The 479,767-nt window shown below is 40.5% G+C and overlaps 12 protein-coding genes and 1 long non-coding RNA gene across 24 annotated transcripts; 4 read left to right on the top strand and 9 right to left on the bottom strand.

The window, feature by feature from the left end:
• Positions 1-30,017: 30,017 nt before the first annotated feature.
• Positions 30,018-44,173, bottom strand: LOC134399042 (lanosterol 14-alpha demethylase-like). Of its 2 annotated transcripts, XM_063126809.1 has the most exons (10): positions 44,014-44,173; positions 42,548-42,646; positions 40,393-40,569; positions 39,587-39,713; positions 38,091-38,265; positions 34,654-34,773; positions 32,637-32,832; positions 31,731-31,826; positions 31,025-31,193; positions 30,221-30,475 (listed from the first exon to the last, which is right to left on the bottom strand). In XM_063126809.1, the coding sequence occupies exons 1-10, from the start codon at positions 44,170-44,172 to the stop codon at positions 30,303-30,305; spliced, it is 1,491 nt and encodes a 496-aa protein (XP_062982879.1). In that variant the 5' UTR covers position 44,173; the 3' UTR covers positions 30,221-30,302. The 2 variants fall into 2 exon arrangements, with proteins under 2 accessions (XP_062982889.1, XP_062982879.1); XM_063126819.1 differs by lacking the exon at positions 34,654-34,773 and having other exon boundaries at positions 30,018-30,475.
• Positions 44,174-44,944: 771 nt separating this feature from the next.
• On the top strand, positions 44,945-47,813 carry LOC134399181 (uncharacterized). Its single transcript, XR_010025485.1, has 3 exons — positions 44,945-45,011; positions 46,935-47,074; positions 47,245-47,813. It is a non-coding gene; the product is annotated as an uncharacterized LOC134399181 (long non-coding RNA).
• A 13,286-nt stretch (positions 47,814-61,099) lies between these two features.
• Positions 61,100-82,330, bottom strand: LOC134399160 (lanosterol 14-alpha demethylase-like). 2 transcript variants are annotated; one of them, XM_063127034.1, is made up of 10 exons: positions 82,150-82,329; positions 80,886-80,984; positions 78,730-78,906; positions 77,931-78,057; positions 76,261-76,435; positions 66,086-66,205; positions 64,093-64,288; positions 63,178-63,273; positions 62,472-62,640; positions 61,100-61,932 (listed from the first exon to the last, which is right to left on the bottom strand). In XM_063127034.1, the coding sequence occupies exons 1-10, from the start codon at positions 82,306-82,308 to the stop codon at positions 61,760-61,762; spliced, it is 1,491 nt and encodes a 496-aa protein (XP_062983104.1). In that variant the 5' UTR covers positions 82,309-82,329; the 3' UTR covers positions 61,100-61,759. The 2 variants fall into 2 exon arrangements, with proteins under 2 accessions (XP_062983104.1, XP_062983112.1); XM_063127042.1 differs by lacking the exon at positions 66,086-66,205 and having other exon boundaries at positions 82,150-82,330.
• Positions 82,331-83,069: 739 nt separating this feature from the next.
• On the bottom strand, positions 83,070-91,984 carry LRRD1 (leucine rich repeats and death domain containing 1). Its single transcript, XM_063126993.1, has 5 exons — positions 89,888-91,984; positions 86,233-86,431; positions 85,494-85,655; positions 83,468-83,588; positions 83,070-83,317 (listed from the first exon to the last, which is right to left on the bottom strand). Exons 1-5 carry the CDS (start codon positions 91,982-91,984, stop codon positions 83,137-83,139), a joined length of 2,760 nt encoding a protein of 919 aa, XP_062983063.1. The 3' UTR covers positions 83,070-83,136.
• Positions 91,985-98,985: 7,001 nt separating this feature from the next.
• Positions 98,986-143,554, bottom strand: KRIT1 (KRIT1 ankyrin repeat containing). 3 transcript variants are annotated; one of them, XM_063127005.1, is made up of 17 exons: positions 143,476-143,554; positions 139,772-139,893; positions 135,743-135,902; positions 134,750-134,842; positions 130,771-130,900; positions 129,468-129,711; positions 129,256-129,371; positions 128,028-128,171; positions 127,201-127,357; positions 126,509-126,616; positions 125,855-126,011; positions 123,745-123,896; positions 120,493-120,659; positions 113,797-113,884; positions 110,334-110,540; positions 101,367-101,483; positions 98,986-99,272 (listed from the first exon to the last, which is right to left on the bottom strand). In XM_063127005.1, exons 2-17 carry the CDS (start codon positions 139,871-139,873, stop codon positions 99,204-99,206), a joined length of 2,211 nt encoding a protein of 736 aa, XP_062983075.1. In that variant the 5' UTR covers positions 139,874-139,893; positions 143,476-143,554; the 3' UTR covers positions 98,986-99,203. The 3 variants fall into 3 exon arrangements, with proteins under 3 accessions (XP_062983075.1, XP_062983082.1, XP_062983091.1); XM_063127012.1 differs by lacking the exon at positions 143,476-143,554 and adding an exon at positions 141,080-141,098; XM_063127021.1 differs by lacking the exons at positions 139,772-139,893; positions 143,476-143,554 and adding an exon at positions 138,065-138,140.
• A 64-nt stretch (positions 143,555-143,618) lies between these two features.
• Positions 143,619-223,125, top strand: ANKIB1 (ankyrin repeat and IBR domain containing 1). 5 transcript variants are annotated; one of them, XM_063126963.1, is made up of 20 exons: positions 143,619-144,209; positions 164,280-164,544; positions 174,191-174,491; positions 178,132-178,314; positions 181,101-181,218; positions 187,522-187,730; positions 192,507-192,595; positions 194,408-194,552; positions 195,840-196,006; positions 203,479-203,567; positions 204,466-204,596; positions 205,891-206,025; positions 207,274-207,360; positions 207,453-207,519; positions 209,324-209,469; positions 211,135-211,313; positions 212,288-212,339; positions 217,239-217,332; positions 218,978-219,111; positions 219,458-223,125. In XM_063126963.1, exons 2-20 carry the CDS (start codon positions 164,357-164,359, stop codon positions 220,208-220,210), a joined length of 3,267 nt encoding a protein of 1,088 aa, XP_062983033.1. In that variant the 5' UTR covers positions 143,619-144,209; positions 164,280-164,356; the 3' UTR covers positions 220,211-223,125. The 5 variants fall into 5 exon arrangements, with proteins under 5 accessions (XP_062983033.1, XP_062983042.1, XP_062983013.1 ...); XM_063126972.1 differs by having other exon boundaries at positions 217,221-217,332; positions 218,978-219,021; XM_063126943.1 differs by having other exon boundaries at positions 217,221-217,332.
• Positions 223,126-235,188: 12,063 nt separating this feature from the next.
• GATAD1 (GATA zinc finger domain containing 1) lies at positions 235,189-241,223 on the top strand. Its single transcript, XM_063126795.1, has 5 exons — positions 235,189-235,496; positions 236,470-236,595; positions 238,213-238,272; positions 239,175-239,358; positions 240,754-241,223. The coding sequence occupies exons 1-5, from the start codon at positions 235,302-235,304 to the stop codon at positions 240,942-240,944; spliced, it is 756 nt and encodes a 251-aa protein (XP_062982865.1). The 5' UTR covers positions 235,189-235,301; the 3' UTR covers positions 240,945-241,223.
• A 1,638-nt stretch (positions 241,224-242,861) lies between these two features.
• Positions 242,862-260,357, bottom strand: LOC134399021 (1-aminocyclopropane-1-carboxylate synthase-like protein 1). 2 transcript variants are annotated; one of them, XM_063126775.1, is made up of 14 exons: positions 260,119-260,351; positions 258,370-258,429; positions 257,798-257,868; positions 256,497-256,566; positions 255,727-255,793; positions 255,267-255,364; positions 254,511-254,588; positions 253,307-253,407; positions 251,311-251,397; positions 250,163-250,208; positions 247,840-247,981; positions 246,331-246,473; positions 245,078-245,231; positions 242,862-244,511 (listed from the first exon to the last, which is right to left on the bottom strand). In XM_063126775.1, the coding sequence occupies exons 1-14, from the start codon at positions 260,281-260,283 to the stop codon at positions 244,333-244,335; spliced, it is 1,461 nt and encodes a 486-aa protein (XP_062982845.1). In that variant the 5' UTR covers positions 260,284-260,351; the 3' UTR covers positions 242,862-244,332. The 2 variants fall into 2 exon arrangements, with proteins under 2 accessions (XP_062982845.1, XP_062982853.1); XM_063126783.1 differs by lacking the exon at positions 242,862-244,511 and having other exon boundaries at positions 245,123-245,231; positions 246,300-246,473; positions 260,119-260,357.
• Positions 260,358-265,189: 4,832 nt separating this feature from the next.
• On the bottom strand, positions 265,190-301,734 carry PEX1 (peroxisomal biogenesis factor 1). The gene is made up of 24 exons (XM_063126931.1): positions 301,501-301,734; positions 298,851-298,994; positions 297,058-297,141; positions 296,724-296,838; positions 295,868-296,637; positions 294,674-294,793; positions 292,956-293,073; positions 291,766-291,872; positions 290,818-290,912; positions 290,341-290,473; positions 289,902-289,998; positions 288,823-288,993; positions 288,504-288,658; positions 288,054-288,243; positions 286,616-286,782; positions 285,350-285,484; positions 284,015-284,079; positions 283,663-283,805; positions 283,473-283,576; positions 281,012-281,188; positions 275,965-276,195; positions 274,168-274,365; positions 266,918-267,048; positions 265,190-265,486 (listed from the first exon to the last, which is right to left on the bottom strand). The coding sequence occupies exons 1-24, from the start codon at positions 301,612-301,614 to the stop codon at positions 265,405-265,407; spliced, it is 3,846 nt and encodes a 1,281-aa protein (XP_062983001.1). The 5' UTR covers positions 301,615-301,734; the 3' UTR covers positions 265,190-265,404.
• A 250-nt stretch (positions 301,735-301,984) lies between these two features.
• Positions 301,985-312,730, top strand: RBM48 (RNA binding motif protein 48). Its single transcript, XM_063126752.1, has 5 exons — positions 301,985-302,162; positions 303,944-304,134; positions 304,335-304,480; positions 305,304-305,848; positions 312,522-312,730. Exons 1-5 carry the CDS (start codon positions 302,037-302,039, stop codon positions 312,612-312,614), a joined length of 1,101 nt encoding a protein of 366 aa, XP_062982822.1. The 5' UTR covers positions 301,985-302,036; the 3' UTR covers positions 312,615-312,730.
• Positions 312,731-312,907: 177 nt separating this feature from the next.
• CLXN (calaxin) lies at positions 312,908-318,220 on the bottom strand. Its single transcript, XM_063126763.1, has 6 exons — positions 318,094-318,220; positions 317,177-317,332; positions 315,814-315,918; positions 314,582-314,733; positions 313,896-314,000; positions 312,908-313,023 (listed from the first exon to the last, which is right to left on the bottom strand). Exons 1-6 carry the CDS (start codon positions 318,149-318,151, stop codon positions 312,973-312,975), a joined length of 627 nt encoding a protein of 208 aa, XP_062982833.1. The 5' UTR covers positions 318,152-318,220; the 3' UTR covers positions 312,908-312,972.
• A 1,857-nt stretch (positions 318,221-320,077) lies between these two features.
• FAM133B (family with sequence similarity 133 member B) lies at positions 320,078-338,239 on the bottom strand. 2 transcript variants are annotated; one of them, XM_063126729.1, is made up of 11 exons: positions 338,138-338,239; positions 334,651-334,748; positions 332,475-332,553; positions 330,338-330,412; positions 330,120-330,152; positions 329,226-329,294; positions 328,098-328,193; positions 327,057-327,104; positions 324,137-324,232; positions 322,723-322,767; positions 320,078-322,012 (listed from the first exon to the last, which is right to left on the bottom strand). In XM_063126729.1, exons 1-11 carry the CDS (start codon positions 338,159-338,161, stop codon positions 321,926-321,928), a joined length of 750 nt encoding a protein of 249 aa, XP_062982799.1. In that variant the 5' UTR covers positions 338,162-338,239; the 3' UTR covers positions 320,078-321,925. The 2 variants fall into 2 exon arrangements, with proteins under 2 accessions (XP_062982799.1, XP_062982808.1); XM_063126738.1 differs by lacking the exon at positions 327,057-327,104.
• A 15,638-nt stretch (positions 338,240-353,877) lies between these two features.
• Positions 353,878-466,430, bottom strand: CDK6 (cyclin dependent kinase 6). Of its 2 annotated transcripts, none has more exons than XM_063126707.1 (8): positions 466,025-466,430; positions 454,836-455,334; positions 430,143-430,278; positions 411,707-411,874; positions 387,181-387,290; positions 362,997-363,047; positions 355,406-355,541; positions 353,878-354,938 (listed from the first exon to the last, which is right to left on the bottom strand). In XM_063126707.1, exons 2-8 carry the CDS (start codon positions 455,066-455,068, stop codon positions 354,792-354,794), a joined length of 981 nt encoding a protein of 326 aa, XP_062982777.1. In that variant the 5' UTR covers positions 455,069-455,334; positions 466,025-466,430; the 3' UTR covers positions 353,878-354,791. The 2 variants fall into 2 exon arrangements, with proteins under 2 accessions (XP_062982777.1, XP_062982787.1); XM_063126717.1 differs by lacking the exon at positions 466,025-466,430 and adding an exon at positions 465,768-465,846.
• Positions 466,431-479,767: the final 13,337 nt, after the last annotated feature.

Below are 479,767 nucleotides of genomic sequence, written 5' to 3'. Positions count from 1 at the left end.
AACCATACCAATATTATATCACTATTAACCCCCAAACTCCCAAAACGACGTCCGGAACAGAATGGGATGGCCTGAACGGCCACTAGGGAACGAGCGATACCAACCAAACTCACCAGTCATGCATAACTAAATGGTAGGGATGCAATAAGCCACAAAAGTTGCCCCGAAACCATGTTCAGATACCCGTTCCGGGCAAAAACACATATTGCGCAAAATGGGCCGTAACGGCAGCTTCCCAATGAGGAAAGTCAACCAAACTCACCAGATGCACATAACTAGGTGGGACAAATATAGAAAGCTCCAAAAGTTGCCCCCAAACCACGTTCAGATACCCGTTCCGGGCAAAAACGTGTATTGCGCAAAATGGGCCATAACGGCAGCTTCCCAATGAGGTAAGTGAACCAAACACACCAGATGCACTTGACAAGGTGGGACAAATATAGAAAGCTCCAAAAGTTGCCCCGAAACCACGTTCAGATACCCGTTCCGGGCAAAAACGCATATTGCGCAAAAACGGACGTAACGGCAGCTTTCCAATGAGGAAAGTCAACCAAACTCACCAGATGCACATGACAAGGTGGGACAAATATAGAAAGCTCCAAAAGTTGCCTCAAAACCACATTCAGATACCCGTTCCGGGCAAAAACGCGTATTGCGCAAAAACGGCCATAACGGCAGCTTCCCAATGAGATAAGTGAACCAAACTCACCAGATGCACATGACAAGGTGGGGCAAATATAGAAAGCTCCAAAAGTTGCCCCGAAACCACGTTCAGATACCCGTTCCGGGCAAAAATGCGTATTGCGCAAAAACGGCCGTAACGGCAGATTCCCAATGAGGTAAGTGAACCAAACTCACCAGATGCACATGACAAGTTGGGGCAAATATAGAAAGCTCCAAAAGTTGCCCCGAAACCACGTTCAGATACCCGTTCCGGGCAAAAACGCGTATTGCGCAAAACGGGCCGTAACGGCAGCTTCCCAATGAGATAAGTGAACCAAACTCACCAGATTCACATAACTAGGTGGGACAAATATAGAAAGCTCCAAAAGTTGCCCCGAACTCACGTTCAGATACCCGTTCCGGGCAAAAACGTGTATTGTGCAAAAACGGCCGTAATGGCAGCTTCCCAATGAGGTAAGTGAACCAAACTCACCAGATGCACATGACAAGGTGGGACAAATATAGAAAGCTCCAAAAGTTGCCCCGAAACCACGTTCAGATACCCGTTCCGGGCAAAAACGCGTATTGCGCAAAATGGGCCGTAACAAAAGCTTCCCAATGAGATAAGTGAACCAAACTCACCAGATACACATAACTAGGTGGGGCAAATATAGAAAGCTCCAAAAGTTGCCCCGAAACCACGTTCAGATACCCGTTCCGGGCAAAAAAGTGTATTGCGCATAATGGGCAGTAACGGCAGCTTCCCAGTGAGATAAGTGAGCCAAACTCAGAAGATGCACATAACTAGGTGGGGCAAATATAGAAAGCTCCAAAAGTTGCCCCGAACCCACGTTCAGATACCCGTTCCGGGCAAAAACGCGTATTGCGCAAAACGGGCCGTAACGGCAGCTTCCCAATGAGGTAAGTGAACCAAACTCACCAGATGCACATGACTAGGTGGGACAAATATAGAAAGCTCCAAAAGTTGCCCCAAAACCACGTTCAGATACCCGTTCCGGGCAAAAACGCGTATTGCGCAAAAACGGCCGTAACGGCAGCTTCCCAATGAGGTAAGTGAACCAAACTCACCAGATGCACATGACTAGGTGGGACAAATATAGAAAGCTCCAAAAGTTGCCCCGAAACCACGTTCAGATACCCATTCCGGGCAAAAACACGTATTGCACAAAAACGGCCGTAACGGCAGCTTCCCAATGAGGTAAGTGAACCAAACTCACCAGATGCACATGACAAGGTGGGGCAAATATAGAAAGCTCCAAAACTTGCCCCGAAACCACGTTCAGATACCAGTTCCGGGCAAAAACGTGTATTGCGCAAAAACGGCCGTAACGGCAGCTTCCCAATGAGATAAGTGAGCCAAACTCACCAGATGCACATGACAAGGTGGGGCAAATATAGAAAGCTCCAAAAGTTGCCCCGAAACCACGTTCAGATACCCGTTCCGGGCAAAAACGCGTATTGCGCAAAAACGGGCCGTAACGGCAGCTTCCCAATGAGGTAAGTGAACCAAACTCACCAGATGCACATGACTAGGTGGGACAAATATAGAAAGCTCCAAAAGTTGCCCCGAAACCACGTTCAGATACCCGTTCCGGGCAAAAACGCGTATTGCGCAAAAACGGCCATAACGGCAGATTCCCAATGAGGTAAGTCAACCAAATTCACCAGATGCACATGACTAGGTGGGACAAATATAGAAAGCTCCAAAAGTTGCCCCGAAACGACGTTCAGATACCCGTTCCGGGCAAAAACGCGTATTGCGCAAAACGGGCCGTAACGGCAGCTTCCCAATGAGATAAGTGAACCAAACTCACCAGATACACATAACTAGGTGGGGCAAATATAGAAAGCTCCAAAAGTTGCCCCGAAACCACGTTCAGATACCCATTCCGGGCAAAAAAGTGTATTGCGCATAATGGGCCGTAACGGCAGCTTCCCAGTGAGATAAGTGAGCCAAACTCAGAAGATGCACATAACTAGGTGGGGCAAATATAGAAAGCTCCAAAAGTTGCCCCGAAGCCACGTTCAGATACCCGTTCCGGGCAAAAACGCGTATTGCGCAAAAACGGCCGTAACAGCAGCTTCCCAATGAGGTAAGTGAACCAAACTCACCAGATGCACATGACAAGGTGGGACAAATATAGAAAGCTCCAAAAGTTGCCCCGAAACCACGTTCAGATACCCGTTCTGGGCAAAAACGCGTATTGCACAAAAACGGCCGTAACGGCAGCTTCCCAATGAGGTAAGTGAACCAAACTCACCAGATGCACATGACAAGGTGGGGCAAATATAGAAAGCTCCAAAAGTTGCCCCGAAACCACGTTCAGATACCCGTTCCGGGCAAAAACGCGTATTGCGCAAAAACGGCCGTAACGGCAGATTCCCAATGAGGTAAGTCAACCAAACTCACCATACGCACATTAATAGGTGGGACAGCAATTCAATAGTCCTGTTTCTAGAAAATCACCGAAAGGAGCATTTTCTACAATCCAGTTCTTGTCTTCAGCAATACAACAGTATTACACTTCATCTTGGTCTTTGTGCTTAATGGGTGATCAGTGCAAGAAACCCAAGAAGGACACCATGGTTCTGTGCGAGGGAGCATGTCAGGACTGGTACCATCTCTCTTGCCTTGAGATAAATCAAGCTTCTCGTGGTATATTCAAATGTCCAAAGTGTTGTGAGAAATGAATAATCTACACTGTAGGCAAAAATTTATGTTAACAGGTGCTATATGTTAGCATTTACATTTACACACACATACACACACACACAAACAGAGAGAGAGAGAGAGAAAGAGTATATATAGATAGATATTATGTGCATTGTTTTTGTTCTTACTGTTTGTGGTTATTTTTCTTGTATTCATGTTTTCATAAAGAATATGACTAAAGAAGCGTATATGTTAATAAAGCTTCAGAACATCACAGCCAATGACAATGGGTTATACTGAATCAAACAAATGGTCAACCTATCTCCCTCTTATTCACATGGGGCTAACCTATTCAAAACGCCTAACATACAATTAAAAATTGTGTGATTGGCTTTTAAAAATAAATTCCATGTTTGGGGAGGGGAGGGGTACCTGTCAAGATTGTGGAATGTGGGCATTAACGCTTTGTCTCCTGGTGTGATAAGGTTGACCAGATGACCCAGAAAACCCGGGGGACCTCTGGAAAAATGGAGATCTCCAGGGCAACCGGGACTGGCACCCAATTTCCTGGGGGAAAGGGCTGAGGGGGAAGGCCTCCATCAGCCCTGGAAGGGGTTGGGGGCCACGTTTTTGGACTTCCTGGAATGCAGCCTCCAGTACTCCCATGGCAATCCTCAAAAGACCTGGGCTTTTTTGACAGAACATTTATATCCCACCCGCCACCCAGAAACGCATGGTGAACTACAATGGCCTTTCCCAATTTTGTAATAACCCTGTGGGATAAGTTAGGTTGAAAGATGTGAATAGCCACAGGTCATTGTAAGCTTCATGATGGAATGAGACAGGCCAACTCCAACAATGCCATCATAGACTGATATTTTAAGCACACTATCAAACCACATGACAACTATGGGCTTCTGTAGGAAACCATCTTTGCAGAACTTCACTCTGGATTCTGAGAAAGTTTATTAAATGTTCCAGTTAGTACAATGAAAGTAGTTTATTTGATTGCATTCACACACACATAGAAGTTGCCTTTCGAGGCAATTTCCCGACAATAGATAGTGCCTCATTTTCCTCACCCATAATTTTCTTTTCCAGCTAATTTTGGGAATATGAACTATGGCCCGGAATGGGTAACAGAACCTGACTTTCATGGAAATTTCAGAGGTTATTATATCTGTCCCACCTAGTAATGCGCATCTGGTGAGTTTGGTTGACTTACCTCATTGGAAAGCTGCCGTTATGGCCCGTTTTGAGCAATATGGGTTTTTGCCTGGAACGGGTATCTGAACGTGGTTTCGGGGCAACTTTTGGAGCTTTCTATATTTGCCCCACCTAGTTATGTGAATCTGGTGAGTTTGGTTCACTTACCTCATTGGGAAGCTGCCGTTACGGCCGTTTTTGCGCAATACGCGTTTTTGCCCGGAACGGGTATCTGAACATGGGTTCGGGGCAACTTTTGGAGCTTTCTATATTTGTCCCACCTAGTTATGTGTATCTGGTGAGTTTGGTTCACTTATCTCATTGGGAAGCTGCCGTTACGGCCGTTTTTGCGCAATACGCGTTTTTGCCCGGAACGGGTATCTGAACGTGGTTTCGGGGCAACTTTTGGAGCTTTCTATATTTGCCCCTCCTTGTCATGTGCATCTGGTGAGTTTGGCTCACTTATCTCATTGGGAAGCTGCCGTTACGGCCCGTTTTGCGCAATACGCGTTTTTGCCCGGAACGGGTATCTGAACGTGGTTTCGGGGCAACTTTTGGAGCTTTCTATATTTGTCCCACCTAGTTATGTGCATCTGGTGAGTTTGGTTGACTTATCTCATTGGGAAGCTGCCGTTACGGCCGTTTTTGTGCAATACGTGTTTTTGCCCGGAACGGGTATCTGAACGTGGTTTCGGGGCAACTTTTGGAGCTTTCTATATTTGTCCCACCTTGTCATGTGCATCTGGTGAGTTTGGCTCACTTACCTCATTGGGAAGCTGCCGTTACGGCCGTTTTTGCGCAATACGCGTTTTTGCCCGGAACGGGTATCTGAACGTGGTTCGGGGCAACTTTTGGAGCTTTCTATATTTGTCCCACCTTGTCATGTGCATCTGGTGAGTTTGGTTGACTTACCTCATTGGGAAGCTGCCGTTACGGCCGTTTTTGCGCAATACACTTTTTTGCCCGGAACGGGTATCTGAACGTGGTTTTGAGGCAACTTTTGGAGCTTTCTATATTTGCCCCACCTTGTCATGTGCATCTGGTGAGTTTGGTTCACTTACCTCATTGGGAAGCTGCTGTTACGGCCGTTTTTGCGCAATACGCGTTTTTGCCCGGAACGGATATCTGAACGTGGTTTCGGGGCAACTTTTGGAGCTTTCTATATTTGCCCCACCTTGTCAAGTGCATCTGGTGAGTTTGGTTCACTTACCTCATTGGGAAGCTGCCGTTATGGCCCATTTTGCGCAATACACGTTTTTGCCCGGAACGGGTTTCTGAACGTGGTTTCGGGGCAACTTTTGGAGCTTTCTATATTTGTCCCACCTAGTTATGTGCATCTGGTGAGTTTGGTTGACTTTCCTCATTGGGAAGCTGCCGTTACGGCCCATTTTGCGCAATATGTGTTTTTGCCCGGAACGGGTATCTGAACGTGGTTTCGCGGCAACTTTTGTGGCTTATTGCATCCCTGCCATTTAGTTATGCATGACTTGTGAGTTTGGTTGGTATCGCTCTTTCCCTAGTGGCTGTTCCGGCCATCCCATTCTGTTCCGGGCGTCGTTTTGGGAGTTTTGGGGTTAATAGTGATATAATATAGGTATGGTTTTAGTCCTAAAATAGTGTTCTCAAGTGTTGCTAACACATGCCACTGTTTTTGGTATGGTTTTTTAATATAATGGGGCTGTTCCGGCCTGTTCCGTTCCGTTCCGGCTTTTACACCGTCCCCTTAAACCATGGCTTTAACCATGGCGAATAAGGCTGTGGTTAAAGCCGTGGTTTAAGGTGTCTTCTGAACAGGGCCTAAGTGTACCAGTCTTAGTAGGGATCAAATCCCATCGATAAATAAAAGTTAATATGCTGAATTTTCCCAATCAACGTAGGGGTACCCAACCTTTTTGGACCTGGGGGCAAATCTGGGAATTTGATAAAACTGCTGTGACATTCTTCTCATAGATCCAAATCAGAGCTGGAGTCTCTCAGATCTCCTTTTCGTTATCAACATAGGTTATCAACATAGACAAAGACCTGGACTGCCTGACAAAGACCTGGACTGCTAAAGAAAATTAGTATGTAACTTTTTTTTCTTTTTTTTTTTACCTCAACTCATATTTTCTGAGGAGGTGTAGTTCTGAGCACCAAGTGCTGGAGATAAAATTAATTGGGATAAGTCGTCTTTATGCCATACTTTGAGAGCTTTCCAGAGGCTGTTGCTAGAAACCGACAGCTGGACACTGGCAGGATCGAGCAACGCCCTTCTTAGGCATCTTCGAACTCACACACTTGAGTCTTTGCAGCTCCACTACCGTTCTACATTTGTTTTCTGAGAAGGTTTGCAAAGTGGCAGGGGTCCCTTTTTTATTTCGGTTACACTTCTGTAGGATGCCATTCCCCACCCCCACCCCATTTATTTATTTGAGATTATTAAGCCTTTGTGTTCCTTTTTTTCTTCTTCCAAACACCTGAAAAACCTTTAGTGTTCTATACACATCCCCAAGAATCGTACAAACCCTGCAGGATCCAGCCAGATCTCCTCCTGACCCAGGGTTCTAGCTTGGAGCCAAAAGGCTGCATACAGAGCCCAGACTTTTCAAGGCTCATCTCCCAGCACCATTCCCTTGTGGTCTACTCAAAGTCTCTTCTGAAGATTAGGGAACTTTCCAGAGCGTCATTTGTTATACAGCTCAAGGAGGTGCAGCCAGAAAGGAGCATCAGCAGAGCCCTGTGGAAGCACTTCCATCAGGAAACGAAGGCCTCCTGGAATACTGGCCTCTGTTTTTAACTGCAGAGTTTTTAACTCTGGGAAACTTAGAAGCAGAGCGTAAAGGCAACAGCTTTCTTCTGTTTGTCCCCAGCACCTAGTTTTCAGAGGTATATTGCCCAGCAAATGGGTTAATTATGAATTCTTCTTTCCTCTTCAGGGGATAATCTCAATAACTGACAATGTACAATGGGAATCTGATAGACTTTATTCCTTGCGTTTATCCCTGGAAAATGTCGATGCCAGTTTGGCAACAGTTGACCCAATTAGCTTCTCCACAAATTGATTCCCTTGTTTGAGAAGCTTTAACTTGTTCTACCTATTTGGAAACCCTTTATACTTTAATTTTGCTGCAGAGGCATGAACAAATATCTCATTAGACAGAAAGATGTATACCAGCTAGCCAAGGATGCAGTGAGAGAACTGCTGAAAGTACATTAGAAATAGTATGAAAAGAGTGAACTTTTCCCACCTTTTTTCCATTGCACTAGAATACAGGTCACCCAATTGGAAGTATAATCAGGACAAAGTGTTTAATGTTTAATTGATTTAGAGAATTTAGTACCACAACCTGTGTTATAAGCAAATACCTTAGGTGACTTTTAAAGGGGATTAGAAGCATTATTGGAGGATCAATGCATCAACAGCACCCAACTATAGTTCTTAAATGTCCCATATTCAGAGGTTGTGTACACTTTGAATAGAATCTGGGGACAGGCAAGTTTTGTGCCATTTATTGCGTGCCCAGTGGCATGGCATTGGCCACTTTTGGAAACAGGATACCAGAATAGTTGGACCTTTGGCCTGATCCCCCTAGTTCCCATGTCATACTGTAAACAAAGCTAAGCATGTGCAATTGAAGCAACCTGTTTACCTGCCTCCCCCTCCCATCGTGCCCCATATTGTATTTTAGATTCTGAGCTTCCTTGGGAGAAGGACCTGTCCTCTTATACTCTATAAAAGGCCATGCACACGGGATAGCAGGGCAACTCTCTTGCTTTTACAGCAGCTAAGGAATAAATAGCTGAGAATTTTAAATGGACAGACCTGCTGTTCTTATTCAGGGTAGCTGCTATACGTTTATATCCATGTGTTTGCTACATTCTGAAAGCATTTTAGAACAACTCCCTTTCACCAATAATTTTCACTGCTTCTCTCTCAACCCCAAGGTACCAAAGTAGCCATGCTGATTTAAGCCCAGTTTCCCTCGCATGTTCTCAGCTGCAGAATTACGATCCTGACAGAGCTTTAACAGATTATATTAAACGTCTGGAAGCTCTACAGAGGCGACTCGGCAGTGTACAGTCAGGTAAATATTTTAACGATTGTCCTCTGGTTTGTTTCCATATGACTCCTGCATTACGTTACCTTGAAGTGCTGCTTGCGTTGGCCGTTAAGTTCATTGTAGGTTCCTGATCGTTGAAGCTATTTCCCCCACCCCACCCTTATTGATAATTTGTGTATATTTCTGCTCCGCAGCATCTTCTTCACATACTCAACTGCATTCTGGTATCAGAAGATAATCTTTGCAACATTTCACCACTGGTAGTGACATCGAATGAAATGCCTTTTGCAAATCTGTGCTGCTGCTGCTGTTGCTGTGCTTTTGTATAATGTGTATATTGTGGGACCAACATGAACACAGCTCAACGATTGTATGCAGTTCACCTTGCTGGCACCTCTACAAAGACTGGAACTGATGTATATAGGCACTTTTTGTGATCATTCAAAACTGATCATTAAATTTCATGTATATTTGTGGAATTCTAATTTAAACAATTAAATTATTAAAGTGTGTATTTATCACATGGGTGCGAGGATGAAACCTTTTATGTATTGAGATTGCAGAATGCGTATTTCCAAGTGCACAACATTTTCTGAGAGATAAGTGGATGACTTTTCATGATTTTATTCTATTTGCTACTGGCACTGCAGAGAGAAATACCACTTGTAGAGACCTATTTTTGTAAAGGTAGAAGTTTTGAATTTTATGGGTATTTTGTCAAAAGTACTGAAATAAAGATGCTTTCATCCTTTTAAAAACTAGAGTATGAAAATATTTTAAAATAGCATCCTTATATTCTGACTTACAATGTCCAAAAATCATTTTAAAACCTTGAATGCATTTGCCTGTGGTAGTTATTTGTCACAGTAAAAAGTAGTCTTTTTAAAGGCTTAATTTTTAACATAAAGTTTTGTGGATTAGAAGTAGAATAGCATCCTCGAGAGCTTATGCTACAATATATGTTAATCTTGAAGGTGCCACAAGACTTTTTGTTGTCTTTTCATGTCTAGAATTGGGGGTGGTAGATCATACTCTTTCTTAATTTCTACCTGGTTAAGTCGAGATGCCAAAATCACACTACATGTGCTACATGCATGTAATATTCAGCAGACAATTCACAGGTAGGCAGATAGGACGTCCTAATGATTCAGATCTTCATAAAATGCTACTAACAACATTTTTATTCATATAGTGTGTTACCTATAAAACATTGAGTTTTATTATGTTCTCAGGAGAAAGCAGAAGGGTTAGATGAGATGGTAGTATCATACTCAAATGTGAGTTAGGACCAATACCACAGACAGAGGAGAATGGAAGAACAAATGTTGCTTACTACTACTGAGAATTAGGATCAAACTACACATTACATTAAAGGTGTAGCATGCAGCAGTTTTAATTTTACTCCAATGTAAGGGTGGGGAGAATCCAGCTCCTTCCCTCTCCTGCTGCAATCCTGGGGGTGGGGGGGAACCAATTCTTATGCAGAAATAATGAAGTCCTAATAGGCACCAAGGGGGCTCTTTTACTAATGCTGCTGTGCTGGGAGTGTGGAGATGGTCCTGTATGCTGTAGCCTTAATCTAGGCCACCTGCATTTACTTTGGAGAACACAACAGTCATACACTATATGTACCTTAACCTTTTTAATATATTTGTTTTTACTAAAATGAGGACACTTTCCTCACAACAATTCTGAGACCATTTTTGTAGAGACACTTCAAACATTGTGCTCAGGCTGGAAACTATATTGTCTTTCCTATAGCATGTTGAACAACCCTTAGCTAAAATATACTACCTTATAAGCAAAGACTTGAGGGCCCTTTTAAAAGTTTGATATGAACTAATGTGACTGAAATGCAGCCTTTGGAGCCTGGTATGAAAGAGACATTTTCTAAGTATATAATACTTCACGATGGGAATTGCATTTGTATACAGCCTCACATGGGAACTTCTATGGCTTATTAAACCCACTTGTACTATCCAAATGTAGTTAGGCACCCATGATACACAGGAATGCTATCCAAACCTTGAATTGTAGGAGAGCATGCTGTCAATGCATTGCATCCAGATAATGGGTCGGGTCCAGATTTATGCTGGATCAATTGTTAATGGAAATGGACTTCCACACCCCTCCTTCCCATGGCAGTCCGATCCAGCCCCCTGAAAATGCTGTGGGGTGAGCTGTGGCATGGAAGGGGGTCCTAAAAAAATCAGCCAGCGAGCCCTTCCCCTTACAGAATACAGATCTTGGATCCAGCACAATGTTTGTGTATTCTGCGTGAGATATACTAATTGAGCAAGGTGGTATGGATTACACAGGAACATCTTAAACTTAGCCTTCTTGAAGTCAAGCCAAAATACTGTCTTCAGTTTCTCACCCCTCTGCCGATCTCGCCTACCCAAATTATCTAACATAAACAGCTCCACATGAAAAAAGCTACATCATATTTAAAGATTTTACTGAAGTTCCACAACTTTTTAACAAATACAAGTAACTTTCTATATAGCTGTAATTACTAATAACCACACAAATTTGGGTAAACATACTAAAATTTTAAAGAGAAGCTATACTAGCTCGTTAGTTCCTTTTGCAGATGGCAAGAGGATTTTTTTTAAAAAAAAGTCTTGCATGTTTCATTGTGATGTCCTTTATTCCTCCTGGCTTAGAGCTGACATGTGCTGTAGAAAATATTCTATGTAGAACTTCAAAATGCCTCTGTATCGTAGGAGCTAAACACATTATCTCAAATTCCATTAGAGAATGTGAGGTTAACTAAAGATTTGGTTTCATCAGTGATTCCAAACATAGGCACTTTAAAATGTCCCATTTTAAGAAGCAGCACATACTCATTAATCTTTTTCTTAATCATTGTGCCAGTTTTTACAAGATTAGACTAAGCTGAAGCTAGCACTGTATTAAATAAGCGGTGATACTGGGCTTTTCTTTTCAGCCTAATATTTTAAAGGAAAGTCAGGTTGCTTACCTGTAACTGTAGTTCTTCGAGTGGTCATCTGTGCATCACACTGATGGGCTCTGCGCCTGCGCGGAGCTTCATTTGGGAAACTTCCATAGCCTAGAGTTTTGGCGGGAACCCTCTTCCTTCTGCGCATATCCCCAGGGGTTCCCGCCCACCTCTTCAGTTCCTAAGTGACCGACATTGTGGCCAACTCAGTACTGAGAGGAAAAACATTTATAACATATACTATTTGAAGAGATACCTTAATAAACACCAGTGGGGAAAGGAGGGTGGGTCGTGTGAATGCACAGATGACCACTCGAAGAACTACAGTTACAGGTAAGCAACCTGACTTTCTTCTTCGTGGTCTCTGTGCATCACACTGATGGGCGACTAGCAAGCTGACATACCTTGGAGGTGGGTTGGTGTTCTCAGCGAAGAATCTCTGAAAGGACGGCTCGACCAAAAGTGCAGTCTTGCCTGGCACGAACATCGAGTCGATAATGTCTTACAAATGTAGAAGGATTTGCCCATGTAGCTGCTTTACAGAGAGTTGGAAGTGAAACTCCTCTCCCAAATGCTACCGATGTGGCAACTGCTCTCGTTGAATGTGACCTGACCTGTGTCGGGACAGGCAGCTTTTCAATGTCATATGCCAACTTTATAGTGTTAACAACCCAGGAAGAGAGTCTCTGGGACGAAATTGCTGAGCCCTTGGATTTTCCACTGTAGGACACGAACAGTCTCGGTGTAGTTCTAATGGGTGCTGTTCTTTCTTTATAAAAGGCCAAAGCCCTACGGACATCTAATGAATGCAGAGTGGATTCCAGCGGCGTCGATGGTGATGGAAAAAAGGATGGAAGGATGATGTCCTGTCCTAGATGAAAGTCTGATATCACCTTAGGTAGGAATGCCACATCAGGGTGAAGTACTGCCTTGTCTTTGTGAAATACTAGATAAGGTGAATCTATTCTTAGAGCAGCTAGTTCACCTGCCCTTCTAGCTGACGTAATTGCTACTAAAAAGGCTAATTTGAAAGACAAAAGTCTGAGGTCGGTAGTTGCAAGTGGTTCAAAGGGAGATTTTGTGAGAGCATGAAGGACCACAGACAGGCTCCATGCAGGGACTATAGATCTAGACATCCCAGATGTGTTACGTAGGCCCTTCAGGAAACTTTTCACGAGTGGGTGAGATGAAAGAGGGTAGACGTTTGTATGTCTTTGATATGCCGCAATGGCTGATAAATAGACCCTTATGGAGGTAAGTTTAAGTCCAGATTGATGAAGAGAATATAGGAACTCCAGGACCTGAGGTACTGAGGCTGTCAGTGGTTGGAAATTTTTATTTTGGGCGAAGAGTGAGAAACTCTTCCACTTAGCTAAATAGGAACGGCGTGTAGCTGGTTTTCTGGATTCGGTTATTATTTGACGTATCGGTTCAGGCAAGGAGGAGGAATCTAACGTATGATCCTCCAGGCTGTTAATCGTGTTGTTTGGACATTCGGGTGCCTGATGTGCCCTTGGTGTGTTGTCAGGAGATCTGGCAGTTGAGGCAGTTTGCGATACCGGTCGGATAGGAGAAGTAGCTTGGTGAACCATGGTTGGCGCGGCCACCAGGGGGCTATAAGGATGCAATTTGTATTGTCCTCCTCTATCTTTGTTAGGACTCTGGTAATGAGTGGGATGGGGGGGGAAATGTAAAATAGAGTTCCCTCCCACTTGATGGTGAATGCATCTCCTATTGAGTTTGGGCTGTTGCCGGCGCGGCTGCAGAACTGTGCACACACTGTGTTGTCGTCTGTAGCGAAGAGGTCTATCGTAGCACGTCCCCATTGAGTGAACAGGCTGTTGACGATGTCTCGATGAAGCATCCACTCGTGGGTGTTTGGTGCCGTGCGGCTTAGCAGATCTGCCACAGTGTTGTCTAGTCCGGCTACGTGTAAGGCAGTGATGTGAATGTGGTGTCTGATGCACCAGGTCCATATCCTTTTGGTGAGGTGGAGGAGACGGCTGGACCGTGTTCCTCCCTGTTTAAGTAAAAGACAGCTGTGGTGTTGTCTGATTCTACTGTAATGTGCTGATGTCGTAGAGTCATTACGAAGGATTTCAGAGCCTTTTCTATTGCTAGGAGCTCTAGGTAGTTGATGTGGTTCATTGCTTCTGACTTTGACCACAGAGCTTGTACCTTGAGTGGACCACAGTGTGCTCCCCAGCCGGAGAGTGAGGCATCTGTGGTTACTGTTTTGGTTGTGCGCGGTTTTCGGAAGGGGACCCCTTCTGTGAGGTTGTGTATATTTTCCCACCAAATTAGGGAGGCTTTTATTTTGTGGGGAATTTGAAATGTGGTGCGTTGATCGTCTAATTGGTTGTTGAAATTGCGAATAAACCAATGTTGGAGGTCCCTCATGTGGAGTCTTGCGAATGAGAGGACGGCTGTTGTTGCTGACATATAGCCTAACAGTTTTTGGATTTGGTGAGCGGATGCTGTGGTGCATGTTCGCAACCTTTTGGCAAGGGAGGATAGCGTTATGGCTCTTTGTATGGGAAGAGACGCTCTGCTGTGCACGGAATCCAATTTTATGCCGATGAATCTGATGGTGCGCGTGGGTTCAAGGACAGACTTTTCTGTGTTGACACACAGACCAAGGTTGAACAATATTCGCAACGTCATGGAGAGTTGTTGCTGGAGTTGATGCTGCGTTCTGGCGACCAAGAGCCAGTCGTCTATGTATGGATAGACCTGTATGGCTAGAGTTCTGAGGTGTGCGCATACGGCCGCCATACATTTCGTAAATACTCTTGGTGCTGTGGCCAAGCCAAAGGGAAGTACTAGGAATTGGTAAAAGTTTTTTCCTATCGCGAAGCGGAGGTAGGGCTGACTGTCCTCTCGTATCGAGATGTGAAAATAGGCATCCCTGAGGTCTATGGTGACGAACCAGTCTCCTTGTGAGAGAAGCGGAATGATGGATGAGAAAGTGACCATCCTGAACTTCTGGGTTGTTATGAAGAAATTTACATCTCTGAGGTCTAATATGGGTCTGAGGCCACCATCTTTTTTGGGAACTGTGAAATACCGGGAGTAAAATCCCCCGAGTATTTCGTGTTGGGATAGGTGTCTGATGGCTCCTTTTTGTAATAGAGCATTGACCTCGTTTTTGAGTACTGTTGATGGAGTTGTCAACTTTATTCCGGAGAAAGGAGGGGTTGTATCGAATTCGATTGAATAACCTGTTTGTATAATTTTGAGTACCCATTTGTCTGTTGTGATCTCTTCCCACGCGTGAAAGAAGTTGGAAAGGTGACCGTCGAAGTGGACCATTCTTGAATCGTGAGTTTGATGCTGGCAGTCAAAGACGCTTAGTTTTTTGAAAGTCCTGACGTTTGCGATATGAGGGAAACCTCCCAGTTGAATATTGGGGTCGTTTAGGCTGTTGTGACTGTTGCTGTTGCTGTTGTTGTCGAAAAGGGCGGTCCTGCAAGAAACGTGTCTGGGGTTGGTACTGTTGACGGTACCAGCGACGTTGCCTGGGAAACTGTTGTAAAGGGGTTAAGCCCATCTTTTTTGCAGTTGTTTTGGCTTTTTGGACGGAATCCATAGTTTCGTCCGTCTTAGCGTGGAAGAGACCAACCCCGTCAAAAGGGAGGTCTTCTATCCTTGAACGTGCCTCTTGCGACAGGGCTGTGGACCTAAGCCAGGCATGTCTGCGAAGGGCTATAGCCGCCATCATAGTTCTGGTGCCACAGTCAGTCTGGTGTCTTGCAGAATGTATTTGGTGTTTTGCCATATTAGATGCCTCAGCCTGAAAGATTCTGGCCAGGTCTCTGCGATCATCTGGAAGTTCATCGCATAAAGACCCTACCTTCTCCCATAAAAATAACTGATAGCGAGCCATAGCTGCTTGGTAATTTGCTACTCTCATGGTGAGTGATGCGGAAGTGTATACTCTTCGTCCCATGAGGTCGAGTCTTCGACCTTCTTTATCTACAGGGGAGGCATGTGTCCTTTGTGACCGTCCCTGTGAGGACTCAACGATGATAGAGTTGGGTGCAGGATGTTTCATAAGGAAGGGAACGTCACCTTCCTGTACTTTATACATGTTTTCCAGACGTTTAGAGGCTGGGATCATGGATGATGGATTGGTCCATGCTAGTTGTGCTGTGTCTAGCAAAGTTGGTAAGTATGGTATAGAAACCAGTGTAGGATTTTCATTGGTTACAGCATCGAAGACTGGGTCTTTGGGTCTTTCGATCTGCTGTTGGGATTCTAGCCCTAACGTTCTGGCCATGCGGAGAATATGCTCTGCAAAACTTACAACGTCCTCAGGTGGTGAGGGCGGCTCTTTTGATGCTACCTCTGCGTCCGGTGACGGAGTTGAAGGCGTGATCGAAGGGGCCGATAAAGAGTCAGATTGGTAATCATCGTCGGTAGGGGAGTCGCGTTCAGCATGCCGTAGTGCGAGGTGTGTGTCCTCACGTGGCGATAACGGGCGGCTCGATATCGAGTGAGTCGATGTGCGTTGTCTCGGTCCCGATGGTGGTGGTGTTCTTCGGTATCGAGTTGTCTCGGTACGGTGTCTATGTCGAGGTGGCGACGGTGAGGCATGTCGATACGGAGCCATGTCCGCTCGGTGTCCGTGTCTCGATGGCGAAGGAGAGATGCGTCGGTAAGCTGTAGGTGGGTAATCACGGTATCGACGTGAGTCCTGTTCATAGCAGTGTGGGCGGTACTGTTCCCAATCTAAGTATTCCCGTCCTCTGGTACGGGAGTACTGGGAAGATCTATCCCACTCTGAACGGGGAGATCTAGATCTATGGTCGCGACGGCGATTCTCATAGATCTGTGTTTCTCCTAGGGCGGAGTTTGGAGGCTCCAATTGGCTTGGCGGGGCTGTTAGTATAGCCGGCTCTGCCATGGGTGGTGGTGACTGTTCCACCAGCTCTCCTTCGGAGACCGAAGCGTTTGGTACCGAGGTAGGTGGTGGTACTAAAGCGTTCGGTATCGAGGTCGGTGGTGGTACCGACGGTGATGATCGGGGTGGTACTGGCGATTCTCTCGGTCCCGAAACGGTTGCCGATGGAGATAGTAGTGTTAATGGAACGTCTGGAGTTTGAGGTTCCAATTGTTTTCTTTTCTTTTTCTTTTGTAAGTCGATGTGTTTGGTCTTTTTGGTCCTTTTAGGATGTTTACTAGTCATTGTCGGTGGTTTAGGCACGGTAAATATAACCGGCCTAGTAGGTGAGACTTGAATTATGTTCAAATCCATCGCGTCTCCTCGGTCAGCGGTTGCTGTAGGTCCCTGTTTGGTAGCGCTAGAAGGCGTGTCTACTGCTCTTAAGGCTCTGTCCCAAAGTAGGGATCTGAGGCGGTCTGCTCTGTGCTTTCTAGTTTGTTTTGTAAATGCCATACAGTGGTGGCAAGATTCCACTTTATGTCCCTCGCCTAAGCATAAAACGCAAAGAGAGTGCCCGTCAGTGGGAGGAAGTTTACTCCCACATCGGACACATTTTCTAAAAGGGGCCTTAACGGCCATGCGGCAAGGCCCGGCGATCAAGGATCGCCGGAAGTAAGAACGTGAGTAAATAAAATGCAAAACAGATAGACGAAGGATTAGAATATAGAAAGAGGAGATGAATAAAATAGAACGAACAGAATAACAAGGTTTTTTTTTTTTTTTTTTAACTCTAGGAGGTCTGACGAACAGAGAGATCCCGAGGTGAAGTTGCCACAATGGCGGTCAAAGAAGAACTGAAGAGGTGGGCGGGAACCCCTGGGGATATGCGCAGAAGGAAGAGGGTTCCCGCCAAAACTCTAGGCTATGGAAGTTTCCCGAATGAAGCTCCGCGCAGGCGCAGAGCCCATCAGTGTGATGCACAGAGACCACGAAGAAGAAACTAGGAGATCATGAAACTACTTGTTCCAAAATTGCAGTAGGTTATACCTCTGAACCGGATCAAGATTAGTTTTGTAAATGTTTGGACTTTAAAAAAGGCACAAATAATTAGAGTGCATATTGAAGTTACTCAATTAAAGGTCTGGGTAAGAAAGGCTATAAAAGCAAAGAACAACCCTCTTAAGTATTTTAAGGAATGGCACAGCATTTCCACATTTCTTTGTAATACTACAGATAGTGAATAGCCTCTTCTTCTTTTTTTTTAATAATTTTTTTATTGACTTTTTACCTACAACAATACAATTAACAAAAAAAGAACATAATACATAAACACAAAATAGCATTTATATCATATATTCACGCTTAATCTATCAGAATAATCATACTCAACATAAAAGTGCACCCCCACCTCGGGATCTCATTCCTGTTTCCAAAAACTCATAGTTTCTTCTGCTGGTGGTTTCCCACTTCCCTTAGAAAACACAAATACTAGGAACTTTTTCCAGATTCCCTCAAAATCATTCGTTTTTACTATACCTCTTTTCACTTTAATATTACATGTCAATTTATCATTAATAGCAATATCCCACACTTCTTTATACCATTCTTCAATACAATAATCACCTTGAGTCTTCCAGTTCCTAGCTACGATTAACTTTGCAGCTGTCAGCAAATTCGTTATCAATTCCTTAATTTCTTTACTACATTTAAGATCTTCTTGCAGTGAGAGTAATGCAACTCTTGGTGTATCTTCTATTTTCATTCCAACAATCTCCTCAATCTCTAAGAACACCATCTCCCACAGCTTTTGCACATATTTACAATCCCACCACATATGTAAATACGTTCCTTTTTCACCACAGCCCCTTCAACAATCTGCTGAATGCTGATTATTGATCTTGTTTAATCTAACCGGAGTTAGGTACCACCTCCATAAAATTCTATAATAATTCTCCTTTATTCTTACTGACATATTTCTCAACACTCTCTGTTGTTCCCAACTCTGCTCTCCTATCTGTATCTTCAAATCTGTCTCCCAAACCGATTTTCCTACACTATCCAACAAACCTTTCTCAATTAATATATTGTATAATTGACTCATTAAACCTTTTATCACTGTATTTTGTTCCTTATCGATTTCTTTTTTATCAATTAATTTCTCAAACTTCGTCATCTCTCTACACTCTCCATTTTCTCTTACCCAATTTTTAGTCCATTGTTCCAATTGCCAATAATTTAGCCAAGTTAATTTTCTATCTTTTAAAACCTCTTCCATCTTCTCTCTTGTATTCATCCCTCTTAACCATTCTCTTAATTTCATTTTATTTTTCTCTATTAGAACTTTACTTAGTCTATTCTTTAAATCTTCAGGAAAATTCTTTAACAGTATCACCGGTGTTAAAGGGGAGCTGCTTGGAAGCAACTCCTTTTTATATTTGTTCCAAAGTTCCCAATGGAACTTCAAAAGCTGAGTACCTAAATCATCAACCCATTTTTCCCCCTTTCCTTAAAAAATACATTATGCAAATTTAATTCTATATTACTTGTACTTTTATCCTCCATCCAGTCTAAATCACCTACCCCTAAAATTGCTTCAACAATATGTCTTAACCGATTTGCTACATAATAAGAACTAATGTTTTGGAGTCCCAATCCTCCCTTTCTTTGGCTTAAATACCATTTGCTTTTATTAATCCTAGATTTCTTCTCTGCATTACAATAATTATTTATAATATTCTGCCAACTTTTTAACTCTGTATCTGAAAATCTTATTGGTAGCATCCGAAAAACAAAATTAATCTTAGGTAAAATCTTCATCTTTATTAATGCTATTCTTCCAAACCATGAAAGGTTCAGTCTTTTATATATTTTCAATTTTTCTAATATCTCTTTTTTCAAACCATTTAAATTCTCATTTTCTAAATCTTCCAGATTTTTAGTAATCCTAATTCCCAAATATCTAATTTTTTCTTTAATTCTCAATTCTGTAACTTTCCCTTCCCACTCCTTTTCCTCCTTTTTAGTATAATTAAATAACATCAGTTCTGATTTTGCCCAATTTATTCTTAACCCAGTAACTTCTTCAAATTCTTTCAACTGCTGTTTAATGCTTTCCATCTTCCCTACAGGATCTTTAATGGTTACCAAGGTATCATCTGCAAACATATTCAATTTTATTTTATTACTACTACCTATCCCTTCTATCTCCCCATCATCTCTTATTACATTTGCCAATAATTCCATAACCAATACAAACAGGACAAATAGCATCTTCTTTGACAATCTTTTCATACACAAATGTATGCTGGGTGCTCCTGGGTGCTGGGCTGCTGTGGACCTAAGGGACCTGGTGGAGCTGAGTGTTTGTCTGCCCCGCCCCCTGCAGGTATTAAAGACTTCTGGCTGCTGGGGAGAAGTTGCTCCTGGGTGCTGGGCTGCTGTGGACCTAAGGGACCTGGTGGAGCTGAGTGTTTGTCTGCCCCGCCCCCTGCAGGTATTAAAGTCTTCTGGCTGCTGGGGAGAAGTTGCTCCTGGGTGCTGGGCTGCTGTGGACCTAAGGGACCTGGTGGAGCTGAGTGTTTGTCTGCCCCGCCCCCTGCAGGTATTAAAGACTTCTGGCTGCTGGGGAGAAGTTGCTCCTGGGTGCTGGGCTGCTGTGGACCTAAGGGACCTGGTGGAGCTGAGTGTTTGTCTGCCCCGCCCCCTGCAGGTATTAAAGTCTTCTGGCTGCTGGGGAGAAGTTGCTCCTGGGTGCTGGGCTGCTGTGGACCTAAGGGACCTGGTGGAGCTGAGTGTTTGTCTGCCCCGCCCCCTGCAGGTATTAAAGACTTCTGGCTGCTGGGGAGAAGTTGCTCCTGGGTGCTGGGCTGCTGTGGACCTAAGGGACCTGGTGGAGCTGAGTGTTTGTCTGCCCCGCCCCCTGCAGGTATTAAAGTCTTCTGGCTGCTGGGGAGAAGTTGCTCCTGGGTGCTGGGCTGCTGTGGACCTAAGGGACCTGGTGGAGCTGAGTGTTTGTCTGCCCCGCCCCCTGCAGGTATTAAAGTCTTCTGGCTGCTGGGGAGAAGTTGCTCCTGGGTGCTGGGCTGCTGTGGACCTAAGGGACCTGGTGGAGCTGAGTGTTTGTCTGCCCCGCCCCCTGCAGGTATTAAAGTCTTCTGGCTGCTGGGGAGAAGTTGCTCCTGGGTGCTGGGCTGCTGTGGACCTAAGGGACCTGGTGGAGCTGAGTGTTTGTCTGCCCCGCCCCCTGCAGGTATTAAAGACTTCTGGCTGCTGGGGAGAAGTTGCTCCTGGGTGCTGGGCTGCTGTGGACCTAAGGGACCTGGTGGAGCTGAGTGTTTGTCTGCCCCGCCCCCTGCAGGTATTAAAGTCTTCTGGCTGCTGGGGAGAAGTTGCTCCTGGGTGCTGGGCTGCTGTGGACCTAAGGGACCTGGTGGAGCTGAGTGTTTGTCTGCCCCGCCCCCTGCAGGTATTAAAGTCTTCTGGCTGCTGGGGAGAAGTTGCTCCTGGGTGCTGGGCTGCTGTGGACCTAAGGGACCTGGTGGAGCTGAGTGTTTGTCTGCCCCGCCCCCTGCAGGTATTAAAGTCTTCTGGCTGCTGGGGAGAAGTTGCTCCTGGGTGCTGGGCTGCTGTGGACCTAAGGGACCTGGTGGAGCTGAGTGTTTGTCTGCCCCGCCCCCTGCAGGTATTAAAGTCTTCTGGCTGCTGGGGAGAAGTTGCTCCTGGGTGCTGGGCTGCTGTGGACCTAAGGGACCTGGTGGAGCTGAGTGTTTGTCTGCCCCGCCCCCTGCAGGTATTAAAGTCTTCTGGCTGCTGGGGAGAAGTTGCTCCTGGGTGCTGGGCTGCTGTGGACCTAAGGGACCTGGTGGAGCTGAGTGTTTGTCTGCCCCGCCCCCTGCAGGTATTAAAGTCTTCTGGCTGCTGGGGAGAAGTTGCTCCTGGGTGCTGGGCTGCTGTGGACCTAAGGGACCTGGTGGAGCTGAGTGTTTGTCTGCCCCGCCCCCTGCAGGTATTAAAGTCTTCTGGCTGCTGGGGAGAAGTTGCTCCTGGGTGCTGGGCTGCTGTGGACCTAAGGGACCTGGTGGAGCTGAGTGTTTGTCTGCCCCGCCCCCTGCAGGTATTAAAGTCTTCTGGCTGCTGGGGAGAAGTTGCTCCTGGGTGCTGGGCTGCTGTGGACCTAAGGGACCTGGTGGAGCTGAGTGTTTGTCTGCCCCGCCCCCTGCAGGTATTAAAGTCTTCTGGCTGCTGGGGAGAAGTTGCTCCTGGGTGCTGGGCTGCTGTGGACCTAAGGGACCTGGTGGAGCTGAGTGTTTGTCTGCCCCGCCCCCTGCAGGTATTAAAGTCTTCTGGCTGCTGGGGAGAAGTTGCTCCTGGGTGCTGGGCTGCTGTGGACCTAAGGGACCTGGTGGAGCTGAGTGTTTGTCTGCCCCGCCCCCTGCAGGTATTAAAGACTTCTGGCTGCTGGGGAGAAGTTGCTCCTGGGTGCTGGGCTGCTGTGGACCTAAGGGACCTGGTGGAGCTGAGTGTTTGTCTGCCCCGCCCCCTGCAGGTATTAAAGTCTTCTGGCTGCTGGGGAGAAGTTGCTCCTGGGTGCTGGGCTGCTGTGGACCTAAGGGACCTGGTGGAGCTGAGTGTTTGTCTGCCCCGCCCCCTGCAGGTATTAAAGTCTTCTGGCTGCTGGGGAGAAGTTGCTCCTGGGTGCTGGGCTGCTGTGGACCTAAGGGACCTGGTGGAGCTGAGTGTTTGTCTGCCCCGCCCCCTGCAGGTATTAAAGTCTTCTGGCTGCTGGGGAGAAGTTGCTCCTGGGTGCTGGGCTGCTGTGGACCTAAGGGACCTGGTGGAGCTGAGTGTTTGTCTGCCCCGCCCCCTGCAGGTATTAAAGACTTCTGGCTGCTGGGGAGAAGTTGCTCCTGGGTGCTGGGCTGCTGTGGACCTAAGGGACCTGGTGGAGCTGAGTGTTTGTCTGCCCCGCCCCCTGCAGGTATTAAAGTCTTCTGGCTGCTGGGGAGAAGTTGCTCCTGGGTGCTGGGCTGCTGTGGACCTAAGGGACCTGGTGGAGCTGAGTGTTTGTCTGCCCCGCCCCCTGCAGGTATTAAAGTCTTCTGGCTGCTGGGGAGAAGTTGCTCCTGGGTGCTGGGCTGCTGTGGACCTAAGGGACCTGGTGGAGCTGAGTGTTTGTCTGCCCCGCCCCCTGCAGGTATTAAAGTCTTCTGGCTGCTGGGGAGAAGTTGCTCCTGGGTGCTGGGCTGCTGTGGACCTAAGGGACCTGGTGGAGCTGAGTGTTTGTCTGCCCCGCCCCCTGCAGGTATTAAAGTCTTCTGGCTGCTGGGGAGAAGTTGCTCCTGGGTGCTGGGCTGCTGTGGACCTAAGGGACCTGGTGGAGCTGAGTGTTTGTCTGCCCCGCCCCCTGCAGGTATTAAAGTCTTCTGGCTGCTGGGGAGAAGTTGCTCCTGGGTGCTGGGCTGCTGTGGACCTAAGGGACCTGGTGGAGCTGAGTGTTTGTCTGCCCCGCCCCCTGCAGGTATTAAAGTCTTCTGGCTGCTGGGGAGAAGTTGCTCCTGGGTGCTGGGCTGCTGTGGACCTAAGGGACCTGGTGGAGCTGAGTGTTTGTCTGCCCCGCCCCCTGCAGGTATTAAAGTCTTCTGGCTGCTGGGGAGAAGTTGCTCCTGGGTGCTGGGCTGCTGTGGACCTAAGGGACCTGGTGGAGCTGAGTGTTTGTCTGCCCCGCCCCCTGCAGGTATTAAAGTCTTCTGGCTGCTGGGGAGAAGTTGCTCCTGGGTGCTGGGCTGCTGTGGACCTAAGGGACCTGGTGGAGCTGAGTGTTTGTCTGCCCCGCCCCCTGCAGGTATTAAAGTCTTCTGGCTGCTGGGGAGAAGTTGCTCCTGGGTGCTGGGCTGCTGTGGACCTAAGGGACCTGGTGGAGCTGAGTGTTTGTCTGCCCCGCCCCCTGCAGGTATTAAAGTCTTCTGGCTGCTGGGGAGAAGTTGCTCCTGGGTGCTGGGCTGCTGTGGACCTAAGGGACCTGGTGGAGCTGAGTGTTTGTCTGCCCCGCCCCCTGCAGGTATTAAAGTCTTCTGGCTGCTGGGGAGAAGTTGCTCCTGGGTGCTGGGCTGCTGTGGACCTAAGGGACCTGGTGGAGCTGAGTGTTTGTCTGCCCCGCCCCCTGCAGGTATTAAAGACTTCTGGCTGCTGGGGAGAAGTTGCTCCTGGGTGCTGGGCTGCTGTGGACCTAAGGGACCTGGTGGAGCTGAGTGTTTGTCTGCCCCGCCCCCTGCAGGTATTAAAGACTTCTGGCTGCTGGAGGCGCGAGCCTACGGCGCGAGCCGAAGGCGCGAAGCCAATCGAGTGGAACATTTACTCTGGAGGAAGAAACCCAGCCTTGGACCGATTCCTGAAGCCTAGCAAGTAGGGTGCTCAGGCATACTCCCTCTGATACAAATGCTCAAATAACCTATAGGACTGAACAAGAAGGAAAGAGGATTTTGTTGGCAGAGACGAAGCTCCAAACATAACCTCCCAAAGATAAGAGTTTTTAACTTCAATTTTATATGGACATTTTAACTTACTTTTTTCTCATTTATTCAATTTTAATGGTTCATCAAACAGGGAATCTGCTTGGCACTTAAGTGTGTTTTTACTATAATTTTTAAACAATTTTTAACAAATTTTTACAACAAATTGGAGGAGGTGAAGGGGAGGGTGAGGGAGCGAACAAACAAAGGGGAGTAAATAAGTTCTCCACCTTAGACTGGGTGAAAATTGGAATCATGGTGTTTACAAGAAGGATTTATAAAGATTTGGGTCTTACCCCTTGCCAACAATATCGTTCTCCAGAGCCACGGAAGAGACAAATTAAAATCACTCAGTTTTTTAAGCATGAGGAGGAAGGGGGAAAATCAGGAGAACTGTTTAAGTCCATGCAGGATGATTCCTCGCCAGAACTTAAAATGCTGGATTGGTCAGTAGATCTTAAAGGGGCCTTACAAGAACCTAAATCTACAATGTCTATATTAGATCTAGCATCACAGCTGGCCCTGGCTGAGATCCATGACTCCCTACTTGAAGCACAGCGGGTCGTCGAGGGAGAGGGAGAAGAAGTAATTAATGTAGAAGCTGAGGAAGAACCTGTGCAGAATCAATCATTTAATTGCGTAGCTAATATCTCAAGAAAGAATTACAACACAATCTCCTTGCAAACAGAGGATACAGGAAAGGAATTTCTTCAGATGGAAGGGCAGTTACTTATGATATCTAAAGAACTAGCCCTCATTAAAAACTTTTTGGCAGAAAGTAACAGGTTGTTAACAACTCTGACTGAATGCTTTAATTCGCAGGAGAGGAACCAGCTGGTAAAAGGTAATGATGATAGCAAAACTCAAATAGAGTCGTCAAACAAGAAGTTATGCAACTCCAGAAAGAACCAGTCTAAAGGAAATAAAAAAGTGGCTCAAAATGGGGAGCATAAGAAACAAAAGAAAAGCAAAAACATGAAATCATCTAAAAAGCAGGAGAAAAAAGTACGGTGTTGCCGGAGAAAGGATTTTCAGAGGTTGTTTGATTTGCTGGATGTATCTAAAAATGCCAACCCTATCAAGCCTCGACAGAAAGAGCAGGAGGAAAGGGGAAAAAGGACAAAGAGCAAAGGATCACTTAAAGCCCTTACTAAACAATGTAGTGGTGAAGTAGATTTTGCTTTGAGTAATGTGTCCAGTGATCAGGATTTGGAACTGTTGCGAGATCCCTGGGAAGACGTTCTTTGTAAGGCTCAGGTAAAGTTGGAGGATGATATTCAAGGTATTAAGCAGGGTGCTGCTATTTTTCAGCCCGAACCAGTGCTGGTCTCTACTGTAAGAGCCAATTGGAATTTGGTGATGATCCCTTATAAGCTGGTGTTTGTGAACTATCCCAAACCGTGGGGCAATCTTGCCCAGTCAGCTCGTGTCTCACATTTTTTGCATATGGTAAACAGTATTATGCCAGGTGCATTGCACTTTAACAACATTGTGAATATAGAATACTTATATTATGATGGAATAAGAGCACGTGCTGTTGTTACATTTAGTGACCAGGGCATAGCAAGTTGTATTTATAGAGCAAAAAGGGAATTTTTAGTAAGTAATATAGTTTTAGCAAGATTTTTTGAAAATCAGGCCCCTTTGGCCCCTTTATTTGATGCTCTAGACAGGAAACCCAGTGAGAACATAATGGGAGTTAGGAATCACACTGAAAATCTAATTGATCTAAATTGGTCCTGTGACATCAATCAAGCTCCTACTCAGTTAGAGAAACGGGATAAATTGAGGATTAAAGTAAACCCAACAATGGGATCACAGCATTTTGATAATGGAAAGTTAGGTTTAGACATTGCAGAGGAGACTGCTCTCCTGAATTCTTTTCAGGTCTTGCCAGATTTTGCACAGGAAGAGATTTTGGAAAGGTTAGAATCATTGAAAAACCATCTAAGGGAAATAAATCTAGGGAAACCTAAGCCTTATGATGGAGGAGGACTTCAAAAAGAAGAAGAGCTAAAAATAGTGGTGGATGCAGGAGATAGTAGGATGGCTCAGATTTCAACAAGTAATTCAATAAAAATGAGCCCAGTTAATCTTTCAGGTTTGATCCAAAATAGAAATGAATGCATTGCTTCTAAACCCAAGAAAGGTGTCGACTCAAACAGCATAAACTGGCAAGCTATGAGGTTCCTGGAGGAAGGGGAGTTGGGATGTATTAATCAGCCCATTGTGACCACACATTCTAAGACAGACATCATTCATCCTTTGAGTTCTAATGTGAGTGTTTTAAGTCCCTTTATGGAGGAATTGACGTGTCTGGATACGGAGTATATTCAACCCACTAATCAATTAGAAAAGGCAGTCAAAATTAGTTGATTAGGAGAGCTAATTGATTTAGGGAGGGAGGATTCATTGACAGCTAGATTTTCATCTCATGCATATCTTAGTCCCCACAATCACACTAGCAGGCCAGTTAAATTTCTCTCATGGAATGTATCGGGCTGGAGGTCTTGTCAGCAGGGAGTTGACCTGAAGGAATTCCTTTTTGACTTTGATGTGATTGCCCTCCAAGAAACTTGGCTCATAAATAATGAGAATATCCTCCCAGGTTATATTGTTTGGAATGATCCTGCTCGGAAAATGAAGAATAAGGGCAGAGCAGTTGGAGGATTAGCAATTCTTGTTAAGGAAGATTTAGGTTGGGTTGGTGAGCTGGTGTGTAATAGTTTTGCTCCACAAAATAGTTTAGTAATTAGGTTAAAAACCCCAGGTTTATCATTATTATTAGTAAATATTTATATACCACCACTCAACTCACAGTATTATTTTCAGGATGTCTGGCTTCTTTTGGAACATTTGGTGGAGGATTTAGGTACGAGATTCCCGAATGATTTAATTATCATGTTGGGTGATTTTAATGCCAGAATTGGCTCCAATCCTTCACAATCTGCTGAGCGTTGGGGTCTTCATGAAGACCTCCAGGAGATCTATTACTGGTCCTCCAGAGATAGGAAAGTAAATAAGGCGGGTCGGAATTTGTTGGAGTTAACCTATAAATTAGGGCTTCAAATTTTAGGTCCCAGTGATACCGGGCTTCTTTATCCATATACATATTTTACACATTCAGCTGGCAGTGTTATAGATTACATTTGTGTCCCTAGACAGAATGTTCATCTGTTCCCAGGAATTAGGGTAACAACAAGAGAAGAGAGTGACCATCAACCCATTTCAACTCACTTAATTTTAGAATCAGATTGTAGATTAGTGACCCAGTTAGACAAGTATGTGTCAAGTAGGCTAGACATTGTTAGTGAGAAAAGAATAAGATGGGAGCATGTGAATACCCAGAATCTCAAATCCTGTCTGAAATCAAATGAGGGAATAGCCCTGGGAAATCTGATATGTGCTCTGGATACAAACATTGAGTCTGTGCTGTCTGCATACCAAACAATTTGTTCACAAATTAAACCCTGGTTACTAAAAAGGGACAGTAGAAATGGTCTGAGGAATATAAAAAGTACTTGGTTTGATGCAGATTGTAGAGTTTCAAGGAATAGACTGAGAAAACAAATGAGGATTGCTCGTGATACCTTGGACAATGAAGCACATGTACTTATGCTTAAACTTAGGCGAAATTATAAGAAATTACTCATAGATAAGAAAATTAATTATTATGCAAAAAGTTGGTCAGAGTTGGAACAGGCGGCCAGAAACAAAAATTCAGCAAGTTTTTGGCGTATGGTATCTGCCAGATTTAGAACAGACAATTATAGTGTAGAGATTCCTGTATCTGCTAAAGTATGGGAAGACTTTTATTTCGAACTATTTAGGGATAAGGCAAACGGGGAAGGAATAAATGTTGCAGAAGACATTGATGCCATTCCCAAATGGCCTCCAATTTTAAAACAAGAAATAAAGCCTCTCATTCTCATGTTAAAGAATAACAAGGCTCCTGGAGAAGATTTTTTGCCGCCAGAACTTTTTAAAGACAATGTTGACTGGTGGGCTTCTGTTCTTGCAGGCCTCTACACTCATATAAGTAATACTGGTCGTATACCTAATGGATGGAAACTTAGCATAGTAATTCCCTTATTTAAAAAAGGTGATCGCAGAGACCCCAGTAACTATAGACCTATCAGTTTAATAGATATCCCTGCAAAAATCTATGCCAGATTCTTATACCAAAAATTAGAGGAGTGGGCGGAACAAAATGCTATTTTGGTAGAAGAGCAGGCAGGTTTTAGGCAGGGAAGGTCTGTTATTGATAATTGTTTCACACTATCTCATTTGATATCTAAATACACCTCAAAGGGTGGACAGCTCTTCACAGCATTCATCGATTTAACTGCAGCCTTTGATTCAATTAATAGAAGTCTTCTCTGGGATAAGTTGGCTAAAACAAACATTGATCAGAGACTCCTTTTTCTTATAAAGATCCTCTATACAGATACCCGTTTAAAGGTTAGAACAGGGGTAAACCAAGCTTTAACAAACGACATTCTCACAAGTAAAGGAGTTCGTCAGGGTTGTATTCTTGCGCCATTCCTCTTCAATTTCTATGTTAATGATGTAGTTTCCGCACTACATAGTCAAGAGCTTCATATGCCAAGGATACTGGATAAATCGTTGAATATCCTCCTTTATGCGGATGATATGATTTTGTTTTCTACCACACAGGTTGGTTTGCGGAGGCTTCTGAGAAAATTTAGTTTATATTGCAGGGAAAATGATTTAACGATTAATGGTAAGAAATCAAAAGTGTTAGTCTTTGGAAAGAAAAAGAAGCGATATAAGTGGGTTTTGGATTCTAATGAAATTGACCAGGTGGATTCATTTATCTATCTTGGCTTAGAGTTTACTTCCTCAGGTTCTTGGGCACTGCAGTTAAAAAGAAACGAACTAAAGGCAACGGTGTGTGCAAAATCCTTGAACAAGCTCTTGAATTATAGACATCCTGGTTCTCTTTTGCCAGTAATTAATGTGTACAAGGCTAAAGTGTTGCCGATAATAATTTATGGGGCTGAAATCTGGGGCTTTTCTAAAAGTAGGGAAATAGAAAGGGTCCAAAACCGTTTCTTTCGTATGATTCTAGGGGTTGCATTTGCCTGTCCAGCATACGTGCTTAGATCGGAATTAGGTATCTTGGCTGTTTTAGACCAAATACATTGTAGGCTATTTAATTATTGGTTCAAGCTAGTTTCGATGAATGAAGCCAGGCTTCCAAAGATGTGTCTTCTCGAGCAGATGGCCAAACCTTTAAAAACTTCCTGGCTTTATAAATTTAGTAAGATGCTACCAAACTATGGCTTTAGTCTGCAGGCACTTAGCATTTCAAACACCAATATAAGAAATGCCATTAAACTCAGGATTTCAGATATTAGAAGGCAGTCTGATATAGCGGCAGTGTCAAAATCAAGGGCCATGAAATGGCTAGCCAAAACAAAATTCCATTTCAAAGAAGAAAAATATTTGTTTTTTGTTATGAAACGGGCCCATCGAGTAGCCTTTACCCGGCTTCGATTCGAGCTGATGGACACAATGATGTTACAGGGTAGATTCCAAGGTATTCCATCGAAAGATAGGCTCTGTATATGTGGCAACCCTGAAATTGAAGATTTAACTCACTATTTACTTGAATGTTGTTTATATTCAAAATGTAGAGAACATTATCTATCTATGTTTTTAATACGCATGAGAGACTGGTCAGCCAAGGATAAATTGGCCTTTCTCCTACGCGGTTCTAACTATTTTGTGACCCAGAGGGTTGCTCTCTTCGCTCTTAAAGCAGCCAGTATAAGGAAAAAAGAATTAGAAAAAATGGATTAATTAATAAGTTTTTATCAAATGTTGCAATATATGTGGGGTTTTATTAACTGTTAGTCATATATAATGTATTAAATATGAACTGTATATTGTTTTAGAATTTTAAATCATAAATTTTAAGTATTTGTTTGTTTTTAATAATATGTGATTTTCTTGAAATGGTCAGTAGACTTATTCAATAAAGGTATTCATTCATTCATTCACTCCTTTTCCTCCTTTTTAGTATAATTAAATAACATCAGTTCTGATTTTGCCCAATTTATTCTTAACCCAGTAACTTCTTCAAATTCTTTCAACTGCTGTTTAATGCTTTCCATCTTCCCTACAGGATCTTTAATGGTTACCAAGGTATCATCTGCAAACATATTCAATTTTATTTTATTACTACTACCTATCCCTTCTATCTCCCCATCATCTCTTATTACATTTGCCAATAATTCCATAACCAATACAAACAGGACAAATAGCATCTTCTTTGACAATCTTTTCATACACAAATGTTGCTCTTCAGTATATTTGGAAGACATTACGTCTCACTTTATTATCTCCTTTTGTATCGAATGACTGGGTTATTAGGGGTGTGGACCATCGTTGTATAATTTATGGTAGGAAAATATCCATTCACCAAATCAAATTCATACAAACGCAGAAGAGTTGACCAAATTGCCTTAATTTGAACATAAGCAAAGTTTTCTCCAATGCAACGATGACGACCTAGAAGAAAATTAAAATAGCACCCTCAGTTTACATTTTTAAACATTCTTAGGGAGCAGCCCTTTTGCTGGTATGGGAGTGCATCATTTTTTTTACAAATGACAGACATTTTGGCAAACAAACAAACAAAAGCCTTTCTCCCCACCTGCCCACTCTCCAGCCACCCACTGTGTCTGTCTCCCTTTCTCCCGCATTATTGTTGCCACCGCAGCCAAGTCAGCTGGAAAAGCAGCCTCTACAGCTCTTCTAAGAGATGGTCTCACCCAAATGCCTGGCTCTGAGCCAGTCCTTGTGGGAGGAGGGGGGTGTACCACCTGTACTGTAGGTGATTCCCAGGGACAGCCTCCCACAAAGGGAAGGAGCATGGTGGCAGCGAGGCCTCCCAGTGGGGGGACGGGGACGGGCGAGCACACAATTCACTGTTCGTCTCGCTCCACTGCCTGAGCTTTTGCAAGCCACCAGTAGTCTATGGCCTTTGCAGTGAAGACCACGGCCACAGACAACTGTGAAGTTTTATCCTTTATTTAAGGTGCATTTACTGTAACTTACCAGCACCAAATGGCACATATGCAAACTTCTTTCCAGCTGCAAAGTTATTTTGGAGGTAACGGTCTGGTTTGAAGCTTAGGTTCTCTATCCAACAATCCTTAAGTCTATGATTGACAGTAGGAGATACACACACTTGATGGCCAGATGGAATTGTATAGCCAGCAACAGTCTAAAAGCAATGAGAGACTTTTATAGAGGTAGCATATATTCTGTTCTGTTTCTAATTAGCAGCCCTCCAAAATGTGCTTCAAATTCAGTTTCATAAAGATTTTGGAGAGTTGATCTACTAAGATAAAATATTTAACTCAGGTGCTACATCAGGATTGCTAGTCTATAAACCAGATATGTTGGACTTCAACTCTAATTAAACCTGACCAGCAAGGCCAGTGGTCAGAAATGGGGGAGCTGTAGCCCAAAACATCTGGAAGGCCCCAGGTTAGGAAAGGCTGCTATACACACTTAATTGTGAGTAAGCCCCATAGAATTCAAGATTGCACTGTCAATATCTTAAGGTTCAGTGTGCCACACATATAATTGCCTCTGCCCAATGGGATTAACTAATTGCTTACAAGATGAAAAATCAAGGAATACTCCACTTCTCACGCCCCATTTGTGACTAAGTTATGACTGAGAAACTGAATGTAAAACATGCTTCTCTCCTGGTATTGCCTCATGTGTTAATCCAGTTATAATAATGGTTTCTTACTTGGGGAGTTCTAGCCATCCTCATCATAGTCATTATAGGAGGTCTAAGTCTTAATGTCTCTTTCAAGCAATTGTCCAGCAAAGTCATATCTTTGAGCTACAAATAAGTAAAAGAGATCTTGTTAAAGTTATAGAAATAGAAAGAAAAAGAAAGAAAACTAACAACATTTGTGAAGTATGGTGACAAACGCTTGCTGCAAATTCCTGTAATGAGCCAGCCATAATTTCTGATACAAGCATTAAGCAAACATCTATCCAAGGGCCATTTAAAACATATTCTATCTACAAGAGTGTAGAGGGAAAACATGTATACCCTTATACCCTGAAATCATCCATGTTTCTAGTTTACTGCATGTGCTCGCATTGTAAAGTGGGAGGTTGCTAACACAGTTGTGAACAAAACGGATGGCTATGATCATCCACGCTTGCATACCTGTTTTTCCCCTCAGCTATTTACAACACTTGAATGCACAATGCACAATGCACATTTAACTCAGAAGAATACTTGGAAGATATGAGCAAGAAATGATTGAAGCCCAATTTTCATATATTTTTGCTGAGAGAAGTAGCCGGACAAGCATTTGGAATAGGTGCAAGCAGAACATATTTTGTAGTTTCTCCGAGTACCCAAAAACTAGGAAGAAGGACATTCTACAAGCAGAGCTCTTCTTCCTCTTGCAGAAGGCAGGTCCTAGATCTAACCCCGTAAAATACAATTCTAAAGCTTGCAACATTTCATAATGTCTATTTGATCCAAACAACCTCTCATTCCAGCGAGATCCTTTGGATGATTAGGTTCAGAAATAACTTCAGTAGGAAAACTCAACCAATTCTCCCTAGACATTTAAAGTTTTACAATGCATTAGCCTTACAGACAAGTTTAAAAGAAAATACAAAATCTACAAACCTGGTCATAGTTTACTGGAGGCAAATCTTCTCCACGCACTGCTTTTTGTTCCGCATAACACTTTTCTTGGAGTGATTTGTCTCTAGCTATGAAGAAGCCAAGCCAAGTGCAAGTAGTTGAAGATGTATGCTGACCTGCTAACAGCAGCCCTATAAGCATCCCTGCAATTTCATCATCAGTAAGTTGACGGCCATCTCTATATTACAAAAGAAAATCTATACGTCATGCATGCACTTTGGTATATTTAAACAATCTAGAATGCCAAAACATGAAAGCCAGGCTACAGATTTCCTGAGCACGAGTCTCCCTTTCTGAATGCAACAAATCCAAATTAATGGGAAACGAGTAAAATCCAGGAAACAATTTCAGGACTGATAAATTTTATATTTCTATATATATTTATATCCCGCCTTTCCATTACATTTGCATAATGAGGGCTGGGGAGAGTTTACAGCAGTTTCAAAAAAGTAATGAAATAAAAACAAACAGTAAAAAAGACAGGTTTAGCAGATTAAGGTAATTTAAAAAACACACAAGGGGATTAGCCACAGAAGAATCCTCCATCCAGCAGGTCAAATACCTGCTGCAATAGAAAAGTGTTGGCCAAGTGGTGAAAAGCAAAGGTAAGTTGTAGTAGATACATTGATTCTTGATGAGAAAAGCTCCAGTTTTCTTATTAGATGGAACCTCAGGCAATTCAAATTGAAAGCCACATGACAACCACACGACCTTTTAAGACCTTCATCTGAAAAGCAGGAAATTGCTTCCAAAATCTAGAGCTAAATCTAGAGCAAATTTTAACGCTTACCCATGCCTTTTCTGATATTTTTCAAGTTTACATATCACAAAAGTTAGTCTGTGCATTAAAGCAACCTTCCCCAAGCTGGCGCCCCCTGGAACTCCCGTAATTCCCAAGCAGCATGGCCATTGGCTGGGAATTATGAGCCTTGCAGGCCAAGCACATCTGGAGGGGAGCAGCTTGGGCAAGGCTGCATTAAAGGTTTTAGGACATCTTTTCATTATATAAAGTAGTAACCTAAGAAGTTTGTTCTTTCTAGTCCCTCTCAGCAGATTTTTCAGACATGGACAGACCTTTTAGGACCTTCAAGCATTCAGTGTTCTATATGCAGACAAACAGCTCTGCAAAAAATTCTAGCCCGGAGCAGCCTTGGAAGTTTGGAGGATCAGGACCAAACATCATACACAGCCTCCCCTAGTCAGGGGGCACCCGATGCACCATCAAAACCCTGCGTGATTACACACAAAGGAGCAAAAAACCTGGGTGCACCAAAAAGGGAGTGGTGCAAATAAACCCTCGGAAGTTTGCAGGATTGGGACCAAACTTCATACACAGCCTCCCCTAGCAGGGATGCACTCGAGGTCCACAGAAAACCCTGCACACTGATAAGGCCAGGTCAATGAAAGGACCTTTTTGCCAAAAAGGTGGGGGTGACAATAATTCCACGGAAATTTGCAGAAGCAAGACAAAACTTCATACACAGCATCTCCTGGCAAGGATGCATACAAGGCCAAATGACAACTCTGAGCAGGTGCTGCCTCCCAGCCAAGATGGTGTTTGACACTTGGGGAGGTTACAGAATGCACCACCAGGGGAAGGGTTAGGCTTGGTTGGGCTGCGAGAGCAATCAGTTGCTAGGCAGATCACGGAAACAGAGAGCGGTCAGCTGGAGGAGAGCGGTGGTAGAGGTTCTGACTGCTCTTGCCAAGTGGGTCCGTAGGCAACCAAAATAGCCCATGACACGATAACCCATGATGCTTTAAGTAAGCCGAACCCAGTCATTGTTTTACCGCCACCATCCCGGCTCTATTCCACTTGCCTTGCACTTGAAAACCTTCTCTTGCTCTTGTACCAATGCGGCATTCAAGTTTTGAATCCTCTCCCAATTTCTCCGATCCTAACAGATCAGATCATTGTTTCTGTATAGCCCTGTTTTTAGCCCTGTTTCCCAGGGTTTGGCCTGTAGCCTACCAAGGACATCTTAACTACTTCACATACTTGTAGGTAACATCCAGTAGCGTTTGAAGCATGTCATCCTCTTTCTCCAAAGACTGTCGGCGTTTCTGAATTACTTCATAGAAAATAGCCTTCACTTTATTGTGGGCTCTATCTCTGCGCCTAAAATTAAAAGCATCTATGTAACGAACAACATGGGCGAAGAGTAAATATTTATCAAAACCTGAAGGATTCACAGTGCTAGTTATAGGTTGTATCAATTTACAACAAGTTAAAAGAGAGCCACTGCAGTGCAGCAGTAGCGTAAGAAGACGGCCCAGAGAGCTTCGGCCATGGGGCGGTATACAAGTGTAAATAATGATAACAACAATAATAACAACTCCTTTTTTATTTAAAAGCAGTCCATAATCCAATCTGTAATTCACATTCTGGTACTAATTATTAATATATCGAAAGTTTCTTTGTTTTAAGAGAGATTATCCCATTCCACTTTACATATGCAAATGCAATTTATTCTCAGCTAATATACACAGTCTGAGGCTACATAGATATACAAAATTGGACTAGTAAAGGATGACTTCCATATTCTTTTTGGATGTATCTAAGGCTGCAAGTTCAAAATTGTTCACTTAGGGATTCTCCCCACATTACCTTTGCAACACCCGAGCCACTGCAGATAATAGCTCCTTCTTGAGTGGTAGTGACAGAAGCCTTGGGTCCCGTGGATGAGTGCAGCAATGTTCCTTCCCATGCTAGAGTTACTACTTCTAAAACCCAAGGCAATACTGGCATAGTAAGCAACAGAGGACTAAGAGCTTCTGACACTGCCTGTGTCACAGGGCAGACGCCCTGCAGCAGCTCCTAAATCATATCGATATCAGAAAAGGCCTTAGGTAGGACTGAGCCATATTAAAAATGCTGCTGTGTTTGGTAAAGTGGAATTAAATCAATGCTAGGAAACCAAATTCATAATTATTTAAGCTAAATACCAAGTATTTTATAACACTCAGGCTATGGCTAGACAAGGGGGTTGGAGGGCGACGATCTCGCGATTTTATGATCATGAGATCGTTACCCTTGTCTAACATGTGGCGTGTGGCACCCCAGGGAGAAGAGGACATCGCGCCCGCCGGTTTTTTTGTTTGTTTGTTTAAAAGGAGGCATGCACGAGCACTCGAGCGCAAAATGGAAGTGTTTTTTTTTTAAAAAAAAATACCCGCTCCCCCCACCCCACTCCCAATGGGCACAGAGCTCCTCAGGAGCTCTGTGCCCTGTGCCCGACTCCAGGCTTCTCGCGGTTACTCGTGAGGAGCCAGGAAAAACCACAACGCCCACCCACACGCAGTCTAGGGATCATCCCGAGACCAGGGAAAAAGAGGGGGAAAGGCTTTGCCAATATCCCAGGGAAATGAAGGGATCTTCCCTCCCTGCTCCCAGAATCCCGTGTGTCATGTGAACGCACAGGGATGATCCTGGGGCGATCCCCAGGATATCGCCTGGTCTAGCCATGGCCTAAGTCTACCTACTACCTATTTCATATTGGTATGGAAATAAAACATCAAGAAGTACAGTAATACAAAATGGAATTGAGTTGAATACTAGTAAATATCTGAGATGCTGACACAGAGGAATACCGTACCAATTTATTCGGAAGAACAATTACATGATCTGCAACATCCCAAATCTCTTACGAATGATTAGGAGATTGTGGGAATAGGTTGCAGAATCACAAACTCTCTTCTGCCTCAGTCTTCTCCTCATCTGTATTCTATCAACTGCCATTCACCATGACAACATTTAAGGGATATAAGAAGCACTAAAATTAACCATAGTTAATGCTAACCAGGTTGCCTGGGAAGCATGGAATCCACTAAAGTTACCCTATGGCAAATTCTCACCCACTTATTCCTGAAAAGGGTTCCTATATTTTCTTGGGCAGCTCCCTCCACTGCTCTCCTGCATCTAGTTCAGCGTGATGTAACCATATTCCTATTGTTGTGCCTCTCAGTTGCTCATGCTTTCAATGGGAGGAGAAATGAGCAACAAACGTCTCTTTAACCTGTATAGAGACCACCGCTGTGAAACAAACCCCTAGTCAAAACTATGCAACTAAGCAAGACAACTGTCTGTTCAAAAAGAAAAGAAATAGCGTCTCAATTGTCTATAACTTCAAAGCGGCTGGAGTGGTGGTAGTTTCTGGCATAATCTCTCCGAATTTCTCACAGCCTCTGTCCGCGCTGAGCGTTTCAGCTTCCGGCGGACCCTAGCATCAGTTAGCGCATCAGAATGCTCGCCCCAGAAGCTCCCTCCCTTTCCACTGAGCTTGTAGGATTTGGCCTTGAAGAAATAAGCTCTGGAGGGGGGCAACTGCCAGCTGAGGCCTCTCCCATGAGAGCTTCCTCCCCCACTGGCACTGGCTGGCTGGTGTCTGACATGGCATCTTCCAGTTCTGAATCTGACTGATTACCTGAAACACCTTCTGCCAACACAGGGGCATTAGGGTTAGACATGACACCTATCCAGTTTCAAGCCTTAGTTAAAAAGTGACCGTAATTAGTGTTAGCCACAATTAAAACTGATGAGGCGAGTTCATGCACAAGAGCCAACTCATAACCCTGTGGCCCACTCTCAACAGTGATTAAGTATTGGGACTTCTTGTAGACTTCTTTATGTTTGTGCTTAGTTATTATTATTATATTTATTATTATATTTATTTGTATCCCGCTTTCCCCCCAATACTGGGCCTTAGCTGAGGGACAGGTTTCTAAGAACCAGTACGGTGCAGCTGTTTGTGTCCCAGACTGTGATCGAATCCCTACTCTGCCATACAGACCGTATTCTTCCTTATGAGCCTGCCTGTGCTTTGAGAACTTCTGGGGAAGACCTTCTTTCAGTCCCACCATCTTCACAGGCACTCCTGGTGGGAACATGGGAGAGGGCCTTCTCGGTGGCTGCTCCAGTGCTCTGGAACTCTCTTCTTAAGGAAGCTAGACTGGCTCTCTCCTTGATGTGCTTTCGGAAGCAGGCAAAAACTTCTTTGTTCTGGCAGGCCTTTGGCAAATAATCTGGGCCTCTGTCTATGTTAAGGACTTGTAAAATTGCTGTGTGTTTTAAATGTTTAATGTTTTCAAATTGTAATATATTTAATATATTTTAAACTTTTGTATATTTGTTTTCATAGGTTTTAAAATGTATATGTTTTAAATTTTGTAAGGCTGCCTTGAGGCCAAGTATTGGGCAAAAGGTGGGATACAAGTAATAATAATAACAACAACAACAACAACAACAACAACAACAACTATAATAATAATGCAAATCACTGAATGACCTGGGACCAGGCACAATCTCTCAACCTAACTTAACTCATAGGGTTATTGTGAGGATAAAATAGAGAACCATGCATACAGCCCTGAAATCATCTTTGGAGGAAAGGATGTGTTTCATTAACAATATTCTCTGCTGATTAAGTTGTTTAGTACCTGAAGCTGGGCAAAGGCAGCCAACGTGGCAAAAGCCAGGCAGCGTGAGTAAATCCCCCATCCAGATCAGCATAGAGTTGTGCTACCTTCTCATTGAGAATGCTTCTTATCTCCTTCCCATGTAAACAGTGACTTGCTGTCAAAATGAATAGTTCTGAAAATGCTTTAAACAAGTCTGTGGAAGGGAAGAGGGAAGAGTTTACACAAAAACATAAAGGGAAGAATAAACATTTTACAGTCTTACTTCATGAATTACAAAATTGGATGAATACGCAAAGATAGATCTAGGATGTTCTGACTGCTAGTGCACTACTTTTAGGGCAGAAGGGAGGCAAATTTCCTGGGCGGGGGCAGCTTGCCATCTTCTCCCCACCCCCACCCCAATTCCAAAGAGAAGAACAGACACAAAAAGGTATGTTACCGTTGAATGTTATACTCCAATTTTGTTAAGACTAGTGAACTGACAGCCTAAAAGCCAGAAATCTAAAATCCACGTGTCCTGAAATGTAAAACCCATTCCTGAACACAGGCCCACTTTGTGGACGTGACATCAGAAGTGGAAACACTCACCAAATGTTGAGTGGATCATGTTGCATGGGCATTTTCAGTTGCAATGCAACCTTAAACAGTGAGCACACCACACCACACCAACCTCTTTAGGGCAAATAAACATACCAGTTGCTACACCTCTGCAGGAAAAATCGTAAAGGCACTCAATTGGAGGAAAACACTGTATCAGGCATGGGCTGTCTAACCCTATAATAGTTTCTGAAAGTACTCCCCTCACATGAAAGATGATCTGAGGCCATGACACAAGAAAGGAGAATACAACGTTAGGGTAGGCTTTCTAAGTGACGAATCCTGTAAGCTTGCCTGCACAGCTCTTATTAACCTTATCATAACAGAATTAGACTAAAGGAAGGGAAATACCTCAGGATCAAGGAGGCCACTAGAACCAAGTAGTACCCCATGACAAATTCTAATCCAGCTACTACTTTTAAGTTCTTCCCCAAAGGAATTTCCCACATTGTACTTGGGCAGCTTGATCCACTGTCATAAGACGATGCAATAATCAGACCAGAACCTTGGTCTGATTATTGCATCATCTTATGCAATAATCATACCCAGTTACCTCTCCTCTGCCCCAACATGTACAAAAGAGTATTTTCTCTATTCACAGATTCTCTCCCTTACCTCAACAGGGCTCTTTTGTCAGCTGGGTTTTTTTAAATGTTTTTGCCACTGTTGGCAAGAGGATGGCAGGGGGTAAATATTGTATGTGGCTTGCAGAACACATGTCGCCTACTTCTGGTCTAGAGTTTGGTGCATGCACTGTGGTTTTTATTGTCACTGTTATTTTATTTTTTTGCCCTTAAGCTAGCAACTGAGACATTTATTTACCCTAAAGAAGTTGGTGTGGTGTTTTCTGATTGCATTGACTGGTTCAGAATGCTCGAGTTCAGATGTAAGGATATCATTTGAAAAGCTATGCTTACTTCTTTCTCCACTGTCTCCCCAAGTTTTAAAGTATTCCATAGTTTCTTTTTCAATTATTGGTACATGGTTTTTTAACTGGCTGATATTCAGCCCAGATTTTAGCATCTTCTTCTGCTCCAAAAATACCTTCAAACACAAACAAAGTAGAAATTACAAGGCAAAGAATTCGGCTTATACATTTTAGGCAGGGCCAAACCAAAGTTAAACAGTTATGCCCCACTGATTTTAGAAGAACTTTATTCCCACACTGGAATCAAACTAGTCACAAGGACACGGAATAACGGGCTCAAGTTAAAGGAAGCCAGATTCCAGCTGGACATCAGGAAAAACTTCCTGACTGTTAGAGCAGTGCGACAATGGAATCAGTTACCTAGGGAGGTTGTGGGCTCTCCCACACTAGAGGCCTCCAAGAGGCAGCTGGACAAGCATCTGTCGGGGATGCTTTAGGGTGGATTCCTGCATTGAGCAGGGGGTTGGACTCGATGGCCTTGTAGGCCCCTTCCAACTCTGCTATTCTATGATTCTATGATTCTAAGGCAGCTTTTAGATTATCAGATAAAAACAGAAAATAAATACATAAATAAATATAATAAACCCTGAGTGAGAGTATCAGCAATTCTGGAGTGAGCATTCAACATAGGGTTACATTGTCAGCAACTCTGGCATTGAGAATTAGATTGGCTAATTCGTTAAGCTTTTACGGTGATAATCAGAATGCACTTGTGTAAGAGCAGTTGTTGACATGGCAAGATTGTTTTAGATGTTTTAGATAAGCAATTAATGAACGCATTCACATGACACATACTGGGTTTGGTATATCGTAAGCTACTCCTTTGCCAAAGACAGGTGTGGTTAGCCGTGAATACACATCTTCTGCATTCAGATCTTCATTTTTACTATTGAACAGAAGAGCAGCAGCATCACTACCCAGGAGATACGTAAATGTCTTCCCCACCATAGTAAAGCTAAATACAGGTCCATACTGTAGAGACAAATCATGTGGTTAGGGAATGAAGGAAAGAGGTAAAAACAAAAACAGCAATTCAGTATCTGATAGCAAAAATTACCATGAAAACCTTCACTAACACCCATATAGTTTAATTGTTTAAAAATATACATATCATGGCTATACAACAACAACAGCAAAAACAACAAAATCATGCAAAAAATAACGAGACTTAATTAACCACCACCTGATTGATCTACGATGTTTAGAGAGCAATCCTACCTGTGGCAGGAGGTGGGGGACTTGGAGGGGCAAAAATATTGAAACCCTGGCAGACTCATGTACCCCCCTCCCCACCGCCTTTCCTCTATATTTTTAATGGGAGAGAATTAATCTATGCCAGCTCCAGGGCTGGCATAGATCTGAAGCTGGTTTGAGGACAACGTCTGTGGACTGGGATCCAGAGCTGCCCTCTGGCAAATCTCCAGCATGCCTCCCACACCCCACTTTTCTGAAGTCAGAGTTCCAATAGAGGGCAGCCAGCCACAGATGTTTCTGCAACAGCTGGAAGGGGGATTCCAAGGTTGGATATCCCTTTCTAAGGATGGAACTCTCTCTCCATCCTCCGAGGGAGGGCTCTAACATATCCTACGGCCTCTGAGATGCCCTCCCAGGGATCACAGGGCTGCAGCTTCAAGGGTCCAATCCTTTGCACATTTGTCAGGGAGTACATTTTACTCATCTCACAAGATTTCTGTAAGAATAAAATGGGGAGGAACACTATATATGCTGCCTTGAGCTCCTTAGAAGGCAGACTATGAATTTAATAAATAAATTGTTCCAAGTAAACATGCACAGGATTGAGCAGTGCATCATATTAACATTTAAGTGCTGGTATTAACATTTAAAGCCCTAAACGGCTTGGGGCAAGGCTATCTGAAGGAACCCCTCCTCCCATATGTACCTGCCCGAACCCGAAGGTCATCCTCTGGGGTCCTTCTCCGTGAGCCCCTGCCAAAGGAAGTGAGGCAGGTGGCTACCAGGAGGAGGGCCTTCTCTGCTGTGGCACCCCGGCTGTGGAATGAGCTCCCTAAGGAGGTTCGCCTGGCACCTACACTATATTCTTTTAGACGCCAGGTGAAGACCTTTTTATTCTCCCAGTATTTTATCAGTCTATAAATTAATTTTAACTTTGCTGTTTGAATTTTTTTTTTAAAAAAAATGTATTTCTGCAATGCTGCTGATTTTATCCTGGTTGTGGTTTTATATTGTATTTTATACTGTTGTTTTATTCATTGAATGGTCTTAATTTTTGTGAACCACCCAGAGAGCTTCGGCTATTCGGTGGTATAGAAATGCAATAAATAAATAAATAATCATATTAACACTCCAGGGATGGCTTATTCAAGTAGCCGAAGGGAGCTTGTGAAGAATAAGGGAGGACTGGCTGTACGTGTTGGGCCCTGAAGCTGTGTTTGCTTCTGTCACTGCCAACCAGGTACTTAAAGTAGGGCTGCCAGAGGCTGCTGATGGGGAAAGACGACTTATGCCAAGACAGCTGTAATGTTTGGGGATCGCCCTTATAAGCGGAAGGATTTGGTTCACTGAAAGGGGTAATTGGTCCCATCATATGATGGCCTCCGCTTTGAAGGTGTCAAAATTTATTTATTTATTAAATAAATCAGTAAGATCCTCCCAAGCAGTTTTGTCCTTCATTAGAACTAAAAGTGGTAATGTGATTAGAGATGTAAAGGCCCGAAAAAAATCAGGGGCAAGGGGACAGTTTTTTTCCCAAGGACTGTTTTTGTTTCTTTCTGAAAAAATGAAGAGCTTTGGATTATGAAATATTTTCTTTTAGAACGTAAGACAAAGTATTTATATACTGTTACCCAGCCTTTACTCCACCAAAATGATTGTAATAGTAACACTTTTATAGAAAGACTAGAAATGTACAATGTCTGGACATAATGAAGCCATGAGGAATTTTTTTAAAAATCCTCTCTGAAAGACTCACCTTTTTGTAGGCATTTTCCAAAAAATCGATAGGATTTTTCCAAAATGCAATTGCATGCCCTAAAAGGGGGATATTCGATGAAATATATGGTGGATACTTCTATAGAAAAAAGGAAGCAAAGCCAATTGATAACAGTTTCGTAGAGATGTAAAAATCATGGTTGAAGATGTTCAAAATGATCTGTGCATCAGATCGAGAGATATTTAGGGTGGATACTTTTGAAATGAAAGCCCTGTACGATAAACTGTAAAATCATACAATCCTAAGAACGTGGACGTATAATGAGATATCACTCATCATTCCGTAAGTGTTGGGGTAAACCCCATGTTATTATACATTTTATTAATCCCCATTAAAAATGCAACTTTTTTGTTATTGAGTATTCTTTCAAAAGTCATATAGTTTTTGAGTAAATCATGGTTAAACGTCACACATAACCAATGTGAACACTGATTTTATACTTTCAAATGAAATTATCTCCAAAACTAATGGAGTTAACAAAAATGTGTAATTACAAAAAGTATTTGTCATTAAATTTGAAACATTTCAGAAAAAAATCATCTCTGTAACATAAACGGGTGAGAAGTTATGCATATTTAAATGTGGCAACTACATAATAGTGTGGTAGCCATGTTGATGATGTCATCATGCAGCCCCCCCCCCCCTGGAATTTTGTAAGACTCACTTTTCTGAGACACTTATGTCATATATAAACAAAAAATATTCACTAAGCTTTTGCACTCTTCGGGTAAATAAATCCTGCTCTGGCTCCTGGACTATTACACTAAGAATCTGCCTTCCTGGTTCTACCTAGGAATATACTTTGCCCCTGCTGTGCCCCCTCTGAATTTTTTTTTCTAGTGCTGCCACTGTACAGTGTATTTCTGTCACCCCACACACTTGCCTTCCTAGGGGAATACTGAACAGCAGCTGCCTTTGAATCCCCACTCATTCGCTTCTAAAATAAAAGATGCTGAGGCTCAAAACTTCCTGGAACTCTGGAAAACTGCTTTGGGAACAGAAAAGGGCGCAGCGCGGGCGGGGCGCATGTGGCTTTCTGTACATGCTCAGAAGATCTCTCATTCTTCCTTGGGGAATACTGAGGAGCTCCCTTTGAATCCGCACTCACAGACATCTAAAATGAAAGACTTAAAACACCCCTTACTCTGCAAAATAGAATCCTGCTCTGTAAACAAAAAATGGGGAGTAGGGAGGATAGGAGAGAGACCGCAGCATTCTGTACATGTTCAGAGGACCTTTCGTTCTTTATTACGTTAAACGTTATCGACTCACATTTCCCCTCCACACTCCTGGCTTTCCATTGGTACGGGGGATCCAAAATTAACCGTGTTACTCCTTTCCCCTCTTAACCCGAACGACCCCTGACCCTTGGGGACACCTCCCCGAGAAGAAGGCGGCGGCAGCAACGCCGATGCTGCGGCTGCCAGTCCAATCCCCGCACCTACCTGGCCGGTGCTGGAGGGCTGCCCGTGGCGGGAGCCGAGCTGCAGGAGGTAACCCAGCCCCAGGGCCAAGGCCGAGGCGGCCAGCAGCAGGGACAACGGGCCGCCGGTGGCGACCTTCAGTAGAGAGTCGCCCACCTCCAACAAGCCCAGCAACGCCATCGCCTCAGGATGCTCAGCCCAGACTGCCGGCGCTCCGATATCCCTGCTCCTGCTCCTGCTCCTCCTCCTCCGTCCCTCCTTTGTGGGCGCTGGGCTGATCTCTGCTCATCTGATGAAGCCAATGGGGGACGCGCCGGAACGGAAGACCACCTCGATTGGAGGAGAAGGAACCGGAGCGGCGCTGACGTAGTTGCGGTAAGCACCTACACCTATGGGATTGGAGCTGGATTTGGTCGTATTGCGGGTAGACCCATTGAAATCAATGGCACGTAAATTAGGCATGGCCAAGTTACGTCCTGTTGATTTCATTGGGTCTATGATTTAGTATGACTACATTTAGATCTCACCTAAAGATGCTTGTTTTAAAATATATTTATACATCCATTTCCAGGGCAGCTAACAAAGTAAAAATGAAACTATAAACAAAGCAAAAAATGCACTCAGAAGTAAGACCCAATGAGTTCAACGGTACTTATTTCCAAGATTGGCCCGTTCAGAAGACATCTTAAACCACAGCTTTAGGTGGTTAAGCCAGAAAGCCAGGCTGTTTTCAAAAGACACTTAAACCATGGCTTTAACCATGGTGAATAAGGCTGTGGTTAAAGCCGTGGTTTAAGGTGTCTTCTGAACAGGGCCTAAGTGTCCCAATCTTAGTAGGGATCAAGTCCCATCGATAAATAAAAGTTAATATGCTGAATTTTCCCAATCAACGTAGGGGTACCCAACCTTTTTGGACCTGGGGGCAAATCTGGGAATTTGATAAAACTGCTGTGACATTCTTCTCATAGATCCAAATCAGAGCTGGAGTCTCTCAGATCTCCTTTTGGTTATCAACATAGGTTATCAACATAGACAAAGACCTGGACTGCCTGACAAAGACCTGGACTGCTAAAGAAAATTAGTATGTAACTTTTTTTTCTTTTCTTTTTTACCTCAACTCATATTTTCTGAGGAGGTGTAGTTCTGAGCACCAAGTGCTGGAGATAAAATTAATTGGAATAAGTCGTCTTTATGCCATACTTTGAGAGCTTTCCAGAGGCTGTTGCTAGAAACTGACAGCTGGACACTGGCAGGATCGAGCAACGCCCTTCTTAGGCATCTTCGAACTCACACACTTGAGTCTTTGCAGCTCCACTACCGTTCTACATTTGTTTTCTGAGAAGGTTTGCAAAGTGGCAGGGGTCCCTTTTTTATTTCGGTTACACTTCTGTAGGATGCCATTCCCCACCCCCACCCCATTTATTTATTTGAGATTATTAAGCCTTTGTGTTCCTTTTTTTCTTCTTCCAAACACCTGAAAAACCTTTAGTGTTCTATACACATCCCCAAGAATCGTACAAACCCTGCAGGATCCAGCCAGATCTCCTCCTGACCCAGGGTTCTAGCTTGGAGCCAAAAGGCTGCATACAGAGCCCAGACTTTTCAAGGCTCATCTCCCAGCACCATTCCCTTGTGGTCTACTCAAAGTCTCTTCTGAAGATTAGGGAACTTTCCAGAGCGTCATTTGTTATACAGCTCAAGGAGGTGCAGCCAGAAAGGAGCATCAGCAGAGCCCTGTGGAAGCACTTCCATCAGGAAACGAAGACCTCCTGGAATACTGGCCTCTGTTTTTAACTGCAGAGTTTTTAACTCTGGGAAACTTAGAAGCAGAGCGTAAAGGCAACAGCCTTCTTCTGTTTGTCCCCAGCACCTAGTTTTCAGAGGTATATTGCCCAGCAAATGGGTTAATTATGAATTCTTCTTTCCTCTTCAGGGGATAATCTCAATAACTGACAATGTACAATGGGAATCTGATAGACTTTATTCCTTGCGTTTATCCCTGGAAAATGTCAATGCCAGCTTGGCAACAGTTGACCCAATTAGCTTCTCCACAAATTGATTCCCCTGTTTAAGAAGCTTTAACTTGTTCTACCTATTTGGAAACCCTTTATACTTTAATTTTGCTGCAGAGGCATGAACAAATTTCTCATTAGACGGAAAGATGTATACCAGCTAGCCAAGGATGCAGTGAGAGAACTGCTGAAAGTACATTAGAAATAGTATGAAAAGAGTGAACTTTTTCCACCTTTTTTCCATTGCACTAGAATACAGGTCACCCAATTGGAAGTATAATCAGGACAAAGTGTTTAATGTTTAATTGATTTAGAGAATTTAGTACCACAACCTGTGTTATAAGCAAATACCTTAGGTGACTTTTAAAGGGGATTAGAAGCATTATTGGAGGATCAATGCATCAACAGCACCCAACTATAGTTCTTAAATGTCCCATATTCAGAGGTTGTGTACATTTTGAATAGAATCTGGGGACAGGCAAGTTTTGTGCCATTTATTGCGTGCCCAGTGGCATGGCATTGGCCACTTTTGGAAACAGGATACCAGAATAGTTGGACCTTTGGCCTGATCCCCCTAGTTCCCATGTCATACTGTAAACAAAGCTAAGCATGTGCAATTGAAGCAACCTGTTTACCTGCCTCCCCCTCCCATCGTGCCCCATATTGTATTTTAGATTCTGAGCTTCCTTGGGAGAAGGACCTGTCCTCTTATACTCTATAAAAGGCCATGCACACGGGATAGCAGGGCAACTCTCTTGCTTTTACAGCAGCTAAGGAATAAATAGCTGAGAATTTTAAATGGACAGACCTGCTGTTCTTATTCAGGGTAGTGGCTATATGTTTATATCCATGTGTTTGCTACATTCTGAAAGCATTTTAGAACAACTCCCTTTCACCAATAATTTTCACTGCTTCTCTCTCAACCCCAAGGTACCAAAGTAGCCATGCTGATTTAAGCCCAGTTTCCCTCGCATGTTCTCAGCTGCAGAATTACGATCCTGACAGAGCTTTAACAGATTATATTAAACGTCTGGAAGCTCTACAGAGGCGACTCGGCAGTGTACAGTCAGGTAAATATTTTAACGATTGTCCTCTGGTTTGTTTCCATATGACTCCTGCATTACGTTACCTTGAAGTGCTGCTTGCGTTGGCCGTTAAGTTCATTGTAGGTTCCTGATCGTTGAAGCTATTTCCCCCACCCCACCCTTATTGATAATTTGTGTATATTTCTGCTCCACAGCATCTTCTTCACATACTCAACTGCATTCTGGTATCAGAAGATAATCTTTGCAACATTTCACCACTGGTAGTGACATCGAATGAAATGCCTTTTGCAAATCTGTGCTGCTGCTGCTGTTGCTGTGCTTTTGTATAATGTGTATATTGTGGGACCAACATGAACACAGCTCAACGATTGTATGCAGTTCACCTTGCTGGCACCTCTACAAAGACTGGAACTGATGTATATAGGCACTTTTTGTGATCATTCAAAACTGATCATTAAATTTCATGTATATTTGTGGAATTCTAATTTAAACAATTAAATTATTAAAGTGTGTATTTATCACATGAGTGCGAGGATGAAACCTTTTATGTATTGAGATTGCAGAATGCGTATTTCCAAGTGCACAACATTTTCTGAGAGATAAGTGAATGACTTTTCATGATTTTATTCTATTTGCTACTGGCACTGCAGAGAGAAATATCACTTGTAGAGACCTATTTTTGTAAAGGTAGAAGTTTTGAATTTTATGGGTATTTTGTCAAAAGTACTGAAATAAAGATGCTTTCATCCTTTTAAAAACTAGAGTATGAAAATATTTTAAAATAGCGTCCTTATATTCTGACTTACAATGTCCAAAAATCATTTTAAAACCTTGAATGCATTTGCCTGTGGTAGTTATTTGTCACAGTAAAAAGTAGTCTTTTTAAAGGCTTAATTTTTGGACTAGAGTCCACTTTAACATAAAGTTTTGTGGATTAGAAGTAGAATAGCATCCTCGAGAGCTTATGCTACAATATATGTTAATCTTGAAGGTGCCACAAGACTTTTTGTTGTCTTTTCATGTCAAGAATTGGAGGTGGTAAATCATACTCTTTCTTAATTTCTACCTGGTTAAGTCGAGATGCCAAAATCACACTACATGTGCTACATGCATGTAATATTCAGCAGACAATTCACAGGTAGGCAGATAGGACGTCCTAATGATTCAGATCTTCATAAAATGCTACTAACAACATTTTTATTCATATAGTGTGTTACCTATAAAACGTTGAGTTTTATTATGTTCTCAGGAGAAAGCAGAAGGGTTAGATGAGATGGTAGTATCATACTCAAATGTGAGTTAGGACCAATACCACAGACAGAGGAGAATGGAAGAACAAATGTTGCTTACTACTACTGAGAATTAGGATCAAACTACACATATTAAAGGTGTAGCATGCAGCAGTGAAGTATGACACACAGGCCTGGAATTCCATGTTGATAGAAAACTGTCCGTGGGCAGAACAGGGTTTTGTCGTTATCTTCATCCCAGTAAATTGGCCATTGTCTAACTGCAAGTATGTCCTGTTGAACTTCCAGATTAGCACGGAACAAACACGAGGGCAGACTAATACAGACAGAAGGGATTAAGGGTGTTGATTCAGGATACAAGCAAAGTGATTAAAGGGGTTTCGGCCGAAAAGGAGGGGGAAGAAGGAGCAGGGATTTGGCTACTTAAGCTCTGTGTATGTTCAATAAACTTCACTTCAGCCCTCAAACCTCAGTGTGTGCGTGAGTTTACTACAGAGTGGCGCCCGTTCACAGGGACCACCGCTAGCAGCTGCCTAACATACTTATCCGTCGCCTGGCACAGGCCCCGTAGGTACTTCGTCTCCTCGAGACCCCCGTCTTCTAAGAAGACCCCTTCAAGCTGTAAGTATGGGCTGCAGGCTATCCAACCTCCAGCAGAAACACGCGGCAGAATTAACCCGCGTTGTCAATAAGACAGGAGGGCAGGGCACAGAGTCCTCGTTTCAGAAGCTGGTTGGTGAGCTAGGTAAAGTCTGTCCCTGGTATTCGGAACGCGGGTCGTTTCGCTTATCAGATTGGGAAAAAATAGGGACTGTTTTGCATCAAGAACCTCGCGCCTCGGTTGAAATTTTGCTTTCCTGGTTCCAATGCCTAGTAGCTCTTGAAAAATTCCATCAAATAAACTCAGCCACTTTGCCTACTGGAGGTCTAAGCGTTAATCTACCACCCCAGTACAAGGCAGTCAAAATTTGTAAGCCAGCACCCCCTGTGGGTTCTGCTTTTGCATTAGCACCCGCTCCTAAGGAGTGGTTAGCACCCGCTCCTAGTAGCTAAGACCTCAGTATGTTTTAGCTACTAGCGGTTTGAGCGTTAATCTGCCACCGCACCATAATGCAATAGAAATATGTAAGCCAAAATCTTCCCTAGACCTCACTTTTACGTCAGTACCAACTCCTGATCCATGAAGAGACACGGCAGAAGTGTCAGAAATGTTTTTCTCATGTCCAGCGCACGATACTGGCCAATTAAAACCACAGAGTGCCTGTATTGTAGATTATAAACCCTTGCCATGCCCTGTCCTTAGCACGCCTCAAGCGCAGAGCGTTTTGCCAGCAACAGCAGCCCGTCAGCCACTCGCATCCACCTCCCCCGGGCAGGCAGGCAGGCAGGCAGGCAAAGAGGGCTCCCTTCGCTGCGCCCGGCAGCTGCTCCGTGCAGCAGCTGCGCCTCCTTCCTCCTTGGGCAGCAAGCGCACAAGCCCCCTCGCCATCCTGCCAACTCTGCCTCCACCGCCTCCTCCGCGCCGCCGCCCGCTGCCCACAGAGCCCAGATCTCTCAGCGAGGCGGCCGGGCAGCGCAGCGCCGCCGCAGAGCTGCCACCAGCCATAAGCGACAAAAGCACCAAGTCAGTGCTAGAGAGCGAGTGAGGTGGGGCGGGAACACAGCGGGTTGCCCAGACCACTGGCCTGGGCTCAGAAGTGCTTTAGGGGTGCCTCTGCCACGCCGTATCCCCAGGCGAGGCTGGGTCAAGAGAGTGCGCGGCAGCGGCAGCCAGAAATGCAGACCAAAGCCCCGCGCCATCGCACGGGGAAGGCGGCCGCTTGGGAAAATGGGCCAGGGAAGCGCGCTTCGTCCAGCACACGCCCTGAAGCCGCAAAGGCCAGCCTTTTCACAGGCTGCCTCCCCTCCTCTCTCCTCGCGTGTGCTTTGTCTGCCCTCCACCATAGCTTCCACCCCTGCCACCACAAGTGGTAGTGCAGGGATAGTTCTTATCTTGCAAGAAGTAGAATTTAAATTTCCCAGAGAAGTGCAGGTAGTTTCCTTCCAACTTTCTGATCCCTTGCCTTCTAGATATTTAGGCTTAGTACTTCCCTGCTCAAGCAGTGAGAAGAAGAGAATTATTATTATTATTATTATTATTATTATTATTATTATTATTTATTTATTTATATAGCACCAGCTGAGCTTTAAAAGCTGCGATTGAACTTGTGGATCTCAGATGTTCTGGAAGAGCGTTCCAGGCGTAAGGGGCAGCCGAAGAAAATGGACGAAGCCGAGCAAGGGAAGTAGAGACCCTTGGGCAGGCGAGAAACATGGCATCAGAGGAGCGAAGAGCACGAGTGGGGCAATAGTATGAGATGAGAGAGGAGAGATAGGAAGGAGCTAGACCGTGAAAAGCTTTGAAGGTCAACAGGAGAAGTTTATATTGGATTCTGAAGTGAATTGGAAGCCAATGAAGAGATTTCAGAAGTGGAGTAACATGGTCAGAGCGGCGAGCCAAGAAGATGATCTTAGCGGCAGAGTGGTGGACAGAAACCAACGGACTGATGTGAGAAGAAGGAAGGCCAGAGAGAAGAAGGTTGCAGTAGTCCAACCGAGAAATAACCTGTGAGGAACTGTGAGTTCTCTGAGGATGAGGACTCTGGGGATGAGCAGCCACAGGCGGGATCCAGTATCAGCCTGGCTGATCAACAGCCAGCAGAGGCTTCATCCAGTGCAAACTTAGAAGAGGAGCAAACAGACTTGTTACACGTGCCCTCGTTCAAACAGCAAAGGGCTGAGAAGGAGGCTTTACGCCGATCCAAGCGGATTGCTAATAAACACCAGCTGAACAGGGAACAGCTGTGAGGCTGAGCTGGTGTATTTAGGTAGCAGTGCGCAGACCAGAAATTTGTCAGAGCTTATCTGGTTTGCCTGGGAGAAGCTCTGGACCGTGTACCCTTGACCGTGCCGTGTTCCTGTTGGATCGTTTTGGACTCTGGACTTCTTGGACCCCGTGACTCTCTCCTACCCTTTGAAACTTGGACTGGCTTATCGACTCTGGTGACTTGCTCTCTTGTGCCTTTTGAACCCTGGACTGTTATATGGAATTGGCTTGGAACTTTACGTGAGCACTAAAAGACTGTTCTATTTTGTGTTTAACTTGTGTGCTGAATAGACATTATTATTTATCGTTTAGTGCTGTGTTGTCTGATTCTTGGCAGGCTTCCCAGTCTGGGCACACTGCCCAAAGAGATAAGCGAAAGTGGCTGGTTACAGACTAGCTTCTTCAGGACATAACCAGAGCATGAACAAGCATCTTGGCAGAAGAGAGAGACAAAAATGATCGAATCCTGGCAATATTATACAGGAAAAAACGACAGGATTTAGCTACAGCCTCAATATGAGGAATAAAGGAGAGCGAGGAATCAAATATAAAGCCAAGACTACGAGCTTCCTTGACCGGAGTAAGCGTAACATCATTGACAGTAAGAGAGAATGAGAGATGAGGAGAAGGTTTAGGAGGAAAAACAAGCAGTTCAGTCTTTGCCATATTAAGTTTCAAACGACGATGAAGCAGCCAAGCTGAGATATCTGAAAGACATGCCGAGATACGATCGTGAACATCAGGAGAAAGTTCCGGAGATGAGAGATATAATTGTGTATCATCGGCATACAGATGATATTGGAGGCCATGAGATTGAATAAGCTTACCCAAGGGCAACATGTATAAAGAAAACAACAACGGGCCAAGCACCAAGCCTTGCGGAACCCCTACTGAGAGGGGAAAGGAGGAAGACGAGCTGCCATTAGCCAACACGCTGAAAGAGCGACCCGCTAGATAGGAGGCAAACCAGTTATAGACAGAGCCACAAAGTCCAAGGTCATGAAGGGAATCTAAGAGAAGATCATGATCAACCGTGTCAAAGGCTGCAGTTAGATCAAGGAGAAAAAGAACGAAATAAAGGCCTTTAGACTTGGCAGTAAGGAGATCATTGGTGATCTTAGTAAGGGCTGTTTCAGTGGAATGCAAAGGACGGAATCCGGATTGAAAAGGATCCAGAGCAGAGTTACTAGAAAGAAAATCAAGACAACGAGAGTAGACCACACGCTCCAGGATCTTTGAAACAAAAGGCAACAAAGAGACAGGTCGGTAGTTAGACAGAGATAGCCTATCAAGAGTAGGTTTCTTGAGAATGGGAGAGACTGTAGCCATTGGCGTGCAGACAGAGGGTTCAGGGGGTTCAGCTGAACCTCCTAATCCGCCGTCGTCGCCATGTTTGCCCTGCCTACGCCATAGCAGAGGCTGCAAAGGCCATTTCAGGAAGCCCAGAAATGAGGGCCTCTCTAGGCATTTCCAGGGCTTGTCTGCACTTCTTCTTGGTCATCGCTATGGCGATGACCCAGGAGGAGCCTGAATCACTGAGCAGCAGTGCCTAGACAGGCCTCTCCAGGCTCTCCCTGGGCTCCTAGAGGCTTCTCCTTGGGCAGCAAAATGGCACCAGCCGTGCAAAGGCCTGGATCAGCACATGAGATGGGCTGGTTGGAAGGGCTTGTTTCTGGAGCCCCCGCCCCAACTTGAATGTTCCTGAATCAGAGGAGAATCAGAGGAAAAAATCCCCTCCTTCTCCCTTTGCCTTGGAACAGGTAGTATTTGTGTTTCCGCCCTTCTTTCCTTCTCTCCACAAATGCCAATAACTTGACCAGGAGAAGCAAGGATAAACCATCTGCCTTTATTTTACATTTTTTTTACTATCCTGTAGTAAACATGTAATATTAATGATTTTTTAAAATTAATAATCCTCTGAAACCTGTTCATGATTTAGCTTCTCTCAATTTGTTAATGAATTCCAATATACTTTCCATTTTTATAACTTGATATTTTGTGTTGCATCATTTAGAAGAAATAAAGAATGATCAATGAAGGGCAGGGATGTGAACATTTTATTTTAATGTTTCAGTTCAATAGGAGTCCTTTTTAAATTTAACTAAGAGGAACGAAGAGTTAACAAACGTTGTAAGGAATCCTTTTGCTTTGTTTCATCTATCCATTGATGTTGGTTCGTTAAAAAATCTGTTGCATTTGCAGTTTCATTTCATTTCATTTTTGTTTAAAATGCATGTAAGTTAATAGTCAGTGTGGTGTAGTGGCTGAAGTGTTGGACTGGGAGCCAGGAGATCCAGGTTCTAGTCCCCACTCAGCCATGGAAACTCACTGGGTGACTTTGGGCCAGTCACAGACTCTCAGCCCAACCTACCTCACAGGGTTGTTGTTGTGAGGATAAAGTGGAGAGGAGTATTATGCATGCCACCTTGGGTTCCTCAGAAGAAAGAAGGTGGTATATAAATGTAATAAATAATAATAAAAATAGTCTTTCTAGGCTGTCAGAAGGTAGAACTCATGAATGAAACATTTTATATTATGACATAATCCATGATACAGTCTTTCCCCAACCTGGTTGGATTTGTTGGATTCCAAGTCCCATGATGGGAGTTGTAGTCCAACAGATTTTGAAGGCCACAGTTAGTGGAAGGTTGCAATAGTACATTTGTTGCTGTCATGTGCTTGATTGATTTTCAGTTTCAGTGTTTTTATGTTTCATTGTAAACTGCCCTAGGAACTTTCCTGTAGGGTGCGTGAACCTTTCCAGAGGAGTAACTGTCTTAATCTGTTGTAGCTTCCAAACTTCTACTGTGAAACATTCCCTACCCTCCACGCACCAGGAGTTAATTCTGGCAGTTCACAATAAATGGTAATACTTGCTGTTGAATTCTAAGGAGGTTATAGGTTATCTCTTAGGAACAGAGAATGCTGTGGTCAGGTGTAAATTAATTTTCTAGGATGCTACAGTATTTTTTTATTGTAACAGAAACTTTCTAATTGGAGCTCTTTAGGAAAAAAAATACTGAAAACTGGACAGATATTTTCTTTTCATGATCCCATCTCTCTTCTTGCTTTAATTCCTTTCTGGGTTTTTTGGAGGGACACTGGCAAGTTTGCAATGTTTAGGAGAAAATCACATTTTATTCCTGTAGTCATGCCGGTGTGATAAGTTAAAGGCACAATCTTCTGCATATTTAGACGAGAAAAAGTCCCACAACTCCCAGAATCCCCTAGCATAGCTGGCTAGAGAATACTGGGAGTTTTAGGGCTTTTTTCTGTCTAAACATGCATAGGATTTACCTTGAGTGAGTTTAGAATGGGAAACTCTGCACATATATGGAAACATGAAAAAAATGAACAGGGTTGCCATTATTATTATATTATTATTGCTGTAGCATCAGAAATGTAGCAGCTGTGCAATGTGGAAGTGAAATGATGCATTTTAAGATATAAAAGGGACTGTAAGACCATTACATCCAGCATCCAAAATTGCTTAACAATACCATTGTAAGCTGGTGCCTGTCAGGGCAGAGAGGTGCCCACCAGTCAAACACTGCATTTTGCCATTGTAGGCAGTGAGGCTGCTTGCAAGGGGTGAGCAGGTACCCTGGCTGCTGACATGTTCAATAGAGTGCCAGAGGCCTTCCTCACCTGTTCCTTCTTCCAAGCTAGCTCAGGTTTTGCTGCCCAAAAGGGATTTGAGCACTGATGTTTGGACTAGAGGGCAAGGTAATATGTGAGTGCATAGTGTAGCTTGGCTTGGCTTGTTTGAGTGTGTCTGGGTCTCCTCGGTTCTAACAGCATCTTTCTGGAGTGTACCTGCTAGTTGCATGATCCATGAGGCCAGGCTCTGGTGAGTGCATAGTCCTCCTTGACAGAAGGGGTTTGCACTTGCTAAAGTAATGCGAACAGATGTGAAGAAGCAGAGGCACACCTTGTTGTTTTGTGTTCAAAAGCCATCAAGTGTCCTGTGGCACCTTGAAGACTTGCAAACTATGTTCATCTTGTGTGTGACTGACAACGTGCTCCACAATTGTAGAAACCTCCCCCTCTTAACAACTTCCCCCCCCCCTTCTCTGTCAATGATCTGGTTTTGTGTTTCTAATTATGTTTATGTTAACACTTTGGGATTGCAAGCCCTGTTGCTGTCTTTATATGTGTCTGTTTATCACTTCAGCCAAAAAGTAGTATTCAGAGTCTCCGTTTTAAAATGTGTATTTTTAAAGTACAGATTACTTGTTAATTAAAAAAAAAACAGTTTACTTCAGTTTTGGTTTATTTTGTTTGTTTGATGAATGAAAAAAAGTCCTTTATTACTGTATATTCAATCAATGTTTACCTTAAATGTTCACCTTAAAAAATGTTTACCTTAAAAAAAATATCCCTGGTCGAACCACCTAATGAAATGTGCTGCGCACGCCTATGACTGTAGCATGTTTAAAAGCAGAAGGAAATGAACCAGAGGACAGAGAAAAATTAATAATATGAAGCAAGGAAGGGAGGATAGCGGGAATAAGATTTATAAAGACGCGAGAAGGAATCGGATCACGAGAACAAGTGGAAGGCTTCGAAGAGCGCAGTACTGCAGTACAGAATGTTTATTGTTCCAAGAGTAATTGATTCTGATTGTGCCAGCACCATTTTAGTGCAGCTTTGGGCAAATTTGCCACAGACCCTTCCGCTTCACAGCAGGCCCCCTCAGCTCTTTTCGGCTCCTTATAACATTCCCGCAGGGGGGCTGCCAGTTGAATGTGAGGCAGACAAGTCTGGCACAGCTGATTATAATCACAAGCCAGTGGTTGAAGTGCTAAGTGCTACCATCACCTCTTGCCGGCCACAGTTACAACTGCTCTTAGAGAGTAAGCCGTTCTTGGAGTTACTTGATCCAAGATCTGATGTTTCTGTAATAAGAAAGAGATTTTTACTTTCTGAGTGGCTCATAACTGACTGCCCCTGAACATCTAAGCCGCCTACAACAATCCCTCTTACCTGGCTTACAGATAGAGCAATGGTCACTCTCTAAAGAGAAACTCATTGCTCTGCATGAATTAATTCAAAACAATTAGCCGCACAACCTGAATGTAATCCCCCCAAAGATTTCCAAGTTATGGTGATTGAGTTAAAGGACTGTTTTTCCACCATTCTCTGGCGAAAGCTGATTAAAGTTTGCTTTTACAGTTTCTGTCTTAAATCATGAAAAACCTGCCCTGCCCCAAGGCATGTTAAATAGTCACTATCTGTTGGTCTTTTGTTTCCCAAACACAAGCTTATGCAGATTTCTGAGCAGAGAGAAGGAAGCTTGCGCTTCAAAGCCTTAGCGTAGATCTAGCCGAGATATCATAGAATAGCAGAGTTAGAAGGGGCCCATAAGGCCATGAAGTCCAACCCCCTGCTCAATGCAAGAATCCACCCTAAAGCATCCTTGACAGATGCTTGTCCAGCTGCCCCTTGAATGCCTCTAGTGTAAGAGAGCTCACCACCTCTGTAATTTGTTTTTCTCTCACTAAAATGCAGATTGAACGCCTTCTGCAGATGTCTGTAGCACTGCAAATATAATTAGATGAGTTTGTGGAGACTTTTTTTCTTTTCACCTTCCCCGACCTGTTTTTCTGTGTAATGACTCATCATTTCCCCCTACGAGACCTCCGTTCCCATGTTCCACTCCCTCATGCGCCCACCTTGTATGCAGATGGGGGAAGAGTAACTCACCTTAATCCTATCACCCAGCAGTGAGAAGCTATTTTAGTGCTGTAAAAGTATCTGCTTTCAAAATTGAATCTTATTTTAGACTCCCAAATATGTGTGCTTTCTAATTGATAATTTACCTGGAGCTTATATTACTCCAAAAGTTGAAGCAAATCTAATGGCTCTCTTTAACATGACAACAGGTCGTACAAGACCCTTTCTTTGTCGCTCACATTCAGAGCCATTCAAGCCCCCTGATTGAAAGTTCCACTCAGCTTTAACTAGCCCTTGGCAGCCTAGCCAAGAGCATGTGCAGAGTGAAAACTTAGCCTCTAAATCTTAAGAAAAAGAAAAAATGCACAGATTCATGTACATAGTTATTGTTTGTTATTGCTCTTCATCCAGCGATGGAGAGTCCACACCTCTTTGTAGTTTATTTCCAAGATGCAGGTTTTTGACAACACCATCCTAACCCTAGAGATGCAAGAAGTCCTCTCAGAAAAATAATAATGAAAGATGAAACCCAGATGAGCTGCAGTACAGAAGACCAGAGTCCAGATGACATCAGCTGCAGCAATCTTCCAGCACCCAAGACTACAAGAGCCAAAAACAAGCAGCTGCCCCAATAATTCCATATGGACTATTTGCTTCAGCCAGTGAGAAGACCCACAATGAACTGTAAGCAGCGTTTCAGATAACTTGGTTACCGTTGAACCCAGCAAAAAGACTTGCTTTGCTCAAGAAATTTCAGTCTCATCAAGAACTGATATCTCAGCCAAATAATAAAGAACTTTGAGTGAAATTGTTTTACTCCTGTATAAAAATAGAACTTTGTGTGAAATTGTTTTACTCCTGTATAAAGAAGGACTTGCCTTGCAAAATCGTGCAGCCATTGACTACCTACTTCTTCAGCAGCACCTGGGCTGCAAAAAATATAGAATGCATGTGTTGCTTTAACCTGCCGGACAATTCGCAAAGTACAAACTTAACTTGTAGCCCACTCCAAACAAGATGTGCCTCAACACTGGTGAGAGAGATTGTAGTTGTGCTTCCCTCTCAGCTGACTAAATTCTCTCTTGAAGTAGAGTATTGTATGTATTGTATTGTATTAATCTTTCTTGAAGTATTGTATGTATTGTATTAATCTTTCTTGAAGTATTGTAGGTATTGTATTGTATTAATCACTGTATTAATAGTCGCCTGTTGTTTATTCAATGTATCCCAAATGTCATTCCATGTATTCCTAATCTTGTGCAAATGTGTAACCATTGCTGGCAGAAAAGCACCCCTCTAAAACCCTATCGCCCAGAGCAAGTATAAGCAACTGTCTAATCATGCCCAGGGAGTTCATCAGGACAGCACTCTTTCTGCACAATAAAATTAATAAAAAAGGGGAAGATGAAGTATGACACACAGGCCCGGAATTCCATGTTGATAGAAAACTGTCCATGGGCAGAACGGGCTTTTGTCGTTATCTTCATCCCAGTAAATTGGCCATTGTCTAACTGCAAGTATGTCCTGTTGAACTTCCAGATTAGCACGGAACAAACACGAGGGCAGACTAATACAGACAGAAGGGATTAAGGGTGTTGATTCAGGATACAAGCAAGGTGATTAAAGGGGTTTCGGCCGAGAAGGAGGGGGAAGGAGCAGGGATTTGGCTACTTAAACCCTGTGTATGTTCAATAAACTTCACTTCAGCCCTCAAACCTCGGTGTGTGCGTGAGTTTACTACACAGCAGTTTTAATTTTACTCCAATGTAAGGATGGGGAGGGTGGGGAGAATCCAGCTCCTTCCCTCTCCTGCTGCAATCCTGGGGGGGGGGGGGGGAACCAATTCTTATGCAGAAATAATGAAGTCCTAATAGGCACCAAGGGGGCTCTTTTACTAATGCTGCTGTGCTGGGAGTGTGGAGATGGTCCTGTATGCTGTAGCCTTAATCTAGGCCACCTGCATTTACTTTGGAGAACATAACAGTCATACACTATATGTACCTTAACCTTTTAAATATTTTTTTTCTTACTAAAATGAGGACACTTTCCTCACAACAATTCTGAGACCATTTTTGTAGAGACACTTCAAACATTATTGTGCTCAGGCTGGAAACTATATTGTCTTTCCTATAGCATGTTGAACAACCCTTAGCTAAAATATACTACCTTATAAGCAAAGACTTGAGGGCCCTTTTAAAAGTTTGATATGAACTAATGTGACTGAAATGCAGCCTTTGGAGCCTGGTATGAAAGAGACATTTTCTAAGTAATGTGGCTCTGTCTATAACTGGTTTGCCTCCTATCTAGCGGGTCGCTCTTTCAGCGTGTTGACTAATGGCAGCTCGTCTTCCTCCTTTCCCCTTTCAGTAGGGGTTCCACAAGGCTCGGTGCTTGGCCCGTTGTTGTTTTCCTTATACATGTTGCCCTTGGGCAAGCTTATTCAATCTCATGGCCTCCAATATCATCTGTACGCCGATGATACACAACTATATCTGTCATCTCCGGAACTTTCTCCTGATGTTCACGATCGTATCTCGGCATGTCTTTCAGATATCTCAGCTTGGCTGCTTCATCGTCGCTTGAAGCTTAACATGGCAAAGACTGAATTGCTTGTTTTTCCTCCTAAACCTTCTCCTCATCTCTCATTCTCTCTTACTGTCAATGATGTTACGCTTACTCCGGTCAAGGAAGCTCGTAGCCTTGGCTTTATCTTCAACTCCTCGCTCTCCTTTATTCCTCATATTGAGGCAGTAGCTAAATCTTGTCGATTTTTCCTGTATAATATTGCCAGGATTCGATCATTTTTGTCTCTCTCTTCTGCCAAGACGCTTGTTCATGCACTGGTTATTTCTCGGTTGGACTACTGCAACCTTCTTCTCTCTGGCCTTCCTTCTTCTCACATCAGTCCGTTGGTTTCTGTTCACCACTCTGCCGCAAAGATCATCTTCTTAGCTCGCCGCTCCGACCATGTTACTCCGCTTCTGAAATCTCTTCATTGGCTTCCAATTCACTTCAGAATCCAATATAAACTTCTCCTGTTAACCTTCAAGGCTTTTCACGGTCTAGCTCCTTCCTATCTCTCCTCTCTCATCTCACACTATTGCCCCGCTCGTGCTCTTCGCTCCTCTGATGCCATGTTTCTTGCCTGCCCAAGGGCCTCTACTTCCCTTGCTCGGCTTCGTCCATTTTCGTCTGCTGCCCCTTACGCCTGGAATGCTCTTCCAGAACATTTGAGAACTACAAGTTCAACCACAGCTTTTAAAGCTCAACTAAAAACTTTTCTTTTTCCTAAAGCTTTTAAAACTTGATGTTGTGCAGACTTCTACTGTTACTTTTTCCCTACCCTGTGCCTGCTTACCCTACCCTGTACCTGTTTGCATTCTCTTCACCTCCTTATTGTTTTACTATGATTTTATTAGATTGTAAGCCTATGCGGCAGGGTCTTGCTATTTACTGTTTTACTCTGTACAGCACCATGTACATTGATGGTGCTATATAAATAAATAATAATAATAATAATAATAATAATAATAATATATAATACTTCACGATGGGAATTGCATTTGTATACAGCCTCACATAGGAACTTTTATGGCTTATTAAACCCACTTGTACTATCCAAATATAGTTAGGCACCCATGATACACAGGAATGCTATCCAACCATGAATTGTAGGAGAGCATGCTGTCAATGCATTGCATCCAGATAATGGGTCGGGTCCAGATTTATGCTGGATCAATTGTTAATGGAAATGGACTTCCACACCCCTCCTTCCCATGGCAGTCCGATCCAGCCCCCTGAAAATGCTGTGGGGTGAGCTGTGGCATGGAAGGGGGTCCTAAAAAAATCAGCCAGCGAGCCCTTCCCCTTACAGAATACAGATCTTGGATCCAGCACAATGTTTGTGTATTCTGCGTGAGATATACTAATTGAGCAAGGTGGTATGGATTACACAGGAACATCTTAAACTTAGCCTTCTTGAAGTCAAGCCCAAATACTGTCTTCAGTTTCTCACCCCTCTGCCGATCTCGCCTACCCAAATTATCTAACATAAACAGCTCCACATGAAAAAAGTTACATCATATTTAAAGATTTTACTGAAGTTCCACAACTTTTTAACAAATACAAGTAACTTTCTATATATCTGTAATTACTAATAACCACACAAATTTGGGTAAACATACTAAAATTTTAAAGAAAAGCTATACTAGCTCATTAGTTCCTTTTGCAGATGGCAAGAGGATTTTTTTTTTAAAAAAAGTCTTGCATGTTTCATTGTTATGTCCTTTATTCCTCCTGGCTTAGAGCTGACATGTGCTGTAGAAAATATTCTATGTAGAACTTCAAAATGCCTCTGTATCGTAGGAGCTAATCACATTATCTCAAATTCCATTAGAGAATGTGAGGTTAACTAAAGATTTGGTTTCATCAGTGATTCCAAACATAGGCACTTTAAAATGTCCCATTTTAAGAAGTAGCACATACTCATTAATCTTTTTCTTAATCATTGTGCCAGTTTTTACAAGATTAGACTAAGCTGAAGCTAGCACTGTATTAAATAAGCAGTGATACTGGGCTTTTCTTTTCAGCCTAATATTTTAAAGGAAACTAGGAGATCATGAAACCACTTGTACCAAAATTGCAGTAGGTTATACCTCTGAACCGGATCAAGATTAGTTTTGTAAATGTTTGGACTTTAAAAAAGGCACAAATAATTAGAGTGCATATTGAAGTTACACAATTAAAGGTCTGGGTAAGAAAGGCTATAAAAGCAAAGAACAACCCTCTTAAGTATTTTAAGGAATGGCACAGCATTTCCACATTTCTTTGTAATAGTGAATAGCCTCTTCTTTAACAATCTTTTCATACACAAATGTTGCTCTTCAATACAGTTGGAAGACATTACGTCTCACTTTATTATCTCCTTTTGTATCGAATGACTGGATTATTAGGGGTGTGGATCATCGTTGTATAGTTTATGGGAGGAAAATATCCATTCACCAAATCAAATTCATACAAACGCAGAAGAGTTGACCAAATTGCCTTAATTTGAACATAAGCAAAGTTTTCTCCAATGCAACGATGACGACCTAGAAGAAAATTAAAATAGTACCCTCAGTTTACATTTTTAAACATTCTTAGGAAGCAGCCCTTTTGCTGGTATCATTTTTTTTACAAATGATAGACATTTTGGCAAACAAACAAACAAAAGCCTTTCTCCCCACCTGCCCACTCTCCAGCCACCCACTGTGTCTGTCTCCCTTTCTCCCGCATTATTGTTGCCACCGCAGCCAAGTCAGCTGGAAAAGCAGCCTCTACAGCTCTTCTAAGAGATGGTCTCACCCAAATGCCTGGCTCTGGGCCAGGCCTTGTGGGAGGAGGGGGGTGTACCACCTGTACTGTAGGTGATTCCCAGGGACACCCTCCCACAAAGGGAAGGAGCATGGTGGCAGCGAGGCCTCCCAGTGGGGGGACGGGGACGGGCGAGCACACAATTCACTGTTCGTCTCGCTCCACTGCCTGAGCTTTTGCAAGCCACCAGTATTCTATGGCCTTTGCAGTGAAGACCACGGCCACAGACAACTGTGAAGTTTTATCCTTTATTTAAGGTGCATTTACTGTAACTTACCAGCACCAAATGGCACATATGCAAACTTCTTTCCAGCTGCAAAGTTATTTTGGAGGTAACGGTCTGGTTTGAAGCTTAGGTTCTCTATCCAACAATCCTTAAGTCTATGATTGACAGTAGGAGATACACACACTTGATGGCCAGATGGAATTGTATAGCCAGCAACAGTCTAAAAGCAATGAGAGACTTTTATAGAGGTAGCATATATTCTGTTCTGTTTCTAATTAGCAGCCCTCCAAAATGTGCTTCAAATTCAGTTTCATAAAGATTTTGGAGAGTTGATCTACTAAGATAAAATATTTAACTCTGGTGCTACATCAGGATTGCTAGTCTATAAACCAGATATGTTGGACTTCAACTCTAATTAAACCTGACCAGCAAGGCCAGTGGTCAGAAATGGGGGAGCTGTAGCCCAAAACATCTGGAAGGCCCCAGGTTAGGAAAGGCTGCTATACACACTTAATTGTGAGTAAGCCCCATAGAATTCAAGATTGCACTGTCAATATCTTAAGGTTCAGTGTGCCACACATATAATTGCCTCTGCCCAATGGGATTAACTAATTGCTTACAAGATGAAAAATCAAGGAATACTCCACTTCTCACGCCCCATTTGTGACTAAGTTATGACTGAGAAACTGAATGTAAAACATGCTTCTCTCCTGGTATTGCCTCATGTGTTAATCCAGTTATAATAATGGTTTCTTACTTGGGGAGTTCTAGCCATCCTTATCATAGTCATTATAGGAGGTCTAAGTCTTAATGTCTCTTTCAAGCAATTGTCCAGCAAAGTCATATCTTTGAGCTACAAATAAGTAAAAGAGATCTTGTTAAAGTTATAGAAATAGAAAGAAAAAGAAAGAAAGAAAACTAACAACATTTGTGAAGTATGGTGACAAATGCTTGCTGCAAATTCCTGTAATGAGCCAGCCATAATTTCTGATACAAGCATTAAGCAAACATATACCCAAGGGCCATTTAAAACATATTTTATCTACAAGAGTGTAGAGGGAAAACATGTATACCCTTATACCCTGAAATCATCCATGTTTCTAGTTTACTGCATGTGCTCGCATTGTAGAGTGGGAGGTTGCTAACACAGTTGTGAACAAAACGGATGGCTATGATCATCCATGCTTGCATACCTGTTTTTCCCCTCAGCTATTTACAACACTTGAATGCACAATGCCTGGGAGTTACATCATTTAACTCAGAAGAATACTTGGAAGATATGAGCAAGAAATGATTGAAGCCCAATTTTCATATATTTTTGCTGAGAGAAGTAGCTGGACAAGCATTTGGAATAGGTGCAAGCGGAACATATTTTGTAGTTTCTCCGAGTACCCAAAAACTAGGAAGAAGGACATTCTACAAGCAGAGCTCTTCTTCCTCTTGCAGAAGGCAGGTCCTAGATCTAACCCCGTAAAATACATTTCTAAAGCTTGCAACATTTCATAATGTCTATTTGATCCAAACAACCTCTCATTCCAGCGAGATCCTTTTGTTGATTAGGTTCAGAAATAACTTCAGTAGGAAAACTCAACAAATTCTCCCTAGACATTTAAAGTTTTACAATGCATTAGCCTTACAGACAAGTTTAAAAGAAAATACAAAATCTACAAACCTGGTCATAGTTTACTGGAGGCAAATCTTCTCCACGCACTGCTTTTTGTTCCGCATAACACCGTTCCTGAAGTGATTTGTCTCTAGCTAAGAAGAAGCCAAGCCAAGTGCTAGTAGTTGAAGATGTATGCTGACCTGCTAACAGCAGCCCTATAAGCATCCCCGCAATTTCATCATCAGTAAGTTGACGGCCATCTCTACAAAATAAAATCTATACTTTGGTATATTTAAACAATCTAGAATGCCAAAACATGAAAGCCAGGCTACAGATTTCCTGAGCACTAGTCTCCCGTTTGAATGCAACAAATCCAAATTAATGGGAAACGAGTAAAATCCAGAAAACAATTTCAGGACTGATAAATTTTATATTTCTATATATATTTATATCCCGCTTTTCCATCACATTTGCATAATGAGGGCTGGGGAGAGTTTACAACAGTTTCAAAAAAGTAATGAAATAAAACAAACAGTAAAAAAGACAGGTTTAGCAGATTAAGGTAATTTAAAAAAACACACAAGGGGATTAGCCACAGAAGAATCCTCCATCCAGCAGGTCAAATACCTGCTGCAATAGAAAAGTGTTGGCCAAGTGGTGAAAAGCAAAGGTAAGTTGTAGTAGATACATTGATTCTTAATGAGAAAAGCTCCAGATTTCTTATTAGATGGAACCTCAGGCAATTCAAATTGAAAGCCACATGACAACCACACGACCTCTTAAGACCTTCATGTGAAAAGCAGGAAATTGCTTCCGTTTTACAAAATCTAGAGCAAATTTTAATGCTTACCCATGCCTTTTCTGATATTTTTCAAGTTTACATATCACAAAAGTTAGTCTGTGCATTAAAGCAACCTTCCCCAAGCTGGCGCCCCCTGGAACTCCCGTAATTCCCAAGCAGCATGGCCATTGGCTGGGAATTATGAGCCTTGCAGGCCAAGCACATCTGGAGGGGAGCAGCTTGGGCAAGGCTGCATTAAAGGTTTTAGGACATCTTTTCATTATATAAAGTAGTAACCTAAGAAGTTTGTTCTTTCTAGTCCCTCTCAGCAGATTTTTCAGACATGGACAGACCTTTTAGGACCTTCAAGCATTCAGTGTTCTATATGCAGACAAACAGCTCTGCAAAAAATTCTAGCCCGGAGCAGCCTTGGAAGTTTGGAGGATCAGGACCAAACATCATACACAGCCTCCCCTAGTCAGGGGGCACCCGATGCACCATCAAAACCCTGCGTGATTACACACAAAGGAGCAAAAAACCTGGGTGCACCAAAAAGGGAGTGGTGCAAATAAACCCTCGGAAGTTTGCAGGATTGGGACCAAACTTCATACACAGCCTCCCCTAGCAGGGATGCACTCGAGGTCCACAGAAAACCCTGCACACTGATAAGGCCAGGTCAATGAAAGGACCTTTTTGCCAAAAAGGTGGGGGTGACAATAATTCCACGGAAATTTGCAGAAGCAAGACAAAACTTCATACACAGCATCTCCTGGCAAGGATGCATACAAGGCCAAATGACAACTCTGAGCAGGTGCTGCCTCCCAGCCAAGATGGTGTTTGACACTTGGGGAGGTTACAGAATGCACCACCAGGGGAAGGGTTAGGCTTGGTTGGGCTGCGAGAGCAATCAGTTGCTAGGCAGATCACGGAAACAGAGAGTGGTCAGCTGGAGGAGAGCGGTGGTAGAGGTTCTGACTGCTCTTGCCAAGTGGGTCCGTAGGCAACCAAAATAGCCCATGACACGATAACCCATGATGCTTTAAGTAAGCCGAACCCAATCATTGTTTTACCGCCACCATCCCGGCTCTATTCCACTTGCATTGCACTTGAAAACCTTCTCTTGCTCTTGTACCAATGCGGCATTCAAGTTTTGAATCCTCTCCCAATTTCTCCGATCCTAACAGATCAGATCATTGTTTCTGTATAGCCCTGTTTTTAGCCCTGTTTCCCAGGGTTTGGCCTGTAGCCTACCAAGGACATCTTAACTACTTCACATACTTGTAGGTAACATCCAGTAGCATTTGAAGCATGTCATCCTCTTTCTCCAAAGACTGTCGGCGTTTCTGAATTACTTCATAGAAAATAGCCTTCACTTTATTGTGGGCTCTATCTCTGCGCCTAAAATTAAAAGCATCTATGTAACGAACAACATGGGCGAAGAGTAAATATTTATCAAAACCTGAAGGATTCACAGTGCTAGTTATAGGTTGTATCAATTTACAACAAGTTAAAAGAGAGCCACTGCAGTGCAGCAGTAGCGTAAGAAGACAGCCCAGAGAGCTTCGGCCATGGGGCAGTATACAAGTGTAAATAATAATAACAACAATAATAACAACAACTGCTTTTTTATTTAAAAGCAGTCCATAATCCAATCTGTAATTCACATTCTGGTACTAATTATTAATATATCGAAAGTTTCTTTGTTTTAAGAGAGATTATCCCATTCCACTTTACATATGCAAATGCAATTTATTTTCAGCTAATATACACAGTCTGAGGCTACATAGATATACAAAATTGGACTAGTAAAGGATGACTTCCATATTCTTTTTGGATGTATCTAAGGCTGCAAGTTCAAAATTGTTCACTTAGGGATTATCCCCACATTACCTTTGCAACACCCAAGCCACTGCAGATAATAGCTCCTTCTTGAGTGGTAGTGACAGAAGCCTTGGGTCCCATGGATGAGTGCAGCAATGTTCCTTCCCATGCTAGAGTTACTACTTCTAAAACCCAAGGCAATACTGGCATAGTAAGCAACAGAGGACTAAGGGCTTCTGATACTGCCTGTGTCACAGGGCAGACAGTTGCCCTGCAGCAGCTCCTAAACCATCTCGATATCAGAAAAGGCCTTATGTAGGACTGAGCCATATAAAAAATGCTGCTGTGTTTGGTAAAGTGGAATTAAATCAATGCTAGGAAACCAAATTCATAATTATTTAAGCTAAATATCAAGTATTTTATAACACTCAGGCCATGGCTAGACAAGGGGGTTGGAGGGCGACGATCTCGCGATTTTATGATCACGAGATCGTTACCCTTGTCTAACATGTGGCGCCCCAGGGAGAAGAGGACATCGTGCCCGCCGGTTTTTTTTTTGGTTTTTTTAAAGGAAGCGTGCACGAGCACTTGAGCGCAAAATGGAAGTGTTGTTGTTGTTTTTTAAAAAATACCCGCTCCCCCCACCCCACTCTGAATGGGCACAGAGCTCCTCAGGAGCTCTGTGCCCCGTGCCCGACTCCAGGCTTCTCGCGGTTACTTGTGAGGAGCCAGGAAAAACCACAACGCCTACCCACACACAGTCTAGGGATCATCCCGAGACCACCAAAAAAGAGGGGGAAAGGCTTTGCCAATATCCCAGGGAAATGGAGGGATCTTCCCTCCCTGCTCCCAGAATCCCGTGTGTCATGTGAACGCATAGGGATGATCCTGGGGCGATCCCCGGGATATTGCCTGGTCTAGCCATGGCCTAAGTCTACCTACTACCTATTTCATATTGGTATGGAAATAAAACATCAAGAAGTACAGTAATACAAAATGGAATTGAGTTGAATACTAGTAAACATCTGAGATGCTGACACAGAAGAATACTGTACCAATTTATTCGGAAGAACAATTACATGATCTGCAACATCCCCGGGGGGGCGGAGCTTGGCAGCCATGAAGTCAGTGAGGTTTTTCTAATTCTTTAACCGGCCTTGCCGGGAAAATCAATTATCTCTTTTTTAAAGGGCATAAATCTCTAAGCAACATGATGGAAAAGGACTATGAGCGCTAAGTGTTTAAGTTGCTGATGTCGGGGAAAGCTGAAAACAGACAAGGTGAGATTTTTGGAACGTTTTGTGTGCGTCTGTGAAAACGAAACCGACTGCAGCATCCGGCCGTCGCCGGCGATAGTTACAGCAGTTAAGGGTTTGTTTTTGTTAGAGACGCGGTCTTGATTTATAGTGAATCTCACCTTCTATTGCAAAGCGGAGAAGAGTTTATAACTGGCTCCATAAAGAGGAAAGCAACTCAGGCGCAGTTTGTTGCAGTTTATCATTGGCTAGTGTGCGAAGGGGGGAGGCGATTGGTAGTGGAGTGATAGCAGCGTTCAGTGAGGAGACGAAGTGTTTACGGGACTTGTGGACTGTGTTTATGGATTGGTTCGGTCTCCTCTAGTGAATGCTGTTTTGATATATGATGTAATTCCCCCCCCCCCCCCGAGAAGAAAGAGTGATTAACACACAGAAGATAAACAAATAAATAAACTGCCAAGAAAGGGAGCCGGAGTTAAAGATTTATGCCCTATGTCGAACATCAAAAGGAGGATTAAAAAAGAATTTCAAAAGTTAAGTGTTCAGAAAAAATGACCAAGTAATCATAACCTCTCCCATCTGGAGGAATCAGTTTTAGAAGGAGAACAGGAAGACACAGACCCAGCTCTTTTAGACACAGACCCAGTTAGAGAAGAAAACATGGCTGAAGGGGGAAAAGCAACTGGCAGTCAGCCAGCTTCCATAGCTGAAATCCAAGCTGTTATTGCAGGAAATAACGCAATCATTTTTTAAAAAATGGATCAGCAAACGAAGAGTCTTAAACAACAGATGCGTGTGCTGGCTGATAAGATTTCGCAGAATACTAAGGCCATTAAGGATTTGGAGGCAGGAGCAGACCTGACCCAGAAGAAGCAAGAGGCTTTTGAAAAATCAACAAATGTGCAGTTCAAAGACCACGAATTAAGGCTGATAGCTTTAGAGGATCAATCTCGCCGTTCATCGATTCGCCGTTCATCGATTCGAATAAAACATTTAGAGCAAACACAAGGAGAGGATTTGAGAGAAATAATCCTGAATTGGTTCAAAGAGTTGATGCCTGATTTGCAAATAGATGGATCTGAAATTGACAGAGTTCACAGAGTGGGGGGGCAAAATTACAAAGGGGCTATTAGAGACATTTTGGTGAAATTTGGTAATTATTATAAAAAAGAGCAAGTCATGAAGAAACTGAGGTCTATGGCCCAGCTACAGTATAAAGGCAAATCAGTGCAAATTTACAATGATCTTTCTCAGCATACATTGAATTGGAGGCGCAGCATCAAGCCAATAACTGAAATATTAGTGAAGAAAAAAATCACATATTGGTGGGGTTATCCTGTTTTTCTAAGATTCACATATGGAGGGGGGGAGCACAAAGTAACCTCTCTGGATCAGGGTAAAGAGTTGTTGAAGAGCTTGGGTCTGTTTGGGGAAGCAAGTGTGATTGGAACAGGTGGGGGGGATGAGGCTGGGGCATCTGGGATGTAACAGAATTGTTAATTGTATTATGAGATAATTGTAGTCAGAAATGTTAAGCATAGAAACCTTGCCGGCCAGGCGCAGCACTGCCTCCCCCCCTCCCCCTAAAGTAGATGGCTGGAGTATTAGACTCACGGGGATATGGGGGGGGGAAGAGTTGGGGGGAGGGGAGGGGGGAAGGGAGGATGGTAGGGGGTAGAGTAAGGGGACTGGGGGTAATATTATGGTGTTTGTGTTTTTTGTTTGTATGTAAAGTTGAGTTTCAGAGCACAAGGGATCGAAAGAGACTCCAAAAGGGTGAATATGGATAAAAAGATAAAAGTATCAACACTCAATGTTAAAGGTTTGGGGGCAGTCGTGAAAAGGAGGAGAATAGAACAAATGTTTAATAAAGAAGGATCTGATATCATAATGATGCAAGAAACACATCAAGGCTTTGATAATGTGAATATGATAAAATTAAAGTGGCTAGTTTATTATGAAAAGTCATTGGGGACTTCAAAAAAAATGGAGTGGCCACTTTGATTTCAAAAAAAGAGTGGATTCATATTAGAAGACATAAAAAAGGACGATAGTGGTAGATATCTTATGATAAAAGGTAAAATTGAAGGAAAGATATATACATTAATTAATGTTTATGCCCCAAATGAGAGACATAGAGAGTTTCTTATAAAATTATTTAAAGAAATAGAAGAATTTAAGGAGGGGTATGTTATTTTAGCTGGGGATTTTAATATGGTTATGGATAACAGATGGGACAGGTCGAACCCCACTAATGTTAAAAAGAGGAATAATATAACTATATTGAATAAATTAGTAAAAGAAAATGATTATCTGGATTCTTGGCGTTTACTCAATGGGGTTAAGCCTGGGTTTTCATATTTTTCCCCAGTTCATCATACATACTCCAGGATAGATCATATCTTTGTCTCAAAAGATTTGGCAACGAAGATTTGTAAAATGGAAATGGGGATAATAAAGGTAACTGATCACGCTTTGTTAAGTTTAGAATTTGCAGTCAAGAAGAATTACAAAGAGGCATACAGACAGAAATTGAACACAAAAATATTGAAATATAATAAAGTGGTAGAAAAAATTCAGAAAGAATTGTCAGAGTCATGGGAAATTAATGAAAAGGGAGGAACAGCTGGGTCAGTCGTTTGGGACACCATGAAGGCTGTAGTAAGAGGAATTTGTATTAGAGAAATGTGCAGTTTAAAAAAACAACAACATGCAGAGCAGGAGAAGCTAGAGACAGAAATTAGAAGTTTGGAGGAAGAATATTGGCAAGGTAAAAATAAATATAAATTAGTAGAAATACAAGCTAAGAAGAAGCAATTAGAAAATTTAAATTTAGAGGAGGTTCAAAAAAATTTAATATATATGAAAAGGGAATATTTTGAAAATAGCAATAGGAATTCTAGATTGCTTGCCAGGCTCACACAAAAAGAAAAAGGGAGAAATGGGATAGAAGCATTGAAGGATAATAGAGGGAATTATTGTTATACAATGAAAGATAAAATAAAAAATTTTCAGAAATTTTATCAGGAATTATATAAGGGTAAAGAAATTCAACAAGAGAAGGTGGAGGAATATATTGGAAGGTATATAAAGAAGGGAATAAAAACAGTACATAAAGAGCAAATGGAGAAGTTGAAGATGTAATTGATAATTTGAAAGTGGGTAAATCACCGGGAGCAGATGGTTTAGGATCAGAATATTATAAAGTTTTAAAAGAGTTTTTAGTTCTGAAATTAGTGAAACTTTATAATGCTATATTATTAGGAGAGAAGATACCAGAAATGGGAACATTCATTGATAATATTTATTATTATTATTATTATTATTATTAATTTATTTATTTATTTATATAGCACCATCGATGTACATGGTGCTGCACAGACCACACAGTAAATAGCAAGACCCTGCCGCATAGGCTTACAATCTAATAAAGTTGTAGTAAACAATAAGGAGGGAAAGAGAATGCAAACAGGCACAGGGAAGTGTAAACAGGCACCGGGTAGGGTGAAGCTAACAGTATAGAGTCAGAACAAACTCAATGTTTAAAAGCTATAGGGAAAAGAAAATTTTTTAGCTGAGTTTTAAAAGCTGTGATTGAGTTGGTAGTTCTCAAGTGTTCTGGAAGAGCGTTCCAGGCATGAGGGGCAGCAGAAGAGAAAGGACGAAGCCGAGTAAGGGAAGTGGAGGTCCTTGGGCAGGCGAGAAACATGGCATCAGAGGAGTGAAGAGCACGAGCGGGGCAATAGTGTGAGATGAGAGAGGAGAGATAGGCAGAAGCTAGACCGTGAAAAGCTTTGAAGGTCAACAGGAGAAGTTTATATTGGATTCTGGAGTGAATTGGAAGCCAATGAAGAGATTTCAGAAGCGGAGTGACATGGTCAGAGCGGCGGGCCAGGAAGATGATCTTAGCTGCAGAGTGGTGGACAGAGACCAGCGGACTGATGTGAGACGAGGGAAGGCCAGAGAGAAGGAGGTTGCAATAGTCCAACCGAGAGATAACCAGTGCGTGAACGAGAGTCTTGGCAGAAGAGACAGACAAAAATGGTCGAATCCTGGCAATATTATACAGGAAGAAACGACAAGATTCCAAAACTAGATAAAGATTTGACTATCCCTGATTCATATAGACCTATCTCATTAATAAATCAGGATGCCAAAATTTTTTCATTTATTATGGCTAAACGGTTAAATAAATTTATATCAGAATATATAGGAGAGGATCAATGTGGATTTGTGGCAGGAAGGCAGATGCATAGTTTAGTGGGAAAAGTTTTAAATGCAATAAATGCAATAAAAAAGTCAAATACCAAGGCAGGAATTTTGGCATTGGATATTTTTAAGGCTTTTGATTGTGTGAGCTGGCAGGCAATAAAGATTATTGTAGATAAAATGGGATTTGGAAATAAATTTAAAAATATAATAGAACAGTTATATTCCCAAAATACAGCTGTAGTGGTGGTAAACGATGGACTCAATGAAAAGATACGACTAGCCGGAGGTACAAGACAAGGATGTCCGCTCTCGCCGGTCCTGTTTGTAATGGTTATGGAAGTATTGGCGAATGCATTAAGGGATGATGGAGAGATAGAAGGAATTGGAGAGGTAAGGGAAATAAAGTTGAATATGTTTGCGGATGATACCTTATTGATTATTAAGAACCCAATAAGAAAAATAGATAGAATCAAATCTCAATTGAGAGAATTTGAAGAAGCTACAGGGTTAAGAATAAATTGGTCTAAATCAGAGATGATGTTGTTTAATTATACTAAGAAGGAAGAAAAGGAATGGGAACATAAGGGAATAGAAATGAGAGTTAAGGAGGAGATTAAATATTTGGGAATTAAACTTACAAAAAACCTAGAGAATTTAGAAAAGGAGAATTTAATGAGGTTAAAGAAAGAGGTATTAGAAAAATTGGAAAAATATAAAAGATTAAATTTATCTTGGTTTGGAAGAATAGCACTAATAAAAATGAAGATTTTAGCTAAAATTAATTTTGTGTTTAGGATGTTACCAATAAAAATCTCAGAAACTGAGATAAAAAGTTGGCAAAATATTATTAATAAATATTGTAACAGAGAAAAGAAAGCGAGGGTAAATAAGAATAATTGGTATTTAAGCCAAAAAAAGGGTGGATTGGGTCTCCCAAATATAAAATTATACTATGTAGCAAATAGATTAAGACATATTGTAGAAGCAATTATAGGAGTAGGAGATTTACATTGGATGGAGGATAAAATTACAAGTAATGTAGAGATGAATTTGGAAAATGTCTTTTTTAAGGAAGGAGGGAGAAAGTGGGTTGGAAGTATAGATAATCCACTCCTGAGGACTCAATGGGAAATTTGGAGTAAATTTAAAGGGAAGCTGCTTTCGAGCAACTCTCCCTTATCACCGGTAATAATGTTAAAGAATTTCCCAGAGGATCTGAGGGGTAGATTATGTAAAATATTAATAGAGAAAAATAAAATGAAATTAAAGGATTGGTTAAGAGATATAAAAACAAGAGAAGATATGGAAAATTTGTTAAAGGAAAAAAAATTATCTTGGTTGGAGTATGGGCAATTAGAACAAGTGGATTAAAGACAATAGAGTTTGTAGAGAGATGACGAAGTTTGAAGAGTTAATAGTAAATAAGGAAAAAGGTAAAGGAGGAAGTATAGTTTTAAAAGGGTTAATGAGCGAAATATATAAAATATTGTTAGAAAAGGAGCTAAGGGATAGCTCAGGGAAAATGGTATGGGAGACAGATTTGAAGGTACAAATAGGGCGACAGAGCTGGGAGGGACTGTGGAAACAAAGAGTGTTGAGAAGTATGTCAGTGAGAATAAAGGAGAATTATTTTAAAATTTTGTGGAGGTGGTACCTAACCCCGATTAGATTGAATAAGATAAATGAGCAATATTCAGCAAATTGTTGGAGAGGTTGTGGGGAAATAGGAACGTATTTACATATATGGTGGGAATGCAAATATGTACAAAGATTATGGAAGATGGTGTTTTTAGAAATTGAAGAAATCGTGGGAATGAAAATAGATCAAACACCAAAGATTGCATTACTATCACTATTTGAAGATTTAAAATGTGGAAAAGAAATTAAAGAGCTGATATCGAGTTTGCTGACTGCAGCACGATTGATGGTAGCTAGGAACTGGAAGATTCAAGGGGAATATTTTATTGAAGAATGGTATAAAGAAGTATGGGATATAGCTATTAATGATAAACTGACTTGTAATATTAAGTGGAGAAAAGGCATAACTAAAATAAATGAGTTTGAAGGAATCTGGAAACAGTTCCTAATATTTGTGTTTACTAAGGGAAGTGGGAAACCGCCAGCAGAAGAAACGATAAGATTTTGGAATCAGGAATAGATCCCGAGGTGGGGGGTGCACTTTTATGTTAAGAATGATTATGTTGTGGTATGATAGTTTAGTTAATATCTATTCAACATATATGTATTCAACATCTATTTAGTATGTATGTAGTAGTTGTTTGTTGTTGTTGTTTTATTATTGTAATGTTGTATGTATAATTAATGTAGAAAAATAAAAAATATTAAAAAATAAAAAAAGATCTGCAACATCCCCAATCTCTTACGAACGATTAGGAGATTGTGGGAACAGGTTGCAGAATCACAAACTCTCTTCTGCCTTAGTCTTCTCCTCATCTGTATTCTATCAACTGCCATTCACCATGACAACATTTAAGGGATATAAGAAGCACTAATATTAACCATAGTTAACGCTAACCAGGTTGCCTGGGAAGCATGGAATCCACTAAAGTTACCCTATGGCAAATTCTCACCCACTTATTCCTGAAAAGGGTTCCTATATTTTCTTGGGCAGCTCCCTCCACTGCTCTCCTGCATCTAGTTCAGCGTGATGTAACCATATTCCTATTGTTGTGCCTCTCAGTTGCTCATGCTTTCAATGGGAGGAGAAATGAGCAACAAACGTCTCTTTAACCTGTATAGAGGCCACCGCTGTGAAACAACCCCCTAGTCAAAACTATGCAACTAAGCAAGACAACTGTCTGTTCAAAAAGAAAAGAAATAGTGTCTCAATTGTCTATAACTTCAAAGCGGCTGGAGTGGTGGTAGTTTCTGGCATAATCTCAACGAATTTCTCACAGCCTCTGTCCGTGCTGTGCGTTTCAGCTTCCGGCGGATCCTAGCATCAGTTAGCGCGTCAGAATGCTCGCCCCCAGAAGCTCCCTCCCTTTCCACTGAGCTTGTAGGATTTGGCCTTGAAGAAATAAGCTCTGGAGGGGGGCAACTGCCAGCTGAGGCCTCTCCCATGAGAGCTTCCTCCCCCACTGGCACTGGCTGGCTGATGTCTGACACTGCATCTTCTAGTTCTGAATCTGATTCTAATTGATTACCTGAAACACCTTCTGCCAACACAGGGGCATTAGGGTTAGACATGACACCTATCCAGTTTCAAGCCTTAGTTAAAAAGTGACCGTAATTAGTGTTAGCCACAATTAAAACTGATGAGGCGAGTTCATGCACAAGAGCCAACTCATAACCCTGTGGCCCACTCTCAACAGTGATTAAGTATTGGGACTTCTTGTAGACTTCTTTATGTTTGTGCTTAGTTATTATTATTATATTTATTATTATATTTATTTATATCCTGCTTTTCCCCCAATACTGGACCTTAGCTGAGGGACAGGTTTCTAAGAACCAGTACGGTGCAGCTGTTTGTGTCCCAGACTGTGATCAAATCCCTACTCTGCCATACAGACCGTATTCTTCCTTATGAGCCTGCCTGTGCTTTGAGATCTTCTGGGGAAGACCTTCTTTCAGTCCCATCATCTTCACAGGCACTCCTGGTGGGAACATGGGAGAGGGCCTTCTCGGTGGCTGCTCCAGTGCTCTGGAACTCTCTTCTTAAGGAAGCTAGACTGGCTCTCTCCTTGATGTGCTTTCGGAAGCAGGCAAAAACTTCCTTGTTCTGGCAGGCCTTTGGCAAATAATCTGGGCCTCTGTCTATGTTAAGGACTTGTAAAATTGCTGTGTGTTTTAAATGTTTAATGTTTTCATATTGTAATATATTTAATATATTTTAAACTTTTGTATATTTCTTTTCATAGGTTTCAAAATGTATATGTTTTAAATTTTGCAAGGCCGCCTTGAGGCCAAGTATTGGGCAAAAGGTGGGATACAAAATAATAATAATAATAATAATAATAATAATAATAATAATAATAATAATGCTGCAACTCACTGGACCAGGCACAATCTCTCAACCTAACTTAACTCATAGGGTTATTGTGAGGATAAAATAGAGAACCATGCATACAGCCCTGAAATCATCTTTGGAGGAAAGGATGTGTTTCATTAACAATATTCTCTGCTGATTAAGTTGTTTAGTACCTGAAGCTGGGCAAAGGCAGCCAACCTGGCAAAAGCCAGGCAGCGTGAGTAAATCCCCCATCCAGATCAGCATAGAGTTGTGCTACCTTCTCATTGAGAATGCTTCTTATCTCCTTCCCATGTAAACAGTGACTTGCTGTCAAAATGATTAGTTCTGAAAATGCTTCAAACAAGTCTGTGGAAGGGAAGAGGGCAGAGTTTACAAAAAACCAAAAAGGGAAGAATAAACATTTTACAGTCTTACTTTATGAATTACAAAATTGGATGAATACGCAAAGATAGATCTAGGATGTTCTGACTGCTAGTGCACTACTTTTAGGGCAGAAGGGAGGCAAATTTCCTGGGTGGGGGCAGCTTGCCGTCTTCTCCCCACTCCCACCCCAATTCCAAAGAGAAGAACAGACACAAAAAGGTATGTTACCGTTGAATGTTATACTCCAATTTTGTTAAGACTAGTGAACTGACAGCCTAAAAGCCAGAAATCTAAAATCCACGTGTCCTGAAATGTAAAACCCATTCCTGAACACAGGCCCACTTTGTGGACGTGACATCAGAAGTGGAAACACTCACCAAATGTTGAGTGGATCATGTTGCATGGGCATTTTCAGTTGCAATGCAACCTTAGTGAGCACAGCACAGCACAGCACAGCACAGCACAGCACAGCACAGCACAGCACAGCACAGCACAGCACAGCACAGCACAGCACAGCACAGCACAGCACAGCACAGCACAGCACAGCACAGCACAGCAACCTCTTTAGGGCAAATAAACATACCAGTTGCTACACCTCTGCAGGAAAAATCGTAAAGGCACTCAATTGGAGAAAAGCACTGTATCAGGCATGGGCTGTCTAACCCTATAATAGTTTCTGAAAGTACTCCCCTCACATGAAAGATGATCTGAGGCCATGACACAAGAAAGGAGAATACAACGTTAGGGTAGGCTTTCTAAGTGACGAATCCTGTAAGCTTGCCTGCACAGCTCTTATTAACCTTATCATAACAGAATTAGACTAAAGGAAGGGAAATACCTCAGCATCAAGGAGGCCACTAGAACCAAGTAGTACCCCATGACAAATTCTTATCCAGCTACTACTTTTAAGTTCTTCCCCAAAGGAATTTCCCACATTGTACTTGGGCAGCTTGATCCACTGTCTAACTGCATCTAACGAATGGTACGTAACTTTGGCTGCATTACATCCTTAGTTACAAGTTTTACTTTCACAGAAAGGGGATGTAGCAATAGCTGAACCTTGGTCTGATTATTGCATCGTCTTATGCAATAATCATACCCAGTTACCTCTCCTCTGCTCCCACATGTACAAAAGAGTATTTTCTCTATTCACAGATTCTCTCCCTTACCTCAACAGGGCTCTTTTGTCAGCTGTTTTTTTTTAAAGTTTTTGCCACTGTTGGCAAGAGGATGGCAGGGGGTGGGGGGTAAATATTGTATGTGGCTTGCAGAACACATGTCGCCTACTTCTGGTCTAGAGTTTGGTGCATGCACTGTGGTTTTTATTGTCACTGTTATTTTATTTTTTTGCCCTTAAGCTAGCAACTGAGACATTTATTTACCCTAAAGAAGTTGGTGTGGTGTTTTCTGATTGCATTGACTGGTTCAGAATGCTCGAGTTCAGATGTAAGGATATCATTTGAAAAGCTATGCTTACTTCTTTCTCCACTGTCTCCCCAAGTTTTAAAGTATTCCATAGTTTCTTTTTCAATTATTGGTACATGGTTTTTTAACTGGCTGATATTCAGCCCAGATTTTAGCATCTTCTTCTGCTCCAAAAATACCTTCAAACACAAACAAAGTAGAAATTACAAGGCAAAGAATTCGGCTTTTAGGCAGGGCCAAACCAAAGTTAAACAGTTATGCCCCACTGATTTTAGAAGAACTTTATTCCCACACTGGAATCAAACTAGTCACAAGGACACGGAATAACGGGCTCAAGTTAAAGGAAGCCAGATTCCAGCTGGACATCAGGAAAAACTTCCTGACTGTTAGAGCAGTGCGACAATGGAATCAGTTACCTAGGGAGGTTGTGGGCTCTCCCACACTAGAGGCCTCCAAGAGGCAGCTGGACAAGCATCTGTCGGGGATGCTTTAGGGTGGATTCCTGCATTGAGCAGGGGGTTGGACTCGATGGCCTTGTAGGCCCCTTCCAACTCTGCTATTCTATGATTCTATGATTCTAAGGCAGCTTTTAGATTATCAGATAAAAACAGAAAATAAATACATAAATAAATATAATAAACCCTGAGTGAGAGTATCAGCAATTCTGGAGTGAGCATTCAACATAGGGTTACATTGTCAGCAACTCTGGCACTGAGAATTAGATTGGCTAATTCGTAAAGCTTTTACGGTGATAATCAGAATGCACTTGTGTAAGAGCAGTTGTTGACATGGCAAGATTGTTTTAGATGTTTTAGATAAGCAATTAATGAACGCATTCACATGACACATACTGGGTTGGGTATATCGTAAGCTACTCCTTTGCCAAAGACAGGTGTGGTTAGCCGTGAATACACATCTTCTGCATTCAGATCTTCATTTTTACTATTGAACAGAAGAGCAGCAGCATCACTACCCAGGAGATACGTAAATGTCTTCCCCACCATAGTAAAGCTAAATACAGGTCCATACTGTAGAGACAAATCATGTGGTTAGGGAATGAAGGAAAGAGGTAAAAACAAAAACAGCAATTCAGTATCTGATAGCAAAAATTACCATGAAAACCTTCACTAACACCCATATAGTTTAATTGTTTAAAAATATACATATCATGGCTATACAACAACAACAGCAAAAACAACAAAATCATGCAAAAAATAACGAGACTTAATTAACCACCACCTGATTGATCTACGATGTTTAGAGAGCAATCCTACCTGTGGCAGGAGGTGGGGGACTTGGAGGGGCAAAAATATTGAAACCCTGGCAGACTCATGTACCCCCCTCCCCACCGCCTTTCCTCTATATTTTTAATGGGAGAGAATTAATCTATGCCAGCTCAAGGGCTGGCATAGATCTGAAGCTGGTTTGAGGACAACGTCTGTGGACTGGGATCCAGAGCTGCCCTCTGGCAAATCTCCAGCATGCCTCTCACACCCCACTTTTCTGAAGTCAGAGTTCCAATAGAGGGCAGCCAGCCACAGATGTTTCTGCAACAGCTGGAAGGGGGATTCCAAGGTTGGATATCCCTTTCTAAGGATGGAACTCTCTCTCCATCCTCCGAGGGAGAGCTCTAACATATCCTACGGCCTCTGAGATGCCCTCCCAGGGATCACAGGGCTGCAGCTTCAAGGGTCCAATCCTTTGCACATTTGTCAGGGAGTACGTTTTACTCATCTCACAAGATTTCTGTAAGAATAAAATGGGGAGGAACACTATATATGCTGCCTTGAGCTCCTTAGAAGGCAGACTATGAATTTAATAAATAAATTGTTCCAAGTAAACATGCACAGGATTGAGCAGTGCATCATATTAACATTTAAGTGCTGGTATTAACATTTAAAGCCCTAAACGGCTTGGGGCAAGGCTATCTGAAGGAACCCCTCCTCCCATATGTACCTGCCCGAACCCGAAGGTCATCCTCTGGGGTCCTTCTCCGTGAGCCCCTGCCAAAGGAAGTGAGGCAGGTGGCTACCAGGAGGAGGGCCTTCTCTGCTGTGGCACCCCGGCTGTGGAATGAGCTCCCTAAGGAGGTTCGCCTGGCACCTACACTATATTCTTTTAGACGCCAGGTGAAGACCTTTTTATTCTCCCAGTATTTTATCAGTCTATAAATTAATTTTAACTTTGCTGTTTTAAATTTTTTTTAAAAAAAAATTGTATTTCTGCAATGCTGCTGATTTTATCCTGGTTGTGGTTTTATATTGTATTTTATACTATTGTTTTATTCATTGAATGGTCTTAATTTTTGTGAACCACCCAGAGAGCTTCGGCTATTCGGTGGTATAGAAATGCAATAAATAAATAAATAATCATATTAACACTCCAGGGATGGCTTATTCAAGTAGCCGAAGGGAGCTTGTGAAGAATAAGGGAGGACTGGCTGTACGTGTTGGGCCCTGAAGCTGTGTTTGCTTCTGTCACTGCCAACCAGGTACTTAAAGTTGGGCTGCCCGAGGCTGCTGATGGGGAAAGACGACTTATGCCAAGACAGCTGTAATGTTTGGGGATCGCCCTTATAAGCGGAAGGATTTGGTTCACTGAAAGGGGTAATTGGTCCCATCATATGATGGCCTCAGCTTTGAAGGTGTCATAATTTATTTATTTATTAAATAAATCAGTAAGATCCACCCAAGCAGTTTTGTCCTTCATTAGAACTAAAAGTGGTAATGTGATTAGAGATGTAAAGGCCCGGAAAAAATCAGGGGCAAGGGGACAGTTTTTTCCCCAAGGACTGTTTTTGTTTCTTTCTGAAAAAATGAAGAGCTTTGGATTATGAAATATTTTCTTTTAGAACGTAAGACAAAGTATTTATATACTGTTACCCAGCCTTTACTCCACCAAAATGATTGTAATAGTAACACTTTTATAGAAAGACTAGAAATGTACAATGTCTGGACATAATGAAGCCATGAGGAATTTTTTTTAAAATCCTCTCTGAAAGACTCACCTTTTCGTAGGCATTTTCCAAAAATTCGATAGGATTTTTCCCAAATGCAATTGCATGCCCTAAAAAGGGGATATTCGATGAAATATATGGTGGATACTTCTATAGAAAAAAGGAAGCAAAGCCAATTGATAACAGTTTCGTAGAGATGTAAAAATCATGGTTGAAGATGTTCAAAATGATCTGTGCATCAGATCGAGAGATATTTAGGGTGGATACTTTTGAAATGAAAGCCCTGTACGATAAACTGTAAAATCATACAATCCTAAGAACGTGGACGTATAATGAGATATCACTCATCATTCCGTAAGTGTTGGGGTAAACCCCATGTTATTATACATTTTATTAATCCCCATTAAAAATGCAACTTTTTTGTTATTGAGTACTCTTTCAAAAGTCATATAGTTTTTGAGTAAATCATGGTTAAACGTCACACATAACCAATGTGAACACTGATTTTATACTTTCAAATGAAATTATCTCCAAAACTAATGGAGTTAACAAAAATGTGTAATTACAAAAAGTATTTGTCATTAAATTTGAAACATTTCAGAAAAAAATCATCTCTGTAACATAAACGGGTGAGAAGTTATGCATATTTAAATGTGGCAACTACATAATAGTGTGGTAGCCATGTTGATGATGTCATCATGCAGGCGCCCCCACTGGAATTTTGTAAGACTCACTTTTCTGAGACACTTATGTCATATATAAACAAAAAATATTCACTAAGCTTTTGCACTCTTCGGGTAAATAAATCCTGCTCTGGCTCCTGGACTATTACACTAAGAATCTGCCTTCCTGGTTCTACCTAGGAATATACTTTGCCCCTGCTGTGCCCCCTCTGAATTTTTTTTTCTAGTGCTGCCACTGCACAGTGTATTTCTGTCACCCCACACACTTGCCTTCCTAGGGGAATACTGAACAGCAGCTGCCTTTGAATCCCCACTCATTCGCTTCTAAAATAAAAGATGCTGAGGCTCAAAACTTCCTGGAACTCTGGAAAACTGCTTTGGGAACAGAAAAGGGCGCAGCGCGGGCGGGGCGCATGTGGCTTTCTGTACATGCTCAGAAGATCTCTCATTCTTCCTTGGGGAATACTGAGGAGCTCCCTTTGAGTCCGCACTCATAGACGTCTAAAATTAACCGTGTTACTCCTTTCCCCTCTTAACCCGAACGACCCCTGACCCTTGGGGACACCTCCCCGAGAAGAAGGCGGCGGCAGCAACGCCGATGCTGCGGCTGCCAGTCCAATCCCCGCACCTACCTGGCCGGTGCTGGAGGGCTGCCCGTGGCGGGAGCCGAGCTGCAGGAAGTAACCCAGCCCCAGGGCCAAGGCCGAGGCGGCCAGCAGCAAGGACAACGGGCCGCCGGTGGCGACCTTCAGTAGAGAGTCGCCCACCTCCCACAAGCCCAGCAACGCCATCGCCTCAGGATGCTCAGCCCAAACTGCCGGCGCTCCGATATCCCTGCACCTCCTCCTGCTGCTCCTCCGTCCCTCCTTTGTGGGCGCTGGGCTGATCTCTGCTCATCTGACGAACGCGGCGCGGCAGCCAATGAGGGACGCGCCGGAACGAAAGACCACGCCAGAAGTCCTCGATTGGAGGAGAAGGAACCGGAGCGGCGCTGACGTAGTTGCGGTAAGCACCTACACCTATGGGATTGGAGCTGGATTTGGTCGTATTGCGGGTAGACCCATTGAAATCAATGGCACGTAAATTAGGCATGGCCAAATTACGTCCTGTTGATTTCATTGGGTCTACGATTTAGTATGACTACATTTAGATCTCACCTAAAGATGCTTGTTTTAAAATATATGTTTGGAATATGTGTAAGTAAATGCCTATGTCAAGTACACCCTTCTGCTATGTCTGCTTATAAATATAAATGCTGAGGTGGCATGTATGAGATGGAAGTGTGGTATGTGTTTGGGAATTTGAGAGGAGCCCTATGTTGCAAGTTTGTAGTGCCCCCCCACCAAAAAAAATCATGCTACGGCCCTGGCAATGACACAATCTAATCAGGTAAACAATCTTTATGTAGCTCCCTTCAACTTGTGTATTTTTTTCAGTACTACAGCCAAATTCACTTCAAAAGCCTCGCTGAAATCACAGGAGTCTATCTTTTGTTTTGTTTTTAACTGAAAGGTGTTGCAATTCATTAACCACAGTAAAGTATTGAGTCCTGATAAGTTAACTTTATTCTGCTTACGTACCCAAACATCTGAATTGAAAATACAAATGTTTTGTACTCTTCAGAACTTTACCAGTCTTGAACAGAGTTTTACAGCTTTCACTTTGTTAGTCAGGTAATACAGGCCAGTCATGGTCAGTACTCTGATCAATTGGTCCATCTTGGCAGCTGGGGACAGATCTTGGTTTTCAGTTTTCCAGTAGTTCAATGCCTGAGTAACCTTTTCTTCTAATAAAAGAGTCCTAAGTTAAAACAGAGAAAATGCTTGACCTACTGCAGATGAATTAAGCTACTAGGAGATGTACCAATGAAACAACAACAAAAATTTAAAAAGCTGAATGAAAGTAGCAAAATATTCTGAGAGCGAAAAATACATTGTACTTATCACTAACCTGTTATTTTCAATAGATTTTATTACATCACTGTTAAGCTTAAGCTTTTCACAAAAAAATTCAAAATGTTCAAAGGGGACATTGCAGGCAATTGTCTTCAATACTTTCTCCAGTATTTTTTCTAGAATAAGAACATTGCAAAGGTTACAAGAAAATTTATTTCATATGTCAAACTATTCAGGCTTTGACCACAATTTTAAGAAGGTTAGCTCTTTTAGACGTTGATGGAAACCATAATTTTATCCTTTGAAGGGCAGAGAAAATAGAGTAGTTAATATAATCAGAAATGTGGAGAGGTAATTAGCAAGCAGTTACTAATATGACATCATTTGTAGCAGTCTGTTCTGTTCTCCAACCACAAATTGCTGGGAGAGGTAAAATGTTGGGACCACACCCCTTCTCTGGGTTCTCACTTCTTGCTCCCCCTCTATAGATTTTCACTTTCCTTACCTCTCTCTTCAGCCAATGTTTGGCAGGAGACCCATTTCCTACAGGCATACTATTAGAAGACCATAGCTAGGGTGACCATATGAAAAGGAGGACAGGGCTCCTGTATCTTTAACAGTTGAACAGAAAATGGAATTTCAGCAGGTGTCATTTGTATCTATGCAGAACCTGGTGAAATTCCCTCTTCTGCACAACAGTTGAAGCTCTAGGAGCCCTGCCCTATTGACCAGATGCAAAAGAGGGCAGGACATGCAGCTTTAACTGTTGTGATGAAGAGGGAATTTCACCAGGTATTGCATATATACAAATGACACCTGCTGAAATTCCCTTTTCTATGTAACTGTTAAAGATACAGAAGCCCTGTCCTCCTTTTCGTATAGTCACCCTAAAGCAGCGGTTCTCAACCTGTGGGTCGGGACCCCTTTGGGGGTCGAATGACCCTTTCACAGGGGTCGCCTAAGACCATCGGAAAACACATATTTCTGATGGTTTAGGAAACTGTATTGACTGAACTATGTCATGTATCATCTTTTGTATTATTAAAGCTATTGTTATGTATTATTTTCATTAGCAAACCATCCCATGACAATGGACCGTGTAGAGAAGAACGAAAATAATTTTATGGTTGGGGGTCACCACAATATGAGGAACTGTATTAAAGGGTCGCGGCATTAGGAAGGTTGAGAACCACTGCCCTAAAGCTTTAGGTGGTTCCCTAGCAGAACATTTTACATGAGGTCACAGTTTTTGGTATAGATCAGAGGGGGTAAGCACCCTTTTGGGGCTCACAGGCACATTTGACATTTTGAAAAAAATGCCCCAGGCACCACCACAAATTGCCGGGAGAGGTAAAATGTTGGGACCACACCCCTTCTCTGGGTTCTCACGTTTCTTGCCCCCCCCCTATAGATTTTCACTTTCCTTACCTCTCTCTTCAGCCAATTTTTGGCAGGGGACCCATTTCCTACCACTATTAAGATCTATACTATAGATGCTGTTGGACTGGACTTAACTTTCCCTGTAACTTTCTCCCCATCACATATTCTTCTGGCTGTATATGAGGGGTGGAGAAATAATAGAGACTTTATGATATGGAGGAGCAAAAAAAGCACGAAGAACCAAACATGGTGTCCCACAGAAAGCCCAAAAAGGCATGGGACAGGCTTGTTGCAGCATGACAGGTTGATGGCTGCTTGTTGCATTTGTGAGAATGGGATGAAATGTGATCCAGATGTAGCTGGCAACTTGTGAAGTCAAAAATGAGGAAATGCATCATCAAAAAGGAATACAGAAAATTTGTATATGCTAGTTTATATGTGCAGATGCACATTTTGAAATTATTATTGAAATAAAAATACAGTACATCTCAACATAGTGCAGAAGACCACAACCAGGTGACCTATGTGCCTGCATGTTCAGTCTGCTGTTTCCAGGAGTGAATCCACATGTCAGGCAAAGGTATGGTAGTGGGGGTGATGGGCAACATGGGGGGGGTGTGAATTGGTGGGAAGAGAGTTTTTGTGGGTGAAAGATAATGTGGCAGTGATACTGTGAGATTTCCCACCTCCCCTAAACTTACCATCTCTTTCATCAGCACTTTCTAAGTAGTGTGTTATGGGAAGCAGTTGTTTTCCTTTACAGACTTCCGGTGGAGGTCTGATCAGAGCATTTCCATCAAAATTTATATCCTTCAGTTCCAGAAGAAGGTGCATATCACTTGGTAAATATAGCATCTTATTTTCTGGCAAAGTAAGTACAAAGAATTATTTTTGCATACTGTTGATCTGGAACATTTCTGGTCACAAATAGCAATTGAATACAGGTTAGCACCATTAGCAACTTCTGTGAAAGAAGTGACTCTTGAGGAGGCAGTCAAAGGAAAACATATAAGTAACCTGCTTCAAATTCAGTTACAACAAAATAAACCATGTTTTCAAGGTAGATGCTTTCTCTTTGAGAGTGCCCTGCCTAACTTTCCTCCTTTTCTTAGGGTGCAATCCTATGCGTTTTTAGGCAGAAATGACTCCTACAACTCCTAGCATATCCTAGCCAGTCATCTGCTGTGATGCAGGGAATCATAAGAGCATCAGAAGGTTCTGTTCTTGCTGCTGCACTCAGATAGCTCCTCCTTTAAATAGGCTGCTAATGTAGAGATCTAAATAGGGAAAATACACAGGATACACAGGATCTAGTCCCTAATGTAGAAGCCTAATCTGCATGTGCCAATTTATTTTTGCACAGGTTCTGCTGTCATTGAGTTGGGGCTATATTGTTTTTGTGCCAGAATTTTCCTGGACATTAAACAATTAAATGCTCACCTCTCAGATTCAAGTGCTGTAAATTATGGAGTGATGAAAAACTCAAGGGAAGCTTCGTTAAGCAATTGTCGTTTGCTATTAAAGTAACCAAACATTTTATTTCTCCTATACTTTCTGGCATTTCTTGTAATTCGTTATAAGACACATCAAGCTCCTTAAGGGCTATCAGCTTTGATATCTCTTCTGGAAGTAATTTTAACTGAAGATAAAAAGGACAAAATAGTTATAGAACCACACATTTATACATATGGTCTATTTATGTCAAGACTCAAGTCCACTGTGAATCCAGCACCTGTAGCATATCAAGTAGATATTTAGTCCAAGTTCTGGCCTAACAATGGGGGACCACAGGGTAACCATCAAGTCCAGCAAATGCACTGAACAAACAACAATGGGCCATGGGATATCTTGTGATACAGCCATACCTGCATAAAAGCTTGCAGTTCTATGGTCTGGATTTGATTCCACATGGCCTCCTTGGCAGGAGCTACATCACACATTGAAATGTTTTCCTGGATTCTTCCAGCCAAGGCTTGCAACAGACCAATAGTCTTTAAGAGAGTTAAAAATGGCTCAAGAGAGGCTTTGCTTACCTTGGTCTACACACATTTATTTCATGCCACTGTTTCTTCTGGCCAAGCAGGATTTACAACAACAACAACAACAACAATAATAATAATAAATACAAAGCATGCAAAATATGTTTACTCAAACCACCTTCAGCTGAGTGGAAAAACGCTGACATGGTTAACAAAATTTACTGTTGTAACTTAAATTTTTTGATGGACTATACTGAAAATTATACTATGAAGGACTGTTAGTCTTATAATATCAAAATAAAGAACACATGCGTAGGGCTCAGCTCTAGGCTAGAGAATTTTATTTTTAACTATTCAGTTCCAATTGTACTCCCACGATGAATGTCTGGGGCTGGGGTAAAGTTGCACTATCAATGGGGGCATGGCCGTGGACTGAAGAGAAATAAGAATAAGAACAGAGCCCAAAGAGCACCCAACTGCATACACTGAATACAGTTAAACACTTAACAATGAACATGCGATGTCTGTGTACTCCTGTTCAACATTATTTTCGCTGTTCGAGGCTCATGGAATTGTAAGCTGGTGATTAAGACAACATTCTCTGTGGAGGTTATCTCTAGTTTTGGGAACTACTAGCTTGAGGCTACTCCCAACACACGGCATGATAGCACGCAGCGATGATAAGATTGCTTATCTGAAGAATAAGATTCTTTATCTGAAGAAATCATACAAAATTAAACAGGATTAATTTACCGGATTCCTGCCATAACAAGAATGATGCTTCTTTTGTATAACAAAACCACATGAACCCAACAAGGAGTTTATTCCATTTAAGGTATAGGAATTCTGTTATGTGTAAATGTGAATTATGTGTATGATATATAACTGAGTTAATATAACTAGCTACTTTGCTTTAAGGACTTTCTACTTTAAATACTTTTGCAACTTGAATTCGTATTGGGTATAATAATTTATACATGTAGGAGCATACACAGACATCGCATGTACCTTTAAGTGTTTAACTGTATTCAGTGTATGCAGTTGGGTGCTCTTTGGGCTCTGTTCTTATTTGTATTTTTCCAACTGCAGCCCATTTTTCTGTTTTTGAAGAGAAATAGTACATGGTGTGTGTCCCTCTCCTGTGCCACTCCTGTCTCTCCCACAATTCCACTGTTTTAGCCATTCTATCTGTTCTGCTGGTGTGAGTGTCATAGTGGCAAATATCTGGCATTGTGCCAGCATAGTGAAGCTATCACACAGTCGTAGTAGTTGGTTTGACACCTGGAAGATCTGGCGCGGAGTCAGATTTAAACTGCTATATGCTGTTTGAAGGCACAGAAATTTGTGAAGCTTAGCAAACTGAGTAGATTTCAACAGGCTTTAGCTAACATAATGAGCAGTTTCAAGTAGGTCTCTCACACACTTTAATTGTAATAAACAAGTACAGCTCCATAAATCGACAAACTTTACAGCTGCAAGGCCTGTGCCAAGCTACCACATCCTTCTAAACAGATGGGTGTTGTGCCTTGATTCTCACAGAGGAGGTGAGAAACTCCTATGTGGAATGTTGGAGCCCTGTTGGCAGGGAAAGGATGGTTGATTTCCCAGCCTGGGATGCTTTGAGCATCTTCGGGAAGGAAGAAAGGAACTATATAAGCTTGTGCTAAGAGCAGACAAATTTAGTCTCGCTCCATGGGGGAGAACGTGCACAACCACCCTGGAGAACTTAGGGAACTCCTATGGTGGAATGTTGGGGCCCTGTTTACTTTGTCTCACTTTGGCAACTCACAAGTCATGTTTGGCTGGGTCCTGACAGAATCAGGATCCCCAGGCTGACCTCTTAATGGATGAGAGGGTACCTGATGTTTGAATGCAGTTACCAGGGTGTGTGTGGGAAAGGCTGTGGAATTGGCAATAGGGAAAGCAGGTGTGTGTACATGCAAAGCTAACTGTGGAAGGTGAACTACAAGATGCATGTAATTAGCTGAGTTTGGAGGAAAACACAGAGATTCCAAGATACGCCCAAAATCTGAGTCAAGGGTTGTATATTCAGGAATGTTGCCAGCAGGTGAAGTGGTGGTCGCATCTTCTGAGGAAAGGTGATGTCCTTTAGCATCAAAAAGAGAAGTTTCCAAGCGATGAGCCCAATTAATATTCAACCAGGAAAAGATCTGTTCGTCCACATCCTACAAAGACTTGGGAGAAAAAGTATTTAAGATACACCACAATCAGAACTCTGAGGAAGACTTGAACACCAAAGAAGCAGGTGCACACAGCATATGTCCTGGTTCTGAGTATGCAACCTGGTTGGTTACCAGGCTCCATAATCATTTGAACGAATGTGACGAGTATAGATTTTGAGTCTCAGTCTGTAAATCACTTCTAATCCCAGCTATTCATAACAGGGCTTCTGAAGAAGTGGGACATTTTTGAGCAGATGTTCAGCACAGATATTTGTTCTCAGTACCAAAACTGAGCACACAGTCCTTTCACACAAAAACCCATCCCGGGTTTCCCCCAAGCATTCTGAATTTCAGCAGTCTGATTTTTGTTATAGCTATTGATAAACAATTGAATATCAGAAACGCTTGCTGATCTCCCATAGATCTACCAGTGGTTTAAGACCCGCTTTCTGCCCACCCATGCAGTTTTAGCCATTGTTAAATTTAATTTTGGGCTGTATTCCTATACCCATTTACCTGGGAGTAAGCCCTATTGAACTCAATGAGACTTACTTCGGAGTAGATCTGTATAGAATTGTACTGCAAGCCACTTCAATTTATTTTAAATTTTATTGATTTGTTACATTTATAGATCTTTTCCTCCAAGGAGCACAAGGTGGCATACGTGATCCTCATCCTCTGCATTTATCCTCATAACAACCCTTTGAGGTAGGCTAAACTGAGTCAGTGACTGGCCTAAAGTCACCCAGTGAGCTTCATGGCAACGAGGGGACCAGAACGTGGGTCTCCATGTCCAGCACTCCAACCATCACACTGCAGTGGCTCTCCTTTTCTGCTTTTACAAAGGACTGATCTTGAACTCTTAAAAAAAATAAAATTCTGAATGTGAAACCATATATGTGATACACTTTTATATTTTAAGTAACATTTTACCTTTAATCCATTTTTCTGGCATAACGTTAACTTCTGCAGTGATGAAAGCTGGCATATTTCAGTTGGAAATGATGCAAACTGATTATTTGACAAATTAAAGTCTATTAGTTCTTGCAGGTCTTTAATATCTGAAGGAATGAGCTGTATCTTGTTTTCAGAAAGATCAAGTTCCTTAAGTTTATTTAGAGAACATAACTCTCTGGGAAACAAAATAAATTTGTTATGGTATAACAGCAGAACCCGAAGAGACTTCATTTTTTGCACATTCGTTGGAATACTACTTATTTCATTGTTGCTTAGGTCTAAGTAGCTTAGTCTAGAAAGAGTGCACAAGTATATGGAAAATGAAGGCAATTTGTTCTTACTGAGATTTAGATACTTCAGGTTTTTAATGAATGAAATTTCAGTAGTTATTTCTGAAATATAATTTCCACTGAGATTTAGGTGTTGAAGTGCAGCCAGTGCACACAGTCCAACTGGAAACAAGGACAACTTATTGTAACTTAAGTCAACTTTAGTGAGTTCTGTACAACTTTTGATTTCAACAGGGATGTACATTATCATATTTCCTGATACCTCTAAAATTGAGAGTTCTTTCATGTATGATATTTGTTCATCTAACAAGATCAGTTGATTTCTGCTTAAGTAGAGTTCCCTTAGATATTTTAGTTTGTACAGGTTGGTGGGAAGAGTTTTTAATTGGTTGTCATTAAGATTGAGACATTCTAGCATGGCACAGTTGCAAAGATTATCTGTAATGTTCTTGAATAAATTTTTGGCAAGATTGAGATCTCGAAGCATTTGTAAGTTCTCTACTTTATCCGACAGACTTTCTAACTGGTTATCATCCAATCTCAATTTTTCTATCTGTATCAATTGAAAGAGTTGTACAGGTAAAAATAAGAGTTTGTTGTTATTTAGTGAAAGTTCTTTTAATGTCTTGAGTTCTTTAATTTCCTTTGGTAAACTTTGGATCTGATTTTCTGACATGCTTAGCTTACTTAGATTCGGAAGGTAACAGAGAATCTTTGGGAATATTGACATTTTATTGGCATTTAAGTAGAGCACATTCAAATTTTTCATGGTAGGTATAGTCTCTGACAGAGTTGGTTTATTTCCACTGAGATCTAATATTTCCAGTTTTTCAAGATTTTGCAAAGCAGAAGGAAATACTTCAATGTTATTATAACTGATCAAAAGACACTTCAGGCTTGAAAGATGTGAAAATCCATTGGGAAGCCATGATATTTGGTTATGACTGAAGTTTAAAGTTCTAAGGTTTTTAAGTAGAGAAATTTCAGAAGGTAATGATGTTAATTGATTTCCATCCATTGATAATATTGCCAAGCTTTTCAACGATCTTATCTCTCTTGGAATGGTTTTGATTTCATTATTGTCTAAATACAAATAACGTAACATTTTGATGTCAAAAACCCCTGTAGGAATTTCAACCAGTCCTTTCGCATTTAATTGAACTGTACATTCATCAAGCATCGTTTCAGACATCATATCCATGGATACCTTTTGAGGTACAGTAGCATTCTCTATAGAATGTAGTAAGCTTTTTCTAGCTCGTCCTTCCCAAAAATCTGAAGGGATTTCACTTAATCCTTCAGCGTAGAGATAAGCAAGAAGTTCAGTATCTGTTGTTTCAGACATCAAATTTGCTGATATCCTTTTAAGCATTTCCAATTTTTCTGAGGCTTGTAAGGCATCCTTCTCTGATTGTCTTTGAACAATTTCAGAAGAGTTTTTTATCAGTTGTTCTGTGAAATGCTCAAGGAATTCACCTTTTTCCTCAGATAAATTGCTTATTGATGAAACCTCTGTAATTTCATAAGCTGGTTGTGATTGTAACATATCTGACTTTGAATCTGTCTCAAAAACATCCGAAGATATGTTTTTAATTCCATTAGCATTCCAATTAGCTTCAGTTTCGTTCTGATTTCCTTCAGGTAGTGAACTTGATGGTTTTCTAGCTGCATCAAATTTTTCAGGGGATTGCATTTTGCCATTTTCAAAAATGTTTGGAGAGACTTCATTAACTTCCACTGGATTTATATTGGGGTGTTGTTCGTTCTCTTTTTCACCAGACATACTTTTCAAAATAAAATTTCAATCATGTGCTTGTTCTAGCCTTTTATCAAAAAACAAAAAAGTAAAACTAAAAGAATGCAAACTACAAAAGGAACAGCATAAACAATGTGTGTAGTGGATTTGAATAAATATTAAGACACTGAAGTCAAACAGAATTAATGAAATTGTAACATTAAGCTAAAACATGTACAAAACAAATTAGTTGCAATTATTTTTCAAAACTAACCAGCACAATGCATATTTAGGAGTCTAATGTGTAAGCATTTTAAAATGGGAAGTGTTCTTTCCTTGTATTAATCAGTAAATTGAGAGCCAGAAATTATCTATGAGTCTACATTCAATGGCAAAATATTTGCCTGGAAAGCTGTAATTACTCATACATGTTTACTTAAAAGTAAATACCATTATGTTCAGTGAAGCAGACAGTGCAATCCTAAGCATGTCTACTGGAATGTCTATTTAATGGGACCTGCTTTCAGATAAGTAAAATCATATACCTTTCTTCTTAGAAGTAAATCAATTGAGTTCAATCCCAGGTCAATGGGTTAGGATAATAGCCTTAGAATCCTTTGTTTGGGGACTTCCTCTTGTTTTTATGCCAAAATTAATATATAAAAGCTTTTCCATTAATCTCATCTCACAGAATTCCCAACTGCCACTGCATTTCAAGTTGGAGTTCCATTCTAGCACAGTTCTGATTGGCTCACTTCTCCCTTGTCACTGACAAGTAGCTTAGCAAGTTTAGTTTTGCATAGGTGTAGTAGCTTTCATCTATTGCGTGGTATAGAAATGTGGTTAACTACGCCACATAACTTGTGAGTTTATCTGAGAGGATTACTGTTTTTGCCAGGTAGGTATTATGCAAATATTTATTCTGCTTTGCAAGCCCTTGTTAGGCAATAATGTTGACTTCTTTACTTCAGAAGGCACATCATTGTAGTAGTTATCTCTGTATAAAGGAGCAATCCTAAACATGCTTAGATAGAAAAATGTCATGCCCCAGCCATGCAGACTGTGGCCTTAGCTAGACCTAAGGTTTATCTCGGGGTCGTCCCTGCCTGCTCCTGGGATATCCTATGTGTCATTTACATGAACAGGGATGACCCCGGGACAATCCCGGGATAAACCTTACGTCTAGCTAAGGCCTCAGTGTCTAATAAAAAGCTGCTGCGAGTTCATAGCTCAGTAGAAATCTGAAGCAAGTCTCCCAAGTTCAAGCCCAATAATATAAAGACCATCTTAGTTAATGGTTAGACTGCTTCCTTTTGGGTATGTGGAATGAACAAAGCATGCAGAAAGTATGAAAATAAAGTATGAAAGTATGAAAATAAAGCAAAGTGTTTTAATGTTATAATAGCTGTTTAACTGAACTTAAAACACAAATAGCCTCAACCTGGCTATTATTGCAAAATATTTATTTGTCAATAGTAATAAATAATGAAATTGTAATTACAGGAAACACGGCAGTAAAAAGAGCATTCCACCATGTTAAAAGGAGTTACTGGCGGGTGGGTCTACCTAGCATTCTAAAATGAAAAATATTTCACCAATCGTTCTGAAACGGAGACCTGCCAGAAAGAAATGCTGGTTTTACATACCCTGCGCGTTTCAAGAAGATTGGTGAAGTATTCAGGGCAGGGTGGTTTAGTTCAAATGACAAAAGGAGAGAAAGCCTCTCTGTTTCAAACGGACTCATCTACTTCCGGGTTGGCGACCCTTTTTTCGCGCACAAAAAGCGCAAAATTGGGACCCTTACCATGCAATCCAATAGTAGGATTGTGTTCCTCTGTCCTTCTAGTTGGTGGAATGGCCTTTCTTTTTTAAAAATTCATTTCCGTTTATTTTTAATTATTATTTTTTGCATCCAACGTTAGTCTATGGGAAGCTGTTAAGCTAACGCATGTGTATAAGCTTCCCAGGAGGGTATCCTGGGCCAGCTGCTGCCGGAGAAGGTAAGTGAAGTGGGGAGAGGGTTGCCCGGGCCCGCCGCTGCCGGGAGAAGGTAAGTGAAGTGGGGAGGAGGTTGCCTGGGCCCGCCGCGACGGGGAGCCTACCTTCTCTGGCAGCGGCAGACCCGGTAGCTCGGGCCCGCTGCTGCCAGAGAAGGTACATGAAGTGGGGAGAAGGTTGCCTGGGCCCGCTGCGACGGGGGCCTACCTTCTCTGGCAGTGGCGGACCCGGTAGCCCGGGCCCACTGCTGTCGCAGAAGGTAAGTGAAGTGGGGGGGGTTGCCCAGGCCCACCGGGGGAGGCACGGCGGCGGCAGCCCCAGCCGGGACAAGGGGGCACTTACTTGCTCCTGTGGCAGCAGGCTCAGGTTAAAATGGAGTAGGGTGACCATATGGCCGGATTTGGCCAGATTTTTGTTGTAAACCGGCAAATCCGGGAGGGGAAATCCGGATTTTTTGCAAAGAGCAGCTCTAATGGGAATTAACAAAAATGCTTATAACTCCGTCATTTTTTAAGATAAAGACATGAAACTTGGCACAATGGTAGCTCTTAGGAAGGGCTTTAGTCATACCAAATTTGAAACAGATCTGTTCATCCACTGATTTTCTAGGAATTTTTTAAAAATTAAGGTTTTAAAATTATTATTTTTTAAATCGTCATTTTTAAAGATAAAGAGATGAAACTTTGCACCATGAAAGGACTTAGGTAGAGCTTTAGCCACACCAAATTTGAAACAGATCCATTCATCCATTGATTTTTTAGGAATTTTTTTAAAAATTGAGGTTTTAAAATTATTATTTTTAAAATCGTCATTTTTAAAGATAAAGCGATGAAACTTTGTACCATGATAGGATTTAGGTAGAGCTTTAGCCACACCAAATTTGAAACAGATCTGGGGCCAGTAGCAAACCCTGTTAACAACAACAGCAGCTTGCAAGGAGTGAAGATACAGTCAGAAAAAATATTTGAGGGAAGGGGAGAATGTAACACTTTTTATACTGTTGTTTTTATACTGTTTTTATGTTTTTTAAATTTTTGTATACTTTTAATGTTTACTATTTTTAATTGTTGTAAACCGCCCAGAGAGCTTCGGCTGTGGGGCGGTATATAAATGTAATAAAATAAATAAATAAATAAATAAATAAACACAAAGAGTATAGCAAAAGCTTCAAAGTACAGCAAAACCTACAAAAGTAGGAGTGAGTGAAGTTAATTTCAGATACCTTGAATCTCTCACTTGTTCTTTATTTCAGTGATTTTAACATTAAGATGTTATGAAGAAGAGATTTGTCTTAAATGTGTGCTGTAAAATCAGACATGTGACCAAGGCGATGTTCGGGTGGGCACGCCCCCTTGGTGCTGGACACGCCCCCTTGGGGGCGACCATGTTGTCCTCCTTTTTGTTTTCCAAAATATGGTCACCCTAAAATGGAGACCCTGGCTCCACCAGGAAGCAAGTCCAAAAATTGGGCCCTTGTGGAGCCAGGGGCTCAATTTAAACCTGGGCCTGCAACCGCCGGAGAAGGTAAGTGAAGTGGGGAGAGTGTTGCCTGGGCCTGCCGCCATGGGGGTGTAACTTCTCTGGCAGCGATAGACCTGGTAGCCCGGGCCCACCGCTGCCAGAGAAGGAGACTCAAGTGGCTTTTGCGGAACGGGGGGTTGGTCTACCTTCTCCGGCGTCAACGGGCTTCATAGCCTGGTCCCGCCAGAGAAGGCAACTGAAGTGGGGCAGGGGTTACCTGTGCCTGGGCAACCCCCGCCCCACTTCAGTTACATCCTCGGCGGGCTCAGGCTACCAAGCCCGCTGGCGCCAGAAAAGGTAGACCAACCCCCCGTCCCGCAAGAACCACTTCAGTCACCTTCTCCGGTGGGCCCGGGCTACCAAGCCCGCTGCCTCTGGAGAAGGTAGACCAATCCCCCGTCCCTCCTGAGACTTCAGTTACGTTCGAGGTAACTGGAGTGTGGTTCGGAGGGGGGTCTACCTGCTCCAGCGGCAGCGGGCCTGGTAGCCCAGGCCCACCAGAGAAGGTGACTGAAGTGGCTCAGGCGGACGGGGTTGGTCTACCTTCTCCAGCGTCAGCAGGCTTAGTAGCCCGGTCCCACTAGAGAAGGTAACTGAAGTGGGGCAGGGGTTGCCTGTGCCTGGGCAACCCCCGCTCCACTTCAGTTGCGTTCTCCGGCGGGAACGGGCTACCAAGCCCGCTGGCACGGAGAAGGTAGACCAACGCCCCGTCCCACAAGAACCACTTCAGTCACCTTCTCCGGCGGGCCCAGGCTACCAAACCCGCTGCCTCTGGAGAAGGTAGACCAACCCCCTGTCCCACCTGAGACTTCAGTTACGTTCGAGGTAACTGGACTGTGGCTCAGGGGGGTGGTCTACCTGCTCCAGCGGCAGCGGGCCTGGTAGCCCGGGCCCACCAGAGAAGGCACCAGGTTGGGGAAGGGCTGCTCTAAACAAAAAAAGAAGTAGGTGGCTCTAAGTTGTTCGTCATCAGTTTTCCACAACCTCACAGTCACCTCTGCATATCCTATTCTCCATCCTGTCCTCATGGTTTATCTGCTTTGGGAGAATGAGAATTTCACTGGTACTTTCTGCCTCCTTAGGGAGGATGTGGTGTTAAGGCTGGTGAGCCTTAACTTCCAATTTCCCCACTTTTTGGTGCTTGGTGGAAAAGTGTACATCCTTAACGTTGTTTTATAAACCGTAGGTTTTTTGTTTATTGAATTAAGTATTTTAAGTTGAACTTCATCCATAACACCATATACGCATTCTGTAGTTTCCTGTTTTTCTATTGAATACTAGGCATGATAATAAATAATAACAGCTTAGAACAGCTGGTCTTTTTGGCAACAGGTAAAAAAGCAGTAACATTTTAGACCATTTGCAGTAGAACAAGAACAAAACACAGCAATAAAGGATGTGTACATCAGATATGCTTACACTCAGTAGTGAGCCTTTGTGCATAATATTCTCAAATAACAAACAATTGATTTTTTGCACCGGTAGGGTTTGTATTTATACATTTAAGTTCATTATAAAATATTTCACAGCATGCATGGAATAGCCAGATCATATGTATGATACCCTTTAAAAAAGAAGAAATTTTAATCCTGCCAATTAGTTGTTTGATGAGGATGGAGGAGTGTTTTTCTCTTCCAACCTGAATATCCAATCAGTAGAATTTTAGCTTTCTTAAAAGATAGCATAGTCGTGGCTGTTGTGTTGGATCAGGCAGGAGAACTTGCATTGGCAGGGTTTGTTTGGCACACAGTTCCTCATCCAGTTGGATATACACGGCCCTACCATTGGGCAGGTGTTCCATGTAGTACTGCGATTGTTTTATAGTTCCATGTAGTTCTGTGATAATGAAACACAGCCCATGGGTTTTTTCAAGGTATGACTGCAGGATGAGTGAATGCTGCTTAACTTTCTTTATCACCTATTTGTCCACTCAAAACTGTCCTCACCCAGATAAAATGTGGGGAAATGTCTTCACAGGCACTTCTAAAAGTGACAGCCAGCCGTTGCTTTCCAATTTTCTGGTAAGTTATTGACTCTTTCTAGTTGTTTTATAGTTGCAGTAGTAGTAGTAAGGAATATCAACACCATTGATATCCCAGTGCTAAATTAGGCATGCTTGAACGGTGAGCCTGAATGGAAGAACTGCTATCTTGTGAATAAAGGACTGGGGTCCTTACATTCATTGGATGGTGCTTGTCAGCAACACTTCTGTACCTCACAAGGACTGTAGCCAATGCAATACACCCTACTGTTGTTAGAGTGAGTTGCTGGAGCTTCTGTTAATACCTTTAGTTTGGTGATGGAGCTGGGTAAGCCCGTTTGTTACTCAGTTTCAGTAGTGCTTTGGCATCAGACGTTAGTTTAGGCTTTGAAGGAGCAAACAGTTGGGGAAACACCATAGATCATGGTAGAGGTACCCTATAAAGCCCATGGGGGCTTTGGGCAAGAAACAGTCATTCAACTGGGATGTGGTATAGTCACACCACCAGAACAATGGCTACTTGGCAGGAGATATTTACCTCATCCTCCGTCTTCTGCCATTCACCCTCCCACAGTTTTATCCAGAAGATGGGAAGGGCACTGGGTGATCCAGCAAATTGGCTGGGAACTGTCTACTCTGACTAACAGTGACTCTCCAGGTCACAGGCAGAGGTCCTTCACATCTCCTTTTAACTGGAGATGCTGGGAGTTGAACTTGGACCTCCTCTCTGTTTTGATCAGAGCCAGAGATTTTACTCATAGGAGTAACTGGCAAGAACACTTGCATGAATGGGGAAAAAACGGAAATGAAAGAATTACTATACCCCTCTTTATACAAGATTTATTTTGTAAGCAATTTATTATTTTGTAATTAACAAAAGCATAGAAATAAATATGCTTACTAAATTCCAAAACAACGGCTTAGTCAATAGAAACTTTTTATTTAAAAACAACGATCTTAATTTCATGAACCTTTATACAAATAATATTTTATAAAACACTGTATTTCATAAACAAAAGAATAAATTAGAAAGAATTATTTCATACGTATAAAAGACAATATGTGCAAAGGCAATGTACCAAGTATACTATACTTCAGAACTTGTTCAAGGTACCTCTTACTGACTTGCTCCATGCAGTATTCTAAGCATATAAGGAGATACCTTCCCCACCCACAAATTTTAAAATCTTCAAGAGTTACTTTTGGGGGTTACATAAGTCTACAATGGAAAAAGCCCAGGTGCATGCACGCTCTTGAATCGCAGCTACAGAGTTTAGCATGTGATTACCAAGTAGAACTATGTATATGATACTTAATCTTGCTTTGTGGGTTGCAATACATACTTCTGTTTAAGCTGTATTGCAACAGATCTCATGCACTGTAACAGAATAATGTAGTGAAATCCACAAAGCAACAACCTTTTATTGAGCAGGCTAGGAAAAACATGTTTTTTATAATCTATATGAAACAAGAATAGACTTGTAACACAGTCTTATGCATGTTTACTTTGATGTATATCCCACTAGGGTGCTTAGGATTGCAGCCTTGCTTTTTCTTTGTGTAATACTTGTCCAATTGAGGATTCTCATGACTTTGCAAATAAAACTTCAAAAGGTTTATATCAACATAACTGCCAGGTTACATGTTTTACAAATAAACAACAGAACTTTTTAACAAAGACAACATATTTCATCCTGTCCAATTCATACATATGCAAACCTTATATTTGCTTAATGCAATTAACTGTATAACCATTCTCCATTTATTTCAGTCATTTCTTTCACTAGGCACCAACTGGCTGCTTAATTTCATCAGCAGTTTGACGACGAGACCTGCCTACAAACAGAAAAACAATTCAGAATCTTCCACATGGCACTGGATTTAACACATCCATTGTTCTTGCTATGTGAGCCGATCAGTTGTGCAACAGAGCATTCCCGCCCCTCCAACCCATTTCACTTCCTTGAACCCCTGACTCCTGGGGGTCAGAAGATTTTTAGGAAAGCCCTGGGATGTAGCATGAGGAACCACAGAGATAAAATGGATTTGGTCCAGATTGGTTGGAGGTGAGCAATGTCTTGCTTGCACAAACTGCCTCTGCCTGATTATTGGCAATTTTCCCCTTCTACTACACCCCAGCATGTAACATCTTAGGCCAGAGGTGGGGAACATTTTCTTCTATAAAGGGCTGATGACCCATGGGAAATAAATAAATCAGACTGGATCCACCAATTGGCAAAGCCAGAAGCCAAACCCCAAAATGGGCAGCATCAATAATAAGATACAAGAATCTTAAAGTCTACTTTGCCAAACTTGCCTGCTATTATGAATTATTTTTACTGAAAACTGTGAAGGACCGGGGAGTTATAAAATGCAGTTGAGTCCGGAATTACATTTGTTTCTGAATTAGATCTGTTTCTCTGTAAGTAGTAAACCATGTCTTCCTGTTAGGTAGTAAACCATAGTGGTGATGGATAGGTAGGGAATAGTTTGATCTGTTTATGGGAGGAATCTGGCCAGCTTGTTTATGGTTCAAACCGGCGCCAGGATCCAGCTCTGGTATGTGGGAAAAAGTGGGAGTTAAACTTCTCGAGGTCAGGCAGAGGCTTCGCACCTGGGGGCTATCTCCTGCCGAGCTAATTGGGCTTTGTGTGAGAAGAAAGAACAATCACCCTCATTATGGGAAAGAGAGATAAAAGGCTGAGTGGATTAAGTTGGAGCAGGTCTTCAGCCTGGAGGCTATGGACGTCTGCGGTTGCCCAGTTTGGGAGCTGAAAGAAGGTTAGGGTATTGTTGTTTGCTGAAGGCTGGTTTTTCCAAAGGCCAGTTGGGCCGCTTTGGCCGGAGGGGGGAGAAGGGAAACTTAGTGGAGAGATTGCCTGTCCTTTCCTCAATGGATTCGTGGGTGGTTCTGCCTGATTTCTATCTACCTCAAATATTCTTTTCCCCTGCTTCTTTGTATTCTCCGTTTTATTTGCATGTCTGTAGCTGCTACCAACCAAGTTCTTATTTAGTTATTGTGTTTCTACAATAAACTTTTATCTTGGTTACTCTGGGTGTTTGTGTGCTTTTATTCCAAAGAGGTACTGGTTCTGGAGTGGGGTGGGGTGAGCACCCCAGAGGGACCCTTGGGAAGGACTGATTAACTCAGACTTCCTCTACAAAAACCACTTGCCTAAATTTCATATTTCTTTGACCTTTAGTCTATTTAGAAGAGATATCACAAGCTCATCTCACTTTCAGTTCATATACTATAGTCAGAGTTGGGGCAAAAAATCTGCCTCGGCCTAGGAGGGTAGTAGCCGCCCCTATGTCCGGCCCTTATGGGCCCAGGCGGATGAGTCCAGTGCCAGGACAGGCCCGGGCCAGACTGCTCTTGAGCTTTCGAGAGCAGTCAGGCGCGATTCTGTCCTGACCTGCGCCCTTTGCCTTTCCCCCTGCTGCATTCATGGTGGCCTCTAGTGGAGGGGGAAACTATGCAATTTACCCAGCTTTTCTCCACCCCCACACCAATGGGGGCCCTTTAAGGCGCCCATTGGCAGCAGGGAGAAATGCGATTTCCCCAGCCTTGGGGACATTGTGTTTCCCTCCCCCCTGCTCCAATCGTGGCCCTAAAGGCCCTCTTAACCTTGCATTAACAGGACCTTTAAGGCCCCGATTGGCAAATGGGGGTGGTGGAGGAAAACTGTGACCTTAAAGACCTTCTTAATGGCACAACAACTGCTATCTGCCCTAAAACAGCTTTTTGGGTATACATATATAACACCCATACTGAGATATAGGCCCAGTTCAGAATACAGCTTAAACCACAGTGAGTAAGGCTTTTTGCTTTGTTCGCCATAGATAAAGCTGTGATTTAAGATGTCTTCTGAACAGGGCCATAATAAATTGTGTGTGTGTGTGTGGGGAACTACTCGATAGGTGGCTTACCTGCTTGGTATGGACTATAAAGCTCATTTTGTTTTCCAGACTATGTATCTGAAAGCAGGTATCTCCATCTCCCAACTGCCACATAAAGCAGCCATATTTTAAACTTATGAGTAAAGCCTGTAATATAAAATAAACAAACTGAAAAGCTAATATAATTGCTAAATTGTCACAAACAGTGCAATCTGGCCAGCAAGACCACATCACGCCAGTCCTTTTACAACTTCACTGGCTACCAGTCCAGGTCCAGGCCCAATTCAAAGTGCTGGTACTAACATTCAAAGCCCTAAACGGCTTGGGGCCAGGTTATTTGAAGGAATGCCTCCTCCCATACGTACCTGCCCAGACCTTAAGATCATCCACAGGGGTCCTTCTCCGTAAGCCCCTGCCAAAGGAAGTGAGGCAGATGGCTACTAGGAGGAGGGCTTTCTCTGCTGTGGCACCCTGGCTGTGGAACGAGCTCCCCAGAGAGGTTTGCCTGGCACCTACATTGTACTCCATCGCCAGCTGAAGACCTTTTTATTTATTTTATTTATTACATTTATATACCACCCCATAGCCAAAGCTCTCTGGGCGGTTTTCTCAGTATTTTAACACCTAATTTAACTTAAATTGAAACTTTGCTGTTTTAACTCCGTATTTTAACCTATATCAATTTCTGCTGTGTGGTTTTACCCTGGTTGTGCTTTTTATATTGTATTTTGTATCTGTGTTTTTAGATTGTTGGCTGTTTTACTATGCTCTTCATGGTTTTAATTTTTGTGAACCGCCCAGAGAGCTTCGGCTATTGGGCAGTATAAAAATTTAATAAATAAATAAATAAATAAATAAATCTCAACTTGAATTCCTGACAGCTGGAGGGGGTAAACATGAGGTGGTGTGCCTACCCTCCTGGCATAAAGTGTTTTTCTCTCCATCTGACAGACCGCCTCCACCTGCTGGCTTGGCACTTAGCCAGTGGATCTGCTCTGCTGGGTAAGAGGCCAAAACATGTTATGCTGCATCCAAACCTCCTCCACTCCCTGGAAACACTAATTATAAACACCTGCTAAATCAGGTTTGGGGAACCTTCCCTCCTCCCAGGGCAACATTCCTTTCCAGTGAACTTCGTGGGAGCCATACACCAGAGACATTTCCCCCTGGAAGGGCTAAAAAGCTAAAGTGAGTAGAGCCACCCTCTCCCCAATGTAACCAATGTAAGCAATGGGGTTCTATAAATTTGGGGAGTATCAGCAGGAGTTACTTGGCAGTTAATGTGAGTGTGCTTTGATGCTTTGCTGGGGCTGTGTTGTGTAATAACGTATTTCTTTGATTCTAAGACACACTTTCCCCCCCATATAAACATCTCTAAAAACGGGGTGCGTCGTGGAATCGCAGGTGCGATCATTCTTAGAATCAAAGCTTTTTTTCTGTTGGTGGTACTGAAATTAGTGTGCATCTTACAATTGATGGCATCTTACAATCGAAGAAATATGGTATTACACATCACAGCCCCAGCAAAGCATCAAAGCACACCCCAATAAGCCCTTAGCAGGATGGCAAAATGCAGCTGAGAGGCATAACTCAATTCTTCATATCTTCTTCATGGGCAGGTTAATTCCAACCGTCCCAAAAACAGAGCCTCGCAGAGCCCATAATGTGTGACGGGATTGACAGAGTTAGGGAAGCCTCTTGCGAGGAATCTGACTGGTAGTCCTCAGATTGGAGGGATGGTGCTTCCAGTCTGCCCCTTTCTTTGTCCCTCCCCACAGCAGAACATACTGTCTGCAGAGGGGTCCTAACAGTCGGTACCGAGACAGTACCGCAGCGGTTAAGGGTGGCTGCGTGCGGCAGGCCATCTGCGTCGGTTGCGAGCAGTGCACCGGTTGCGTCGGGGGCGGTGGTGGCATAGATGGGACCTCTTCTGGGAGAGGTGGACGAGAGATCGATTCCGACGGTGGTTGTTGAAAGTGAGGGTAGTGTTGTCTCTCATAATAGTAGTCTTGGTCCCTACGATATCTCCAGTCGTCCCAATAATGTGGACGATACGGAAGGGGTGACCAGTCGGCATAGTAGTCGTGCCCTCTAATCGGCGAATGGGAGCGATTGCTGTATCTTGGTGAAAAGGGACGTCGGTGTCTAGCAATCTCCGATGCGATCGAAATCGGAGAGCGATCATGAGGGCGCCGGTACGGAGACATCGTTCGGTATCGATGGTCCCTGTCGTCGACTGGAGGATGCGATCCCTCACAGTATCGAGGGGAGGAAAGCCCTTGTCGAGAAAGGGGTTGTACAGGGAACTCTGCAACATTTTCCAGAGAAGAATCTCTAAGTTCCCCTTCCGAAATAGATGCCCTAATGGGCAATTACTTCACCGGTACCGTAACAATTTGAAAGGGGGATGGTCCTGGAGAGTCCACTGCTGTCTCATGCCTTGGAGACATCAGTGTCGGCAGCGACAACATCGGTGGTGAGGTTGGTGTTGTTCGCGTTGGTATCGAGAGGGACTTCGGTAGCAAAAGCCTTGGTATCGGGCTTTTCGGTATCGAGGGAGACTTCGGTAGCGAAGGCCTCGGTATCGGACTCTTCGGTACCGATGAAGACGGATGCGATGGCTTCTTTTTGATATGCTTCGTCTTAATTTTGCTCTTTTTCTTGAGTTGCTTGTCTCCTCTGTTATGCTCCCTAGCTCTCTTTGAAAGTTTCTTTGTCACCTTAATGGAGGAACTGAGAACTGGAGCAGGTGGATCCCACAGGGCTTCACTCCGTGTAGGAGGAGGCTGAGGCAACGACTCCATCTTCTTTGGAGAAATAGAAACTTGAGCTGGTCTCGGAGTATCTACTGCCGCCAGCGTCCTTTCCCAGAGAATTGCCCTAAGGCGATCTGAGCAGTTTTTCCTGGCTTGCCTTGAGAATTTCAGGCAAAAGGCACAGGATTCCACCACGTGTGTTTCTCCCAAGCACAATAGGCACAACGAATGTCCGTTGGTGGCGGAGATTTTCTGTCCACTAGTGCACTTCTTGAATAGTGCTCTTAGTGCCATAGGCACCTACTAAAAACTAACTAACAATACTAACAATATATATAGAGAAGCTAGAAAACTGGAGAAGAAGAAAAGACAGAAAAGAGAGAAAAAATGGAAGTTTTCAGCAAAGGTAAGTAGCTAACTATCCGGGAGTCCATGTGACCCACAGGTGGTTGAAGAGAACTGAGGAGTTAGGGCGGGAAATCCCGAGCATGCTCAGTAGACGGTGGGGGAGGGTTTCCCGCCCAAAAATGTTTTCAGCTAGGGAAGTTCCGGAGCTGGCCCCGCGCAGGCGCAGAGCCCATAATGTGTGACTGCACAGATGACCACTCAAAGAACTACAGTTACAGGTAAGCAACCTGTCTTTATTAAAAGGCAGCACATTATTAAAAGGCATCTTGGGGGGGCGGAGCTGGACGCCACGATGGGTAAGATTTCTCCTTGAGAGACTCCCGTTCGGGGTGGAACTGAAACTTAATTATCTCATTTAAAAGGCATGGGTCGTTAATGAAAATGAAGGAAAATGACTATGATTGCTAAGAGAGGGTGAAAATCCTGTTTTTGGAAGCGGAATCAGTATAAGGATTGTGAAAAGCAGCCCGGTCTCTGGCTGTAAATTAATCAGACGGAACGGAGGGGGGAGCGATGAAAATGAAACTGAAACTGTGAGTTGCCAGACTCACACAAAAGGAAAAAGCCAGGAATGGGATAGGAATATTGAAGGATAAACAAGGGAATTATTGTCATACAATGAAGGGTAAAATAAAAAAATTTCAAGAATTTTATCAAGAATTGTATAAGGGAAAGGATACTCAGAAACAGAAGTTGGAAGCTTATATAGAAAAGTATATAAAGAAGGGAATAAAAATAGAACATAAAGAGTTAATGGAAAAGGTAATAACTCAAAGAGAAGTAGAAGAAGTAATTGAGAATCTGAAAGTGGGTAAATCACCGGGGGTAGATGGTCTAGGCTCAGAATATTATAAGGTTTTTTTAAAAAAAATTAGTACCAAAATTATTGAAGTTGTATAACTCCATATTGGAAGGAGAAAGAACACCAGAATCATGGGAACATTCATTAATAATTTTAATACCAAAACCAGATAAAGATTTGACTGTCCCTGATTCATACAGACCTATTTCATTAATAAACCAAAATGCTAAGATTTTTTCAACTATTTTAGCAAGGCGGTTGAATAAATTTATAGAGGAATATATAGGGGAGGATCAATGTGGATCTGTAGCAGGTAGACAGATGCCTAATTTAGTGGGAAGAGTTCTAAATGTAATACAGGTGATAAATAAGTCTAGGGTTAAAGTGGGAATTCTGGCATTGGATATTTTCAAGGCTTTTAACTGTTTGAGCTGGCAAGCTCTAAAGATGGTTTTAAATAAAATGGGATTCGGAAATAAATTTAAAGCTATAATAGAACAGTTGTACTCTCAAAATACAGCCGTAGTGGTAGTGAATGATGGTGTGACGGATAAGATACGACTAGCCAGAGGGACAAGGCAAGGATGTCCACTCTCGCCGGTCCTATTTGTAATGGTAATGGAATTATTGGCGAATGCAATACGAGAAGATGAGGAGATTGAAGGAATAGGTAGTATGAAAAAAATTAAACTGAATATGTTTGCAGATGACACGTTGCTGACTATTAAAAATCCAATAGAAAAGATGGGGAGAATTAAACAGCAACTGAGAGAATTTGAGGATGTTACTGGGTTAAGAATAAATTGGTCCAAATCAGAAATGATGTTGTTTAACTATACTAAAAAGGAAGAGAAGGATTGGGAAGGAAAGGGAAGAGAAATGAGAGTTAAGAATCAGATTAGATATTTGGGAATAAAAATTACGCAGAAGTTAGAGAGTTTAGAGAAAGAGAATTTAAATGTGTTAAAAAAAGAGATTTTAGCAAAATTGGAAAAATATAAAAGATTAAACTTATCCTGGTTTGGAAGAATAGCATTAATAAAAATGAAGATTTTAGCAAAGATTAATTTTGTGTTTAGGATGCTACCAATAAAAAGTTGGCAAAGTATTATAAATAATTATTGTAATGGTGATTAGAAAGCGAGGGTAAATAAAAGTAAATGGTATTTAAGTCAAAAAAAGGGAGGATTGGGTCTCCCAAATATTAAACTATATTATGTAGCTAACAGATTAAGACATATTGTGGAGGCAATTACAGGAATAGGAGAATTAGATTGGATGGAGGATAAAACTACAAGTAATATAGAGATTAATCTGGAGAATGTATCTTTTAGGGAAGGGAAAAAAATGGGTAGAAAGTATAGATAACCCGCTTTTGAGGTCTCACTGGGAAATTTGGAGTAAATATAAAGGGGAGCTGCTTCCGAGCAGCTCCCCTTTGTCACCGGTAATAATGTTAAAGAATTTCCCGGAGGAATTAAACAGTAGATTAAGTAAAGTTTTAATAGAAAAAAATAAAATGAAATTAAGGGAATGGTTAAGAGGAATGAATACAAGAGAGGATATGGAAGAGGTCCTTAAAGATAAAAAATTAACTTGGTTAAATTATTGGCAATTAGAACAGTGGACTAAAAAGTGGGTAAGAGATAACGGAGATTGTAGAGAATTGACGAAGTTTGAGGAATTAATAGTTAAGAAAGAAAATGATAGGGAGAAAAGAACAGTGTTAAAAGGGTTGATGAGTGAAATATATAGAATACTGGTGGAGAAAGGGTTGATGGATAATTCAGGCAAAATGGTTTGGGAGACAGATTTGAATGTACAAATAGGACAACAGGGCTGGGAGGGACTATGGAAACAAAGAGCATTGAGAAATATGTCAGTAAGAATAAAGGAGAATTATTTTAAAATTATATGGAGGTGGTACCTAACTCCGGTTAGATTGAATAAGATAAATAATCAGCAGTCAGCAAACTGTTGGAGAGGATGTGGGGGTAAAGGAACGTATTTACATATGTGGTGGGAATGTAACTATGTTCAAAAATTTTGGAAGATGGTGTTTTTGGAGATTGAAGAAATTGTGGAAATGAAGATAGAATGAACACCAAAAGTTGCATTACTGTCACTATTTGAAGATTCTAAATGTAAAAAGGAAATCAAGGAATTGATAACGAATTTGCTGACTGCAGCAAGATTGATTGTAGCTAGGAACTGGAAGATTCAAGGGGAATATTCTATTGAAGAATGGTATAAAGAAGTATGGGATATAGCTATTAATGATAAATTGACAAATAATATTAAATGGAGAAGAGGTATAGCTAAATCAAATGATTTTGAAGGAATTTGGAAACAGTTCCTAATATTTGTGTTTTCTAAAGGAAGTGGGAAACCACCAGCAGAAGAAAGTATGAGATTCTGGAATCAGGAATGAGATCCCAAGGTGGGGGGTGCACTTCTATGTTAATTTTGATTATGTTATTTAGATAAGATATGATGTATTCAACGTTTCAATATTATGTAGTATGTTGTTGTTTTTTCTTTATGAGAGGATGTAATGTGTATTTTTAAGTATTGTAGAAAAATAAAATTATTAAAAAAAAAAATTAAAAGGCATCTTGAAATTCAACTGGGTAGGCCTGCTGGAAGAGATCAGTCTTTATGGCTTTCTTAAATTCCGGAAGACTTAAGTTGATGAACCTCTCCCGGCAGGCCATTCCACAATCTGGGCGCGGCAGAAGAAAAGGTCCTCTGGGTAATTGTTGTCAGCCTTGTTTTTGTTGGCTGGAGTAAATTCTTGCCAGAGGACCTGAGTGTGTGGGGAGGATTGTACGGGAGAAGGCGATCCCACAGGTAACCTGGACCCAAACCATGTAGGGCTTTAAAGGCAATAACCAACACTTTATACTTCTTAAGCCCAGGCTGTCCTTCTTACTCACACACACCCAAACAAGGGTAAATCAGTGTACAAAGAATGTATTACCGTATTTATTCGATTGTAAGATTATTATTATTATTATTATTATTATTATTATTATTATTATTATTATTTATTTATATAGCACCATCAATGTACATGGTGCTGTACAGATAACACAGTAAATAGCAAGACCCTGCCGCATAGGCTTACAATCTAATAAGTTGTAGTAAACAATAAAGAGGGAAGGAGAATGCAAACAGGCACAGGGAAGTGTAAACAGGCACCGGGTAGGGTGAAGCTAACAGCATAGAGTCAGAACAAATTCAATATTTGAAGGCTATAGGGAAAAGAAAAGTTTTTAGCTGAGTTTTAAAAGCAGTGATTGAGTTTGTAGTTCTCAAGTGTTCTGGAAGAGCGTTCCAGGCGTAAGGGGCAGCAGAAGAAAAAGGACGAAGCCGAGTAAGGGAAGTGGAGGCCCTTGGGCAGGCGAGAAGCATGGCATCAGAGGAGCGGAGAGCCCGAGCGGGGCGATAGTGTGAGATGAGAGAGGAGAGATAGGCAGGAGCTAGACCGTGAAGAGCTTTGAAGGTCAGCAGGAGAAGTTTATATTGGATTCTGGAGTGAATTGGAAGCCAATGAAGAGATTTCAGAAGTGGAGTGACATGGTCAGAGCGGCGGGCCAGGAAGATGATCTTAGCGGCAGAGTGGTGGACAGAGACCATCGGACTGATGTGAGACGAAGGAAGGCCAGAGAGAAGAAGGTTGCAGTAGTCCAGCCGAGAGATAACCAGTGCGTGAACGAGAGTCTTGGCAGAAGAGACAGACAAAAATGGTCGAATCCTGGCAATATTATACAGGAAGAAACGACAGGATTTAGCTACTGCCTCGATGTGAGGAGTAAAGGAGAGCGAGGAGTCAAATATAAAGCCAAGACTACGAGCTTCCTTGACCGGAGTAAGCGTGACATCGTTGACAGTAAGAGAGAATGAGAGGTGAGGAGAAGGTTTAGGAGGAAAAACAAGCAATTCACACTAATTTCAGTACCAACAGAAAAAAAGCTTTGATTCTAAGAATAATCACACCCGCGATTCTAAGACGCACCCCGTTTTTAGAGATGTTTATATGGGGAAAAAGTGTGTCTTAGAATCGAAGAAATACGGTATTACACATCACAGCCCCAGCAAAGCATCAAAGCACACCCCAATAAGCCCTTAGCAGGATGGCAAAATGCAGCTGAGAGGCATAACTCAATTCTTCATATCTTCTTCATGAGCAGGTTAATTCCAACTGTCCCCAAAACAGAGTCTCGTAACAGCTACAAAAGGGTAGCAATATATGTATCGTCACTCTCCATCTTAGTTCTAAGTGGGTGAACAAGCCACCAGACTCCAATTCTGTAGTAGCCACCCAGTTGCGGTTTGCAATAATGGCGTCTTCGCTCCTTGAAGAAATGCTCTCCTGGCTTTGGGTTGCGAGCAGTCTCTCACCTTGGCAGAATTGGCACAGCAGATTCCTTATCGAAGCCTCCCGTGCTTTCAACATCGAAGCCTCCTTCTTTCAACACTCTTGTTGGACAAGAACTAGCCGCAACTGCAGGAATACCTCGTCCTACCTCCTTTCTGCCTCAAGCTTCTAGTTTAAATGTACACTAGAACAGGATGAGCACACTCACATTAACTGCCAAGTAACTCCTGCTGATACTCCCCAAATTTATAGAACCCCATTGCTTACATTGGTTACATAGGGGAGAGGGTGGCTCTACTCACTTTAGCTTTTTAGCCCTTCCAGGGGGAAATGTCTCTGGTGTATGGCTCCCAGGAAGTTCACTGGAAAGGAATGTTGCCCTGGGAGGAGGGAAGGTTCCCCACCCCTGATTTAGTGGGTGTTTATAATTAGTGTTTCCAGAGAGTGGAGGAGGTTTGGATGCAGCATAACACGCACAGAGACCACGAAGAAGAATATTAGTTTTATACGTTTTAATCAGTTGTATTTTATGGTGTTTGCATTTGTGTTGTGCCCCGCCTCAATCCAGAGGGAGAGGCGGCTTGTTGTTGTTGTTATTATTATTATTATTATTAGGTAAAACTTGGGTTACACACAGGCAGAAGACATACCTTTGTTTCCATATTGAGAAGATGTAATCCTTTGATGTTTATGCCTACATACACTCGGATGACTTTATGATTACTTGAGCTTGCCTTTGTGAATACCTGTCCTGTGAAAAAAGCCGCTCCGTAGGTAGGAATTTCCCAGCAGTTCTGCAAAAACATGCGCTGCAGGTGATGCATCTCTTTACTCACACCCTCACTAGTACTGAGACTCTGGAAATACAAGTCAACATTTCCTCAGAACAAAATGGTTTTAACTTCCATTTGGATGCAGTTTCTTTTGACAGGATAAAATGACAGGCATACATTGCTTAAAGACATTGCGATGTTCTGCATTTTATAGAAATACATACAAAACGGTAAGAAATTAAGAACACGAGTTGTGCCACTGACATTAATAAGATTAAAGCAAGAAAAAATGAATCACGAAGTTAAATTTTCAGCAGCATAATTGTGCCTGGCCCCAAAGATAAAATGACACATATTGACTTCTCTCAATACACCTACAGTAGGAACGTAAGAAAAGTATGCTGGATCAGAACCAAGGCTTATCTAATCTATCATGGAAAGTCCACAAGGAGGACATAAGGGCAATAGCCCTTTCCCACAGTTGTTTTTTCCCAGCAACTGGTATTCCGAGGCATGGTGCCTCTGATCCTAGAGGTGGCACATAGCCATCATGACTACTATGCATTAATAACCTTATCCTCCTAGAATTTATCTAATACCATTTGAAGCCATTTAAACTGGTAGCCATCACCACATCTTGTGATAGGAAATCCATAGGTTAAGTATGTACTGTGGAAAGAAGTATTTCCTTTGCTGAATCTCCCACCATTCAGTTTCACTGGATGAGTCCCATATGGGGCTGGAATTGGACTAAATCAAGCCAGAATGTGCCTTCTTCTATATGCTCATGGGTGCTTGCTTTAAGATTTTCTCTCTCCTCTTTTCTCCTAGCCCTGCTTCGTCCAGGCTAGTATGTTTCCCTCTTTTTTCTCTCGTCCTGTCAATAAAGATTGCTTTCTCTTTCTCCTGATATCCTGCCTGTCACCCACTCCTCCTCCTCCCTATCAATAAAGTTGCTAGCTTTATAGCTCTGACCTCTACTTATGCTGTGTCTCCTCTCAGATGTAAATACTAGCACCATTGTGTATTCTAGATTTCATATGAAACGTAACAACTGTGGTGCAATGCAAGGAGATCTATGCCAACATGACCTCAAACATAACCGAACTGTAAATAACCTGATTGCCTCTGTGTTACGAAAACATGCAAATGTTGATGGGCAGAAGGGAGAATGAGAGAGGCAAAGTTGCCAATCCTATGTGCCCTAGTGGGGAGGAAGGTACTAAAAGAATGTACATGGCCTCTAGATTCTGGGAAAAGACAGATGGAGGTAGGAAATGGGATATGTGCCAGGCACTCAAAGTCTCAGTAACAGTACAGAGATGGCCCCATACCGGGGACAAGGGTGCCAGATGTTCCCAACAACAAAAGGCGCCTAACCCTAATTCCAACCTTGGGAACTGCTTTATTTATTTATTTATTACATTTCTATACCGCCCAATAGCCGGAGCTCTCTGGGCGGTTCACATAGCCAGCAGATGCTATCAGAAGGGCTGCCAACCATGCAGTAAACAAGCAACTTGTGCTGGTACTAAACATAATGAACTATCAACAAAGAGCATCCTTTGTTCGGGATGGTTCTGGCATTTATTTATTTTTGGGAAGATCCCTAGCGCTCCCTTGGCATGACTCGACCGCCACCACCGCTTGGCAGGCAAGGATCCAATAGCACTGTGTCCCAAGACTCAGACTGGCAGCAATTGTACATTCCAACAGAGACAACTGGAAAAACAGTGCCACAGTTGCAACCAGGAGGCTAACAAAACTCCTAAGGAGTTGCAGTACCAACTGAGGGGCGTGGAGGGGGATTTTCTGATGTGCCTTGCCTTTTGCCCATTAAAAGCAAGGGGCAATCCAGTAAGTTCTGCTATTATTATTATTATTATTATTATTATTATTATTATTATTATTATTATTATTATTATTTATATAGCACCATCAATGTACATTCTGCTACCAAGACTCAGGCCATAGCTAGATGAGGCAATCCCCGGGATCATCCCTGTGCGTTCACATGACGCACAGGGGATCCCGGGATCAGGGAGGGATGATCCATCCCTTTCCCCCAGATCTTGCCCTGCCCTTTGAGCCCACTTTTTCCGTGGTCTCGGGCTGATCCTGAGACTGCGGAATGTGTGCAGGCATCATGGTTTGTTCTGGCTCCTCACGGTTACTCACAAGGAGCCGGGATCTGCGCCCATTCGGGGTGGGGTGGGGGGAGTGGGGATTTTTTTAAAAAACAACAACAACAACCCCTACCTTTGAGCATACGAGCGCTTGTGCGCATCTTCTGGGTTTTTTTAAAAAAAAGAAAATGGCAGGTGCTACGTCCTCTCCCTCCAAGGTCATTATGTGCCACGTGTAAACAGAAGGGGGGATATCGCGAAAAAAATATCACGAGATCTTCACCCTTCCGTCGCACAATACCAGGTAGGTCTAGCTGAGGCCTTAGTTGGCTGGATTGGTGCAACTTGGAGTTGCTCTACCAGTCAAAAGGAAGGGCTAGAGGAGATGTACTGGCATGACTGGCTCCTTGCCCATTGAAAGCAAGGTTGCAATCCAGGGAACTCTGTTTCCCACTTTCTGATTGGCTGGGCTTGCACAACTCCAAAGCGTTTCTGCCCTCACAGAGTTTGTGTAACTTTGTGAGTGTTTTGTAACTAAGTTTTCTGCCCAGAGTTGGTGTGAGACTCTCTGTGAAATAGTTGCGCTTGCTTTTCTTGTATTGTTTTATTCATTGCTATTCCTTCCTCAATTCCCCTAAATAAATCCTTTGCTTGCTTCCTGTCTCCTCCTCATAAGATCCAAGCTGTTTCAGCCTGATCAACTGAACAGCTTAGGGGGCTGTTTAAATCCCTTTTTCACACTACGCCATACATAATTTTACTATCCTCTATCCTATATACCTAACCATATCTCTCCCTGCCCCCCATTATTCATATATATTTTTCTAAACTAAAAAGCACCAGACTTTGTCACCTTCCATCCTAGGGGAGTTGATCTAGCCCCCAGATAATTTTGTTTGCCCTTTTCCAGCTCCGCAATATCCTTTTTGAAATATGCAGCCAGAACACTAAGCAGTCTTCGAAGTGTGGTATTCAACTTTGTTTTAAAGTGACTTCAGTTCAGTGCAACTGCTGATATGCTGTTTAAAGGCAAAATATACTTTCAATCTCTTACCTTTAAAAACCAAAATAATACATTAATATCAATGATTCAACAATCTGCATTTAATCTATTTTGTCTGCATTATATTTTTGTTGAGCTAACATTTCCGGCAAATTCATGAAATTTTAAGGACTTTGTTTCCTGAAATTATGTTGCTGCTAAAACTTCTTACCTTATACTCATGTAGTATTCGGTTGGTCCAATGGGGTGCCTTACTTTTTAATTTGGTCACTGGTACGATAGATTTTAAATTTTCTTCACTGGAAATAAAAGTCAAACATTTAACTATTTTTAGGAAACGTAAATGCAGGTTGCTTACCTGTAACTGTAGTTCTTCGAGTGGTCATCTATGCATTCACTCTGCGCCTGTGCTGAGACCTAGATCGGAACCTCCAATAGCTAAGCGACACGCTTTTGGGTGGGAACCCCTCCCCCACGCCACTGCGCATGTACCGTGGGTTCCCGCCCTTAGCTCAGTTCATAGGAGTCCGACATTGTGCTCCCATAAACTCGAATGTAAATAACCAGTCTTAAATATATATGATAACACATATACCTGATGGAACGCCTCTCCCGACATGAACCTACCCGTACACTGCGCTCAACATCTAAGGTCCTCCTCCGAGTGCCTACTCCAAGGGAAGCTCGGAGGATGGCAACAAGGGAGAGGGCCTTTTCAGTGGTGGCCCCCCGACTGTGGAATGATCTCCCCGATGAGGCTCGCCTGGCGCCAACATTGTTATCTTTTCGGCGCCAGGTCAAGACTTTTCTCTTCTCCCAGGCATTTTTAACAGCATTTTAACAGCATTTAACAACGTTAAGTTTGTTTTTAATGGACCCCACAATTGTTGTTTTTAAATGGATACTGTTGTTTTTATACTGTTTTTATGTGTGTGTGTGTGTGTGTGTGTGTGTTTAAATTGTATACTTTTAATGTTTACTATTTTTAAATGTTGTAAACCGCCCAGAGAGCTTCGGCTGTGGGGCGGTATATAAATGTAATTAAATAAATAAATAAATAAATAAATACACAATGCTCTAATAAAGAATAACATATGCCACCAAGTGGGGTTGGTGGGTGGGTTGTGTGAATGCATAGATGACCGCTCGAAGAACTACAGTTACAGGTAAGCAACCTGCATTTCTTCATCGTGGTCTCTATGCATCACACATATGGGCGAGTAGCAAGCTGACATACCTTTGGAGGTGGGTTGGTGCATCATGTCCCAGCCTCAGAGCTCTTTAAGTTAGCTGTCATCTCAGGACTTCCGAGAGCACAGCTCTCCCGAAGGTGCAGTCCTGACGGGCTCGAGTGTCCACGTTGTAGTGCCTGACAAACGTGGACGGAGTAGACCACGTCGCGGCCTTGCAGACATCTGTCAGGGAGACTCCCCTGCTGAATGCAACAGATGTTGCTACAGCTCTAGTGGAATGAGCCTTAACTGACTGTTGCAATTCGAATTTTGACAGAGAGTAGGCAAGATTAATTGTCTCTACAATCCACTTTGATAGTCTCTGGCATGAGACGGCCAAGCCCTTAGATGGCTCTCCATAACAAATAACTGTTTAGTTTTTCTAAAGCTTTCAGTCCTAGCTTTGTAGAAGGCGAAGGCTCTCCTTACATCGAGCGTATGGAGGGAAGCCTCGATTGCCGTCGTTGGGTTCGGGAAGAACGCTGGGAGAATAATGTCCTGGGAGACATGAAAGTTCGACACCACCTTAGGTAGAAATGAAGGGTCAGTGCGTAAAACGACTTTGTCCCTATGAAACACTGTAAACGGTGGGTCAATTCTGAGAGCTCTAAGCTCGCTTGCACGTCTCGCAGAAGTAATGGCTATTAGGAAAACTGTCTTGAAGGATAAGTCTTAGATCCACTGTAGCCATAGGCTCGAAGGGTTTAGCGGTCAGTGACTGTAAGACCACAGATAAACTCCATGACGGCACGACGTTCTTGATGGTCGGTATCGTGTTCTTCAACCCCTTTAAGAATGTTTTCGAGAGGGGGTGTGAGAAGGGCGAGTATCCTTCGACACCGTCATGGAACGCCACTATCGAAGCTAGGTGAACCCTGATCGAGGACAGTCTTAGACCTTGTCGGTAAAGTGACAGTAAATATTCTAGTATTGTAGAAATAGGGCATGAGTTTGCTGACTGATTGTTCTGTGAAGCAAAAGTTAGGAATCTTTGCCACTTCTTGGCATAAGATTTCCTCGTTGATGGCTTCCTCGATGCCATCAGTATTTGATCAACTGTTATATTTACGGTACCGAGGGAGGCGTTGGAATTATCCTCCACGCCGTCATCTTCAGTGTGGATAAGTCTGGATGCCGAACCTTGCCCTGGTGTCGAGACAAGAGCTTCGGTATCGACGGGAGACTGATGTAATTTTGTCTCGATAGTCGAAGAGCATGTGGAAACCAGGCCTGTCTTGGCCACCACGGTGTTACTAGGATGCAGTCCGAATTGTCCATCCTGATCTTTGCTAGGACTCTTGTTAGGAGAGGGAACGGAGGAAAGATGTATAGGAGATTTCCTTTCCACGTTCTTGTGAACGCGTCTCCTAGTGAATTTTCTCCTTTTCCAGCTCTGCTGCAGAACCTGGAGCAGACTGCGTTTCCCTCGGTGGCGAAGACATCGACGGCCGGAAACCCCCAACATCGAAAGAGGTGCTCCCTGGTATCGACGTCGAGCTCCCACTCGTGGTCGGTGTGGAAGGACCTGCTGAGTGAGTCTGCGATGACATTGTCCTTCCCTGCGACGTGGACCGCCACCAGGTAAGTATCCCTCTTTATACACCAATTCCATATTCTGGTTGCAGATCGAGTCAGCGGGTATGACCTGGTTCCACCCTGCCTGTTGATATAACAGACTACCGTGGTGTTGTCGGTGGCAATTAAGACATTTCGGCCCTCGATGATCTGGGCAAAAGCCTTTAACGCATACTCCACTGCCAAGAGTTCTAGGTGGTTGATATGCTCTTCCTTCAACGAAGGGGGCCATCGCCCTTGTGCAGTAAGGTTGTTGCAATGGGCTCCCCAGCCTTCCATGGAGGCATCGGTAGTGATCGTTACCGAAGGCGACGGTCGTTGAAACGGGACGCCTTCTAACAAATTTCTCATCGAGCGCCACCATTTTAGCGATGCTCGTACTTGTCTCGGGATGGAGAGAAAGGTTCTGTGAGCGTTGCGGCGAAGGTCGAACGTTCTCAGGAACCATCCTTGTAAAATTCTCATGCGAAGCCTCGCAAATGTGATGACAGCCGTAGTGGCTGCCATCAAACCAAGTAGCCTTTGAATTGTCCAGGCTGAGTGTCTTACTCGCTTCTCGATATCGACGATGGAGTCGTGAAGCGTCTTTGCTCTGGCCACGGGAAGGAAAGCTTTGCCATCCAGGGATGATAAGGTCACCCCTATAAAGTCTATCTTCCTTCGAGGGGTTAGGATGGACTTCTCTTCGTTGACCCAGAGGCCTAACGAATTCAATAAGTTGAGGGTCGTAGATATATTGCCTCGTAGCGCGGATTTGTTCTCTGCTACCAGCAGCCAATCGTCCAGATATGGATAGATGAAGATTTGTTTTTGTCTTAGGTGGGCACAGACGACTGCCATCGTCTTCGTGAAGACCCTGGGCGCCGTCGAGAGTCCGAAAGGGAGGACGGTGAATTGGAATTGTTGAGCTCCAATAGCGAATCGCAGGTAAGCTTGATGTGATTTCCTGATCGCTATATGAAAATAAGCATCCCTCAAATCTACCACCACAAACCAAAGGCCTGCGTGAAGGAGTTGGAGTACCGAAGAAACCATTGTCATTCGGAATTTCTTGGGGCTGATATAGTTGTTTAGATTTCTTAGGTCCATGATAGGTCAAAGACCGCCATCCTTCTTCGGGACCGTGAAGTAGCGGGAGAAGAATCCCTGGTTGATTTGATGTGGTGGCACCGGAGATATAGCTCCCTTTGATAGGAGGGTCTGAACTTCGAGAAGAAGAGGTGCGGACGGTGCTGTTACTTTCGGTCCCGAAGGAGGAGGAAGGACATCGAATTCGATGGCGTAGCCCTGCTTGATGATAGTGAGCACCCAGGAGTCGGTTGTTATTAACTCCCATTGATGGAAATGGGGTGCTAAGCGGTTCAAGAATGGTGGTAGATTTGGGGCACAGGAGTCAAACTCGCTGTTTTTTGCTAAAGTCAGGTTGACGTTTATCTCCCTGGAATCGACTCTGGAAAGGTCTCTTCTTCTGCAACTGCTGTTGTTGTTGCCTAGGTTGAGGTTGGTAATATGGTCTGTGCTGGTATTGTTGGGCAGGTGGTTTTGTCCAACGACGCGGTTTGTACTGTTGGGACGGTGCATTGAAACCCATCCTTTTGGCTGTTGTACGGGCCTTATAGATGGTATCTAATGCCTCGTCAGTCTTGGAATTGAAGAGACCTTCCCCGTCAAAGGGTAGGCTTTCAATTCTGGTTTTGGTCTCAGTTGTCAAATTAGCAGACCTGAGCCAAGCGTGCCTTCTTAAGGCTACGGCGCCCATCATAGCCTTGGAATGGCAATCTGTCTGGTGCCTCGCTGTGGAAAGTTGTTGCCTGGCTATGGCAGACGCTTCCGACTGAAAAACCCTGGCTAACTCCCTCTTGTCTTCCGGAAGGCGATCGCACAGTGACCCTATTTTTTGCCAAAGAAATAATTGGTATCGGGCCATCGTTGCCTCATAAGTGGCTGCCCTGATGCCAAGTGATGAGGAAGAATAAATTTTTCTCCCTGTTACATCGAGCTTCCTACCCTCTTTGTCAGAAGGTGCTGAGTGGGTTCTTTGTGATCGTCCTTGTGCGGATTCCACAACTATGGAGTTGGGTTTTGGATGTTGTAATAGAAAACCCGCGTCCTTGTCTTGAATTCTATACATAGACTCTAATTTTCTAGAATTAGGCTGATTCGATGTCGGGGTTTTCCATGCTAGCTGGGCAGTTTGTATTAATGTTTGAGGCAACGGAATGGCTATCGGTGTATTATCGTCGGTATGGAAGACATCATAGATTTTGTCTTGTACTTGTTCATCTGGTTTTTGAATGTCCAATCCTAAGGACTGAGCCATTCTTAAAACGTGCTCGGCAAATCTCCCCGAGTCATCCGACGGCGAGGCTGGGTCAGTTGTGTAGACCGCGTCTTCTGGTGATGGGATTGACGGAACGATAGAGAGTGCAGATTCTGAATCCGAAGGATAGTCATTGTCTGGTGAAGCGGGCGCCTCGATTTGCTGCTGAATAGGCTGCAACGCTTGTTCTTGATGTGGTGCTGGTCGATGCGGAGACGTGTCGACTCGACGTCGAAGGGTTGATGCTGGCGATGAATGGTGAGACAACGGTGGAGCCACTGGCATTCGACAGACCCTTGTTGGAGGCGGCGGATAAGCAAAATATGCCTCCGGAGGATATTGGAGCCTCCTTCCATCGGGAAGGTAGTCATGTGGCCGATAGCCTTCCCAGTCATAGTACCTGTGTTCGGGTCTATAGTAGGCAACCTGGGAAGATCGATCCCAATCTGGCCTAGGAGACTGCTGCACTTCTATTGGAGCAGGTCTAGGAGTTCCAGGTCTAGGCACTTCGGCCGCCTCATCTGTTGTTGTGAGGCGTGCCGGGTTTTGTGTTGAGGCCGCTGAGGCCGAATCTCTAATCTCCCCCTCCGAGAGACTTGGAAGCTCGTGCTGTCTCTGTACGGTAGGTGTCGGTACCGTAGACGGTACCGAAGAATGAGTCGGTACCGAAGGAGTTGCCGTCGCTGTCGGTAGCGAGGTCGGCATAGTAGAACCCGTTTTGGATGTCCCAAAACGCCTCGGGGAGGACTTGTCCAGCTTTTTCTTCTTTTTCTTTCTTTTCTCCGTTTCGGAGAATCTAGGAGTCCGGGCTTTTAAGGTAAGTTTCTTAGCCGCGGCACTCGCTAGCGACCGTCCTGGCGTGAGGGGTATCTCAGCCCTATAGTGCGCCACGGTCTCATCTCCCACGACGAACGAGGATATTTCAAGTTCGGTATCGGAGGTCTTTGTGGGTGGTTTGTCCATTTTGGCCTTCTTTGGCTCGGTAGCTCGAAGTGCCCTTTCCCACAGGATAGAGCGAAGTCTGTCTGCTCTATTTTTGCACGTCTGCTTTGTGAACGCCATACAATGGTGGCACGACTGAACTTTGTGGCTCTCTCCTAAGCAGAGTACACACAATGAATGCCCGTCTGTCGGCGGGAGTTTAGCCCCACAGGACACGCATTTACGAAATGGGGCCTTCAGTGCCATTCGCCTCAGCTGAAGCGCGGATTGAAAAATTGTACTATATCTACTAATTTTTTTTTTTAGGAGAAAAAAGGGGGTGAATAAGTTGGAAAAGAGATAGAAGAAAGGTAAGTATACTTTAAATTTAAGTAGAAGAAGTTGTAATAGAGAGTAGTTTTTTTTCTGGAGGTATAGAAACTAGCGTCTAGCACGATGGCAGACGGAAAAAAACTGAGGTAAGGGCGGGAACCCATGGTACATGCGCAGTGGCGTGGGGGAGGGGTTCCCGCCCAAAAGCGTGTCGCTTAGCTATTGGAGGTTCCGATCTAGGTCAGCGCAGGCGCAGAGCCCATATGTGTGATGCATAGAGACTACGATGAAGAACAGGTATAAAGTAAAATATGTTTTCTTTGATCAAGAGATCACATGTACAGGCAGAACATAGTACAGTATGTAATATTCCATCTTGTTTATCAAGTGGTTACTGAAGTCAGCTTTGACTGCACTTCTCAGAATTAGCAACAGCCCCCCAAACAAAATAGGCTTTTGTACAGTCTTTGCTGAATACTTTCACTTTAAAAACAAACTGAAAGTCAATAATTTAAAATCCACTCACTTTAGGAAGCCCTGTTTGTGTTTTTTACTCTCATAATTTCCATAGACTATTTGCAGCAGCAGACTTGCAAGTGTTATCAGCTTGGCATCTGGTGAGGTATAGAAACCCTTCAACAAATTGTACCTGGCCTCATCAAATAGGATAAGAATAGCCAGTGGATCCTCAATCTATAAACATGGCAGATAAAATAGGTTTATGTTTATTTTAAAAATATACCATCATTAATTCTACAGGTAGATGACAAAACTGAGATGCTAAATTTTCCTTTGAAATACACAAATCATGTTTTGTTGTAAATCAACACTGTGTTGTAAATACACAGCTTTCTCCGCTGTGGCACCCCGGTTGTGGAATGAGCTCCCCAGAGAGGTCTGCCTGGTGCCTACACTGTACTCCTTTTGTCGCCAGCTGAAGACCTTTTTATTCACTCAGTATTTTAACACTTAATTTTAACTTAAATTTAAATTTTACTGTTTTAACTCTGTATTTTAATCTTATATCAATTTTGCTGCGTGGTTTTATCCTGGTTGTGCTTTTTATACTGTATTTTGTATTTGTGCTTTTAACCTGTTGGTTGTTTTATCATGGTTTTAATTTTTGTGAACCGCCCAGAGAGCTTCGGCTATTGGGCGGTATAAAAATGTAATAAATAAATAAATAAATAAAATCAATGCAATATTTATCTGAATTTCAAGTTCACTCCATCTGTAAGGCTCAGAATAATTAGCAACTATTTAAAACAAAAACGTATTTTAAAATCATATTAAAATGTTTGAACATGAGAAATACTAAAGTTACCATACACTATCACCAATACTAACCATTTGAATTCGTCCAAGGTAAACCATGAACATTTTTACTGATAAATAATAAAGGGCTTATATTTCTATTCAGTAATTAGTAAAAGAAAACAATAGCCTGTCTATTATTATTAGAGCTGATTAATTAAACGGGATAGATAACAACCAATGATGTCTGGAACCAGGATTCTTAAAAGCCTCACAATTGCACAGACATATCAGCTTGGTTCTTCATGCACCAAATTTTGATGGGGAAAAATCCCTTAGACTGCAATCCTATACACACTACCTTGGAAGTCAGTCCTATTGAACTCAATATGGCATGCACAGGATTGTACTGTGAAAGGTAAAATTCTCCTTCCAGTATTTGAAATCTAGCTCACATTTCAGAGTGAAACTATTATGGCTTTCCTTTTAATAGTAACAGTTACAGGTAACTGAAATGTGACATTAGTGTTAAAGTAGATACATCTTTTATTATTATTATTATTATTATTATTATTATTATTATTATTATTTATTTATATAGCACCATCAATGTACATGGTGCTGTACAGAGTAAAACAGTAAATAGCAAGACTCTGCCGCATAGGCTTACAATCTAATAAAATCATAGTAAAACAATAAGGAGGGGAAGAGAATGCCAACAGGTACAGGGAAGGGTAAGCAGGCACAGGGTAGGGAAAAACTAACAGTAGAAAGTAACAGTAGAAGTCTGCACAACATCAAGTTTTAAAAGCTTTAGGAAAAAGAAAAGTTTTTAGTTGAGCTTTAAAAGCTGTGGTTGAACTTGTAGTTCTCAAATGTTCTGGAAGAGCGTTCCAGGCGTAAGGGGCAGCAGACGAAAATGGACGAAGCCGAGCAAGGGAAGTAGAGGCCCTTGGGCAGGCGAGAAACATGGCATCAGAGGAGCGAAGAGCACGAGCGGGGCAATAGTGTGAGATGAGAGAGGAGAGATAGGAAGGAGCTAGACCGTGAAAAGCTTTGAAGGTTAACAGGAGAAGTTTATATTGGATTCTGAAGTGAATTGGAAGCCAATGAAGAGATTTCAGAAGCGGAGTAACATGGTCGGAGCGGCGTGCTAAGAAGATGATCTTTGCGGCAGAGTGGTGAACAGAAACCAACGGGCTGATGTGAGAAGAAGGAAGGCCAGAGAGAAGAAGGTTGCAGTAGTCCAACCGTGAAATAACCAGTGCATGAACAAGCGTCTTGGCAGAAGAGACAGACAAAAATGATCGAATCCTGGCAATATTATACAGGAAAAATCGACAAGATTTAGCTACTGCCTCAATATGAGGAATAAAGGAGAGCGAGGAGTCGAAGATAAAGCCAAGGCTACGAGCTTCCTTGACCGGAGTAAGCGTAACATCATTGACAGTAAGAGAGAATGAGAGATGAGGAGAAGGTTTAGGAGGAAAAACAAGCAATTCAGTCTTTGCCATGTTAAGCTTCAAGCGACGATGAAGCAGCCAAGCTGAGATATCTGAAAGACATGCCGAGATACGATCGTGAACATCAGGAGAAAGTTCCGGAGATGACAGATATAGTTGTGTATCATCGGCGTACAGATGATATTGGAGACCATGAGATTGAATAAGCTTGCCCAAGGGCAACATGTATAAGGAAAACAACAACGGGCCAAGCACCGAGCCTTGCGGAACCCCTACTGAAAGGGGAAAGGAGGAAGACGAGCTGCCATTAGTCAACACGCTGAAAGAGCGACCCGCTAGATAGGAGGCAAACCAGTTATAGACAGAGCCACAAAATCCAAGGTCATGAAGGGAATCTAAGAGAAGATCATGATCAACCGTGTCAAAGGCTGCAGTTAGATCAAGGAGAATAAGAACGGAATAATGGCCTTTTAAATCTAGTTCTTCCATGATACTAATAAACTATCTTGAGCCATATTTGCTCTTATGTGTTTCACACACTTTAAGGCCCAAATATGTAAAGTGATTTAAAAATGAATTATTTCCTCATAAATGTAAACATATAAAAACCATGTTATAAAAGTCACATCTTTCAAAGGGGCAAGAGACTTAACACAACCCACCCACCCACTGGATCTGAACAGGGAATTGAAGAGGGGAAAGTACAAAAGCCCTGGTATTTGTTAAAAGTTTGGTAACTGATGGGTCCAAGCCTGATTGCTTAAAAATATTGAATTGGCAAACAGCCTTAATAGCTACAGATTTTAATGGTGTCTTTTCCTATGGTCTTTTTTTACTTGTCTTGGGTACATGAAAAAAACACCAAGCTTCTACCAAGCTTCATCGGGTATATTCATTCTAAAAAAGTTGTTACAACGTTTTTAGAGATCACCTGGAAAATGAATTCTTAAAGCAATATCTGGAGAACACAGCACAGTATTATAATAGAATTATTATTCTTGTCTAGAATTACAGATTCTTGTTTTGAACTTGTTTGATACAGTAGAACATATAATGCCAACCTTTTTTTCAACGCCTAGAGGAAGTCTCACATCCCTCCTCAGGAAAAGCTGTGGAGTTTCCCTTTGAGGATCCAGGTTAGTTAGCTCGGTGAGTATTTCAGGCCAGTCACGAACATGCTGCAGAGGCTTATGATATGGCTTCAGCTGGAGACCTATCCAACAACAGCTCTTTATTTTAAATGAATGCAAAAAAGACAACATAGTGCACATCAAGTATATGTGAATGCTGTACCATACAGAGTTTAATTTCGAAAAGGGAAATTTTAAAAAGCTAAACCACATAAATATAAACATAATGATAATTCTGTGAATCTGTATGGTATTAACAACATCCACCCTACTCATGAAGAAGCAATGCTGTCTAGGACACTTTATAACTATCCTAAAAATGGAGAACTAAAAGCACAAAGTCAGCTTTTTAGCAGCTTTTTGGCTTGAAAGAAACAGACAATAACAGCATAACCATAACTTTATCTATCTATACACTCAAACGTAAGTCCCATTGAGTTCAATGTGGCTTACTCCCACGTAAGTGAGTCTGTGGACTTAAAATGCCATTAAGGAGCTCCCAATCACTTCAGAATCTAAGGAAATGCATTAGCTATATCAAACAATGCACTGTTTGATGTCTCCTCTCACCCATCTTGAAAGAGGGCTGGGCTATCTGTTGTGAAGAGATAGGAAGATAGTTCATCCAAATACTACTTCACCCAAACAGTGATAATGCTGTCCAGAGACAGCAATATCACGCCAGCAGTAGCTTGTCTGCAATTTTGTGGCGTTCCACTTACTTTATTGGAAGTTAAAAACAATATTTCAATAAATCCATCCATGTGTTTTGAATATGTTCAAAAAATATTTTCAGATTTAAACATAAATCCTAAATACTTTGTGGAATAGTATTACAGTGATTTTTTTAGACGCTCCAACATTTCTTCTCCCCTTGAAATTAATGCCAATAAAGCTGATTCCAGTTCAGTTTTCAGTGCAGCCACAATTTAAGAAGGATGCACATCTCCCTCCCCGTTTTGAATAATTAATATAGCACTTCTAATGTGAAATTCTTTAAGTGTTTTGCATTGACAACAGGCCTGATTAGGTTAATGTTCCCATTTGACAGAGATGTTTCCATTTAACAGCTTCTCCCACAAAGTCTCACAGTATGTCTATGATAGGCCTTAGCTAGACCAGGCTTTATCATGGGGCGAACCCCCGGGATCGTCCCTGTGCATTCATATGACACACAGGGGATCCTGGGATCATGGAGGGATCATCCCTCCCTTGCCCCGGGATAGAGCCCTCCTCTTTGGGCCCAGTTTTTCCACGGTCTCAGGCTGAGCCCAAGACCGTGGAATGTGTGGCCCACTGCTGCGATTACTTGCACGGAGCCAGGAGCCGCGCACCCGGCACAGCTCGGGGGTAGGGTGGAGGGAGCGGGGAAATGAATTTTTTTTAAAGCACCTACCTTTAGCACACTCCTCTTCCTTTAAAAATAAAAAAATGGCAGGTGCGACGCCTTTTTTCCTGAGATCACCGTGCCTTGTGTGTAAACGGAGGAGGGATCTCGCGTTAATCGCAATGCGAGATCTTCCCTCCTCTGTCGCAGACTATCAGGTAGGTCTAGCTAAGACCGTAGAGGAGGTATTTGAATCAAAATCTCACAAAGTCAAGTTGAAAGCCCCAAAAGCACATTATGGGGGAGTTGTGTGGGAATGTCTGACCTTCATCTCCTCATATATATTTGAAAAAATGTAATGTGATCATGTGAAGATTTCTTTTTTCCCACAATGAAACTGAGTGAAGTGGGGAAACATGATCATAGTTTCATCATACGTGGTTTTTCAACTACATGTTACTGGGGAGATAGCATAAGTTGGGCCTCAATGCATTCACAGGACCAAGTGCCTTTTGTAGTTACTGTACTTCTTAAAATAGGAAGGTTTTCTAAGTGACGGTTCCTCCTGTTGAAGAAGCAGTAATAAAAGTACCAAAAGAAAACTGTAGAAATATACTGTAGCCATCTTTCCACACCCCTTCTTACTTGGGTAAGGCAGTTATAATGTTCCAAAAAACAAAACACTCTTAGGGTTTAAGGTTTTTAATTACTTACTAAGGTTTTCAGAACAGATCCATATCGTGAAGTACTGCTGTGCTTCTTGAGAAAGGCGCATTCCTTCCATTATCTGTTGCACACTAGTGTTGTTTCCATGCTTCAACTCCACAGAGCGGTATGACCCATCCATTCGGTAAATTCGCACTTTTTCATACTAAAGAAAATATTGAAAGCAGGGGTCCACAAAGATTGCCTGGTCCTGGTAACAACTCAGAATTTGTGGCCTGCCCCTCTCCAACTGGGGAATGGATAAGGACTGATCTAAGCACTCCTGTGGTGCAGTTCAAGAACACAGATCTCATGAACTAACAACGAAAAGGGAAGCATATTCGGATAGAATACTGAACTGGAATCTAGACGTTTACACCGTTTCCAGTTCTACTGTGCAAAATCAATTTTATTGTAGATTGTTCATTAAAATAACTCTGACAAGAAAACAAAATATTTCAGAAGGTCATTATGGATCAGAAATTACTTGAAAATGCTTTATTCTAATTGATGGCAACATACATCTGTGGTCTTGCCATAGAATCAACTACTTAAATTATAATCACTACACATGAGATTAATGCTTCCTTGCTTGCTTTTTAATACCTTTTCTAAACGGTAAAAAAATATGGTCATTGAAATATCTGAAAGGTTAACGCATACTTGTTTATTTATGGCCTCTTTCAGCAAATTAGCTGTTTTTCCCCACTCATTTTGTTTGTTCTCTTCGCAGACGTTCAGAGGAGTTCTTCCTTGTTGATCAGTAATATGCTACAAACAGAAACAAGACAAAACATGCAGTTTTCTAAATATAACATAGGCACCTACCAAGTCAAATCTTTGGTGCATCTAGTTCAATATTGTCTATATTAACGGGGAACGATTCTCCAGGATTTCAGACAGACGTCTTTTTCAGCAGTATCTGCATTGCCAGGGATTGTACCTGGGACCATTTGCAAGCAAAGCATGTGCTCTACCACTCTGCTACAGCCCATCTGGTAAGGGCTGCAACATCCACCTTCCCCCATCTTGGAAAACATTATTCACTTCTCAGCTGGCAGATCAGTGCTCTGAATTGGAGTGCATCACCTGCAAGCTTCAGTACTGTTCAAGATGCTGATCGTGGTGCCAATCATCACCAGTCTAAAACAGTAATAGTAGGTCTCAACCACTGCAAAACGAATTACTTCTTCTTTGAAGTACTTTCTATTGTGCTTCTGTTTTGCAATTTTGTCATAGTTCACAGTGACATCAAGAAGCACCTTTTTATGTTTTGCAACTGGAAGTATAAGGCATCTTCCAAAGCAGAATTTAACTTATGAGAAACCATGATTGCAATTATAATGGCATCTTACTCTGTCAATTTCTGGATGGTTTAGAAGAATCTGAACAATATCAGCATGCCCTCCCCCAGAAGCAAAATGAAGAGGAGAGCTAAGCTGTCCATTCAGCAAATTTGGGTTGCATTTTCCTTTTTCTAACAGCATTCGAGTAGCTTCAACTTTTCCATACCTACGCAGAGAGCAAACACAAATAAAGATAAGATTTCATATGGTTTAGGAAATGGTTTCCAGAGATACATGAAAGAAATTAAGCTCACTTGTTAATAATTTTAGTTCAGGCCAAGTGATCACAAAACTAACAGCTTTCTGGAATAAATTCATCCCCTTCAAAAAAAGAAACACTCCACTCTAGGACACTCCCTACCATCCACCAGCACACCTTTTTCTTTTTTCTGGGTCAGAATAAAGCACAGCTACCCATAATTTTTATTTTCTAAGAGTGTATCTGGCCCATGTGGGGCCCAGAAGCATTCTTGGACATAAAGATGGTGCTGGATGCTGGTGCTTTGCTTTGTAGCATCCCAGCCTCCCACTTTAAGAAATGAAAGGTAGGCTTTGCCCACATTGCAAAGTTTTGTTCAAGTTCAATACTGTTAATCCACATAGAGGTAAATGGCAACCATTTATTTAGATGGAAAAAAGTAAAGAACTCCATTTCATCCCTGCTGGTGATCCCAGCATCTAAAGTAAGCCTGAGATTTTGTCTGTCCTAAATTGCATCCTGGGTTCTGTTTCTTGGCCATACTAGAGTATAACAAACTGGAAAGCCGGACTTTATATACACACATACAAATTATGAACAATTTTGTAAAGGTCATTTGCAAAAGTACTGTGCTCACCAACATGCATAATGGATAGGTGCCCAGTGGTCACTGTCCAACTGGTTAACTGAAAAGTTTTCATCTAGAAGTTGACTCAACAACTCAGAATCTCCTTCACAAGCACTACGATGGAGAGGAAAATCATCAACCCACTGACGTTCCCTAGAAAAATGCAAGAAGACACAATTTTTTTTGTCATTTTATACAATTGCCCCACTAAAAGCTTCCTGAAGATATGATTCTAGCGTCATGTACAAGATAGTAAATGTCAGGATCGGGCTCAGGCTCCCTGTTTTTGGTTTCTGTCTGTGATTCAGATTCGGACGCAGAGCTAGAAGAAGCTCCCAAGACAGGGAGTGGGAGAAGAAATTCCCCAAGTTTCTCCAGGAGTGATTGAAGAACCTTCCCTGGAGCTTATCGAGCATGAGGGCCAGGCTCAGAGACCTCTTCCCCACTCCCTGTGGAAACCCAGCCTCTGTCAGAAGGGAAGGAAGCACAGAATTGATCGATGACCTTATAGGCCCCTTCCAACTCTACTATTCTATGATTCTATGATGCCAGAGCCCGCTGCCAAGTTAAGTGGGCAGAGCAAAGAGTAGGTGAGAAGTGTTCCATCAGAATGGCTGCTCGTCAGAAGTAGGGTTGGGAGGATTGTCCCTGAAGGGAGGAGCCCAGAAAAGCCCATCCATTAGTTGAAAGGCAACTGCCCTGCTTTAAGTAACTCCCTTAACAAAAGCCCTGTTTAGCTGATTAGGGCTGGAGGACAGCTTCTAGCCTTTGTAGAGGTGCTATTAACTGAATGAAAAAGTTTGTGGATCGTACAGCAAGTCTCTGCTGCGTCACTACTCAGCAAGAGGCCTTGGTATCCCTAACAGTAAATAAGTTCCTTTCCCTTCCAATAATGCACTTGAACAAACTTAACTTAAACTTATTGTACTTCACACAATTATTGCACTAATGGCATATTTCATTTTAGGAACCAACATGCTTTGAGGACGAAGTTAAAAGGCTGGTCACAGGTTTGATGGTCGTCACAGCTATTTTCCCTCCCCCAAGGTACATAAGAGCTTTAGCCATTCTGGGAACAGCAATAAAATAAAGAAAGAAAGCTGAAGGGTGGCCTGATTTTTTAAAAAATAAACAAGTAAATATTTTTTAAAAAATGTATCTGGGCCTCCGAGAGCAAATGGAACAAGGAAGTTTAAAAAATACAAATACAAATGAATAACGAAAAATAACACAGTACTTGTCTTCCATGACACTGCTCATGCTGCGTTGCCATTTTTCACGTTTTGGAATCTGTATTTTTGAATAGTCTGGGGCTCCAAGTCCGAAATATGGATTTATAACCACTTTGTCAACCTGGAAATATCATGTAATAAAATATTTGGCTCAAAGTGCACACTGAGGGATATTAAAATCCAACACTGACATCCATTTATAACTCCCTGTTCTTACCCTATTGGTATACTGAAGATCGGAGCCAAATAAAGGGTTGTAGATGCATATATCTGCCTTCTCAAGTGCCAGCATTTTACTTTTGATTTCTAATGCAGTATATCCCATGTGAAGAGAGCTCTCTGTCTGCCCAGGTTCAATAGCATATGCAGGGTTTGTGACATTTGTTTTAATCCGTTCTAAGGGAGATGGTCTGAATAAAGCTGGGATCGAATGCGACTGTGAATGCCGTTCTTCTAACCATCTGCAGAATGGAATGAACAAGACTCATTAGCTTTGGTCATATTACTGAAGATTAGCAAATAATTAGCATAGCATAATGTAACATTATATATACTACGACAAATGCTTAGTATCAGAATCTAAAACATTTTGGCCTTGATCCAGCTAAAGTTAATAAAAAGGATAAAATTCTATACAGTCATTTATTTAAGGTCCAATTAAACGCCTTGGAGTTTGCACCCATCTAAACATTGGGTTATAAGTCCCACTGACCTAATGAAATAAATTAATTCATGAGTAACAAGCCTCATTGCTTTTGCAAGGACTTTGTCACCTTTCATCTTTGATGGATTAGCAGGTCCAATAGTGTGCAAGGAGTTTTGTGTACTGGGAATCTGAGATTTTCTCATTCCCTTCAACGAGAAGTAAAACAACTGGAAAACGCTATGGAGTGTTCAGAAGTAATTATTACACAGAAAAAGAATGGGTAACCAATGGACTCCTGATGTTCTGATTTGTGAGCCCTTATGCATAATTCTGGTTTTAAAAAATGGAAGTTAAATGCACAAGACTAAAAATTCAGCTTTACTGACTATAATAAATTCATAATGCACTGTTCTGGATAGACCTTACTACTTCAAAAATCTGAATAGTTAGTGCTGCAGATTGTGTAATGAATAACCCCTCTTTGCAGACAGAAAATGGTTAAAGTCCTGCACATTTCCATGTAACATTATTCAGTTAAGATAATATCACTGTATTACAGAAATTACTTATTTATGATAGTACATCTAAGTATTTTGGATGCTTGTAAATTCAGGAAACCATGTCTGCTCAGAAGCAGGTCCCACTGAGTTTAGTGGTGCTTACTGTGGATATAGGTAAGTGGATACAGGATTGCAGCCAAGTATGCGAATGAAAAACAAAATCATAAGTCACCTGGGCTTAGAACAAATGGGAGAGCATGATCTTTATTTTAAATATTACGATAATGACTTGAGAACACTTAAAATATCTAATTCTTTAGTGTGCGTTCAATTTATTTTTTTAATTCAAGTATTTCTACTAAAACATTTCTTACTTATCCAGGTAAATTAACATTCTAGCTGTAACTGTAGCAAAATGAGAACTGGATTCACTGCAGACCCTCATGATGTCTTGAAAGCAGTAGAAAACTGGGCATCCTGGACTGTATGTATATTTTGTATTATCTACAAAGGAAAGGAGATTTTTTTAAAAGCCTAAAAAACCAATCTCTTCCATCCCATTATACAATTTTAGCTGTGCAGCATTACATTTTGTTTTTATATTCCTATGTGGTGCAAGTACTTTTTCTTCTCCGTGGTCTCTGTGAATCACGCATAGGAGTTCTGCAGCGTCATTCAGATCTTTCTAGAATCGAGTGATTTTTGGTTGGGGGCCCTCATCTCTCTCCATACTCAAGGGCACAGCCCCACTATTCCGAGTCAGGCAAGGCATGAGTCTGCAACAAACCAAATGTGAACCGCCCAGATTGCTTCGGCTATTGGGTGGTATAAAAATGTAATAAATAAAATAAAATAAATGGCCCGCAATGTTCTTTTATTAACATTGGGAACATTGTTCTATGACTTACGAATGTGATCTACAATGAACAAAGTTCCTATGTGTGCAATTCTGCAAATGTTATATTTAAGGGGTTGGATCCAGATTTTGGTGCTTGCATCTGGGCTGGAGGAAGAGGACTGCCTCACCCCTTCCTCCCTGCAGCAGCTCATCCACCCTCCAGAAAATGCTACACAAAGTGTTGAGAGGCACTGCTGAATGGGCTGAGCTGTGGTGTGGAGGAAGGAAGACTAGATCCCCATAAATTGGGCAGAGGCACCTTCCATGAGCAGAGACCTGAAATGCAGATCCTGAATTCAATCCATGGTATCTGCTAAAAGTGCCTACTTTACGTACACCAGCTGGGGCCATGATTTTGAAAGAAAAAAGAACTCTGATCTCAGCAGGGGCTGTGGTAAATCACCAAAAATGTATAAGTGGTCACTTGTTTCATCTATTACAGAACAAGTCAATAGTTATTGTTAGCTGAGGATTTTACTATTTTCTTGGGTAATTGGACAATCCATCTTTCAGCTACTAAACTAGAAGTGGAACAAACATCACCATGTTTTAACATTTTTAAGGACAGATAGAGCCACGTGGATTTCTCCTGTGTTAAAAATTATGGCTTTGATCCTGGTTTAGTCATATTTGGAGTAGGCCCGTTAAAATCAAAGAGACATGTTATTCAAAACTAAGTTGTATTTATTGCAATGGTCTAAGTATAACTAAATCTAGATCCAACCCATTGGAATCCGAATTGCACTCACAAATTCTTTATGGAGAGGTTTGAAAATCGGCAGATTTATTATTTATTTATTTATTTATTAAACTTATAAACCGCTCCCATAGCCAGGGCTCTCTGGGCGGTTTACAGAAATTCTAAAATTGAGGTAAAAACAAGTATACAAAATTTAAAACTCTAAAACACAGAACATACATACATAAAGCATTAAAAACCGATTAAAAACTAAACATGTGGGTAATTAGGATGTGCCGCCATACGCCTGGGCAAAGAGGAAAGTCTTAACCTGGCGCCGGAAAGATAGCAGTGTTGGCGCCAGGCGAGCCTCATCAGGGAGATCATTCCACAGTCTGGGGGCCACCACCGAAAAGGCCCTATCCCTTGTTGCCACACTCCGAGCCTCTCTCGGAGTAGGCACCCGGAGGAGGACCTTAGATGTTGAACATAGTGACCGGGTATATTCATGTCGGGAGAGGCGTTCCGTCAGGTATTGTGGTCCCAAGCTGTGTAAGGCTTTATAGGTCAAAACCAGCACCTTGAATTGGGCTCGGAAACATACAGGCAGCCAGTGCAAGCGGACCAGAGCAGGTGTTATATGGTCAAACCTTCTGGTTCCCGAAATCAATCTGGCCGCTGCATTTTGCACGCGCTGCAGCTTCCGAACCGTCTTCAAAGGCAGCCCTACGTAGAGCGCATTGCAGTAATCTAACTTGGAGGTTACCAGAGCATGGACAACTGAAGCCAGGTTATCCCTGTCTAGATAGGGGCGTAGCTGGGCCACCAACTGGAGTTTGTAGAAGGCACTCCGTGCCACTGAGGTCACCTGAGTCTCAAGTGACAATGATGGGTCTAAAAGAACCCCCAAGCTACGAACCTGCTCCTTCAGGGTGAGTGCAATCCCATCCAGAACCGATAGAACACCCCCCATCCTGTCAGCGGAATCACCTGCTAACAGCATCTCAGTCTTGTCTGGATTGAGTCTCAGTTTATTAGCCCTCATCCAGTCCATTGTCGCAGCAAGGCACCAATTCAACACATCCACAGCCTCTCCTGCTGAAGATGAAAAGGAGAAATAGAGCTGCATGTCATCAGCATACTGATGACAGCACACTCCAAAGCTCCAGATGACCGCACCCAGCGGCTTCATGTAAATGTTAAACAACAAGGGGGACAAAACCGACCCCTGCGGGACCCCATACTTGAGAGTCCACGGGGCCGAGTAATGTTCCCCAAGCACCACCTTCTGTAACCGACCCGCCAAATAAGAGCGGAACCACTGCAGAGCAGTATCTCCCACTCCCAGCTCAGCGAGTCATCCCAGAAGGATACCATGGTCAATGGTATCGAAAGCCGCTGAGAGGTCGAGGAGAATCAATAGAGTCACACTCCCTCTCCTGTCTTTCTCCCGACATAGGTCATCATACAGGGCGACCAAGGCTATTTCCGTGCCAAAACCAGGCCTGAAGCCCGACTGAAATGGATCCAGATAATCAGTCTCATCCAAGAGTGTCTGGAGCTGGCCCGCAACTACCCGCTCAAGGACCTTGCCCAGGAATGGAACATTTGCTACCGGCCTGTAGTTACTAAGATTTTCCGGGTCCAAGGAAGATTTCTTCAGGAGTGGCCTCACTACCGCCTCTTTCAGACGGTCTGGGACCACTCCCTCTCGTAGAGAGGCATTAATCACCTCCTTGGCCCAGCCGGCTGTTCCATCCCTACTAGCTTTTATTAGCCAAGAGGGGCAAGGATCCAGTACAGAGGTGGTCGCGCGGACCTGTCCAAGCACCTTGTCCACATCCTCGAGCTGTACCAACTGAAACTCATCCAAGATAACACAACAAGCCTGCGCTCTGACACCTCACTAGATTCAACTGCTATAACACTGGAGTCTAAGACCCGACGGATGTCAGAGATTTTGTCCTGGAAGTGCCTGGCAAATTCATTACAGGGGTCCTCAGAGAGTTCTACAATGTCCTTGGGGCCAGCATCTAATAGCCCCCGAACAGATCTCAGAGTAATTTTAGAATTATTTTGTTTCTACGGTGGTCGCCTTTTGAGTCCAACTGTATCATCTAATTATTTTTCCGGTTCCAGGGCAGTCATAACCAAATGTGAACCCAAAAGATGGGTATGAGATATTTATGGGCAGAAAAGACTTGGCACATCCGCCAAATTTGAAAACTGAATCATAGGGAGAAAGGATGACTACTCCACTGGTAAAGCATATTGTTGTTCACAAGGGGAAGAGGCAAAGCTTGTGAAAATACTGTTGTGGAAGCTTTAAAAACACACACTCTCTATTCCACATGTAAATGAAGGGTAAATTGAACTTGAAACCCTCATTCCAAAAAGGAATAAGGAAATTTCACTAGAGCATTTACATAAATTCATACTCTTAAAATAAAAGTTACTATGACAGCCAAATCTTTCCTTTTTAAAATAATAATAATGAACAATGGACTATAAGTTTATGAATTTTAATTTGATGCTGTATCAGTTGTCTTATAAATAAATAATATGTTTTTTCTTTCATCTGAAAAAGGACATAGAGGTTCTAATCATAAGCGACTACTTATGAGAGTAGCCCTCAATGGAACTGAATGATGTGGAATTAGGATTATAGGATTCATGTACATTTTAAGGGAAATTATATATTATATTATATTATATTATACTATAATGAGTTCCTCTAAATATGTGCAACTGTAACTTTTTTATACTTTAATTTTACCTTTGACAACTGATGGTACAACAAAAAGAGATGCATCCTTGCCTGTCTTCTCACCATCAAGAGGAAATGTCTTCATTAACAGAACTCGTTTTCCTGTATATAATGAACAATAACACTTTTAATAATTAAATAGCTGGAATTAATCGTTCACTTATCATCTGCCTTTCTTGCTAATACGCAATATATTAAAAACTAGTGGATCGGCCTGGGAATTGGTGGTTCTACTGTTCTGCATGGGGCCACAGTCTCATTGTGGAGACTATACATTTTGGAGTACTGATGAACCTGCCATTACGTCTGGATTTTCAGGTGGGTGTTATGACCAAGCAACTGAGACTTTTACCAGCTTTGATTGGTATGCCTGCAATGGGAGCTCTTAGTTGATAATGGCCTGGCCCCTGTGACACATACTTTGATAACTTCTAGACTGGATTGCTGTAACAGAATCCATATGGGGCTGTCTTTGGAGCTTCCATTGAAGACATCTATTTGATTATAGCAGTGGAATATATATTACAATTCTATTGACTACCTAATAGTTTTCAGGCACAATACAAAGTTCTGATTTTAAACTTTAAATGGTCTAGGTTATCTAAAGAGGCATCTTTTCCTGTACCAGTCACCCTATACAATAATATGTTCGAAGGTTTGCTCTACATTTCTCTTCTTTCTTAAATTAGATTAGCAGGGGGGAGGGGGGAGACAGCACCTTCTTAGCAGCAGAACTCTTTCTTCAGAACTCCCTCCATCTTAACCCAGCTAGGAACCTCTTCACCTTCCAAAAAACCAGACAAGATGTTTTCCTCCCAGTAAACATTCAGACAACAAGAAAGATTGTTGCTTTAGGTGTGTTGAATGCCATGGCATGAGTCAGGATATAAAAACTGAGGAGGAGGAGGAGGAGGAGTGGTCTATTTTTATTTTAGAGATGAGGTTCCTGTTTATGATTGTTTAGAAGAAAAAACACAGCGCAGGCAGAAAAGAACTTATTACCTTTAATACCTTGATTTCCTGGTGAAATTGGTTTGGTGGTTTCTACTATATAATCCAAAATGCTTTGGGTTACATCACTGCCCCCTTGAAGTTTAGTTTCCAATAACATTTTCCTTCTCTTCTTCTTATGTCCTTCAATGGGAACTTCAAGCAACAAAATCTTGTAATAATCAAATTAAACATTAATTAAACACAAAGTTACACATCTATTTTAAAAGAGTAACATTTTAAACTGAATACATGCTGGACCTGCAGTCATGTACCGATGCTATAACACACACTTTACTTTTCATGAATGCCATGGTGATGTCAGAGGCAGATACTGCCAGCAAAAATGTTTAGGCTCATGTTTAATTCAACATTTAAGTCCAACTATGTATTGAATATCTTGTATAACAAGAAGTATCTGGAAGTACAGAAAGAACACAGTACTTTATTTAAAATGTGTTTACATGCAAGTGCTTTTCTGAATGCATTACAGAATCACCTGCTGCTATGAAGCTTTTTTAAAAAATAAATAAAGCATTGTTTCATTATACTTTGACTACTTACATTTCAGTAACAGAATATTCTTTTTGTGTTAGTAGGGCACAAATGCTTATTCTGATGCAAATTCATGCATTTGCTTTAGTTTGGTATTTTAAAAGCCTTGGGTATAAATCAGGAATGTCAACTATTGCAATTAATAGTTGCATTTATTAAATAGCAATACAGTAAAGCATAGAGTGAGATTGATGAACATTCCAAAAATGAGAAAATTAATGAAATCATTCTGCAAGTACTGTAACATAAAACTATCTTTGCCTAATGTTGAAAGAGAACTGGGACAAATTTATTTATTTATTATATTTTAATCCATCCAATAACAAACAATTTTCTAGGTGGATTACATGACAATAAATAAATAAAAACAGTACAAAACAACAACAACAATAATAATCAGCATAGGAAATACAATATAAAATATTGTAAACATACAATTAAATATATTGTATATGAAGCAGTAATTCCAGCACTCTATAGGCAAATCTAGAATCTAAAATGCCTGACAGAAAAGGAATGTATTTGCTTGATACCAGGTGAGCTTCCTTGAGGAGGGCATTCCACATGTGGGCACTATAACTGAGAAGGGCATCTCTTTTAGCTGACTTCCTAACATCATTCGGAGGGGGCATCCAGAAGAGAGCCTGTTAAGATGACTGAAGGGTCTGGGCAGGTACACATGGGAGATGTTCCTTAAGTACTCTTTCTCCAAGCTGTTTAAGGGCTTTAAATGTCAATACCAACACTTTGAACTGGGCTTGGAAATGGACTGGAAGCCAGTGCACCTGACCACACACTGGTGGCACATGATTGTATCAACCAGTCCCAGTTAGTAGCCTCGCAGCTCTATTTTGGATTAACTGAACCTTTCAAATAATTTTCAAAGGAAGCCCCACGTACAATGCATTGCAGTAACCCAACAGTTACCCAAGCATGGGTAGTTGTTGCCTGGCTATCTCTGTCCAGAAAGAGTCACAGCTAATTTATCAGCCAAAGCTGATAAAAGGTGCTCCTAGCCACCAAGAGCACCTCCAAACTGTGTAACCCCCTCCAGAACAGGCTGAAGAGCATTCGACTGTCCTGCCCCCACTAGAGGAATACTCACTGGAGGATCTAGAGCTCGCAGAGCCAGATGGCTACTTCAAGGGACCTCAAGCTGACCAAGAAGATCCTGGGCCCTGGGAGGAAATGGCATTGGGTTCACCCCTTTGAGAGGTGGTGGGCTCCAGTTCTGATTCAGAGGTGGATGTTGCACTCTTGCCTAACCCCCAGGAATGCCAGTATTTAAATTACAGAAGTCAGGCAAAGAAGTCCCTGCTTACAAAAGAGAGTTCTTTGTGAGTAAAAGGCAACTCATAAGCAAGGCTCTCCTCATGAATAAGACTGCTTCCAGAGCACCTCTCATGATCTTTGGCTGAGCCCGGGGTGGGGTTCAGGAATCTCAGGCTTTAAAGCCTCAGTCAGAGAATTGTTGGATCAATGTCTCTGCACTGGTTCTAGGCCCTCTGACTGCCGAGTAATTTTCGCTGGCTTCTCCTGTGCTTGGACTGTTTCCAGTTCTGCTTTTAGAATTGACCTTGCCTATATGGTCAGAGTTTGGACAGCCTTCTGACCCTGCATTGGTGGCAGCTCACTCCCCTGCCTTAGCCCCACCTGAAACAGGACATCAGCTGAGCAGATAAACCACCCACTAAATGTGCCTGGATTGAGCTTGTTTACTGGCCCTCATCCAATCCATTACTCTACTCAGATACCGATTCAGCATATCCATTGCCCTACCCGGGTTAGAGGAAAAGGAAAGGAAAAGCTGGGCGTCACCTGCCTATTGCTGACACTTCAGCCCATATCCCCAGATAATCTTCCCATGGGTGTCACGTAGAAGTTAAATGGCATGGGGGATAAAAAGCAAGTCCTGCAGTCCCCTGTGGTCTAATTTCAATGGAACAGAACAGTAATCCTCTAGCACCACCTCTTGGAAACTCCCATTTAGCTGATCCAGAAGGATACTGTTGTCAATGTTATAAAAGTTGCTGAGAAGTCCAATAGAATGAACAGGGTTACACTCCCACTGTGTCTCTGTAGGCAAAGATCATTCCACAGGGAGACCAAGGCAGTTTCTATCCCAAAAATGGTTCAAAAGTTGTATTGAAAGATGGACAAACAAACTTCCACTACTAATTTCAAGGCATTCACTCTAGACTAGTTTCATTATCTTCATATGGAAGCAATTATTCTAGAATTTACTTTCATGTAGGAACAAAATCTCATCTATGCAAAGCACTGAAATTTTAAATAGATTTTCAAAAACCTTTTTATGTCATGGCATGGTATCATTTATTACTCATCCTTGTGACAGAAGGAACAGGCTGCACCACCGCGTTTGTGTCACATTCCTGGTATTTACTCTATGATAATCCTTTATAGCGAACATCCTGTTTATAAAGACTTGACTAAATTTTCAAAGTCTACATAGCAATAAAGTAAATAAAATAGAATTCTAGCAATATTACAGCCCAGATACCCTGATATTGGATAATTGTGAAGGGTGAGCTATATATTATAAATTTATAAATCTATTCTCTCAATATTTTGATTAGCATTACTGGGATAGTGAGTGGCATTGGGACCGTAGCAAATTTAGCAACAAGCCAAGTAAGTAATGGTTTAGGGCCTCATATTATGAGGGGCCTCTAAATATGATAGAGATAACTAAGATGTAATATAACTAAGATGAAATTGCTTGGGCTTAAATATGTTGAAATGTCTGGTCTGACTTACAGCAGAGTTGCCTTATATACAGAAAGCATGGCAATGCAGCATTTAGTATTGAAGGCAATAAGCGCAAACTTGAGCCAGTTTAAAAGAAGTTCAAATCAACTTACTTTGTTAGTACTTTTATACACATCTTCAGAAAAGGTTAGTTAATATTGTTTAACTAGCACTTCGTGGTACCATTTCATAACCCTTCCTATTATAATGTAATACAATTCCCCCTTTAATTTTAATAATTTGGGGCCTCTGAATCTTGATATGACTTAGAACCTCAGCATGTCTAAATCAGGCCCTGCAGTGGGATCATCTAGTTCTATACTGTGGCTGCTGAAACAACTGGGAAATATTTGGGAGCAATACACATGATGAAACTGACCTTGTACCTATCATAAGATGGCATTAGAAGGCAGAAGTGCAATGTTGCGATGGGGCTTTTGAGGAACAATTTCTTATGAAGATGTGATATTGCTGTGAGAATATCACCATGCATAAAGCTGTCCTTGATCTCAGAGCATTATCTGAGTTTCCATCTGCAGCTGAGTGTACCCTGGGTATATCAATGACTAGATACATTGCTGATTTACACTATTGCTTTAAAACGCTTTATAACAGTTTTATAGCGCTTTAAAGCAGTAGTGTAGATACGGCCACAGTATAATTGCCTCCATTTAATGAATATTCAATTCATCCCCTAAAAAATAAATATGATTTTACCTCATATGATTTCGCACGATATTCACGAGAATTCAGGCTTGCAGAATTCTTTGGACGAATGACAGCCACATAAGCTTCAGTTATAATTTCTGGGTTTCCCATGTTGTGTTATTTGTTTGTTACTGGAAAACAATAAAAAGAAAACAAACATTAAATGAACAGAACAAGCTTTCAAAAACCAGATATAGTTTCGTGTTCTGAAAAAAAAATAGCCATGGATATTTTCCCTAATTTAAATTATGCTAGTCAATTCTCTTCTGAATATACAAATCAAACCTGCATGTGTGTTTTGAGCACTATGAAGATTGGCCTAAAAATTCAAAAATACTTTTTAACAACACCATTGCATAGATTTATTTGTATAAAGGACAAGGAAAGATTAAAATAGTCTACAAGGAAATGACTAATAATGTGATACTCAAAACATGCCCACCAACACAGTGAGGATGGTGCGTTCATAAGTCTGCTGATTCAGGAAGCACGTGTACAAAAGGGAGCTGCCTGTGTGGTTTCTGAGGCTGGATCAGTGCTCAGCTTCTGGGGCTGTGCTTGCAGATTGCAACTGTTAATTGGGAACTGGGTGCACAGAGCTGGAGTGATTATATGACTTTCTTGTTTGCTAATGCTAGCAAACTGTATGTGGGAGAAAGGACTAAGCTCAGACGCCCTAACCTGTAAGGAGATAACAAGCAGGGATTCAAGACATTGTTGTGCTTCAAATAAGTGTTGTGCTATCAAAGCTCGCAACAGACTATTTGTTGGAAGGATGTGAAGCTCTGAATGTGCAGCATTGTATGTAATCCAGTGTTCTGTTTGCAGATGCTAAGTTGGGCCGTTGCATGGAATTTAACTTCCACTGTAATCAGCAAGGCTAACTTCATGTGATGTATTCAGTTATCAGGTTTTAAGTTTCCAAAGTGAAAAATAATGACAAGAAGTAACAACAGTGCAATTCTATACATGTCTACTTAGAAGTAACCCGTTAAGTTCAATTGGACTTACTCAAAGCTATGTGTATAGGATTGCACTGAAAATTTATTTATTTAAAACATTTATATCCCGCCCTATATCAATAAGATCTCAGGGTGGCGTACAGATAAAAGCATATAGTATAAAACAGTAAATATACACAGCTGAAAACAAATTAAACCATAATATTTTGAATATTTTCATAAAAGATGTAACACTTCCTACAGCAAAACACTTCTACATGGTAACCATCAATCCAACCACATAACAACCTCTTCCCCTTAATTTCTTGTCCTGTCTTCACCACTGTAACAAAGAGTCCTGTTCAATTTTTATTACCATGGATTTTATGAAAATGTAAAATTCTTCCTAAGTGTAATAAAACATATATTTTTAAATGGATTTCAGAGCTGCGTTAGTCTGTGCAGAGAAAAAAGCCAGCAGTCGTGCAACACCATAAAGATGAACACAATAATTAGAGCATAAGTCTCATGAACTTGAGCCTACTTCATCAAATATTTTTCCAAATTACAGGTACATATACCGAAATGCAGAAAGTTTAGACAGTGATTATTACCTTATTAACAGTGGCTACTCATGCAACAGTTGTTAGGTGATGACACAGACATTCTTGCATTGGTGAGCTAATTAATTTATATGATATACACGCACACAAATCCTTTGTCCTTATTCATGCTACAGGAAAAAGTGTTGAACCGCTTGATGAACTGCAGTTCAGCAGTTTCACAGTGCAATGTCCCTTTGAAGTTTCTTTGCTCTCAGGTGGTCACTTTAAGGTCAGTTACAGATTGTCTTGGGTGGTTAAAATGTTCTCCCACTAGTTTTGAATATTGTAATTTCTGATGTCAGATTTGTGTCCATTTATTCTAGAGGGTGGACTGTTTGTCCTATGTAAAATAAATTTTTGTCTTATGTAGAATGCACAAGGACATTGCTGACAGATGACAGCATAGGTTACATTGGAAAAGGAGCAGATGTAGTAACCCTGATGTTGTGGAATACATTATTTGGTCCTATGTCTATATCTCTGTTATATGGCCTGTGAGTACCCATGGCAAAACCATTTATCAGAAGATATATGTTGTCCCCAAACTGAAGTGATTGTGACTAAGTTCAAGTCAGCAGAATTTGGTAGCTAGGTATGATGTAGCACCATCAGGGAAAATATTTCTGATGGCTTGGAATCTATCTTTGGGGGGTATGTTGGTGTAAAGGGCCTCAACAACCATGGTAGTAGTATGGTGTTTTTTTGAAAGATTCCCAATGTTTCCCCAGGAAATCAGTGGTATCCTGATTGTAACTTGAGAGAATTGTTGGCTGGCATTCAGTATGAGAATGGAGTCCATTTAGCCAGACAGCCCAAATGTGACAGCATTGGTACCAGAGACAATGGGTTGCTCAGGTTTGCCTGGTTTGTGTATTTTGGGTAGCAGGGGAAAGACTGTCCAACACCAGCTTCCTGGCAAGGTCAGGCTGCTGCTTGGGACCCATGGATGAGCTAAACATATCTCTAGTCCACCTTCTTAGCTGGGTGGAAATGGGGAAGATGGTCTGTAGAAATGAGCAAGATCAGGACTCTTGTAGGCATATGGGCAGCCCTTAAAATCTCTTGTTTAGGAGCTGTAGACTACAGAAACCCTAATGTGTAGGTCCAATCCATGTACACAAGATCACACGCTTGTTCTCTGTTTTAATTAATCTGGGATGGTAACCATCCCTTGATTCCATACCACTCCATTAGTAAGGATGCACTGAAAGCATAATCAAATCTCATCCTTTTGGCATCTTAATAGCAGGTATGACATATGTCACAATACCCAGAATCAGAATCACAGAAAGTACTTACTATGTTTATTAATCTGGAATAACTACTAACCTTGATTCCATATACAGAAATGTTACTGAAATAGAATTATGACTCCATTGGGAGCTGTGCATTGCAAAGTGAGGGTGGGGGAAAAGCACCCTTTAACTTCCTTAATTATGAGATGGACAGACAGACTGGTAGTGGTTCAGTGCCACCCATCCTGTCATTTAACTTAGAAACTTAGAAGTGAAGGCCAATTTATAAATACATCAGACTCCAACGGTAAGAATTTTCAGAGTGGCTAGTCCTGTCAGTCCGTTACAGCAAGAACAGAGTCTTGTGGTACCTTTAAGACGTATCATGGTATACGTGTTTGTGGATCAAAGCTCTAGTCCAAAAAAGCTTATGACATAATACATTTCCCTGTCTTTAAGGTGCCACAAGACTTTTCGTTGTTTAGACTCCAGGGATAAAACTTTCCCTAGACTGTACCACTTCAGTTGCAGGTGTGGGATCACATAAGTAAATAAATAACCTTATCCTGCAGATACAAAAGTAGCAGGCCAGGAAGAAGGGGGCAGTCCAACTTTCTCCTTCTGGACATGTTCTTTTTCTACGTGCAAGGAGAATTTTGTTTTCTCCCATATAAGAGCATTCAAACAGGCATCGCCTCACCCGCAATCTAATGTGGTGCTACATCGCTGCACTGTATGCTTCAGGTTAGTAGCCCCCAGAGTCCCACTGAATTCAAGGGGAATTTCTCTCGAAGTTAAGTGCGCGCAGGACTACTACCTCCATGGGCAAGCAACTAACCTGAGGCAGAGACAATTAAAAGTGGGGGGAAAGGAGATCGAAATGCCTTGGCGTTAAAAAAAGAAAGAAAGAAGAAGAAGCCTCCTTTTCTTACCGCGTCGCCTTGAAGATCTCTTCCTCCAGGGAGAAGCGAGCATCGTCCAACCCCACCCCGGAGTTTAGCTTCTCTCCGTCAGCGCTCCGCCCAGCTACCCGCCCCCGTGAGCCCGCAGCAGATCCGCTTCCCGTGCGGCTTCGGCTGCCGATGAGTTTCCGGGTCGGAGGCCTGATTGCTTGTTGCCGTCGTTGTGTTGTTGGCCGCCGGAGGAGCGGGCGGCGGGCTCCGGTTTCTTCTTGCGGTGGCGGTACTGCTGCTGCCGTTGGTTGTTGTTGTTATTACTGATGCGAGATGCCTCGGCTCGAACTGGGACCGTGAGGGGAGCGAGGCAAGAGCGGGGCGAGGGAGACAAAGACTCTTGAGGAGAGCGGCTGAGGGGGCCCGCGGGGTACGCGAGCCGGAATAGAAGCACCAGGGAGAGCTCCGCCGTCGAAGCCGAGCAAAGGGGCAAGAAAGCGTCGAGCGAGCGAGGACTCGCTTCAGTGCCGCCCGCCCTGAGACCTCGCCCCGACTCAGTCCGAGCGGCCACCTCTCCCTTTTCCTGCGGGGAACGTCTGCTGCGTCTAACCCCCTTGCCCTCAGTGGGGGGCGGGTGGAAAGAGGAGCGGTGTTATTACAGCTAAAGGGGCAGCAATTACCTCAGAACGGCCGCAGGTTGGATGGATGGAGGCGCCGGCTGTGTGAAGACGAGGCACCAGGAGGAGGCGGGGAGCAACCCTGTTGAGGAACCGGTGAGTGTTCCCGGGACGCTGAATCTGGGGGGTGGGTGGGTCTCTTTTTAGAGTGGAGGGAATAAACAGTTCTGTGGCCACAAGTCGGGCTACTTGAGCCTGAGGCTCCCAGGAATGCCTTTCTCGTATTTCTGAGCGCTGCTAGGAAAGAGGCGCTGCAAGGGCGGGAGCACCGCAGGGCTTGGCAGCTGGCAAGCAAAGAAAAGTCCTCTGGATTTTAGCAGGCATTTGCTTTCTGGAATGGAGCGGATGGAAAACCGAGCTGCTCCTGCCTGCAACTTCATCGCCCTTCGAGAATGGTCACATGCAGTCACTCAACATGTTGTGTCGAGGTGAATCTCCTATATGTGAGGATATGTGTATGTGATGGGGCTAAACCCAGTTCAGAAGATGCGCGGCTTGGCTTTGGCTACAGAAGTGCCTATTAAGCTTGCTCAGTAGATAAGTTACCACCTAAATAGCTCTCTTAACGACTTTTCTCCGTACTTGTAATCCTGACGAGTTAATGAATGCTATGAGGATTATTGTCCCCTTCACTCTTCTTTCCCTCCCCCTTTCCAGTGTAGGTTTATTAGGATTTCTAAAATGCATTTGTGATTTTGAATGTAGAAGGGAGTAGAGAGAGTCTGGATCAACTAGCAGGGAGTACAAGGGTGTGGTCTTTTATAGGCGGTCAAAATTAGACTGGTATATTCAGTAGTTTATAATCAAAGGAGCTGCTTCATATAATCAGCAGAACCAACTGTTTTTCTTGGACTGTACTACTGTAGGCTGCGAGTGTGGGTTGTGTCTTCGATGTTGGCCTACACTTTTCCTGATGTGTGGTATATAGAGAATCATTGACTCAGTGTGCATGTCACAACACAGGTTGTTTTAAAGCCCTAGGTTGTGAACAAGCTGGTGCACTCTGCCTGATTGTTCCCACTCTGTCCCTGAGTTGTTTGTCATGATGTGCAAACCAGGAACTATGGCTTGTCTTTACCCCATCAAGCCAGAGAAATAACCCATAGTTGTGATATATGAACTTGGCTGATTTGCACAATCAAAACAAACTACTGTGGCTTGTTGTGAGCCATGGCCTGTGCTGGGCACAACTTGCATAATTGCTACCCGGCCATGACATAGCGTGTCATCTGAACCTGGTTGGCATGACTTGGAAGGTTAAACAACCCTACAACAGCCATGTTTTTTTTAGGAGTCGTTTAACCATGCTACTTCAGTTTGGATGACATGATGAGCCCCACCCCTGTGGTGGTTATGCAAATTGTGCCTGGCACACGCCACAGACTGCAACAAGTCCTGTGGGTGATTTTGATTATGCAAACCTGGTCATTGTGTGTGAGTGTTCAAAACAAGCAAATATTGTTTTCTCCCCGCCCTCCAAAAAAGCTACAACAAAAAAATGCATATAGCCACAGTATGAATTGGTTCAGGAAAACATTTACCATTTAATTCTGCTGATAGCATAAATTGGATAGAATACTGACTGTCACTTGACAATGGAAGGCTTGCCACTTAACCTGTTAGCCTAACTACATGTTACATGCACACATGTACGCGCGCTCACGCATGACTGCTTTTCCTAAAGAGAATAGCTCTGGAAGGGTTTTTTGGAGTAGACCCATGGTAGATGAAGAAAAGTGAAGTGTCTCTCCCCTCACTGTTTCTGTATTCCTTGATCTTTCTCAAGTGTAGTTATTATTTTCACAACAAACTAAAAAACATATACAAAAGAAGACTAAAAAACCCACAAAGAAAACATACGAAGTTAATATGGACTTCCATTTTTCTCCACTGCAAAAATAAGTAACCATATTTCTCCTTGCTCTATAATTAAAGTATTCCAAGTTCCCCTCTTTCTCTAGTCTTAAAATTTTCTTCTTATTCATTGAATCCACAGGTAAACAAATAATTGTTTTCTAGATCCTGCAAAAAGTCTATAAGAGGTTTCCATGCAGTTCTAAACATAGATGTAGACTTTTCTCTGATTATTGCTGTACATTTTGCCATCTCTGCCAATTCCAACATCTTCACTAGCCATTTGTCCGTCGTAGGTATTGTTGCTCCTTTCAATTTCTGTGCATATAGTAGTCTCTCTGCCAAAGTCATGTGTAAGAATAAAGTCCCATAGTTCCTTTTCATCTGGTCGTCTAGTAAACCCAAAAGGAAATAATCTGGTTTCAGTTATATATTAATTTTTAATATCTTCTGTATTAAAGAATGGATTTCTATCCAAAAAGTTCTCGCTTTTTTACAAGTTCACCATATGTGATATCTTTCTCAAGTGTAGCTAGACACTTTCTTTTTAGACAATTTAAAGGACTTTGTAGTATAATGGGTTATTGTCTCAGGAAGCTAGATGGTAAAACTCAGGTAGTACTATCGAACGGACCCTACATCTATGGGCTCGGATAGTCCATTTGAAATGGTGAAGCCTCTAAGCAAACTTGCATTGCCCCTTGAGGGAGGGGTCTATCCACTCCATTCCCCTGAGTGCTGATGGATGGACAGACTCACAACCACTTTTAGATGGTTCAATGTAAATTTATGGGGTTGCTGAGATCTTGGAACAGTGTATTTTTAAAGGTGGTCCAGTTCTATTTATTTTAAAACAGGAACAACAGAAGGAAACTAGTTAAAGTAAAAGTTGAGAATTTAGGAAGCATGCATATTGCTATGAGGAAGTCTATGTTGTAGCCCTCTTGATTTCTAGAATGAGTAGCCTGATCTGTAAGGCAAGAGCTTTCCACTGAAGTGAAGAAGTCTGGTGCTTTTCAACTAGAAAAACCTTGGTCTCTTAAATGTGCATAAAGGCTTGTAGGTTAAACTCTGGAACGTAGTAGTGTGAGGCAGCATGCTCCTGTTACAGAATCATTCAGGACTGATGGAAAATGTGGAGTAGCAACACATGTACACTCCTATCTTACAGTTTGAACTATTAAAGTGCTAGTTGGTATAAACAATATGAGCTGAATGTGAGTGAATTCTGATCATGTATCTCTGTTTGTTTGGAGACACGTAATACGTTGGAATTTAATTAGGATTGGTACACTTGGTTGTTCTCTTAAAAAGCTTTTGCTGATATTTCTGCTGGACACTTTCCATTTGATATAACTCAAATGTATATGATATAACTGCCAATGAAGAATGAAAAGAAGAGTATGTAAGTAGATCTATATTTAATTTGAATTCCCTAGAAAGAAATACATTCCCTCTCTTCATGGAAACACACACACTCATTCTGTTTATGATTACATCTATAGTAGTGTATTCACATAAGTTTGTAATACTAGGTCTAACCATAGGTAGAAACTGTGACTTGTGCCAATTATAGTTAATGAATGTTCTAGTGCAGAACTGTGTGTGTATGGGGAGACTACAAGTAAAGGCAGAGTGAGCATGTGGGCCTTCATGAAACTCCTAATTATTGTTAGAAGATGGGCAGGGTTACAACTGCATAAACTATTAATTTATTGCAATTAATTGGAATATTTGTATTCCACCTATCCATGATGGAACTCATGGTTAGATAGGGTTCTCAGGTGGTCCCCCACCTAAGCATTAACCAGACTTACACTGGCTTAGCTCCAGCAAGGTGCCTGCATCATGTGCCCTGAGACTACACCCTGAAATACATGGCAAACTTTCCCAACTTCTATACAGTTTAGTATTTTGAATCAAGACATAATAATTGGGGATATTTTTTCTCCTTAGATATTATAACAAGTTTACAGTTCACAGTTAGGCATTAAATATTTGCTACATTTCTGATAGCACCAAAAATATTACATATTCATCAAGCTGGCAGTATTTAACTTTTTCATAAATGATATCAAGTTGTTATGACCAGTGAAGTAGCCAAGTTTACAGATGATAGAATTACTTGGGACTGTGCAAATCCATGCAGATTTCCAAGAACTCTGAAAGGTTGTCTCCAAAATAGGAAAAAAGGTCAACAAGATGGGAAATTAGGTTTAGTGTAAATAAGCATAAAATAACGTGTGTTCTGGCAAAGAATCCAGTTAACATTGATGAATTCTGAACTGTTAATGTCTTCCCAGGAAAGATCTTGAGGTAATTGAAAACATCAACTCTGTACGTGGCGACTGTGAAAGACTAATTCCATGCTAAGAATTATTAGGAAAGGAATTGAAAATATAACTGCCAGTATTGTAATAAGTGTGTACACTTCATCTAAAAAGCATGAGTGCTGGAAAAGACGCAGAAAACTAAAATGATCTGTATGAGGAAAGGCTAAAGAACTTGGAGCTTTTACTGTTAGGGGGAGAAAGGATAGGAAAGGTTTATCAAACCATGCATAGCGTGGTGAAAATTGGATAGAGAAGCTTTCTTCATAATAATTGGACGGATTTAGAACAGACAAAAGGAAGCACTACTTCATACAATACAATTTATGGAATTCATTGTGAATGGTTATAGTGATGGTCATTAGGTTAGATGTCTTTGAAGAGGGATTAGGCAAATTCATGGATGATGGGGTCTGTCAGTAGTTGCTAGCCATAGGGGTTATATAGCACTTTCATGTCCAGAAACAGCATGCCACAGAATACCATTGCTGAGGAGTTATAGTAGGAGAGTGCCTTTGTGTTTTGCATGTGGGCTTTATGGAGGCATTTGTGGCCTCTGAAAAGCAAGATGATGGATTAAATGGATATCTTGTCTGAGCCAGAAAGGTTTTTATGTGTCAATCTTATAATGTTTTCTTGTGTGTCAAATGGAATATTGAAAATACATCCGTGTGGCTACTTCCCCCCCCCCCCCCATAATGCAGCTTTAGTTTGGTAGCCCATAGTCTTCTTCACACAGAACTATTTTCAGAACTATTAGCACCTGAATATTTAATATGATGAAATCTATATAAATAAAAATGTAAATGTTCGTTCGAAACAGACGTTATACCTCCGAAAGTTCTTCACCGATTGCTTTGAAATTTTGACACAACGTTGCATTCGAATATGCGAGCGTTGTTATGTAACTATGTTCTATATGGGGTCAAAAGTTTGTCTTAAAATCGAAGAAATAGGCCTAAAAAAAAAACAGTCCTGCTGATCATTGTGACATCGCCAACCAGTAGACCAATCCACTGCCTCCTCTCCTATTTGCATGTTCTCTCCTATTATAGGTCATTGTGACATCGCCAACCAGTAGGCCAATCCACTGCCTCTGCCTCCTCTCCTATTTGCATGTTCTCTCCTATTTGCTCTTATAGGTCATTGTGACATCGCCAACCAGTAGGCCAATCCACTGCCTCTGCCTCCTCTCCTATTTGTATGTTCTCTCACAATTGGCTGAGTGAATATAGATGTCACACCTGTGACTGTTACACGTTCTGAAGAAAGGTAACTGCCAGGAGTTTCCACTAACCTCACCGTAAAAACATCCTTTTTAAAAAACCAAACAGTGGGCCAATCCACTGCCTCTGCCTCCTCTTCTATTTGCATGTTCTCTCCTATTTGCTCTTATAGGTCATTGTGACATCGCCAACTAGTAGGCCAATCCACTGCCTCTGCCTTCTCTCTTATTTGCATGTTCTCTCCTATTTGCTCTTATAGGTCATTGTGACATCGCCAACCAGTAGGCCAATCCACTGCCTCTGCCTCCTCTCCTATTTGCATGTTCTCTCACAATTGGCTGAGTGAATATAGATGGCACACCTGTGACAGTTACACGTTCTGAAGAAAGGTAACTGCCAGGAGTTTGCACTAACCTCACCGTAAAAACATCCTTTTTAAAAAACCAAACAATCTGCTTTACTTCATCCAAATAATGCCTCGCAGAAGATCACACTTAGGTCGTCATACTCGCAGAGCGGAAGCACTGTGACGAGAAATTGCAAATCAGACTGAGGAAGAACGGGCATCAGCAAACGAGAAAAAAAGAAAAAAAATGCCTCAAATACGTGCCAAGGAAGCAGCCGAGCGACGTGCAGCCAGACTTGAGGATGCACGGTTGCGAGCACAGCGATCGCGTTCTACAGCTTCAGATCTACTTTGTTCTCAACAGAATGAACGCGACAGGCTGAGAGTGGCTGAAAGACGTCAACGAGAAACAGCACATCAACATCAAACACGACTCCGTGGTAAACAATCACACAATTACAATCGCCTTGCATTCCGGTACAACCCAGCTGATGATTATAGTTTGAGGCGGCATGTTCTCATCGGCACTATGACTGAAGTGTGTCCTTATTGCAAGGCTCTTAAATTTAATGGAGAAACAAAAGGAATGTGTTGCGCTGCTGGAAAAATTAAACTGCCTCAACTTGGAGAACCACTAGAGCCATTACAAACTTTGCTTGCCGGATATACCGCAGAGTCAAAGCATTTCCTATCTAACATCGGGAAATACAACTCATGCTTCCAAATTATTATTATTATTATTATTATTATTATTTATTTATATAGCACCATCAATGTACATGGTGCTGTACAGAGTAAAACAGTAAATAGCAAGACTCTGCCACATAGGCTTACAATCTAATAAAATCATAGTAAAACAATAAGGAGGGGAAGAGAAGGCAAACAAGCACAGGATAGGGTAAGCAGGCACAGGTTAGGGTAAAACTAACAGTATGACGTCGTTCGGCGCAGAAATCATCACAGCTCCATTTATGCCAACTTTCAAAGTCAAAGGACAAATTTATCATAAAGCCGGATCCCTCCTTCCGTTTCCAGATAGTCAACATAAATTCCTACAAATGTATTTCATTGGTGATGGCAATGATGAATTGAATGCACGCTGCGGAATTTATACCGGCATAAAAAGGTCCATCGTTTCAAAATTGCAACAGCTACTTTTATTTAAATTTTTTTTTTTTAATTCATTTTCAACACTATATAAACATAGATAAACATTTCCAAAATATAACTGAAACTAACACAATAAGAAAAAAAAATACATCAAATATCTGCTGCAAACATATTGAATAATTGTTGAGTACAAATATCAAAAACTATTACATATGCCTTATCACACTACAACATCTTCATTCTTAACATAAATGTGCACCCCCCACCTCGGGATCATTCTTGAGTCCAAAATCTAATCATTTCTTCTGCTGGTGGTTTCCCACTTCCCTTAGTAAACACGAACACTAGGAACTGTTTCCAGATTCCTTCGAACTCATTTATTTTAGTTACGCCTTTTCTCCACTTAATATTGCATGTCAGTTTATCATTAATGGCTATGTCCCATACTACTTTATACCATTCCTCAATAGAATATTCCCCTTGGATCTTCCAGTTCCTAGCTATCATCAATCGTGCTGCAACCAACAAACTCGATATCAGCTCTATAGTTCCTTTTCCACACTTTATATCTTCAAATAGTGACAGCAATGCTATTTTTGGTGTTTGTTCTATTTTCATTCCCACTATTTTTCAATTTCTGAAAACACCATCTTCCATAATCTTTGTACATATTTCAATTTAAGAGATTGCAATTCCCAATTCGATTGGCGTTTGCAATCACCATCAGCAAAGCTCAGGGCCAATCTTTAGAATTGTGCGGTTTAGATCTAGACACAGATTGCTTTTCACATGGACAATTATATGTTGTGTGTTCTAGAGTTGGCAAACCAGACAATCTCTATATCTACACAGACAATGGAACAACTAAAAATATTGTATATCCACAAGCATTGTGAAATTAAACATATTAGAAACATCCGCTTTGTCTTTTCTTTCTTTTCAATTTAACCAGACTGAGCCACAGCAACGCGTGGCAGGGTACAGCTAGTATTGCAATAAATGTGAATAGCTTAAATGTGAAAGTGTAAGCTATAACAGGTGGAGTTAAAGGTGCTAGGCTTAGTTACCATGAATGCTCGTGCATGTAAGAAGAGGGAATGCATTATTTATTACTTAACATTGCTTTATAGCCTCTTTACCAAGATCAAGTGTAACATTAAAACGGAGTCTAGGTGCAACAACACCAAGTTATTGAAGTATAAGCTTCCATGAGCCAGAGCCTGCTTTATCAGACACATGAAATGTAACCCTGCCCATCTTCTAAAAAATCCATGATCTGCAGGATACAAACAAAAACATGATCTAGTCAGAAGAGTAAAAGATTCAGTTGGAGTAAGTGTGACCTACTCCTAGCTTTAAAGGGGACAGCTGCTCTTGAGTTCCAGTGTATTGGCCTGGCTATTTGGGAGGTAGTTAAACAAACTGTCTTGTACAGAAAAGTGTGTCTTGCTTTGGCTACCCAGTTTCAGTATGTAGTGTGTTATATTTTTAACCCATTCTTTCCTGAGTGCTCATTGTGGGTGGTAACTACATATAAAATCTACAAATCCCACTTTTTAAAATATGTTTTTTTCAGCCGTATCCACTAAATGCTTGCATAAATTAAATATTTTCTGTTAATATCTGGGTCTATTTAAGAGACACTGAGAGAAATTTGTACTTAATGGGTGCTGTTTTCCCTTTCATCCGTCTTTTGGGATATATAGTTAGGAAAGTGATTGGAATGCAAATGTTCTGAATTACCCATTTCATACTTTCATATCTTCTCTGTTACTGAAGTCAGTTATATGACATAGCATGCTCTCAGGCAGGGAATATTGTTTAGCATGGGGAGTGCATGAATATAGTGCAATAGTTCTAAATGAGAAACATAGCTCACTTGTAGTATTTAGCGCAATTGGGTGAATATTCTAGTTTAGGGGAAGTGGATAACTTTTTCTATAATTGTAAATATAACTCTTGGATTATGAACCTTTATCCATTCTAACCATACTATTGGATTGCTTTTTGTATAATAACTTGTTAAGTCAACTTTTGAAGATTTGAAATCTATTGCATTTCTAAACCTGCTGGAATGTTGGCAGATAATTTAAGTTGGAAAACGTGGGTACTAGGAGCACTTGTTGAAAAAGCAGCTCTATAACTGATGTCTCCAACCGTTTTGTCAGCTGAATAGTATTGTATCATTAAAGTTAAAGGGTTTTGCAAATTTAAACCCCCCCGCCAAAGTCCAAGTATCTGTTGCAATATGATAAAACAAATTATAAAAACAAATGTAGATAACAGAGCATATAACAAATATGAAGTCATAGTCTAAAAAATACTATTAAGCAGATTGCAGCACAATTACTGTTGTAAGTGAATGTAAAGCTGCAATCTTACTCATGTTTAGACAGAAAAAAGTCCTACAACTCCCAGCATTCCCCAGTCAGCTATGTTGTCTAAACATGCATAGGATTGTGCCCCAAGTCTATATTTCTAAAAGAGTAAATGAGTTGATGGATGTATCCCTAATCACCCTTTGTTGATGTAAGATGTTTCAAAGAGATGAAGGGAAATCATGTTTCAAAGTAGTCTTATTTAGCCATGTCCATTGCCAGTCTATTTTATGTTAACTTTTCAAACAATGCCAGAATCCAAATCTTCTTGAACTAATTCCAGATTGAATATCTAGAAAAGCTTTTTGAGTGTCTAGCTGTATCCATTCTCACAGGGTTCAGCAAACTTTTTGAACATGATACTACAGTGAGAACAGTTTACTTTCCATGGTATTACTTGATTTTGAAAATGGTGGCGCTAATGACTCACTAATATCCATCCTTTGTCATGACTTGAATGGACACATTTGTCTTACATAACTTTAATGATATTTAAAAGGTTAGTATTTTCATAAGCTAGTGTTTTGTTTTGTTTTAAAAATAACACTTTCTGTAATTTTAGACTGCTGTAAGTAAATTCTTTAAAGAGTTGCTCTTTTGTGTAGTTTTAAACTGTATGGAAGTTTGGTTCTGTTTTTGAAGCAATCTAATACTACTCAGTTGAAAAAATGTCTGAGCAAAGTTGGCAGTGGATATAAAGCATACATTCCTAAATGAAAAGGTGTGGTTATTAAACCAGCTTAAGTCTGTAGTGTAGACTTGCCCTTTGTTTCAGGATTGTAAGGTTGCCAGTTGTAGATTTGGAATGTGACCAGTAAAATGCATATGATACTGGAACAATAACAAAGAATTGTGCTAACTGTAGAAACATGGTTTTTCAGAAGATTCCAATCCCTCCCAGATGTTGTGTGTTTTTCTTACACAAAATTCCAGTCCAAATAAAAAAAAGGGATCTTTTTTGTCCTAAGTTGTTCGTCATCAGTTTTCCACAACCCCACAGTCACCTCTGCATATGCTATTCTCCATCCTGACCTCATGGTTTATATCTGCTTTGGGAGAATGAGAATTTCACTGGCACTTTCTGCCTCCTTAGGGAGGATGTGGCATTATAGGCCTGTGAGCCTTAATTCCCAATTTCCCTGCTTTTTGGAGTTTGGTTGAAAACTGTAGAGCCTTTAACGTTGTTTTGTAAACCGTAGGTTTTTTGTTTATTGAATTTCATGGTTTTGTGTAACGGATGAACACACAGGAAAGAAGCCATATAAATGTATGGGATGTGGGGAAAGCTTCAACTGTAGTGGGACCTTGAGTAGACATCAAGGAACCCACACAGGGGAGAAAAAATATTTTTTAAATAATTTCCCAATTTACACTATTTAAAAAATTTAAATTATGACACTATAGTGTAATTATTTTTAAAAAAATACACTAAAATTTATAATTTTTACTATATTGACATTAAAGAATCCACTTAAACCAAGGATCAGAGTATCTAGCATTTTTCATATAACTGCTTGATAACCCACATATCACATAACTTCCAGATGAAAGGCATCACCAAATGTTGCTTCCTTGCTTGTATTTTCTTGCTATGTCAATAACTGGAGATCATGGTTAACAACACATTTAGGTATTTATTGCAGAGCTTTGGCTATGGGGCAGTATATCAATGTAATAAATAAATACACCCAGGCTATGGGGCGGTATATAAATGTAATTCCTTATGCCCCCCCTTCCTGGCTTTCCCTCAGCCTACACTACCTCACAGGGTCATTGTGAGGATAAAATGAAGAGGAGGATGAAGAGGACTACATGCTCTGGACTACTGCAACTACTGAGGGGCATTGAATTCTATGATTCCATGAATCTAAGTCTACAGCAACTGGAGGGTGCCAGGTTGTAGCAAAAACTAGGTCCCTTAAACATTTCTCTGGTGTGAAGTAACGTTTTGGGTATAAGATTCATGGATGTACATTTTAGAAAACGTTTTCCTTTCATACAAACATAAAGCAGCAGATTTAGCTTATAAGAAGCAGGTACACAGAGAAAGGAAAATATTTTCTTCCTTCACACCAGAGATTTTTTTTAAGAGACCTATATCTGTGTTCAAATTCAAAATACACACACACACACACACACAAATCTATAAAAGAAAGCTTAAAATGTAGTTCAGCATCTTTTAAAGAAACACACACTACCTGAAGAAGTTTAAACTCATGGCAGATAGGCCAGGGTTAACCTCCTCCCATTCCTAGTTTCAAAATATTTCTTTCCACAAAGTTTAAACTTTAAGTGGCTTGGTTGATGAACTGCCACCCCAAAGGAAAGTTTGCCATATATTCTTTACTTTGAATTAAGAAGCATGCACCAGCACTTCAAACACACACACACACACACACACACACCCCTCCCTCTTCACAATCACAGACACACAACAAAGTCAATCAAACCCCTACCTGAGCCAGCCAGGTTTTCTTTTTCCTTGGAGGCCAGGGAAGGGCCTCCCTCCAAGCAAGGCAGATAGTTTCTCTCTCCCTCCCTGGCCTCCACAGCACTGTGGGGAAGGAGAGGGACCAGACAGGGCCTTGGCTTATCTGCAGAAGGAAATGGCTCCTAAATGAGCCAGGCGGCCATCTTATTTCAGCCAGGCAGCCATCTTATTTCCAACATTCTAATCTATTTGAGACAGGAGGGAGGGGGGAGAGCGACGCTGCTGAGCATGCTCCATTTAGGAGTTATGAGTCTGTATTCACTTTAATAGGGCAAAGAAATGTTCATTAAAAAACAATGGAAGCGAATTTTGAAAAAAAAGCCATTCCACCAACTAGAACAGCGGTTCTCAACCTGTGGGTCGCGACCCCTTTGGGGGTCGAACGACCCTTTCACAGGGGTCGCCTAAGACCATCGGAAAACATGTATTTCCGATGGTCATTTATTTGTAATTAGAAATAAATATTTCACAATATATAATTACATATTGTTTTTGTGATTAATCACTATGCTTTATGTTCAATTTGTAACAATGAAAATACATCCTGCATATCAGATATTTACATTACGATTCATAACAGTAGCAAAATTACAGTTATGAAGTAGCAACGAAAATAATTTTATGGTTGGGGGTCACCACAACATGAGGAACTGTATTAAAGGGTCGCGGCATTAGGAAGGTTGAGAACCACTGAACTAGAAGGACAGGGGGGACAAGATCCCACCACTGGTTTGAAGGGTAAGGGTCCCAATTTGGAGCTTTTAGTGAGCAAAAAAATCGTCGCCACCCGGAAATAGAAAAGAGCCATTTTGAGCCAGAGAGGTTTTCCCCATTTTGGTACTTTGAACTGCCATCCTGCCCTCAATATTTCACAAATCTTCTTGAAACGCGCAGGGTATGTAAAACCAGCATTTCTTTCTGGCAGGTCTCCATTTCAGAAAGATTGGTGAAACATTTTCCATTTTATGAACGTCAGAATGACCCACCCCCAATTTCGGCCTTAACATGGTGGAATGCTCTTTTCACTGATCGCCTATAACACAGGGAAACACTCCCGTGTTTCCCTGTAATATAAATTCCAGGGTGGTGTACTCATGTTAGTCTGTTGCAACAGAAAACAATTAAGAGTCATGTGGTATATTATCAGGGTTATAGCTTTTTTTTAAAAAGCTTGTGTCGAGGGCTGACTTTCAATAGATCGCAGCGAGGGAGCTGCTCTGCTACATACGAAACCCTGACCCAGAATCAGGTCGTCTACAAAATATTTAGTGCCGGGTGCCCCACGAACATGCGGTGCGCTACGGGCGAGAGGCGGCCCCCTTCCGGCCGTGCTCCGCTCCCGAGATGGACGGCTCTCCTCACCGGACCGGGAGGGGACCCGGGCCAGCTAGCCGAGGCCAACCGAAGCTCCTCAGCGCTGTCAGGGTTATAGCTAAGCTTTCATGGACAAAACCTACTTCACTAGATGCATTAAGTGTTATCTTCATTTAGCATGCACACACATGGGAAATTGTAAACTGGGACTTATGAGGTACAATCTGTCACAGATATCTGTTATCAAATCCAAGTTGAGATTCCCACTCAATTAACTATGGGCAATTAATGTTCTCTATTTCTAATAGGACTGCCATACTATTAAGCAGAGTGAAGCAGCCACTTCAGGCAGCAGATGCTGGGGGAACAGTGGTGAGGTGTTGGGAGGGCAGACCTGTGTGGGCCATATGGCCTGCCCTGTAGCCCCTAAACTAGTCTACTGCCCTCAATTGTGGTGGAGGAGGATGACCTGTTGCCACTGCTGAAATAAGGTGCAGGTACCAGTCTGGTAGGTTTTTGTACTTGGAATGGGAGAAGATGCTATCATGTCCACCTCAGGCAGCAAAATGTCTTGTGCCAGCACTGATTACATTTTAGAGCTGTATCCAGTGGTTGTGTGAGTGGAAGCAGTTCTCTCAAAGCCTTATTCAAAGAGTCCTGAACAGCATGAGCTGTGTCACACAGAACTGCAGTGTGGGGGCAGGGGAAGCACCCAAAATCGGGTGTGGGAGAGAATGCACTCTCCTGTGGCTTTGAATTGCTTAACTATAGTTGAATAATTGGGAATCCTACATTTGTACAGAGGCAAATATTATTTCAAAGTGTTACTTTGAGCTGCTGGATTGTCCATTGGATAGCCTAGGATATTTTGTTCAGAGCATTACTCCTGAAGAGGAAATACTGTTGTTGTTGTTGTTGTTGTTGTTGTCGTCGTCGTCATTATTATTCCCAGTACTGGGGCTCAAGGCAGCTTTACAAACTTAAATCATATACAGTTAAAACCTTAGCCAATTGCTCTGAGCCATCACAGCTCTTAACTTCCTGAGTGACACTGCTTGGTAACTGCAACAGAGGCACAACTTGATTTTAATGCTTGGTGGGAGAATATATCTTTAGTTGCTTAGTAGCTAGCTGTAAAATGCTTTCCTCCAACACCTAGCCCAGCAAAATTGCTGTTATCTTTGTTATTTGAACATAAGTGTTTTTTAATTACCAGTTGACTTTAATTATCCGATTTGTATGCTAATAGTTGTGATTTGCAATATAACCATGCAATTGAATATTCATATATTTCAGCTGAAATAATGGAGTATATATTACATTCACAGATATATGAAGTATACAGTATTTCACACCTTGATATCTCTGTGGGAAATTTTCATATATAATCATGTTGGGATTATTTCTTCTACTCCAGTACTGACAAAGCATGTTGACCTTGATTGCATTAAGATCACTGATTATTTTGGCTAGATTTCCTTTAGGGAAATCTAGGGACAGCTTTATGTAAGGGATAACATGAATATAAAATGCATTCAGAGCAACTTTTTAGATATATCCTTCATTATTTCTTTCAGTCATTTACTCTTTATAAGATATAATTGGCACTACTATTTTTGTTTATTGGAGGCATTAATAAACCAGGAAGTCTCTAGTTAGCTAGAGTTGTTTTGTTTGGATGAAATGGTTAATTCAAGACATCATAGTTTAATTTCAGATCAGGCTGAGATGCTGTATGCATGGGCAAAAGGCTCAATAAGGTCCAAACTGGGCTATTGGCATGATGTTGTAGAATAAAGTGTGAGGACCACTTTTTGATATGGAGCTATTTGTCCTAACAAATGCACACACATCCATAAATATATGAAAAGTTATGATGTCAGAAAAAACTGTAAACCATGGTAGCTTTTTAGATTTTCATATGGGGCTATTTCAGAGAAACTGATTTCCTTATGATTATGACTTTACAGACATCAACTCCTTGGAAGCATAAGAATCAGCTCTACGTGTCTGTTTTCTCTCCCCTACACACAAGTTCTTAAATAACCTTAGTAATAATCTGAAATAATTGTTAAATAATCTTAGACTATATATATATATATCTTCTGCCTTTTGAAATGGTGTCTTTCATTTTGTTACTATTTTGTTTTGAAATGAAATGTTTTTAAGTGACATGTATTGGTTAACTTGCTTTGTTGTCGGGAAAATTGACCTGTATAATCATTAGAAGGAAAAATGATGCCTTTAGGAGAGCAATAAGGTCAATCTGTCTCTTAGCATTGTGTGGGAAAGGGTAATCATAATGACAATTCCAGGAAAATGCACATTCAGATTTTCTCTAATTAGATATATCTCTTGAAGATTGTTTCATTGAAAGTATAAATTGTTTGCTGTCCCTCTCCACAACTTTTTATTGCTGGATGTGGGGATATTATTACTGGTAAAAAAAGATGTGCACAAATTCTACTCACAGTTCTTCCTTTCATGTTTTTCTCCCTCTCATAATACTAGAACTTAGAGTTTGAAGTTATTCAAGGATGTTGAATGGTTCAGGACAGACTGAAGTAGTTACTTTTTCACACAGTGCTTAGTAAAATTCTCTACCCCAATAGATGGTGACAGCCTTTAAACTTAGATGGCTTTACAAGGAGATTAGAGAAATTCATGAAGGATTTCAATGGCTACTAGTCATGATGGCAATATGTTACCTCTAGAGTTGGAGCCAGCATGTCTCTGAATATGAATTGCTACTGCCCTCATGTCCCATGTACACTTCCCATGGTATCTGGTTGGCCAGCGTGGGAACAGATTGCCAAACTAGATAGACCTTCAGTCTTGTCCAACAGAGTTCTTCTGTTCTTATTTCTCTTAGCTGCTGTTTGTTAAGGTACATGGAATATTGTGAACTGAATGTGGCTTCCCCATGATTTACAATTTTTCATGTAAATAGGCCTTTACATCCACAGATACTGCATCCTTAGGGCACATTCGGATGACACAACAGTCAACTCTGTGCTTATAGTCAACCCCGGATAACTATTATCATGTTGTCCTGGAGACCCCCCTAAATAGTAATCCGTGGAGTTGACTATTGGCACAGGGTTGACTGTTGCCCAATCCCAACCCCTCTCTGTCTTCCTCACCGAATAGCAGCGCTGGTTCCCATGAGGATCCCTCTTCATGCCAGGTCCCACCACTGTCGGTACTTGGTGCCACGCTGTCCTCCTATGGGATGATCTGGCACGAAGGGGGATTCTCATGGGAACCAGCATCACATGGAATGGTTGTGGTGCCCCCATGTTCCCCGGGACATGTGCGTCCTGTCCCTGGGTGGAGTGCCACATGCATGTCCTGTCCCTGCCACGGGAGAGATCTGTTTTATGGATATCGGTATTGGCAGGGTGACCCTGCCCTGCTGATCTCCACAAATGGATAGCGGGGTGGGGTGGGAGGAGACGCTCACCTGATGCTGTCAAGGACTGCATCAGGTGAGCGTATCCCTCCGCCATGCCACACTATCCATTTGGATATGGGGCTGGGTAGATGGAAGCATCCCCCCAACCTCATATCCAAATGGATAGTGGGGGGGGGGAAGGGAGATGTTCACCTTATGCTGTCCTTGACAGTGTCAGGTGAGCATCTCCCTCTGCCCCATCCCACTATCCATTTGTCTACCTCCGCACCCTGCCAATATCCACAAATGGGCTTCACATATTGGGTCGAAGGGGTGTATGGATCTATCCTGTAGCTGTAACGTCAAACTATGGGAGAAATCCATCCACAGTTTGATGTTACAGCCGCAGGACAGATCTATACTCCCCCCTCCCCGATACCCAAAGGGATATCGGGGTGGGGGGATTTCTTCCATGGTGTGACGCTGCAGCTGCAGGACAGATCCTTACACCCCTCCACCCCAATCTCCATTTGTGCATGTCCTGGGAAGCACGTGGGGAGCCACACAATCAGCGGCCACTGCATGCTTCCCAGGATGAATGACACATGCCTACAGAGCCGAGCTGGGCAAGAGCGGCACAGGTTTCTGCCACTCTTGCCTCGTGACTCTGTAGGCACATGAAATAGTCAACGGAGCCCTTCATACAACACACTAATCAACAGTTGTGCAAATAGTCAACTCTGCACTCCATTGATTATTTGCATTGGTTATTTCTAGGAAATAATCAACCTTGTGTGGAAAATGCTTGACAGATGACACAATAGTCAATGGTGGACTGTTTAATCAACCGTGGAATATTTAATCAACCATTGACTATTGTGTCGTCCAAACCCAGTCTTAGTATTGCTTTTATTCAGAGCATCTTTCATTCCCTTCTTTTGTATTCTTCTTTCCTTCCTTGCCTTCCTTCCACCTTGTCTGTCTTTTTGCTTCCCTGTGCAGAGCTTATTGTCACTGATAGGTTAATTAGCCATATGTTCCATAATCTAATCAGTGTGTTCATGCTCCAGGCATTACTGTTTTCTGTCTTTCATTGCTTAGATGTTCTTTTCTCCTTCTTGAGCCTTCAATTACTTCTGCCAGATACTTAAGATCTTGTCTACAACATCTATACTAAAAATCTCACATAAAGGGTTTGAGGTTCTGCTCTCTTTGCTTTTAATTTTTGCATCTTATCTTTGCTTAAATATTGTTTGTAATATTTTAAATTGTAGAATTTTATTGTTTTAGTGTACTGTAAACTGTTTTGAGGGCTCTTGTTTTGGGTTAAAAAGGAGCATAGAAATTCTTTAATAAATTAATAAATAAATATGTTGGGTTGGATCCTGACTTAGACATACTTAGATCATACCCATTGAGATCAATGGGATTTAAGTCATGACTAATTTACATTGATTTCAATGGGTATAATCTAAGTATGACTAAGTCTAGATCCATAGTCAACTTGAGTATTGTGATTGCATTAATGGCTGGGGCTTCTAAAACTATCTAAAGAAACACTACTGACACAATATTAGATAAATAACAGTTTAATCTAAATAATTTATATTTTATCTTAGGACTAGTAAATGTTTGGGGAAAACATTCAAGTGCCAGTTCTAGTATGTGGTCTGTTAGCACATGGTCTGAGCATGTCAGCACTGTAGGGTGTGGAACTGGAACCATCATCTCTCAACTTAGGTAGCAGTTATTGTAGGTCTTCAACAGTAGTAGCTTGTTTTCTTTTAATAGGCTGCCAGATAAGCAATATCCATGTCTGTTTTGATTCTTGATTATGTTGAGAACATTAGCTTCCATTTGTGGCACAGACCTTTATATGCATATATTCTCAAGCTTCCGTTCCATGCTTCCTGGACTGACCTCCCTGTATCTTGCATTATACGATTGCCTTCCTCCTTCTCTCTTGAATTGCCTTCTTACCTGTCATCTCCACTTTGCTTGACTTGTTCCCCACCCTCTTGCTTCAGTTGCTATATTTGGAGTATGTTTGGGTTTCTGACATTGTCTGTCTGGTACGGGCAGCCCCCTCAATAAGAGCTGGGCAGGAAATAGTGTTAAGAAAGAATTAATGCATGGATGTGCAGGAGACATAATTTGAAAGGCTTTGGCTTATATTACAGATTGTTTTATGCTGAAATTAGTGGGGGATAGATATATAAGTGCTAGAGGAAGTGAAAATGTTGATGAGGGACTTTTGGCTTGTGGATATTAGACATTCAATGTATTGTAAGATCAATAATGGACTAGATGTCAGCCAATAAACTGAAGTTCAGTTCCAACATAATGGAGACGTTGGTACTGAGGTGAAGATCAAAATGTTCTAAATGTGATTCCATGCCTTCTTAAGATCAGATTTGCAATTTAGCATTGCTTTTAGATCCAGCTTTATATCTGAAATAACTAATGGCTTCTAAGTTGGTGATCCATTTGCAAATGGTTTGGGGTAGAGATAGTTCGGGTTTGGACAATCTCACCACTGTGTGTACCATGCACGCGCCCATCATTTTCATAATTAGCCACACTGCAGCATGGCTTGCCATGTTGTCCCAATCCGCAGTGGTGCGCAGTGGGGGGCTTCATACCCACCCTGCAACCCATGACTTGCAATAGAAGTTGTACGGTGGGTACAAAGCCGTTCTTGCTGCATCACAGAGCTGGCCACAACGTGGGTAATTATGCAAACGACAGGGCATGCAGCACACACAGAGGCAGGAGAAGAAGTTACAGTGGGTTCTTTTACCCCCCGTGATCGTCTGAACTCCCCCATAGTTTGGTCACACTTATCCATGGTATGGTTTTTTAACATCCTCTTTGGATTGCTGTAATGGGTTTTATCTAATTTGGTTTCATGCTATAATCACATAGTGAAATATGATTGCCTGTCTTGGCTCTATGATATCATCACACTGGTCTTGTGATCCCCAATTGGCTGATTCACACAGCTTGTAAGAAGAATCATATTCTGAAAAAAATGTTCTGAAGCAGATGTTTCAGTAAATTGGATCAAAATAGCACAAAACATTAAGTGTTTGAGACCTGTGGAAGCTTCTTTTTCATGCTAAAAACATTTGGCCATGAAAATTCCTAGTTAACACTCAGATTGTGTGTTTCAGCAGGGTATACTGAAGTCTTTCTTTGCAATGTCATACTTAAAAATCTGAATAGAAGCTACTGGGAAATGTTGCTTCCCCAGTGATTGAGTTAAGAAGACCTCACTCTGTTTTAAACGGCACAATATTTACCTTAATATATAAAGGTGTCTGAAGCATTTTACCTCTCTCAAGGCTATCTTCTAACTCCAATTTACAATCACAGTGTCTCTTAATTTACCATTAAAAATGCTATAGTTTGAAACTTGTCTTTTATCACTGCAGGGCAAGGTTAAGGAAGTGCTATTCTTAAGTCATCATCCCCCATTGGTTAGGGTCCAAAGTATGTGTTTGGAAATAATGTTTTACTATGTTTATGTAATAAAGTTGTTATAGTTTAACAGAGCAGAAGTTAAACTATGTAGAACTAGGTGGAAGAATTTATTCCTATTTAAATAAGAGCAATAAAATGCATTTTAAATTGTGATTCGTTTTAAGGATTCAGTTTGATCAGATTTGGATAAACTGCTAGAGAATTTTCAACACAATTTGAAATACTGTTTGTTTCTTTCAGAATATAAAACATGTTGCTGACCTACGCACTAACTGATTGAAGGGGGAAAGAGGAAGCGTCACCCCATTAATTACAACATGGGAAATACAACTACTAAATTTCGCAAAGCACTTATAAATGGAGATGAAAATTTGGCCTGTCAAATATACGAGAGCAATCCTCAACTAAAAGAATCTTTGGATCCTAATATTTCTTATGGAGAGCCTTACCAGCATAATACTCCATTACATTATGCTGCTAGGCATGGGATGAATCGAATATTAGGGTGAGTATTGTTGTTTTATGTACTTGATAAATGAAAAAAGATGAGAAAGGAGAAAAGGATGAGAACTCAGTTTGTCAAAACACCATGGGTTTACTAAGCCAAACCTAGCAAGGAAATGTAGAGCGGGTGGATTAGAAGGAAGAGAAAGGGCAGTACTGAAAGAAGGGGTTGCAAAGAAAACAGTGTTATGTGGTGTCAGGACTATGCAACGACTATGGCTGTCCAAGCAGGTTTTGGTCTTACATTTTTCAAATAGCATACCCCATGCAACAAGACAAACTACTTTAAAATAAAGGGGACTTTCAAAAGCAGTTTCTTTGCCATGGGGTAGGTGGATATGCTGTTTAAAGCGTGCGCGCACACACACACATAAAAGAGGCTTTTAAAAATCTATGGGCCATCCCCCAAACCCCTGGACATTCCAGAAACAGTTGTGTGGATCCTGATTATTGTTATAATAGCAATTTCCTCTTTGTCATCTCTGTGCTGTCATATGTATGGGTTCTGTACCCATAGGCAGCATTTTGGAAATGCTAGAGCTTTAGAGACAATTCTAGCACCTCCACTCAGACAGGGAAATTCCATGCTTTCAGACTGGCTTAAAGGCAGGAAGAACACCTCTTTCCCTCCTAGTTTTTAATCCCCCTAAAATGATTTCTAAAAACAATGTAATAAGAACAGAATGTAAGCCTATGCGGCAGGGTCTTGCTATTTACTGTTTTACGCTGTACAGCACCATGTACATTGATGGTGCTATATAAATAAATAATAATAATAATAATAATAATAATAACAATTTTATAAAAACACAAGAGATGAAAAGTGTCTGGAAATAATGAAGTCATGGGGTGAATTTTGTTTTAATCCTCCAGCATAGTTATTTCTTTCACTCTTTATTAAAAAATATTTATCTAAAGCTTCTGAACTTGTGAGTAGAGTCACATTCTTGACAATAAATGTTCATTCTTGGCATTTGGATTTTGTTGTATGGAGTCCTGTGTTTCTGATGATGTAGCAGTCAACTAATGTAGTTCTAATACATTCAGACAATAATTACAGATTTACTAACTGAATTTACTTTTAAAATGTTTAAAATATAATTTTCCTAAAGCAGCCCTCCCCAACCTGGTGTCCTCTGGATGTTTTGTACTACAGTGCCCAGCATTCCTGACTACTGACCATACTGCCTGAGGCAGATGGGAGCTAAAGTCTAAAATATCTGGAGAGCACCAGGTTGGGGAAGCCTGTCTTAAAGTAACAAAGTGACTATATATATTTAAAGAGCTCTAAAAAAAATTATTGTTTATTTTTCAGTTTTTTGTAATGTTCTCTTTTTCCTTCCACCACCACCACCACCACCACCACCCATACCCAGGAAAAAAACCCTTCTCTTCCCCACATGGCCTCAAAATTTCTGGAAATTTTAATCTCTAGTTTTAACTATATTCTGTATTCTCATCGATGTGTTCAGAACAAATTGGTCTGAAATCCCTCCTTCCCTTCATTACAGTATATAACTTACAGCATTCAGTTTGCTGTTGCATTATTCTATAGTACTATGTTTGTCTATTCCATGTAGCAGTTTCATGAAGACTATACTTTGAGTTAAAGAGGACTTAAGGGCTTGTTAAGATAACAATTTAAAGTTAGCTAAATTTTGGAATTCCCTTTCCACATAACTCACATAAAGGTAAGGAAAGCATAGCATAGGGAGGGGCTGCGGCTCAGTAGTGGAGCTTTTCCTGGTGAAGGTCCTAGGTTCAATCCCTGACATCTCCAGATAAAGCTGGAAAAACTCCTGCTTGAAACCCTGGAGAGCTGTTGTCAGTCAGTGTCAACAATATTGTGCTAAATGGACCAATGGTCTGACAATATAAGGTAGCTCCTATGCACCATAGCTCACTTTTTTCCTCTCTTTTGATGCTCTAGATACCTCCCCCTTTCCTTATTCTCAAATCACTTGATAAATGAAAAAAGATGGGAAATGAGAAAGAGATGAGAACTCAGTTTGTCAAAGTACCGTGGGTTTGCAGATCTCTCTATACCCTTTGATATCTATTACTTTGCACTGACCTAGGAGGGGGTTCTCATCATCTCCCTCATGCCTGTCTACTCCCTGGAAGCTGAAAAGCCACTTGTATTTATTTATTTTTAAATGGAGCTGCAGTAACACACATTCTGTTAAACAAGGTTGATATGTGAAATCCCATGCACAGTAAATAAAGAAGGCAAGAAAAAAAATCACATCTTCTCTAAATTTGTCTCATTTGCTTTGACTCATGACTCACTTGTGGTATACCCAGTGTTGCCACTCTGACATCATTGAACTAATGGGAACTTCTTATAAGCATCTTTCGATTTCTAAAAATTCTTCGATGTTCCGTTGGCTTTAATTAGTGCAGCTATTAATAATCTTGCTTAAAGCCTCAAACATAGGAGAATATAATTGGTAGGATATAGAAATGTGTGTACATCAGGCCTGTACAACATTATTTATTTATTTATTTATACAGCACCATCAATGTTCATGGTGTTGTACATAGTAAAACAATAAAATAGCAACACTCTGCCACATAAAGTCCCTTTCCTGTCCATTTATCACGGGCCCCTAGGAAGATTTTAAATACCTGTTTGTAGCTGTTTCACACATACCCTATTTCTTCGATTCTAAGATGCACTTTTTTCCCCGTATAAACATCTCTAAAAATGGGGTGCATCTTAGAATCGCGGGTGTGTCTTAGGTTTTTTTTTTTCTGTTGGTGGTACTGAAATTAGTGTGCGTCTTACAACTGATGGCGTCCTACAATCGAAGAAATACAGTATCAGTAGAGAAATCTTAAGGCTTGGCCAAGCCCATCAGAAGTGCAGAGTTTGTCTGTTCACCTTTTCCTTGGATTCAAAGGCATTTGGTGGAATTTACTCAGTTTTTCCAGCCTCTTGCAGCCAGTCACTAATACTGCATGGTCCACCTATGTCTCAGATTCCTTCACAGATGTAAATTAGTAGAAAACTGAAAGCCTTGTTTGGTGGTATTACCAAACTTAGCAAGGAAATGTAGAGCGGGTAGATTAGAAGGAAAAGAAAGGGCAGTACTGAAAGAAGGGGTTCCAAAGAAAACAATGCTATGAGGTGTCAGGACGAAAAAGGATTAGCTGAAACATTTGTTGTCAAAGAAAGTGGAAGATAGATAAAAAATAGAGGCAACAAAATTGGGAATACATTAAAAAATCTGTGAAGCGTGCTATATGATACAGAGAGAAAAAGAGGGGGGCTACTGAAATAGTGTAGCGAGACAGGGAGAGAGAAGAGAGCACACCCCATGGACTGGAGAGACAGACAGACAGTGAGTTAACACATGATTCTGAGATTTCTGGTGGTGCTGAGAAGACAAAAAGTGGATGAAATGGGGTTAACAGAATGGCTTAAATTTGTCACAAAAAGTTTTTGTTTGTGGTTAGTGAAGCGGTGTTGTTCTCTTGCATTAGTAAAAATATAAAAGTAGCCCTTGTGATTTCTCTGTGTCCCCACCCTATGTGCTTTTGTAGTCATGAAGTTATGTCTCTGTCAAAAACAAATGGGTGTTAATATTTCAGATATGTGCTTTTCCTGTCTCCCCCCCCCAATGAAATTCTGTGCAATGCGATATTGTAGTAAGTTCATTCTTTATATTAGGCCAGTAGGCCTTTGAGATAGGACAATGTGCCTATCCCAACTGCTTTCAGCAAGTAGCTGGGGTCCTTGGAGGCACCTTCTGTGCCTCTGTTCTTTTTCTGACTTCGTCTTTTCCTCATAATAACCTTGTGTGGTAGGTCGTAAATAGTTCATGTGTAGAAAATGACTTGCCCAAAGCCAGACCATAATGTTACTGTTCACCTTATAAGGCTTGAACCCATGGCACTCAGTTCAAAGCCCAACTCTTTTATCTACCCACTACAATATATGCACCACAAAATGTCATGGTTTTTTGCCCCCTCCCTTATAAAGACCATACTGCAGGGCTTTAGGGGTAATTTTGAAATTTCTTAATTTGTTTTGGAACAGACTTTAATCCCAGTTTGTTACTTATATGTTTGGAAAATTGTAGCAATATTGGCCTCTTAGAATGAGAGGTACACAATTTGGGAAAGGGAAAAGCTTATTTAATTTTCATTGAGGGAGTTTTTTCAGCTTTAGAATTTCCATCAGCTTTTTTTTTAAAAAAAATCAACAACAACATTCAGTATTGGTGTTGGGGCGGGATGAAAGGAGCACTGAACAAAACAAATTACCTCCTTAGTTGCTGAAGAGACGTAGGCCTTAGCTAGACCTAAGGTTTATCCTGGAATCGTCCCTGCCTGCTCCCGGGATCCCCTGTGTGTTATGTACAGAGATGATCCCAGGATAAACCTTAGGTCTAGCTAAGGCCTTAGGAACATAGGCAACCTGCCTTATACTGAGTCAGACCATTGGCCCATCTAGCCCAGTATCGTCAACACTGACTGGCAGCAGCTCTCCAGGGTTTCAGGAGGGATTCTTTCCCTCACCCTACCTGGAGAAACTGGGGATCAAACCAGGGACCTTCTGCATGCCAAGCATGTGCTCTATCATTCTGAGCTATGCCCCCTCCCTTCAGATAGGAGGTTGAATCCTCTCTTACCACTTATGAGCTAGCCATTCCAACTGAGGTCCTGCATCTTGCTTAAATGTAACGCTTTGTCAGAACATTCTTCTGTTGCTGAGTGTTGTTGAAAGTGAATTGTAGTCATTTTATTATATATTATATTTATGTATAATAATGAAAAAGAAATACAGGACAGTAATCATTATACAGAATCTTTATAGTGTCCATAGAAACCATAATTCCAGTTACGCCCCAGATCTGTTTTTAAGTAAATCACTTGAACTTAAAAGTGGTATATCTTAAATTATCATCAACCTAAAAGCGGATCTGTATACAGCTATGTTTGCCTCCCTATAAAATAAATTGTTGAAAAATGCCAAAACTATTATTTCTGCTTAAATTGATTTTAGAAAGAGATTAACTGTATGTATACAAGCACACTACACCTGAAATAATATTTAATTCATAATTTCTGCTACATATTGGTTATTTTACAAAATATCAGTAACATGTAAATTACTATGAATTCATAATATTTAACGACTAGGATAATATGTAGTGATATAAAACATTATTTACAGCACAGTCCTAAGCGTGTTTACTCAGAAGTCACATTGATTTCAGTCAGACTTGCTCCCTACTAAGTGTGTGTAGGACTGCAGCCTAAATATCCATAAAGGTCATGAAAGGAAACTAGACACACATAAGCAAATTTTCTGGATGTATTCTCATGTAACAATAAGCCAGAATTCTGGAGAATTGCTCCAGCTTGGCTCCTCCTGACTACCGAAGTGGCTAATAAAAAATTAACCAGGATGCAAAGACTTAGTATTATGTCAGAGCTGGTACTCCTGATTTTTTGCTGCCATACATGCCAGGAATTTGAAACCAACTATAAACCCAGGCTTCCAATTCTGACTTGTTAATAACAAATAAGGAATCCCATTCAGACAAAACACTAGGCTTTTATTTTGTGGTTAGTTTCTAGTTACATTAGCCACTCACACTGGTAGGAAGAGCGAGAGCATTTGGGCAACATGCACCAGCATTTTGCTTATGAATAAGCCAGGAATCTGTGGAATCTGCATGCCATAAATTCAAATGATAATAACACTTGAGACTTGATGTAGGGAAGATGTAATAGTTGGTTGCTTTCTAAACATTTCAAGCAGTACTCATACATGTATACTCAGAAGTAAGTCTGTTATGTCCACTGTAGCTTACTCCTATGTAAGTGTGTTTAAGATTGCAACCATGTAGTACAATTCTGTACATAGCTACTAAGATGCAAGCACCACTGAGTTCAATGGGACTTACTCCCAGATCATTGTATATAGGATTGCAGCCTTACTTACCTAAATCTCAAAATAATCTAAAGCAATATATTAAAGAGGAGAGGAAATTAAATCTATAAGATGACATCAGTCTCAAAAAGCAAGGTGATACTGTATTGTCAGAACTTATGGGGAAGAAATATTCATAAAAATACTTATCATTTTGATTTTCAGATACCTGTCCATAATGATATTTAGTTGGGGTGTGAAACAAATTCAGTTAAAAATGTCATATCCCACTTTTTTTTTAATAGTGTATTTGTAAATTGATTAAATTCTAATTTTAGACTGCCTATAGATCTGATTTATAGCTCTGAATTCTGTCATTTTTATTCATGCCTTATCTACTTTAGTTTCTCATAGATTCCAGAGGTTTGTAATATCCTGTGGATATGTTTTCTTTACTAATCTGTATTTCATATTATTATTTGACTATTCATGTAAGTGTGATATTGTATCTACTGATAATATATCCACTGAATAATGGAAGATAATTTTTGATAATCTCAAAGACATTTCATTGACCTGAATCAGAGACCCTTTCACCAGCTATCTAAAGTAGAGAGTCAGGCAAAGTCCAGACACATAAGTTTAAACGCTTATGGACAGAGCATACACATTTTGAAAAGTTAAGGGGCAAATCTCCGTGTTTTGAAAAAGATTAAAGCAAGTTGAATCTCTTTCAGCCTGGGGCTGAATTTTATTCTGGAGAAGCGCTCAAGGGGTGGGGCCAAAAATACCAGTATTCTTTACCTTAATGGTCTTATTGCCTATAATTAAGCCATTTCAATCTTTTAGAATGGAGGAAAAAATGTACAGAGCCCAGGAAACCGCCAAATGATAAGTGGTTGGGGGAAAGAGAAGTGGACATATGGGGAACCCTGGAAGGGTGTATTTGTCCCTTGGGCCTGAGATTCTGCACCCTGATGTATAAAGATGCTTAAATGAACATTAGTTTTGGAGTAAGATGAGTATAAATGCATTGTTAGCAGTCTTCAACCTTTTCAGAGATGGGACCTACTTTTTAACTCCAACTTGCAACGTGGGGCCCACTTTCAGTTTTTTTAGTGTAGGTATCTTTTATTTTGTTCGCTATCTTTGTTCTTCTCTAAACCAAGGAGTTAAGAGAAGTACTTGCTAAGTGTTTTTTTGGGATAGTGGTGATGGTCTTCATATTACCGCAAAGTGATGGGAGGGAGAGGAAACATGAATGTGATATCGATCCTTTCTTGCATCTCCTGGTGAAAACTTCAAAACTATTCCAGGATAAATTGAGCAACTCCGCATCTAATGATACATTTTATATTGTTGTAATATGCATGAGCCATTTCCTTATGTGGAATATAGCCATTTAATTGTGGAGAAGTTGCATGGCTTTCTCCTTTGCATGTCACTGCAGAATCACAATTCTGCTGACATAGTTAAGATGTAGGTGAAAAAAAATATATCTTAAACTATGTATCTGTGTTTCATTGGGGGACGGGGACTTCCTACCATCTTGAGAGCCATAGTTATAACTATGTTATGCTCCAGGCTGGAAATGGGATGGAGGTTATAGTCTCCCACACTGCAGAGTGATGCAACAAGCACAGTCTCTTCTACACAAACCAACTCAGGCTAGGGGGGAAGATGAGGTAGTAGCAACTTCTGTGGCTGGCAGGAGTTCCAGAAGGCCATAATACACAACTCTTCTAGGTGAGCTTTAGGAGATCTTGTCCCAGAAAGAGACAAAGCTGTTTGGTTGGGAAGGAGCTGGGAAGGAGCTGCAATATTTGGAGGAGGAAAGAAATATTTGGATCATATCCTTCAGAATTAATAGCAGGGTTAGCACATTGTTCAAGCATGAAAATATACTTGTAGTAGCTTTATGACGCAGTACTAAGCATGTCTATTCAAAAATAAATCCTTTGAATTCAGTGGGACTTACTCCCAAGTAAGTGTATATAGGATTGCAGCCTTCAGGACTGAATACACAACTATTTTGTGTATCTTAAAGGAAGATGCTATGGGAGAAGATGGTCCTTCAAATATCCCAGTTCTAAACCACTAATGGCTTTAAAGTCCAGCACTTTGAATAGTACCCAGAAACAGATTGGAAGCCAGTGTAGCTGTTTCAACAAGGGAATCACATGCTCCCTGTACATGGCCCCTATTAACAACCAGGCTGTTGTATTCTGTTCCAATTGGAGGTTTCTGAACACTCTTCAAAGGCAGCAGTACTACATAGAGTGTGTTGCAGCAATTCAGATGTGATATAACATACTTTGGGACAATGGCCCTTTAAAAAAAAACTTTTTGTGTTGCACATGAATTCTGTTTAGTCACTACTAGGAAACAGCATACTATTAATATTATCACAAGTGTCTTAAGAATAAATCTTCCTTGTATTTATAAACATTGGTATACATCATAGTCCAAAACACAATATACACTTCATCTTGATTTGGTGAGTCATAAAGTAAGATTAGATTAGTATATTATCAAATAGTTATTACAAGACTAAATTTTTGAAATGTAAATGTAATGCAGTATAATATCATAAAGCTTAGTCAGCATTCATTAATTTTCCTGCGAGGCTTCATGGAGACAAGAAAGTCTTCAGGCAACAGAATATCCTGTTCATTTAAAACTTTTCAAATGAGAAGTTGTTGTTCTCTTTTGCATTTGGCTTGTTAGAACCATGATTATATACCTTCTGGGATATAAAGTAGCATACTACTTAGGCCTATGCTGGCTGGGGATGATAGAGGATGTAGTCCAATACATCTGTAGGGCACTACATTGGGGAAGGCTAAACTAGAGCATTAATGTATTTCATACCTCTGGATGCAAAAATGAACTTCACAGTGGGGCTTGAACATTTTGCTCTGAAAGAGCCTAAGATTTTTAACTGATAAATAATGATCCTCAATTTTTGTTGATCTTATTGTTGTTTCTTTATGCTTGTATAGTACTTTGTAGAGTCACAGCCAACAGAACATTTTATCTCAGTAAATTTTCCTTCTTGAATCAAAAAACATTTATGTATGTTTTCGTTTCATTCAGGGTTTTTTTAATTGTGAATGCTATTTATATACAAAAGTTTATGTGCTTTTGTATACAAGATAGGATACTTTTGCTTGGGATTATGTGATGGCACAATCACAATTGCCCTTCATTAGTGATACACATTAGTGATAATAAATCCTTGTTAAAAAGAACAAAAAACAAAGCATGTATGGCTATTTAACTTATTTCGTTTTGCCTTCTACTGTTTGGAAAGGTAACCATGTTACATAAATGGTATGGTATGGTTTTCTTTTTAAAGGTTTCACAGCTTAATATTAAAGAAAGGATACAGGGAAAGGCAGAATATGAACGTTTCCTTGACACATCTTCCACTTTTGTAGCACCTTAGCAAGGAAGTCTATGCTCCTTGCCTGATCCAGTCATCCAGGCATGTTTGTTGATGAACACAGAGTTCCAGGTTTGCACATAATGGGGCACAATCCAGGAATGGGGCATTCCTGCTTTGTTTTGTATGCAAGAAAGGAAGTGCACATGATAAGTGGGTGGGTGGCAGCATAATAGGTTGTCGTTACATGTGAAACAGGTCATAATTAAAAATTGTTGTGATATTTAAAGACACAACAAAATTATCCTTGCTTTATTTCCCATAGTATAAAAACTTGCATCTTATTTACTATTTTTCTTCTTTATTTTATCTGTATAGGACTTTTCTTTTTGTGAGAGATGGCAACCCAAATAAACGAAATGTGCACAATGAGACATCTATGCACTTGCTTTGTATGGGACCTCAGATTATGATATCTGATGGAGCTCTTCAGCCTCGCTTGACACGGCCATTTGAAGATGACTTCAGAAGAGCAGATTGTCTACAGATGATCTTGAAATGGAAAGGAGCAAAGCTTGACCAAGGAGAATATGAAAGAGCAGCTATTGATGCTGTTGATAATAAAAGAAATACTCCTTTGCACTATGCTGCTGCCTCAGGAATGAAGACCTGTGTAGAGGTAAAGTTTTATGTAAACATTTGTCAAAGTAACTGCAGAGCATACACTTGCCTCAAAAGAGAAGTAGACAAAGTGGAAAGAAGTCTCACACTAGCTAATAATGCTACTACATTAAGATCAGTTAATATTATATCTAAAAAGAGAAAAATGGAAAAATATCAGCCACTGTATTCTGTTTATTACATGAAAATACCTACACAATTATTACATCTATCTCCTACCTTTCTTCTATGATTGAACTCAAAGCAGTGTATATTGCATACCCAGATAGTCCCCCATCTAGGCTCTGATCTGGCCATGACCTGCTTAGTTTCAGCAAAGTTGCTGTATAACTTCAGAGACTATGTTTTAAAAAACACTCCATGTGTTCTGCTGTCTTACCACTTGCTTTGAGGGGCCTTTGTATTTTGTGCTTAAGTACAAAGTGTTAAATCTGATCATTGCTGATGAGGCAATGTTTGAAATGTATTGTATTGTACCTTCCAGTTAATCTGCTGTTCTTAATCTGGCATTCCACAAAAAGGTTTGGTCTTTTGCAGCAGTGGTTCCCAGATGTTCTATTAAACAGAAGAACCAGAGGAATGTTTTTTTTTCTATTTGACCTTACTGCCCTGTCCCTGATTTAAAAGTTATCTCTTTATGAGCCCCATGAGCTTTAGCTGTACCTAGTGTTCACTGCTTGACAACATAATAGCCCACTTGTATGTTGAAAAAGGGCAGACAAAACGGTACATTGAACAAAGCTATCTGCAGTACAGTCTGTTTAAACTTTTGATCGAAAATCTTTAGGTACATTCTTTCCAGGTGGCACAGCTAATTGGTCTGCTTTATTAGGCTTGCCTTATTTTGTAAGAAGAAGCTTTCAGACTGACAGGTCTAGTACTGTAGATCCACCCAGCTGCTGTGACACACAGAGCTGACTCTGCCAATGCAAACTCCTTCTTAACCTCTTGTCAACATTTACTTGCAGGACAACCAGACACAGTGTTGTACCAATATAGCATTCTCTGATAGAGCTCAAAGACCTTTGTGTTGCCACAGAAGGAGCTGCGGGGACTGCTGATAGTAGCTGTTGTATGGTGCTGCTTGATCTAGTGCTGGCACAACACCATAATTTGAGGGGCCCTATGCCTGATCCTATGTGTTCTTTTGCCAGAACATCATAATGGAAATAGACTGATCATTCAATTTATTTAAAACAGTTTTTACAGTACTAGTTTAATGCTTCATATCAATTTAATATTTATTTATTTACAGTTTTCACTCAATCGCTTCTAATATGTATATATGTAAATTCCCAATATGCCAGTACATGCTAATCAATTAAAAGATATGCTCTTTTGTCTTTAGATGCAGTTCATAGAGTTGGTGCTAAAAATCATGGGGTTGAGGAGTAGCAAGAATTCCCTCCACCACACAAATAGTATCTAGTATGGACCAGGTGCTTCACACAAGTGCCTGATCAAATGATAGAAGAACTCATGAATCAAGCCTTCATGCAAACTGGCATTCCTTCACATGAAGAGACTGTCTCAGTTCAGACAACACATTTCTCAATGGTGGTTTTAGAACTCTACGGTGGAGTTGTTACACCACCGTTGAGAAATATGTTCTCTGGCGGGAAAACTCCACCCCATGGTAGAGTTGTTTTTTTAAAAAAAACCCACTCCATCCTGAATATCCATGCTGTGCAGTGGAGAGTTCCTGCACAACCATTGTGTTCCATATTGTCTGGAGCGTTCTGTGGAGTTTCTTGTTGCATTGAATGGAGTTTCCCCACTGGCTATAGAGTTCCCTGGCTAGAGCGGCCAAAGGAGGAAGTGCCGCTCTAGGAGAGATGCCGGGATTGTTTTTTTGCAGCAATGGCTGATGGGATAGCATCGGGAGGACTGGGGGAGGAGAGAGGACGGAGGAACTGTCAATCGAACGTCACATTGAGTTTTACTCTACTCCATGGTAGTCCACATTCACACAACTGTGGAGTTGGAAGATGTTGTGTGGTGAGTACCTCCTAAAAACTCCACCGTTGAGTGGAGTTTTCACACTGCCTAGAGAGAAATGTTTGAACTGAGCCACTGTTGCACACTAGATGTTACCTGTATTGCGGAACGGAAGAGTTCATGATGCTTCTCTATCACATAAATTGTGCACTGGTGCTGTGGAACTGGGACGTAGTGAACATGACTGCCACTATAAACAGCATGTTTCTAACTTTTAATCCTTTAATAGCTCTCTGAAGGGCAATGTTTTTGAGGTTGTTTTAGAAAAGTATAACTTCAGCAGCCTTGCAGGCTGCATAAGCTTACATTTCTCTGAGGAATAGCAGGACTGTAGTCTGTATATTTTGCCACGTAGCCTAGGAGTGCAGGCCAGCTGCTGAATAAGCATTTCCTTGAGAAGGTCCCAAGAATCAAAAGGAACAGACCCTTTAAGGGGATAGAGGAGAGGTTTTTGTCATTAGGCCTACTATCTGCAGTGATCATGGTTGAGAGGGTGGAGTGGTGGTTCTACATGGCCCACACAGCCCTCTTCCAGACTTGGCGTGACTGCAACTGGCACATCCTTTGTGGCAAGGTCTGCACTTCTGGGCCAGAAGGATATTGGTTGCCCATCCACATGGCATTTTCTTTGTGGGTGGGGTGGGGTGCTGTAAAAACTAAGGCTGCATTGGCTGCTCCAAAGCAGGCCTTTTTATACAGGGCCAGGACCTAGCTGCACCACTAATCTTGAGGGTCATGGCCACTTACATCTTAGCCAGAGGTAACATATGACTGAGAATTGGGATGTGGACTTCCCAATCTGGGCTCTTTGAGCAACTCCTTCATGGCTCCGATACTCTTCAGAGAAGCACTGTGAAAAACATCTTGGTAGAGACCAAAGGTCAGGGAACCCTGTTTTGGTTGCCTTTTAAAAACCACAGGTCCTATAGTAGCAAAGAGTCTAGCAAGTACTCATAGTTTTCGAGGTCATCAGGCGTTCAGCACAATCAAACTCTGGAACTTCTCTGCTACCTCTTTCTTCTTTTCCAGGAGTATTAAGAACCCAAATGTCACTTGACACCATGAAGCCCAGCACATGATAATAGGAGGCTATTTCCTTCACTTTGCAAATCAATGATCCTGACAATGTTAATCTCTTGGGTGAAGGAAATGATCTCCCATGGGTACAGCCTGGACCTGGCAAGGCAGCCATGCTAGCCGAGACAAGTTTATTGGCTCACCTAGGTCCAGGAAAAAGGAGAAACATCAGGCATCTATTGTTGCTTCAGTATACTTTTCTCTGTGAATTTGTAAAAACACATCTAATGAGGAAACATTATTCTGGCATATTGTTTGTAGAATTGTTATAAATTGTTTCAAATTTTCCTAATATTTTAAGTGATCTCTAAAATATAACAATTTGAGTAACCTCCCCCCCTTCTCTCTGTGAGGTTTATATTTATATTATAATCCTTAGGTACATTTGTCTGGCTTACTTGCTTCTCATTGTTTAGCATTCTCCTATGTTACACAAAGGTTTGTGACAAATGTGGACTAAGAAAGGATTTCCAAGGATGCGTATTAAAAATAGCTCTTGAAATTCTCCAACAGTTTTAAGTATCAGGGGAGTGTTTCCACTGATGTTTCTCTTTAACTTTCAGCTTCTGGTAAAACATGGTGGAGACTTGTTTGCTGAAAATGAAAATAAAGATACTCCCTGTGACTGTGCAGAGAAGCAGCACCACAAAGAACTGGCACTCAATCTAGAATCCCAGATGGTGTTCTCGCGAGATCCTGAAGCTGAAAGCATTGAAGCAGAATATGCTGCTTTAGACAAAAAAGAGGTAAAATAAAATTAATAATTGATTATTTTGACTGGAGATGTACATATTTAATGTGCACTTTAGAAAGTTTACATTGAAGCTATTGGTTTGTAACTATTACCAGGGATGAGCACTGTCAGTTAGGAGCATAGGGAGCTGCCTTATACCAGGTCCCTCTAGATTTGTCCAATTTGCCAGTATGGTCTACTTTGATTAACAGCAGTTATCCAGCAGTTGTCTATGGCAGAACAGAGTTATTTCACATCACTTGCTACCTGATCCCATTTTAACTGGAGACTTCAGGGATTGAATCTGGGATCTTTTACATGCTAAGCACATGTTTACTACTGATCCATGGCCCCTCCATATAAAATTGTTTTTAAGATTTAAGGAAACCGCTCTAGATTGCTTATGTTGAAACAGATAATATTGAAAATGTCTCTGCTTCATTGAAGTTTTGTTCCAAATCTGACTATCTTTGATTGAGTAAGTTAGAACAGAATAGTCTTGTAGAAGGTAATAGCTTGTAAAAGTTGCCAAATATTTCAGTCCTAAATGTTAGTAATCTTTCAGTGTGGCTTTGGTGAATCTAAAGTGCTGTTGTGTTGTTGTTTTTAAATTGCCCATTAATTATAGACAATACAATGCTGTAATAAATAATATAGAGGATTCAGTTAATTTCAGAGAACAGAAATACAATTAAACGTGGGATATGCAAGAAAATTTTGCAATGCAAATAAAGTGCTCCTGCTCATGACTGGCTAGCTGGAACATTGCCCTCTTCCAGGATACTCCATTCCATTTCCCCTCCCACTTGGTTTTCCATCCCTGATCCTCCCAGTAGTCAACATTCTATTGCCTTTGCCATTGGAACAAGTTCATTCCTCATAGAGCTGTTCTCTGAAGGTTTTCCCCTAAGATGTTTTTGTACTGCAAACCTTGAGATTCCCTTATAGCTGCTTATACCTCCCCCTTGTACGAGGATGGTACTCTTTGGCACTTGGAGAATTGAGATTGCTGTTAGTATGCATGATATATCTATAGTAAAATAGGCAGACTTTATGACCAAAATTGTTCTTTTTCGCTTCCGCAAGGGTATTAAACTATGTTAATCTGTTATTGCTGTTGTTATACTATATTTGATTATTTCATTTCTGATTCACTACTTAGTACTTTAATAGAAAATGGCTGATCTTTGTTTTTTAGATCTAGGAAGTTTAAATTTCCAGTCATCTGGAAGAATTTTGTCCTATGCTAACAAGATGGGATTTAGATACAGTATAGAGAAAACACGTTACATATGTGTTGTAGTTAGTGTAGGTATCAACATGTAGGTAAGCTCATTCACCTGTAAACACCGAGAAATGTGTACAAATGGCCAACATAAACAGGTTTTATTATACATTGCTCAGCCAATATGCACGGTCTTCACTTGGAAGAGTAGCGAATGTTATCCATCCCTTCCATCCTGTAGGATTGTTAGAAGAGCGAGAGTAGGCCTGTTTTAAATTTAATTTGTCCAGCAAAAGGGCTATAATCTAGTGCTCTCTGTTTCATATGATGAACCCTCTTTCACGTGTTGGCCATGGTTGGCATTTTGAACAGTCATCTTCAACTTTTTCAAATCCTTAACATAGCTTTAGTCGGGATGGTCCTGGCACTGCAGAGAAAATTGGGATAACTGGGCAACCAGTTATCCTGTGAAAATGGAGGGGTCATCCCTGGTTGCCCCTGGGATCCCCTGTGCATCATTTGGATGCACAAGGATGATTTAGGGATGACCCTGGGAGAAAAAGGCTGGTGTAGACATGCCCGTACAAAACTTTTACTCATGGTCTGAGATATGTGTTACTTATTACATACCCTTTAGCTTGGAAAAAAGAAGGGTAAAGGAAGACAAGATAGAGGTGTATAAATTTATACAAGACATGGAGAATGTGGATAGAGAGACATTTTTCTCTATCCACATTTTTCTCTCATAATACTTGAACCTAGTCTCATCCTATGAATTTGATTGGAGGGAGATTCAGGACAGATAAAACGAAGTACTTCTTTACACAGTGCATAGTTAAACTATGGAATTCACTACCGTAAGATGTAGTGATGGCCAGAAATTTGGATGGCTTTAAAAGGGAGTTGAATAAATTCCTGGAGGCTACTAGTCCTGATGGCTATGTGCTACATCCAATATCAGAAGCAGTAAGCCTATACACACCATTTGCTTGGGGGCATGGGCAAGAGTGTGCTGTCATACCTATGTCGTGCTTGTGGGTTGCTAGTCGACAGCTGGTTGGCCACTGTGTGAACAGAGTGTTGGACTAGATCAGTGGTTCTCAACCTTCCTAATGCCACGACCCTTTAATACAGTTCCTCATGTTGTGGTGACCCCCAACCATAAAATTATTTTCGTTCTTCTCTACACGATCCATTGTCATGGGATGGTTTGCTAATGAAAATAATACATAACAATAGCTTTAATAATACAAAAGATGATACCTGACATAGTTCAGTTAATACAGTTTCCTAAGACCATCAGAAATATGTGTTTTCCGATGGTCTTAGGCGACCCCTGTGAAAGGGTCATTCGACCCCCAAAGGGGTCCCGACCCACAGGTTGAGAACCGCTGGACTAGATGGACCCTTGGTCTGATCCAGCAGGGCTCTTCTTATGAGTGTGAGGGGTGTGAATATGCCATAAAATTCATTTTCTAAGCACTTTGTCCTAGTTCACCTCGCCACCTATTTCTAAATGAAATCCTTATTTTTACTGCTATTTTGCTAACCTCTCTTTCTGTTGCATTTCACAGCCATATGAAGGACTACGACCTCAGGACCTGCGAAGACTCAAAGATATGCTGATTGTAGAATCTGCTGACATGCTTCAAGCCCCACTGTTTACTGCAGAAGCTTTGCTTCGGGCGCATGGTAATCAAGGAAATATATAACATTCAGCCAATTTTAATAATAAATCTTGACAAAATATATTAATATTTTTCTCCCTGTGCTTTTCTAATAAAAAGAAATGACTAGTGTAAATGCATATGGCTGAAATATAATATTCCATCTTGCATTCACAGTTACTTAAGCCAGTTCCAGTGTTGCAAAAGTATGAAATCCTTTTGTGTAACGCTGGTCTCTGGTGAGGCTGTATTTATCATTTACCATTTTAATGATCAGCATGAAAAGATAAGAACATTCTGCTTAGCCTGAGCACTGAAAATTAGCCAGGAAATAAATTTCCCTGTGAGATTCAGATCTGGCCTCTTATTTATGCTATCTGGATGGCAAACTAACCTATTCTGGGGATTGCACAACACTTCTGATATGGGACATCTAGCACATTACAATCTGGGCGCTAATGCAGGCCGTAAATGTGAGGCAGTGCATGGATCCCCTTGGGTCATGAAATTGAACTGGATCAGAGAAGACAAACGTAAGGCCAATTGGCCTTATTGTGCTTTTCAAAGTCCCCTGTGGGGTCCTTGGGACTCCATACAGCATTTGAACTATCTTCAAGTCTAGGAAATAACACATTTAGAGAAGAGTAAAGAAGTTGAACCTATGAATAGCTGCTATTGCATACCATTGGGGAGCAGGGTCAGAGGGACAGTAGGGTTTGCCAACATTTGTAGCCAAAGAGGAAATTTTGGAATCACATGGAATCAGATGGCTGCCCATTTGTTCAAGGGCAAAGGAGATTTTAAGGAGGTTATATCATCAGAATAATCATTACATTAGATGCATTGACATATGAGAGGATTCTGGAGGGCAAGTAGCGGCATGTAGAAATGTTGTGGAAGGGATTTTGGCAGGCAAGCTGTAGAAGTGGAGCATGTTGGTATTATAGGGCGAGGGGTATTTTTGGAATCTGACTACTGACCCTTTTCCCATCAAAACCAGTGAACGTTATTCATTTTGTTTTGGTGAAAAATTATATGTGTGATCCCCGAATAGCTACTTGCTAAGGAATTTAGGCCCTCAAATCTGATCTTTGGACCAAGTAATGTATCACTTTATTTTTAAAATCAGTAATTTATAAAAAAAAGGATTCAACCAATTGATCCCAATTATATGCCACCTATTTTGCAGATTCTAGGTGGTGGTCTAAAGTGGCAGACTGATCAGGTATTAGGATGAAAACAAACCAGTGATGACTAAATATATACCTGAATTTTGCTCCCCACACCTAGTGAACAGTAACTGAGACTTGAGAAAGAACTGGTCTGAATTGCAGAGGCCTATTTCTTAGTAATAAGCTGTAACTTAAGGCATTTGGCAACTGTCAAAAGGATGGCATACACACATTTTGCAAGTCAAGAGAAAGTATGTGCGTTCTGCCTTTATTTCAGTTTGCTAAAGACAAGAATTATTTAATCAAGCAAAACTGAAACTGTGTGTGGTCTAATTTGATTTACAGCTGTAATGTTTAGTTTGGATGAATGAGGTACAGTTTAGTTGAAATTGTACCACTTTTATGTGCGCTACAAAAGAACAGTATAATCCAATAAGCAAAAAGTATTGCATTTGACTATATTAAAATATTATAAACATCATATGTGTATCCATGTCAACAAGTATCTGCTAAGGAATTATTAGCTTCCTCAGATATGCGTTTTATCGCACGATCGCGACAGCCACTCACAATTCTTTAGGGGGCATTCTGATGATGCAGCATTTCTCCCGTGTATCTCCTGCTCCTTCTGCTCTTTTTTCCATCATAAAATGAGCCTCAACAAATCCACCTCTTTTTTGGCCTATAACGAAACTTGCCACCATTTCCTGCTGTGTGCAGGAGAAGCTGCCTGATAAAACTGCCCACTGAATGTGCCACATTGTCATTGCTGTTAGTCCCTATTGTGGGACAGAAGCAGGAGGCAAAGAGACAGTAGGGAAACACAATTCCCACCGCCCCAGTCTGATGAACCTCCAAAACTAGAAAATGATGAGTCTATCATGTAGAAACTTGGCCAGGTAATAAAGTTACAATGTAATTTTACAATAAAATTACACTGAAATTATTCTGATTTAGCTTGAGTTCATGTATTTTGCTATTTATCAAAGGAAAACAGACTAAATAATTTCCAACTAAGTGAACAAGAGGTGTATAATTAGGAATATATTAGAATATGAACTCTACTTTGGAACTTTTAAGCTACTTACAAATTAAGCCCAGCGTTCAGGCTCAGCTCATAATTAGTTCATCACATTTTTCATCTGATATCTTGCAGCGGTTATGTGAAGGCATTAGGTCCTTCAGTGGCATCAGGATCACTGGATATTGTAGTTTTCCAGAGGCTTTCAGTCTTTAGGACGCAAGAGGCATGGGAAATTATATTTCCAAGGAATTCTGGCACCCAGGAGCATGCTGAACAGATTTCTGGGACTTACAGTTGTCAGGGCTTCTGAATCCTTACTATGGGTCACTACATTTCCAAGGAATTCTGGTGCCCAGGATGCTGGTATTTATTTATTTATTACATTTCTATACCGCCCAATAGCCGGAGCTCTATGGGCGGTTCACAAAAATTAAAAACTTTCAAAGTATAAAACAACAGTATAAAACCATAATATAAAATACAATATAAAAACTCAACCAGATAAAAACAGCAGCAATGCAAAATTACAGATTTAAAACACCAAGTTAAAATTTATTTATAGACTGTTAAAATGCTGGGAGAATAAAAAGGTCTTCACCTGGCGTCTAAAAGCATATAATGTAGGTGCCAAGCGAACCTCCTTAGGGTGCTCATTCCACAGCTGGGGTGCCACAGCAGAAAAGGCCCTCCTCCTGGTAGCAATGTATGCCATGCAATGCTGCAGGAACAGCCTTCTTATTGCTGACGCAACATTATTTATCTATTTATTAATAATACTTATGTACTGCTTAATATAATAAAATTCCTAAGCAGCTCAATATGTTCTGGGAAAGGTGCTGGGAGCGGGTTAGAGCACAAGGGAACACAAGCAAGTGGAAACTCCTAGGCCTCTTTGTGTTCCCAGTGACATCATCATGAGCAAAATGAGACCTGGTGTTCAAAACTGGTCTGAGCTGAAATGAACTAATTTGGGTTTGGATCTAAATCAATCCCAAAGTATTTTGTTATAGGTGCACCCATCTAAATCAAGCCCAGAGAAGCTGTTTACTAGTTGTGGTGAGAAAACAGAGTAAATAACCTTATCTGAAGTGTCATAGCATGACCCATCAGACAATACTGGAAATACTTACTTTAGAAATATGTTTCCTTACATCCCAGAAATCACATTTCAAGATTTAAATGTTCTAAAGCCTTACAGCAGATATTGGGAGTTGTGGTCCTGAAGGAGTAGCTCCCTCTTTGCTGCTACTCAGCTGTTTCCTGGTCCATTGTGCAGGGGGTCGGGAATTTTAACTCCCCCCTCCCTGCAATCTCCCCCTCCATGTGCATGAATGGGGGGTGTATTTGCTTTGGTCCCGTCCCCCCAGCACCCAACTGCTTTTCTCTGAGGGAATGTGGCCGACTGGGGAGAAAGGCTCCCCACCCTTGCCTTACGGTTTCCCTTCCTCAGTACTAAAATGTTCAGAATTTCAAAATTCACAACATACTAGCAAGGTTATGAGAGCTGGTTCCCAGTGAGATGAAACAATGTATGTCCAGATTGTAGGACATCTCCATTATTAGCTGTAATCTTCAGAAACCAGTATGGATATTGCAAAAATCTGTACAATAGGAAAATGTTTTTGTTGGGAAGCTACTCAGTATTTCAGGCCTCATGATAAGCTTTACATTTCTAGACATCTCCTGGGTACTGTCAGCTGCTTGGCAGCTCCCTGCTCATCAAAGACATTCATCTAGGCAGTGTGTACAGAGCCAAACAATTTGTAGGCTGCCATTAATCCAGTTTTGCTTACACAACCTTCTGTACACAAATCCAGTTCGCTATATGCATCCCAAACAACTCAACATAAGAAAAAATAATATAGCTCCTGCTCACTTGACATTCATTTGTATTGGAGAAGGGCCACTGAGAGAGCACATCAGGGCTTTTTTTTAAAAAAAAAATGGTGCAGCCGGAGACAAAATGTGCAATAGGAAAAAATACAGTTGTAAAAGGCTATTGTACAGTTGAAAAATTCAAGTCATGCAAAAATTGTGTTATATTACCTGATGTTAAAAATTAACTAGATAACAATCAGAAACATAAAGTGAAGTATTCAGGATCCTTATAACCCTGGATCCTTATCAAGCATACTGATTTTTCCACCCTGTACCAAAGACACTCCCAACAGACTCCATTGCTACTCAAAGTGTTCTCCAATGTTTCAGAATTGAAGGAAATCATTCTAGAACCCGCGGACACTCATCCTGACAAGTCATTTGTGAAGTTGTCAGTGTTATGATAAGGGAGATGTGATACTGAAACACAGGGTTAAAAGGTTTGCCTATCCCTACTCTAAATGGAAACATGCTCTCATACAACAAGTCATACAACAAGTCAAAAGTCAGCAATGCCCTAACCCCCCACCCTGACATAATGATATCTTAAAAAAAGAAGCAGCTCCAAACCCATTTTTCTTTTACAAAAAAGAAAAGAAAAACCCTTCCACTCAACAAGAAACTAATAATTTTATTTTAACATTTCATACATACAGAATTGGTCTAACCCTTTTCTTTTTAGTCTGGCCCTCTTTTTGTTCACTTTCTTATGTGAAACTTGAATTTAATACTCATATGCATTTGATTGCACTAAATTCCCAGTTCTGAGTGCTCTAAATATCATAGTATGATTCTATTAGAATGTAAGCCTATGCGGCAGGGTTTTGCTATTTTATTGTTTTACTCTGTACAGCACCATGTTCACTGATGGTGCTATATAAATAAAGAAGAAGGAGGAGGAGGAAGAGGAAAATGCACAGTGTTATAGCCAGTGTAAAATTAAACGTTTCCTTTTTTAAAAAAAACACTACAGCACATGATTTGCATGCAAAAGGACCCAGGTTCAATCCCTGGCATGTCCTGGCAGGGCTGAGAAAAAACCCTGCCTGAAACCTTGTAGAGCTGATGTCAGTCATTGTACTAAGCTAGAAAGCCCAATAGGCTTACTTTCTGTATCACTGTTTCCTATGTTCATCTATCAGACTCTTTAAGGATTATGTCTCATATCTTATTTTTTTAGAACCCCATAGAATTGTACTGAAAATTGTACAATTGTAGAATTTCAGCATATGCATTATTTGGGGATGGAGGGGATTGTTGGGTCTTATTTTGCCTTACCTTATATGTATTTTAGGCACTATTCTGAAAAATTTTCTGCCTTAACCCAACAGACCAAACAGGAAGAATAATGTCTGTCCCTTATTGACCATATCAGCAAATAAATTATAGTTCCAAATTACTAAGTTCTTTTGATTTAGAAATAACGAACTAGCATCATTTACTCTTTTGAGAAGGCTTTTTGAGTCAAATGTACATGTGCAATTTCGCCCTTGTATTGAACTCTTTGTTGTAACAACAGACATACAATGCAGCATCAGATATGAAATGAAATGTTTCGTTTTCAATGTTTGCCTCCTTTTATGAAAAAAGATTAAAAGCATAATTATCCAAATGAGAAAGTTTAGCCCATTCATAACATAGTTATATAAAAGAATTCTGTATTAGCAGCTCTGTTGGAAGAAATCATGCATATGTGCTATATATTGTAAAAATCTTTGTTTCTGCTGGTGCATATGTAGGAACCTTTGCAAGTAGTATGCTTCACTTGTGGCTTAAAATTAATATTTACACCCTCTGCAGCAGGGATGCAGAAACTCACCACTACCACCGTCATCACCGCCCCATTTCCATGACACCTTTTAACATTTTCTCTGGCTCTTCTGGGGTCCCAGTCTGGCAATTTCAGGGTTCTCCAGATGACCTTAGCACCACTAATTGTTCAGTTTCCCCAGGTTTTGTGCAGTCCATTATAAAATGTGGAAATGCCTATTCTAAGACTTAAATACTGTTAGTAAGAACTTTAAGCTAAAATATGCTGTTATTTTTGAGCCTTCCCCCTTTGCCTTTTCTTTTCTTTTCTTTTTTTGCCCTGAGAGCTTCTCTAAAATAGAATTCGGCCGTCAGGTTGAAAGGGGTTCAACATTTCTCTTCTACGGTGATACTAGCCACAAATAACACACACACCACCACCACCATTATCACCACCCCATTTCCATGACACTTTTTAACATTTTCTCTTTTTATTTGATTTAAGATTGGGACAGGGAGAAGTTACTTGAAGCTTGGATGAATAATCCAGAAAATTGCTGCCAACGTTCAGGTGTTCAAATGCCAACTCCACCTCCAAGTGGATATAATGCCTGGGACACACTTCCTTCACCAAGAACTCCTCGGACTACTCGCTCTTCTGTCACTTCCCCAGATGAAATCAGCCTTTCACCAGGTGACATTGAGACAACCATGGTATGTTTGTATCTAGGGCTATTTTTAAAAAACCTTTTATGAAAAACTAATATTATGATGGAATTAGTTGAAGGTATTTTTTAAAAAAGTTGCACTTTTTATGTTTCTTGATTACAAAAAACATGGTTTTACTGATTTTGCAGTATGGTTTTCTAACATATACTTAGCATTTAGGTATTTCTTAAAAGAATAAAATAATCAGGAGATTGTGTGTTTGATGAATAACTCCACACATTTAGTTAAATTTAGTATTTTACTACTTTTGTCTACAAGGGACGTTTTTACATGCTGATTCTACAATATGAAGAATTGACACCTCACTGGGTGGTGGGAAATTCCATTCTGCATTATCTAGAATAAGTTACTGTCAGGCAGTAGCTTCTTCATGCATTGTTTCCCCTTTGGGACATTATGTTCCATCGTCTCTTTTGGTGGCAGCAGCACAGCACACCACTTTGCTAATTAAGGTTAGATTCCTGATAAACTTTACACTAGCCTTGGGAAGCCAAAGAGGCAGTTTCTTCTGAAGTGATTTTATAGGCCTGCTGTCCTAATGCCAGAGGCAGAGCCTTCCCTAAACCTTCTCTTTTCTTTAAGTACAGATATTCATCAGATCCATTTTTTTCCTATCTTATTATGACTATAATGGGGCAAAGAGCATCTGGCCAATACTTGGCCAGTAAACATATGCACAAAACAGATGAACCTAGGAAGAAGAAAGATGCACAAAGCTATCCTGTGAAAACTTATTTTTTATCTTACACAGTTTATCTTACACATTCAAGGTACTCAGTTACAGCATTAAAAAAGGAACTTAGCTATTGCCTTCACTAAAACACTATTATTGGGATCCAAAGAATTATTTTGAGCTCTCCCAAGAATGTGAGCATGCACATTGGGTTTTTTTTGATAACAGCACCCCCCCCCCCCAATGCCATATCAAACTATTTTTTTAAAGTTTCACTAGATCCAAATGTGGCTGGACATATGGCATGTTGGGTTGCTTTTTGAGAAATGTAAGTTCAGACCTCCATTAGGCATGTATGTACTTTGAATACCAACCTAATGTCTCAAGAGAGGAAAAGATTAGGGTAGCTTTCTGTGTGGCAAAGAGAGCATAGTTTCAAATATACTAGAAATCTCAAAAGTGGCAGACTCCTCCGCAGAATTGCTGTGGGTGATAATACCTCAAAAGTAATTTAGTACTAGGGTCATGCTATTGCCTTCCTTGCTCAAAATGCTCAGGGTGGTATTGAGATGAAGTGTGAAAACAGGGAGGCATCCAGAGCAGAAAAATTGGCAATAATGGTTGACCTCAATTACCCTCACATAGACTGGACAAATGCATGTTAACGAAGAGATTAATTTTCTAGATTACTTGAACAATTGTGCATCAATTAGAGCAGTTGATCACAGAACTGACTAGAGTGGAGGTGAGCTTGGACTTAATCCTAACTGGTGGCCAGGACCTAATGTGAGATGTAAGTGTTGTTGAACCAATTGGAAACAGTGACCACAGTACTATTAAATTTAACTTATATGTAAGTGGACAATTTTTAAGGATGTCCATGTCCAACACAGTCATATTTTACTTCAAAAGAGAAACTTGTCAAAAATGAGAGAATGATAAAAAGGAACAAATATCTCCAGAAATCGAAAGGGTTACTCAGAACTCCAATAATTGAAGCTCAGCTAGAATATATACCATAGTTCAGGAAAGATACCACCAAGTCCAAGAGAGCACCAGCATGGTTAACAAACATTGTCAGTGAAGCTATTAGAGAAAAGAAGACCTTCCACAGAAAATGTAAGTTGTGGCCAAACAAGGCAAACAAAAAGGAATACAAACTTGCACAGAAGAAATGTAAGAAAACAATAAAGGATGTAAAAAAAAGCATGTTGAGCATATTACTAATAACATTAGGATCAGCAATCAAAATAAATGCATCAGAAGCAGGAAACTGTCCAGGAAGGAACTGAACTGTCGGATGTCTAGGGAGTTGAAACAGTTTACACAGGAATGCAAAGACATTAAGAAGAAGCTCAATGAATTTTCTTGGTCTGTCTTCACTGCAGAGGATGTAGAGTAGATGCACATACCTGGACTGACATTTTGAAAAGGGAGGAACTGAAATAAATAGTGGTGATGAGAGATAAGGTTCTAGAATGTATTGACAAATTGACAAATTGAAAATGAACAAATCACCTGGTCCAGATGGTATCCATCCAAGAGTATTTAAAGAACTCAAATGTAAAATTGCGGATCTTATAACAAAAATATGTAACACATCCCTAAGATCTGCCTTCATACCAGAGCCCTGGAAACTGGCCGACACAATGCCAATTTTTAAAAGCGGGTTGGAGGTGGAGAATCCAGAATGTTCCAGGCCCGCTAGCTTTATGTGTGTTCCAGGTAAATTGGAATGAAGCATTTTTAAAGATAAAATTATCAAGCATATAGAAGGGCAAGTATTGATGAAGGAGAATCAACGTGACTTCTGCAGAGGTAAGTCATGTCTCACTAACCTTTCGAGTTCTTTGAGCATGTTGACAAGTATGTAAGTGGAGTGATCTGTTTTCTTGGATTTTCAAACTTTTTGAGAAAGTCCCCCACAAAGACTCCTGAGCGAACTTAGCAGTCATGGAGTTATAGCGTAGGAATAAACTGACAGTTTTTTCAGTGGAGGAAAATATACACAAACTGTATGGGGATCAGCATTTTTTAGCTTGTTCATAAATTATCTGGTGTTTGGGTTAAGCAGTAAGGTGGCCATGTTTGCTGATGACACCAAATTATTTAGGGTGGTTAAAACAAAAGGGGATTGCAAAAAAAACCCAGAAAGATATCTCCATACTGGGAGAATGGGCAACAAAATGTCAGTTGTGGTTGAACGTAAGTAAATGTAAAGTGATGCACATGAGGGGAGGGGGGGGAATCCCAGCTTCATATATACACTTGATGGGGTCCGAGCTGGTGGTCACTTGGAATAATGTGTACAGTTCTGGTCAGTGCACTTAAAAAGGATATTGTAGAGCTGGAGAAGGTACAGAAAAGGGCAACCAAAATATTCAAGAAGCTGGAGCATCACCCCTATGAAGAAAGGTTTTTAGCTTAGAAAAATGTGGAGACATGATTGAGGAAGTGGGGACATGCTTGAGGTGTACAGATTATGCATGGTGTGGAGGAAATGGATATGGAATTCTTTCTCCCTCTTTTATAATACTAGAACCTGGGATCATCCAATGAAGATGAATGATGGGATATTCAGGACAGACAAAAGGAAGTACTTGCTCATACAGTATAGTTAAACAATGTGATTCTCTATTGCAAGATGTACCGATGGCTGCCAACTTTGCACAGCTTTAAAAGGGATTAGACATATTTATGGAGGGCAATGGCTACTTGTCATGATGGCTATATATTACCTCCAGTATCTGAGGCAGCATGGCTCTAAATACCAGTTGCTGAGGAACATGAGTGGGAGGGTGCTATTGTGCTTTTGTCCTGTTTGTCAGCTTCCCATAGACATCTGGTTCTTATTTTCTTAATATAGGAAATCTTCCTTTAATTTTATAAATAACATTGGATTGATTGTCTTTTTGTATTGTCCTCTTCTACATGAAGGACAAAGAAATAGATTTTGTTCTGTACTTGGTGAGATGGTTAAGATCTAACAATTAGTGTGACAGATGCAGATTAAATTGTAATGGATTCTGTGGCAAAAAAATTCATAGAAGTGTGTTAGTAGTTCTGTAGAAAATTCTAGCTTTTCACTTGACCCTACTTAAATTCTCCTTGCCCTACTTAATGCCAGTCTCTCCCCCCTTAGAAAACAACATTCTCTTTGTCTACATTTTAAAGGTCAACCCACTAATGTTCTGATAGATTATAAGTAACCTTACTATGTAGGCTTGTTTGCACCAGTAAGATCAGCGCAACTTTAATATATGAAAGGACTTTTCATTATAATTGGAAAAAGCCCTTTTGGAAAACAGTCTCTTTTTAATAATCTGCAGCTGTAACATTATTAAGATTTGTGCTCGAGGGTGCCCCTCCCAACAGACCCATGAAGACTGAGCCCGCTCAGTTTCCGTGGAATGTAGAGTGTCATTTGAAAAAGCAAAACTAAAAACTGTGGGGTTGGGGGAGTGGGAAGAGTAGAGTTTTGTTACCAGTCCCACTTGTTCCCACTCTAGTCTGTTACTCTTCCCCAGGAGTGTAGCATTTCATGCTAGAGGAAGTCTGCCCTGCTGTCATTGCATTTCTTTGTTGAACACTACCCTGCCACATCCACCCTTTCTCAATTAATGTGGTAGTACAAGCCACTCATACATACAATATAGAATACAAAATACATATGTTAGGATTTATAATTTGCAGTTTAAGTGAGGAATAATGAGGCAGTATTTAACACATGAATCCAAAAAGAGTCAGCATGGCATACTAATAAGTGTATTAGGCTAGGTCTCAGAACACCCAGAGTCAAATCCCATGAAATTTGCTTGGTGACCTTTGGCCAGTCACTATCTCAGGCTAATCATCCCCACAGAGTTGTTTAGTGGATTAAATGAAGTGTGACATGAACTATGTTATGCTGCCCTGAGGTCCTTGGAGGAAAGGGTAGGTATAAATGCAATAAATAAAAAGAAGGTCAGAATTACCACCACCCACAAAAAAGATGTCACTTTTCAGTCTAGACTGTTAGCTATATCACAGCTTCTTATATCACATGCAAAAACAATTTTTTCTTTCATAATTCTGTTCCTTATCTGCAGTGTGAAATTTGTATGTGTACTATTTCTGTATTTGAAGACCCAGTGGATATGCCTTGTGGACATGAGTTTTGTAGAGCATGTTGGGAGGCGTAAGTATACATTTAGGCATTTTTTGTGCAAAACCTATTTCCACTTCAGAAAAAATTACCATAATCAGTAAACTACTAATGATACAGCTTGGTTTTTCATGTTAGTTCATTCATGAAAAGACTCTAGACCAGAGGTGGCAACTTCCAAGGGTTCAGGGACAATTCCCCCTCTCCTGATCCCACTGGAGCCTTCTTTTAAAGCAAAAATGTGAGAGTTTGCCAGGGCCAAGGCAGCTCCAGGGGGCGCAAAACATGTGGGCTGTGTATTGCCTACTTACCCCTGCTGTAGACCGGGAGTGTGCAACCCACAGGCCACATGCAGTCTTGGGCCACTTCTTATGCAGCCCATATCCAATGGGACCCCTCCAACTTTTCCTTGCAGCCCACGTCATCATATGTACTATGGAGGTGGGGGGACCTGTGTTCCAGTGCTGCTATTATTATCTATTATTATTACTACTACTATTATTATTATTATTATTATTATTAACATTGTTATCTTTTCGGCGCCAGGTCAAGACTTTTCTCTTCTCCCAGGCATTTTTAACAGCATTTTAACAGCATTTAACAACGTTAAGTTTGTTTTTAATGGACCCCACAATTGTTGTTTTTAAATGGATACTGTTGTTTTTATACTGTTTTTATGTGTGTGTGTGTGTGTGTGTGGTTTTAAATTGTATACTTTTAATGTTTACTATTTTTAAATGTTGTAAACCGCCCAGAGAGCTTCGGCTGTGGGGCGGTATATAAATGTAATTAAATAAATAAATAAATAAATTAGCAGCACCTGGGCAGCAATCTTACTGGAGATCGCTGGGTGATGGGAGAGGCAATAGCCTCTCCCATCCTCCAGTGATCCTGCATCTGAGATCAGTTTTCCCACCACTAGTAATGATAGAGAAACAGTGATCTCTGTGTACAAATTTTCACCTCTATCCCCATCCCGCCAACAAACTTTGATCTCAGTGGGAAAGGAGGGGAATTTTTAACCTGTCCATCTCTGCATGCTGAGATGGGGGGGATGGGGGGGATATATTCTTGGGGCAGATGCACATATGTGTAGCTCCCAGACCCCCAGACAGCATGGGATGCAACCCTGAGGGCTAAAAAGGTTGTGCAACCTAAGATTCTGTTCTAAACACAACTTTATTTTTATTTCTAAATCTCTGTTATCACAAATAAGAGAAGTTCCAAAATGGGAACGTAAAATCTTTTAAGCAAAGATTCTGAGTTTCTGCCTTTGAGCTGGTAGGGAACTAAAGCTGATGGGGGCTTTTTGAATAATAAATTATAATAACTGGGGGAGGAGTGGGAATTATGGAAAATACAATAGGGTGGTTTGCCTTAAAGCAGCACTTTCTGGGTCTTGCTGAGTCCGGTACGTCTGATAATGAGAGTATGGTGAAGAGAGTACTTCACCTTTATAAAGGCTGTCTCACATGAGAAGAGAAGCTAGAGAAAAAAACTAGAAATGTTACTGAAATTATATTGCCACTAGATAGCGTCCTCATATAGCACTGGGGACCCCAATGCTAAACTATACCTTAGTGTCATGAGAACAAACTACAATGAGCCTAGGGCTAACCTGTTCTCCACTCCATTCCTTTGACATGGCCACAGGGATGAGTTTGGACCCTTTCCCTTCCATTTTTGCTTAACCACAGATTGTCATGTAGTCTAAACCAAAAAAAACCCCAACCTGTAGTACAAGTCAACTTGAAAGTTAATTTTCACTCCATAATTTTAAATGTGTTAATATATCATTTTTATTCTTGATATATATTTAATAGGTTCTTCATATATATTTAATAGGTTTTTGAATATGAAGATTCAAGAGGGCGAAGCCCACAACATTTTTTGCCCGGCATATGATTGCTTCCAACTTGTTCCAGTGGAGATCATAGAAAGTGTGGTTTCCAAGGAGATGGATAAACGTTACCTGCAATTTGATATTAAGGTAAACTGTCAGATTATCAGCATGTGGCTAAAGCATCTGTCTGAACTGATTATTCTAACTCCTTTTAGATAGGCTTTCTAAAATAACTGTTTTAAAGAATATTAAGTATGAATATAATTTATTTTAAAATTTATAATTTGTTTTCCTTGACAGGTACTGCACAAAGTGACTAATAATGGCTACTATATTGGAAGATAAGTTATATTTTCACTTGGGCAACATCTGGGTGCCTTATGTTAGCTGAATGTGTAGAAGTCTTATTCTGTTTTCATGTTTGCGGTCTCATTTCCATCCTGATCCTGAAATTATTTTGCATGCAGAGAAGGCTAGAGCAAGCCTTCCCTTAGTGAACAAAAGCATCTTTTTGGATCCCAAGCCATATCTATCAACTGTGGCTCATCATATGAAATGTTCTGATAGATTATAAGGAAGTGAGGCAGATGGCTACTAGGAGGAGGGCTTTCTCCTCTGTGTCACCCCGGCTGTGGAATGAGCTCCACAGGGAGGTCCACCTGGTGCCTACACTGTACTCCTTTCATCGCCAGATGAAGACCTTTTTATTCTCCCAGTATTTTAACACATAATTTTAACTTAAATTCAAATTTTACTGTTCTAATTCTGTATTTTAATCATATGACAATTTTTGCTGCGTGGTTTTATCCTGGTTATGCTTTTTATACTGTATTTTGTATTTGTGTTTTAGACTGTTGGTTGTTTTATTATGGTTTTAATTTTCGTGAACCGCCCAGAGAGGTTCAGCTATTGGGCGGTATAAAAATGTAATAAATAAATAAACAAATAAAATGTTTCCCCTAAAGATGGCCCATTTGTAAAGTTGTTTTCAACACATACTTCTCTGACACTTCAATCTTGTTGCCTCTTATGTCTGCAGGTGGTTAACAGTGTAATTCTTCAATTAATATTCAGCCCCAGTTGAGAATTAGTTTTATTTCTCTCCATGTCTACCTTAATTTCCTAACCATAGTATCTTATGATTTTGCTTGACTCAGGTGAACCTTATCATAGTTTTCTAGCTTTGTGCATAAAAAGACATTAATATTTGAAATAGTTTACATAACGTTTAGTACTACATAGTTCTTTGGCTGAGTTTTACACATTGCTATAGCAAATAACTAAAACTATCTAGCTGGATATATGATCATTATCTTTCATAACATTTTGGTGCTACACTTGCTTTAAGCTACAATGTGAAATTAAACTTTATATTGATTAGAAAGGTTTGATCCAAAATGATAACTAATTTCCATCTTGCTTTTTCGTTTTCAGGCTTTTGTTGAAAATAATCCCTCTATTAAATGGTGTCCTACACCAGCTTGTGAAAGAGCAGTCAGGCTAACAAGACAAGGGTCAAATACGACAGGTTCAGAAGCACTTAGTTTCCCGTTGCTAAGAGCCCCTGCTGTGGATTGTGGGAAAGGGCATCTTTTCTGCTGGTTAGTAATGCTTGTTTGTACTTGTCTTTAAAAATTATTAGTAGTCTTATAACTGTCATGCTGTAGAGCCCTGTGTAAGCTTTAAAATAACTAACATTTGTGTGAACTGACATAGAAAATAGTGTTTTGTTTGTATACATACACTGCAAAATCTTACCCTGAATTTTTCCATCCTGTTTACATATTCTGGCCCTTAAACTGATAAGAATTTTACATATTCAATAATTTTTGTGCTTTTTAAAATTCTATATTACATTGCTTGGGGTATAGATTGTTTGCAAGAGTGTGGAATAATAAAAATAGTACTGAAATAAGCCAAGTATTTGCTTTGGGTTTAGTTTCTGGACATATAAGGTTTGATTGTTTTGTGCATTTATGGAAAGAACTATGACTCATCCACTGTTTATTTAATGATCTAAAATTTATATAGATATTTTCACTATAGCATTCATGAGTACATGATGTTTAGCTTTGGAGTTCACCACACACAAAGGCTGCAACTGGCTCTGCCTTTCTTTACAATTTAATCTCATCTCTACTATACACTGCCAAAAATATCTGGTTTACAAAGAATCAAGCCCACATGTTGAATTGGAAATCTAGCTTTGATTGTGCTGCCCTTTACTTTTGGGGGGATGTTTTGGGGGATTTCAGGACATAGAGGGAAAAGCAGTTGAGTGTGGTGAAGAAGCAAGGCAATTTGCTAGTGTTGCATGAAGCTAATGTTCCTTATGAACAGGTTGTGGCTGCCCTTTTTAGCATTATGGCATGAACAACCTACTGACAGTAAGCTAGGTATACACAGACTTCTGGATGTTCTGGAAAAATGGTGTTTTTCTCTGAGTGTTTATTTTAGGGGTGAAATGTAATATGCAGTTCAGACTCTGATTCACCACTTTGGAAAACAGCTTGATTCGACTCAGACTGATTCAAAAATTTTCAGTTTCACAAGGGTGCAAGCTTGAAGCAAGATTCAAAATGAAGCTTCATGTTAAGTTCCATGGGAAATCTACAAATGGCTCTGCCTTTTACCTTTTTAACATAAATAGATAACAACTGTAGATCCTTCTGAGGAGAAGCCTGCCAGATTTTTTTAGAAATATGTGCAGAAGCTTTTGAGCTAGGCTCCCTTAATGTTTGTTTAAAAGGAAAGTGATTATAACTTCTTGACAGCATAAATGCCTCTTCAGTGAGGATAAAGTCTGCCAAATTTCAGACGGATAGGTGCAGTGCATTTTGTGCAGGGGGAGTCCTTTTGGGTTTAGGATGGTAAAAAAACCCTGATCCCCCTCCCTATTGTTTGGGGTGCTATTGCTGTGTCAAATTATAGAAGGCATCATCAAAGTTGATTTTGAGGTGGGAAAAGACACAAAATAAAATGTATAGAATTAAGGCAAAAGTGAGGAAGGGCAAATGGAGGGGGGAGGAAAGCGACGCTGCCTGTATTACTTGTTCTAAGAGAGACTAAAAGGTAACAGCAAGAAGAAATAAAACTTAATTGTTTTAGAGGAAGATCAGGGTAAATGGATGGAAGGAAACAGAAAAGGAGGGATTTAGATAAGGACTGAGAAATTAGAATAATAGTTGGTTGGAGTAAGGAGGATAAGGAATGGGGAATGGAGTAAATACAGGTGCCAGCCACAAACAATTCTTCTCACACAAAGCTCTTCAACAGTTACTGCTCTCAGCCGAGATAGAAATAGCAAAAGATCAGAGAGACTCCTTAAACAAAGGCTTTTGTAAGAATCAAATCCCTCCCAACAACACAGTGATTGGGGAATTCCATTTCCCTCACCCCACCTTGGCATTTCCCTTATACTGAAAAGCAAAGCAGCATTTTTGTTGCTGTTGTTGCAGACAGGCTAACCTCTGTAGCTTTGATTAACACTCTGTAGCCCTGAATAGCTTCAGGATGATTCAACTTCAGTTCTGGTCACTTCAGAGGGAAACCCACTTCACCTTGGGGAGCCTCAAAATCTCTCCAAAGCAGCCCAGTTTGACTCAGAATTTGGCCAAATCCTGTGCACATTCTTTTTGTGTGTGTAAGTCCATATTTATATATAGAATTTTATACTAGCATAAATTCAAAGTGGGAGAAGAAGCACTCAAACCTGATAGTTACTATTTATAATGTGGTAGAATACAATATTTTACTTCTTTTTCTCTCTCTGATGAGCAAGAAAATGATTTTGTGGTCATTCTTTTCTTTTAAAAAGCATTTCAAAGGGTTCTTCATCCAGAGAAAATTCCTTCCAAATACAAAAGGTTATTTCATGAAGTTATATTTCTGACATAGTACTAATTTTAGTTGTTTTAGTTTTTGTATGATGGATGTGTGGCAGATGTCTGAAGCTATTTTGCTGTATCTCCCGTAAAAAAGAGTGAGTCGTGACTAATCTGGAAATCATTGACACATCTACACCCAGGCACCATCTGGAACCAGTGTATCTTCCACTCCCGAAATCTGATTGCTTCTCTTTAAACTAGCAGTGATACTCTGGGAAATATGTGAAGAACGTATCGGTTCTCAGAAAAATTATCTTCATTCCTGATAACGGCCCACATCTAGTTAAAAACAGGAATATATTGTGTATTCTGCTTGGTCAGAAAACAGTGATTTATTAAGTAAAATTTACCTTAGTTACAGAAGACCATTTCTCTCTGAGCTAAGGTTTCAGCAAATGTTCCCTTTACTTTTATAAAGCACCCAAGACATTGGTGTCTTCGGTTTTTGAATGTTACTGTGGTATGAATACTAGAGTGCTTTCGAAGACTGTTCATCATTGTCTAGCTTGATAGTTGGCAACATATAGTACAGACAAGGATATTTTAGATCCTGCTTCCTATGTGATATGAAGCATGGTTCACTTCCATAGGGAAGCTGAATCAAGATACCTGCTCTTAGCTATTGCCACACCTCTCCGCACATGAGTTCTGCTCTTCTTCCCTACTTCCTACAGTAGTTCTTGTGTTAGCCTGTAAGGTCTGTTCTAAAATAGGTTTAGATCCTTCTTAGTCAGCGAGGGAATGGAGTAGGGAGGAATTACTTCTTACTTCTGTATAAGGCAGGGCCAATTTAAATTTGTTTCCGACGGAAAGTCCTCTTGGATCTGCCTCCTACAGAACAGCAGAGTTAATAGTTTGTTCTCAGTTTCTTTGGGACCATAAATCTTTTTTTCTCTTTCTATCACCTTTCCATCAGTTCTTTGACAGGAATGTTATAATCTAGGTTGGGTTCCCATTGAGAGGGAGAATGAGACTCTCTTTCTACTCCTTCGCTTCCCCTCCTCTCTCTTTTTCACCTCATTTGGAAAAAAAAGCTGTGGATGGGGGGGGGGTGTTTTTTCAGGACTATTGTTGCCTGTGGGTGCCCAACCCAATTGTCTTGGTTGAGGCCTTAGGGAACGCTTCATGGTTATGGTCCTACTGGGTCTCTCAGCATTTTCCCTCATCAATGGAGGGGACATCCCTCATCATCATCATTTCATTATGCGGTCACAGACACATTAGAAAAAACAGCAGTTGTCATTAAAACCATAAAAATACATTCATTATACGACAAGCTAAAAGTAGTTATTAAAACATACACATATTTAAAAATATGAGCATAGTTAAAAACCAAAGTGATACAACAGATAAAAAAAATTAGAATACAAGTTACAGTTAGGATGAAGAAATCATCTTAGGAGATCTTTGAACGGAGAAGTTTAACTTACCCACTGACTTGGTCATTGACTTGTTTGTACTTGCCAAGAAGTGTTCCTAATACTGTTCCAATGACCTTCCAGGTCTTTTTCTCATAATAGAGCCAGTAGTCTATTCCCCCCTCCCAGTGGAGGCTATATTTGAAAAAAAAATGCCCTAAAGTTTCAATTGCTTCATCACCACAGGAATACAAGTGATCTTCATATGGGACATGCTGATAGCACCCTTCCAATATTGCAGAGGGGACGCAGTTAAATCTAGCCCTAGAAAAAACATAACAACACTTTGGTCAAATAATCCAGATGTCTGGCATATCTAGGAAATTCAAAAGTTAGACCAAAGTGCATTGGAGAGCAGGATCCTTGCGCATTTGACATAGCATCTTGGAAATCAATGTCCTTCATTCGTTGTTCTACAATAGATTTTGCAACAGGATAATCTCATGGAAACTACCTGCCAGAATGCGACCCAGGTTCTCTGCTTGAAATAAAGATTTTAAAAGCAGTACAGGAAAATATATAGATAAAGCTAATAAACGCAGTTTGACAGTAAAAACTTTGAACCATGAATTGGTAAAAACATCCTTTTGCAGAAGATAGCGTAGGGACAGATCAGCATATAAAACCTTTAGCCAATATCAAAAAGCAAGGGACCAAACACTGGTTTCTGTGGATGCAAGGCCAGTCTCCAGGTGTCCAGCAGATGACACATACCTTGGCATTCCAAAAAACGAGTACAAGAAGTTTGAAAGAACACTCTCAACAGTTGAATTAAATCCCTGAATCTATATTGGAATAGCATTCAACAACTGGGCCAGAATTTTAGCCTTAAATATTTGTAAGGCAGCAGGAATGAATTGTGACCCTTAGCGTAGAAAAATCGAAATACTGCTTTACTAATATTCTGGGCATTCTGGACTGCAGACTGGCTATGGGTAGCCCAAGAGAGTGTGGGGGGAAAACATAATACTGAGATATCTAAACTTCTTGACTTGCTCTATGTGCTATCTATCCATCTATTATCCTCTTATTTCTTGATCCACGCCTTGAATAAATTAAGTCTTAATAACTCAAAATAAGCATTTAAGGCCAGTTTTGGACAATGACATAAGAACAGTCTCATCTGCATAAAACGATAATGAGACTTTGGTCTCTGCCAGTTTTGGTGTATGAAAGTTAGATGCTAAACAGTTCCCTATCAAAACATTTAAATAAAGATTGAATAATGCAGGGGCTAATATACAACTCTGGTGAACTCCCTTGGGGGCTAAAATAGGTTTTGTCAGATTGCCCTCCAAATCACACCTTACTTGGAGCATGGTACATTGATATAATCACTTAATAAAATACAGCAAACTTTTATCAATGCTAGAGTGTTGTAATTCTGTCTCTTGATATTGTATTGAAGGCAGATTTAAGATCTATAAAAGCAACAAACCATTTCCATGAGAATGCATATATTTATCTGCCAGATGATTTAGGAACTAGACAGTGGTCAAGAGTTGATTTCTCTTTCCTGAAACCTGCTTGTTCGTTCCCCGGAATATTTTCCTCTATCCAAGTGGTGAGCCTCAAATTTAAGTAGCTAGCATACAGCTTCCCCACAACTGGCATTAAACTATAATGGGCCTATAGTTTGATGGATCCTCTCTGTCACTTTTTAAAAAATATTAGGATTGTAATAGCCTCCAATCATGCCGAGGGGAGTTGGCCAGTGTTGTTAATAGGTGTAAAAAGATTAGCTAAAAGACAAGCCCACCTATCTATATTGGGTTAGGGTTAGGGTTCATGATTTCAGAGGTTATTGAGTCTAGTCCCGGGGCCTTACGTGGTTTGAGACAGATGATTAAAATCTTTATTTCAAGCAGAGAACCTGGGTCGCATTCTGGCAGGTAGTTTAATTCCAGGGAAGATAAATTTTCCATTGGCTGCTCCCTAGATTCTGTAAATATTTTGGAAAAATAGCATTCCCAAATATCATCTGGGATTTTACAGCTAATTGAGCCTGAAGCATCACCCAAGGCACTAGTGACTAAATTAATTTAGAATTATTATTTAATGAGGAATCCATCAAAGCCTTCCACCCATATTGCACTACTTGCTTCTTTTTTTGAGCTAGCAGTGTCTTATAGTGATTTTTCGTCAAGAAATATTGGTGGGGTAAAACAGCATGATTTCCCTTTCTATACTGGTTATATACATTTCTCAAATGTTTTTTCGCTGCATTACATTCCTTTCAAACCACTTGGGAGGGCTCTTCTGGACAACATTTATTGGGGCGGGTTGTTTCAGACTTAGGGCTGGTTTCAGAACAGATACCAGTGTATAGTAATTATTTAAGACAAATGTAATTTCAGTGGCTCCTAAGATTGAAGTTTTCAATTCTTCACCCACAGGAGAGTTTAAAAGACCAGTGATCTTGATATTTACTGCTTCTGACCAGTATACTCTCCTGTACCTAAGGATTACGTCTCAATCTCTGTACTGATATAATATTGAATATTGCAGACCTAAGTTAGAAAAAGTTTAATTATGACAAAATAAACAAGATGTGGCCTTGTTTAGGTTATATTGAAGAGGCAGAATTTAATTACTGAAAAGGAATGAATCTGGTATCCATGAATTACTGTAGGTACAAGTTACTTTAAAGTAAATATGGAAAGTTAAACTAAAATGTAACTGGAAAAGCAGAATGTCAACCAAATATGAGCAGTACTTTTTAATTTGGTGGAATGTTTTATGGAAACAAACAGCTTGTTAAAAATTATGTAGCAAATTATAAGGAAATGTTGCAAAAGCTGGCAGACAGAATGCATGTGCAGCTAACCTTTCGACTCTTTGTTGTCTTTTAAAATTTAGGTCCTGCTATTTGATTTATTATAGTTTTTTTTTTAGCAGCTGCCACATAGTACTAGTTTGTGGGGGGGGGGATACTTATTTGAATTTTTTTCTTGCCCTTTAAGAAGGGCTCAGGATAAATTCCAATATATTTTAAAATACCCTAATTACTTGGAAAAGCGAGCTGTGGAGCAAAGAGTCCCTCCCTGCATCACATGTATAAATAGGGGGAGCTTTATTTGTTACAGGGTGGTGGCTTGTGCTGTTTTCGCATTTGCACAGAATACCCCCTCCAGTTATTTAGGGATTGTGGTCGGTTCCCTCTATGTTATTCTCTCTACTTTACAATGGTTTATTGAGTTCCAGCAGTTATTTTGAAATGTTACAATTTTCTAGCTCTTCTGGTAGCTAATACCTCTATCTAAGAACTGACAAAAAGGTAAGAGAGCGAGAAAGAGAAAAAGCCTATGCTCCCAAAGAAACTGGGAGAGAACAATTAATTCTGCTCTTCTGTAGTAGGCAGAGTCAAGACTGAGAGAGGAGTCCTCCCCTTCCTATGGGACACAAATTTGATATGATAAACCCTGCCTTTACAGAAGTGAGAGTTAACCTTTTCCTTGCCCTGTGCAGGGCAGAGGGATCCTCATATTATGCAAGTGCTCACAAACATTTGTTATGCCACTCTCAGGTATTTCAAGAAAAATGTAAACATATCTTGGGATATCCTTTCTGATTGTTCTTCTGTACCTCTACCACCTCTTTGGAACCATACATTTTAGCAAAATATAATTGAAGTATATGTAAGATTAAATTTATTTATTGAATTTTGCTTTCTTGCCATGATTAAGAACTCATTGTTTAGTCTGAGATATATATTTTTTTTAAAAAAAGTTCAGTCTTCACAATTTAAAGCTTTCAATCCATTTTCAGGGAGTGTCTGGGTGAAGCACATGAACCTTGTGACTGTGAAACATGGAAAAACTGGCTGCAGAAGATAACAGAAATGAAACCTGAAGAGCGTAAGAATGGTCATTGTGGTTTTTTTGTTTGATTCATTTAATTTCTGTATGATTATGTAATATAAAATTATTTATGTACCAGTAAGAAAGAATAGCCTATTTCCAGAATAGAAAGTTTGACCACCTAAGGGGAATGTGTATGATGTGAGTGGTGAGGAGAAACTGTGGTTTCTCAAACCTCTCTAATCAGATGAAGTGGCATTAATAGTTCTTCTGTGCACATTGCTTCTAATTATTGGTACAGAACCAAGTAGTAAAAGGGTGAGATTAAGAGGCAGGTGGTCAATTTCAATCCTCTTTTCAATAGAAGATTTGAATTGATCTTAGCTGTTGGGCAAAGTTTTCTAGAGAGCATGGCTTCCGTTGTTGTTATTACTATTATTGAGACATCTGAGCTTCTTATTTGACTACTTTATTTATTTATTTATTGCATTTATATACCGCCCCATAGCCAAAGCTCTCTGGGCAGTTTGCTTTGGGTGAAAGGTTGAAATGTTAAGACTTAAAATCCATATTCACAGGAAGTAGGATCCAGACATAAACAGATGGAACTGGGCTGGAATTTCCGCCTCCTTTTCTCCTCACTGCAACCCCTCCAGCCCCTAAAAATGGTTCACAGATGGTTGGGGGACCCTGTTGAAGGGGGTGAGCTGTGGTGCAGGGGCAGGAGAGAACCCCCCAAATCAGGCAGAAACACTTTCTGTGAGTGCTGCCCTTCCATCAGTGGAAGACAGTTCCTGGATTGAACCCCTGAAATAATGATCTAGAACAGAAAAATGGACTTACCGTGAAGTGGTGTTCAGGTCAGCAGGAAAACATTAGGAAATGCAGTGATGACTTTTGCTTTTAATACATTATATACATAAACCCTGAACTTTTCCATTCTCCCTCTTCAAAGTTGTGGGAGTTAGTGAGGCTTACGAAGATGCTGCCAACTGCTTATGGTTACTCACAAACTCTAAGCCATGCGCCAATTGCAAATCTCCAATTCAGAAGAATGAAGGCTGCAACCATATGCAATGTGCAAAAGTAAGCACAGACTGTTGAAAGAATGCTGTAAATCTCATAAAAATACTAAAAATAAGTTTACTTAATGCATTTTGAAAAATAGGGTTCGTGTTACCCACTCTTAATGACCAGTCCCTTGCTTCATCACGAAAAACTAGCTGTGTGTTGTTTGACAAAGTGAGAGTATCTTTTCTTGCACTCTTCCTTTTTTTAACTGTTAATATCAATAGCAGTTCCAGTCCTTTTTGAGAAGGAGCCTGTATGTATGTAGGTCACTTCATCTGCATAGCATGCTAAACATGAGGATAATTCAGATGATCCTCTAAACTCTGTTCCTGTTAGAACCAAGCTACACATAACATAAATTGTCTGAATATAACCAAAGTACATGGTGTGTGTGTGTGTGTGTTTGCTATGACAGTAGCAGTCAAACCCCCACAACCTCAAAACCCTCAATTGCGCATTTCCCCCATATACATTTCTGAGATAGATGCCTTTAATTGCTCTTAATACCGCTATAGCACTAAAGTGCATTTGGACATTAGCTGGGATAGATCCCTTTAAGTTCTCCCAATTGTACATTTCCCCCCGCCCTCCACAGACACTGCTGAAATAGCCCATGTAAGCTGTTGCCATTACACAGAGAATGCACAAGAATAGAGTGGCAGCAGCAATCTGAACCACTCTTGTCGTGTGACTCTATAGGTGAGCAAATTAATTCTCAGTGCCCAACAGACAACATGATAACCCACGATGGGTTAAATAACCAACTCAGCAGACCGTAGGTTATCAGAGTGGGTTATTTTGGCCAAATAAGCCATCGTGGATTAAAAAATACCCAACAGACTACACGATAACCCACAAAGGGTTAAATAAAGCACTGTGGCTTATCTAGCCCATTGTGGGTTATCATGTCATCCAAACCCAGACATAGGTCTGGTTCAGACATAATGCCATAACATTGAACTGTATCTGAACTGGGACATAGTTCAGTAATAGCTATTAATAACTAAGACCAAATCCTGGATAGATGCAATGCACAGGCTCATTTCTGAATTAATGATATGAATGAGCTATTTGGATGAGCATTTTTATATGCCTTTGCTCAGAAGACTCATTTCTCCATCTATCCTGTAGTTGAAAAATGTTATGTCAGAACTGAGATTCAAACCAAACTTTTATAAAGCAATATAGCCTTTGAATAATTGTGTAATGAAAACATGCTGAATTTCTGTTGTTGCAATGCTCTAGGTCTCATTGCTGAACATTTTGACACAACCTGATTCAGACATTAATTCTCTCTTTCCTTTTCAAGTGTAAATATGATTTCTGTTGGATTTGCCTTGAAGAATGGAAGAAGCATAGTTCTTCCACTGGAGGTTATTACAGATGTACTCGCTATGAAGTAATTCAACATGTAGAGGAACAGTCCAAGGAAATGACAGCAGAGGTAAGAAACTAACCAGTTTTGAGGAGACACTATGAGTGTAATTTACTTATTTGATTTTTTCATCTTCCTTCAATCCTTATTCTACTAATCAGGGATCCCCAAACATTCTGTAAAACATCACTCATGTTTGAGTTCATACTACATTTAAGAGATGCTTCAGCACAGCACAAAGTTGGTAATTCACCTCACATCTCCCCTGAGCCTGGAATTCAGGGAAGAGGCATGGTCTCTTTTCTGACTTTCCTTTGTAGTTTGGAGACAGTTCGACAGTGCAGTCCTCTGTGTGTTTACTCAGAATGAAGTCCCACTGTTTTAGTAGGTCCTAGTCCCAGGAACGTGTGCATAAAATTGCATCCTGACTGTCTCCAAAATACAGCACAATGAGAGAAAAGGTCCTGCCCTTCACCCACATCTTCTGTGCATGTTAAAAATATTAGAAGGGACTGGAACAGTGATGACCAAAAGCCACCCAAAATTTGCAGATTCCATCTACTAACTTGATTCCACAGCCAGGAAGTATAAACCAGATCTGAACTGAAACCTGATTCAAACCTTTTTTGCTTTTGCCCCAAACCAGAACAGAACTGAATCATGATTTGGAAATCTTTATTGAATCTGAACTAGAGCAGTGTCTTAACAACAAGGGGGGAAATCAATTTACCTTTTAAGAATAAAGATATGTTTACTCATTGCCCAAAACAAAATGAATCATGAACACAAATTACCAACACATGGAAGGATTTTTATACATTTTGGATTTGTCCAGATATTCCAGGGTATAAAAAGCAGCAGGACTGGGGAGGAAGAGGAGGCTGTTGTATTACGGCTGCCACCCAGCAGACTACAAGAGGAAAGGAAAGAGGACAGCATTTTTGTGAACTGCAGAGTGCCCTCCCTCGTCCTGTAGTGCTCAATCATTATCTATAGTTGTAGTTAGTAAGTAGGAGAGGCTCAAGCACCCTGTTGTCTGTTCCTTTTATTTTTCAAAAGTCATTTTATATAATGAGGACAAAGTTATTACACAAGTTTGTCAGCTCTAGCTTATTTTGACTTTTCAGTTCTCTAAGTTGTATTTCTGGCTGGCTGATCTCTTCAAGCAGTATTCATTACCGTGTTGATTGTGAATAAACTCTACTATTCACTGTTTAAATAGTTGATTGCATAGTTGCTTTTGACTGTGAGTGTTAAATTCAGATCAACCTAGTAAACTGATTTTTTTTCCTTTTATTTCCTACAATTATTTTCCAGGCTGAAAAGAAACACAAAAGATTTCAAGAACTTGATAGATTTATGCACTATTACACAAGGTTTAAGAACCATGAGCTCAGCTATCAAGTATGGTTGTAAAATGTTCTATGAAATTATTTCCAGCTTTATTAGTTCAAAACGGCAAGTTGATCATGTTTTCTTTATCCCCTTATTTTTAGTTAGAACAGCGCCTTCTCAAAACAGCCAAAGAAAAGATGGAGCAGCTGAGTAGAGCTCTCAGTGGACGTAAGTGTATCAGTATTTTTTGTGATACCTTCTGGCGTTCAGAATAGTGAACTTGTATCAAAGTTTTTCAAAAAACAGTTATTTCTGATGGCTACTTTTGTTCATTCCAAGGTGAGCATTTTTATGGTTTGACTTAACTTACTTTGGTTAACAGGTTCATATAACATTATATTGTATTATATGGCATTGTGTTTATGTCTTGTATCGTCTAAGAGAAGGTGATATTCTCTGCAGTGACAGTGACACTATATCAGCTAATGTCTTCCCACAATCCAGATGTCATAAATTCCTCTCTGATATACTAGATAGGCTGCCTGTCCCTTTTCTTTCATTTCTCTTTGCACTAACACTCAATAGGAGCAAGAAATGTAAGTTTCGTACATATCCTTCCTTGGGCAACTAGCTTCTGCACAGTTTATCCATGCTTGGGTACTCAGATCTACCTTGGCCCTGGCACACGTTCTGTTTTTCATATACATGATGTTCTACATGACATAACTAATTCATCATGTAAGGCTGTTTAAAAATCCAGTAAATAAAAATGACACATTTTCACTACCTTAGCCACTGTGAACTGTAAGATCTGCCATGGTCCCATAGGGTGTGGGCAGCACAGAAAGCATAGTGATCAGGGAAGTAGGTCATGTCCTATCCCTATACTTACTTCTGTAGAGCATAGTGTTGAACTAATGACTCGTCCTTTGGCCCCCAAATGTAATGCGGAGTTATTTGAAGGCACTATCAAGAGGATAAACATCATAAAAGCAGGAGCTTTAAGGAGATGGCTAGAATCCGTGGCTGCATGCTTTGGAAAAGTGAGAGCAAGTTCCTCTTGACCCATGAATCTTCAGAACACTATTGAAATTTTGTGCACTAGGAAACTCTCCAACTACTTTGGTTTAGATCCTTTCAATAGTTATCCTCCAGAAGTGGCATAATTTTATTCTTGCTCTTGGTGCAATGCTGTCTGCCAAAAATGGAAAGCATGAACTTTGTTTTGTTTTCTCTGGTAAATAACAGATAATGCTTTGGATTCAGACTGAGTTAATTGTACTTAGATCCTATTGAAATCAATATAAAAAGTGTCAATTGGGACCAAGTACAGTTAACTTTATCTGGATCCAAATCAATGTGTTTTTGCATAGATATCTCTTAGTTATAACTCTATCATGAAAATAATTTAATGGTTCTCTTGAATAGACCATAAATGATATCTGCCCAAAATTCTACTCATTGTCCTCAAATGCACATGGCCCTTTCATCTGCACCTCTCATTCCATCTTCATGATTAGAGGGTTTTTGTGTGTGTGATCTGCTTACGTAATGTCCTTTTTTGTGTGGTTGGCTTCTTACAGTCAAGCCTTTTAAGAGAATGAATAGTAGTAAATATCTATCTTGACTCGCTAATGTATGTAAGAAATTAAGATTTCACGTGTGTAGGTATCATATTACTTTTTCCACTTATATTACCAGTAAGTTATGCTTAAGTTTCTTTGAAATCAGTAGGGCAACTTAGTTGTGACTAATTTATGTCCCATTGATTTCAGTGGGGCTTTAGTGTGATTTGGTGTCACTGCAGTTTTGTGAATTGAGAAATCTGAATGCAGTCAAATAGTGAACCTATTTATAGAGCTATTCCTATTTGATGTCTAGATTAAGATTTATTTGAGAAACAGCTCTTAATTTTACACAAACTTAATATTTTATATTTGGTTTAGAAGAAATCCTGCTGCTGTTGAAAAAGTCATCACATCAGCAGGTGGTAAACAAAACACTATTTGCAATGCCTGAACTTCTTTTGCAGCGGAAGGCGGTTGCCCAGATACTACGTTCATTGAAGATGCGGTACAAGAACTCCTCAAAACCCGACGCATTCTGAAGTGTTCTTACCCATACGGGTTCTTTCTAGAACCGAAAAGCACAAAGAAAGAAATATTTGAACTTATGCAGGTAAAGGATGCCCCAGTGGTGCTTTCTACTGCAATTTAGTGATACTTAAGTCCAAGTTATTTTCCCTAGGTTTACATTCTTAGGACACACTCCAGGCAAAGATAAGTACACACAAATCACATTGACTTCAATGAGAGAGATTTAAGCACAGACTAAACCCTCCCATGCAAATAAAAGATTCTTAAAAGCACTTAACTCAAATGGATTGTGCCTTTAGTGTGCTGTTGTGGTGTTGTCATCCATCCTAAGTGCCCAACAGTGTTCTGCTGCCATAGTGAGATGTGCATTCTTTCTGAGGTTAATCAGGACTCAGCGCTTGGAGTGTGTAAATTTAGCTTCAGATCTTGACCAGATTTGTGTTGAACCATGGTTCATGTTAGATGTATTACCTAACCATGGTGAAGGGAAATGTGTGCATGACAGGGGAGGGGCTGGGAGCAAAGTTAAAACTGTGGGATTTGCTACCACAAGATGTAGTGATGCCATCCAACTTGGACAGCTTTAAAAGCAGGTGAAACAAATTCAACTAGTCTAAGGATATTAATGGCTACTAGTCATAATGAGCATAGATTACCTCCAATGTCAGAGCCAGTATGCCTCTATATGCCAGTCGCAGGGGAACATGACTAGGAGGGTGCTATTGCACTCATGTCCCATTTGTAGGCTTCTCATGGGCATCTGGTTGGCCACTGTGGAAACCAAATCCTGGACTAAATAGCCCTTTTGTCTGATCCAGCATGGCTATTTTATGTTCTTTTGATCCCATGGCTTACTCCCAATCCCTTCATTCTAGTTCATGACAGCATTAGTACGTCTGCACTGGCTCTAAGAATGTATTTGAAGTGCTCTGAACACTTGAAATTCACTATTTATAGATGCTTATTAAACATTTTAATATGCTCTTAAAGTAACTCCCTTTTTATTACAGCTACTAAAACATGGAACTCACTACCACAAGATGTAATGATGGCCACCAATTTGGATGGCTTTAAAAGGGGGTGGGATAAATTCCTGGAGGAGAAGGCGATCAATCCCTGATGGTTGTGTGCTATCTCCAGTATCCGAGGCAGTAAGTCTGTGTGCACCAGTTGCTGGGGAACATGGGTGTGAGGGTGCTGTTGCACCATGTCCTGCTGTGTTGTTCCCTGGCCAATGGCTGGTTGGCCACTGTGTAAACAGAGTGCTGGACTAGATGGACCCTTGGTCTGTTCCAGCATCAGGACACTTCTTATGGTCTTATGTCTGATAAAAATGGGTGTGTTTTCCTTTTGAAAGCACTTGAGTTTCCCAAGGCAAAGCATGGTAAAGCTGGTTAGTGACACCCAAGCATCCATGCATTTTTATCTACCCGCATTATTGGTATTTACCTTATTTCTTTCAAATATTTATTGGCCACCTTTCAGGGCAGGAGCCCTCCAAAGGCAGAGTACAAAAACAGCACACATAATAAAAACCAGTGTGGTAATAAAAGCAGTAAAAACACAATAAAAAACAGCAACAGCAAACATTCTCACAACAACAAACACCAGGAAGAAATAAAACTTAAGGCAACTGCAGGTGACGAAAGGCTCTTTTTTTGTAGGATATTATTTTGGGTGCTGAATATTATTCTGTTTCTCATCCTGTGAAGAGCTGACATGAGCGTTTTTTGTTTGTTTGTTATAGACAGACCTTGAAATGGTTACAGAGGACCTTGCTCAGAAAGTGAACAGGCCTTACCTTCGTACACCTCGTCATAAAATTATCCGTGCAGCCTGCCTTGTGCAGCAGAAGAGGCAGGAGTTCTTGGCCTCTGTGGCCCGGGGTGTTGCACCTGCAGATTCTCCAGAAGCTCCAAGGCGCAGGTAACCTGATCATAACAGAGGTTTGCACGCCCAAAGAGGTTCACTTTATAGCCACCAAGCTTGGTAAGCCTTCCTTACAAACTTTTGCATAGAGAAATAAAGCAGATAGCCTGGTATGTTTGCTTTGCAGAATTCATTTTTTTTTTAATCTACGATTTTGGTTTCACTACTTTCTACTTTACAGTTTTTAAGTCACCTTTGCTTTTGGCCAAAATTGTAATATGGGAAAGGTTTACACATGTGCCAGCCTGCAAGAGATGTGAGTGCAAGGCTGCTTCTTTAAAACTAATGGAATTTAAATTAACAAATGTTTAATGCATCTGCTTGCTTGTGTGGTATTACAGAAGTACCCAGCAGAGAAGAGCTGCATGTTGATGCCCTCTGGAGTTTGGGATAGAATAGAATGCTAGATATTCCAGAGTTTGGTCCCAAAGGAAGCTGTGAGGGAAGGACATAAAGGTTAATGAAAATATGATATCACATCATTGTCCTGGAGAGCTGACTGAGGAAATGTGATACAATTTATGTAACAATAGCAACAGAAGTTAAATCCAAAACATTAGACATAATTTGTTACTTTCTTCAAACATGTTTCTCTGAGCCAGTTCAACTATTCATTTTCCAATGCATAAAAGTGTAAGGCAATATAGAACAGCATTTTTGTTGTCTTTAATTCAAAAACTGTATTAAAATATGTCAGTTCATGGGCATAAACATCCAAGTCCATCTACAGTCCATCTGTTATCTGCTTTATTATGAAGTGTTTATGAATCCACATTAGGTCCTATTTAAATAATTAGACTGGCAATTCCATTAAAATGTAGTTCTCCATGACCTTAAGACTAGAAAAATTGGCACATTAATAACTAACATTTAAGTAGTAAATTATTTTTGTTCTCAATTTGTTTGATGGGGGGGGGGAGCTGTTCATAATTTATTCTGTTCTCTAATAACAAAGTCTGTTTAATTTATAGCTTTGCTGGTGGAACATGGGATTGGGAATATTTAGGATTTGCATCCCCTGAGGTAATTTTTGTCACTTTAATTACGTACTTTTTGCATATTATGGAAATGATGACAGAATTTGACTTTGCATGAATAGCTTCCTAATGTTGTTGCAAACTGTTCCAAAGTTTGCAAGGTCTGGACGAGCATTCCAGTTTTGCTGCTTTACAATAGAAGGAAATATATTTTAAGTTTTATAGTTTATGGCAGGGATGTGAAAGATGAATCGCTACCCCCAGAGGGCTCACTGCCTGGAACCCTCGTCCTCCTGCCCAGCTTTAGCTGTGGCAGGGAAAACAATGACAATTGTCTTAGCTAAGGTAGCATCTGCTCCATCTTTTGCAAGTAAAGCTTTGTATGTGCTCCTTATTATCAGAGAAGGAAAGTCATTCATAAGGTTGTCACAGGCAGGGGATCCTTGCCAGCACTACTACAACAAATCCTGTTCCTCCATTTGAGCTGGCTCCTGAATCAAGGCCAGCAACCAGCTTTCAGCTATGTTGCATTGCTCTGATATAGGTACAGTGCTTCTCTTTCATTAGCTATAACCTTATTCCCAGTTAGTTGTATGCATTTATGTGTCTTCCATTTCAATGAAATTCAAATCTAACTAAGTGTGGTTAGTACATGTAATGTTGCACAGGCAGTTTATCAACAACGTCATCAACTGTACATGAAGGAGAGAAATCAGTATAGCCAGATTAACCAGGACAGGCTACTTCTTTTGCATTTTGTCTCTTTTGCAGCCTCTACCCATACCACTAGTATCAAAAGCAGTAGGTTAAGACAGGTTTTCCATAGCTGGTGTGTGATCTTCAAAGGTCTTCTTTTTTCTTAAGTTTGTTTATTATTGAGTTGTATATGTTTGCAGAGTTGTGTACGTTTGTAACTTTGCAACACAAATAGTGCCATCATTTGTAGGCAGGTGATGACTATACTATTCCAGGGTAACACAGCTCTTGTAAGGGTTGAAGAAAGGCTAGGAAGAGGATAGGCAAGGAAACCTCAGCCATGCAAGTGGAACAGCCCAATTTCCCAGCCTAATCTATCAGGTACGCACAGGAAGGAAGGATCAAAAAGAAAGCAAATGCAATTGTAAACTGCAACCATAGAAAATAAAATGAGGTTATCTTGCAATACAAAAGTAGCATTTGATGCACTAGGGAATGATAAAGAGGAAGTTCGTGCTTCAGTATGTCCTTTTGGATTTGTTGTTTGTGTCTTAAAGGGATAGGCACTATTAAGGGACACTTCTCCCTGCCCCTACATTGTATAAAATCTATGCATTTCTGTATATTTCCTTTTCTATTGTTGCTGGGTAGCACTGTGCTTGCAAGAATATAGTTTGCTTCTTATAGGCAAATTGGCTGGCTTGCTTTTTCCCAGTTCTTTGTATAATGCTTTGTTCCAAATCATTGGAAATTTATAATCCATTGTAATTATTATAAAGGGGTGAGTAACATGTGCTTACATACAAAAAGTGTACATTATTTTAGGTCTGCACTGCTATGTTAGTGTTATGAGAGGTGTGAAGCATTTTTATTTGATACTCTGCCTTTTTTTATGACAAGCAATGTCATGCTAGTTTGTGAAATTGACTACTTTATGCAAATTAGGTCAGGGTTCAGTTAAACTCAAAAGCATTAGGGAGGAAAAAGATGTGATTACTGACAGCACCAGACAAAAGATTTGTCAAAACCTGCAGTCTTGATCAATGGTCAAACAGTTCATGTGAGCTATACCATCAGCATCCAGTAATCAGGTATACTACCTCTAAAAATGGATATATTATTCTTAACTCTCAGTGTTAATAACTACTGATAGAACTATACCCTATATGTTTGTTCAATCCTTTTTAAAAAGGCTTGTCTCTTATTGGCTATGACACCATCTTGTAACAGTGGATTTTATTACACTGACTGTGTCTTGTGTTTGGAAAAAAAACACCTTTTGTCCTTTGGTCACTAGGTGACTAACAGTGCAATCCTGTGCATATCTATTTGCAAGTAAGTCCCATTGTGTTCCATAGCACAATTCCAAATGTGTTTAGAACTGCAGTCTTCATTTTTGAACTTTGAAAGAGAGAAGCATTTGTTTATTCATTCTTTCCATACTGTTCGTAGTTTTACATTTTTTAAAAAATTTCACATCCCCCAAAAGCTTAAGATTTTTTTTCTTAAATAATATGCTCTGATAATTTTAGCTCTCCAGTTTTGTACCTTCTCTCATTCTTTGATACTAGTGAAAAGCCCAGGTCACCATGGGTGCTAGTAGTTCTACTCTTTTCCCACTCTTTTGCCCTTCAGTCCCCTCGCTACAGAGGGGCTCATGAATAATGCAAATGTGGCTCATACAAAGTGAATGCCCCTCTGAAATTTGCATATGTTGTGGCCACATCCCCTCCCTCATGTACCCTGATTAGTCACCTCTGTCCCCTTCCTCCTCCCCACTGGCAGCAACAGCCTAACCACATAGCTATACCCGGGGTCTGCATTCGTGCCACACTGGTCGAGCAGGGCTGGCTGTCGTCTCACTAGGGTGAGAAGCTGCCTTGCCTGTTTGACATGGAAAAAATTACTTGCTGTGAAAGATCAAGCTTTGAACTTTTTTGAACTTTCAAACTTTTCTGCATATCTACACTGCTCAAGATCCATTTAAAACAAAAATGAGCAAAATCAATTGAATAGATCTCAAGTAATAAGCCTTACACTAATTCTTAAAGAGATGCTTTTAAAGTTCTGGTCGCCAGGATTGTGCTAAGTATTCAAAATGTGGACACACTATAACTTTATATAACAGCATTGTAATATTCACTGTTCTCTTTTCTAATAAATTCTAATAACGAACATGCCTTTTTTTTCTTTTTAACAGAAACAGTACACAGAGTTGACATTTTATTGAGCTTTCTAGAGAAACCATAAAAGTTCTCCCTTTCTTTTTGGTAATTTTACAGCCTTTTATATCCCAGATAATGTTCACATTACAGAATGGACAGGGCAGGAAAACAGTTAAACCTTTTGTTTAGCAGTAATAAATGACAATGAGCATACTATGAAAATAAACGGAGTCTTATAATTTAGCAAAGTACGATACTTGCAGATGCCTTGCAGATACTTTGGACAACCAAATATTAAATAGCAACATGTGAAAAAGAAATGTAAATATTTGGATTGGTGCAAGACTTTTTTCTTGATACTGTTTTTACAAAAAAATCCACCAAGCAATTTTGTTTGCAGTTTAGTTTTGCAATGCAAAATTAAAGTTAATACATACTAGATTATGTTATCATGCAAAAAATATCCAAACAAAATAGATGTGGGCTTTTTTAAAAAATAAAAATGCTTTGGTTGATATTTAAAACTTATACATGAATGTTAAAATCAAAGAACTTTTCAATTAAATAGATAGAAAGAAAAGCTAAATACAAGAAACTAGAAATAGTGCCTTGTCTCCCATCTATTAGCAAATAACATCCCAAGCAATGTTACATTATGTCTGATTCTTCCTTGTGATCTCTGTGCATCACATGTTTATTTATTTATTTACAACATTTATATACTGCTCAATTATCTAACACAGATTCCAGAGCGGTGAACATAGATATAAACAGTAAAAGAAAGAAGATTAAACAAGCAAATTAAAATTATTCTATTTAAAAACAAAGGAGCCAGAAGAAACAGTGGCTAGTCAGTTGGGGAAAAGGCTTCTCGAAACAGAGATGTTTTCAGGGGGCACCTGAAGCAGCGTAGTGTTGGTGCCTGCCTGACCTCCAGGGGCTCTGCACCTGTGCAGAGCCCTGATTTAGTAAACTTCCATAGCTGGGGAAGGACTTCTTTGATCTAACCGTTAAGCCCAATGCTGCATTTATACTAGTTCTGCGGTCTTTTTTAAAAAATTTTTTTTAGAAAAAAACCATGTGCAATACTGTCGTTAAAAATACCCTTGGGTGCTAGTACTTGAAACCTCTGAAAAAACTGAATTACTTCGTTTTCCTATTACAAATATTGAAGTGCTTTTGTACCTAAAAAGATATACCACAGAACATAAATGTTGCCATAGACCTTTTAACCCATATCAAAAGGAAACACATCCTTAACTTTTTAAATAGTGCTAAAATTGTCAATGTTTTTGTTTGAGAACTTACTAGATAGCCTCATTATGACAAATGCAAAAATATATCAGAAGAGAAGATTGAGGGGAGACATGATAGCACTCTTCAAATACTTGAAAGGTTGTCACACAGAGGAGGGCCAGGATCTCTTCTCGATCATCCCAGAGTGCAGGACACGGAATAATGGGCTCAATTTACAGGAAGCGAGATTCTGGCTAGACATCAGGAAAAACTTCCTGTTAGAGCAGTACGACAATGGAACCAGTTACCTAGGGAGGTTGTGGGCTCTGGACAACCATCTGTCAGGTATGCTTTAGGGTGGATTCCTGCATTGAGCAGGGGGTTGGACTCGATGGCCTTATAGGCCCCTTCCAACTCTACTATTCTATGATTCTAAAATATACATAAATTAGCCTACAATCCTAAATCCGTTTATCTCCCAGTAATAAACTCAATGGGGCTTACTTCTAAGTAGACATGTATAGGATTGCATTGTAATATATTTTAGATAAGGTAATTAGGCCTTGAAATCATTGTACTAAGATTACAAGCAATCACACAGCAGCAGCAGCTTTATAGAAAGCATTAATTTAGTAGTTTAGTAACTGTAATCTGTATTTTTTTATTTTTAAAAGCTTGCATGATGTAGGCTGCTACTTTTTATGGAAACAAGTGATTTTATAATGCATAAAATCACAAGCACTCTTTTTTTTCTTTAAATGTGCTGTTTGTTATGCCCCAAAAATATTATTGCATGCTCCCCTGTATTTTGTAACGTTTGGTTTATGCAGGAATATGCTGAATTTCAGTATCGGAGGAGGCACAGACAACGCCGACGTGGAGACATGCACAGTCTGCTTAGTAATGCTCCAGACCCCGATGACCCTAGTGAGAGCACACTAGGTGAGGTTTTCCCCTCCTTTAAAACAAGCTAGCTACCTTGTTTTAAAGAGAAATTCAGTGGAGATATATATCCCTTTTCAATCAAAAAATTCTGTAATTTTTGGCATTTTTTCACTTGTTATAAATGCCTATGTGTAGCCTTAGAAAATGTGCATTGTAGACATTTCTTGTGTTCTGGGAAAGAAGAGAGTATAAGGCATATGGGGAGGTTTCCCTCTTTCATAGTATGCAGAAGGCCTGGAGAGATGCTGTTCTTTTCCACTTCTATAGAGGTCGTGTTCTTTGCTCATTACTTTGAGGAGGTCTTTCTCTACTTCTGTTGCACGCACTCAGCTGGAGTATTGGCATGCTGTGTTGGGATTCTAGGAAAGTGCCTGATACCAGGTTATACCACATTATTTCCCATCTAGTGCAGTGTTGTCTACTGTGACTTGCAGAAGATTTCCAGGCTGAGGCCACTCACATCACCTGTTACTTGCCCCCCCTCTTTTTTTTAATGTAGATATCAGGGATTGAACATGGGGATTTCTGTAGGCTAAAAATGTGCTCTGCCACTGAACTTTGGCCACTTTTATTTTATTTTTATTCTGTTCTAATTAGTAATATTTTCTATTCACAAATTTGTGAAATAAAATACTGTCTGTACAGAAAATGTTCTCCTTTCCAAGAGCTACTGCTCTAAACTACTGAATATATGTAGTTTAAAAAAAAAGTTTGAAATCATGACATGTATTCAAAGGTCAACATCAGAAAAACAAGCTACATTCTGTCATTGTGAACCGTATTTTAAAAGATAGGCTTTTCTTTTTCACAAAATGCCCTGCTACTCTCTCCTAAAGGCCCTAGTTCACATGATACCACCTTAATGAATGTGTCTGTCTGTAGACCATTTTTTAATATGTTATGGTATCACTGGGAATGTGCCTCTAAATATATAAACTTTTTCCTATGTTTTTTTATGCAACTAATATTGCCTTTCTCCAGACAATTGTTCTGTGAGGTGCTACTATAATATGTTATTACCACGATGCCTTGTAAAGTTCTCTAGTTCGTTTGGAGTTATGCGATGCCAGTTCACGCATTAAAATTTGTGAAACTTTGACTATATATATATATATATATATATATATATATATATATATATATTGCATTTGTGGGAGAGAGAGAGAGATATATTCTCCCACAAATGCAAAACATGAATCTTAAGCTGCAGACAAGATGTTGGGTTATTCAGATAGTTAATGATACATGTGAGAATCAACATCTGCAGTCAATATCTGAGGTCCTCCTCCAAGCACTTCTGCAGACGACAACAAGGGTCAGGGCCTTTTTGATGGTGGCCTCAATTGTGGTACCATCACCTGGTGATGTCCACCTGGTACCATCTGGTACCATCTTTTTTGGCACCAGGTTAATTCTTTCCTCTACTCCTAGGCATTTAATGGCATATGATGGCTGTTCTCATTTCCTTTCAGTGTGTGTGTCCATTGCCACATGACAGAATTTGGACTCAGATGAGGGAAGTTAAAAAACTGTGCACTTAAAAAGGGTGGAAGAAACACATTTTCTCAATAAAATAAGAACATATTTTATATTGGTTTTTAAATGTTTATTTACTTCCTTTCCCCCCTTGTTTTTTGTGCAGATACCCAAGAAGCTGGCAGTAACAGAAGACATGGCAATTCCATGGTGAGTTCAGCTTCCATGAGTATCCTTCACAGTTCTTCTCTTCATGACTATACTCCTGTTAGTCACTCTGAAAACCAAGATTCTCTGCAGGTATATTCCTTTGTTGCTTTCTTCTTTGCCTTGTATATGTCTGCCTTCTATCTTTGTCAGTTGGCTATGGCTGCTGAGAGTTAATGGTTTTAACACCTCACTTCCAAACAGGTTTAATTGGAAGTAGATCCCTTTAATTTGTATGAATCACCTCCAAGTTAGCGTACTTTGGATTTCAATCTTACAACTAGAGTATTAGCCATAATTAAGCATTATAAAAATGTATTCTCATGAATGTATAAGCAATATAAACTCAACTTGTATTGAAAATGAACTTGGAGGCAACTTCATAAAATTTGCTATCATATATATAGAGAGCATTTCTTAATTGAAGTATCTCTCATAGGCTCTGAGTTCCTTGGATGAAGATGATCCAAACATTCTGCTTGCTATTCAGCTATCATTGCAAGAATCTGGCTTGGTTATCGATGAAGAAACTAGAGACTTTCTGACTAATGAAGCTTCCTTAGGAGCAATAGGTACTTCTTTGCCTACAAGGTTGGACTCTGGTCCCATAAATATAGATAATCCAAGAGCTGCTCTTAGTAGCTCTGAACTTTTAGAACTTGGTGATAGTCTGATGAAACTAAGTGCAGACAGTGATCCCTTTTCAGCTGATCACCTTAGTTCTCATACCTTCAGTGATGCAAGAAGTGGCTTGTATTCAACATCTAGTGAAGCTGATTCAAGTAGCCAAGACCCCAATATAAATGAAAATCTCCTTGGAAACATAATGGCCTGGTTTCATGATATGAATCCTCAGAGTATTGCACTCATTCCTTCAGCAACTACAGAAACAGATGACAATTCACAGCAACCCAGTACTGAAGATGGTTCAGTGGAGCAACAGCATCTCCCTGACGTAAGACAGGAACCTGTGGAGGAACATGCACTTTTTGAGGATGCACTCAAAAACGAAGGCAGAGGCACCCAAACAGAAGAGAGTGCTTCTGCTGGGGACATGATTACAGGAGAAGCAATGCCACAAAGTGGGGACTCTACTGGGGAGGCAGACAGTCAAGCTGATGCTTCAGGAGATGTTTCAAATCAAACACCTCCAACAGCAACTGAATGGACTGAACATGTACATTTGGTGTGATCACAAAAAGTTTGAATACAGGAATTGATTATGGAGCCAAAATGGCTGGGCAGTTGCCAGCGGTACACTATGTGGAGTAAATATTCTAGAGACTTTGGTCCACGTAAGCAGAGCTCGGTTGTTTACAAGTGTTGGAGAGATGGAATGAATAGGAATTCCCTTGAAGTTCTATATGATGACTATCTGAACCTTTCAGGGAGTTTCCATTACATTTGACAGTAAATGTCTTGCTTGCTTTGAAGGGAGAGGAATAGCTTGTACTCCACATTCCTAATACAATGCAGCATCTATTTAGCCTTAGGCTGGTGATCCTTAACTTGAAAGTATGGATTAAAGGCTTACTGAGACTCATTTGCATTATTGATCCTAAGAAATCATTTTTTCCGTTTCTCCCCTATTTGAATTGTCTTTTAACAAACAAGATTTAGTAGTATTTTTTATACCTTGCTTTTCCATATTATTTCCCCAACTAATATCTAACTAGCAGAGTAAATTGAGGTATATAATACTTCTCTTTAGTACTGCTTCAGAACCCACAGAGAGAAAATTATTTTCTAATTAAAATGAACTTTTTCATGTCTTTATGTCTATTTACAGTACAAATGTGCCAAACTGTGAATAGCAAACCAACTTCAGCAGAAAAAGTATGCAGTATTGCTCTTGTAAAACTAAACCATAATTCTTAGTGATGGAAAGACCACTTGAAAGAACTGCTTTTTCAAATTTAACTGGCATTTATTGCCATGGTGACTGCATTAACAGAACCTGTACCTTAAGTTAATTAAGCCTAATTCTACTGTTAAGAACAGTTATTTTAGACAGTTGATTAGCAGCAAGTATGCTGTATTAAAAATACACTTTAATGGAAGTGCAATCATAGTTCTTTGTTTTTCATAATTAACAATGCATTCTATGCACTAGTAGTGCAGTTGGTTTTAACAGTAACATTTTATAAAATAAAGACATTTGAAATTTCCTTAAGTTAGAGGCATTCCCATAAGGGTTAATAATACATATTACATGCAACATGTTACTGTGCCTTTGCCTAACCCAAATAGATAGTTGCCACAGTTAAATGAGTAATAGTTCTCTGTTCTGGAGTTTACTATGCTATGAATTGCAAAAACCTCCATAAAAACCACTCATGGCCTTGCCTTTCCAGTAAATAATTGCATAGGGTACAATTCTTCCCCATGCAGGTGCAGTGCCTTACACACAGAAGGATCTCTATAGAGCTCAACTGAGTCTCATTTTTTCCCTTTCTGTTCCCCACCTCCAGCATGTGTGAAAGGTCTGTGTGTGCCTCCATTGAGTGAAGTTCTGTGAGTTCCAACTTCCATAACTTGATTGGGCAGAGAGGGAGGAACAAGAACAGGGAAGTGCACACATATTGGGTGGCGTTCTGCCATGCACACACTTTGAGAGAGAGGAGAAATAGGACTCTTTAGAACAGCCTTTCCCAACGTGGTACTCTCCAGGTGTGTAGGATTAGAACTCTCATCATCCCTGGCCAGCATGGGAATTGTAGTCCAACACATATGGAAGGCTGCTTTAGAACCGTGTGCAGATCCCTCTGTAGGCAGACACTGTGCCTGTCCAGGAAGTATTGTACCCTAAGTGTTCAGAGATTTTATATAAATAGCAAAACACTACTGTGTATTCTTTCAATTGCACAATATTCGTTTGGTGTGTGGTTGCTGTTTCATGTATAAAGAAGAAGAAAAATAACTTCCCTAGTGGTGTCCTACTGTGAAGAAAATTCTTGTTGAGATTGGCTTAAAAGCATCAAAATCTCATTGTAAGTTACAGTGATGCAGTTTGTAATTTTACCTAGAAGAAATTGTTTAAATTACTATTTTGCTTGCATTTAATCAAAGCCTAGGATAACACAAGCAAAATAAGTGAAATGCTCCATTTTTATGTTTGACAATATGAGAGATCATCTGATGTTTGTTATAAAGGTTTCTCGCTACTGACTGTATATAGTAAAGTATTATGATGGCAAATAAGGTTGTATGTATATTGATTACCATAAGTTACAAGAAAAAGTGTTAACTCTTTCATTTAAAGATTACTGTTGGAATCTTGCAGTCCCTGTGGCTCATAATATTAAATAACAACATATTAATTATTTACTCCAAAATTTAAAAAACACAAATGTTTCTTCTGGAAGTTTCTTTAGAAGGAATAGTTTGCTGCTCTATTACCGTATTCTGTAGATCCATTACATTTTCTAGCTTAGCTTCTAATTGCCCTATCCCAAAAATATTGGTGTTGAACTCCCTTTTTCAAGCCTTGGAAAACTCTATTTAAACAACTGACTGGTATCAAACCCTCTTAACCTAAAATAGGACTTGAAGGTTCTGTCCTCATTAATTGGTCTTATACATTAATTTGAAATACACATACTGCTTCCTTGATTTATAATTTCCAAATAGGATGATTTTCATGCAGATTTTGTGTATTGCATTAAGATGTCTTGCAAAGCTAAGAGAAGATATGTACGAGTGCTCTCTGTGATGATAGTGAAGTTTGTGGGTTCTGGTTTTTCTGTAACTTGGTTTAGATTGTGCAGTATATTCCATTGTTTCTGTGTTAACTTTATTCTGAGCATGAAATTTAGCATATTAAATTTGTATTTTCTTGGTACTTATTTAAAATTTAAGACCACCCCAGTAATTGAATTTACAATTCAAAATGAAAGTTTGGCAAGCCTATTTTGTAAACCAATTAATTTTATAATGTAAAAAAAAATACTCTAATCTTGAAAATGCTATTTGCACTTTCATAGTCTATACTTGATACATTCCCACTTTATATACAGTAGGATATTACAACCATGTAGATGTTTGGCCAAATGAATGCTGTTAATAATATGTAAAATTCTTTGATTAAACATTTATTACTTAAACTAATTTAATTCTGGATCATTACTTTTCTGCCTCTTTAACAAATACTGTGTTAGACCAAAGAACCATGAGTGGAAGGAATATAGCAACTAGCACTGTTCTGCAAGAATAAATCGGTTCAGTAGCAGTTCTCATGCTTGCACAAGCTTTTGTGAAAGAACCTTTGATTCTTCTTCGTGGTCTCTGTGCATCACACATTATGGGCTCTGCGCCTGCGCGGGGCCAGCTCCAGAACTTCCCTAGCTGAAAACATTTTTTGGACGAGAAACCCTCCCCCACCGTCTACTGAGCATGCTCGGGATTTCCCACCCTAACTCCTCAGTTCTTGTAAACCGCCTGTGGGTCAACAGCTCTTTGTGTGGACTCCTGGTTAGTTAGCTACTTACCTTTGCTGAAAACTTACATTTTTTCTCTCTTTTCTGTCTTTTCTTCTTCTCCAGTTTTCTAGCTTCTCTAATATATATATATATATATATATATATATATATATATATATATATATATATTTAGTATTGTTAGTTTTTAGTAGGTGCCTATGGCACTAAGAGCACTATTCAAGAAGTGCACTACTTGTGGACAGAAAATCTCCGCCACGAACGGACATTCGTTGTGCCTATTGTGTTTGGGAGAAACACATGTGGTGGAATCCTGTGCCTTTTGCCTAAGGTTCTCAAGGCAAGCCAGGAAAAACCGCTCAGATCGCCTTAGGGCGATTCTCTGGGAAAGGGCGCTGGCGGCAGTAGATACTCTGAGACCGGCTCAAGTTTCTTTTTCTCCAAAGAAAATTGAGTCGTTACCCTAGCCTCCTCCTACACGGAGTTAAGCCCTGTCAGATCCACCTGCTCCAGCTCTCAGTTCCTCCATTAAGGTGGCGAAGAAACTTTCTAAGAGAGCTAGGGAGCATAACGGAGGAGACGAGCAACTCAAGAAAAAGAGCAAAATTAAGACGAAGCACATCAAAAAGAAGCCATCACATCCGTCTTCATCGGTACTGAAGAGTCCGATACCAAGGCCTTCGCTACCGAAGTCTCCCTCAATACCGAGGTGAACAACACCAACCTCACCACCGATGTTGACGCTGACAACACCATCTCTACGGCATGAGACAGCAATGGACTCTCCGGTACTGTCCCCCTTTCAAATAGTTACGGTACCGGTGGAGGAATTGCCCATTAGGGCATCCATCTCGGAAGGGGAATTTAGAGATTCTTCTCTAGAAAATGTTTCAGAGTTCCCTGTACAGCCTCTTTCTCAACAAGGGCTTTCCTCTCCTCAGTACCATGAGGGATCGCACCCTCCAATTGACAACAGGGACCATCGATACCGAACAATGTCTCCGTAACGACGCTCGTAATCTTTCTCCGACTTTGATCGCGTCGGAGATTTCTAAACACTGACGTTCCTTTTCACCAAGATACGGCGATCACTCCCGTTCACCGATTAGAGGGCACGACTACTATGCTGACTGGTCACCCCCTCCGTATCATCCACATTACTGGGATGACTGGAGATATCGTAGGGACCAAGACTACTATTATAAGAGACAGCACTACCCTCGGTTTCGACAACCACCGTCGGAATACTAGCAGCTAGAAAGCCAGCAACTAGGAAATCATACGCTACCAAGTGGGAGTCTTTCTCATCCTTTGTCTTAGCAAGGAACGAGAACCCCATTTCAGCACCCATCTCCACTCTCTATTCACTTTTTAAAAAAGGCCTTAAGTTTTTGTCACTTAGAGTACATTTAGCAGCAATTTCTGCTTCACACCAATGGATTCAAGGTTGCTCTGTCTTCACTCAACCGTTAATTTTTTTATGAAGGGAATGAAGAATACCATTCCTCCCGTACGTTCCTTCGTTCCTCAATGGAGCCTTTCCGTGGTGCTCAAGGTGCTGTCGGGCAAGCCTTTTGAACCCTTGGCAACCACAGACCTCCATTTATTAACTTTTAAAGTTGCATTCCTGGTTGCCATTACGTCTGCTAGACGCTCATCAGAATTAGCTGCACTTCGCATAGACCCTCCATACAGTTTTCCACGCTGACAAGGTGGTCCTTAGACCAGATCTGGCCTTCCTTCCAAAGGTTGTTTCATTGTTCCACCTTAGCCAGGATATCACCCTCCCAAGTTTTTTTTCCTTTGCCGACTTCTTCTCTAGAATCAACCCTTCACACACTGGACGTTAGATGTGCCCTCGCCTTCTATCAATCCAGAACAGCTCTTTTTTGGAGATCCCAACAACTTTTTGTTTGTTATGGTGGCAAGCAAAAAGGTCTTCAGGTTTCTTCACAAAGAATATCAGGCTAGGTTGTACAGACTATTAAGTTAGCCTATGACCTTGCTGGCCTTCCTTTGGAGGGTAGAGTGCGTTCCCATTCCACGAGAGGGGTCGCTACTTCTACGGCATTTGAAAGAGGGATTGCCATACCAGACCTTTGTACCTGGTCAACACCTCTGATGTTTGCCAGCTGTTATCGTTTGGACATTCGTGCACGTCAGGACTGTGCTTTTGGGCGTGCCGTATTGTCGGCAATATTTTGATCAACTCACCTCGTCTGACACCACCCTCCTCCGGTAAGTCAGCTTGTTATTCGCTCATAATGTGTGATGCACAGAGACCACGAAGAAGAAAGTCAGGTTGCTTACCTGTAACTGTAGTTCTTCGAGTGGTCATCTGTGCAGTCACACAACCCTCCCAACGTCCCCATTATGGTGTCATACATTATTACGTAGTGGTTTACCTCAGTGAGACTGTTTAGGCTGTTTTCAAGAACTGAGGAGATAGGGCGGGAAATCCCGAGCATGCTCAGTAGACGGTGGGGGAGGGTTTCCCGCCCAAAAAATGTTTTCAGCTAGGGAAATTCCAGAGCTGGCCCCACGCAGGCGCAGAGCCCATAATGTGTGACTGCACAGATGACCACTCGAAGAACTACAGTTACAGGTAAGCAACCTGTCTGTTTAGTTTCACGTTTGCTGTGCACTGTTCAACCACCACAAGCAGATGACAGCTTCTGCATGGGGAAAGGCATCTTTGGATACAGCCCACTATGTATTTAAAACGTTGTGTAAGAAGTAGTTTTTGCTGAATTATTTCCAAAGGGTAATTAATGATTTTAAAAGGTGCTTACCTTTATAGCTGAAATTGTGTGTTGAAAATTTTCTAGAGTTTTTAGGTTAACTATTCTCTAACAACCCAATTATTTGAATTGGTGGGATGAAAATAGAGAAAAGGGGAGAGTAAAGTCAAGGTGGCAGAAGGTGGCAGCTATTGGGTTTATCACCGGAACCAACTCATTAGTCTAATCATTTCAGTCCTGTCATTAAGGTGAATTCATTTCATGCATGGTCATTACCTGATTGTTGGGACATCAAAAGTCATGCATGAAGTAACTATAACAAAGCAAACACAACATTTTCACCTGACAAATGCAATGGTTTTCAAGAGAAGTAGTTTACATAATGAAAATGAAAGTCTGTGGTCAATGAGACATCTGACAAACCTAGCTACAAACCAAGATAGAAAATCATGTGAGCAAACTGCTGCTACATGCAAAAAAATTCCAGTCAACTCCAGTGGTTGCGAATGCATGTTTCATTTTCTGCCCTTACAACATATCAGGAAAGAAGGGACCCCATATCACCCCAGCCAACAAATTGTTGGCTGATGTCAGAGGTCAGCAGCACCTGCCAAGGCCCACACTCCAGTAGGGGTACTTCAGATGTTGTTTGTTTCTACCTCCTATCAGCTCAGTCCAACATCTGGATGTCACAGATTCCCTATCTCTGCTGAAGTCTCCTGGTCCTGCTTTCCCTTGTTCTCTCCAATTCTCAATCATTTCCTCTCTAGGAAGTAGTGATGATTAAACTCTATTTGGATGTTAAGCAAACTTTTCTTTTAATGTGAGTTGTGAGACAAGATACAAAGTTAACAGATAAGACAAGTGGATTAAGTGAAGTGCTGGGATTTTTTTTGCACTCATGTCCTGTTTGTGTGTTTCCCCTCAATAGCTGGTTGGCCAATGTCTGAACAGAATGCTAGACTAGATGGACCCTTGGTCTGTTCTAGCATGGCTTTTCTTGGGTTCTTATCTTCTTACTGTTGTTCCAATATCTCTGAATATGAAGTGGGAAGATTCCAAAACCAGTATTTGTTTTAAAATCCCAGATATTAAAAATGCAGTTCTCTAATCAATCAAGGCTACTAGTATCATGAAATTAAATAAGGGAATCTATCCATCTAATATTTTACTTACAGTATTAATCATTTCTGAATTATAATATACAGAAGCATCAAATATTATGTTACTTGTTGATTGGGCAACTATTAGATACAGGATGAAATAAAGGATGAATGGATTCAGGGCCTCTCTGCATATGAGAGTTGAAAGGGTGCATCCACTATTTCCCATGATGCTTGTACATACATGGTAGTATTCCTGCAGGGTGGATACTTTCCTGTTACTACAGTCTTTCAACCCCAACCCAATAAAATTGACAAGCCATTATCTAGAATTTATTATCAATATACTGGGTTGGATTCAGCTTAGTCATAGACAAGGAAAACCCCTTGAAATCAATGTGACTTTAAGTTAGTGATGACTAACTAAAGTCCCATTGATTTAAGTGGGTCTACTCTGTGACTCTGGACTCAAACCAGAGTATAATGATACCTTTGAAGATAATTATGATGATTGGTTAGAATTCTTATTGAATGTATTGTTTTCTAACTTTTTATGTTGCTCAGTAAAGTTTACCAAAATCTGTTCTAGATGTCCCATCTGTTACCATTGACTGTCAATTTGAATCTAAAGGGGATAAAAACAGAAGGAATCTCATCTTGGACCTGAATTTACATATATTCCATGTCCAACTGACAATGCAAACATTTACTGACTATAAAACAGTTCTTTCCTGTACACCAATGGAGGGGGAACTGCTGCCCCTTACTTTGCAGTTTTACTGAAAATGGACTTTCTTCTTCTTCACAAAGGGTTACCGTATGTCAGTGTCTTTTATGTGTCTACTGTGCGTTGGAGAAGACTTTCCTCTTTATATTTTTGTTGGAAACGCTTTCCAAATCTCTGGTAGGCTCTTCACCAGTACGTTCCTGATTACTACTATGTACACATCTTTCTCTACAAGTTATTTCACTGAGCCTATGACCTCTGCAAAATCTCCACCAGGATGTTGGTATAGTATGTCTCCATGAAAGCTCACTGGTAGATTACTCTCCATCTTGGTAAAGTTCATTCCAGTTACACCTTCAGACTAATACCAAGAAACCCATCAATCAGTGGCTTTTACACTTGAAGCAAAATCTCAATCCTGAATGCAGATCATAGCCTTCCCCAATCTGAGTCTCTCCAGATGTTTCTGATTACAACTCCAATCAGCCCCAACCAGAATGGCTACTGCTCAGGGATGATAAGATTTATAGTCAAAAACACCTGCAGGAAGCCTGTTCTAGTAAGTGTGTTAAGGATTACAGCCTTAAAACAAAAGAAAGCTTTAGAATTAAGTGATGTTAAATTAAAGGGGGGGAAGTTACTTTTCCTTAAATTACTAAAACAGCAGCCCCACTGAAAGGAGACAAACAAAAAAGAAACAAGAGGAAAATAGTCTTGTATTATGAATCAGTGATATCTTACTAACTTAACTGAAAGCTAGCTTACTAAATACTATTATCAGCACTGTCAAATTAAGACCTATTAATACTTTTTTTCATCCATTTTCATCACTTACACTTCCAGAAATAGACAGTGTTGTAATGTTTTTTGGAGCTTGGCATTTAATACCCTATATTCTTTTCTTATGAAACATAGATAATTCAGAGCAGATGGTTAGAACCTGTAATTGCATTCTGTAAACTATTTGTGGCTTCAAAGATACTTGATATAGTATTAGGCTTGCTAAAGCCATTTGAAAAGCGGTTCAATAGCAGCCACTCAGTAGGACATAAGGAAAGTCATGCTCGATCAGACCAAAGGCTTGTCCAGCACTCTTTTCCCACAGTAAGCAACATTTATTTATTTGTTTATTTATTTAAACTACTAATATAGCACTCACTGCCTACCCAAAATTATATAAAATACAATATAAAAGCCAATATAATATAATAAAAAATTAAAAACATTACAGAAACAGTAAACAGCAGCAGTGCAAGTACATATCAGGGAAAGCCTGAGCAGAGGTGCATCTTCAAGAGGTATCTAAAGGTCGCCACATCTTTCACCTCTTGAACCTCACATAGAGTGCTCCAGAGGGTAGGTGTCACTACCAAGAAGGCTCACTTACATGCCATTACTTGAGGATATTCTGTAGCTGGGAGACAATCAAGGCCTGCTCAGAAGGTCTCAACTTGGTGTATATAGGGGAAGATGGTCTGCCAGGTTTCCTGGTTGAAAGTTGTTTAGGGCTTTGAACATCAACAACAAAACCTTGAACATGGCTCTGTAGCTAATAGGCAGCCAGTGCAGTTCTTTAAGCTGGGTGTTCCACTGAGCATCTTAGCTGCTGCATTCTGCACTTGTTGCAGCTTCTGAACCATGTGCGAGGTAGCTCCACATAGAGCCCATTACAGTAATCTAACCATGAAGCTGCCAGTGCACATCTATTAACGGGTATAGTTAGTGCACAAATTGAAGTTGGTAATAGGTGCTCCAGACCAATTATTATTATTATTATTATTATTATTATTATTATTATTATTATTATTATCGTTTCTATACCGCCCCATAACTGAAGCTCTCTGGGCAGTTTACAAAAGATTAAAGCATTAAAACCGATATACAAATTTAAAAACATAAAAACAGACAATATACACAAAGATAACATATACATTCAAAAACAACTTTTGTGCAATCAGCCAAACCTAAAAAACAGATCCAGGATCGATTAAAATCTCATCACATGCTGCTAAATCCCTGGGAAAAGAGAAAAGTATTGAACTGGAGCTGAAAAAACAATGTCATCAGGTGGGCTTCATCAGAAAGCAAAGGGAGATTTCAGTTTCCTGAGAGCCTGTTGATTAAAGGGTAATAGGGTAGGACACTTACAAGTGTATCAGGGAGATTCTTATTTGTTTGAATCCCTGCACAGCCATGCAACTTACTGAGTGACCTTGTACACAATCACATTCAGCCTAGCCTACCTCACAGGAATTATTGTAAGTATTAAATGGAAAAACTCACGCTCATGGAACTAACATTTCATGCATCTCTTGACTGCAATCAACATTAACTGCAAATTTGCAACATACTAGCTCTGACATTAAAAGTGGTGGTGAGGAAAAACTACTGAAATAGAAACATACTTCTTATTGTATCTGTTTTTTAACTGTTTTCAATTATTTTTACATTTCACATGTATTTTTAATATATTTTGTTATGTTATACTTTTGGATTGTAATTTTTGTGAGCTGCCAAGACAGCTTTGCCTATCAAGCAAAATATAAATCAAATAAATGAAATTAAAAAATAAAAACATTACTTTTTTTTAGATCCTCTAATGAGACCCTGGGTTAAAACTGATCTAATTCTGCTCCACAGAGAATACCCTCTATCTTCTATATAACATTAATCTAAATCTTAATCAAAGTAGTTAAAGAGACTGACACAAAACCTGACAGCTTGTCAATAAAAGTAAATGCACCTAAACTGTTAGGTAGATTACTTTCCAGCACACAAAAAAAGGCATTTTGCATCAATAGGAAGGTATTGAAAAGAGTTGCAGTGGGCAAAGTAAGGTGTGTGTTTATAAGAAAGCAAGAAGGCAGATTTCACACAGGCTATATTACGACATTTAGCTCTATCTCACCTATTTCCCCCATGGTTTGCCTCCGTTTCATAAGCGCAGCAAGTTCCTCCCTTACATGATCATCGCTATACCAGTGAATTCTCCTTTCACTTGTTTGCTCTCCCACTGCTATTGAGCCTGCCCCGCCCCTTCTCCTTCCCCCTCCAGTTCATTGGTTCTTGTGGTTGATCAAGTGGCAGCCTTCCCTCCTCACTCACTGGAGCTCCTATTGGAATTAACCGCAATGCTTACAGCTCTCTCATTTTTAAAGATAAAGAGATGACACTTGGGACCCTGAGAGCTCTTAAGTAGGGCTTTAGGCATGCCAAGTTTGAATCAGATCCGTTCATGTCTTGATTTTTAGGATTTTTTTAAAAAAAAAATCTCAAGCCATTCTGATACTCCAGCAATGCGAAATTCCACCTATTTGCATTTGTGGAAGATCTGTTTTCCTTTACTTTGATAATGTGTAGCTGTTTCTGTGGGCAATGAGGGTGGGTTTGGAGCAGTAAAAAGTCAATTCAATGGAAGCGCCCCGCCTTCCCCTTTGGTCAGCAGGACTCCATTTAAAGCACATGCCCCCAACAAAGGAAAAAGCAATACATGGAGGCTTAAGGGTGCATTAAATCCGCTTGGGGAAAATAATCCAGACTTTCCCTGCACCAAAATAATATGCAAAATGGAGGAAAAGAAGTGAGAGGGGTGCAGGAAAGCAATGACATCATGTGAGTCTCGCGCTGCAATACCAGGTACAAGATGTGGCGAGAGTACGTTAAACCACTGGTGTGATGGAGCTCATTATAATGGTCTGCAGCCATTAACAGTCAGAAAAGGGTCATCTACCAAAAATATAAATTGTTACTCTGTGTTGACTATCAGCAAGGACACTATGGCAACATAATGTGCAGAAGCTTCAAGCAGCAGAATTCTAAAAATGACAGTTGGTAAAAGAAACTTAAAGGGAGCAAGATAAGAGATGGGAGACAAAGGTAATGGCAGGGAAAAATGAGATTCATAGAATCATAGAATAGCAGAGTTGGAAGGGGCCTACAAGGCCATCGAGTCCAACCCCCTGCTCAATGCAGGAATCCACCCTAAAGCATCCCCGACAGATGCTTGTCCAGCTGCCTCTTGAAGGCCTCTAGTGTTTAAGTATTTGAAGAGTGCTATCATGTCTCCCCTCAATCTTCTCTTCTCCAGGCTAAACATGCCCAGTTCTTTCAGTCTCTCTTCATAGGGCTTTGTTTCCAGACCCCTGATCATCCTGGTTGCCCTCCTCTGAACACGCTCCAGCTTGTCTGCATCCTTCTTGAATTGTGGAGCCCAGAACTGGACGCAATACTCTAGATGAGGCCTAACCAGGGCCGAATAGAGAGGAACCAGTACCTCACGTAATTTGGAAGCTCTACTTCAATTAATGCAGCCCAAAATAGCATTTGCCTTTCTTGCAGCCATATCGCAGTTGGCTCATATTCAGCTTGCAATCTACAACAATTCCAAGATCCTTCTCGTTTGTAGTGTTGCTGAGCCAAGTATCCCCCATCTTGTAACTGTGCCTTTGGTTTCTATTTCCCAAATGTAGAACTTGGCATTTATCCCTATTAAATTTCATCCTGTTGTTTTCAGCCCAGCACTCCAGCCTATCAAGATCACTTTGAAGTTTGTTTCTGTCTTCCAGGGTATTAGCTATCCCACCCAATTTTGTGTCATCTGCAAATTTGATCAGCGTTCCCTGCACCTCCTCGTCCAAATCATTAATAACAACGTTGAAGAGCACTGGGCCCAGGACTGAGCCCTGCGGTACCCCACTCGTTGCCTCTCCCCAGTTTGAGAAGGTTCCAATGATAAGTACTCTTTGAGTCCGATTCTGTAGCCAACTGTGAATCCACCTAATAGTTGTTCCATCTAGCCCACTTTTAGCTAGTTTGTTAATCAGAATGTCATGTGGTACTTTGTCAAAAGCTTTGCTGAAGTCAAGATATATGACGTCCACAGCGTTCCCACAGTCCACAAGGGAGGTTACCTTATCAAAAAATGAGATCAAATTTGTCTGACAGGACTTGTTCTTTACAAATCCATGTTGGCTTCTAGTGATCACCGCATTGATTTCAAGGTGTTTACAGATTGACTTCTTTATAATCTGCTCCAGAATTTTCCCAGGGATGGATGTCAGACTGACTGGTCTGTAGTTCCCAGGTTCCTCCTTTTTGCCCTTTTTGAGATAGGGACAACGTTAGCTCTCCTCCAGTCGTCCGGCACCTCACCCGTCTTCCATGATTTTGCAAAGATAATAGACAAAGGTTCTGAGAGTTCTTCCGCTAGCTCCTTCATTACTCTAGGATGCAGTTCATTGGGCCCTGGAGATTTGAACTCATTCAAGGAAATTAGGTGTTCTTTGACCATTTGTTTATCAATCTCAAACTGTAATCCTGCCCCCTCAACTTCTGCTTCACTTTTTCCAGGGGGGTCATAGACCCGCTTTTGAGAGAAGACTGAGGCAAAGTAGGAATTGAGCACTTCAGCCTTTTCTTTGTCATCTGTTATCAATTTGCCATCCTCATTAAGCAGTTGAACCACCATTTCTTTCCTCTGTCTTTTACTACTCACGTATCTGAAGAAAGCCTTTTTATTGCTTTTAGCATCCCTCGCTAATCTCAGTTCATTCACAGCTTTAGCCTTCCTGATGACATTTCGGCACTTCTGCACCACTTGTCTGTACTCTTCTTTTGTAGCCTGGCCTTCCTTCTACTTCCTATATGCATCCCTTTTTGTTTTCAGGTCATCTCTAAGCTTTTTGTGGAGCCACATTGGTTTCCTCTGTTGTCTTCTATCTTTTCTCCTTGTTGGAATTGTTTGTAACTGTGCCTTTAAAATTTCCTTTTTTAAATACTCACTGCCTACCACCATTTTATGTATAGAATTCCATGTTAATTAACCCACCATAACTACCACACCATAATCCCATACTACCTCCATATATAGGATTGTCTCTTGATCATGCCACACAAGGACTCCACAATTTGTGACGGGTCATAAATAAACCCACTAAGTACTTATTTTTGCTCCCTGACAGTTTCTGTAGAAACAAACTGATAAGCAACTGACAGGCATGCATGTGGCTAATGGGCTTTGTTGGGACAATGCTACTAACCAGACTTGTTGCTAGCCAGGAACTGGTTTGCAAAGAAGGCAATGCATCTGTTCATGCAAAGTTAATGTAGGCATATTTTCCACTGAGCCCTTAACACTCATAAAGGAAGAAAGGCATTGCATGGGTCACTGCCATGGGGAGAGGGCAGAGACGGACCTAGAGAACTACATTCAGCCTCAGTTTTCTCTCTCTAGAGTGTCATAAGGCTATTGCCATTTCATTAGTAGTTAGAATCGTCAATCTTGGTATATGCCTACACTGAAAGAATAGTAAATATATAAATTAACACTATTTAATTACAATTAGTGCATGACAGGATGGTTAAAATTACTGAACCACATTCCATAATAATGAATACCTGTCATTCAAGAGATTGGTGGTGGGATGACAGAACTTTCCATTCCTACTCCACCCATCCACTTGGTAGGCTACTTAGCCTTCTAAGAGGTAAAGGCCTACAGAAGCATGGAAATTCAGGCTTCAAGCCTTTTAGGAGGCTAGCACTTTCCCCCACCCCAGGCCAGTAACTTTTGCAGGCTTATTTACAAAACTGAAACCCAAGTGGGACATTTCTGAATAAGCATCTGCAACATATTCCTTGGACCATCAACATCACCTGCCACTTTGGGGAGGGGTGGGGTGGGGCGGGGCTGCCGCGTTACCTCCGCCTTCAGTTGCTCCTGTGGGACTTTATAGATTATGAGTGTACCTAAGGCAGACATACTCCTGTCTTCGCCCTACTACTTCCCTCAACTACGAACAAGAAATCCGTTGCCTGTGAGCCACAGGGGCTTGTTCGACGTGCTCTAAGACGGCACGCAACCAAGACATTTGGGCGCCTGAGGCACATAACCTTGCTGCCCGTTACGTCCGTCTCACGTCCCCCAAAGAGCCAGCTCACGCCTATCCCATGATAGGGCGGCTCCTGGCCCAGCTGTAGCTTCCCGGCTGAGAGCCTCGCCCTTGGGCGGAGGAGAATAAGCAGAAAGGCGCGGCCCTCCACGAAGTAGCCTCGGCGAGGCCTGTGAACGACTCGCTCCCTCAGGGCGTGCAGCCTGCCGGGTGGCCAGCAGAGGGCAGGGACGACGGCGGCGCCTCCATTCGCCCGCGCTCCGCTCTGCCTCCGTTTCCTCAGCCGCTCCGGCCGCTCTTCTTCGGCGCCGCTTCCACAAGCAACATCCGTCGTGGCGGGCGGGCTTGCAGTCAGGGACCGAGCGAGCAAACGGGCCGGCGCCAAGATGCCGCTGGGCCTGAAGCCGACGTGCAGCGTGTGTCGCACTACGTCCTCGTCTATGTGGAAGAAAGGAGGCCAGGGCGAGATCCTTTGCAACAACTGCACAGGCCGCTCAGGGCCGCCCAGCACCGGCGGAGCTGCCTACGCCACCACCTCGGCGGCCGCGCAGCATAGCAACGGCGGCGGCGGCGGGAAGCAGGTGAGACTTCCCGACAACCGCCCCTCTCGAGCTGAGCCCATGAACGCGCTTGGGCGTGAGCTGCGCCGTAAAGAGTAGGCCTTACTTCCGAGTAAGCGCACAGAGGGTTGAGCTGTCAATCCGGGATGGGCGCTGAGCTGCTTCACCTGAGCTGGCTTTGCCTGCTCTGCTCCACCATCCTTCCCCAGAAGAGGTTATTATTTTCCGTCTGAATTGTTATTGGCCGCTATGGGATCAGTCCTTTTGTGGGGTCACATTACGCCGCTTCCTTCGATATTAACAATAGTAATAGCATTTATATCAGATTATGTATTCTCCACTGTTAATGCGGATTACAAATTTCTCCAATAAATACACGTTAAAAGAATAAAGAGTATTTCAACTTTGGGACGCATACTCAAGATTACCGTGGCCTATAACGCCTGTCATACGAATTGGAAAGCTGTCGGAGGGGCTTGTACTTTCTGCTGTATTAATCTCTTAAGAGTCCAAGCCTGTACATATCTACTCGGGAGTGACCCGTTGAATTTAGTGGGGCTTACTCTCCTGATAAGTGGGTAAAAGATTGCAGCCTTATGCTGTGCTCCTATGCTCACTTACTTGGAAGTAAGTCTCATTGGACATGGTGGAATTTACTTAGCAGATGTGCATGGGATTCTGAAATCTGAAATTGTTTCTGAGAGTTGCTAAAATGCTCTAGCGTAATCTTGTAAGCGTTTATAGGAAAGGTTTTTGGGTTTTTTAAGGTATGGTATAAATGCTAGAAAGGAAAAGAAAACCTTTCCATTGAAATTAAAGGAATGTAGTTCTAAGTAAATGGATCTAGGACAGGAATTTACTTTCTGGCTTGGAGATAGTTGATCCCACTGTCATTGCTTCCCATCAACACCACCTTTTATTAAGAATATGATCCATTGTATATTTGTTTATATACTCAGCAGTTACCAATATTTTTTATTTTTGTATACCATAGAGTAAGCAAGAAATTCACAGAAGATCTGCTCGATTAAGGAATACGAAATACAAGTCTGCTCCTGCTGCTGAAAAGAAAGTTTCTACTAAAGGAAAAGGGAGAAGGCATATTTTTAAGTTAAAAAATGTAAGGTGACAAAGTACTGTTCAGCACTTGCTAAATGCCAGGAGCGTGGTAGGTTCTGTACCAAATGCAGAAAGACTTTCAGTTTAAAGTCTGCTTCAGTTATGACTCTTTTCCTACATGGTTGTCAGTTCTGTGCAGGTAAAAAGCAAATGCACCTCTGCATATATACAACTCCTACGCTGGAATTGCTTTCTTGTAGGAAGAAGAATGATTAACTGCTGCATGTGACCATGTAGATAGTCACATGTGATAGATCCTGTTCATATATACACACAGGAAATAGACAGGAGCGTTTGTCATATGTTTCATGGAAACAGTACCGTTGAAAACTGCCATGTGTGAAGTGTCCCTAAAAGAAGACATGGGAAGCAGGATGAGTGGTTTGGATAGATTAGGAGACAGCACAGAAAAGGTAAAGCTAGAGTGGTCTAGATATGCATGTTGAGGTTGAGATTTGAAAGAGCAAAGGTAATTAGCTGGTTTTGCAAATATCCAGGGTAGAGTAGCTTCAACCATGAACAGAAGATTTGTTTTCATGAAAAGACGCCTTCCATGAGCAGAACTTCCTTACTTCTGTCCATGGAGTGAAAGGGTAGGATCTAAGCCAATCTACTATCTATGTAGGCAATTTGTTTTTCAGATGGAGCTTACTTCAGTTCCACTAAATTACAATTGCTTGCAGAAAATGGAAAAGGAACATTAGATTTAACAACCCGGTTCAAGATTTAAGCTACTACATTAAATACAAGAAATTTAGTAATGGAATTAGAGGATAGAAATAAATAGTTTTAATGCTGATCTTGACTTATTTTAGCATTTTCAGTTAGTTCAGCTGCTGCTTTGACTTTTTTCCCCTGAAAAAGGCCAGCATAAGAAATCATGACTAGTTTCAGTTTCTACCATCCTTTAGTTCTTGTTCCAGCAGGCTTATTGTACAGACATTGCATTAACTGCAGTCTTCTGAATTCTACTATTTCACTTTTGCCGTCTTGGAAGGTAATCAGAAAATGTTAATAGAATTCAATATGTAGTCCGCCGAATTTTAATTATTCTGTGTATAATTTTATTTTATTTTGTATTTGGGCAAATAAGGATTGCTTCATGTATTAATGGCTGCATGTACGCACTTGAAAGCATGAGAGAATACTCTTAACATTAATAGGTTAAGAGTATGCTCTCATTCTTTGAAGTGGGTACATCCATCCATTCTATCAAATTAGCAGGTATCTGCAGTTGACTCCTGCTTCATGTATGTAGCGTGCATATTCCTGCACTGAAATCGATGCATGTAGCCTCTCCAAGTGTTTTAACATACACTTGTATTCCATAAGGAGTGAAATTACTCTCAGGCAATAACTTGGAGACAAATTATTGCTTCTAATTTAGTATCCAGTTTCTATGCACTGCAAACTTTGAAATGCTTCCTGGTTAAACTCTCAACATAAAGATTTAGTTTTATTTTATCATAGCTTTCTGGTACTGAAGGTGTTAATGATATCTTTCACATGTAGTGGTCCGATGATTCTGTATTGATTTCTCTTCCAAATCTCGTTTACATGCACAAAATTGCATCATATTTTAATTTTTGACGCTATGTTCATTGCAACCTTTTTTTAGCCTATCAAGGCTCCAGAGTCTGTGGCCACCATAATTACAGCAGAATCTATCTTCTATAAGGTATAACATTTAAATTCTTTTTAAGTTTCACAAATGATTCCACTATTAACTAAACCTGGTATTATGAGTATTTTTGAACAAGTTGGAATGTTTCAATAGTCAACGAAAGAGTGAACAAAGTTCTAAATAAAGCAGTTGGGCAAAATATGTTTCTACAAAGTCTTTAAACAATATATTAAGCAGCATTTGGAGCTTAGGAATCATTGTTGTGACTCGAACATATGTAGCACTACTATAGTAGCACTATAAATTTGTGCAGTGGTTTATATTTTCGTTGTTACTGAAGTTTACCGTAGCTGTTTTCTAAAGGTCTAGCAAGTTCATGGCTGAGCTGAAATCTGAACTGGGGACTTCCAGGTATAGTTTATGTTCTTCAAAAGGATAGTAGCTGATTTTTAGTCAAGAGCAAAAAACTCCTCCATCAATCAAGTGCTACTACAAAAGGCTCAAAATGGATAGCATTTATTAAATTTTCTATATTTGAGTTTCTATATAAACTATATTAACATTGCAATCCTATGCTCACGTAACTGCCATGGAACTCAGTGGTGCTTCTCAGTAGACGTTTTTAAGATTACACTATAAACCAGCAATATTGGCATAGAGGTTCAGACAAAATTCAAACCAGCCAATTTATAATTACTTTTGAGAGAAGGAAAAACAATTCAATCGTATTGTTCCACTCCTGTTTGTGGTTAGGGGACACCATATATGCCCTTAGAAAAGGCTGGATTGTGGCCTTGCTGAAGAGAAGATGCAGAAATGCTTTCTGTAAATGAGACTGGTGTGGGCCGGGGGGGGGGGGGGAGATAATTTGCATAGACCTAAACAGAAGCTATAAAAATATCAGTTCAGGGTTTTGTTTTTTTTAAACAACCTCTAATGATCTATATTTTTTCTAGGGAGTTTACTATCAGATTGGAGATGTTGTTTCAGTGATTGATGAGCAGGATGGTAAAACATACTATGCTCAAATTAGAGGGTTTATTCAAGACCAATACTGTGAAAAAAGTGCAGCTTTAACATGGCTCATTCCTACTACAGCTAGCCCCAAAGACTGTTTTGACCCTGCAACTTACATAATAGGTAAGTTCCAAGGCCTAAAATATTAAGTTCCACTTGTCCTGACAAATTATTGTATAAAGTGCTACACGTGGTATAGCTCCACAGTCATAGATTTGGTTTTAACCCTTATTAGTAGCTGGGCAGTGATTTCTAGAGGGAATAAATTTGCACAAGAAACAAAAAATGAAGCTACATGTTTGACAGCAGCCTGTTCTCCTGTGCAGTATGCTGATGCTGGCATGTCTCGTTGGAAATAAGGCAATAGTGCAAGTAGATGAGATCAGCCCTTACTTTTTGTGGGGAGGGGCTGTGGTACACGTACGTGGCCCTCCACACATATGCCTCCTTTTTTTAATCCTAAAAAATCTAGGGTTGGGTACTACAACATTCCTGCTTGCTACACAGATACAGCATGTTGTATATATGATCCAATCTATGCTTCAGTATCACAAGAGTAATCATGACTACACAGCCTCAAGCTGTTAAGATCTTTCTTTCCTCTGCTGAATGTTTATATAGTAGTACAGGTATTGAGCCCAAGCCACTTAAATAATATTATTTTCCAAAAGGAACAAAGTGCTAGGTATAGATCTATTCTGCTGCTGCATTTTAGAAGGCAGACTGGGAAATTTGTGGCCCTCCATATGTTTTGGCCTACAACTCCCATCTGCCCTAGCCAGCATAACCAATGGTGAAGGATGGGAGTTGGCTAAAACATCTGGGGGGTGTCTATATGCTTTGTTAACCCTGTAGTGGCTGCGCAGTGGTGCTGCCAACTCGCAGCCACAGCGGGATTCCCCCCAAAACTGCATGTTTGCAAACTCTCGATTCACCACAACTTTTACCTTTATGCTGAGGTCACTCCATTGTTTCCCAGCTTTGGTTTGGGTTATCCAGTGGGCATAGCTTGGATAAGCATGGGAATGCAGGAAAGGGGGCAGTGTTGACAACGCAATGGCCACCACGCTGCAGTTTTTCTGGCTAGATAGCCACACTCCGTCCTGCCCCATCTAGCTTTTTTTATTTAGTCTCGCAGCAGTGATGTTGCAGGCTTTTAAGCTGATCCTCTTCAAATGTGGCATTGTATAGACACCCCCTTGGAGGGGCAGAAATTGCCCACTGCTATTTCAAGAGTATGTATGTCTGCTTAATACTTATTATGTATACAACATTGAGCTAAGTCCATTGGCATGGGGGATTTCATACTAGATTGTTTCTCCTACCCCTATGTAATGTGGAGAAGATTGCAGAACCAGTGGCTTGCATAGCTTGTTTTCTGTATGGGACTATCTTGGGGCAAGAGAAGATACTGATGTTTCCTCTGGTACCTAGTGAGAAATATGGCAATGTGTATTTTGATGTACCACAAATCTGTGTTTGGAGAATAAAAAGCTAACTTTTTCATTTTTATTTAAGGACCAGAAGAAGATCTTCCAAGAAAAATTGAGTACTTAGAATTTGTTTGTCATGCACCTTCAGAATATTTCAAATCTCGATCATCTCCTTTTCCTACTATTCCTACTAGACCAGAAAAAGGTTATATCTGGACTCACGTTGGGCCTACCCCAGCAATCTCAATCAAGGAAACTGTTACCAGCAACTTATAGTCTGTCTTGACATACTCCCTTTAAATGTATATAAAATTTACTACAGCTGTTTTAGTTTATGCAGCTAGTCTTACAAGTGACTTTTATTTATTGTTTAAATGTTGATGTCTTTATTAAAATTAAGTTTTATTCACTTTATTTGAAACTTTTTCTCCCTCTGTAAAAAGTAACTCTTCACACACTTCTTTAAACAAGGGAGAAGCTGCACACTTGCTGTCTTTTTGCCTTATACATAAATATAGTGATGACCTTTGTTCAGAAAACTGCTTATCTGTTCCTTCAGAGATTGTCTATAACTAAATCTGTGTGTGCTTATCTACAAAAAGCCACTACATTTAGTCATTAAAACTTAGTTTGTGTTCCTGAGGTGTGGCTAGGTAGCCAGCCAAAAATCCAGGAATTAGGTGCAGTTAGGTAGCTGATACACAATGCTGAGAATACAAAAGCAAAGAAAAGCTCAAAATAAATATGATTAAATACCATTCAGAGCTAATCTTAGTATCTGTTCCATAGCAGTGATAGCAATAAAAGAGGGATACTTTTCCACTGTTGCATCTGCTGAGTGCCATCCAGCAAAGCTTTTCCAAGTGGCATGGGGACATCTTCAGTTGGGTTCCCAGCATCATTTTAATGAACCCTTTATGCCATAAGAAAGGCCATGCTGGATCAGGCTAAGGGTCCATCTAGTCTAGCACTCTGTTCACAGTGACCAACCAGCTGTTGGTCAGGACCCATAAGTAGGACACGGTGCCACAGCACCCTCCCACCCATGTTCCCCAGCAACTAGAGTAAACAGGCTTACTGCCTTGGATACTGGAGGTTGCACTTAGCCATCAGGACTAGTAGCCATTGGCCTGCTGTAATCTATTTGTAAAGCACTTTTAGGATGAAATTGCTAATTGGTTCCAGCTGTTGCAACCATTATCACAGGATGTGTCTAGGGAACCACCTGGCTATTTTATCTTAATGTGTTTTAGCTGTTCTAGCCAGAGAATGTCTACAAGGAGCTTGAAGCAATATGGCCTTCCACCTGTTTGTTTGGGTAATATTTGTCATGGGTAATGACATCTGGTGGGAGAGAAGTGCTGGCTGAATCAGGAATGTAAGAAATGCATTAAGAGGCTGTTTTTCCAGGTACTTTAAAAGATGCAATGAGGATTGCTGCTGTTAAAATATTCCTTATTGCATTCAGCCATCTACACTCCAGACATTGACCTTGTAGCTCTATCACCCTGAGCTCAACGGAATACCAAGGAGCTAAGATAACTCTAAGGCTTGGCCAAGGATGTTTAGGCGTGATGTCTATAGCTGAAGCCATTTTCTGGTTCCAGAAGTTGGTTAGGGTTTTGGCAGAAGCATCAGCCAAATCTGCACAAAAATCCCTGAGACATCAGGAAACCTTCTGAACCCATACATTTCCAGGGCAGACCATCAAAACCAATCCACCACTGTTGTTCAGGTTTAAGGTAGCATATAGTCCAAACTTCATAGTGACTATGAAGTCTTACTCAGTTCCCTCATACATAGATCACTTTCCCCCCACACCAATACAGAAAATCAAGTCCAGTGAGAGGCCAATGGAGGCCATGAAGTCCTGAGCCACTCCAGACAAGGTCTTCATATTGAAGCTTGACTAGTGCAAGGCATTGTATGTAGGACTACCCATAAATACCACTCATACTACAATTGGTTCAGAACAGCAACTGGACTGACTGGTACAGGCTATCATTTCAACAGTATTGAAACAGGTCTACTGGATCCCAGTGCATTCAAGATACTGGTATTTGCCTAAAAAAGCCTTTATTGCTAGAAATTTCAATATCTCAATAAACATTGATGAGGAAATGGGGCTTCTATGTAGTGGAACCTTGAGTATAGACTGCTTTCTCACATTCTGTAGACTTGCTACTCATATAGATAACTTTCTGGTACCAGATAAAAACCTTTATTCAGCCAGGCATTTTAGTGCTGTAAATCAGCCCAGTCCTTTTAACCATTTTCAACTCTCATTAGCTCCCATTTTAGAAGTTTAAACTTGCATAAGTAAAAACAAACAAACTGTAAAATGTGTAGGAATAGTTTTAAAAGGATCAGAACCCTGAAATTGATACAAAGAATATGGTAGATATGTTTGAAAATAACCAGGCAGTAGGAGGCATATAGTAGGAGGAAAAGCAAGCAAGAAGGTAGTTGATATAGTTTTAGACTAGTGGCTTTTAGACTTACTAAACCAAGGAGCTGCCCTAGCACCTACTAAAAACAGTTGAGAGATGGGGAAAGGTACTTCAGTTGATATACTATGCTGCATAGCAAAGATGAATGCCAAATAAACCCTGCACTGGGGAAAAACAGCTTTGTCTTCAAGTGCTGCTTGACCAAACCCCCATTCTGGCCTGTCATTTTCATGATTTGTTTGTTTTTTAAATTGTAACCAAAGCAATAAAATTTGCCCTGATTTTTTTTTTTTTGTATAGGCACAATGCTATAAAAGCAGCTACCAAAGTAGAATCCATTTATATCATCCCATTGATTACCTGAAGGTGATAACTACAAACCATGTCCACCAGTAATAGATCCTACTTATGCAAATAGAGATTCCCATCTACTGCTGTTCTTTCCTTCAATCAGCACTATCACAATGCTTATAAGACTGCTGAAATGGAAAAGTAGTAAGAGGAACTTATGATTTTGCAAGTATATATAAACAGCACAATATACAAATAAACTTTTTTAACCTGAGGGGGGAAAAACAGGAAATGTAAGCACTTTCTTAGAAAGCAAAATACAATGGTATACATATTCAAAAAGCTCAACCTTCAGTGTTTTAAACATTTGATTCAACATTTTCTAAATTAACATATTTACATACAGTATGTATTGATTCTCTCAGACCAACACTGATTCAGAAAGTTGTCCATGTGCAAAGCACAGTCACATGCTTGACTTGGATACCAATCAAGTCCAAATGCTTGAAAGTAAGATGGTGGGATGACCTAATTTGAATTACCATAAAGGAAGGTTGCCCAATTTGAACTGCTGTAAAAGTGTGATGAGGTCAGTTTTAAAACACCATTGGGTTAAGAAGGAGGTGGAGAAACTCCCCTTCACTTTCCCCAGCTGTTTTTCTCCCTTTGGGATTCACATCTGACCATGGAACCCCACTGGAAGAAAAATTGCAGGGGAGATGTGGCTATTGTCATATACAATTTGGCCCATAGTGCTCAGAAGAAAAATTAACTTCTCCATTGTAGTAGTCCCAACAGAAAATTAGTAACCACAGGTTACAACAAAAGGTAAATGCATACTGCCAGATTGATAAAAAACCAAAAGGAGTCACACAGTTACAGTAAAGAGAAGCATGGCATGCTTTGCTTTAGCATTTAGGTTCTCAGAAGACAGCTATTTTCTTCAGGTGTGAATATCCTTCTGAGACATCATCCACTGATGTATTTATATAAGCTGAAATGTCATCATCCAAGTCAGTGCACTCATTTTCTTTAGGAGATGGACTGTTGGGAATGGATTCATTCATTTTAGCGTGTAGCATTTGCTGAAGTCTCTGAATACCTACACAAATGGAAGAGAAAGTAGACAGCTTCAGCTATTAAGAGGTATAAAAATTAATAAATAAATAATTTTTTCAGGGAACCACAACAGAGACTGTTTTAAAAAGAGCTTGTTTTGCGCCATCAATGAAGGGGCTCAGCAAAAAACACAAAACACATTTGTTCACAATCCAGTACATACTCCACACTAGTGTGAACGTTCATATATGTCATGCATTTAGTTTTGATTCACCATTTAAAAATGAAACCCATAAGCCAGTTAAGTAATTTGGAACTCCATTTACAGCATTCTGCAATGTTCACTACATCCCATGCATCCAATAAGTTTTTCTTACAAGTGCATGTCTCAAATGAACAAGAACAGCCAAATTACATCACAGCCACATGCTGTCAGACAATTGAAAATAAATTATGTTATGCTGAACAGACTTCTCATTCTGTGTGTGATCTCTTGAATTCATCATCACAGAACATGCTATATATAAGACTACATTCTTGGTGGCCAGAAAGGCTATGGATGTGCATACAGCTTCAATGAATGAGGGTTGGAACAAAATGGAAACTTACACAAGTAAATCTTATCTACAGAATCTGAGAAGACTAGTCTGAACCATCCAGGTTCATAACAGCAAAAGGCTTTCCCGGGACTAATGAGAAGCTTTTCATCAAGAATTTTCCACCATAACTCGATTTCAGCTTCAAATGTCTGTGACTTTAAGAACTACAAGGAAACAGATACGCGTTAATTAAAAGCTACATAAAACGTTTATTTACCATCACAACAAAAAAACACTTGATATCTCCCCTTCCAAATAATAATAATAAAAAGTCAGGATTATCAAAGCTTCTACTCAAGTTACATGGAGACCAAGACATTCAGTTCTTTTTATTGCGTAATCCACGTCATTGCACAAAATGAATACCATTTAACACTGGATACCATATGATCCAAAAAAATATTTGCTATGTTACGATTAAGTTAAAATACATTACTCCTTTAACAGAAGCTCTTTACAGCCAAACTAGATGTGGTGTTTGTCACAGTTTGCCCTGGCATGTTGATTTAAAAAAAAAAAAAAAGCTAGTGGGAGTCAGGGGACTAGATAATGGCCATGGCTTTTCCCCAGCTGCAGTTCTAGCTGAAATCTCTACTATTTGCATTGGGGGGAAAGCTCCCATTGGCCTTAAACGTAGCCCCAAGTCAACTCTTCGTTGTTTTTACAATTTAAATTTATAATACATTGGTTACTAGATATGGACATCAGAATCCACCTACAACTTCCATTTTAGGCAATTGCTTGCTCTAATATTATATTACATATAATAATCTTCCTTGCCATTATTAGGTATGGTCAGTGCTTTGTAGTAATGGCCTGTTGTTACACTGAGTAAAAATGACTTCCGTTGACATACCTTCTGCCTAAGTTTAATGCCATGCTTAGATTCACATAAAACTACTAATCCATTGGACGCTAGAAAAAAAAGCCTAGGTGATAATAGTTTAGTGGCCAAAAGTGTGAGCTGGTTCAAGTGTCATCTCAGCTACCAAGTCATTAGTTATTCTTATGCAATACACACTTTTCACAGTCCCAGCTCTCCATCTGCAAAGTAAGGATAATACTACTGACTTAGCTTACAAGTACACTGTAAGAATTGCCAAAATAATATACGCAAAGTTCTTTGAGCCCTTGAGAAAAGTGCTATACAAATGTCCAGGTTTTTAAAAGAACAGCCACAAGTTTCCCTCTCAGTTTTAAACAGCCAACAGCACTTATTTTCTTTGATTTACCCTCCATGATCCCTCCAGATTCTTCACATACTTTTCTGAAGTCAGCCCAGACATATAATCCTCCTGAGCATTTTAAAACTGGTACTCCTATCTCTGCAAGACCATCCACAAGAATGTTCTGAGCTTTCTTAAGTCTTCTTTTATTGGTTGGGAAAAACACATTATCCAGCCATTCTGTCAAAATAAGAACACAAAAATAACATTATTTTATATTCCCTTTGGGAATATAATCAGGGACAGCACTGTCTAAATCAGGGGTCCCCAATATTGTACCAATGGGCACCTGATTATTATTATTTTTTAAAACCATTTTTAAATATACATATATGGATTTGTATGAAATACACACAACTTTCTAGCACTTATACATGGGTAACAACACAAATGGATCAAATATCCAAACAAGAATCCATCTGAAGGTTACTCCAAAGTGTAACTTAAGTTACAAATTTAGTACCACACTGTATCTAATAACCACTGGACACTAAAAAAAAACACCTAACACAAAACCTAGCTGATGTCATTTAGTGGCTAAGAACACAAGTCAGTTTAAATGATGCATGTGTGGTATTTATAATTTTCACCATCTTCTTTCTTTTTCAAATAAACTTTCAATAAGTTTAGGCAAGAGATAGGGCATCTCTTTTGTAAGCCTTTCCTGTTACTTCTTGTAGTTATTCCAAGACGAAAAGCCTTTGATTTAAGAGAGGAAAGTAAAGGTTCTTTCAAATTCACTTATGTTCCAAAGACATCAAAATTACAGATTAAAGCTCCCTCCTGCCTTAAGCTTTCATGCTATTACAGCAAAGAAGGCATTGTACATTCACACACATATAGTGCTCATTTACGCTAGCAACATACTTTGTCTTGGTTTTTAGCCCCAGTTTTCTTGTGGCTCTATAATTTGTATCTTGCTCTTTCCCAAGAAACATAGAGTAGCATATATAGGATTCCCCACCTAGGTTCCAGTCAGACCCAGGTTTGCTTACCTTCAAAGACTGATCTTATAAAACACATTATTCAAACCTTCAAGCTGCAACAAAGCTCTAGATGGGTATGTGTATTTGCATTTCATACATCTAGCAAATTCAGTGGGAATCAGATGAACATAATCATGACCTAGCTGCACATCCACATGCAATACCATATAATTTGTATGCATGCATAAAGAAAATTCCCAATCCAGTAATGGTTGTACATGTAAAACTGCTTGTGGTCTCTCTTACTGCATGAGAGCATTTTCTTGACATTTGGCATGCAACATTCCTTCAAGTTATTTACAAGTTTTGCAGCACAAACTTATTTGTGTCTATTCAGAATCAAATCCAACTGAGTTCAACAGTGCTCACTCCAAGGTAAGTGGGTATAGGATTTTTGTTTGTGGTATTATGTAGTTTGGAATACTGAAAGCTACCTTATCCCAGGACAGACTATTTGCCCATCTAGCCCAGTATTAACTACTCTGACTGGCAGCAGATTTCCAGGAATGTTCAACATACACACACACACACACAGTATTTCCCCCCCAGATTTTGCTAACCTCTGTCACTAAGGAATTGTTTGAGAAGATGTTGCACAGGTCCAGGACATCCATGAAAAACAGCCAGCTGATTAACTGCTTTCCTGACTGCACAATTTCTGGTGTATAATACTCCAACTCTGATACCACACATGCCAAAATCCTTGAAAGGGGGAAAAGATTAAAAAATATCCTTAAAATGCTAATATTCAAAGCATATTTCTATCCAAATTAGCATTGTTCAGAACAAATTAAAGACTATATTTCTAACTGAATTGCTCAGGTTTCATTTATACACCTCCAAGAACTTACATTCTTCTGTATAGAATGTTAACTTCCCTTATATATATATGAACTGACAAGCATAGTAAATGAATTCACTCACACAAGGTATTTCATCAACTTAGCGATGAAAGAGATTAGAATTTTTGGTGGAAGCCCCTCCATTGGTTCTTTAAGTCTAGCTTCAAACATTCAGTGTTGTAGTGCAAGTGAGATTATAAACCGTATGTGGCAGCTGCATCCACATAGGGTTCAGGTTGCTTACAGTAACTAACCATGCAGTAAAGCCTACCTTACTGTGCCCTTTCTAGCCCCCTTTTCCGTGTAGTCACAAGAGAGCTTAAGGTTCAGCTTCAATTTGTAGCTGCTTAACACAGATAACAAATTTACCGTGTGGCTTGCAGATCACCCATTAGTGAGAGATGATGAACAGTCACTTGCCAGGCAAGCCATTAAAAGGCACCCAAAGGCTGCAATTCAATGTACACTTACTTGGAAGCAAGACCCATCTAACTCAGTGGGATTTACTTCCAAGGAAACATGCTCTGTAGGCCATAACTTGCACTAAGGTAGGCCAAAAAGTAAATTGTCCTGTACTGGCCAATTCCTAGTGAACCACTTAGTGCTTCCTGGTAGTTTGGATTGTTGCAAAGGATACTGAACTTGATGAACCTCTCTAACCTGGCAAGCCACTTCTTAATTAAGGGTAAATATTCAGAGATTACTTATTTTGTTAATGTACTTACAATATTTATAGATGGCATTTCAACTATAACTTCCAGTGTGGTTTACAGTTATGCCATAACCACATTTCTGGAATTCATTACAATTTGAGATTCACTAGATTGAAGGTCTTGGCTCATTTATATGAGACATTTTTAAAAAAACCACAAGCTTTTAACCCCTACCTAAACCTCATCTGAGTGCTTTGTATTATTATTATTATTATTATTATTATTATTATTATTATTATTATTATTTGTATCCCGCCTTTTGCCCAATAATGGGCCTCAAGGCGGTATTACAAAGTTTAAAACATACGTTTTAAAACATAGGAAAAGAAATGTTAAAAAAAAAAGTTTAAAATTCACAACAAAATTATAAGTCAGTAGAGGAACAAAACAAACAAACAAGGGGACAGGCCCTCGCCTTAGTGTCGCCCCCTTCAGAGGTGACCCCGCTGGTGGCGGACCCGCCCCCAAAGGAGCCTGCCTCTTAAGCTCCCAGTCCCAAAAAGATGTTGCAGCTGGGGGTGAGATGCTGTGCTGGGAGCCTGAGTCTGCTAGGAGGCAGTTGGAAGGTTCCGCAGACTAGGCAAACCCCCAAGGCAGGACAACAGCAGCTGCTGATCGGCCCCTTGCTTTGTAGGCTTCCTCTCCTGGCTGGATCCGATGGACACGATCCCAGGTAGTAGGAGCCTGCCTCTTAAGCTCCCAGTCCCAAAAAGATGTTGCAGCTGGGGGTGAGATGGTTCTCCCTGATGCTGAGATAATGCTGTTGTGGTTCAGTTTATTTTTTCTTGGATATTTTAATGCATATGGTTTGGCTTTTAATATTCTTTTTTGGTGCGAAAACTCATTTTGAGTTGAAAAGCGGATTACAAATTCTTACAATAATCCTGAACATGCAAACATGCTTTGGTAATTTGAGATTCATTGATGAACACAGGAATTTCATTAGGAAAAAAGTAGACCCCACAAGACCCAAAAGTCAACTCACATTTTTCCTAAAATACAAGTAGTCTTGTGTTTCAAGTCAGTTCCATTGATTTTTCAAGGAACAAAATAAAAGGTTGCTTTTTATAAGTATAAAGAGGACATGCAAATAAAATTTCAAAAATATGTTCTGAATTAGTTGGCATTTGAAAGAATGATTATGTCCAGGTTAAAATAGAGTCTTACATTAAAAAAGAGTCTTCTTACTGAAATACTTTTATGCTCACATGTAAAGATTTCTACAGAGAAAAGTAATACATATGGGAGGAGGTGAGAATTATTCAAATAATTCAAGTTTCAGATATTCAAGTTCATTCTGAAGAAATATTGGTAACAAACATTCCTACCTTGCTAAATCCCCACATAAAGTGTGTCCGGTCTGGGTCTGGTAAACTAAAGAGAAAGTTTTTTTCAGAGACTTAATGTCTTATCTTTAATTTTAAAATGATAGAAATCTTCTGTCATAAGGACAGCGACAATTACCCCCAATCCAACAAAATTCTCCTGCAGATATAGAAATCCAATGCACATACAAGCATGTGTGCATGGAATTGCACCTTCCACAGAAATGAACGCAAGGCCTGATGCCTTCACTGGATATGGTTCAAGGAATTTCTAGTTATGCAATTAGTGTGTATATATGTGATGCTCTAATTGAAGCAGCATTAACGCAGAATATCAGAATCTGAAAAATTATAACAGGGTTGAAATAACATTTTGAAATATATCTGCTGACACTGCATTGGGCACTACGCTGCTGTCCTGGACACATTACTACAGCAGGTTAGGTTCTCCAATACCTCACCTGAAAATTTCCAATGACCAGTTCTTTTCTCTCAGTCCTACCATATCCTCCTCACAGCATGCTGGCTACTTACAACATACATGAAAGTCCAAGGAGGAACTTGCACGAAGTAGCCTGCCATCTTGCAACATGGCTGAGTGCAGGGGCAACACATTAGATTTTATTTTTATTTACTATTGCATTTATATCCCACCATTTTTCCTCCAAGGAACCCAAGGTGGCATACATAATCCTCCTCCTCTCCGTTTTGTCCTCACAACAACAACCCTGTGAGGTAGGTTGGGCTGAGAGTCTGTGACTGGCCCAAAGTCACCCAGTGGGTTTCCATGGCCAAGTGGGGACTGGAACCCGGATCTCCTGACTCCCAGTCCAACACTTTAGCCATGACAGAGCTCTATGAGGAGCTCCTCAGCAGGCAGATGGGGGAGAATGGCAAGCATAGTACTCAGTGAGCAATAGTCCACTTAGTTCAAAAAAGGTTAAATGAATTTGGCACATGAGATTTGTCAGACAGCCATTAGAAATACATAAAGCAACAACAAGAAAAAAGTCTACTAGTTCTTGATAATCATACATAAGCTATCATATCACCAAATAGCATTTTGAAAGAATATGTTATAAAGGCAGCTAAGGTAAAAAAAAAACAGATGACAAATAATTATTTTTATAACAGCAGGAAGTTTCACTTACCTCTGTAAGCTAAGGATACTTGTGAAGGTGGCATCACCATACACCGAGAGCATGTAAATTTCATCCATTATCACATGTAATTTATATCTGTATATAGAAAGAGACACTTGTAAGTAGTCCTTAAGGCAATTTTAAATACATGCCTTTATTGCTGCTTAGGAAATTCTTCCTAAGCTTGGAGATTTACATCTATATTCATACAAGTTAGCCAACTCCTACTTAAGAGAAGATGCTTTGTTTTCATTAAAGTTTCTCTTCCCAAATGAATATCTACATATATTTAAAGTATGTGCTGCTAGAGTCTTCAGTATATATTAATCCATTCACTATTTTAAATTTCATAATCAAGAAGTTAAAAAATAAGGAACTTGTCTACATTTTCAATATTGTGCAAGTCAGAGATGTAAGTGTAGGAAAAAAACCTTAACATGCGTTTAATGTTTATCTCTTATTATATTTACAAGGTGAAAACCACCAAAAAAACAACAACACACACACACACACATATATATTTATGTTTTTAGTCCCAATATTAGCAGGCATTCAGAAGAATGTGACTGACAGAAAAATGCCTAAAAATCCCAAAAGGTGTTAGTAAACCAGTTAAAGTTTAGTTAAAACAAGTTTCTTGGGGGGAAGTAATTTCAAATTCTTGGTTTTCATCTCAAATGCCAGAAGCCAACTGCAGCCCCAATTCTTCAGGGTTATTTGGAGAGGTCAAGAATTATGCTAATCTTAGAGGCTTACAAAACTGAGCTTTTTCCATTTTAAATAAGTCATGGATTTCAAAAATTAGAACACAGTCCTAAGTGCTTGCCTCTTCATAAACAGAGGGGTCCAAAATCAGAGTCCTCTATTTATCTTTGTTAAACGAACATGGCAAATCAAAGCTTGTTGACTTACCGGAGGCATGGCCGGGAATACAACAGCTTGGAGATCCTGCAGACCCACAACCTCTCTGTTCCTTCCACTCCCACCCCACTGTTATACCTCTTTCCTACCCTATCTTACCCACTTCTGAGACAGCAAAAGCAATCTTGGAAGAGAAGCAGACACAGAGCTTACCTCAGAGCTTACAAGGGGCAGGACAGGAGAAATCTCCATTTGGATTTCCCCTCCCAAGGTTGTAGCAGCGTCTATGGCCTCAGGAGGGGAAACCTGCTATATCCTATAGTCCCTGGGACACAGGGACCATAGGATTGTTCTGCCCATCACAATTTCCTTTGAAATGGTCAGGAGGGAGTATGCATTCTTCCATAGAAAAGCTACTTGTGAAATCAATGACATTTTGCTGATTCAGACTGTAATCCTATATATGCTTATCTGGCTGTAAGGTTCACTAAACACAGTGGGACTTACTTAGAAGTAAGTATGTATAGGATTGCACAGTAAGCATTACAAGAATGTGTCCAAGAATAAAAATTAGATCTTGGAATGTGACCTAGGCAGCACTAGAACGGGGCAATGGAAGAAAATTCAAAGGAAAAATTAGAGATCCTTCTTTAGATAAAAAATAGAATTATTCATTTATGTACCATTTAGATTTCTAGAGGTAGGCTGAAGAACATTTCAGATCTCGCAGTCAGAAGCCTAATTTCATAATATCCAGTTCATAAATTGGTCCCAAGGTACTTTTAAAATCAAGACGTCAATTTTTATTATACACTCTTACTACTGCTGATTTTGGTAATTACCAATTTTCATAATTATGACATACTTAAGAATCAGTATATCCGTTTTACAAGCATGGAAATGCTTATTTAACAGTATACATAGTTTATCCATTCAGATATTAGAAATTTAAGAATTCTGATGTTTTTCACCCTCACCATTAGCCACCCAGAAGATAAATGATGGCGCAAATATATTTTCTAAACAAACATTCTTACAGACATATGCCAAATGAAATAAGGAGATTACCAAAATCACTTTTATTAACTAATATACTGTATAATGGAAAATAAAAAGCCCAAACAAAGAGCGCTAGGATTCAAACCTGTGCGCAAACTCTAGACATTCTTTCAGTAACTGTGCTGGGTAAATGTCCCCTAATGGATTGTGAGGGTTGATCAGGATTAATGCTCTGACTCGGATGCCCTGAAAAAAGAAAAACTGATAGTCGAAGACGCCAACAGGACGTCAAACAAAAGACGAGAGAGCATGAAAAATTGCCATCCTTCATTAAAATCCCAAGTATAGAAGATACTTGACCGCATACCACTGTATATATTCCTGCAAGAGCAATTTTCTTTAACCCATGTTTATTTCTTCCACAGCATTTTTCTCTTGTCAATTCAAATGTTTTCATTTATAAAAAGCTACAGCATAAAAAGAATTTCAGAAATTCTAAGCATGTATATATATTAATATTACTTTAAAAAGGCAGTTTTAACAATATAGCATGCATGCATCAAATTCATCTGATTATTCCACCTGAATCATTCCAGATTTAATCTGATGAATAATTGAAAATTAAAATGAAAGCATCCGTTATAATAATTTTATATGAGCTAAAACCGTTTAGAAATATTATATATATAAGCTAGCCTGAATAGTTTGCTATCAAAGTGAATTTAAATAGAAGTATTCTACAAAACAGAGGGAGAATCCAATGGCTCCCTGACAGCAACTGAACCTGGCTGCTCTCTGAGGTCGGGAACTCAATGTCAGAGAAGGAGAGAAGGCGGCATTTTACTTGGTGAGGAGTCTGGAGAGGCCAGGATATGAGTTATCTTGCGGCTTCTCCAGCTTCCTCCCCTTCCAAAGCACCAAGCTAGATGGAGAAATAAGCCCATCTGGGGAAAAATGCAGGGTGGGAAGATGGGGAGGCAAAGGTCACCTCTGCTGCTCCTCTCGCTCTGCATAGGAAGTTTGTAAGCTTCTGAGTTCAGGGTCTTACAGTCATCAAGGCTGCAACCTATAGGACTGCATACTAAATAGCTTTTTCATCTACTGAAAATAACCTCCATTGTTTTATGATGAAATGAGTAAAAATTTAATTTAGTTATAGATCATGTAGAGGGGGAAATGAAGTTGTAACAAAGTGTGAAAGTGACAAGAATAAGTGACAAGAATATTTAGTAGATTCATCATCTTGCATTTTCAATAGGATGTATTTCACTGGAAAGTTGACAATGAGTTGCACAAATGGTATTTAGCCAAAATCACAATAGCTGGAGTTCAGTTTAAAATATTCTTACCTGCTTCGTGGCTCTCTGATATGCAGCTTCTAATTTTTCAACTGTTAATTGAAAAGGTTGACTGTCTTCATTGGTCATCTATGAAAGAATTTAAAAATTGGAAAGTAGAAATTTAGTAAAGTAATGCAATTCTGTGTAAAATACTTAATTTAATTAGTTGCAGAAAAATCAACAAGCAAGCAACAAATTGTGCACATAGTACTTCACTGATGGGGCCTTTTCATATTGATCCAGAGGGAGAGGCGGGTAACAAATAAATATATTATTATTTTCCTCCGTATATTGTAAGGGGTTAAACTGAATGCAGGCACTCCATTCTCATTCTTTGTTGGATGGGTGGGGGTGGAATTTCTTAAGGGCCACTGTTCTTTGATGATACTTGGATCAAGGCTATGCACTGTAATGTTTGTAAAATTACATCATCCAAGAAACTGTTAACTGTCTGAAAGTGACACAGATTAAAATGACTTAGAAAACAAATTCATACTTCTGAATTAACATATTGTTAATTCTAACAATTGTGCATGGGAGCCACAATACACCTGGATCCAAGAACATATTATACGGCTTTGCCAATATATTTCAACCTAACCAGGAGAAATAACATACAAGAAGGACATTTGTAGAGCTTGATTTCCATTGCAGGGGACTGTTTTGTTACCTGGGCTTCATATACTTGTGTTAATTCATAGAAACATATCTGAACTTATAAAAAGGGGAATTTTATTTTATTTATAAAAAAATTAAAAAAAATACCTCACTGAACAAGGGCACATGAACCGGCTGCATTCCACCATAGAGCCATGTTTTGGAATTTATTCCACCATAATACGGAGCAGGAATTAGATACCCATCTACAACAAGAATGCACAATGAAGTTGTATTTTGTTTTAAATCTTTTACCAGTTGTTAAAATTAGTGTACATCATTTTACCTTCATCTTGCATACATCGCTAGACTACTACTTTCAACGGTTCTTTGTATGGAACCATTGTGGCTAGCAAAAATTTCTGCCCAAATAGCAGAAAGTTTGTGTGAAGCAGTCCTAGTTCTGTTTGTAACTGAACACTATTACTAGCAGACTAAAAATATTGGGTACAATCCAAAAAATAGCATACTTAGAGTATACCCATTGAAATGAATGGGACAGTTTACAGTCTTCTTAAGATGAAGTATAATACAATGATTTCAATGTTATATATCTAAGTTCTCTTACCTCCAGGATCACACAACACAGTTGAAAGAGTAGCAAAGACAGCACAACAGCCATTCATCACAATAAACTAGAAACAGAAGACAAAAATCAAGTTACAACTAACAAAACTGCCAACAAATATCAAGTTACAATTAACAAAACTCTAATTAAAAAATTACAAACAATTCTAAGTGAGTGGCTCAAAGCAAGGTTTGAAATAGAGCCACTGTAACAACAAAATAGTCAATCCACACTTAATCTCCTTCCCAGTATTTAGTTGTATGTTTATTACTAAATAAATACATAAACATATTAACTATAATGGTGGGTATCCATTCAGTGATCCTGGCAATGAGAAGTCTTGATGGGCTGTAACGCAACTGAAAATTATAACATTTAAAATCATTTAAATTTTAGACCAACAAAATAATCCATTGATAATGTACCATTTAGTAGCTTAAATTTCCAACTGTTGATCAGGTGTGTCCCAGACAACGATAATATAAATGATATTGGATTCAGGATTATAGTGTTGTTCAAATATCTTCTAAGAAGAATTACATGTCTGGCCTATTCATTTTAAATAGAGAGATCATCCAAACTGCTAAATTAGCAATCTGCTAGTCTAACATTTTAATATCATAACAAAGTGTTCACAGTGTTGCATAGTTTCCAAAACAATTTAAAGGTTGAACTCAAACAGACTTTCCAAAACTCTTGTTTAAGATCTTATGAAAGATCCAGCAAACTTTCATGATATTAAATAAAGAGAAAGTAGTGTGGTTCCTTACATGCTCGGGATCCAGTGATGTTGGAGCTTTTGCATATTCAGTAAGAAACCTGGCAATTTCTTCTCTGAAACTAAAGTTTAAAATTAACACATTATCAGATAATTTGCATTAACACATTCCTATATATGCAAGACCTCACAATGTGAACTTGATCCATCCATGATACAATGTGGGCTGGGGAAAGTGGTAGTGCCTGGATACAATGCAAGTACATTCAACCCATGACAGATGACCAACCCTAAAGGCGCAATCACACACTTTGGCTACACTTATGTTTAAGAAATTGTATTTTTAGTACTGACAAAAGGTTATTACTCAGAAAGTAATAAAAGAGCAGTTTAAGAACTGAAATTTAACTTTAGAGCACGGCTTACTTAATTAAATCTGTCTTTGCAGACACAACCAAAAAAAATTATATTAAATTTCAATGATGTAGGGTGAAAAACTTTCTGAAATGGAAAGTTTTAGAAATAACTTGTTTGAAAAGCTTAGTGAGCAAGTCAAAGAATTTAGCTGATAATGGGCAGAGCAATCCTAAGTAGAGTTCAGGGGGGAGTGAAAGTGGCAGTTCGCTGCCACTTCTAAAGTCCTGCTCACCAGAGTGGGTAATGGGGTACAGACATACCTTGTTTTTTCAGTCTCTGGTGGGTTTTCTTTATTTTCCCTCCCATTGGTTCCAATGAGAATGAAATACTTCTGCTAGCCAGAAGTGAGCATAGTCAATGGGCCAAGCCTGCAATCTCATGGGGGGAATGGAGGAGCCATGGATTCAAGGCTATTTCTGCCTTCAAATGTCCCTTTCCTGGGCATCCCACAATAGGGACCTCCACAATGGATGTGCCCCCCGCTTTGCCAACTGAGCCCTTCTACACCAGCAGAGGGGCACTTCCATCCCATCCTTATCTGTCCAGGGAGTTAAAATTGTATTGTGCTCATTCATTATGAGTACAAGTCAAATTAGGCAACTGGTATTGATATAATGCTAGTCAAATCTAAAATAGAAGTTGTAATTAAGTTGTAGTGCATTTTACCATTATGATTGGAAAAAATGTCATTGTTAAAGGTTGTTCATGTGTTAATCCACTTCAATCTGTACACTCTGCAGGGATTTAAAAAACAATTGATGTATTTTCCTGTTCATAGTCATTGTTAGAACTAGTTCATAGTGATCAAATGTTCTAAATCATTCTTAGAACTATATACCTATTATATAGCCTTTGAAATGTATACTTAGGAAGAACTGGAAAAACAGGTGTTAATTTGCATGCAAACACATTAAACTGTTTAGGAATTCATCATACCTTTTAATGCCTTGTGTATCTGAGTATTGCAGTAAGTGAGGCTCCAGATAATTCATATCAGGTTTTGCAAGCTGTTTTTTTTTTAAAAAAGGAGATAATTAAAGTTTTTTTCTTATGTAAGATAATTCCCAATTGATTTTTATATAATAGTTAGAGAAGTTAGCCATGTTGTCTTAGTTGAAAACATGCATGTACATTCTGAAACTTTATAGTTCCTCTGAGCTAGAATTAGAGACCAAAATGAAGAGTCATACCCATGCTGACAATTATATTCAACATGGGAATCAGCCATGATATAAATGGCCCAACACATGGAAGGGAAGATATGCACCATGTACATTGATGGTGCTATATAAATAAATAATAATAATAATATTTTTCTCTCCTTACCATATATTAACAGAACCATTGTTTTCAATTCACCAGCCACATTAGTCTTTTGTATGGACGGACGGGTTATCATTATCATACATAATGTTTTGATTATTCAACAGCCACTAATTAATTCAACCTACAGATCACATTTCCAAAATTCTGCAACTTTCACAATTCATGTGTGAAAGTAAACTTACCCTTTTCTGTATTAAATCAAAGCAAAGTTTGTTTTCACTTGTTCCAAAATTCAAAATGCCCTGAAAAACAAGAGCAACACATTAAGTAGCTGCTACCTCTCTCTTTAAACTTTTCTGTCTCAATACAGAAAAGTTTTCAAGTTTTAAGTGAACTCCCCTTGTTACAAATGCTCCCACTTTGTAAGAAAAGAAACAACAACTTAAATGTGTTTTTCTCTCCCCAAAGACTGAAATCTTCCAGACAGGGTTGACAATTGGCATGATTTACTTTATGTCTAACTTGGCATTTTAAAATCTGCACCTCCGACTTTGTTTTCCCTACAAGGCCTCTTGCATATACAGGCTGCAATAGCGAGAAGCACCAGCAATACATTTCTAGCAAGGGGATTTCAGGTCAGGGATAACGTCATTATCCTGCTGGTGCAAACCAGACTGAACTACTTCTGCTTGGACTAGGCTAGGAACTTACCACTGGAGCCCTGACTATGAGAAACAGCACAGTTACAGCTGCTATCACTTCTCTCCCCCCCCCCCCCCCCGCCTTCTCACAAATTTCTGTTCTACTACAGGTCATCCAGAAGCATCCTTTGCTCCTGAAGGCTGATGCAAAGTTGTGACCTGTATCTTTGGAATCAAATATCTGCACTCCAAAGCCACCTTCTTACATACAGTGCTTTATTCCAGGACCCCTTTATTCACCCACATCCCTCTTCCACCACCTGAGGCAGGCACTTGTCACTGTTGCCACCAGCCAGCACCCCCCAAATCAATTTTCTCACTTCTTCTCCACCTCATTCCGTTCTTCAGAGCCAAAACGTTTCATGTCCACACCCATACTTTCATTTCACCTCACCTTCCCAATATCCCTTGCAGAACACACCATCAGTCAAAATCCTTGATTCCCACACTCCTGCCACAGACAACTTGACCCACTGCTTCATATTCCATCATTCCCACCACCTATTTCCTCATATATCAACTAACCATCCCCCCTGCCCACACATTTCTTCATCTCTCCTGGGTTCTTTCACACCATGATTTCCAAATGCCATTAAAAAATCAACACCTGTCTGGTTCCATCCCCCTCATACACACACACCCCATAGCCATTTCCCTGGCACACATTCAACCCTTGTCTCCCCACACACTCCCTTGTCACTCACAAAGCCAACTACCCAGTGCTGTCTCACAACCCAAGCCAATTTGGTATTGGACTGGGATCTACACGGTTTGATAACGTATATGGACTGTGTCATGGTCCTGAACAGTTGTCAAAACCATTAGAAACCGTTATAAAGCAGTAGTGTAGATCCCAAGCCCCCACTCGGCCACGAAGCTCACTGGGTGACTTTGGGCCAGTCACCGACTTTCACCCTAACCTACCTCACAGGGTTGATGTGAGGATAAAATGGAGACGAGGAGGATTTTGTAACCCACCGTTGGTTCCTTACAAGAGTAAAGGCGGGATAAAAATGTAATAGCAGCAGCAGCAGCAGTAGTAGTAGTAACAACAACAACAACAACAACAACAACAAGAAGCCTCCCTCCAGACGAAATGGTATCGCCCTAACTGGTGCAGCAACGTAAGGCTGACAAGCACACGCTTAAGCTGCCCTGATGCTGTTTGGACTCGGAAAAGGAGGAGGGCTGAGGGTTCCTCCAGCGCCGCGACCACAAAGGCTATCGCACTCATCCCGACCAGCGCCCAAATGATGGGGGCAGCCCGCTCCCCTCCCCTCCCCTCCCCACCTGAGGGTTGTGACCCGCGTCAAAGGGGTCCGCGATGTACATGTCGAAGCCCTTGTCCAAGAGTCCCTGGGCGCCGCCGACGATTCGGGTTCCTCGGGCAGAGAGGCCCCGCTCAGACGCTTCTTCACCGGCATCGCTCTCCAAGCCGCCGCAGTACTCGGCCATCGTGCTGAACCTGGAGGAGAAAAGCAGTAGCAGCAGCTACTTCCACCAACGGCCTTACACGGAGGGAGCAAGAGAAAGGAAGCCAGCAAGGCACGGAGGGAGGAGCAGCCACCGGCCTTCCCAGCCAGCCCGTGAGAAGGAAGTGAAAGGAGGCGCCCTTTTGAACCCTCCCAGCCGGCTTTTTCCCGCCCCGACAGACTGACTGAGTGTCCGTCTATCCCCACCCCGCCTCTGTTTATTCCCTTCTCGACTTTCCCCACTATAATAAAAATGACCTTCTAGCCAAAGCCAGGCATTTTAAAACACGGCGACTCACATTGCAAGCAGGATTTACACTTGCGTTTCATGGACTTATTATTGTATAGAACTGTCATAAATAAATAAATAAATTTTACTTGAGAATTTTGTATTGAAAGACGCTTCCATCCCCCTCAGGTTGAGAGACTGATTTATGGAAGCTAGGTTCATTATTATTATTATTATTATTATTATTATTATTATTATTATTATTATTATTATTATTATTATTATTTGTATCCCGCCTTTTGCCCAATACTGGGCCTCAAGGCGGCCTAATACAATGCTGCAAGTATTTGTCCCTGCTTCTGAATTGCAGTCATTAATTTAATTATTCTGCCACTGCCACTTTGAGAAAACAAGATTAGCAGAAAACAATATGGTTACTTTTCTATAAATCTCTTTAAACATGCATGCAATTTTCTATACTAATGTGAGACTACTCCAATTCTTATATTGTGTGTTTCACACAAGCACCTCATATTAACGAAGAGTGGGAAAATGTACACAAGGTAAAGCATATACAGTGTAAACAAAAACTAAACCAACCAGCATGATACCCTGGTTATATATCTTCATTACTACAAACAACCCAATAAATGATCCCAACTGAATCTTTCCCAATCATAATTTATGAGCAGCATGTCTATCCACTATGTACTTTTAGTGTGTCTGTGTCCACCAGTGTGGACTTTCCATTAATCAAGGAAATGTAATCCTTTCCAGCTGGAGAAAGCTGCTGATTTTACTTTAGGTCAGCCAAGGACAACATTGCTATGTATAAGCAGACATCCACTCAGCATGACAGTTATCTAACAGCAAGCTAATACCATGTTATAATTGCATAATAGCCTAGGAAAGATAACCCAGTCTGGGAAAAGTCACAGGAGTGAGAAAAAAATATAGTGTCAGAAGAAAAGATATAGCATCCATTATCAGATAATAAATGCTTATTAACAACAACAAAACTATCATTTGCTATATGGGAGTACCAAAGAGGTTTTTCTTTAAAATTTATTTGAGAACAACTTTCTAAACATGTTTGCTACTGTGTACAGTGTGGATTAGGGAGTTCAGTTGATAGAATTATGATCAAAACAGTAGACAGCTTCGTATGATTTAGCAATTCTTGTTTGCTAATAAATATTACATGAAATTTTGTATAACTAAGTTATACAAACATAAAATCTGATTTAACTTCAGATAAGAAATATTAAAATAAAATACCCTTATATTTTTTGTTATGTTTTCCAAGATTGTTAACATTCTTGTAATCAAAGAGTCGGAATACCTAAACATAACATATAATGGCTTTTTCAGGTATGAATAAATTTGCTCATAAGTAACATATTTCCAGAAAGATATGCTTCTGATAGTGTTTAAGAATGGATCATAATTAACACTTGCACAAAATAAAAAACTGACAATACAGACCAATACTGTGGTCCATCAGTACCAACCTGGGTGTGTGGCATGCATGCCAGCTCCCAAATTGGGCTGGGCCTTGAAGCAACATTCCCAAGATTCCAGTGAGGAACAGATCCCACTTCTACTCCAAATCCTACCCAATGCCTCAAGTTCCACAGGAGTCAAGCTTGCCCGGCTCCCTGCCAAATTAAGGCAATTGCAACCAGTCTAGCAAGCCAGATCAAATATCTTGTAGCCAGATGTCATTGCAAAATATCCATTCTAACTAGAACCAATGGAAATTGAAATACTGTAATTTGATAGACTTGAGACCCACAGGATTTTTTTTTACAGCTTTATGGTATTACATAATTTAAACTGATACTATCAGCAATGGTTATAATATATCCACTGGTTCTTGAAACAATTTTGGTTACATCAAAGGAAGTTTCTGATGTTAATACTCAGAATGATTTATCAATTGTTTACTACTATAAAGGCAATTCCAGATACTAATATGCATAGTGTAAATTTGAGTGCCTGTATGTTTCAATAAACAATATTTGTGAAATATTAATAGATAATCATGGAAAGGTTACTCAAGGTCTGTTGGATAGGTCAGCTGAGATGAGCAGCACCTGACCAGTCAGATGCCATTAGATCAGTGAAAGGCAAAGATACCTTAAGTTGTCAGCATCTAGAGTCTGAAATAAATACTGAGAAACTGAAGTCAGGATTTAATGTATCACTCAAGCAGGGTGTGTTATGGAGATTTAGTAATGCAATACTGACCTGTTACTGCTCCAGACCCAGATGGACTCAGGTGTGGTTGTACAGAAATAATAGGCTCCATACTTGGGCAGTAAGATGTTTTCTGTTTTCATCCTCCAGTAACAACACAGGCACCACCAGCACTCTTTGTGAGATGATTTAAAAGGCTAAATATAACCTGTTTATCCTTTAGAGAAGATTTTGTGAAATGAAAATGAGGGCATCGATAGCCCAGATTGTATCCATTTTGCACTGAAATGTGTGTGTGTGTGTGTGTGTGTGTGTATAATTATTTATCCGCCTCTCTCTCTGGATTGAGACGGGGAACAACATTAGCTACAAATACCATAAAATACATAAAACTCATTAAAACATATAAAACTAATATAATATTAAAATAACAGTCACATTTCTTAAAAATTGACTCGGTAGGCCTGCTGGAAGAGATCAGTCTTTATAGCCTTCTTGAATTTGCAAGGACTATTAAGTTGACGAATCTCTCCTGGCAGGCCATTCCATAGTCTGGGAGCAGCAGAACAGAAGGTCCTCTGGGTAGAGTTGTCAGCCTAGTTTTGACTGACTGGAGTAAATTCTTCCCAGGGGACCCAAGTGTGCGGGGCGAATTGTACAGAAGGGAATCCCATAGGGAACCTGGACCCAACCATATAGGGCTTTAAAGGTAATAATCAACACTTTATACTTAGGCCTTAGCTAGACCCAAGGTTTATCCCAGGATCATCCCTGCCTGCTCCTGGGACCCCCCCCCCCATGTGTCATTTACACGAACAGGGATGACCCTGGGACGATCCCGGGATAAACCTTAGGTCTAGTTAAGGCCACAGCCCGGAAACTAATTGGCAGCCAGAGAAGTGATTTTAGAGTTGGTGTAATACGGTCACTCCTAGATATAGTGGTGACCAACCTGGCTGTCATATTTTGAACTAGTTGAGGTTTCTGGACTAGGCTCAAAGGTAGCCCTATGTGAAAGCTATCAATATTAAAGCCAAGTAGTCAGCTCTACAGTCCACAATGATAGATCTAAATACTAAATTAGAACTTGTTAGTGCTTCTACTTTATTGTTCTTGATAAAGAACATTTCAGTTCTAGAAAGTAGTATCTAGAAAGTCATAACATTATTCTGAGAACTTTGCAGAAGCAAAAAAGAGTATTTTGCAACATAAGAAAATGTATTTTTATAGTATTGATTTGGGGTATGATTAGAGCCTGTTAATACTTTCAGACCCTCATTCCACTAAAATTTACATGCTTGTGGAAGTGTACAATTTATATTTGGAATTTATTCCATCAGATTAAGGAAGACTATTGGATTCAATAAACTTGTATCTTTCAAATATGATTTATTAGTATTATATTACTTTAAAACAACTTTTCTGAAGTACCTTGTGTGAACAATTTACTGTTAAGATAATGCTGATATCTCTCTGCTTCAAAATGTTTAATTAAATTATAAAATAAAAGCAACGTATATAATATTTGACACCACCACGAGATCACCAAAAAGAAAGTGAGAAACTACAAAGCAATCATACTGTCATACCTTCCCCACCAATTATTGGTTTGGTATACTTTATGTGAGGAACAGATCAAACTATTTATTGGTGTGTATTTTTTAAAAAGAAATATAGGTAACTTGTTCTTCAGGATACAAATGAATGGAACAGGTTTTTTTATGATCAAAGATACAAACATACCACAGATGTCAGAAAATAGCAATTGCCATTTGCATTAAAACCCTTATCCTACTAAAATTAATATGCTTGTAGGTAGACACAATTTATATTTGAAATGTATTCCCATCAAATTAATATTAAATAGTTTTAACATACTTTAACCTTTCAATGTAAATTTATTAATTAGTGTTATAGTATTAAATATTAATATTATAATTTATTAATTGATCCATCTAGTTAAAGTAATAATTTAGTATTAAATCCTGTTAGAAGTGCAATCAATACCTGTGATATTCTTTCAGGAGTATACTCTTACATTTGTGGGTCACATGACCAGTGACACAAATATGTTTATTGTGCATGGTACTTGGAAATGTAGCCATATTTACTGTTTTAAAGTGCAATCATGTGCATGTCAACTCAGAAGTAAGTCTCACTGAATTCAATGGGATTTACTTTCAGGAAAGTGTATAGAAGACTGTCGCCTGAGAGCATAAATATATTTAAAATAAAAATGAAGATACAATGAGCAGAAATAGATAGGAAAATATCCAAGTTAGGCTTTTGAACACATTTCTTTCTTGAGACCAAATAATTCATTTATACAGAGGAAACTGGTAGTCCTTAGACTCTGTTTTTTTCCACTGAAACAGCAAAAGAATGCATAACTCAAAGCTGTATATTTCCTTATGTTCTCCACCAAAAAACAACAACAATTTAAACACAAGGTAGGCAATAGGATCTCAAACATTTTAATATAGGTTTTCCAGAAGACATAATTTGAAAACAAAAATTATGTAAAATAATTTTGCACAATTAATTTCAAAGATATCTATTATTTGTCATCCTAGCATGAATATACCCACAGGTATACATTTTGATATGATTTAGCAATGTTAACACTTTGCTGTGAAAACTACTTGGTGATCATAATAATGACCACATTAGTAGCAGTTATGCTAATGTCACTTTTTGTCCTGGTTTGAAAGTTGGTCCATTGGATCCTTTCCTCTTTGGATTTTGAAAATCATCATAGCTAAAAAGAAAAGGAGGGGGTAAGAATAGCAGCACATTAATGCCAGAAATGTCCCTTGTAAGAGAAATGCTCAGGTTAAACACAATAAAAGACCAAATTGAATGTAAAAGCAGAAATGCTATGGTGTCTTAGATACCTGGATTGTTTGGCATAAATTTTGAAGTAGCAGTAACTTTTAAATTAAAAATTATATTCTTCAACCCACCCTCACAGCCCCCAGGCCATTCAGGATAACTCAGTGTGGTTAACAATACACAATAAACTGTCCAGAGAGTTTCGGCTATAGGGCGGTATAGAGCTTTGGCTCTGGTAGGTGGAGCTCTAAAAACCCTCCCAAGCACTGTTCTCTTAAAAATGAGAGCATGCTCTTGCATTGACCAAGTCATGTCCCTCCCCCTCCTCCTCTGAGGGAACTTTGTTTCCATAGGGGAGGCGCTGTCTGAAACCGGCCCAACAGTTTGCAAAGCCTTGGGAAGATGCTTCCCTCACTCCTGGCGACTCTCAGGGAATTTCCTCCCCTGTTCTTTGGCTTAACTGTTCTCCTAGCTCTGCCTCTGAATCAAAATCGCATAATCTGAAACCACAGGGAGCCTGGGCCCAATCCTGACACTAAGTTTCTTAAACAGGATTTTTAAGTGGTTTTGTTATGAAAGACTAAAAATGACTACTTTAAAAATTAATAAATACTGTGATGTGGAACTGTCCTTCAGTGTCTAGTTCTTTAAAGTTACTTGGATGCAGCATCCATTGACCACTTGGAATATCACAACTATTTCCTAGGGCCTCCAGATTCACAAAACAGGAAGCCTTTTGATGCGTTACATCTGCCAGAGATAGCTAAAACCATCTCCTTTTTAATTAATATGTTTCTAGCTCTTCTCCTAGCTCAAAAAAGTAAAAAGAGGCTCTTCTTTTTTATGTACCACTCCTTTGATCGGCAAAACCTTTTGGGTGGTCACACCTGCCCTCCCTGCAACATAATAAACATGGAATATGGTTCTTCATTCTAATCCCTCCAGTCACCTCCTTTTTTATTTTCAAGTACCCACTGTTCTTTTCCTTTTAGTCTCTTATTATATTCCTTTAATAAATATTTTATTTCAATTTGGATCTGGTTTGAGTGTGTGTTTCTGATAATCCCAAGAAAGTGGTTCATTTCCTGCCAACGTAGCCATTTGGGCCTCTCCTACCTGTGTTTACCTATTTGCGACTACAGAAAAAGGCTGCCTATCCCCATAGTAACATGGTCTCAGCTTGTAGCTTCCTCCTCCTCATGCCCCACTGTCAACTGGCAGAGAACTAGATCATAGCTCTGGGGTTCCCTTCCTCAGGATTAGAGGGGAAACCGGGTGGTGGAATTGTGCACAAGTGGCCTGCCTCAAAAGGAAGGTCATTACAAATACTTTCCTTTCCTTTACAAGATATACTTACAGTTCAGCAAAATTCTTCCATTCATCTTGATTAATAGATGGTTTTGTGTTTTCAAGTGCAGTCATTAGGTGAATCTGAGTGATATTTAAAGTTCTCTTGCTTAGTACTGATGAGCTGGGAGTGACCTCCTCCTGAAAAATGACATTAAGGAAAAGTTCTGTAAAAACCTGTATTTTAAGCACATTTAAACAAACTGTTCTACAAAACAAGGGTATTTTGCCCTGAGATTGACAGTGGCTCAGTTCAGAGGTCCTGCCAAACCATGGTTTACAATAATTGTAGTATAGAAAATACAGGTTGCTTACCTGTAACTGTAGTTCTTCAAGTGGTCATCTATGCATTCACACATATGGGCTCTGCACCCGTGCTGAGACCTGAACCGGAACCTCAAATAGCTAAATATAACATTTTAGGCGGGAACCATCCCCCAGCGCTACTGCGCATGTGCATGTGGTTGCCGCTTATACCTCAGTTTGCAGGAGCCCGACATTGTGGCCCCATAAACATATGTACAATAGACAAAGTAATATAAGGAACATCAAAGAACGCACCACTATCAAAACACACCACCAAGAGGGGATGGTGGGTTGGTTGTGTGAATGCATAGATGACCACTCGAAGAACTACAGTTACAGGTAAGCACCTGAATTTCTTCTTCGTGGTCTCTATGCATCACACATATGGGCGATTAACGAGCTGACCTACCTGGAGGTGGGTTGGTGTGTCATCTTAGTATTTCAGAGAGGACCGCTCTTCCAAACGAACAATCCTGCCTTGCACGGACATCAAGGTTATAATGTCTGATAAACGTGGATGGAGTTGACCACATTGCTGCTTTGCATACATCTTGTAGAGGAATACCCCTCTGAAAAGCCACAGAAGTCGCCACAGCTCTAGTCGAGTGGGCTGTCACAGTGTCTGATAACTGCATGCTTGACAAAGAATAAGCTATCTCAATAGTTTGAGTTATCCAGTGCGATAGGCGCTGACAGGATATTGGGAGACCCTTACGGGGTTCCCCATAGCAAACAAAAAGTTGCTTTGTTTTCCTAAAGTTTTCAGTCCGTACCTTATAGAAAGCAAGAGCTCTTCTCACATCCAACAGATGTAACGTAGAATCCACTGGAGTTGTAGGATTAGGGAAGAAAGCAGGTAGCACAATATCCTGCGTGGTGTGAAAAGCCGACACTTTAGGGAGGAAGGCTATGTCAGTACGGAGTACAACTTTATCTCTATGAAATGTTAGGTAAGGCGGATTAACCCTTAATGCCCTGAGCTCGCTCACACATCATGCAGATGTTATTGCTACAAGGAACACGACCTTAAAGGACAATAGTCTTAGGTCGATAGTAGCCAATGGCTCAAAAGGTTTCCTTGTCAGGGCATGCAGTACTACCGACAGACTCCAAGCTGGAACTATGTGTTTAGTTGTCGGTATCAAATTTTTCAGTCCCCGTAAAAAATTCTTTGTTACCGGGTGAGAAAAAGGTGAAAAGTTGTCGATGCCCCTATGTGACGCCGAGATAGCTGCTAGATGGACCCTTATCGATGACAGCTTTAAACCACGTTGGTGCAAAGAGAGTAGGTACTCTAAAATGTCAAAAATAGTACAAGAGTCGGGTTGAAGGTTTTTGTCCTTGGAGAAAATAGAGAATCTCTTCCATTTGCCAGCATATGACTTTCTGGTCGATGGTTTGCGAGAACCATCGACCAGAAAGTCATGTGTTAAGTGTCTCGGTGTGCAGTGATTGCGAGGAGTTATTCTCCACGCCGTCATTTTCAGTGTCGACAAGTCTGGATGTCGAACCCTGCCTCCATCCCGAATCAGCAGTGTCGGTATCGTTGGAAGCTTTATGTAATTGTGGTTCAATAGCCGTAAGACATGGGAGAACCACGGTTGTCGAGGCCACCAAGGGGCTATCAAGATGCAGTCCGATTCATTCATTTGGATCTTGGCTAGTACACGAGTTAGGAGTGGAAATGGTGGGAACATGTAGACCAGCGTTCCTTTCCACTTCCTGGTGAATGCATCCCCCAGAGAGTTCTTTCCTCTGCCTGCTCTGCTGCAGAACTTGAGACATACTGCATTGGTTTCCGAAGAAAAGACATCGACCGTCGGGAACCCCCAGTATCGAAAAAGATCTTCCCTGGTCCAGAGATCGAGTTCCCACTCGTGTTTGGTATGGAAGGATCTGCTTAGGAAATCTGCCAGTGTTTTTCTTTCCTGCTACATGGATGGCAGTCAAATGGATGTTTCTCCTTATGCACCAGTTCCAGATGCGTAGGGTTGACAGTGTCAGGGGGTGAGATCTTGTGCCGCCCTGTCTGTTGAGGTAACAAACAACAGTGGTGGTGTCAGTGGTGACGAGTACACTGCGTTTCTCCAGGATCAGTGCGAAGGCTTTCAGCGCCCTCTCCACTGCTAGCAATTCGAGATGGTTGATATACTCCTCTTTCTGCGACCTGGACCATCAACCCTGAACCAGGAGAGAGTCGCAGTGAGCGCCCCATCCTATTAAGGAGGCATCGATAGTGACCGTCCTTGATGGTGTCAGGCTGTGAAAGGGAACTCCCTCGAGGAGATTCTTGTCTAGCAGCCACCACAGGAGGGATGACCGGACCGAGAGTGGTAGGGACAGTCGAGTTAGTCGGGCATCAGTACGGAGATCGAAGGACCTGAGAAACCAGTTTTGAAGGATTCTCATCCGTAGCCTCGCAAACTTGATGACTGCAGTAGTTGCTGACATTAACCCCAGTAATCTCTGTATCGTCCATGTGGTAGTGAAGGGGCGACCCTTGATATCGAGGACCAGTTCGTGTAGGACTATAGCTCTCAACCTCGGGAGGTAGGCTCTCCCATCCGTGGACGACAGGGTGACACCTATGAAATCTATTCTCATCCGAGGTGTTAGGACAGATTTTTCAAGATTGACCCAGAGCCCTAAACTGTCGAGGAGCTGCAAGGTAATGGCAATATTCCCCTGGAGGGTAGCGCTGTCCTCCGCCACCAGCAGCCAGTAGTCAATGTAAGGGTATACAGAGATGGCTTGTTGTCTGAGATGTGCGCAGACTACCAACATGACCTTCGTGAACATTCGAGGGGCTGTTGCGAGTCCGAATGGGAGAATGGTGAATTGGAATGGCTGGTCCCCAACTAAAAAGCAGAGGAAAGGCTGACTTGACTCCCTGATGGAAATATGGAAGTAAGCATCCTTCAGATCTATTACTGCAAACCAGACGCCCTTGTGCAGTAGTTGTAGGATGAATGCCACAGTAATCATACGGAATTTTTTGGGAGTGATAAAGGTGTTCAGTTGCCTTAGGTCCAGTATCGGTCGAAGACCCCGATCTTTTTTTGGGATGGTAAAGTAACGGGAATAAAAACCCTGATTGATCTGGGGAGTTGGTACGTAAGAGACAGCTCCTTTCTCGAGGAGAGTCTGTATTTCTTGGAAAAGTGGAATCGAGGGTGCCATTATCTTTATTCTCGAAAAAGGTGGAGGGCGGTCGAATTCTATACTGTATCCATTGTGGATGATGGCAAGAACCCAGGAGTCCGTGGTTATGCCCTCCCATTGTTGGAGGAAAGGTTGAAGTCTGTTTCCGAATGGTGATGGGTACAGGTAAAGGCAGTCAAAGGCGCGGTTTCTTCCCAAAATCTGGTTGGCGACGGGTCTGCTGGTATCGAGGAGGGTAGGAACGCTTCCTCTGGAGTTGTTGCTGGTGCCGAGAAACCCATAATTTTCGCTGTTGCACGAGCTTTATGTATGGAGTCCATCGCCTCATCTGTTTTGGAATTGAAGAGACCTTCGCCATCGAAAGGTAGGTTTTCAATGCATGTTCTAGTCTCATGGCTTAGCCCTGCTCACCTCAACCATGCATGCCTGTGTAAGGCTATGGAGCCCATCATAGCCTTAGAGTCACAGTCTGTCTGGTGCCTAGCAGTACTGAGCTGTTGTTTGGCAATGGCTGATGCTTCAGCTTGGAAGACTCTGGCTAACTCCCTTTTATCATCAGGTAAGTAATCACAGAGTGATCCGATCTTTTCCCACAAAAAGACTTGGTAGCGTGCCATAGTTGTCTGATAGGTGGCAGCACGCAGCCCTAAAGAAGTGGAGACATAAATCTTTCGGCCCAAAAAGTCTAATGGATCTTTTGAGACTTTCCCTGCGAGGATTCTACAATGATCGAGTTGGGTTTCGGATGTTGGAAGAGGAATTCAGCCCCCTTCTTTTGAATGCGATACATCACCTCGAGCCGTTTAGAAGTTGGTGCAGTCGAGGAAGGTGTTTTCCAGGACATCTGAGCAGTCTGCAACAAGGTAGGTGGAAACGGGATGGCCACTAGGACATTAGTGTCAGTATGGAGCACGTCATATATAGGATTGTCTAGTCTCTCCATGGGCTGTTGAGTTATGAGCCCTAATGATTGAGCCATTCTAAGAATGTGCTCAGAAAAATGACCCATATCCTCAGACGGGGATGAAGAGTCCTTAGAGTTTACTGCATTGTCAGGTGATGGGATAGAAGGAGTTGGAGATACAGAGGAAACTGAATCCGATTGGTAATCATCCTCAGGAGATATGGAACGATGCTGCCCCTGCGGTGATGGTATTTGAGGCTGGACTGTCTGATCTGGCTGCGGAGGTGGCAATACCGGGACAATCACAGTACTCGGTACCGTAGCTGAGTGTTCTCGGTACCGACGGGATGTCGGCGTCAGGTACCTCTGTGGAGGTGCCATAGGGTCTGGCAGACTTCTAGACACCGGTGGAAGTTGAGCAAATTGGCTCCCTGTTGGTCGTCAGTGTCGATACTGATAGTCGTCTACAGGAAAGTAGGTATGTGGGCGGTAGTATTCCCAATCACCCCATTCATGACATCTATAGGGGTCAGAATAGCCTGAGTGTCTGTTCCAGTCCGAGCGAGGTGAGTACGATCGCTCCCTGTAAGTCATGGGTCTCGGTGACCTAGACCTAACTGGGGAAAGTGGAGGCATATTTAATTGTGATTGCCTGTCAGGGTCTATGGCAGTTTGCTCACACAGTGCTGTATCACGCTGTACCGATCTTGTCGGTGTCGAGTCCCTAATTCTGCCCTCTGAGATCGATTCCAGGGGTCTCGGTAGCGAGGTCGGTATCGATGCCAGCCGACTCGGTACCGTAGCGGTCGGTAACGACGAACTGCGCGGCAAGGAAGTTTTATTAGAGTCCTTTCTCTTTTTATTCCTTTTTTGTAATCCAGTAGACTTTGGGGTCCGGGCTTTTTTGGATATCTTTTTAGCCACGGAACTCACCAAAGAACGACCAGGCATGAGGGGTATGTCCATCCTCTTTTCTGCCATGGTCGTTTCTGAGATGACGAATGTTTGTACGCCAGAGCTCTGGTCTTCTTCAATACTCTGTTGAGTAAGAGTAATGGTTTTCTTTGGAGCTGAAGGTTTATCCATATCCTTTTGTCTAGGAGCGTCGGTAGCCCTGAGGGCTTTTTCCCAGAGAATGGCTCTCAATCGGTCGGCCCGATTTTTGCGCGTCTGCTTGGTAAAAGACATGCAGTGGTGCCAAGTCTCAACCTTATGTCCCTCGCCAAGCCAAATTATACAGAGTGAGTGGCCGTCTGTTGGCAGGAGTTTAGCCCGGCAGCTAACACATTTTCTGAAAGGAGCCTTTACTGCCATAGGCCCAGTAGGCCCCAGCGATCCACGGATCACGAAGAAACTGAAAGAATTAAAATTCTAACTACTATTTTTTTTTTGATAGAAAGAAGGTAGAAACAGGATAGAGGAATAGAACTACGAGTCTAAGGTAAGTAAGAGGAAGTTTTTAGAGAAAAACGCTAAGACGTCGGTTTTCTAGGTCTAGCCACAATGGCGGACAACGAAGAACTGAGGTATGGGCGGGAACCGTGTGCACTTGCGCAGTAGCGCTGGGGGATGGTTCCCGCCTAAAATGTTATATTAAGTTATTTGACGTTCCGGTTCAGGTCTCAGTGCGGGCGCAGAGCCCATATGTGTGATGCATAGAGACCACGAAGAAGAACCAGAGATGTTTGATGCTGAGCTTCCTTTTGCCTGCCTTTCCCAGGAGTCAGCAAGATGCTATCCCAAACTACTTTGTCTTGTCCTACTATTGCTAAGCAATACTATATGTGCTGTCTTGCTACTAATACATTGCAACTGAAAAGGGGGAAGAGTAATGAAGGAACCTTTAGCACAGCCAACAGCAGCCCAGTTACGCAGCATATTCCTTCCTCTTTCAGATTCTGCCATGGAGTGTTTCCCTCTCACCGTGCTCTATCGTTTGCACTGAAAATGTGCAAAAAGCATCTTTCAGTTATCAGCACAGTTTCCCCTCATTACATTTTTCCTTTGCACCTGTGGAAAGTAGCTGAATGAATTAGCCCACTAATGTGGTCAGGATTTCCAAGAAAGCCAATAGAACACCAGCAAAGTTATCTGGATTGTGCTATTGCTATATATACCCACTTTAATTTTATAGATTTTTTTTCTCAGTACACAAATGCAGAGTCATTAACAGACGAGAAAATGTCTTTGTTAGTATAATCAGCCACAAGTTCTAATATGCCCAACTAAGAGATAGAAAAAGAAAAAGACTGGGCAAATTAGGGTTTCCCAAATAAGGAGTGGAACGTTCCACTATGGAAATGGCAGAATGGGAGGCTATGGAACCAAGGAAGCTTGGATACTGGTGATAATGGTGGACTGTAAGGGAGACAATTGATAGATTTAGGAGGAAAGGAAAGAGAGCAGGAACAGTTAAAATTACAAGTGCTAGAATAAGGCAGTGAACCGGGGCTATGAAAGTACTACAGCCTGGAGGTGGACATGCTTATTCAGTGGTCCAAGCAAGGACCACTTGAGCACTTTTATTCTGCCTGCTGAAATCTCCTTTTTTATGGCACAGTGCCCTGAGGAGGAAGAGCAACAGCTGTTACCATGATTTCTCAGTATGAACAGATTTCCAAACCCGAGTTTGCAAGAACCATGGTTTACTAATCGGGAAGTCATGATGAGCTACAGCTAAGCTTTGTAACTTATGGTTTGATGAGATGAGATGAATCAAGTCAGTGTGTTTATTGACTGAATGTTTCAAGACATTCTCTTAGGCTATGCTTCTTCTACAATTGCAAACTTTTGTTACTACATTATTTCAGTAGTTACTATTATTACTACAACAGAAAATGTCTAAAGAACAATTGTGTAAAAAGAATAGAAATAAATTTCTTGCATACTCCATTTCTGCTCCTGTAGTTGGCCTTGATAGCATTGATTTCAGCCCTGAGTTGCTCTATCTGTTCTTGATTAAGTTCTTGATAACCTTCCTGTAAGGCCGTTCTTAATACTGGAGGTTGAGAGGATACTAAATCCTTCAGAGATATGCTGGTTAAATCATGATTTATGGAGTTTGGTCCTGAGAAACACTGAGAACTCTGTAAAAACAAGACCAAAAATATATATTGTTATGATTCAAAACAAACAGCAATTGCATACTTCACTACTAATACTTCAACAAAAGCAATAGATACATTATCAAAGGTGATTTATTAAAGAAGACAAGCTTTAGGAAGTGATTTATGAATCAGGCAAACTATTTGCAAGATGGAAAAGTTTAAGTATGAATGTGTTTCACTTTTGAAATACTCTGCATTTATAGGGGGTCCACCTTGATCTGTTCTGAGGATGGAGAAGAGGACGGAAGGAGGCATTTTCATAACTCCTCAGTGCTTTCCCAAAAGACACAAGACCTCCTTCTGCTTTTGGAAAAGAAGAATGAATATGGAGCATGGATGAATCATAACTAGACATTTCCAATTAAACTTCATCCTGCATCTGTACATTTTGAAGTACAGAGCTCCTCTGTTCAGTCCGTCCATAACGGAACAAAGTGACATGGCTTGCACAATCATACAGCCCACTGTAGGTTGTTTAAGGCACAGTGGTCTGCTGGGTGGGATTTGCATATTCAACGTCCAGTCATGACTTCTTGTATCATGTGGACCTGGGGACCATGGATTATGCAAGGGTTAAACAACCCTCATATAACCCAACAGTAGACCATAGATTATGCGAGGGTTTATAGATTCAATATATGCACTGAATACTCAAAATGGGCGCCCACCCACCCAGCAGCCCACTGTTACTTAAATAAACCATGGTGGGCTATTTGATGCAAACTGGCCCAATATCTTGCAACTAGCCTCTATACCTTCCTTCCTTCTTTCTCTTCCAAGGGAAATAATAAGAAAAAAATGGGAGCAACTTGAAGGATGTAGTAGACTGCCACTCAATATTTTAAGTTTATCATGCTTCAAGTTTTACCTATCAAATAATACATTTAAATGCTTTTACAACTTCATTTGATTTCACAGCATCAACCTTCTTCCAATGATGGGATAAAATCCTACCCAAGGTGTATTCCTTATTGCAGAATTTACACAAAAGTAGTCTCTTCGAAGGAATTGTCACCTGCACAGTAGTAAACAATGTACTCAAGTTTCTGCCACTTATCATTTAGTTGGTTTTTTGTGCACACAAAAAGTGCCCAGAACAACAACAACAAAAAATCTCCCAAAACCTCAGCTGAATCTTGTGGTAGAAGCACTTTTTAGTCCAAGCCCATGGAACAACTTGGGGTAAAGTTTTCCAAACAAAACCGATTCAGGACAGCAGGCTTAAATGCCCAGAGTTTTATTTCTGAAAACCAAAACAAAGTCTGGACCAAAAAATTTCCTAAGCAGTCGACCGATTTTTGCCACTGGGGTGTTTTTGTTTGTGTGTGTGTTTTTAAATCCAAGCCAGTGGAAAGTATTGGGGTAAAAATGGGTGTTTGTTTTTCACACAACAACTAATCCAGGAAAGCAGTCTTAAGTGCAGTTTTTCTAACAGTACACAGAGATTTGTGTCCTGGAACATCTTACTACCCCAAGATATAACTGAACTTGGCTTAGGGTAGAAAATATCCCAAACTCATAGGTGTAATTTCTTTTAATTGTTGGGAAGCTCAATTAAGAAAAAACCCAGCTGGTTACCATTTCTGAAATCGTTCCATTCCCAAGTTCAGATTCATAGGAGCTGCCAAAGTAAAGACGATAGATGTTGGACCTTGGATCTTCAGGAAGTAGCTCACACATCTCAAGGGAAACTAGAGATTGTTCCAAGCCTCCTTCTCCATCTCCTGCAGAGTCATCTGATCCACTGCTTTGGTTTAAGAAAACCATTGAAGATAGGCTGAGATCACTATCTGAGCTAGAACCTATATCCTGGCAAAGAAAGTTAATAAAATTAGCATTCCCAAGATTGTAGAAATCTCTCCTAAATGAGTCCTGTTGCCTCTGTCTCTTATTTATTTATTTATTTATTTATTACATTTCTATACCGCCCAATAGCCGGAGCTCTCTGGGCGGTTCACAAAAATTAAAAACATTCAAAGTATAAAACAACAGCTATCTGCCAGAAGAGTCTTCAGTTTATCTGAAGGCTCTTCTGGCCTTCAGATAAACAGTGAAAACGACAATGTTTTGGCACATGTTTGGTCTGTCTTAATTATTTTAGTGTTTTTGTTACGAGTTGTGTTACCATTGCTCCAGTTTTAGCTGTTAAGGTCGCAATCCTGTTCCAACACACATAAGCCTCCAAACTTGGAAGCTTACAGGCATCCAGTGCACAGCAGGAGGAAAAGCAGACGCATTGAGCAGGGGGTTGGACTCGATGGCCTTGTAGGCCCCTTCAAACTCTGCTATTCTATGATTCTATGATACTTTTAGTATGTTTTTAAACAGAGTATACCATGTTTTTAATAAGTATTTCGTGTATTTTATGCTTGTTGTTGTCCCCCGCCTTGATCCAATTGGAGAGGCAGGTAAGAAATATGTTGTTGTTATTATTATTATTATTATCTTCGCCAACCTGCTCCTCCCGTACTGCATTTTCACTATGCTAACCTGAAGAAGCTAAGAGAGGCAGAGAGGTTGATAGTTGAGACCTTCAAGGACCTACCAACAACGTCCCACTCCACTAATGACAGCTCCTCTGCATTCATGGAGAATGCGGGTCTCGAGAAAGGAGGGTGTAACTCTGAGGAAGAGGAAATGATCCCTTAGAAGGGAACCATTCCTCAGAAGACAAGCAAATATCCTCTCACACCAAGAATGTGCCTCCGGGGGAAGTGGGGCTTGTGGTAGTGGGAGCTTTGATCATTAGGCACATAGACAACTGGGTGTGTAGACCGCATGGTGAATTGCCTGCCTGATGTGAAGGTTGTGGATATCACACAGCATCTAGATAGCATAGTAGACAGTGAGTGCTGGGATGGAGTCAGTTGTCGTGGTCCATGTTGGTACCAACAATGTGGGGAAATGTAGTTGTGAGGTCCTGGAAGCCAAATTTATGTTGCTAGGCAGGAAGTTGAAATCCAGGACCACCAAAGTGGCTTTCTCTGAAATGTTACCAGTTCCATGCACAGGGCCAGCTAGAAAGATGCAGCTGAGAAGTCTCAATACTTGGTAGTGCAGGCAGGAGGGGTTCAGATTTGTTAGGCACTGGGGGACATTTTGGGACAAGCCGGGCCTGTACAAGAGGGACAGGCTACCCTTAAACCAAAATGGAACCAGACTACTGGCGCCAAAGATTAGAAAGAACAGCTTTTAAACTAAATCCTGAGGGAAAGCCGACCAGAGCTGGGAAGCATCCGGTTTGGGTTAAACCATCTGAAGGAGATGAATATGAAAACGTTTTTGATTGTCCCAATGTAGAAGGGGAGCAAATACACCATGAATACAGAAAAGAACATGATAGCCAATCAAAGATGCAAGCAAAGTGCAACGGTGAAAAATGGACACGCCAGAGACATCTGGGGAGGGACACCATGCATAGGTGTTTCTATGCAAACACTAAAAGCCCCCAAGCCAAAATAGGAGAATTTGGACTGCTTGTTTTCAAAGAAGAACCTAGACATAGTGGGCATTACAGAAACCTGGTGGAATGGAGAGAACCAGTGGGATACGGTAATATCTGGATATAAACTCTACAGGAAGAACAGGGAAGGGTGTACTGGGGTGGTGTTGCTCTGTACTTCAAAAAGATGATCATGTCAAGTAGACTAGAGCACCTAAATGGGGAAGAGTCTTCCACAGAAGTGCTGTGGGTGACAATGCAGGTCCCCAAAACTAATTTAGTGCTAGGAAAGTGCTATCGTCCCCCAGACCAAAATGCTCAGGGTGACCTTGAGGTGGTAGAAAACAAAATCAGGAAGGCCTGCAAACGAAGTGTTATAATAATGTGGGACTTCAATTATCCTCACATTGACTGGATAAATGCATATTCCAGTCATGACAAAGAGATTAAACTTCTTGATGTCCTAAATGATTGTGCCCTGGAACAGTTGATCATGGAATCAACCAGAGGGGAAGCAACCCTGGACTTAATCCTAAGTGGTATTGCCCAGGACCTAATATGAGATGTAAATATTGTTGAACCAATCGGTAACAGTGACCATAGTGCTATCATATTCAACATATATTTAAGTGGGAAAGTGCCCAGGAAGTCCAACACAAAAGAGGAAACATCTCTGAAATGAGGAAACTGGTGAAAAGAGAGTTGAAAGGGGGAATCAAGAGGGTTAAATCCTTGCAAAATGCATGGAGCTTACTCAAAAGCACAGTAATAGAAGCTCAACTAAAATGTATTCCACAGGTTAGGAAAGGTAGCACCAAGTCCAAGAGGTCACCAGCATGGTTAACAAACAGTGTCAAGGAAGCTATTGTAGAAAAGAGGATTTCCTTCAGAAAATGGAAGTCTTGCCCAAGTGAGGAAAATAAAAGGGAGCACAAGCTTGCACAAAGGCGCGTTGCAAGCAAACAATAAAAGATGCAAAAAAGCATTTTGAAGAGCACATCACTAATAATATTAAAGCCAACAACAAAGAATACATATATCAGAAGCAGGAAACCAACTACAGAAGCAGTTGTTCTGTTGGATGACAAAAGAGTTAAGGGAGTATTAAAGGAGGACAGAGAGACTGCAGAGAACCTGAAACATCAGTTCAGGCACAGGCATCTGTCCTGTGTCTTCTACAGTGAACACCGATGCAAAGAATTCATTCAGCTTAATGAATTCTTTGCATCGGTGATCACTGCAGAAGACACAGGACAGATGCCAGTGCCTGAACTGATGTTTTCAGGAAGGGAGGCAAATAGTAGTGACAAAAGATGAAGTTCTCAACCTCATTGACAAATTGAAAGCAAATAAATCACCAGGCCCAGATGGCATCCATCCTAGAGTTCTCAAAGAACTCAAATACGAAATTGCGGACCTTCTAACAAAAATATGCAACATGTCCCTAAGCTCAGTCTCTGTGTCAGAGGACTGGAATATGGCCAATGTAACACCAATTTTTAAGATGGGATCCAGGGGGGATCTGGGAAAATACAGGCTGGTTAGTTTGACATCCGTTCCAAGTAAATTGGTTGAAAGCATTATTAAAGACAAAATTATTAAGCATATAGAAGGGCTTGTCCTGCTGAAGAAGAATCAACACGGCTTCTGCAAAGGCAAGTCCTATCTCACTAATCTTCTAGTATTCTTTGAGAGTGTCAACAAACATGTAGACAGGGGGGATTCAGTGGACAGTTTACTTGGACTTCCAAAAGGCTTTTGATAAAGTCCCTTACAAAAGACTCCTGAACAAACTTAGCAGTCATGGAATAAGAGGAGAGGTCCTCTTATGGATCCGTAACTGGTTAGAGAACAGAAAGCAGAGAGTAGGAATAAATGGTCAATTCTCCTGATGGAGGGAAGTAAATAATGGGATCCCGCAGGGGGACCAATTCTTTTCAGCTTGTTCATAAATGATCTGGAATTAGGAGTGAGCAGTGAAGTGGCCGACAGAAAGCTCTGGCGTGGGTTGGTCCATGAAGTCACGAAGAGTTGGAAACGACTGAACGAATAAACAGCAGTGAAGTGGCCACGTTTGCCAACGACACCAAATTATTTAAGGTGGTTAAAACACAAAGGGATTGTGAAGAGCTCCAAAGGGATCTCTCCAAACTGGGAGAATGGGCATCCAAATAGCAGATGCGGTTCAATGTAAACAAGTGTAAGGTGATGCACGTTGGGGCAAAAAAACACCCCAACTTCAAGTATAACCTGATGGGATCTGAGCTGGTGGAGACCGAACAAGGAAGAGCACACACAGCCCTAATGGGACAAGGGCTGAAGGCTCACGCTGGGTAGGAAAGACTATTTTGTCAAGCAGCCAAAGGGAGAGGCCAGGGAATGCAACAAGGGCAACCACAGACATACATTGGCAGTGGTAACCTCCAATGCACAGGGCACAAGGTTGGCAAACTGGAGATACCAAGGAGTGGGAAGAAATGCCTTCACTCACCTTTTGAAAACCTGGCCAAATAACAAAACTAATCCCAGTAATCTCACCGGCCAAAGAAAGGGAGCTCCTAGGACTCCAACCCACACTGGAAACACCACAGGGCAGTTCCCTAACCACTTTGACATCATGGCAGACATCAATTACACACATCATGGGGATTTCTGCTGAAGGATCTGGGATGTTTCGCTGGCATTTTTTCAGTGACGGTGGCGTATCCTGTGTTCTGCTGGCATCACAGGGCTTCAGCCAGATCCTATAGCTCCTCAGTTAGCGGATCTTCAGTATAGGATTGCACTCTAAGTGGCAGAACAATATCTGACAGAGAAACAAGTGTGACTGGAAATTTGAAACTGAGGGGACTTCTAGGAACAGTAGTGATGTGGCACGAGAGCTGCTGTTCATAGAAGTGAAGTCAGAAGTTCTTGGGCATGCTAAAAATAGTTCTTTGGATCCCAGCCTACAACTATACCACAACATAGGGAAATCAAAGCAACTTTTTTGGCAACATTAATTGCTAGTAAATAAAGTAGTGAGAAAAAGTATTTAAAGCTCTTAGGTGACATAGTCTCCAAATTAATATAGAGCATTTTAGGCATCCTTGTTACCAGATACCTGGGATTTTTTTTGAAAGTTTGATAAATTATATGAAGAGCAAAGCATTAAGAAAATTATTTAAATTTCAATATACTTACCTGGGGCAAGGTTGAACCCAAATTAGCATGGACTGACTCTAACTGGGCATTGTACAGTAAAGCTTTTAGGTCTGCTCCTGTGAAATGTTCAGTTTTTGCTGCCAAATGCTGTAAATCCGCATCATGTGCAAGATGGAGAGGATGACTCAGTGCTTTTAAAATTTCAAATCGGGAAGCCTAAGAAAAACAGAAGTAACTTTGTTACTAAACTACTGGCTTCTTGCCCTTAGAATAGTACCCAACATTTTGATTCTCAGCCTGTCTTGTGATCTGGTTGACCACTGTGTGAACAGAGTACTAGATGGATCCAGCATGGTTCTTCTTATGCTCTTTTCTAGGGAAAGGGACACGGGTGAAATTAAAATAGGATGTGGAAAGACCTGGGAAGTAAACTGTTTTCAATAGGAAGAGTATTATTATTATTATTATTATTATTATTATTTATTTATATAGCACCATCAATGTACATGGTGCTGTACAGAGTAAAACAGTAAATAACGAGACCCTGCCGCATAGGCTTACATTCTAATAAAATCATAATAAAACAATAAGGAGGGGAAGAGAAAGCAAACAGGCACAGGGTAGGGTAAACAGGCACTGGGTAGGGTAAAACTAACAGTATAAAGTCAGAACAAAATCAAGTTTTAAAAGCTTTAGGAAAAAGAAAAGTTTTTAGCTGAGCTTTAAAAGCTGCGGTTGAACTTGTAGTTCTCAAATGTTCTGGAAGAGCGTTCCAGGCATAAGGGGCAGCAGAAGAAAATGGACGAAGCCGAACAAGGAAAGTAGAGACCCTTGGGCAGGCGAGAAACATGGCATCAGAGGAGCGAAGAGCACGAGCGGGGCAATAGTGTGAGATGAGAGAGGAGAGATTTCCCACACCCATTTTCAACACTTTTCTCAGCCATAAGGACTTGCAACTTCCTTTTTAAACATGTCGCATAAGATTATCAGTAAACTGAATTCTGCACCCACTACTACATTCTGCGTATTTGTGAATTCTTTGTGAATCCTACATGTTGTGTAGCTTCCTGTCTGTGAAAACACCAACCCAAGGGACCTAAAAAAATCCCATAGTTGCTCAATTTCCATCCAATCTAACTTCTAAAGATGTTTAGATTCCCTCTCACAGAAACAAAAACCATTTTTGTCTTTTGATACTAAGTGTAAAAAATGAAGACTTGCAACCTAATTACCAAAGGACCGAAGTAGGCCTCACAAAGCCATCTGCATTAAAGACATCAATACTGTGACATTTGCATGCAAAAGAGTAGAAATATTTTTATCACATATTTTGGATGGGAAATATTAAGAGCCAGACAGATATAAAACCACACCGTTTATATATCTGTTGATATGCAGCAGTGCCAGGATGCACCCTTTGCAAATCCCCTTTGTGGTTTTGACAGAATCAGGCCATTTCCCATGGATACTGACCCTAACTTTGCATGAGGTGTTAGTTTGCATGCAGCAAAAGAAAAACTGATCTATTTAGCACTCCTCAAGTTTTTTTCTCTTGATATATTATAAAATGTAGTCCTAAAAATAATGAAGGCTACATACAAAGTTTGAGTGGGGGTTCTTGTATATTTTTGTATAAGATGGTGTAAAAGGGAGCAGTGATTTAGCACCTTGAAAGCCTTCTTGCTCATATGACAAAATATTATATCAGCCAATATACTACGCAAGTTCCTAAAAGATGTCAAGCATGCATTTTCACAACATCATCAAGTAAACTATTAGGTCCATAATTGGCTGCCATAAGATGCTCCCTGGGCATCTTGATGGCCGCACGACATCCCAGAAGGACATTGCGGCCGCCATTTTTTTTCACAAAAGAGAAGGAGCGTACTTGCGCTCTTCCGCAAAACAAAGGTAAAAATAAATAAATCCAACCCCACTCCTCACCCCCGATGGGCACGGTCTGCCGCCGTCCAGCTCCATGCCTATTTCAAGTGCCAGTCACGGGGAGGACGGGACAACCTGGGAGCAGCGGCCAAATGGATCATGTGGTCATTGCATCCCCTCTGGAGAAAGAAATTCTTCAATTTGAAGTGGGAGGAATGTCAGAAAGCAGCAATCAGCCTGTGTTGGTTCCGTTTTCATTTAATGTTAAATACAACTTTTGCACCCTGAACATAGCCACAGAATTGATCCATTCAAACTACATCAAATATATGAATTACACAGTTAATACAACTTGCAAAGACTTTCGTCAGTAACAAGTGCATAGCATTAGCATAGTAACATAATTTTCTTGGGCCTAGTCCCAGTCATAATAACTTCTGTACCAATCTGATTATTTTTTTCATTTTGAGCTGGATCTGATTTGAAATAACAAACTCAATTTTATGGTCATGCAATCTCAGTCCTGAACTGAATTCATACAGAAATTAGTTACATCCAATTTGTTTATAAATGTTCTCTTTCTTTCTGTATTTGGTGCAGTGCTTTGTTTCGTTACCTGATCAGGAGGTGGACAATACAGGCACTTATCCAGCCGACCGGGCCTCAACAGGGCGGGGTCAATCAAATCAGGGCGACTAGTGGCTGCTAGTACATAAACTCCTTTAAAAAAGTAATAATCTCTGTTAGTAAGACGTGCCTGCTAAACGTTTCCTGGAAGAGGCAGAGACAAAAACTAAAATCATTACCTTCTAAGCCTTCTACTCCATCTAACTGTGTCAGGAGTTGATTAACAACTCGGTCAGTTACACCAGTGTTATCGTGACCTCGCCGAGGAGCAAGAGAATCAAATTCGTCAAAGAAAAGTATGCAAGGCTTGGCTGCCTGGGCTCTGCAACACAACATAATAAAGACTGAAGGAATGAAGTCACCATGCCAAGACTGAACATGTGATGTAAGTAAAGTTGGCTCTTTCCCAGCTCACTTCATGCATCATCTACTCCTGTTTCTTCACACTGCTCCCTAGCACATCCAGCAACTATTTTGAGCACTGATCATGAAAACAGAATCTATTAGCAACACCACAAATCTGGATCTTACCTGTTAAATAAATCTCGAACTGCTTGTTCACTTGCTCCAATGTATTTGCTGAGCAGTTCTGGTCCCTGTAAAACACAAAGATACAAGTATTCCTGACAAACCAAACCCCAAGGATAGGTTTTTCCAAAGCAGGAGAAAGCAAAATAAGCATTGGCTCTAGGTAATCTATCATAACAATGTATTATAAACCTCTCCAGTAAACTGAATTTATGATCTACTGGAATCATGCCAATACTTATTATTGATAAGTGAAGAAATACAGGCACACAGAAAGACAAACACGTAACTGAAGCCCATTATGCACTATGACAAAATTGGTGCTACTTTGCCTAAGAGATTAATTCGCTGATAGTAAATGGAGATACAGAGATTGGGAAAATGTATCAGGTAAAAACTAAGGTTCATATCCAGTTATGTCCTTCCCTTTCACTGAGGAGTGGAAAGGAGAATAGAAGGTGTCGTGTGTGTGTGTGTGTGTGTGTGTGTGTGTGCAAATTCCTATCTTCTGCAATCCCCATAACAACCCCACACTGTTCCCACCCACCAGGGCTGCAGAGGGACAGGGGGAATCAACGAAAACCATCTCCCTCTTTCTGCTGGATCAAAGGACCTTCTGTCAGCTGAGGAGACAGAGTTGGATACAACAACCCTATGACTCATAATTGAGATATTTCAACAATTTCTCTATGGCTATTGTAAGGATTGTGTGGATTTCCAATGCATAATTGTGGACATTATTCCTTTGCCTATGTGCTGTGGTAGTATCATGACCACCTCACATGTCAGATTCACATGTACAGCAAACATATTCAGTTTTAAAAGAGCAATTTAGAGAGCAATCCTCAGGTGGGTGGGGGGACGGCATAGGATTTTTCAGATACCTGGATTCGAGGCCGGAGACAGAGCTTCAGCCTTGGACCCAGGAGCCTGAGCTCTCCGTCCCCAACCCCCACCTGTTGCTGGTGCCTCTACGACCCCCAGTGGACAGGGAGGAGAGGGGACTGGGGAAGTGGGGATATGAGCTATCCCCAGCCTTCATCCCTCCCCCTCCCTAAAACCTTAGCTCAATGGGTGAAAACGCTGTCTAGCTAAATCGCAGAGCGGGAAGCACATCCACCTCCTGCTCCGCTTTGGATACTCGTAAGCCCCCAAGTTCGGAGGCTTATGAGAACTCAGGTCAGATCTGAAAGGATTGCACCATTATATGTCTGTCATGAGGGCTTCTGAAAGAAAAACTCTAGCATGTACATTTCACCTTTTTATTTGATCTTGACCTATATAAAACATCTTAGTATTTTCAGATACATCAAATTCTGAAAAAGCTCAATTGGTTACCTTGATGCTGATAAAGTTCATTCTACTCTCTCGAGCAACAACACCTGCTAATAAAGTTTTTCCTGTTCCTGGAGCCCCATATAGTAATATTCCTGTTCTCTGTCGTATGGGCAGGTTCGCAAATAATTCTGGATACTGAAAATATACAAAGACATTGGATATTGTACCTCTTGATGGCAACCGTTTGAACACTGCTTTGCTGTCTCTATTATTAATATAGTACCATACTTAATTTAATAATATGCTCCACAATATCAATTTTGGCAAATATTCACATGTGTAGTGCAACCAATCCCTTATATCTCCTTTCCCTTTAAGAAGAACCTATAACATTTCTTAAGACTACATATCTTTTAAGATGTAACTCATGCATATACATACTAAATACTTCTATAAGCATTGTATCTTTTTCTGTTAATGGGTGATGTTCTGCATTTGCAAGCTCTACTTTAGCCTGCTTGGATATGTATGTTACAATATAGTCCAATAATGAGAAGAGAGTCACATATCCTATTGTTTATACAGACAAAGCCTACAACATACACACAGTTTTACTTCTGTTGTCCTGTTCACATCTATTTCAAACAATATGGTGTCTACTCTCCACTGCTCTGGGGGGCCCCTGCCCCGCCTCACATTAACAAATTGGATATAACAAGGAATAGGATCTGCGTGCAGAGTCCAATGTCTGCAGCGCTCACCCCATAAATTGGGAGATTAAAGACTGTGGATTTGATGTACAGACAGACTTATTTTTTTTCATTATGCCTGACATGAGGTTGCCTGGATGTAAGGAAGGTGAATATGACCCCCTTTCACATTGTGCATAGACTCTAGATGATCTGAAATAAACAACCCAAATTTCCTTGCAAACCCTTCCAGCTCAATAATATTGTGTTGTTGCATCTCCCTCAGCTTTGCCCAGTCCACACAGATTTATTTTATTTATTGCATTTGTATACCGCCCCATAGCCAAAGCTCTCTGGGCGGTTCACATGAATGATCTAATTTATGCAATTTATGCACAGATGATCTAATTTATGCATTTTAACTGCTGTTTCTGTTTTCTTCCCCTTCAAGCTCCTGCAAACCCAAGTATGGTGGAATGAAAAAACTTTAGCACAGACACATATCTGCCCATTCCAATTTAAGTGGTAATCCTTCAAGCCAGAACTGTTACCAATCAAAGGCCTATGTTCTTACAATTATATGGCAAACACAGCATTAAGAAAATTAATTGTTTCTAGGCAAAGAAACAAAAAGTACCTTTGCAGGTAACTGGATAGTATCTATAAGTACTTGCTGTATCTCCTTAAGCCCACCAATCCTATCCCAGCCAAAGTCCTGAGGTTTGTGGAGGTTAACATTTCTCAAAGATGTTGGGGTGAAACCTTGTAAAGCTTTTTGGAAGTCTAATGTTGACAGAACCAAATCTGTTAAAATGGATTAAAAAAAACATTCACTTTATGATGTTTTACAGTGTAATATCACATTATAGACTATAGACAAAATGTTTCTGAATACCTCATAAAGTAAAACTGTTAACCCAATGAAGGCCAACTCAAAGTCTAATGGCCTCATGTGCAAGGCAAAAAAACAGCCATAATGGCAAGAGCCATTGCCCAGCAAAGTGAGGGCAACATCCAGAATGTTATTTTTGTGAAGGCACTTAATACCTGTGTTAGTCCAATGGTAGTGGTTAAAAGGCGTTGTTACTTTGAGTTGACATGAACTATAAAATATTAACAGGACCACTGAACCCATCTCAATTGCATCAATTGCAGCAAAGTTGCAACCCTAAAACATTGATTGTTAAACGAAAAGCCCCAGCAAGTGACAGCTAAAGAGTTCAAACAGTTGCTTCACCCTGGCTTGTTCATAGCTCAACATAACAGACAGGAATGCATGAACTGTGAAATTGGCTGACACATGTCCTTCTGACATCTGCATAGTCACGGGTCGCAAAAGAAGAGGACAAAGAAAGAATGGTAACCAAGAAGTGCATGAAACAAAGAAATTACTCTCAGCCAACACCAGACTATAAGACATAAACTAGTCTGGCTCGGTGCATATACTGGTGCAGAAACAGACCATGTTATGCAGCAATGTGATCAGTTTATGTCTCGTCAGGGTTATCAACAACACACTGTTACTTAAACCTATGATTATTCTATTTCCATGGCAATATGATTTTATGAAATTACCCTCCTTAATCCAGCCTCCTAATTATCCATGGTTTTGGATTATAAAAAGATGCACATCTTATTCTTCTATTATGAAACTTTTAAAAAATCAAGTATTAGGAGATGCAGAACTTCTTTCAGCCCAAAAGGCTGAAGCCAAAGAGGTGGGCTACTGTCTTTTAGATTGTAAGCCTGTGGGCAGGGACTGTCAAGAAATACTTTTGTAAGCCGCCGTGAGAGCCTTTTTTGGCTGAATGGCGACATAAAAATCCTTAAATAAATAAATAAATAAAATATTTCATCTTAAGTCTCCTTGACAAGTAACTAAGCCTTAGGAGAGGCATTTCAACCTTTCAGAATGCAGGAAAAAACACCAACCAATTGGTGGGGGTGGGTAAAAGGGGCATGGTCATCTGGGGAACTTCAGAGGGCCAGATTCCCCATCCAACCCTGGCCTGAGGTTCTGCACTCCTGTGGTCAAAGGAACATTATGGAATAAATAAAGTGATTCGAGTACATACCTTCTTTTTTACATGTTCCCTTGCTAGAAACACATGAGTGTATTGCACGATCAACTAACATTGTCAAATCTCTAGCCACAAAGCCTTCTGTTTCTTTTGCAATTAGGTGGAGATCAAGATGACAGAACCTGTCTACACTGGAGTCAAGTTTATTTTTTATTATGGAATGAAGCATTTCACACCTTTGTCCCTGAAAAGAAAAAAACGTACAGCAACCTTAGCTGAAGTCCTACTACAAAGAACTGAAGAATACTAAGGAAAGGCTAGACCATATTTCAAAGTAATAAAAAGGGACCCATTCTAAAGAGATGATAAAAAGCAGATTTGGGTATTCAATACAACACATTTTACACCCAGATGTTTAAAAAAATATCTTGGAATTAAACCCCATGATTTTAATTAACTTCTGGTGGAAGCGGCTTTGACTAAATGATAGTTTATTGTTTTTACCTGATTTGGAACCGGAATATGTTGGAAACATTGAAATATGTGAATTCCTTGGGCAGAAATAATGGAAGAATGTAGCGACTGTTCAGATAGGCTTGTGGCAATGAGTGCAATCAAACTGCGCATGGAAATGACTTCTTTTACCATATCTTTCAAAACTAGAACCAGAAAAATAAAGCAGTTCAACTTCTAGGCATTATCACATAACATTGCAACTACATCCATTTTTGTTGTTTGCCGGAAACAGAATCTTCTTGTCTTTCATGCTTATCAAGACAGTTAAAAATAACAACTCAGCAACAAATAGGTAGCAAGTCATTACCATGAGCAAGGCGGGTGCTCTGGACTGCTTCAGGACTGTTCTCATGCTCTGGAGCAAGGGGAACTCCAACTATGTGATCAAGGTCATCTAAAAGAACAACAGATGGTTGCCTCCATCCTGCCTCTAGAAAAGCTTCTTCAAGTTTTTTCTGTATGTTCTCTGATCTTTTTCCTGAAACACAAAAATACAGAGTAGCAAGACAGAAGGAAAATGTGATAGCTGCCAATGTAAACTGACTTCGCAAGATTATGAGTTGACCATAGTTTTTATATGATCTTATTATACATTTCGCTTAAAGTTGGAGGGCTTTATAGTCCTCTATTATAGATTATCCTTAGGACATCTTAAGATTGGGGTGGGCAACCTTTCTTCTGTTGAGGGCGACATTCTGCCAGGAATAATGTGGCGCTTAACAAAGCCTTTGATGGCTACCTTCACCAAGCTTTCTATACTGGTTTTAGTTTGATTAAAAGTTTAATTTGTTTTTAGTTGTGTATATTTATTATTTTATATTGTTTGTATGATTTTATCTGTACGCTACCCTGAGATCCCAGTCATATAGTCAGGATACAAATGTTTAAATAAATAAATAAATAAATTGATGGGGGTTGGATGCTGGCAGTGGACAGAGCTAGAGCCAAAGGTGGGTGGGGCCAGTCCATTTTCTCTCCTTTTCCTTCTCTCTCCATTTCCTTCCTCTCTCTTTTCTTCTTCCTCCCCACTGAGCAAGCTGCTTGGGAAGGGATAGATCACTCTTGCCAGAGGTCTGAACTGATTACTTGCAGAGGGCTTTGGAAAATTAGGCCAAGGGCTGCGTGAAATTAGGCTGAGAGCCACAGGTTGCCCAACTCTGGTCTACGATATGAAGATTAAACCAGTGGGGTGAGTTACAGGATTTGGACATGAAACCAAGTTCAAACCTCTAAACAAATCATGGAACTTACTGGGTGGCCTTGGTCATGACATTCTCTTATTATAACCCAATCCTTAAGAGCTGTTGGGATAAACAAAAGCACCATGAATAGTAAACAACTTTGTATTCTGAAAGTGCTACGAAAAAGACAAAATTGTACCCATACCTCTTAACGCTTTACAGTCAACTACTTCCACATGGGCATCCAATTTCCCTAATGCTTCTTTGCAGATAGCCTTTGCTAAAGTTGACTTGCCACTTCCCTGTAAAATAAATTGGGGCTAAAACCTTCTAAAATAATACAATGAGTGAAAGAAATTATTGTCCTAGTTTGTTACTTTGGATTTTTCCTAAGGAAATATACAGCGGATAAAATGGAAATGCATGATTTTTGGAGGGTCCAGAAATTGCATATTTTTCCCCTTGCGCAGCCTGGCTTGTTGGGGAGAACCACATGAGAGGTGGTCTGAGTGTTCACAGGGTGGACATGGACTGATTTCATAAAACTCTAAGATAGATAGATAGACATAATGCCAGGTCTTATTTATATTTTTCAGTGGAGCCAATTAGAAACAAATTTAGTGGAGCCAATTAGAAACATTTACCTTTCCTCCAGTAATCAGGATACCTCCACTGCGAAGTCCTGCAGATATGGAAGCTAACTTTTGAGACAGTGGTCGTCCCAAGAGGCTGTGTGACGTATGTTTGAAACAGGATAATCCTAGATTATCCACTCCTCTGCAAAGAAAATTTTAACAAAATTGAGAACCAAGCTCCCTCTTGCCCTAATCAAATGAAATAATATATAATAAGAGGTTGGCTATTTGAGAATACTTTCTTTCTTGAAACAGTCCAAAGTGACTTATTTATGGATACGCAACTTACGAGCTCAATTCTGCCCATTGCTTGACAGAACAGGATTCCAGGTCTGATAAAATCTAACATTCTCTTTAGCTACAAAGTTATTGGCAGTTAAGATGGTCACTGTTTTATACTATGCCTTTTAAAATATTTATTTTTTCCATAGGTTTTTAAATGGTTGATTGTGTCTTCTAATTTGTGATACTATAGAAATATCTCACCCTAAACTGTCCAGACTCAACCATGGAAGAAGCTGTTGACAAGAAGACGGTGTACTACCACCATTGGCTGTTGAGGTCACTGGATGTACTACAACCTGCACAAAAGAAAAGAAGCACTATTTAGAAATGGAGAAAATAATAAAAGGAAGGCTTTTTGGGCTGCTATCTTATACCCACTTACCTGGAAGTAACTCCTATTACATTCAATGAGACTTACTTTGGAACAGACATGTATAGGACTGCACTGATAGAGTGTGCTGGAGAAGTGGGAAGAAATACTGACTATATACTATAGTAAAAATAGGACTGCTGTCACCAGACTAGACTCGAAACTATTAGAAATCACATGGGAGAAACTTGGATCCCAAGAAACACCGGCTTGTGATGGGTTTGCCCACTGGCTAGATACATAGGTACACCTACAGTACAGTTCTATACGCAAAGGTAAATCCCAGTGATTTCAAAAGGAGTGACTCCCAGATAAGTGAGAATAAGATTGCAGCCTCAAATAGTAGAAGAATCAAATAAACCACACCACCACTTTTAAAGTACTGCATGATCCCCACATTTCCTTACATTTAATCTCCCCCGCCCCCCTGGCCCTACAGATTTCACTCCTTCACTTCTACAATGAAGGTTAAAATTGTCACTAAAAATATAGAATGCTGAAAATCAGAAAATAAGAACACTTAAAAAAAAAAGAGATACTACAAGCTTGTTTTGAAATGGGAAAAGTCACTCCAGAATTCCTTCTCTAATATTCTAAAAGATTCAGTCATTCAATGATTTGACAGAATTTAAGTACAGCTGTTCATTAGATTTTTTCTCTAATGCTTCATGCTATGAAAACACAAGCAAGAAAAACAAATAAGAGCTCTACCCTAATAAACAAAATTATGCTGTTTATATAATTTTAACTTTTGGATACCTAAAATAAGTGATATTTACTTGTATATTTGCCTTCTGCAGCAAGCTGGGATTCAAGATGAAAGCATTTTTTGTTTTCTCTTCTTCAGCGTCAGAAGTGACTACACTTAGGACAAAGTCCTCCATGTCTTTCAAAACAGAACAGACACAAAAGCATTTTGCTTGCGATACAAAATGAGAACATTGCATAAAATAAATTCTGTTGTAAATTCTGTATTACACACCAAAAAACACACAAAAAACAAGCAAACCTAAATGTATATAAACATTTTGGGAGCTAAAAACTTTAATCACACTTAAATTGATTAACTAGGCAATAACCAATTGTATGAACAGAGTTGAAGGTCAGGCTTTTTTTATTTACTGGGGCTATTTCCACTCTTATGTTGGAAATATAAGAAAATACCAAAAATTGCTTCCCTCTACAACAGGACTGCACAACCTTTTGGGCCCAAAGGTTTGTATGTGGGGTATACTGGAGGGACGGAGGCTGCAAATACATGTGCATGCACGTACACACAAACACACACACATGTAATTCTTACCAATTTGGGCATTTTCCCATCAAATGTACAAAGCACAACTCAATTCTAAAATTCAAAGCTACTCAAACTTAAAATCCCAAAGAGGGGATTTAAACTTTAAATGTCTTTAAGGGTGCATGCCTATGCATGTTTAGACAGGAAAAAATCCTACAACTCCCAGCATGCCCCAGCCAGCACGGTGGGAGTTGTAGGGTATTTTGTCTAAACATGCAAAGGAATGCACCTCAAGTCACTCTTAACTTTGATCGCTGAACAGAGACTTCCCTGCTTACTGCTGAAGGAAGTATCTTTCCTTTGGTTCTTGTCAGGTCCTCTTCTTTGTGTTCTTTTTCCAAAGCCCAGATAATTGGCTCGGCTGGGGGGAAAGTGGGTGGGGGCTGCACTACCCACAGCTGCAGGCAGCCTGTGGGTTGATCATCCCCACTTAGCTTTTGCTAATTACACCCTAATTTTTCTCCTACTCAAAAGGCATCATACTAAAGTGCTTAGTAACAGGCACATTGATATGAATGCAATAAATTAATAATTAATTGATTAATTGAAAGGCCAATGGTAATCAACTAAAAATTCTTTAATTAGTGAACATTTTTTAAAAAAATCAGAGTTAACTTCGTAACAGAGTAGCAGTATAATCACAATCACAGCCAAGGGCACAGCTTTGCTTACCATCTTTAAGAGCTAATTGTATATAGCTTGTGTCTGCTATTATCAACGGAAGCTTGATGTAATCCTCTAGCCACAAATTAAAGGCATTTTTAATGTCATCTTCATTGATATCTTTACTCTAGAAAGAAGGGATGAGGAGGATTGTTAGTTTAGTAAACCTCCCTAATAAAAATCCTTTTACACATGAAACATTTGTTCATTTATGTATGCGTGGGACAGAAATGCTAAGAACTGGGACAATTCATTATCTGTGAATTTAGCAGTGTTCTGCACACTTTCCAAAACATGACTTTCCTTCTTTATTACATGACACAAAAAAATCTGCATTGTACCTGGTGATTATTTTTCTTAATAGAGTTCAAGCCCTTATATACACAATGACTATTTTAATTCACCAGCAGTGTTATCCCTCTTCTAAAATGTTTCCATTAGCAGGTAGTGGCAACAGCTATGAACCATTCAGACCTCTACCAATCTCCTTCCTGTAACTTCCTAATTTATCAGGAACTTCTGTCAAATATTCCTGTCAGTTTTTCCAAAGAGGAAAACTACAGGCAAAGAGATACAGCTTGCAGAGTTAGGAAGCATCTGAGCTGGGGTTTTTCTATTTCATCACCACATTGCTCTATAAATATTGATGTTTCTGTTCAGAAGGAAAAGCACCCATAGCTGTCTCTGCAAATCAGGAAGTGGTGTTTTTCTTTAGCTTTTTCTTTTGAAGACGCAACATAAGATAGTGAGGTTGTTTACACAACACACTAACCCACTTTCATTGGCTGCATATGGCTAATTATGAACCGTTGTTTGTTTGTTAAACCTTGGGTTGGGGTGTTGTCAGAACGCAGCACATTTTCTCAGAGTGGATATTTGTGTTATCTGAATGCAGCCAAGGTGACTGGCTAACCATGCAGTGTTAACCACCCTGATCTTGATCAACCCAACAACAAACCACGGGTTCTCAAGGTGGCTTGTTTCAGAAAGTAAGCCACACTGGATGGTTAACCATGGCTGCATTCAAAGAACAACCCACAGTTCACCAAACAACCCACACTCAGCCACAGAGTGTGGATTAGCATGTTGTGTGAACAACCCATCGGTCTTTCAGAAATACAGATAACCTTATTCTGTTAAAATTTGTCTGCGCTTCTTCGCTATTCTGAAACTTTAACACAGCAGGAAGAGATTGAAGGATTTAAAGCTTAATTTATAACTTCTAAAAGAATTAATGGTGTGGTACAGAAAGTCCCTAAAACAGCGATAGGGAACCAACAGCCTTATCTGGACTGGATGGGGAACTGTCAGCTTTTTCTGGGACAGATGAGGAACCACCAGCCTCTCCTCTCCCCAGCCATGCCTCGCCAACATCTCCAGTCTGGTGCTTGTGCTGCTAATTGGCCTGGATTCCTCTTTGCCCAGTACGGCAGCCAATCAATTGGGTGACATTCCCTTGTCAACACTTGTGTCAGAGCGGAAGCAGTTGCAGCAGGAAGGAAGATGGAGTGGTATCCAATGTTAGTCTAATTTCAATCCCATTCATTTCAATGGGCCTACTCTAAACCAGACTAACACAGGATACAACCCTGTAGATTTAAGAATTAAGATTTTGGAATACTTTGTGTTAAAAAAGCTGTATGAAATATTACGTTCCCAAACTCTAAACAGACAGCAAGACACTGGAAACAGCTTAGCAAATCATAAGTCCAAGAACACAAACTCACTAAAGTCCTTTTGGGATGTAGTCTAAGAGATGTTGGAATTTTAGGTTCTGAATTCACTGAGGTGATTCTGACAGCTGCATGTATTTCTATATGTAGTCTCTTTCTCAGCTCTTTAGGTATCTGAAATACAGTTAACGAAAAACAAAAAAAACAGCAAAGAATAACAAATGCTTAAGAATATTCTACAAAAACTTTTACATTCCATTGAGGTATTCCCACCAGTCCTCCATTTGATGTGTATGTAATTTAAGAGCAGCTTGCTTATTTTTCAAATGTATGTAAAGACTCCAAATAGATTTGAAATGTTAACAGCTTTCTGGATGCTCTGGGGGGAAAGGCATCCTTTCAGTTGGTCAAGACCATATTTGTCAACTTCTATTAAGACACAAATACAACTCTTCACTCATGTTTGCTGCCAGGAGTTACAGGAAACACCACTGGTGGGCTGAGTGAAGAATCCTTACCTCATAACATCCTGACTGTTTGTTTCATTGTATTTTAAATGTATTTTAAGCCACCTCAAGAACTTAAGACAAACTAGATAAGTATCTTTTTTTAAAATAGAATTATTTCACAACTATTTATTCTAAAGCTGGTTTGGGAAATGTTCCCTACTGGTATCAGTGGAGCTATTCTAACAGCACAATTCAACACTTGCTTAGAGAGAGAGAAAGTCCTACAACTTCCAGCATTCTCCAGCCAGCACTGTAGGACTTTTTTCTAATTAAACCACTGCTAATTGGTTTAATTACAAAAACAAAGGACACCAGTTCTCTGGTGCTCATAGGCACAGTTGCTAATTTTTCAACAGTTCCATGGGCGCCATCACAAAATGGCTGCCTTGAGAGTGTACTGATTTACAAAATGGCTGGCATGATAGATGTGGCCAATTATAAAAAACCCATTTCACAAAAGGTAAACTCTTTCTTTGCCAGTCAACTCTCTCTCTCTCTCCCTAATATATCTCTTTCCCAACACAGGCACATAGAGAAAGAATGAACCAATAAACCAGAGAGAGACAGAGAGAGAAAGAAAGATCAGAACGCAGACCTGGGGAAGGGGGGAGAAAGGGAGGGGAAACAGACCCAGAGAGACAAAGAAAGGAAAAGAAAGAAACAACAGGCTCATTTGACTTAAAATCTTTTAAGGCACTTATGCAATGGTTCTCCCACAGGTTTCTGAAATTGGACTAACCCAAACTCTTCCAACATGCAGTTTCTCCACATTATTATTGCATATTATGTCATTCTTTAGTTCCTCAAATCCATTCCATATTATCTGTACAATAGTGTTCTCATTGGATTCTTGACTTCTACTAAGGCTGGGTTGCTTTTGGTCTTCTACATTGTTCATCTGATTTTCTTTCTTTGTCATTAGATTCTGCTTTGACTCTTGATGCTGCTGTCTTGGAGAGAGTAGTTTATTAATCTTCCCGTAAGATACTTTAATATTAGCCTTTAAAGGAGGGAAGTCTAGATTCCATGGAAAAACATGAACGGTGTTGTATTTCTGGACTGTACACGCTGCCAATGTACTTTGCACACTGGGGGGCTGAGTCTGACATACTCTGAAAATAGAATCCATGTGAATCAAGTTTAATAGGCTGTCTTTGACTGTATCCAGTTCACCAGTATCACAAGAAGCTCCCTGTTTCTTGTCAGGAGTGTAAGAGAAAAAGTTCCCAATTAAATTCCATATGTTTGGCAGGACATTTGCACTTGATGACACTTTTGTGTCTGATTTATGCTCTTGGATTCCCATATTTAAATTAATTTCTTTGGCACACAGTTCCTTAGTTGTTTCTCTTGGATCTAATTTGGTTTTAGGAACATTGTCCCATAAAGAGTCACTATTTGCAGAAGGCAGCACTGTGGTACTTTCTTCATACTGACGGATTTTAGGGCGTATGAAAAGCTCGGTGCGAGCTTCAAGTCTTCCATAAAGAGCAGCTGGTTTTAAGGTAACTGGAATTAAAGGGGAAAATATTAACATACCTGCCACTTTACAAATATTCCTTTAATGCTGTAGAAAAACTTGCATGACTACTTACCGATCTGGATATAAATGCATATGTGTTGTTCAACCCAAACTGGAAAGATAGCTTTGGGAAACACAATTCGAATTTGATCAAGAAGTTGGCTTTCAAGTGAGAAGGCATGCAGCTCCTATAATAATACAGCAAAATTTTAGAAAATATTCAATATTAGAACTTGCCTGTGATTCATGATGAAATTTAAACATAAAATTGGACTTGAATCATAAAGATAGAATGGAAAACTCTTATACACAGTAAACATTAGAATGAAAAGGAGGAAATGAGACTGAAGAACATCACAATGTTTTAAAATCACTAGGAGAATTAAACAAGTTAAGTGTTTTATTACCAGTATCTCCCAATCGTCTGCTGAGAGGGGTTCCACTTCTACTTGTTGACAGGACAAGACTTGGGGACATGGCTCGAGGAATATCTAGTAGACAATAAACCTTGTTGAAAAAAATACTCTCAATATTTACAAAAGCAAAATACTGGAGACAGTGGCTGTATTCAGACAACACAATAGTCAATGGTGGGTTAACAGTTAACTCCACAGTTGATTATCGAGGGGGTATTCCCCACACGACAACATGATTATAATGAATCATGGTGTGGATTAATGCCAGTGTCCAGGTGACTATTAGACCATGGTGTGTTTGATTGACACATCCCCCCTCCCCCTCCCCCGGTCCTCCTGCTGGTATCCCATCAGCTATTGCGAGTTCTGCCTGCTGGACTAAAGCAACCGCTGCTTTGGTCACTCTTGCCAGGGGACTCTACAGCTGACGAAAATAACCAACTGCGTGCAATGAAACAGTCAACGGTGCCTAACACAAATAATCAACTCTGCACAGCACTGGTTATTTGCATTGGTTATTTTGGCCGAATAACCAACCGTGGTGTGAAAAAGTCCCAACAGACAATAACCAACCATTGATTATTTAACCCACCATTGGTTATTGTATCATCCAAACCCAGCCAGTATCATCTAATTAGAATGTAAGCCTAAGCGGCAGGGTCTTGCTATTTACTGTTTTACTCTGTACAGCACCATGTACATTGATGGTGCTATATAAATTAATAATAATAATAATAATAATAATAATAATAATAATAATAATAATAATAATAGTTGAAAGAAACGATGAGAAATCATGAGGTTGCTGGCAGTGGGGATAAACCACAGGCACTTGCCTGTCTCACTTGTGCTGGCATCAAGATGTTGAGCCATTTATGTTTCAGCAGTGTTGTTTGTTCTCCCTGGAAAACCTACAAGCCATTTTTCAGGGTTCTTCAAATTTAAACAATGGTTTGCATTGCAGTTCAGGACACTTCCAAAGACAAAACAGCTAGGGAAAAAACCTAATGGTAAAGACATTTCTTGCTCATGCATTGATTAACTCAACAAATTGTAGACAAATTATCCTGTTCCGGCAGAGGTGTAATTCAACGTAACAATTTCTTTCTGGATTTAGGTCCTACATGCAGAAAGACATGCTGTGCAGGAGGGGAAAATCCCTACAGTTAGCACCGGGGACTGTACATACAAGTGTTGTCAGTTCTGATCACCTTGGGTGGCGGGGAGGTTGATTTAATTCAACATTATCCCCCATCACATACAAAGCAACTCACTGTTTGTTACTAAGATCCTTGTGCACAGCCCAGTGCTGCACAGAAGGACCTTGAGTTTGGGGGCTCTATCTTTTGCAGGTACAAAGGAAACAAAAATGTACAAACGAACTAATAGAAAACATAAGGCAATATACTGGCATGACAAGTTCTGCAGAAAAAGCACTCTGCACAGCATACACAATTGGCATTGCACTAAAGGTCACTTACTCTAGCGCTATGTCACTGGTGTAAACAGAGCAGCAGTGCTAGACACTGCCCAAACAGAATGGCATATATTCAAAGCTACTTGTTTCTTTCTTTTCAAATATTTTTGTCTTGATCTCAGTATTACCCTTCATGTTAAACTCCAGCTCTGCAGTTCAGGTTTGCCGAAGTAAACCTTTACTTGCATGCAAATTTCTTTACTATATAGAGATTGACAGTATCAGATGGAGACCAATAGTTATGGAATATATTTTCATAATTTCATATCCTATTCCAAGTATGCAAATAAAAGTTTGCACTTCAAACCTGCTGTCCATCTTTGATGCCAAGTCTCTCTGCTAGTTGTCTGCTTATTTCAACGACGTTTCCACCACATTGGCGACAATGTCGGATTTCTGTCCAGCCCAAAAATATAGGAGTATTGTCCCAGGAAGCTTTCACAGCCTGATCCTAATTAATTTCAAAGAAAGTTGACTGATGTTAAACAGTATGAATAGCATGTATCATTCACAATTCTTTTTCTGGCTAACGATATGTGAACACACATCCAGCATCAAGCATTATTCAGGAAAGGGGAAGTTTATAGGATGCACCCTTATACAAATACCCATCTAAAGGTTATTAATCTTGTATAGAATATGTTCCAATCTCATTATTGTGTAGATATTTTCTATGGATGGGCTCCCCCATCCAGTACAATGGAGGGGAGAGATCCACGTGTACAAAGGAAGGGCTGCATGAATCAAATCCTTCCATTGAAATAAATGAAGAACCTCTATGGCTGGCATACTTCCACACACAACTACACTGTTAAACTTGTAGGTAACAGCTCAACTATGTCAATGATCTTCCATTTTATACAAACTTTACTTACTGTCATCATGTAAAATAAGAAATTCAAAATGCATTTCATCCCAGCCTATTTTAATACTAGTATGAGATAGGGCGGACTAATACCAATGCTGTTGCAGTGTCAAAACACCTAATTCTGCACAGCAAACATCCCCCAATATTGTATGAGGATCTACAGTGACTTCATAGGTAGATGTTAATGACAGGAGTACAAACTTGTGAAACACTTCTTTGAGGAAATGTTTGTAATGTTCAAATGAACAAGAGCAGGAGAAACAGTGGTAGCTGGGGCCTAGGAGACGAAGCAGTACTGCATACCAGAATGTAGGACAGGACTGTGTGTGGCAAGAGGAAGAAAAAGCAGCAGAGGCTAGGAGACTATTTTGTAGGTTGAATTGGGGTTCTTGGTGCTATAAAGATTCTGATACACAATTCTACTACTTAAACTTTGGCTAGTGCCGAGACATTGCAGAAAACACTACAGACGTGAAAGGAGTTTTACACTATATATCAGTTTCCTAAAGCAAAGCATTTCTTCTCCCAGTCCTAGAACCAACTTGCACTGTACAACTTGCACACTAGAAGTATTGAAGAGGCAGCTGGACAACCATCTGTCAGGTATGCTTTAGGGTGGATTCCTGCACTGAGCGGGGGTTGCACTCGATGGCCTTATAGGCCCCTTCCAACTCTACTATTCTATGATTCTATGCTGTTCCTTTTTCTTCCCAACATAAACCCTAATCCAAGCGCTGTACAGATATTTATGGCAAATCAAACTTTTGTCATATTATGAAAAATCTGGGGATTCCTCAAATGCTTATTAAGGATTCTTTAAAAAGAAAATCAGTAACTGCAGACATGCTCGCCTGAAAAACAATTTGTGCATTACTTCCAAATCCATGTAATTTGCAGCAAAGATTAGCACTGGACATCTAGAGATGAGCCCCAGGTAACAAGGCCCAACAAGTCTGGCCAGAGTCCTGCATGAACCAAGCATGTATCTTCAATAATATGCAGTGATTCCTTGGCAAAATCAGTTGATGGGGAGGATGTTCCTGAAGGCATAGTGTTTTAAAGTGATCGCTCTAGATTTTTCTAGGAATTAGTAAGAACAGACAAGAACATTTAGACAGACAGCACACATATTTTCTTGGTTTTATGAAGTTAATGGAGGAAGCTAAAACCTCAAGTGTTAACTAACTTCAGTGTCAGATGTTTATTTGAAATATATTTGCAAAATGGAAGAAAATCATCTCACATAGCTCTTTACACTGATCAAAGAGTTCATTCCATCAGCATGACCTGGTTTCCTTAGAAACATTATAATACTGCACATGTCAATATGGCATGGCAGGTACTGTCACCAATTATGATCTAAACAGGCAAAGAATTCAACTAGCATTAGAAAGAGAAGCAGATAGAGATGTCAGGACAGATTTAGGGAATTTATTCCTTTACTAGCTGTAGGAATTTGAACAAGAATTTCAGTTTCTCACTTCCACTTCTGAAGTGGTATAAACAACAGCGAAACATCAACCTTATACATAATGTCACTCCACTTTCTACACCAGGGGTGAGGGAACTTGTGGCCCTCCAGGTATTGTACTCCAACTCTCATCAGTCTCAGGCAGCATGGCTAATGGCCAGGGATGATGTGAGTTGTAGTCCATGAGTATCTGAAGGGTGACATGTTCTCCCTCCCCATTGTTCTACATAGTTAATAAAGGGACACACAAGGGGTTCCCACTGTATCCAGCAGCCTGAAACCACACTCCACAGTACCAAGATGCTATAGAACAAGGAGAATTCTGAGGCCTCTTGGTGTTGTCATAGTAACAGGATGCTAAGGCGACCATGATGGTGGCTGCCATGAGGGGAAAGTGGGCACCTGAAGGTTGCCAAAAAAGACGATGAGAGAAGAGCGTAAATGCGAGTGAGCACATATAGGGGGGAAATAGGAGAACTTCAACATCACTAGTCACAAGGGGCGGGGGGGGCTTGTGAAAAAATAAAAGGCAGCACGAGCTCGGGGGTGGCGTATCCGAGTTCCCATGATCCTCTGCCCAGGCCCCGGATGAAGCCACCCTTCCCCGCGTTCCTGTACCTGCTGCAGACGGAGGCTGGAAGCCAACCCAGGCGGCAGGTGCAGGAAGCAATCCCGGGCGCCGCTCAAGGAGACGCTCACCGCGGCTACTCCAGGGCCACCCACCCCCCACATGGTGGCCGCGGCCTAGGACCATCCACAGCCCGTAGGACTCGAGGCAGGCACCTCAGAACCCATCTGCATGGACTCGCAGCGACTGGCGATCATGCTAACTGTGGAACTAGACTTCCTGCATCTTCGCCCCCGGTCCGCCCAATGAAATCGTTCGGCCCACCCTCCTTCGCTTGCTGTGATTGGCTAGAGTGATTCGGCTCTGTGTTGTTTCCTGGCTGGATTCAACTTTCACCCGCTTCTCTCCACCCTAGAGCAAGGCCCAATGAAAAGCGCAGAGACGCATCTATCTCAACCGGATTGGCTGTTTTAGACGCGGGGGAGGTGAGGCAAGAGAAAGTGAATGACGGTTGGAATATGCGACGAAGGGGAGTGATGATAGATGATGGTTGGGATGTGCGACAAAAGAGAGAGGTGATGGAAAGATGGCGGCGGTCGCTGAGATCAGTGATGGGGGTGAGGTTGGCGGCGTCTATCAGCACCACGCACAGCAAGCGATATGTGCCTCGCGTGCCAGGTATCGCGAGGGGCGCAGGCCACGCGCGGTGAAGGTAAAGTCGGGATGATGGTGGTGGAGGGCGAAAGAACTTGCGTCTGTTTAGCTCCCTGACCCTTATTATTATTATTATTTATTTATATAGCACCATCAATGTACATGGTGCTGTACAGATAACACAGTAAATAGCAAGACCCTGCCGCATAGGCTTACAATCTAATAAGTTGTAGTAAACAATAAAGAGGGAAGGAGAATGCAAACAGGCACAGGGAAGTGTAAACAGGCACCGGGTAGGGTGAAGCTAACAGTATAGAGTCAGAACAAACTCAATATTTGAAGGCTATAGGGAAAAGAAAAGTTTTTAGCTGAGTTTTAAAAGCAGTGATTGAGTTTGTAGTTCTCAAGTGTTCTGGAAGAGCGTTCCAGGCGTACTGTTAAGGGTCCATAAGAGCTCTGCTGGATCAGGCCGCTAACTGGTGTTCAGTGGTATACTGCCACTGAACAAGGAGGTTCCGTTTAGCTCTGATGGATATTTGCTGTTGATAGATTCGGTTTCTATGAATTTCTCTAATCCACCTTTTAGAGGGCTAGAGAACTATTCCGGTTACTACAGGTGTGAATTGTGCCAGTTGTTGGACACATTTTGTGGTAGCTGTAAGGCTTATGTGATTTCTGTCTAGATTTTGTTATATCAAAGGGTTTCCCCCCCAAGAAAATAAGAACTTCTTGCTTGTACTTGTGGCCTGTTGTTTTTTTCCTTAAAGGAGAAGTACCATAGTATTGTACATAGTGGATTATAATTTTCAAATTATTAAATAAACACTTTTCAGTTAGGTCATGCTGTATATAGCATATCTCAATTTACTGAATAAACAGTAACAAATACAATTATCTGTCTCAGTTTAGATGGCATTTTTAGGATTAGCATATATTTGTTGGATATACTATTGAGCTTTTATTCTACAAGTTGTGTATGAGCTGTCTTCAGTATTGCATAGCCCAAGGTGGTTTTTTTTACTAGTTGGTTATCTATGCTTTAAGATTAAAATAATCATATTTTGTTTCTACTTTGTAGTACTGAAATAGATTTTTATGAATTGCTTTACAATAGAGTTGCTTGTGCAAATAATTGAGATCAAAATAGGTCACACTTAAAATGTTAAATTCAAGAGTTAAATGTAGCACACATATAGATTGTTTTATTGTCCAGATGTTTTAATAAATTAGCATGGGTTTTTGCATGTTACAGTTCATTTCATCAGATGCTGTAAGTAGGACTGAAGATTAGTGTATCCCCCCATGCACATGTGCATGGACGGTGGGTGGGTTAGTACGGGACCCATGTGGTGGGGTAGGAAAACCACTACAGGAAACCTATCACACAACCACGAATGATGGACCACTTAGCACTCCCTCCAGCTTGGGTCCTGTGTCATCCTTCTCCCACTGCCATTGCTATGCGATGGCTACCATTGAGAAAATCCGCACTGGCAAGAATATTGCTTTCTATGGTCAGCCAGGTTTTGGTTTTTTGTGGAGTGGCCAAATGGAACCACAGGGATCCCATCACACAACATGGGAAATACACCCCGCTATCCCTATTGCAGAAGGGAGGTAGCAGGGGTGGGTAGTTGAGCCATCATGGGGGAGGGGAATCCCCCCAGCACATGACACACTAAGCCATTGCGGGTCATGCTTTTGAGAGGTCCGCAGTAGCTTAGTGTGACATCTGAACAGGACTATACTATTTAATTTTTTAAAGAAAATTTAGCAAGCAAGGATTTGAGAGTGATGTATTTATTACAAAGTAAGTATTAATCCTGCTGTGTTTTTCAGGTATACACAGTCAACTTAGAATCTCGATATTTGTTAGTACAAGGAGTTCCTGCCTTGGGGGTTATGAAGGAATTAGTTGAGCAATTTGCATTATATGGCACCATTGAAGAATATAATCCATTAGATGACTATCCAGCAGAAGAATTTACAGAAGTTTACCTGATCAAGTTTCAAAAAATACAGAGTGCAAGGTATTGATAATTCAGGAATAATAGCCTGTCTTCACTTTACCTTATGATCTTTAGTAGTTTAATGTTGAAATTTTTGTGAAATACCAGTTGTGAACAAGTCACAAAGTGTTTTTTTGTAATATCATAACTGAATATTGTCATGGGCTTAAAAAGATTTTTAAAAGTTGGGTAATGTTTAACATTAACTTTCACTTTGTTAGGATAGCCAAAAGAAAACTGGATGAACGGAGTTTCTTTGGCAGTTTGCTGCATGTGTGCTATGCTCCAGAATTTGAGAGTGTACAAGAGACGAGAGAGAAATTACAAAACAGAAGAAAGTATATAGCAAAAATAACAAGTAACAAAGGTTTGTGGCTGTACAGTATTTTTAAAGTTAATTTTTTATTTTATTTTTTGTTTGTATTCTCTAGGTAAATCTTAATTCCTCCTATATTATTTCGCCTCTGCCACAGTAAAGTGTGCTACAAGGACAAGTTAGGAACAAACAATGCCAGACGTTTCTGCAAGATGCAGCTTGAAAAGTAGTTTTATTAAAATAATTCTGTCCCTTGAACAAGTGTATAAAGCTATCTTGCTACAAGAATAGGAATCACCCATCTGATCTGACAGACAATATATGAAGGAAAATTTATCCACTGATTCCCCAATCTAGTAAAAAGTGTTTTGGCTCTCTGGTACATATCTTTAATGGCCTGTTATCCTGGTTCTTACCATGGTAAACTCTGGGCCAAACAAAAGAACTTTTTGAACTGTAAGCTGCAGCAGGGCCCCAAAGCAGGGTTGGGACCTATTCCTGGTCTACTGTGGTCCTAATCCTGCTCAGGGATCTCCAGAACAGCTGGTTGCATTTTTAAAATAATGCATGTTAAATGCAAAGATGCATTTAACATCATCTTTCGTTTGGCCCTCTGATGTGATTGTGGAATGAAAAAGTATTCAAGGTAAGGAGTATGAAGGTGACCCTTCGTAGACCTAACTTAGGCATAAATTAAAAAATATATTTATTTCCTGTTGGTGTACCAAAAAATGACACCCAAGGCTGCTAAAAAATCATGTAATGTTCCTCATAAGTTTCAATATGAAACTTATCTTGAAGTAAGATTAATATTTGGATGTGATCTAGATATTAATAATTAAATGTGTTTAATTTCTACAATTTTATCTTTAAGAGCAATTGCTGGTGAAGAAGCAGGATTCTAATACAAGATTTCAAAAGAACATTCAGCTAGACACTTCTGGATCATATACAACTGAGGCAGCCACTAGTAACTGGAATCTACCCACATGTGTTCATGACCCTCGCCAATCATCCTGTTGTGAACTATCATTGAGAAGTACATCATCCCCCTCAGGAGAGCACAGTCAGAGTATGTTAGCAGCACCTCAGTCTATTAGTCACTGTACTAAAACATATGACTATTTTAATCAGAGGACAATAATAACTCAGAGTCTGCAGCAAGGAGTACATAACACATCAGCCTGCCAAAGAAAGCTTCCTTGTGATAATGGACTTGGAAGATTCATGCCCCGAACAACTCAGTTGCAGGAACGAAAGAGACGACGAGATGAAGACAACAAACTTTCCCTTTTTGGAAGAGACATTAATAGTGAAGAAATTATTATTGGTCCAAAGTTACCAGAAATACCTAAAGTAGACATGGATGATGACTCACTGAACACCTCAGCAAACTTCATTCGTAATAGACTAAAGGAGGTATGCTATAGTAAATTCTCATTAAATGTTTTCAAAATGTATACTAGAATCATTTGTTTGGAGGTGATAAATTGCCCTTCTGTGTTGATTCTATAAACACATCTATTTGGGAGAGGGATAAATACTCCACTTTCTTGTTCTGGATAATCACCATTTCATTTTAGTACTGTGAAGCATAAGGAATGCTTCTAAAACTGTCCACTATGTTTCTGGTTTTTTGGCATTTTCTCTTTAGGTTGGTCTAAAAATAATTAGAAGCAACAACTTTTGGGATAAAGAAGTCCCTTTGTATGATAAATAATTACTCCTCAGAATCAATCAGATTCTGAAGCTGAGTGCCTTTTTCAGTTTTCAACCTTGCATAATGAATAGAACACTTACACTACAGTCATAAACATTTACATGGAAACAGTCCCCTTTGATTTCAGTGGAAGCTAACTTCTACAGAAATGTGCTTAGGACTGCACTTTTAAAACCTTTTCATACAATGTGTTGTGCATGGGAGTTCATTCTTCTTGCATACTGTTGTTACTGTGACTAGGTTAAGAACATAAGAAGTGCCCTGATGCTGGATCAGACCAAGGGTCCATCTAGTCCAGCACTCTGTTCACACAGTGGCCAACCAGCCATCAGGCAAGGACCAACAAGGCAGGACAGGGTGCAACAGCACCCTCCCACCCATGTTCCCCAGCAACTGGCGCACACAGGCTTACTGCTTCGAATACTGGTTCACACAACATGCTAACCTATGATGATTTATTTTTTTGGAACAACACATGATGGGTTAGCGTGTTCTCCGTGGGATGTTCTCCCCCACCCCAGGACGTTACTTCCCCCAAATAAGCCACCTAATAAGGGTTATTTGGGTTAGTGCGTTGTCTTGTCACACCAGCAGGGATTGCAGAAATCTCCTACAGAGCCCCTTGGCAATAGCAGCCAAAAATGCTGCTACTGCTCTGTTTCTCTCAAGCAATCTCTATTCCTGCCACAAAGGAAGCTGGGATACCTACCCAGCTGGGTGGGAGGACTACTGCCCTTCATAACTGATATTCTACATGTGATACTATGTGTTTGAGAATCTGCTTCCAAATATAAAAATGTATCTCATGAAGTGGTTCCTTGCCTATAATCAGGTGAGTGACAGTTAAATGAGCGCTAAAATAAGTTAAATTAGACTTTGGGAGATCTTGAGGGAGATTTATTTTATTATTATTTTTGTAGACCAAAGACAGATATACCGCTTGAAGAGCTTTAGTGGCTGTTCATTTCCCACAAATTAGTGAATGACAGCTTGTAGTCCTTGAGCCAAATCCATTTCACAGAGGGCTGCTTGTGCAGTAACATTTACCTCTGACATGTCTCCCTCCCCTCTGATATAATGCTGCCATCTGAAAGCTGCCTGGGCCTGTTATCCCACCTACTCAGGGGGCTTATTTCTGGGGGGGAAGTAGAGTTATAAGCAGAAATCACTGTTGCAATGGCTATGTATGTTCTTAGCAGTAGTAAAAGCACACTAAATGGAAGATAGGTTAGTTAGTGGAGGACAGAAGAAATGAATGTGCAGGGTCTTCTAGTGAGCCATGCAGAAAGAGGCAGTGGAGAAGGAGAGGAGAGGCCATGTTTGTCAGGTTTTTAACCTGTGTAAGTTTTTGCTGGAACTAGAGACCTAAGAAGAAGTCATCTCAAGACTTTGGAAAGAGGCCAGATACACATGTGGAGAGTATCTGGGCAGAACAGCAAATTAGCTGATGCAATCCAGTGTTCACATTACATGAGAACACTGTGATTGGTGTTCATTTGTATAAATATGTTACTGATGGGGAATCAGTGTGGAGAGTTTGGCGAAAGAATATTGGAGAGTTTGCTGGAGCGTCATTCTGTATTTTACTCTGTATATACTTGTAAAGTAAACTTAGATTAGTAGTTAAAGCTACTGTGTCTGAGTGCTTCCTTCTTCATTGGACTGTTTCATCTGCTACCTGGATCCTCTGGTTCTGCTTGCATTATTTGCACTCTGTGCATGCTCTGCTGGTGTGAAACACATCACCCCCCTTTGCAGGTCATGGGCCCAGATTGCTCAGCCTGACTAGAGGTGTTCCAGTGTGGTGGCAAATTGCTGTTGGAGTCCTGGAAGTGAAGAAGAGTCTTCTCAATCTGCAGCCTGGTGAATGTTGTTGCTGTTTGCCTAGGAGGGGCTAGAAGAAAGCAAGTAAGACATCTGTGTGCAGTTTTTTGAGATGGCGTCAAGTATGGCGTTGGGAGGTTTGTCCCTGAGCCGTTTGAATGAGCACAACTATCTGGCGTGGAGCGTCAAGATGGAGCAATATCTCCGGAGGGAGGATTTATGGACAGTTGTCAGTAATCCCCCTGCTCAGCCAGATGAAGGTGAACAGAGAAGCATAGAGAAAGCTCTAGCCAGCATTATTTTGTGTCTGGAAGATAATCAACTTGTACATGTTCGTGGGTTGGTGTCAGCACAAGAATGCTGGAGGAATCTCCGAGAGATTTATGTGAGAGATTCAGCCGTGAGCAAGGTCACGCTAACGCGGAAGCTGTACAGAGCTCAACTGCAGCCGAATTCCAGTGTGTCTGAACATCTCAACATGATGAGGCAATTGTTTGCAGACCTGGAAGAGCGAGGCATGACTTTTACTGAATGTCATAAAGTCTACGTTGTTCTCAGTTCGCTAGATGATTCATGGGATAGCCTTGTCATGAGTTTGGAGGCTATGCGTGAAAGTGAGCTGACGTTACGATTTCTGACCGGCCGGCTGTTAGAAGAAGAGCAAAAGAAGCTTGAGAAGCAAACTGCTAAGCCAAGAGAAACTCCCACCAAACAAGCAGCTTGTGAAGATAAGGAGCGAGTGTTTGCAGTGAGGCGCTGTTTTCGTTGTGGTTCCACAGAGCATCTGCGAAAGAATTGCCCTAGCCAGACGGAGAAGCATGCTTATTCAGGCAAGAAAAAGAAAACTGCAAAACCGAAAGTCTCCGTGGTCAAGGCTGTTGAAAATGACCCAAAAAGCACATGGCTGATGGACAGTGGTTCCAGTCAACATATTGTGAACAATAAGGGGTTGTTTAAAAAATTGCATCCTACCAACCGGGACTATGTTACGTTGGCAGATGGCAAAGTGTCAGTTGTTGCTGGAGAAGGACCTGTATTCATTCCAAGTTTGGGTGAGACTGTGAACAAAGTATTATGTGTGCCAAGTCTTGAGCATAATTTGTTAAGTGTGTCTTGTTTAGACCATGCAGGATACAGTGTAATGTTTTCAAACAAAGAATGTAAAGTGCTCAAAGAAAATGAGGTTTTGGCTCTAGGTGTACTGAAAAACAATCTTTATGAAATGTTGCCCAAGGGAGAAGGAGGTTCTAAAGATGTATGTTCTGTATTTAGCAACACACCTGTACATGACAATTGTATACACCTGTTGCATAGACGTTTGGGACATGCAGGGTTCAAAGTACTGCAGAAAATGCCTGATATGTGTGAAGGACTTAATTTAAAATCTTGTGAAAAGTATTTAGACTGCAGCACATGCAAATTGGCAAAGTCAAAGGTTGCTCCAATATGTAAAAAGAGTGACAGAGTCACCAAGCAGATTTTTGAGCTGGTGCATGCTGACTTGATTGGTCCCATGTCTAAAACACTAGGAGGGGCGAGGTATGCTTTAATCCTGGTGGATGACTATAGCAGATATGGTTTTTGCTATGTTATGAAGAACAAAAGTGAAACGTTTGAAATTTTCAAAAATTGGCAAAGTTGGGTGGAGAGAAAATTCTCTACTAAGGTAAAACAACTTCAAAGTGATTTTGGAGGGGAATTTATGTCTACTGATTTTCAGAAATGGCTAAGGAACAAAGGAATCTCAGCCAGACGTAGTGCCCCATATTCCCCATGGCAAAATGGTGTCGCAGAAAGGCGAAATGGCGTTCTGCAAACCATGAAGGATGCCATGTTGGCTGATTCTGGACTAAAAGCACATTTTTGGGGTGAAGCACTGCTTACAGCAAATTACATTGTAAATAGACTGTGGAGTACAGCAGTTAACAGTAGCCCATATTTCCTAATGTTTGGAAAAAAGCCATCACTGTCTCATTTGAGAGTGTTTGGTAGTACTGCTTGGGTACATGTTCCAAAGGCTATTAGGAGGAAAGGACAGTTTAAAGCCAGGAAAATGACGTTCTTGGGGTATGCTCCAGGTTCAAAGGCATACAGGTTTTATGCAGACAATGGAGAGGTAATTATTTCCAGGTCTGCTGAATTCCAAGAGCAATGTAATTGGGAACGTTTGCATGGCAGTCAAGTGTTTTTGCCAGAGAGTAAAAATTCTGAAAAAACACAACTAGCGGAAGAGCAAGCAGCTAGGTTAGATAGCCAAACTTCTTTAAGTCCAAAGAAGGAGGAGGAGGAGGCAGCTACAAGTTCTTTTGTCCCCAGAAGGTCAGAAAGAAGTAACAAAGGCATTCCACCTGATCGTTTCACAGCAAGTGAAGTCAGGGTTTGCCAAGTGAGCTATGAGCCTGAAAGTTTTGAAAATGTACTGAAGCTCTCAAAGCCAGAGAAAGAAAAATGGTTTGAGGCCATGGATGAAGAAATGAAGTCTATGGCGAAGTACAATGTTTTTACCCCTACAATGCTACCTAAAGGTGAAAAAGCAGTAGGTTGTAGGTGGGTTTTTAAGAAAAAATTCTTGCAAACAGGAGAAACGAAATACAAGGCAAGACTTGTTGCTCAAGGGTTCACACAAAGAAAAAATGTAAATTTTGATGAAGTTTTTGCACCCACAGTAAGAGCTGAATCTATGAGAATTGCATTAGCTCTGGCTGCAAAATATGATTGTGAAGTTTTTCATTTTGATGTGAAAACTGCTTATCTGAATGCAGAACTAAAAGAAACTGTTTTCATGGCCCAAATTCCAGGGTATGAATCTCAAGTGCCAGGTTCTGTATACAAATTAAACAGGGCAATTTATGGTTTGAAACAGTCTGCAAGAAATTGGAACCAATGTTTGCATGAAGCACTTGAATCATTGGGTTTCAGTAATGGAATAGCAGATCCATGTTTTTATACAAAAAATGTAAAAGGTGAACAAATGTGGCTACTGACATTTGTTGATGACATCTGTTTGATTGCCAGAACAAAAGCCCAGGTTGAAGAGTTTGAAAAACAATTAGGTAAATTCTTTGAACTAAAAAATTTGGGTCAGATACATGATTATCTGGGAGTAGAAATCACAAAGAAACTAGGGGTTTATGAATTAAGCCAGAAATCAAAGATCAGGAATCTGCTTACAAAGTTCAACATGGAGGAGTGTAATGGTGCCAAAACCCCCATGGTGGCAGGATTTCAATGTAATGATCAAGATGCAGAATTTTGTGATAAGGAGATATACCAATCTGCAATTGGAAGTCTACTATATCTGGCACAGTGGTCTAGGCCAGATATAGCAAATGCAGTTGGCATTCTAAGTAGATTTGTTTCAAAACCCACAAATAGTGCTTGGCAAGCAGTAAAAAGAGTATTTAAATACCTGAAAAGCACTATAGATGTGTCATTAAAGTTAAAACCGTCAGACACATTATTTTTAGAGTGCTATGTGGACAGTGATTGGGCTGGTGATACCCAAAACAGAAAATCCACTTCAGGAATTGTGATAAAGTTTGGAAACAATTTAATTGGGTGGAAATCCAGGAAACAAAGTCTGGTAGCACTGTCAACTTCAGAAGCTGAGTTTGCTGCTTTATCTGAAGTCTGCACTGAAGTAATTTGGTTTGTACAATTACTAAAAGATATAAAAGTGCAGGTAGAAACACCAGTTAAAGTGTTTGAGGACAATCAGACTTGCATTCATATGGCAAAGTCTGAAAGAATGCATACAAGAAGCAAACATGTGGACATTCGTTACTGCAATGTAAGACAAGCTGTGCAAGAAGGATTAATTGATCTTATTTACTGTAACACAAATGAGAATGTTGCTGATGTACTAACGAAGCCTCTAAGTGTACATAAGCATATGAAATTAATCAAACAGCTTGGAATGATAAGTTAAATGTATATGTATAAATTCTAGTTTCAGAAAAAAGGAGGGGTGTCAGGTTTTTAACCTGTGTAAGTTTTTGCTGGAACTAGAGACCTAAGAAGAAGTCATCTCAAGACTTTGGAAAGAGGCCAGATACACATGTGGAGAGTATCTGGGCAGAACAGCAAATTAGCTGATGCAATCCAGTGTTCACATTACATGAGAACACTGTGATTGGTGTTCATTTGTATAAATATGTTACTGATGGGGAATCAGTGTGGAGAGTTTGGCGAAAGAATATTGGAGAGTTTGCTGGAGCGTCATTCTGTATTTTACTCTGTATATACTTGTAAAGTAAACTTAGATTAGTAGTTAAAGCTACTGTGTCTGAGTGCTTCCTTCTTCATTGGACTGTTTCATCTGCTACCTGGATCCTCTGGTTCTGCTTGCATTATTTGCACTCTGTGCATGCTCTGCTGGTGTGAAACACATCACCCTCCTGACAATGTTGCACTGAGTCATCAGAAAAATTGCTAACCTGACTCCCTGCTGTACATTGTTCAGTTATCTGTCTGAATGATCTAGAGCAATTACAGAAGGTATAAACAGAATGTACTAAGTTTAGATTTTTTTCTCTCTCTCCAAACTAGGTTGTGGTTCCTGTTCAGACTCCAGACCTATCTGGAGGGAGTCCAGTGAATAGTCAAACAAAACCAGTAGTGAAGCAGAGAAGACGAATATAAATATTCCAGATAGCATATTCTATGTATTAAACAGATATGGCTCTGACTGCTTACACAACAACATTGTATGGGTTGATCTGACAGTAATAAAACATTTTTGTACATTCTATTTAATAAACTATCTCTCTGCTGTAATTTGTTAACTAAATTTTATGTAGTCCCATTATTTTTGGAATCCCTATAAATATGCTACTACGTAAGAAAGTAAGTATATCAAAACATTTTCCATTAATCTTTCTACTTTAGAATGCTTGTAGGAAAAAGAAAGTGTCTACCGTGCCTCCTTTACTTAAAAAATAAAATAAAAAATAATGGTGTCTTTTCATAGTAGTTCACACAGTATATTTCACTTGCAGAGCTACAAATCAGGAGTATCTTGGAATGCTTGTGCCTCAAATGCCATCCTGCACTGTAAAGTAAAACATTAGAAAGATTTTTTTAAAAGAACAAAAGTATATAATAATGTATAGTTATTAAAATTTAGCCTTGCATAACATGAACAGCACAGAAGCCCACCCACCCAATGAACACTATTAATTTAAAGGTAAAATCTCAATCCTGTCATTTTATATTTGGAATCACATTGTGGCCCTGCCCACCCTACTTTGGAATGCAGTCCCCAAGACCTTTGCCAGACTGGAATTCAACTCTTTCAACTGAAAAAGTTTCCCACACATCTGGTATAGATGGTCTGATGACTGATTAGCTTCAGATATTCTTGTAATGTAAACATATTCTTTGACTTTTTATTAAGCTAAACTAACCTTTCCTCCTTCAATGTCCTTTCATAAGATCTCCACTTGAGTTACCTCAGTTTTGTGATTTGTAGCTTGTCCAGTTTGAATGTATTGTATGGACAAAATTGCAATATGTCGATGCAATATTTTGAATGAAGCCTTATAAATGTCTTATAGTGAGCTTACTAGTCTACTAATTGGAAAAGCCGTGAACGATAAACCATGGGCTAGAGCCAGATTTAAGCTGGATCAACTGTTCTGAGGGAAGTAGACTTCCCTGCACCCTCATTCCCACGGCAGCTCCTCCAGCCCACTGAAAAGGCTACACAGTGTCAGAAGACCCTGGTGAATGGGGTGAGCTGAGGTTTGGGTTCCCCCCACCCAAATCGAGGGGAAGGAACTTCCAAGCAGTTATTCCTCTTGTGGAATGCAGATTGTGGACCTAACCCCCTGTGATTATATTCAGTAGATTCAGGATATTTTATTAGATCTGCTATTTATTACTTATAGCAGGTATGTGTTCCAGTCTAAATTACATAAATACCTTCATATCAGGTAAACATGGTCCAAATGCTTCTAGAAGGAGATTTTCCTCTCTTACAGCCTTTTCAAAATCAATGTAAGAGAGTTTGCCATCATGGTCATAGTCCTACAAAAAAGCGTAGGTATTGTTAGCCAATACAATTACTGCATTTAGGCTGAAATACCATTCATAATGTGGGGGCAAGCCTTATTGAATAGAGGTGACTTCTGAGTAGACATGCATAGTATTGCACTGTCAGCATGCTAGTTACTAGCAGCTAGTATAACAACAAAAATGTTAAGATCCTGTTGCACAAACTCCTTTGTTGATACTTTTAAAATATTTTTCTGCTGCTGTACCAACTGCTTTAATTTGCTGCTACTAATGAGTGTAATGAACAGAGATGGACTCCTGGATATATATTTTTTAGTTATTCTTGGAGTGATTGAGTCCATTTGTGCTTCTTTTTCATCTCTTAAAATTTTGGCTATATCTTATCATACAAAAACACTGCTATTGGTCATTCATATTAGATGTGAATGCAATATATACATTGGTTTTGAGCCAGACTTAGTCATAGTTGGAGTAGGTCCATTGAAACTGATGGGACTTTAATTATGAAGTTCCATTAATGTCAATGGGACTCTAAATATGATTAGATCTAACCCTATATATCTGAGAAGCGATGTCTAAGTTATGATACTTACCATTTTTTTCAGTGTTATTTCGACTAAATCTTTAATTCCTTCATCAGGATCTTCTTCTGATGGCTGTTTTAGCAGACTGTTCTTCAGCATATGAAACATTTCCTCCCGTGAAATATATCCATCACTGTTTAGGTCATAAACCTCAAAGCAGTCTTTGGAAAAGATAACTGAGTTAATGTAAAACATGCATTTCAAACAAAGCATATTTCAGGTAATAAGAAGAGGACTTAGCAGTTACTAAATTATATTTAAAAGAAAGGCTGCCAAGATCTTCTCTGCTGAAACATGTTTTAGGGATTTTGTGGTGCTTTCCCACCTTACTTAAATTGCCACATATTCATGATTAAATATATATTTGCTTTAATCAACCTAACTGCATTCCTTTCCCCCCAAAGCTGAACACTTGCTTCCACAATAACAACTTTGCTTCCTGTTAATTCATAGTTACATTTCTTTTACATTTGTTGTAGGATCATCCATCTTCCATTAAAAAATTATGACTTCTCAATACTAGACTGTCTGATCATTCCCAAAATTGACATATATCTGTAGTCAGTGGCAAAAGCAATACAGTTTATGAATAAAGAGACAACAACAAATACTTGTAAAAGAATAGGTGCAAAAGGAGCTAAATTATAAATGGCATCAGTTAAAATAGTGGTCTGTGTAATGTTGAACTTGAACTTCTACTGGGACAACCTTGATTCAAATCATCACTCAGCCACAAAGCTTATTAATGATTTCAGTCTTGATGCTGTCATTGTTTTAAAGCAGGATGGGAGGAATATGTGGCCCTCCAGATGTTGTTGGATTGTAATGCTGAGGGATAATGGGAGCTACAGAGCAAAAACATCTGGAGAGCCATACATTCCCCACTCCTATTGCACAGGATTCATTTTTATTATTGTTTATACTGTATTCTCTTTTATTGTAAGTCACCTTGGTTATTTTACAATAGAAAGGTGGGTTATAAATATAAACTAAAGTAAACATAGCCAGTCACTTTCAGCTTCACCCATCCATAGGATTGTCATGAGGATAAAAGTGAAGAATGATAAGACATATATACTACCCTCAGCTCTCTGAAAGAAGTTGTGAGATAAAAATAAATTAAAATGAGTGATACAATATTTCAATTATTAAAAGCAGAGTACTTTATCAATATGCTTGTCATTTAAATTCACTTATTTTAAGACTATCATGAAACCTTGCTGCTACTATAGAAACCTTACATTTCATCTTTTCTTCGAGTGTCCCCCGAAGAAATATTGATAACCCTTCCACCCATTCTGTTACACTGACACAGCTGTCATTGTCTTTGTCAAAAGCACGAAACACTGAAATGAGAAGAGAGGTTATTGTAAAAGTGTATTTCAAAATATTTAACCAAAACACTCAGCTGCAGTGCAATCTTATATATCGCAATTCAGAATTAAACTTCATTAAGTTCAGTGGGACTTACTCTCAGGTAAGTGTGTACATGATTGCAGCCTCTGAGTCTATGTGTGAGGCTTAGATATACATGGTTCAATTAAGATTTTATCTCTCAGTCTTTTGTTCATCACACCCCAACCTAACCTAATATAAGCTTAAAGAGAGACAGAATGGATTTATATCCCCATATATTCCACCTAAGCTCTAAGCAAAAATAAATAGGGAAATATAACCATTTCTCCGCTCCATTAAAGTATGGACATTTTTAATTGTACTCACTGAATTGTTCCTTTGCTGACTTCTACAGTAGAATAATACTCTGATCACAAACATGTTTAGGACATTCTTGCTCTCAGAAATACTTTCAGAAAGAAAAATGGTAAGAACTTTTTATTTAGTTTTTACTAGCAGCTATACAATAATTCCTTTAGAAAGCTCAAAACCATTGTATATACATAGTCCAGGATAAAAAAAAACAGCACAACTAGTTTCACACACTAAGAGGGAACTGACACATGGCAAACCATGAGGGGATTTCAAAAGCAGTTTCTGATATGCCATGTGAGGGATGGAGGGAAATCTACTGTTCAAAGTAAAAACAAATCCCACTGATCTTGCTCAAACCCTTGATAAAATAGTTATTTTGGACACTAGTTACAATTCTGAAGCAATTATTTGTCACCAAGTCTGAGTTTTAAAACATGGTTATGTAATTTTATAACCAGAGCTTCTGATGACAGCTGCACCATGTTTCATATTTTTAATGCTACTTCTCTTGATTGTTTCATTACAGCAACAGCCACACATATCTCTCGACAGCAATGACTGTTGCTCATAATGAGTTGTATAAATGTGCCCCCCCACCTATGGAATTCCCTACCTCTGGAGGCCAGGCAGGCACCAACTTTGTATTCCTTCCGACGGCATTCCAGGAAGACTTCCCTTAATGACCAGCCGCAGTTTATTTTGCACTTTTTCTTTTAATATGTACTTTTAATGTGTTTTTATTCTATTTTATTTTGTCCATCGCTCCAAAATTTTGAATGGGGAGTGGTATATAAATATTGTAAATAAAACAAATAAATAAATAAATGGTGTCTCCACCGTTTTAGGCCAATAGTGCAATCTGGTGGATTTTATTGGGAATTTATTTAATCTCACCTCTGTCCATAATCATGTCATCTGTCATTCCAAATGTGACATGTAGGATATTTCGAAATGAGTTTCGGTCTAAACCAACGACAGCATGTCGGTCACTTGGCTCCACTCCCAAGTTGTTGAAAAGTTTTATGAGACATTCCACTTCAAATTTGTTGACTATAAAATAAGTAAATAACAATAATTAGAATAAAATAGTACTAGTTCAGAAGAAAAGCTGAATTGTCATATTTATCACACTAGAATGCTTTCCTTAGGGAGACTTGCCTGGGACTAAGTCTGATACTTTCAGGAAGATTGTTTTAGTTGGTTTTTATGCTGATTCTGCTGTTGTACTGTTTGTAATCTTTTTTATTATTATTATTTCAGTGATGTTCACCACCCTGGGAGCTTTCAGAAGAGCAGCAGCTAAATCTTCATAATAAATAATACATTTCATAAGAAGCTTCCAGTAACAACTTTAACAGCGTTTTTACAGAGTTACATTTCTTGGGTTTGATATGGACCTGTGTCATATGTGCTTATTAACACATACGTTTATTGCAATATTATTACATTTTCAGCCTGCCCCTCCTTAGAGGTGGTCTGGCAATCCTAAATACGCAATCCTATGCATATTTAGACGGGAAAGAGTCATACAATTCTGTCTAAATACAAGGAACCTGAGGTCTGCTAAACATGCATAAGTTTGCACCCTTATCCTCTGAACAACCCTGTAAGGTAAGTTAGGTGGAGAGTCACTCAGGGAGCTTCAACGACAAATAGAAATAAGTCGGGTCTCCCTTGTTCTGGTCCGACATACTCAAGGGCATGAATGGAAGGGCAAAATATACGTTTAAAAATGAAATGAAAAGAAACATCTGGCTGGATTTAATTAAGAAGAGGAGGTGTGGGATAGGGAAGCCTGCCTCTTTACTCACAGTGCTTAGCGCTTTTGCACAGAGAGTCGGAGAGCTTCTGCAGCTTCTTCCTGTTCATCCTGAGCTCTGCGGCCTTGGCGGGTCCCCGGCGCCTCAAACCACGCGGTTGCCGTGGCAACAAAGGCCTCCGGCCGCCATGGGGAACGGAAGCGCGGCGCAGAGGCGACCACTCCCGCGGCCCAGTCGCAAATCCTGGATTTCTTCCCACAGTCAAGCAGCCTAGTCGGTCTTGACTCGCTTCACACTCGCTCCACTTTGGATTACGGCGTCGCGTTTTACAGCGCTCAGTATAGCAAACCCAAAAGGGAAGGAAACCCATAGGGAAAGGGAGGCTGCGGAGTGGTGCGGTGACCATGGGGACCAAGAACGCTGAAAGAGAGAGGCAGGCAGGCCAAGATCATCCGGGGTGGGAAGAGAAATATTGGATGTCTTTGGCACCGCTCTCCACAAGGAGCTCGCCCTCTCGCTTTTTGGAGTTAGTTGAAGGAAAGCACTTTTTACATATACATGTAACTAAAAATCATAAACTGGCGATTAAAATACGGCTGCAACCATATACACGCTTCCTTGAAAGTGAAGATCACTATTTTGTGACATATTTATTGATCCTAATTCTTGCCCTGCTTTCCAGTGATTTTTGGAATACCCCATCGCCTCAAAACGGATGTCTATCAGAGGCGTCAGGAAAAATATGTTTAACTGTCCAGACTCTGCTTAAATACCTCCAGCAAAGGAGAACCCATCAGTTTTTAAGGCAGCCTGTTCTACCGTTGAACAGCTCTCTCTGCCACCAGTAGGAAGTTTCTCAAAGTTTAGTTGAAATCCGCATATTAGTAATAGACCTGCCTTCTGGAACAACAGAAAACAAGTCTCCATCTTTGACATGACTAGGGAAAGGGGAGTTGTTCAGGGAACAAAAAAAGTTGTTAGGCTTATTGCTTGGGATAATTTAAGCATTTGGTTTGAACGTGTTGATCAATTCTTAGCAACCGTTTGAATTGGTAACATAGGGTTGGATCCAGACTTAGCTGCATTTAGTTCCCACTGAAATCAATGGAACTTAAATCATGATTAACCTGTTCCACTGATTTCAATGGAATCTCTAACATAATCTGGACCTAACCCATTGTATTTAATTGTACACTAACAGAATTGGTTCACTGGTACTTGCTTACCTATTTCTGCCTTCTTTTGGGTTAGATTTATTGGTGGGGGGAGTGGAAGATTATGTCAGAAACTGGGCTAAACCACCACCATTGAAGCAATTCCTTGGCAATTGCTATTGAGGCCCACAGATGTCAAGCCCTCTTCTCTCGCTGAGTTCAGATGCTGAATCCTTTCTCTCTGTCCTCCAGGTACTGCTGACTGAAACTTTTCTTCTTTCAGCTTTCACCTCTCCCCTCTTTCATTCTGAACATCCCCAATTCTTTCCTTAGTTGCTCATAATAAAGACATTGCCTTACTGTAATTTTGGAAGCTTTTGAATGGCTGTCTGTTTTTGTGTGTGCCCCCAAAGTAGTACATCCCAACTACTAGACATACCACAGGAAGCTTTTTTTCTTTCTTAGCTGTACATAAAGATGGAAAGAGGCAGTATCCAACCTTGAGACCCACTCTTATCTCACTGTGTGAATAGGTTCTGCCACTATGGTTTGAACAGGGCAATGAGCCAAGGCTTCTGAGAATAATAGTAAGAAGTTTCTATTTTTCCAGTAAGGTGTTTGTTCCCACCCACCCCTTCTCCCCTATTTACTTGCTTAACAGGAAGTTGAAGCAAGCAAGCATAACCCAACCTCAGGACTGCTTCACATAAAGAAGCAAATGTGGAGGGTCCATTGTGAAGAGACAAAGCCTATTCATGGTCTCGCAACAGGTATATGGTAGTACACTTTACTGTTGAAGAAGCTAAAAAAAAACCATGTAAGAGTATTTACATGTATACATATAAAAGTACTCACTCACACACAAAATCCAGAAACGAAACTTTTAAAACATATCTTTACTAAGTGTCTGGCAGTAATTTTGTATACCAGGACATAGTTGCATAACAGGTCTGCCACTGAACTTGCGTAGAGTAAAACCAGCTTCAATATGAAGCTGTTTGATATCATCCCCTCAGCTTTTTACATGCTAAATATCTTCAGCAAGTGTGCATTTAAACATAAGCATGAATGCAATATGAACTATTACTTATAAGTAATGCATCATGTGGAACATAATTTAAAAAACCCACTGATTACAACTGTATCCCTCTATTGGTTAATTTTAAAATGGTTCAAAAATCATGCAGAACATTAATTCTAAATACCTTAATGACAACACAAGTTTTTAAAAAAATGTTTGTCAGAAAACTTTAGTTAAACTCAATACCACCTCAGATAATGGTAATGCATATTACTAGCACAGTATTCATTATTATTTTTATCCAACAGGGGTAAGATCCTCACTTTTAGATGCAAGCTATGCTGCAGTAGGTTAATGTTTTTCCTCACCCCAGCAGCATATGTGACAGGTCCAGACTAAACTGACAGCCAAACAAGATGAGAATGGGTAGCCACATTTATTGCCTGCCCTACTCACATATGAAGCAGGAGCTAGGATGGGGTCTAATTTTTACAGTAAAGATGATGAATGTAGCTGAGCCCTCCCCTTCTCAACCCTCCCCCAAGCTTTGCTACAGGCACTTTTCTCCCAATCCAACTCCAATTTCAGAAGTGAACCAGGATAGGGGGAAGCAAAGAAGTGTAGTGGGGAAGGCTACCACATTCACCTCCCCACAGCCTTGCATACATTTTGTTATAAAAATTACTCCTCCCCAATCCCCAGCATTATATGTGAATGGGGCAGCTACCAAACAAATGTGGCAGCCTGTCATGTCTACCTTTGCCTTAACTATCAGCACAACTGCCCTCCTGCAACTTCCATGTACTTTAGTGGGGCCTTCAAGGAAAGTTTCCAGTGGATTCTACTTCATATTCAGATAGGAAAAGGCAGGAGAATGTGCCCTTGGAAGCACAGTGACAGTATCAGCAAACACTACTGCTTTTGGCAAAGATCAAAATACTCTTTCTGATCTGTGAGAGCGTGGGCACCCATGTCTCACCCCCCAAAAAAGTAAAATTATATTACAGGTATCTACAAAAATAACGTTTGCAGGTGTCACTGGGATGTTTCAGTTTTAAAATGGCATCAGTAGTAATGAAATGTCACAGGTAGTGCTATGTTACGTTCACCTTTGAAGAGGAATTCTGCAAACTTCATCATCAGTTTATCAAAATAAATGCCCTAATTCAGCTTTTGCTTATGGGTACATGAGCTCTGATGCATATGCAGAGTGCCCCTGACCACAGTGCTGCTCCATTCATTATAGCAGATGGAGCTGATCCACATGCACAGTTCTTTACGTGTGTGAATAGGTTCCTTTTGTTACAATGCAGGGGGACTCCTGGGTACAGGAGCTACATAACTGTATCAGAGAACATGTAAAAACTCTAGAATGGGCAAGCCCTTTTTGTTTCAACCCAATTTCACATTGCTATTGTGTCATTTAAACCATGTGCATGACTTATTTCAAAACATTTAACACCAGCTACTGGGGGCGGGGGGGGGGGAGAGGGGTACTACATATATATATATATATATATATATATTAAGCATCAGGCAACAACAATGGCTATTTCCAGCCCAATGGCACAGGGCAAGCTGAAAGTCTAAAATATTGTTAACACACAGGAGAGCTCATGCAGTTGGTAGGTCATCATAATTTTCACAGTTGCAGTTCTCTCTAGTCTCATTGCACTTTTGATAAGAAAAAAAAGAGTCTTGATGGATGTTATTCCGAGTGAGAACTTGAGCTAGCTGTCTTCCTTTTCTTCTTCTTTCCATGTTTCTTGTGCTTCTTTCGCTTTTTTATTTTCTCCTGTAAAAATGTAGATATCAGAAACAACTGAGGACAATGAAACCAATTTAATCGCATTCATGTTCTGATTAAGTATATGTATTTTCAAAGGAACAGTTAACCAAAGCCGTTTCAACATTTTATTAAGACCATCCAAGTAACACATGCCAAACAAAATTGGGGAATGGGTGTGTGTTTGTGTTCTTACACAGAACATAGTTCACCAGTAATTCTGCATGTGTGAGGCCCTAATTTCAATCCCTAGCAATATCAAATAATAAGTCTGAGAAAAATCTCTTTCCAAAAAGCAGGAGAGCTTGTTCAAACCCTCTTGCCATGCATGGTTGGCAGCACTGTAATAAATGGTCTGATTCGGTCTAAATTCTTTTCATCCGTATTACTATGCAAGGATTAACAAGTACAGTCATCAGTAATGACTATTAGGATGGATCCAGATTTAGTCTCAGAGTATATCCATTGAAATCAATGGGATAAAAGTGGATCATAACTAACTTCATCCCATTGATTTCATGGGTCTGCTCTAGGAATGACTAAATCTGAAGCCAACCCATTACATACAGAAATTCAGCAAGCCAATTCTGCTCTTATTTATGCTGATCTACAAAAGTCAAAGAAACTCCCAGAAGTTTGTGACAGCACGTATTATGCCGATCTAAAATTTAAAAGAAATGCTTTCTAAAGGTTCTTGGATAAGCAGAATAAATGCTTACATTTTTATCTTTTTCTTCACTGATTTTCTTCTTTTTTGCTTGTACCTAAGAGGAAGGGGGGCAGAACAAATATTTTCAAGAAAGCTGAATTACAGATACAGACAACACTACAATACCAATACTGCATAGCACCTATGTGGAGAAATGTCACCCTCTCTGAAATCGTCGTTTGAAACTTAATATGGCAAAGACTGAATTGCTTGTTTTTCCTCCTAAACCTTCTCCTCATCTCTCATTCTCTCTTACTGTCAATGATGTTACACTTACTCCAGTCAAGGAAGCTCGTAGTCTTGGCTTTATATTTGATTCCTCGCTCTCCTTTATTCCTCATATTGAGGCAGTAGCTAAATCCTGTCGTTTTTTCCTGTATACTATTGCCAGCATTCGATCATTTTTGTCTGTCTCTTCTGCCAAGACTCTTGTTCATGCATTGGTTATTTCTCGGTTGGACTACTGCAACCTTCTTCTCACTGGCCTTCCTTCTTCTCACATCAGTCCATTGGTTTCTGTTCACCACTCTGCTGCTAAGATAATCTTCTAGGCTCGCCGCTCTGACCATGTTACTCCACTGCTGAAATCTCTTCATTGGCTTCCAATTCACTTCAGAATCCAATATAAACTTCTCCTGTTGACCTACAAAGCTTTTCACTGTCTAGCTCCTTCCTATCTCTCCTCTCTCTTCTCACACTATTGCCCCGCTCATGCTCTTCGCTCCTCTGATACCATGTTTCTCGCCTGCCCAAGGGTCTCTACTTCCCTTGCTCGGCTTCGTCCATTTTCTTCTGCTGCCCCTTATGCCTGGAACGCTCTTCCAGAACATTTGAGAACTACAAGTTCAACCGCAGCTTTTAAAGCTCAGCTAAAAACTTTTCTTTTTCCTAAAGCTTTTAAAACTTGATTTTGTTCTGACTTTATACTGTTAGTTTTACCCTACCCAGTGCCTGTTTACCCTACCCTGTGCCTGTTTGCATTCTCTTCCCCTCCTTATTGTTTTATTATGATTTTATTAGAATGTAAGCCTATGCGGCAGGGTCTTGCTATTTACTGTTTTACTCTGTACAGCACCATGTACATTGATGGTGCTATATAAATAAATAAATAAATAAATAAATAAAAATAATAATAATAATAATGCAATAATCTCCAATTTTACAATTATAATGGCAGCTATCCTGTACATTCCTTCACAGTTCCTAATCGTTTTCAGTGGGAGGGCAGCTGCTATGCAACAACCACACAAGTACAGTCTAGCTGGGAAAAATGCTGCCCTACTGATGTAAATTATTCATTACACTCACCTGGAGCACCGCAAATCATGGGGAAATTGTTTCCATACCTCCACAGGTGCATGTGAATGGGGCCTGCACTTACTAAACATTTTTATATTATTTCTGGGCTTTACAGGCATACCAACCTCATCTGTTTGCTCAGATTCTGATGAGGAGTCCGACAATGACAAGCCATCCCCACGATCTGTTTTTTTCCTTTTTCTACCAAGGCTTTTGGTATCCTGCATAAGATAAAACATTTTATATACTGGCAAATCAGAGCCCTATATTATGGTCACCTGAGATAATCCCATCGTCAAAGTTTGCATCTGAACATTTATTATTTTGATTTATCCATGAGTGATGGGACTATATGCTAAAACTCATAGCTAAAGCCTGAAAGAGAAGGCAAAACATATTTATGTGCTGCCTAGCCTTAGTTTCATCATCATTGCCAACATTTTGTGGGTGAGAGAATCAATGGAGTGGATAAATGAGGAATGGGGAATGTAAGAAAGAGAGCCCGGGACAATACAGAGCTGATGGAGTTGTCTACTGAGAAAATGTATGGCCTGGGAGGTACCATACAAAACCTAGCACAACTCTATACAACATGAAAATGAACTAATATTACTTATATTGTATTTTATATTATGGTTTTATATTGTTGTTTTATACTTTGAATGTTTTTAATTTTTGTGACCTGCCCAGAGAGCTCCGGCTATTGGGCGGTATAGAAATGTAATTAATAAATAATAAATAAATAAAAATATTACCCCTGAAATAGATGATGTTTTTAAGAGAGTCTTTAGAGGTTTTATTTATATTTATTTATTTATTACATTTATATACCGCTCCATAGCTGAAGCTCTCTGGGCGGTTTACAAAAGTTAAAAACAGTAAACATTAAAAAAGTATACAAAATTTTAAAACCATCAGAAACATAAAAACAACAGTATCCATTTAAAAACAACAGTTCTGAGGTCCGTTAGAAAACAAACTTAGTGTGGTTAAATGCTGTTAAATGCCTGGGAGAAGAGAAAAGTCTTGACCTGGCGCCTGTAAGATAACAGTGTTAGAGCCAGGCAAGCCTCATCAGGGAGATCATTCCACAGTCGGGGGGGGGGGCACCCTCGGGGGAATTCAACCTGATTCTTGCTTCCTAGAAACTACGTGTATACAGTTGCTTGTCTAGGTTAAGTACGAAGATATAATAAGCATTCTACATATATACATAGAGGCTCATTTCACTTCAGATGGCTAGATTTTAAGATGGATTAAATATTAGCCAGTATAATTATGGATATATTATTGCTTGCTTTCAATTAACAGCAACACCAAACGTTATTTGCTGTGTGTGTGTGTGTGTGTGTGTGTGTGTGTGTGAGAGAGAGAGAGAGAGAGAGAGAGAGAGAGAGAGAGAGAGAGAGAGAGATCCATTTGTTAGGAGCAGGACATTTTCATGTAGGATTCTCTTTGCAGAGAGGTCTGTCAAGCCCCAATATTATCTACTTTTAACTGCTTAGCCTAGACTCAACTTTTTCAGAGAGCTTTTAGCTCATTTGTCTTAATTTTCTTCTTTTGCATGTTTATTCAAAAATAAGTCCTGCTATGTTCTTGCAGGGCTTAGTCCCAGAAAGGTGTGTATAGGATCACAGAATCATAGAATCATAGAATAGCAGAGTTGGAAGGGGCCTACAAGGCCGTCGAGTCCCGCCCCCTGCTCAATGCAGGAATCCACCCTAAAGCATCCCTGACAGATGGTTGTCCAGCTGCCTCTTGAAGGCCTCTAGTGTGGGAGAGCCCACAACCTCCCTAGGTAGCTGATTCCACCATCGCACTGGTCTAACAGTCAGGAAGTTTTTCCTGATGTCCAGCCGGAATGTGGCTTCCTTTAACTTGAGCCCGTTATTCCGTGTCCTGCACTCTGGGAGGATCGAGAAGAGATCCTGGCCCTCCTCTGTGTGACAACCTTTTAAGTATTTGAAGAGTGCTCTCATGTCTCCCCTCAATCTTCTTTGAAGGATTGCAGCCTTAGGCCCATCCTGACAGCTGTGGTGTTATTATTTAACAGTGATCTCCAGTTATGCAGTGCTGCTTGTGGGAATTATATTTCTATGTTTGCTGTGAGTTTTGTACTTTTGCTGTGAGTTTTGTATTGATACATTATCTTTTATTCATTTTAAATTGCTTGTGTTTGATAAAGTGGGATATAAATAACAACAACACTTCCCTTCACCTCTTGCATGTCTGTTCGCAAGCCTTTAGCTCAGCTACTGTGATGTCATGGAATGTTTATAAATGCTCTAACTTTTTAGGCTGAATGTGTTTGCAGTTAGAATCTAGGCAATATCTGCAGCTTCGATGATGGTAATGAAAAGTAGATTCTCCTGAGGAAAATCTCACAGAAAGCTCAGGGGCTGGTAAAGCTCTGCCAGGTCAGAGAGGGAAACCGAGTAAAAAGGAACAATGTATGTGATGAGCTGAGGTACAGGAACATAAGGAGAGTAGAAATGGTGGAGAAAGACACCAGACAGAAGGGATGGTGGTGGGAGTCAAAGGAAGCTGAAACAAGGACCGAATGAGAAAGGAGCTCAGGAAACCTTACATGGAGTTTACAGCTGAGAAGAACCTTATGAGGAGGCTTATTGGCAGGAGGGAGTCATCAGGTGCAAAAGCTAAAATGGAGTGAATGGTGCTCATGATTTTTAGTAACTACCCAAATATTTTACTATAGGTCTATTCTATAATAATTTACAAAGTTGCTATTTAGAGCCAGATTGATGTATGGATCTGGAGGTCTAATGTACAATTAGATGTGCAATATAACTAGCAATTTTGATATGCAATAGCGGTAATTTCAGAGATTTTACAAACAGCTGAGCTCCTAAGATCACACATTGTCATCAGAAAAATTTGTCCAAGTTTTTGGAAATTCAACTGTGAAAAGGATACTTTTGGAAAATCTAAACATTCAAGTTTCAGTTGAGAACTGCCTAAAGACATCTACTTGAATGTACAGCCTTGAGGTAGACTTTTTTTTTACAGTATATAAGAGTATTTTACCTTTTCTCTTTCATAGTCTTCCTTTGATCTTTTATTTTTTAAGCTGTCCTAAATTAAAAAAAGTAGTAGTAGTTATGGCTTAAAAGATAGCACTGATTTTAATCACTGACAGCACAAGAGCTATTTGAAGTTTAAACATTTTCTATAATAATGGATATATTTATTGTAAAGCTAACAATTATTGGTACTTTGGAAGTAGGATGTTCAAAACAAAGCTTGCAATAAAATATAAAAAGATGCTGTATAGTTGTTGCAATGTAGAGGGTAGGGCTGTACATAGCTGGCCAGCATCTAGGGCAGCTTGGGAGAAAAGCGAGTAGGTTGGTCTAGAACAAAGCACAGAAGGAAGGGGAGCCAAATCTTATTCTCTCTCTCTCTGGCTCAGTTCAGTCAACACATTAGCCAATGCAGTGTGAAAACTTCACTCAATGTTTGAGTTTTCATGAGGTATTTCCCACACAATATGTTCTAACTCCACTGTTGTGTGACTGTGGGCTACCGTGGAGTTGAGCAAAATCCATCATGATGTTTCATTAACAGTTACTTCAGCCTCTCTCCTCCCCTGGTCCTCCTGATGGTATCCCATCAGCCATTGCTGCAAAAAACAATCCAAGTGGCTCCTAGAGCGGCTCTCGCTCCTTTTGCCACTCTTGTCAGGGAACTCTGTAGCCAGTGGGAAAAAGGGAAATTCTATGGAGCCCTCCACATAACACACAATGCAACGGTTGTGCAGGAACTCTCCTCTGCACAGCGTGGATATTCAGCCTGGAGTGTTTTCCAAAAAAAATTCCACTGTGGGGTGGAGTTTTCCCACCAGACAACACATTTCTCAACAGTAGTGTAAAAACTCCATCGTGGAATTCTAAAACCGCGGTTGAGAAACGTGTTGTCTGAACTGAGCCTCTCTCTCTCTTACACACACACACACTTGCTGCCACCAGCACACTCTTAATTGACCCTGAGGGTTTCAGTCCATGAAGGAAGTCAGGGAAATTAAGACATTTTAAGGTATTTTTCAAAAATTCTAATATTGCACTTTACCTTGCTGTCCGATTCAGAATCTGAACTAGTGCTTTCCGACGATTTCCGTGAGGAGCGATACCTTTTCTTTTTTCTCTTTTTCCCTTGTTTCTTATCCTGGCCACAAATATTTTAAGAAAATGGTTTGATCTTGTTCACAATAAATTGTTATCTAGTATCAAGTTTGAAATGTAACGACATAAACCTGTATTCCTACAGACTAGCTACAAGAATGGCTGAATCTTATACAAATCCCTCAATCTATTTCCTTCATTCAAAACCAAGATGCATCCAATGCTTTTGTTTACAATCTCTTTGCCCAATAACACTGCATTTGTCCAATAATACCGTATTTTATAGTTTTCTCCTCAATTATTCAACTCAAAGTTTGAAGAGGCCATGTAAATAAACATCAAATAACTTCAAGAAAGCATTCTTAAACTGAAAAGTAAAAATAAAAAGTATATAGCATTTAAAAGTATACTTAGGCTGCAATCCTATATAAATACAAATAATACCAGCAAAACTTAGGTTAAAGCTCTGACTGCCAGTAACTAAGCCTTAGAAAAGGCTTTTCAAGTTTTTAGACTGGGAAAAAACTGCACAACAACTGAGGAAACCAGGAAACAATTGGTATTTGGGGATAAGAGGGTGGAGCCTGGGGAAGGGATGTGGCCTTCTGGGAACTGCTGGAGGGCTGAATTTGCCCCCTAGGCTTGAGGTTCTGTGCTAGAAGGGGGAAGGAAGAAGAATGGGGAGAGGAAGATGAGGCGATTCCGGTCGCAGCAACCCTGCACCATCTCCCATGCTGTTCTGGGGGGTCCCTTAACACGATGGTGCAGATTTTCAAGGGCTGCATGGGAAAAGTGAAATGGGAGATAGTCGCTCTCCCCATCTTCTGCCAGCAGGAGATTCCCATAAGGAGAATTCCACTTACAGAAATTTTGGCTCTAAGCCAGTTCATTTAGCACTAGGATGTATGGAAAACTGTTGCTTGAAAGATTGCTTTCATTCCATTGAAAATGACATAGGTTGGGAGTTTGTATTCATTCAATATTCAAATATAAACTCTACATCAAAATGTCAAGCTGAAAAAGAAAGCTGGCACAAGTTTATAGAAAATTCCAGTTCCAGTAACTGCATGCTTACCTCATCTTCAATATCAGAAGAACTGCTGGAAGAATCAGAGCTTGATGAGGAAGAGGAAGATGGAGACAACTTGACCAAAGACAACAAAACGTAAATTTGTGAGATGCAGAATTTGTTAGAGAAATACAAAAAAGAACAGGACGCAGCCCAAGAAGGAGGAGCAATTCCCCTAGATTCACAATTACTGTCTTGAATTCTTAGGAGCTATTAACTAAATTGGATTTGAAAAACATTAAGTATTAGAAACAAGAAAAACTATTTTCTAAATCATCCAATTTTTCTCCATAGACAAGTACTGTAACTGTCAAGTTTCCAAGCCCTCCTGCTGCAGTGCAAGACAATAAAGAGGTCTGCCAAGTAATCCACAAAGCTTTACTCAGCAAATAAACATCTCTTCATACCTTAAGAGAGCTTAAACACCTCTAGGCTAAAATTTAGCTAACTAACGGAGAACTGTCCTTTCAACAAAAGGGAAGGTCTTTTCCCTGAGTCCCTTAACTTCAGAAGCCTTTGGTGAGAAGATAGCCAAGCTGATTGCCTCTCGCCTTCTTTTAGCTCCACCTGTTTGAACCTGCAGCAGACTCTGGGATTGGCCAACTCTGAAGTCCCTTCCCCCTCTGAGAATTGCTGAGTTCCCACAGATGCTGTTAGCGTTTTTACAGATAAGGCTGGGTGAAGATTCTTCCCTGGCAGGTGAAGAGCCTGGGAGAATCACCTCCCCCAGTTCCTGTGTAGGCTGTTTCTAGTCCTGTTTCTTCAGCTTCAGAATTTGTTTCTGATTGATAGCCTGAAATTCCTTCCCCCACACTAAGTGGAACACGCCTGACAGTAACAGTCTTAAGTTAAAATATATATTTAAGTGTAGGTTTTTTAAAAAATGAAATCTTTGCTCACCCTACTGGATTTCTTCTTCTCTTTTTTCTTTTTCTAAAAAGGGAACCAATTGATCTTGAATTAGTATGTTCATGTGTGTGCCACCAATGAAGTTAGGAACGTACCGTTTTAGGATGTGTTCTTTGGCAATAGCTGTAGAACTGCACTCGTAGCAAAGACAATCACAACAGGAAAATCCAGATTCCATTGTCTCTGCACGAATACACTAAAATGCTTACCTCTTTCTTTCTTGAAGTACTCTCGCTTCCACTTAACAATTTCTCCCTATGTTTTTCCAATTCTTTTTTCCAGTTCTGAAAGACATTGAAAGTAATCATGAGTAATTCTCAAGTAGCCTTTGTTCACCTCTATTTGCAACATTAATAAGTATTCTCTTCAGAGGTCGCCCAAACTCTAAGATTTTCTTCCGTGGCCCTCCTCTGGGCACCCACACCAAACAAAGTGAAGCAGGTGGCCACTAAGGAGAGAGCCTTTTTGGTGTGGAATGACCACCCTAGAAAGGTTCACCTGGCACCTATATTGTGGTCTTTTCTGGCATCAGTTGAAGACTATTTATTTCCCCAGACCTTTTAGTTGCTCAGTTTTGTTTTTATTTTTTTGTTTACTTATTCATTACGTTTCTATACCGCCCCATAATCGAAGCTCTCTGGGCGGTTTAAAAAATATGTGTGTTCTCGTATTTGGAAATGTGTGTTCTCGTCTTTTTAGGCCTTTTCCTTTTTGGTTTTTGTCTGGTTTTATTCTGTGACAAAACTTTTAACGGTTTTATATTATATTTTGTAATGTTCCATTTTAGGATTTTATTTTTTGTGAATAATAGCTATTTCTTCAGTTGCTACAATTTGGTTGCAATCCTATACTCGCTTACCTGGGAGTAAGACTCACTGAATTCAATGGGGGTTTCTTCTGAATAGACAAACATAGGACTGTATTGTTAACCTTCATTGCTAGTAGTGGCAGGAAGCACATACACTCCAGATAGAATCAGGCAATAAATTAGCATGCTTTACCCAAACACATCTCCAGTTACTTGTGCTGAAGTATTACATATAAAACATTTTTGCTCGGTGTATTAGAATATTAGATGTCTCACACAGAGCAGATGTGCCGCTTTCCCCTCTTAACAAATATGCTAAAGTATCTTCTCAAGGCCATGATGGACATGGGCAACATTACAGTCTATATGAACCCAAGTACTGTCTACTCCACCTGGCAGCAGTTCGCCAGGGTTTAAACAGGGATCTTTCCATCCCCCTTTCCTGAGATCATTTTAAGTGGAAATGTGGGGATTGAACCTAGCACTTTCTAGGTTCCAAGCATGCAATCTAGTACTGAGCTATAGGTGTCTCTCTAGAGAGCTCTTCAATTCTTCAGTATCCCACTAAAGAAACTCTGAGAAATAAATAAAATTAAAAAGGGATGAATGACAGCAAGGAGAAAATAAGCCATGGAAATTTTAAAAATCCAGAATCTCAAAATCTGGTAACGTCAAATAATGATTTTCCAAAACTCTGTTTTTCATGTCAGTTAATTTATCCAGCACTATCTGGAACTGCAATCAAGAAAAAGTGTACCATGCACAGTAACAAACACTGAAAGTTAAGTCTTCATGTGGTCGGGTATTGGTTCATATCACTTGCTGCACTTTTGTACCTGAATGGGAAGTTCCTTTTGCTAATCAAGTGTTAAAAAAAGGTTGTCTGCACATTATTGGGCTAATCTGGTTGGCCCCTGGGATCTGTGCTTACGATACCATTTCTGTTATCTTCCTTGGTACCTCCCTTTTTCTTCTGTTTTTAAAGTCTTGGACATGAACTGTTATGCTTGCAGATAGTGATCACCTCATGATGGAAACCATAAGCCAGCAGTAGTGCACTGTACATTATTACAGTGCACTGTACACTTTTTCCTCGATTGCACTTGAGTGAATTTTAAAGGAATTTCAGAATCTGAGCTTCACACTTCTGCTCTTGCTGGGCAAAACTACTTACAGCTGGAAGCAGCTTGCAAAATGGAGGCCTTGCAAACCAGAAGATACCACTTTTAAGATAATTATTATTATTATTATTATTATTATTATTATTATTATTATTATTTATATAGCACCATCAATGTACATGGTGCTGTACAGAGCAAAAAAAATAATACAGAGCAATAAAATAATATTGAGTAATAATAGTAGACTGGCAAGGAACTAGATAAGCAACATCACGGTGCTATGGTTTTTAAACACATGCAGAAAGATGACAGATGGCTGGGACAGGATATTCCTAAAGTTAATTTCATTATGCTACCGTTGGCAGAGTGGAAAATCTAAGCAATCCATCTACATATAAAGTGAACCAAAAAACAAACCTCATTCATCCTTTCCTCAAATTCTGCTAAGGCCTTGGAACCCTTCTTCTTCTTTTCTAGTTGTTCTTTGACTTCTTCCCTTTAGTGAAAAACAAGCTTATGTATAAAAATTTACCAAGTGTACACCTGCAAATTCAACAAATCTGCCATACAGACCTTGTTTGGCAGCAAACTGTGGGTTAATTAACTCATTAATTGCAGGGATGCCTGCTGTGTGCGAACCACTTCAACTTTCCAGCAACAATCTATGAATGCTGCATTTGTAAGCTGTTGCTGGAAACTGGAAGTAGCTCACGCACAGTGTGCGTCCTCACAATTCTTCAGTCATATCAAAAGCCTCTCTGGAGGGTTTGTGTACTTGGATTTTCAAAAAGCGGTTGACAAAATCCCTCTCGATCAGTCCTAGCAGTCATGGGATTAGAGCAGGGCTCCTCTTACGGTAAAAGAATGGAAAGCAGAGAACAGAAAGAGATTGTTATTCCAACAGAGGGATGTAAGAAGTGAGGTCCCCAAAGATCTGTACAGGGATTGGTGCTTTTTAATTTTATCATATGTTACTTGGATTTATCTGGTGGCCAAATTTGCTGACGACACTGAATTATTTACAGTATTAAAAAAGAGGGGGGATAGCAAAAAGTTCGAACAGGACCTCTGCAAACTGGGTGAATTTGGCATCAAAATGGCAAATGCAGTTCAATATAAGCAAGTGTAAAGTGATGCACTTTGGGGCAAAACTTCCTAACTTCTTATATATACTGATGGGGTCTGAACTGATTAACCAGGAAAGGGATCTTGGGGTGCTGATTGAGACCATGCTGAAAATGTTGACTCAGTGGCTCAGTTCAGACAATACGTTTCTCAATGGAAATTTCTCAATTTCCCCCCAACCCTAACAATATTTACATAGAATATGTCCCATTACTTGATTGCAAATACATATGATTCAGATTCCAATCTTAATGCTATTAAATATAGTTTTGAGAAATGGCTGCTAAAAATATTCACAGATGAATATACTAAGACAGGATCTACGCTACTGCTTTATAATGGTATTGAAATGTACTGACAACTGTTGGGGCCCATGATACATTCCTTATACTGTTTTCAAACTGCTTTCATATCGTTATATCCTGCTTGATGTAGATCTGGCTGATATTATTTTACAAAATAAAATTACTTGAAAACTGTCCATTTACCCTTCAAGCCTAGTTCAGATGTAAAGTTAAACCATGTTTTTGCTATGAGAATGAGTTTGTAGCAAGCCTCCAGCTCCTGCTTGAGCTTCCTTCTCCTACTCTTTCCTGCACGAAAGGAGGAGATTGAAAGCATCTACTTTTGGTTTGAATAAACTGGAGCCTCCTTTAGAACAAACACGGTTCCCAAGTTTAGTTGTTACAGTGGTTTTTCTAGCAAACCAGGATCAAATCATAGATTCAATCTCGGTTGGTTAAGCCACTGTTTCTTGAGTTCAGATGTGGTGTATTCAAAATTTTAAAAAATGTAACTTTCAATCTTCTCCCTACCGCCAAAAGAAATGGGGTAGGGGAGTGCAACTCATTCTTGTAATGCTAAACCTTGTGTACATATATGTGACCTTCTGTGCTGGAACACGGCAATTGCCTACAAACTCAAATCTACTTAGTAAAAAACATCGTAATATTTTCAGTGGAATTCACTGCATTCACACGTAACGCTAAACCATAATTTGTTGATACATGCTCTTGAGCTGACCCTCCTCTTCTGACTTGGCCAAAATGAGATCAGAAGCATTTGCTTCTATTTTCAACTATGATTTGTCATTATGTCTGAATTGGTACAGACTGTGGTTAATTTTAACTATGGTTTGTCTGAACAAGCTAACTTAATGATCCTGGCTTATTCAGATAAACCATTATTATTATTATTATTATTTATTTATATAGCACCATCAATGTACATGGTGCTGTACAGAGTAAAACAGTAAATAGCAAGACTCTGCCGCATAGGCTTACAATCTAATAAAATCATAGTAAAACAATAAGGAGGGGAAGAGAATGCCAACAGGTACAGGGAAGGGTAAGCAGGCACAGGGTAGGGAAAAACTAACAGTAGAACCAGTTAACACGAACCCTACACAATCTCTTTCATAAAACAAGGGCTCTTATAAAAGGAAGAAAGTCATAATTTCCATACATACCATGTTGGTCTTGGTCTGTTCAAGTAGTCTTGTATGGTAGGTCCTGAAGATGGAGCAGGACCTCGTGATCTAGCCATTGCTATGGGATTCATATAAGCCTTAAAGGTAACAAAGTAAAGTGAGATATAAATGACTCATTCCACTTGGGGGCCCTTTCATATCAGTTGCTCACTGATATTTCCTGCCTCCTCTCTGAGCATTATAAGGAGTGTTGGTTTTTAAATGGAAGACACACAACATCCCACATAGTAATGACAGACATTTCTGTGGCTATGTTAAACATGTTGGCTGTTTTCTATAGTCTAATTTTCTGGCACAGCAGAAGCTGTATACACTCAGACCCTGGAAATCATTCTGCTCAAGAAACACTGGCACATAACAAAGACAGTAGAAATGAGGGATAATATTTACAGCTTAGGTGAATTTTGAAAGCACTATCTAACTCAGTAACATTCAACATGTGGCTCACAGAAGTGTTTTATAAGTAAACTGTCTTTCACTTATCTTGCCAACAGTTCTGTGTCACAGGTTATTTATTACTCCCAGATAATGGAAAGGTTCTTACTTTCCCCAGTGCTATACCCACATACTCCTTCCCTCCTCTTTCCTCCACTCTCTCTTGCACCATAATTCAATACTTTGGGGGAGGGGACTTTCTAGGAGATGGTTAAGTCTATTTCATTGAAACATTTTGGATAGGTGAACAGAGTTTAGACCCAGGGACATTAGGACAGTATATGCTCTCCCCAATTTTCTTGAATCTGTGCCAAGGAAATCATTGAGGAACACCATGTATAACATATATAGGATTATCACTACAGTTATTTATTTACAACCCGCTCTTCTGCCTGTGGCTGTCTCCACAACGTAAAGAAGTACAAAACAAAAATCTGCACCAAAAGTAAAAAAAATATACATTAAATAAACTAAAAAGCAGCAATTCAACATATAGTATACAAGACTGGTAGCAGTGAAACAAACATTAAGCATCAGTCAAAAGAAAAACATGTTTAGCTTAGAGCGAAAAAAAGGCCAGAGACGGTCTGACTGATCTCCACAACAAGGAGGCTCTTCCAGAGCGTGGCACCAGCACTAAAAAGATCCTGTTCCTCATGTTGCTTGCCTAATAATCCAGGAAGATGGCACAAAGCCTTCAACTCTCATTTTAAGGCCTGGGCAGGTCCATATGGGAGAAAACACTGGAAGCTATGGAACAGATGTTGTAAGAGTTCTGCTTGACTACAGTTGACATTCCATTTCAATAATCCCTTTTGTCCTTTTCGACCCCAGTTACACTATTAGCCATTCCTACATCAGGGATGGGGATCAAATGACAGGCCAGCTGTGCACTATGAAAATACAGTCTTCTGTTTTAAGTCTGCTGCATAATTTTTTGCTGGATCTTTTGAAGTTTGCTTCACACCATTTTTTTCTTTAGTTATACTCTTAAAAATAGGTCTTAACTGTGCATTAAAAATCCCATTGGGATTAAGGATTTAGAGTAGAGAAGGGGGGAGAGGGTGATCAACTTGCTTCTTCTATCTAAATCACACACACCCTTGCAGCTGCTTCCCACCTTCCCCTGCAGTTCCAAACATGTGTTTTCCATGGTTGAAAAGTTATGGGGGACCATTTTGAGTGAAGAAATGGCAAGTGAGCAGGGAAAAGATTTGGAGTCCCTTGCCTCCCACTCTAAATTGTCACCTCCTAAAGAGGTTTTTATTACATACGTTTGCATGTAATATTTAGTGAGGCCCTGATATGCCAGTGTATATTTCTAAATACATATACCATTGAGGTACATTTGTCAGGATGGCGGGATCCCTACTGGATGTGGCAAACCCAAATTGCCATGTAATATATGAAAACACCCTTAGTTCTATTCGAACTATTGCTTTACCCACATTACTCTAATACACTCACTGCTTAATACAGTTCTCATTCTCTTATGTATATTGCTAAATGAGCATGCTTAGCCTATAAGACCCACAAGATCAGCCCCAAACAGCCACTAATGGGGGAAAAACACTTCTTTGGAATGGGGGTTTCTTACCTACCCTTTTCTTGGTTTAAAGTATTACAGCCTCAAGTCCACTCTGGTGGAAGATATAATGTGGACAAGCCCTAATCAAACAAATGTAGTTCTGTATCTTGACAGTGCTTGAGTAATACAAAATAAGAATTTAGACGACCTTGTTCTGTCTATGCTAAAAGTCACATTTAGAGCTTTAGCAGAACTCCATAAGGGTGAATCTTCCTTGCCACCTATTATACAGAACCCCAGGTATCTGCGTGATCAGCTAACTTTCAACATCAGATCTCGGAAAGAAACCTGAGCTGGTTTACAAGTATCTGCATTTACCTAGCAAAGGAAGATCATTCTGCAAAAATCACTAACAACTTTCCTCCTGAGACACTTTTGAACATTTCTATGAGAATGTACAAAGCGTGAGCATGCACTTTTTCAGCCTGTGCTAATAGCAGCAAATGCCTCAACAGCAACTACATGGGATGTAATTTTTGCTTAGGACAGTTACAGATATCATCAGTCCTTCAAGCTTTGCACTCAGGGTTTGAGTGTCTTCTCAAGGTTTAACAAAATCAGCAGGGCCAGACTCTCAGGCACAGCAAATAAGGATCAGCACAAATTCTACACTTGTTCATGACGGCCACAGCAAAATTCTCAGGTGCCTTTATCATCCTCTCCCTCCCCATGTGTTTTACTCCAAAAGATATTTTATTATCTCTGTAAAGAGAAAGAAAGAAAGAAAGAACAGCACATCCTTTAAATCCAGTCACATCACCCACATTTTTGATGTGGTGATTTAGCACGCCTAGAATACCAAAAACCCAAGAGGTGAAAAAACACCAGAGACAAACAATGGAATTAAGTATTCAAGTGCTATGCAAAATTGGAAGCCAATTTTCTTTACATCATCCAAAGGTCTAATGCAGGGGAAGGAATAATAATAACAATAATAATAATAATCCTCATACAAAGTCACAAAACCTCCCTATAAGAACCGCTGGGTAAATTTCATTCATGTCACATAGCAATTAAACCTGACAATCCCCCAGCTTCATTTGAACTCTGTGGCCCAGGCTACTTACTACCTGCTCCTTGCCCTCGAATCAGGGAAAGATATTTTGAAGCGACATCCTTCAGGGGCACGTCAAGCCAAACCCCTCCCCCCAAACGGGTCTTGAGCCCATCAGAATTAGGATTATTTTAAGAGCTCATTCTTTTTTCACCAGTGGAGAGGGAGGAAAGGCCTGCAGTGTGTCTGACAGACGCAGCTTATCCTCACATACCCACCCCAAAATGAAAACATGATCGCTTAACCAACACAACACAACACACACCGGGTCCCGTCCTTCACTCCCAGGTCCACCATCCCCACCCAGTTCAGCAGGAGCAGCTACGGCCCTTTCTCCAAAGGCTTGCAGCCCCAAGCAGGCCTCCACGAGAGCGGCCTGGCTTACTCACCACTCGGTTATCCCTCTTCCCCATGGCGTGCAGAAACCCCGGCACCCACTCGGCGAGAATCAAGCCGGCCTAGCAGGCACCCTCTTCTCTGCTACCCGTCAAGTTTTTTAACATCAAACGCTACCGAGCATGCTCCGTGGCACCTGGGCATGCTCAGTAGCAGCCGTTGAAGCATGGTGCCCTTGCTTCCGTGCCCTCACTTGGAATCGGATTGCATTACATTACTGGAGACGAGGGCGCAAAACTCGTCTAAATTAGGGGCGTGCTGCAGTGTGGTGGTTTGCGTTTTGTTTTGTTTTTACATCTAGAGCAAGGCTAATACTTTTTACAAGTAAAAGTAGCAGAATGGTGAAATGTAGGCTGAGGAAATTTGCAATGGTTCAACAGTGCTCCAGATCTGGCACTTTTGGGGGCACAATCCTATGCATGTTTAGACGGGGGGGGGGGGGGGAAAGTCCTTTAAGACCCAGCATTCCCCAGCAAGCCCGGCTAACTGCGGAATGCTGGGAATTGTAGGACTTATTTCTGTCTACGCCTAGGATTGCATCCTTAGGCCCTTTCATTGTAGGCATTACCTTTATCGGCGGTCGGAAAGAACTACTTGCAGCCAAACACAAGGGAAAATTTTTGCCTCTCCCTTAGGGGTTCAGTTTGGAAACACCTTGAGCTGGGTGAGAGCTTATTTGTCCCACCCCCATTGCAGAGCCTCTTGCACCCCTGGATCTGAAGCAGGGAGGACAGAGAGTCGCCTACCCCACACCTCAAATGGGATCCAGATTGTATTCTCCAAGGGTGCTTCCAGACAGTCGGACAGCTCATAGTGTTACTAATAAGTAGGCATTGTGCAGAGATTCTGACATTTTCTCCTAGCACTAGCAATCTGGAGGCACTGTGCAGTAATATTATCTTTCTTTCCTACTAAAAAAGACAGAAGAAATGACAGGAAAACTCGGATGGACTACAATTGGAAAATCACAATGTCTGTCTCCCAACACCCACCCATAAAATTCCATTGACAAGGCAGGGTGATGGCAAAATGAAAGCCTTGGGTGCTTCCAGACGGAAGGCTATTAGTACTCACAACCAGAAGACATTATGTAGTTAGTTATTCCATCGTTTCTCTCTTAACAGATGATCTTCAGTAAGAGAAAAGACAGAAGTGGTGGGAAAGTGTGGGAGGGTTATCAAATGAAAATGATGACATCTGGACTTCTGTAAAATTCCAAGAATGAGGCAAAATGATGGCATCATATAAGCCTTGTCTGGAAGCATTAGACCAGAGTGGGCAGAAAGAAGATAACAAGAATTATTATTATTATTATTATTATTATTATTATTATTATTATTATTATTATTATTATTATTTCTATACTGCCTCAAAGTAGAAGCTCTCTGGGCAGTTTACAAAGATTTTAGACTTCAACTCCCAGCATTCCTGATCATTGGCCTTGCTGGCAAGTGCTTCTGGGAATTGGAATACAAAACTTCTGAAGATCTACTGTCTGCCCCTGCCCCTGCACTAGACAATGAGTGCCTAAGGGTGCAATCCATGACTGGCTGGGAGAGAGGAGAGAAAAAGGAACACAAACTTGTACAAAAGAAATATGAGACAGTAAGGGATGCAAATAAAGGTTATGGGGAGCATGTTGCTAATAACACTATTCCTTAAATACATCAGAAACAGAAACTGGCTAAGGAGGTGATTAGACTGTTGGATAAAAATAGAGTTAAAGGAGTGCTGAAGAAGGGTAAAGAGATTGCACATAAGCTGAATGAATCCTTTGGATCTGTCTTCACTGCAGAAGATATAGGTAAATGGGGATCTACTTGTAGATGTCTAGGTGATCTGAAGTAGATCAGCAAGGTAGATCTGATTCCCAGTGGTTGAGCAAAAGTGACAATCCTTTTCCCCGCTCCTAAATTTGGATGCTGAAAGCAAGTTTGGGGAAAGAGAGGATCATAGCTCAGCAGTAGAGTACCTGGATGGGGTTGCACTCCCCCTGAAGGAGCAGGTTTGTAACTTGGGGGTTCTCCTAGAACCATCTCTGTCACTTGAGACTCAGGTGGCCTCAGTGACACGGAGTGCCTTCTACCATCTTCGGTTGGTGGCCTAGCTATGCCCCTATCTGGACAGGGATAACCTGGCTTCAGTTGTCTATGCTCTGGTAACCTCCAAGTTAGATTACTGTAATGCACTCTACTTGGGGCTGCCTTTGAAGATGGTTCTGAAGCTGCAGCTTGCGCAAAATGCAGCGGCCAGAGTGATAACAGGGACCAGAAGGTTTGAACATATAAGACCCACTCTGGCCTGCTTGCATTGGCAGCCTGTATGTTTCTGAGCCCGATTCAAGGTGTGGGTTTTAACCTATAAAGCCTTACAAGGCTTGGAACCACAATACCTGATGGAACGCCTCTCCCGACATGAACCTACCCATACACTACGCTAAACATCTAAGGTCTCCCTCCGGGTGCCTACTCTGAGGGAAGCTCGGAGGATGGCAACAAGAGAGAGAGCCTTTTCTGTGGTGGCCCCCCAATTGTGGAACAATCTCCCTGATGAGGCCTGCCTGTTGCCAACATTGTTATCTTTTCAGCACCAGGTCAAGACTTTTCTCCCAGGCATTTAGCAATATGCAATTAGCCTGGGCTTGTTTTTGTGGTTTTAAATTTTTGTATATTGTTTTTAAGTGTTTTTATCCTATGTAAACCACCCAGAGAGCTTTGGCTATGGGGCGGTATACAAATGCAATAAATATATGTACAATGTCCAGTTCTAGTACTGAAAATTAATTTCTGGGTGAAGTTGTGCTCAGAAGCAACTTGTTCCTCAATTATATGTGTCTCCATCCCCTCCACCACCTTTCCTAAAGCTCTATTTTGCATCTAGCTCCAGTTAGGAGACCTTGAGATTCTAGCAAAATACGAAGTAGATCCTGCAAGACCAATGTCTGCTCAACTCTAACCTATAATACAATTCTATCACGTTTATTCAAGAGTTGCGTTATTCATTGCGTTCAATGTGGCTTTCCTCCCAAGTAAGTGTTCACAGGTTTGCAGCTACAACATGAAAACAAAATGAAAGATATGTGCAGGTCTGCCCCAAATGGAGCAAACGGTAACAAACCCAGATGAATGTTGTGAATTCTAGAAAATAGAGGTACATTTGTGGCACACAAACCGTCTTCCCCTATATAACACCAAATTGATGCCTGAGATTTTCTGATGAGGCATGTTTGGTTGTCCCATCACCAACAGTGTATTGTCAAGTAATAGCATGAAAGCAGACCTTCTTGGTAGTGGCACCCACCCTCTGAAGCACTCTCCCATGTGTGGCCCGACCAGTGGAAACTGGAAAACTTTAGACGCCTCTTGAAGATGCACTTTTTACTCAAGTTTTCCCTGACATGTAATTGCACTGCTCTCTTTTCCTGTTTCTGTGATGTTTTGATGTGTTTATTATTTTATATTGGCTTTTATCTTTTATTTTATGCATTTCTTATATAAACCACTTAGCGTTCTTATGATATCAAGTGGTATATAAGTAGTTCAAATAATTTTTTTTAAAAAAACAACCACATATGGATGCTTCCCATTACATTTGAGTATCTGTCAACACTCACAGACTTAACCCACAAACTACAGTTACATACCCAGCATTTCTTGACAGGGCATCTCTGTCGTTTGGACACAAAACAAAGAACTGGTCCTAATTTACGAAGTTACTCTTCAGAAATATTCCTGAGCACAGAACAAAGCAGAATATGTATTTTAGAATTTGAAAAGATAGAACATCTTCCTGTATTTGTGTTCATATTGACCAGAATATCATCATCAGAAATGACAAAGGAAAACAATGTTGTCAAATTTAAGTTTTTAATATGCTTTACTTGGTGCATCTGCATTTATTTTGACATTTCGAGATAAAAAGCAAACATAACTTCTCCCTATAAATTGAAGCAAATGCTTTGTTGGCTGACTGAAATATACAAAGAATTTCTGTTTTGTTTCAAAATACGTTGTGTGTAATTCAAAAACAACAATAACGCAACCTTATATTGAAATATTTTGATGGTGGTTCCTCATATTAAAACATCATAAACTCAAAATAAATACACTATTTTCTGAGCCCTTAAGCAGAACAACATCCAGTTCCAAGTCTGTGCCTTATATAACAAGTCTATACATCTGAGGGTTTAGTCTTTTATCAACCTAATCTACAATCCGCTTAAACTGGAGCACATAGATTTAAGAGCCATTTCATGAGTGATATACTTTTTCAGCAGCAGCCTATGCACTCTTATCTGGGTGGGAACTAACTTAAACTTCATAGGGCTTAATTTTGCAAGTATTGCTCCATCTCTCTACCACAGGTGTAAATGACCGTAATGTAGTTTTTGAATGTATAGGAGTTGAGTTGTAAAAATGGTCTGAGACGGTCATGGGAAGGTGGACTTTTTGTGTCACCTGTAAACAGACAGACTGAGGTGCATTATTAGGCCCTCATCTATTCAGTATTATGTCTATAAATCTATGTACTTTCACCTGGGAGAGAGCTCTCTTGCATTAGCAGGAGAGGATTGTGGCAACCTATACAGTGGGACAATTTGCACAGATGCAAATCAGTCTGTGTCCTAGCAATGTCATCAAGGTTTTGTGCATGTTATTGTTATTATTTTAATTCAAATCATTCTAAAACTTTCCTAAAGCCTATTTGGTCGTGTTATAGCAGGGCTGCTGAACCATAGGCCCCTGGCCCAAATCCAGCCTGCCTTGGGTACCAATGTGACCCTCTGGAGTTCTCTTAACCCTAACCAACCATCTTTCGCATGCCCCCCCTCACCTATTCTAAAAGGTTTAAATGCCTTTCTTAAGGCTTCCTTATAGTAGTAAGAGCCATAACTAAAATATGCTGGTATTTTTGAGGGGGGGCCTTTGCCCACCACTGGAATGCAGCCTCTGAGAGCTTCTCCCATACTGAATTTGGTCCTCAGCTCAAAAGAGGTTCAACACCCCTCTGCTATAGTCAATGGGACCAAAGCAGCTTAAAACCAAATCATTAGGCTTCAATGACTTGTGGATCAGACTGTCTAAATGACAGTAATCATGACTTCTTCATGCCATTTGCCAGCTTCATAAACAGGTAATGACAAAAGCCAAGCAAGGCATGCTTATTCTGAAAAGCAAACAAACAACCAATAACTTTGCAACACATTTCCAACGGTGTTAATATAAAATAGTTTCAAATCTCAGGTACAAAGCATAAAATCCGGTTAGGGAACAAAACTCCACAATATTATTATTACCACACAACACTTTTTTTTTTTTTTTACAGCACGATCCTATACATGTCTACTCAGAACTACTTACTCCCAGGTAAGTGTGTACAATTGCAGCCTTGACCTGTCATGGATGCATAAAATGTGGATATAGATATGTTCCACTGTTGCTTTTGTAACCCATTGATGTAGCCAGATATTGGAAAGCCAGAACATGAAAAAGAAATATAAGATATATCATAAGTACATTTTTCAGTGTTTAGGCAAAGTGACCCGAGAAGTTTGATTTCCCCTGCTACAGTGAGCACAGATGAAGTCAACAGTAATAAGAAAGTGCACTGAATCAAGGCAATCAATGCACCTTTGAAAAAGAACAGTAGTCAAAGTAGATTGAAGAGTTCGATGAATGCAGATATTAAAAACAACAAGATGTGGTTGAAGCCCAAAGTATGAACAGTGAGCTCACATTATGGTGCCAGGTATAGCTGAGAGACTCTCTACGTGGTGCAGTTGGCAGCTTAGGTAAACATTTAACTGTCAGATGAAATAATTGGATTTTCACATACAGTGACTTGACTAGGGTAGAGCCCAGTTACTCAGTTCATGGCGACGACTGTAGTTCCAATGACCCAGTTAGGGTCTGCCTCAGCAGGAGCAGCATTAAATAGAGATTTGAACTGTGGCAGATAAAACAGCATCGTAACGCATGGCACACTAAGCACAGCCAGCAGGCTCTGACCACTTGTCATTTAAAAGCATAGATGACAATATTTTCTCCATATCTTGCACTGTGAATCTCGGGTCTAATCTACCATCTTTTGCAATGTTGCTATGGCTGTAGCAGAACTTGGGCTGGAACAGGATCCCATCACGGCCTCCTTATCACTGCATCCTATGCACTACTGAAGGAGTGCAGTGACTCATAGGATTGCTTGTTTCCCTTATTTACATAAGGGAAAAACATCTGGCTCAAGACATTTGAAACTAATGCACACCCATGTCACCTCCAGATGAAATTCTAAAAGTATCTAGATTCTGATGGGTTCCCCCTGCCCGACTGATCAGAGCACTTTTCCAATTTACCTTAAGAGAGACCATGTTGAAGGTTGCATTTACATTAAATTGCTTTTTATTTTTATTAGATAAATGGCACTAAAGTTGGTACGGAGCGGCTACAGACATTAAGAAATATATTGCAGGAACAAGTTGATATTAATGTTTTAACACCATAACATTATACACTAAAGTTTTTATCAATCCACAGATATTTTAGATTCTAGAACTATGTCCCCTACTGAAAGATGTATCTCTGAATGAACATGATGAATCCCTGCAGAGTTACAGGACATTAGGGCATCAACTTCATAATGTGCTTAATATTTGATTAAGGACTGCCTGAATCTCTTGTTCTGACACTTACTACCTTCAGCATTCCGCCCCTTTTCCTATCGTTTTAATTTATAATTACAATTTATTCAGGTAAAGAACAGCAAAAATAAACATAAGAAACTAGAAGACTAATTAAAGCAAATCTCACCTAATGTATATATTTCCCCCTCAATCATTAGTCTATATAAGGATACACAGAGTGGACCAATATATACCATACTAACTTTTTGTAATTGGGCTGAAACCACAGATCTTGGGATCAGTACCTTCAAACTATAGATCTTTATATTCAGACATTTGAATATATTTCCCCAAACCTGCTGCTTTAATTTATTGTTCATCAGATTGGCAATTTTTTGCAAGCTCTTGATGCTACATCTTTAATAACACCTTGATCTATAGACATTAGCAGGTGATAATGCTCATCTCAATGATGTGAAAGGCTGATTTCAGCAGCTCATGGTCGGAGAAAAGCAGCATGCCGCACAAAGTTTGTGCAGTCAATTTAGCAACCCTATTCAACGAACATAGAATGCTTTGTAGTTATCGTCACACAAACCTTTTATTACATATGTTATCAAAACTAACACTTATTTTAATGACAAGAAATCAGGAACATTGGTTTATCCATCATTGACGAAAATAAAACAAAGAAAATAAGGCAAGTGATCTCTTCTAATTTCCTGCACAATCCCTTCACACTTATTGCTCTACATGTAAATTTCACTCTACCAACTTTTCAAGTTTTCATAAGTTCTTAAAAATCCAAAAACAAGACCTAAAAGATACTACATCTAATAAGCTTTGTCTCTTTACTTGCAAAATGCAAATATTATACTATGTAGCTCAGTCAGATCATTTATTTTACATCCTGCCTACCTTTTAGACCCTCTAATCAGATTAGCAGCTTGCATATCTAAAATTAAAGTTATTTTTTTAAATGCAAACTATATTGTAAAAGCGCAGACCTTCTACACTTTCAGCTAGTGACACTTCTAGTACTGCACACTACACTAGACTTTGACTCCGAGGCGCTGAAAGTAATATCTATTTTAATAAAGAGTAAAACACATCAATTACACTGCAATTACAATCATTTACACTGCAAATAAACAACTTGGATATAACTGTCTTTTCAATAAATGTTGACCCCATCAATTGGGTCTGAGTGCTGTTACTAACCATGTGTCCTCATTAGATCAGTCAGTTGCTAACCAGGAACCTGAGATTGCAAAAAACTCCTTGCAAGTATAAATACGTTTACTCTCAAGTAAATCTCATTGGTTTCAATGGAAGATATTCAAGAGTAACTATGTTTAGGGACAGGATTCTGAGACTGAAACGAATTCGTGCAAGCATCCTGTATGAAGTGAGTTGAGATCAAGAAACTTAAAAATGAAACTACTCAGGAATAAGTGGCTTGAGATCTAATTCTGTTCCCTTAAAAGCCCAAACCAGCTGAGCCAGAGGGATTGCATTTGGTAGGATGATTTGGACCCCAATGACATCAGCATCTGTACTGGCATATCTGTCTGCAAGTTTATAAAATTGTGTTTTGTCACATTATGCTAGTTGTGGCAGATAGGATGCTCCACCAAAAACATTTGAGATAACATGTTTTAGGACCATTCCATTAGTCTAACTGAAATACAAAAAAGCCTGTGCACATAACAGAGGCTCTTCAGCAGTGAGGGCTTCTCAATTTGCTTGAAGAGGACAGCTCAGCTTGTTCCCATTCATTAAAATAAATGGGGAAATGCACTTACAGAGGAGCTCTGTATGAACATCACAGCATCCATAGAATCAGGGCCACAGTCCATAATCCAAAGACCTGTGTACAGGATCTTCCCTTTCTCTTCCATGGAGGGTTCCATACATGACGAAGAATTCTTTGTTGTATGCTGAACGATTCCTTGCTCAAAGAAGAGAATGAGGAACCCCAAGAATGTGGAGCTTTACGCAGCTTTGGGAGCCACTGGGGGGGTAAGGCCATTCTATAGAAGTCCCGCTAATTACACTGAAATGGTCACCCCTATATTACCAAAATAAACATAGCTAAACTGCAGACTAAAAAGGATGCTACTCATATATATATATTTGCATTTTCAGGCCCTAGGACTGACGGAATCTTAACTCGTGAGGAAATAAAAATATACGTTAATATACAACAACAACATTACATGACACATGCAAAAATTAAAATATTTTGATATGAGAATATGCAATATTCCCCACTGTAGGACTTTTCAAGTTATAAAACAGCTCTTTGAAACTACAAAGTCTTTTTTTTTTTTACATTTATTGAATGCTTAAGAGAGCAAATTCTGCCTCAGACTCCAGCCTCTGTGCTTATAGAGTTAACCCATACATACACCCAATACACACACCTGGAATAAAACCTTCAATAGCAAGAGAGGGGAAATATTGTAACAGTACCTAAGCAGTGGACAGCTAAACTGAAATTATTTCAGGGAGAAGGCGTGTGCTCATGCATCCTGACCTCAATATATTGGGGGTGGGGAAGGTAGTGTTGCATGGGAACCATCATAAAAGCAAACAGATGGGCAATGAGGGTTCCTTGGGAAGGACGTGACAAATATGCAGGAGAACAGAAGGCATAATTCCTAAAAGAGCAATAAGGGGAAGCAAAAGGTCTCAGTGGGTCAAAATTGTGATGAGTAAACCATAGCATTTAAAATCGGTGTCAGCAACTGGGAGCTCCAAGGCCAAATCCAGCCTGCCTGAGGAATACTGTTATTGCAAACCTGGAAGAGTTCGGTGTGCACATTGATGAAAACTAGGCACCTTGTATGTCTTGTGTTTGACCTGAAAAGTTTTGGACTAGCTCATCCTAAAGTGCCTTATAAAATCAACCTATTGGACTATTCATTGCTTGCTTCCATTTGCATGTTACAGTAAGTTAAAATAAAACATAGCTCCCTTTCGCCACAACTTAATCTTATGCTTTTACAGCTGCATTGTAACTGTTCATACAAAAGCTTCCCTGGGGGTTGGTTCCCTATGTGAAATACTTTTAAAGTGATCAAATCAGTTTTCAAAGCTGAATCAATATAGAACAGTTTTATTACTAAGTCCAGAGCTTCCATAAAATATACTTTGAACAGTATGCACCCATTAGTCCCTTTTTATTTACTCGTATCACACATTCTTTGCATTTAGAGTCTTTGCTTTAAAAACATCCTTTTCTTCTTGACTTCTCAATATCCCATAGCCTTATTATCCATTGTTAACAACAGTTTTCAATAACAAAATCCTGCTCTACCCTAAACAAGCTTCTTGAAGGCTTATTCAGATATGACCCCCTTACTTACTAGTCTACTTTTAGTTTTTTAGAAATAAGTTCCACCAAATTGTCCTGGTCAATGGCCATGTTCCAAGAGTTCTCAAATGCATGCATGTACAAGGCATTTCCATTGTCTTCTCTGCTTGTCGGGATTAACTGAACTGGGAATTTCCAAATGTGTGTAAGAGACAAGGAGATGCTATTTGTATCGAGCTAGCAGCTGAATAAATTCCCCTGAGGAAGACAACTGAAATACATCTGAAATTGCTTAGTAAATAATAATTGCACCTTGTCAGTTTGGCCTCTTGCAGGGTTTTGTATTATCGGGGCAACTCGGATTTGTTTATCTGTTGTAGTGAACCAGCTAAAACTGGAATGTGGAGGAAGAAGAGACAACCTTCTCCCAAGTTCCCATATTTGCTTCCTGCTCGCAACAGCCCGGGGGTCCATCTTGGCCCCAACAGTTTTTAAAGGCTTCCAGGTCATGCCTATGTTTTTCATGTGGTAAGAGCCAGATTTTGGTTTTGCTCCTGTGGCTTTGTAATTACACTATTTCTCTCTCAGGCATTCCTGCCTGCAAGTCAGCCCTCACCTATCCTTTGGTCTCTTGCCTGCTGGTTTCCTAGCTGCCTCATCATCCAGCCAGACTTATTTTCTAGTTGTTGGGGCTGTGACCACCTAGGCTTCTTCTCCTTTCTACATACTATAGTGACTCTGCTTTCTACATCCCATCTCTTTAGCAGCCTTCTTGGTGCTCCATCTGAACTCTAGCCCCAGTCATGATGGGGCATATACTTCCATTTGACCACGTGCTTGGCTACCTACAGCTCGACACTGACAGATGTGCAAAAGATTCTTTGCATAAATAGGCTATATAATTCACCACAAAACATTCATTTTCTGCATTATGTCATTCACAACGTAAATGCTAAAGGGGTGGCTTTTATGCTAATATGAGGAACGCTTTGATCCACCTAAACATAGTACTTGGAGGGGCCATTGGATTTCAGTGGGTTATATGCCCACTTGATATATTTAGGGATGAAGTGTCTGACTGAACTCAGCAGCAATAGCAGCGAGTGACCAGTTCTAAGAAAAAAGCTTAAATGAGTGGATCTGCCTATCTTGAAGGCACACGGCATCCATTTTTATCAATTCACTTTTGCAACTCCTTGAACCCTTTTGATTTGGAGCACATTCATTGAAATGGAGGCAAATGGCAGGATTTCAAACCTGCTGCTGGGAATGTGCAACTTTAGTGTGCATGTGCCCTCTGACTACAGATTCATATGCTAAACTTCTACCAGAATCTGCAATCACACAGTGCCCTAAGGACAGTCTTCCCCAATATTTTGGAAAAATAAAAAATGTTGGGCAGAAGCTACTAGTTTATAAAAGGGAATAAAGATAAGCCTTTAGTTGACAAGAATCATCCATAATGTTATATAGTAGGGAAGACGCTAACAAGTCTCACTGGACTAGCACATATCATTGGGTGGCCATTATCTTTTGGGGCAATATATTGAACAATATTATGAATAAGGGGAGTTGGAACTATGGGGCACAATGCAAAGAAACAACACGATGCACTCATACAATTATGTGCTAAGGCAGCTTTGCAAATAAGCCACAGATGTTAGTAGCTTGCACAAACGTTAATAACCTACTGGGAACTGGCGGAGGAGGGACAGGGAGTTTTGGCCCGCCAGCACAATGCACTTCTATACAGGGCACAGAAGAAGGGGTTCCCTCCTCCAGTAGCGAGTTTGGTTTCCACACTGGGTGCCGAGGAGGGATGGAGCATCCATCACTCACTTGCATGCCGTTCTCTGGTGTCTGTGGCTAATAGGTGAGTGCTTAAATAAAAGGCTGGGTTTTTAAAAGGCCTGACCTTGAATTTGTTGTAGTTGTACAATCCTTACTTATTACAAAATATGAAGTTAATCTATTCCAGCCTTCTCTGAACTGGTGTCCCCCAGATGTTTTGGACTACAATTCCCATCAGTATGGCCAATAGTGAGTAAAGATGGGTGTTGTAGTCTAAACATCTGGAGAGCACGAGGTTCAGGGAGGCTGATCTAGTCTGACAGTATGGAGGGTAGAGAATTTTAACTCTACATATACTAGCAAATTTCATCCAATCCTCAGACCAACTGAGGGGCACTAGCTAAAGAGACTTCAGAAAGCAGAAGCAACATGTGGCTCTCTGTTCATTTTCAGCTTACAGAAAAAGCACAATTATCTGTTCAATAATAACATATTCTATGACTGATTATATTATCTGTATAGATCTGATAACATTTGTAAGCTTTGGAAGGATTATTGTTAGTTACATGACTATCTGACAATGTATTTCCAGATTATTCCACATATTAAAATAGGCATAGTTTCTAGCAGCCAAGAGATCTGTCCTTTGTACAATATGTTATTCTAAAATGCATTATCTTATATAAATAGGGAAAAGTAGCACAATACTTAACTTATGTGATAATAGACTTTGTTAAAAACTCCAGAGAAAAAAATCTACTGGGCACCAGGCAGGGGCAATCTATGACATTTTATTGTCCCCAAGCAGCTATACTTCAGGATGCAAGAGATGAGCTTTAGAATAGTATTGCAATAGGCCAAAGCATGCTAGAGCTTAGGCTGCACATCTATGACTGCATGCTTGCGTTGCTTAAGAAGCAGCCAGATGCAGACAGCATCAAGAAGGTAAAATTCCTTATTGATGAGATTTGTCCCTGCAGCATAACCAATCCTCACAGAGACCATGTACATGAGCTTTATCCTGTGTTGGTAACCTGAGACCAGCAGCAACAAAGTAGCTAGCACAGGCTGCAATACTCAACACAGTTCATGAAACAATGTTGGTGCAGGCATATCCTATGCTGCACCTTGTTTTTCAGAAGACTTCTCCTCAACATTCGATTTGGTGCTCCAGACCCTCATCCAGAGAGCTGTGGTGGGCTCTACGTGTACAGTGGGGCTCCAAATCACCTTCATCTCAGCTGCCTGACAAATGACCGCCCCACAAACATCAGGGAGGTGTCCATTGCAGCATAAGGAACAGTTATCTGAAATGAAAGAGGAAAAGCCCACTGGACATTCCAAGCCCTTGTGCGTTTCAAGAGGGGTTCTCTGGATGGTGGCTAAAAGCTCAATGGGAGGTATGAGAGGTCCCATATACAGATGTGCCCGAGGCATTCACAATTCTATCCCTGTGCTAAAAGAATAGATAGATGACAATGATGATGAAGAAGAGGAGGAGGAGAATTTCCTAAAGCATATACCGGTACATAACTTATTTTTTGTTGAAGTTGGTTGGTGTGCACACTAAGGTCCTCATAATTTCAAAAGAGGGCAAAAGGATTTCCATTTCTGGAAATCGATTTTTAAATGGGTATGAAAGTCACAGGAAACTTCCATAGCCCATTATTCTTTTTACTCTTAGCTCCAATGATCTTTCCCATAGCTAGTGTGATTTGATTGTGGAATGAGTACATGTCCTAGAAAGTGCAAACTTAGGCCATGTAGAGGTACTGTTGTCCATTGCTACCCCTATTATTTTTTTCTGTCCCACAAAGGACTTTTAAGCCAATGGGGTTTGAACACTTTTAGAATAGTTCAAAACCTAATTTGACCAGAGACCTTTGGTGGAACACAAAAAATGAAGATGCATCATGCTTCTTTCAAGTTTCTGAAAAAAATTGTTGGTACACAAATTGTTATATGTACACAAACTTCATGCACCACCTAATGACTGTTCACAATTCAGAGCAGTCTTTCCTAACTTGGTGTACTCCAAAGATGTTGGACTGCAATTCCCATTATTGTCAGCCAGCATGGCCAATAGGAATGGCCACGCTGGCTGGGGTGATTGGAATTACAATCCAGAACCTCTGGCAGTCACCAGGCTGGAGAAGGCTGATCCAGAGAAAGTTAATTTCCCATGTATACCATTGAGCAATGATGGAACAAAGAGCCAAAATATATATTGTATTAAACACAAAGCTTGCCCGTGTGTGTGCACAGTTTTTTGTATTTTACATAGCATCTGCAAGGGGCATGGAGGGCTTTGGGAAATGATCAAGACCATAGTAAGGATTGTTAACACTTTACTCCTGCCACATGATCCTAATGAAAATCAACACACACATCCCTGAACTTATCTTAGGAGTGAAGCTGCCATTTGTGCCAATGGCACCTTCCCTCCTGCTGCAAATAGCAGCTCAGGGCAGGGGGTGGCAGCATGAGATTGGAGTCAGGATAGCACCACTGGAGTAGAATCAACCCACCTTTTGCCATAGCCCCAGTCCTGGCTGGTTGTCTACGCAGCCACAATTTAAAGTAAAATAATTAAGCATTCAAGGCCAAGCTGCCCATTTAATGCCATACATAGTTTGATCCTCAATCCAGTGTAGCTTCTTTGAGGCTTATGATGTGTGATGCTAAGGGTGCATCCGCATGGAAGCTTTCTGTACTCCACTGTCCATGTTTTAGCTCCAAACGAAGCATGAGAAGCACTACCTAGAAAGAAAAGTCCATTGCACTGCAGACCTTTTCCACACTTATGGCCCTCCATCCCCTCTCTTTGGGCTACATATGGTGTTGAGGGAAGTCTCCTGGGGGTGAAAGTGCAGGGAATAAGGGAGTGACTGAAGCAGCTCAGTAAATAGACAAGACAAACAATGGGGTAGCACATCAAGGATGATCATGGGTATCAACAGTACTAGCCATTCCAGTGGCACCTCTCTCTATTGTTGTTGTTGCAATTATAGGCCAGGTTATCCTGGAGTTACATCTGGGTCACTAGAACACAACCAGGCTAGGCGTACATCTTTCATTTGTGGATTAAAAACATTTCATCAAACTGTACTACAAAAATAAAACTTCTTTTAAAAATTCTATTTTGCTTAACAATAAACTAAAATATATACAAAAATTATGTAATAGTTAAAGTATTTGTGCTAAGGCAGCTAGGTGAATTATTGATTAAAGCTGGCTTTCAGTTATAGCAAGTTTGAAAGGGAAAGCATATCAGAAAGACTGATCTAAATGGGGGTGCATAAACTTTGATATAGAAAAATAAAAATCTGCTCAATTACATGAAATGTGTAGGATCTGGGGGTGACCTGAGGTGGAAATAAGAGTTGTGCACTCTGGTGCCTGAGGTTTATCATGGGCATGACCTACAGTGCTTGCATCCCTCATAGCACAATCCTATGCATGTTTATCCAGATGTCCCATTGGGTTGGATCCAGATTTAGTCATTCTTGAGCCCATGGTGAAACTTAAATTAGTCCCATTGCGCTGAATCTAGCATTTGCCTTGTGTGCACAGAAAGGCTCCACTCACAGAAGGTGCCTCTTCCCAAATTTCAGGGATTCCCATTGTACCACAGCTCACCCCATTCAGCAGGGTCACCTGACCCTCTGTGTAGCATTTTCAGGGGGCTGGAGTGGCTGTCATAGGGAGGAAGGGGGTTGGGAAGCCCACTTCCGCCAGCCCAGTTGCACATGCTTAAATCTGGATCCAACCCATGGGTCTATCCTAAGTATGACTAAATCTGGATCAAACCCGTCATGTCCAATGTAGCTTACTCCCGGGAAAAAGTGCACCGGATTGCAGTCTTGCAACGCAATCTTATGCATGTCTGATCAGAAGCAAGTCCCACTGAGTTCCCAGCTAAGTGGGTATAAAATTGCAGCCTTAAGTTAGTTTTAGATTTCCAAATTGAGGAAAAACATTTCATCTCAAGTTTTCATTGTTCATTGAAAATTATAAGGAAGCAATCCCAAAAGAGCACTTGATTTTTCTTATTCCACTTAACCCTTTGAGCTGGACATTACATATGTCTGAAATATATAACTGTCAAAGGTAGATGAGAGTACTATGAGAGAGCAATAAAAAAACACTGTGCAATGACTGACGTAACCTCAGCAGACTAAAAAAGTGATCCCTACATTTTTTTAATCCATATTTTCCCTTGGCCAGATGTGCACAATCTCTTTGATAATACCCTTGTGCATTAAGTCAAAGACATAAGTTATTATGACAAGAAATGAAATGCTGTAATTATCATCTCATGTTTCCTATTGGGGAAGGACATTCCTGTATGATTACAATAGCCAGATGTGTTGGTACACATTTCTCTTAACTGGAGGCTATAAAGGTTCAGTATTTCAATGTCATTCATTTAAATATTGCTGTAAGAATATCTTCCCCGCCCCCCTGAAATCATGATTACGCAAATAAACAGGCAAACTATCACCATAACTCCAAAGGAGTACCAAATCAGACTTCAGCACCTAGAGACAGAAGTTAAGTCATGTTTTGGTAGTGAGACTGGATTACTCTAATCCACGATGGCACCATTCAACATTAGAAGAAGGAAATGGCAGCAAAACTGGTGAGCAGCTTCTCTTCATCTGGATCTCTCCAGATAAACTAAACAACATCAAGCCACAGCGGGGTCACTGGAAGCCTTGCTTCTTGCATTGCTGTGATGAAGGTAACTATGTTCTTTTCCTTGGAGAAAGAGATCAACATCTTGAAGAAGCATATAGACAATATGTGAAGTCTCCACAGAATACTCTTCAGTCGAACAGCTATGGATTTTTTCCCTCGACGGCGACCTTATCAAGCTCTCTGTTTTGTTCATTTGCAGTTTAAGCCCGATGTAGCCTTATGGCGTATTCATCTCAGTGGAATTTTGACTGGATGACATGTCAGAATCCGTATTCTCCTTGCATTTCTCCAAATCATGAAAATAAGGGTGAGATAAGGCATCATAAGCTGATATCCTCTTTATAGGATTGAATGTCAAGCATTTCTGTATATAGGAAAAACAAGACAGTTGCAAATTAGGAGATAACACCGAGTTGGATCCAGTAAAATCAGGGATGGGCAACACGCGGCTCCCACTGCCACCACTGTCGCTCCCCAAAGCCATTTTTTTAAAAATAATATAACACATATTTTAAATGTCATCTGTAATGGCTATGAAGTGCCCAAAGGTCAAAATCGTTTGCAAGTTAATTTTGATCCTTTTGGTGTTCTGCAGCTACGATGGACACCTATTTTTTTTATTACTTTTTCCTGGGGGAAAACGACACCAAGATCTCTTGAACTTGCCCACCCAAAGCAAACCAATGCTTTATTTAAGACCTTTCTTTAGTTAGATGATGAAATCAAAAGTTCTGTCATTTGTATCCATCCTTACTAGTACTGTTAATTTAATAAAAAACAATATATTGCTATTTTCGGGTCCTGCGATACTAACAAACAGCTTGCACTCACCAGTAGCAGGCCTTTGCCTAGTTCGTCAATATCCGTTACAAAAAGTTCAATGGGCTGTGGTTTTCGAAGAGTGAAAGCATTCCTTGGAAGGGCAACATCGCTAGGCCAATCTTCTTCTTCAGGAAGTCCGATCACACTGTGGAAGGAAGGAAGAAAATATATATATACCTGAGCAGGCGTAGGAAAAGCACTAATATTTTCTGCTTAATTAACACTGGTCTATGTTTTCACGATCCGATTTTATTTATTTAAAATATTTCTTGGCTGCCTTTCAAGGCAGAAGCTCTCCCAAGGCGGCTTACATAAAATACATAAATATAGTTAAAATATTAAAAGCAATAAACCATAAGCATGATAAAATAGCAATAAAAACAAGAATAAATGCCAACAATAAAACCACCAGCAACAACAATAGCAATAGCAGCAACAACAGCTGCCAAATCAAGAGAAGGCCACAGTAAAATAATATGTTTTCAAGGCCTTCTTAAAAGCCAGCAATGGCAGATCATGGTGGACCTCTGATGGCAACTTTTTCCAATGGTGTGGGGCCACTGCAGAGAAGACCCTCTCACATGTGATCTCCCACCTAATTGCTCTCGCAGGTAGGCAAATGAGAAGGGCCTCTCTCTCTTTTTATCTTAATAACATTTCTTTCTGATCTGATAACATTTCTTCCTCGCTTGAGAAATGCAGGCTCACTCCACTAAAGGCTACGGTTGTTAGATTATAATCTTCAAATGGCTTATTCCACTGAAGCCCATGCCATACTAATTTTTTCCACCCTTGAAAGACTTTTACAGGAGGCATTTCCCTAGAACCTTCAAATTCCAGAAGAGTTTGAAGGTTGTAAGAATTCTTTAAATTTTCATGCACTTCCAAGCTTACACTGTTATTTGTGGACCAAGAAAAATATTTGAAAAATCAGCATGAAAAAATGCATATTGTTGAAAAATGTGCACAAATACGGTTTAATCAACAGGAGAAGAATGTGTATATTTCAAAGCTGTGCACAACTGATGTGTACATTTGGACAAATACTCACAAAAATGCCTGGATTTTGAATTGGAATGAGCGTCGAGGTGGAATTTGGAGAACTTCAATGAGCTCGAGTTTTTGCCGATTTGCCCATCCCTAGCCAAAATCCACTCACACCTAAACGTCTAGTTGTAGTTGGGAATGAGAATTAAAAGGGTGAGCCAAAGGCTTTCACAGGCTGCGGACGGAAAGCAGAGATATTTAGCCGTCATCTCATGCCACATTAAATACAAAACTGGAGTATTACAATTGACCTTAATGCTTGTTTAAGGCAAAAAGCCATGTGGGCAGATTTCAAACTAAAAGGAAGTGTCTGTGTTGTGCCACTAGGGTGCAGCACTGATCTAGTTTTCAAGAAAAAAAATCTTTTAGACAGTGTGCTTGTAATGATGACGTTGTGAGGGCACTACCAGGTGGGAGGATTTTTCAGTTGTCAGGAAGAGTGCTGATTTTGGCTACTTAACAGCCACAAGTCACATGAGACCTCACCGTTCCCTGCCAGTGCTAAAGGCAGACTGAAGGATAAACAGGGCAATTGTTGTGCAAAGTCCTGTAACTCTTTCCTCTCTCCGCCCTGCCCAGAATGCTTCTTTTATGCTTGGTTCAGTACCAAAACACATGTCCAACAATGAAACTGCATTCTGGACACAACAAGAACTTAAAACTGCCTTCAACTTTCTTTATTGCAAACCGGATTGAGTGCAGTCGCTTTAGTCAGGGCAGTGAAATGTGTTCAACATGTACCCCAATGCAAAATTTCACCCATCATAACTAAGATAGCCCCAGAACTTAATATAAAACACCACAGGATACTACTACATGGTGCGTTTACTTCAGTTTATGCCTAATCTTGTGCCCAGATTAGTTTGGGAGGCAAAAGCAGCAGAGAAAAAAGAGGGGATGCAAATTACGCAAGATTGTCTTGTGTGTTATGGAAGCTGAGCCTCACCAGAGCCTGGATGAGACATAGTCTGGAAGACACAGGTAATGAGGCAGATCAGGATATAAATGAAATTAAACAAGTAACTAACCTATATTGAAATTAAAAAAATACACACACACACCAGTAAAAATTATAACCCAGCCTTTCTAACTTGGTGCCTTCCAATTTGTTGGACAACAACTCTCATTATTCCCACCAAGTCTGACCATTTGCCCTGCTGACTGAGGATGATGGCAGTTGTAGTCAACATATTTAGAAGGCACCACCTCAGAGAAGACTCCTAGAACTTTATGGAAATGCAGTATAAAGGCCCTTTTAATTTCTATCAACTAGCAGCATTATCTATTTATTACATTTCTATGCCGCCCAATAGCCAAAGGAGAGGCTGAGCAGATCTGAAAGACTACAATATGCCATGAAAGCTTGAGTATTTGTGTATACGCATAGTATGGATGCAAGATGACATCACTGCAGCTTTCCATCAGGGCTGGCGTCAAGGATTGACATGGTTGGGTACCTATCGTGGGCTCACATGCCAGCAAGGGGCTTACAGACGAAAGCCCCCTGGGCCTGCACTTCCTTTTCCCAATGAAACTTCCTTGTTCACACACCTCCTGCTCTGGCTGAGACAACAGTGGTAGCGTGAAGGAGGAGCAGTAGACACCACTTTCTGTTTGCTCACTGGCTCTCTACCTGGCAAGCAAGCAGGTAGGAACAATGATGAGGAAGAGGAGCAGCTGGCAACAATACTGGGAAGAAGGCAGAATGCCCCCCTTCTGAGGGGGTATCTTCCCCAGTGCATGATCTGGCTGTTATTCACTTAAACATATATGAACCAGTTAGCAGACAGGATACAAATAAACAAGCATAGCAATAATCAGTAAAAATTGCAATGGAAATTGCTGCTACTTGAATGTGCTTTGGATTGAAGTCACAGTATTTATATAGCACTTTCCCCAAGTGCTCAACACATTGGGTCATTCAGCTCCCCTTCTGTCTATGTATGGAAGAACAAATAAAAAGTGTGGGAGACTGGTAAATGGATGGCCCTCACAGCAGGGAGTCTGACTAGGGCCATGGCTGGACCAGGCCTATATCCCGGGATCGTCCCAGGAACATCCCTGTACATCCAAATGAAACACAGGGGATACCGGGAGCAGGCAGGGACGACTCCTCCATTTGCCTGGGATAATCCTTAGGTCTAGCTGAGGCCTAGATAGCCTTTTGATTCATTACAAGTCTATGATTCTATACTCCCAAACTAATTCCCCCAGCCTTTCAACTTGACCCAGGAGTGATTCACAATCACCACTCCTAACTGCTACCTCCAGAGCTGCTCAGACTTTTTGCTTGCCTCTGTAAGCAACATCCCAATTAAGCAATGTAGAGAGAAGAGATGCAGAAATAGCCATCATGAAGTATTGCAGGGGAACTATAGGACAAGGAACTGAAAGAGCATTACGTAGTCATTTGTCTTTAGGAGATGGATATTCATAATGAAAATGGGAGGTAAGTTTTTTCTCACATCCCATTACAAAAAGAGGGTTGGAGGAAGAGAAGATGAAGGAGGAGGGCAATTCTTTCTCCCGTGTGCTTTCCTCGTGTCTTTCCATGCATGACATCTGTGTAACCATAGCATGCCCTTAGGTAACATACCCCAATATGTAGGGAACATACGTAAGGAACAAATCAGGAGGTATCCTACCCTCCAAGCTTCATAAAACAATGGATGGGGGTTGGATCCAAACTTACAGCAGACCTATTGAAATCAATGGGATTTCTTGATGCCTAGTCAAGTCCCATTAATTTTAATGTGTCTAACTCTTAAGAATGACTAAATCTGGATCCAACACAATTCCTTTTTTGGGACTCCCATTTGTAAGACCAGAAAAGCGATACTAAGCCAGTTTTGAAAGTAAGAGGAATAAATATTAAAAGATAGTTTAACTTAGATGCCTGGCAGATCTTTTTTTTTCTTTTCTGCAAGAAGACTGTGTAATAATGAATGTCTTGTGGCTTGCTCAAGCTGGCATTGCACTTTCTTTGATTCATGGGTAAATTCTTTTCTATACAGGTAATTGCACCCAGTAGAAACAGATAGAAAAGGCTGTTTTCTCGCTGCTCAATCCTATCCTGGCTCATTTTCCCACCAGAAATGTCATAAATAATTTATTTTAAAAAAATGCTGCCATGCTTCTTGTGTTATGAAAATAGACATAGTGTGTGCATCAAAGCATTCTTTATCTAGTTAAGCCAGATAAAAATGAACTGAAAGGATAATTGCCAGAGCCAGAAAAACCAAACCACTGAAGGATGACTTTTTCTAGATTGTGCAGGAAAAGCTATTCAGTGGCATGACAAATTAACATGCTGATGAGTCATATACAATGGGGCAGAACACAGTAAATGGAAGCCAACTTGGTTAAAACAAAAACCAGCTATTGAAAACTAGTATTCAAAATAAAAATCTCTAGGAATAGATATAGTACAGCCTGAAAACAGGACATTGATGACACAGACAAATACACTGCTTGACTTTTGGAAGTCTTTACAGCTTATAAACAGGCCCTTCAGAACTCAAAAGCTGGTTTGGAGAGACTTAGGCCATAGCTAGACCTAAGGTTTATCCCTGGATCGTCCAGGGGTCAAACCTGTTCATCTAGGTGACACACAGGGGATCCAGTGCTCAGGCAGGGGCAAACCCTGGATGATCCCAGGATAAACCTTAGGTCTAGCTGTGGCCTTAATTTAGATCTGCAATTTATCCATTGCTCTTTTCCATCTTGATGCCTATATCCTATCTAGCAAAATGTGATCTGACCCCAGCATAGAGCACTCTGTTCTATCCCACAACATCTGCCATTTCAATAACTTCACTCCACCTTGAAGGTGTTAGAAAGAATAAAAAAATTAAATAAAACCAAGTTTTCTTCAGCAGTGAAACTGGCTAGATCAGAAGCTACTGCTATCCAATCCCATATATTTTTTTCATACTATATTGACTTATAAGAAGAAACAAGGGCCTCATCTTCATGAGCATGGGAGAAGCGTGCATTGTTATTCTCTGCAGTATGCTGAAATTGGCTCCACTCCATCATTGCTACATGGCAGAGCCAGCCACCTCTAAAACCCGGCTTTTCAGTGCCAGAAAAGACATACTTTTGGGTGGGTGGTGGGTGGGGAGTGTAGTAGAACCAATGTCATCTGGAAAAAGGCTTGTTATCCACCCCTCTCCAGGGTCCCCCGGCACTACAGTTTAATGAATAGAATGGGGAGTAACTAACCCACAATGCTGGCTTCCCATGAGAACACTCCACTGGCACAAATAAACCCCACTCCAAAAAGTATCACACCAGCCCTAACACTATATCCAGGAACCTAATTAACACAGCTCCCAACTCTGGAGCTAACACAGCATCACAGAAGCGAATTAACCCAGTCCCTTTGCAACTTTGGAGCTACACAGCTCCAGTGCTAGCAGAACAAAGAAACGAATTAACACAATCCCTTTGCAGCTCTGGAGCTGTGGAAGACATGGGTGCACATTGCAGATTAAGCGCCTGGGGGTTGCCTTAACTAAAAAGAACAGAGTAAAAGGACTCCACAATTCTGTGGCTTTTCCAGCCCGAAGTGGCTGGTTGGGAGCATGCTGGCCATGCCGTCATGTGCTGCAAAGGACCTCACAATGCAGCTGAGCTGCAGGAACACCCCCACCCCCAGGGAAGACAGCCCCAAGCACAATTGGGAATGTTTAAACATGGGAAATAGAATGAAGAGCCTTTCTACTCCTACAGTTTATTCCTCCCACCTCATTTGGATTATATTGCTATCAAGCTACTGCTAGTGCATCATGGCCCCACATTAATTCTAAAGTTGTATTGATTTCTATTCTTCCGTAGAAACAACCATCTGTAAACCACCTCAAACTATCTTCACATAATCTTACCATCACATAAAACCATGCCATAGCATGAAATTAAAAACAACAACCCGATCAGCCTTCCCTAATCTGGTGCCCTCTGGACATGCTGGACTGTAACCCCCATCATTCCCAGCCAGCAGGCTGGGGAAGGCTGGACTAGATAAGGACTAGGGAACATGCAGCCCCTCAGATGTTATTGGACTGCAACCCCTGCCCTGCCAGCATAACCAACGGGTAGAGATTATGGAAGATTTATTTATTTATTTATTTATTACATTTATATCCTGTCTTTTTTCCTCCAGGGAACCCAAGGCGGTGTACATAATCCTCCTCCTTTCCATGTTAACCTCACAGCAACAACTCTGTGAGGTAGGTTGGGCTGAGAGTCTGTGACTCGCCCAAAGTCACCCAGTGGGCTTCCATGGCCAAGTGGGGACTAGAACCCGGATCTCCCGACTTCCAGTCCAATAACTTAGCCACTACACCACACTGGCTCCAACAACGTCTGGAGAGCCACTTGTTCCCCTTCCTTAGCTAGATGAATGATCCGTTGCTGACTTTGTATAGCAAAGGGGAGCAAACAGCCAGCAAAGAAACTTAGGATACAGTCCTATGCACATTTAGATGGGGAAAAACTCCTACAACTCCCAACATTCCCCAGTTAGCCATGCCAGGAATTGTAGGACATTTTTCTGTCTAAACATGCATAAGATTTCACCCTTACAAAGATTCCTAAAATTGTGGGGCATTACGGCAGAGGCGGGAGGTCCATGACCTTTCACATGTCGTTGGACTCAAACTACCATCAGCCCCAGCCAGCATGGCCAGTGGCCAGGGATGATGGAACCTGCAGTCCAACAACATTGTTGTGTTTTTAATTGTGCTTTTTTTAGGTGTGGTGACCATAACTGTACACAGTCTTCTAAGTGTGGTCGCACCATAGATTTGTATAAAGGCAGTATGATACTGTCAGTTTTACTCTCAATTCCTTCCAATTCTACTATTCTATGATTCTATGAACTACTGGGAACCCTTTATGCTCTCTGGTTTTAAAACAAAACAAAACAAGAAAAAGAGTAACTTAAACAATTGTATGATATATCACTCCAGATTACAGAACTACAGCAGCACAGATACTGAAGATACTAAAAACATTTTTTTTTTAAAAAAAAGTAATATAATGGTTCACAAAGGGGCATGGGGAAGGAGAACTTGCATTATTAACATCACTGTCATTACAGGCAATAGTCAATAGATTGTGGTGACACTCATGCAATCATAGCATCACATATATCAATCAAGCATGAAAAGAGAAGGACTACATTTCCCTCAACTACAAAATATACCAAGCTGCAACCAGACTAAGGGTGCAATCCTATGCATGTTTAGAAGTCCTACGTTCCCCAACCAACTATGGTGGCTGGGAAGTTTTAGGAATTTTATGACTTTTTTCTGTCTAAACATGCATAGGATTGCACTTCATTTCCATGGAAATCAGTGTGACCTAGCTTAGTCAAGAATATTTTTTTCCTAGAACTAGCCAACTGTATCTAACGTCAGGAAAGTGAGATAGAAGGAAGATATTGATACTCTTGTGTAACAAATGGGTGACTATCGTGCACTTATCATTGCACTAAAAATCAATTATGTGGAAATGCCCTCAACAGAAAATGCAGGAAGCTATTACTTACTCAAATATTTTTCCTAGCTGATCAACATCTGAGTTTCCACGAAAAAGTGCCCTGAAAAAAAAAACAGAAACATTTTAAAGAAAAGACTTCTAGTAATTAAAAAGTGAATTTTTAACTTTATTCATCTAACTTTCTCATGCGTTCTTCAATGCTGGCTGCTTTAGCTTCTTTAATTTCTCACCACCCAAAAGCATACATTTTGAAACCCATCCAACATGTGGTAGCTACAGGGTCTTCTGTTTGTTGGGCCTTTCAGACAGCTGGTTTTCAGTCAATTCCCACCACCTGGTGACTGTAAAAATCAATGCTCATTGAGGGAGAAAAAACCTGGTTGTTCCAACCTATTTTAAAACCCCTTCCAACACAGTATTTTCCTTCCAAGTTAAAGCTGAAACTTTTTTTAAAAAATGTTTAGTGTCATATGGCTAAACAAATGCCTTGGCAAAAACTGATGGTATCTTTAGAGGTTCCACATTTAAAATGAGACGAGTTCCATGTACAGGTCAACTTGAGGGACATTCCTTATCCAAAACTTTAAATACGAGGGAGATATCTATGTCTTCTGCAGTGAGGAAGCCACTTGCATTAAAAGGTGGGGAGGCTATTTTTGCAAGACTCATACTAGTTCCTTAAGAATGACTAATCTCGAGCCAAGCATGAATATCAAAGCATTTTCAACAGATTAACTCATTGGAAACCACCTCACAGCATGACAAAATCCACTAAATATGTAACATAAGAAAGGGAAACTAGTGTTTAGGAGAAAAACAAGGCCTCCCATTTCTAATTCAAATACACTACAGAGCCATGTGAGAACCTCTAGAACTGCCAATACAGCAGCTTCATATTCTGGGATGGTAGCCAAGTATGAAAACCAAGAGAAATAACTCCCAAATACAAATATCTGGATTCTGTCATTGTTAGTAGAGTATAGCTAGCTAAGATGGTAGCTGCATGTCGTGATATTCTTGTTTTCTCTTCAAATTCTCCTCAAAGGTTTTTGAAAGAGCACTGTAAACTCTTGATTAAATGTCTCTCCACAGTATTACACTTCGCAACGTTTTTGTCATCAATAAGAAAATGCCAGGATGGACCGCCATTACTGCAACCCTGGATATCCCCAAAACTCTCAATCCAATGGCTATGCAAGTAATCCTCTATGAAAATTTATGATATAAGAGTTTATAAAGATTTTTTTACTGAGGAACAACTGTTTTTCGTTTGCCACAATGTGTGGGTCTTTTCTGTGGTATGTAAAAGGCCTTTCGCTAAGCAGCAGAGTAAACCAACCAGCTTCCAGAGGGATTAGCTATTCCTTGTTTTCTCCCACCCTGCAAACCGTTGTTGTTGTTATTATTATTTTAAAAAGAGGTATGTGCACTCAAATGCTGAAGAGGAGGAGCACAGACTAAGGGAAAAAAGTAAAATGCTTCATGAGAGATGGACAATGCCATGAGGAGTGTGGAAGTCTTACTGATGCTAATGTTATCGTTACATATAGGCTATACTCTGATTGGCAAAAGTTCTCCAGGATCTAAGGAAGAGGTATCTCATACCACTAATTACCTGATCCCTTTTAAATTGGATTTGCCAGGAATTGAACCTGGGACCTTTTGCATGCTAAGCATGTGGTCTACACCACTGAGCTACTAGAATGGTATCATGGGGAATGCCTAGCCTCCAGAAAGAAAGTTTGCAATTTTTAAAATTTAAAACTAAAATAAGACTATCATTACCGGAAGGAATGGCAAATAGCAATGGATGTGCCAGATGTGGAGGAATCATACTGTCCCAACAACAAATTGCAGCTGGAATGCAATGATGTATTGATAAATTTTGGAGTGCAGTAGCTCTTCACACTCTCATAGCCACACCCAAAGAGTCCATAGCCACACTGCCAAGAAAAGTCCAAAATTCAAGCAGCTAGCTTGATTCCATAGGCAGCTGTATATATATGCATACCTAATATATATCATAATATATCTACATGTATATGATGTGTATTTGTGTATGCATGTATACACACAGATATATGGCTGGGGAAACCTGGATTCACATCCCTGATTAGCCATGAAGTTCAATTTATCACCTTGAGCCATGCACTGTTTGAGCCTAGCCAACTAACAACGGGATCATATGCCAGGCCAGACCCGTCCTGCAAACTCCCAAGCTTACAACCCTGAAAAATACATCTCTGGCAGATGACGCCTTCGCTCCTGCTGTGAAAAAAGTACAGCAGACTCACTCTCCCATGTTCCCCCTCCACCACGCCACTGCTTGGATGTTGAGAAAATGGCATCTCCCCACAGCTGGGATCTCCCCAATCTTCCACAAAACTAAATAATGTGGTGTGTGTGTGTGTAGGATGGGTCTGGCTTGGCATGTGATCCCTTTATTAGTTGGCTAGGCTCAAACACAACATTAAACTAAGGATCTGGGGAAGGCCCCTTAGATTGTTTTCAGATGGAAGCATTTTTTTGGTGCCCGATGCATGACACCCACATGCCAAGCAGAGGTTAATGCTCATCCCAGATAGTCCAAATGGCAGACTGGGGACTAGCAGATGTCAAGAGTCCCAAAGAGAAATAATTTCAGAAATCCCTCATTAATATTGCCTTGGCTACTCCCCCTGCCTCCTTCCCCACTTTTGTTTTAATACTATAGCTCTAAATCAGCGTTGGGGGAACACTGCCATCTGGACAAGCCCTCAGCCACAGCTGACAGCATTGCAGGGTTTTGACAATGCCCACTTTGAGTTACTGTCAGTCAAAAGCGGCTAGCCTAAAGAGTTCTGCAGAGTTCCTAGTTCTCATTTTAAGAATGACAGCTTCGCAGTGTGGCTGAATACTTCCTCCTCCTCTTTTTCTTTTTTTTCAGTTAGTATTTCTGTGTGAATGGATGTAAGTCTCAGCAAAGGAGGAAGTTCTTCTATAAGTTACTCACTATTCAGCAAAACTACACCAAACATTTCCGAAAGCATATGGTTACTTCCTTACCAAAGTTATTGGCCTGGGGGTGGGGAATGATTTGACCATGACTGGCTGGAGAAACCTTGCATTTAATGAGCAGTGAATGCACATTTACTAGAAATAGATCTGCTGTTTTGAGGGTATCAGTTTGAGTTTTGTGCGAAACTGCACAACACATTACTATAAAATTTACCACACTGACCTCGCTTACATCAGATACAACTTCAATGAAATGACTGGACTCACAATAGTACATGATAATTTAAGTTCAGATTTGAGTCCAGTGTGACCACAGACATTTCCCTCCCATCCGAAATGCATGTATAGCTGCAGTATTGCAGGGCACAAAGTACTGACACAGCAAAAGTGACAATCCAGATTGTGCAACTGGGGATAGTCCATTATGTTGCATTATGGCCAAGTATAATGCCATTATTAGCAGGCCATGATCAAATGTTAAGTGAACAGATGTATGTTCTGGGGTAACTGAAAGGTCTTTGGGATGTTTTCTTTATTTAGATATTTTTATACCACCTTTCAGGGTCAAAGGCCCTCTCAAGGCCATTTACAATTAGAATAATAAAAACAATTTAAAACATAAAACAATTAACCAACCAACACAATTCCACAGATAATAGCAATGGCAGTTAATAGCAGGGATAGGCAACCTTTTTGGGTTGTGGGCAAATTTGGTAATTTGAGAAACTGCCCTGGGGACCATCACAAAATGGCTGCAAAAAGCAGCATGACAAAGGACAAGTAACCAGCCCAAAAGACTGAATACAAGGCAGAGGCAGGGTCTGAGTCTCAAAGCACTAAACAATTTCTTTGAACCTGCAGTTTTCAGTACCAACACAAACCTATTTCACAACAATACCAGCTGCCGTTAAGAAAATGTGTTAAATTTTCATTTAAGTGGGAGGGTTAGGGCACCTTGATGGGCACCAAGAAAGTTGTCTTGGGGCACATTCGTACCATTGGCACCATGCATCCTACTCCAATTATAGATGTAAAAGGGCCATTTAAATGCCCCCTTTACAGCTGCCATTTATGCAACACTCCCTTCCCAGAAATGCCCGAACTGCCATTGTTGTGCAAAATGGCAGCTCGGTAAAAGGATGGACGGCCCACACAGATTCCTCAGGTGCTTGACAAGTCATTGCGAACCTTATGAAGCACCATGAACAGGGACAGACGGTGATGGTGACTCAGCAAGCGCCTGATGAAGCGGAGCACGGGTGAGTCTGTCCACCCCTAGCTGAATTTGGGATACAAGAGAAAAACATGCTGAATTTGAAATATGAGATAAAATATCAGGAGAAACAGTGAAATGTAAGTGTATGAAGAAAGAGGCTCTTACAAAGAAGTGTAAAGCATTGACCTCTCTCATGAGGGAAAAAGTGTGGCGGAATTGAGAATGATGTTGATTCAACATCAGGTGAAAATCTCTAGTGAAATGAAGGTAGAGAAAGACCTTGAAGTAAAAACCACAGACCCTGCATATTTAGAAATTCTGAGGAAACATAATAGGGTTAGAGTCATGGAGCTGGTTGCCGGGGCAGGTGGGGCATTGCAACAGGGGATTGAGAAGGTTAACCCTCACTTCCCCAGCTGAGATTCCCCTCCAATAGCTCCTCATACTGCAATTAGGCTCAGAAAAAAACTTTATTGATTTCAATGGAAGGATTTCCTTTTACTTCTCCATTATGCTCATGTTGAACAAATGAAGCTGCCATATACTGAATCAGGCCATTGTTCCATCTAGTCCTGTACTGCCTACTCTGACAGGCAACAGCTCTCCAGGGTTTCCAGTAGAGGTCTTTATCATCATCTACTAGCTGTCCATTTAACAGGAGATTGCAGTTAAATAAGAAGGGCTATAACTCAGTGGTAAAATATTTGATTTGCAGGAAGAAGGTCCCAGGTTCAATTCCTGGCATCTCTAGGTCTCCTCTCTGAAAACCTGGGGAGTTGTTGCTCTTGGTGTAGACAATACTGAGCTAGGTGGACCAATGGTCTAACTCAGTAAAAGGCCGCTTCATAATGTGGGACCTTTTGCATGCAGAAAAAGAGGCAGAGCACAACTCGACTAAAACTCTTATCTAAGGATTACGCCAGGTCTCATTTCTACTCCGTGGGGCATTTTTAGGATATCCAGTAGTAAGTAGGGCAGAGACCGAGAAGAATGAATAGCTAAAACTTCATCACAACAGTTAAAGCTACAGGAACTATACTAGAGTGACCAGATACAAAAGAGGGCAGGGCTTCTGCAGCTTTAACTGTTCTGATGAAGAGGGAATTTTATCAGGTGTTGCATGCATACAAATGATACCTTCTGAAATTCCCTTTTCTATACAACTGTTAAAGACACAGGAGCCCTATCCTCTTTTTCATATGGTTTATAGAAACTGAGTCTGATCCCATCTGCCTCTGGAGAATGTCTGGAAGTAGGGACTCCACATACCCTAGTATAAGTTTGCATTTTTGGACATTCAACAGATGCGTGAGAGATTATCAGCCTTCCCTTATAATTGCTTATAGTCTCCATGTTTTGGGCGTTCACTCTAACATGTTGCTCTGACCATTCAAAATATTTACTGTAACATATGCATCAGACTTCCCAAACCTCATGCCCACCAGATGTGTTGGACTACAATTCCCAGCATCCTCAAGCCAGACATGAACAGAGAACGACTCAACCCTCTTTTTACCATCTCCAAAATGTCATCCGATTTGTCCCCGAGAAGACTGAATAAGTCTGGAGGTGACAATGAATACAGACATCGTATCTTATACTCCTAAAACCTTATCATACAATGTGAGGAAGTTTGGGTGTGGTTTTTTTAGCCTCTTTGCATGGATCACCTAAACCACAATTCCTCACTCTCTAGGATCTAAGAGTGCAGAATCTCTTTCAGTCCAAGGCCCGGATTCCATTTTAGATAAGCTCTTGGGGACTGCATTCCAGTGACAGGTGGGGCCAAAGTCCAAAGCACTGGAGCCAAAGTACTAAAAATACAAGCATATTTTAGCGTAAAGGTCTTAATGGGCCTGTTCAGAAGACACCTTAAACAATGGCTTTAACCATGGTGGTTAAGCCAGAAAGCCAGGCTGTGTTCAGAAGACACCTTAAACCATGGCTTTAACCATGGTGAATAAGGCTTTTTGCATTATTCACTGCGGTTAAAGCCATGGTTTAAGGTGTCTTCTGAACTGGGCCACTGGCAGTATTTAAGCCTTGGGATAGGCATTTTGATCTTTTAGAATGAGGAAAAAACTGCACCAAAGCCAAGAAACTACCTAACGCTAGGTGGTTGGGGAAAGTGGTGGGTGGGGCCTTCTGGGGAACCCACGAAGGATGGATTTGGCACCTTGGTCTGCAGCCCTGCTATAATCTGTCAGGGGCTCAAAACAAGTCAATTCTTTTATTTTCAACTGACTTCCTCAACACGCCATAGGTTCCCAAAAGCACTAACCATAAGTATTTGTTACAGCTCACTGTATTTTTCTTTTAATTTCTAAAATAATATATTTGTGTGTGCCAAAAGAGTTCCCCCATCCCCTCAAGTATGTTGCACCCATTACCTAATACTACGGTTGCCCTCCTTTGCTTCCTAACTGATAGGCACAGGACTACTCAAGCTCAGTATTAGAGGGCATGAAGATGAACCCCCTCCTTCTTTTAGCTGGAAATAACCTCCAGATAAACATATGAGCAGCTTCTATTGAAAGTATTGCCTGAAAAAATGGCTACATCCACACATCATGCTAAACTATATATTTAGTGCTTTCTCCCTTCTCTCCTCCCGCATGGTAGCATTCCTCCACATTGCCTAAGTCAAGGGTAGGCATAGTCGGGCCCCTGCTGAGGGCCCACACCCCAGCAGGGGCCAAATCACAAGAGTCCCTTGGACTTGCTCCTCCTCTTCACCATTACAACCTGCTTGTTCACTTGCCTCTTGCTTTGGTCCAGACAATGATGATGGGGAGAATGAGGATCTCTGCCTGTCAAGCAAGCAACTGGCAGCCCTGATGAGAAAGAGGATGAGGAGCAATAGCAGCTGGTGACAATGATGGTGAGACGGTAGACTCGCTGAGGAAGGGGGCTCATTGAGGGTGTCATGCCCAAGAGGCCACTAAAACCTGGACCTGGCACTGCTGCATTCAGTTTCACTTTGGTCAAATGCAAATCAGGAGTTGTGGTTTTAAAATAAACCCAAATTGAACAGAACATAGTGACAGAGTTACAAGGGCGGAAAAGGAGGGGTAATTTAAATTTATATTTATATGTTTTAATTGTACATGTTTTAATTTTGTAAACCACCTTGAGTCCCAGCACTGGGAAAAAGGCGGGATATAAATAAATGTAATAATAATAATAATAACAACAACAACAACAACAACAACAACATACTGTGGATTCATAACTGAATATCAGACTGTCAAAATAGAATTATAGTCCCATCAGTTAAAATGAACTGTGATTATAGGTGTTAAATGTATATTAAGGCCATTTTGTTTAACAGTGGAATCAGTTTTACTTAAAAACACCTACATTTTACCTTCCAATTTTGAGCCAATGCCATATATTTGCTTTGGGCCTCACCAACTGAAAATATTTCTAATCTCATTGCTATGATGGGAAACCTTTGAACAGCAAATGTTTAATGCCAGTAGGTCAGTTTCTCATGGAATAAACTTTGCTTAACCAAACATACTCCTACTTGTATCAGCTGAAAGCCTTTGCACACATGAATGAAAGCATGAAGGAAGTTAACTCTTACCTACTTGAAGACTTTCTAACAGCAAAGCAAAGCAAATAATCACATGAAACAAAAACAGTTTACTTATGGGTTATCTCAAATATTACAGAGGATTTCCATCTTCTGTTTCTGTCACTGTTGTTAAAAGAATTAAAACTGTGCTAAATGGTTGCAAGCAGAAATGACTCCTGGACTACACCATACAACTAGGAAAAGAGCGTACATTTTGTGAAAGAACATACTTTGCATGCAAAAGGTTCCAAGTTCAATCCCTGGTATTTCAAGTAAAAAGGAACTCAGGAAACAGTGTTGCGCCGGGGTGGGTGGGGATCAGCTTGAGACCCCAGAGTGGCGCTGCCTGTTGAAACAGAAAGTACTGACCAAAAGGTGTAATGCTTTGACTCTTATGTTCTTAAGGAAAGCTAGTGTGGTTTAGTGGTTAGGATTGGGGGAATTTAGTTTCAATTCTCCATTTAGCCACAAAGCTTAATGGGTATCCTTGGCCCAATCACTCTTGGCTAAATCTACTTCACAAGGTTGGTGCAGGGATAAAAATGCGGGTGGGGGGATCATGAATTATTATTATTATTTATTTATATAGCACCATCAGTGTACATGGTGCTGTACAGAGTAAAACAATAAAATAGCAAAACCTTGCCGCATAGGCTTACAGTCTAATAAAATCACAATAAAACAATAAGAAAGGGGAAGAGAATGCACCGAACAGGCACAGGGTAGAGGTCTTTGATGGAAAGTAGGATATTAATAATAAAAAAAATTGAAGTTCTTGTCAATATTTGCAAGATAAAAAGTGGATCATGCACTACAGAAAATGGAGGAAAGGAAGGCATCTATTATATTCTATGATTTCTTAACACAAATTCTATAAAATTTATTCAAGAGCTGGAATAAAAATAGATGGCCCATTAAAAGTGCATATATTTCCTCACTTTCAACTACCTTATACATATATATATAATTTTGTTACTAAATCAAACAAAAAACAGACAACCCAATTATGCATAATTTGCATAAAACTACAAATGCAGAATTTGGTTTTCCAATCAGGTCAATATTATCTATCCTAACTTGTTGATCAATTTGTACCTGGTACTACCTCTGTGACTCCTAACTGGTGGTGATTAATGGCTCAAACGGTGTGTTGCAATCATACTTAAACTAGATACAGCAAAAAGTACTCCCCCCTTTTTAAATAATGGAACAGGGGTGATTAGCAAAATGCCTCAGAAGGAGGTTAGACTTTCAAAACAATAAAAGCATCGGAAACCGTTACAACACAAAATGCCAAGCTAATACGCAGCGAGAGGTGAAATTTCAACTTTTATACCAGCTGTCTGGGTTTGAGCACAAAAGACAGAAAAGCAAGTTAGAGTAAAACGTATCATTTAGAGCAGCTGTCTTGTGTTACTGAGACTTACTAAACACATGAAGTTAGATAACTGAGGGCATTAATGTCAGAGCCTTTACAATGACAATTGCAAATAAAATTGATATTTTGTTCAAAGCCTGTTAAAATGCACACTACAGTAAAAACAACATATAGCTTCGGCTATTGGGCAGTATAAAAATGTAATAAATAAATAAATAAATACTATTTAGCAGGAAAGACTAGCCAAATGCATTAAGCTTAGGGTAACCAGATGCAAAAGAATGCACCTGGCCACCCTAAATAAGCTATCCCAGTTTAGACACTCTGATTTAACAAAATCCATTTATTTAACAAATTACACTGAATCTGCTTTCAACTCAAAATTATGAAGTACCTTAATTTGGTGTAATGCTTACCCTTGTGTTGAAACTTGCATAACATAGGATTAAAACCAACAATGTACTTATAGATACTACTTTAACAGTTAGAACTAAAGAAATAAAAAGGCGTGTTTTTTTTTTTTAAAAAATGATTTCTTATTTATGTACCTCTGTACAAAAATGAAGTATCAGGGGATTTCTATCCATGGGCTAAATGGGAGCAACATTTTTCTTCGAATCTCTGAGCTCAGTATCTAAGATGAAGAGCCACCTTTCAATAAAATCTCAGTCGGAATACAGACGAATAGTCCAATCCTATATTCTTCTATGCATTGGCACATCTACCTATGCAGCTCCATGGCATAGAATCCCCTTTCAAAAAGGGAGAGAGGGCCATGGCTCCTTCTGCCCATCTGTGCCACAGCGTCCTAGGGTGGACCTGTATTGTTAACACCAGTGCTCTCTTTGTAGTGGCTAGAAGCTGCAACAATGATTTGCTCCAATCCAGCTGCAAATGGGATAGAGCAGCCCACTCTGCCATTTTCTTTGTATAAGATGCCACTGAGCCTAGTGTACCGCAAGACTCTGAAATGAGCTACGGTAGTGAACTGTATCAGGCTGCCCATCTAATACAGTTCACTGACATTGCATATTCTGCCTGTTGCTTGTAGAACAGGAAAATTGTTTTCAAGATGTTACTTCATCCTTCCCATTCTCTTCTCCATGTGGCTTTTGTCTGTTTTTAAAGCCAGAAGACAGGGCTTTGATATGGGCTTTAACTAATGTGTCAGCCACTACAACAGTAATAAATAATGGTCATCTCAATATGTAGAGAGTTTTATTTGCAAGAGACACAGCAAGACAAGAATAGCTCTGAGTATGAACATACATTCTGACCTGGTCATGATGACCAGCTTGCTGTCGTGGAAAAAAAGTACTATCTGTATAGTACGAAGAGTACTATACAGATATAGTACTCTTAGGATCTACAATGATCTTCTATCATCATAAAGCTCACACATTTCAAGCTTCCCATAACTTTGCACTTTGCTCCATTGTTTCACCCCTTCACCCCCATGCCCAGCTACTCTGGTATATTGTGGGTTACTCTTAGATTCCACAGAAGAGTCTGCAATATCACTAATCTACAAGCCATAAAATATCCACACAAATCCCTCTGGTTTCCCATGTTGCCAAAGTGAAGTCCAAAGAGGTAGATTGTATCAAAGGTCACCAATGTGCTCTTCATCTGGAAATAAATACATAATTCTTCAAATGTCTAAACAGCATCGGATCCCACATTGTGCGCTCTGACATACCCTTTCAGCAAATTTGGCTCAGGATTGTATTTGCTTGGTACAAGATGACAAAATATTTCAGAGCTGTTTTATGTTTTCGCCTCAGCTGTCCTTAGATGCTGTCAATGTCCTGCTGTCCCATCCTTTTTCAAGCATCTATTTGATTTTCCACTTTCCTAGCTGCATATTAACCTAATGTTTTAATATTAAAAACAAAAACTCTGAACAGTTAAAAAAAGAAAGAAGCTTCGATGAGCATAGGGAAAGATGCCAAAACAAAGCTAATAAAAGTGAAGGAAACAAAACTGTAGATAGATTTGTTCTATGTATTTTATAACAAAACCTGCTTTGACATGACTGATGCTTGTTAACTACTTTGTTATTTAGAAAATAAAACTGAACACAAAAGCTATTCTAAAATATCTGCAGATTGAATTAAATTACTTTACTTCAATGTAGGAAACATAAAAATATTCTGTAGTCCTGTCTGGAATTTGAAACTATTTTGCTGGCAGTTTCTTGTAAAATGGAGAAATATAAATGTATCATTAATATACCAGATAAAATAGGGCTTTTCTTAATCAACTCAAATTACTGCATTAACTAATACTTTAGACAAAAAATATATTTCCTGATGACTTTTTATGAAAATATATTCCTTTGACTTTTTACTATGGATAGATCTTCCCTGCAAACATTTTCAGATAGCGGCATAACATACAAAACACCAAATTACAATGGGACATTGCTGTGTGCTAGGTTTTACACACCAAATGTAATCCCATTTACATGGAAGTAATTCATATTGCTTTAAATAAAATTTACTTTTAAGCAAATATATGTAAGATTGCAGTCTTTCATTACTTTCAGTGTAACTTGTCCCCACACAACAATTGCTCTTAATGTATACAACAAATCTCTCCAGCTGAGCCTCATTAAAGTATACATTCTCTAATGATCTTAAGAGAATCTAACAGTGCATCCTATATGCATGTCTATTCAGAAGTAAGTCCCAATGAATTCAATGGGGCTTAGTCCAAGGTAAGTGGGTATAGGATTGCAGCTATAAGCTGTTAGATAATTGAAGATTGGCTAGTTAGGTCTACTGCCTCAAGGCAAATCCTGAGCACAAACAAAAATATTATGGACATAATTCCCCAGAGAGTTCTCTTGTTCAAGCCCCATTGAAATTAATGAATTGGATTAAAATATTCTGAGAGAAACAGTCGTTCTCCCATGCAAGTGAAATTCAGTTCAACAGAGGTAGCACAGAAGATTTATATTTAACAAAAGACAACGTATAACTTCCAAAATAAAATATTTATTTGCAAGAGTGAAACTTATTAGCTGAGCCGGTTGCAATATAGCCCCCATTCTCAGAAAAAGGTGGATGTTGTGTTTTCAACATTAAAATGCAATGTTTGTGCTTTTAACAACACACTAAAATTATGTGACTGATACAAGGTATGGGGTGGGGGGAGTTCCTGCATGCCAAGCTGGAGTTTCTCCCTCCCCTCTTTGCTTTTGTTAGGTTAATAGTTTTTGGTTTCTATGGTTTATCAACGGTTTTCTTTGCCCATCATATCTCCTATTGTGACAAAGTCTGGCATGATTGGAAGCTTGAAGAAAAACCACAAGTGAATGGCTTGGCATTTACTTCAACACCCTTCTCCAACCACAGACAGATACGTTACTGGATTTGACTAACGGTTATCAATCAACTCAACTGTAGGCCCTTGGGAAGATAACAAACAAGAAAACAGAAGGAAGTTAATATGAAACATTTGTGTGTGTGTGTGTGTGTGTGTGTGTGTGTGTGTGTGTGTGTGTAAAATGGGTTTGCCTCCTGGAATTTCTTAACTGGTTTTATTCAGTGCTTCAAAGAATTAATCTGGCCTCTCAGGGAACTTCTACACAACTGCTATAGGAAACAGTAATGTTTCCCAGAGCTAACAAGTTAGCATGTGGAAATCAGACACATGTATACATGTATCTTCAAATCAATTGTGTAGATGCACCCAAAAACCTAACTGAACTAACATGCTTAAAGATGCATGTATTTATTTATTTGTAACATTTATATACCTCTGAATGTAATAGAACGTCACAGTGGTTCACAACATTACAAGTACATGTATGTATGTATGTACATTCTCCACATGTAACACAGTTGCTGAGGACACCAGTGTAGCAATTGCTTGCACTAACTGTAATGCTGTAAATGTACTTATGTCTGAAATGAACATTCTTGTCAGACTTTCCATTTGATTAATATTATTCAGTTAAATGTTTATGAATGTGAATACAAAATTTCCCACCCTCAAGGAAACTGACCTTCAAGCCTGAAGAAAGGACAAGAACAGGACGAGAAAGAAACAATGGACTGAAGCCAAAGGAAAACAAAACAAAATGACATTGGATTACACCCTGTTCCTAAACATAATTATATGGAAATAAGTGTTGAATGAAACAAAACAGCTGAGGAGATGAAGCCACGATGGGATCATTTATCTTGGGGTGATTATTGCTTTTTTCACACATCAAAGCCATATGACAAGATTGCAGTTTACCATCTGTTGGTTCATCCCACATTTCATGAGGTGGCGAACTGCAGTCCTGCCATGTGGTGTGTCAGTCAGCCCTTCGTCCCAGTGATTTCACTGCAAGTTACTTCAAGTTAAATGTACTCAGGTTTGGGGTGTAATTTGATGCAGTAAAACACAAAACAGAATGATTCCTGGAGCTAAGTATAAGAGCATATTGTTTCAGTTCATATGTTTGGTTTCTGTGGAAATAGTTATGGCAAAACAGTATAAATAGAAGGAGAGCCACCCTTTTGCTGTTAATTGAAAACCAAGAAGTGAGTATTGTAATACTGTAACAGTGCAATCCTATACATGTCTACTCAGAAGTAAGCCCTACTGAGATCCATGGGAGTTACTCTCAGGTAAGCGCATATTGGCTGGCAGCGTAAATAAATATATCCATAATAGGTTCAGATCTTATTTTGCTTATTTTGAACTAATGACCCTGTAACCAGGTTGACATTGGTCCTATCCATTTACAAGACAATTTTAAAAAGGGGGAATAATTTAACAGCAATGTTCCTAAGAAACAACCATTCCAGCTGTGCCATCCTAGCCATGTTTACTCAGAAGTAAGTTGTACTGAGTTTAATGGAATTTACTCCCAGGTAAGCGTGAATAGAATTGCGGTCAAGAAGAACAATCCTCTTCCTCCTAAAGAGAAACACCTAGATTTGAAATTCTTCTGCATCTAAAACTCATTTTCTTCTTTATTCTTCTATCTTTCATGGGCATGCAGATGTTTTGGACAAGATTTTAATTCATCTTTAGACAGGCTGGTCTATTAGATTCATTTTTTTTAGCTTAGCTTCTGGAGTCTTGGTCTCATACCATCAAGGCTGAATGAACACAGGCCTCTGATTTAACCTAGTGACCTCTCAATGTAACAGAATAACAATGACAGCTTGAATCATGCTTCACTATCAGACAAAAGGGCAGCAATACATACGGTTTGCTGAAAAGCAATATTTTTTAGCACAATCCTGAGTTTTTGCCACAGGGTACACAAACAGAGCTAAAAGAAAGGTATTTCAGGTTTAGAAATACAATCAAATATTTTCTGGATATTTTGTGGGACAGAGAAATATTTTGTCCACATATGTTAAATGTCTTAAGCCATTTACTTAACTCTTCCTATGACTTCATAATTATGGTAGAACAATGGTTTTAAAAGCAGGAGGCCTGGAAATTAAGCATTTACAAGATTCCTATAAATAACAATTTTGAATATTTCTATTTGGGGGGCATATCTAAGTAAAGTACTATGAATCAAATCTTCATGAACTGACTGTTAAGAGCATCTGTATGAATCATCTTAATTCAACTAAGTTCATAGACAAATGAAACGCATAACAATATATAACTCAATATAAACAATGTTTATATTGTTTATCAGATACAGATAAGACTCTGTATTTGATAAAACACACAAGGAAATATCAGAAAAGCCTCAAAACATTGGTCATAAAATTGCAAAAGTGTTTGGATAAGGTCATAACTTTCTCAAAGTGCAGAGATTTTTAAAGTGCCGTGTATAAATGGGTTTCGTTATTGAGGAAAGGTCCAATATGGGATGAGGTTCTGTTACTAAGTCATGAAAGCCCCAAACTGGGGAGCCCAGAGGCTGAAGCAGGAACCCAGCATGGTGAATTATCCACCCAGGCTTCAAGAGCCCCTACTATGGCTTCCAAATATCAGACATTTTGACAGGCAGGGAGTAGGGGCCTCCATATTGACTGAGCTAGGCATAAATACCAGGAGTCTGACTGTTTGTCAATACCTGGTCAATGGGACAAATCTTTCTTTTGATGTTTTCTCATCTCCTATTTTCCTGAATCTTTGCCTTTTATTCTTCTAAACTCTTTTCATATTGAGGTTGCCTTGTTCCCATTCTTCATCCTGGACTGTCATCTCAGCAACAACCTGTGTTTCATCTCTGCCTAGGTTCTCTCCTCATTGAACCTACATTCTTAGACCATTAGCCTCAAAAGGACATTTGCCCCTCAGTGGTGTAGCAGAGCCAGGGGTTGCATTGACGTCATCTGCCGCCCACCTCGGAATTCCATGTTTCCTCTAAGCTTAGCTGCAATCCTCACACTAGCTGGGGTGAAATGAATTTCCCCAGCAACAATGACGTGGTTTGCATGATCATAGTGGGGGAAAGAAGCCACAGTGGCTTATTTCCTCTGCTGCATGTGCCAGGGCAATTTGCATAATTACCCTCGCTGAAGCAGTTTGCCATGCTGGGGAAACCTGGTGAGGGTGGCTTGTTGCCATGGCTAACAAGCCATCCCAGAACCCACTGTGGTTTATTTCCCCCACTGTGATCTTGTGAACCAAGCCAGCATCTTGTTTTCTATTATAATGCAAAGTATTTTAGGGTGGCTTGCTCTTGAATGGGCAATTAAGATCCATTAGCTTTATAAAAGACGTGTGCCTAGCAGATGAAAACTCCTGTACATGGAGTTTTCTCCTAGACAGGCTATGAGACAGTTGCGCTGAGAGTCTGCACTTCAAAATTTACCACCACACCACTGTTGCACATAGTTCTGAATTAGACACAGGGTTGCAATAGACATGATTCCTTTTGGGTTTTGACAATTTAATTTTTGTGAACTGCCCAGAGAGCTTTGGCCATTGAGCGGTACAGAAAAGCAATAAATAAATAAATAAATGTACAAGTGGAGCTATGGAGGAAGTGACAGCAGAGTCCATCATGCATTGGACTTATTGCACTATGTAATTCTTCAGGAATTTTTATTCCACTTGACTTAGAAAACAACTGTATCAATAGGTAGAACTAAGTGAGACACACAGGAAGTTAGATGGAAGAGGAAGTCAGGGACACAGACTTTGATTGAAGGAATACTCGCCCAATAAGGAGGTGACACAGCAGTCAGTGACTCAGCACTCTCAGGAGTCAGTCAGGGCTGGAGAGAAGTTAATTAGAAGCTATGTTTGTTTGAGGCAATAAAAGTTTTAATTTTATATAATACTGCATTCCTCATTTGCAACAAACCTATCTTTGAAACATGGTGTCAGAAGTCTAACAGGACCCATTTACAACAACAACAACAACCAGCTTGAGATAAGCAAAAGGTAAAGTTATTATATTATCTGATTGGAGAAAAGGGGCGAGAGATATGCAAAACTCTTAGGTTTAGTACAACTTCTACTCTGCAACAGCTAGTAAAAGGGCTGGATGATTACTGCATACCTAAACAAAATGAAACAATGGAACGATATCAATTCTTTATGAGGCAGCAGGGGTCTGAAGAGAGACTGGATGCTTATGTTACTGCACTAAAGACTTTGGCAACAACCTGTAATTTTGGGGCTATCACAGACTCCCTCATCATAGACAGAATTGTCTGTGGGACCACAGACCAACATCTCCGTGAGAGGCTGTTGCGGGAGCCAGATTTAACACTGACTCGTTGTTTGGAGATTGCTAGGGCAGCTGAAGCTACTAAAGAGAGCCTTAGGACATTAGAAGGCACCCATGAGGTGCAGGTGCATGCAGTCCAACACCAGTCAAGTCAGTATAATGAGCAGGGCCGGCAGCCTCAGAGACGACTGCCTAAAATACAGTGTATGTTCTGTGGGAAACAACACAAAAAGAGAAAAGAAAGGTGCCCAGCATATGGACAGAAGTGTAAAGGTAGTGGCAAACCCAACCATTTCCAAAGTCAGTGCAAGAGTGAGAAGAAACCTAATAGGCTGGCTGTGAGAACAATACAGAATGAAAGCGATGAGTCTGAAAACTGTGAGGATGTTTTAAGCCTCACTTTGGGTCCAGTGGATCATGATGTCCACATAGTGGGGAATACAGGGAAGAAGGTAACCTACCCCACCGCATTGTTTGCCACTATGTTGTTGAACAAACACCCAGTTCGTTTCCAACTGGATTGTGGAGCCACCTGCAATGTGCTGCCATTAGCTCTAATAGACAAGAAAACAGATCTGGAACCATGTGGCCAATTGCTCATTATGTACAATAGCAGTACCCTGAAACCTGTGGGGAAGTGCAGGCTAAAGATTCGCAATCCAAAGAATAATAGACTCTATCGCTTAGAGTTCATCATCGTGGAAGGGAATGCCCACAGACCACTGCTAGGAAGCAAAGCAGTCCAAGCTATGCAATTGATTTTATTTATTTATTTATTTATTTATTCATTACATTTCTATACCGCCCAATAGCTGGAGCTCTCTGGGCGGTTCACAAAAATTAAAACCATTCAAAGTATAAAACAACAGTATAAAACCATAATATAAAATACAATATGATTCACGTGCAACATAAGAACATCCTGAATGCTGTACAGGCCAGTGAGCAGAACCAGTCCAGGATTTGGACTATGGAGAAAATACTGAAAGATTTTGGGGATGTTTTTGAAGGGGAAGGACATTTGGCAGGGAAATTGAAACTTGAGGTAGATCCTTCAGTAGAACCAGTAAAGATCCCTAAAAGGAGAGTTCCTATGGCACTGGCAGAACCACTGAAGAAGGAACTAGCAAGCCTTCAAAGCAAAGGCATAATTGCTCCAGTAGAGACTAGCACAGAATGGATCAGCAGCTTGGTCATTGTACGGAAACCCTCTGGAAAACTCCGTATTTGTATTGACCCTAAACCTTTAAATAAGGCATTAAAACGCAGTCATTATCCCCTGCCAACCATTGACGATGTTCTATGTGACCTATCACGAGCCAAGGTTTTTTCAGTGTTTGATGTGAAAAATGGATTTTGGCACATAGAACTGGATAAGGAATCTAGCTACCTGACCACATTTGCAACCCCTTTTAGCAGATACCGCTAGTTACGAATGCCAATGGGCATCAGCCCTGCCCCAGAAGTGTTTCAACGCAGGTTGAATCAAGAGCTAGAGAACATCCCAGGCCTGAAGATAATCGCAGATGATATCCTAATTGTGGGAGAAGGAGATACGATAATAGAAGCAACAAGGGATCATGACAAAAAGTTGTGCCATTTTCTGGAGAGGTGCAGAGAGAAGAACAACAAATTGAATCAGGATAAGGCCAGATTAAGACTGAAAGAAGTACCTTACATTGGCCACCTGCTGACTGCAGATAGGTTGAAGGTGGACCCTGGAAAAGTTAAGGCAATCCGAGAGATGCCACGACCCGAGAATGTGAAAGGTGTGCAACGATTCTTAGGCATGGTAAACTACCTGGCGAAGTTTTATAAAGGGTTAGCAGCTGACTGTGAGCTACTCAGACAGTTGACACACAAAGAAGTAGAATAAGAATAGTCAGAGAGTCATCAGCAAGCATTTCATAAAATTAAAGATACTATATCCAAGACCCCTGTACTGAAGTACTACAGCCCAAGAGAACAGCTAGTCCTTGCTATATAAATAAATAAATAAATAAATAAATAATAATAATGATAATAATAATACAATGTGATGCCTCACAAAAGGGGCTTGGAGCAGCCCTTTTACAAAAACAACAACCAATTGCTTTTGCCAGTAGAGCACTGTCAGAAACAGAGAGAGGTTATGCACAAATTGAAAAAGAACTGTTAGCTGTCCTTTTTGGGATGGAACGCTTCCACCAGCTCACTTTTAGACAGACAGTACATGTCCAATCTGACCACAAGCCACTAGAAACCATTGTGCAAAAACCATTATTGAGTGCCCCAAAGAGGCTTCAAAAGATGTTAATGAGATTGCAAAAATATGATGTACAGATCCAATATCATCCAGGCAAGCATCTGGTAATGGCAGACACATTAAGCAGAGCATATCTCTCAGAGCCCAGTGAAGATAGTTCAGTTGAAAAGGACATAGAGTCAATAAATATGCTGCAATATCTACCCATTTCACGGCCACGCCTACAAGCAATACAAGAAGGCACAGAGCAGGATACCAACTTACAGATAGTTAAACACATTGTCCTGGATGGTTGGCCAGAGACCAAACATCAGCTACCAGTAGAAGCTACACCCTATTTCTCAATGAGAGAGGAGCTCAGTGTGCAAGATAGAATTCTCTTTAGGGCAAACAGAGCTATCATCCCAGAGGCAATGCGCTTAGACATAATGAAAAAGATACACTCCTCACATATAGGAATTGAGAGCTGTCTGAGGAGAGCGAGAGAATGCGTACATTGGCCTGGCATGAATGATCAGCTGAAAACTTACATGGCACAATGTGAGATCTGCAATTCTCTAGGTGACAGACAGCAAAAAGAAACACTCCACCCACATGAGATTCCAAGGAGGCCTTGGGAAAAGGTAGGAGTAGACTTATTCAAGTTGCAAGACAAAGACTACCTCATAACGGTGGACTACTATTCCAATTTCTGGGAGATAGACTCCTTGCTAGATACCCGATCTCGAACAATTATCAGAAAGCTTAAAGGACACTTTGCCCATTATGGAATACCCGATGTTTTATTTTCAGACAATGGCTCTCAGTTTGTGTCTGAAGAATTTAGGGCCTTCAGAGCACAGTAGGAATTTGATCATCAGACATCGTCACCGGCCTATCCCCAGAGCAATAGAAAAGCTGAGTCAGCTGTCAAGACAGCAAAGCGTATTTTGGTCAAAGCCAAGAAAGCTGGGACAGATCCATATCTAGCTGTCTTAGACCACAGGAACACCCCATCACAAGGCTTAGATGCGAGTCCAGCTCAGAGTCTCATGAGTCGAAGAACTAAGACCTTACTTCCAATGCGAGGAAATTTGCTGCAGCCAGAAATCCATAACAGACGAGCTGACTCTATAGCAGAACAAAAATCTAGACAGGCCCATTATTATAATAAGTTGGCCAAAGATCTACCTGATCTACACAGTAATGAGCAAGTCTAGATTCAGCCAGCAGAGCAAGAGAACAAAGAATAACGAAAGGCAGAAATACAAAGGCAAATGAACACACAGTCATTTGAAGTAGTAACACCAAAAAGTCAAGTCTTCAGAAGAAACCGTAGACATCTGCAAAAGAGCAGCCAACTAATATCAAATGCAGGTGTGCAGAACCACAACCAAGAACAGCAATTCCAAGAAGAAAGAGCACCCACTTCACAGTCTGGCCTCCAGGCAAGAAGTCATTCAGAATCCCCTGCCAGAGAGACTAAAGAAATAGTTGAAATGTCCTCACATCCTAGGGATACCCATGATACCGCTTATCACCCCAGAAAAACTACATCTCCTATAGCAAAACAAATAAGAACTCGAGCAAGTCGCCTAGTACAGAAGCCACACCATCTACAAGACTATATTTAACTTTTTAGAGAAGTAAATGGGAGTTGTAATGTATTGTTGGTTAAAATAAAAAAAGGAAAGATGTATCAATAGGTAGAACTAAGTGAGACACACAGGAAGTTAGATGGAAGAGGAAGTCAGGGACACAGACTGTGATTGAAGGAGTACTCGCCCAATCAGGAGGTGACACAGCAGTCAGTGACTCAGCACTCTCAGGAGTCAGTCAGGGCTGGAGAGAAGTTAGTTAGAAGCTATGTTTGTTTGAGGCAATAAAAGTTTTATTTTTATATAATACTGCATTCCGCATTTGCAACAAACCTATCTTTGAAACAACAACCACACACCAAATGGTGAGAAAATCTAAGAGACTGAATCCACACTTGGAATCCTTTAAAGAAGATTAACAATCAAGCAATGAGAAAAAGGAAGCTTAAGTCCCCATGATAATTAAACAAACAATTTGATTTGTTTCAATATTGACCAAACAGTCAAACTTACTTCCATTCTAAAAGGTTCACAATAAATTTTCAATAGGAATAAGAGTTTCATTTACAATCATTCAGTTCAGAAACAATGGGAGTTTGCAATACTTCAGAGTTTATTGCTGCTATAATATTGCTGGCTCTTCTTTTGTAATTTGTCTTTAAATAATGTATCTTATGTAGTAATGATTGCAGAAGTAACTAAGAGAGCAATTTTAAGGTCCCTGGGAGAGTGTTCCAGGGAACATAGGACTGTTTGGAGGACCCCTCCTGAGGCTGTACACAGTGCTATAACTTCAGGAGGGGGACAGAGTATTGATCCCCCTCCCCTGCTCCCTCACAGCTGCTGAAGTAAGAACTGCACCAGCTGCTCCACAAGGTCACAAATGCAGCCTCGGAGGGAGGGAAAAGGGAGAGAAGAGGCCAGCATACAAGAAATCCTGTGGCCTCCCCAAGCTTGGCTCAGCCCTTGCCAGTGCGCCCTCTCTAGACGGGCTCAAAGGCCTGTCTAGCCCATGATAGTCAATGGTGGGGTAATAATCAACTCGACAGTTGTTTATCTAGGGGGTACTCCCCAACAACATAAGAAACAACCGTGGTGTGGATTAGGATCAGTGTTGAGTTGACCATTAGTCCACACTGAGTTGACTCACTCATCCCCCACGCTCTCTACCTCCTCAGTTCTCCCGCTAGTATCCCATAAGCCATTGCTGCAGAAAATTTATCCTGCTGGCTGGGCTAGAGTGGCAGCTGCCACCTTGACTGCGCTTCCCTTGCGATTCTGTAGCTGACTAACCAACGTGCCCTTCACACAACACAGTAACCAATGGTAGTTCAAATAGCCAATTCTGCACAGCATTGGTTATTTGTACTGGTTATTTCAGCCAAATAACCAAATATTGGTTAAAAAACGCACGCCACACAACACAATAACCCATGGTAGGTTAAATACCCAACTGCTGACCATTTAAACCACCACTGGTTATCGTGTTGTCTAGAGACCTAAAAAGTAATCTCTTTATCAATCTATGTTTGTATATACCAAGAACATAGTAATATACAGAAACACTGTTAGAACAGTATGACTGAGCTCTGGACAAATTAACCACCAGTGCCTCCCCCCAAATTGTACCAAGGGTGGATGGGAAAAGATGGTGGAGGGCAGCAGGGAATATCGGGAGCAGAACTGAAAGCAGCACATCTCCAACCACCTCTCAGCCACCATCTTCCCCAATCCGTGCTTCTAGGCCCTGCCCCAAATACAGTTTCCCAGACTGTAACCAATCCCTGGTACACTAAGGCACAGCATTATTTTTATTTTTTATTTATTTATTTATTTATTACATTTTTATACCGCCCAATAGCCGAAGCTCTCTGGGCGGTTCACAAAAATTAAAACCACAGTAAAACACCCAACAGGTTAAAACACAATTACGAAATACAGTATAAAAAGCGCAACCAGGATAAAACCACACAGCAAAGTTGATATAAGATTAAAATACAGAGTTAAAACAGTAAAATTTAAATTTAAGTTAAAATTAAGTGTTAAAATACTGAGTGAATAAAAAGGTCTTCAGCTGGCGACGAAAGCAGTACAGTGTAGGCACCAGGCAGACCTCTCTGGGGAGCTCGTTCCACAACCGGGGTGCCACAGCGGAGAAAGCCCTCCTCCTAGTAGCCACCTGCCTCACTTCCTTTGGCAGGGGCTCACGGAGAAGGGCCCCTGTAGATGCTCTTAAGGTCCGGGTAGGTACATATGGGAGGAGGCGTTCCTTCAGATAACCTGGCCCCAAACCGTTTAGGGCTTTAAATGTCAATACCAGCACTTTGAATTGGGCCCGGACCTGGACTGGCAGCCAATGAAGTTGTAAAAGGACTGGCGTAATGTGATCTCGCCGGCCAGTCCCTGTTAATAACCTTGCTGCCCTGTTTTGCACCAGTTGAAGTTTCCGGACCGTTTTCAAAGGCAGCCCCACGTATAACGCATTGCAGTAATCCATTATGAGAAAGTCTTTGGCTAACATCAACTCCTTTATTCTTTGTCATCTGAGTCAGGTGAGGCTATGCAGGTGCCTGGATTTAGTATTTAAAAGAAAGGGAAAGGATCCACCAACACTCCTGAAGTTGAGTGCTGGTGGATCCTTTCCCTTTCTTTTCATTATCTCACAGTGAGGGTTCCTCTTTTTTGTTTTTGGATTTAGTAATGGGCTGTATGAAGGTCAATAAATGAATCCTGATAAAAGGGAGGCAGTGTAAATAGATGGTTCTTGAGACTGTGAAAAATGTGTCCAACCTGTTTGGGATAGAGTCGTACTCCCACTGAAACAGCAAGTTCGCAGCTTGGGGGTAACCCTAGATCCACCTTTGTCATTAGAAGCCCAGGTAGACTTGGTCATACGGGAGTACCTTTTATCAACTTTGGCTAGTTCTTTGGCAACAGCTAGAACATGTATAGTCTGGTCATGATGATCCATGATCTCCTGGCTGGATTACTGCAATGTGTTACATGTGGAGCTATCCATACAGACAACTAAGGAGCTTCAATTTGTGCACAATTTGGTTCTAAGAATTTCAGCTGGTACAGCAAGGTTTGTTCACATTATTCCAATCTTAAAAGAACTGAACTTGTTTCTTGGCCCAATTGAAGGTGCTGGTGTTTTCCTTAAAAGCCCTACATGGCTTGCAACCCAAATACGCTGAGATATTCTCTTCTTATATGAGTCTGCCTGTGTTGAGATTTTCTGCTGAGGTACTATGTCAAGTACCTTTCTTATAAGAAATGTGTTATGAAATCACAAAGGATAGGGTTTTCTTGGTGGTGGAGCCCTGGCTTTAGAATGCCCTCCCTGCATTGTATTTTTCATCTGCTGTCTTTTATTATGATTGTTAACTTTGGTGGAATTTCACTTGTGCAATTCTTTCTGGAGCATACTGCTGCTGCTGCTGAGGACTGTAGTAGGGGAGGGAAAATTCAATCTACCAGCATTATTCTGCTGGCTGAAGAACATAATTGGATACAACCCCATAGTTCTTTGAATCCAAGCCAATGTCATTGCACTTTCCCAAAACAATTAAAGGATTTAAATTCTTACTTTCGACGGAACATTTCTGCAAATATACAGCCAACACTCCAAAGATCAACTGGTGTTGCATAACTGGATTGAAGCAAAACTTCAGGAGCTCTGTACCATAGTGTGACAACCTGCAAAACAAAGATCAGCAAAGTAATTTATCTGTAGTAATATCTGCAATTGCCACCAAGAAGGAAAATGCCATTGTTTTCTACCAGCTAGCATGTCAATTGCAACAGTGATTGCTGTATGGAATATGAGCAAATGTCCTGAGCACCTATTGGCAAGTGACCATTCATTACTGGTAACCAACAATTCTTCCTTCAGATTTCTTACCTTTTTGTTAACTATTAAAAATGTTCCTCGTCACCACCCTCTCCCAATTCTTTAGAAGATGTGTGGGGCACACTTAAAACCAAAACCAGTAAATATTAATATGGCTGATTCCTGCAGCAAATCTATTCCCTGTGAAAGGAATATATTTGTGTGGGTGGAATATTGTGCAGTTAAGTCTTGATTGTAGCTAGCATGAGTGTTGTTGTAATGAGGGAAATTGGAGTGTTTTTTAACTGGAAAGGCCACATAAATTGCTACCTTAACTTGATATTTCCAGTTCTAAAAAAAAAGCGTTGGGGGGTGGGGGGAGAAAAAAAAGAAGACATTCTCTTTTGGTGAAGATCATTAAATTATTCACTAACATGAAGAAAGCAGTCACAGAGTAACTGCTTGTTGTGGCCTTCTTCTCAGAAAGAGGAGTATAGCTTGATTGTTGGAAGTTTGCAATATTTCAACTGGGAAAACATTAATTCATGTTGTTCCTGTGGGAGAAAGGGCCATGAATCCTTGTGCTTCTTCCCAGGAAACCATATAAGAATAGGGGGAGAAGAAATTAGAACACTTGTAATGACTGAAGCATATTTCACATATTTAGCTACTTGAAATCAATTCTTTGGCTGTGTCAGTCAGTCATGAGCCCAAGCACCCCTATAGATTCACTGGTTGGCACACTATTTCAAACACATTACAAATAAATGTCAAAAGCTGTAGCCCATGCATTTATTCATTTATTTGATTTTATATCTCTCCTTTCCAACAAAAAATGGTGCTCAGGTTGGCTAATAATAATAAAACTAAGATTAAATTGGTTTTCAAGCAGCTTCACCCATCCAACAGTAGGGATGGACCAATCACTTTGTTTCACTTTTTATTTCCACATCTGTTTGTTAAATAATCATTTTCATATACATGAAAATTTGTGTGCATTTTATAAGCAGTTTCCTGTGTTTTTGCAAGCAACTTTCTCTATTATATGCATTTTTATTTCCTGCTTCCCCTAATATATGCATTTTTGGAGGCATTGTCTCCAAATGTATATATGCAATATTTCATCAGAGAAGTGCAACACAAAAGGAACGAAAATGGAAGGATAATGCCATCCAGTCTGCATATTAGTTTTGGAAGTGCAAATTAGTTAAGTTTTTATTAAAATGCTAAGTAAACTAATTTCTTCCCAACCTCAACTGAACAGTTATTTGAATCAGCCTAAAGAATAGCTGTTTTAACACCTACCAGTCATAATAAGTGAATGGGATTACATTTACACCATTCTTCTGTTACAACAGTCATTTATGTCAAAAGTTCAGCAGTCTCATCTTTCTTTTGCCCTTAGTTTGTTGAATTGTTTCTAAAACAGATGTTATGAGATTAAAGTGCTGAAAGAGATCTTATCCAACCTGACCACTTGTGTAAATATCTTTGAACTTCCCTCATTTATCCTTTCAGCATATCCATTTTGTGTGTTTATTCTCATTTCAGGTGGCTCTGACCAGAAAATTAATCTGATGAGTTTATTGGGGGAGGGGTTACTCTAGGGAGCTCATGTCATTATTAGAATAAAAAAGACTCTATTCCAGATTCATTTCTAAATTCTAGCAGTATCTTCTTCAAATTTCAGGTTTCTTTTCATCCTTGTAGCTTTAATTATTTAGGTATCTCGCAACACCTATCACAAACCTTATTACCTAGTTCATCACATTTCTAAACGTATATCAGATGTGGGCAATTTGTGGCCCTCCAGATGTTTTGAAGTATAACTCCAAGTAGTCCTAGCCAGCATAGCCAATGCTGAAAGACCATGGGAGTTGTAGGCCAAAAAATCTGGAGTTCCCCTCTCCTGACATATAACTTTATTATTGTATTAATTTTAGTACCCACACCACTCCCATCACCCTACTCTAGAAGCTCAAACAGTTATTTACAATATGAAACAAAATACAAAACCATATTGTTACTTATTGATTTTCGTAGCATCTAGACCTGGGCACATACAAAACTAAAGGAAAGGGAACAAGAGCCCTACCTGACATCTTACAATCTAAAAATACAAGGCATATGTAAAGAAAGGGGTATTTTCCGAGCAATAAAATGCTATGGCTTGAACGCTGAGAATACGTTATTTCCCTGCAATAAAAATGTTTTAAAAAATGTTTACACCATGAAAACCAAGTAAAAACCTGCATAATTGTTGCAGGAAATTGTTGCCCTGCTAGCTTACTTTTTCCAGGTGATGCTTTTAATCTCCACAGGTGTGTGCTGGCTCACAGAAGTGGAGACAACCATGAATATTTTGGAAATTCATTTTAATTGTTCCGCTTTTTAAAAAACCCAACACCTTGCACAGAAAAAGATCAGGAATGGTTGTGGGAAACTACATTTCAATAAACAGATTTGCAAGGTTTCAGTGTAAAGTTTTTGATGGATGCAATTCTTTCAGGGCGTGTAATTTGCAAGTCTGAGGTTCAAGTTGAGAATAGCAAAATGTGTTTGTTTGCATTCAAGTTCCTTGAATACAAGGAAGAACCACAGAGAACTTTTCTCACTGCTAAGAATCTTCTCTAAAAAAAACCCCACCACAACAACAACCCAGAATGATGCAGGGTATCTGTATGATTCATAAAGAACATTTCCCTTTGCTTCATTCCTTTTTTCACCAGAGAAACCAAACAAATATTTGTGGACATTCCATTCACAAGTTACAGATAAGCAGAATTGAAAATTGTACTGGATACAGGATATGCTGAGCTCAACAACACAGAACTTCCTCTTTTGCATTGTTTTTATTTCTGTTTTTTACTTATATGAAAGTGTTTGCTTGAGTAAGCCAAATAATGGGGAGCCTTCATGCCCAAAAGAAAATATCAGCATTTTATCATGATAACGTAATAGTAGATGGGCATGTGAAAGTGCAGCAGAATACTAGGGCAGGCTGGAGGAAGGACAAATCAGATGCCCTCTAAAGGATAAACTCTGGCTTTAAATTGCAATACAGATTAACTATATATGCAAAACAGAGCTAACAGTGAGTAACAGCAAAATCTTATGCCTGTTGTTCAGCTGTATGTGCCCTTCAGCACAATGTAGTTTATTCCTCTGTAAGTGTGTTTAGAATTGTTGCCTGGAAGTACAATCTAGCTCTGGTGGAATCAGTGGAAACCTTCATTTCCTCCCAGTTCTCATGGCATGAGGGTGGTTAATAAGCCACAGTGTTTTGTTAATCACCCCTGTGCATGTCGTCCAATTTACCTAATGACTCTCACTGGGCTTGGGTTACCATGACATCTGAACCTGGCAAGAGTGAGGGGCTGGGGTGATTAATAAATCACCCAGAATTCATGGCCTGTTCTAGAGTTGCTGGGTGGTTTAATAACCATCCCAGCCCCCAACTGTTGGCAGGTTCAGATGTCATGACAAGCTGTGCCCAAGTAAATCAGGCAGCACACAATGGCATGTACAGGGGTAATTAACAAGTCACCATGGCTTATTAACCACCCCTGTGTCATGTGTGAACCCAGTCATTAGCTTCTTTGGGATCTGGATTGCATCCACAGAGGTTAGATACTCTTCCTTATATAGTGGAGACTATATTGTAACATGTAGCAATAGCTTTTGCCTTTATGTTTACCATGACAAAGTACTGACATATCTGGTCAACATGCTTAATTTATCACATGATTCCATTTAACTTCTGAGTGAGGTTAGAAAGAGAGAGAGAATCACTTTATACAAATATTTTCCTACTGAAGTGGCTTCAGATACTTGGCATTTAAACACGTATTTAGGGAACACCTCTACTTAATCTACAGCTATTTTATATATTACAAAAGTGATTATTTAAACACAAAGTGTCTGTTCCTGAGCCTGAATGTGATACATGAAAACAGCTAACAATAAATTGTAATTTCAGGCAGACACTGGGAAATCAAGGATCAAAAGGATTGCCTTCATGTATTTATTCAGTTGTCCCACGATTACTGATGGACAACTGATTTAACAAATCATGATCCAACTATCTCAATGGACTGATTTTGTAACAAATGAAAGGATGCTAGACCAAAAAAGAAAAAGAATAAAAGCAATACAAAAGACAGAGGAATGGATTCTCTCTTACAGTTCTTATTTCTCTAATGCCATTTGTTAATGGCATAATAGTACCTGTGTTCATTTAGTGACAAAATAGTCTTTGTACTCTGAAAAGGAACATTCTTTTTCTTTTCAAGTTCTTTTCACATTTAGAGGATGGTGCATTCAAGCAGCTAGTCTATATAGTTTGGGGCTCTTTGAAGAATGATTTTGCTCATAAAGAACTTGTATGTAAGCTGAAGCCCTTCATCCAGTGCTGTACTTAGAATGTATTTAAAATGTTATACCAGCTTTTCTTCAATAGTAACAACAACAACAACAACAACTTAGCACCTGACATCTTGGTTAATCTTCCAATTCATTGGGCTGGATCCAGAGTTGCTCCTCTGCCAATGGAAGGGCTCCTATTGGCAGAGAGAACTGTGGTCCAGCAGTTATACCCCAGCAGAAGGTGGCAGGGCAGTGATTTTTACTGATTCACCCATCGCCCTGCAACACCCAGCACGACCTCACATACTCAATTCGCACCATCGCTGCAACCCATCATGGCTTATTTAAGTCACTGTGCGTAGCAGCACTTGCCGGATGCCACAGTGAATATTCAAGCACTGGTGGACAGTCATTGCAGTTTATTGAAGTGAAGTTCATTCCAGTGAAGGTGGGTTGTAGCCATGGTTAACAAACAACCCACATCCCATGGACTGTTTTTGGGTTGGGGATGATTTGTTAACCAGGCAACAACCCACCCTGTCCCAAGTTTGGACATCATGATAAGCCAAGGCAACTGCCCACCATGGCTTGAATATTCACAATGGCTGCTGGCACACGCTGTAAATCAGTGGATTTAATAAGCTACAGTAGACTGCGGTGATTGTGTAAACCAGGCCACTGTTTGGGAGGGTCTCCCAAACCTTCAGGAGCATATTTTCAGGCCTGTCTCCTCTTTCAAGAGAGAGGAGCAAATCAGTGAAATGTTTTCTTTTTTCCTTCCTTCCATCGGATTATTGAGTACGTTGAGTACAACTCTACAAAACTTTGGATCCAACCCAATGTATTTTTAATTGGAAAAAAAGGAGAATTTGCAAGAACTTGTAGGTCTTTAATCCTAAACGCTTTAACTAGAGAGAAAGTGCCACTGAACTCATTATTGCACTGTAAGTTTTTAATTATATCTTACACTAGATAGTTTGGATAGTTTCCCCCCCCCCCCCATCTTTACTGATTATTTATATTTCTCTCATCATTGGGAACCTCCCCAGTTTCCTGATTCCCCTGACCCCAAAGTAAGGTAATAATAATTCTTCAAGCACTGAGCAGATAGAATTTTTTAACAAATCCTGGGTAAAATGTCCTAACATTCGTGAATCTGATAACTTTCACTTCAGGAATATTTCTGGAAAGCAAAATATGTTTTCTATTTATTACTACTGTGTATGCAATCCCATTCTGGCATTATATTTGATTCTAAAATTGCCATCTTAGAAATATTTTCTTAGGAATAAGCTGCATTTAACACATTAAGGCCTTCATTTTTGGGTAAGCATTCACAGGGTTGCACTGTACAGGCACAAATTGCTTTAAGGTACTTTGCATGAAAATATTTACAATCATATTTCCACTTGTCTGGCAAATTAATATCTAACTTTCTCTCCAGATTACCAGTTAGATAGATATTATTGCTCCCATTCAACTGCTGAAAATATCGAAACAGTTTTTTTAAAATAAAAAGAATCAACCATACAAATAAAGGAGGCCTCAACAACTACTTAGCACAGTATTTTCAATCCAATATACATTATTATATGCCCTGCATTAGAATGTTTCTATCTTGAAAAGAAAAGAAATAAAAATAGAACAGCTACAGAAGATAACTCAAATAGAAGAGCTGTTCATTTCCTTTGATGCATTAAGCAAAACACTAATCAGAATCGTGTGTTATATTTCTAGGAAAACCACATACCCAGAATGCTATTTAAGAGTATTTCTAGGTATATCCGTTCTCAATATATGTTCAAGCATGTGTATATATAAACACTAGTGGAAGGCACTTCATCTCAGTATAGTAGTTAGGTGTCATGCATTAGGTATGTATACACAATTGTTACTAGACAGAACTGGGTCTTAAAAGTTCCTAACCAAGAATTGGTTACCGTGTATGTCAAGATTACTAACACATTTCAAAGGTTATGCAGCACATATTACTACAGTCTTTACTGTGAATGATATATTTTCCATAAATACATTTTAAAATCCTATACATGTAGCTTTATTCATTTTCAGCTATGCACCTATATGTAATTTATTCAAGTTTCTCTTTTTGTGTTGGGGAATTGCCATAATTGGAGTCCTGTCCTCCTCTTCATGTGGCCACCCTATTCTTCTACAAGTTTGATAATTCTGTTTTTAATAATACTTTCCACCAATTTACCCAGTACAGACATTTTTATTCAGGAAGGCCTCTGACATATAAGATGGTCTGTTGCTGAAAGTGTTTTTAAATTGCTTGGTTCTACTTATTTTGTTGTTGTGTTTTTAATTTGTTTTTATGCTGTATTTTAATTAAGATTTTGTTTTTAATCCAGATTTCATTGTTAGCTGCCTTGAGCACCAGTTTTTGGCAGAAAAGCAGGATATAAATTCAATAAATGAGCTTAGGTTTGGTGTGATTACCCAATCAGCTTCCAGGAGGCCTGAAATAATTTAAGATGGCAATTTGGGATAAGCCAATCTATTAAGATTCCCACTACAGGTGAAGGGTGAAATCTATGGTTTAGGACGTCCTTGACAAAATGCCAGGCATCCAAGCTTCAGGATTACCTGGCAGCAGTGGCAGCTGCCATTTTAAATATCCTACAAGGCCCTGGAGTGTCCAACCTATCCTTGCTCTGGGGCCATTGCGGGAAATTAAAATAGCAGCCCAATTGGTTCCTTGTTGTGATACATATAGGATTCAGAATTCATCCATTACATCTGAAATTAAAGACTATTTTAGCTCACTTATGAGTTACTTTCAGGATTGCTCATAATTCATTTCTGAAAAGCACCTTCTTTTTGCAAGCTGATGGATCAAAGACTAAGAAGAAATGCCAAAGAATGTTCAAGGTAATAAGTGCTTTCACGTTTCTAGTTCTCATGTCCGAGGGCACTATATCCAGTTAAAGGACAACAAGATAAGAATGATATTGCTAGTTACTAACAAACACCAGATAAAAGGGCTCTTATGGCTACTGATCAAGTGACAGCATTCTACACATTCCTTTCTCAAGTTTTGCTTGAGAAAGGCAGCTATGTTACATATGAAGTACCATGAAACGGGCCTATGTCTGTGTTTTCAAATTCCATCATAGCAATGGTACCTGCTCCCTTCTCCCGTCTCTTAAACTGAAACATAAATGTTCGTTGGACATGCAGAAATAAGTTGTGTGCATTGCAATTTCCATTAAAAACCTGTATGCTGGCAGGACAGAGAGGTTCTGTAGAACACCATGGCTGTAAGCCAATGTTTACAATCTGCTGGGTGGGAAATGCAGGGTGAACAGCTCTTAATGGTGGCTCCGTAAGCCTTTGCTGTTGCCGCCAATGACCTTCTGCCTCTATTTTCAAAGTAGCTCCCATGTTAACCCCTTGGAGACTGTGGGCACAAGAGTTTTAGGAAGGAAATAACCTCCTAGGAAGCACAGTTGCCCCCTCTCAGGCTGCGGCAGCTATAGACTGCCAGGGTAACAGTACACTCCAAATCCACTATCAAGGTCACAGGGAAAATGGAGGGGTTTTCTCCCACCCCAAAAGGTCACACATGCTCAATATAGACATGCTCTCTCTGTATGCCACAAAGCCTGAAGGTTCCAGCTGCAAACAATAGACTTTAGATTACAGGGTTGTGAAACAGCATATTGAGTCTGCTGGAGAGAAGGAAGCATCCAATTTAGGAAGAAATACTTTCTTCATGCCTAGCCAATGAGCACTGCTGGAGCTGCTGCTGGTGATTCCACCTCCTGGCAAATTCTCACTAAAGGAATTGGACTTGAAATTAAAGACAGGCTAACGCTAAAAAGGCAACACTCAATACGCAGAGAACTTAGGTGTACCTCAAAGATGTTAGTTTTTCTTCTCTCGGATAAACAAAGCAGAGTAAACAGCACTCCTCTATCGCAACTTTAGCTTAGCCATCTACTGCTTGACTTTATCAGTCTTCCTCAGACTTTATGAAATTGTACCCCCAGTAAACTTGGTACATTTTCCGCAGCCTTCCCCAACCTAGAAACTGTTCAGTACAATAATTTCTACAACAATCTCATTTTACATGGCTGCTTCTTCTCTACCTGCCCAGCTTTGACAGTCCCCCAAGGATAGCTTCTCAGTCCTGCAAGGCAGGGTTACCAACTTTTTGCTAGCTTCTGTGCCTTATCAGCTGCCTACCAAGCAAACATTTAGCATATACAAATTTCCCCATCATTTAAGCTTTATGGCAGCTAGAGCTCCACTTGCTAAATGCCTGTCTGTCATACTATTAAAGATACTGGGGGGCAGGAAAAAGTTCCTACTCTTCCCCTGACTCCTACCACACACTTCCTGTGTGGCAGTGCTTAATTTAATTAATTACTTAATTAATTAATTACATTTATATACCGCCCCACAGCCGAAGCTCTCTGGGCGGTCTCTGATCTTCTCTCTCTGATCTTCTTCCTGTGGTAATCCACCTTTTTGTTAGCCCCCCGCCCCCAATATTTTTTTACTTAAGGGTGGCATAGACATATGATAGAGATAGCTAGCTAGATAAATAGAAATAGAAAGGCAGGCTTTGCAGCCAAGCATTTGCAAGACCACTCCTCCATTTGAACATAGGAAGCTTCTTTATGTTATACCAAGATAGACTGCTGGTCCAATTAGCCCAATATTGTCTATGGTGACTAGCAGTGGCTTTCCAGGGTTTCAAACAGGAATCTTGCCCAGTCCTACTTGGAGATCGCAGTGATTCAACCTGGGACCTTCTGCATGCAAAGCAGGTGCTCTACCACTGATATACAGCTCTTCCCTTCCCACAATTCAGGCAGCACCTTCTGAAACTTTGAGCCTGTGAAACTAGATTTATGACACATCTACACCAAGCAGGATATAACACTATGAAAGTGGTATGAAAGGTATATGGTATGCGTCAATGGGCCCCAACAGTTGTCAGTGCACTTCAATACCGCTTTAAAGCAGTAGTGTGGCTCCTGCCTTTTAGATGCCGCTTTCATAGTGGAATATCCTGCTTGGTGTAGATGAGGCCTTACAGTAGTGTTTTTCACCACCACAAAGCCTACTTTCCCATCCAAGACTTGCTTTGCTTCTTTTCTTTCCTCACAAGTTCATAACCAACAATGGTTTAGGTCAGTGTTTCCCCTGCAGATGTGTTCAGACTACAACTCCCATAACCTCCCCAGTCAGCGAGACATCTGGAGGGCACCAGTTTAGGGAAGGCTGGTTTAGGGGGATCTGAGGTGTTTATTATCTTTATTCTAGTTACATATGATATAAAAGTAATCTGATCACAACTTGGCTTCCTTCTCCTTCCTTCCTTGTGAGAGTTTTTTGGATAATGATTCAATATGTTTGAACTGGCTGCCACAGACCAGAGGAGGTTGGCTCAATCCTATGCAAATTCAATCCTAATATAGATTTACCCTGGGAGTAAACCCCAATGAACACAGTGGGAAATACTTCTGAAGAAACATGCATTGCACTGCTAGTCTTTTAAGACAACTATGTAAGTAGAAAAGTAATAGGCCAGAATCCTTGAGAGAATGGCATAACTAGTTCTATGCACTCAAGGAGTTTTGAACTATTTTTGGGGGGACTATTTATCAAATAACACTCACCCATGCCACATCACAGCAAACTGATTGAAACTTAGAGAACTTACAAAAGCAATTTGTGATGTGGCATGAGAATTTGCTGTTTAAAGGGGAGAAGTTTTTTTAAAAAATTACTGGGATACCCAAGTAGTTCTTTGGACCACTGCTTTACTGCTGAAGGCTGGATAGTACTGAAGCTGGTAACTTTAACATGTAATCTGAGGCATGGATCAGTGAAGTCTTTACTTCTATACATTTTACGTGATACTCTGATCCAGATTAACTTTTGATTTCTGTTGTATTGTGTTATTATTATGTATTATTGCATTTATATCCCGCCTTTTTTCCTCCAAGGAATCCAAGGCATAACTCCTCCTCCTCCTCTCCATTTTATCCTCACAACAACAACCATGTGAGGTGGGTTGGGCTGAGAGTCTGTGACAGGCCAAAAGTCACTCAGTGGGTTTCCATGGCCAAGTGGGGACTAGAACCCAGATCTCCCGACTCTCAGTCCAACATTTAGCCACTACACCATACTGGCTTTCTGTTCCTTCTACGTCTCTTGTTTTGTACTTTAACCGCATGTTTCAAATTCATTTTGTGATCTTTTATTAAAGAGTTTCTCCTTCAACAATAGCAAATAATTTGAACCCGTGTGTGTGTGTGTGTTATCGTGTGAGTGTAAGCAGGACAGTGTAATCACTTAGCATACTGTAAAACTTCCGTTTAGCAAAGAGTCAATTGCTTAACTGTTAAGAATGATAGACAGAACAGAAAGTTTATATCAAAGCTCCTCAGTTATGGCACTTCCTATTTTTACCCCAAGCAACCATATTAAGTCACAGGCTTTTTCATTACATCAGCTAGCTCTAAATTCTTTCGCTTCATTGATGAGTTTTAAAAGGGCAGCATTCATTGCATCCATGTGTCCCCTAAAGGCAGCTGTTGCTGTGAAGTCTTGCATTTTTTTTTCGCATTCCCCACCGGCTCTTTAATATTATGGAACTATAAAACAGCTTCCAGGGTCACTTTACAGAATTTTTCATGTTCCATAGACAGTGTTTTATTTATTGCAACAAAATCAATATATACATGCAACTAACAACTGATCTGCTCCTTACACAGCATATAGTTAAAACACTGCACAACTGAAGCCAAAATATACACAGCTAAAAGGAATGTTACAGGGGGCCTCTCTCTTACTGAACAAAGCAGGCTCAGTTTGGCTCTTTTTCTCTAGCACTACCACATCCGCACATCGTTAGCTGGAAAATTCCAGATATATGCTGTAATTTTTGTGCTTTTCTCTCCCTCTCTCTCTTCAGTGTCCAGATGCCATTCCCCTTCTTTCTCCCCCTTTCCCTTATCTGTGTCCCTGCTACTTTGGTTCTTTGCCAGCTGTGGTCAACAATTAATACAACCAAAGTGGAGTGTGTGTGTGTGGGGGAATAGGGAACACTCCTTGGCAATTGGCACAGCCTCACAGGAAATACCAAATAAAAACTTTTATTATGCATTGTTTAACTATTTTGTTTGCCTGTAGGCCACCCTGCTATTGGTGTAATTTAGCAAAGCATGCTCCGTCTGGATGAGCTGTGCGCAGACTCATTGTTTCCAGAATCTTTCACGCACAATCATTGCTTCAGCATGTGCCCCACTAAAGAAAGAAGAGAATCAGCATGGCAGGCCTCCAGTCCCGAGTTCCTTTTCATTAGCCAACTAGTGACCAAACGTTAAAACGGATGAGTAACCTTTTAATATTCATGTAATTAATTTACTTTCCCCCCTTTAATTATGGAAGTCCTCACATGAAAAGCCACAGTAAAAGTACCAGCAGCAAAGGACCAAAGAGAGCGACAGTTCTCCCCCACCACCACCACCCCGTGTCCCCTCTTTCTCTCCACTTCCATCTGCTTGCTCTTTGGGGATATGGAAGGTACCAAGATTACCATTATGCATGGTTGCAAGCAGAGCTGAACAGTGGAGGAAATTCCAGGGCTTATAACTATGTCTGTGGCATTCTCCTGAATGTATTAATTAGTCTGGTATTTTAAATAGATTGTCCCTCTGCTTTTTCCATGCTCCAAATATAATAGCAATGGAAGATTAAAATTCTTTTCATCAACATGCAATTACAACATATACTTCCTCATCTTAATCAACTGGCTAATCCACTGACGCATACAGCCATCCTTTCAGACTTGAAAACAAAACAGACTTGCTCTTGATTCACTTCACTTGCAAGCAAGCCATGGTTGAAATGTAAACCAGTTAGCATGACAATCCCACACCTCATCTAAACACAGCAGCAGCAGCAGCCATCCTTTCCAAATTCCACACCAATAATGCCATGGAATATCGACAAAGTTTTGGTGGACACTATTCTGTTCATGTGATTCATAAATGTGATTCTTTCTACCCACATTTATCTGAAATGCCATTAACCCCCTTTCCCTTTCAAAAAGAAGGATCTATTGGTCCACCTATTTATTACTTGAATAGATAAGGAGTACAACACATGACTGTGATTATTATTAATTTTTAATCAAGTTATGTTTGTAATGTATATCCCAACACAAAGCTTTAACACTAGCCATTTATAAAACAGACAAGCAACAGGAATAATATATTAATACAATAATTTTTGCATTAAAAAAGAAAAGAAACTGGCACTATTATAATAAAAGTCTGTTGTTCCTGCCAGAAACTGGATTGCCGAATTCTGAGCCTACTGCAGTTTCTGGCCAGTCTTTAAAGGTAGCCACTCACTCTAAACCTTCAAGCAACCACCACAAGCAGTGTCATGTTGCTGATATCCTCCAGGCTGGAAAATATAAGAAGGCGTGTATAGGAGTGGCTAAGTCACCCTACTCCGAGAGCGGCTGTACTTGACATATACAGCATGGATGCTACCTGAATCTCCAGGAGGAGAACATGGTCTAGGAGCACACCTAAGCTGTGTACCTCATTCTTTAAGAGGAATGCAACCCCATCCAAAACACATGGACCTTCAGTTCTCTAATCTACTGAATTATCTTCTATTGTCATTTATCTCTTGTCTAGATGGATCTTCAGGTTGTTCACCCTCATCCAATCCACCACTGCTGCCAAGCAGCCAGTACTGATAAAAGGGATAGAGTTGGATGTAATATATACTTTTAATGACACATTGATTTAAACCTATGAACGACATCCATAGAAGAGTCATGTAGATGTTAGAGAGCGTGGCAGATGAGATTACGTTTTATGGTACCCTACAGACAACTCCTATGGGATTGAGCAGCAGTCGCCCAGCACTACCTTCTTGACAACCAAGACAAGAAAGAATGGAAGCATTGTAAAGCAGTGACTCCAGCCCCTAATTCAATCAGATGGTCCAGAAGGATACCATGGTCAACTGAACTAAAAACTGCTGAGAGGTCCAGGAAAATCAACAGGGCTAAATTCTTCTCCATTAAACTGAAATTAAGTTAAAACACAGGAGAACTATTCCCTTGATGAGAATGGGTTGGGTACCAAAATGGACCAAGGGAAAGAGCAGAACTTGATGACAAAGGGGAGGGGGCTTAGGGGAATGCAGCAAAATCATGGCTTTCAAGAGAGAAAGCTGCACATCAATATAATAAGCAAAAATGAAGGAAATGATCTAGCCTTAAAGACCGAGAGGAATGCAAGTAAAGTGAGCATTCTGCTCATCATCAATAAATGTGGTGGGGTGGAGCGGGGAAGTGAAAAGTACTGTTGGAGAGGGCTGAAAGTGATAGTTGGTCTGAAAAAATACAACTGAGACTGCTATCCTATGCCGATTTAACTGGGATTAAGCCCTACTGATTTTAATGAGATGTTTTTCTGAGTAGACATGTATAGGACTATGCTATAACTGTTTACAACTGTTGTAGATCTTGTGAGAAAAAGATGGGTTACACACTGAACCACAGCTCAGTTTATTACACTGACAAATAGCCAATGGTTCATACAGCGATGAGGAATACCTTCAGAGAGCCTGGGGAGCCTCTGACAGTCAAAGTAAACTATACTGGGCGAGATAAACCAATGGTCCAACTCTGGGGCCAATTTTGGACATCATGCCCAAGATAATAGTCATCAATATAACAGTGCACTCTATTTTTCATCTCACAGAGTCAGTTCAAAAATTCCAGCTGGACATGGAATATATGTTTAAAGACAGGGAAGAGTGTATCATGAAACAATAGGCTATATAATAAAGAGAAGTCTGTGCCAGCCTATGTAAATTCACATGTTTTAGATACATCAGAAGTTCCTGAATTACAAATGCAATGTTTTAAAAATCTAGGATGACCCCATATTTCTCTCCCACTTCTCTCAGACACATACATAAGGAAAGAGGGTGGGATGCAAACAGAAAAAAAGAGGCAAACAAAAGCACTTTTTCCCATGGGTTCCCACTTGTCTTTAAGTAATGTCTGTGGTTGGCTTGAAAAATATTTAATTGAGATGGAAAGGTTCCTTGATGGACACCCACCTTTGGTAAAAGCCTAGAACAAAGGTAAGTCATTTGTGACGTTAATTGCTAATCCGGGCTATAATATTTCACATATTCACTGGGAAAGAATTTCAGCTATGCAGCAAACCAAGCATCAGGGATATAAAAAGAAAACTGAGTGCCTTATGACCAATCAAGAGATTGATAATTAAAACAACTACCCCATACCTAAATTAAGGGGACAAGGTCCAAGAGACTTCCAAGGAAATAGAACATTTAAATTTAAGGCTGTTGCAACTAATCAATACTTTATTCTTCCTCCTCTCATGCCAGTAATTATTAAGGTTTCACTTTTAAGAATATTTCACTTCCTCTTCCCTTCTGAGATGAAAGGGAAATATACTTTGTGCTTACAAAGCTATGCATGAGCACTGGAGTACTTACAGCAGCCTTCCTCAATCTGATTCCTATCGGGATCAGGCCTGTTCTCTCTAGTGTGGAGGAAGGGTTTTTGGAGTTTTGGGGGGCTGAATTGGGCTTGGAGTCTGAAGAAGGAGAATCAGGACCAAAAGTATGTCAGCCAAGACAGGAAGCAAGGAGGAGATTCTCCAAGACTCTTCAAGAGTCAACATGAATCTTCCCAGGAGCTTATCGGACAGGATGCTGAAGGCTCAGAAACCATTCTTTCCCCCAACTCACGGAAACACGAGAGCATGCCTTTCAACTGAAATGGACAGTTTCCCTGCAGTGCCAACAGACTCTACTTCAAGGAGGGTCTTTGAAGAGAAGCCTCTGGCAAGTGCCTACCCTAAAGGACCATCTCCCACCTACTCTCAACTCCCACCTGCTTGACCCTGTGGGTCTGTCAATTCTGATGTTCCCTCCCCCTCAACAGCAGCTGAGTTACCAGGGAGGAAGAATGGGCTCTGAGCCTTCAGCATCTTGTCCAATAAGCTCATCCTTGAATCCTGGAGAATCTCCTCCCTTGCTTCCTGTCTTGGCTGGTATATGTCTGGTCCTGCTTCTCCTTCTTCTTCAGAATCCGAGCACAATTTAGCCCCTGAACCCCCTTCCCCCACACTAGGTAGAACAGGCCTGATCCTGATAATTCCCGCAATGATGATGATGGCAGTTGTAGTCCAACACTTCTGGAGGCACCATCTTAGGGAAAGCTGTAAACCCTACTGATTTCAATAGAAATTACTTCCATACATCCCAATCCAGCCGTGATACCTTACATGGAAAGAGGATTCTACATTCTGATTAGCTTAATCAGGAACATATAAGGCCACTGGTGTGTGTGTGTTTGTAAACATTCTGGTAACCCATAGCTGGGATTTGAATGCAGTGCTTCTTTACTGCAAGAACACTGTACGTTAAATGGGAAGAAATTAAGCGGTGTCCAGGTCCAGTCTAGTAACATCCATCCTCTCAAAGAGGAGATCGATACTGTCTTCTGACATCCCTGATCACATTTTGGGAGGTAGGGAACTCCAAGCACAGAAACAGGAGTACAGTGTTCCACACCGTGTTTGTAGTTTTCAGGTCAAAGTTACTGCATTATGATTAATTGTAAATATACAATCTGTTCATTGAAAGGACACTTTGGTTTTGGCAAAGTGTGGCAATCTTTGCATGGCAAATGTATTGTTGGTGTTATAAAGAGAATTCAGGAAGCTCAAGCAAAGTTCAACTAAAGTTTACACTGGTTAGAAAAAGACTCTGGAAACAATGCATAGATTCAAAAGAGGTATTCCTCACTTCTGTTTCTGGATTATTATTTTTTAAAAGTAGGCTTTATTTAAACTTGGCCAAAGGTAAAGTAAACTCTACACTAACCTTTTACTTGTACCTACCTGAAACAATCTTACTTCAATGCACCACAGTTTGCTTTCTTGATGAATTTGAATTAAAAAAATAAGAATGGGGGAATATAGCTTCTAATAATGATAGTATGTTGTTATTTTTTTTAAAAAAAATCAGTGTTTCAGTATTCAGATTTTTTACTTTAAAAGAATAATTGACTGAAACAACAAATTATTTTCTGGTGATTCTTGCATTGTAACTCTTTTCAACTCTGTATGCTTTAGCTGAGGAGACTTGGGATGTCTCAGAGTTGTGTTGATAGTGTTGTATAACAAATTGGATCTGGATTTTGTGAGATCCATGTGAGTATTTTTATGGCCAAACATGGATGTGTCCTTCCTAAAGTGTGCTTTTGCCAAAGGAGGCAGCCAATTTCAGCCTAGCTACCTTCTTTAGAAAATAAAAGTACATCTGAAACTAAAGGCAACACACAAACCGTTGGTCTTTGGAAATGTAAGACCTTACCATTTGGGATGGCTTTCAGTGTATTGTGACTACAACAGAAGGATAGGATAGAAATCTGCTTAAATAAAAATCAAAAAATATATAGATATATGAGATTTAGTTGTGGGGTGGACAAGGTGTCTATTGAAGATTCGTGGGTTATATTTTAAAGAGATTACTTTTGGTATGGGGAGAGCAATCCTATGATCCCTAGAAAGTATCTGGGAGGCCCATAGGATACTTCGGATTCCGAGCTCCCCGCCCCCTCCCCTTTGCAGCTGGTGTGGACAGAATTGCACCAGATGCCTCTAGGAGCTCCGAAACGGGACCTTGGAGAGGAGGCAAATGGAGTGGTTCTGCCTGCAGGGAGGAGGAAGAGACCTGGGTGGCCAGCTTACAAAGAATCCTCCAGCCATGCCAGCCTCCTTCCTTCCCACTCCTCAGAGTCCCAGCCAGTCGTGCAAAATCACCCTTCTAATGAAAATGCAGGGTGGGAGGAGCGCTGAAAGCGATTTTCACCTCCATGATCCTCCCTCCCTGCATATAGGATGCCATCAGCCTCTTCAAATACTTAAAAGTTATAGCACTTAATACTTCAAAGCTATAGCACTCTTCAAATAATTAAAAGGTTGTCACACAGAGGAGGGCCAGGATCTCTTCTCGATCATCCTGGAGTGCAGGACCTGGACTAATGTTACAGGAAATCAGATTCCGGCTGAACATCAGGAAAAACTTCCTGTTAGAGCAGTATGACAATGGAACCAGTTACCTAGGGACGTTGTGGGCTCTCCCACACTAGAGGCATTCAAGAGGCAGCTGGATAGCCATCTGTCAGGTATGCTTTAGGATGGATTCCTGCATTGAGCAGGGAGTTGGACTCGATGGCCTTTTAGGACCCTTCCAACTCTACTATTCTATGATTCTATGAGTTTGGCGGATAACAGGCATCCAGATAGGATTGTGCCCTAAATTACCGAAACCTGTTCTGAGCCCTCAGAAAAAGTAGTAGGAAGAAAGAAACTCCCAAAGGAAATAAGAATAAAAAAGGGGAACCCTCCAACAAAATGTTGTGGTGTGGAGTGCTCCTGATCACTTTTCCATGCCCCTCTCTGTGATACCCCATTCCATTCTTCCTACCACACTGATTTCCTGATTTTTCTCCCAAAGGTGAGTCAGTATTCTTTGTCCACTGAGCATGCTCAGTCCTCATTGGGCTGTTTATGAAATTTCCCCATTACCACTATTTCTCCCCCCTAAAGGTGTTTTGTACTTCTGTAAAGTTTGGGGTATCCTGCAGATACCACCTCTCTTTTGTGTACGGAGGTTCCATTTTGGTTATATAACGATTGGCACTTGGAAAATTGAGATCGCTATTAGTATATATAATAAATCAATAGGGCCCATGAGATGAATTCATGTTCACTTAACATTCCCGAAGTTTGTCAGCATTATAAATGTTTTTTGAAAGAAAATAATTTAGTCCAAATTGTGAGATATGATTTCATCATGACAATAATACAAGTTGTGATCTTATAACTCTATCGCTTTAAAGGGAAATGTTTAGCTTTAAATATTACATACAGGATTCTCTGCAGCAGCAGCAGCCCAAATCCTAATGGCATTAATTACAAACTGAGCTTTCTTTCACAGTCTAGTAGAAACTAGCTTTCTGGAACTAGGATCTGTACAGACTTTGGTCCATTTAACAAGGTCAGACTGTTTATTCTCGACCAAATTCTTTCCCACTGTAAAAAGGTACTTTTAAATGCCACATTCCACAGCCAGCGCCAGTAAGTCACTGAAGCATATTTTCCCACAAGAACTGATACGATGGATGGGCCTCTGCTTATTTAAAATTTCTGCTGTTTAAATGTCATAACGTAAAGATATCTTGTAAGGTAACATATTGTTTAAAGCTATCCATGCTTTTGTGGCACTGAAGTTTTGAAATTGTGTATTTATTAACCCATAGGAGTGCTGTACAAATATAAGAAACAGTATATCTTCAGGAAAGGAAGGACATACATGAATAGACCTGCAACTGACATATGGACTGATTATATCACTGATTTTATCAATCTGTGCAGCCACTGTCCATTTACACATGTATACCTTTATGGCGTATGGCCTTTTTGCAATAAAGCATACATTTAATGAAGGTGAATTCCAATGCATAGTAGGTGAATTCCAATGCATACATTTTTACAATGTTGTCAGATCATTGTTTAAGATGCTTCTTGTTTTGCAAAGTCTATATATAAGTGTTTATGACAGTCATTACATTCAATTTCCCCATCTTTTCAAGGATTAGGCCCAATCCCAAACCTTGCTGAAGGCTGGTTATATTGTCACTTATAATGGATCAAATAGCTACAGTAAACCTGAATACTCAAGTTATGTGAGTTCCAGTGTTCTGCATTGACATTATGCACTGTGCATTTAATGGTGGCATGAGCAAGCTGATCTATCATATTTTTCTATTCAGATTTCTAATGTAGTGTGGAAAATGTTGCATCGGGGGGGCTTGATAGTTTATGAAATCAGCATACAAATATATATATATATATATATATATATATATATATATATATATATATATAAAAAATATGTTGAGGTTCCTTCGGTTTCTGAAAATTCAGCATGTCATGTCATTAGATTTTCCAGGTAATTTCTGCAGGAATGAGAGCTTGACATTTCATTAAGATGGCACAGGAACAGTTTAATAATTAGGCTGCCTTCAAAATTCCTACAAACACATTTCCAAAACTAATTGGTTCCTTTGGATCTCTACCTTAAAATGTGACCAAACTGTTTACAACAACAGCAAAACAAATTTCAGCTCAACAGCTTTCAGTTGCTATTTTTTTTTTTTTTTGCTTAAAGCTGAATATTAAACAAACAAACAAAAAACCTGACAGCATTTATACTATTTTCTATGGAAAAAAGGAACCTCCTTAATTCAATCTCATGGTCTTAGTGAGTTCAGTGAGGCTTATTCCCAGGTAATTGGGTACAGGTATGCAAGCCAATTTGCTCAGGCTTTTCAAGTGTTTTGGGTGCAATCCGACACACTTTTAGACAGAAAATAGTCCTACAACTCCCAGCATGCCCCAGGCAACCCTGCTGGCTGGGAGATGCTGGGAGCCATAGAACATTTTTCTGTCTAAACGTGCATAGGATAGGGTGACCATATGAAAAGGAGGACAGTGCTCCTGTTTCTTTAACAGTTGTATAGAAAAGGGAATCTCAGCAGGTGTCATTTGTATGCATGCAGCACCTGGTGAAATTCCTTCTTCATCACAACAGTTAAAGCTGCAGGAGCTATACTAGAGTGACCAGATATAAAAGAGGGCAGGGCTCCTGCAGCTTTAACTGTTGTGACGAAGAGGGAATTTCACCAAGTGCTGCATGCATACAAATGACACCTGCTGAAATTCCCTTTTCTATACAACTGTTAAAAGATACAGAGGGCCTGTCCTCCTTTCCATATGGTCACCCTACCCTTGGCTTCTGCCCTTAATGTTTAAGATTTATTTTATTTTATCCCCAGCTATGTGACTTTTAGTTTAATATGTGATGGTCTTCTTATTTTATTACTTTTATATTGGTGATTTTATTAGGACTGTATTACATTTTTGTGTTATTATTAAGTTTTGTGCAATGCCTAAAGTAATATGTTTATAAGTTGTTTAATAAATAAAATAAAGTATTTACTTCATACTATAGCTGTCTTGATGAGAATGACAGATATTTACTTTGCTTTGTGAAATGCAAAATATGTTTTTCTTTTTGAAGACAACCATCTAGCAACAAAGAATATTTTGAGTATGAGGAAGCCTATTTTATTATCATAATAGAATCATAGAATCATAGAATAGCAGAGTTGGAAGGGGCCTACAAGGCCATCGAGTCCAACCCCCTGCTCAATGCAGGAATCCACCCTAAAGCATCCCTGACAGATGGTTGTCCAGCTGCCTCTTGAATGCCTCTAGTGTGGGAGAGCCCACAACCTCCCTAGGTAGCTGATTCCATTGTCGCACTGCTCTAACAGTCAGGAAGTTTTTCCTGATGTCCAGCCGGAATCTGGCTTCCTTTAACTTGAGCCCGTTATTCCGTGTCCTGCACTCTGGGAGGATCGAGAAGAGATCCTGGCCCTCCTCTGTGTGACAACCTTTTAAGTATTTGAAGACTGCTATCATGTCTCCCCTCAATCTTCTCTTCTCCAGGCTAAACATGCCCAGTTCTTTCAGTCTCTCTTCATAGGGCTTTGTTTCTAGACCTCTGATCATCCTGGTTGCCCTCTTCTGAACACGCTCCAGCTTGTCTGCGTCCTTCTTGAATTGTGGAGCCCAGAACTGGACGCAATACTCTAGATGAGGCCTAACCAGGGCCGAGTAGAGAGGAACCAGTACCTCACGTGATTTGGAAGCTATACTTCTATTAATGCAGCCCAAAATAGCATTTGCCTTTCTTGCAGCCATATCACACTGTTGGCTCATATTCAGCTTGTGATCTACAACAATTCCAAGATCTTTCTCGTTTGTAGTATTGCTGAGCCAAGTGTCCCCCATCTTGTAACTGTGCATTTGGTTTCTATTCCCTAAATGTAGAACTTGGCATTTATCCCTATTAAATTTCATACAATCCCCATTCTCATAATGAGCCTAGTGAATCTTTTTGAAAAGCTGGAATTTAGCCTGCAATGTAGAATCTAGTGTCCACTTTTATATATGTCCCACTCTTCAGGTAAAAGCCACCCAGAACAGCTAAAATAGTAAAAACGTAAGAACAACAATAAAGGCAGCACAAAATAGTAGCAGCAAGAGAAACAAGTTGCACACTGGCTTCCAATTAGTTTCAAGGCACAATTTAAAGTGCAGGAGTCTTCTTCCACATGAGTCTGCCCACTTTTTTACAATCATCATCAGAGGCATTGCTCTGTGTTCCTTGGTCTTCAGACATATGAGACACGAGTCAGGGCCTTCTCAGTAGCAGCTCTTTAGTTCCCTCTCTTTTAGCCTTTGATTTAGGTGAATGGTTAAGACATTCTTATTGGCCAGCTCTGGAATTTTTTTCCTTTGCATCCTGCTACTACAAATGGGCTTAATGTTGTTCTGGGTTTGTTTATTCTTAACTCTTAGTTCTTTTTTATATATGCACTCATAGTGATTTCATTATAATGTATTGTGCACGTTGTATAGCTAAATTGTAAGGCATCTTGGGAGCTCTTGCAGCCAAAATGCGAGATCCAAATCTTCTAAATAAACTCCATACAATACTGAAAACTTGCTCCATTTTTTCCACATCTCAGAATGAGTCCTGAGGTTCAACACAGGACTATCAATTCTTGGATTTCCTAGCTCGGGAATTAGTATTCTCTGCATAAACACGTGTTAATTTATTTTGAGGAATTCATTCATTCATCAAAGGAAGTATCAAGGCACTGCAAATGACAACAAATCTGCTGAAAAGGTTTACCTATCAAAAGAGTTCTTTACTATTTGGGAATTAACTATCAGAGATAAAATGCTTTGAAGATATCAGTCAACTACGGCTGGATTGGTATTTTTTTATGTTGCCTTACTTTTCTGACTCTCATTAGAAGAGTTCTTTTGTGATCAGAGAATGAGGATGTATCTTGGGAATGAACTGATACTTCAAAACAGAAATTATCTGAGTTTATCTGGCTGTAAACTACTACCCTACTGTAGGAAATGACATGGAGTTCACATGCAACAGTTCATGACAGCCCTGACAAGTGACTTTTTAAATATAACTTCATTGTGTCCACAATCACTAGTACATGAGGTACTCAACCTACCCAGTATAGGAATTACTCCTAAGTGACTCACAAATTGCTCACCCTCTCTGCCATGGTGAGGACGAGAACCAATTATTTTAAAGTCTAGGGAGATAAACATTAAGTGAAGTTCAGCACAGAAACAAGTTATTTAGGGAGACTCTGAAGGCTCCTTGTTTGGAAGTTTTCAATAATAGCCACTATCTGTGTTAATTTGCAACCAAACTATAGGATCCACATGGCAGACAGGGGTCCTTATAAGGTTTGGACTAGTGTCAGCATAATGATATTCCATAACATTACTCTCACATGCACATATTCCTGGATGAGGCCTGGCTTTTTAAGAATCAGTTTGTAGCTGTAGCAAGGAATAACACTTAACATTTGCATCTAACATGTAGGGCCCCTTCTATAATGAGAAGACCATGCCATATTGATCTATTCTTTTGTAATGTTTATTAAAAAAGAACGATCTATTCTTCTGTAATATCCAGTCTTGACTGCTGCAGTGTGCATTATGCAGGGCTGCCTTTGAAGATGACTAGGAACCTTAAGCTTCAAATCTGCTCCCAGGTTCCCATCTTCCAATAGTCACTCTCTCTACCTGCTTATACTGGAGCTCTCTTGCCCCTCCTACATGTTAGACGTTCAGAGATAGGGAAGAGCTGCTTCTAATCATGCTCAGAGGAGAACCCAAATGATAGCTGGGAAGGCGTAAGTGGGACTCATAGTGGAGCCCATATATAGTTTTTAATGGATGTTTGACTAATAGGATCACTCAAAGATCACCACAAGGCCGAAGAAAGAAAGTTTGATTATCCCGAGTTTTTCCTAGTCTGATTCACTTTCTTCAGCCTGGAAGATATATCCACCTTGATTGCATAAACAAACGGCAACTGAATAAAGCATAACCAGTGATTGTATCTGGATTTAAGTGGTTGGGTAAATAAGCCCATGGTGCCATCACTTCTTTCCTCCTTCTGTGCATACTTTTCACCCCTTGTTTGATGAGCAAAGAGAGAACTGCTACATTTACTTTCAATATTGTTGCAAGCCTTCTTCTCAGCATTGTCTAGATGTTATTAATCTGTGAAGGGAAAATGTACCCATGGATAATTAATGCACAGTAACTATACTGTACCTCTAGTGTAATGTGTAGTCACATACATTGGTTGGGGTGCAACTAGTTTTACAAAACAGGAAAAGATGTTAAAAGGATAATATACTCAAAGACTACCTTTTGCACATAGCTTTGCTCTGTCATTCAGGCTGAAATCCTATGCATATTTTCCTGGGAGAAAGTGCCACTGAACACAATGGGACTTACTTCTATGTAAACATGCACAGGACTGTGCTATCTGATCCAGTAATCTTTAGGAGTAATTCTCCACTCTCCTAGTAATTTATTTTATTATTTATTTATTTATTGCATTTATATACCGCCCCATAGCTGAAGCTCTCTGGGCGGTTTACAAAAGTTGAAAACAGTAATCATTAAAACAAATATACAAAGTTTAAAAACATAAAAAGCATAAATACAGTATCGTTATAAAAACAGCTATTGGAACTGTTTCAGATAAAGTCCAAGTGTAAAACTTCTCAAATAGTATTGGCTATTTTTTTCCCTTTATTTCTTTGCTCCAGAACAAGGATGAAGAACATATATGCAAAACCAGAAATCAGATTCAAAGAGAGCTAAATCACATTGAAACTTACCACAGAGGTAAGAGCCATTTGAAAACTGTAGATCCGTGCAAGGCCGAAGTCAGCTAATTTTATCTGCCCACTGCTGGTTACTAGAATATTCTGTGGTTTCAGATCACGGTGGACCACTCTGTGTGAATGCAGAAAATCAAGCCCTCGTAGCAGCTGAAACATCATGTCCTACAGGTAAGCAATTAAGAGCTTTGATGAGAAAGTAAGAAACAAGTATCCAATTTTTGCATAGCTTAAATATATGTATTTGTCTAAACTTACTAGGAAGGAAGTCCCATTCAAGACGGGGAGACTTACTTCCAAGTAAACAAGCATAGGATTGCGCTGCCTGTGTATCTACTCACATTCATAACACTCAGTCTATATTGGGTTGTAGTTTAGTTGTAGTTAGGCCCTATTGAAATCAGTGGGATTTATGTTAATAATATCTAACTTTTCCTATTGGTTTTAATGGGATCAAAGTACAACTAACTTGGGCTGGATCCAGCCATTATTCTCAAGCAGATAAATTTAAGTTTTTATGTTAAGTACTACAGTTATTAACTTTGTACAACAAAAATGGAATGTTAGCTCATTCTACATATATGAATGTAAGTAATTAGCAGCAGACCAATCCGGAGTCAGGGCAGTGGAGAGTGCCAAAACGGATCAGCCACCTCATTCCCAGCCCTGCCAACTTGCACCCAGCCAGTTCAGAAGGGGTGGTGGTTTAGCTGGGCAGAGACTGGTGGAGAGACATCAATAAGTCTACATTTTAGGTACTATTCATAACGTTAAAAACGTTCGTGTTTCGGTAAGCAGGTGTCTGCATGCCAAATGATGCTTTTCAAAGGAAAAGGAGTAAGTAATAAATCATTCAAGATAGAATTTCTCAGTGAAATCAGTGGTGCGAATCCTGTTGCTGCAGAAGTTGTTGTCTACAAAGCACTGATGCTGAAGTAATCCCATTATATGAGTGCTAAAGAGTAAAATAGTTTGCATATGTAGAAGTAAACCAGAAGGATCAGCCCACCCCCACATAGCCTAATAATGTAGAAAGACTGAAATGAAAACCTTTCAAGTTCTACATTACGAATGTAGTTTAATAATGATGTGTTGTAAGTTGAAGATTTTTCAACCAGTCAGAAGTAGATATTGCCTTATACCAAGTGGTATAAGGTCCATCTAACTCAGTATTGTCCATTGGTCCATCTAACTCAGTATTGTCTATACTAACTGGCAGCTGCTTACCAGGATATCAGACGAAAGGCTTCCCCAGCTAGCAATTGAACCTTCGGCCCTTTTCTATACAAAACAAGTGCTCTACCCTGAGTTACTGCCCTTCCAATATAAACAATGACACGTATTTGCAAAGTAATACTTTGTAAGACACAGACATGGTCAAAACAAGTACTTTCCTATTAAGATTGTCACCCAAGTAAAGAAATATTAGTTGATATAGAGCTCCATCACACCAGCGATTTATCACACTCTTGTCATGTCTGGTATGTGTTTTTGCAGCGCGGTACTCACATGATAAATAAATAAATAAATAAATAAATAAATAAATAAATGATGTCATCTCTGTGCTGCGCTCATCTCACCTCTTCGCCTCCCTTTTCTGTCTTATTTTGGAGCGGGGAAATTCTGTTTTCCCCCCTCCGTGTGCAATAAAGCCGCTCTTCTGTCCCATGTATTGCTGTCCTTGCGTTATATTGGACCAGCCTGGTTTTTGTTGGGGGTGTGTGTGTTTAAGGGTGGTCTCAATGACAAAAGAAGAGGGCGGGATGGTTCTCTGCTCAACTGCTCAACCGTGAAGGGGGAGGGAGAGAGGGCACCCAACACCCCATGGAGAAAGTGAGTAAGGCTACTGACGCAGGTGCCCAGAACTTAGTCCCTCTATGGTTCTTACTCCTGAGTAGGCATGTCTAGGTTTCCTGAACAGAACAATGTCAGCTTCCCACTGCCATGGCAACATTGAGCACAAACTTCTCCAAAAACTAATTGTAATACTTTCTCTTCGCTTATCTAAGGGGAAAGCACAGTGTGTTGTTTTACTGTAACTGCACAGTTTCAGGCTGCCATACTATTGTATTTGTGCACGCATGCGCGCGCGCGCACACACACACACATATAAATTAACTGCAGGGGGAAGGAGAACGATGAAAAGATACATGAGCTGAAATAGCGAAACAACACACAGACGTGAAAGTGCCCAGCACTAGACACGCTAAGGAAACGGAGAAAGAAACCTTGGACTCAAAGTTGGGGGGGGGGGAAGTAGGTGTAGAGATCATAGGCTGCAATCCTATATACACTTGCCATAGAGGGTGTGATTTTAATAGAGCAGAATTCTATGCATGCTTATTTGGAAATAAGCCCTACCTCACAGTGGGAATTACTTCATGCATGGAACTGCACTGTTCATTAAGCTATTGATTCAATTTGTATATGATTTTTTTTAAAAAAAGTTCTTTCTGTGCTTTTTAGATGATGCACATGTGTTATTAGCAAGCATCAACTTAGCATCAACTTTTGTCACATGAGAAATGCATCTTTTCTGATGATGCAGTTTTTGTAAGTACTTATATTAGATTTTTTAAAATTTGCTGCCTGATTAATCGGAAGCACTGTTTGAGATAATTAAAAATCTAACGTATTAATCAATTAAACAGTGTACCCATAATTGCTATGGCATTAAGAACAGGAACAATTAAGTCAGGTGACCATATTGAAAGGAGGACAGGGCTCCTGTATCTGTAACAGTTGTATAGAAAAGGGAATTTCAGCAGATGTCATTTATATGCATGCAGCACCTGATGAAATTCCTTCTTCATCACAACAGTTAAAGCTGCAGGAGCTATACTAGAGTAACCAGATGTAAAAGAGGGTACGGCAATAATCAATAATCTTAAAATATGTTTGGTGTTCTAGAGCAGCCTTCCCCAACCTAGTGCCCTCCAGATGTGCTAGATGACATCTGGAGCACATCTGGAGAATTATCCAGCACATCTCCAGTCAGCATGGTCAATGACTGGGAGATACTGACTGGGATATGATGTGAATTGTAGTACAACACACCTGGAAGGCACTGGATTGTAAAAGAGTAATTTAGGGAGAATCAGGGTCTTGCAAGAGGAGTTATCACCATCTAATCCAACAAAGTATCATTTAAGTGATATTTCCATAGCTACAAAAGGGAGGAATCATTTCACATACATTGTGACAACTGTCTTTGCATTTTCCATCTGAGAAAATAAATGTTTAATGTCTGACTTTGTCTAAAATATAGTCCCAAGACAAAAAAACAGATTTAGAATAGAATGTATTGAATTAGTCCACAGACGATATAAAAAAGAACAAAATAAACTACATTTAAAACTCCACATAAAAGTATACATGTGGTAGAACTGTGTATTTACTAAAGCAAAACTAAGAATATTAAAAAATATGAAAAATACATGGCATGAAGAATTTATTTATATCCTCAAAACAGAGGATCTCCACCACAGTTAACTGAGATTGATTTCAAATATCTTTTCTTGAAGACAGAAGCCAAAAGATGATCTTGTACTTTAGCGTCAATTACATTTTATTTACAAAAATGTCTGCCAAAATAATAGTTTTCAAAGCATGCTTAAAAATGAGCATAGAAAGGGCCAGGCCTACCTCTTTGGGGACATTGTTCTGTGATCCTCCAGGAGTTATTCGACTCCAACTCCCATCAGTCCCAGCTAACATGGTGAATGGCCTAGGATTATGAGAGTTCTAGTACAACAATTTCTGGGGGTTCACGGATTCCCCACCCCTGTTCCTACAGTTTGGGAGACACAGCAACTGATCTCCATCAACTGAACTTCTGTCAGACAACAAGAAGGGCCTAAGGGAATGAGTGAAGTTCTCAAGCAGGCTCATTTGAAAGGCAGCACACTTTCTTGGAAGGAAGAATTTTTCAGATGATATAGCCCTATTTCCCATTGTTCTGGATCACGTGGAAAGCCTCCACAGGTAACAGGAAGTTCACCTCTTTATAAAGTTGCCCTTGAAATTTAGAGGGTGATGAATGTGACAATGGAGGGAACAGGGCTAGCACATTCTCCCTCCTCACCTGTTTATTAAACTCATTACACAGGCATGCGAGCGCGTACACACACACACACACATGTTACACACTGCTCAACCCCAATTCCACATTAATTATTGTGGGAAAGTCGATATGGTGATTTTACCTCAACAGTTTGATTGCATGAAAAAATCTTCTGAATACACTTGGAACAGTTGACATGTCATGTTAAGGAGTCAGTTCACAAGTTCAATGCTGTTTCCATGAAACTATATACACCACATCAAACTGATGAGGTAAAAAAACCCAATAATCTTATAATGATTTTATCATGTCAAAGGTGAATGTAAATATCAAACATGATACAACAGGTATATTTTGGTGACTGCCCAGCAGCCCATTTACCAGAACTACCAAAAGAAAATGCCTATGTATCTATCATTTTCCAGAAATCTTCCTCTGGAATAAACTTTTATCTTAAAGCAATAAATGCAATAGTTGTGAATGTGTATGTGAACCACTTAGAGATTATCATGTGTAAACACTTAGATATATTATATTAAGTAGTATATAAGTATTACACTTTTAAAAAAATTGTGAATCACCTAAAGGGCCAGGGGGCTTGAGCAGAGGACTAATGCAGAAAACGCAAAATTCTAGGGAATGAAATATGGAATCATGTTCTTTATAGGCTTTGCATCCTGAGACTCACCATATAATATTTTATGTCCTACATCAACATAAAATTTAGTACAATAGCTCATATGGTGCAGTCCTATGTACACTTACTTGGGAGTCATTCTCATTGAACTAAGTGGGGCTTATGTCTGAACAGACATACATAGACTTACTCTGCTAGTTTATTGGTTTAGCTTTGTACAACAGAACACCTTCCTTAAGGGTTAAAATATGGCAGATGTTGGAAGCAAACTCTCCTCGCTAACAGGAAAGACACATGGCTATGGGGCCCAGATCTGGGTTTCTCCTTCCTAACAGCTGTTTGTGGACAGCAGCTAATTGTATCCACTTGTTTAACCTCAAGGATAATGTCTAGAGGGGACCAAGTGCCACAAGCGTACTTTTTTCAACGGTCATTTCCTCTCTGGTGTAACTTGCATGACAGCATGTGACAAGCAGAAATTAATGGGGGCACTGCTGTGCCAATACCTCTTGAATTGCTTTGACAGTGGCTGCAGGCTGCCTGCTTGGCCACCCAGCCAAGACCTCACATGAAACATGGCAAGGGGCCCACAGTTCTATTCACTAACAAGACAGCTGGTCAGTGATTAGGAAGCTGAAACAATGCATCAAGGGGTGGGGGGGAAGCTTTTGCAAGCAGCTTCAGACTCAGGAGATCAAGTTTTCTCAAATAGAAAATCTGCAATTTTTTCTACTCTACAGTTTAAGGTTGACTAGAGTGGCATCAAAGAATAATCTCTTAGGAAATGAGAAATTGTGATGAACTTGAACTTGTTCAAAGAAGAACAGAGCATCCAAAAGAAAAATAACACACATTTCTTAAGAAAACCCAGACAACAATTCAGAGAAACATAAGAAAGCTGACTTGTGCTCAGATGGCATACAAAACATAATAGTTCCGTTAGATGGGATATTTTTCTGTGAAACGTATTTGCCTAGAACAGAGATGTTCTCAGAGTCTACACTACCTAGCTGGATAAAGTCAGGAAGAATCTCTTGGGTCCTTCCAACTATTAACAATCAAATATAAAAACAGGTAAGTATGAGGAACCACTCATTCTTAATCAAAAGGAATTGGAATGGCCACTTTGGCTTAGTTTTTCCAGGGAAACAGAAGAAACCCTATGACTATAACAGCTTACTCACCACTATCTTAAATAGGACAATATGTCACCATCTGGGAGGAGCCAAGCAACTATTGTACCTTCAGACCACACCCTTCCCCTGAGCCTAAGCTGAAATCCCCTGATAAAGAGGGCGAGGTTAACCTTTGTCCACAAACACATTGTGGAAACTTCTTCACTAACATCATTCCACCTATATGTTTTATCTTTCAATGCCTTTCCCATTATGAGTGGACAACAGGTGGGCCACAAAGAAGAAGCTTCTTGGAAAGTATGAGGAAAAATGCTTCACAGTGATGGAGGAAGTTTCCTTCCTTCTATCTTTTCTCCCTTCACCTTGATGGATCCCCTGTATATCTCCATTTGGGGGACAGCAGTCTACAAAGTTGGTATGCCTTTTTTCTTCTTTTTACTGGCTAAGAGTTGCACACTTGATCAGCATGAAAAATAAATAAATATAGTCAATAGGGCCTCTAACCCATGTTTGTCCAAATGCTAATGCACCAATTTTATAGCAGTTTAGGATATGACCTTAAAAATGTTAATACACCACCAACATTCTGCACCATCAACATTCTAAGGCAGATGCTGGGAATGAACGTGGAACCTTCTGCATACCACTGAATTATGGCCCCTTCCCAAGAAAAAGACAAGGTGAATTTGACAAGAGACAAATATAAGCATGGTAAAGAGAAAAAAGATCCAGCCTTTTTTTTCCAAGTTAGGAGGAAGTTGAGGCAAAAACATTTCCAGGCTTAGCAAAAGTGTTAAATTCAATATATTGTGTCAACAAAACTTTCAACAAATTCAGAAGGGGGAAAAGTGCAAAAGAGCTTGAACCTGCCGAAAGAACTGGTGGATAGAATTAAAAATTAAGACTAACAATTACTTTTTCCAAACTCTGTTATTTTCCAAACAAGATATGAATGTGTTGATGCATTGTTGCAATTGGTGAGGAATTTGGGATTTATCTCACTACAAATCACCTCATGGAGAATAATGAATTCAGAGGGTTAAACTAGATACTGCTCAGTTCAGCAAACAACTTTAAACAAACTAAAGTTCCTCTGCTACATCAGAGCCTAAGTAGCCTTTCATTTACTCATGCCAATTAAAAAAAAGAAGAGAAAAAAGAACCCACCAATCAGAGAGCCCACCACACGAAAGTATGCACTGTTGCAAAATGCCACTCAATGAATTGGAAGCAAACTGTATATTTAGGAAAGCAAATGAAAGAGGCTAGGAATCACTATCAAAAGAATGCTGTTCTCTTTTGTGCCTTAGATACTAAACAGTATTATTTACTGTGTGCCCTGCAAACTAGTGAGCAGCTGGGTGTAACACATTTCCATGCCATGTAACCTCTCCTTATGCAGCAGCAGAAGAAAAGATCTCTCTCTGGTATGCTTTTCCTGTGGCAAACGAAAAGACAAGATGATGACTTTCCAGCTCATTGCACTTTTATAACATTCTCATCAATCACCATGGGCTGAGTCTTTGTTATCCTTTCGGGAGAACTGTTCTTGGTTTGCTGTTCACAATGTAGCGTGACTTCAGTAACTAGCATATCAGGGTTACCTTCACCGATTTTGTAGGAGAAAAAACAACAACCCATAAAATGTAAGCCCTAAGGATTCTTCTCTAAGGTTTTTCGTGGACCAGCATTCTTGATTTTGAGTGTCGGCTCGCAGCTTCATGTCTTTCCAGGTGGTGCCTACATTGACGAACCTTTTCACCACAATCAGGTGTTCTGTGGACATGTGCTTCTGCAGTTGCATTGCACAAGTAGCAGTATTAGTGTAAAATTCAGCATCTTGAACAATTTCAAATTTCTTCTTTTTTAAAATGTAATTTTCTAGATTTTAAGTCAAAAAAGCCCTAAGTCGCCTATAAATATTGGCAGACATATACAAGGCTTTTCTTTTTTTAAAAAAAAATTAAGGGTTTTTAAATTAGTGTCAACTTCTGAGTATGTAGACATCTACACAGCTATATTTGAGAAACTGCCATGAAACCTGAAAAAGATGGCTGGAGGGGGGCGGGAGGGAGAGATAAGGGCTTAAGTGGACAAGGTCCCAAAATACCTACCCAGAAAGCTTTTCGTAGTTTAAGGAACATCATACATTAATTTTCTTTTTTGGGAAATACATAAGAACATATGTCTTAAACCAAATAAGACCATTGGTCCGTCTAGCTTGATATAGTCCACAATACTGACTGGCAGTGGGTCTTCAGGGTTTCAGGCAGGAATATTTTCCTCACTACTCTACCACTCACCTATGGACTTTCTATTAGCTCTAATGCTCAGATAAGGTCCATAGCTGAGTGGTAGAGCACTCAGTAGCAAAGCTATATAGAGCACAAGTCATGACAGAAGAAAGGACAAGACAAATGTGTAATAAAATCCATGCCAAAATTAGCCGATGCAAAGAGAGCCTCACCTTGAGTGAGATGAAAAGGCTGAAATATTCCAAATTTCCACCTCTCCTCAAGAACCAGAAGTTTCTTTCTGATTGTTTGGCTACTTTTTGATCTACAAAGAAGCTGTGTTTTGTTTTGTTTTTGTTTGAATCTTCCTGTGAAGAACGTTTCCCTTTGCAGTGTTTTTACAACTTTGGTTCCACTATTGTCTTTCTATAGAATTATGGAATGGAAGACAAGGGTGGCATCGAGCATGATGACAGGGGCAAGGCCTGGAGACATGGGCCTGGTACATCCTCCTTGCATTAGCCCCATATGTGGAGGTTTCTTTTATCATTTCCAACAATACTGGAGCAATATGGGTGCAGCTACACTTCAGCTAGTAATTTGAACAGGGCCTCAGTCTTATCTGTCCTTCTATTGCCTTTTGAATACCCCTACCCACGGTTCTTTATGGTCAATTCTGATCTTCCACCTATATCTCGTCCTTTAGTATTGACTGAAAGCTCATTGAGCAAGAACTATGGGATTTCTTGTTGTTGTTTCATTTGGAATTAACTGAAATTCCAACAGCCATATAGGTTCTATTTATTATACCGCACCTTGCACAAGTGTGGTATTCAATAAATCTTACATCCTTGCAAAAATGTAAGTTCAAGAGCAGATACAAGCAGCATTATTGGCTGCAAAATTGTATTTGTATCTGCTTCTTTCCTTCTTGCACCACAACAGTATGCAGTCAGACTGCTATGTGCTTTGGTATGCAGAGTGGGAATAGGAACCTGAGGGGAACCTTTTCTCCTGATACCATGGCATTGGTTTAATCATGGTGGTAACTGAGCAAAGAACACCCAAAGATAATAAAACACATATTTAAAGATGGTTTGCCTTCCCACAAGTCAATTTTTAAGGAAAAAAAATCTCTGTTTTAGTATGCGTTGTTTCTTACTGAATGACAGGCCTGTGCAAGACATACTTCAGTAATATGAAGCATATGGCTCATAGCTCACTGTTGTTTTTCTTTTAGTTTCAAAATTAGTCTTTCCAATTTAAAATACATGAAAGACATCTGTATACTCTTTCATTAAACTCTTCTTATATTTATAACATCCTATGCATTCTTTTGAAACTCTTTCTGTTAAACTGCTGAGTGCAGGCTTGGGCAGCAGCTATTTCCTTTGTATCACAGAGGAAGGAGTGTTGTCAGAATTGATCCACCCTCTTTGTTATACAGACACACACCCATATACTATACTTCACATATCCAGGGCAGAATATGAAACAATATTATACATGTATTTATAATTTAATCCACACGCCGTCCCACTCAACAGCCCTCTGAAAACCCCTTCGAATTTCCATTAATGGGGCATTACATAACATTTTTAAGCCTTTTGAGATTCCTAAATTTCAGCTGCACAACAGAACTGTCCTGTTACAAAACAAATCATATGCATTTTGTTTGCTGACATTATTAGTAGAAACTAATCCTGTCCTTGTTGTAATCATCTATGATTGTCAAAATGTCATTGTCAAAATGTCAGACAGTCAATACTAGTCAAAATGTGCATCTAGGACATGCAACTTTACATTACACATACAACTGAAACAGAATAAATATTTTGTAAGTAAAGTAAAATGCTTAACAAAATTTACAATACACCTGGGCCTACGTATCTATGCAAGCATGTCTGTTTGTCATCAAAATGGCCATATGATGCCAAGGTAAAGCCATCTTTTGTGATACTGGGATGATATAACTAAGCATTATATGCTGGTGTAATATTACAATAGGGGCATGGGATATGTTTTATTTAAAACAAAGTAGACAATACACTATTCAGCAGAGTTCGAATCATGACTCATTAATATAATGTCCCTTTGGAACTGATCTTTCGAAACTGAACTGGAGTATGAATTTTGGCCACACTCTCCATCAATCCTTCATTTGGGCTTCTCTTTCTCATTCCATTGCCTGCTCTGCACCCTTCTTTCAGCCTCCTTGACTCTTAGTTAAACTACCTAAAATAAAGACCTCTTTTCATTCCTCACCCTTCCCAAGAAAACAACTCCTGTCCTTAGACTTTAAACCAAACAATATTCCCTTCCTCCTTAGTAGCTGGACTGCAAACATTCCGATAAAATTGTTGTTTGAGCGTTTAAAATTGTCATGAACATTACATGTCACTGTACTGGCCCAGCCAATCTTCTTGATGATTTTATATTATACAGGCACAGGCATTCCTGTGTAGTCAAGGTAGATGGCTTTTGAATTAAAAAGAGACTGCTTGCTAGCTGCTCTTCACCGTAATACTAATCCTAACAATGAATAAGACCCTTGAAAATAAGATATACTTGACCTATTAGTCACATTTGGACATCATGGTAAAAAACCATCATGTGGTATGACGTCTCCACTTCTGCTTTTGCTTCTGTGTTTGCCAAACCACAGCGTATTGGGTTGTTAACCATGGTTTGTTTGAAACAAGTCAACTTAAATCAACAGGCTAACATTAACCACAGTTTAGGGTTCACATGAAATTCTACACTGTGATTAATGGAAAATGCAAGGGAAAGTTTCTGAACTCCTCTTGATGACAAAAGCCAGAGAAGGAGAGGGGAGGGGTAAACACACATGCCCAGGGCTTGCCTAGGCTCATTCTCATCACACTAAACTATGTATTAGAGTAGTTGTAGGCAAACGTTTGAGACCATGGGCACATTTCGCAATTTGAAAAACTGTCCCGGACACCACAAAATGCCTGCCATAGAAGACATGGCAAAAGACAAGTTACCTACCAAAAAAGACCAAGTACAAGACAGAAGTGGGGTCTGAGCCCCAACATGCTAAACAGTTCCTTTGAATCCTCAGTTTTCAGCACAAACATAAACATATTTCACAGCAATCCTAGGTGCCAGTAAGAAATTAGTTAATTTAAAAAAATAAGTGGGAAGATTAGGATACTTGGTGGGCACCAAGAAAGATGTAGAAATTCGTACTGGTACTGCAGCATGTTCCCAATCCCTGGTTTAAAGTGATGTCTAGATGCAATGCTTGTCACTAAAAAAATCTAAAAGCTTTAGAAATGACCTACATCTTCAGTAAAATAAACTGATACTACTCTGCTGGGACTATATCACTTTAGGGTATATGTATGATGAGTGCATATTTAAATGCTTCCTCACATTAAAAAAAAATCCATGCTTGTGAAAGGTGAGCATGTCAGGAGACATTCTAAACTAGCTTTCTCCCTCATATGATAGCTCCCTGTGTGTATAGAGTTGTTTTTAAACATGGGAGAACATTCAGACATATAGGGCCTTGCTAGACCTACCGGGTGTTCCGTGATTGAGGAGGGGTGAATCCGGATTTTCCCGTTTAGGTGTGATGCCTCATGGTCCACACCTTGTGAGGATTATCCCGGTGTTGGAGGGGGGGTTTGCGAGAGTTTGCTCCGGTTGAGGTGCTGTCGAGTTGAGCATGGCATGCGCAGCCACACTGGCCTGATTTCTGGGGGTGTTTTTTTTTTGCCCGCTGCACAATTTGCGCAAGTGCGAAAGAACGCAATTTGCGTAGATCGGCGGCGGCGGCCGCAGCGGCTGAAGTGGCGCTGCTGCTGTTGTTCCATGCCATCCCCCCTCAGGCTGAGCACAGGGGAGCCAGTTGGGATTGGGCGATGACCCACAGGGGGCGTGGCCAGCGGTGGCAGGAGGATAGGAACGAGTGGCATTGTTGAGCGGCAACATTGACAAGGCAGGGATGCTGCCATTTGCTTTTGGGGGTGATGACAGGCGTACTGTGATCCGAGGACAGCCGTCTGCATGGGCACTCTGCGCCTACACATCCCATCACGCCTCTGAGTTTTGCCGGCGATGACCGGCCCTGTGCCCTTCCACCCCCCCATCCCAACGTCCTTCGCACCACATGTATTCAATAAAATGCATTCAAACTGCGCGACGCCTAGTCTTCCTGAGTCTACCCAAAGGGCAAACCCTGCTCATTGGCACTGTTAGCAGAAAGAAGGGGGGGCTCGTCAGTTTCCGCACCAGCGGAGGTCCGAAACCGGCGTCAGCAGCCTGCCGCCGTCACTCCCCCCCCCCCCCCCAGCAAATGCAGTCGGTAGGATAGGGGAGTGTATTCACACAGTGCAAAGGGGCCCCACGGCAGGTCCCCCCCCCCGGGCTGATGCTTCCCTGACCTTCCGCCTGCCGCCGCGTAGCCGATGGAAGATGGCCGCCCACCCTTGCTTGTTGCCCCCTTACAGCCAGCTGCCGCGTACCCACACCAATGGACACACAGCCCTGCGTGCCTCTACCGTGCCCATCATTCCCCGCTCGCCTTTACATCTTTCGCGCAGCGTAAACCACCGGCATTAGGACGGTACCTGTGGCTGCCCACCGCGACGGGTCACCAACTTCCCATTACAGTTGGATGCCCGCCTCCCCGAAAAGTGACCCACACAGAGGTACCGAGCTGCACATAACCCACACATCCACCACACACACCCTAACCACTCAGCAGACACTTTTTCGGTCCTCTGTTCGTGCGCAAAGCAGACCCGTTTGGTAAAAAAAAAAAAAAGCCGCCGCGCTGCTGCCACAGCTGCGCACGGGGCACAAACGGAGGAGGAGGTTTGGCCGAAACCGCTGACCACTCCCCTTAGAACGCCTGTTCCTGACCAGTGCTGACCTTGCCAGAAACTGCGCTGACCTCACTTCGTCCCACACCTCCGCCTCCCGTATCCAAATTAGCGCGCGGAAACAGAAAAAGCCACGCTTAAAGTCGTTTCATAAAACACGGGAAAACAGAGGTTTCACCACAGGATGAACACGGATCCTGGTGAACGTCATGTGGATCTGTAAAGACGACGGTATGTAACGCGTGCTACAGCCCCGTCTAGCAACGGCCATAATCTCTGATCTCTTCTCTTGCATTCTGAAGTATTCGAAGTTCAGGACAGCTATATTATATGCTTTTTTTCTGAATGTGTAGATCATCTCTTAGATTCTGCAATATCAGAACCACTTTGCTGAAGTGAAAATAATCTCATCAGGCAAGTTTCTAAAGGATTAAGCACCCAAACAGTGCATCTCTGTTATTTCTCTCATGTCTTCATGCGTAATTTTATGTTTGCTGGCAGCTACACTCTGATTTTCCAATAATGTGTGCCTTTGTTTTGGCTTCTTTTAAAAAATGGGGATATTCTCAAAATAAAGGAAGTTCTATTTATAAAGATTTGAAAGCTGAGTAACCAGAAACTGGAATGGCATGTTGATTATAGAGCATGGTGACAAAAAAAGGTGAAAAAGTTGTGAGTAAATGTGTGCAAATGTAGAAAGAAACAAAACAAAGGAGAATCTTTGTTTTGGATATGTGTTTCTTTCATTATTATGAAATAATAAGAGCACCAAAGTTAAGCACGTTGAAATCCGTTTTATTTCAGTAGGAAAGTTAAGTATATGATTTTCTTAAACATTTAGGGAAAAAATGATGAAGTCCATAAGGTCTTCACTCACTTTTTTTCTTTAGCATCTTTCCAATGGTCTCTGGAACCGTTTGTATGTATTTGAATAAAAACAGTATCTACACTGGGAAATTATATATATTTTCAAATATGGGAACTGTGTGCTTCCTGAATGATCATTAACCTTAATCTGGAATATAAAAGTGCATAACCCAAACACAAAAAGAATGTCCTTGACTTCAGAATGCTAAACATCCTTAATATTCTGCAGAAAGCTTGTTAATGATATCTTTAGTTTGGTTCTAATATTTTGAATTGACAAACCTGAAGAATAGAAGTGGTGGATTTTTCTCCACACAAGGAAGAGGTTAAGTTTTTTCAAACCAACATATCCCCTGCAACTATCTGGGCTAAACTATGGAGGGTTGTTTTTTGAAAGATCTTACCTTGGAGAACAGGTCTGATTACAGTTTGATGTTATAATCCAAAGAATCACTAATTTCAGTTACAATCATTCCCAATTATGCCTTAATAAGTAGGATTGCATCCTTACAATTCATTTTTTCCTGTTTATTCTTATTAATAAGACTTATTAATAAGAATAAGTCTTATTCATTTCAATGATTTTATTTCCATGTAGGATAGCACTCTTAAACTGTGAATCTGCTTGGAAAGGACCATGTCACTTCTGTAGAGTGCCTACCAGAATGTAGGCATTTTTAGGTGGTTGTAGAAGTACTCCTAGAAAAAGTAGGATTTATCTTTGAATAGGCAAAAGTGAAATAGGATCATCATATTCATATTCTAGCGAACAGAAATGACTTCACGTGGGTTGGAATAAATCTTAGTTTGATAAAGAGAAGACTTCAAGAAAAGGAGCTGTCATACGCAGTTGTCAAAGTTGTACATTTTGTGCCTACCCTGTCTGAGTGAAGTCATGCCCAATGGTACCTCTGACACAGCCTGTGCTGGGGTGCACCCCTTTCACCCATTGAGAGAGGGGTCTGCTCCACAGAAGGAGGGAGAGGGAGCTATATAACTCTGTCCTTCGACCTACTAACCTCCAGTGTATTGACTGTAAGGTTTTGCGCTGTTTCAGGATGTCTGCCCCTAGTGACTGAAGATGTTGTTGCAGTCTTCAGCCACACAGACATATTAACATTAATTAAAATTAAATAATGCATTTTAAAAACAAAATAACCCTGAGGTACACATCCCTATGCCCCCTAGTATCAATGCCAAATTTGAAGTGTCTAAGTTTCGCAGTGTTAGCATTATAGCACTGAAAGATGCATGGATGGATACAAATCCTCTTTTATTATTATAGATAATAAATATGCAAAATATCCATGCATTTTCAAATTACAGCAATAAGGACAGGTTTGTTTTTATATATGTTATGTTAAGACAATGCTCAAAATTTTAAAACATATAATTATTTGTACAGATTTGTACGTGGGAGTGTTCACCTTGTTTATGAGTGCACTGTGCAATGATATACTGAAATACAACCAACTGATTATGTGCTTCAGTGATAGATGGCAACTTCCTCTTGCCTCACCACTAAAAACTTACATTCTCAGAAGCTAGATCTTCACAGTAATTGATTCTTTGTCAGGCAACGATGAAACACACTGCCTACTTTATACACAGAATGGAAAATGCAAAGCATACAGAATGCGCAACAGACATATGGTCCATTCCTCTTAAGAATGTGCAAAGCTCACAATGGACATCTGCCTAAACCAGGCAAAATACGGCAAGCAGTTTTGTAGTTGGCAACAGCTAACAGCAGAATCCCATGCCCTGTTGCACAATTATAGTGGAGTGCAGGATCCAGCACTGTGTTTGAGTATCAGAATATCTTCTCCTGCAAGTTTGCTCCATCCTTAAAGCAGATGTTTGGACATAAGAAATGTATCTAGCTGGTGTTAAAAAAAACACTATTGGCTTTCAGTTTGTTGTAAAGTCCACTATATCAGTACGAGACAGTGCTTATTTGGAGAAATATTCATGATACGGTGGTCTGGGCTGTGTTTTATTTGTATTTCGCGGATCTGTCTCACATTTTATCAATTTTGACTCTTACTCTCTTTCGACTATGTATCACTCTCATGGCTGGACCATTCAAAACACATCAATATATAAGTGACAAGGAGATCCTAGTAGCATGCACCTGAATACGATACAGGAATTTTCTGGAAGAGATTGCATAATCAAAGAAGCATAAGAAGCTGTCCTAGCTGAGTCAGACTATTGCTCCATCTCTCTCAGTACTGTCTACACCAGGGTGGGGGACTTTTTCAGCCTGGGAGCGGAATTCCAATTTGGGAAAGATCTCAGAAGCTGCAGTGGGCGGGGCAAAAGGCAAAGTGGGTGAGCCCAAAATGTAATTCTTACCTATTTTAAAAATGCCTGCAGGTGTTACGAGGAGGAGGAGAAGCAGCAGCAGCACCAAAAATGTATGCATGTCTAGTCTGAAGTCAGTTTCATTTAATTCTATAGAACTTACTTCCAGGTAAGTGTGCACAGATCACAGAAACAGCATTCCAAGGAAAAAATATCTCAGTTGTCCCTTCCACAACTCAAGAACAATTGCCAGGCAACAAAAGGATGTAGGCCAATTTCATGCAGTTCAAATTCAACCACCACTATAAAATCCTGCCAAATTCCAAGGTTCTGCAGCCCCCCAAAGCACCAAACTCACAAATCAAAAATCCAGCTGTAAAACCTTTAGCCAGAATCCAAGGGAGACCCTTTGCAGTGAAACTTTTAGCCCAGACCAAGTAGGACCTGATAGAAAAGTCAAGGGGGCAGGAGGGAGCTCTGAAGAACAAGTAGTTCCAGATAGAACAGAAGATCTTTGGAAAAGAACAAAGAGCTACCAAGAGCCCTGACAAAAGCAAAGTCTGGAGCTTGCCTTTCAAGCTGACTAAGGGCATGTCTATACGGGGATTGTCCCGGGATCATCCCTGTGCGTCCACATGACGCACAGGGATCCTGGGGAAGGGAGGGAAGATCCCTGCATTTCCCCAGGATATTGCTCTACACTTTTGTCCCGGTTTTTCCCATGGTCCCAGGATGATCCTGAGACCGCGGGACATGTGGGCGGCTGTCCCGGCTCCTCGTGAGTAAACGTGAGGAGCCAGGAACTGGGCACGAAGCTTTTTAGGTGCTCCATGCCCATCAGGGGTGGGTGGATTTTTTTTAAAAAAAACAACACCCTACCTTTCGCGAAACAAAATGGCAGTGTGACGTCCTCTTCCTCCCAGGACGTCACGCGCTGCGTGCAGACTGAGGAGGATCTCGCTATCACCATATTGTGAGTTCCTCCCCCCTCCGCCGGTAGGTCTAGACATGCCCTAGGTTGCGGCCTTAAGGAATATTTCTTTTCAGAGGGGATGAAGCTTCAAGAAGGAGGCCTTCTTGGGCTGGATGGGAAGTCAAATTCAGCCCTCAGGCTTCCAACGCGTCAGCCAGGAGGTTTTCCTGGCTCTACGTGGAGATGCCATTGAACCTGGGATCTTCTGCACATTATACATGTGCTCTATCACTGAGCTATGGATCCTTTCCTTTTAGATACTAACAATCAAGACTATGGCCCAGTTCAGATGTAAGAATAAAACATGGTTTGTTGATATGAGCACAAGCTACAGCAAGCCTCAGGTTCAATATACTGTCCCATTATGATAGGGTCAGATCTGATCAAGAAGATTCCAGTCAGGTCTAGGCAGGCAAGGCTGTGTCAGATAGGTAGAGCTAAGTAAAGGTAGAAGACCTCTTATGTAAAGGCATCTGCAACAGAACCACAGAAAGTTCAGAAAGAGCTGGAGATCCCTCCTACTAGAAACCTAGGAGAAAGTTGTCTCAGCAGCAACCTATAGCCATTGAAGTTTTATGTATGCAGTGATCTGTAGAGAGGTCACTATCCTCTCTAGAGGAGCTGGCTGGACTGTTAAAGGACCCTCACCTGATTTTGTAGGCTCAAACCTCTGCAAGAGTGGAGAGATGGAGGACTTACTTGGAAATCCTCCTATGACTCAGAGGAAGATAGCAAGGCCATGTCTTCAAGCCCTTTGTATGGGTGGGGAGACTGAATACAGGACTGACCATCCTTCCCCTGGAAGGGCAGTCTGATGCTGGTGTTTCTCTTGTACCTGAAAAGGGCTGGGAGATATGACACACTCTCTTTTCCTCCCCTGACCCATCTTTTCTACACAAGTGATGGAGTTTAGACACTGATGATTATGATTTGCAACTAACGACAGCTTCTCATTTCAGGCGAATACAACAAACTGTGGTTTGTTCAAACCATATTTTGTTCTCAAACAAGGAACTGAAACAATGGTTGGTTGTTACATATGAACGGAGCTTATATGTGTCGTTTTCCCCCCTGATTTCTTTTAGTAGCAACTCATAGATGTAGTAGAATTATGAAATAATTTCATGAAAACATACAAGTGGGTAAGAAATATAATGTTTTTCAATGATAAACATTTTAATAATGAAACTGTAACTCATTTTTTAAAAAAACTTGGTGCATGTGAATTTAAGGCAGAGGTAATTAGCTAAATCTCCTATAAATCAGACAGCAGTTTTTCTGAAATTATTTTCCGCTGCATGCCTGGCTTTAGCATATTATTGCATAAAATTATGTACAAACCTCCCCTACCCTTCTTTGATACCTTTATAGTTTCGCTAGGGACACCAGGATCTGGAACTTTATTCAAGTAAGTGGTCAAGTCTTGATCAATATGTTCAAACACCAGTGTTAATTTCGTCTCTCGTTCTGTTCGGGATACTGTGCATACATCAAATAACCTAAGGAAGGGGAGAAACAGAAACACTAAGTAAATGGGTAGAAACCATCAGAAGAGTAATTTGAAGTCACTTCAAATGTGTACCTCTACTTATTATGAAACATAATATGAAGAAAATATCCTGTTGCATTCAAGTACAGAATACACAATCCATCAGAACAGATAATTCATCAGATAACATATTGGGATGGCCAAAGTTCCTAAATCTAAAAGCTGTTTTGCATACAATGGAACCCATTTTTTAAAAAAATTATGGCCCATGGGAACATTATTCTAGAGAACAGCATTCAGTGGAGCTTTTTATTATATTTATTGTATTGATGAACAGTTACCTTCCACAACACATGGCTACTTTTGAAAATCAAGGTTGTTTCAAGAGACGTTTCTGTTGCAGGACAGCTAGGCACCAAAAACTAGCACTTCAAGAATGCACAAATCCTGAGACACAATTATAAAATTCTCTGAACTGTGACTCAGTTTTCATGTGAAAAATAAGAATCGATAAGTGAAAAAGATTAGATAAATTAGATAAATTGGCTTGAATCTTAAATTCTCCCTCCATTTATGTGAGTGAGAGGCCAATTTTGGCCAGTTCCATCTCCACCTGCAGAGCCCCACATCATATCCCCCATCATTCCCAAGAACTCCCCAACCCCCAATAGCAGATTTGGGGGGGACGGGACAGGAGGCTGCAGAATGAAGTGAGAGGCGAGAAATCCCTGTTCCACCTATTCATCCATGGAAGAAAAATTATGTTCCAAGCCACAGAATAAGTGGTGGTGAATAGTTGATGTGAACTATGTAGAGCCTTTTAAATGTAAACATTTCTAAGACTGCAGGTCAGGTATGTACTGAATTAAGAATATAAGAGCCATGCTGGATCAAACCAAGGGTCCATCTAATCCGGCACTCTGTTCACACAGTGGCCAACCAGCTGTCGACTAGCAACCCACAAGCAGGACATGGATGCAAATTGCATTTATCCTTAAGACTGTGGCAATCTTCACTGTTATTTTAAAACATATTATTGTATTTTAAATCCTTGTACTGCTGCTCGGTTTTATTTTTATTCTGATTTTAAATTGCAGTTTAAAACTTTTATGTTTTATTGTATTGTGTTTATGGTATTAATTGTTATTACCATAAACACATTATGGTATTAACCGCCAAAGAGCTTTGGCAACTGGTCAGTATAGAAATGCAATAAACAAACAAATAAATAAATAAAATAAAGACAAGGCAATACAATATGCATTTCTTCGTTCACAGTAAAAAAAAATAAAGTACTAATTTATCATGTAGGGAATGACTAACTCCTTTATTTGACTATTTACTACCCAATTTTAGAATCATAGGCTAATCACATTATTCCCTGCCCAATGTGTAGGGTACGCTCAGTTAAACTATATAGAATAGGATCAGATTATAGGAACTCACTAAACTTTATTACATGCAGAACTATGTTTATATACAAGAGGGATGGGAAAGGTGTCAAAATGTCTATCTCCATTCTACTCCATCTAAGTACAAGAATAAACTAGGGGGGGACAAAGAATGCAGTGAAAGTAGTGAATTGTTTTTCAGTCTCCTCACTCAGATGCGTCTATCCTAGACATGCAGTCTTTCCAGGCTCCACTTTCAACTGCCTGCTACCAACTGTAATCTCTCTCTTGAAGATACCATCTGCTTCTTGCAAGTACATTGCACATAGTATAATACCAAGCAGGTCACAATGAAGTTAAGAAAAATGCTTTGGCTTTGTCTAGAACTTTTTCATCTTCAGATATCAAAGAAGTTTACAAATTGGGTAAGAATTAATATCCTGAAGAACAAAGAGTTGAACCAACATGTAAGTGGAAGCAATGTAATCTTGCAGTTAAGATATTGATCTGCCATTTCAGAGATTACTTCAGCTATTTGTAGAGAATTCCCAATTAACTCTGAGCTGAATGGGACTTGCACTAGTTACAGACATCAGTCAAACTGATATTTCAAGTTAAGGAAAATTGAAATACAAATTGAGAAGTATTTCTTGCAGGAGACAAGAGAAATTTTACAGAAAGAAAAAACTATTATTTCAAAAACAAATAAACCTAATGTACTATTATTTTGCAGAGATGTTAATTAGAAACAGGGTATCTGTCTCAAAAATAGTGAGGGATACTGTTCAAATAATTTAATGAATGACAGGATCATATTCCTATCTCATATCTTTTTTAAAAAGTACATGAACAGAAAAAGCGCTTGTAAAGAATAATAGAATAAAGTTTTACTGGATTTGTCAATCTCGGATTTTATAGCAGCTGGACTGTATTGTGCATATAACTCCTCACACAAATGTTCTACAAGTGGTTAAAGTGTATTATCTGTCAACCCTCTCTTCCATCATTAAATTGTTCACGTGACTAGACCACTGGTGTGTGAACAGTCCTTTGCACAGATAACCTGCACAAACCATGTCTGTGCTGGCTTACAAATTACCTGGTAGTAAATTATTTATTTATTTATTTATTTATATTTATATACCGCCCCACAGCCGAAGCTCTCTGGGCGGTTCACAAAAGCTAAAAACAGTAAATATTAAAAGTATACAAAATTTAAAAACCATCAGAGACATAAAAACAACAGTATAAAAACAGCAGGAAAGGCATCCTTGTTTGTCCGTAAGAAAAATTCTGTAATCCGTATTAGTGACCGGGCTAACCAAAATGTCACAAAATATGTGCAAGCTTTAGAGACCCACAGATCACTTTATCAGGCAAGATGCTACAAAAAAGAGATTGCTGTCCTAGTGAAACACAACACCCGCTAAAGCCTTATTTGAATGTGTGCAAGCCCTTCCTCCTCCATTCCATCTCAAGGCCATGTTCATGCAGACGCCATGAGTTAAACATTAAGTCGGTCTTTTTCCCCCTCCCCCAGCTTGCTTTTTGTAACATCTTGCTTAATGAAGAAATGTAATAAAAATAGATCTTTGTTTAACCCATTTATCACATCAAACCTTTTTTTATTTCCTGAATACAATAGGCGTCTCTTGGAAACTAACTGGCAATGGGCTTATAGTTCAAAGCTCCAACCCACACTTGAGAGATAAACCCTTGGGCCATTCTGTCTCATTGGACCATTCATCTATATCTGTACATAAACAAATTATCAAATCCCAGGAGTCGTAAAAACTGTTTAAATGTTTGATTCCTTTTTTGACTGTAGATGAAATACACCATTTTCTACAATTTTCCAAAGTCTGTATCAATCTTTCACGCAATGGAAGCCTGTTGCAGACTCAACTATCAGGATACAACAGTCTCTTCACAGTGGGATACCCTTACAGTTCAATATACTTAGTTTTCCTTAGATAAAGAATTTAAACATAGTTACACTGCCTCTACATAGAGCCAGTGTGGTGTAGTGGCTACAGTGTTGGACTAGGAGTCAGGAGGTCCAAGTTCTAGTCCCCACCTGGCCATGGAAGTTCACTGGGTGACTTTGGGCCAGTCACAGACTTTCAGCCCAACCTACCTCACAGAGTTGTTGTTGTGAGGATAAAAATGAAGAGAAGGAGTATTATGTACACTGCTTTGGGTTCCTTGGAGGAAAAAAAATGCAATAAATAAATACATAGCATAACTAATAACTTTTACACTTCATGTAAAAGTTATTAGTTAAGGTTAAATTCCGATATTTGACATTTAATAATCTGCAAAGTATTTATATAAATCATCTATCCCAGTACATGCAAACACTGAGGAGCCAAGCAGGTCTGAATCTGAACATCAACATTGGAAAATATTTCCAACTGTATGTTTCTGTTGAACAACATTTACTTAATTTTTAAACACCTTTTTTGCCAAGTATTTAATACACTGGCAAAGCTACTCTTTCACCTAGTGCAATATTTTTAAAAAGATTCCACTGTGCAGAATGTGAACACCATCAATATTCTGCACACTTCTTTTAGAGGGCAATAAAATGCTTATAACTGCTAGTTTTCTCTTGGTTGAAAATGGTTTTACACCTCTGGCTCTTGACTGTATATTACTATTAGTATTTTTTTGTAGGGTGATGGCAGTATTGTTATCATTTTTGTCTATTTTCGAGGGGAGACTGAGTTGTTCTGGCAAAGTTTTTGTGACTCCTTTTAGTGAATGTTTCCCCCCCTTTCAAATGGAATATTTTGAGTAACTATTTCAGAATCTCGATAGGTAGCACAGGCTACAATTCCAATAGCACAACCCACTAGTAAACCTTCAATACAAGACCTAATAGCACAATCCACCAGTAAACCTCAATACAAGAGCAGTGCCAGAGCAACAGTGCCAATTAGTCTTGTTGTTTTAAAATTTTATATGCCTTGACCCTTTGGGATAGGACAGTTTAAAAATCCAGGTAATAACAATGATTACCTGAAGAACGCCATTCAAAGCTGCCTGTACATGAATCTATTGGATCACCTTTAGTCACTTTAGACAGAAAGTTTTGAGCACCACAAGAACTGTGCACGATTTATAACTATCACACTCAATGCATGTAGACGTAGCGATGCAATTATGCCCATCGATGCCCACTGAGTGTATCTTCCCTTCATGCGTTCAGAATAACCTCTGAAACATTTAATATGCATGTAAGAAGCATATAGTTGCATAAATACAAAGCCTATGGGTGCACTCCCACCAGCGCTATCTATGTTGCACTAGTATAAACAATATTTGCACAACGTAACTAACACAATGAGAACAAGCAGCATGCATTTCACAAGCAGTAGTCTACGCTAGCACAAAATCAATAGGTCTATCAGGAGCACATAGTTGGATCTGGATGTTAAAGCAATTACAGGTTGGTGGTGTATTAGAATTGATCTTAAGACTTGTGCACAAGTCAGGCTTATTGGAGATGCTACAGGGCATATTCATGGTCAACCAATTCTCACAATACAGTTCTCTATCAGAGTTCCAGCCTGATTGTCTAGACAAGTTGTGTGTGGAAAAAAGTATTGTGTGAACAGCCATAACAGTGTATCCACAATAAGGTTTAAATTAGTTTAACATTAATCCCTTGAATTTGCATCTCTGAAGTAAAAATACCAATGGTAAGTACATTCTGAAGATCTTAAAATATTCTGAAGGCAGTTAATGAAACATTCTTTATCCTTCTGTCCCCAACTGAGCACACTATCCACAATTCCAACCACAAATGTTATCTAAATTGAGCACCTTTACATAGAATGTGCATTAGGTCTCAATACTACTAAAAGAAGCTCTAGCAATGTCTCTGTGTCAGATACTGTATTTCTGGAAAAAGCAGACAAGAGACCATGAAAAAGTCCCTCTTGCTTGTGGTAGAGTTCTGTATTACAATCTGTATCATTTTTATATCCACTGTGAGATGTGTTTCCATAACAGTTGCCTAGTATGTTAAGAATAAAGACTCACTCAAGAGTACTTCTGGGTTTCTCCCCACCCAACCATTTTTTACCTGTTATTTCTTTGTAACAAGCTGGGGCATGTGAAACCCTTTTTAAAAAAGATTACATTATGTGCAGATGTAAAAGTGAAGTGCATCTAAATTAACATAAGACTACATATTGAATGCTCTACAAATACAACCTATTGTATGTTTTCATTACTTACAATGATTAACATAAGACAGGCAAGAGAAAGCTCGCCAAGGATAAATGTAGTTGCAGATTCTGAGTAAATTGCCAACTGTAGTCCCTTCCTCCCTCCCCTCTGATCTGTCCCTTTGCCTCCTCCTTTGGTCCGAGGGGCTTTTTGCTTCATGACAAGGAATCAGCAATTGTTTTACCAATGGGCAGACAAAGCACCCTCTCAAGTTCACTGAAGAAAAAATAAGTCCTGTGAACAAATGCAGCCAGAGCATCCCTTTAGTGGTTCTCCGACTGTCGGGTGGACACCTCTGGATGGGACAAGTCACCTGAAGAACAAAGTACAAAAGAAACAGAAGATCCTGCACCAAGCAGAGCCAGAGGTAGCTTCCTCCAGGTAGTAAAAGTTTAGTGTTGCAGGCATCCATACTGCTATGCTGATCACCGAAGCTGCAGAGAAGTGCAGATCCTTTCTTCTTCTCTGGTTTGCTTGTTTTAGGCAGGAATCTGGAATGCCCTGTTCCAGTCTTTTTCTAATGCCAGTGTTTAGTTAGTGCTTCAGTCAACAGTTCCAGTATTATTTGGATCCTTTCCAATCTAGTTTAAGGCCCATTCAGAGAGATGAAACTGTCTTGGGCCTAATCTACACCTGCAGCCCTTTTGCAACAGAGGAGGGATGATTGTGATGGCTCCATGCTTCTGCGATCGCCGCTCACGGGGCACAGGCGAAGGAAGTTTCCCACAATGACAGGAGTGCCGTTGTGGGAGGACGTGTGTCCTCTGATGGCATTTCCGCATGTGGATCAGGAGAAGTGGGCGGAGGTAGACAGATGATGCAGCTATGGGGCTTTTTTCATGAATCAGGAGGGATGTGCATAAATGCAAAATCACAGCTATGCATGAGATGGATAGGAGGTCCAGAGAATATGCGATGCTGCATAGAGATATGTTTGTAATAAAAGAAAATACACATGGTCGGTGCCAAAACATGCCGATAACCAATCAAAAAATGTGCCAAGAATGTGCATCATGTGGCCCGGTAGGGATAACTTCGATATAATCCCGGAATCAATGGCTGGTGTATGGAAGGCCTTGGTTTCCTGGTGGAGGAATTATGCCAGAAGACAGATGGGGAAGTGAAACTCTATCAATTCTCCTGGACCTCTCAGTAGCTTTTTGATAGCATCAACCACGGCATCCTTCCGGACTGCCTAGTTATGACAGGACTGAAGCTGGTGCTAGTGGTGCTGGGAGATTTCTGCTCCACACTACAAACTTCGGTGTAAGGGGTGCTTTTCTTCCATCCTATTCAAGAACCATACAAAACTTCTGGGAGAGATCATCTAAAGATTTGGGCTAGGGTGTTACTCATAAGCAGATGATACCCAGTTCTATTCATCATTTCGGGACTACATTTGGCACTCATGGCTGTTTTGGCACAGCAGCACTGTTTCAAGTTACTGTGCTAACACGATATTCTGAGAACAGACCTATAGATCTAGGGTAAGTCATATTATACAGAATTCCCGAGACTAGACCATTTCAGACTTCAGCTGGTTCTTTTTTTACATGTTTGCATCTCCCTGCATATGTGTGAACAAACCATCACAGATGAATCACCACGGAGGAGTTCCAGATCACTCAGTGTCAATATCTGCTCATGGAGTTGGGTTCACACATTCAGCCGCCAGTCAACAAGCATTGACTAATCAAGTGGTGAGAAAGCAAGAGATGTCCATGCAGGTGTGACCCAGAGCCCTGGGTCAGTTTACAATACTAATGCATTGGTCATAACGTTGACCCAGCACAGCAGTTGCACTTGCTTGTTTGGCAGCAGAGGGCTTATAGCATCATGTCTTTTAGATTGCACTTTTGTTTTATTCCTATGTCAATGTGCAGAAAAGAGAGCTCTCTTGAAGATGAAGTAAAACGTTCAGGATCAAAGCCAACCCAGCAAGGTCAGACTGGGCAAGCATTCAGCATGCAGCCTTACCTTCGGGCATTTCTGACCAACAGCACCAAGTCCTCTTTCCCTGGACCTCTTTGGAGCTGTGATTGTCCTGACTGCCAAATTCTACTGTGGTTTTGGGATGTAGACAAATGTCTGGTGGTGACTAGGCTGAAACCACCAAACTAATTTTCACTTCCACAGCTTGTACCCAAGAGTTATAAAGACCAGTGCTTCATTAACTCACCATCTCACCAGTCCTGTAAAAGGTCTCATTGTTAAGAATATTACTTCAAGGAAACAGTGTCCGATAAGATGTTCTTTCCATCCTCCCTTCTTGCTTTTACAGTACATCACTCTCTTTTCCAGACATGCCAGCCCTTCTTAATCATTTTTGTCTGGCAGTGCATTGCTTTTTTTAATAGTCTAAAGAGAAGTATGCCTAGTGACACATCAATGTTGCGAACACTTTTCCTAAGAGGTAGGTTGACATATTAAAAGAAAATAATAATTATGGAACCTCACCAGTCTTCGAAGTGCTTCTACATATCTGCTCAGCTATCTTTTTCAATTGACCTAGCATGAACTGTGAATACAGGGATGCTTGAGGAATTTTATCTTTGCAATTTCCGATATTTATTTATTAAATTTGCATCCTGCCCTTCTGCTAATACATGGTGGCAAACAATAGTAGCATTCCAATAAAAGCAGAAATACAATTAAAATATGAAAACAAATTAAAAGCACAATTAGAGCACATTAATACAAAGAAGTTACACCTAACAAATTAGAAGCCCAGCTTAAATGCCAAAACTGGGCTTAAATGCCATACTTAAATAAAAATAACTGCAACTGCTGGCAGAGAGATAACAGAGAACTCCCTTGGCAGTGAGTTCCAGAGGTTGGGAACGGCCACCGAGGAGGCCCTCTCTTGTGTCCCCACCAAACATGCCTCTAATGGTGGCGGCACCGAGAGAAGGGTGTCCCCAAGGATCTTAAAGCCCAGGCAGGCTCATGTGGGAGAATAGGATGAAACGACTTGGCCCTCACCTCTCTAGCTGTTGTGGATCCGAACAGTTTTAACACTATCCACCAGTTTTAACACTTTTCTTAATGCTGAACACAGTTTTCAGCAGTCTAAATGAATCAAAATACACAATTACTCACTTTGCGAGAAAATATACGTTTATGAAATACATTTCTGAGAGAAAATACACATTTGCATATTGTTTTAATAATACATTTAAATGCCTATTTAAAATATATTTATTTATACACATATTTTGAGAAGGTTAAACACACACACACACACTTTAATATAGAAATATTATCGGTAAAAACATTAATAGCGACCCATATCAAAAATAGACAGATTCATCAGATAAGAAACAAATAATATTTGAGGGGAAGGAAGTATCTACCCGCTTTTAGCTCCTGTATGACTACCAAGTGTGTGTGTGCGCACGTGCGTATATATATATTATATTGCAAGGGCTCTTCTGTCTGTTAAATATATTTCTCCAAATTGAGAAAAAAAACACTTCATACATCTGACAAAGTGGATCCTGGTTCATGAAAGCTTGCAACACAATAAATCTGTTACCATGCATGTCTGTCTATTCAGAAGTAAATCCCGCTGAGTTTAATGTGACTTATTCCCAGGCAAGCGGGTATAGGATTGCAATCTGCTGTTTGTGTTGCAACAGACTAACATGACCAGCACTCTAGAAAAGAGGAAGTTTATGAAGCTTCAGTGTAGGTGAGGTAGGCTTTGAGGATGAAGAAATGGCAGAGATCAGAGAAGGGCAAGGAGCTATGTACTCTAAGTTCTAATGTATGGACAGTAAGGAGCCCTTTTACCAGATTCTGTCCACATATCTTTCAAGCTTTTCTTGGCAATGTTAAGATCCACAAACTTGCAGTTAGTTGCCCGTGCCAGACACCACATTTCATACTTGTGCAGAAGAGGGGAGTGGTGGGGAGAGATTTACTACCAGCTATTGTTTTAGTATGTCTTGCCACCATAAACCACTTGCACTGATCACTGCACAAAATGCCTACACAGAGCCAACTCCTCACCCATTGTTCTCCCCGCAACCTTGCCCTCTTAGCCCTACCAGTATAAAGTTAGTTTAAAACATAGTTATTTATTATTTGTACAGTGCCATCAACATATATGGCAACCAAGGCCTACTCTTCACCAGCCATTTATTCCGGAATAATATTGAGGTCGTCCCTACCACGCCACATGATGTTCACCTACTCCCGTGGTGATCTAGGGACGACTCCTCAGTTATTCAGGAATATCGCTGACTGCTTTTGCCATGGTTTTTCAGCTATCTCACTACAATCCCAAAGCCCGTGGCTGGTGTGCCCCCACCCCCACTTCCTGAAGCCAACCCGCTGTCAGGGACATGCTCAGTGGTTTTGGAGGTGTGTGGGAGTGGGCAGCCGCCATTTTCAGCACAGTTTTTGATTGGCTATTGGCATTTTTTGGCACCAACTGTGTGTAAAAAAAATTAAACATGAAGATGGCTGTTTCTACACCTGCCTTTCCCCCCGGGATCGTCCCAAGATCATCCCTGTGCATCCAAATGACACACAAGGGATCCCAGGAGCAGGCAGGGATGAACCTTCCATTTACCTGGAATAATCCTTAGGGGTAGAAAGGGCCGATATCAATGCGCAAAAGTGCATCTTCAAAACAGTACCTATTCCTCCTGCATTTCTGTGTATTTGGACTGGTGCGCATCTCGGAAGAGTAATTAAAAAACAATAATTTTTGCCCCATACCCATCTGTCCAGTCCTACCCATTTCTCCCGACACACCTTTGGAAGTGCCATCATGGGGCGCACAGCCTCCCACAATGGCTCTCCTTTACTTGCGGGAAACTTCCCTCATATGTGTCCCGTGAGGGACGATTGCAGAAGTAGGAAACTTCACAATTATCCCTCCTTTGTTGCGAAACAGCAGTAGGTGTAGATTAGGCCCAAGTGGAGGGGAAAGAAGGTGAGACATGGGTAACAAATTAGGAGGGAGGAATAGGAGACACAACAGTAATAGGGGATTAGTGCAAGCAAATGCAGTGACATGTATTTAGGGTCTGAAGGCAAGAATTACAACAACCTTACAGAAACGAAGCAAGTCTCGGTCTAGACAGTGCCTCGGTGGGATAATACCTATGAACTCCAGAGGTAAGCACCTTAAGATCCATCATGAACAGAAAGTGTAATATAAATGTAATAAACAAATAAGGCATTATTGTGGCTTGGGAAGAGGACTACAGGGTTATGACTTGCCTATCTCCTAAAGATTGATTTTGAATGAGAACAGAGAAGTTGTACTACAGAATTGTTCTGGGAACACGCATAAGTCTCAGCGAGGGATCTTGGGTGGGGTCATTTAAGTCTGCAATTCTACACACTGACCTGGAAGTAAATCCCCTGAAAAGTGAAGTGCTGTCCTCCAGCACCATCTTTATTTAGGTTCAAAAGAGTAGTTTTGGGTTTTGAAGCTCAGATCCTACCTCTACCTTCTACTTAGGTTATTAGAAAAGTTACTTTTCCAGTCTTACTAATTTTGTTTTCTGGGAAATGAGGGTTTTGTGATTGGCCATGCCCACCATGGTGTCCTTTTATGAATGGGCAAGCATCCCATACCATGGCAGTCATTTTGTAAGACCACTCTTGACACTGAAAATTCCAAATGTGCCCAATGACCCATGCCTAGCAGCATTATCAATTCACTAGAAAACTAAGTTATTCAGTAAATTTTGATTATGTTGTTAACATGCAACTTTTGTATAGGCTTTGCATAGAATCAATAGCAGAACATAAAAGAACAGAACATAAAAGAATAGCAGAACATACCCCCCCCCCACGATTTTTACTGTTAAAAACATTTTTAATGGAAGCATTGGCCCACAGCAAGGAAAATGTTTCACTTAATCTGTATAGCAGAATCAAATTAGAAATCTTCATATGATGAATCTATTGTGTTTCTAATGCCACAGAAGAGGTACTAATGACCTCCCCTCTCTGCAACCTTGCCCGTTTAAGGTGCAATCAAACACAATATTACTGTTTTATCAATCCGAAATGTTTCTGGAAGATATATTCAAATCATGTTTAAAGGAGAGCCATTTTAATCACATATTTGTAGTATGTTCCCTTTCATGTTTTATTTTAGCTGTATGCATGACACATTTCAATTTCCCATACCAGACTTCTACCATCGCAAACTTTTTTTGATTCATTTCTGTAATTTCTCCCTTTTTACTCTTTAAGCCAGAAGAAACAGTTACAGTGTATTTAGATTTTAAAAAAGGAAATTAAATCAGGGATCTTCTCTCTGATAGTTAATCATTATGTATGGGAGAGAATACAGAGCATTTTATTTGTACCTTTTAAAAGAAAATGTTAAATGAAGTTTCTAATGTAGTGGCAATTGGGCTATCCAACCCCGCAAAAAGAGAAAAGGATGTGAATTGACAGTTCTATCTTTCCCCATTCCTTTATTCCAAAGTCTGAAGTGAAGCATCTCAAAAAACACACCACAATTTTTTTTTCTAATAGTCTCTTGATGAATTTTTCCAATTAATCTTCATTTGTTGGGGTGAGGTGGGTTGCCATAGAGATTACTTTTGTTAAGTTAAACCACTTCCATTATTTTTTGCATGTTGCTAAAAACAATAACTAAACAGTTTATTTCATTTTTTCTTTAATCCACTAAAACCATTCCATTAATCAGTACATTTGTGTTCCTTTCTGCTGTTTCCCCCTATATCTTATTACTAGTCAGTACTTTCCCAACTCCTACTGCCAAGCAAAAATGAAAGCACTCTTAGTTAAGAAATGATTGAGGTGGCTTGCTCTAATCAAATTAAACCAGCCAAATGTTCCTTTCAAAGGTAACTGTCTACTCAGCAGCTGTATGCAAACTACCAGATCAAATGTGGAAAAAAAGATGCAGAATCCTTCCACCCCCCCTTGCCACCCCACCCTCCCAATCCCATTTACACTACAGGTCTGGCTTGAAAGATGGAGATAAACAAAAGCCATCAGCGGAGCTGGGAACCACATTCACAAATTGCTCACAGAAGAAATGTACTATTTTGGGAAACATTAAACGGACACTGCCAGTATATAACATGATAATTTTGAGAAGGGAAATTCCTCAGAAATATTAAACAGCAACAGATATTTTGAGTCATTACCCAAGCAAGTTTCATCTGCACTGTGTCTCATCTACATATATCAAGACTACCCAATTCGCTGTGGCAAGTTTAAGAAAAAAAAATCCCCTTACAGGTATTTTCATTCTGCTACACACTTCCTCTCTCTTCCAAAACCTGTACTGAACAATACTGAAGTTAGATTTTTGTAAAAAGTTTCAATGACAATAATGATTCATTTTATATCTTACATAAACAAACACTGGGAATTCTTACAACAATATGGCCACACAGACTATATCTGCTTACTTTTCCTATTGTTCTCACTTTAGCAACCACACCTTCTCTAGAGTTTGCCAAATTACATTTTAAAGCCTAAAATTGCATTTTAAAGCTTTGGGGTCACAACCTCTATGCATACTTGGTGCATTAGTCAGGTTCCTTCCCAAATTAGCTCACACAAGCTATATGACCTCAGTTTTTAGTGAAAACCCCAATATCAATACAACATTTTACATGAAATAAGGTCTGATCTATGTGCAATCTGTATCATATGCTAGAAATGCCTTCCAATGTGGTATTTTTTCTGGAACACTTACATAACATGAAATACACTGTATGTTGCATTTCTACCTGCCATGGAGAATTTACAGACCTTTACTGCCTGTCACTGTTTGATGTGATGAGCCCCATCATAGTAGCAGAGTACAGACACCATATGGACACCTTTTCAAGAAGCACCTTTTCAAAATAGTAATATAAAGATTGATCTTGTTTCCAAGATACAACAAATGAAGTATACTGTAGATAATTCCACTGTCAGCACTCAGATGATACAGGTAGGCAAAATGTAGGCAAAAGGTTCTGCCTGTAATCTAAAGCCATGAATTACTTTGCAGGGTGGTGCTTCATCTTTTATTTTAGTAGTCCTAATAAATATTTAAGCCCTAAGGCCTCCTTTACTGGTACTGGATAATAGATGTTATTGCCAGTAAGAAACGAAACATATTCTTTCCAGTTTGTAGGCTGAAGATGCTACTTCTCAGCTAGCTCAGAAAAGCTGTAGGACATTCTTATCTTTCAAAGGCATCATATTTTAGCAACAGAGATTCTTCAAGATACTCTTACTGCCCTTAAACCCTATACCTCCTGATACAAGTCCTCATATTAACTTCCTAGGTTGAATTATTTTTCAGTCCTAGACATTCTGGTGACAATCCAGTTGATTTTGTCCCATTCCTCTTCCTTTGTTCCTCCTTCCCCATTATGAGATGGCTGAGGGCAAAGACGTGGTCTGGGAGCCAGCATACATTGGATTTTCAAGCACATCATGCCAAGATTTTCTTGTGGCTACCACATGCCCACATGTTAATACCAAGACACATACACACACACCCCGCCGCAATACAGCAACTTTTGTGAAATCAAAACAGGGAACATAGGAAGCTGTTTTATTACAGACCAGACTATTCATCCATTTACTCTCTCACTGGTAGCAGCTCTCCAGGGTCTCTGGAAGAGGTCTTCCCCATCCACTACTACCTGATTCTTCTAGCTGGAGATGTCAGGGATTGAACCTGGGACCTTTGTAATGCCAAGCATATGCTCTGCCACTGAATTAGGGCCTCTCCCAACACAGACATGGCCTTTATGACACTGCAAAATCTGGCTGGTAGCCCAAAGCAAGCTAATCATGCAGAGGTTCAGCTTACAAGGTGCTCTCTTGAAATGTTTAAAACGTGACTTTTGCAGTGGCATGATGGAAGCAGAATCCTTTGGATTTGTCTCCTTGTTATGTCTGTAACACTGTTACTTGAATAAGTTTAGCACAAAAAACATGCACAAAAAAGACAAAAGATGGTAAAAAAACAGGGGGGATTATCTGCTCCAATATCAGGAAAATTTGGATATGTGTTGTTAAATACATTTACATATGTACAAATCTCACTGACAGCATGTACTGCTGTCATTTATTAAAAATAAGTGTAGTATAATGGGTTGGACCAGGAACTGCCTTCTACAAGAGGAAGGGCTCCACTTCTGGAAGGTTCTTCCATCCAATTTTTTGTGGTTCCTCCACACACACACACACACACACACACACACACACACCTCACCCCATTCAGCAGAGAGTCAGAGGCCCTGCTGAATTTTGTGTACCATTTTATGGAAGCTGTAGGGGCTGCTATGAAGAGGGCCCAGGAAAGTCCATTTCTACCAGCACAATTGATCGAGCATAAATCTGGATCCAACCTAATATATTTACATGGCGGTATTTATCTAATGCCACTGATATGTTACTCCAGGCATTTTTATGACAAGCATATTGCAAGCTGAGTGCTGCTATAATAAAAGCACAAACTTGGGTTTCGACTGTATGAAGATTTCTTCTTAAAAGGTTTTTCTCATAGGAAAGCTTAAAACCACACTACGCCGCGCTCCATGGAAACGGACAAAACATTTTTTCTATAAATAACAAGTGCTTTTTAGTTCCAATGTATAGCACTTTAAAATGATACCAATGCTTACGTAATTAAAACATTAGTACAGATATAATAGAAAACATATTTACGTGAATAATGTATCCAGGCATAGGAATGTTTCCTTTGGGGCAAGGAAAACCTCTACATATTAATTATATATAACTCCTATGCCTTCATAAGACCACATATATGATATTTTAAAACCACTTGTTCTTCATTGCCTCAAAATGCATGGATTTCATGTACAGAACATAGACTAGAACACACACAATGTCTGCTGACAAATGGATTTTTAAAAAAATCTATCAAGAGTATTAGTGTTTCACTTAATTCTAAGAAAGCTCACTTGTAATTTGAGAAACACACCTAAAAAATAATAACCCTTTAGACCAACTTTTCTCAACCTAGTGCACTCCAGATGGGTAGGACAGGATTGCAACTCCAATCACCCCAACAGGTGCTAAGTTGGTTGGGAATGATGGGAGTTGCAATCCAACACATCTGAATTAGGCTTGGAAAAGCTGCTATAGACAAACGGACAGATGATGATGATGATGATGATGATGATGATGATTTATTACATTTGTATATTGCCCCATAGCCGAAGCTCTCTGGGTGGTTTACATAAGATTAAAACACTTAAAAACAATATACAAAATCTAAAACTACAAAAACATACAACATACACAGAAACATACATTTAAAACAACTATAAACAGCTTTTAAAACAAATCTAGGATCAGTAAATGTCATCACATATTGCTAAATCCCTGGGAAAAGAGAAAAGTTTTAATCTGGCACTGAAAAGATATCAATGTTGGCGCCATGTGGATCTCGTTGGGGATATCATTCCATAATTGGGGGGCCACCACTGAGAAGGCCCTCTTCCTTGTTGCCGTCCTCTGAGCTTCCCTCGGAGTAGGCACCCAGAGAAGGATCTTAGATGTTGAACGTAGTGTATGGGTAGGTTCATGTTGGGAAAGGCGTTTCGTCAGGCATTGTGGTCCTAAGCCGTGTAAAGCTTTATAAAACCAGCACCTTGAAATGGGCTCAGAAACATACAGGCAGCCCAAGGGGTCAGAGTCAGTCTTATATGTTTGAACCTTCTGGTCCCTGTTATCATTCTGGCTGGCTGCATTTTGCACAACCTATATATGTCCTTGTACACAGTGGTACCACATTTCTTTTACTGCTAATAACAAGTATTATCATTACTGTTTTTTGAATCATCATAAATACCCTTATGCCAAAGTACAATCTTCAATCACTGCTGGGTGTCTATTCATTAATCACGAAAGAAAAAGTTTATGTTACTCATCATATATTGGGTATTATTAAGTATTCTCTATAGTTCTCTCTTGACTAGTTCTCACAAACAGCAAATAAATGGAAGATCTGATACTGGTCTATAATTATTAAGGTCCAGGGGATCCAGGGAGGGCTTTTTGAGAAGCGGCCGTACCACTGCTTCTTTTAAACATGGTGGAAAACTCCCCTCCCTGAGAGATGCATTAATAATATGTTGTAGTTGTAGTCTAACTGCATCTCCTCCCTGGGCGACCAGCCAAGAAGGACAGGGATCGAGAGGACAAGTTGTCCTCCTTACTCGTCCAAGCAGCTTGTCCACATCATCAGTACTCACCAACTGAAACTGATCCAGTGTAATCCTACTCACAGAGTTGCTGGACACTTCAGCTTCAGCTTCTGTTATAACGACGGCATCTAAATTGGCTCTTATCCGAGAGATTTTATCTGTGAAATGATCATTAAATGCATCACAGCGAACTACCGAAGGCTCTAAAACTGGGTTCAGGGGAGGAGGTGCCTGAGTTAGACCCCTCACCACCCTAAACAGTTCTACTGGATGTGAATTCGCAGACGCAATGCGGTCAGAGAAGAAAGCTTTCTTTGCTGCACGTATTGTCACCCCATAGGAACGAAGATGTTCTCTATGACGTGCCTTGTCGGATATGAGACGAGTTTTCCTCCATCGGCACTCCAGTCGTCGACCTTCCCGCTTCAACTTCCTGAGATCTTCTGTGTACCAAGGTGCCCGATTGGAAGCAGGTCGGAGAGGACGTTTGGGGGCAATCGTGTCGATAGCCCTAGTTAGGTCTTGATTCCATCTAGGTTTACAATCTCAACTGCAGTTTATGAGAACCTGTCTTGTTGCTTCTGACTGCATCCTTCTTGATCCTATGCTTACACACTGATACTCCATAAGTATTTAAGTACCTCCAGCACACTATTTGTTGGGGGTAATACTTATCCATCTAGGAATTGGGGTGATGTATTGGGTCCTCCTGTCTTGCTGGTCTATGCAGTGAGTAAACTCAGAAAAAGAGAAAATAATAGTTCTCTGGAATACTGTGACTGCTAGCTAGGAGCCCAACCTAGAGAAAGGCATGAACACTTAAGTCCCATTGAAACCAGTGGTATTTAAACATTTAACTCCATTTAAATCCCACTGATAGCAGTAAGATGTAAGCACACACTTTGTTTTGTGTGGATTGCACCTTAAAATACAGCAGATTAAGGAGGAATGTAGCATGGCAGTCTTATCACTGATCCAACATCTCCTGTGGTGTTAAGGAGCTTACTGCTAGACATGTCAGTGCCTTTAATTCACTGAATATCTTCCTTAAAGGTATTAATCCTTTACTGTACAAAAGTGCAAGTCATAAGTTTTGGGTGAATCCGTGATTAGAAGGAACACTGCAAACTGGAAAAATGATGGACATATTGACAAACCATAAAAATATACCTAATTGGAAGGAGACAAAGGTGCACACCAATGCCTATGATACGGTAGCCTATGGATTGTAAATTTATATTTGCTAGGACCCTAAAATAGAGGAGAACATATTCTAACTATAGCTCAGTGCCCCATGTTCAATCCCCAGCATTTCCAGGTCAGGATGGAAAAGATTCCTATCTAAAACTCTGGCAAGTTACTTCCAGTCAATGTAGGGATAATACTAAGCTAGAAAGACAAATGGTCTGATTTAGTAAAAGGAAGCTTTGTACAAAATAGTTTTTGTTACTCTTGTAGGCCCAATAAGCATTAAAGTGATTGAATAGCTTAGGATGATATATGGTTAAATGCAGCACATAAGGATATGCAATTCAACAGTAAATAAAGTGCATGTTCTTGGCCAACAAATTAAAGACATAGTGATGGCCACCAATTTGGATGGCTTTAAAAGGGGGTAAGACAAATTCCTGGAGTATAAGGTTATCAATGGTTACTAGTCCTAATGGCTATATGTTACCTCCAGTATGCCTATGTACACTACTTGCTGGAGAACATGGGTGAGACGGTGCTGCTGCACTGATATCCTGCTTGTGGGTTTCCGTTGGGCAGCTGGTTAGCTACTGTGTTGGACCAGATGGACCATTGTCCTGGTCCAGCATGGCTCTTTTTATGTTCTTAAATTGTTGTGTTTGAAGGGCTTCTATTAAATGAGTATATTGCCATAAATGTAGAATTATCATTTTAATATAAATAGCATAAGGTTAACCAAGGAGACAATGCAAAGGTTGAAGTGGCACTCAGATGTTTGGGCTACTCCTTCTGAATGCCTGTATGGGCAAAGCCTTTCATCCCTATGTTGCTGCCCTTACAACTATACGCACATCCACTGCATGTGTGGAACAGAGTGGAACAGAGGTTGGAATGGTCCTATGTGTTTTTAAAGCAGCAACCTCATATAGAACTGTTCCAGACAGAACTTGATAGTGAAACCTTGCTCTGGTCTTATGAACAACACAGAAGTCAAACTGTGTGCACTACAGGCAATAGCAACCATGAGGAATTCAAAGTTCAACATCTGTGCAGGCAGGAATAGGAAAACCCACCATAGTAACAATTAACTTCAAAAAAGAGAACACCACAAAATGAAGACATCAGTTAGAAGATAATTAAAGGGACACAAAAGAGCCCTGCCACTTAAGTTGCTCACAACAAATGCATTTCTCCAAATATTACAAGACAGAAAACAATCCCAAAGGATGCCAGCATGAATAAATGCTACATGTTCAAGAACATTGTTTTTTTTTTGTTTATTTTAGATATCTTTACCCTGCTCTTCAGCTAATAAGGTTCCCAGAATGGATATGCTTCAATCAGCATATTCAGATCAAGACGACATTGGGGCAGAAAAGAGACTGCCATCCTCCTCCCATGCAACAAAGGTGCTGTGCTAGCTATCCACTAGCAAGTGATGGGCAGAAGGTAAATCAACAGATGACTAGAACTTCCATCTCCCCAGAGCATGGCCAATGGTCAGGAATGCTGTGAGTTGAAGTCCAAAACATCCAGAGATCTACTTTCTACCCAACCCTGCTCTAGAGAGAAATGTAGAGTATTGGTTGAGAACATGAACAACGAGACAGGAACTCCCCATTTCAATGACAGCTCCACCACCATTTCTTATTCTCTGCCACTATTCCTGTAGTAAGGGAGTAATAATGCTGACCATACAGGGCTGTTTCAATGATTACATGTGAAGTACTTTGAGTATATAGGAAAAGCTCTCTATGTATCAGCCTTCCCCAACTTGGTGCTGGACTGCAACTCGCATCATTGTGTCTGGTAACACAAACAGTTTCTCTTAATGTCACCAAGTAGGCATCTAGAAAGTGAACAGACATGTCCTGTTCTGGTTATTCTTTATTGGAAGGGAACTTTTTCTTTGTTGTTTCTTTGTTGTATTCCTTGGCTCTTCAAAGGGGAACGCTCTACAGAACAAGTGGAGAACTCCTACCACTCTATGTCTCAAGGTTAGAGCAAACCAGAGACATATATATGATTCTATCTGAAAAACAATGTAACACAGAGTATACAGTCTCACAAAAAATCCCCAAAGCCTGGGTGAATAGACATGATTTAGTTGTCGATTAAGCGGGGGCCAATTGCACTTCTCAATGAAGTGGGGCCTAACTGCATTTCCTGGAGAGGAAATTCGATCATGGGGATGCCACCACCAAGGCCATGTCTCAAGCCACCAAACTCCAGGCTATGCCCACTGGTAGAACCATAAGCAAGGCCGCTCTGGCGGAGGGAGGGAGCTCTAACTGAGCATATCACTGGCAACAATTGGAAGGAAACAAAAAGCACCGGAAGAACTCTTAAGTAGCCATTTTTCACTTACACCTCCTGAAATATTGTACAGACATAGGAACAATACCTATTGGCCTCTCTAGAAGTTGGGCTCCACGTTTTAGGGAACAAATTAACAATGTAATATCTTGTACTGACTGATTCATGATTTTGGAACCGAAGCTGATTTTCCAAAGTTAGTGCCTTGGGAGTTAAGAAGCAACAACAAAAAAGAGCAAGACGTATTGTCCCCCCCCCCCCCCCACCAAATGGTGCATTGAGTGTCTTTGTGAGCTTGGAAATCACTGCTTCCATCACACACAGCTAATTTCACTAGAAACAGCTACATAAACCAGAACTTTAGGTAGTTTGCTTAGCAACAGGAAAAGAGCTCAGATTACTACATTCTAGTAAGATTTTTGTGTACTAGAAGCTTATGAGAATTAACTCCTCAAAATATGTAAGAAGCCATCTCTAGAAGAAAACTGAATTCGAAGAATCAAGTTTTTTGGGAGGTGGAGGAAAAGACAGATTACAAAACTCTGAATACTTTATCTGCCTATACTGAACCCTTGAAAAACCACCCCTGACAACCTTGAAATGTAATGTAAATTATGGTTTTGGTTATGACTTATGGTCCAAACAAATAAATTCACGGTGTGATATGGAATAATTTTTCTCAAAATGCTCTGCTTCTGAGTCACATTCTATAAATGCAGACTCCAGTACATGAAAGCTGATGGATAGAACTGAATGCAACAAGTATAATCAGAAGAAGAATTTTTACAGATGCATTACAGCAGGAAATACTCCTAATTTTACACACAGGAATTTCCTGAATCCAATATGTCATTTATTCCTGGCAAAGTCTCTCCTTTGTCTACGTATACTTCATGTTTTCTGCAAGCAGAGCAGCAGTAACTTACATAACTGGGGAACATATTTGTGCCGGATTTATCTACTGTGCACAATAAAGGCTAATTAAGCATTTTATCTTCCCATTTGAACTCTGGGCTGGATACACTACATTTATCTTACCAAATACATCTAAAATTTTAGGATTCTTTTTTAAAAATGCAGTAAAATGTGCTCATGCACATGCTATGCCTAATAATTTATACAAAGACTTGACTTTGAATGATTTCTAGCAGGGGAAAGGTGAAACACAAAACATTCATACCCAAACGACTGTTTCCAAGGGAGTTTGTAATGTTTTAAACTCCGATTCTATTGTAAATGTATCTAGGATCAGCTCAGCACTTTAATTCCATAAGACCAATTGTGCATATACATAGACCACGCAGGAGTGAGCAATTTTTAGTGCTCCAGATATTTTGGTCTACAACTCCCATCATTTCTCATCACTGGCTACACTGGTTAGGGCTGATGTGAACTGTAGGCCAAGACATCTGGACTGCCACGAGTTGCCCACTCTGACAGAGTATGGAAAGGGCAGTCTGACATTCAAATAAATGTTCTAAAATCTAAAAGATAACTCACAAAATACTAAAATTAAAAGAAGTCTGCACAAGAAAGCAACAGAAGCTCTAAGGAGCATAAACATATAATTTATTCAGGCAAGTATATTCAGTGTATTTATTCAAATATAGTCTTCATCAGGGAAACCGGTAAAACAAAGCAACACTCTTTGCAACACAGCACACAGAAAATACAGAATGTCACTTGGTTTTCTCGGTGCCCCTAACAAATAATGTATTAAAAATATATTAGGCACCATAAATTATATTTTAGTACACCTTTAGAGGGTTGACATAAGAGCCATGCTGGACCAGACCAAAATATTGCCCAGTGAAAATACTTACAGCTAGCTGTTAGACAAGTGGGGCTTTCTGAGGTGGGCCTTGTTTTTTAACTGGTGGGTTTTTTTTTAGTATTTAGCGATATAGGGAGTTAGTATGATCGAGTGAAACAAACCTCTTGGAGGATGAATCAGATAACCTCTATGCACTGCCCCTAACAGAAGGTTGGCATGAATATCCTTGACATTCTTGGTCACATGTTGTATCACTTCCCCCGCCCCCTTTATACATTACTGTTTGTTCAGTGATGGATGTTCTAAAATTTGATTTTGAAGAAGTAAATGTTTGAAGTTATAAATTTTGTGTATATCTTAAGATAGTCAATTTGCAAAGCACTTAAATATGTGGATTTTAGAGTTTCTGGCTAGCCCAAGTAGAAATCGTATCATTACAAGTAACCAAAACATATGTGTTAAGAACAAATCATACTAGTCCATTATAGTTTCTTTATTGGAATGAGTTAACTGGTTTAGTGGACATGAGAGATGCAACTGACTGAATATATCTAGATTTCAGCAAGACTTCCTACAAAAGCCTGTAAAGATAACTATATGGTAGATGAACAGATGTACAGCTACTTGAATAACCGAACTCAAACGAGTAATAATGAACAGATCTTAACTCCACTGAACTCCACTGAAATTGATGGGAGTTCAATCACTAACACTGCTTAAAGGACTGAACTACACAGATTCATCCCATCCATCATCTTATACAAACTACAATTTACCTAATTCTCCTAGTAATAAGATAGATCTTTCACTATATCTAGAGAGGCAGATAATACATTTTTGTACATCTATTTATTTTTGCAGGTATAACATTACTTTCTCACTTGTAAAGTGGACACATAACTTACAAGCACAATCCCGCACATGTCTATACAGAAATAAATTCCATTTAATCCAATGGAATCTTACTCACAGATTATGTGGGCACAGGACTGCAGCCATATTTGCTTATCTCAATGGATTCCAAAATAATGCACTAAATGTGAAAATTTAATACTTATTATATACTTGCAGATTTACTAGCCTGACTCTTCCAAATTCTGTCATGACTCTTGGTATGTACAGGCACGATTTTTTATGATTAATCACCATTCAAACTTGAACTTCATATTATCACATCTCTAACATGTTACTCATCTAAAGAAATGTATGATTTAAAGTACTGGGACTACACCCATGAAAATGGTCCATTAATCTTTCTCCCCAACTATCACAATTATCAAGAACACAATGAAAAAATGCAGATATGAACACACAGGATTATCCCATTGCTGATTTCCACGTAGTTAAACTAAATCTGTCATCTATGAGAACAGTAATAACGAAAAGCAGTCATGTCTATTTCCTGACTTCTGCCACTAGTCATAATGTTCCAACTTCAGTGTGATGCAAGTTGGGAATTGCAGTCAGAGGTAGATCTGTCTTTGTGGACTAACAAGTAATGTATTTCCAAGTTACACACAATAAAGGCTGCAATCCTATACACACTTAACTCAGAGTGGAAGTCCCATGTCTGAGTAGACATGCATAGGATTGTGCTGCCTAATATCAAGCGATATTTCCATTATAGTCCAACATGTTTGGAGGGCATCAGGTTGGGGAAGGCTGATCTTAAGGATCAACCTAAAACACCCTCTTGATCTCTCCCTTCAGATCTCAGTAAAGTCTAAGCATGAGCGTCTTTTGGAAACACTTTTATCAGGCATTGAGTTAAGATGGGTTATTAAGATGCAACTGAGTGAGCTTTCAGCCTTGGTTATTTTTTATCTACTATATTCATTTTTGAATTTTATGCATGATTCTAACATATTTTTCACTTGCTTGTATCTTTTGTAAGGAGATGTTAGAACGCTACATACCTAGACCAGCCTTTCCTACCTGTGTGTTCTCTTGTTGACTCAGGATGATGGGAATTGTAGGCCAACACATCTGGAGGCCATCAGGTTGGGGAAGGCTGCCCTAGACCAAATTCTAAGTCTCTAGAATCATGGCTAGCACATAGAATACTTACTGCCGTGTTGGCAGATGTTTAGTAGTGCTAAAAGAAAAGCATCAATTGTACTGGGCACAACTAATACCCAGGACAAAAGAATGTCTCTCTTTTTATTATTTTTTGTATTCAAGAAAATCCAGGCATACATGTGGCTCCATGCCCATCCACTCAAATACTTAAGTCACACACCTATGCCTCTGGAGATGGATGTTTGAACGCGTGGGAGGCAGAGCTCAAGAAAGAATGGGTTAGGCTAGCTGGCAATGTATTTGCTTAAGCAAACTTCAAGCTCATTCCATACATTTGCTCTAGTGCTTTGTCAAGCCACACTCCCAAGATTTATGTTTGGAACACCCAAAGTTTCTTGTTCAACAGTATAACCAAGCTTGAACCCAGCTGATCATGTGCCCTGCCCTGCTTCCTCACCTGACCACGTTGGGATGCTCAAACGTTTCCAGATGCTTCAATACAGCCACCTCACGTATGGTGGAAAGTGGCATTCCCTCCTCATTTGTCTGCACCCGCACTCTCTTCAGTGCTACAAAGCGTCCTCCGTTCTTCAAGTCCCGGGCCTTGAACACCTTCCCATAGGCTCCTTCGCCAATCTCAGCTACACATTCATATTGCTGATCAGCCAGGGTCATGCTATCCTTATCCATGATGTCACCGCTTTCCTTCTTCCCGGGTTCCTTCAGTGGCGTTGCAAATGCTGTAGCTGTCGTCCTGGTTCCCAGTGTGCAAATCAGCCTTTTGCTGCTACTGGAACACTGTGTTCAGAGTTTTATTTTTACAGATGGACCAGCCAGCAGGAGGGTTTCTTGCACCCTTTCAGAATTGTAATAATGCCCCCAGTGAGCTTTCTTCTTGGCCAGTGGCAATTATTTCATAGTCTTTGGAATCATTGTCTGTGTAAAGCTAATTAGATCTAAAAGACAACAACAAAAGCAAAAGAGAACATCATTAGTATTACGAGTGTCTCTCCACGGGTTTCCATCATAGACTATTTATTTATTTGATTTGTACCCCACTTTTCTACCAAGAAAAATGGCACTCAAGAATATTCTGCCATTAAGCACTTAGCTGAACATTGAATAGAAAAGGCTTGTACACTTTTCCGTAAAATGAACAATAAGACTGCAATCCTATACCCAATTACCTGGGGTCAAGCCCCATTGAACTTATTCATGGAGGATAAGGCAAACAGTGGCTACTTGTGATGGTGGCTATACATTGCTTCCCATATTGGAGTCAGTATGTCTCATAATAACAGTTACTGAGAATGGGGAACATGAGAAGGACGGTGCTACTGCACTCATATTCTACTTGTAGGCTTCCCATAGGCATTGAGATGGCCAATTGGGCAAAATGATGCACTAGACAAGCCTTTGGACTGATCCACCATGACTCTTCTTACGTTCTTACTTTTGACCACACATGTTGGGTTGTAAATCAGGTCATATGATGCAGAGCAGGAGTCTTCAAGGAACACAATACTGGTGCCCTGTAGCCTGAGATGCATTAACTACTTAAAATTTTGTGCTTGGGCTTTATTATGAAAATCAAGCAAATGTGCATCCTGTTATTTATTTATAATAACTTATTCTGATTCCAGGAGCAGGTATTCCAAAAAGGGAAATTAGATTTTTTATTATTTTCATCCAGCTTTTCTGTCAGAGAAAGCGATTCACAATGTTAAAACAATAGGCAGTTGAAGCAGCAGCAGCAGTTTAAAACCAAATACAAAACAGATTAGAACCCAAACACAGCAAAGTGGCAGAAAACTCACAAATCAAAGGCATACCGAAATAAACATGTCCTTAATGAATGCCTGTTCAGATGGTTGGGGATCTCCATAGGGAGGCTGTTCCACTGTTTTGTTACCACCACTGAAAAGGCCCTGTCTGATCTCAGGTAAGGAACTGGGATATTATTTATAGCAGCTTTTCCCAGTCTGGTGCCCTCCAGATGTGTTACACTGACAATGGCCATGAAAACTGGGAATTATGGGAATCGCAATCCAACACATCTGGAGGGCAGCAGATTGGGGAAGGCTGATATACAGGGGCTTGTGGGGTTAAGCAGGTAGTGGAGGAGATGCCTTTCTCTCGTGACAGGAAGCCCTAGTCAGCCCTAGCCTTATTTGTGTGCTTTTTCAGGTTGTATAATGTTGAGAAGCTTCTGTGCTTACACTAAACTGTGGGTGTGTAGAATATTTACAGCATTAGCGAACTGCATAGAAAAATATTGAAAGGTTGGGAGAGGGTATGCCATGCTGTCTTTGAGTGTACAGATTAAAGCTGCCATCCTAAATACATTGGAGAGGAAATTGCATTGGCTCAGTGGCACTTACTCCTGAATGAATATGGTTAGGGATCGCTCTCCATGAATATACTGAAGACTAAATGAATTTGGTTTAACATGATAATGTGTAAAATACTGACTTATTTACTACATTAAAAACCACTTTTGAACTTTAAATGTTTTCAAAGGGCTTTACAATCCTGGCTTGTTTGAATAACCCATAGTTAAAGCTAACCACAGTTCCTGGTTCGGAGAGAATGGAAACCACTAGTGGAACGTATTTCCCCTCTCCCCTGTCGTGCCCACCACATATCCCAATTCTGCTTTGGAGGGCTGGGAGACCTGCAGGGCAGATTCAGAGCATGCAAAAGGGTGGAGAAGACAGGGAAGCCATGTTGCACCAGCGGAAGTCGCACTATGCTAGCAGAGTTCTGCTCACAAGATTGTTGGATCCAACTTGATCTTTGAACCTGGGGCTTCCCACAAATCATGGCTAGTTTGGGATCTGAAAACATGGTTTGAAGCTACTTTGCAAACCACAATTTGTGCTAACCGTGGTTTGCTGTTATGTCTGAATTACAGACCACTGACAATCCACGCTTAGGGCCAATGCCCTGCCTCAAGAGGCTCCTGCACCATGGAGATGGAAGTGAATATATGAAGCTGTTTCCTGGGATGACAAGTAGCTCTAAACCCTGGTTTGCCTGTTAGAAACTCAAGCGATGATGTGGGTTAACTATTGTTAATACAGACCATGGTTTCAAGTTACGTTTGAGTCCAAAAACGTATCAGCAATAAATATATAAAAACTGGTAACAAATGCAAACATCTTAAAACTGGAGTAATATGCTGCCCAATGCCTATCAATACTTAGCCAGGTAGCATTCAGTACCAGCTGAAATCAGCCCCATGTAGACTACATTATGGATCACTGTATCCACATCAATTAAGATGTGTCCAGACTAAATAGAATGGTTTGGACATAGGCTGAAAAGTTCTTAGCCTATCTTTGTGCAATGGCCAGTACATGACAGAACCTATGGGGTGTATGGCTCATGATGACTGAAACACCACGAGTAGTTAAGTTTGAAAGTTTCTGAGCATGGATTATTAAGTAATAATGAGACATTTTTCTGAAGTGTCTACTTTTTTAACGGGATTATGACTGACTGCATGTGATTTATTTTTTGATAGGATTATGATCAGTGGTACAGTTATTAATACTGCATGAGCGATGGATGCGCAGTGAGCCCTTTGTAAGTGAACATAGATTGGAAACTAGATATGAGTTATATTAAGCCATATTCATTTCAATGGGCCTATACTTTAAATAAGAGTAACTTTGGACACAACCCTATGTGTAGTCTAGTAGCCAGACTAAGGCCTTAGCTAGACCTAAGGTTTATCCCGGGGTCGTCCTGGGGTCATCCCTGCCTGCTCCCGGGATATTCTGTGTGTCATTTACATGAACAGGTATGATCCCGTAATAAACCTTAGGTCTAGCTAAGGCCTAAGAGTGCAATCCTATGCATATTTAGAGAGATAGTCCTACAACTCCCAGCATTCCCCAGCCAACATTTTTTTCTGTCTAAACATGCACAGGATTGTATGTTTAGTAGACTTGGTCTGTTGTTGGCATAGCACTGCTGAATGAATCTAGACAAGCAAAAGTATTTCCTGGTTTCCATTTTTCTTTCCAATCTTAATTTGGGAAGGAGACAGAAAGCTGGGGTGGGTGGTGGGTGGGAAGAGAAAACAAGAAAGAACAGCAAAAATTAAAATTATATTTTTCAATATTAATACCAGGCTTCCACTGGTTTATCATAGCCTTGGATTTAGAAATGATCTGACACTAATACCCAGCAAAAATGCATTAACAAGTTTAGAAAGAATATCTATATATATCTATATACATACACACTTTAGATAAATCCAAACAAGGAACAAGAGGATTACTAAATGTTTATCATCAAAGGGCAAGATAACACTTTACGCTCAGAGAACCTTTGTTACAGGAATTATTAAAAATATAAATAAAAAACCAACAAACCAACTAATTAAATTCTCACTGGCTGCAATGAGAACGTTAAGCCCTTTCCCATGCTTAAATCCCTCTCACTGAAATAACTGAACTTAAAAATACTTAACTTTGCCTGAACCATGTTTGTTCTCTAATAATAAAATTATCAAAGTATCTATTAATCAAGTACACCAAACTACATATATTATAAATCGCCTAATTAAAATATTGTAATTTTAATGTCATCCTCATCCTTTACTAATAGAGCTTAAAGGATCCAACATGTGAGTAGTTTTCAAGATGGGATAGATTATATTAACAATGAAAAATCAACTGCATGGTTGAGAAAATTAAGTTTTTTGCCCAGAGTTGTCATCCAAGATCACTGATTAGTTATGATTGGCTGCAGTAAATTCATCCTCTAAGTAACAGACAGTGACAACTGTTTTTATCTAGAGTAACAAAGATGGCACACTTATTTTTAACCAGTTGTCACCTGTACTATTGGATAAACTGCTAAAATGTAGACAGTCACAAAGACTGTCTACATACAAATCACAGACCACAAACTTCCCTGCACTGTCACTAATGATCAACAAAGCATAACTAATTATCAAAAACTTTTAATAATAAACCCCCAATCTTAACTTTATTATGAATATATGCCAGAAGCTATTTGGGGGTGGGTGGGATGTATTCACTTTTAACATAACAATTCCAAGGTTATTGACAACAGACTACAACAGTAGTATTTTACAGATAAATTAAAAAAGACCACCTAAGTTCAACATCTTCAAGAGTGGAAGACGAACTAGAAGAAAATAGTAAGAATGAAAACAAAACCACAAGCGAGGAAGTAATGTTTGCTACCATCTTGGGTTGTGCAGTTGAGTTTTTCATCAAGTGCATACCTGTTTGGCCACTAAGAGCTCCCTTGCTCCTAGACTCCTACAGCTGACTAATGTTTCAGAGTGCTTCCAGATGAGGCTTTGATTGTGCAATTCCCCCACTTCAAATGATACCGTCTTCCATTTGTAAACCTCTGTGTTTTCCCACAGCCTCTTCCATCTTTTTCCTTACCATAAAAAATCTGTTAAGGAGGGAAAGATGGGATACCTGCACAATGTCTCTGACCAGTAGTGCTAGGAACTGTCTGTTTTGATGCATCCCAAGGCTCTGGGTGAGTTTTCTCCACCACATTTCTCATCACTGGGACATCTTTTCCACATCTCCCAATCTCAGTTCTCTGCTTCTGAATCCATGTTTACTCTGTATCTTGTGCTTCTACTATACCTCCTCCAAATCCTTTTCACTCTGTTTCCCTTATCCTGCTTCCCTAACAGACCTGCCTGCCCTTGGTCTTTGTGCTGAAATAACATGGTTCTTTTTACACTATCTTGTGCAATTCTCTTTCCATCTCCGAGTTATGGACCTTACTCCCAGGTAAACAGGATTTTGGTCAAAGAGTCCATAGCATTTTAGCAGTTTATCCAATAGTACAGGTGACAACTGGTTAAAAATAAGTGTGCCATCTTTGTTACTCTAGATAAAAACTCAGTTTTATATTATTTAAATATCTCTGCGCTGGTTTCTATCCTGAACTTAATGTCAAGAAAATTAATGGCAGTTCTATTTAAATCCCTTATGGTACTACACAATATACATACAATGTTTTAACTGCTCCTTCCTGTTTGGAGCAAATGGAGCTCCTGCCATTTTCTGCTTAGCAGATGCAAACGAAAAAACGTAGATCTGAAAATGTGATGATCTTAACTGTGCCAAATAAAACAGGACAGCTATACAAAGCATTAATACATGCAAACTACCCAGTCTGTATCACTTGCATCCTTCATTTGTATCATAGGAGATAGATGATTATTGATAGCAAAGTATACCATAATTTCTCTACTCAAGCTCCCTCCTGCAGCTCCAGGGATAATTCCAGGGAAGAGGAAACCACTTACCCTATCTAGACTAAAAATTAAGATCGCTTTTATACCCCTTTAAAATGGATTCCCAGGATGCATGGAAATAGGAATAACTGTGAAACCTGCTAGGACTACAGCAGCCTTCTGCAACCTGGTGCCCTCCATGTTTTGGACTTCAGCCCTAACCAGCAGGGCCAATGATCAGGAATGCTGGGTGTTGTAGTCCAAAATATCTGAAGGACACTGGTTGGAGAACACTACTCAACAGTGTGCACATGGAACGGAGGTTAGAGTCCTGGAAGGAAGAAAACAATTAGCACTACAATCCTATGCTCTCTTAACCTATGCGTAATCCTTAATGAAAGTAGGGTAACACTTCTGAGTAAACACTCATAAAATTGGACTGTATGTGGCATAAACTGGGCAGGGACAAAAATATGAGAGAAGAGGAAATGTCCATGCCTTGTTCAATCTACTTTTCAAAAGTATTCCAAAATATCATGATGCATATTTTAAATTGTCACATGACTAACTGAACATGCTAAGAGCCTCTGGGGGAAAAATAATTTTGAATCAATGTCAGCCTGTAAATATAATTGTATGAAGTATCCCTGAGTGCCATGAAGGGAAGGAAAAAGAGACAAGTTGAAGGAAGGTTTAGATGTGCATTGATACAGAGCTAGATGAAACAATCCTATGAAACGAGTAGACATTAAGTATTTCGAAAAATGTAGAGAATATATGGAGATGGATATCTTATTCATACATTATGGTATGCTATAGTTCTTAATAAACTAGGATTTATGGACTCCTTTTGATATTGCAAGGAGAGAGAGGATGTATTTAATAATGGTTTAAAATATTATAGAAGGGGGCATTATACTTTAAGGAGTGAACTCTACATAATGACCCAGGAGAACATTGGATAGGTGTCCCATTGTGCTACCAGCACAACAGTTGTCACTTATCAGTGTCCACATTTTAGGCTTGTTCACATATAGGCTTGTGGTAAGGATATGATTATTATCTCTAGAGAAACCACATCGTGTCTTTGCGACATTCACAAATTTATGCTTATGATAGTTAGTGATAATGTTAGTGGTCTCCTCCGACGGTCTTATACCCAATGTTGCAACAACTGAATGGCAAGGAAAACGTTGACCTCAGGAACATATGAAATACCACAGATAAGATACAACTGCCAAGTGCTGTCTATTCACAAAACGGAAGGGAATTCGATTAAAAACGCTAAGCAAGAAGCAGAGCAACCATTACAACAAAATACCTGCAAACTGTTCAGGTCTTTAATGTAACATTTTGCTCATCTCTTCCCAACATAATGTCTGGATGTGAATAAGTGGTAATGATTGTCCTGTTTGGGATGAGGGATATCAACATCTACTTTGTGTACACACATCCTACTAGACTCATATATATAATGAGCCATTTGTATGTCATCTGCACATGACAGCAATGCCCATGTTTATGTACTCTGTATTCCAATATACTTTTCCTCCTCAAGATCACTTAACACACAATTAATAATCCCTTATCACTCTTTCAGCAACCTTTTATTCAACCTAACACACACTCATTCAGGGTGAATTCATTAAGGGAAAATCCAATCTTGGCAGTGTAATCAAGAGTGATTAAATTGTGCCGAGAGGCAAATCTGTATTGTTCTGAAAATCTACCTTCTGGATAGTGGTACTGTAAATTTTGTTTCCGCTAGTGGGTATTGGAAAAGGAAGAACCAATGCCTACCATAATCCAAAGTCACAACTTTTGTTGTGCCACTTACAGTCACTGAGAGGTTTTAAATGAAATGCTAAAATTAAACCATGGTTTGGTGCTGTGTGCAGAAGCAGAAAGGAACCTGAGCAAAGCTTCAGGATTGAGCACTTCCCCCTCTCGTCTCCTCCTCTTGTGTGGCTGGGAAAAGAAATAAATAGGCATTCAGTTTCACTTTGCCAAATTCCTGGCTTCTCATTACTACAAGACAGGAATCCTGGTTTAAAATAGGGTGAGAAAATTACAAACCCTGGCTTGTTTAGCAATCTTGATTTTACTTTAAACCATGAATCCCAGTATGTATGTAATGACAAGCTGGGAGATTTATTCCTCCTCCTGCACTTTGCATAGACTTTTTTTTCTCATGCATATAGTGCTTTGGGAGGTGAAGTTTAACCCTTCCCTCCCTACCCACAATCCCCAAAAAATCACCCTCCTTCCTCTATTAACCTAAAGGGGAAAAAACCTCCTGTTTTTTTCTCAAAGCATGATTTTCCCAGGCAGGGGATTGTGGCTTCTCTCCCACATGATGTGGCTCCAGTGAAAATCAGTCTACCCAATGCCTGGTATGGTATTAATTATTTCTTAAACCCAAACACTGTTGCTAACCATGCAATAAAAGTCATTTGGCCCTTAAACACAGGTATTTGTAAATCTTCTATTAACCTAAATTATCACTCCTACAGTGGGGACAGGAAGCTGTCTTATATTAGCCTATATATATCTGACCTATATATAGCCTGTCTTATATCTGACCTATATATCTAACTAATCCAGTATTGTCTACTTCAGTCTTCCCCAACCAGGTACCACCCCCACCCACCCCCGATGTGGGACTGCATGCTAGCTAGGAATTATGCGACTTGCAGTTCAACGTATCTGGGGGATGCCAGTTTGGGGAAAGCTGTCCTCTAACTGGCAGGGTCTGAGGCATATGACTTTCCCATCACCTCTCTCTCTTAAAACTAGAGATACCAAAGATGGAAAATGGGAACTTCTACATATAAAGCATGATCACAACCATCGAGCTATTGCAGTTCAGTATCTTGCATACTACAGATACTTTCTTACATTTTACTTGTGATTTCATTTTTGCTAATACTGTCATATTATATTAGGAACATAGGGTTCCTTATATTGAGTTAAACCATTGGTCCATCTAGCCCAGTATTGTTGACACTGACTGACAACAGCTCTCCAGGGTTTCAAGCAAGAGTTTTTCCAGCCTTATCTGGAGATGCCTGGGATTGAACCTGGGACCTTCTGCATGGAAAGCAGGTGCTCTATCACTGAGCAGTAGCCCCTCCCCTATTATATTATACTTATGGACCATGTAACTGTGTGTGACTTCTGGTTTAGTTCTGCTCCAGTCATTTGAAAACTTCTGAATAACCCTGATGGTAGCATGAGTAATTTCACATGTGACACCAAAAGTACCTCTAAAAGGTACTTTTTGCTATTTGTCCATATGCATTGTTTTTAAGGTGGGAAACAAAACAGATGAAATTTTCTTACTGAATGTGCATTCTTGCCAATCTTGCTTTATATCTGCATCACAACGCACAAGCAAGAAATGCAAAAACTAATTTAAGTTTCAAGAAATGTTCTTTTAAAAGCACCCTGAAACTTGTGTTCCCAGCAAATCATTAATAACTGGGTCCTGTCAGTAGCAGCTCTACATTTTAAAAGTAGCTAGTGCACACATTATACCCTCCTTGAGCCCATTCAGACATTACTCCAGCTGGCAAATCCCTGCAAACAGCTGCAGACAGAAGTAAGTCTACTCACGTGAACAATGGTCAGGTCTGACATGGGAATTCAGCGAACATCTCAGCGGCTACTTCCATTTTTTAAAAAAAGAAAATCACAAAATGGATTCTCCCCAGCCCCCACCCATGGAAGTTGCTGTCTCAACCTATCATGTGTCTTCGCCACAGATGTTAATTTACAGATGAAAAGACCCAAAACCTTTTCAGAAGTAACATCTGCACTGGCTCTACAGATATCCTTCCCCTAAACCTTTGAAGCATTGAAACTGATTGTGGCTATTTTGGGGTTGAGGGACCGGTACTCTTTGCACAGGCTAAAAGCCATGATGTTCTCATTCCCAGATTATTTATTTATTTATATTTATATCCCACCTTCGTTCCACCCTGGAGCTGCTATAGAGATGAACTCCTCATTCAGGCACTGACCAGACCCAAAGGTACTTCGCTTCAGTAAGGTTGCTGCATCATGTGCCCTCAGAACGTGCCCTGGGCTTGAGCGGGCATTTCTGCCACAAACTTAAAAACCCCTCAGGTGGAGAAGAGGAAAGGCGAGGCGGTGGGGGGGGGGGGAGAGCGCGCGGACCCAGCCAAGCAACTGCGGGAGAAAAGGAGAACTCCACGTGCCTCCGAAGGGGTGAAGGAGACTCTCCTGTGAGGGAAGCGCCTCTCAGCCAATCGAAAGCCCAGGATGTCCAGAGGGCGGGCGGGGCCGCGGAGTGCCTCCGGGATGGAGGTCGCCCCCCACCGTCCAGGCGGCCTCCACATGTGTGAGGTCGGGGAGGCTGGCGGGAGGGGGCGAGGCTGAGTGTGTGGGGTCGCCAGGGGGCGGGGCCTCCGTCCACACCGCTGCGCCCGCCTGGGGCGAACACGCACAGCCTGGTTGCTCCGGAGGCGCTGCGTGAAGAGCCGCTATTGCTGCTTGGGAAGCGGCTGCTGGCAATGGAAAGATACCGGTCTCTTAAAAAATGCACATCCTGGTGGGGGCGGGTTAGGGTGTGTGTGAAGGGAATTTCCTCTCTTCCCACCCCCACCAAGCCAGCTTTTTGAGATAAATGCAATTCAACTGCCCCCTCCCAAGTCACATGAAGAATGCGTGTGCAGCAGCTGGATGCGCCGTGTGTGTGCTTGCCCGCCGGCAATTGCACGACTAGGAAGGACGAACCCCTTCCCTAGTTTCCCTCAATAGAAAGCACGCACGATAAGCATTTCCCGCAAGAAGAACGCCTTCCCCCGACTCCCTACCACAACCGAGACTCAAAAACGCCCGTAAAAGTCCCGTGCCCCCCCATAAATACAGCATGGTATTCCACAGAAAACGTGCCCAAGAAGGACCACCCCAAAGCATGCATGTAAAGTGGGGAGGGGGGACCCCGAATAACAATGCCTTTCGCTCCCCCGACCCGACCCGGCGCAATCCACAGTAATAGGAATGTCTGGAAAGCGGAGTGAGAAGGCGCGGGGTGGGGGGTGGGGAGATTCCCATTCCCTCCCACCTACCCCTCATTTAAGGATAAGGTCTAGAAGAGCACATGGGCACTTTTCAAAGTACCTGGTATTGCTCTGGAGCTGCCTCGATCTTCAGAAAAAACTCCCACTTAAGGGATTTCCACGAGAGCTGGAGTTAAAAATGGAAAAGCGGGGGGGGGGGGGAGAAGAGAAAACAAAACAACAACCCAAAAAACTCAGGAGGGAAATGGGGTGGTGGTGGTGGAAAGCATTTTTTCCTCTTTAAAAATAATAATAATAATAATTAATAATAATAATCAGCTTCTCATCAGAATGATGGGCCAGAGAGAAGAACCGAACCGGACTCGAAGCGTTCACATGGTGGTGATGGTGGCTGAGGTTCGAGGCTCAGGTCTCAGCAGCCACTGTTGGGGCCACACAGGTAGTTGCAGCGGCTCCTCCGGGGCTCTACCGCTGCCCTGAGTTCGCATCTTCCTGCAAGCGGTAGGGCAGGCTGCACCTTAATACACAGAGGATCTCGGAACCCCCCTTCCTCCCCCTCCTGGGGGGGGGGAGAGAAAGAGAGAGGGAGGGAGAGAAGCTTGTGCTAACTCTTCTGGGGCTGATCAAAGCCTTACAGCGAGTCTCCCTTGAGTGCGGGGCTTTTACACTAGCTCTCCACGCTGCCTGCTGCCACTCGTTCCTGCCGCCGCCGCTTCTCTAAAAAGTCCCAGTTTCTCTCTCCCTTTTCCTCAGTCTGTCTCTCCTCGGCTCCTGTGCTCAGTCTGGGAGCAGCAGCAGGAGCAGCAGAGTTTCCCCCCACCTCGCCTCCACTCCCCCCCACCCCTTGGTTTCCCACGCTGGCTGAATGTGACTTGACCCCGTTTCAAAAAAGTTTGACATAGTGCTTCAACATTTCCGCATTCCTCCCCGACTACAAAGGCAGCGGCCGCCTCCTTCTGCTTTCTGTCTCTGCTCTCTGTCTTCACACTCAATGAAATCCTTCATGTGCTCGCTGCCAAAAGCAGCCACATACCGCAAGGGTCGCAGCGGCGGGCGCAACCGCAAGGAGCAGGCGCCCAGGGACAGGAGGAGCACGCAGGGCGCCCCGCGACGGTCGGGGAGAGGGAAGAGGAGGAGCGGCGGCGGCGGCGGCGCGGCTCCGGCAAGCCCTTGTCCTTGGGCTTCAGAGTGCGCGGCGCTGTACAAAGGCGGAAAAGGATCATTACAGCAAAAATTAAAATGCAGAGACTTCTACATTCGAATTATTTAAACTACTGTCTTGGCAATAATAGTGATATAATATGAAAGAAGGGCTGTGTGATGTAAGCTGAAGTAATAAAATAATAATATAGAAGTGATGTGCTGAAAAATGAAAATAATAATAATTATTGGTAACACCAACAATGATAAAGTTGGCGGTGCTGTAAATAATAAGAATAAGAATATAGAAGCAGTAGTAATAATATAGAAGGTGGTGCTTAAAGCATAATAATAATAATAATAATGAAGTGTTGTGTGATTTAAGCTGAAGTAATAATAAAATAATATAGAAGTGATGTGCTGAAAAATGAAAATAATAATAATAATAATAATAATAATAATAATAATGTGGTAACACCAACAATGATAAAGTTGGCGGTGCTGTAAATAATAATAATAATAATAATAATAATATAGAAGCAGTAGTAATAATATAGAAGGTGGTGCTTAAAGCATAATAATAATTATTATAATGAAGTGGTGTGTGATTTAAGCTGAAGTAATAATAAAATAATAATATAGAAGTGATGTGCTGAAAAATGAAAATAATAATAAAGAAGTGGTAACACCAACAATAATAAAGTTGGCGGCGCTGTAAATTTAATGATAATAATAATAATAATAATAGTAGTAATAATATAGAAGGTGGTGCTTAAAGCTTAATAATAATAATAATAATAATATAGAAGAAGTGTATAATGTAAGCTGAAGTATTAATAAAATAATAATATAGAAGAAGTGGTAGCAACAACAATAATAAAGAAGTTAGTGGTGCTGTAAACTTTAATAATAATAATAATAATAATAATAATAATAATAATAATAATAATAATATAGAAGTGCTGTATGTTGTAAACTGAAACAATACTACTGCTAATAATAATACTACAGTGGTGTGGTGCTCAAGCTGAAGTCCCTGTTCCAGATCTCTCACCCCAGACATTAATTTGTTAGGTGTCCCTGTGCAAGGCATTAGCCATCTCCCCTCTTCGGTCTTACCCATTTGAAATATGGGGATCATAAACACTTGGCCTACATAACAGGGCTGGTGTAAGGCTTACTGAGATAATGTCTGTGAACACCGTATTATTATTATTTATTATTATTATTATTTATTTATATAGCGCCATCAATGTACATGGTGCTGTACAGAGTAAAACAATAAAATAGCAAGACCCTGCCGCATAGGCTTACAGTAAGTATGTAATTTTGTTTTGCAAAACACCCACTCCACCCAGTGGAGTCTCCAGTGTTTTTGGTATTGTTGCAATGACTAAATAACAAGGGTGGGTGGGTGATGGTGATGGGGAGGGTATGAAAAGGAGAATCAGAAAGTTATAATGTGTAATAAATTGGAAGTTAATTATTGTATATGCTTTGAGAAGTTTTTATGTTAAAATGCATATTTAAAACCTCTTTTAAAATATAAAACTTTTCATAAATAATAATTTTGTACATTTCCATATAATTTGATCTGTATATAATTATCATCATTAATATTCCAGAATATAAATTGTATCTCTTATTTAGTGTATCCAGAGTTCCTAATTCACCTTGTCTTTACCAATTTTAGTAGTTACTAAATGGAGCCCAATAATATGGACTAAATATGTGGAGTTTTTAAAAGTCTGTACTGAGTTCATCTGGCTGTTCCACAACAGTTTATAACTAGTCACTTTGTTCATGCATAATAGTCCATATCTTCTTTTTCCATTGATCAACTGATGGAATATGAGATGTTTGCCCAGGTTTAATCAACAAGATCCAAGCTGCAATTAGCATGTACATTACCACCACAGTGTATTCTCTAGGCATCTGATCTTTAATATGTCGCAAATGTATAGGACCAGGAGTTAATTGTAATTCAAACCATGTGATTGCTGTTATACTGTTAATAATCTTGTTCCAATATTCCCTGACCAGGTTAAAGTACCAGCATATGAGAGTAACGGTTCCCCTTCTGTTCCTACACCACCAATATACATCCTTTACCCCTGGAAATATTCTAGATGTTTTAACTGGGGTGTGCTACTACAGTTAAATGGTTTTGTAAAAAAAAATCTTTTGAAGTCACATCCAATATATATCTAAAAGAATTTGCACATGAACACGCACACACTTCCTCTGTACAGATAAATAAATAACTTTATTTGAAATGGTTCAATTACATTTACATATGCAAAAGATGAAAGGATTCAGAAATATAAAATTTCTGTGCATTGAAGTGGTTGATATTGTGCAGTGTTAGGTATGCCTTAAGCCCATATTTGTACCGAAGTGCTGATTTTTTAACCGTTAAAGCCGTAAACAGCTTGGATCCAAGTTCTGTGCTGCTGGTTTTATGATGTGCTGTTTATCATTGTTGTTTTGTTTTTAATCTGGTATGTTAAGATTTTAATCTTTTTTGTTTATCACCCAGAGAACTGTGGTTGTTGGGCACTTAAAAGATGCAATGTGTACATGTGTAGGATTAGGTACCAAGAAAATAATAATCAGATGACCGGTTGCAATCCTATACACCTTTACTTGAGAGTAAGCCCTATTGAGCAAATTAGGCCTTAGAAGAAAGTCTATGCATGTTATCGTAAACACGCATAAGCTCAGTTTGTACGTCAGCAATGTATGACTGTCCGGAATATATCATACTGCAAGTGGGAGGGTTGGTCAAGGTAGAGTATTTTTGGCTGCAACCCACTTACCTAGGAATAAGCCCCACTGAACTCAGTGGGACTTACATCTAAGTAGACATGTAAAGGATTGTATTGCTAATTTTCCTAAGTCAAGGAAAGTAGGAACTCTTTCCTAGCCAGCTATCTGACTCATGGGGGGAAATCATAGTTCCCCCAAAATTTGGAGATTTTGTTTTGCAACTGGTAAAGTGGGCTATAATCCATGAAAGCTTATGTAAGAATAAATGTGTTAGTCTTTACAGTGCCACAAGACTCTTCATTGTTTTTACTTCAATAAACTAACATAAGTTACCCTCTAAAAATAAACGTGTTGTTTTTTTTTCTGCAAACCTTGGAGTTCCCTCAAGCTTGTTTATACTTTCCATTTGTGCATGGATGGTGCCATTTTTACTACATAAGGGTAAATACTATATTAATATACTGTGCTATGTACTAATAACGGAATTGAGATCTCTGTTACTACGTATGATGTGCTAAAGTTTTGGTATCATTTACAGCAGGTGTGGGTGAATTTCACTCTTGTAGGATCTACACTGTGTGTGTTTTACCCAAAAACAAACTAGAACCAAGTGGTTCCCCCAACCTGAGCCATATGCAAAGTAGTAGCTCAGGAGGTGGAGCCAGGTCCAGGTTCAGGGGTGGAATCAGTTATCTACTATAATTTATGAGTCTTATACTAGGATGGCCTGCATATACAAATCAAAGATCGACATTTTAATTACTGCAGTTCAGGGATTCTGAGAACATAGTTTTGGAGTGGAAGAGGGTTTTGAGTCAGAAACCCTTGCTGATCTACTAAAATCATGCCACATTGGTTGATCAGCCCTTAAGCTTCTGTCATGTATAGGCTGCATATGCTGCTAATATATTAGTTTGATTTTACAGCTGTCAGCAATTCAATAATCAGTGATAATATTTTATCAGCTAACACCATGTGTCTCCAGTACTCGGAACAAACTCTTCCATCTTCTGATTAGCGTGCTTTAGAAAGGATATTGTTGAGCTGGAAAAGGTGCAGAAAAGGTCAACCGAAATGATCAAGGAGCTAGAGCAATTCTTCTTTGAGAAAAGATTATAACATTTTAAGGGCTTTTTAGCTTAGAAAAAGAGTGAGTATGGGGGGACATGATAGAGATATATCAACATTTGTAAGCATGTGATGAAGAAAGTGGATATGGAAAAGACACACACAACCTTTCATATTACTAGAACCCGGAGTCATCCAATTCAACTGAATGGTGGGAAATGCTGGACAGCAAAAGGAAGTACTTCTTCACCTAGCATATAGTTCTGGAATTCGCTGCCACAAGATATGGTGATGTTCACCAACTTGGATGGCTTTCAAAGGAGTCCAAACAAATTCATGAAGGATAAGGCTATCAATGGCCACTATGATGACTATATCTTACCTCCAGTATCGGAGGCAGTATGCCTCCAAAATATAAGTTGCTAGGGTACATGAGCGTGACGGTGCTGTTGCACTTATTGGGCAGTATCCAATGCTGGCAGTGCACCATCACCAATTACACTGCACTAGCAAGAATGACTGAAAGTGCAACCCCAGAAACTAGCTCAAACTAGCGCTTCTGGAATAGGACAAGTCAGCAGAGCCTAGAAGCGCCAGTTTAGGCTAGTTTCAATCTCTGCTATCAAGCTCTAGTTTCCTGTTGTTAAATACTGCCCATGCCTTACTTGTGTGCTTTTCCTAGACACCTGGTTGGCTACTGTAAAAACAGAATGTTGCTCTACATAGGCCTTTGGTCTGATCCAACATGGCTTCTCTTATGTTCTTATCTTGTTTGGTTCATATAAAACCCTGGCTTCATTACTCCCCAGAACCTTTTCCTCCTTCTGCCCATTTTGGATATCTTAGAAACACATCATTGATATGAATGCTTGTTGAGAGACAGCTCTCCATTCCATGTTGGAGAAACTGACAAGCTACCAAGTACGTTGGTAAAATGGAAATAAAAATTCCCAAAGGAGGGAAAAGTTACATTAAATTCAATTTGCTGTTAAAATACGGCAAACATTTTAGAAATATTCAGTAAATAAAGTGCCCAACTTCTTACATTTTAAACTCTACTTCCATAATTTTACTCTTAAAAGATAATAATCTAATAATGCTATTTTATTATTTTACTCTGTACAGCACCATGTACACTGACGGTGCTATAAAAATAAATAAATAAATAATAATGAAAAATAGACTTTAGAGCTCACCCAATCATTATGTTTGTTAGGGTGTAAGACGCTCTTTAAGCATGTAACTGCTGTCAACAGTGGAGGCTGGTGGCTCCGACTTTGGTGGGTCTGTAAATCCACTCTGGGTTTCAGACAGAACTACCCATAGCTCCAAGTGATCTATCCAAGGTACTGAACCTATTTTAGGGATAGGGTTTAGCAGCTTTGATAGCTCCTTTAGAGTAATGGGTAGTTCTAATTGAAACCCAGGATGGATTCAGAGCCCCACTGAAAATAAAGCCATCAGCCTCCACTGGCAGTCAATAATCCACAATTTCCCAAATATCCATGAGTAGGGAAGGGACCATAGCTCAATGATAGTGTCCATTTCCCCCCAGATGGTTACAACCTATTCCTCTGGCCACACTGTGTTCCCACCATCACCACTAATTTTTGGGTGGGGTTTTTTGTGGGGTTTTCCCCCATTCTAAAACTCTCCCAAAGCTTAGTTACTGGAAGTTAAAGCTCTAAGCTAAAATATGCTGGTATTTTGGCCCTGAAACATTTGCCTTCAGCCCTATCCCCACTGGAATGCAGCCCCTCAGAGTGTCACCAAAATAGGATTCGGCGTTCAGAGGTTCAGTGCCTCTGAGCTAATTGGGCTGGACCAATAGTCTGACCTATGTTCCTGATTTTGCAAATGATTGGCAGCAACAAATTGTTGGACTCACTTTGAAGAGGGGTGAATGGGAAAATAACCACAGTCCATAACTTTCAAGCCCTGTTTGTGAGCTCACAGAGGCATCTCTCCGGCTGCTGTTGGAAACAGAGGCTGTGATCCAGTCTATTCAGCCCTCCTAAGAATAAGCAGCAAGTGGTTTTGCACATGCACAGTGATATTTCTTTGGTTATGCATCATGTGATGCTAGTTCGCCAAGCCTGTAGCTTTGAGGTATGTGTTTGCATGCAGGGAATTCAGCTGGAAGAGGGAACTAAAAAGCCCCTGTACAAAAAGCGGAGGACATTGTCTTGTATACAGACTTATAATACTTTGACTAGACCCATTGAAATAAATACAACTTAAGTGTGACTAACTCAATTCCCATTTATTTCAATGTGTTCTCTTTAAGTATTAAATTCTAAATCCAAGCCAGTGCCTTGGATCATGGCTAGAACGCTAGACTAGATGGAACTTTGGTCCCTTCCAGCAAAGCCATTTTTATGAGTGTGGCCAAAAATGGGTTTGGGGCATTATTTGTTAATCACCACATTAGTCCATAACACTCTCATGGATACAGCAATATGCTGATTTTCCACTAATCTATGCAATGTACACACACACACAATATATATATATATATATATATATATATATATATATATATATATATGGATTTAGGACGCTTATTACACTCATAACAGCTCCACTCTATGCTTCACCAAGTAGCAAGGAGTCTGCTGTTATTTAGGCTTTGGCTTCTTTCTTACAATCTTCCCATGACCTGCAATCAACTCCTCCCAATTTAATGCCTTTCTGTAGTGGTAATCTATTGAAAACTGTTAAATTTATTTTTCTAAAAATAGCATATGGTTGAATCCCCACTATAAACTATTCTGTAGTACTACATCAAATCAGCATGTCAATTGCAAGCAGGGAAGTTCCTGTGATTTAAATCCTTTTTAATAATGGTAGTTAAGAATCTTTTGGCCAAGCTACCAAACAAAAAGAAGTTCATTGTGAACACAGGAAGGTGTGTTTTCCACATGTAAAGCCTTCCATCTGCATTCCAGTGAGTATACTGTCATCATCTTCTGCATCTAACATCAGTCGACTTTCCTTTGCATGGAGATAATAATATAATTCTTCAGGCTCTAATAAGTTTTAATTTGCCTAGTAAATGTAATGCAGATATTTGAAAATTGAATTGATGGAAACAAGTGTCAAGCATGCAGAAACTAATCTGAAAGACATTCCAGAAATATAAGTCAGCTGCTTATCATAAGCAGAATACCAAGAGAGTCTATAACAATCTTATGCTATTGGATGATTCAGTGGTAGTATAATACCTATTATTAATGGCTAACAATATTTTATTATTAAAAACACCATTATAAAAATTAAGAGCACACTTCAAGAATGAAACCATGTACTTTGGAGATGTTGCAGTCACTAATTTAAATTCAGATGGTCAAATAATAGAAACAAGAGGTGCCAGTTCAAATATGCTAATGCACTGAAATGAATAGTTCTATGTGCAGAAATGCACATATGAATAGTTCCATGTGTGGAAACTATAAGAGGTAGACAGAGAGGTCAAAGGTGGATACTATTTGCAGCTGAGTTCAGAAGTAGGTGGTCCTTCTAGGAGCAAATATCCATGCATTACTGAGCTAAGTGGATAGTTTGGGTTGTATTCACTTTGCATTTGCAAGTTTTGGTAGATTTAGCATGGGAGTAGTAGATTCACCTCCCTCATCTACATAGTGCAGGGCAGTTCATAGAATCATAGAATAGTAGTACAACCCACTGTCTCAATGGTTCTCCCTCTTTTGGGGGAACAAAAAGATCCAAAGCGTAGAGTTGTCTGAGGGACTAATTACAACATAAATACCAGGACTATAGGAACAAGGTCCAGGAACTCTCTTCCTGGGTTTAAACAGAGACCACAGGAAGCTAGGGTAGACTGTTTCACCAGCAATTGCTGGTCCAAGACTAACAAAGAGTCATGTGGCACCTTAAAGACTACAAAAAAATATTATGGCATAAGCTTTCAAAACTGTCTGTTCTCAAGGCTTATCCTTAAACACTGGGTGGGGGTGGGGAGGAAAGATGCTCCTACATCCTTCCCTGTTTGGGGAATCTTCTTCTCACTTCATCATGATAGCCTAGGAAGTCATCCTGTCTCTCTGCTCCTACTCATTAGGCAAAATAGTGATGAGACAGCAGAGGGCACAACATCGAGTTGAAGTTAATTTTAATTTTTGTTTTGCTCCTTCATCCAGGTGACACAGAGAAAATCTCTTCATCAAAACCACGGTGCCTAGATGTATAGTAGGGATGGGGAATGAGTGACTCTCCCTATATTAATTGGTTATGCTGGGTAAGACTGACGAGAGCTGTAGTCCATTAACATCTGGAGGACCACACATTCCCCGCTCCTGATGTATAGGGAGTGAACTAGCTACTGTCTTCTTTGCTATATCTGCATGTAATAATTTTCAATTGCTTTTGCTTCATTTTCTTGCCATATATTGTCAGCATGAGAAGGACTCTCAGGGGAAAATATGCTGTTATCTCCCCCTCTCCAATTACAAACATTAATATAATTCCCAATTCACATTTCTCAGGCTAATATGTCCATATGAAGGAAATTTGCATACAAAAACACATATTTATTTATTTATTTATTTATTTTATTTAAAACATTTATATCCCGCCCTATATCAATAAGATCTCAGGGCAGCGTACAGATAAAAGCATACAGTATAAAAACAGTAAATATACACAGCTAAAAACAAATTAAACCATAAACCAAGTTAAAACAATATATAATTTATGCCAGGGCAAGATATATACAAAAATGGATATATTAGGGAAAGAAGCATACAAAATGCATATGTTAGGGAAAGATGAAAAGAAATGCAAACTTTGGTGCATTTTAAAAAAATTGTAGAATGATTTGAAAATTGGATGGAATAGACATATGACTGAATTCATGCAAAAATGACGCAGGCTGGATACAGACTGATCTGTACATCCTTACCACATGAATGTGAAAATACATGAGGTGTATTTCTGGCTGCTATAGTTGGTGACAGTGTCTCGTTTATTCTGTTCAGTTTGAATAAACCACACTGTTATCCAGTTTCCAGTGAAGACAATATACTGGCTGATTTTACACCTTCTGCTGCCTCAGTGTAATTACCTTCTTTAACCTCAGTGTTGCATTATTAAAAGAGTCTCCTAAGGGTTTAGGTTACAAAAATCAATATGACGGATATAGCACGAAAAGCAATTCATTTTCAATTAAATTTATTCAGATAAATTAAATGCAGGCCTCCAAAAGATTTACATGTACACGTGTGAGGACACCGCTTGGAACATTGCCCTCCCAAAAAAACGTTTTAATCTGTGGTAACCCAGTCCTTGAACCCTCTTAGCATTTATGAGTAATTTTAACACCTGCCACTTAGAACATGATATCATTGCAGTTAACTGCTAAATGGCAGGTGTTCCTCTATCTGTTAAAGAACTGTGGTACTTTCCCTGCTTATGGGACAATGGAAAGATATTCTTTTAAAAACAATTTCATTGTGAATGACCAGGCACCTTGTTACTATTATGCTCCTTTTATTGTCTAAAACTGATGTTTTTCAAATGGTGCTCTACAGAACCCTAAGGGTCTTATATTAAGGGACAAAACAGCAGCTTGTCCACCATTACTGAGCTTCTCTCACAATAGGGATCCACAGAAGAATGTTGGATAGATTCTAGTTTCTCCCCTTTAGGGATGCTTGACTTACACTTAACTATTTATTTACTTATTATTTTTATACACCATCTTTCTACCAAAGCACCCAAAGTGGATTTATATTTTGTAATAACAACATGCAATCTAAGACACAGGTGGACAGAAAGTAGATGACTAAACTCTTGACCATTGTCCATGCTGGCATGGGCTTCTTGGAGCTGAAGCCCAAACATCTGGAGATCTACCTTCTGTCCACCTCTGATCTAAGATCCATGATAGAAAAGGAATGAGGAGGGGAGAGCAAAATAAGCACATTAAGACTCTTTCCTTTTGTTACATAATGTACTTATATAAGGACCAAGCAGCATAGTCAGTGTTTGGAGACAGTCATGGGAGGGGAGTAGCCAAATGGCAATTAGTTCCAGCCAAGCCAACGGAGTGGTTCTTGCTTCCTCACTTTTTCTCAAATGCAGCCATATGGAATGGCTGCTGATAGAGACAGTTCTGCGAGGGGAAGAGCCACGTGGTGATTGGTCCCAGGTGAGTTTATGAAGGCAACAGACTTGACTCACCTCTGATGCAGCTAAGTAGAATGGCTGCAGATGAACTCAGTTGTGAGAGGGAAGGAGTCAAGTGATAGTTGGTCCCAGCAGTGCCAATGAAGGAGGCCTCATCACCTCACCTCACCCTCGGATGAAGCCAAGCAGAAATGAGATCAGTGGGGCCCATGAACCAGTGACAGGACATTTGGATTTAGGCAGCTCATTTCAGTGTTGCGAGTTCTTGTCTATGTTTTCTGACACAGAGCTGTTTAGCAAATGTCTGTGTTTTGCTTGAATTGGGAATGTGCAGCCCTGTTGCCTTACGATAATTACAATAGAAGTTACCAATAAACCACTGGCTCAAAGGCAGCACATGAATTTGGGTCAGAGTGCATACTGTGCATTGAATCAAGACTCAGATTTCTAGACATTGTATTTGGCAAGGATGCAAGTCCTTGGGTGGGGATTCTTTGTTTCCTCTTATTTGAAAAGAGAGTAAAAAAAGGAGACTTCATCTCATACTTCTTGTCTAATTTGTCTTTCACTTTTAATTTTAAAATCACACAGAAGTTCAGTAGCAGTTAGCGTGAAACCAACACAATTAAACTGTATCATACATATACAAATTCCTTTGTATGTACATAGACACACATTTTAAAACAAAGTTATATATACTAATAGCGAACTCAATTCTTTGAGTGCCAATCCTTATGTCGCCAAAATGGCACCACCCAGAAACAAGGGGAAGTTATCAATATGCTTGGAAGAACCCCACAGTTTGCAGAAGCAGAAACAGATCTTTTGTGTGTGTGGGGGGGGGGGGGGCAACCCAAAGGATTTTTTTCCCACCAGAAAAAAACCCCATCCCAACAAGTTTAAGGTATGCTCCAGGGGCATGGAATGCTGACTGTCTGGCAGAAGGCAAACAAACAAACAAACACCGGAAACCAAAAGGAAGAGGGAACGGGATGTCTTGGAAAAAGGGATATCTGATTGGCTGGTATACTGAACAGCAGCACTCTATAAGACACCATTTTGCTGCAAGCACCATTATTCATTCATTTTGCTGCTACTGTGCCACAGAGTTCCTTTCCAGTGGCTGATCAGGTCTGTGTCTGCAATAGTTTATTTTCAGGTACACCCATTCCATTTCCTGGGCCCAGGGCTATAAGGTAGAGTGAGGCAGCTGCCTCAGGTGACTGATGCTGGCAGACTCCTGGTAACCATGCCCAGGGCTGGGCTGGCTCTCTTGCCTAGTTGCCTTCTTTCAATATATGAGAAATTCATTTCAGGCTTTTTTTTGGTTAAATTTTGTTTACCAGAATTTACGTAGTTCACACCTCCTGGAACTAAACACAATCCACCGTCAAATTCCATGTATTTCCAAGTTTGCAATGTGATTCATAAAACAACAAAAATGTGTCCAAGACATCTGCACATTTTAAAAATATGTGTGTAGACACTTTAATCAATGGGGGTACCTACCATTGGCATATTCAGAAATGCCAACCCACCGTTGACAGATATAGAAGTAACCATGGCTGGTTCTGCCATTAGGCAGAGTGAAGCAGCTGTCTCAGGCAGAAAGTGCTGAGGGGTGGTGACAAGGAGTTGGAGGACAGAGCTGTGGGTGCCAGCCTGACTACCCTGAGATAGCCTGTTGCCTTAAAGGGCACTGTTGAACTAAGATTCAGCTAAGATTCAAGATTTCACTGTTCAATAAGATTCAAAGTTGGTTTATGTACTGAGGGGGGTGGGGGAAGAGACACCATCTTGGTCTTGGCCTTAGGCAGCAAAATGTCTTGGGCCAGCCTTGGATGCAACTGAAAATCAAAGCCATGTTCTTTTGGCAGCTCAGGTCTGTTGTCACGCATACAGAAGCAAATCCTGTTCTTTTTTCTCACACTGCAAGCCAATCCTAGGGACGAATTCTGTTTTGGCCACATAGTAATCAAATCCATCTTCCTAACCTGCAGGAGAACTTTTGTCCTCCTCTGAATTGTCAAATGACGACAAAGACATCCTACCAGTTGGCTTCCAGACTGCTTGTCTCCTGCTGTGAGAAACTGAAATTCATGCTGTCAGTCCAGTGGGGGGATTCCAAACACAATGATGGCTAGAAGAGACATTGATTTACAAAAATAAGGAGGCTACCTCTCCATAGAGAAAACCATGAAATAGAGACTGAAAGGAACTCCCCCCCTCTTCAACTCCTTCTCTGTCTTGACCCCATTGCTTAAGTATGAACTATAAAGGAGGGAAAATGCACACAATTTAAAGGGGGTGTTGCACCCCCAGCATTAAATGGTTGTCAGTAACCACTATTCTTTCTTTTTTAATATGTGCATATTTCTGAGTTCAATGTAATGGGAAGGAGAGAATTCAAGAGGGGCAGAACCCACCTACAGCTGATAAGAACACCCATGTTCCCCCCCACCCCCATGAGGCTACTTTGCGTTCCGTTATTCAAAAGAACTAGAGCACAGCTTCTTCCATGTCCTAAATATTTCAGCACTGTATTATTTTAATAAATCTAAGGAATGCTGTTTTAAAACCTGATTCTTTATTCATTATACTACAATAAACATTCTGATTGCAGCAGGCAAAAACAAATATACAACCTACAGTAAGTTTACATGCTGAAAACACCCACTGAATTCTTGTGTGCATCATATATTGCCACAAATTACTTCCAAGTAAGCAGTTACTTTGCCAGCAACAACAGAGATTTTCTGATGCCAGGTAGTATCTATTGACTGATTATTGATCGATTATTAACATCTATACGGGTGGAATTGTATGCATGTTTAGACAGAAAAAAGTCCTACAACTCCCAGCATTCCCCAGCCCAAATGGCTGGCTAGAGAATTCTGGGAGATGTAGGACTTTTTTTCCTGTCTAAACCTGCATACAGTTGCACCCTATATCACCTTATGTGTTGGGTTATTGTGC

This window comes from Elgaria multicarinata, chromosome 1 (assembly GCF_023053635.1).
Source record: "Elgaria multicarinata webbii isolate HBS135686 ecotype San Diego chromosome 1, rElgMul1.1.pri, whole genome shotgun sequence".
Taxonomy (NCBI): domain Eukaryota; kingdom Metazoa; phylum Chordata; class Lepidosauria; order Squamata; family Anguidae; genus Elgaria; species Elgaria multicarinata.
The sequence above is the reverse complement of the archived record's forward strand: the minus strand, read 5'-3'. Positions and strand labels throughout refer to the sequence as shown.

Bases quoted from the DNA above. Each gene is read 5' to 3' on its own strand.
- LOC134399042 (XM_063126809.1), bottom strand. From the start codon at position 44,172: ATGGCGTTGCTGGGCTTGTTGGAGGTGGGCGACTCTCTACTGAAGGTC. The intron at 40,570-42,547 runs GTGAGTCTTTCA...TTGTCTCTACAG, and splicing joins TGGAAAATGCCTACAAAAAG to TATGGACCTGTATTTAGCTT. The intron at 32,833-34,653 runs GTATGTGAAGTA...TTTGTAATATAG, and splicing joins CTACTGGATGTTACCTACAA to AGATGGCCGTCAACTTACTG.
- LOC134399160 (XM_063127034.1), bottom strand. From the start codon at position 82,308: ATGGCGTTGCTGGGCTTGTGGGAGGTGGGCGACTCTCTACTGAAGGTC. The intron at 80,985-82,149 runs GTAGGTGCGGGG...TTTTTTCTATAG, and splicing joins AGCCCTCCAGCACCGGCCAG to AAGTATCCACCATATATTTC. The intron at 78,058-78,729 runs GTATGTGTCATG...TTGTGTTTGAAG, and splicing joins CTTACGATATACCCAACCCA to GTATTTTTGGAGCAGAAGAA.
- LRRD1 (XM_063126993.1), bottom strand. From the start codon at position 91,984: ATGTCTGGTGAAAAAGAGAACGAACAACACCCCAATATAAATCCAGTG. The intron at 86,432-89,887 runs GTAAAATGTTAC...TTTTATCTTCAG, and splicing joins GCCAGAAAAATGGATTAAAG to TTAAAATTACTTCCAGAAGA. The intron at 83,318-83,467 runs GTTAGTGATAAG...GTTTTAACTTAG, and splicing joins AAATCTATTGAAAATAACAG to GACTCTTTTATTAGAAGAAA.
- KRIT1 (XM_063127005.1), bottom strand. From the start codon at position 139,873: ATGGGAAACCCAGAAATTATAACTGAAGCTTATGTGGCTGTCATTCGT. The intron at 126,012-126,508 runs GTATGCGTTAAC...TATTTTCTTTAG, and splicing joins AAGAGGCCATAAATAAACAA to TATGAAAAAGTGCGAATTTA. The intron at 120,660-123,744 runs GTTGGCATTATA...CCATGTTTATAG, and splicing joins CTCTAGGCGTTGAAAAAAAG to ATTGAGGATCCACTGGCTAT.
- ANKIB1 (XM_063126943.1), top strand. From the start codon at position 164,357: ATGGGAAATACAACTACTAAATTTCGCAAAGCACTTATAAATGGAGAT. The intron at 192,596-194,407 runs GTAAGTATACAT...TATATTTAATAG, and splicing joins TGTAGAGCATGTTGGGAGGC to GTTTTTGAATATGAAGATTC. The intron at 211,314-212,287 runs GTAACCTGATCA...TTTAATTTATAG, and splicing joins CCAGAAGCTCCAAGGCGCAG to CTTTGCTGGTGGAACATGGG.
- GATAD1 (XM_063126795.1), top strand. From the start codon at position 235,302: ATGCCGCTGGGCCTGAAGCCGACGTGCAGCGTGTGTCGCACTACGTCC. The intron at 236,596-238,212 runs GTAAGGTGACAA...ACCTTTTTTTAG, and splicing joins ATATTTTTAAGTTAAAAAAT to CCTATCAAGGCTCCAGAGTC. The intron at 238,273-239,174 runs GTATAACATTTA...TATTTTTTCTAG, and splicing joins CAGAATCTATCTTCTATAAG to GGAGTTTACTATCAGATTGG.
- LOC134399021 (XM_063126775.1), bottom strand. From the start codon at position 260,283: ATGGCCGAGTACTGCGGCGGCTTGGAGAGCGATGCCGGTGAAGAAGCG. The intron at 257,869-258,369 runs GTAAGTTTACTT...AAAAAAAAACAG, and splicing joins TTGATTTAATACAGAAAAGG to CTTGCAAAACCTGATATGAA. The intron at 255,794-256,496 runs GTAAGGAACCAC...TTCTGTTTCTAG, and splicing joins CATCACTGGATCCCGAGCAT to TTTATTGTGATGAATGGCTG.
- PEX1 (XM_063126931.1), bottom strand. From the start codon at position 301,614: ATGTGGGGGGTGGGTGGCCCTGGAGTAGCCGCGGTGAGCGTCTCCTTG. The intron at 298,995-301,500 runs GTACAGGAACGC...GAAATTAATTAG, and splicing joins CCAGCCTCCGTCTGCAGCAG to GATCAGGCTGTGAAAGCTTC. The intron at 296,638-296,723 runs GTAAGTAGTCAT...CTTTAATTCCAG, and splicing joins ATGCATTTATATCCAGATCG to TTACCTTAAAACCAGCTGCT.
- RBM48 (XM_063126752.1), top strand. From the start codon at position 302,037: ATGGCGGCGGTCGCTGAGATCAGTGATGGGGGTGAGGTTGGCGGCGTC. The intron at 304,135-304,334 runs GTATTGATAATT...TCACTTTGTTAG, and splicing joins CAAAAAATACAGAGTGCAAG to GATAGCCAAAAGAAAACTGG. The intron at 304,481-305,303 runs GTTTGTGGCTGT...TTTATCTTTAAG, and splicing joins AAAAATAACAAGTAACAAAG to AGCAATTGCTGGTGAAGAAG.
- CLXN (XM_063126763.1), bottom strand. From the start codon at position 318,151: ATGAACAGGAAGAAGCTGCAGAAGCTCTCCGACTCTCTGTGCAAAAGC. The intron at 314,734-315,813 runs GTAAGGTTTCTA...TCTTTTCCAAAG, and splicing joins ACTCGAAGAAAAGATGAAAT to ACTGCTTTGAGGTTTATGAC. The intron at 313,024-313,895 runs GTATTTATGTAA...TTTACTTTACAG, and splicing joins CATGTTTACCTGATATGAAG to TGCAGGATGGCATTTGAGGC.
- FAM133B (XM_063126729.1), bottom strand. From the start codon at position 338,161: ATGGGGAAGAGGGATAACCGAGTG. The intron at 334,749-338,137 runs GTGAGTAAGCCA...GTTACCTTTAAG, and splicing joins GGAAGAGGGATAACCGAGTG to GCTTATATGAATCCCATAGC. The intron at 330,413-332,474 runs GTTTGTTTTTTG...AATGTCTTTCAG, and splicing joins TTGAGGAAAGGATGAATGAG to AACTGGAAAAAAGAATTGGA.
- CDK6 (XM_063126707.1), bottom strand. From the start codon at position 455,068: ATGGATAAGGATAGCATGACCCTGGCTGATCAGCAATATGAATGTGTA. The intron at 411,875-430,142 runs GTATCAAAGAAG...GCTTACCTGTAG, and splicing joins TCCCTAGCGAAACTATAAAG to GACATGATGTTTCAGCTGCT. The intron at 354,939-355,405 runs GTGAGTGCAAGC...TCCTATATACAG, and splicing joins TAGGCAAAGGCCTGCTACTG to AAATGCTTGACATTCAATCC.